Source organism: Xiphophorus couchianus, chromosome 11 (genome assembly GCF_001444195.1).
Source record: "Xiphophorus couchianus chromosome 11, X_couchianus-1.0, whole genome shotgun sequence".
NCBI lineage: Eukaryota > Metazoa > Chordata > Actinopteri > Cyprinodontiformes > Poeciliidae > Xiphophorus > Xiphophorus couchianus.
In genome coordinates, this window is record NC_040238.1 from 31,495,849 (window position 1) to 32,049,411 (window position 553,563).

At 40.0% G+C, this 553,563-nt stretch overlaps 14 protein-coding genes and 14 long non-coding RNA genes across 53 annotated transcripts; 15 read left to right on the top strand and 13 right to left on the bottom strand.

Annotated features, from left to right (window-relative positions):
- Window positions 1–3,583: 3,583 nt before the first annotated feature.
- psmg1 (proteasome (prosome, macropain) assembly chaperone 1) lies at window positions 3,584–29,441 on the bottom strand. The gene is made up of 7 exons (XM_028032084.1): window positions 29,222–29,441; window positions 26,071–26,174; window positions 23,919–24,064; window positions 23,056–23,118; window positions 22,215–22,413; window positions 6,306–6,436; window positions 3,584–3,740 (listed from the first exon to the last, which is right to left on the bottom strand). Exons 1-7 carry the CDS (start codon window positions 29,338–29,340, stop codon window positions 3,663–3,665), a joined length of 840 nt encoding a protein of 279 aa, XP_027887885.1. The 5' UTR covers window positions 29,341–29,441; the 3' UTR covers window positions 3,584–3,662.
- On the top strand, window positions 3,747–18,913 carry LOC114153499 (uncharacterized). Its single transcript, XR_003597336.1, has 3 exons — window positions 3,747–5,612; window positions 15,636–15,637; window positions 18,900–18,913. It is a non-coding gene; the product is annotated as an uncharacterized LOC114153499 (long non-coding RNA).
- A 26,895-nt stretch (window positions 29,442–56,336) lies between the features above and the next one.
- Window positions 56,337–57,364, bottom strand: LOC114152586 (uncharacterized). Its single transcript, XR_003597158.1, has 2 exons — window positions 57,199–57,364; window positions 56,337–56,540 (listed from the first exon to the last, which is right to left on the bottom strand). It is a non-coding gene; the product is annotated as an uncharacterized LOC114152586 (long non-coding RNA).
- Window positions 57,365–57,505: 141 nt separating this feature from the next.
- LOC114152587 (uncharacterized) lies at window positions 57,506–58,869 on the bottom strand. Of its 2 annotated transcripts, XR_003597160.1 has the most exons (4): window positions 58,620–58,869; window positions 57,789–57,858; window positions 57,625–57,674; window positions 57,506–57,540 (listed from the first exon to the last, which is right to left on the bottom strand). It is a non-coding gene; the product is annotated as an uncharacterized LOC114152587 (long non-coding RNA). The 2 variants fall into 2 exon arrangements; XR_003597159.1 differs by having other exon boundaries at window positions 57,506–57,674.
- Window positions 58,870–82,763: 23,894 nt separating this feature from the next.
- Window positions 82,764–84,242, top strand: LOC114152517 (uncharacterized protein C11orf87 homolog). Its single transcript, XM_028030426.1, has 2 exons — window positions 82,764–83,202; window positions 83,548–84,242. The coding sequence occupies exon 2, from the start codon at window positions 83,659–83,661 to the stop codon at window positions 84,061–84,063; it is 405 nt and encodes a 134-aa protein (XP_027886227.1). The 5' UTR covers window positions 82,764–83,202; window positions 83,548–83,658; the 3' UTR covers window positions 84,064–84,242.
- A 15,519-nt stretch (window positions 84,243–99,761) lies between these two features.
- Window positions 99,762–100,738, top strand: LOC114152729 (uncharacterized). The gene is made up of 2 exons (XR_003597216.1): window positions 99,762–100,142; window positions 100,413–100,738. It is a non-coding gene; the product is annotated as an uncharacterized LOC114152729 (long non-coding RNA).
- A 4,087-nt stretch (window positions 100,739–104,825) lies between these two features.
- mybbp1a (MYB binding protein (P160) 1a) lies at window positions 104,826–179,017 on the bottom strand. Of its 2 annotated transcripts, XM_028032481.1 has the most exons (27): window positions 178,776–178,952; window positions 176,639–176,734; window positions 176,371–176,454; window positions 176,208–176,282; window positions 175,628–175,735; window positions 175,361–175,551; window positions 173,479–173,646; window positions 173,147–173,264; window positions 159,962–160,245; window positions 159,773–159,883; window positions 146,670–146,798; window positions 140,032–140,229; window positions 139,835–139,943; window positions 139,241–139,334; window positions 138,997–139,154; window positions 137,640–137,759; window positions 137,428–137,559; window positions 137,169–137,342; window positions 127,574–127,731; window positions 126,134–126,268; window positions 125,871–125,967; window positions 111,260–111,391; window positions 111,116–111,184; window positions 110,817–110,930; window positions 108,628–108,729; window positions 108,414–108,538; window positions 104,826–105,389 (listed from the first exon to the last, which is right to left on the bottom strand). In XM_028032481.1, exons 1-27 carry the CDS (start codon window positions 178,950–178,952, stop codon window positions 105,053–105,055), a joined length of 3,795 nt encoding a protein of 1,264 aa, XP_027888282.1. In that variant the 3' UTR covers window positions 104,826–105,052. The 2 variants fall into 2 exon arrangements, with proteins under 2 accessions (XP_027888282.1, XP_027888283.1); XM_028032482.1 differs by lacking the exons at window positions 104,826–105,389; window positions 108,414–108,538 and having other exon boundaries at window positions 108,677–108,729; window positions 111,116–111,183; window positions 111,258–111,391; window positions 178,776–179,017.
- A 3,724-nt stretch (window positions 179,018–182,741) lies between these two features.
- On the bottom strand, window positions 182,742–187,252 carry tbl2 (transducin beta like 2). The gene is made up of 7 exons (XM_028032504.1): window positions 187,037–187,252; window positions 186,365–186,486; window positions 185,835–186,019; window positions 184,838–184,989; window positions 184,613–184,739; window positions 184,338–184,490; window positions 182,742–183,396 (listed from the first exon to the last, which is right to left on the bottom strand). The coding sequence occupies exons 1-7, from the start codon at window positions 187,161–187,163 to the stop codon at window positions 182,937–182,939; spliced, it is 1,326 nt and encodes a 441-aa protein (XP_027888305.1). The 5' UTR covers window positions 187,164–187,252; the 3' UTR covers window positions 182,742–182,936.
- Window positions 187,253–192,138: 4,886 nt separating this feature from the next.
- Window positions 192,139–207,895, bottom strand: pom121 (POM121 transmembrane nucleoporin). The gene is made up of 13 exons (XM_028032521.1): window positions 207,288–207,895; window positions 205,868–206,074; window positions 205,616–205,765; window positions 203,108–203,188; window positions 201,952–202,123; window positions 200,476–200,564; window positions 200,316–200,395; window positions 198,840–198,958; window positions 197,800–197,899; window positions 197,475–197,720; window positions 194,740–196,188; window positions 193,894–193,992; window positions 192,139–193,488 (listed from the first exon to the last, which is right to left on the bottom strand). Exons 1-13 carry the CDS (start codon window positions 207,863–207,865, stop codon window positions 193,388–193,390), a joined length of 3,471 nt encoding a protein of 1,156 aa, XP_027888322.1. The 5' UTR covers window positions 207,866–207,895; the 3' UTR covers window positions 192,139–193,387.
- Window positions 207,896–210,087: 2,192 nt separating this feature from the next.
- On the bottom strand, window positions 210,088–218,787 carry zw10 (zw10 kinetochore protein). Its single transcript, XM_028032500.1, has 16 exons — window positions 218,588–218,787; window positions 217,892–218,026; window positions 217,713–217,814; window positions 217,561–217,638; window positions 216,639–216,798; window positions 216,324–216,476; window positions 215,628–215,825; window positions 215,400–215,536; window positions 215,140–215,322; window positions 214,011–214,234; window positions 213,853–213,924; window positions 213,602–213,771; window positions 212,605–212,735; window positions 212,170–212,301; window positions 211,247–211,449; window positions 210,088–210,432 (listed from the first exon to the last, which is right to left on the bottom strand). The coding sequence occupies exons 1-16, from the start codon at window positions 218,690–218,692 to the stop codon at window positions 210,312–210,314; spliced, it is 2,304 nt and encodes a 767-aa protein (XP_027888301.1). The 5' UTR covers window positions 218,693–218,787; the 3' UTR covers window positions 210,088–210,311.
- Window positions 218,788–220,372: 1,585 nt separating this feature from the next.
- On the top strand, window positions 220,373–234,351 carry mks1 (MKS transition zone complex subunit 1). Of its 2 annotated transcripts, XM_028032501.1 has the most exons (18): window positions 220,373–220,677; window positions 220,762–220,883; window positions 221,004–221,056; window positions 221,702–221,869; window positions 222,043–222,137; window positions 222,259–222,387; window positions 222,547–222,651; window positions 223,141–223,249; window positions 223,334–223,390; window positions 223,548–223,590; window positions 223,670–223,732; window positions 224,452–224,522; window positions 224,600–224,669; window positions 225,479–225,586; window positions 225,946–226,079; window positions 226,699–226,781; window positions 233,244–233,341; window positions 234,168–234,351. In XM_028032501.1, exons 1-18 carry the CDS (start codon window positions 220,601–220,603, stop codon window positions 234,269–234,271), a joined length of 1,689 nt encoding a protein of 562 aa, XP_027888302.1. In that variant the 5' UTR covers window positions 220,373–220,600; the 3' UTR covers window positions 234,272–234,351. The 2 variants fall into 2 exon arrangements, with proteins under 2 accessions (XP_027888302.1, XP_027888303.1); XM_028032502.1 differs by lacking the exons at window positions 220,373–220,677; window positions 220,762–220,883; window positions 221,004–221,056 and having other exon boundaries at window positions 221,729–221,869; window positions 222,259–222,331.
- Window positions 227,077–227,679, bottom strand: LOC114153770 (uncharacterized). Its single transcript, XR_003597407.1, has 2 exons — window positions 227,220–227,679; window positions 227,077–227,147 (listed from the first exon to the last, which is right to left on the bottom strand). It is a non-coding gene; the product is annotated as an uncharacterized LOC114153770 (long non-coding RNA).
- Window positions 234,352–235,558: 1,207 nt separating the features above from the next.
- LOC114153742 (AP-2 complex subunit beta) lies at window positions 235,559–267,635 on the top strand. Of its 3 annotated transcripts, XM_028032489.1 has the most exons (22): window positions 235,559–235,704; window positions 238,047–238,101; window positions 238,262–238,367; window positions 239,094–239,229; window positions 239,821–240,066; window positions 240,195–240,385; window positions 241,836–242,057; window positions 243,406–243,526; window positions 243,856–243,951; window positions 245,232–245,347; window positions 245,426–245,591; window positions 245,809–245,907; window positions 246,800–247,059; window positions 248,299–248,491; window positions 249,880–249,921; window positions 250,548–250,700; window positions 252,142–252,287; window positions 252,398–252,527; window positions 253,809–253,893; window positions 254,253–254,339; window positions 265,604–265,758; window positions 266,265–267,635. In XM_028032489.1, the coding sequence occupies exons 2-22, from the start codon at window positions 238,065–238,067 to the stop codon at window positions 266,337–266,339; spliced, it is 2,862 nt and encodes a 953-aa protein (XP_027888290.1). In that variant the 5' UTR covers window positions 235,559–235,704; window positions 238,047–238,064; the 3' UTR covers window positions 266,340–267,635. The 3 variants fall into 3 exon arrangements, with proteins under 3 accessions (XP_027888290.1, XP_027888292.1, XP_027888293.1); XM_028032491.1 differs by lacking the exon at window positions 249,880–249,921; XM_028032492.1 differs by lacking the exon at window positions 235,559–235,704 and having other exon boundaries at window positions 238,048–238,100; window positions 238,260–238,367.
- LOC114153767 (uncharacterized) lies at window positions 247,882–258,397 on the bottom strand. The gene is made up of 4 exons (XR_003597404.1): window positions 258,292–258,397; window positions 257,160–257,162; window positions 251,962–251,966; window positions 247,882–247,892 (listed from the first exon to the last, which is right to left on the bottom strand). It is a non-coding gene; the product is annotated as an uncharacterized LOC114153767 (long non-coding RNA).
- LOC114153763 (uncharacterized) lies at window positions 256,418–260,513 on the top strand. Its single transcript, XR_003597401.1, has 2 exons — window positions 256,418–256,958; window positions 258,239–260,513. It is a non-coding gene; the product is annotated as an uncharacterized LOC114153763 (long non-coding RNA).
- Window positions 267,636–277,917: 10,282 nt separating the features above from the next.
- ins (preproinsulin) lies at window positions 277,918–279,404 on the top strand. Of its 2 annotated transcripts, XM_028032520.1 has the most exons (3): window positions 277,918–278,062; window positions 278,147–278,342; window positions 279,057–279,404. In XM_028032520.1, the coding sequence occupies exons 2-3, from the start codon at window positions 278,159–278,161 to the stop codon at window positions 279,224–279,226; spliced, it is 354 nt and encodes a 117-aa protein (XP_027888321.1). In that variant the 5' UTR covers window positions 277,918–278,062; window positions 278,147–278,158; the 3' UTR covers window positions 279,227–279,404. The 2 variants fall into 2 exon arrangements, with proteins under 2 accessions (XP_027888321.1, XP_027888320.1); XM_028032519.1 differs by lacking the exon at window positions 277,918–278,062 and having other exon boundaries at window positions 278,069–278,342.
- Window positions 279,405–284,516: 5,112 nt separating this feature from the next.
- Window positions 284,517–333,793, top strand: tiprl (TIP41, TOR signaling pathway regulator-like (S. cerevisiae)). 9 transcript variants are annotated; one of them, XR_003597393.1, is made up of 11 exons: window positions 284,517–284,609; window positions 288,829–288,934; window positions 292,993–293,172; window positions 295,073–295,172; window positions 295,320–295,451; window positions 313,767–313,862; window positions 315,158–315,220; window positions 324,214–324,306; window positions 325,371–325,485; window positions 329,262–329,336; window positions 332,498–333,793. XR_003597393.1 is itself a non-coding variant. In XM_028032509.1 (11 exons), the coding sequence occupies exons 2-11, from the start codon at window positions 288,831–288,833 to the stop codon at window positions 332,507–332,509; spliced, it is 1,032 nt and encodes a 343-aa protein (XP_027888310.1). In that variant the 5' UTR covers window positions 284,517–284,609; window positions 288,829–288,830; the 3' UTR covers window positions 332,510–333,793. The 9 variants fall into 9 exon arrangements, 8 of the variants coding, with proteins under 8 accessions (XP_027888310.1, XP_027888311.1, XP_027888315.1 ...); XM_028032509.1 differs by having other exon boundaries at window positions 325,309–325,485; XM_028032510.1 differs by lacking the exon at window positions 329,262–329,336 and having other exon boundaries at window positions 325,309–325,485.
- On the top strand, window positions 290,797–291,656 carry LOC114153765 (uncharacterized). Its single transcript, XR_003597403.1, has 2 exons — window positions 290,797–291,498; window positions 291,568–291,656. It is a non-coding gene; the product is annotated as an uncharacterized LOC114153765 (long non-coding RNA).
- Window positions 307,870–313,760, bottom strand: LOC114153764 (uncharacterized). Its single transcript, XR_003597402.1, has 2 exons — window positions 312,161–313,760; window positions 307,870–309,465 (listed from the first exon to the last, which is right to left on the bottom strand). It is a non-coding gene; the product is annotated as an uncharacterized LOC114153764 (long non-coding RNA).
- A 3,677-nt stretch (window positions 333,794–337,470) lies between the features above and the next one.
- LOC114153761 (uncharacterized) lies at window positions 337,471–340,430 on the top strand. 2 transcript variants are annotated; one of them, XR_003597398.1, is made up of 4 exons: window positions 337,471–337,851; window positions 338,478–338,583; window positions 339,469–339,527; window positions 339,936–340,430. It is a non-coding gene; the product is annotated as an uncharacterized LOC114153761 (long non-coding RNA). The 2 variants fall into 2 exon arrangements; XR_003597397.1 differs by lacking the exon at window positions 337,471–337,851 and having other exon boundaries at window positions 337,972–338,583.
- A 4,626-nt stretch (window positions 340,431–345,056) lies between these two features.
- Window positions 345,057–412,312, top strand: amot (angiomotin). Of its 6 annotated transcripts, none has more exons than XM_028032483.1 (13): window positions 345,180–345,563; window positions 348,195–348,255; window positions 358,208–359,225; window positions 362,155–362,722; window positions 373,117–373,261; window positions 375,547–375,639; window positions 376,041–376,186; window positions 385,816–385,965; window positions 386,492–386,688; window positions 405,320–405,448; window positions 406,415–406,653; window positions 407,721–407,975; window positions 408,479–412,312. In XM_028032483.1, the coding sequence occupies exons 1-13, from the start codon at window positions 345,483–345,485 to the stop codon at window positions 408,610–408,612; spliced, it is 3,216 nt and encodes a 1,071-aa protein (XP_027888284.1). In that variant the 5' UTR covers window positions 345,180–345,482; the 3' UTR covers window positions 408,613–412,312. The 6 variants fall into 6 exon arrangements, with proteins under 6 accessions (XP_027888288.1, XP_027888284.1, XP_027888286.1 ...); XM_028032488.1 differs by lacking the exon at window positions 345,180–345,563 and adding an exon at window positions 345,988–346,054; XM_028032484.1 differs by lacking the exon at window positions 345,180–345,563 and adding an exon at window positions 347,021–347,162.
- A 2,046-nt stretch (window positions 412,313–414,358) lies between these two features.
- On the bottom strand, window positions 414,359–422,895 carry zpld1a (zona pellucida-like domain containing 1a). Of its 2 annotated transcripts, XM_028032506.1 has the most exons (11): window positions 421,494–422,895; window positions 420,984–421,097; window positions 420,470–420,690; window positions 420,032–420,213; window positions 419,509–419,581; window positions 419,119–419,216; window positions 418,153–418,233; window positions 417,878–418,049; window positions 416,123–416,225; window positions 415,470–415,499; window positions 414,359–414,854 (listed from the first exon to the last, which is right to left on the bottom strand). In XM_028032506.1, exons 2-11 carry the CDS (start codon window positions 421,087–421,089, stop codon window positions 414,682–414,684), a joined length of 1,239 nt encoding a protein of 412 aa, XP_027888307.1. In that variant the 5' UTR covers window positions 421,090–421,097; window positions 421,494–422,895; the 3' UTR covers window positions 414,359–414,681. The 2 variants fall into 2 exon arrangements, with proteins under 2 accessions (XP_027888307.1, XP_027888306.1); XM_028032505.1 differs by having other exon boundaries at window positions 420,984–422,895.
- A 93-nt stretch (window positions 422,896–422,988) lies between these two features.
- Window positions 422,989–423,807, bottom strand: LOC114153769 (uncharacterized). Its single transcript, XR_003597406.1, has 2 exons — window positions 423,589–423,807; window positions 422,989–423,042 (listed from the first exon to the last, which is right to left on the bottom strand). It is a non-coding gene; the product is annotated as an uncharacterized LOC114153769 (long non-coding RNA).
- Window positions 423,808–453,076: 29,269 nt separating this feature from the next.
- On the top strand, window positions 453,077–454,760 carry LOC114153762 (uncharacterized). 2 transcript variants are annotated; one of them, XR_003597400.1, is made up of 4 exons: window positions 453,077–453,646; window positions 454,408–454,477; window positions 454,592–454,641; window positions 454,726–454,760. It is a non-coding gene; the product is annotated as an uncharacterized LOC114153762 (long non-coding RNA). The 2 variants fall into 2 exon arrangements; XR_003597399.1 differs by having other exon boundaries at window positions 454,592–454,760.
- A 141-nt stretch (window positions 454,761–454,901) lies between these two features.
- On the top strand, window positions 454,902–455,898 carry LOC114153758 (uncharacterized). The gene is made up of 2 exons (XR_003597394.1): window positions 454,902–455,067; window positions 455,695–455,898. It is a non-coding gene; the product is annotated as an uncharacterized LOC114153758 (long non-coding RNA).
- Window positions 455,899–468,635: 12,737 nt separating this feature from the next.
- Window positions 468,636–494,750, top strand: dlg2 (discs, large homolog 2 (Drosophila)). The gene is made up of 12 exons (XM_028032503.1): window positions 468,636–468,919; window positions 470,302–470,404; window positions 471,155–471,269; window positions 478,878–479,054; window positions 480,344–480,419; window positions 484,559–484,604; window positions 486,015–486,065; window positions 487,387–487,488; window positions 490,348–490,520; window positions 490,726–490,835; window positions 492,674–492,765; window positions 494,506–494,750. Exons 1-12 carry the CDS (start codon window positions 468,707–468,709, stop codon window positions 494,613–494,615), a joined length of 1,368 nt encoding a protein of 455 aa, XP_027888304.1. The 5' UTR covers window positions 468,636–468,706; the 3' UTR covers window positions 494,616–494,750.
- A 4,750-nt stretch (window positions 494,751–499,500) lies between these two features.
- Window positions 499,501–541,376, top strand: bbx (BBX high mobility group box domain containing). 4 transcript variants are annotated; one of them, XM_028032496.1, is made up of 15 exons: window positions 499,501–499,606; window positions 503,418–503,493; window positions 506,821–506,989; window positions 507,109–507,363; window positions 521,151–521,352; window positions 521,426–521,493; window positions 521,667–521,741; window positions 524,318–524,398; window positions 528,085–528,150; window positions 529,203–530,037; window positions 531,284–531,416; window positions 531,998–532,149; window positions 534,895–535,080; window positions 535,511–535,703; window positions 535,808–541,376. In XM_028032496.1, the coding sequence occupies exons 2-15, from the start codon at window positions 503,432–503,434 to the stop codon at window positions 535,884–535,886; spliced, it is 2,556 nt and encodes an 851-aa protein (XP_027888297.1). In that variant the 5' UTR covers window positions 499,501–499,606; window positions 503,418–503,431; the 3' UTR covers window positions 535,887–541,376. The 4 variants fall into 4 exon arrangements, with proteins under 4 accessions (XP_027888297.1, XP_027888296.1, XP_027888299.1 ...); XM_028032495.1 differs by lacking the exon at window positions 499,501–499,606 and adding an exon at window positions 502,013–502,145; XM_028032497.1 differs by lacking the exon at window positions 499,501–499,606 and adding an exon at window positions 502,939–502,961.
- LOC114153768 (uncharacterized) lies at window positions 518,043–521,081 on the bottom strand. Its single transcript, XR_003597405.1, has 2 exons — window positions 518,766–521,081; window positions 518,043–518,075 (listed from the first exon to the last, which is right to left on the bottom strand). It is a non-coding gene; the product is annotated as an uncharacterized LOC114153768 (long non-coding RNA).
- Window positions 541,377–553,563: the final 12,187 nt, after the last annotated feature.

The window sequence follows — 553,563 nt, forward strand, 5'->3', positions numbered from 1 at the left end:
CTAAATTCAAAGGCATAAGAACTTCTGCTCTTGACACCACTTTGTTAAAAATATAAATTCTGTTGCGACACCTCCAGGCGCTGCAACCATCTTCTGATGTCTATTTATTTCTCATTTTGTACTATTTATTTCTTTATCTTTGTATATTATGTATATACACATAACCTGCATCTTAACTCGAGCCGAGCAAATCTCAATCTGTAATCTGTTGATGACAATGACAATAAATCTTATCTTTTTATTTCTAATCTATATTTGTAGTTAAACAATGTTATGTTTACTATTAATTTTATGTTAATTTTTAGCTTTTAATCTGACATGAATTAATAAATTTTACAGTTGTTATTCTTCACCATCTCAAAAAGAAGTCAAAGTAAAGATAACAGAGAAGATCATACCATAAGAGATTTTCTATTAAATACAAAAATCAAACTCGTCCAGCAGGTGGCGCTACACATTAAGCAAACTGGGTTTTTCTTCACATCCCATTTGAGGAAAAAAAAATCCAATATCCTAACCTCATTTTGTAAGGAAGAAGAAACATTAAAAGTAAACGTGGGAATTTTTGCAAAGGTACTCACACAATTTTGTTTTAATTAAATGAAACCATTAAAAAACAAACAGCACAAACTGAACCCAACATCTATGGAACTCTGAAGTCCATTTTGAAGAAGTTTGTGAAAGACTCAGGGAAAGACTGGGATCAGTGGTTACCGTTTCTGCTTTTTGCTTATAGAGAGGTACCTCAAGCATCTACTGGGTTTTCTCCTTTTCAATTCTTGTATGGTCATACTGTCAGAGGTCCACTAGATGTCCTCAAAGAGGCTTGGGAGGGGTCCACACCTGGAAAACAGTGTACATCACTCTCATACGTGTTGAAAATGAGGGACAGGCTTGAACAACTTCAGGAACTGGCTAATAGTCATCTAGTAGAAGCTCAGCAGCGCCAAAAGCTCAACTATGATAAAACGGCTCATAGAAGGATCTTTAAGGAAGGACAAAAAGTGTCGCTTCTTTTGCCAACTACTGAAAGCAGCCTCTTAGCCAAGTGGCAGGGGCCTTTTATCATAAATAGAAAAGTAGGTCCCGTTACTTATGAGCTCAACATGCCAGATCGCCGCAAAAAACAGCATGTTTTTCATGTTAACATGCTGAAAGAGTGGATTGACCGGTCAGTTCCGTCAATGCAGTTGTGGGTTCGTGCTGTAATCGACGAAGAAGAGCTTCAAGAGCAATTCCTTCCATCTAACTTTGGGAAACAGCTTTTGCCAGATGTAAGCCATCTATCTCCACAGCGGCAAGAGGAAATGCTGGCTATGTTGCCAAGGGAGCTTTTCAGCACAAAACCAGACTACACCCATCTCATTAAGTATGACATACATCTTCGCAGTCCCCACCAACCACCTATGAACTCTGGATTCAACCTCCAGAGTTCCAGCAAAGCTCATGCCTGCACTGAAACAGGAGCTGGAAGAAATGCTGGCTATCGGGATTATAGAGCCTTCCAGAGGTGAATGGTGCAGTCCTGTGGTCCTTGTTCCCAAGAAAAATGACTCAAGACAGAGATTTTGTGTTGACTTCTCAAAACTTAATGCTGTCTCTGTTTTTGATGCTTATCCAATGCCAAGAGTGGATGAACTTATTGAGCGTTTGGGGAATGCTAAGTACCTTACAACACTTGACCTCTGTAAAGGTTATTGGCAAGTTCCATTAACTAAGTCCTCAAGGGATTTAACTACTTTCAGGGTTCCTAGTGGACTTCATCATTTCAGAACTATGCCTTTTGAACTTCATGGAGCTCCTGCTACATTCCAGAGGATGATGGACTTGGTTTTAAAAGGAGCTGATGGCTATGCAGCAGCGTACATTGATGACATTGTGGTGTTCAGTGAGACATGGAAAGACCACATGAAGCATCTGACAGATGTCCTACAAAGAATCAAAATGGCTGGATTAGTCATCAACCCTGGAAAGTGTCACATTGCAAAGACTGAGGTTGAATACTTGGGTTACGTCATCGGGGGTGGGGTTATCCGCCCTCAGGTGAGTAAGGTTGATAACCTTGGTGGTTGTCCTCCTCCTACAACTAAGAAAAAGTTAAGATCTTTTCTAGGTTTAGCTGGCTGGTACCGTCGGTTCATCCCCAACTTCTCCACCAGATCAGCCATTCTTAGTGACTTAACATGTAAATCTTGCCCCAACAAGATTAATTGGACTCCAGAGTGTGAGGCTGCATTTGCAGATCTGAAAAAATGTTTGTGTAATGAACCTGTGTTACAGTGTCCAGACTTTTCACGACCATTTACTGTGCAAACTGATGCTTCAGGAGTGGGGCTAGGAGCTGTGTTGCTGCAAGGTGATGGAGGCGACCAAAGACCAGTGCAGTATATAAGTCAAAAGCTCTTCCCCAGAGAAATGAGGTACTCAACAATAGAGAAAGAAGCTTTGGCAATAAAATGGGCTCTTGACACTTTAAAGTATTATCTGCTGGGTGGTGAATTTGTGCTTGAGACAGACCACTGAGCTTTACAGTGGATGAACAGAATGAGAGAGACCAATGCAAGAATCACCAGATGGTACTTATCGTTGCAACCTTACCGTTTCAAGATTCAGTATAAAGCTGGAAGGAAGAATGTTGTAGCGGATTTCCTTTCCCGTTCCTATGAAGACTGAGTGACTTAAAGGGGGCGGGAGGAATGTGACAAAGTGGTTCAGTTTGTGTTCACCACTTGTCCCTTATTCTTATTTCTGATGCATTTACTATTGGTTGAACTTGTTTATTTTGTTTCAGAGTATATTCATGGTATTTGTGTTTTTCCTTACCATTGTTTGTCCCTTGTAGATCTGCAGCAGGGCAGGAGTATGGGAGGGGCCGGCCCAGTATTTGCTGCTTAAATGGCTAGATCAGGGGCCTCAAACTCCAGTCCTCGAGGGCCGCAGACCTACAGTTTTTAGATGTGCCACAAGTACAAAACACTGGAATGAAATGGCTTAATTACCTCCTCCTTGTGTAGATCAGTTCTTCGAGCCTTGCTAATGACCTAATTATTCTATTCAGGTGTGGTGCAGCAGAGGCAGATCTAAAAGTTGCAGGACTGCGGCCCTTGAGGACTGGAGTTTGAGACCCCTGGTAGATGATGTCACGGATTGTCTTGCTGGGTTCTACCAATTAGAGGGTTTTCTTTGAATACTGATCTGTTTGTTTTTCTTTAAAGTAACTTTTTGAGTTATCTTACAGAGTTTATTTTGCAGACTATTTCATTATGTAGATGAGTTTGTAAATTAGATTAATAATTGTATTTTTGTTTCTGTTTAGACTTTGTTTTTTTTTGTTGTTTTTTACCTGTTTAATTGTGGCTTGGTCCACTCATGTGCAGATATGTTGCCAATTGGCTATAAAAAGAGTGTTTTGTGGAAGCTCAGAGGGAAAAGGTGGTTGTCATAGTGTGAAGAAGCAAATAAAAATTAATCAGAAGACTCTGGAAACTAGTGGCTGGTGCTGTTTGTTTTTGTTCACCTTGTGGCTCCTTGACCACACTATTTTACAGGGTGAATAAATCAATAAAATACAAAAATAGAATAATTCTGTTGAAGGAATAACTTTATTTTAAAAGACAGTATTTCATTACATTTCATTAAACTTAATCCCATAGTTCCTTGTATCAAATATAAAGGTTACTCTGAATTTCAGAGCTTCTGACAAACTTGCAGAGGACATCTGTGCTTTGGGATGAGTACACCTGAGGAGAGAATTTCAGAAAATATTTTAAAAAAATTAAATTTTTTCAAGAATTTCTTCATCCCGGTAAAATGTCTCATTCAGACTACAATCTCCTTTCAACAAACCACTTGAACCAGGATAAAATAAATTCCTCTTGTAATAAGATTTCCCTGAGAATGCCAACTAAATTCTTGGAAATTTAGTAGTATATTCAAATTTAGAGTCTATTAATTTCTCCTGTTCAAATATTTTCAGATAATTTATATATGTCTTACAAGACAAGTACAAAAAATACCTTCAAGGGTTTTATCATCTTGATGTTGAGCAAATCATTAAATAAGTCCATGCTGTCTTCAAAAGATTTTTGACTATTTCATGACTTTTTTGGGCATTTGGACCAACTAAGTCAGCTCGAAGTCTAAATCTATTACACTCTGACTTTTAAAATGTGGTCTGGATTACTCTACATTAAATACAGACTGCAACCTGTCAGGTCTTTATTTTATTTGAGATGATGCCCCAATAGTTGGAAGGTTAACAAAGCTTAAAAACCACAGACGATCATCGATATTTCCTAACTTTGACTCATCATTTTGCTGAGTGAACATATATGTCAACTTTCGACATGAAGAGTGACATAATTTCTGCTAATTAATTACTTTAAAAAATATTTTGTGAAGAATATCAATTTCAATGAAAAATGTTAAAAAACAAAACTGGCAGAATTATCAGAAATTTTTTTTATTTTACTATTTTTGCCACTATTTGTTCCACAAGAAGATGAATAAATATCAGTAAATTTGAAGATATATTTGAATACAGTTACTGTAGGAATGTTTTACAAGAGCAGTATTTGTTTGTGGTGCCATACAGTTACCTACATAAGATGTAATAAATAATTTATCATCAGTTTTATTATCACAATAGCACCAGAAAATATTACGATACAATTCTAAGTCCAAGTCGCCCAGCTCTATTGGGAAACATAAAAAATAAAAACTACAAACATGTCAAAAATTAGCCTGTTATGTCGTTAGTACTGTTGCCTAAAAGACTGCTTTTTAAAATACAGTTAGATTTATTTTGCAGCACAGTGGTGCAATTGTTAGTACTGTTGCATGCTGTTAGTCAAATTTAATGCTTTGACTTTGCTTTCCCCTTTGAGGGAATTGTAAAACACAATTTCTCATTAAAAAAAAAAAGCTGAAAGGATTTCAACTTGGAAAGTGGAGACTCTGCAACTGGTAAGAAAAAGAAAGGGAAATGCTTTTGGCATGAGTTGCTCCTGTAATTATAAAACCTAATCCGATCAGCTGTCAGAAGTTTGCAGCTACAGCCTCAGCTGGAGTGCAGCCAGATCGCTGTTATGCTGGACATGAGGATACATCCACTTTCACTGACCTTTATGGGCTCTTTGCACCTCAGCTTCCGCGTTCGGGGAAAAGCGGCTCGATCATTTCCAATCTATTGAAAATGGCACTTTACACCGGGTATTTGCAGGGCTTGTCCAAGGTAACAATTAATGACATACATCGATCCGAAGCCCCAATAAGTAAGCTGAAGAAAGGTTTTAAGATGTACGCCTCGTTATACGTTCGCAGATACAAAGGTGAGTTTTACTTTCTTTAAACTTTGTGGCTAACATTAGCTTTAGCTTATGCTAGTTGGCAATATTCTTGGACATTTTTCTTGTAAAAATTTAGGCATCTAAGCATTTTTCATCCATTCTAACGGACGATGTTTTTACCTTATTTTCAAGTATATTACGTGCGTTTATTGTTGTTAGTGTCAGAGACCAAGTAATGGGGGATTTTACGGTTCAGGCTTTTTGCCTGAAGCATGAGGAAGCACAACAACCCCGTAGCTTAACAGTAGGGCAGCTCTGGTGTCAGTAGGGGCATTCCTACAGTCAAAGGGGCACCTGACTAGACTAGACAGACTAGTCTGTCTAGTTCAGTCTGTCTAGACTGACTGTCTAGTTCACGTGACTAGACAGTCAATCTAGTTCAGCTGACTGTTCAGGTTGAAAGTTGTTGCTTTTAGAAAAAGATGGCCGTGTTCCTTAAGGTCTCCGTGTTATTTCGCTTTATTAGTTTTGCATGTTTCTTGTGAAGCAGGACAGTATTTACAGCGGTGTGTACAGGTGGATCAGTTGCTCGGCTGTCTGGCTCTGGTCTGCTCTCTCGTTCCCATACACTCGCTCTTTCAGGCTGAATACAGAAGTGATTCCATGGAAATAACACAGGAGGCTCTTTTACCTTCTTCTTTAGACTGAAGAAGTTGATCCGGAGTGAAGTGAAGGCTGTAAACTTTGCTGTGCTTTAACTGGTAGCGACGAATATTTACAAGCCACAGTCTACTTAATTCAGGACTGCTTGGAAATCCATGGAAACTTAAAAGCCCATTATATTAGGAAGACAACAAAGTGCATAGTATTGATTTATTTGCGTCTGAAATAAGACTTTGTCTTTTCTAGGTGTCATGGTAACTCAAATCAGAAAAAAGAGAGCCGCATTTGCGCATGCAGTTATGACGTCAGCGCGGCAGGTGCAAAGAGCCCATTATAAACAGAACAGTGGCTCACCTGTATGGACCTGCCAAGCTTGGTTAGCACTGGCTTGTACTTGTCCATGGTGATGGAGTCAGGACCGGTGACATCACTGTAACACTGGTAGACAGCAGCAGCGATGCTGTGGACCTGGCAGTGGTTCAGGACTGATGAAACACCACAGAAAATAACAAAACAGGGTTAACTGATGGATAAAAGATGAAACTGATGAAGAAGAAAACCATCAGCGATGAAGACGTGGTTCCTTATGCCAATGAAAGATCTTTTTGTTAGGATTAAATATGTTTAGGTGTACTGGCGACATAATGCCCACATCAGGATGCAGGACTGTGCGTCCTCAGTAAGTGGAGAGAAGCCTAATGGCACCACATTTCATCCACCTGGCAGAATCATTTGTCCAAAGTGACTTTTTTCCCTCCACATACACACACCAAGAGCTGTGTGGAGCTTACTGACTTGCTCAAGGATGCCTCAGCAGGCAGGAATGAGAATCAGACCTGTTAAAAGTGTGAAAGTGCAGTCGAAACTGAAGTATTCCAGGTGTTGTGGAATCAGAAACACTTGACATATTGTATTCAGAGACTTTATACTGGTCCAACACAACAAACCACATTAGACTCATATTTACTCATATCTAGGGGTGAAACAATTAATCGGATTCATTGTAATAAATTGATTAAATAATCATCAACTAATTTAGTAATCAATTAATTGTTAATCGGAATATACACTCACAAAAGGCAATTTCACGAAGCAACACAGAGCAGTAATTAAGTGAAAAACTGAACAAAAATATAAACATTTTATTGCACTCTAGGCAAAAATGTTTTTTGCCTTGTTTGCCTATTTTCCTTCATGTGGATTCACCCCCATATTTCTGAATCTTTTCTTCCTTTACCATTACACAACATCCCCTACCACTATGTAAGCTTTAGTATCTCAGCCCCTAAAATATCTATACATAAATAATGACTACGAGTGGAGGCACATTTTCTGACTGTGCTATACATGTGGGCATTAATCAATAGTAGTTATTCCATCCAACTGGCCAAATGGATTATCCATATGCAGAGTGTGCATTCCTGAAAAATATAAAATCCTACAGAGCATCAGAGTTATATGAAATTTATCTTCGCATTTAATTTAGCCATTATTGGCTTTACAGCAATTAAACCCTTCTTAAAAGAATTACTTTTAAGAAGTAACCCTCGCAAATTACTGACCAGGATTTGGAAGTTTTCACTGGTATTTTGAGAATTTATATTTGGTGATGAGTTCTAATTCTTTGAGGTTGGAAGGCCTCCCTGTCATCACACTAATCTAGTGTGATGGCACTAGATTAGTGGCTTCTTTCCGCACATTCTCAGTTTCAATCAATCCAAACTGTTATTAAAATTTACAAAAAATATTTAATTTTGAAACCAAATGATCCAGGTTGGTAGTGTAACTATTTCTTCTAGCAGAAGCTGCACAGGGAAAATTTTTTGTGGTCGTTAGATATATTAAATATGGACAAACCTAATTCTTTCTCGATCTAAGAAAAATTTATTAGATTAATTACAATAAACAATAATAGTTGGAATTTAGAGCACCACATCATCAATGGCAAAGTTCCTGCGAGTCTTGTTCCATTTCCGTCGCTCTTGCAACGTAGGGAGATATTCTTTCACCCACCGTTTCCAGAACAGGTCCACAATGTATTGGGCTTGCCTCCAACGTCTCCGCGTGTACAGGTCCTCCTTTTTGAACAAACCTGGTGGCAGCACAGGCTTACCTTTTAACTGGAGCAAATGATTTGGAGTAAGAGCCTCTAAATCATTGGGATCTTCAAAAGAAGGTGTAATCGGGCGATCATTTAATATAGCCTCCACTTCACATAAAACTGTGTGCAAGCCTTCATCATCTAGTACTTGCTGGTTTGTGATGGAGCACAGTATTTTCTTTATTTCCTGCACCAGGCGCTCCCATACACCACCATGATGGGCTCCGTAAGGAGGGTTAAAAGTCCACTTTATGCCATCTTGTGCTAAGCATTTTGGGATTTTACTTTGCTTTAGCTCTAACATGGCTTGCTTCAACTCACGATTTGAGCTGACAAAGTTGGTTCCGTTGTCCGACCGGATTTCCTTGACTTGTCCTCTGCGGCAGATTAATCTCCTGATGGCGTTTATACAGGAATCTGTATCAAGAGAATGTGCCACCTCAAGGTGAACTGCACGACAGGTTAGGCATGTGAAGAGAACTCCATAGCTTTTTACAATAGTTCTCCCTCTCTTCACTTCTATTGGTCCAAAGTAATCAGTACCAACATAAGTAAATGGTGGAAGATCAGTTGAGATTCTGTCAATAGGAAGATTTGACATTTTTTGCTCACCTGGCTTTTGTCGTTGCCTTTGACACACCATAGTCTCTGATGATCTTTCTGGCTGCTGAATTAGCACGAGGGATCCAGTACTGTCGTCGAAGGGTAGAAAGCATGTGATTTCTTCCTCTGTGTCCAACCTTTTCATGGATATGTTGAAGAATGAGCTTTGAAACATGGCTTCCTTTAGGCAATATTGCAGGATGTTTTGTTTCTTCAGGTAAGGCTGCTTTGCTCAGTCTGCCTCCCACTCTCAACACACCATCACTAACAACAGGATCAAGCTTGTACAGATGACTTGACTTCTTCACTGCACCAGAGCTCAGAGCAGCCATTTCATTGCCATAATGTTTTCTCTGCACAACTCTCACTATGGCTTCCTCTGCCTTGGACAGATCATCAGTAGTGAGCTGAACATCTGTTTTATTGTCCTGTTTATCACACATTTGATTTCCACAGTGTGCAGTTAGCAACTTCTTTGTTTGTAGCATTTCTTGTAGTTTCAGGAGCCATGCTACACATCTTTTTAGCTTTGTCCAGCTGGAAAAGTACATTAGCAGCTTGGTGGTGGGACACACTTCTTCCAGCACAGCTGCACATGTCAGAACTTGATCTTTAACCTCTGGATCAGCTTCCAAATGGACAGGTAATTCTTTAATCACTGCTGGCCATTGGATCTCAGGTTTTGTGAGGAATTCTGGCCCACTGATCCAGGTGGAAGACTTTAAAAAAGAGCCAACCTTCATGCCTCGAGAGGCTGCATCAGCTGGATTCAACTTTGAGCTGATGTATCTCCACTGAGTAACCTTTGTAAGATCACGAATGATGGAAACTCTATTAGCTACATATGTTTTGAACCGTGTCGTTGTGTTTGCAATGTACTGCAGGACGGTTGTGCTGTCAGACCAAAAGACTGATTCACTCAGATTGAGTCCAAGTTGAACTAACAGCATTTTGTCCAGACTGTCAAGAGAAGTGGAGTTTTGATGACTACACTGAGCCCTCTGTGACAACTGAGGATGAAGAATCTGCATCTTCACATCCCAGACGAACCTCTTCTCTTTCTAGGGGATGAGGACGGCGAACTGCAGGAGGGTGATGGACTCCCAGCATGTGAAAGGTCTGACCTCGTGGAGGGGGTGTCAAGAAAATCCGAGCTCATCCCACTTCCCCATGCTGGAGATTTTAGTTTAACAATAATAATAAATAAAGTTATCTTTAAAATGAATCACTCAAGTGACATCAAGGCCCAACAGTAGACTTAAGTGTCAATAAAATAAATCTGGTTGTGTGTGTTGTTTTTGTCTCATGCAAACTTTGCTTTAATCCTACTTTTTTCTATCTAATCATAAGAAATCATAGTCAGTCAGAGAGAGTCATTAAACAGGAAAAGCAGGTTTCCTGGAAAAAGAGGAAGTTTCCAGCCTGCAGATTTATAAAAATAGCTGAGACTATTCCTTATTTTAAAGCATGAAAGTTTAAAGAATGAAATCTAAACATTTTGAGTAATTTGATAAGATTCAAAGTAAAATACTTATATTAATATTGGTTTACTTGTAATAATACTTACACTTATATTTGTGGGAACACTTACAAGAAAAACAAGCAACTGTAACTTTAGTATTAAATAATTAGAATCATGTATTATTCTTGGTTTCTTTTCAGAAAAACATCTGTAATAACTCACATTAAGATTATAATAAGTATAATTAATAAGTTATAGTTATAAAATTATAAATGAATGATAAATCAGAGAAGCTAAAGAAAATAAATGTGATAAATGTGATTTTGACATTGAACTTGAAATGGTGTAAAAGGTGTAACTGCAATTAAACATCACTGATATGTTGGAGGTAGATGGTAGGTGAAAGGTGAGAGGATAAGGGAAAAAGGGGAACTAACAGGAGAGCAGAGATGATCAGCGCCTTATTTGGAAACAGATTGAACAACGTAAACGTTTCAGAGAAAAGGTTGTGCAGGCAAGGGACATAGGAGGTTGAGCAACCCTGAGACATTAGCTCAGACATCAGGAAATGTCTGTAAGACAGTGATGGATATGAGATCATCGGTCTAAGCAGACAGCCAATGAAACAAGCCCAGCAACAGTGCTGGCCGGTGCAGGCGCACCAGGGGGGTGGATAAACCCTATAAAAGGTGGGTGCAAAAGAGGAACCTTTTGTTGGATCCTCCCGGCAGCTTCGAGCCAAGATCGAGATGGACAAAGAACTCTGCAGCTGAAGAAGAGCCGGGGCCACAGAGCCGAAGACTGTCCTGCGCATGGAGACCAAACCGTTAGCCCCACAACCTGTGGCTTCGAATCGCACTTCTCTCATCGGCTGGGTTCAGACCACAAAGATGAAGACAAAGACAAAGGCAAAGACAAAGAAGAAGAACTGGTGCCTTTTTTCCTGCCAGCACCAAGTCCTGTGTGGCCTCACCATCCATGCGGAGAAGAAGCTCATCAGACCTACAGAGATCCCTGCCTTCGCCGATCAACATCTTCCTCCTGCTGCAACACCTTCTTCATCATCAGGCCAGGTCTGGGGTTCGAAACGTCAAACTCTGTCCGTCTCTCTCAAAGGTTCCCTTTTTTAGTTCTCAGTGTCAGCAGTAGGGAAAGATAGATTAGATGATTGATTTTACTTATTTGATTATTTCTGCTACTGAATTAAGCTGTACTGACCCTTGCAAAAATGCCTTACTAATAAAATATTTAGCATAAAGAAAATCTAAAAGATGTTGTGGACATTCAGTTAATGAGTCACCTTAAAGTTCTTTAATGGTTGTAAAATAGCTGTGATGTTTGATTCTGGAGAGGAAAAAGTGGAAAATGTTTTTAGGTTGCTGGTAGCCCAAATGTAAAACATCATCCTTGGGACTCGCCCGAGTCACAAAAACCTACCTGGTTCAATAACAAATGCAAGTTGTAAAATAGAGAAGGAGCGACCGTTAACAGGTGTGTTCTGTGAAACTAGTTGGCTGTAGGCAGCTCAGTCTGGCTAATTCACAGGGGGAAGAAGGGTGGGACACCTGGATGTTGGCCGTCAGAAACCAGGCGAATCGTTTCTCGAAACCAGCTTAAACAGAGTTTACTTCAGTTCTGGACAGGGTAAATCCCAGCAGATTTAGGAAACTCAATTAACCCGTTAGAAGGAGAGCTGGTAGCACATCTCCCCTCTCAGAAGAGAAAGTACGAGAGTGAGAGAGTAGAGACAGAAAGGAGGGGGGGGGGGGGGGTGTTGCGCAACAACAAGTCATTCATTTATAATTTTATAACTATAACTTATTAATTACTCTTATTATAATCTTAATGTGAGTTATTACAGATGTTTTTCTGAAAAGAAACCAAGAATAATACATGATTCTAATTATTTAATACTAAAGTTACAGTTACTTGTTTTTCTTGTAAGTGTTCCCACAAATATAAGTGTAAGTATTATTACAAGTAAACCAATATTAATATAAGTATTTTACTTTGAATCTTATCAAATTACTCAAAATGTTTAGATTTCATTCTTTAAACTTTCATGCTTTAAAATAAGGAATAGTCTCAGCTATTTTTATAAATCTGCAGGCTGGAAACTTCCTCTTTTTCCAGGAAACCTGCTTTTCCTGTTTAATGACTCTCTCTGACTGACTATGATTTCTTATGATTAGATAGAAAAAAGTAGGATTAAAGCAAAGTTTGCATGAGACAAAAACAACACACACAATCAGATTTATTTTATTGACACTTAAGTCTACTGTTGGGCCTTGATGTCACTTGAGTGATTCATTTTAAAGATAACTTTATTTATTATTACTGTTAAACTAAAATCTCCAGCATGGGGAAGTGGGATGAGCTCGGATTTTCTTGACAAGACATACAGCTAAAACTGCAGCAGCAAGTTCAAGTCGTGGTATAGTGATTTGTTTTAATGGTACTACCCTTGCTTTACCAATAACAAAGGAAACGCACACTTCCTGTTTGCTATTAGTTAGCCTAAGATAAGATACAGCACCAAACCCAGTTTCACTGGCATCACAAACGTGATGCAGTTGTGCATTTCTTATTTCCCCAAATCTTTTGGGTGTGATGCATCTTCTGACACTAAAGTTGTCAAGAAGAACTAAATCTTTGATCCATTTTTTCCAAACTTGTGCCATTTCTGGTGGAATTGTCTCATCCCAGCCAAACTTCAGTTTACATAAATGTTGAAGAATCTGTTTAGCAGGGAGAATAACTGGAGCTAAGAAAAGCAAAGGGTCATAAATAGAGCTGACAATGGACAAGATACCACGTCTTGTTAGTGGTTTGTGCTTGTTTACAATGCTAAAGGTGAAAACATCCTGGTCAACATCCCATTGTACCCCCAGGGCTCTTTCAGTGGGAAGCTGGTCCCGGCTAAGATCTAGCATCCTTACACCTGTTGCTCTGTTTTCCTCAGGGATCTGCGAGAGGACAGAGCGCTCACTACACACCCATTTATTGAGCCTAAATCCCCCCTTGGCATACACCTCAGTGAGCTGTTGATAAAGAGAAATGGCCTGCTCAACTGTCTGTACAGACCTGAGACAGTCATCTACATAGAAGCTGTGTCTGATTGTATTAATAACCTCTTCTGGGTACTGATAGGTTTATTTTGTCATAACCTGCAAAGAATCAGCCAGAGACAGAGATTAGGTTTCTTTTAATTTCTTGGGTACAGATGTTGGTTGTCATCAGCAGTCTTTAAAAGTGCATATGTGGCACAACTAGGGGAAGAGACTGCACCAAAAATATGGACCAACATTCTATGTTCAACAAGTTCTTTTGTGATGTCACCGTGGGGCCACCAGAGAAAACGTAAGTAATTTACATGTTCCTGAGCAACTTTGACTTGGTGGAACATCCCTTTAATGTCCGTCATAAGGGCTATTGGACCTTGCCGAAAACGAATGAGCACACCTAATAAGGTGCTAGTCAAATCTGGTCCCTGTAACAGCTCTTTGTTCAGTGATGTTCCAGCAAACATTGCAGCACAATCATAAACAACCCGCAGTGTTTTCTTACGGGGGTGGTAGACCCCATGGTGAGGTACATACCACACCTTTCCTTCCTCATGTTCCATTTGATCTTGTGGTACGATTTCTGAATGCCCTTCCACACTAACATTATGCATAAATTCTTTGTACTCTTCAAAGAATAACTTATCCTTCTGAAATCGTTTTAACAGACTTTGCGCCCTCTGCTGGGCCACTTGTTTGTTGTTGGGCATTTTTACTTCAGGATTACGAAAGGGTAACTTCGGGTGATAATGACCATCTTTAAGTACCGCTGACTCTGACATGATGTCCATGAACTGTTTGTCTTCTACAGACATTTCAGTTCGCTCATTGCACTTGTGCTCTATAAATTCCTGATTATACTGACTGACCAGCATTTCTTCCAAACTGCTTATTGAGATACGGTTTACCTGAATAGAACTAGCAACATGTCCATTTCCTTCACTACCCTGATTGAGTGGACCATTAACAACCCAACCAAGGCGTGTTAGCACAGCATAAGGCCCACTACCTTCACTGTTAACTACTTTCCAAGGTTCCAATGCTTTGGGAGAATTTACACCAATGAGCAGCCCAATGCCAGCATCTATTGGTGTCAACTCAACTTTCAGATAAGACCATTTTCTTAAGTCTTCTTCTTTAGGGATGTTTTCTTTAGTGACAGGAATGGACTGTTGAGTATAAACATCAGGCAACTTCAAGTACTCATTTTCTTTTAAAGCAGCTACTTCCAAACCAGATAATCTATAGCTACTTGCAGGTTTTTCCTGACCCATGGTTTTTAGCATGATTTCCACTTTCTTTCCAGGTGCATTTAACTGCATCATCAAAGCCTCTGTACAAAATGTTGCAGAGCTGCCTGGATCTAGAAAGGCATAAGTCTCCACAATCTTTGTCCCCTTTTCCAACTTTACTTTTACTGGGACGACTGACAGAACACACTCATTAGACCCGGCCCCAGTGTAGCTACCAACATTCAAAGATACAAGAGCATTTGAGATTGGTGACTCTTTACCCTCAGCCTTAAATGCTTGGTACTGCTGCTCTGTTGGTTTAATATGCAGAACAGTAGGGTGACTTTTATTACAGGTGAGGCATGTTAGACGTTGTGGACAGTTCTTACTCATATGTCCATTCTGTAAGCAACCAAAGCATAAACCTTTACTTTTAAGGAATGTCACCTTTTCTTTGTTGGCTTTCTGCTTAAATGAGTCGCATTTTTCCATGCAATGATTTCCATCACAAAATAAGCATCGAGCTTGAACCAGCTTTGTAACCTCATGGTTAAACTGGACCTGTTAGCCACTGGTCTGTTTAGAAACCACAGCAACAGAAGTGGCAAAACTGCTGCTTTTAGTTTTAAAAGGAACCTTTGATGGTTTTAAAGCCATCTTTTCTTTTGCAGTTTGACCTTCTCCATAAACAGGATCTAATGCAGCTTTTGTTTGTTTTTCCAGAAGATCAAGAAGATCTTTAAACCTTGCTCTACGATCATACTTTTCTGCTATGTCAACCACAATTAGTCGCCATGTATCACGAAGTCTAAAAGGCAACTTTGAAACAAGAATTCTCATATTGGTTGAGTTTTCAAGCTCTTCAATAAACCCAGCTTCATCCATTGTGTTGAAACAACTTCTTAAAAAGAATGTATAAGCTCTTAAAGCTGCAGCATCATCAGACTTTAAGACTGACCAATTCAGAGCTTTGTCTATAAATGCAGATGTTATTTTTGCTCTGTTACCAAAGTTCCACTCAAGCTGTCTTTTTGCTTCCGGATAAGCAGTTTGTGGACTCATGTGCATACAACTTCTCACTAAAGCTCTAGGCTGACCTGTGGTAAACTGCTCTAAGTAATAAAGCTTGTCCTGCATGTTATCCGTCTTAGTTTCTATTCCTTGCTCAAATGCCTTAAAAAAGGACCTAAAATGCAAAGGATCTCCACTAAAAACAGATGGCAGGAGTGACAGTCTTTGTTGTTTTACAAGCATCTCAGTGATTTCATTCTGCTTCATCATAATCTCTGTTAATGCACTACTATGAACATCAACCTGAGAAGATATTTGTCTTGGGCTTTCCCCTTCTGGTTTCACTTTTAATGTTTCATTAATAGGTGTATCTTGGGGCATTGGCAAAGGTACAAGAGTAGACAATCGTTTCTGTGTTCTTGGAGCCTTTTGAGCTGTAGCAGCGGGTATAAACTCAGTAGATATCGCAGAAACTGATGTATCCTGATTTATGACACCAGAGCTGGAAACATGACTTTTCTGATCTTGCGTAGAGTTGTAGATTTTCATCTTTGCATCCGCCTTCACCAGCTTGGTTCTCAAAACCAATGCTTCTTTTCTTGTTTTTAACTGAAGTTCTTCCAGCTCAAGCGCATGTTTTTCTTGCAGCGCATCCACCTCCGCTTTCAGAGCGGCTCTTTCCACCTCGGCTTCCATCAGCGCCATTGAAACCGCACGGGAACTTTTACTCTGCGAACTAGAAGCTTTACTCACTATACTGGGCGCTGTGCTGACTGGTTTAGCTGCGGACCCAGATAACCTTTCAGAGTCTTTGCCGATCGTTTGTTGCGCAGTCTGTGAGACGCTGTCATCCGGCTCAACGTTACGGTCATGAGATGCCGCTTTTGATTCAACGTTCAATGCTGAACATACTTCGCTCTTCTGTGCATCTCGATCGCCATCCATCCAATTTTCGATGTCATCCAAGAACTCTTTAAAACTGATCAGCTTTGGTTCGTACCAATCGCCGTGATCAGTTTCTTTTTCTTCATCACTAAGCAGTCTTTGAACTGAAGATTGCAAGTCCATAAACTCTGCTAAATAATTATTAAAAGTTTTCATATGCTCCTCAAGGGAGGATTTTGATTCTCCAGCATCAATTAAAGCATGAATGTCATTTCTTTTTCTTGTCAGCACGCTGAGTTTGGCTCTGCACCTTTTAATTAAATTAAAGAGTTCTTTTTCTTTTTGAAATCCTTCATCTTGTTCATCCATTTTCAACACAAATTTTGTTTCTCCAAATCCAAAAGAAAATTGTCCAAAACAAACTTTTCACTTTGCAGTTCAGGCTCTGCTTTTTCCAACAAAGCACCGCATTTACTCACGAACTTTGCGTCTTCTCCAAGTCCATTACGTGAAGTTTCAGTCCTCCAAGTTCGATCATCCAAACGTTCCAAGCCAGTCCAAGAAAAATAAAAATATAATGATTTTTTGACTTGAATGTCGCAGCCTTCGGTTCCAAAAAAAGCAAAAAAAAACTCCAATAAAGGCTGTGGGTGGTAACGGGTGGTTTGGGATTTGTACGCACTTTTACTGATTCATTTATTGTTAAAGTTGAAATAAAAGGTCTTGTAACTTAGTTGAAATAAAAAATACTCTCGATTTAATGTTCAAGTGTTCAAATGTTCAAGTGGTCAAAAAAATCATTCTCCAAAAGCCTCCCGTCCACACCAGACATTCACCAAACAATCCACCAAACAATCCACCCCGCACCCCGCACCCGGTGTGTTCTTAATCGCTCAAATTGGTGGGCGGGTCTAACAATTAACAATGTAATCTAAATAATTCCAAATATAAAAATGAATTACAAATTTTGAATCTAAATTAACTTAAATATATTTCCACTACACAAAGAACAAAACAAAATTGGTAGAAATTATAAACTACAAAACTTTTACATAAATGGCCACGACAGAAAGGTTTAAATCTATTTTGGCAATAGCATAATACCACAATGAAAAATGTAAAAAAAAAAAAAAAAAAATTTAATTTTTATTAATTTGAGAAATTGAGGTAATTGTTTATATTCAATCAAAATTCCTATAAAACAAATTTAATGCAAGTATTTTTTAAGTTATACTTTACTTTTTTTTAAGTTGATCAGACTGCCAAAGAATACTTTGTTACCTTTGACTTTCAGCTTCTTTGGGGCATAAATATCACCAGATATGCAAGTTCATTCTTCTTAACCACTCTACAAAATGGGAAAGACAAGAGAACATACCTTTCAAAGTAAACTAGATCTTGTACTGATCTTCAAAAGAAAAGAAACAGTAACAAGATATTAACTACTTATCTAAGCTTGACCATATTTACAGTCAGCAGTAAAGAAATGTTAAAAACCTCTGGAACTGTGTTCACTGCAGTTAATACTCATGGAGTCAATAAGTCCCCATCGGCTACAGAAAAAGTGTGTGCCAACTCTGTTGCTAGGTGGAGAAATATGATAAAACAATGTTTTCAATAATGTGAATCAGTTTGTGATCAGAATAACAAATAATACAAACTTTCTGCTAAGCTTTTGTTGCATTCATTTTTATTTTTTTGCAAAAAAAAAAAAAAAGATTGATTTTTCTTTCTAGGAAATCACTTACATCAAGTATGGCCCAGAATATTAAAGAATATAAAAAAACAGCATTTTTCTCTCCACATAAATCCTAAAAGGAATCAGGGCATCATGCACACAAAGCAAGACTTAGTGAAGAGGGCAGAGGGTGACTGAGGCCAAGAGGCTCTCATATCCTAATGTAATGGTTACAGTGGATGTAAGACACATAACCATTTAGATTTCTCAGAAAATCTAGAGAAAAACAACAGATTTACTATCAAATTAAAACTGAGAATTAACTGAATAGATGGACCCAGAGAATGCTAATCCCTGCTTGATGCACAGACAACGTTAAGCAACTCGATTAATGACAAAGACATACTTGTTTTCCATCTCTCCATGTAAGAACTGAATAAGAAACAGCCAGAATAAAGAAACAGAGGAGGAAATACCTGCAGAGATCATAGAGTGAGATCCACTGTGAGCCAATCAATATGATGGAAAGCAATTTAAATACTTATTCTGCCATTTCACTAACAAGTATGTTTTAACTGCAAATATAGATTAAGACGTTAAAATAATGAGCCTACAGTTCTAAGTATTAACTACACTAATTGGACACTGAATGTTGAAACTGTCTCATACACACATTTATTGATAACGGTGATCAATTATGAAATTAATTACTAGGGGTTATAATTACTCATAAAACAAAGCCCTGCATGAGGTTTACTTTGGAATCATTTTAAAGGTTGTTATAATCAGGCATATTATAATCAGCCCATGGGCTGCCAATTTATCGTGGTGGTGGGGTTTGAGTGTCCCAGTGATCCTAGGAGCTATGCTGTTAGGAGCTTCATGCCCTTGATAGGGTCACCAAGGGCAGACAGGTTCTAGTTGAGGAACAGACAAAGTACAGCCCAAAGACTATCTATGATGAATACAACCATTGGAAACGGTGTTTCCACGCCCAGATACGGATCACTGGGGCCCCACTCTGGAGCCAGGCCTGGAGGTAAGGCATGTTGGCCAGTGCCTGGTGGCCGGGCTTCAACCCATGGAGCCCGGCTGGGCACAGCCCAAAGATGAGACATAGGTTCCCCTTCCCATGGGCTCACCAACTACGGGAGGGGCAGAAGGGGTCGGGTGCAGTGTGGGATATATGGTAGCTGAGGGCAGGAACCTTGGCGATCTGATCCTTGGCTACAGAAGCTGGCTCTTAGGACGTAGAATGTTACCTCTCGTGAGAGGTTTATGGCTAAAAATAGTCAGTCTCGCCTCAATGCATAGCTCGGGTTCTGGAACCAGTCGCCACGAAAGCGGTTGGATACTCCTCTACTCTGAAGTTGCCCCTGGTGAGAGGTGCCGGGCAGGAGTGGGCATACTTGTTGCCCCCATCTTGGTGCCTGTACATTGGGATTCACCCCGATGAACAAGAGGGTTGCCTCCTTTCGCTTACGAGTGAAGGCACAGGTTCTGACTGTTTGTGCTTACGCACCAAACAACAGTTCAGACTACCCACCCTTTTTGGAGTTCCCCTCGCTATTGTACAAGGAAGTCTTACTCCCTTGTTCTAGTGTTCTAGTGGACCATGTTCCGTGACTTCAATGCTCATGTGGACAATGACAGTGAGACCTGGAGGGGTGTGGTTGGGAGAAATGGACTCCTTTATCTGAACCCGAGTGGTGTTCTGTTGTTGGACTTGTGTGCTCGTCCAACATGGTGTTCGTCCATAACAAACACCATAAGGCATAAGGTGTCCATATGTTTCTTTTTTAATTCTTTTAATTTTTTAATCTGTTTGTCAGAAGGCTTGTATGTGCCCCTTAATAATACTTAGCAAAATTAATGAGTCTGGCTGCCCTCGGTCTAATAATGACTGAGGATTCTGATTTCCTCTGCCTCCATGTTATTCCGACACCGGGTCCATGGTGAGGAGGAGGAGGGGATCTATGCCCTCTAACTATCAAATTATGGGCAAGAAGTTTTTTTCAACATACACTTGTTTGCGAATAAAAACGTAGGTCTGATTTTGAAGTTAGAAAAACTGTTTCTATTTATTTTTTGTAATTATTTTTCGGAAAAACCCTCCTCACTCCTAAACACAGAAATGGTTCAGCTGCAGAGAAAACGTCTGACTTTAAACTTTATTAGGGTTCCCCAAGGCCAGACTAGATGCCCGGTCCACTACAGGCAGCCTGAGTCGGTCCCTGATGGTCAGAACCAAATATCCTGATATAAAGAAACGGTACAGCAACTGTCACCTCAACGCACCACAAAGCCCTAGTACCGCCTGCTCACTGTTCGCTCTCTGCTTCACCTTAACGTTACTACCAATCGGGTTAAAGCCGCTGCTGACCGGATCTGGGCTGGAGGTGAGCAGATGTGAATAGACGTTACCTCAGAACCTCAACTGTTAAAGGAAGATTTGGTCCATAGCATTTGGAGTTCACAAAATATCACATAAATATCTGTGAAAATATTGTACCAATAATTTGGACCGCAGCATAAAGCCAAACATGCCACAGTTAAATAGATCAAAATGTCCCAAAAGCATCGGCAGACTGGCATATTGGTTACCAGGGGATTCCAGGTAGATTCCAGCAAGCTCGCTCTTCATGCAGGGCCGGCCCAAGGAAAAATGGGGCCTTAAACAGAATCATGATTTAGCCTTCCCAAGCCTCTCCTACTTCAGCATCACTAACAGTGTTTAAATATAGATTTAGTGAAGTCTGTGACAGAAATCCCAGTTTAATTGGCCAAGTTTAAAATCAATCACTGATTATTGGTTATTATTTGCTCTGATGTATTTGTGAACAAACCCAGCTCAAAAACAAAGATTACACCATATTGTAGCCATGGTAACGTAACAATCAAACTATAAGGATGATTCTTTGCACGTTTACAAAGTAAACTTCCAAATTAAATCCTAAATGTACTATTTTTTCCCCCTGCTGAATACATTAAATAAAATTTAATAACATTGTCATTCTCAATAGATGACTGCTACAGTTTTAGATCAATGAAAGGTGATACAATTCAACCATTTCTAGGGGCCCCTGAATGTCTGAAGGGCCCTACCAGCAGCTACTGAGTTTTCTGTGCCTTGACATTTGTCTTACAATTCTAGATCTCAGAAGAGCTAACATCAAAAATTACGTAGAGTTCACCCCTCCGTGCTTTTTTGATCTTTAAAGCAGTCTGCAGCCAAATTGCTATGGACGTTAAACCGAAGTAGTAGAGCTTATTTAGTAAAATAACAGCAAATTTGCTTATTTCATAACTTCATAACCAGCTACCTGCTCTCCTATGTTCTGTTTAACAACAACAGTCTCAGATCAACTCAGTCATCTAGAACTGTCAGTAGAAACAGCAACATTATACTTATCAGGGAAACAGACTATATTTGCTTTGCATTGTCCCCACATGATGACAATAAAATAATCCGATTAAATATTATATTCTTGATTAATATGGGTTGTTGCTACGTTGTCAAGATCTTGTTCAATGTGTCCCTTTTTAACGTTGAGCCCTTGAACCTCCAAAGGTTCAAGGGCCTGGTTCTCGCGTAGATTTAAGCCCTCCCATTCAAGAGTTGAATTGCTCATGAAAGACACATCAATACTCTGAGCAGGATTGACTTGGCTTCCTCCAATCATATAAGTAATCCTGGCATTGTTTTCTTTCCAGTGTTTTTTTCGAGTGACCCGGTTTTTAGCACAATCCTTTGGTAAGCTAACTGTATGCGTTGCACTTTGAGCTCACATCATGACAAATAAACGGTTGTTCACATGCAATACCTGGAGGACCACTAGGGGGCGTCTAAGGACCACCAGTGGTCTGGGGACCACAGTTTGAGAAAGACTGCTACAGACTTAACCTAACCTGTTCAAAGAAGCATAATAGGTCACCTCTAAAGAACAGAAGCACACATTTTTACACATCATTTATCACTGCAAACCTGACACCAAAATGTCTCTTTAAAAGCCCAAAACAACAATGAACCTGGGATAAAGTGAATTCAGGTTAAGTGAGCACCACTTTATGTGCAGAATAAAAGCTATGACTGAGATGGATTGCTCTGCTAAATATGCCCAGCAGTATGACAGGCTTGTTGTGCTGCTCCTGTTCGAGCCTTGTGCAGATTTTCTGTGGGACAAAGCAATGAGTCTGACTCATTTGGATAAGAAAAACTCCAAACATACCTGCAGCTGGCAGTCCTGTAATGATGTTGGGCTGCTCCAGTGACTGGCAGACAGGCTGATCGCTGAATGCACTAGAGCAAAGCGACCGCAGGAAGGGGGCAGAGCTGCTGCACAGGTAGTCTGCTGTCTTGTAATCAGCCACAGAGCTGTCAGACAGCACAGTCACAGTGAGACCTCTGGTCTGCAGATAGCCGAACACCTGGGAGAGACAAAGACAAAGCTCCTGATTTTGCAGTAATTTATCTAATATGTGCAAAGAAATAAAAACAGAGGCATGTTTTTTTTTAATGTAAGTTTCTAACCATACACCAGCATCTGGCAGCTAAAGCTGACATTTCTGAGACCAGCCAATGTTTTTCCAATTTGCAACTGTCAGGTTTTGAAAACACAGCACCCATTATAGCCCCATCTTCCTCCGATCTGCTGACAGGAGTGAAATCTGTCATGATTCTCTGCTGCTGCAGCTGCAGGAAGACAGGCTGTGTTTCTGCTTCTAAAACAGCTTACCAATAACCATCCGCTGGGAATCACCGAGTGGATCTCTGCTCTATAGTTTGGTTTAAAAAAAACACATAATAGACCTATAAATCTGACCATCTTTGAATGTCATGAGACTTTTTATCAAAAGGATAAAATGTCTCTGAATCTCAGATTTTCACTTTCAAGCTCCATAATTCTTCCTTAATGACACACTCTAAGGAAAGTGATTCTATTTAAGTCATCATGTTGCCATGTGATTATGGCTTTCTGAAGGAGAGCAAGTAAAACCGTTCCTTTTCATGGGTTACCAGAGGAGAATGTCACAGTCTTGTCAGGGTGATTAAGCTGCAGAAAATTTTACCTTTTCTGTCCACTGGAATAGCTGGTCCTCTGCCATTTGGCATGTTACATGGCATATCAAAGCCTAAATAAGACACAAAAGCATTTTGTTCATCACTTTCCAATCACACAGAGAGAAGACAAAACAAGGTAAGATGCTATAATTTGGAAGGAGTTATAACAAGGTGGCAGAAACAGGTGGGAGAAAATGACTGCTTTCATAGAGAAAATTGTCTGAAGAACTACATTATCCTGCTGCTAGAGGTTTAAAGGTTGCTTGATTTCAATGAGTCAGATAATCTAAAGGGAAACTGAACTAATTAAATATGTCTAAAGATACTCTTCCTTTCCTGCCAACAGAAGCAGCAGTACAGGTGTGACAAATCTCTGACAGTGATTTCACGTTCTGTCCATCAGTGTCTTTATCTTGGTTAAATTACAGGTTAGTAAATATGGAAGGACAGAATGTAAACACACACACTTCTAGATTTGACTCACTGCTTCCTTCCAACTGTTATTTTATGATAGTTAATGGAACAGACTCTGGATCAACAAATGGAGAGCACCACCGCTTGTGAAAATGATTCTTTCATAATAACGAATGGATGGATAGATTTAAAAATGGATGGATGGACAGATGGATTGAAAGAGCATGGATGGTCACACAGACAAATGTGCTTTTCCAAATCTTTCAATTCCAAATGAGAGATTATTAGAGCAGAAATCTTGAAAGTGTTGAACTTATTGTGAGCTTTAAATAGAAACATTGAAATATGTCATAATGCGTACATAAAGGAGCAGCTTGTCATGGTGATGATGTGTTTCCAGGGGTGTTAATCAACAGCAGATATTCTGGGGGGCTGTTTTTCTCGCTGTGTCACTTACTGCTGGCTCGTCCTTGTGTCTGTAGAAAACACATGCCGACCCTTCGCCACTCGGCCCAGTTCCAGACCGGCTCATCTCGTTCCACGCCACTGCACGCCCGACCACATCCCAGTTTGCAGAGGCAAGAATGTATGCTGACAGGAAGCCTGTAAAGACACATCATCTCAGTATTCAACAACAACTCGCATCAGAGTGCTTCCCAGGCTTGCTTTCAGTCACGTATTCTTAGGCCTGTCACGATAGCCAATTTTGCTGAACGATTAATTGTCTCAAAAATTATCGCGATAAACGATAATATTTTTTGAAGACCTTTTTACACTGAAAATGACGTAATAATGCATGCGATTTCTTGCCAAAGATAGATACACTTTATTTTCAAAAGAACACTAAACACTGGAAATGATAAACAAAATAAACAAAACAACCAAAAACAAAAATAAAATGGATTCTCAGTCTCCATTAACAATAAATGTACTTGGAAAAAAAACTAAACAACATAAAGCCAAAGTGGAAATAAATACAGCATTCAACCAAAAGATTATGAAGTCTGTATATTATGTTGCCCTTCACTAATACTTAGATTTAAATAGAGAAGATGGGCACATCAACTACGTGATGCAATAGTTCACACTGCACGATCTTCTGCTCCTATTTTTCCCCTTACGACAATCTTAAAACGTTGGTCTTTCTAAGATTGTGTGGTGTGTTGCGGTAGATCATCGTTGCCGCTCCGATCTAAATCAGAGGTTTTCCCCTTCTGGGAGCTTAATGCAGCCTGTTGAATGTGACAGGCAGCACGGATTCTCCTCGTGCTTTCTGAGGGGAAATTACGGAGGGGAATCCCAAACACCTGACACAGCGCAACCCGAAGTCCAGGGACATTGGAGATGATATGTGGAAACAACATTAATGTTTATTCAACATGCAAAGTATATAGAAATGACAAGAGGAGGAGTTGGAGCAAAATTGCTACCGCAGTTGATAAACCCCGTAACTTTTCAGCTGTTCTTCGTTAACATGACGTAAATAGGTTATAATGATTTTCATTCAGTCAGGACTTTACTGACACTAGCCACATGCATTGCAGGTAGATTGTAGTAAAGCATTGATTAATGTCTGGTTTTAAAATGAGTTAACTTTACTTGTAGCCATTATTTTGTGCCCATTGTTGGACACCACAAGGCAGGATCGAACCCGATCGAACCGATATACCTAGGATTTCTGTCGACTAATGTGTGGTCTGTCAGGTTTTGAAAATGGGCCGACAATCGGCCGACAGATCATGTCATGTGCGCTGGGCATTACAGTAAGGAAATGAGGAAGGGAGGGTCAGTGGAGAGCACCGGAGTTGAGCCTTTTTTTATTCAGTGCCATTAACAAAAAGAGAAAAAAGCTGGAAGAGACGATAATGCCGATAGTTTTAATTTATCGTACGATTAATTGATTTATCGTTTATCGCGACAGGCCTACGTATTCTGCTTTCGACACTTTATTTTTGGTCATTTTTAACCTTTTTTTTAAAGAGTTTATTATAGGCTCTGTACAAAGTCAATGCTACTCTACTGAATCATAAAATGTTAAAGTATGCAATGTAAGAAGTATTTCATTAGGTGGATGAAAATAATCAGACGCAGTTATAACTTGTATAGCTTTCTTCAGAAACATGTAGACAAGTTTTGTTTTTATACAAGTTTCCCTAGATCTCTGATGTGTGTACTAAGCGACAGTATAATATCTAGAGTGATTTCCTATTTAGAAAATATTTTATTTTATTCAATATTACAAAAGTTTTTGACATTTTAGCTTTTCCATCATCAATATGAACCTTCCAATGCAATTTGTAGTTGAAAATCACATCACCCCCAAAATCTGATTTCAAACACTTGTTCTATTCAACATCGCTTATCATAAGTTTGACATCATTTTTTATTTTCTTATTACTAAATATTACAAATTTTGTTTTGCCATTATTTAGTGATAATTTATCACTAAATTTATTTTGATCAGCAACAGACTCCATTACACACAGACAATAAGATTGAGGTTCTTAGCTGAAACTAATCATTTACATTTCCAAACACATTTATTGTTATTGTCTGTGCAGTTTGATGGACATGTCTCGGGTACTTTTCGACAGCTGGATCTCACTTACTGGCAGCATTGTGTCCTACAGCCAGGATGAAGCTGGAACACTGCACCTTGTTCCCGGCTCTCAACAACTCTGAGATTTCAGGATTCCAATGGAGATGAACAGTTCTGAGAAGAAAGACCTCAGATTTATTGCTTACGGGTCAAACATAATGCTAAAACAGCAAGAAAAAGCAAGCAGAACATAACTACATTACAAAGTAAGCGTCATTGTTTAAGAGCTGAAAATGTAATGCCCCATTTTCTGCCTCTGACTAGTCTGTTATTGTTTTGCACAACGCGGCGCTGTTGAATTAATTTGAATTATTCAAAGTGCTTCAGCTCAGCCCCCTCACACAACAGGAAAATGATGGAAAACACAATAGAAACATGTCACTCACTAAAGACACTCCAGCAGTAAAATGGCCCCTTAAATAGCACTGAACAAATACAGTAATACAGGGACTTTTGTGGCAGCCATTTTCATTATCTTTGTTTTTATGACTGACAATTACTGCTGACATCCTGACATCATCTATGACTTTTAATGTGTTTTTGCAGGATACAGTCCTAACAATAATATACATTACGACTACAATTGATGATTTTTTGTAAAATAATTGATGAATCTATAGACTATTGACAACTTATCGGACAAAGAATTTGGCACATTCTACAGATTTTTCATTTTACTAAGCCTTTTTTATAAAAAAATTGAAAAACATTGAAAGATATGCAAATAAATAATTACATTCCTTTTTTAAATAAGAAAAACATTTTGTTGCCAAAATGCAGTAACTAAGCAGAAAAAGGTCATTGCTAATGAAACTGGTTGTTCATGGAATGCTATTTCCAGAGATATTAAAGGAAAGTTAAGTGGAAGGAAAAAACACTGTGGTACAAACAAATGCAAAACACCCACAAAAGTTGTTTCATCAGGTTTGTCTGCTTCCTGATCATCTATTTCTGCCAACATGTGTAACAGACCCAATGCACACACTGTATAATTAATATTCTTAAATTAACTAGTAACAATACCAACATTTTTGTAGTATTCTGCAAAACTGAAAAAGATAAAACACACCTCCCTTGAAAAGAACTTTAACAAGAAGAGACAGAGCAAACTCTTATTCAGTAGGAACACCTTTATGGCCCCTGAGACTGTGAACCTACTAATAAAATAAACACATCTTCCCTTTTCAAGAATGAAAAAGTATAATTCAACTGAATTTAATTTCATTTATTAACAATTCAGATGTTAAGAATCTCCATAATTTTGAAGGTAAGTTAAGAGCAACAAGCGGTATTGTCAGAATTGTTATTCTTCCAATTTCCTCTGCTGTTTGCTATATGAGGGGATTAATAAATATCAATAAATTATATAACTAATTACAATTACTGTGTGCAGTCGAGTGATTAAAAACGTTTTTTATCTAGCTGGTGTCCTGAAGAAGTGTGCAGTATTTGTGATTATAGGGCTATGATTCTGGTGACATGCAGTCTCAGATACCTAATAAAAATTGAAAGCTTTAACCTGAAAGTGTGGAACAAAGTTGAAGTTGGTTTCTGACTGTACCTTCCAATTTGGGAAATGGCTAAAGGGCGATTCCACAAAATTTTTCACTACCTTCAGTATCTTTAAAATGCTCTAGGTAAAAAAAAAACTACAACACTTAGAGTCTTCAAACCTAGACTAGATTATTCTGCTCTAATAATGCAATATTTAAAAAAGTTTGTGATTTGTGAAACCTTTATCTATTTTGTGAAACTTCAATATAAAGTAATTCCAGCCAGTTTTTGCATTTGGACCACATGAGAATTGAGATCCAGCTGTCAAAAAGCACCCGAGACATGTCCTTCTCTAAAATTTCCATTATTTTGTTATTATATCCAGTTTTAACTTTTTGTTTTCTCCCATAAATACTGAAGGTAGTGAAAAATTAGCTGAAATTAGCCTTTATTGGAGTTTCAAAATCAAATAAAGGTTTCACAGATCACACACTAGGTTTTACATATTCTGCTAGTAGAGCAGAATAATCTAGCCCAGGTTTGAAGAGTCTAATTGTTGTAGTTTTTTAACCAGAGCTGCCAAAGGCCTTTATAGAAGTTCCACAAATCATATAAAAGTTTCACAAATCACAAACCTGGTTTTATATACTCTGCTACTAGTTGAGAATAATCCACACCAGGTTTTAAAAGTCTATGAGTTGTAGTTTTAGTATTGGAGCAATTCTATTGTGGTCCAGATGCAACAAAAAGGGACTGAAATCACCCTTTATTTAAGTTTTACAAATCATATAAAAGTTTCACAAATCACAAACTTGGTTTTAAATATTCTGCTACTAGTTGACAATAATCTAGTTCAGGTTTGCAGACTCTACTTTTATCTATTTTAACTATAATAGATCAAAGACGCTTAAGGTAGTGAAAAAATTGGTGGAATGTCTTTTAGCCATTTCCGGAAGCTGCAATCAGAAACCAACTTCAGCTTTGTGTGTGGAGGGGGTCTACAGGAAGCAAATCTCTGGAGTTATTTCCACTAACGTGTAAAAAAGACTGGCAGCTAGGTTTGTTAATTTTTTCTCAGCTAGAAAACTCAATTTTGTTGATATAATCTGTATAATAAGCTAAAAATAGGTTGATTTTTACCTCTAATGAAATCCCATTTTCTCCAGAACAAATATTAGAGGCCTAAATAAATTAAGAAAAAACTTTTTAAAAAATTAAATAAAATACAAAACATATGGCTGGATAGAAAAGACAATTTTTGTAAGTTTGTTTAATGTTATCTACCTTCTAAAACCGGAGTACCCGGAGACCACCCACGGGATTCGGACCTAAGACATTCTTGGTGCAAGGCAACAGTGCTAAAAACTGTAAACCATGTCTAATAAAAGTATTATTATGGATTGATAAAGTATATGGCTTCAGCGATGAGGGGGCGGTAAAGTGAACACCTACTGGAATCTAATGTGTCATGTTAGCTGAAAGATGCTCACCAAGTCACCTACGGCTAAAGTGTCAATATGAAAGGTGCACATGGAGTCCAAGTATATTTTTATCTTTAACTATGATCCATCATTTTTTTGTGTACTAAACTAAACTTGATGCCCCAATGTTTTCTGTTGTTTCAATATTTTCTGCCTTTCTCGTGCTACACTGTTAGACATTTTCACCTCTTCTCCTCCAATTCTCTGCGAATTTGTTCGTCTTCTTCGTTTTCTTCAAGCTCCTCGTCGTCCTCCTCCACCGCCCGAGAATACACCGACAAAACCTCTCCGAAAAACGTGGCCATAATCCAAATGTTTCAGTCAGTGCAAAGCGAAAGTTTAGCTAGGACATAAAGAATCGCAAACTTCCTCCGGAAGAAGCCAGGCTCCTTCAAAATAAAAGCCTCGGCTCAACTCATCACTACTACAAAACAAAAGTTCTTTCTTATGTGCTTAAAGTTGATAGCATGAACTCAAATTAAGGGGAAAAAAGTAAGATTTGACTAAGATTAGCTCATTGTTTTGATGCACTGAAAATGTGTGGAAAAGAACTGATCAAAAATAAACTTAATTTGAAATAGCATGACGCTATAATTTAAATGGGAACCAGGATTGTGCATGTTATTAACTTAAAGGACTTAAAACCCGATATCTCAGGACAATTATTCCCCCATAAGTACACGAAAGCTTGTGAAAATGTGCGACCCCTAAATCAGACTCATTATGACAAAGTTTGTCATAACTTAAATTTCTTTCAGATGTTGTCATTACACAGGAAAAATTCCAGAGTAAAATTTATTCAATTTGAAAAACGTTTTTCCTCTAAAAAAGACAACATTTGGTCCTGGTAAAATTTACTCTCATGGAAGAGTTGAAATTACAAATTAAAATCAACTCCATTTAGTGCAAAAATTTTAATCAATGCCAAGAGAATTTACTCCAAGTTTTTTAAAAGAAAAAATACTCTACCGTATTTTAACTGCAAGTGGAATATAATTTACTCTAAAGGGAATTGCATTCTATTCTAAGTAGAGATAAATTTTAGTCTAACTAAAGAGGAATTTTACACAAAATAGAATAACATTTTATTCCATATATGTGCTCTTAATAGTATAAAATTGTACTCCTAATTTAATTTAATTCCATATTGTGCAGTTAAACATTTAATTGAATTCTAAAATGCTACCAAATTTAACTTTATTTCACTCACTAAACAATTGTTTTACAGCTATAATACACAGCTGAGTTTGTAAGAGTAAAATGCATAGACCAGAAATCAGTATTTGAACAGCCATTTTTATTGTTCACAAGAAACAGTATGGGACAATATAAACATTTGCATCTTCATGACTGTATGACACCTGTAAATCAAAAGCTCTGTAACAGTAAAGCTCTTCTACATAAATAACATGAGGTCCATCTCTTGTACACAAAACTTGTAAAGCACTGAAATGCTCATTTAGACACTGTTTGCAGAGCAAATGTAACAAACTGTAACCTGTCATCTTTCACAACAACATTGTAGATCTTATGGAAAACTGGCATTTCACAAAAAACTTATTTACAAAACTAAATCTGCATGATTTAACATTTAATACCTTGGTGTTGATTGGTAACTGAAGAGTCTCTGCTATCTCACAGCCCCAGTCCAGTGCATTTAAAGGCACCATTTTACCTGGTCCAATGGTCAGTCTCTTGGGGTCAAATGCAATGTTCCCTCTAATTTGTCATGTGTCTGGGCATACACACAAGCTCCCGAGTACACTGAGGACCACTGTGAGCAACATCAGGTGTGCGCACTACGGCCACCTATTACACCTGTTTAAATCTGGGATCATAGAAAGTTACATGGTTTATTAAAAGAATCAGATTACAGTAGCAACTTCCATTAGTTTGCTTTTAATATAAGTGATTTGCCCCACTTAAAATGAAAAAAAAATATTGCTGTTCAAGAAATGCATAGTATGTTCTATATAAGAGTACTGCTTTGGCCATGGTGAGAAATGAGACAATTTCACCTTTCAGACATAACTTTTTGTTCACATTAAAACATTCACATTCTCCACAATGAAATGTGTGCTCTAGCTTGTGATAGTGTATAAATTCTTGTAACTCTTTGTCTGTAAAATATTTAATTACGCAGTGATAAAACAGGCCTGGAAACAGAAGATTTGCTATGAAGGGCAGACTGTATATTTCAACCAGGACTACACAACGGAGGTCCAAAAAAAAGAAAACAGGTGAGGGATGTCATCAAACAATTGAAGGAGAGGAATGTGAAGGCGCAGTCCCCCTATCGGCCCAACTGAAATTGTTTCTGGACACGGGAACAAAGATATTCAGCACAGTGGAGGAAGCGGCGCCTATATGCTGAAGGAGATGGGCATCAAGGTGAAGGAGGACAGACTAGAGAGAATTCACCACGTGATGGCGCAGACGGCAAAGAGGAACAGACACGGGGGCAAACAGAGACAGTCCGAAATCACAGAGGCGGATCTGAGGGCACTCCTGGAGTGATGACGTCATCTGCAGGGGCATCGTGACGACGGTTAACATACGTATGTACAGTAGGTATACATGCATGTCTCTATAGAGCTTAATTGTCACGATATGCAAAGAAAAGAAGGGAATAGTCGTTCTATTAAAAGAGAGAAGAAAAAAAACGTTAGTTGTAAAATAACTTACAAGAAAATTGTGTTCATTAGAGAGCAGTAGCTAGGAGTTTTGAGTCTTTAGGGCTTTAGACAACTACTAGGAGGTTGTCAAAGCACACAGTGCTTGTTCATCGGAGAGAAGGCCACAGCTCTCCGATGCTGAGACTCTTGGAAGACTTTTGTTCACGTTTCAATCATTGTTTGGGGGTTCCTGTCCCAATAAATGTGTTTATATTTAGTTTTTGTTTATTCTTTATAGTTAAGGTTATGTTATGTGTAGCATACTTTTCTTTTCAAAGAGGTGTCAGGTACAGCGCAGCTCCAGAAATGGTAATAATATGAGTGAACTAAATATAATATCCTACAATGTTCATGGTTTGAACCACCCTATTAAACTAAAGAAGATTTTGACAAAACAAAAAAATTTACGATGCTCAATAGCTTTATTACAGGAGACACACCTAACAGAGAATGAACACAATAAGCTGAAAAGGGAGTGGATAAGTCAGGCATTTTATGCCTCATTTGGAAAAAGGAGAGGGGTAGCAATTCTAATCAAGAAAGGGATATTGGGGGCGTGCTGTGGTGGCGCAGGGGGTTAGCACGCCTTAGTCCTCGACGCGGACGTCGCGGGTTCGACTCCCGGTCCCGACGACCCTTACCGCATGTCTTCCTCTCTCTTTTCACCCTTCTTCCTGTCTGCCTACTGTACAAAAAATACAGGCCACTAGCGCCGCAAAAGCTCTTCGGAGAAAAAAATGGGAAAAAAAGAAAGGGATATTGATTGTAGGACATAATGATTGTAGGACGAATAGGAGATATGACAATCTCAGTAATAAATGTATATTTCCCAAACGAGGAAAAAGTCACTTTCCTGAACCAAATAGTCAAAATAATAACCAATGATGCAAAAGGAATGATACTGATGGGGGGAGACCTTAATACGGTTAAGAATAATATCCTAGATAGATATCCTTCTGAGTGACTATGGACCACTGACGACAAAATCTAGAATGCTAAATAATATTACTAAAGAGCTTGGTCTTATTGATGCTTGGAGAAATATCCACCCCAAGAAAAGAGACTACACATTTTACTCAAATCCACACAAAAGCTACTCTTGAATAGATTACCTATTCATATCTCAGCAACATATACATAAAGTAGTAAAATGTAATATAGAAAACATAACTATAAGTGACTATGCACCTAATGTATTAACTTTAAAGGAACCCTGTTTCAGATACTGGAGAATGAATGTCTCAATCATTTCTAATGAAAATACAGTCAAAGAAATCAAGGAGTCCCTTAAGGAATACTTTGAAATAAATGATAATGGGGAAGTTTCACCAACAATATTATGGGAAGGAGGAAAAGCAGTGATAAGAGGGAAAATAATAGAAATATCATCCACAATGAAAAAGCCAGAATGAAAGAACAAAGGGAGTTGGAAAATAAGATCAAAGAATTGGAAAGGGAACACAAACTTGGGAATAGAAAAATAATGGGTGAGCTTAAAAGGCAAAAGATAAATTAGAGATACTAACTGTCAAAGCAGAAGGTTCTCTCCGCTTTACAAATCAAAGATATTATGAAATGGGCAATAGGGTGAGTCGCCTTTTGGCATTTCAACTTAGGAAAGCCCAAATAAATAGACATGTCCCCAAAATAAAACACCCCTCAACTATGCAGACTAAAACACAACACAAAGAAATAGCTGAAGCATCCGCAGAATACTATAAAAAACTATATGATAATACGGACAAAAACACTCAAGAAGATGTAACATCCTCTTTTTTCAAAAAGATTAATCTCCCAACTTTGTCAGAAGAAGAGTCGCTGGAAATGACCCGATCTATAACTTCATAGGAAATTATGAATGTTATTAAAAACCTCAAAAACAACAAATCCCAGGGGACAGATGGACTGCCAGGGGAATTCTACAAAACATTTAGGGAAGAACTACCGCCAGTATTATGCAAGGTATTCAACTATGCACTAGTAGAGGGGGACCCCCCTAAATCATGGTCTGAAGCCATTATATCGGTAATCTATAAAGAAGGTAAAGACCCAACTATGTGTGAAGGCTATAGACCTGTGAGCTTATTATGCAACTATTTAAAAATACTAACAAGTATAATGGCAAAAAGAATGCAAAAATATATAGCTAAATTGATTAAACCAGACCAAACGGGATTTATTCCGGGGAGGCAGGGAACAAACAATATCAGAAGAATATTAAATGTAATGTCATATACAAAATTTAAATCATAATCCTCCCTTTTAATTAGTTTAGATGCCCAAAAGGCTTTTGACAGGGTAAAATGGAGTTTTCTATACCAGACATTATTGAGATTTGGATTTTCACAGCAATTTGTTGAATGGGTGAAAGTAATCTATAAAAATCCAAAATCCCAAATTCAAATCAATGGGTACTGTTCAGAATTTTTTTTATCTCAAGAGAGGAGTTAGACAGGGGGACTGTCTAAGCCAGGGGTGTCCAAACTTTTTGCAAAGAGGGCCAGATTTGATAAAGTGAAGATGCCCGGGGGCCAATAGTTTGTTCGGACATTTTTTAACTACAAAAGTTTCATGCAAATACACACCGTTATAAAACAATTTTTATTGTCACAATTATCTTTATTTTTCAAATGACAAAATAACCAAATATAAGCCACTCAGGCAGATGAGAACAACTCTAAAAACCCAAATTCTGCCTTTCATTCATATCTGGAGAGTCAGATAACATTGAACAAACTGTATGAAATACCTTAAATTTACATGAGTTTAAAAATATCTTTGCCTCAAGAACATTTTAAACAGGAGTTATAAGTAATGCAAAGTTGTCTATTATTATTAAATCTTAAAACAAGTGAATTTTGCTCTTGTCATTTACAATATCTTTCAGAAAGTATAGTTTGTCACATCTACAGGTTCATAACATCAACAGTAATAACCAAATCTTACTCAAGAGTTTAATAAAATTAAGTGCCATAAATGTTCGATTCGCTCTTCACTGCTGATAGTGACAGACGTTACCGTTCAAAATACTCAGTTTCATGTCCTCAACTCTCAGTGCCACACTGTTACTGCCAGGCAAACATTCGCAAATTCTTGCTTCTTCTCAGGGCAAAATGTTCTCCACCATTTTCATAACACAGTCTTTGATAAATGTATCTTCAGTAAAAGGTTTGCCATGTTTAGCTATTAACATTAACTTCGTAGCTTGCTTTGGTGGTATTTTCTTTTGACTCACAGGCCCGCGTGAAGAATCGCTGTTGTGATGCCAGTGCAGCTTGGAGCTGCTTTAGTTTTTCAGCACGGTCACTTCCTGTTAGCTTGTTGTATGTGTTAGCATGTTTACTCTGGTAGTGTCTCTTTACGTTGAAATCCTTAAACAAGGCAACCGTCTCATTACAAATTAGACAAGCACAATTGCCTTGATTTTCAGTGAAGAAGTATTATAATTCCCATCTCTCTTGAAAGCGGCGGCCCTCACTGTAAACTTGTCTTCTTTGCAGTGGCCATGGCAGAAATGAGTGGAGAGCGGTTCGCTGCACAGAGGCAGAGACTGATAGTATTAAAGTGGTGCTGCCACCATTTGGTGAAAGGAGGAATTACAGTTTCAAGTTTTATGATTAATTTATTCTGTTTGACAGTGCAGGCGGGCCATAAATAATACATTATAAGACCGAAGCTGCGGGCCGTATGAAATCTGACCGCGGGCCGTGATTGGCCCTCGGGCCGGACTTTGGACATGCCTGGTCTAAGCCCTCCACTATTCCCGGTTAATATTGAACCGATGGCAGAAGCAATAAGACAGAATAAACAAATCCAGGGAATAAGAGACGAGGGAGGGGTGGAATATAAAATATCACTGTTTGCCGACGATCTATTAGTACTCCTAACAGAACCACTCCGGTCAGTACCAGCTCTACTAGAAAGCCTTAAAGAATATGGGAATATCTCTGGGTATATGAGTAACGAAAGTAAATTAGTAGCAATGATGGTATCAGGGGAATGCCCAACACAGCTAAAAGATAAAGTAAAGTTCAAATGGACCGATAAAGGATTTAGATACTTGGGTATAATTATCACACCTCGAACTTCACAATTATTCAAAGCAAATTATGAGAAACTGAAGAAGGAAATTATAAAAGACCTAGAAAGATGGGAGATCCTACCACTGACCCTCGGGGGGAGGGTAGAAACAGTCAGAATAAATGTATTCATTCATACTTCAGATACTTGCAACTTAGACATTATCTCCAGAATCATAGTGAATGGCAAAAAATCTCAACAGATATGACCAAGAGTGAAGAAATGTTATTATCAATAGCAAAAGGTGAATCAACAAAAGGCCTGATCTCAAAACTATACAAAAGCCCGCAATATGAATCCAGTGTTAATAATAAGGAAATTAAGGAGAAGTGGGAACTGGAGGCTAATATAATAACAACAAATGAAGAGTGGGAAGAAACATTTAGATCTGGACACAAATTAACTAACAGCCCGACATGGAGGAAATTTGACTGGAAGGTTAAGATGCGTTACTTTAACACCCCGGTTATCACATCTAATTATGGTAAAACATCTAGGCTTTGTTGGAGAAATTGTGGAAAGGTTGGGGGATTTTACCCATATATTTTAGGACTGTCCGAAGGTGCTCGAGTTTTGGAAGGAGGTGCAAACGGATATAAAAAATATTTTAGGTATCTATTTGGAATTGGATGCATCTGTTTATATTTTAGGAATAATTACCTCGGACATGATTGACAAAAACAATAAATACTTGATTAGAGTTTTGCTTATGATTGCGAAGAAATGTATAACATATGCTTGGTTGAGGCCACGGCCTCCCAGTATTACAGAGTGGAGAGATAGAATTAGAAAAGTCTACACTATGGAAAAAAACAACCTCAAAACTACAACTCAAGATGGAGACCTTTGAAACAAAATGGAGACGTATAACTAATTTCGTATTGTAACCTTGACACCTCTATTTGTTTGTTTGTGTACCGTTCAAATGTATTTTGTATTATTATCTTTGTGTACTTTTATTGCTTTAGTTTGTGTTATCATTATGTCTACTGTTGTCCCTATCACTGTAATTATTGTAATGTATATATCCATGGATGTTGATGACTATAAGTGTCTCTTAACAGGTCTGATGTCTATCAGAAGGAAATGTATCTCGGTTGGACTGTTTCCTCCATCAACATTCCCTGGCAGAGCTGGAATTGTACGACCAGTTTGCTTGGTATGGGTTAAATGTCTGGAATAATCTGCGTAAATAAGATGTAAATTGTGAGTTGTGACAGGGGTGGACATGTGTATGTGTTGATATAAAACAGTTTTTGAAAATAAAAAGTTCAAAAATATGTATATACAGTCATGGCCAAAAGTATTGAGAATGACACAAATATTATATTTTCACATTATCTGCTGCCCTCTGGTTTTTATGTGTGTATGTCAGATGTTGTCATCACATACAGAAATACAATTGCAATCATATTGTGAGTAACAAAAGCTTTTAATGACAGTTAGAATGAGTTAATGCAGCAAGTCAATATTTGCAGTGTTGACCCCTCTTCTTCAGGACCTCTGCAATTCTCCCTGGCCTGCTCTCAATCAATTTCTGGACCAAATCCTGGCTGATAGCAGTCCATTCTTGCACAATCAATGCTTGCATTTTGTCAGAATTCCTAGGTTTGTCCACCCGTCTCTTGATGATTGACCACAAGTTTTCAATGGGATTAAGATCAGGGGAGTTTCCAGGCCATGGACCCAAAATCTCTATGTTTTGTTCCCTGAGCCAGTTAGATATCACCTTTGCTTTATGGCAAGGTGCTCCATCATGCTGGAAAAGGCATTGTTCATCACCAAACTGCTCTTGGACGGTTGGGAGAAGTTGCTCTCGGAGGACATTCTGGTACCATTCTTTATTCATGGCTGTGTTTTTAGGTAAGACTGTGAGAGAGCCGACTCCCTTGGCTGAGAAGCAACCCCACACATGAATGGTTTCAGGATGCTTTACAGTTGGCATGAGACAAGACTGGTGGTAGCGCTCACCTTGTCTTCTCCGAACAAGCTGTTTTCCAGATGTCCCAAACAATCGGAAAGGGGATTCATCAGAGAAAATGACTTTACCCCAGTCCTCAGCAGTCCACTCCCTGTACCTTTTGCAGAATATCAGTCTGTCCCTGATGTTTTTCCTGGAGAGAAGTGGCTTCTTTGCTGCCCTCCTTGAGACCAGGCCTTGCTCCAAGAGTCTCCGCCTCACAGTGCGTGCAGATGCACTCACACCTGCCTGCTGCCATTCCTGAGCAAGCTCTGCGCTGCTGGTAGCCCGATCCCGCAGCTGAAACACTTTTAAGAGACGGTCCTGGCGCTTGCTGGTCTTTCTTGGGCACCCTGGAGCCTTTTTGGCAACAATGGAACCACTCTCCTTGAAGTTCTTAATGATGCGATAGATTGTTGACTGAGGTGCAATCTTTCTAGCTGTGATTTTCTTTCCTGTTAGGCCATTTTTGTGCAGTGCAATGATGACTGCACGTGTTTCTTTCGAGGTAACCATGGCTCACAGAAGAGAAACAATGATGCCAAGCACCAGCCTCTTTTTAAAGTGTCCAGTGGTGTCATTCTTACTTAATCATGACAGATTGATCTCCAGCCCTGTCCTCATCACCACCCACACCTGTGTTAATGGAGCAATCACTGAAACAATGTTAGCTGGTCCTTTTAAGGCAGGGCTGCAATGAAGTTGAAATGTGTTTTGGGGGATAAAGTTCATTTTCTAGGCAAAAATTGACTTTGCAATTAATTGCTGTTACGCTGATCACTCTTTATAACATTCTGGAGTATATGCAAATTGCCATTATAAAAACTGAAGCAGTAGACTTTGTAAATATTAACATTTGAATCATTCTCAAAACATTTAGCCATGACTGTATATATATACAGTATATATGGTATATATACACATACACTGCCTGGTCAAAAAAAAAGAGGAGTTACTCATTGCATCAGCTGGGGTTAAATAACTTGTTGCCAGCTGAAAGATAATCGCCTATGCAGTACTTATCCAATAGGAGGCTTGTACCTATTTGCTTAGTTAAATCCAGGTGGTGACTTTTTTTTTGGCCAGGCAGTGTATATATATATATATATATATATATATATATATATATAAAGGGAAGAATAGAGAATTTTGATCAACATAAATGTTCCCTTTACTGTAACCTTACCTTGACAAACTTCACAAGATGTTCACTGGCTTGTCTGGCTGAGAGTTTTCCTGGTCTCTTGCGCCCATGAGGTGACAGTGGTAGGAGGTGCACTAGGATCAAAACGGACAACATGTCACTGTCCCATCCTAGAAGAAAAAGTAAAATAAACATAAGCTACCAAAACTTCTTATTTGCAACTGTGTTAATACTTCCAGAGTAAGCTTATCAAACACTGACGGCAGGAGGAGGTGCACTTATATTGAACCAATTTATATAAAATTCTATTACATTAAACACTTCAATCAGTGTTTTGCACCAAACAGTTTTTATTATTAACAAGTTTTTATTATTAAAAACACAACAAAGTAATGATGGTAAAGGACCGCACTGGGTTAACTCAGGGAATCTCATCTGTCCGTTTATCATTCAACTCCAAACCTCTTCTTTGTTCTGTCACAATTATCTATTCCATTTTGATGATCATGCTCCAAGCTTTGCAAGGACTGATGTTGGATCAGAAAAGGTCTTAATTATATTATAGATGAGAAATAATACTCAGAGACGAGTTCTTTAACTGCAGGCCACGGCGGGTGGAGATTTATTACACTGTTCCACAGATCAATTTACAGTACAAAGTCAATTCTCAAAATTCTCCCCAAAATCTCATTGTATTCTTAGAGTCAGTCTGTTTTATAGAATCTCATTTTCATTGGTGTAAGTTGATAAGTTTCGACCAATAGCATTACTGCACGTGTTTGACGCGTGTCCTTACGTAAGAATTCTATCAGTTTTCAAATGAGTGTGTATTGGAGTTTCTTTGGGAATGTTAGACCTATTGACCTCCAACATCTGCTCCATTTCAAAGGTGCAAAACAAGCTAATTATTATTCTTATCTATCCAAACAGTTTATTTCTCAGACATTCTTTCCGTCTCACTTCTGCTTCGCACACACAAGGAACGCGAGAGCCAGGTCAAATCGACCTTCTTTGGCACCAGATTTCCTTAGCAAAAACAACCTTATAAGGAATATTTTCGCTCTTACACTGACCGCCCCGCTCACCGCTTCCTCATACACACAAAGCCAGTATCCTTCCCATTCATACCTGGTGACGTCACTCCCTCGTCGACACACCTAAGTGTCAAAGCCGCTGCTCCTGTCATATCAGTAATTACTTATTTCATTCATATGGCTCTTACAGAGCCTCAGTGAAAACTTGTTTATTATTATTAACTGTTTGGTGCAAAACATTGATTGAAAATCGATTTAGTTTTTACTGCATGTTTATGTCTGTTAAGGCTAAGATGGAACTGCACTGAAAGCAGCTCTTTAAACCATTCAGACTAGAACACAACAGAGACACAATCAAAACTGTCAGATGACTTATTATCCGCGATAATAACTCAGAAATAGTCCAAATTATAATGCATTTTTATTTCTTTCCTACTTACGGAAGGATTCTGTTTATATCGTAGGTTTGTGGTGCCTTTCTATCCTAAAGAAAGACATAAAACTTCAGATATTTCACAAAAAGATTCTAACATTCATGGAAAAACCTCACATAACCTTATATTAAAGCAGAAAGTACGGCGCCCACCGTAAGAAAGGCTTGCAGTATTCAATTATGCTGCATAACTGACCAGTACAGTATTGCGAGGGAACGCAAAAGTTTTGCGAGGTAATGCAAAAGAAAAAAAACGTATAGTTGTACGTTGCATGCTTTCTTTCTTAGTATTTTAATCCATACTAAATATGTTGAGCAAAAAAAGAAGAAAATGAACAGACTTTGCTCTGAAGATGCAATTGCCAAGGTGAAGCCACACCTCTCTGAACTGGTCTCCCAAAGACAACAGCAGAAGTCACACTGATTTGCAGGTATGTCATTTGTGCAATACTTTATTCTGGCCCCAAAAAAGTATTTTGTGGATTCAAAACGACAAAAAACTAATTAAATTTAAAATAAAAAAAATTAAGTTATTAAAAAAATTGTAATTCTTTGAAAAAATCCAAATTTATTTTTAATTAGTAAAATAGTAAAAAAATATTTGGAGGCTGAAATTCTTTTATGGGGCCGAAATATTTTTTGGGGGCCAGAATGAAGTCATACTGTAACTTGCTGTGAGTTCATGGTTTTGTTCTTTGAGCAAGGTGACGTTCATGCACGGCTCATTTTGTGCACCAGCAAAAAAACATATACCTATGTCTTGAATTTGGAAAGAAAAAATTATTTTATTTATCACTAAAGAAGGGTTCGATGAATGCGTATATGAAACTGATGGGTTCGGTACCTCAAAAAAGGATAAGAACCACTGATTTAAATGCTATTAATAGCACACGTGGCATCACCTCCATCAATTTACACTGACTTACTTCAGTCAGTAGGATAAACATAGCTAATGTCAATGTCAAATTTATTTATATAGCACTTTAAAAACAGGCATAAAACTGCACCAAAGTGCTGTACAAGAATGACAATAACACAAATTAATAAAACAGAGTATTAGAACACTAGTTCAATTAGATGCCAAGGGATAAAAATGAGTTTTAAGAAGCGATTTAAAATGATTCAGGCTATGGGCAGATCTAATAAATGTTAGTTGTTGATTTATGCTTTATAAAACTGCTATAACTTAACCACTATTGCAACAATGTGCACCAAGTGTGCACATTGTTAAGTATTGCACACTTAACCATGTGCCATAGTGCTAAGGTTATAGCAGTTTTATAAAGCATAATTCAACTAGCTGCTGTCTAAAGGATTAAAGTTTTTATTTTGTAGAGTATGTGTTTGTCTTATTTTGAAAGTCCAGTGTGGTTGTCAGTTTAGGGGGATCAACAAGTCTCATGAGAGATCATCTACAATCTGAAATTTGAATGGTGTTTCTATTTCCAATGGCAACTGATTAGACTGGATTTTATTTAGTGGTACCAGGGTAAAGGTGGCTGACTGATTGTGAATGAATTTCACGTTACAAACTGTTTTAAGTGAAAAACTGAAAACTATGAATCAGTAGCTGTGTTTCCATTATAAATGTGCACAAAACAAAATTGTGTTTTTAGTTGTCAATGTTCAACTAAAAACAATTTTGCAATTGTGACATTTCCATAAAAAAAAAACGAAATAATAAATCACTAAAAAAAACACTTTTTATTGTCTGCTTCATCTATGTGTTTAGAGCCAGTGGCAACATCCCATTGTTGATCATGTGACTTGTGTGATACAAAAAGTTTTGCAAAATAGACCAACTTAGATACTGCCAAACCAACCAGCTCATCCTAGCAGCAAAATAATTTAGTGAAAAAAGAGGTTTTTTTTTAGAAACTGGCATGCTTCCATAAAGCACATTTATTTTTGAAATGTTACATTGCACAGTGTCAAGAAAATCTGAGCTCATCCCACTTCCCCATGCTGGAGATTTTAGTTTAACAGTAATAATAAATAAAGTTATCTTTAAAATGAATCACTCAAGTGACATCAAGGCCCAGCAGTAGACTTAAGTGTCAATAAAGTTAGTTTAACAGTAATAATAAATAAAGTTATCTTTAAAATGAATCACTCAAGTGACATCAAGGCCCAACAGTAGACTTAAGTGTCAATAAAATAAATCTGGTTGTGTGTGCTGTTTTTGTCTCATGCAAACTTTGCTTTAATTCAACTTTTTTCTATCTAATCATAAGAAATCATAGTCAGTCAGAGAGAGTCATTAAACAGGAAAAGCAGGTTTCCTGGAAAAAGAGGAAGTTTCCAGCCTGCAGATTTATAAAAATAGCTGAGACTATTCCTTAGTTTAAAGGTAAAGTTTTAAAGAATGAAATCTAAACATTATTAGTAATTGGATAAGATTCAAAGTAAAATACTTATATTAATATTGGTTTACTTGTAATGATATTTACACTTATATTTGTGGGAACACTTACAAGAAAAACAAGTAACTGTAACTTTAGTAGTAAATAATTAGAATCATGTATTATTCTTGGTTTCTTTTCAGAAAAACATCTGTAATAACTCACATTAAGATTATAATAAGAGTAACTAATAAGTTATGGTTATAAAATCATAAATGAATGATAGATCAGAGAAGCTGAAGAAAATAAATGTGATATAAGTTATGGTTATAAAATTATAAATGAATGCTAAATCAGAGAAGCTGAAGAAAATAAATGTGATATAAGTTATGGTTATAAAATTATAAATGAATGCTAAATCAGAGAAGCTAAAGAAAATAAATGTGATATAAATGTGATTTTGACATTAAACTTGAAATGGTGTAAAAAGGTGTAACTGCAATTAAACATCACTGATATGTTGGAGGTAGAGAGTAGGTGAAAGGTTGTGCAGGCAAGGGACATAGGAGGTTGAGCAACCCTGAGACATTGGCACAGACATCATGACATGATGTCTCTTAAGACAGTGACGGATATGAGATCATCTGTCTAAGCAGACAACCAATGAAAACGCACCAAAAGGGTGGATAAACCCTATAAAAGGTGGGTGCAAAAGAGGAACCTTTTGTTGGATCCTCCGGGCAGCTTCGAGCCAAGAGATGGACAAAGAACTCTGCAGCTGAAGAAGAGCCGGGGCCACAGAGACGAAGACTGTCCTGCTCATGGAGACCAACCCGTCAGCCCTGCAACCTGTGGCTTCGAATCGCACTTCTCTCATCGGCTGGGTTCTGACCCCAAAGACAAAGATGAAGACAAAGACAAAGGCAAAGACAAAGAAGAAGAACTGGTGCCTTTTTTCCTGCCAGCACCAAGTCCTGTGTGACCTCAGCATCCATGCGGAGAGGAGGCTCATCAGACCTGCGGAGATCCTGGCCTTCATCGATCAACTTCCTCCTCCTGCTGCAACACCTTCTTCATCATCAAGCCAGGTCTGGGGTTCGAAACGCCAAACTCCGTCCGTCTCTCTCAAAGGTTCCCTTTTTTAGTTCTCAGTATCAGCAGTAGGGAAAGATAGACTAGATGATTGATTTTACTTATTTGATTATTTCTGCTACTGAATTAAGCTGTACTGACCCTTGCAAAAATGCCTTACTAATAAAATATTTAGCATAAAGAAAATCTAAAAGATGTTGTGGACATTCAGTTAATGAGTCACCTTAAAGTTCTTTGATGGTTGTAAAATAGCTGTGATGTTTGATTCTGGAGAGGAAAAAGTGGAAAATGTTTTTAGGTTGCTGGTAGCCCATATTTAAAACATCATCCTTGGGACTCGCCCGAGTTACTAAAACCTACCTGGTTCAATAACAAATGCAAGTTGTAAAATAGAGAACGAGCGACCGTTAACAGGTGTGCTCTGTGAAACTAGTTGGCTGTAGGCAGCTCAGTCTGGCTAATTCACAGGGGGAAGAAGGGTGGGACACCTGGATGTAGGCCATCAGATAACCAGGCGAATCGTTTCTCGAAACCAGCTTAAACAGAGTTTACTTCAGTTCTGGACAGGGTAAATCCCAGCAGATTTAGGAAACTCAATTAACCCGTTAGAAGGAGAGCTGGTAGCACATCTCCCCTCTCAGAAGAGGAAGTACGAGAGTGAGAGAGTAGAGACAGAAAGGAGGGGGGGGGTGTTGCGCAACAACAACAGATACTGTATATGGTCAATGGAGGCATAGCTATAGTATTACTTAACATCCACCATATTATTGGTCTGTCACATCTCAATGAAACATTGAAACAAATTTCAATGAAGCAAATCTCAATGAAACAGAAGTTTTGTGGTTGCATAGGGTTAAAAATGCTGTAGCAAAGCACTGTTGCTTAATGTTTCAGTGCAGCTCCACCACTCCTGATGATCACTGAAACAATCCACTAGAAATATGCCTGAGCTGTTTGTTTAAGCTCACTGAATGATTCAACGCTGTAGCTCTTACATATGTGTCATTAATCAAATCACACTGACCTGAACATAACGAGCAGCTGAAGCAAACTGTCCGATGTGCTATTTTTAGCCCCTTATTTTACCAATCAATGTTAACCTGACAGGCAACATGACTGTGTCTGGTTCTGTGGTGATGTATATTTAACATCAGAAGGAAGAAAAAGAGAAACGCAAAAGGGTGCTGGCAGATCATCTTCAGCACGGCTGGCTGGAAACATCAGCCAAGTCATGCTGTGGTAAATTGGCCTGGAGTTGAGTGCAGAAAATCCATCTCTTCTATTGTGTTGTCTAATTCATTTTCCTGTAAGCTGTTCCCTGGGAGATGAGGAGGAAAAAACAGAAATGTGATGATATCAGCACACTCATGAAAATTCTTCATTGTCACCGTAAAATTTCCAACCTTGGTAATATGAATTGCGCTGAGAACAGGGCAAAGCTTGGAGAAGGGTAAGTTAGGCCTATTACCGGACTTGTGCAATAATGCATCAACAGAAGGTTTTCCTGTCACAAAATGGAGCAACATGCTAGCGGAAATCTTGGAGTTGCTATTAATATAATTGATGGTTGGAGAGAGGACGAAAGGGATGTTTTGCAACTTTACAGACACAGATGCCTTAAGGGCTCAAGGCAATAAGGGAGGAATGTCACTTCTTTAATGGCCATTAAAACAGGGAATTGGGGACAATCTGCCAGAGGACAAAAACAGGCCCGTTTGTCCTCATCTTGTACCAGCAGTAACCAGGGCTAAGAAAACTGATAGTCCCTCGTTCCTATTTCCATCACGATCCATGGTTGAGAATGAGACGGACCCAGACACAAGGAGAGGAAGCAGACAGGTTATAAAATTCAAAATGTTCCTCCACTTGAGGAGTGGCTTGTCGTCATCTGGAATGATGCTCCATCATCATTACAGATGATGGAGCAGAACTGGTCAAAAAACAACAAAAAGGTCTGGTATTAAAAAAGGCAAACGGTGAGTTTATATTTAGCATTTATTTATTGTGATTTTATGTGGTTAATCTAAAAAAAGTTATATATAACTGTGTGGAAGAAAGAAAATTAAGTGTTTTTTGAAGGATATTATTCAGCAGTGGTGGACAACATTAACTAACCCTAAACCACTAAACACAAAGATTAGTTCCTGTAACTCTAAAGTAATACCAAAACATTAGCAGAGGATGATGCTAATGCACTAGCAGTTTGTTTCAAACAATATCTGCCCTTGAAAGATTTCAAACTTTGCTCACTAATTTAATTTTAACATAATAATTGACAAGGTCTATAACGCTATAACGATACTGTATTTATGTTTATGTCGTGTTCTCTACTATCCATATTTTATTTTATGCCTGTATATTTCTTGTTTGAAATTACAGAACATGTCTGATGACATGTGATAAAAAAAAAAAAAAAATTAAATCCTGGGGACTACTTATTTACCACGTGGTATGGGCCATGATACTACTTAAAAATAAAGAGAAACAAATTTCTTCCAAAAAATCTTAGAAATTTTGTAGAAAAAAAAACAGAAAATTTTTGTGTTTCAGTTTTAAAATTTAGACTTTTCAAACTCTGAAATTTCCTTGTTTTTTCTATAAATTTTTTTTGGCTGAAATTTAATTTATCTTTTTTTTTTTTAGAATGACTACTACGCCATTAAACTATAATGCCTTTAGATATTGTATTTATGTTTATTTCTGGTAATATCTTACCTGAAGAATTCTTAACAGTTGATTACCAAAACCTCAACACATATGTTGAATTTTATTCAACTGAAAGTTAATAAAAAGTAAGTACCAAAGTAAATTAGTGCTTTACTGTCATAAAGTGCTATATAGGATAGGACGCGGTCATTCCCAGGGTTAAATGCAGAAGTGAGTTTAATGATGATCTCAAGTCAACAAAAACCAGAAAGCCCAGGTGAGTGGTGAGGAGTCATGAGAAACAGAGACTCAGGTACTGGGACAAAGATAGGAAAGACAATGACACACGACCACGATCCGGTGGGAAACAAGAGACATGGGTGGGGTTAAATACACAAGGGATAAATCAGGGAAACAAGAGACAGCATTTAGAATTTATCTGGAAAATTAATGTAGGGGAAACTAAGTGTGCTAAATGTTTTCAAAGATAGAAAAAAGTTTGTGCCACTAATTAGCCAAAGTTGCCTATCACTGGAATTCTGATACATTTACATAAAATCCTGTGTCAAGAAAACTGGTATGAGGTTTGAGATCTATCCAGGTACACACAGAAAAAGGTGCATGAAGGCCTGAAGGAAATAAAGCAATCTTGTGTTTTGATTTATAATGATTGAGTGTTTTGATAATGATTAAGTTGAACATGGATGAATACAATAGGTAAAATGACTGTATGTAAGTAATCACTGAATGATTCTGAAGTGTACGAATCATGATCTGTAATAACATGACAACAATGAAATGATTAAGGTTTGATGATTTATAATAAGTGAAAGAGGTGATTAATGCTTATGATTAATGCTTAATGGAAATCAGCACATAGTTTTTAATATTTGACTGTGTTTGAAAGTTAATCAGAGAAAAGCACATAGTTTTTAATGTTAAAAGGAAAAGGGGAAAAAGGAGAAGGGGAACTTGTGAGTTCCTGCTGTCGCAAGCAGTTCTGAACAGATGGCCAGACGCACAGGATGGGTGGGGCGGTATGGTTGGCTAAGAACAACACGCTGAGGAAAGGACGGTACTTTCCATCCCAGCCAGCAGACAGGAGGGGCCGAAACCACGTAAACTAACACTCCCCATACACATACATGGCAGAGAACTGTATATAAGCAGACAGAAAAGGAGAAGTTCTTGTTCTTTGTCTGCGGCACCGAAGTAGAGCTAACACGAAGAAGCAGATCGAGGAAACAACAGCAGACCACACCCTGGAGCCACGGGGAAAGCTGAAGCTTCGTGCCACCAAAGGGAGACAAGTTCCAATCGTGCAACCCGGGTTCCTGATTCGATCGTCGGTCTGACCTCAACCCAAACATTGCAACAGACTTGGAGAAAGGACAAAGGTCCCGGAGGGATAAAAGAGTTGGGTTTTCAAAAGCAATTGAACCCTCTCTACTTTGCTTCCATTCTAAAGAGGATTTTTTTCACACAAAGGATAAAGACTCAGACCAAGGTTTTCGGACGTTCCTGTTGCTAAAGATCCACCACAAACTGGGTATGAGTTGAACTCGCTTCCTAAAAAGCTATCTCAGAATCTGCGACATAGGTTAGGGAAAGAGACAGGAGGGTATGATTGTACATGTTGATCTTATTACACTGCTCTTGACTTATATACAATTGATTATTGATTTGTATGTCACATATCGGGCTGCACAGTGGCGCAGTTGGTAGCACTGTTGCCTTGCAGCAAGAAGGTCCTGGGTTCGATTCCCGGCCGGGGTCTTTCTGCATGGAGTTTGCATGTTCTCCCTGTGCATGCGTGGGTTCTCTCCGGGTACTCCGGCTTCCTCCCACAGTCCAAAAACATGACTGTTAGGTTAATTGGTCTATCTAAATTCTCCCTAGGTGTGTGTGTGTGTGTGTGTGTGTGAATGGTTGTTTGTCCTGTATGTCTTTGTGTTGCCCTGCGACAGACTGGCGACCTGTCCAGGGCGTACCCCGCCTCCCGCCTGGAACGTAGCTGGAGATGGGCACCAGCAACCCTCCCGACCCCATTAGGGACAAGGGTGAACAGACAATGGATGGATGGATGGATGTCACATATCCCTGCTTAAGCTTGCTTAATAAATTCTTACTCTAAAATTCTAATGAGGTTGGTGGACATTGGAATTAATTGAGTCATTTAATCATTTTCCAGTTCTTTTAATAAAGGTAAAACTAAGGTACATGGTTCTAGTGAAAAGGAGGCTTCATAATTTCCTTTGGCGAGAGTAAAATAATGACCCAGGGACTTACATCCAAGTCACTAAATTTAATCTAGCCGGTTCCAAGAGCAAGTTATATTTTAGAAAGCGAGCTACCGTTAACAGGAGTGGTTATTGGAATTACGCAGCTGTGAGGGCTACTCAGCTGACTATTTCTTAACTGAAAAGGGTCGTAACTTCTGGATTGGAGGTAGTTAGAGCTAGACGAATCGCTTTCGACACCAGTTTAAATAGATTATCTCTTATAGATCTCTTTTAGGGTAATACCCAGGTCTTAGAGATTTTCCGGACCTGTTAGACAGAGAACTGGTCAGTAGTCAGCCCCGGAGGGTTGTGATGAAGTGGGCGGGGCTAGCTATTGCAGGATAACGGACACCTGGGAAATTGTTTCTAGAAGTCATCTAATCAGAAAATTGACTGCACCTCAGTGTAATTTAGATTTAGTATAAATCCAGATGTTTTGTCAAGGCCCCAGAGGGTTTGTAGAGAATATTGGTGAACAAACATCATCATAAAGATCAAGAAACATGACGTTACAAACTTTTAACAAGATATTTTGAAAAAAATCTCATGTTTCTCAAATCAGTCAGTCACCTTCCCGTAGTCAAAAACCAATCGGCTTCAGTGCCTCAGCACTGGATTATTCAATTCTCAACTTCACTTTCACACCAGTTTATACAATCTGTTGTACGATTTTGGAATTTGTTACTGAAATTCTTTCCCACCAGAACTCTCCTGTTACAATACAACGTATTATCATCTTTCTTTCACTTCATAGTAAATCACTAAGTTTTGTTGGTCTACCTCATAAAATCCTAAGGAAATGCATTGAAAGCTGTGTTTGTATCAAGCCAAAGTCTGAAAAATTTCCATTGGCATGCATGCAAAGAGTGACAGTTGGAAAAAACTGCTATGTGTCTTGGATTTTGTGTTTAGGTTCTGTTAAGGAAGAGATCATTTAATATTAACTTTGGACAAAACGTTTGGCTCTCTCTTCCTTAGATCTCCCGGGTCCTTAGCGGGGGCGTGCTGCTAAAGTGAAACAACAATGCGCGTGTTGACGTCACAGAATCACAGAGTTTAATTCCATACAAAGCAACGCATGAATCAATCAACAAAGCTGCAGAGGAACAGAGATATGCACTTTTACCTTATAGACACAAAGACAGACAAGACAACGACAGACAAAAAATAAAACAAAGACGAACAAAAAGGCAAAGACGCGTCTTTGGAGAGAGCCGATGGAAAAAGCAAAAATGTTGGCCACTCTCTGAATTTTTTGTGCTGACACGAAATCTTATAGTAAGGGGTGTTTTTTCTATTTAATATATGCACTCAAGGTTCCTCTTGTTGACCAACTGGAAACTCCCTTAAGCAGTCAGAGAAACTTGGAACTCCCCCTAATTTACAGCAAAGATCAAAGGGCCATCTGGTCTCTGGCAAAACAAAAAAAACAAACCGCTGCGCCCTGAACCCCCGTGGCTCCCCGGTCATTCTGGGTACAGAACGACCTGAGATAAAATCTCACAGATACCTGTGAAATCTAAAGTCTCTCTCTCCCAAACTCAATTTATTGCCCTGCAGGAAAATGCTAATTTTATGGCCTCCTGTGCTGTGGGTGCTTGCCCATCTGGCTTAATTTTGAATGCTCAACACAACCCTGTTCAAACTAAGAGTGTTGACTATACCTTTTACACATGTCGTAAGATTAACTGTATTAAGCACTGAAAATAATCATTTTTCCTTAACAGTTCTTACTTTCTTTTTTTTCCATATTCTGTTACTTCTGATATAGAGTTCTTGGTTCTGTTCCTTGGAAATCTGTGCTCCCCACACAATCTAATACTGTTGGTCCAGTTTGTGTTCAGAGCAGCTCAGGGGTCTCATGTATAAAACGTGTGGACGCAAAAAAACGTGAGGCGCCATATTTTACACATAAGTCAGCATGAATAAAAATGAACATTGGGTGAAAGTCAATGTAAATATACGTAGACTTTTTATCTGCCTTGAAAATGTGCAGCAGCCATGCAATGTTTTTGTGGACAATATCAAACTACAAAAATGCCAAAACTCATCTAAATACACTCAAATCTGACTCCATCCAGTGTTATTTAGACCAAGAAGCATCAAGCCTAATGTTTTTTATGATTTTAATCTTTTATTGTTTAAACATAAACAATCAAACTGGACTGCATTTATCCTCAGACAATAACACACACAAAATAAATAAAATAAGATTTGAAAAACCTCACTCGAATGTAAATAGTAAATTTTCTCAGTTTGTCACATATAGATCTAACGCATCAGCCGAAGTACATGAAATGCATTTTATCTCTGGGGTAATTTCATTCTCACTGAAAAAGAGGGGTTGGATCAGTAGATTAACTCCAAACCGGTGAGGTTTGATTATGTCTAAGGTGATCAAGGTGTGCATACAATCACACATATAAGTAGCTGCACAAAGGTGAGAGTGTTGGTTGATAAAGAGTTAACCAAAAGCATAGAGGCAGAGGCAGCAACTTAATTTGATGATTTAATGAAGGGTGATGAAATCAAACCTACAAAAATCATTGGTAGAAGGATAATTATGATGGCAGAAAATACAAAGACCAAAAAAAATAAAAATAAATCAAGGAAAGAAATCCAACAAGGAGTAAACACAATGCACCTTCATGGACAGAAAGCATCTCAATTCTGCAAATGTGCAACTTATGATTCCTCTATTTAGAATAAACTTCCATATTCCCCACAAACTGCTAAAGGACTCTCTGACACGCTATCTTTCTTTAAATCCCAGCTGATTTAAACAAGCATTTCCACTTGTATTTCTTCATTTTATTTTATTTTTTCTATCTGGCATTAATTCTTTAAAACTTATTTTTAATTTTAGTGAGGTGACCTTATGTGCCTTGAAAACATATTTTAAATAAAATATATAATAATTATTGTTATAAATACTTACACTTATACAGTATAAGCAAGGACCGTTGCCATGGTTATTGCTTCACGTGGTGGCAGTCTTTCAGGTATTTATACTAACTTACATGTGTATTTATGGGTGGTGACAGGGCAGACCAGCAGCTGTGCTCTATTTCCCGCAAATTGGGATGTATAAAGGACATGTGCGCAGGTATTTGCGTACACACGGCTTTATACATCTTTATACATCATCTATATAATGTTTTGCGGGTTGCGCTTTTCTAAATTTATCCCTACGTCAATTTCTAGTGTGAAAGCTACACATTTTTTATACACAGTAAAAACTGCTGGGTTAAAAATAACCCAATACGTAACCCAGCGCTGGGTCATATATGGACCGACCCAACGCTGGGTTGTTTTAACTCAACTGGGTTGGGTTGAGGGTTTGACCCAGCACATTGGGTCATAGCTGCAACCTAAAGCTTGGGTTAAATTGACCACTGCCCAAAGTTAAAATGACTCAATATTGGGTTGAAATTTATTACCCATTAAAAGGGTCATTTTACCACCATATTTTTATTTCTAATTTTTTTTCCTTTTCTACTTTAAAATTCACTATAAAAATTTAACTAAAAACATTCAGATTAGCTCAAAAGAACTTTTATTTGCAAATGTTATACATTCCAACATACATGAAATTTTTAATACAGACATGTAAAAGTTACATATAAACAATTGATTAAATCTGCACCCTTTTTTAACTTTATTGGTGTACACAACGAAATATTTTCATCAAAAGAGTTTGAAGGAAATGTAAAAAAAATAGTAACATAGTAACAAAGAAGGTTTTTCAATCAGAACATTTAAAACTTATTTAAGGGTTATTGAAGAATTGCATTTATTCTTCCATGGCCTCCAACTGTGCCCTCATTAATTTTATCGGGGGTGACTCGTTTCCTGGGATTTCATATATCACAGTTTGGAGAAAATCCCAAATCTGGATACACGACTTCGGATAACTCACATCAAAAACGAAGAATGATTTGAAACAGCCGTCAACGGCCCCCAAAAGAGATGGATATTCCAAAGCAGTTCCATTTATGACGACAATTGGGAACAACAATACCTGTCCCCAAGCATGAGAACACGTGGATGCTCTGTTGCTGTACTTCCAAGATATTCCACCATATTTGTCCCAATCTGGTGTGTGGAAAAAGCAGAAAGGAAGCCATTAGTCATTTAAAGGTAAGGAGGAACATTCCCCACTAATAATTTTTGACTAATTCTTATATGATTTTTGTTTGATACATTATCAAAAGACCCTTGCATTTGAAGTTTACATATACTATATAAAAAGACATATTTTTGGTCAACGCTGTCTCGTGTTATATGACATTAAAATTCTTATTTCCCGTCAATTAGGACTTGATAAATTCCAGATTAATGACAGGGAGAACAGTGAGGGAAAAAAAGCATATTTGTTTTAAACTTCTGGTTTCAACTACATTTAAACAGCAAAGAACTCATTCTGACATGAAGATAGACTTACTGGCTGGACATCAATGAAGGCTTGCTGGACTTCAAGGTTGCTGGGTCTGACCACCTTTCGCCCAACTCTGTAGGGAACAGCAGGGAGGAGTTTTGGCAGCAGCTGCAGTGCCACGTCACCTTGTTTGTCTGTCAAAGAAAAACTCAGATTAAAATGCTACACAATCAAAAAAGAGCCACAGGAGAAAAAAATTAGTTCAGAAAATGTTCCTTTTGAGCTTCAATACCTTGTGGAAGCAACTCAATCTCAGGCAGAAGACCGCTCTCCTCCTTCTTCCCCATGCGAATGACCTTTGATGAGAACAAGGTGTTCCAGTTCTCTGTCAGTTTTCCACAAGACTGTGGATATAAAATGGCAAAGTCCTGCAAAATCTAACAATCAGAAAAGACAAAAATAGATAATGTTACCATGTTTTATTTGAATTGAGAAATCCAGTGTTGTCTGATCAGGTCACAGTCCAGTTGAAAATGGAGGTTTGTGAAGAGGGCAATGGATTTTTATATGAACTGTATTTGACCCAACCAATTGGGTAAAGTGTTGAGTCAACTGAACCTGAAACCTAACAGAATCAGTTAAGTGGAGTTCATTAAAACAAAAAAAAAGTCAACCCAACTGCTGGGTCACTACTTTTGAACCAATATTGGGTCAAAGTAACCCAACATATGACCCAGCATCTCTTACCCAGAAGTTGGGTTATGAAAATAACCCAGCATTTTTTACTGTGTACAAGAGGCCTCAGGAGCCTCATGTATAAAAGAGGTTTTCACATCATTTTGTTTTTATTTTCTTTATTTTGTGTGTGTGTTATGTTATTGTCTGAGGATAAATGCAGTTCAGTTTCATCGTTTACGTTTAAACAATAAAAATAGTAAAATCTTCAAAAAAAAATCATCGGGTTTGACGCTTCTTGGTCTAAAAAACACTGAATGTAGTTAGATCTCAGTGTTTTTAGGCGAGTCTTGGCTCTTTGTAGTTTGTTATTATCCACAGAAAAAGTCACATTTTCACGGCAGGTCAAGAGTTTGCGTACATTTATCTAAACGTTCACGTCACACTCTTGTTTTATTCATGTCGACCTTTGCGTAAAATATGGTGTCACACATTTTTTGTGAGTACGCATGCTTTATACATGATGCCCCTGGTCATTCTTTATTGTGCAGTAACCTTAGTTCTTCTAATAAAAGTTCTTTAGGTTGTTGTTTTCTGCTTCTGAGTCCTTCATCTGATTGTTAGCAGAGATGTTTGTCAAAATGTAAATGTTGAATTATTTCATTGCATCTGCCAGTGAGTGTCAAAAGAGGAAGAACAAGTTTCAGGATTTTCTAGAAAAGGGGTTCTTTTTCTTTATGCCACACAAAGACATGGCAGGGAAAACCAGGCTATGTGACTATAAATCTTTACAAAATACCATAATTTCTCGTCATAATCAATCATGGAACTGCTATAAATATTGTATTGAAAAGCTGTTGGACAGAAGTAAATAATGGGGAAAGAATCTGTAATGGTGTATCAATGATCGTGAAATGTAGAAATTAATATATGCATGCTATAAATAATGTTTAAACGGTAAAGCTGAACAAGTTTCTTGATCTACTGCCAATATTGATATTGCAATGATAATGTTATACCTGAACTTAAAAAGTTTGTTCACGTGACTAAATCTTGGCTAAGAGAAAAATCAAAGATGTGGTTTAACATTCAGAGTTAGTATTATATTTACAATTTTTAGTATGTTACCTGAATGTGTGAGGAGGGGGAGGTACTGAGGATGTGCAAGGTTATTTATGAATTTGTAGGCACGAATCAATATATATTTCTACTTTATTTTGATTTATAATTTGCATGTACATTAAAGCATAAATGTCCAACCAGAGCACGGAGTTGCAAATTAGCTATTTGTACAACACATCAATTACAGACTTGTTGTATTCTATGTTTGTGCACATTGTCCCAGTCAAACAAATTTGCAAAATCTACCTAAAAAAATGCAATTTAATGTAGTGTGCCTCTACTTTTTAATTATTCTTGATACTTTGTATTTGCATGTTTTTTATTTGCATAAAATTTCAAGACTTCTTTTGTTTGATTATTCAAATTAGCCCTCTGGGGGTCTCCCTGCACTCTGTTCCCTTTTAAATATTTTGCTTTGATAGATAAAATAAAATAAATACATCATGTAAGGGTTTTTTTTGTGTGTTTAAAAGTACTTTATGAAACCAAACGTGTTGAAAGGGCTGAGATGAAAGACATCTGCAAAGAAGTAACTGATCAAGGTCTCAAAGGAGCAATACAGAAATATTATATCATTCTAAAACCTGAAATTATGATTTCTAGGTGTCAGTTGGAGTTCGGGGCAGTTAGGAAGAGAGAGGTGTTTTAACATGTTCTTAGGTACAGTCTATTCTAAGGGGGAAGGAATCAGTGACTGCTTTATACCTTCACCTCCATAAGACTCATATCCAAATAATACACATTTTTAACTTTGTAAACTGTATCAAAAATATGCTATAAAATGCATGGGAAATTAATTTTGTAAGTTCTACTGCAGCCTCTTATGAAAATTTTACTTTCAGCAACAACTCATGGAGACAAATCAGCAGCTTTTACCTGAATTGTAATGATCATAAAATTATAAATTACCTTTCTTGGCTTGAGCATCCTTTCATTTGAGAAACATAAAAATATATTCACTCACTGTAAGAAAAAAAAAAATGCTTTGAATATTCGTGTATCCCCCCAGGGAGGCAGATAATTAGTGCAGTTAGATGTTTTTTTTTTGTTGTTTTTTTTTTTACAAAGTGGCTTTTTAATTCTGTCATGGAGAATGTCACCCATCAACCAAAGGAATAATGATTCCCACTACACTGTTAGACCTTTTATTGTAATTTTACAGTAACTTACTGGCAACACTGTTGCCAGCAAGTTACTGTAATTACCATTCTACAGTACCTTTACTGTTATGATATTTCACAGTTAATTTTTACTGTGAGTGTGCTTTACAGTTATAACTGCTTTACTGTAATTGTATTTTATAGGAAAGCTGGTCTACTGTAAACTTGTTTCACAACATAATGTCAGAGTTTTACTGTAAATTAAAGTTTACATTTTTTTAAGATAAGAATATTTTACCATAAACCGAAAAATTTCATAAAAGAAATTTTAGTCCAAGTACTGTGAATAACAGGTATTTATTTTCAGCAGATTTGTAGAAATAAAATCCATTTACATATTCGCAATGTCATAAAGAACAATGTCACAATACAATATAATGTGCTATAAAACAACAAAACCATAGAACACATTTCCTACATCAGAAGAACTTTTATTCCATTCGTCAAACAAAATCAGTGGGATCCATCTTGTGGAAGCTGAACTGTAAAGAATAAGACAGACAATGTGGGAGATCATGAGAGGGTCAGGAAGTTATCAACATTTTCAAATCGACAGGAAGGTTGACAAATTAAGCTGAAGTGACAATGTTCAAATGCATAAAATCTTTGTCATAAAGCAGCATTAAGTTGATAATTTGTTTAAAAAAAAATCAATTGGACTGAAGTGATAATAGAAGCTGCATAAAGAATGAGCAGGACTGGCTTCACTTCAGGTTTTTGGATTGTTTATGGCAAAAGCAGTCAGTCAGTCTTCAGTAATTCAAAAGATTGCGTACTATAAATGTCCCCAAGGGGACGATGAAGTACAACAATCTTTTTAGTCATTTTGTTGGTGCTGACGGATTACTGCAAAGGTGTGCCTAATAAACTGAAAACTGCATAGTATAAAAATACGCCACACTTAAACGACTACACACTTATACATTTCTGTGATTTATTAAGAGATGCAGCGACATCCACTTTTTACCACGGACACAGAAAAGATGCAGGCTACTCTAAAGGGCTATTGTGTAGGAATCACATGCCATTTATAAATAATCATTAAAATCATATTAAAAAGGCTAAAGTAAAGTCAGAGCATGCAAGATAGGAGGAAAAGACAACAAAATAATAAACATTTACATTTGGTAAAATACTTACCTAGTTGGAAGTCCTCCATTCAAATTCAGCAAGTCGTTGGAAGAAGGTGGTGATCTGGGAGTTGACACTGACTACTTTCCTCTTGACTAGACTTCCCGTCTTGCGGCTTGTACCGACTTTGGCTGTGCATTTGGTACCAACATCTGGATTGATCCTCACAAAGAATCTTTTAACAGAAATAAAATATATTAATTGTAATTTTTAATGAAAACGTACAATACAGCAATCAGCTATGGTTCTTCACCATAAGTCAAACTGTCATTAAATTTAATTCATAAATGGCTTGGTGTAGAGTACTTGCCGTTGTATCATCTCCAGCGTGGTGGATGCTGACTCCTGATACTCCAGATTGAAGTCATAATATGACCCAAAAACGACAGCAAGGACGCTGGCAAAGTCATGTAGTTGCTCTGGCTCGAAAAATACCTTCTCCTCCATACTGACCATCCACCGGGTTGCAGACATCAAGCTATTTCCTAAAATAGACAAACCCTTGTCAGGCTAACGCTAGTGAGTAAAAGGACAGACTACCATAACAATTACATACATTGCTACAAAAAAATTATAGTGATAGAAAATATTCCTCTTACCAAGTATGATTACCCTTGGTGTAGTGGGTAAGATCATTTCCATTTCAACAGACATCTTGGTGGAAGATACCTTTAAAACATAAAAGGAAAACTCTCTTAAATATGAATTACTGGTAATAATTTATATTTAAAGGGCCAGTTCACCCAGATTACAACAGGTTTTTGAGAACCTCATCCCGGAGACTAGACTAGACTTTACCCCTACATCCTGCTACCACTCTGAAACAGCGGATGTGAATGACAGTTTGTGGGGCTAAATGCATTTTTTAAAGCATTACATTCCACAAGTACAGTTCCACAAGTGTTCAGTCTGACTTCTGCAATGGCGGTGACTCCTGTGCATGTGGGACCTGAATGCAGAAAATGTTCTGAAGGAAGCAGGACATTGCTCTATTCCACATGCAAACCGATAATTAGCTGTGTGTTGATGTTTCTTCACATGACTACAAAATTCTGTAAATTCTGAAGTACAAATGCTGCAGAATTTACACCTGTACAAAGTTGCACCTGTTAGTACTGACTTAACTTTAAATTTGCAGGAGCATGGTTTAAACATGTGAACAGTCCTTATATGTAACCAGGGTTGGAAATTAACGTTTTTTGTCCACCTGCCACTGTGGCTGAACAAACTCAAAAAATAACAGAAACCACTTTAATGTTTTTCACCTTGTCCTCATTTACAGACTCTTATACACTATGTTGGAGATGTAATGGTACTTTTGCAGGCTAACCAGCTGTAGCAAGCTCAAAGTTATAGATTAGGTTAGCTGCTCCTCTACCTTTCCAGACTATTTTGTGGCTTCAAATATGTTTGAAGAGCTGTCTTTTTACCTGTTGTCTTGTCTTTGAAGAGATGAAGCTATGTTAGCAGTCAGCAGGACAGAACTGCACAGCCACTTGGAGAGAAAAAGCTTGGGAGTTAAAAAAAATCATCTGAAGAAAAGAAAAAAAAAAGAACAATGTTAGAAATTCATCCTTGCTGACCTACTTAGCTAATCTGCACTTTTAACGTTTGCAAGATCATGGTTTAAACAAATGAACAGTCATTAGATGTAAAAAAAAAAAAAAAAAAAAGGTGGTGGGGGGATCAATTATCACTTAAGGTTATATTGTTCGACAAAGGATGTAACACCAATGCTAACAGACACTCAGCACTGAGCTCATCTCAACCCAAAGCCGCCCGAGGAAGATTAAGCGGCAAAAGTCAAGCTAAAACCTTCAACGGTAAAATTAGCACCTTAGCTAATGTTAATTCCGAACCAGCTCAAAAAATAACACCATCATATTTTCCTTTCTTTCACCTCATTTACAGACACGTAACTTATAACGTTGCAATATGCCAGTTATATAAAACACCAGAGTTAGTAAAGGTAACTTTATTTTACCAGGCTAATATTAAAAAAAGAGGATCATTTAATGCTAGCTTTGGATAAAACGTTTGGCTTTCTCCTCTTTTAATCTCCCGAGTCCTCGGCGAGTGACGTTCTCTGTGGGCGACGGGCAGCGACGGCGTGCTGCTAAAACGAAACAACAAAGCGTGTTGACGTCACAGATCACAGAGTTTAATCTCATACAAAGCAATGAACAACAAAGCTGCAGAGGAAAGAGATATGCATTTTCTCATCAAAATAAAATAAAATAAAAACACACAAGGGGAAGACAGACAAACATAAAACACAGACAAAAAAGGCAAAAATAGCGGCCGCTCTCTCTCTCTCTCTCTGGGCTGACCTGGAATTTTTATACTGAGTAGGTGTTTCTTGAATTTAATATATTCAATTAAGGCGTTCCGCTCTTTAACCAATTAGAAACTCCCGTAGGGACTAAGGGAAACTTGAGAAGTCTCCTAATTTACAGCGAAGTTTCAAAGGCGTCTGGTTTCTGTCAAGAGACAAGGGCGGACCAGTTAATCTTGGAGGATACCAGGTACGAATGTCCCCGGCGCCGAGAGTCTTAAGATAAGATTTCGCAGACACCCTCGGAATCTGACGTCTCTTCCATTATTTCTCCTAACGTTCTCGAAGGGACTTGCATCTGGTAATTTTTCAAGAAATGTTATCTTTGCAAACCCCAGTTTTTGCTTTTGCACAGTCAGACCCCCAAAAGATTGAGTTCTGCCAAAATAATACATAAAATCCACAGGACAAAATAAAGTATAATTCCTGAGCCATTTTCTAATAGTAAAGAAAACATTTTCATTCAAACAATTTCCATTTGCTTCTAATATCGTCACAGATAATACAGTTTTTCAAATACATTCATCCTATAGTAGTTTTAAAATGAGATAATACAATCTTCAGTAAAAACATGGTATTAATACTTAGAAATTAAATGTTAAGGGGTTTCAATCTTCTATTTTGCATTAGTTTCACACCATCGCAGATGCTGGCCTCCAGCAGGTCTCCCCCCAACTGCCTGCAGGAATGCGAATTTATGGCTCTGTGTTCTAGCCGGGCCTCAAAAGGCCCCATTTAGTGATCTGCATTCTAACCCCTGTCTGTCCGGCTCAAAACAAGAGTATCAAACCTACCCTTTTTACACATGCGTAAGATTAACGGTATTAAGTCTAAAATTAATCATTTTTCTTAACACTAACCAGCACAAACGAGCTCATGCTGTAATGCTAAGTTATAGCATGATGCTATAAGTTACGTTAACTCCATCTAAAATGTACATTTCCAGACTAGGTTTTGGCTTCAAACAGTTTTCTAAGAAGTGTTTTTTTTACCTGTCTTGAAGAGCTGAAGCAGTGTGAGCCCACAGCACGGAGACAGAGCTGCACTTGGAGGGAAAAAGCTGGTTGGAAGGAAGCCACGCTTGATGACGTAGCTAGATAAACTGCATTAATGTTAGCTAGGATGTGAAACAAACAAAAGTACATGCTCTCTTTCTGCCTTAAAAATATGTTAACCACTAAAGGAGTAAAAATACAGAAACAGGGAACCACGATGAAGCAGCTATGATGACCGTTGGAAATCAACTATAATTCTTACTGTATATTATAAGTACAGTACCACTACTGTAATGTGTAAACAGTAAATTACTGCAAATTCAAAACATACAGTAAGTTACTGTAATACTATGTACTATACCCATAATGCAATGCAAATTACAGTAACTACTTGTAAAGATGTCTTATGGTAGTTTTACTGGGCACAAAAAAGTGTAAAACAACTGAAAATACCCCTTATATTCTAGTTTCTTCAAAGTAGCAACCTTTTGCTGTGATTACTGCTTTGCACACACTCTGCATTTTCTCGATGAGCTTCAAGAGGTAGTCACCTGAAATGGTTTTCACTTCATAGGTCAACCTGCCCTGTCAGGTTAATAAGTGGGATTTCTTGCCTTATAAATAGTCATGAAAATAAAGAAAACCCATTGAATTAGAAAGGTGTGTCTAAACTTTTGGTCTGTACTGTATATGCAGTTATGTAGAATCCAGCTCATGATAACATAATCTAAACAATATAATTAAAATTCAATACTATATAATGCAATACAGTCAAGTCCAATTGATGATTCAGTACTAGCTGGTTTAATGTTATCTGTTTAAGGAAGAGCAGCCATAGCATCATCTCTGACTTTGCGGTAATTTTCAGAGTAGGATGGCAACAGCGACTCAATACAAATACACCTATCTTGATACTGTTGAAAACCACCACATCATAGCGCAACAACTTTTTATCAAAAAACATGAGTTTTTTCAAAATCTATTCATTTCTGAAATTTTATGTTGCACAATTTTATGGTTAATGGAAATGCAGCTACTGACACGACATGGTGACAGTTTTAATAAATATGGAAAACATATCTTTGTAAAGGTAGCTTTAAAGGAGAAATTGAAACAGTGTTACATTAAGACTGAGTGGGACTTAGCTGAAATGCATATTACTGGTTCTGAATCTGGAATGCTTTACACATAAAATACGCTTGTGTGTAACAATAAGTGAAAATCATGAGTGGAACAAGATTGCCAGGAAAAAAATTGAAAATGTAATGATAAAGAACACTGGTGTAGAGTGAATAGTGCAACCTCCCACGTCCACTAACAAAATTGGGACCTATTTAATTGAAAACCTGCACTCCCTGACTTAGCCTCCAGAGAATCTAAACAACCTATTGTCAAAAAGCTGCTACAAGACCTCTGATTCTTATATTTTTCACAAGGGACTTTGAGACTTTTCCACGCATTCATGCCCACGCAGAAAAAAAAGCTCAAACACCCCTTCCATCAGACCGCCTCGCTTGTAGGAGTAAGTTAAATTGTTCTCAGCTATCTGTGGATTGTAGGAGAAAATGCCTGGAGAAATCCCACACAGACACACAGAGAACATGAGATCCCACAAAAATAGGATCAGTTGCTTAGGAACCGAATTGTTCATCGGCTGTGGGTGTGATCACGTCGGAGCAAGGTGTGAGCTTTTATTCACATAAAGACATGTAATGCTCGTGGCACCTGGGGGTGGGTGGGAAAGGTGAAGCAGCCACCAGATGAGGGGGAATAAAGGGATTTTATTAAGAAAATAAACATTACATTGAATAAAGCTTAGTAACTGGAAACTGAACCTTTAATCTAATGTTGTCATCCTGAAAAATAGTTTAATTGAACTTGATTGAGGCTATAACCCCTTATAGTCCATACATACATAGTCTTGTACATCTGTAAATAAATATTTATATCTTGTAGAGCACTTCTGGATAGATGCAAACTACATCTCGTTGCTTGTACTTGTGACAGTGCAATGACAATAAAGTTGAATTCTATTCTATTCTATTGTTGTGTTATGTAACAAACAGTTGCGCTTACAGTTACTGGCAGTCATAACAGGCGGGGATGTGTTGTTTAAAACGGGGAACTAGAACTGCAGATGAATTCATGCATTAATGTGGTGACTGAGTGAACTGTTAGATGATATAATGGGCTCCTGCAGCATAGACACTAAAAGGAACGTCCATTTAATTGAATGATTATGGAGAAAAGCGGACAGAATTTGGGTGAACCTTTTCATCACCTTCTGTTTTATTATTCTATCACTTTCAACACCAAAGTGAGCAACATTTTCCCACAGCAGCTGAACTCAGAACATAACAAATAAATAAATCAAATTTAACAACAGCTGCTGTCACAAACACATTTCACCCTAGACACATCGATATTCTCAGTACTTTTCTGAGTGTTTCTGAGACAGTTGAAAGCAGAAGTTTATATACACCAAACAAAAAGACACATAGGCTACATCTTTTTTTTCCCTCACTATCTCAAATCAGACCTAACTTCCCTTGTTCCAGGTCAGGTAGAATCACCAAAATGATTTCCATTTGCTGAACGCCACAATAACGAGAGAAAGAATATGTCATATTTATTTATTATCTTTAAAATTAGACATGTGGGCTAGAAGTTCTTCTGGATATTCTGCTCGAGTGCAGAATCTACGATTTCATCAATTACAAGAAGAACCTCAGAGTGGCTGTTAAAATTGAAACCAGTTTTAAAAACAATTGGTCTTAATCAACTTGAACCATGTATTTTGGTGTCTAGAAAATGAGCAGTTTCTAAAACTTCTTGAGTGTCAAGCCACATTGTGCTGCTACCTATCAACCCCAGCCAAGCCAAGACTGTCACCTAGCAACCCAAGTGGAGCTCCACTATGTTTGGTCAGCTGGCTTTACCACTGTTTGCATTGTATAATAGGTGCTGGAAAAGACAAGTGTTTAAACTTAGGGGTAGAACTGGCCCCAGGCATAAGCAAACTAAGCAGTTGCTTAGGCACTCAGGGCCATTAGGGGGCCCCCCTCAGTGGAGCTCTTTTTTGCTTTTTGTTTTTTTTGTAATGATTTCTATGTCATTATATAGCAAGACACAGAGAAATCCCAATGGATTCCCTGGTATGATGCTAACTAGCTTGTCATTGAATACAACGTTGCTCACCTTTTTTACTTGGACAGAGGATAAAGATTATGGTGGCATGGGGGGTTAGAGCTGCTGCTGACTGACTCACCTGTTAAGTGTGGTAAAAGGTACAGGGACAAGTTAAATATATGAATATCTTGGTATTTCTTTTCCTTAATTCATTAAATGTTAGTGAAATTGAGGCAAACCGTAGTCTGTAGCTAAGCTAACTATGCTGAATGGTTGATAATGTCATAGAATCTACCCATCTCTCTTGGAGAAAAACTGTTACAAATTCACACTTGTCTTTTTCTCTCTCTTATTTCTCTATTTTAGGGCTGAAATGATTCTTCGAATGATTCGAGTACATCAATTATTAAAATTCCTCGAGGAAAATTTACCTGCCTTGAAGCTTTGTTAATTTATGTTTTATTATTTAGGGCACCGTGTTCCGGCTGGAACATTACTTGCGTTACGCGTAGCTCTGACTTCCGCCTCTGAGTTGTTGACAAAAACTAAGTGTTAGCGGCATAATGTCCAATTTTCAAGTTCGGCCCGTGAGGATTTTATTGATTAATGATAATGTCCAGGTTTTCATCATTTTTGGGGGACCAATAAGCATCCTTAAAATGACTGGCGCAATGCCTGAAATACGGCAGCCTTCCTCCTCTGGGAGCTGCTGGTTGAAAGCGAATGGCGGGAAGAGCTGCAGGAGTATTTATACAGGTGAGCAGATAGACTGAAGAAGGCGGGCAGCTGAGTAGTTAATGCTTACAGTGTTAGTGTAGCTTTACGGACGAATCGCACAATAAATTTCATATCATCCCGGTCTGAACAAACGTTTGGCAGAAATCATCGTGGCGGTAAATGGCTCGTAGATGAGTTTCTGAGTGTAAAGACCGTACTGCTCCCCCCGTTCTTACTTTTGTCCCCTGGTCTATTTATACCGAAGTTTGGCTGTCCCCTGGTCTATTTCCTGCCCTCCACCCCCGTCTTACATTCGTTCATTCGCCTGCGCCCTACCAGCCCGAGGCCCCCCTCCAGGCAACATTTCCTGTATTCTCAAACCCAAAGCTTGACAGGTATGGGGCAAGGTGAGAGTTAATTTATTAAACTCAATGAAGATGAATACATAAACTAAAAGCTGGAGTATAGACATTTTTTATAAGCATATTTGTGAGCTTACCTCTTTATTATTAAATTGAATATAATTTCAGATCTTTATATAACTTTTCTTCTGGTTAACTTAGAAAGTTAACCAGAAACACTAGACCCCCACCAATTTGCATACAGGCAGAACAGGAGCACAGAGGATGCAGTCTCTATAGCGCTGCACTCTGTCCTTTCTCACCTGGACAGTAAGAACACTTACGCCAGACTGCTGTTCTTAGATTTTAGTTCAGCATTCAACACTGTCATCCCATCACAATTCATTACCAAACTCACAGACCTCGGCATCAGTCCACTCATGTGTAACTGGTTGCTCGACTTCCTGACCAGTTGACCTCAACATGTCCGGCTGGACAACCACTTCTCATCCACCATCATCATAAACACCGGAGTGCCACAAGGCTCTGTGATGAGTCCCTTCCTCTACTCCCTCTTCACCTATGACTGCAGACCTGTCCATGGCTCTAATGCCATCATCAAGTTCGCAGACGACACCACAGTGATCGGCCTCATCAGAGATAATGACGAGGCCGCTTACAGGGAGGAGGTAGACTGTCTGGCTGAGTGGTGCGACAAAAACAACCTGCAGCTGAACACCGAGAAGACCAAGGAGCTTATCGTGGACTTCAGGAGGAACGCTGACCCACATCCACCCATCCACATTAAGGGGACAGTGGTGGAGCGTGTGGACACCTTTAAGTTCCTGGGAGTCCACATCTCCAAGGACCTGACTTGGTTGACCAGCTGCTCCAAACTCATTAAGAAGGCGCATCAGCGCCTCTTCTTCATGAGGACCCTGAGGAAGAACCACCTGTCCTCAGAGATCCTCACGAACTTCTACCGCTGCACCATCGAGAGCATCCTCACCAACTGTATTACAGCTTGGTACGGGAACTGCTCTGTCTCCGACCGGCAGGCGCTGCAGAGGGTGGTGAAAACTGCCCAGTATATCGCCGAGGCACCGCTCCCTGCCATCAAGGACATCTACAGGAAGCGGTGTTTGAAAAGGGCCGGGAAAATCACAAAGGACTCCACTCACCCAGCACACACACTCTTTTCCCTCCTGCCCTCTGGGGCAGAAGGGAAGCCTACGGACCAGATCCACCAGGCACCGGAAGAGCTTCTTTCCCACGCTTTTGAATGCCTCCTGACATAAAACATAAACTATAAGGACTGGACTCCCCTATCCTCAACACATGGACTATCCTCACACACACATCACGGACTGTTTTCTTCACACACACATACAACCTGTAAATTTTATCTGCCATTATTTATCTATAATCCATTCCCTAACATTCTTGTATATTCTGTATAATCTGTGCATATAGCTCCCATATTTATATTTATACACAATATCTATATCTCTTGCTATAACCTCTTATAGTCCATACATACATAGTCTTGTACATCTGTAAATAAATATTTATATCTCGTAGACTACATCTGGTTGCTTATACTTGTGACAGTGCAATGACAATAAAGTTGAATTCTATTCTATTCTAAAGTGAGCTATTATTGTTACAGGTTAGTTTTCTAAATTACAAAAAAGTAACTGTTGGGGATGCTCAAATATGAAAAATTGGACTGATATTGATATCTGATAGTAACACTGGTATTATGCCAAATTTATCCCTTTTTTTATCCGATTACTCGATTAATCGTAAGAATAATACATAATAATATCATTATTATTAATAATAGACTTTATTACTAAAATATTCATTTACAACAGCCCTACTCTATTTGAAAACCTGACTTTATTATTTTTCTAGGCAGCATATAACCGCCACATTCGTTCTTGTCTTGTACTGACTGCTGCTGAACACCGTCGTGCTAAGCAGGAACAAACCATTTCATGCAGATCCAGGGGGTATTCAGTGAAAATATGAATGTGTACCTTTTGGTCTGGGAGTGGTAACATTTAATTTTTACTGCTAAAAACAATTTTAAAAAACACAATAACAGTAATTGACAGAGCCCCATTTTTTTTATATTTCTAAAAAAATATATATATATATGAAAATATTTTTGTGGGGGTTGGGGGGACCCGTCAGTCAGGGGTCCTTGGAATTGTCCCAACTTTTCCCCATTATACAGCGCCCCTGCATGTATCAGCCAATCACAGATCCCCAAAATTAAGGAAATCTGCGCTGATAAATGTAAATAAATGTATCCTATACTGTTTACATATTGTTTACATATAGGATATAATGTAAACAATGAAATTCGTGAATAGCAGAGGACAGGTCAGGTGTTCGAATAATCTCATTGTCTGACTGCTGATTGCAGAAGTCCACATTGTTAGCAGGAATAAAGAGCCCCAAAGCCAAATTTCACTGGTTCCCCATGGAGACTTACAGGAACAAGTTGAGATTTAATTTCAGCTGTGTTTTTACTTCCTTTCTACCCATTTTTGTTAAAAAAGCATTGTGTGTGTTGAATTTTAAAGCAATGATTCTCAGGCTACGTTTTAGCTTCTTGTGAGCAGTTACTTGCATTTCATTGGCAATATTTTTTTATTTTATTTTTCAACAAAGTTTTACAGCAGGAGAAGAATCATAAAAATTCTCCCTACAACACAAAGCTGTGCTGCAGTGATAACGCTAGCTCAAACAAAAATAAAGGGCCTGGTAGAGAGTTGATTTCAGCTATTATACAGTAGTTTTATTTCAGTCAATTTTTATAACAAATAAGATCATAAAATCTTTCATGACATTTGAGGCAATGTCTCATATGATTTGTTAAACTGCTTCTTTTTTAATTTCCTGTAGCTTGCTTAAACAACACCAGTTTAAGCTTGAGCATAAACAGATACAATAAGCCAGGTTTTTGTTTCCAATCCCAGTAATTTAATTGATCTAACTTTCTATAAATGCTTCAGCCACAACATTTTTGTTTTTTTATGTTATGAATTAAATTGCAACATCCTTCCAGGGACTCAGGGAGGGGGGCTTTTTTTTCTTTTAAGCAGTTAAGCTGGAGAGTAGAGCATTTCTTACGCATCAAAGGATCATTTAAATTATTAGAATAGCACAATGAACGTTTACTTTTTGCTGCACAATGGCTGCCTTAACCCATTGCCACATGCTACTGTCTGGTTCCCTTCGGACCAAGAAGGTTTTAGTATACTCTTTACATCATCTGTCATTTACCTGGTAGATAGACTAGGTAAAAAAGTAAATAGAAAATGCTTCCAAAGTCACAAAAACTAAAAAGAAAAAACCTCAGAAAGCTTTTAGAACTTTGATCAAGATCACTTTAAATGACCGAAGGACAACTGGAAAAACAGAATGAGTTTTGTGCTCTCCGCTCCAGGGTTTGTATTTTCACTTTTGCAAGCTGTCAGAGATTTCATGTCAATAGCTTCCTAATCTTTTGATCCTTGTGAAGCAGTGCATGAGTAGAGCTTTTTCTCTGTTTTTTATTTTTTGAGTTAACCTTGACAAGACTGTGGAACTTGTATCACATTTTCTGGCCTATCCCATGCCAAGAAAGTAAGCCATGCAGAGTAGTGGTCTTATTGGTTTAACAAATTCTGTGTTGAAAATTTTCATGTTTGTTACTCATCACTCTTGACATCACTCACTCATCCCGTAATGTTCATTTCTCTCTGTTAAAACCATGACAAAACGGAACATAACTGATCGTCATCTACAAGGCTAGCAGCAAGTCATTCTGAAAAATTCAAAAGTGTAAATCCTCATATTCAAAATGTATACAATTTGTCAAACACCAACATTCAGTGACGGCATCATCATTAAGAAAGAAGTTAAAAGAAAATCAGTTGATGAGAAGCATTTCCTCTTCCCAACATACGACTTGATTCATTTTTCCCGAAGCAGTTTCTGCTGTGCAAAGAAGGAAAGTTGTTTTGTGTCTTGTTTGTGAGTGTGTATATGTGTGCATGCATGATTGCACGCATGGTAAACTAGCTTTTGTGCAATTCATTACAAATTCTGCTGACAAGAGACTTGCAGGGAAAGTAGTTGTGTGCGCGTGGAGGGAATATCAAAAAGACCTTCTTTGCTCAGAGATGGCCTGCAGCTTTAAAGATATTGCCTCATTCATGCAAGTTCGTGAAATAGAACACAAACAAATAAACACTGGCTGGACAGCAGTGTGTCCATTGATATCAGATTAGTATTCAGAGCCAAAAACCCTTCTCATTATTGCTGGCAGCCCTGATTACAAAGAGCTGCAGAGGAAAGGGGAATAATATGGTTTAGTAATAGGCAAGCAAATGAGGTACAGTGTGTCTTTAAGAAAATAGGGTAAAAAAATAGTACATTTAGACAGCTGTAGGATACTTAAAAATTAAAAATGCTTTTACTACACATGCACAGAGTACATAAATACTGTAGGCTGCACTTGTCAGGGCATAGTGAGGGAAGTGGGTAAGGAAGGAGGGAGGGAGAAAAGGAAGGTAGGGATGGATGGATGGATATCCTTTTCTTTGGCCATTTTCTCTGTATATTCTTTGTTTTTGGTTGGTTATGTCTCATTGTCTGTTTTTTTTCTGTTCTGTACCTGTAATTTAGCTTCTCTTGGATTTCTGCCTTGCAGCACCTTTTAGCCAGGTTTTTGTTTCCTGGCTTAGTTAGTTAATTAAGCTCACTTTTTGCTCGTTTATTGGGTTGCCTGTGGGTTTTATATCTAGTTTCTCTCCTCTTTTATGTTAGGTACCATTTACTAATGTCCGTTCTTTCTCTTGCTGTTTTAAGATGCCTTAAATATCATATTTAAAACCAATCAATCAGATGATCTCTACATATTAGCAGAGCTGTGGTTAGGAACATGTTGATGTACTCCATCTCTCCGTGATATCTCAGCTCTGGTCGTCCCTGCAGAAGATAGTAGGGGAGCTGAGAAGGTGGCTGGAGAGCCACCTTCTCTTTCCAGAATGTCTTTAAAATGGCAGAACTATATATTTTCCAGCCAGAGTGGCATTTTACAGCACATTCAAGTAACTATGTTACTTTTGGTATAAAAATGCTGTATTATCAAACTTAGCTTAAAAGAAATTTGTCGTTGCAATTTGATGGCCTGAAATTGGCCTCTGTCTCTTTAAGAAGCTCTTACTCTTTCTGACACTTGGTCTTGTACACATGAAAGGATCAAAGCAGCACTCCAGGTATGTTTTTGATGAGGGAATAACATTATAACAATATAAAGCTCAAAAAAGTTGAATTTATATAATAATCCCCCCTTAAGGAGTGATGGTGGCGACTGTGTAGGAGTTTGCCCCACAATTGGCGGGTTGCTGATTTGATCCCCACCCCACCCTCCTCTGTAGTTGTGTCCTTGGGCAAGACACTTCACTTGCCTTGCCTGCTGGTGGGGATCCGGAGGGCTTGGTGGTGCTGGTGCAGCCTCGCTTCTGTCAGGCTGCCCCAGGGCAGCTGTGGCAACCATCAGTGTGTGAGTGAAAGGGTGAATGAGTGTAGTGTGAAGCGCTTTGGGGTCCTCTGATAAGGCGCGGTACAAGCACAAAGTCATTTAGCATTTAAGAGCTGTTGCACAGGAAGTTTCATGTTGGATAAGTTTGTAGCAGGATCAAAATTATTAAAAGGAGGATAATTTAATGTTAACTTTGGACAAAACGTTTGGCTCTTTCCTCCTTAATCTCCCGGATCCTCAGCAGGCGGCGGCGTGCTGCTAAAGTGAAACAACAACAAAGCGCGTTGACGTCACAGATCACAGAGTTTAATTCCATACAAAGCAACGCATGAATCAATCAACAAAGCTGCAGAGGAACAGAGATATACATCGTTTACCTTATACAAACAAAGACAGACAAGGGAAAGACAGACAAACACAAAACAAAGACAAACAAAAAAGCAAAGACGCGTCTTTGGAGAGAGCCGATGTAAAAAAGGCAAAATGTTGGCCGCTCTCTGTATTTTTTCTCCTGACACGTAATCTTATAGTAAGGAGGTGTTTTTCTATTTAATTTATGCACTCAAGGCGTTCCTCTTGTTGACCAACTGGAAACTCCCTTAAGCAGTCAGAGAGACTTGGAACTCCCCCTAATCTACGGCAAAGATCAAAGGGCCATCTAGTCTCTGGCAAAACAACAGAGCGGATCGCTGGCCCTGACCCCCGTGGCTCCCACGGTCATTCTGAGTACAGAACAATCCTGAGATAAGATTTCACAGATACCTGTGAAATCTAAAGTCTCTCTGCCCTGCCGGGAATGCTAATTTTATGGCCTCCTGTGCTGTGGGTGCTTGCCCATCTGGCTTAATTTTGAATGCTCAACACAACCCTGTTCAAACTAAGAGTGTTGACTATACCTTTTACACATGTCGTAAGATTAACTGTATTAAGCACTAAAAATAAAAATTTTTCCTTAACAAAATGCAGACAGGATTTTGGAATTGTCATGAAATATGCAATTTAATGATTCAACGGAAAAACGTACAGAGTGTAAACTTCAATCAAACTGAAAACCTTTGAGATTGAAGTAATGCAACAGAAGGAGCCAGTAGAGAACAATAGCTGGGTTTCCAAAATAAATTTGGTTAATGAAACAAACCAATTCCAAAAGATTCACTTTATACAATAAAATGCTTTTATGCTAGAATAAAGTGTTTTTTCGGCAGTATCAGTATTAGTGCATTTTACAAAGCTGCAATGGAAAAACTTTTTCTGCATAACACAAGTCATGTGATCATCAACCAGATATTTCTCCTGTCGCAAAACACAAAGAAGATGCCATCATCAGGCGGCTGATGGCATGGCATCTTTTTTAATGACATCGTATGAACAAACTTATTACCATGAGATATTTTTCTTTTCCTTTCTTTTCTCAGAAGAGTTTTTGAGGCGCTAGTGGCTCATATTTTTTTGCGACAGTAGGCAGACAGGAAAGAGGGCGAGGGGGGGCATGTGGCAAAGGTCGCCGGGACCGGGAGTCGAACCCACAATGTCTGCGTCGAGGACTAAGGCCTCCAAACGTGGGGCATGCTAACCCCCTGCGCCCCCATTACTGTGAGATTTTAATCACGTTTTATATTTATAATGGAAACCCTGCAATTGCAAAATTGTTGTTTTTTTTGTTGTTGCTGTTGTTTTTTTTTACATAGTGGAATATCAACAAAGTTTTGCATACATTTGAAATAGAAATACAACTATTGTGCCTGGAAAAGTTAAAGGAGGGAGTGGAAATGACAAAGGAACCAAATGAGCTAATTACAGGTGACTCCATGAAGCTGGGAAAGGATGATAAAATGATTCACATCTGGGAATATAAGCTCAATAGCAGGCTCAAGGTGAGGTGATAAAAAGCAAAGAGTATGAAAAAAGGGGAAAGCGATCTAAATCTAAAAGAAACAATAAACAAGAAGAAACACTTATCTAAAGAAAAAAATCAAAAGCACAAACAATGAGAATACATAAGGGCTATAAAAAATGGAAAAATATATGGAAATAAGCAAAAAATGATCAGAACAAAAACACAAATGTACACACTATTATATTACAGATTGAAGATAGAATCTTGTTTTATCCTATTTGTATACAAATGAGAAAATAAACTGTGTTTAATCAATTTATTTTGCCTTATTTTGTCCTTATTACGGTTACTTTTTGCTATTTATCATGTAGTATCATTTCAGGAAACAGAAGAACAAATTAAAACAGATTATAAAAGATGACTCACGGTGGTAAACTGTTAAATATGACTAGAGTGGGAGAAATTTCCTTAAGAAGACCAGAGGAGGTAAAAAAAAACAACAAAAAAACAAAAACAGGGTTTTTATGAGTGTTAATAAGATTTTCTCTTATCTTTGTGTGGAAATTTCTTCATAAGCTTTATATTTGTTTATATAGGGATTTTTACTGTCATAGCAAAAGAAAAACTCAAAACAGTAAAATCACATTTGTTCACACTGCATTAAGGCAAGTAGACCTTGTGTTAACAGGTTGCTAGTTGTTATCATCTTGTTATATGTTTTAAATACGTGTTTCTTCCAATTCTACAAATATTAAAATGTAGTTCCATTTGAAATGATTGTTTGCAATATAAAAAGGTTAGTTTTTCTTGACAAAATCCAAATGAAAAAACAAGATAAAGTGTTCTGTGACCGCTAAACTGCTCAGGAGACTATTAAAATAATTTTTTTAATTTCTACTTTTTAAATATCCTTTAGGAGCTGGCAAGGAATGCTAAATGCTACTGCTAGCAAGTACATAAATGGGAAAACAAAAACTAATGAGGATACTGTGTACTTTCTTGCTATTGTTTGGATACTGACCGAACATCCAAGAGAACAATATTTGGGGTTTTAGTCACACAAACGTTTCTTGTACTGTCCTGGACTCATAGTTTGAGATTAACAACACCAAGACCATCTGCTCATCTTTTTTTTTTTTTTTTGGCACCAACCCTACAGTTAAGGTCTTGTTGCTGTTCAGCTCAGTGCTGTTGTGTGACAGATTGCAACCTTCTTGTTGTAGCTCACAGTCTCGTCAGCCTTTTTTCCAGCCTTAGCAGGCAGCAAGCAACCACGGTTAAACCGGTGATGTTCGGTGATGGGCCAACAGAACTGGAATCTGCAGAGGTGTTAAATTGAGCAGGGCTTTAAATGTGTCTCTCCAGCTCACTTTTTATTTGTCACACAGTCACTTCTTTGTGTGCAACACTATGGAAGCCCTCAAGGAGAGAATATGAAAACATGTAAACCTTTATCTCTTTAGGATTCATCACACGAGGACTTTAAAAATGTACAAAAGACACTGAAGTCTTCAACAGAGATTCAAGCAGCAGCAGGAAGACTCAGTTCTAAGCATTTTCACCACCTCCAGGTAAGTAGCTAATAGTACTTCACTTAGGACAACTTATTTTCTTAACTCCTCCTGCAGGATTCTTTTATTAGTTTGGGTAATTTTGGGAGCTGCGTGGACCTGCATTAATCTTAGAATAGGTGCCACAATCAGTCTCCATTTAGGAGTCTTCAAACATATGCCACACTTTAAGCTGTGTATGAATATTTGCATAAATCTTTCAGGAGGCACTCATCTACAGCGAGTTCATCATCCAGGGACCCTTACTCCCTCCACAACCATTCATTTTTCATGGAGTCCCACTGGTGATGGAGCATGTCCACAAGTAGGGCCAAGAAATTACTGAGAGACTCTCAGGCACTATATGGTCCAAATACTAAGAAGCACAGAGACCTTAATCTAATTCCAAGTTCTTCTTTGATTTTATGTATTATTGCTAGCCGCCTCCCAAAAATACTGACCTTTTTTACAGAGAGCAAGTTGCTGAAATTGCTTACTTCCGAATAAATAAACTAACAACCTGAAAATTGCCAATAGAACAAAAAGAGTACAAAATCTGAAACTAATTCAGTTTATTACTGCAGGTTTGATTTGAACTCCACTTATTTTCTGCATTGCTTCATGGGAGTATCCATTAGCAACATATTCAAAATTCAAACATGCATAACCACTTCTAACATTATGAATTATACACAAATATTAAAACCTTGGTGTGAGACTTTAAATGACCTAACAACATGATTTCAATGACGTTCTTTAAATCCTCAGTAGATCAAGGTATGGCCTCATTGCTGAAATGTCTCCTTGCTGTGCTCTCCTTTTCTCATGTCTATATTTGGACTACATTTAGAGCAGATTGCCTTCAGCAATCTTCCAGTCAAGGATGAGACCCGTTTGTCTTTAGCAGGGGGCTTTTGTGGACTAGTTTTTGGCAAAAAAAAAATAAAAAAAGAAGAAGAGGAACCTAAATCTAACATAAGAAATCTTCAGGTATGAAAAAGGGCTGAGTAAGGATTTTTGTACCTTTTTTAGAGTCAGACATTCCCATTTCTCAAGTTTTTTACTCAAGTTTATTATTATTATTACATTAATTTTAAGTCTGGTATTTGACAATTTTTGAAAGCATTCAATGGCTTTTCAGAGTATGTATGTCCCTGTTAAATTGCCAGGTTTTTGTGATGTAGAAAATTACACTTTTACAGTCAGACTCAGTAACATTTATATATTATTATGAATATGCGTTCTGGTTATGCTAATTTCTTTAGGAAATATAATTACATGCCTTTAATGAAGGTCACATCTCTACTAAAATGTGCTTATTTGTCTGATGTAATACTCTAACCTCAAATGTGTTTTTATTAGCAGTAAGTAGAAAATCATCATAATTAACTGGAACAAAGGCTTGAAAAACTGTTTGTGTGTAACTAATCTACGTGATTAAACCGAGTTGCTGAAGTAAGTGAAATTGTCAATCATACTCTAATTTGACTGTGCATATACGTTGTCCAATTCAATTGACAAACAAAATCTGCAAAAGGAGAGAATGCAAGAAAAATGAAACAGAAAAATGTTATGAAATGCGGTGTAGAGGTGGTGAGGAAGACACTGTAGACCCAGGATGCGATAAGTAAATGATTTTAACGATGAATGTCCAGAATAACACAGTCCAACATGATCCAAACAACGGGCAGCACAGTCGAGCGGAAGCCAGGGCTCGACGCCGGTAGCAACCGTTAACACAAAGGATGAAACAACGGACTGGGCACACAGATGACAGAGACTAGACGCCAAATGAGACGAGGACTCGACAAAGAACAGACACACAGGTGACACTAAATACACAGGAGGTAATCAGGGAACGAGAAACACCTGGGAACTAATCAAAGGGAGACAGGACAACACGGAGACACAGATACACAGGAAACTCAAAATAAACACACAGAAAAACACAGATCCTGACAAAAAAAAACCTTCTGAAAGTGTGCAAACATGGAAGGAACAGGTATTGAAAATTGAAAATTACATTCAGAATGGCAACAATGAAGATGAATTTCAATTAAAGGTTTCAGTTTATGGAACAATCAATGAGCTAAAACAATCTAAAATCTCCTGCATTTAAAATAATTTTTAAAATCATTGTGATGAAGCATTGAATAAGCTCATGTTTTTTTCTGTGTATTTCAAATATATCTTGAGTTGAAAAAAGCTAATTTTCTGTGAATATGGGACATATACTGTATAAGTTTATACTTCTTTCTTTCATTTATGATTTCCTTTAGATGTTACATAAACCATTCATATTTATTATGAAGTGAATGAAATAAACTAAGAAAAAAAAGAAATATAACAACTTGTTGAAGCATCTTTTATTATAATTGTAACGTTCAGTCTTCTTTTCTTGACTTGACACATTTCCATTACAAATGTGTGTAAAATTGTCTTTTTTCCACATTAGCGTAATATTGACAATTTGGCAATTACGGTGTTTCCATTGTGAAACACGATTAAAATTATACATGAATAAGTTTAAGTGTTAAGTTATTAAAAACATCATTCTCCTACCACTTCCTGTTTTCTTCTTCGTGATTTGAGCCAGTTGCAAAATCCGATTGTTGATCATGTGACTCATGTGATGCAATAAAAGTTTCAATTTCAAAAAATGTCAAAAAAATAAGTATTTTTTTGAAATTGGTGTGTTTCTATTAAGCAAATTTATTTTTAAAATGTCAAATTGCACAAAATATAGTCAATTGAAACACTACTATCTATCTACTCCTCTTTGCAAAGGTTCTCCAAATCTATCACATTATGAGGAGAAGTGTAATCTACAGCCCTTCTTGGATCACCTCCAAGAGTTGATGTAAAAGTCAGTGCTTCCCTAAAATTTGGTATTTCCATAGGGGTGTGAACAATTTAATATATACTCTAAATAATTTCAGCTGGGTTTTGAGGGCATTTGTTACCAATAGCCTATCACAAATCCATGAAGAATCCATGAATCCATAAAAAACCTAAAGATACCACAGTGTGCTAGACAAAATTGTGTTTTAGCACCAAGAATATTTCCAAAGCACCATTAGCTGAAAACTTGACATATAGAGGATGATAAACTGAAGGATGATGCATCTCTCAGGTTGTGTTGGGTCTTTGACATGTTTATGTGGTACAGCTCATCTGTAGATAGTTTTAGGTCTGGCATGGTTTCTTTTGTAGTGTCACTGTGAGGTGCAAAGACTAGACAAAAGAAAAATAGCAAAACATAACAGAAGACATTTTTAAAAAAATACTTTTGCTCAAGACCACTGTGCGGATTACAAGAAAGTCTGGTTGCCACACAAGCATGTGCGCTGTTGCGTACCATTCCAAATCACCTCTCATCTTGATTTTTGCTTCCTTTGTCCATATTATCTTTTTAAAAACTGACAATAATTTATCTGATATCCAGAACTTGATATTAAATTTTCATCACAGTCACAGTTCAATTAATTAAAATTTTTATCAAATCAAGCAGAACTTGAAGAAGTAGTCACCTGCCAGAAAGATTAATTTATTATGGAAATAACACATCGGCAATCCTTTAGCAATCGAGAAAATCCAGGGGTGTGAAATTCTTTCTTTGAGCCATATCAAGATTATAAATGTTATCAAATACTGAAATGTACTGATAAAACCTATTAATAACCTGTTAAAATATTAATGAATAGCCATCTCTGAATTCGATAAGTACTTCTTGAAATTAAATATTGAACATTTTTTCACAATGATCAGTCCCTCCAAGATTTCGCGATTGTTTTTGTAATTATTTTTGCAATACAAATCACATATTCTGTGGTTCTAATTTAGAAATAAATTCTAATTTGCTATGTATTGCACATTTTTTTTCCCAGGTGCCTCTTGAAAATGAGATCTAGATCTCAACGGGGTTTACCTGGTTAAATAAAGGAAATATATATATATATATATATATATATATATATATATATAAATATATGCAAGGAATTTTGTGATATTTGCGAATGTATTACAGTAAATGTGACCTTTTGTTACTCTCATGTGGATCAGACTTGACATCAAGTAAGGCAGCAGGCAGTAGAAGTAAGAAATACGTCCACCTACAGGTAGGAGTTAGCATAACTTATACCCAATGTTTTTGGACATTTTTGCAGAAAATTTGCAATAAACTCACTATTAAAATTATTAAATTATAAAGTTGCTTTAAATGTCCATTAAAAGTGCCAACTATGCAGGATTTTGTACATAATGACAATTTAATACAAAGTTGGCATTTTTAATGGACTTTCAAGGCAACTTTTAGAGCAACTTTGCATTAAAAGTGTCATTATTTATCGAATGACACTTCATGACAACAGTCAGACATTCATAAAGACTCCTTCATGTTGATGACAGGTGTTAGGTCATTTTTATGACGGTGTCATGTCAGTTTTATGCACACCCCATAAAATAAAGAGTTACCAAATCCTTGAATCCTTGAAAAACCAGTCTTTACACTGTGATTGGCTACTTTTGTCTGATTTACTGCAGGCATATTTTATCCATCAGAAATAAAGTAGTAGTCCCTGAGCATTGATTGCCAGGGTCTTGAATGATAGTTCTGAATAGCCAGTGAATTTTAAATAGATCTTTCAGCTGTAGGGATAAGGTATTTACATTATACACTGATGTTTACCCACCACACAAGTATTCATAATGTCTCTCTAGAAGAATTACTTTATTCATCCCAGCAGGGAAATTATTTCGCAGTTACAGCAAGAATTTTTTTATACACAGATTAACACACACACGACAGGAGATGCGTCTGCAGGCAGCCAGCGCCATTTTTTGGAGGAGGACATGCGGCAAAGGTCGTCGGGACCGGGAGTCGAACCCACGACGTCCGCGGGTCTAAGGCCTCCAAATGTGGGGCGTGCTAACCCCCATTTATAGCGATTTAGATCATTTAGATCATTTTGTCTGCTGATACTCCCAAACCCTCCCAAAATACTTGTTTTGTTCCCCATCTCGGCACCTGTACGTTGGGTTTTACCCGGTGAACAAGAGGGTAGCCTCCCTCCGCCAACAGGTAGGGGGATGGTCCTGAGAGTGCCCCTCCAGGGGACTCCCTTGTTCTGCTGGGGGACTTCAATGCTCACGTGGGCAATGACAGTGAGACCTGGAGGGGCGTGGTTGGGAGGAACGGCCCCCCCGATCTGAACTCGAGTGGTATTCTGTTGTTGAACTTCTGTGCTTGTCACGGATTGTCCATAACGAACACCATGTCCAAGCATAAGGGTGTCCACACGTGCACTTAGGGTTAGGGTTAGGGTTAGATCAGGATGTGATCTGCGGCCCAGGACACCCTAGGCCGCAGTTCGACGATCGACTTTGTCATTGTTTCATTAGATCTGCGGCCACATGTCTTCGACACTCTGGTGAAGAGAGGTGCGGAGCTGTCCACTGACCACTACCTGGTGGTGAGTTGGCTACAGTGGTGGGGGAGGATGCCGGTCAGACCTGGCAGGGCCAAACGTGTTGTGAGGGTCTGCTGGGAATGTCTGGCAGAATCCCCTGTGAGACAAAGCTTTAACTCCCATCTCCGGCATAAATTTGAACACGTTCCGGGGGAGGTGGGAGACATGGAGTCTGAGTGGACCATGTTCCGTGCCTCCATTGTTGAGGCGGCTCATCTGAGCTGTGGCTGCAAGGTTGTCGGTGCCTGTCGTGGCGGCAACCCTCGAAGCCATTGGTGGACACCTTCGGAGAGGGATGCTGTCAGGCTGAAGAAGGAGTCCTATCAGGCCTTTTTGGCCTGTGGGACTCCGGAAGCAGCTGATGGTTACCGGCGGGCAAAGCGGCATGTGGCTCGGCTGGTTGCTGAGGCAAAAACTTGGGCATGGGAGGAGTTTGGAGAGGCCATGGAGAAAGTCTTCTGTACGGCTTCGAGGCGATTCTGGTCCACCATCCGGCGTCTCAGGAGGGGGAAGCAGTACGGCACCAACACTGTTTACAGTGGGGATGGTATGTGCTGACCTCGACTCGGGATGTTGTGGGCCGGTGGGCAGAATACTTCAAAGACCTCCTCAATCCCACCAACATGCCTTCCATTGAGGAAGCTGAGTCTGGGGACTCTGGGTTGGGCTCTCCAATCTCTGGGGACGAGGTCGCCGAGGTAGTTAAAAAGCTCCTCAGTGGCAGGGCCCCGGGGGTGGATGAGATCCGCCCAGAGTTCCTTAAGGCTCTGAATGTTGTAGGGTTGTGTTGGCTGACGCGGCTCTACAATATAGCATGGACATTAGGGGCAGTTCCCATGGATTAGCAGACTGGGGTGGTGGTCCCCCTGTTAAAAAAGGGGACCGGAGGGTGTGCTCCAATTATAGGGGGGTCACACTCTTAAGCCTCCCTGGCAAGGTCTAGTCAGTGGTCCTGGAGAGGAGGGTCCATTGGATAGTCGAACCTCATATTCAGGAAGAGCAGTGTGGTTTTTGTCCTGGTCATGGAACACTGGACCAGCTCTACACCCTCAGCAGGGTCCTGGAGGGGGCATGGGAGTTCGCCCAACCGGTCTACATGTGTTTTATGGACTTGGAGAAGGCGTTCGACCGTGTCCCTCAGGGAGCCCTGTGGGGGGTCCTCTGGGAGTATGGGGTACCGGGTCCTTTGATACGGGCTGTCAGGTCCCTGTATGACTGGTGTCGGAGTCTGGCCCACATTGCCGGCAGTAAGTGGGGCTCGTTTCCGGTGAGAGTTGGACTCCGCCAGGGCTTCCCTTTGTCACTGATTCTGTTCATTACTTTTATGGACAGAATTTCTAGGCGCAGCCAAAGTGTTGAGGGGATCCGTTTTGGTGGCCTTAGGATCTCATCTCTGCTTTTTGCAGATGATGTGGTCCTGTTGGCTCCATCAGGACGTGATCTGCAGCTCTCGCTGGAGCGGTTCGCAGCCGAGTGTGAAACGGCCGGGATGAGAATCAGTGCCTCCAAATCCGAGGCCATGGTCTTGAGCTGGAAAAGGGTAGAGTGCCTTCTCCGGGTCAGGGGGGATATCCTGCCCCAAGTGGAGGAGTTCAAGTATCTCGGGAGCTTGTTCACAAATGGGGGAAGAAGGGAGTGGGGAAGGGAGATTGACAGGCGGATTGGCGCAGCATCTGCCGTCAAGCGGGCACTGTACCGGTCTGTTGTAGTGAAGAGAGAGCTGAGTCAAAAAGCGAAGCTCTCGATTTACCGGTCGATCTACGTTCCCACCCTCATCTATGGTCATGAGCTTTGGGTCATGACCGAAAGAACGAGATCGCGGATACAAGCAGCCGAAATGGGTTTTCTCCGTAGGGTGCCTGGGCTCTCCCTTAGAGATAGGGTGAGAAGCTCAGTCATCTGGGAGGGACTCAGAGTAGAGCCGCTGCTCCTTCACATCGAGAGGAGCCAGTTGAGGTGGCCCGGGCATCTGGTCAGGATGCCTCCTGGACGCCTCCCTTGTGAGGTGTCCGGGCCACATCCCACCAGGAGGAGGCCCTGGGGAAGACCCAGGACACGCTGGAGAGACTATGTTTCTCGGCTGGCCTGGGAACGCCTCGGGATTCCCCCGGAAGAGCTGGAAGAAGTGGCCGGGGAGAGGGAAGTCTGGGCCTCCCTTCTGAAGCTGCTACCCCCGCGACCCGATCCCGGATAAGCGGAAGAAGATGGATGGATTGATGGATGGATGGATGGAACGTGTCAAACTCAAGATCCAGGAGCCAAATACAGCCCACTGTAGCTTTTTATGTGGCCCATAAATAGAATCTTCAAGATAACAGTTGTGTGCTGAAATATTATTTTATCAATAAAATTAATGAAGTTTTTATGTGTATACTGCCAAATTATATCTGTCTCTCAAGTTTGAGATTCTGCAATCACCAAAATCCATGTAAAGTCAACAGATTTCTGCAATAAATTCAGTTATGCATAAGTTCAAAAGAAGTGCAAATTTTCAACATAAGTTGTCAAAACATTGTGTTAATGCACTAACTCCCACTACAGGTGGCCGTATTTTTAAATTTTACATTGCTTCCTCAGTCTTATTGGATATCACACTATAGTCTGTGATTGATATGAAATAAGGATGTAATAATAGATTATTTTTCACTTCCAATACCAATACAGATATCTTAGGTTTAGTATCGGCCAATACCAATCCAAGACAGACAAACAGTGCTGAATTGACTTAAAATGTTTCTTTTTCTAATCACAGACATAACTCTGCACCAGTACACTATAATAATAATTTTTTGAGCTTTATGTCATGCTATAGTGTTATTCCCTCATAAACAAACCCGGAGTGTTGCTTTAATTCTTTTACGCATATTTTAGAAATCCTTTAATTTCCATGGCAACCAACCAGGTGCAAAACGCCTGGGTGGACCAAGCTGCCCTGTGAGGCGCAACTCTTCATCAAAGCAGTCCTCCTCTGCAGCTCCTCCACTCAGCTCCTTCAGACTAGCCAGAAGAAATTAGCAAGCATTTTGTGGAACTGCCCATTTGCTGAACTCATTATATAGGCTACTTCTCAGTGCAATACTGGTAAAAAAAAAAAAAAAAAAAAAAAACATTATATAAGGGTTAATAGAGAAGCAATGTTGTGACATCTTCATAAAAACATAGCATCAGAAACAGCAGGAGTTCTTAAAGAGACAAAGGACCAATTTCAAGACACTTAATTTACAAAGTCAAATTTATTTTAAGTCATATTTGAAATATAGAATTTTATAACAACTGACAATAACTTTGTTGTTTGATTGTGCTATGAAATGGCACTATGTGTGGAAAATACATAATAACAGTTTGTTAATGTATTTTCTCAATACATTCTGTGGTACAAACGGTCATTTGAGAACATTCATGATCTTGATATGGCCCAAAATTAAAGTTTGACATCCTGGAATAAATCATTAAAAAGCTAAAGTTAAAACATTCAGATCAATTACTGTACTTAATTTCACTCAAAATTAGACTCAAATCTGTAGATTTGCTGGCCACACCCTCATATGGGTTTGTCATCTAAAACCAAATGAATAAATACTTTTATGGTCCTTTTTGGGTATGATTTATTAATATGCAAAGTGTTGAGCAGAGGAGGAATCGGTGTTTTACCTCTTCTGGGCCGGGGGGTGGGGGAGGAGGAGAAGAATCCACCCATCCCTGCCAGCTGACTGGTAGACTGTCCGGGAGCTTTAATGCAGCTGCAGCTCTTCATTCAGATGCTGAGAGGAGCAGTGGATCGCCAACGGAGGAGGGGACTTTTTGTCTTGCAAGGGGGGGTGGGGGAAAACAAGAGACAGCCCATTTTTAATCTCATTTCGCTCCCTTCCATACTCACTTTGATGCATACTGAGGGATTTTCCAGCTGCCTGTAATCGTTTATGTGGGGAAGCGCTGCCCTGGATGCAGACAGAGGATTGCGGCAATCCAAGGCACCCTGAATGATCGGATCTTAGCAGCACCAGCAGCATCTCATTGTATGAAATGCGTCACCACGATCCGGTTTACACATTTCAGCCCTGCACTCACAGACTGTTTTATGTGATTACTGCTTTGCCAGGTAAGAATTCCGCCTTTTATTGGATTTCTTTTATATTTAGCGTCTAGATATAATTATTTCAGACGTTATTCTCTGCATAAAGCAGTTTCTCGTCCTAATACGCTGCAGGAATTAATAATCTTACAGGCCTATTATTACAGTAGATGAGCTACTGTCCCGACTTTTCAATGTGGGCATTTAATTCAGCGCCTGTTTTTTTCTTAAGAGAGCCAGTAGCGCGCACAGTAATTGCTCAAACAGATCTAATTATTGTACCCAGAAGCAGGTCAAATTTGGATTTGGTGGCAAGTTTTTTCTTCCGGTTCTGGCTCAGCGGGTCACATATATGTCTTCTTATCGGTGCAGGTAACCACATGTGCGGGCCGGTGTCACCGCGCTGAGCCCAGAGAGCACGAAGGATATCAGGGGTCAGTGAGACAAGAGTGCTCGGCAGCGGGGGAAAACCAGGCGGACCGGATGACGTCCAGAACCGCCGAGGCCTCTGGGGTGCCGGCGCCTCCGCAGCGCTGCCTCGGCGGTCTCCAGACCAACAATGGCACCTGCGCGGAGCAGCTCAGCGTCAGCCTCTTCCCGCCGCTTTCTTCCACTCTCGCGCTCCTCGTGCTGGTGGCTGTTCTCTTGGGGATCATCCTCGTTTCCCTGGCAACGTTCCTCTTCCACAAGAGGAAGCTCCGGAACAGGAAGATCCAGCGCGCGCAGGAGGAATACGAGCGCGACAGTCGTAGCCCCGTGCGCGCAGGCCCCGGCGCTGGGGAGCCAGCAAGGCCGTGCGTCATCGTGCGACCGGTGAGGCGTGATGAGAAGCCCTCGAGCCGGAGCGTGGACAGCGAGGACAAACAGACAGTTCCACTTGACTGTTAACTCCGAGAAACTTCAGGGAATGAGACTGTGGAATAAACCGGAAAAGCAATAAGGCACAAAGAAATCCCACTTCTCCCCACATCGCTGCCGCTTGTAGACGACTTAGATACATTAGGGCTAGAAAGCAGAATACCGAGCAGACTAATAGACCTAGATATAACTCCAAACTTTCATCATTTCAACATTTCATTAGTAAAGAGCCAAGCTACATCAACATTAGAAAAGCAAATGAGAGTTTGGGTAAGCATGGAGGCTCACCCCGAAAAAATTTTATTGGGGTGGCACAGATGAGGAATATATATATATATATATATATATATATATATATATATATATATATATATATATATATATATATATATATATATATGTATAGGGGCTGGTACTGGAACAAATAATTAGATTAATCATTAGTTTAGCTAAACTAATTTAGTAATGATTAATTGTTAACTGGAGTGCAGACTAAATACATAAAATCTGCTGAAAAAACGTTATATTCAGAGCAGTTTTTAAGCCAAAGCATTTAAGATGAAATACGCCTCAAATGGAATAGCTTTAGCTTCACCTGGTTCAAATTCACTAAAGGAATGTTGTGTTATTGCGTTATAGGCAATATTTTTAGTTTTCCCTATTTAAAAAGGAATTAAACTATATGTTTATTTTCATTTCAAAGTATTTCTAATATTGTACAAAACAGGTTTAAATGGTCAAATGAAAACTATACAATGTGCAATTTTTTTCATCCGATTAACTTCAATAACTGATCAATAAAATAATTATTCGCTTCAGCCATAATTTTATATTTTATAATTTTATATATAAATTTATAAATGTATATACAAATATATATAAATATAAATTTATATACAAATATTGTATATATATATATATATATATATATATATATATATATATATATATATATATATATATACAATATTTGTATTAATTTATTAGGTTTAACACTGATGTCTTCAGTGACTGTATGCCTTTGTATAAATTGAACATGATTCTCTTGGGGGGCCAGTTGAGTAGTTAGCATGTTTCAACGAGGGGGCCATTGACCCTCTCCCCCCCCCGCCCCTTTTTTTTTTGGAGGTGCCACTGTCTCCAATTAAGGATTCCTTTGGGAAAAAGGATAAATCAATGGATAATGTGCCGAAGTGTGGAAAGAAGACTGAGAAGGAAAATGATGCAGTAGATTGACTTCTTCAACTAAGTCGGACTGTTTTAATGAATTTGATCGAGGTGGGCATTGGACATACAGAGGTTAGCATTCGATATGTTTTGCATAGCGCTATGAGATTGCTTTGGCTGTAAACTGGTATTCTATTAATATGTCGAAAGTGTTTCAGCTAAGACATGAGACCAGTTCATACTGATTCATGAGAAAAATAAGTGAGATGAGAAGTTGTCATTACGAGACATGACCAGAGGTGGGTAGCCAAAAATTGTACTCAAGTAAGAGTAAAACTACTTTAACATATTTTTACTTAGGTAAAAGCAAAACATAATTGTCCAAGAAATTACTCAAGTGAAAGTAAAAGAAGATTTGGTAGAAAGGCTACTCAAGTACTGAGTAACTAATCAAAACATTATGTGTTTGATATTTAAAATTTACATCAGATGAACCAAAATATGGAGTTATGTGGAAAGTTTGGTATTTTAACTAACAAAAACTACAGGTGTGCATTTGTGTCTGGTGAATTGTTAGTTAAAACAAGCTTCATACTGTAAAGTTACTCACATTTGGTAGAGTATCTGGAAATTTTACATACGTAAGTGTAGCAACACTTCATAATAAAATTACTCAAATAAAAGTAAAAAGTACAGTATAGTAAATATACTCCTAAAAGTGTTTTGTTCCCAAAAACTACTCAAGTAAAAACTGAGTAAATTTAATTAGTTACTACCCAACTCTGGATGTGATGCAGAAAAGTGGGATGAGCGGGAGAAATAAGTGTTCATATTTAGATAGGAGGAGGATTACTGTGATGAAAACAGTTACAATGAGCCATGTGATAGACAATAAGTGTATGAGACAAATGAGGGATAAGATAAGGTCAATAATGAAGCATGATGAGAATTGGTAGGTTGTAGAGCAGTTATAACAATACAGGAAGCAGAAAAAATGAGTTGGGTATGAATAATACATAAGCAGGGCATATTGAGTCACGAGGAGGGTGAGTGGGATGAAAGGGAGTCATAATGAGGCACAAGGAGGATGAGTGGGATAGTTATGACATAGATGAGAAAGTCGAAAACATAAGAACAGATAGAAAAGAGCCTGACAAATGACAACAGGTCTTAACAAGGAATAAGATAAGTTACAAATGAGGTCATAATGTGGACCAAAAAAATGAGAATGAGAAAAGGGAGGATGGATAGGAAGATAATTAAAAGGATGAGAGGGGTGAGAAGGACGAAAGGGATGGTTTGAATAATAGACAAGAACTGTAGGTGTTATGAAAAAGAGGAGTAAGAGGAATGAGTAGGTTGAGAAGGACAAGTAGAACAAAAAGGTATAAAGAGGGATAGGGAGGAAACAGTAAAATGGGGCTAAACGTGGTAGAAAAGTGAAGCACTGAGGATAAAAATGAAAAGTGAGATGAGAATAAAGAAGATTAGTGGAATGAGAAGGATATGTGGGAGAAAATTGAGTTGTAACAAGTGATTAGGAGGACAAGTGGAATGAAAATAAGGTGGAATATGTTATTCTACTTTGAAAAAATTATAAAGGCTGAGGAAGACGAGTGGAATGAGAAGAGTGAGTGGATTTGTTAGCATGAGGAAAACTGTGGTGAAAAGACCAGCCATTTTAAAAGAAGGCTTGCCACGAAATCAAATGTGTTGCAGATGTGTGGTCCTACTCCTGAATATAAATTAATACTTCATCTAGGAAGCTGACAAGTCCTTTTAAAACTGTAAGTATTTGCCTGCATATTTAATTTAGCCCTGCCTCATTTAAACATCAAAGATTGTTCAAACTTTAAATCCTCACTGGGATTTGACACATGGATGTGTTAAATTATTAAGACATGTTGGAACAACTCAGACCTTGGTAGCTCGCTGATCTTCCTTGGCATGCCCTCTGACACACTACCAGTATGTAGTTAGACTATAATGGATGTTGTGGTGCTGTTAGGCAGTGCAAAGCTGCATATATGCTATAGAAATGGCTTATTTGTTTATGTAGTATTTTTTCCTTCAATTAAGTGACTTAGCAAATTTACAAGTACTGTCCTCCAATGTCTTTTAGACATTTGTGGGTAGCTTTAGATAGCTTAACAGAATGCAAGACCTTTTGCTGTAGTAATTCACACAAACCCTTTTTTCCCTTAAAGTGTCAAATAGGCTAGTACGTTATAGCGCTTATAGAGTATTAAGATTTTTGAGTATTTCTAATGTATTCTCTGACATGTATTATACTGAGAAATCTTCCAGCAGAGGTGTTTGGTTGAAGCCAGTCTTTTTTGATCCTTCATATTGTATCATTGTGAGCCTGATAAAAATACTGTGTCATTTATTATATAAATTCATTGTAAATTGTATGCCACTATGCGAGCTGAAATGTTTTGCAGTAACATCTTTCTGGAGTTCATATAATCTGCCTTATCTGAGAAAACTCTGTAATAATAAAACTTTATAAATAAATGTGTAATACTTTCACCCCTTTGTTTCAGTGTTCTGGCTACAGCAAAGGTACATCTGCTACCACCTTTTGATGTAAAAAGAAAATATAAAAAACAGACTAGCTCTAATGTAAATCTACATTTGATAAGCTGCAAACTCGCTACTATAGCAGATAGCCTGACTAAACAGCTAAGACAAGTTTTTTACACTCCTGGTTTTACTCTATGAAGAGCAGGCCAACAAAAAGCCGTGGTATCTTGCACAATGAAATCTTTCCATCTACTACTATTAGTTATTGCAGGTGATTATACAATATTTGGATGAATATTGTATTTTAGATTCATTTTTGGAGATTCTCAAGATAGTCAGATTCTTAGAATTTTACACTAGATCATTAATGTCAGACAGATTTTTATTTCAGGTCACATCAATATTATGAATGTCCTCAAGAGCTGGTTGTGGCACAAACTAAAACTTCCCATTAACTAAACTGTTAAAATAGTAATAAATAGTTGCCTTTGAACTATCATTAACAGCTTATTTAAGTTACTCTAAAAGTTAGATGAAGCTGAACATTTTTTCACATTAGTGTAATTTGGCATTAAAGAGAAAAAATGGCTTTGCCTTGATTGATAAAATAATATTGAAACACACTGTTAGTTTGAAGATTCTGTTTATGTCAGGGCCACATAAAGAGTTACGGCGGGCCGGATGACTGAAGTTAGATGACAATGAATAACAATAGAGTGCATATATTTCTTATATTTTGAAATTAGAAGACTTAAAAAGTGTGAAAAATGACTACAAATATATGTCTTTACATTTGTTTTTAGACATTGAGTATATTCTCAAACAAGAAGAGCCTTTTGAGTAACATTTAGCAAGGACAAAAATATACTTCCAAATTTGGATGATGATTTTTGCATCAGTAATGGCACCATCTATTTACTGTAGCAGTAAATAGGGTTAGGGTTAACCTACATAATCCCCCCTCCACAAAACTTTACACTTGGCACAATGCAGTCAGACAAGTACCGTTCTCCTGGCAACCATCCCAGACTCGTCCATCAGATTCGTCACACCACAGAACGCGCCTCCACTGCTCTAGAGTCCAGTGGCGGCATGCTTCACACCACTGCATCCAATGCTTTGCATTACACTTGGTGATGTATGGCTTGGATTCAGCTGCTCAACCATGGAAACCCATTCCATGAAGCTCTCTGTGCACTGTTCTTGAGCTAATCTGAAGACCACATGAAGCTTGAAGGTCTGTAGTGATTGACTCTGCAGAAAGTTGGCAACCTCTTTGCACTATGCGGCCCTTCTGCTGACCCCGCTGTGTCAGATTATGTGGCCTACCACTTTCTAGCTGAGTTGATGACATTCCCAAACACTTCCATTTTCTTATAATACAGTTGACAGTTGACTGTGTTTAACAGCGAGGAAATTTTACGACTGCCTTTGTTGCACAAGTCAGATCCTATCACAGTTCCACGCTGGAATTTATTGAGCTCCTGAGAGCGACCCATTCTTTCACAAATGTTTGTAAAAACAGTCTGCATGTCTAAGTGCATAATTGTATACACCTGCGGCCATGGTTGTGACTGGATTCTGATAACTTGGATGGGTGAGCAAATACTTTTGGCAATGTAATGAATGCCATTGAGGCACATGCGGTGTCACATGGCATGTTTGCAAATGAGTCTGACTAGATCTTAATTACATTAACAAACTCTCCTGGTGCATAATATTGATCTCCTCAATGATACTTGCACTGCGATTCATGTGCAAGGGTCATTGAAGAATGTAAACTATATGCACTAAAAGCTATGTTTACTGAATAGAGAATCAATGCTAACTGCATAAACGAGCAAAGTCACCTGAGCAGACTTCATCAATTCTTCCATGTGCTTTATTGGTACAAAGGTTGAACATCCCCTTCCTAAACTCAACGTCTCTCTGTAATGAAGCCACATCATGTCTTGTGGGAGGGTCAAAGGAAGTGAGTCTACATCTGTCTTTATAGTTGGCCAAGATCCAGGACATCGTGTTCCTAATTGTCCCCAACAAAAAAAGGACATGAGAATATGAAGCAAACTTTGGCAAGACACCAGCGAGCCCTGGAAGATGTTCTGAAAGCCTGCTCTTATCTCATTGGCATGAGTGCAACAAAATGAAACTGTTTTTCTCCCCCTTCAGGGAGACTGGAAGGAGCTCAGTGAAAGATGACAAATGCATTTATACTTAAGCATATGCTTTCTTCTGAGCAATTTACACATTAAAGTTGTTGTTCCAACAAAGAAAATTCTGATTAACACAAACAGACATTAGCATTGTTAAATGTCTGTAGCACAGTATGTGATGTAGGGCTGAAACAATTAATCGGATTAATTGTGACAAATCAATTATTAAACAAATCATCAACGGGCGTGCCGCGGTGGTGTATGGGATAGCGTGACCCATATTTGTAGGCCTTGAGTCGACGCGGACATCGGGGGTTAGACTCCCAGACCCGGCAATCTTTGCTGCATGTCTCCCCCACCCCCTACTGTAATATAAACAGACACTAGAGCCCACAAAAAGACCCCCTTTAGGAGTAAATAAATAAATAAATAAATAACTTTACGGGGAAAAAAATCATCAACTGAGTGATTGATATAGTAGTTGATTAATTGTTAACTGGTGCATAAAAACTCAAAAAAGGCAACATGCTTACAAAACTGTACATACATTTTGCATTTAATATAAAATTTTTGTAAATATACTGCTCAAAAAAATAAAGGGAACACTTTAAGTGTTAAACACCTGTTTACGTGTTCCCTTTATTTTTTTGAGCAGTGTATATTCTAAGCAGAATTTCTCATCCCTATTTACACCATTATCTAATTCAAATTCTGCAACAAAGCAGAAATCTATTAGATATCTTCTTCTATCCAATTATTAATCAGTTATTTCAAAAATCTATACCATAATAACCTTACAATATATTGATGTTAAGTCAAGCAGAATGAGCTAGAAGTATTTTTGGCTGCAGATTAATCCTTTACTACAAATGGATAAATCTGCTTTAGTTTACGCTTTAGTAAACAAACGTTTACTAAAAGGAATGCTATTTCTGCCTTTTTAGGCAATAACATGTTAATTCTCTTACTTAAAAATGGAATTATTTATTTGCACCTTTTGATGCCTTTCTAATATTGTATAGATAAAAAAGCCTTAAGTGGTGAAACAAAAAATCTCCAGAATGATAACAGTTTAATCGTTAGTAATCAATTACTAAAATAATTGTTCATAATTCCCCCTCCCCAATGTAATTATATATATATATATACATATATATATATATATATATATATATATATATATATAGTGCAGACCAAAAGTTTGGACACACCTTTCTAATTCAATGGGTTTTCTTTATTTTCATGACTATTTATAAGGCAAGAAATCCCACTTATTAACCTGACAGGGCAGGTTGACCTATGAAGTGAAAACCATTTCAGGTGACTACCTCTTGAAGCTCATCGAGAAAATGCAGAGTGTGTGCAAAGCAGTAATCACAACAAAAGGTTGCTACTTTGAAGAAACTAGAATATAAGGGGTATTTTCAGTTGTTTTACACTTTTTTGTTTAGTGCATATTTCCACATGTGTTATTCATAGTTTTGATGCCTTCAGTGTGAATCTACAATGTCAATAGTCATGAAAATAAAGGAAACTCATTGAATTAAAAGGTGTGTCCAAACTTAAACACTTTTGCCTTAAACAGATGAAGCTTGGTGTAATTCATTTGGGTGAGCCACCTTCTCTTGCCAACCAATATATGAGACATTAAAATCTGTCTGCTTCTTAGTGGGAAGATTGGATTTGAGTGGGAATAAAGGGAATTTATCGACGACTGTATGGACAGTAGCAGTTACAGGTGGCTAAAAAGTAAGAGGCTAATAGCTTAGGCTGGTGGTGAGTAGCCACGAAAGTGGCCAGAGGTTGCAGTTTGTCACAGACAACAGAAAGTCAGTGCTCAGGGATAAGGTAGAGGAATGCTAGAATATTAGTACAGCCAAATGATGGGGAACATAGATAAGAAGGTGAACCATTATGCAATCATACTATGTATTCATGTGGTAACCTCCGGAATGTAATGTCACAAATAAGTAGCGCTGTCCCAATTTGGGGAAATTTTTCTGCTATAATTTGAGAGCACACATTTTCAGTTTGAAAGCAGGACTACATGTCTTTCTTCTCAAAACTTGTAATGTTTGTACTGAAAATGTATGCTCTCTTTCAAATATTCACTGTGCTCTCTCAAACCTTTCTACTTGCTTGAGTTCAAAACTTGCCTCTGCGCAGTTCAAATCTCCACTTGCAAACCTTTCTGCTTGGGAATTCTTTCCTGCTTGGTCTTGAAACAAAAAAGTACCATCGCCTGGCAACCGCCTCAGCAAATAGAATTAAAGTGTTGCATTGGGTGCGTTTGTTTCCTTCTGGTGGGTGTACTCACCAGAAGGAAACAACTTAGAGATAAGGATTTTGCCTATGCAGTTTGGAATCAATAGCTTCACATTGACTTACATGACAGACAGCAAGTCTGTGTTCTCATTCTTCACTAAATATCCGCACTACTCATCAATCGCTAACAGTAGGGCTGTTGTAAACAATTATTTTAGTAATCAAGTATTCTATCATTAACTGATGAATAATTGAGTATCCATCCATCCATCCATTTTCTGTTCACCCTTGTCCCTAATGGGGTCGGGAGGGTTGCTGGTGCCCATCTCCAGCTACGTTCCGGGCGAGAGGCGGGGTACACCCTGGACAGGTCGCCAGTCTGACGCAGGGCAACACAGAGACATACAGGACAAACAACCATGCACACACACACTCACACCTAGGGAGAATTTAGAGAAACCAATTGACCTGACAGTCATGTTCTTGGACAGTGGGAGGAAGCCGGAGTACCCGGAGAGAACCCACGCATGCACAGGGAGAACATGCAAACTCCATGCAGAAAGACCCCGGCCGGGAATCGAACCCAGGACCTTCTTGCTGCAAGGCAACAGTGCTACCAACTGCGCCACTGTGCAGCCCCGAATAATTGAGTAATTAAATAAAAAATGTATAAATAAAATACTGTTAAATTACACTATACCAGCAGTATTACTATTGGATATCAACATTGGCTCAAATTTTTATATTTATGCATCGCCACAATTACTTTTCTGTAGCTTAGAAAATTAACCTGTAACAATAGCTCGCTTTTTAAGTTAACCTGGAATTTTTTATTTTATTTTATTTTATTTTTTTACAAAAATCTGATATTATATTCAATTTGTGGTCATGACCTGCCAGTGACCTAGCACCCTTTGCAGGTTGTGTCAAAGGGCGCCACGACCTGGCAGTGATCTGCCACAACCTGGCACAGGCTGCAGGTTGTGGCAGTCGCGACCTGCCACAGCTTAATAACAGCATCTGCTAGCTTCTCTAATATATACCGCAGCTTCTTTGTCAGATTGAATATGAATTATTTTATTTAGAAAAAAAACAAACAAACAAATAATCGATGGATCTGGCACAGCCTGCTACGGAGCCCCCTAGGGGACATGGGGAAAACTTTTCTTTTGCGTTTCCTGGCAAAAGTATTACATTTCCTCTTACGTTTTGCGTTCCCTCGCAATAAGCAAATACACCCTGGTCTATTTTGGATACAGTCAATTTAAAATGTCTAATATATACACATTTAAAGAGCCTCAGTGAAAACGTGTTGTTAGAAAAATTATCTAAGTTAATTTACTTGTGAGTTTATTTGAAAGGTTATGTTTTCATATTATTATTCTGTTTGATGTTACTTGATTCCTTTTCTTCTGTGAAACACTATTAACCATTTTTAGGATGTTTGCCTGGAGGCTAGAGACGTTTGCACATTCCTGTGGTATCAGCTTCATGTGAAACTGATTAGTTGCGGTCAGCCTTATGCCCTTGTAAGGGCATGCCCACAGAAGGTTCCAGAACACCCTGTAGCAAAGGTCATTGGTCAAATTCTTTGTATGACTATGTGAAAAAGCCCAACCTCCTTCCTTGTATTTTCTAATAAAGCCAAATGCAGAGAAAGATCTGGCAGAGTTGATCCCAGACAGTGTTTGACAGCGGTATTCCGTGTCTCGGGTCCACTCTCCCCTTCTGCAGAAAAGTAAATTGTGTCTCTGGTTGATTCTTTGCAGGTTAGGAATTAAAATAAACCTATCACGTGTTCTTAAGGTGAAAAAAACGGACTGAAAATCGATTTATTCACTACGGAAGTGTATATCATGGAGGAGAAAAATTAGAGCGCTGTCACGTTATAAAGTGATTGTTATATTGTACAAATATGATAATGTATTGTATAAATATAATGTCCATATTGTACGAACTGTTAAGAATTCTGTGTTTTCCTCTATGTCTTTTATCTGCTTACAAGCACACGCTGCAGCTTACATAACCATGTTTATGTGTGACTGTCGTCAGTCATACATAAACAGACTGAAACTGATTAGACTACTGTTTAGGGAGGGTACAGATTGCAGAAAAGAATAAAAGCTGAACTCGCGCTACAATGTTTGCCTCACTTGGTTGCATCCATAAGGTGAGCTAAGTGTGGCCCAGCGCTGGACGGTGAATGTAACTCTGTATCTGTTCCATTTGTATGACATGTATGGCTTGTAACATTTAATCATTTTCTGCATTAAAAGCCTGTTTTATACTTAACCAAATCTTATTATTCCTCAAGGTAATAGTAAACTGAGGGGTTCTGGTCGGGTCCCAAAAATTGGTAAACAGACGTGCGTGTGCACAGAGACGTAATAGTATGAGCATTCTGAGCATCCTAAACAGAATTTGTCTGCACAGAAGGAAACGACAGTTCGATCCTCTAGCTGTGGCGACGTTCCTAACTGAACGTCTGGAACGAAGCTGAAGTTGGCTTCCGATTCGGGAAATGGCTAAAGGTGATTATTACAAAATGAAAGCGTTTTCAATCATAACAAGGTGCATTTGCATCTGAGCAAAGGCTCAGATGCCTTTGTTTAACATTTTCTGTTCAACTCAGAGTGTGCATACTATTATTAATTTCAATCACAATGCGAGGCAGCATCAGTATCTCTCCATATTTTAGACCAAGCAGCATGAAGGAAAACTTGACCAACTCCTATTAGCCACTGTGCTAGCCCTCCTTATGCCTGAAGGAAAAGCATACTACCGCCACCTCCTGGACATGACATTATCACGTTTATACAAGATATTGTATTGTATTATTCTATTACGTTCGTACAATATGAATATTACGTTTATACAATAAATAATCATGGTTATACAATATAACTATCCCGTTATAACGTGATAGCACTCAAATGTTTTCCCTCCGTGATAGCAATACACTTCTGTAGTGAATAAATCGATTTTCAGGTTTTAAACACGTTTTCACTGAGGATCTTTAAATATAGTATTGGAAATTTTAAACTGACATTTGTGACTGTGCAATAGACCAGGACGTATTTGCGTCCTGGTCTATTACACAGTCCAGCGTTAAGTTTTGCGTTCCCTCGCAAAATTTAAGTTTTGCGAGGGAACGCAAAACTTATTAAGAGGAAATGTAATATGTTTGCGAGGAAACGCAAAAGAAAAAGTTTCCCCAGGGGGCTCAGTAGAACGTATCTTAAAAACATCGTTGTGGATGGGGATGCCGTGGAGAGGAATGGTTTCTGGTAGAGATCAGTGTTACAATGACTCTGAATAAGCTGTTGCTATATGACAGCTTCATGGTTGTCATGACATAGTAGCAGTTCAATTTCCAGGCATCAGAGATATTTCACAGTAATGTGTCTTGGATGACGCCATTAGTTGTTGGCAGACATTGCTAATTCACCTCATTTGCTTTTGCCGTTCCTCTCTAAATCTGTTTGGCTGTATGGTTAGAAATCCGGGCAGATAAATGGGGGATACGATCCTCACCCATTAAAAACATAAATAGGTCCATAAAACAATTTAATTAAAATATGAGAAAATAAAAATATATATATAATTGATGGAAGCAATGGTGTGAAATTACTCCTCTCTCTCTCTACTATTTGGTCATGTTCTGCATCCATGAAGCCTCCTTTTCAACTCCTATGTAATTTGGGGTCATAGTTCAGGCATCCTTTAAGATTTTGAGATGATAATCAGCTCATTCCAGTTGTAAAAACAATACTTTGTTGCCACGGTTACAGCTTATAAGAATTGCCAGAAAGTAAAAAATAGGAGCAAAGCAGAAGGAGTCAAAAAAAAGCTATTCCAACATGATGTAAGCATAAAAATGAAAGCTTTCGGAAAGAAATGACACAGCAGAAGATTTTCTAAAGATATTCAGTATTCCTAGAAACGAGATGCAATCTGTAAAAGGTGAGGTGTGACAATCATTGCTGTAATTAGCTCATTCATTTGGACTTCCTTCAAGCCGTGGTGGAGCTGCTTGCTCCCTCAAGGCCTGATAAATAAATCACTGAGAGCGCTAATTAATAGGACTCCATCTTGAAGGAGTCATTAAACTAACATTCTGTGTGCAACCTGCCAATGTATCTGCTGAGGAGCGGCAGACTCCAAAGGGGACACTTTAATAAGAGAAGCACAGATATAGAAGAAAAAGAAAATTAAAAAAAATGTCTCTGCAATAATAAATACTTCACAGTCGGCTGCGTCATGGATTGGAAAAATTCACAGTCTGTGCTTTACGGCATGAATCCATGAAGATGAAAACATTTTTCAAGGTGAGGGGATGAATCAGACCAGTGTTTAGTTGCGTCTTTCTCATACTGATGAGGCGCTGCCCCCTCCACTCCCTTCGTCCCACTTGGAGTTTGCAAGTCGCTGCGATTTTTCGGCTGAGCTGCATTAGCAGATTGGTTTGGTGCTCCGTATCTCTGCTCACAGCAATGAATAGTGTCAGTTCACTGTCAGGAGGAGAGCACAGCACTGCTCTCATTCTCACCCCTGCTGTCAGGGTTTGAGGAGAACAATTTGTCACCAGGAGACCCACTTTATATGCTTCATTACTGTGGCTTCAAGCTGGGACTTCAAGGGTACAGTACCAAAAAAACAAATAAATAAAAAAACCTCAGCTGCAAGCAAAAGAAGGGGTAGCTTGAGCAAAAGAGGGTGTTCAAAATACCTGTTACACAAATTTGTTCTGGTTTTGCTTTTCTGTCACCCTCAGTTGTTTCAAGTCGTCAAATTAATGTTAATATTAGACAAAGATAACCTGGCAAGGAGCATTAAAATGACCACTTAACTACGTTATCCAAATCAACCTGGCATCCAAGTGGAAAATGTCTTAAAGGGTGTCTGCGCATCCTTAGATAAATTCTTAAATGCATATATCTATTATAAAGACCTAGAAATATCTAAAATAAATTTTAAAAAGATTTGTTTTTTTATCAGATTTTGTTTCTGTTGTTCGCATTTGCCTAATAACTGAGTCTACTATTCAGTTGTGGGGGAATTTCAATGTATGACATGTTTAAAATCACTGAAACTTCACTTAATTTTTGTCTGGATTTTGATTTTAGTTTTAGTCCCTGTATGACCAGTGTCGGAGTCTGGTCCGTATTGCCGGCAGTAAGTCGGGCTCGTTTCCGGTGAGAGTTGGACTCCGCCAGGGCTTCCCTTTGTCACCGATTCTGTTCATCACTTTCATGGACAGAATTTCTAGGCGCAGCCAAGGTGTTGAGGGGAGCCGATTTGGTGGCCTTAGGATCTCATCTCTGCTTTTTGCAGACGATGTGGTCCTTTTGGCTTCATCAGGTCGTGATCTGCAGCTCTCGCTGGAGCTGTTCGCAGCCGAGTGTGAAGCGGCCGGGATGAGAATCAGTGCCTCCAAATCCGAGGCCATGGTCTTGAGCCGGAAAAGGGTAGAGTGCCTTCTCCAGGTTGGGGGATGTCCTGCCCCAAGTGGAGGAGTTCAAGTATCTCGGTATCTTGTTCACGAATGAGGGAAGAAGGGAGCGGGAGATCGACAGGCGGATTGGCGCAGCGTCTACCGTCAAGCGGGCGCTGTACCGGTCCGTCGTGGTGAAGAGAGAGCTGAGCCAAAAAGCGAAGCTCTCGATTTACCGGTCGATCTACGTTCCCACCCTCATCTATGGTCATGAGCTTTGGGTCATGACCATAGATGTTACATCAACAAGTGCACAGAGGACGTCAGCATCACTAAGAACATTATCACCCGGGCCAACCAAAAACCCTGGATGACTAAGGAGGTACGGGAAATGCTAAAAGCACGGAACTCAGCCTTCAAGTCTGGCGACAAGGAGGCATTGAGGCAGCGAGAGCCAACTTGAACCGTGCTATCAGGTTAGCAAAGCGAACCCACAGTCAGAAAATGCAGGAGTTCTTCCACAACACCAGCAACACCAGGAATATGTGGCAAGGCATAAAGGCGATCACAGATTACAATCCATCCTCCTCCCCAGTGGGTGAAATTGATGCTGACTTTCTAAATGGACTCAATAACTTCTTTGGGAGGTTCGAGGCACTGAACAGTACTCCGTCAAAGAAAACTGTTCCCCACCAGGAAGAGGAGGCACTCTGCCTGGACACAGCCGATGTTTGAAGACTCTGAAAAGAGTCAACCCACGGAAGGCCCCAGGCCCCGACAACATACCTGGGCGGGTGTTCAGGGAATGAGCAGGTCACCTGGCTGGTGTCCTAACAGACATTTTTAACACCTCACTGGACCAAGCCACAGTGCCAGCCTGTCTCAAAACTGCCTCCATCATTCCGGTGCCGAAGAAACCTCAAGTCACCTCTTTCAACGATTACCGGCCTGTGGCACTGACTCCCATCATGATGAAGTGCTTTAAAAGGCTGGTAAAAGAACACATCGTCTCCAGACTCCCCTCCACGTTCGACCCGTTCCAGTTTGCCTACCGCCGAAACCGCTCCACTGAGGACGCCATCTCCTCCGCCCTACACCTGAGCCTGGCTCACCTGGAGGAGAAGAACACTCATGTGCGGATGTTGTTCCTGGACTTCAGCTCAGCGTTCAACACAATCATCCCACAGCATCTGGCAGGAAAACTGGGACACCTGGGCTTCAGCACCCCCCTGCGCAACTGGCTGCTAGACTTCCTCACCAACAGACCTCAGTCAGTCCGGATCGGACAACACACCTCCGATGTCATCACCCTCAGCACAGGCTCCCCTCAGGGCTGCGTCCTGAGCCCTCTGCTGTTCACTCTGATGACACACAACTGCGTCCCCCGGTTCGCCACCAACCACATCGTGACGTTCGCGGACGACACAACGGTGGTGGGCCTCATCAGAGACGACAACGACCTGGACTACAGAGAGGAGGTGGAGCAGCTGGTGGACTGGTGCAGAGACAACAGCCTGATCCTGAACGTTGACAAGACGAAGGAGATGATCGTCGACTTCAGGAAGAACCGGCCCAGCCACGCTCCACTGGTCAGCAGCACCAAATTCCTGGGGGTGCACATCACAAACGACCTCACCTGGACTGGGAACACCACGTCTCTGGTCAAGAGGGCACAGAAACGCTTGTACTTCCTGCGGAGGATGAGAAGAGCACACCTGCCCCCGCCCGTCCACAAGACGTTCTACAGAAGCACCATAGAGAGCATTCTGACCAGCTGCCTCTCTGTGTGGTGTGGAGGCTGCAGCGCCTCCGACTGGAAGAACGTGAGGAGAGTGGTGCGGACAGCAGAGAGGATCATCGGGGCCTCCCTTCCCTCCATTCAGGACATTTCATCCCAGCGCTGCGTGTCCCGAGGCCGAAACATCATCAGTGACCCCTCACACCCCCACCATGGACTGTTCTCCCTGCTGCCCTCTGGAAAGAGGTTCCGCAGCATCCGGTGCAGGTCCACCAGGTTCTGAAACAGCTTTTTCCCACTTGCCATCAGACTGCTGAACTCTTAACTGGACTGCACTCAAAATCTGGTCTCCACGTCATACCTTGCACATGTACAGAGCTAAGTAACTTCCATTTTACTGTCAGTCCTGCACTTTATATTTTATATTCATGTAGCAGCATAAATGGTACGCTGCCACTTTAAGACCAATTTCGGCTGCTGCATATAAGCAGGTCTCTACCTGCCACAAGACTACTTGCGTCATGACGTCAACTCATTCTGCTTAGTTTGTTTGCTGAGCTGTGCTGGGTAAGCGTGGCTGTTTCTTTGTTTGTCAGCTTTTATCATAGCAATTAATGCAAGCTGGTCTGATCTGTTTAGCCTCCCTTGCTGCGCCTCCAACTCCTGGACCAATTTGTTCGGTTGTTTGCTGCCGGGAAGGTAAGCGCTAGCATGGCTAGGTAACATCCATCTCATGTAAACGAAGCCTTTATGTAGTATTCTGTTACAGCTGCGCTCCATAGGCGAACTTGTGGATCTGTTTATCTGGCCGTGTGGTAATTTACAGGTAAGCAGCTACCATAAATTATAGTTTTTATCAGCAGTGTATTAATAATCTACTCTATTTTTTAGCCTCCTGCTGAGTCCCTGACTATTAAATTTGGATGTACACTCGCTGCTGTTTTGCCTACGATGAAATATTTTAAAAGATTTGTATGAACTTTCCCCCGCTGCCGGGAGCGTTGATGGCACTACGAACGGGATAAAAAAAGCTATATTGTAGTGCTATTGTATCACTGTTTTACTCGTATTGTTTCATTTTTTTGTCTTTTTTTAGGGACTGAGGCTTCTGTGGTGGTGATCCCAGGTGGCGGTGTCTTGTCTTGTGTGTTTTGTTGGAACACCCCTTTTTGTGTGTGTGTGTGTGTGTTTGCCGTGTCTTTCTAGTGTCCAGGGTGATCCCTTTTCTTCACTGGATGTTGCCCCTTTCCTCACTACTCCCCCCCCCACTGGATGTGTTGCAAGCTATCAGTTTCCTTTGAAATTTAAACATTTTATAATCAACTTTATTAAAAAGGCATTCACTGTTTTAACTATTCAATTTCAGGTTATTGTTAATTTAAACAACCTATTAAAGTTTAATAAATTTTTTGTAGAACTGTCTGAATCTTGTCTCATTCCCAGTAGAACGTACCTGTGTCCTTATTATTATTATTCTATTTTCCTGGAGTTATTCCAGGTGGTGTTGTCGGTTTCCCTTATCTTAAACTTTAACATCTTACATTTGGGTTTCCTAATAAGGAAAATCCACCCCAGGTTGCCACATTCATATTTATTTTCATATTTTATACTGTATTTTATTCTGGAGTAACCTAACAACATTGGAACCTCAAAACACTGTCCTGAGCCGTATGCAACGAAATTTCGTTCTGTATACACCCTGTGCATGCAAAATGATAATAAAGTCAGTCTAAGTCTGACCGAAAGAACGAGATCGCGGATACAAGCGGCCGAAATGGGTTTTCTCCGCAGGGTGTCTGGGCTCTCCCTTAGAGATAGGGTGAGAAGCTCAGTCATCCGGGAGGGACTCAGAATAGAGCCGCTGCTCCTTCACATCGAGAGGAGCCAGTTGAGGTGGCTCGGGCATCTGGTCAGGATGCCTCCTGGACGCCTCCCTGGTGAGGTGTTCCGGGCACCTCCCACCAGGAGGAGGCCCTGGGGAAGACCCAGGACATGCTGGAGGGACTATGTTTCTCAGCTGGCCTGGGAACGCCTCGGGATTCCCCTGGAAGAGCTGGAAGAAGTGGCCGGGGAGAGGGAAGTCTGGGCCTCCCTTTTGAAGCTGCTACCCCCGCGACCCGACCCCGGATAAGTGGAAGAAGATGGATGGATGGATGGCTCTTCAGTCAGAGGCTTCTTCACATGTGTTGCAAGGCTGAAAGCTATCGGAAATCCATCTTTCATCAACTTGGATGATGAGCTATGACACATTTAATTTACCTTTGGGATAAATTAAGTTTTGTGTTAATGGAATTGGAATTTAACTGAACGTAGAGTTTGAGATTGAGTTCTGGGGTTTCTGCAGTTTTTGTAAACATTACACATAAAGACTTTGTGTTGAATTTGCAGAGACATTCACTCAAAAGGAAAGGGTTAAGTAGTGCCTCAAGATTGAGAAAAAATGAATACAGATCAAAATACCAGAGCAAAAAGGGTAAAATCAAGGAAACTGGCAGATAATTGTGAATTTTTGCCACTCTTTTAAATCCAAGTGGACATGTTCTTGATTAAAATATGGATTTAACTCTGCTGCTGTCTCCAACGTTGTGCGGGGTAAATTTGCAGTCCATTGTCTCTTTTAGCTTCCTTACAAATCTATGATGTGAACTGATTTATTATTTTCCACCCTGCAGTGGTCTTTGTGCATATCCTAGTCAGGGAGAGCTTAAGTTACAGCAGTGCAACTGGAAACAAACAACCAGCACAATACACGCTAGCTGACATTGTTAGCCTCCTCCTTGGGCCCTGCAGTGCAGAGAGGAGCTTTAAGATGAGATTACTGATGGATGAGGCGACTGCCCGCTAACACTCCTGCAATTTATGGCTGAGCGACTTCATGTCCTGTATAGTAATCCATTTGGGTAGACACTGCATCATTTTCTTGACAGCAGAATTAGGGTTCTGTGTGATTGCTAACCTTTGTTTATTGCACAAAGGCTTTGCAATATCCAATCCAGCACAAAGGCCAGGGATATTTTTCTTGCCTAGAGTGTTATGTAAAGGAGTTACAGTTGTTTCAGTCTAAGCATGCAGAGCAGAATGGTGACTCACTAAGGTATTCAATTTCAACCCAAAACACTGAACTTGCTGCATAATCCTCTTACAAAATACATACTTTAATGAAAAATAAGAAGTCTATTATTCATGGAAACACAAAAATTCACTCTGAAGGTTGATGGGTGTTTTCGAACTTGTTTTGTTTTTTTCTTGGGATTTATGTACCCCTTTATCAAATTTAATTATAATTTTATTTTATAATAAAGAAAAAAGCAGTCTCACTGGGATCTATAATGAATTATTCTATCAATTTATTAAACAGAAAATTATCAAAAAGTTTATTTCAGTAACAGCATTCAAAAAATGAAATTTAAATAGTTTCATTACACACACAGTGATCTGTTTCAAATGTTTAATTTTGATGATAATGGTTTTACCACTAATGAAAGACATAGAATTCTGTTTCTCAGGAAATTTAACCAATAAAAAACATTGTTAATAAAGAAATATTATGACCCACACAATCATGGGGTGAACTGCTAACTTGACAGTCATACGAGACGGTCCTTTTTGTGCAGGCTGCCAATGACATGAAAGAAAGTAATGTTAAGGGAGAGTTGAGTGGAAGGAAAAAGTGTCATAGGAAAAGGTGCAAAAGCAACAGAGCTTTAAGACAAAAACAAAAGTCACTCAAGAGTTGTATATTCACTCAGGTTTTAATTGTCTCCTAGACTGCACAGAGGGGGAAATAAGTATTTGATACAGTGATTATTCAAGTTTCTCACAAAGACCATAGAGGGTTGTAATTTCATTTTCATTATAGGTACATCTCAATTGTGAGAAAAGAAAAATTATTTTAATTACTGATAGAGGCCAGACATTAATTCTTGACTGGTGTGAATTTTCTGTAAGACTTTCTCTCTCCATTCTTTGTAGGAAGGAAAACTTGAAAAATCCCATTTTCCCACTGATATCAGATGTACAGCTGGATCCATCAGTAGGAGGTCTGAACCCTCTATATTGTGTTTCTGTGTTCAAAGCTTTGCAAGATCTGAATATGCCATATATGAGTGAATTTCACTTTAAATAGTTTTCAGTTAAAATTGTAGCAGTGCACTGTAATTAAAGGAGAACCTTACCAGCTGCTTTTAATGACTCATTATGTTATGCTCTTTTCTATTTAGCACTTCTTCTGCTTCTGACTTTTGAGTCCTTCACTGACTTTTGAGTCAGTGAAGGAGGAGAAAAAAGCTTGCTGCTAAAGAGGATCAATCATGAGATTCATTAATGAGGCTCCGGGCACATTAGCATTCATGTGCTAATGTGCTACTTACAATTGGTCAAATGTCCAATAAAACCTCTGAAGGAGATAAACACGATTGTATCCCGATGCTTTCTACCTTAGAGCCATACAAGTGAGAATGGATGCATGTGACTGCCAGATGTGGACCAGGCTGGATCTTTAGAAAGGTGTTTTTCGTTTAGCTTTTTTTCCTCATTAAATCTGCAGTAGGAAACTTTTGCAAAAATATGTTTTTACCTTATTTGTGAAAACTGTCACCATTTCACGACATTATGGTATGAGACAATCTATGAAAAATATCAAACTCCTCCACCTCTTTTCTTCCCTTAAAAAATGCATCGCTCTCAGTTAAAAACAACCAATCAGAGCCAGAAGATGTGTAAATCAATGCTGCTCAATGTGCTAGTGACAGGGAAACAATGTACCGTTCCAGGAAAACCATTTATCCGCCGTCATCAGTGACTTTGCTAACTAGTTTTAGCATTTGTGGCAGGCTATGTTGTGGTAAATCAGCTGTTGCAGAGAGCAAGTGGGAGCACAAGAGTGATTGACAGCACTAAGACCCTCCTCCTTGCTTTGACTGGTTGTTTCTGAGTTTTGTATTTCTGCAGTTAAAACTGGAAGCGCTAGAAGGCAGAAGAGCTAAATTTTTTACACAGATTATCTATCTTACTGTCTACATAATCAAGGGACTCCAGATGAGAATTAGCTTGTACTATAATCTGGTACACAGCGCCTACATTGTCCCGTTTTAAATGAAGTTTATTATTCACTTTTGAGTCAGTGAAGGAGAAAAAAGCTTGCTGCTAAAGAGGATCAATCATGAGATTAACAAATATGTAACATGTTTTGTGTAAAAGTTACATGCTGCAGTTTTACTCAAATTCAAAAATACCTTATCGATTCCAAAGATAAAAAGAGCAAAGTATGAAAAGTATTGGCAAAAATCAGTCCAACATCCAAAACAAGAAAGAATAATTGTCCAAAATAAAGTAATATTTCCCTCAGAAAGACAGAAACGAAAGCTTGAAAAAAGAAAAAATTCTAACTGAAAATACAGAGCTACTCCATCGGGCTGCCACACTGAGCAGCGCAAATCCAGAATTGAGAATTTAATTTAATGCGGAATAGAATATCACGCTGAAGCTGAAATTATGAGAAACTGGTGGATTTAAAGGCAAAGAAGTATATTTTTATTGTTTCAGAGGGTTTTTTTTTAAATCAACAGCAGTCACATGTTAGAAAAAATTATCTTTCACTACACTTCCTACAAATCTCCACTTTTTATTTTGTATATATTGGAGTAAACATACAGTTAAACCTGATGTGGTAGCAATAAAGAAACGAAAAGCTTTTATTTAAAATGTTATTTCCTGTTTCAATTTAAATAGTCCACATTATATTTGCTCTCCTCCCTTCTTCTGCTTGGGTTTCTTCTTTTTGCCAGCTTTCCTGTCAGGTTGCGTTTTGCTCTTCTTGGCCGGGTTGGTCTGTGAAGCAGCAGAACTATCGGCTGATCGTTTCTGTTTAGTCTTCTTGTCTTGTTTCTCTTTGGCCATTCCTTTCTGCTCCCCTGGCTTGGTGGCCGGGGCCGACTTCTCCCCTGCTGGCTCCAAAACAGGCTTGTTGCGCTTTTTACGTTTTTTTGTTTCTGGCAGGAAACCTTTCATCTTCTTGGGAGCGGCCGCCTGCTCGCTGTCCTTGTTGGGCTTTGTCTTGTCAACTTTGGGCTTCCTAGAAGCAAAATATATAAGTTATAACCAAATGAAATGATCAATTTTATAAGCTACACCAGACTGTAAATTAGGGCTGGAACAATTAATTGTGATTAATCAATTATTAAAATAATTGTTATCTAATTTAGTAATTGATACATTGTTAAATGAAATATAAAGACTGAAAAAAGGCCACCTCTCCTTAGGCTGCCACCTTATCGTGGTGGAGGGGTTTGAGTGCCCCAATGACCCCTGGTAGGGTCACGCAAGGCAGACAAGTCCTAGGTGAGGGACCAGACAAAGCGCCAGAAGACCCTTATGATGGACAAGAACTTTGGACTTCGTGTTCCCTCGCCCAGAAGTGGGTCACCAGGGCCCCACTACTCTGGAGCCAGGCCTGGAGGAGGAGCAGGATGGCGAGCGTCTGATGGCCGGGGTTTTACCCATGGAGTTCGGCCGGGCTCAGCCCGAAGAGGAGACATTAGTTCCCCCTCCCATGGGCCCACCACCTATGAGAGGGGCCAAAGGGGTCGGGTGTAATGTGAGATGGGTGGCGGCTGAGGGAGTGGGCCCTGGTGGTCCGATCCTCGGTTGCAGAAGCTGGCTCTTGGGACATGTAATGTCACCTCTCTGGTGGGGAAGGAGCCAGAGCTAGTGTTTGAGGTTGAGAGGTTCTGGCTAGAAATAGTCTGTCTCACCTCCATGCATGGCTCTGGTTCTGGAACCAGTCTTCTTGAGAGGGGCTAGACATACTTCCACTCTGGAGATGCCCACGGTGAGAGGCGTTGGGCAGGAGTGGGCATACTTGTTGCTCCCCATCTCGGCGCCTCTCCGTTGGGGTTTACCCCAGTGAACGAGAGGGTAGCCTCCCTCCGCCAACGGGTGGGGGGACGGGTCCTGACTGTTGTTTGTGCTTACGGGCCGAACGATAGTTCAGATTACCCACCCTTCCTGGAGTCCTTAGAGGGGGTACTGGAGAGTGCCCCTCCTGGGGACTCCCTTGTTCTGCTCGGGGACTTCAATGCTCACGTCGGCAATGACAGTGAGACCTGGAGGGGCGTGGTTGGGAGGAACGGCCCCCCCGATCTGAACTCGAGCAATGTTCTGTTGTTGGACTTCTGTGCTCGTCATGGATTGTCCGTAACGAACACCATGTTCAAGCATAAGGGTGTCCATATGTGCACTTGGCACCAGGACACCCTAGACCGCAGTTCGATGATCGACTTTGTCATCGTTTCATCGGATCTGCGGCCGTATGTCTAGGACACTCGGGTGAAGAAAGGTGCGGAGCTGTCCACTGACCACTACCTGGTGGTGAGTTGGCTCCGGTGGTGGGGGAGGAAGCTGATCAGGCCTGGCAGGCCCAAACATGTTATGAGGGTCTGCTGGGAACGTCTGGCGAAATCCCCTGTGAGACGGAGCTTTAACTCCCATCTCCGGCAGAAATTTTAACACGTTCCGGGGGAGGTGGAGGACACTGAGTCTGAGTGGACCATGTTCCGTGCCTCCATTGTCGAGGCGGCTTATCGGAGCTGTGACCGCAAGGTTGCCGGTGCCTGTCGTGGCGGCAACCCTCGAACCCGTTGGTGGACACCTTCGGTGAGGGATGCTGTCAGGCTGAATTAGGAGTCCTATCAGGCCTTTTTGGCCTGTGGGACTCCGGAAGCAGCTGATGGGTACCGGCGGGCGAAGTGGCATGCGGCTCAGGTGGTCGCTGAGGCAAAAACTCGGGTGTGGAAGGAGTTTGGAGAGGCCATGGAGAAAGACTTCTGTACGGCTTCGAAGCGATTCTGGTCCACCATCCGGCGTCTCAGAAGGGGGAAGCAGTGCAGCATCAACACTGTTTAAAGTGGGGATGGTGTGCTGCTGACCTTGACTCGGGATGTTGTGGGTCGGTGGGCAGAATACTTCAAAGACCTCCTCAATCCCACCAACATGCCTTCCATTGAGGAAGCTGAGTCTGGGGACTCTGGGTTGGGCTCTCTAATCTCTGGGGACGAGGTCGCCGAGGTGGTTAAAAAGCTCCTCGGTGGCAAGGCCCCGGGGGTGGATGAGATCCACCCAGAGTTCCTTAAGGCTCTGGATGTTGTAGGGTTGTGTTGGCTGACGCGACTCTGCAATATCGCATGGACATCGGGGGCAGTTCCCCTGGATTGGCAGACTGGGGTGGTGGCCCCCCTGTTCAAAAAGGTGGACCGGAAGATGTGCTCCAATTATAGAGGGTTCAGGGTGTTCCAGAGGTGTTCCAGGCACGTCCCACCGGGAGGAGGCCCCGGGGAAGACCCAGGACATGCTGGAGGGGCTATGTTTCTCGACTGGCCTGGGAGCGCCTTGGGATTCCCCCGGAGGAGCTGGAGGAAGTGGCTGGGGAGAGGGAAGTCTATGCTTCCCTTCTTAACCTACTACCCCTGCGTCCCGACCCCGGATAAAGCGGAAGAAAATGGATGGATGGATGGAATAAAAGCCAATTGCTGAGGGAACAACACACTTGAAGCAGAAGGTAAGCCAAAACTGTACATAAATATAAACATATTTTGCATTTTTATATATATATATACAGTATATATATACTATATATACAGTATATACTGTATATATATATATATATATATATATATATATATATATATATATATATATATATATATATATATAAAACCTTTATAACGGCAAATATGTTCAACCCAAAACTCCTCAAGTGACATAATTGTAGCTTCATTTGTTTCAAATCTTGCAAAAATATTTATAAAGCACCCTTTACTATCCAATTGTTAATTGGTTAATTGAAACGAATTGAAGTTTATGCAATAAAATATTTATTTTCTTATTTAAAAATTGTTATTTGCGTAGTTTAATGCATTTCTAATATTGTATCAATATTTTATTTAAGGGATTATGTAAAAAATCTGCAGAATGTGCCAATCCTTTATCCAATTAATCATCTGATTAATTAATACAATAATCAATTACTAAAATAATTGTTAGTTGCAGCCTGACTATTAATACAAAAAATTGTGTTTATAAAAACATCTCTATGATTTACATCACTCCAAAGTGTTTCATCACGGCCCAGTAGGTGTCCTCCAGTTTTCCCGTCTTCTTGAACGAGACACTGCTGGTCAGGGACTGCAGGACCTTCTTTAGCTGCTCCAGGTCCACAAACAATTTCTGCACAAACAGAAAACTTAAAAACTGCATTGTGTTGATTTTTTTTTCTTTTGAGTCCAGATTTATTTGATCACCATGAGCCCACCCACCTGCTGGTGAATGTGTTTGACCACAAACTGACAGAGCTCCAGGGTTTTGACCAGCTTCTCTTTGGCCGCCTTGCTCTCAGCTTGGCCAACCTGAGCCAGACTCTGTAGGCAGAACACAACAGAGACGTTATATTTCAATTCATGTTGGTCCTGCTAATTATGACCAACATAATTAGCAGAACCTACATTTCAAAGTTTGTCTTAAAATGTTCAAGACAAACCATTAAAGGGAACCTTTCAAGCAAAATTCACAATTTCTAGTTTTTATACTTCTGTTTGGGTCTGTCTGCAAAACAGGTCATTTCTAAAACCTCCCGATTGTTAAGTCACAATCAATGGGCACTGTGGCGTTACCTGGTCCCATTACCTAGCAACCCAAGCAGAGCTGCGCTGTACAATGGTTGCTGGAAGAGAGAAGTATTTTGCCTTTTCCAGCAATTCTAAAAAAAACACTTAAAAAAACATTTAAAGTACATTTACAAGGAAAAGACCAGACAAGGAGTAAATCTTATTGTATTTTAGCAAATATTCTATTTCCCAAATAAGTTTTTTTGTTGTTGTTGGTAAATGTAAATACTTATTTTTTCTTTAAGAGACCTAAATGATGGTCTCACAGCTCTCATGTGTCTTTAAGAGACCTTGCATTTGTGTTAATATTTCATTGGAAGCATTTGATACCCCATATATTATAGATAGACATTTTAACTTAATTTGAACTCTTTGCATTTCAGATATGTCTCCATGTATTTGCCCTTTTTAAGTTTTCAACAAAAACTTTAAAAGTTCATTATAATCCTAATGATTATGATTAATTAATGATTATTAATCATAATCATTATAATTCTGATTAAAAATCCTAATCATAAATATCAAATATCAAAATAAGCTGTTTAAAACAAGCGTATCTTTGCACCTTTTAATCAAAAACAGCAACTTAAAAACATTATCTGAAACTACAAGAAATGTTTTTTTATCTTACTTTCAAAATAAATATGCAGGAAACTCTCAGAAATCAAGGACAGAGAAGACAGTTAAGGAGGACAGGACTGTTCTGTTCTTGCGTTTATTTCAGGAGCAAAGGCACCAGAGGAGGAGCTGTTCTGGGACGATTTACAGGAGCATGTAATTACGCAAGTCTTCACCCTCTGCTCTCTGGAGGACGCAAGGAGGACAGCGAGAGGAGCAGCGCCTCCAATTATCATTTATCACTGCACCATGCAATCTCATAAAGGTTCCAGATTAATGTAATTAGAACGCAAACAGGCTTGAAGCTTGCATTTGAATGAATATTTCTGCTCAAAGTGGAACCGTGGTGTGCAGCGGCTGCCTTGTGTGCATGAAAAAGACTTTCAATCAGTTCCACAAGCAGAGAGGGACAGAATTTAAACAGGAGGAGGCAGACCTGGCTGCTGATTGGAGTTATTGAGCAGGAAGTGAAGAAAAAGTCTGATTAGTAAATGTAAAATAATCTAAATACCGTTCCAACAAACTGCTAGTTAAGGTTTAACTCATGCTTTGCTAATGGTTAGGTAACTAAGGGTCAATTTGTTTGTCTAGAAAGTCTGGTTTGTTTTGGGAAGAGTGAATGCACAATTAAGCCTTTCGCAATAAGCAAAATATCAATCAATTGCACGGTAAATTAAAACAAGCTCTATAATTTCCATTTGCATGATTATTTGTTTTTAACGAGTTTTTCTTTCTTTCTACCAAAGGCTGGAGTATTCAGCACTACTTGAAAATGTTCTCAAACAATATTATTGTTTATTGCAACAACTCTTGGGACAATTTATTGTCCAGCAAACTTTGTTATGTTGACTGATCTGAAAAAACAAAGAAAAAAACAACAAAAAATACCCACTCTGGTCTGTCTAAAAACGCAGGTCTCAGTTCAGTTGGAGTGAACTCTGATATGGTTCGAATGCGTATGTGAATGCCAAGTGGACTGCAAACTGCTCCAGAAGCAGCAAGCGGACTATAGCACAGGGCATTCTGGGTAAAGTCAACCAAAACAAAGAAGCGAGGTAGAATAGCAGAAAATCTAACAATTTAAGTCCCCAATCAAACCGAGTTAGGGGTGAAAACACCCTAAGTTACCAAACAGGTTGCATCCTCCAAGCCTAGAGAAGTGGGATTTAGACTGGACCTTCACTGATGGATTTCATCGATTTGATGGAGATGTGTTTCCTTACCAAAACCAGCTGCGCTGAGACCTTCTCACAGAGCTGCGTCCACTCATAGCTGCTCAGAAGCTGCTGGATGTCTTTGCTCTGCATCGCCCGCAGGACCAACACACACGCTTGACACTACATATGAAATGAGATCCATGAAAGCAAGAGTTATGTTCCTTGTAATCAAATTAGTTCAATTAATTCACTCTTATTTGATTTTTGCCAGTTTGAATACAAATAAGAATTTGTTCATGTTAAATGTTAAATTATCAGTGTTTGGTTTTATTTATACCTTATTTTGTGTTTGGGAAGGATTTTACCTGCTGATGTTCCCGGACTCCTGATGTGATGTGCTGCACAGCCGTATCCAGGAGGTTCACACAAAAAACCTGGACCAACCATCACAAAGTGTCATGTATGCTCTGAACGAGACACTATGAGTAAAGATGTGCACCTGGACTCACAGGGAATCTGGTGAACAGGTCGGTGAACATCTGAGAAGTCAGAGGGCTCTTCCTTCGGTTCATGAAGGAGATCAGAGCCTCTCTGAAGAGGCTCGACACCCGATCCACATCCACGTTCCCCATAAACTTTGGCTGTGGTTAAACACGACATGAGACAGGCGTGAGGTTCAGACTTTCTGTCTGAGAAGTTGGCAAAAAGAGAAAGCTTTAAATTCAGACAAGTCAAGCTAGACTCCCATTTAGCTGCTTCTGAGTCCTGAAATCCTTCCTGCTGGCTCACTTCCCACTCATGACAGGATAAAATGACAGCCAGGGGGAAAAAGCCCATCAAATGTGCCGCTCTGCTGTACACTAACCATCTCGTTCCTGTCAGAGCTGCTCTCACTGAAACTTCTTCACTTTCTCTTCAGTTTTTACCTGTAAATGAGTTTTTTTTTAATGTACCAAGAGATTCACTGCAGATTTCCTGATTCTATATATGAGCAGCTGGTGAATGTCAACATACTTGAATTAGGGTTGAAACTATTAATCAGATTAATCGATTATTGAAATAATAACCTTTTTATTACTGCGGACCGGTCAAGACTTGGCAATTTTTGCTGCAGCTGGGAGGGAGGGGGCTGGGGGATGTCAGATAATACTTCTGCATGTTGATGTTCCCGCTAAAGCCTTTTCTCCCCCCCCCCGATTTTTCCTTTACGACAATCTTACAACGTCCTACAGTGTGTGGTGTGTTACGTGGTGGTGTCAACATTGTCTTGGCCCGATTATCGCAGCCTATGGGGTTTTCCCTGACAGGGAGCGAGAACGCAGCCTGTTGAATGTGACAGGTAGCCAATCAGAAAGCACGATGATGTAAGAACGGAGGGAATCCCAAACAGTTGACACCTCCGATGTCCATGTGGAAATGATTATTATACGTAAAGATCATTTTTATATATGTTTATTATATGTGGTTATGTTTATTCAGTTAAAAATGTTAACTACGAAAAAACATAACTCACCTCCAAATCACAGTGCAGCAAATGGAGCGGCTGCTCCTGCCGTCTTTTATCAAACGCCTTTTCTTTTTGTTTCATCTTTTATTGCTTAAAATGAGTCCACAAACTATCACTGCTGCTTCTACATCGTCATGGCAATGTTATGACCTTTTTTAGGTCATAACATGGCCAAAACATTTCAAATTAAATTGTTTTTTATTTGTCCTTGTTTGATTATTTTAAATTCATTTATGGTATGTTGGGGGTTTTACTGGATTTTCTTCTGGAATCGGGATGTTGGTGAGTGGAATCGGTTTGTGTGGTGTGTTGCTCCTGCCGTGTGGCTGGACACACGAACCGACCGAACCTGTTGGACTTTTATCGGCTCGTGTCTGTGTGGTCACAAAATCGTCCAACAATCCTTAAATCGTGCCGTGTGAACCAGACCTAAAACTCACAAGCTCTACTCCGCTCATCTCATCTGGACCACTGCCCTAACGCTCTCTGACTCTGGTTGCTATGGTAACGTTTACATATCCCTTCAAAATAAAATACAGATGCGCCACAGAAAAGAACATTTTACTTTCGTGAAAATTTTAACTCACGATAACGACTAATGGAGCCCTGAGCTTGTTTCTCTGCAACCAGACGGTCCATCTGGGAGTGATGAGAGACAATGACACCCGAAGTGTTGCTTATGCACAGGGTGCTTGGTCTCTATGTGGCGAAGCAGTTTGAAGGCTTCATTCAATCATTAGCGAGCCGGTCACCATATCATGCAGAGCGGGCTTGGAATGTGGGAATAAACTACTGGCATAAACCCATTCTCCTGCCTCTTATCTGGGCCTTTTCCCCTCGCAAAGAAACTTTCCAAAGACATCTGATATGTTTCTTACTCATTTTGCTGCTTGTGGGCTCAATGTTGGTGCGCAAGACGTAACCGAGAGAATCTGGTTAAAGAATTTTCAAAAGTAAAGAATCCTCCAGACTCAAATAATACATAAAACGGAAATAATTAATTATTTCTTGCCCAATTGGTCCACGGACCCTTCTGTAGGTGACCTATATGGTAGGACCATAGACTTTGATGCATCTGTCCTAGGTTCTATTCCCAGTCCTGGTCCTTTTACTGCGCTCAGTCTAGCTACTGATGAATAAAGATGACTAGTGCCTAAAAACCAGCCCTCCCAAAAAACCTTTGTTTCATAAAAACATTTGTTGTCTAGTGAAATTTGTCCTACAGGACAAATTAAACGGACTGAACTTATACAGTGCTTTACACTAGAGTCACATCCACCCACCAATACACAGATCAGTAGGCAATTTGGGGATAAGTCCCCAGTGGCTCATCAACATGTGGCTGGAATTGAACCCACAACCTTCCGATCACTAGACAACTACTCTACTCATAGAGCCACAGTTGCCTCACAGTTGCCTCAAAACATTTCAAATTAAATTGTTTTTTATTTGTCTATCAACTATGAAAATTATGGCTTGATGGTTGTTACCCTCACAATAAATTGTTGCTACAATTTATCTGTATTCACCTTAGTGTGATTAATCTAGATGCTGTTTCATTTTAGAAAATAGAACAAAAATAATAATATTCCACTTAAAAAAACTTTAAATAATTCAGCAATTAAGACAAATCAATGCTTGATGGTGAAAATGTAAAATAAAATGTATATATTATATAACAGAGTTTTCTTTTAACACTTAAGAACGTTTGTTTTATTGTTGTGGAGAAATACCTTAAAACCTGGGGAAGTTAAAGCTGTTATGTCTTTTTAATAATAAACTAATTAATTGAAAACACTGGAGATATTTTTTCTTTTAAAGCTAAAAATGTCAGGATCCCTTTTCATGAGATTCTTTTCAATTAATTTCAGACACTTTTGAAGGCATCTGACAGCAGCTTCATCCTTCAGCTGTAAAGTCACTGTGAAAATGTGTGAGAGAGGCAGCAACTATTTCTATTGTAAACTATGCAGTTTATATTGGGCTGAGGACAATACTTAGCAAACATTATCTTATGTACAGCATTCTCCACAATGTTTGCATTCTTTCCCAATTAAAATGTGTGAAATCTTCAAAAGTAAATATATTTTTGTTACATTTGCATAATTAGAATAAAAATATTTAGAATTATATTATTTAGAAACAGTACATATATTCAAAGATAGGAAAAGAAATCCCATGTAAAAAAATAAACTGTTGCTAAACAATCACTGGCAGAACATTTATCAGCAATTGTGAGTGATTGATCAGTCATACCAAAGGATACATCTGGGCTAACAATACTACAAACAACACCTGAAAACCGCACGCAACATCAATACAGTATTTTCATCTAGTTTCTAGTGCAAATATGTTAGGACACTAAAAATAAGACAAATCCAACTTACAAATAACTTTTTAGCAAGATATAAGAGATCGGTAAAAAAAAAAAAAAAAAGCTTATTAGTGAAATAATAAGGTGGTTCTCAACCTTTTTTGGGCCACTGTTCCCCTATCCGTTACCCAGGTCTGTTACAGCCCCATCAAAGAAGATGTAGGCTACCTCCACTGAATGTTATTTTATTATTATTGTCATTATTGTTGCTGTTATGATGTTTATGAATGTTTCTGTATTTATTATAAAAAATAATTACAGAAAAACACATAACTAAATTGCTAGTTTCCTAGAGAACAAAAACCCCCCAGTGTGAAATGAATTATTTTTACAGGCGTCTAAGAAAATTGCAATGGAGATTCTGCAGCCATAACAGCAGCTAATCAGAACGGCTAAAAAAAAAAAGAAGAAAAAAAGATATCAAACTTTTTCAGCTTTTTTTCTTTTTCTGAGCCATTTCGTGATACATTAGTTGCTAAATCTTGCACAAAATTGCCAGATAAAAGATGTACAACTGCACCAGTTTAAACTGAACATTAAATAATGGCAACTGCAACTGTATCAATCATAACTCTACTTGTCTTCAGTGTTTCTGTCAGTCTCTTGTGGTGCAGTCGGAGCTGAACTTTTCACTGTTTCAGCGCCGGATTCTCCATTTTCATGCCCCGTTTTACATTTACTTCATTGCTCCATTCTATGGATGCCAGACTGACATAAAACCTGCTACAGCAGCAGAAAAAGTCCTGGTATACTGCTAAGTAAAATTTAAAAGCAATGGTACGACCATTGCATACTGGACCATTTAAAGCACAAGTGTTAGCTCTGCAAAATGAACACACTCTACTAGGCCTGTCGCGATAAACGATAAATCAATTAATCGTACGATAAATTAAAACTATCAACCTCATTTCAATTATCGGCATTATCGTCTCTTCCGCCTTTTTCTCTTTCTGTTGATGACACTGAATTAAAAAAGGCTCAACTCCGGTGCTCTCCACTGACCCCCCCTTCCTCATTTCCTTAGTGTAAAGCCCAGCGCAGACGACACGATCTTAGAGCTGTCGGCCGATTGTCGGCCCATTTTCAAAACCTGACAGACCACACATTAGCCGACAGAAATCCTAGGTATAACAGTTCGATCGGGTTCGGTCCTGCCGTGTGGTGTCCAACAATGGGCACAAAATAATGACTACAAGTTCAGTGAACTAATTTTAAAACCAGACATCAATCAATGCTTTACTACAATCTACCTGCAATGCATGTGGCTAGTGTCAGCGTAAAGTCCTGACTGAATGAAAATCATTATAACCTATTTAGGGGAGAGCGGGGTATTGTGAGACATTGGGTAATGTGAGACACCCCTTATATCTAGGCAATGGAACAAAATTATGGTCATGTGACCATTATATTTACAAGCCCTCCCATTCCCCCCTTGCCAGGAAGGTGAAGTTGGTGCTGTTGCTGTGGTAAGTATGTTTTTTTCATAAAAATGTGTTTTTTGCACGTGAAAGTAAATTTTCTAGCTATAAACGTAATTAACTATTGTGTCAAAGCAAATTAATTCAGGTAGAAAAATTTATATCATGCATGTTGATGAACTTCCAACATATACTGTACAACCATGTGATTGATGCTAGTTCAAGATTAGCCTGACTTGCTAGAGATGTTGTTTTTTATAAAATGGTGGCTGTGGGGTTAAATGAGACAAATGCCGTGGGGTAATGTGATACACTGTCTTACGTTACCCCATCATCAAGTACAATTTAAGTTTAGTCTTAAACATATTTAGTGTAATATTACATTACATCTGTTTAATTTTTATGTCATAACCATTGTAGAAAAGCCATCATGCCAAGAAAGTACACCAGGAAAACAACCTGGGGACAAACACCCCTCGCAGAATTGGAGAATGCCGCTGCTGAGGTCAGGCAAGGAAAGAAGTCTTTAAGAAAAGCTGGAAGGGACAGAAATATTGACAAGACAACCCTACAAAGATTCATAAAGAAAAAAGAGAAAGGGCAAGTAAAATCAGTAGCCTGGAGTGCAGTAGCTGAGGCAAAGAGAATATTCACAGATGAGATGGAGGAGGAGCTTGCTAAACACTTGAAACAACTAGCAGACCAGTTCCACGGCCTTCCTCCAGTTAAGTGCTGTGAACTGGCATTTGAATACGCAAAGAGAAACAATATCCCTGTTCCAGCCAATTGGACAGAGAAACAATGTGCAGGTATGCTAGGGTGTGCAAGTGATCACAAGCTAAATAATAATGCTAAATAATAATCTTATAATAATAAATTATCTACTCTCTAGGAATAGAGTGGTTTCGGAGGTTTCTTGCATGTTGCCATCTGTCTGTCCAAACTCCAAAGGCAACATCCCTGGGAAGGGCTACAGCCTTCAATAAAACTACAGTAGGGGAGTTCTTCGACAATCTGGCTGTAGTGATGGACAGGTGACACTTATTTAGTTGCAAATGTTTTAAGTTAGCTTTACCCGTAAGATTTGTTTTGAATTCTGATAAGGTTTTTTTTTTTTTTTGCCTCTCCTCTTTCACAGGCACACATTCCCTCCACACATGATTTACAATGTAGATGAAACCGGCGTCTTTACAGTTCAAAAGCCACGACAGGTAAGCAACACATGATACACAAGAGAGCACCATACTGATATTGAGTGGATTGTGATAATAACCAGTGAACCTGTGAGCTGGAAAAATGAATGGAATGAAATTAAATACAATGTACTTTTAGACCAATAGTAACCTACTGATTATACATTTGTCCCTGATTTTAGACTTTCTATCTTGATTCAGGTTGTGACAGAAAGGAAAAAAGCAAGTTGGTTCTATCACATCATCTGAGAGGGGAGAACTAGTGACTGTGGTGTGTGCAGTGAATGCTGCTGGGAATGCCATACCTCCTATGTTTGTCTTCCCCAGAGTTAGGTTTAAGGATGACTTCCTGATAGGAGCACCTCCAGGAGCCAAAGGTGCCTCCACCAGAACAGGATGGATGAATGAAGACAAGTTCCGATTATGGGTCCATGTTCTGAGACCCAGACTGTGCATTAGCTGGTTCTGCTTGTACTTTGCTCTTGACACCCAGATACTAGCTAAAGGTCCTGTGTTATGATTCTCACACTGTGAATGTTAATTAAAACATTTTGAAGTATATTATGTTGTATTTGATTTACATTTTAATACTTTGGGTTACTTTCAAGTGCTAACTATAATTAACCAATCTCCATAACACTGATCCTAGTCTGACATTTTTTTGTTTTTGAAGGTTAGGTTGTCAGTCAGGATTCAAATTGTTACAACATGTGTTATGGTAGTATTAAAGTGGAAAACGTAAGTGTATCAGCTTACCCCCAAATGGTTCAATTTACCCCATTGATTTTTCTGGTCTGTCTCACTTTACCCCTGATCTGGGGTAAAGTGAGACACAGGACCACTTTTTTTAAAACAATCATATTTTCATTGTCCTTTGTCTTGACGATATTCTGATAACTTCCATAGCTAGGAAACATCCCAAATTAATAGGAAATGTTTACATTTTACTGATACATCATTTTACCTTGCCTATAGGGAAACAAATGTAAAAAATGGCTCACAATACCCCGCTCTCCCCTACGTCACGTTAACGAAGAACAGCTGAAAATTTACCGGGTTTATCAACTGCGGTAGCAATTTCGCTCCAACTCCTCCTCTTGTCATTTCTATATTCTTTGCACGAAATGTTGAATAAACATTAATGTTGTTTCCACATATCATCTCCAATGTCAGCTGGAATTCGGGTTGAACAGTGTCAGCTGTGTGGGATTCCCCTCTGTAATTTCCCTTCAGAAAGCTGGAGGAGAATCCAGGCTTTCTGATTGGCTACCTGTCACATTCAACAGGCTGCGTTAAGCTCCCAGTCGGGGAAAACCCTGATTTAGATCGGAGCAGCAACAACGATCTACCGTAACACACCACACACTACAGAATGAGCGCTTACGAAATCGTAAGCAACAATCTTAGAACGCCTAACACTCTAAGATTGTCATAAGGGGAAAATCGGGGCAAAAAATCATGTAGTGTGAACTATTGCATCACGTAGTCGATGTGCCCATCTTCTCTATTTAAATCTAATTATTACTGAAGAGCAACATAATATACAGACTTCATAATCTGCACTCTTTTGTTTGAAAGCAGTATTTATTTCCACTTTGACTTTATGTTGTTAAGGTTTTATTCAAGTACATTTTTTGTTAATGGAGACTGAGAATCCATTTTATTTTTGTTTTTGGTTGTTTTGTTTATTTTGTTTATCAGCTCCAGTGTTAAATATTCTTTTGAAAATAAAGTGTATCTATCTTTGGCAGGAAATCGCATGCATTATTATGTCATTTCCATTAAATCAGTGTAAAAAGGTCTTCAGACAGTATTATCGTTTATCGCAATAATTCTTGAGACAATTAATCGCTCAGCAAAATTTGCTATCGTGACAGGCCTACTCTCTACCGTAGTGTTACTGATGGAAGGATTTTGGACATTAATACATTTTTCAAAATAAGTTGCTGCTATAATATGACCACACTGACAAAGTATAAAATCTACATACAATAAACCATAAAATTTTGGAAAAACTTTATTCTGACAAGAGACAAGAGAATCACAGCAAGGTGGCAGGAGCACAGAGCTGTGGAGAAGCTAACAGAAACACTGAAGAGAAGAGTGGTCATCAATGGAGGCCCGGCCTCATAGTCACCTGATTCCACCCTGGAGTGGATGCAATTTTTTTATCTTTACCTCAACGTGGCCAACTTTCTATTATTCCTATCTTGATTTGAGGGGGCTCCCAGATTTCCCCTATCTGTGCCCTCTGCACCCCACCCTTTTTCAGCCGTTATAACTATTTAATCCATTAATATGTCATAACGTGTTTTTCTGAGCATTTTATACATGTCACTGTTTACATCCTTATTGTTTATTCTATATGAATAAACATAATTATTTTTATTTTAAAGGTTACCGTATTTTCCGCACTATAAGGCGCACCTAAAAATCTTCAATTTTCTCAAAAGCCGAGGGTGCGCCTTATAATCCGGTGCGCCTTATATATGGACCAATGTTGAGCCACAACAGGTCTCGCAACTACGGTAAGCAGTCGCCGACTTCATTTTCCCCCGTAGGAGAAAAAGCGCGCGGTGCATGCTGGGTTTTGTGTAAAGACCCCAAAATGGCTCCTATTAAGAGGCACGCTTACAACACAGAGTTTAAGCTCAAGGCAATCAGTCACGCAGTAGAACACGGGAATACAGCAGCAGTGTCAGAATTTAACATGAACGAATCAATGGTGTGGAAGTGGATATATATTGTGATTGCACTAACGTTTGATTTACCGTAACATTATCAGACTGTTTTTTATGTGTTTATTGAATCGAGGAAAAGTTCCCATCCACTATATGTTATACCTTGCTGATGTTAAAAGATAAACTGTGTCACGAAAATACCACGTCACTGACTTTACCTCGGGGAAAATAATAAAACAGTTGTTTATTCATTTTGGGAATGAATGGAGTTTTCAGAACGCTGGTTTGTAATCTATTAACTAGAAAATTTCGGAAGAAATTTAGCTGGGGCCTGCCAAGGCGCGCCCGTCGGTTTGGGCCCGGCGTCGTCACGCTACAAATTGGCATCGACGCTAAAGAACGCCGCAACGTAATCAGTGGCACGCGGAGAACCGCAAGAACGTTAAGTGAGGCGGACGTGCACCATTCAGTATGATTGAAAATGTTGTCAAGGCTTTTATTTTGGAAGTTTTGTTAAACTTCATTTCAAAGGGCCAAACTAATCCCATGCGTAATAGTGCTTGGGTTAAAATAGTTATATAATGCTGAAAACACAAGTAGCTGATGTAAAAATATTCAAGGCTTTTATTTTGAAATGTTAAGCTTCATTTCAAAGGGCCAAACTAATCCCATGTGTAATAGTCATTGGGTTAAATCAGTTATATAATGCTGAAAACGCAAGTAGTTGATGTAAAAATATTCAAGGCTTTTATTTTGGAATTTTTGTTAAACTTAATTTCAAAGGGCTAACCTAATCCCATGAATAACAGTCATTGGATAAAATCAGTTATATAATGCTCACAACACAAGTAGTTGATGTAAAAATATTCAAGGCTTTTATTTTGAAATGTTAAGCTTCATTTCAAAGGGCCAAACTAATCCCATGTGTAATAGTCATTGGGTTAAATCAGTTATATAATGCTGAAAACGCAAGTAGTTGATGTAAAAATATTCAAGGCTTTTATTTTGGAATTTTTGTTAAACTTAATTTCAAAGGGCTAACCTAATCCCATGAATAACAGTCATTGGATAAAATCAGTTATATAATGCTCACAACACAAGTAGTTGATGTAAAAATATTCAAGGCTTTTAATTTGAAATGTTTGTTAAACTTCATTTCAAAGGGCCAAACTAATCCCCTGCGTAATAGTCATTGGGTTAAAACAGTTATATAATGCTGAAAACGCAAGTAGTTGATGTAAAAATATTCAAGGCTTTAATTTTGGAATTTTTGTTAAACTTCATTTCAAAGGGCCAACCTAATCCCATGAATAACAGTCGTTGGGTTAAATCAGTTATATAATGCTCAACGGAGCAATTATCTGATTTAAAAATATAAATCAGTTATATACAGCCCATAGCAGCAATTAGTTCTAAAGGCCAGTTCAGTCCTGATCTGTTTCAACTGAGGATAGATAGAACTACAGCGATGCGTATTTGTAGTCCTAATCAGCAGCCAATAGGCTCTTGAGTTCCGTTGCTATGGTAAATAATGGTCTCAGCAGGGTGTGAGCTCTGAGCTCTGAGCTCTCAAACACACAATTGTGTGTTTGAGCAAACACGTTTTACTGAAAAACAGCATTGGAAACAAATCCTTCCTGTTCGGGAACCGTAATACATATTCGAAAAGCGTTTGGAGCGTATGAGAGGCCTATGTGTCTTCTGCGATAGTCCCGAGATTCATATCTGTACCTCACTCAGAGCATTTACAGCGATGAGAGAAAGAAATGTTGTGCCCAGATCTGAACCGAGATCGGCTCTCACTCTAATTTGAGGAAAAATGAGAAACTTTGGGTCGCTTAGAGGCAAATTGTGGACAAACCGTAACTGGTATCGACGAGCCGTCTTCACTTTCGAAGAGATCACAGACATATCTACAAAATGAAATTTGAATGGCATTTCTAGGTGAATTTGTGACGACACAGCAAATCCTCAAAAATAGGGTATTTCTAGGATTTTTCCCATTGACTTATAATGGGTTTTTTTTCGTAGTTTTTTGCGAATTATGTTGCCACGTTAAGCCCAAATCCCACCAAAAGTAATAGCAACAATGGCGTGAATTTTCTGCACGTTTTGATACCTCATTTGTAGGTGTGCACCCAGCGGTATGAGCCGCATTAACGGTTACGGAAGAAAAATAAAGAATACTAGAAAATTTCGGAAGAAATTTAGCCGGGGCCTGCCAAGGCGCGCCCCTCGGTTTGTGCGCCCGTCGGTTTGGGCCAGGCGTTGTCACGCTACAAATTGGCATCGATGCTAAAGAACGCCGCAACGTAATCAATGGCATGCGGAGAATCACAAGAACCTTAAGAAAGGTGGACGTGCACCATTCAGTATGATTTAAAATTTTGTCAAGGCATTTATTTTGGAAGTTTTGTTAAACTTCATTTCAAAGGGCCAAACTAATCCCATGTGTAACAGTCATTGGATGAAAAAGTCAAATAAAGCCAAAAAGAGCAATTACATGATGTAAAAATATTCAAGGCTTTTATTTTGAAATGTTAAGCTTCATTTCAAAGGGCCAAACTAATCCCATGTTTAATAGTCATTGGGTTAAATCAGTTATACAATGCTGAAAACGCAAGTAGTTGATGTAAAAATATTAAAGGCTTTTAATTTGAAATGTTTGTTAAACTTCATTTCAAAGGGCCAAACTAATCCCCTGCGTAATAGTCATTGGGTTAAAATAGTTATATAATGCGCAACACACAAGTAGTTGATGTAAAAATATTCAAGGCTTTTATTTTGAAATGTTAAGCTTCATTTCAAAGGGCCAAACTAATCCCCTGCGTAATAGTCATTGGGTTAAAATAGTTATATAATGCGCAAAACACAAGTAGTTGATGTAAAAATATTCAAGGCTTTTATTTTGAAATGTTAAGCTTCATTTCAAAGGGCCAAACTAATCCCATGAATAACAGTCATTGGGTTAAAATAGTTATATAATGCTCAAAACACAAGTAGTTGATGTAAAAATATTCAAGGCTTTTAATTTGAAATTTTTGTTAAACTTCATTTCAAAGGGCCAAACTAATCCCCTGCGTAATAGTCATTGGGTTAAAATAGTTCTATAATGCGCAACACACAAGTAGTTGATGTAAAAATATTCAAGGCTTTTATTTTGAAATGTTAAGCTTCATTTCAAAGGGCCAAACTAATCCCATGTGTAATAGTCATTGGGTTAAATCAGTTATATAATGCTGAAAACGCAAGTAGTTGATGTAAAAATATTCAAGGCTTTTATTTTGGAATTTTTGTTAAACTTAATTTCAAAGGGCTAACCTAATCCCATGAATAACAGTCATTGGATAAAATCAGTTATATAATGCTCACAACACAAGTAGTTGATGTAAAAATATTCAAGGCTTTTATTTTGAAATGTTAAACTTAATTTCAAAGGGCTAACCTAATCCCATGAATAACAGTCATTGGATAAAATCAGTTATATAATGCTCACAACACAAGTAGTTGATGTAAAAATATTCAAGGCTTTTAATTTGAAATGTTTGTTAAACTTCATTTCAAAGGGCCAAACTAATCCCCTGCGTAATAGTCATTGGGTTAAAATAGTTATATAATGCGCAAAACACAAGTAGTTGATGTAAAAATATTCAAGACTTCATCCATCCATCCATCCATTTTCTGTTCTTCCTTTGTCCCTAATGGGGTCGGGAGGGTTGCTGGTGCCCATCTCCAGCTACGTTGCAGGCGAGAGGCGGGGTACACCCTGGACAGGTCGCCAGTCTGTCGCAGGGCAACACAAAGACATACAGGACAAACAACCATTCACACATACACTCACCCCTAGGGAGAATTTAGAGAGACCAATTAACCTAACAGTCATGTTTTTGGACTGTGGGAGGAAGCCGGAGTACCCGGAGAGAACCCACGCATGCACAGGGAGAACATGCAAACTCCATGCAGAAAGACCCCGGCCGGGAATCGAACCCAGGACCTTCTTGCTGCAAGGCAACAGTGCTACCAACTGCGCCACTGTGCAGCCCTATTCAAGACTTTTATTTTGAAATTATTATTATGCTTCATTTTAAAGTTCCAAACTAATCCCATGTGTAACAGTTACTGAGTTAAATCAGTTCTATACAGCCCATAGCAGCAATTAGTTCTAAAGGCCAGTTCAGTCCTGATCTGTTTCAACTGAGGATAGATAGAACTACAGCGATGCGTATTTGTAGTCCTAACCACCAGCCAATAGCCTCTTGAGTTCCGTTGCTATGGTAAATAATGGTCTCAGCAGGGTGTGAGCTCTGAGCTCTGAGCTCTCAAACACACAATTGTGTGTTTGAGCAAACATGTTTTACTGAAAAACAGCATTGGAAACAAATCCTTCCTGTTCGGGAACCGTAATACATATTCGAAAAGCGTTTGGAGCGTATGAGAGGCCTATGTGTCTTCTGCGATAGTCCCGAGATTCATATCTGTACCTCACTCAGAGCATTACCAGCGATGAGAGAAAGAAATGTTGTGCCCAGATCTGAACCGAGGTCGGCTCTCACTCTAATTTGAGGAAAAATGAGAAACTTTGGGTCGCTTAGAGGCAAATTGTGGACAAACCGTAACTGGTATCGACGAGCCGTCTTCACTTTCGAAGAGATCACAGACGTGTCTACAAAATGAAATTTGAATGGCATTTCTAGGTGAATTTGTGACGACACAGCAAATCCTCAAAAATAGGGTATTTCTAGGATTTTTCCCATTGACTTATAATGGGTTTTTTTTCATAGTTTTTTGCGAATTATGTCGCCACGTTAAGCCCAAATCCCACCAAAAGTAATAGCTCCAATGGCGTGAATTTTCTGCACGTTTTGATACCTCATTTGTAGGTGTGCACCCAGCGGTATGAGCCGCATTAACGGTTACGGAAGAAAAATAAAGAATTATAATAAAGAGACACTTTGTTGGGTGTAGAGTAATAGGTTCCTGCCATTGCATGGCAGGCCCCAATTAAAGAGACACTTTCTTGGGAGAATAGCAATAGGTTCCTGCCATTGCTTTGCATGGCAGGCCCCAATAAAGTTTGACTGACTTACCTGACTATTTTGTTGACATTCCCTTTAGCGCAGCTCCATCTAATGGCTGCATGACGTAACCCCAGCCTCTACTGTAGCGTCTATTCTATGCGCCTTATAATGAAAAAAGTTTTAAAATAGGCCATTCATTGAAGGTGCGCCTTATAGTGCGGAAAATACGGTACATAAATGTTTGTTTATGTATTTATATTAGAGTAAAAGCTCGTTTACTCTGCCCCCCCCAAAGTAAGCCAAATTCCTCTGGAGCCGGGGCTGCACCGATGCTGTACATTAAAACATGCTTGCAGCCAAGTATGCTTTAATGTTACATATCACAGTTGTTCGCATGTAGCTCAAACTCTAAACTGGTATTGTTGTGCATTTAAGGTGTAAAGTTTACCTTCAAGTAAACATCTCCCTTTTGTAGATATTTCTGCCTGTTGTCCTCTGAACACTCCTGTTGAGAAATGTTGTGCTAGTGGAACAAGACTTTTGAACTTAAAATGTAGGAAATGTCTTGTTCTACTCCCAGATTATTTCACTTGTAATCAGTACTTTTTTATCATTAAGGAATTATTGACTTAAAACAAAACTAACTTACTTGTTACTTGATCTTACTAGTTTTGTTTCATTTTGAGTGTAATAAGATAATTGCACTAGAAATTAGACAAAGATACTGGGTAAGACTTTGTGTTTTTGCAGTGTGGAAAGTGTCAGCTGCTAACACCTGCTGCCAAGTAAACCATCTGAATGTTGGGTGAAGCACCATGTGTTTCCTGTTTTCTCCTGTACCAATAATCTAAACATAGCAGCCTCCTGCAGTGAGAAGGTCATGACAAGTGAAATCCAACCGTGAACTGGATCAAAGTGTGCAAACATACATCATTTACTGATGCTGTTGCTCCGTCAGCTGTAGTCTCCTCTTTGGTCTCAGTGGGTGGAGCGCCACGCAGCACCTTCACCACATAAAGAGACGCACTGAAGGGAAACATAACATAAGCAATGAATTCACACAAACAGGTAAAAAAAAATCTGCTTTCCTTTGCGAGCTCTGCTCTTCCTTGAGGGGGCCAATAGAGGAGCGTTCACAAACACGGAGGGAGGCATGTGAGAAAGTTCAGCATCATTTTCTTTAGCCTCTTACCTGAAGTAGTAGAGACACAGAGATGAGTCTGACAGCTTCTGGGCTTTGCTCATCAGTTTGTAAAGCAGGTCATGGAGCTCCCCCTGCCTGTCACCGGCAGTCCTGCAGTAAACTTTGGACCTGCACAAATGGTTCCTGGAGAAAAGAAGGAAAAAGTTCAAATTAGGTTTAAGAATATTAAATTATAATGCTGCAAAGGTTTCGAACAAAAGCTTAGGGAAGCAACACCAGAACAGGGATTAGAATAAACTTAGAATCCAGAAAAACGACCTTAGCAACTACTTGTTTGACTTTTATTCCTCCAACCCAAAAAAGGAATTAGACCAGAGAATACTGACTTATAATTATCTACCAACATTATTAGACTTCTTTTAGACTCCTGTTTTTCCAACCCAGAAATGGAATTAGACCAGAGGATACTTAGCAACCCTGAACAGGAACACCTAGTTTACATACTTTAGATCAACATTATATTATTATACTTCTTTTGCTCTTTCCTTTGGTTTGTTATTTTGTTTGTATTTCCTTTTAATTCCTGTAAAGAATTTTGTATTGCCTTGTTGTTGAAAATGTGCTATATAAATACAATTACCTTTACCAGCAATTATAATTATACCTGATGAGAGAAAATGTATTTTCTCTTTTAAAAGTTCTCTTTAAACTTTCATTGTTACTTATGGGGCAGCAAATAATGATTATTTTAGTAATCGATTAATATGTCAATTATTCTGATGAAAAAGGTAGCCACATCCATCCATCCATTACCATACACACTCAGCGTTTCCCCAAGAAAACTTGGTAGTATTTAAACCGACACCCAGAGATGTCTGGAGCATTAGATCTTAGGAAAGGTTATTATAATTAAGCAAAACTAGCAAAACAACAGAAATTGAAATTGAGAAAACATTTTTAACTGAAATAAATAAAAATGGTAATAAATGGGAAAAAACTATAATTAAATTGAAGTATATCATCCGTTTATAAACTAAAACATATTGAAATTATAGATATTATCCTTCATTTGGTGTTTATTTATTAGTCTTTTGAAAAGATATGAAATTGATTTGCTCCTCCACTCAAGCAGTTTCCATCGCGTGTCAAGCGCAAAAGTTGGAGAAAAAACTTTTTTTCCCCAACTTCAGTTGATTGTTTAACAATAATTGAATACATTTTTTGAAAATCATATTTTCTGTTGAGTATTAATTACCCAATCGATGTAATTAATACTCAAATTATTCAAAGGGTCAATATTTTGACATTATGAATTCTGCATTTAACCAAAATATGATAAAAGTACACAAACTAAACTAAAACTAAACAATATTTAACTAAAAAAAACTAGCTAAGACTAACAACAAGTCAGAATGGAATCAAAGTAACTATAATGAAAAACCCAAAACTATTATAATCCTGATCAGAGCCTGATGGGACAGTTTCTACCTGAAGATATCTGCTGCTCTGCGGAGGAAGTCCTGCTCCTGCTGCTCGCTCCCAGAACTCATTCCTCTGTCAATGATGTTTAGCAGCGGCTCCACTAAACCCAGAATGAGAGGACTGCCGGCCTGCCGGGCCACAAACACCTCAACCAGGTCCAACACCTGAAATGGACATGTTATCAGGTGATGAGACGTTTTCCCTACTAACTGGTGACCTACTTCAGGCATCTGAAGCAACCAATGAGATTAGTGTTGGGTAATAAATCAATGTTATTGATTAATCAATTTTTAGTCTTTGAAGATTTCATTTTTGGAAAATCTGAACTTTGTTTCATCAGTGCACTTCTTGGATTTTCATAAGTGTGATGCCAGATCGCCCAGAGCTGCCATTTAGTTTGACAAGCATCTTTTACAGCTTCTATTTATTTGTACGTTGAATTCAGGTGAACTCTACAACAAAATGTCTGGCTAAGATTGTTCTTTTCTTTCGTTTTTTATCATTTAACTTTTTATTAGTATTTTTCACTTTTGTTAACATACACAATGTACATGAACACTTCACATTCAACATAATATAAAACTTTAGCTTGGGAGCTATTCCTCTATTTGACCTTTGTCCCGTCTAGTTTGTCTAGTTCTTTATTTTTGTCGCTGTCTTTGGTCTTGAATGATGTCCATTTCATCCACTTCTCTTCCACTTGTGTTTGTTGAAGTCTCAAACGATGTGTCAGTTTTTCCATAATTTAGATTTCTTCTATTATTCCAGTCCATTGTTCTTGACAAGGAGGGTCTGCCTTTCCCCATTTCCTCGTAATAGCTTTCTTGCTAGCTATTAACAATATCTTAATCAGATACCTGTCTTTTACCCTTACTTTGATATTGTTAAAATTGCAAAGATACAGTACCACACTATTCATAGGAATATCATATCCCAGAATCTTTTTCAGTTTCATGTACATTTTTCCAAAATTGAACAATTTTAGGACCGTTCCAGAATATGTGAGAATGAGCTGTGTTCATTGATCCACAATTCCGCCAATACCCCATGTTTGTGTCCTTATATCTATTCTTGACTTTAGGTGTGATGAAAAATCGTATTAGATTTTTCCATGTGAATTCCCTCCATATCCATGAATTGGTGGATGTCTGATGTGTTTTCCACATATCCAACCAATCTTCATCTGAAATTGTCATGTTAAGCTCTGATTCCCACTTTTCTTTTATGTACTTAGTTGAATGTTTATTCATCATCAGTTTTTGATATAGAGTAGAGACTATTTTAATTTTTGTTCCACTGAATTAATTTATCACAATTTTAATCACCCCATTCACTTCCACAGAGGGATCCCATCTAATTTCTCTCAATTGCAGGTACCTGTGAAATTCATGTTTATCTAAATTATACTTCTCCTTCGTTTTCTGAAAACTTTCCAGCTCCCCATCTTTCTGAAGGGTAAACCATCCTGTGACCCCTTTGCTTAATCATTGTTTGAACCCTTTATCATACATTACTGGTTTGAAATCGCTATCATATGATACCCACCTGAGCATTTTCATTTCTTTCTTTATCATGTGTTTTTTTAATGTTTTGAACCACAATTCCAGTGTAAACACTGTAATTGGATCCATGTATTTCTTGATCTTCTCATATCTACAGTATCTTCATCCCCAATAACACTTTGCATTTAGCTATGTAGTCTGGTGTGCACCAGCATATGACATGTCTGAGCTGAGCTGCACAGTAGTACTCCCTTAATTTTGGGAGACCCATAACCCCCTTGTCTTCGGTAGCTGAAGAGTTTCATATTTAACTCTAGGTTTTCTGCCACCCCAAATGAATCTTGATATTACTGTATCTTGTCCCAGATCGCAAATTGTGTTTGAAGAACCTCTATTGGTAATGGCTGGAACAAATATACAGTCATGGCCAAATGTTTTGAGAATGATTCAAATGTTAATATTTACAAAGTCTAGTGCTTCAGTTTTTATAACGGCAATTTGCATATACTCCAGAATGTTATAAAGAGTGATCAGCGTAACAGCAATTAATTGCAAAGTCAATATTTGTCTAGAAAATCAACTTTATCCCCCAAAACACATTTCAACTTCATTGCAGCCCTGCCTTAAAAGGACCAGCTAACATTGCTTCAGTGATTGCTCCATTAACACAGGTGTGGGTGGTGATGAGGACAGGGCTGGAGATCAATCTGTCATGATTAAGTAAGAATGACACCACTGGACACTTTAAAAAGAGGCTGGTGCTTGGCATCATTGTTTCTCTTCTGTGAGCCATGGTTACCTCGAAAGAAACACGTGCAGTCATCATTGCACTGCACAAAAATGGCCTAACAGGAAAGAAAATCGCAGCTAGAAAGATTGCACCTCAGTCAACAATCTATCGCATCATTAAGAACTTCAAGGAGAGTGGTTCCATTGTTGCCAAAAAGGCTCCAGGGCGCCCAAGAAAGACCAGCAAGCGCCAGGACCGTCTCTTAAAAGTGTTTCAGCTGCGGGATCGGGCTACCAGCAGTGCAGAGCTTGCTCAGGAATGGCAGCAGGCAGGTGTGAGTGCATCTGCACGCACTGTGAGGCGGAGACTCTTGGAGCAAGGCCTGGTCTCAAGGAGGGCAGCAAAGAAGCCACTTCTCTCCAGGAAAAACATCAGGGACAGACTGATATTCTGCAAAAGGTACAGGGAGTGGACTGCTGAGGACTGGGGTAAAGTCATTTTCTCTGATGAATCCCCTTTCCGATTGTTTGGGACATCTGGAAAACAGCTTGTTCGGAGAAGACGAGGTGAGCGCTACCACCAGTCTTGTCTCATGCCAACTGTAAAGCATCCTGAAACCATTCATGTGTGGGGTTGCTTCTCAGCCAAGGGAGTCGGCTCTCTCACAGTCTTACCTAAAAACACAGCCATGAATAAAGAATGGTACCAGAATGTCCTCCGAGAGCAACTTCTCCCAACCGTCCAAGAGCAGTTTGGTGATGAACAATGCCTTTTCCAGCATGATGGAGCACCTTGCCATAAAGCAAAGGTGATATCTAACTGGCTCAGGGAACAAAACATAGACATTTTGGGTCCATGGCCTAGAAACTCCCCTGATCTTAATCCCATTGAAAACTTGTGGTCAATCATCAAGAGACGGGTGGACAAACCTAGGAATTCTGACAAAATGCAAGCATTGATTGTGCAAGAATGGACTGCTATCAGTCAGGATTTGGTCCAGAAATTGATTGAGAGCATGCCAGGGAGAATTGCAGAGGTCCTGAAGAAGAGGGGTCAACACTGCAAATATTGACTTGCTGCATTAACTCATTCTAACTGTCATTAAAAGCTTTTGTTACTCATAATATGATTGCAATTGTATTTCTGTATGTGATGACAACATCTGACATACACACATAAAAACCAGAGGGCAGCAGATCATGTGAAAATATAATATTTGTGTCATTCTCAATACTTTTGGCCATGACTGTAGAAGTTTTGCTTGCACATTCATTTTAATAGTTTCAATTCTTGAGTTCAGATCCAAGGGCAGAGTAGTACATCTATCTATATCTTTTTGTATCTCTTGGCTTATTTTATTGTAATTTGCTTTATACAGTGTAGATAACCCTTTGGTAATGTTAACCCCTAGGTATTTAATTTCCTTCATATTCCATTTGATGGGAAATGATTCCTGAATGTCTTTCGATGGAATGTAATTGAGTGTTAGAATTTGTGTTTTGGTTACACTGATTTTATATCCTGAAAGACAACCATACTTTCCAAAGAGATTCATCAGCGCTGGTAGCAATTCATTTGGCTGTTCAAGGAAAGTTATTACATCGTCTGCAAAAAGCCATATTTTGTGTTCCTCTCCATTTACTATAACTCCCTTAATTTTATCGTCTTGTCGTACTGCCTGCGCCAGAGGCTCTATAAAGAGGGCGAACAGTGCAGTGCAGGTGACAGACAACACCCCTGTCTGGCTGATCTTTGTATTTTGAATTTGTCAGTCAGGCTTCCGTTTATTTTAATTCTCGCTGTGAGGTGATGATATAATGTCTTTATACACTGTATTGATTTGTTACTGAATCCAAATCGTTCCAATGTTTTATATAGAAATTCCCAGTTTACTAAATCAAATGCTTTTTCTGCGTCAACACTTACTAGTATGGTACTTTGTTTCTTCAGCTGTGCTTGATCTACTATATGTAGAACTCTTCTAATATTATCATGTGTTTGACGTCCTCATAAATCCTGTTTGATCTTCCTCTATCAATTCTGTTACAAAGGTATTTAATCTATTAGAAATAATGGTTGTGTACGTATATCTTATAATCTACGTTTAACAATAAAATTGGTCTATAATTGCCACAGTGTTCCTGATCTTTTCCTTGTTTTGGGATGACTGAGATGATACTGTAGCTTCACTCCATGATGGAGGTATTTTATTGTTATTGAGTGTCCAATTGAAAGAAGCTGTAAGTACTGGCGTCAACTCTTCTCTAAACATCTTGTACCACTCTGCCGGGTATCCATCACTGCCTGGAGATTTATTATTTTTTAAAGTATTTTTTGCCTGTTTCACTTCCTCTGTTGTGATTGCTGCTGTCAGTGTCTCATTTTGTAGTTTGCCAATTGTTGGTAAATCTTATGCATTTAAAAAGGTTCTCATTTCAGGTTGTGTATACAGTTTCTCAAAATATTCTAGAAAAATGCCCTCTATTTCCTCTGCATTATCTGTTAGTTCACCTGTGTGGGGGTTTCTAATTTTATATATTGCATTAAGTATTTGTTGTTTGCGTATATGTTTCGCTAACAGCTTAGTTGCCCTTGAACCTGCTTCGTAGTAATTCTGCTTCCTTTTTTCAATCTCTCCTAGTAATATGTCATTTATTTTGGTTTTAACTGCCTTGGTTTCTTGGTAAACCTTTGAGTCTTTTGTTTTCTGATATTCCTGCTCTAATTCCCTAAGTCTCTCCGTATTTGCCCTGCATGTCTGCAGTTTAATTCTTTTATCATGCGCAGTTTCAGCTATTAACTTTCTCCTGATGACTGCCTTCATGGCATCCCATAATATTGTTGGGTCTACAGTTCCGTTATTATTTTCTTCAATATATTGTTTTATTTCTGTTTTTATTTTTTCTCTCCGTTGTTCACTATTCAATATTCCCACATTCAGTCTCCATATCGTATTTCTTTTCCTGTTACTTAGACATATCTTTAAATAAATTGGATTATGGTCAGAAACATCTGCCGCCCCTATCCTGCATTCCTTCACTCTGTGTTTGTCATCAACCTTGGTTAAAAAATAATCTATTCTTGAATGTACTCTGTGAGCAGCAGAGTAATGCGTAAAATCTTTTCCTAATGGATGTAGGCTTCTCCATACATCTGTCATTCCCATCTCTTCTAATGAGACATTTATAAATTTTGCTAAATGCATTTTAGTTTTGTTGTGACTAGAATGCCTTCTGTTTCTATCGCTATTAAATCAAATAGGTTTTTGAAAACGTTTTTGTTACTCTCCGGGGTGCGTATATATTTACCAAGGTTATTAATTCATTTTCGAGTCTTCCTTTTAATATTACGGTATGTATCTTCCTTCTTTATCTTTTAATTCCTTTTTGTAATCAAATTGTATTGTATTCGAAATTAATATTCCAACACCTCTTCTACACCCGTCTTTATATGAACTGTGGTATAAATTCCTGTAGCCATACTTTTTAAATTTTTCATGCTCTGTTTTGGATAAATGAGTCTCTTGTAAGAATATAATTTGTGCCTTTTCCTTTTTCAGTTTTGTCATCACCCTTTCTTTTTTACTCAATGCATTCAAACCATTCACATTCAGCGACGTTATCTTGATATCAGTCATAACTATGATTTACTATTCCCTTTAATATGCTCCCAAACAACTCAAAACAGAACCAACATGAACTTTTGCTGACTAAACATAAACCAAAAATCCGACGGACTTTCAAACATGGGGTATCCTTCTTCCCCGAGTCCCAGTTGGTGGGTGGAGAAGAGATCCTCACCTCTACTGAGGGCCCCTCCCTAGATCTAGTACTACTCCCATCCTGTGGGGTACCACTCCATCTAGACATGTCCAACTTAAATATCTTACCCTCTCCCAGTTGGTTTTAATTTTATCCTCTTTTCTTGTAGAGTCAACTACTTCTGAAAGGAAAACATTCTAAGATTTCCACTGGAAGCTTTGTAGTTTTTCTCTCACTCTGTGTACCGCGTCTCGTTCCCATTCTTTCTCCTTCACTCGCTGTCATCCCGCGGCTCCTCACTGTATCTCCTCCGCTGCCGCGGCGTCTCCTTCTGGCTCAGCAACTGTGTAGCCCCTTTCCTTCATGTCCTGCGCTGCTGTCCTGGCGCTGTTGTATGTCTTCGTTCCGTTCTCCCAATGAATCTGAATTTTAGCGAGTGGTGTCTGGAAACGTATTCGTTTCTCCTTCAATATTTTTTTAATGCCCGCATATGCCTTTCTTTTCTGGACAACCTTGGTTGGATAGTCGTGGTCAAAGTAGATTTGTTTACTCGTTACCTGGATCTTTTTCTGCCGGGCTTTCTTCAAGATTGTTTCTTTGGTCTCAAATTGTAGAAAGTTAACCACGACTGACCTCGGTGCTGCATTTGGGTTTGGTTTTTGGTGAGGGCTCGATGGGCTCGTTGAACCTGGAGATCGATCCCCTCCAGGAGTTTGAGTTTCAAAAGTTGTTCCAGAAATGGAGCTGTGGATCACCCTTCTACGTCTTCTGGTAAGCCAAAGATTCTGATATTGTTTCTCCTTGATCTCCCTTCCAGATCGGTTAGTTTTTCCTGCTTTCGCTGTGCTTGTTCCACCATCTTCGTTAGCACCTCGTTAGCATCCATCTTCCATTCCTCCACCTCCACTATGGGTGTCTGTGCCTCGCTAATGTTCACTTGCTGTGCCTGTAGTTCCCGGTCATTCTCAGACAGCCTACGGTCTATTTCTTGTCGAAGATTCATTATTTCTTCCTTCATTTCTTTCTTCAGCTCGTCCAGCTCCCGACCAGCTCCCGGCACAGCTCTTGTTTAAGGGCTTTAATATCACCTCTAATAGCTGCGAGCCCATTTTGCAGCGTCTCCATGCTATCGTGTTCTTCCATTTCCTCTGCTGGGGCTTTTTCGTGCTCGCTAGCTTCGTGTTCGGAGATTTCTTCCGTTACAGGCAGCTCTTCGGTTCTGTCTTGCTTTTTATAATTTTTCCAGCTTCTTCTCTTGCTTTTCCCACTCATACTTTAGATTTATCTATCGAATTCCAATTTTGTTGTGGGCATTTTTACCCGACTCTGGAGAGCTAGCTGACTATGCTCCTATTCCCTCCGCCATCTTGTCCCCCTCCCCTCTTTTCTTTCTTTTTTTAAGCAAAGGTAAAGTCATAATATTACAAAACAATATGGTGGAAAATATTAAGAATACTATGGTTATGAGTAAATCAATACATAACAATTTTAAGATTACTATGGTTATTGACTGAATCAATGCCTAACAGTGTCATGATTCTTGTGTAATGAACGTACTCATGAGAGTCTTCTGAAGCCATTTCTCTGAACTCTGCATTACAATAAAGTTATTCAATTGTTTCTTGTTTGCACCCTCAAGATGTCCTTGAATGTTTAATTTCCCTTATGAAAGAACATGTGCATTCTTTCTGTTTTGTAATTAAGTAGATAGTCAAACTATATCGGGGTGTCAAACTCCAGTCCTCAAGGGCCGATGAGCCTCTGCTGCACCACACCTGAATAAAATAATTAGGTCATTAGCAAAACTCTGGAGAACTGATCTACACAAGCCATTTCATTCCAGTGTTTTGTAGCTGTGGCATATCTAAAAACTGCAGGACAGAGGACTGGAGTTTGACACCTGTGAACTATGTGAATAAAATGAAACTGTAAGAGCCATATGAATGAAATTAGTAATTATTGATATGACAGGAGCACGAGGCTTTGACACTTGGGTGGTGGGTGCGTCAATGTGGGCGCGCCTGCTGAGGAGTGAAAAGAAGGTTACCATGAACGAGACATTCCAGCGTTGATTGTCCAGAGGAACTGCAAACCTATAGTCTTATCTTATGAAATATGCTTTTGAAGATTGTATGAATGAGTTGTATTCATGTGAGTGTGCAGCTGTTTCTGCTTCCCCTTCTTTCAGGGCTGCACACTGAATGTAACTAGGGAGTTCCCAATTCTAATAAAAGCAGGGTAAGACTCAGTTGAAGCTTCAGAGCATAGGCCGAAATCTGTAACTGGGTTTCAGCTGTGTTCTCCTTGCAGGTAAAAAACTAAGTTCTGATTCTTGTCTCTTCTTTGTGTCTGTGTTTAGGTAATTTAAACCCAACAGTGTGACTGTCACCAAGTATGAATGGGAAGGTTTACTGGCTTTGTGTGTATGAGGAAGGGGGTGCACGGAGTCATCATAATTTCTGTTGATAGTGTTGTGGTGCCGTTGATTGTTGGAACTGGTGGATTGTTGGAACTGGTGCATTGTTTGTCCTGGTCAGTCTGTGTTTCAGTCCTTGCAAAGTTTGTAGTATTTTAGATGACAATCTAAAATGGAATAAACCAATAATTGACGGAACAAAGAAGTGACCTGGAGTTGATTGAAACGCATCGAACAGATGAGAGTCCCTGAGTTAACCCAGTGGGGCCCTCTACCACCACTAGTTTACGGCACATTTAGAAACCTTTTCTATAAAACTGTGTGCTGTGTTCTGCTTTAAGCTCTTTTTCTCCTGTGTTCAGTGAGCAGAGTCTTCAAACGCATAAAGCCTTCAAATAAATACCGATAAATATATATTCTTACTTTGGTTCTTGAAAGAGTTTTTTCTCATTCTTTGCTAAATATAATTGCTAAATATAATTGACAGTTATAATTGATAACTGGTAGTCTTAAGATTACCAGAATAAAGTCGTAATATTATGAATAAGCCTGTCTCAAAGAAAAAAGTTAATTTTGGACGATAAATTGTCACAGAAGTTATTGTGATAAACAATAATATTATTGCTTTGAGACAATTTTCTAGTAATATAATGGTAATGGTAAAATAATGCAAGAACACTATACATTATTGATCTTTGGTTCCCAAAGATCAATAAAATTAACATTTAGCACTGGACCTGGAAGACATTTTAAATTCGATGTCTCTAAACAAAATTGTCCTTCAAAAAAGGGGCTATTTGAGACCAATGCACCAGACTGAAGAGTTTTGTCATCCAGTTTTTGGTAGAAAGAGAGATAAGAAAGAAAAACAATAAACAAATAACAAAACATTAATTATCCAAGCTTTTTTCCTCATTAAAACAATTCTTTTCTTGTAATTTTAAGACTTTATTCTGGTAAAATTTATTTTTAATTCTGCTAATATAATGATTAATTTCTCGTAGTTCATACAATTCATATTGAGATGATTGAAATAAAAAACATTTTTGACATTTTTTTTTGTCATTTGCATTTTTGTCTTTTAGAAAATAAAGCAACAAAAGAAAACTTATTAAAATCAAATGTGGTATAAAAGAGATTGGAGATTTTATTTTTAAGCCATCTTGGCCAGCTCTAGCTGAGGGTAAGTTACCTTAATCTTAAATTCCCGGACCAGACCCCTCTCTTTCTGCAGCTTCATCTTCTCATTTTTCTTTGCCTGAATCTTCTTCTTTTGTTCTGAGAACAGCGCCGACAGGCTCTTATCGAGCTGCATCATAGCTTCATCATCCAGATCTTCATCGCTGCTGGCGTCCTCCTCTGTGGCCTAAATAAGCAGCATTTTATTACAAAGATAAGCTGAAGAGGTTTAGACTTAGAACCAGACAGGAAGTGCTGACTGGATGACTCACCAGAGCGTTCTGCTGCTGGAGGACCTTCATCAACTCATGGCAAAAGTTTTGGTCCACTTCTCCCTCCTCCCTCTCTTTTTCCTCCTCCTCACCCTCACTCTCCTCATCAGAGCCATCCTCTGACTCATCATCCTAGCCATAAAATATTTTTGTTAAATCAGCCTCTACATCTGTAAACTGTGTGAAACTACAGAAGAGGGAAAGTCTGTAACCTCCATGTCTTCATCTTGTTCCTCGTCATCATCATCCTTCAGTTTCTTTTGTGTTTTGTTTCTGTCGTCAGTGACGACTACAGCGCTGTCTTCCTCATCTTCCTTCTCTGGGTCCAAGACCTTTCAGAAAAACACAGCAACACTTCCTAAAAATATGCACACAAGCAGTAAATCTGTTTTTTGTATCAGACTAAAATTTTTACCTTTTTCTCCAATTTTCTAGGGCTGCAACTAAAAACGGTCTTAGTTATTGATTCATTTATTGATTATTCTGATGACTAATTAGCAAATGCTCCATATCTTCATTTAAGGTGTTTTTATATAACATTAGAAATACATTAAAAGATGCAAACAAACAAATAAATCAATTTATATTTTAAATATAAAATAAAACATTTCATTGTCTACGATGCAACAATATAGCATCCTTTTGTGAATTTGAACCACTTAAAGCTAAAGCTATGCCACTTCAGGTGTTTGGTTATGAAATATATGCGGACAAAAGTGTTTTTCCCCAACTTAAATGCAACACGTATTTTAGATAAAAACAAATTGAATGTTTTTGTCTTAAAAACATGCAATTTTAAGACAAAAACATGTCTTAAACATGCTCGGAATATTTTTGTTTTCAGCAAATGCCCTTTTTTGAGTCTGCATATTTCAGTTAGCAATTAATTAATTACTAAATTAATTGACGATTGATGATTTATCAAAATTAATTGTCTTGACCTTAGTTTATTCTAATAATTCAGTTATGGCAAAATATTGGCATGCAGTGTCCGGTATCGGATGCAAAATGTAATTTATTAAGTTTTGTTTTGAAATATAAACACTACAAGCTCCTTAAGTTCCACCTTAATAACTCTCATTCAGTCTCATGGTGGAGTAGCGTCAACTTATTAAAAAATTACTGATGTGGTAGTACACATTTACAGACAAAAGAAGGTGCTTTTGTTAATTCAGTCAGCATTTATTTCAGCCAACAAAATAAAGTCGAAATGTATTAAATTTTTAAAATCCAGCATATTATAAAAAATGTAACCCATTGTGTTATGGAAAGATGGTGGATACAAGAGCCAACTGGCCTCTTAATTAATCGTTAGTCGATCGATAAAAATCAATTTTAGATTAACTCAATTCATAACTTGCACTCCCATTTTCAATGAAAGTTTCTCAATAAATTCCCACACCGCCCATCAAAGATGTCACAGAAGTAACATTTAAAATCAAGATGTTTCAGCCAAGAAGGACAGAAACAAATATAAGCAATTATAGGGAAATTAGTCAAATAAAATAATTAACAGGTTACTTCCTGAAAATGTACAGGTTTAAAATCCAGTTTCTACCGATTACTCACATCTACGATGGCAGTGAGTGCTGCTGCAGTTACGTGGGGGCAGATGGAGCTGAAGACCGCCCTGCAGACCTGCCTGATGTGTCTGCTCTGCTGGGACAGCAGGGACAGCAGGATGTCGACCATCACCTCCACCCACTCTGGCTCCTCTTCGTCCATAGCTGCAACACGTTCATGTTACAGGTGGAGTTAATTATTATTCTGAAGGTCGGTGCTGGTTATTTAAATCGGAGTTACTCAGCCTCACCTTGTTGTTTCTTCTTCTTGTTGGTTTTCTTCTCCTGGGCTTTATCAATGCAGCTCTGCAGGTCCTTCATAATGTCCAGCACCTCATCTGGAGCCTTAAGGACAGAGAAATTCAAGTTAAACATCTGGACTCTAAGAGCTACAGAAATCCTCTCCTGCAGCAGAGTTTCCAAAAGTGCTCAAAACTTTGTCGATATTCCATATTCGTCAAAAAATAAACAAACAATTTATGTATTTTTTTCCATTGACGAAGAAATGCAATTAAAATCTTGTGAATACGTTTTTTAAAAAAAACATGCTGCGCCATAATCCTCCTACTACTTCCTGTTATCTTCTTCCTCTTTTCCACCAGTAGTAACATCCGGGTGTTGATAATGTGACTACTGATACAAAAAAATTGTTTCCATGCAGTTTTGCGCAATACACAAATTTTTATACAGCCGAAAAACCACGTCACCCTAGCAAAAAGCGTTTTATCGAATGTCATGAGTTTTTTAAAACTTTGTATGTTTCCATTAAGCAGATTTTTTTTTCCTAACTACAATTATAGGTTCAATGGAAGCACAGTTATTAATCCTCAAAAAGCTGTTTTGACCTTGAAGAGGAGCATGCCGATCAGCAGGAAGAGCTGCTGGAACGCAGCGCTCTCTGTCGTCAGGCCTTTCTTTGCTTTTCTTTTCAAATTCGCCACTGACTGCAGCATGCTGACAAACAAACAAACAAAAAAAACATTTTCTTTAAACTGTAAGTGATCAGGCATGTAAAATAAGACATAATCCTTCTCTGTCCTACCCGTCCCAGGCCTGTTTTTGCTCAGCGCTGAACGGCTGGACGCTTTGGACGTGTTTGGGATGGCTGAGCAGCAGCTGAGTATACTGGACCAGGTGGTAGATCCACATGGTGCCATCTGCCGTTACACCAACAGATCGCTTCTGATTGACAGCTGTGCTGTCGTCGATGAGTGGCATGTGGTGCAAGGACATGAGAAGCCTGGATGGAAGATAGAAAAATGTATGTATACCTTCCTTTGGACAAAAAAAGAAACTCACTCAGCCATCTTGTTTAACAAACCTTGCTTAAAATGGGCAACAAAATTAGTGGGGCTGAAACAATCACATTAATTGTGATCAATCAATTACTGAAATAACAGTCAGCTAATTTAGCAATCAAGTAATGATTATCTGGCGCATACATATTCAAAAAGAGGCAATTTGCTGAGAGAACGACACACTCAAGAGCAGTAATTAAGCAAAAACTGTACAAAAAATATTAACATTTTGTATTTAAGAGAAAAAAACCCTTTGTGGCAGTTTTATCTTCACATGGTTCAAATTCTGTAAAACAAAATCCCATCAAGCACCTTCTTATATCTAATTATTAATCAATTAATGTAAAAAATAATCAATAGTTCAGCCCTACACTGTACTGATGTTAAGTCAAGCAGAAAGGGCTGAGCTTTTCACACTATGATTTTAAAAGCATTTTTAGCTGCAGATGAATCCATTGCTCCAAATGATCAAGTGTTCATTAAAGAAATGCTGTGTTACTGCACTGTAGGTAATACAATTATCATTTCATATTTGAAATATTAATTGAATTTAGTTTAATTTATTTGCATCTTTTAATATATATTAGAGGATTCTTGTTTCCTGTTTTAGTAGAAGAAGTTTTACAGGAACATTAATTTGTTTTGCTAAAGTCAGCAAAAAAATGTGTTGCCATTCCTGCCAAGTGCCAATACAACAGCTGTAGACAGATGCAACTTATTCAGTTAAATTACACTATGTGGCTAAAACTAAAATTACATATTTCATGTGTTTTCGCAGTAAGTGAATAATCTGCACAAACGTTTATTCTGATAATTAATCATTTATTCAGGTAAAAAAAAAAAAAATGACGCGTTCTGCAGATTTTTCCTTTAAAAAAATAAAATGCAGGGCTGATCAGTTGAATATTTTTTTTGATTGACTAACTAAAAATGGGAAAGCAAAAGGTGTTCAATAGGACTTTTCTTTTTTTTTGTTGTACCAGTTGTATGGGGGAATTTCTCTGCCATAAATCGAGAGCACACATTTTCAGTCTAAAAGCAGGATTTCATGTCTTTTGTTCTCAAAACTTGTAACGCATGTACTCAAATATTTCTCCTCGCGCTCTTGCAGAGCTCTCTGCTCGTTTAGTTAACATTTTCTGCTTGCTTCTGGAACAAAAATGCACCGTTGACTGGCAACCTCTCAGCCAATAGAATGAAAGTGTTTTACAGGTGTACCTGTGTGGCTACTATCCATTGCAGCAACCTGCACCACCAACTGGATGTAAGCAGAAACAACAACTTTCTGCTCCATGTTACACTAACATCCACTAGCAGTGTGCTACTGATCACTAGCAGCCTTCTGACATGACCTTACCAGAGGGGCCGCTTTTCAATGGCTGATGCCCATTCTACGTGGTCACATGCGTGGCCGTCTCACAAACACACGCTTCTCGTTAGCCAAGTACAGCATAATGACAGAACTGATACAACTTCTACACCTTGAAGCCTGTCTGCTACACAGTCTTACGTTAGCTAAACAGATCAATATGCAATGTGTACTGTATCTGGCATACACTAAAGATTTTATTTAGCAGAAAAGGCTTTGGACTAAACTGTTACTCGTGTTAGCCACTCTAGCACCAAATACAGCTAGTCAATCAACCATGGCTGTGTTCAGGGAAGCACTGATTAATAATCAAGAAATAAATATCAAGCCTGGAAACTTGATATCGTCACGGACTGAATGTTATGTTTTTAACGTAATCTTTGCTCGTCTTGCGGGGCGCAGGCAGTTGCCACGGTAACAGGTATGCTTAAACTACAAAGAGAGTACTGAGCTGCTACTTCAATCTGGTGCCCAGTTTTACGAACATGGAGATAAGGCTGGTAAACTCCTGGCTCACCAAATTCGACGAGTGTCAGCCTCTCGCCACATCTCTCAGATCCAAACTACCCAAGGCATCACAACTGACCCAATGGAAATTAATTTGGCCTTCAAGGATTTCTATAGGTCATTATACTCCTCAGAATGTACTCCTTCTGTAACCGACTTTGATAACTTTTTTAACAATTTGGAAGTTCCCACCATTAATCAGGGTGTAGCCGACGATCTTGAGAGACCTATTGTAATCTCCGAACTCACTGAGGCAGTTAAGGCCCTGCAGGGGGGTAAATGTCCAGGCCCTGATGGGTACCCTTGTGAGTTTTATAGAATATTTTGGGACAAGCTTTCTCCACTACTTTTAGAGGTATACAACGAATCTTTAACCTCTGGATGTCTACCACAGACCCTTAATCAGGCAGTTATTACTCTACTGGCTAAAAAAGGCAAAGACCCTCAACTCTGCTCTTCCTATCGCCCGATAAGTTTACTTAATGTTGACTTTAAATTGCTAGCAAAAACAATAGCTCTAAGACTAGAAACAGTGCTTCCCACTGTGGTTGGGATAGATCAGACCGGATTTGTACAAAATAGGAACTCCTTTTCCAACATAAGACAACTCTTTAATGTAATTTACAGCCCACCCTCTGTCAGTACTCAAGAAGTTGTGATATCTTTAGATGCTGAAAAGGCCTTTGACAGAGTGGAGTGGACATATTTATTCTACTCGATTAAGAAATTTGGCTTTGGGGAAAATTTTCTGTCGTGGATTAAGTTACTTTACTCTGACCCATATGCATCGATTAGGACAAATAATACTCAATCTGACTATTTTCGCCTCAGTCGCTCTACTCGCCAAGGCTGCCCACTGAGTCCCTTATTATTTGCTTTGGCAATTGAACCCCTCGCAATTGCGCTTAGATGTAATACAAGTATTATAGGTATTAAGAGGAATGGTACGGAAACAAAGGTCTCTTTATATGCTGATGATCTTCTTTTGTACATTTCTAATTTGAATATTTCTATTCCTGCTGTACTTGCCACACTTGATAAATTTGGGCAGCTGTCAGGCTATAAATTAAACCTCAGCAAAAGTGAATTACTCCCAGCTAATGCCTTAGCCAAGAGTTACCCACTGCACACATTACCATTTAAGGTCATAGACCAGAGCTTTACCTATTTAGGAATCCAGGTTACATCTAAATACGAGGATCTTTTTAAAGCTAACTTTTCTCCTTTATTAGTGCATGTTAAGGAGGACTTTGATCGTTGGTCGATGCTTGGCCTCTCGTTGGTTGCTCGGGTTAATTCAATCAAAATGAACATCCTTCCACGTTTTTCCTACCTATTTCAGTGCATTCCTATCTTTCTCTCACGGTCCTTTTTTAGCAAACTCGATAGTATAATTACCAAATTTCTCTGGAATGGGAAGGCCCCTCGTATACGCACTCAATTCTTACAAAGACCTAAAAGGCTTGGGGGGATGGCCTTGCCAAATTTTAGATATTATTATTGGGCTTCAAATATTAGACTTTTTAGATATTGGCTCCAGTCAGATAGCCCTTCTTCTCCAGCTTGGCTTGTTATGGAGGCCAACTCTGTAAAACCTGTGTCCTTGGCAGCCTTACTACATTCACCATTACAGTCCTCAACTAAACCTTATACTTCTAATAAACTAGTTGATGCATCCTTGAGGCTGTGGATGCAATTCAGACGGCATTTTGGCTTGCAATCTCTTTATGTCTATTCCCCTATAGCTTCAAATCATACCTTTCAGCCGTCTCTCACAGATGGTATCTTCCTGTCGTGGCGGAGAACAGGAATTTCAACTTTTCATGATATGTATATTGATAATACTTTTGCCTCATTCCAACAAATCTCTGAAAAGTTTGGTATCCCGCGCCATCATTTTTTTAGATACTTGCAAGTGCGCAGCTTTGTCCGCTCTACTTATTCAGATTTTCCCAACCTTCCCAAAGATTCACCTTTAGAAATTTTTCTAAAACCTACTGTCAAATTGAAAGGAGCCATATCTTTTATTTACAATCAAATCACGCTTCTACGCCCACAAACCCTGAATTCCTATAGATCACTTTGGGAGGAAGACCTTGGACAGACCATTTCAGAGGATCTTTGGACACTAATCCTGTCATTGGTGCATAAGTCCTCTATTTGTGCCAGACATAATTTAATTCAATGCAAACTTGTGTATCGCACTTATTATACTAAAGCACGTCTGGCCAAGTTTTACACCAACGTTTCTCCTGCCTGCGATAGATGCCAACATTCTCCAGCCAATTTGATCCATACTATCTGGCTTTGCCCTCAGCTTTCTAACTATTGGTCCAAAGTTTTTGCTATTCTGTCAGATATTTTTGACAAGAAATTGGAGCTTGACCCCTTGACTGCTTTGTTTGGAGTTGAACCTCCACAGTCCACCCTGTCCTCCTTTCAGAAATCCTCCTTGGCTTTCTTGACTTTTTTGGCACGGAGAGTGATTATAATAAAATGGAAGTCGCCTCAACCTCCATGATATACCCACTGGCTTAGAGATACACTGTATTTCATTAAACTTGAGAAAATCCGTTTTACTTTAAGAGGCTCTTCTACGAGATTTTTGGGTTTGTGGAGCCCCTTATTAAGAACCCTTAGAAAGATTAATTTCCCTAATATTCCCGACTGATAAGGTAGTACCTACTTTATGTAGCTGATGTTTATTATTCGTATCAATATTTCTCTTTCTTTCATCTTCTTCCTTGAGTTAAGTTTGGTTGATACATTAACAGAAGTATCCCCTGGCACCTGATTTTTTATTTTTTTTTATTTTATTTATTTATTTATTTTTTTTCTCTCGTTTTTCGAGTGTGTGTTTGTATGGGTTGAGGGAAAGAAATTTACATATATTTAGTACTGTGGTCCTTTTTTATTTTGTTTATCTTATGATATATCTGTTTCTGTCCGCTAACGCAATATGCTTACTTTGACTTGATCCATTTTATGTATTTTGTGTAGGTGTATATATGTGAGTATAATTGGGCTTGTTCTAGCACAATTATGTTTGTATTTAAAGGTACACTGTAACTATATAACCATTGCATTGCCTTTACACTGTACCTCATGTTAAAGCATAAATAAATTTTGGGGAAAAAAAAAACTACAAAGAGAGAGAGAGAGAGTAAAAAGGTAGGAGTGGTTTTGAGTTGATCACCTGTTCGGGTTATTTTACCTTTGTTTCCCTTTGCTGTGGCTCATTACAGCCGCTATAGTTTCTAAACGTTGGACTAATTTCCTAGTTTGTTTGTGAGTATACATCATTCACAACAAACATCAAATAGAACAAATATATTTCATAAAATTTTAACAAACAAATGGCTTCTACCGCAGTAATTATGTGAAATTAAGTTAATTATATCTCAACTTCAGAAGATTTGCCTTTACCTTTACAAAGCTCTTTGGTTCCTCCTGTCAGTCTGTAGCTTCTCATATTGAGGTCATCAAACCAAATTTCAGATCTACCATAACTGACTGACACCTGCTGGCCTCAGGTTTGCAACCAGCTTGTGACTGAGAAACCAGTAACCTTCTCCCAGATGATGACATAAACTTGTTAGTTCCTCTGTCCATTGTAGTAGCTGATATATTGTGAAAATCTGGTAGAAATGATGCAATAATCGGGCGTGCGTGGTGGCGTAGAGGTTAGCGCGACCCATATTTGGAGGCCTTGAGTCCTCGACGCAGCCGGCGACTCCCGGACCCGACGACATTTGCCGCATGTCTTCTCCCCTCTCCTTCCCCGTTTCCTGTCAGCCTACTATCATAAAAGGGACACTAGAGCCCACAAAAGACCCCCTGGAGGGATTTAAAAAAAAAAAAAGAAAAGAAATGATGCACTAATCGAGTCATGTTTACATAGAAACAACGAGCTTGGAGGCTTTGTTTGTGAGACTTGCGGTCACATGGGTCGGTTATGGGTAGAGCTTGGTAAGGTCCATTAAGCAGGAGTTTGTTCACCCAACCAACTCCCTACATGGTGGGTGGTGGAGGTTGCAGGCTGAAAATGTGTGCTCTCAATTTATAGCAGAAAAAAACAACGGTGAAGCAAAAACTATGCCACTTAAGTTCTGGGTAGGACATATTTACAGACAAAGGTTTTTTTTTTTTTTATCTTAAATGTAAAATTTAAATTTTTTTATACAGTTTTGGCATAAATACTTCTCTGAGTGTCATTCTTTCTGGAAATTGACTTTTCTGAGTCTGTACATTCTAGTAGCCAATAATCGAATACTAAATTAGTTGAGAACCTTTTCAGTAATCCAAATAATTACAATTAATCTTTTCAGCCCTAATTGTTGCTTTCCTTGTATTGGTGCAGGTTAACATAAATGGAACATAAATGAATGTTTTTCTTGAACTCAAAATCTCTCTCCGAGGTTATTCCAAGATAAACTTTTCCTTCTTTTTGGTTTCAAAAAAACAAAACTACTGCAATAAATAAATGTTGGAATAAAACTGTCTAACCCAAAGAATGAATTAACAAGGGCTCCTCTGGTTTCGTCATCCAGTGGGATGGAAAGATTTTCGCTCGTCTCTGCAATATCCGAGGTAGTAGCCTTCTTGGCGCTGAAGAAAGCATGGAAAAAGACAAACCTGGAAAAAAAGACAAAACAAACTCAGTGACTTCTCTTCAGCTTTACAGAGGACTTGAATGTTGCTGGCTAGGAGCTACATTTTGATGCTCAATTCGGATATTTTGCTGAAATCAGATCTGGTTTTGCATGGTCATTCATACTAGTAATTAAACTTGACCTCAATGAGACTGTTGTGTGAACAGTGTACGCATGCGCAGAAGAAGAACATTCACGTTGCACAGCAGTGCATCGTTTACAGAAGTAATAATGTGTAGATTAAGTTCTTCAGCAATGGGAGCCGACAGTATTGTCACAAGATCATAACAAGATGAAGGAAGCTAATAAAACAAAGGCAATAACAACGGCCTTTTGTTTAGGATTGACTCCAATGGTAAAATTAGCCCGTGGTAATGGCAAACTATTTCTCTGTTGTTCCAAAACAATGTTAACACTTATTTGGCTTTAATACATTGGACTGATGATTCTAACTTGGTTTAATGATCATTTGAGATGATCTCTCCCAAAAAGAGTCCAGGGCAACACCATTGTGGTAACGATAAAAATTATGATGAAAAACTATTTATGTTTATTTATGCCCACTACTAATTATGACATGTCTCAAATCAATGGCATAAAAGTTGGATAAAAATGACATGACTGTTCAGAGTGCAAGTGCTTTGAAAACAATCGTTATGTGTCCGAATTAGTTCCACATATAGAAGTGGCACAGATCTGATTTTTTGGGCGGAGGGGAGAAAAGACTGGAATTTGGCGGTTCAGACCATGCATATATAAAACTGTTGAGGATAAAATTATCGTGGAGGATGAATTTTTACACTTTCTTTCTATCAAACTCAAGACTCTTTGCCAGGATGAGATTGTTTTGTTGGCCGTCAACACTTTTGACTCAGACTGGATAGAAACATCAAAGAAGACGCTGTATGAGCTCTGCACTTCTTCTCAGCATAACATCTCGTATAAAGGAGCACAATAGGATATCAACAATGTGAAGGCCTGCCTCAAAGTGCTAAATGAATACCGGGACAAAATTCCTAGACTTGTGTCCCATTACTTGGATGAGTTGCCTCCTGTGACTTTTACCAACATGGTTGTCTGCGGCTTGCTACGCAAAACAGCTCCACGTTGCAGTATCTGCCAGGAAGCAAACACTTCAAGCTCAGGCTGAAGTAAGTCAAGGTCTTCACGATGTTATGGCAGACCTGCGAAGCCGGGTGTCTGCTCTAGAACAATGCACCGATCAAGGATGCAAAAGCCGATCTGTACCGGTGAAGGAGAAGGGTGCGGCGGACATGGATTTGAACATTGACCTGGATATGGAACACCATCTTCAAGGTCTGGAGGGGGATTCTCTCTCAACTGTAAAGGGAGATACTCCAGCGGTGTGTACCGGAGAAACTACGCCATCTCCGGGATCTCCTAAGTGGAGCCAGGTCGTGAAACAGCACCACCGACAGCCCAAAGGTCCCACGGTTGTGAAGACGACAACTCACTCCGGCCCTTCACTGGGACACAGGAAAGCTGGCCAAACTATTGTTGGTACAGGAGCCACAAGGAACATCAAAATGGTGAAAACAAAACTGCTGAGTGTTTTTGCCTCTAAATTCTCACCTGACTTGGAAGCGGAAACACTATGTGTTTATCTTAAAACCAAACTTGGGCATAATGTAACATGCCAGAGAATCAGTTCTGTTAATACCAGGTACGCCTCATTCAAGGTTTCTGCCGAATGTAGTGAGGTGGCTGTCATGTACAACCCAGAGCTCTGGCCTGAGGGAACCATTGTGAGAAGGTTTTATGAGCCACGCGAAACTATCATCGGCGTAAATGCTACCCTTTCTTCCATAGACATAGGCGCGCCTATTGCTGGCGTGAGCACAAAGTCATAAATATTATGGACATTAAAGTCATCTCTTACAACTGTCATGGCCTGCACTTAGGGCAGAGAGCAGATGATAAAGCTCACCGTTTGGTTGTCGACCAGTTGTTGCATCTTGTGCTTGCAAGAAACATTTTTAGCCAAACAGGATTTAAAAGGACTAACTATCAATGACAGTTTCCTGGGTGCTGGAGAATCTACTACTGATCTCAGTTTGGGAATTAAGAGAGGAAGGATACCAGGAGGGGTGGCTATATTATGGAAAAAAAGCCTGGACTCAGTGATAAATGTCATGAGATTAGGTGTGGATTGGTGTATTGCAGTACATGTGAAACAGAATGACAAAGAATTTATTATTTTAAATGTCTATGCTCCATATGAATGTCATCATAATGAAGAAGAATACCTTAGTAAACTTGCTTATATTAGCTCTTTTATGCAAAATGAGAAGCCAAAAAGTATTTATGTTATGGGTGACATGAATGCAGACATCTCAGATAAAAACTCGCTGTTTGCTAAACATCTGATTAAATTTTTTTTTTTTTACCCCTCCAGGGGGTCTTTTGTGGGCTCTAGTGTCCCTTTTACGAAAGTAGGCTGACAGGAATGGGGAAGGAGAGGAGGGAAGACATGCAGCAAATGTCGTCGCGTCCGGGAGTCGAACCCGCGCCGGCCGCGTCGAGGACTCAAGGCCTCCAAATATGGGTCGCGCTAACACCTACGCCATCACGTTACGCCCACATCTGATAAATTTTTGTATAGATTTTAATTTAATATTGTCAAGTAAAGAACTTTTGCCAGCTGCAAGTTACACTTATATAAGTGAAGCCTGGCATACTACATCTTGGTTGGACCATTGTATCAACAGCAGATGCTCATGCTGCTTTGATATATACACTGCTCAAAAAAATAAAGGGAACACTCAAATAACATCCTAGATCTGAATGAAAGAAAAATTCTCATTGAATACTTTGTTCTGTACAAAGTTGAATGTGCTGACAACAAAATCACACAAAAATCATCAATGGAAATCAAATTTATTAACCAATGGAGGCCTGGATTTGGAGCCACACACAAAATTAAAGTGAAATAACACTACATGCTGATCCAACTTTAATGTAATGTCCTTAAAACAAGTCAAAATGAGGCTCAGTATTGTGTGTGGCCTCCACGTGCCTGTATCACCTCCCTACAACGCCTGGGCATGCTCCTGATGAGGTGGCGAATGGTCTCCTGAGGGATCTCCTCCCAGACCTGGACTAAAGCATCCGCCAACTCCTGGACAGTCTGTGGTGTGACGTTGGTGGATGGAGCGAGACATGATGTCCCAGATGTGCTCAATCAGATTCAGGTCTGGGGAACGGGCTGGCCAGTCCATAGCTTCAATGCCTTCATCTTGCAGGAACTGCTGACACACTCCAGCCACATGAGGTCTAGCATTGTCCTGCATTAGGAGGAACCCAGGGCCAACCGCACCAGCATATGGTCTCACAATGGGTCTGAGGATCTCATCTAGGTACCTAATGGCAGTCAGGCTACCTCTGGTGAGCACATGGAGGGCTGTGCGGCCCTCCAAAGAAATGCCACCCCACACCATTACTGACCCACTGCCAAACCGGTCATGCTGAAGGATGTTGCAGGCAGCAGACCGCTCTCCACGGCGTCTCCAGACTCTGTCACATGTGCTCAGTGTGAACCTGCTTTCATCTGTGAAGAGCACAAGGCGCCAGTGGTAAATTTGCCAATCCTGGTGTTCTCTGGCAAATGCCAAGCGTCCTGCACGGTGTAGGGCTGTGAGCACAAACCCCATCTGTGGACGTCGGGCCCTCATACCATCCTCATGGAGTCGGTTTCTAACCATTTGTGCAGACACATGCACATTTGTAGCCTGCTGGAGGTCATTTTGCAGGGCTCTGGCAGTGCTCCTCCTTTTCCTTCTTGCACAAAGGCGGAGGTAGCGGTCCTGCTGCTGGGTTGTTGCCCTCCTACGGCCTCCTCCACGTCTCCTCGTGTACTGGCCTGTCTCCTGGTAGCGCCTCCAGCCTCTGGACACTACGCTGACAGACACAGCAAACCTTCTTGCCACAGCTCGCATTGATGTGCCATCCTGGATGAGCTGCACTACCTGAGCCACTTGTGTGGGTTGTGGAGTCCATCTCATGCTACCACGAGTGTGAAAGCACCACCAACATTCAAAACTGACCAAAACATCAGCCAGACAGCATAGGTACTGAGAAGTGGTCTGTGGTCCCAACTGCAGAACCACTCCTTTATTGAGTGTGTCTTGCTAATTGCCAATAATTTCCACCTGTTGTCTATTCCATTTGCACAACAGCAGGTGAAATTGATTGTCAATCAGTGTTGTTTCCTAAGTGGACAGTTTGATTTCACAGAAGTTTGATTTACTTGGAGTTATATTGTGTTGTTTAAGTGTTCCCTTTATTTTTTTGAGCAGTGTATTAATATCTTATACAATGTGTCCACTGTTGATCACATCCCCTTCGAGGTATCAATTAGATTTGATCATGTACCTGCAACTGTAAATAAGAACAGTATTCAAAATCAGACACATATAGACTGGTCTTCTTTATCTACTGAACAAGTAGCCCGTTACTATGCCCAAACTGATCAATTGTTATCTACCATTAATTTATCAAGAGAGGCAGTTACTTGCACAGACTGCAACTGCTCTAATATTCCACCTATGTCAGTTAGTTGGATTCCAGTTATATTGGTTCTATAACCAATATAACTGGATTATATTGAAGCGCTACTGGGAGCTAGCTTCCCAGTAGCACTTCAATTAAAAGTATTGTAAAGGTTAAAAATAGACCAGGCTGGAACACATATGTGTCTAAATTCCACAGTGAAGCCCGCGAAGCTACTACTTCTTGGGCTCTAGCAGGTAAACCTAGGTAGGGCCCTATATTTGAATATAAAAAGTTGTCTAATGCAAAATACAAATATGAACTATGCTTCATTAGACAGAATGAGCAAACCATGAGGGCTGATTCCTTGGCAAAAAAAGCTTATCAGTAAGGATACAAAAACCTTTTGGAAAGAGATTAAAACTATCAATAATAGTAAATCCTCCCTCCCTTGCACTGTGGATGGTGTTTCTGGGGTGAATATGATTGTAGATTTTTGACAACACCACTACAGCAAGTTATTTACCTGTGTACTGAGTGAACCCTTTCAGGTTGACAAGGTTAGTACTGTAGAAACTATCAAAACACACGAGGTCTATCAAGCAATTAAAGAATTGTCTGTACATAAATCTATAGGAATGGATCTTATTTCAGCTGAATATTTCAAATTTGCCAGTTCAGGGGTAGTCCCTCTTCTTGCCTTGTGTTTCACTGGTTTTATTATGCATGGTTTTATTCCTGAAACCTTGATGAATGTTCTTCTACTTCCTGTGATTAAAAACAAAGCTGGTAATACATGTTTGTTCTGTCCCAACAGTGTCTGGAGCCTCTTTCCATGCCATTTCTTGTGGTTGCTTTAAATTTTATTGCATTACTATTTTCCTATGGTGTTCATGAAGGTCAGTAAACTATGTCTCCAAAATTTATATCAATGTGGGGCGTCTATGCCTACTCCATGCCCACTAGGAGCAGTGGTTAGTTTGCTATAGGTAGTTCTGCTTTTTCTTATTCCGAGGTTGTTAGTTACTGGAAAATTGGATCTCTGAGAATGTTAATTTTGAAGAGCTTGCTGCCACATTGTTGTTTTTTGTTTGGGAGCTGTTTATGTTTGGGGAGGGGGGGGGGGAGGTATGGGAGAGGCTAAGGTCACAGCCAGGGGTCTCGCAGGGTACTGTAACTTATCTTCACCTCTTTTGTTTCAGTCTCTGCCTGCCATACTGCTATCACACATCAAAGTAGGGTAACACGCAAACTGAAATCATACGAGTAAATTTTTTAAGTTGGAATGTCAAAGGTTTAAACCACCCAGTGAAGAGAAAGACGTTTTTTTCCCATATTAAACGATTTAATACGGATGTGGCGTTTCTGCAGGAGACTCACATCAGGAGCTCGGACGGGGGTCGTCTCCTGGCATGCTGGAGGGGACAATGTTTTCACTCCCATTTTCAAGTTAAGGCACGAGGGGTCTCTATACTGATCTGCCAGAACACTCCGTTTGAGGCCGATAATGTGGTGGCTGATAAACATGGCAGATTTATTATAGTAAGTGGGAAACTGCAAGGCACAACATAGTTGTTTTAAACAACTATTTTCTTTCCTACCTGACATTAATAAAATATTCACTGGTCCTAGGGGGTGATTTCAACTGTTGGCTGGACCCAGCTTTGGACTGCTCATCCCTTAAAAGTAATGTCATAAGCAAGTCTGCATCTGTCATCCAAACCTTTCTATCCGAGTACGGGCTGTGTGATGTGTGGCGTACTTTAAATCCTGACAAGAGAGAGTACTCGTACGTACGTCTCACATGTACACAAAACCTATTCAAGAATCGATTATTTTATTACAGATGCTAAATGGCTGCAGCAGATATGTTCCTGTGACTATCAAAGCATAGTTATTTCAGACCATGCCCCACTCACTTTGTCCCTGTCCCTTCCTCACCTCCCCCTAAGAACTGGACCATGGCGTTTCAATTCAACCCCGCTGTCGGATGAAAACTTTAAGTTTATTCAAGATGAGATACATGTCTTTTTTGCTACTAACTCTTCCCAAGAGACCTCCAGCCTTGTGGTATGGGATGCTTTTAAGGCCTACATTAGAGGCCGGATTATTGCCTATTCAGGCAAAATTAAAAAACAGGCCACCTATGAACAGAACAACCTAATTCAACAAATCAAAGAGGTTGATGTAAAATATGCTCTGAATCAGTGTCCTGAACAGTTCAAAAGGCGTGTTGAACTTAAAACAAGGCTTGATCTATTGACAACACACTCATCTGAACGCCTGCTTTTACACAACAAATCCAAATTGTATGTGCATGGCGACAAACCCGATAAACTATTAGCAACCATGCTCAAGGGCCGTCGGGCAAGACATTCTAGAATTCGAAAACAAGATGGCAGTATAGTCACAGATCACGGTCAAATTAATGATGCATTCAGGGACTTTTATGAGGAGCTCTACAGCTCACAATCACAGAGCAATTCTAACATGACTGATGATTTCCTAGCTAAACTTCACATCCCTGTAATTTCACCAGAACTTAAGAACAAGTTAGATGAACCCATCTCCCAGTCAGAAGTCTCCCTAGCAATAGCCTCAATGCAATCTGGCAAATGCCCAGGACCGGATGGTCTTCCCTCGGAATTTTTCAAACAATTCTCAGACTTACTCTCTGTGCAGCTCAGCTCCACCCTTACTGATTGTTTTAAACAAGGATCCCTTCCTCAATCATTTTACCAAGCTTGTATCACACTTAATTCAAAAAAGGGCAGTGGAATGCACCTCATACAGACCTATCTCCCTTCTAAATACAGATGTCAAAATCTTAGCCAAAATTCTTGCCCGTAGACTTGAAACAGTTTTACCATCGGTTATTTCAAAAGACCAAACAGGCTTCATTAAAGGTCGGCACTCATATTTTAATGTTAGAAGACTGCTTAATATCGTTTATTCTAGTGCCCCAGATTCGGCTGAGTGTGTTGTCTCTTTGGACGCTGAAAAAGCCTTTGACAGGGTTGAATTTGATTATCTTTTTGCAGTCCTGAATAGATTTGGCTTTTGAGGAAACTTCATTTAATGGATTAAACTATTATACCAGCAACCGTCTGCTACGGTTCGTACCAATTTTCAGACCACAAAAACCATTTAAATTACAAAGAGGCACCCGTCAGGGCTGTCCTCTTAGCCCCCTGCTTTTTAATCTGGCCATAGAGCCCCTCGCCATTGCACTTAAAACCAGTAAAGAGATATCCAGCATTTGGAGGAATGATATGGAACATAAAGTGTCCATATGTCATATGTAAAAGGTCATCTTTATGCAGATGACCTTTTACTTTATATTTCCAAACCATCAACCTCATTGCCTTTTGCTCTCGATATATTTAGCCAATTTGGTCAGATTTCTGGGTATAAGCTGAACCTCACCAAAAGTGAGTTTTTCCCCTTAGGTAATAAAGTTAATATGTCAGATTTAGCTAATCTGCTGTTCAGAATTGAAAGACAAAAAATCACATACCTTGGTATCACAGTGACAAAAAAACATAAAAACCTGTTCAAAGAGAATTTGATTCAACTGTTGAACCAAGTGAAGGGATCCCTCACAGAGTGGACGCCCTTTTCCATGTCCCTTGTGGGACGTATCAACTCAATTAAAATGAATATACTACCCAAATTTCTATATCTCTTTCAGGCATTACCTATTTTTATTCCTAATACTTTTTTTAATGAGCTAGACTTGACTCTTTCATCTTTCATTTGGCAGGGTAAACGCCCAAGGCTTAATAAATTACAACTTCAAAAACCTAAACAGCAGCGGGGGGGGTTGCCTCCCCCAATTTCCGGTTTTATTATTGGGCCGCCAATCGTAGATGCTTAGTGTTTTGGTATTTTTACTATAACCTGGGTGGCTGTCCTGACTGGGTGGCTATGGAACTACGAAGTGGTAACAATCTATCCATCCCGGCCGTGCTCTGTTCCCCACTATCACTCTTTTCATCTAACCCTATTTTAAACCGTGTAGTGAAACACTCGCTGAAAATATGGGGCCAGTTTAGGAAATACTTTAAACTTCACAATTTTTCCCTCTTAAGTGCACTTAACCATTTTTTAAACCATCTGTTCAGAATGGAGTGTTCCTAGAGTGGCATCGGAGGGGGCTTACTTATTTTAGGGACCTTTTCATAGAGAAGAATTTGGCATCCTTTGAGGAACTTAGCCATAAATATGGTTTACCTAAATTCCATTTTTTTAGATATTTGCAAACCAGAAACTTTATTCAGTCTCACTTATCAGGCTCAGTTTCCCCGACAGAGCATACACTGTTGGAAACCGTCCTATTATTGAACCTGACTCGTAAAGGGCTGGTTTTGTGGCTTTATAATAAAATGTTGAATATGAAAGAGACCTCCTCACCTGAACTTAAAACTTCATGGGAAGAAGACTTGAATATGACTATACTGGATGAGACATGGGACTCTATACTAAAACTGGTGAATACAACATCTCTGTGTGCGCGCCATTGTCTCACTCAGTTCAAAATACGTAGTACATAGAGCCCATCTCTCCAAAAGCAAACTATCTCGTTTCTATCCAGAAGTCACCCCATACTGTGACAAATGCAAAACTGCCATAGCCACACTGGTCCATATGTACTGGTCCTGCCCCGCTCTTGGTCAGTTCTGGACAAATGTTTTCCATACAATGTCCGGGTTGGCCGGAGTGGTGGTAACATCTGGTCCTCTCTTGGCTCTCTTTGGTTTCAGTGGTGAGGGGCTGCCTTTACCAGCCTCTAAACGATAGGCACTGGCATTTTGCTCACTGTTAGCAAGGCGAACCGTTCTGACCAGATGGAAGGGTGTTGCTCCTCCAACTCACAAGCAGTGGCTCTGTGACAAAATGTTGTGTTTGAAACTGGAAAGAATTAGATGCTCTCTTTAACACTCAACTGGTAAATTTGAAAAAACATGGGGGCCCTTTCTTGACTCATTCAAAACATACAATAATTCTCCAGATTAATTAAGTTAACTAATTTTATTAAAATGTGTTCCATTTCTGTCAAGGATAGGAATGCAGTGCGTGGACCTACCGGGCAGTGACCTGGGTGGGCTAAATGGGATTGCTTTGTAGGCATTAATTTTTTTGTGTGTATTATTTTATTTCTGCGTTGGATTAACACTTTTTTGCATTCACAAACTGTATGTATAAAAGGAAAAAACTCAATAAAAGGACAGTGATTAAAAAAAACAAAGCTGGTAAAATTGGCAGCTCTGATAACTATAGACCTATAGCCCTAGCTAGTACAGTCATGGCCAAAAGTATTGAGAATGACACAAATATTATATTTTCACATGATCTGCTGCCCTCTGGTTTTTATGTGTGTATGTCAGATGTTGTCATCACATACAGAAATACAATTGCAATCATATTATGAGTAACAAAAGCTTTTAATGACAGTTAGAATGAGTTAATGCAGCAAGTCAGTATTTGCAGTGTTGACCCCTCTTCTTCAGGACCTCTGCAATTCTCCCTGGCATGCTCTCAATCAATTTCTGGACCAAATCCTGACTGATAGCAGTCCATTCTTGCACAATCAATGCTTACATTTTGTCAGAATTCCTAGGTTTGTCCACCCGTCTCTTGATGATTGACCACAAGTTTTCAATGGGATTAAGATCAGGGGAGTTTCTAGGCCATGGACCCAAAATCTCTATGTTTTGTTCCCTGAGCCAGTTAGATATCACCTTTGCTTTATGGCAAGGTGCTCCATCATGCTGGAAAAGGCATTGTTCATCACCAAACTGCTCTTGGACGGTTGGGAGAAGTTGCTCTCGGAGGACATTCTGGTACCATTCTTTATTCATGGCTGTGTTTTTAGGTAAGACTGTGAGAGAGCCGACTCCCTTGGCTGAGAAGCAACCCCACACATGAATGGTTTCAGGGTGCTTTACAGTTGGCATGAGACAAGACTGGTGGTAGCGCTCACCTTGTCTTCTCCGAACAAGCTGTTTTCCAGATGTCCCAAACAATCGGAAAGGGGATTCATCAGAGAAAATGACTTTACCCCAGTCCTCAGCAGTCCACTCCCTGTACCTTTTGCAGAATATCAGTCTGTCCCTGATGTTTTTCCTGGAGAGAAGTGGCTTCTTTGCTGCCCTCCTTGAGACCAGGCCTTGCTCCAAGAGTCTCCGCCTCACAGTGCGTGCAGATGCACTCACACCTGCCTGCTGCCATTCCTGAGCAAGCTCTGCACTGCTGGTAGCCCGATCCCGCAGCTGAAACACTTTTAAGAGACGGTCCTGGCGCTTGCTGGTCTTTCTTGGGCGCCCTGGAGCCTTTTTGGCAACAATGGAACCACTCTCCTTGAAGTTCTTAATGATGCGATAGATTGTTGACTGAGGTGCAATCTTTCTAGCTGCGATTTTCTTTCCTGTTAGGCCATTTTTGTGCAGTGCAATGATGACTGCACGTGTTTCTTTCGAGGTAACCATGGCTCACAGAAGAGAAACAATGATGCCAAGCACCAGCCTCTTTTTAAAGTGTCCAGTGGTGTCATTCTTACTTAATCATGACAGATTGATCTCCAGCCCTGTCCTCATCACCACCCACACCTGTGTTAATGGAGCAATCACTGAAACAATGTTAGCTGGTCCTTTTAAGGCAGGGCTGCAATGAAGTTGAAATGTGTTTTGGGGGATAAAGTTCATTTTCTAGGCAAATATTGACTTTGCAATTAATTGCTGTTACGCTGATCGCTCTTTATAACATTCTGGAGTATATGCAAATTGCTGTTATAAAAACTGAAGCAGTAGACTTTGTAAATATTAACATTTGAATCATTCTCAAAACATTTGGCCATGACTGTACACTGTCTAAAGCAGGGGTCTCAAACTCCAGTCCTCGAGGGCCGCAGTCCTGCAACTTTTAGATGTGCCTCTGCGGCACCACACCTGAATAGAATAATTAGGTCATTAGTAAGGCTGGGAGAACTGATCTACACAAGCAGGAGGTAATTAAGCCATTTCATTCCAGCGTTTTGTACCTGTGGCACATCTAAAAACTGCAGGTCTCAAACTCCAGTCTGCCCTCGAGGACTGGAGTTTGAGACCCCTGGTCTAAAGTTTTTGAACTAATTCTTTTGCCAAAATTTGCAAAGATAGTTATGTCTACAGACAATCAATTTGGGTTCAAGTCCAAACATGGCACTGATAGGTGTATATATGGCCTAAAAGAATTATTGAATAATTATAACAGCAAAAATTCTACGTTTTTTCTGTGCTTTTTAGATGCCACTAAGGCTTTTGATCGTGTAAATCATAGAAAACTATTTTTAAAATTGTGCCAAGCTGGTGTGCCCAAATATATAGCAAGAGGTCTGTCCTATTTTTATGCTAATCAAACTATGCAGGTGAAATAGGACAACTGTGTGTCTTCATCCTTTCGTGTCGGCAATGGAGTCAGACAAGGAAGCATTTTATCTCCTATTTTGTTTAATTTTTATATGAATGACCTCTCTAAGCAGCTAAACCTGTGTAGAACTGGCTGCATGGTTGGTGATACTATTATTAATCATTTAATGTATGCTGATGACATAGTGGTTTTTAGTCCAAGTTCAGCTGGTCTTCAGGAGCTGCTTAATGTCTGTTCAGCATATGGTGAATTACTTGATGTAAAATTCAATCCATCAAAAAGTATCATCTTGATTTGTCGCACTAAAGAGGACAAAAATAGAGTATTTCTAAATTTCAAACTGTCGGGGATTTTATTGAATGTCTCAAATGAAGTAAAATATCTTGGCCATGTGTTGACAGACCATCTGTCTGATAATGAGGACATTTACCGTCAGGTTTGAATGTTATACAGTCAGGCAAATATGCTTGTCCGTACGTTTGGATTCTGTTCTGATGAAGTGAAACTGAACTTGTTTAGGTCATATTGTACATCACTGTATACTGCACATTTGTGGTGAAATTTTAAAAAAAGCCACTCTTCAAAGATTGAAGGTGGCTTATAATGATGCATTAACACTTTTGTTAAATAAACCCAGATGGACCAGTGCCAGTGAACTGTTTGTATCTGCTCGCGTCAGAACTTTGATGGCTGTTTTAAGAAAGCTTATGTATAAATTTATTTGTCGTTTAAACGAGTCTAATACTAGAATTATCCTACTGTTGACTAATGTTAAATATAGTGCAGTAAAATACTCATCTACTCTGGAGACATTGGTATGATTGCCTTCTGAATGGTTAGGAGTCGGGGGGGTTATTGTACTTTTATTCTTTAATCATCTTTGTTTTCTTTTTTATGTAATTTGAACTCTGAGTCTGTAATAAAATCTATCTAGACTGAAGTCAAAAAGTCAGATATACTATAGGTTGCATATGGGCAAAATAAATGGATGTGGATGGCATTTCTTTGCTGTGTGCATGCAGCTTAAAACGCTGGTCTCACCTGGCCACATCCATGATAAGATCCTCATGCTTCTTCACTTGATGGTTGTCGATGATCGAGGCGAGGCGAGCGATAATCCACTTCCTCAGGCGGAATATCGAGCTCTCTTTCCTAAACAAGAGAACATCAGAGTAATTACAAGAAGAGAGAGATATTATCTAACATATTTACATTTGAATAAAGGCTCACTGCTCTTTGCTCTTGTCTTTCTGCTTGCGGGTGCTGAAGTCCAGCAGACGGTCTGGCTGAGGCTGCAGGAACGTCCCTTTGAGCCAGTCCACGTAGCTCCGCAGAGCCGCCGGCTCCAGGTGCTGCACCACCCGCCACACTGTCGGCACCACGGGGTAACCGTTGTTGGTCAGTGAGGAGAAGCTCACCATGACCGCCAGCTGTTTGTCAGAGTCCCGACAGCCCTGCAGAAAGTCTGACACGTATGTGTCCATTTCTGGGGCCAGTTTAAAGCGGTCCGGTTTCTGGGGAGAAAAATCAGGGATTCTGATCATCCAGCTGGTTTTGACTACATCCAGGAGGGGATTAAATTTTTTTAAAAAGTATCACCAATCTTTTTTCGCCAATCACCAATAATCAGCCATTATTATTGAAAAACTAATAATGTAAACTTTTTAGGCGATATTCTAATGCTTTTTTTAAGCAGTAAAATTTGTTGATCATAATTTTGTGGAGCACTTAAGATTTTACTGTGTTGAACCTTTTTGAGTTTCTCTCAAAATGTTTGGTTTTGTAGTCTTTGGATGTGTAACAATTCAAATGATGTACATGTAGTTTTAAATAAAAACAAAATAGCAACAATTCTAACCTTTTTCTAGCTATCGCTTACATACATGCTCCTTTTCTCTGCTAAACTCTCAATTCACCATTTATGTCTTTGTTTTTCCATCCTTGTATCCAGACTTCCCTGCTGCCACCCCCTGAAAAGTTTCCTTTAGTGCATTTATGACTGCTGTAGAACAGCCAGACTCAAAAACAATTGAGTCTGTTTTTGACTCAACTGTCAAAAGCAGTTGAGTCAAAAACTGTTGCCCATCAGATTGTTCAACAATCCCATCACTAAGGCTGTCTGAAAATGCTAAATTTTGTTTATTTAGCAACATACAGTATTATTTTTTGAGAGGTTTTTTTCTGCGTGCTCTGGTGGCCAAGAAATGACATTTCATTACCAATTTCATTGCTGTGTCTTTGGGCAACAACAATAAAAGAAGTCTAAGCCTAACTCTAAGTCTAAAGAAAATTTACGGAGTCCTCTAGGACAGTGGTCCCCAACCACCGGGCCGCAGACCGGTACCGGTCCATGGACCAATTGGTACCGGGCCGCGCAAGAAATAATGAACTGCTTCCGGATCTTTTATTTTGAAAATCCTAAACCGGATTTTACCGGTTACGTCTTGCAAGTCAAAATTGAGCCAACTTGCAGCAGAATGAGCAACAAAACAACATCGGAGTACAGTGAACCCTCGCTATTTCGCGGTTCACCTTTCACGGTCTCGCTGCTTCACGGATTTGCGTCGTGCATTGTGTTCTGCATTCTGATTGGCTAAACAGTCTCTCCGCTTCTTGTCTACCTGTGTGTCAACAATGTTGCGTTTTAAGATGTACACGTACGTAAAACACCTTGCCAGATTTAACATAATCGATGGTGGCATGTCGGTTTATAAGAACCTTTTTGCTCAGAAAAAAAAGAGCAACAACAGCTACCGATAACTATGTTCTTCTCTCGAAAAACACACCTGCACCGCGGGCTTTAGAAGAAAAAAAAAAACGCTACAGAGCGGAGTCAGGATGCAGCGGCTCAGTCAGAAGAGCAGTGAAATGCCTGGCCAAAAAAAAAGTCGCCACCAAAAAATCGTCACACTTTCTAATATTTTGTTGGACCGCCTTTAGCTTTGATTACAGCCCGCATTCGCTGTGGCATTGTTTCAATAAGCTTCTGCAGTGTCACAAGATTTATTTCCATCCAGTGTTGCATTAATCTTTCACCAAGATCTTGTATTGATGATGGGAGAGTCTGACCACTGCGCAAAGCCTTCTCCAGCACATCCCAAAGATTCTCAATGGGGTTAAGGTCTGGACTCTGTGGTGGCCAATCCATGTGTGAAAAAGATGTCTCATGCTCCCTGAACCACTCTTTCACAATGTGAGCCCGATGAATCCTGGCATTGTCATCTTGGAATATGCCCGTTCCATTTGGGAAGACAAAATCCATTGATGGAATAACCTGGTCATTCAGTATATTCAGGTAGTCAGCTGACCTCATTCTTTGGGCAGACAATGTTGCTGAACCTAGACCTGACCAACTGCAGCAACCCCAGATCATAGCACTGCCCCCACAGGCTTGTACAGTATCTACTAGGCATGATGGGTGCATCACTTCACCTGCCTCTCTTCTTACCCTGATGCGCCCATCACTCTGGAACAGGGTAAATCTGGACTCATCAGACCACATGACCCTCTTCCATTCCTCCAGAGTCCAATCTTTATGCTCCCTAGCAAACTGAAGCCTTTTTTTCTGGTTAGCCTTACTGATTAGAGGTTTTCTTACGGCTACACAGCTGTTCAATCCCAACCCCTTGAGTTCCCTTCGCATTGTGTGTGTGGAAATGCTTTTGCGTTCACAATTAAACATACTCCTGAGTTCTGCTGTTGTTTTTCTTCGATTTGATTTGACCAAATGTTTAAGTAATCGCCGATCACGATCATTCAGGATTTCTTTCCGACCACATTTCTTCCTGGAAGACGATGGTTCCCCACCATCCTTCCAGTTTTTAATGATGCGTTGGATAGTTCTTAACCCAATTCTAGTAGTTTCTGCAATCTCCTTAGATGTTTTCTCTGCTTGATGCATGCCAATGATTTGACCCTTCTTAAACAGACTTTTCCACGACCACAGGATGTGTAGGCCTGTCACGATAGCAAATTTTGCTGAGCGATTAATTGTCTCAAAAATAATTACGATAAACGATAATATTGTTTGAAGACCTTTGTACACTTAACGCTGGAATTGATAAACAAAATAAACAAAACAACCAAAAACAAAAATAAAATGGATTCTCGGTCTCCATTAATAAAAAATGTACTTGAATAAAACCTAAACAACATAAAGCCAAAGTGGAAATAAATACTGCTTTCAACCAAAAGAGTGCAGATTATGAAGTCTGTATATTATGTTGCCCTTCAGTAATAATTAGATTTAAATAGAGAAGATGGGCACATCGACTACGTGATGCAATAGTTCACACTACACAATTTTTTGCCCCGATTTTCCCCTTACGACAATCTTAGAGTGTTAGGCGTTCTAAGATTGTTGCTTACGATTTCGTAAGCGCTCATCCTGTAGTGTGTGGTGTGTTACGGTAGATGTTGTGGCCACTCCGATCTAAATCGGGTTTTCCGACTGGGAGCTTAATGCAGCCTGTTGAATGTGACAGGTAGCCAATCAGAAAGCGCAGATTCTCCTCCAGCTTTCTGAGGGGAAATTACAGAGGGGAATCCCACACAGCTGACACTGTTCAACCCGAATTCCAGCTGACATTGGAGATGATATGTGGAAACAACATTAATGTTTATTCAACATTTCGTGCAAAGAATATAGAAATGACAAGGAGAGGAGTTGGAGCGAAATTACTACCGCAGTTGATAAACCCGGTAACTTTTCAGTTGTTCTTCGTTAAGGTGACGTAAATAGGTTATAATGATTTTCATTCAGTCAGGACTTTACGCTGACACTAGCCACATGCATTGCAGGTAGATTGTAGTAAAGCATTGATTGATGTCTGGTTTTAAAATTAGTTCACTGAACTTGTAGTCATTATTTTGTGCCCATTGTTGGACACCACACGGCAGGACCGAACCCGATCGAACCGTTATACCTAGGATTTCTGTCGGCTAAGATCGTGTCGTCTGCGCTGGGCTTTACACTAAGGAAATGAGGAAGGGAGGGTCAGTGGAGAGCACCGGAGTTGAGCCTTTTTTAATTCAGTGTCATCAACAGAAAGAGGAAAAGGCCGGAAGAGACGATAAAGCCGATAATTAAAATGAGGTTGATAGTTTTAATTTATCGTACGATTAATTGATTTATCGTTTATCGCGACAGGCCTAAGGATGTGTCTTTTGCCATGGTTGTTTAAGAAATGAGGAGTTACTCATTGCATCAGCTGGGGTTAAATAACTTGTTGCCAGCTGAAAAATAATCGCCTATGCAGTACTTATCCAATAGGAGGGTTGTACCTATTTGCTTAGTTAAATCTAGGTGGCGACATTTTTTTTGGCCAGGCAGTGTACACGTGAGTCACTATTTGTCCTACTGTACTTTGTTTTGTTTTTTTTTCATAATCATTGTTTATTTTCTCCCATTCTAATCCAATAACTCAGGTCTCGGTGGGGCGGCGCTGATCTCCGCAATTCGGGCACGGGAATCCGCCTTCAGTTCATATTAAAATTATTATTTTACAGTACAGTAGTTATTTGTAAAAAAAAAAAATGTTTATACAGTACTTTTTATTTGTTAAACAAATGCTTGGGCCTGTAAAAAGGTTTTGTTCTTTGGTTTCAATGTATTGTGGAATATTTCATTGTATAATAATTGTAAAAAAAAAAATAAATAAAGGTTACTACTTCGAGAATTTCGCCTATCACGGGTTCTTTTTGGAACGTAAGCCCGCGAAAAACGAGGGTTCACTGCACACCCCCCCCCGGTCCGCAGCAAAATTGCAAAGGGCTGACCAGTCCGCGCGACCAAAAAGGTTGGGGATCGCTGCTCTAGGGGACATGGGGAATTTTTTTCTTTTGCGTTCCCTTGCAAAAGGTTTTGCTTTCTCCCGCAATATTGTACTGATCAGTTCATGCGGCATAATTGAATACTGTAAGCCTTTCTTATAGTGGCCGCCATATTTTCTGCTTTAATACAAGGTTATGTAAGGTTTTTCCATGAATGTTGATATCTCGTTGTGTATATCTCTTTCTTTAGTATAGAAATGCACCACAGACCTATAATATAAACAGAAACTTTCCGTAAGTAGGAAAGAAATAAAAATACATCCAAACTATCTTGACTATTTGCAGGGTAATGAGACAGTTTTGTATCTCTACTGTGCTGGTAGTCTGAATGGTAAAGGGCCATTTTCATGTGCAGTTCCATCTCAACCTTACACAAACAGACATAAACATGCAGTGAATACATTGAGTCTCAATCAGTTTTTTTGCTGCAAAGAGTTAATAAAAATAAACACGTTTTTACAGAGGCTTTGTTAGAGCCATTTGAATGAAATAAGTAATTATTAATATGACAGGAGCACACGGCTTTGACACTGGGGTGGTGGGTGCGTCAATAGAATAGAATAGAATTCAACTTTATTGTCATTGCACTGTCACAAGTACAAGCAACGAGATGTAGTTTGCATCTATCCAGAAGTGCTCTACGAGATATAAATATTTATTTACGGATGTACAAGACTATGTATGTATGGACTATAAGAGGTTATAGCAAAGAGATATAGATATTGTGTATAAATATAAATATGGGAGCTATATGCACAGATTATACAGAATATACAGAATATACAAGAATGTTAGGGAATGGATTATATATGTATATAATATGATACAAGATAAATAATGGCAGATCAAATTTACAGGTTGTATGTGTGTGTGTGAAGAAAACAGTCCGTGATGTGTGTGTGTGAGGATAGTCCATGTGTTATTGTTGTATGAGAGGATAGGGGAGTCCAGTCCTTATAGTTTATGTTTTATGTCAGGAGGCGTTCAAAAGCGTGAAGCTGTTCCGGTGCCTGGTGGTTCTGGTCCGTAGGCTTCTGTAGCGCCTCCCAGAGGGCAGGAGGGAAAAGAGTGTGTGTGCTGGGTGAGTGGAGTCCGTTGTGAATTTCCTGGCCCTTTTCAAACACCGCTTCCTGTAGATGTCCTTGATGGCAGGGAGCGGTGCCCCGGCGATATACTGGGCAGTTTTCACCACCCTCTGCAGCGCCTGCCGGTCGGAGACAGAGCAGTTCCCGTACCAAGCTGTAATACAGTTGGTGAGGATGCTCTCGATGGTGCAGCGGTAGAAGTTCGTGAGGATCTCTGAGGACAGGTGGTTCTTCCTCAGGGTCCTCATGAAGAAGAGGCGCTGATGCGCCTTCTTAATGAGTTTGGAGCAGTTGGTCGTCCAAGTCAGGTCCTTGGAGATGTGGACTCCCAGGAACTTAAAGGTGTCCACACGCTCCACCACTGTCCCCTTAATGTGGATGGGTGGATGTGGGTCAGCGTTCCTCCTGAAGTCCACGATAAGCTCCTTGGTCTTCTCGGTGTTCAGCTGCAGGTTGTTTTTGTCGCACCACTCAGCCAGACGGTCTACCTCCTCCCTGTAAGCGGCCTCGTCATTATCTCTGATGAGGCCGATCACTGTGGTGTCGTCTGCGAAGTTGATGATGGCGTTAGAGCCATGGACAGGTCTGCAGTCATAGGTGAAGAAGGAGTAGAGGAAGGGACTCATCACACAGCCTTGTGGCACTCCGGTGTTTATGATGGTGGTGGATGAGAAGTGGTTGTCCAGCCGGACATGTTGAGGTCGACTGGTCAGGAAGTCGAGCAACCAGTTACACATGAGTGAACTGATGCCGAGGTCTGTGATTTTGGTAATGAGTTGTGATGGGATGACAGTGTTGAATGCTGAACTAAAATCTAAGAACAGCAGTCTGGCGTAAGTGTTCTTACTGTCCAGGTGAGAAAGGACAGAGTGCAGCGCTTATAGAGACTGCATCCTCTGTGCTCCTGTTCTGCCTGTATGCAAATTGGTGGGGGTCTAGTGTGGGGGGGAGACAGGATCTGAGGTGTGCTAGGACCAGCCGCTCCAAGCACTTGGTAATGATGGAGGTAAGGGCTACCGGGCGGTAGTCATTGAGTCTGGTTGGGTTGGGATTCTTGGGGATTGGGACGATGGAGGTAGACTTGAAGCAGGTCGGTACCACACCGTGGGCCAGGGATAGGTTGAAGATGTCCGTCAGCACTCCTGCTAGCTCCCCAGAGCACGTTCTGAGGACACGTCCAGGTATGCCATCAGGACCCGCAGCCTTGTGGGATTTAATCCTGCTCAGAGCCGCTCCTACGTCAGTGGGGAGGAAAGTCAGTGGCTGTTGGCCTGGGGTGGTAGCTGCTTTGGTTGCAGTTGTGGCATTCCCTCTCTCAAAACGAGCATAGAAGTTGTTAAGTTCGTTGAGGAAGGAGACATCAGTAGAAGCGGGGGTGGTATTGGGGGCGTGACTGTCACCAAATATGAATGGGAAGGTTACTGGCGTGCTGGCTTTGTGTGTTTGAGGATGCGGCACTTGTGCATTGTTTGTCCTGGTCAGTCTGTGTCACAGTCCTTGTAAAGTTTGATTCATGATAAACAAAATGAAATAAATCGATAATTGTGACAGAACAAAGAAGTGACCCGGAAATGATTGACACACGCGTCGGACAGATGAGATTCCCGGAGTTAACCCTCTGTCACCATTTCCTGCACATTTAGGCTCTTTAAACATGCATATATTTGAAATATTAAACTGACATTCATGGCTATATACAAAATAGACTAGCAAATATTGTAGTAAGCATATAGCAAGGTACCGCAAAAGAAAGAAATTTGTAAAAATTCACTCTTGAGATGCTCCATAAAAATTCACTCTTGAGATGTTTTTGATGCAAATAGTTTTGTATGTTAGCATCTAAGAGCTTCTGCAATTGTATGCATCGGCCAGGATTTATGGTATTCAGATTATTGGCTTTTTTCATAAACATTTAGGTAACAACAGCATACCAGCTAACTTCAGCATAGCGGGTAATGTCACCTATTTAAAGCTAAAATGCTAATTGTAACATGTTATGGTCTACTGCAAGATAATATGCCAATGGACATATGGGCCGCCCACAACCGACCCACATGACTGCAGGTCTCACAAACAAAGCCTCACGACGCGCTGTTTCTATGTAAACATGACTCGATTAGTGCATCATTTCTACAGGATTTTTCACAATATGTCATCTTTTTCAGATGAGATCAAGGTATTTGAGCCACGCAATGCCTCCAACATTGTGCACGTCACAATCGATGAGGAAAACGGCAGATCCACACACCCTCTACATCAGGGGAGCCCAAACTTTTTGAGACCAAGATCTACTTTTTCTCTCACCAGCCGGCTGAGATCTACCTCATGACACGAAGACATAAAAATTGTAAATTAAACCCTATTGACTTATTTTATATGTGAATATACATCAGTTTTATCAGAAATATTAAAGTGATAGAAAACCTAACGCAGTTTCTTCCTCAGTGAGACTCTGTCACTGGGAGGAGGTTACTGGTTTCTTAGTCACAAGCTGGTTGCAAACCTGAGGCCAGCAGGTGTCAGTCAGTTATGGTAGATCTGAAATTTGGTTTGATGACCTCAATATGAGAAGCTACAGACTAATAGGAGGAACCAAAGAGCTTTGTAAAGGTAAAGGCAAATCTTCTGAAGTTGGGATATAATTAATTTAATTTCACATAATTACCACGGTAGAAGCCATTTGTTTGTTAAAATTTTATGAAATATATTTGTTCTATTTGATGTTTGTTGTGAATGATGTATACTTACAAACAAACGAGGAAATTAGTCCAACGTTTAGAAACTACAGCGGCTGTAATGAGCCACAGCAAAGGGAAACAAAGGTAAAATAACCCGAACAGGTGATCAACTCAAAACCACTCCTACCTTTTTACTCTCTCTCTCTCTTTGTAGTTTAAGCACATCTGTTACCGTGGCAACCGCTTGCGCCCCACAAGACGAGCAAAGATTACGTTAAAAACATAACATTCAATCCGTTACGATATCAAGTTTCCAGGCTTGATATTTATTTCTTGATTATTAATCAGTGCTTCCCTGAACACAGCCATGGTTGATTGACTAGCTGTACTTGGTGCTAGAGTGGCTAACACGAGTAACAGTTTAGTCCAAAGCCTTTTCTGCTAAAATAAAATCTTTAGTGTATGTCAGATACAGTACACATTGCATATTGATCTGTTTAGCTAACGTAAGACTGTGTAGCAGACAGGCTTCAAGGTGTAGAAGTTGTATCAGTTCTGCCATTACGCTGTACTTAGCTAATGGGAAGCTAAGTGTGTTTGTGAGACGGCCGCGCACGTGACCACGTAGAATGGGTATCAGCCAATGAAAAGTGGCCCCTCTGGTAACGTCCATTGGCTAAGATACTATTGCTAGTATCTTAGCCAATCACAGCATATTAGCACATTTGAATGTAGTACGTTCTTTTAGTACCATGCCAAAATAGGATGCTTGCTTGTGCGAGCTGAAATTATTATGAAACAAATTGTTAGCAAGCACTTTTAGAATATTTTTTACTACTACTTGGTTTCATTTGTCAGTTCTTGGACAGAAAAGAGCAGAGAAAGAATAGGAGGGCATGCAGTAACTCAAGAATCAACATCCTCAAGACAGTGCACTCGCTGTAATAACTGAGCTTCACTGAATGTCATCATGGTAGCATTTGTATCTTATCATGACTTCAACTCAGATTAGATTTTTACCAAGTTATGTTCTTTAACTAGTCTTAGTCTGAAATACCACCATAAACAAATCAGCTTCAGTTTAGCTATTGACCGAATTAGTTTACAGTATCCACATTTGCAAGATGGTGCATATCTTGTACAAGCCTGTTGTGGAGAGTATAATCTCTTCTACCATCATTTGTTGGGGTAGCAGTATTCCATCCCTGGTCCTCGTGGGTGGGTTATTTGCCATATCAAAATTGGTTTATTTTGCAAAACTGCAATGTAAATACATGATTTGCATCACACAAGACACATAATCAACAACTGGATGTTGCCTATGATGCACAACGACCAAGAAGACGACAGGAAGTAGTAGGAGGATCATTCTGCTGCATGTTTTTTAAAGACATTGTGTGAACAAACTTATTTACATGTGATTTAAATGTGTTTCTTATTTAATGGAAACACCACAATTGTGAAATTGTGTTTTTTCAACATTGGAGGAATATGGACAAAGTACTGTGCACATTTGTAATGGAAAGGCAGCAAGTGTATTCAGTCAGAGGCTTCATCAGAACAGCTGCAATACAGACTGCTAAAGGAAATTCTGTAGCAATCTGTAGCCGTCTGTAGTAATTCTTATAGCTGACAGTATCTACAACAACTATGAACAACCTGGAATAATATGAGTTATAAAAACATTGAGTGGCGGCCAAGGGAGGGGACCCTGGCGGTCCGATCCTCGGTTGCAGAAACTGGCTCTTGGGACGTGGAATGTCACCTCTCTGGTGGGGAAGGAGCCGGAGCTAGTGCGTGAGGTCGAGAGGTTCCGGCTAGAAATAGTCGGTCTCACCTCGACGCATGGCTCTGGTTCTGGAACCAGTCTCCTTGAGAGGGGCTGGACATATTTCCACTCTGGAGTTGCCCAGGGAGAGAGACGTCGGGCAGGAGTGGGCATACTTGTTGCTCCCCATCTCGGCGCCTGTACGTTGGGGTTCACCCCGGTGAACGAGAGGGTAGCATCCCTCCGCCTACGGGTGGGGGGACGGGTTCTGACTGTCGTTTGTGCTTACGGGCCGAACGACAGTTCAGATTACCCACCCTTTTTGGAGTCCTTAGAGGGGGTACTGGAGAGTGCTCCTCCTGGGGACTCCCTTGTTCTGCTGGGGGACTTCAACGCTCACGTGGGCAACGACAGTGAGACCCGGAGGGGCGTGGTTGGGAGGAACGGCCCGCCCGACCTGAACTCGAGCGGTGTTCTGTTGCTGGACTTCTGTGCTCGCCATGGATTGTCCATAACGAACACCATGTTCAAGCATAAGGGTGTCCATATGTGCACTTGGCACCAGGACACCCTAGGCCGCAGTTCGATGATCGACTTTGTCATCGTTTCATCGGATCTGCGGCCGTATGTCTTGGACACTCGGGTGAAGAGAGGTGCGGAGCTGTCCACTGACCACTACCTGGTGGTGAGTTGGCTCCGGTGGTGGGGGCGAAAGACGGTCAGACCTGGCAGGCCCAAACGTGTTGTGAGGGTCTGCTGGGAACGTCTGGCGGAATCCCCTGTGAGACGGAGCTTTAACTCCCATCTCCGGCAAAACTTCGAACACGTCCCGGGGGAGGTGGGGGACATGGAGTCTGAGTGGACCGTGTTCCGTGCCTCCATTGTCGAGGCGGCCAATCGGAGCTGTGGCCGCAAGGTTGTCGGTGCCTGTCGCGGCGGCAACCCTCGAACCCGTTGGTGGACACCTTCGGTGAGGGATGCCGTCAGGCTGAAGAAGGAGTCCTATCGGGCCTTTTTGGCCTGTGGGACTCCGGAAGCAGCTGATGGGTACCGGCGGGCGAAGCGGCATGCGGCTCGGGCGGTTGCTGAGGCAAAAACTCGGGCGTGGGAGGAGTTTGGAGAGGCCATGGAGAAAGACTTCCGCACGGCTTCGAGGCGATTCTGGTCCGCCATCCGGCGTCTCAGGGGGGGGAAGCGGTGCAGCACAAACACTGTTTATAGTGGGGATGGTGTGCTGCTGACCTCTACTCGGGACGTTGTGGGTCGGTGGGCAGAGTACTTCGAAGACCTCCTCAATCCCACCAACATGCCTTCCACTGAGGAAGCGGAGCCTGGGGACTCTGGGTTGGGCTCTCCAATCTCTGGGGGCGAGGTTGCCGAGGTGGTTAAAAAGCTCCTCGGTGGCAAGGCCCCGGGGGTGGATGAGATCCGCCCGGAGTTCCTTAAGGCTCTGGATGTTGTAGGGTTGTGTTGGTTGACGCGACTCTGCAATATCGCATGGACATCGGGGGCAGTTCCCCTGGATTGGCAGACTGGGGTGGTGGTCCCCCTGTTCAAAAAGGGGGACCGGAGGGTGTGCTCCAATTATAGAGGGGTCACACTCTTAAGCCTCCCTGGCAAGGTCTATTCAGGGGTCCTGGAGAGGAGGGTCCGTCGGATAGTCGAACCTCGGATTCAGGAAGAGCAGTGTGGTTTTCGTCCTGGTCGTGGAACACTGGACCAGCTCTACACCCTCGGCAGGGTCCTGGAGGGTGCATGGGAGTTCGCCCAACCAGTCTACATGTGTTTTGTGGACTTGGAGAAGGCGTTCGACCGTGTCCCTCGGGGAGCCCTGTGGGGGGTTCTCCGAGAGTATGGGGTACCGGGCCCTTTGATACGGGCTGTCAGGTCCCTGTATGACCGGTGTCAGAGTCTGGTCCGCATTGCCGGCAGTAAGTCGGGCTCGTTTCCGGTGGGAGTTGGACTCCGCCAGGGCTGCCCTTTGTCACCGATTCTGTTCATCACTTTTATGGACAGAATTTCTAGGCGCAGCCAAGGTGTTGAGGGGATCCGATTTGGTGGCCTTAGGATCTCATCTCTGCTTTTCGCAGACGATGTGGTCCTTTTGGCTTCATCGGATCGTGATCTGCAGCTCTCGCTGGAGCGGTTCGCAGCCGAGTGTGAAGCGGCCGGGATGGGGATCAGTGCCTCCAAATCCGAGGCCATGGTCTTGAGCCGGAAAAGGGTAGAGTGCCTTCTCCGGGTCAGGGGGGGTGTCCTGCCCCAAGTGGAGGAGTTTAAGTATCTCGGGATCTTGTTCACGAATGGGGGAAGAAGGGAGCGGGAGATCGACAGGCGGATTGGCGCAGCGTCTGCTGTCAAGCGGGCGCTGTACCGGTCCGTCGTGGTGAAGAGAGAGCTGAGCCAAAAAACGAAGCTCTCGATTTACCGGTCGATCTACGTTCCCACCCTCATCTATGGTCATGAGCTTTGGGTCATGACCGAAAGAACGAGATCGCGGATACAAGCGGCCGAAATGGGTTTTCTCCGTAGGGTGGCTGGGCTCTCACTTAGAGATAGGGTAAGAAGCTCAGTCATCCGGGAGGGACTCAGAGTAGAGCCGCTGCTCCTTCACATTGAGAGGAGCCAGTTGAGGTGGCTTGGGCATCTGGTCAGGATGCCTCCTGGACGCCTCCCTGGTGAGGTGTTCCGGGCACGTCCCACCGGGAGGAGGCCCCGGGGAAGACCCAGGACACGCTGGAGAGACTATGTCTCTCGGCTGGCCTGGGAACGCCTCGGGATTCCCCCGGAAGAGCTGGAAGAAGTGGCCGGGGAGAGGGAAGTCTGGGCCTCCCTTCTGAAGCTGCTACCCCCGCGACCCGACCTCGGATAAGCGGAGGAAGATGGATGGATGGATGGATAAAAACATTGAATTTTCCGTTCAGATTAATACAAGTATTTTTGAATTTGAAACAGAAGGTTCAAGTCTTCTTCACCATATTATGTTAGAATATGTTATTAACTTACATTTTTCTTTATAAATACTTGAAGGAAATTTGAAACTGAGACTGACCTGAGCTGAAACTACGTGTTCGCCGTAGTGCATCATCACTTCTCCAGATAAAACCTCCTTTAGTTGGGATAAGGACAGCAGAGGGAGGGCACTGCCCAGCAGACGGTAGCTCAAGTAACTACACAACAGGAAAATATATCATTAGACTGAAAATGACTAGAAGAAAAAGAGGAAAGGTGATGTCTACAGAGTTGAAAACAAAAAGACTAAAAAGTTAAATGTTAAATATAGCTGGTTAGTAGGAGTAAATTCCTCTTTTCATCAAACTGCCTCATTTCAAAGCAAACCATCCCAAAAAGTGACGGTTTAGCAGCTGCCAGTTATGGACTCACTGTGTCGGTCCGGACGGCTCCTTAAACATCCCCTCAGTGATGGCTTTGTCCCAGAACAGCTGGAAACTGTCTTCCTTCAGGGAGAGCTTCAGCAAGTCCAGGGCCACAGACGGAAGGACACGTTTCTTCTTCACTGAGCGGGCCGCCATCTTCAACACCTCCACTAGCCTGCCAGATGGAAGATACAGATGAGTAAACGAACTGATTTAAATTAGAACTAATTTTACTTAAGTAGAGTCGTTGCAGATGGAAAAAAAAAGAAGAAATTTTGAGATTAATCGCAGAAATTTTTAAGAAAAAAACTTGGAGCTGAGATGTGAAGGGGGGTTGGTTTGTTCTCTAGCTGCATTTTGAATTTTAAACTTTTTCATCCATCCATCCATTTTCTGTACACCTTTGTCCCTAGTGGGGTTGTCCCTAGATGGGTGCTGGTGTCTATCTCCAGCTAACGTTCCGGGCGAGAGGCGGGGTCACACTGGACAGGTCGCCAGTCTGTCACAGGGCAACACAGAGACAGACAGGACACACAACCATGCACACACACTCACACCTAGGGAGAATTTAGAGAGACAGTCATGTTTGTGGACTGTGGGAGGAAGCTGGAGTGCCTGGAGAGAACCCACGCATGCACAGGGAGAACATGCAAACTCCAGAGCCGGGAATCGAACCCAGGACCTTCTTGCTGCAAGGCAACAGTGCTACCAACTGCGCCACTTTAACCTTTTTAATTTTGTTGAAAAACAACAAAAAAGGGCTGAAACTGGTGCACTGAATATTTTTCTGATGCACCATTTTGTCAGTATTATATTGTTAAGAGCATCAGAAGGTGTATATGTACACAATAAGAATTATATTTTTAATTTGTTTGACTGGCTCTAACAAAACTATTTGAAATAAAAAAGAAAAATGCATTGAAATTTCTGAGGTTCTCAGGTTCCTTGATGGAGGCAGTTTTGCAATGGAAAAAAAATTGAAGGAATTACAAGACTATCTCCATTTATACGTTAAATTTTCTTTACTGATCTCAAAACAAAGTGCAACAAAAGAAAATACTGTTTGTTGATGCATTTATAAACAAAAACAAAATATGTTTCCTTTTAGTTTTGACATTTTTCAGGATTTAACAACTGATTACCGATCAGAGCAAATCAGGGGAAATTTGGCTGATTGCTTTGGTCCATCCCTTATGTTGTTTTGGATTGAGATGGCAACCTTTGACCATAAGCTATTGTATCTATAAATTTTTTTTTTTTAAAGTCTTGAATTAGGGCTGGACGGTATGGCTGAAAAGCATATCACAATTTAAGGGTTCCATATCAGTCGATATAGATTATTAATGATTAATTATTTTGTTTTAAATATCTGAAATACTGACAACTGGTAAAGTAAACTTTCCCGTTTTATCCTCAAGCTATTGTACTATTTTTTTTCTTTCACGCTACATTATTGCTGTTTACTTTTAAAGAGTTATGAGGCACAGCGGTAAAACCCTAATCTGCAGCTGTGCCAATTACTCAACAAGTTGTTGCTAGGTAATCAAAGAGTGAATCAGTTGCTAAGTAACTAAAGCGTGACTGAGTGAATTAGTTGATACCACCAATCTTGCTTAGCTCGCCATGAGAGGTTGAGCAGCTAAAGCCTTTCCTCAGAATACATCCCCCAGAATGCTGTGCGGTGCTGGATCAGCGTTCAGTGAAATCTTTTAATACTCCATCAGACACATTATCTATTGATACTGATCACGTGTCTATTGCAATAGGCAATGTCATTGATTTATTGCCCACCCCTGTATTCTAGATTATTTATCTTTTAAATTCAAAATAAAATGCAGCGGTGCAGATTAAGTAATGGCTATGCTGTGAGTTGTGGAACATGTTCTCACTTTTGGATGTTGTCTGCGTTGATGATGGTGGAAGAATCCAGCAGCTTCTTTAGCTTCTTGGGTTTCAGGGCCTGCGGGAAGTGTTGCAGCGCCACCAGCAGCAGCTGCATCTGCTCCGGGGTCCTGAAGGCCGACGCCAGGTCGGCCTCCAGAGAGCTCAGCAGAACCTCCTCAAACACCTCTTCCGGTATCTGTGGGCCCAGAAAACAGCGGCTTAAAGAAGGAGAACAGGTCATAGTGGTGGGACGGTGAAGCTGTTACCGTTACCTCAGTGAGGATGTCGGTCATGGTTTTGCTGGGCAAGTCCTTCAGGTGCTGCTTGTGCTGGATCAAACACTGAAGGAGCTGCACACATCCCAGCACCACCTGGGGTTCCTGCAGAGTAAAGTAAACAAGTTCAAAAGCCTTTGGATATAAGGGCTAAATCAGTGTTTTACAAAGTCAGGGCCTCAAGAGGGCGCCTCCGAGTTGGAGGGAAGAAAAGAATGTTATCCAACAAATGTTTTAATTAGTTGCCCTGCGACAGACTGGCGACCTGTCCAGGCGTACCCCGCCTCCCGCCTGGAACGTAGCTGGAGATGGGCACCAGCAACCCTCCCGACCCCATTAGGGACAAGGGTGAACAGACAATGGATGGATGGATGGATGGATGTTTTAATTAGGATGGAATAGTAAGGCCACACTAAAAAAAAAATTCTATGAGAATAAAGTATTTATCACTTTATTCTCGTATTGTCACAACTTTATTCTTGTATTATTTTGACTTTATTCTAGTAATATTACGACTTTATTCTTGTGTTAATTTGACTTTATTTGCTTTCATGGACAAACTAAGAAGCAGACTTACTTTGACGAGGCGTCCCGACTGATGGAGGGCAAGGACGCCAAACAGATTCCCAAACATGGCATTTCTGGCAAGTTTCTAGAGAGCAAAAACAAGGTTCAGCTGTTTAAACATCCTTTAAATGAATGTTTCTGTGCTAAATGAAGTCCAAAAGATCAAAATGTACCCTTTTCACAGCCTGTAAGTTGTGTTTTTCTTTGATCCTGTCAAGTATGCTCTGCAGGGAAATGTCTTCAAAGGCACTCAACACCTAAGGGAGAAGAAAACTCATAGGTTTGACTCTTTACTTTCTCCTAATCTCTGAGAATTAAATGGATTTTCTTAGTTTTGTCTCTAAATGTGATCAGTTTTTAGCAGCTTTATAGTTGGAAAATTAACAGAATTGTATCAATTTCCTTTTTGTACCACAGGACTCAGGCCGGCGGTCCACTCACCTGTCCCAGAGCCAGGCTGAACCCGGGTCGGGCCGTCTCCCGGGTGTGGGCAAGGCCATCCACCAGCCTTTTAAATGTGTATTCCAACTCATCAGCCTGCAGCACAAACAGCAGCCAGGATATCTTAATTTACTTCTGACTTCACAATTACTCTTTGAACAATTTTAACTTTCTTCATATTTAGATTTAAATCTCTGTTATATGAGATTTTGTCCAAAACAAACAAACAAATAAATTTTATTAACTGAATTTTCATAATGCCTGTATTTTTTGGGTCGTGTACATTTATCGTATTGTTTATCATTTAGTGTGACAAATTTCTTGATGATCGCGATAATTTTCATTCGTTGTTGTCACAGTAAATTCCATGTGTTGTGAAAAACCCCCACAACTGTCCATATTGACAGGATTGTAAGTTTCAATATTTTCTGTTTGTTCAATAGTCAATATTTTTTTGTTTTTTGTTTATTCAATGTTCAATATTTTCTGCACTGTTTGTAAGCCTGTTGCAATAATCAATCGATTAATCACATGATAAGTTCAAAGAGCTTAATAATTTTCATTTAGATAAATATTTTTTTAAATAATTTTATTTATGGTTTAAATTTATTCTTAAATAAATTTATTCCTAAATAAATGTATTCCTAAATAAATTTAAACCATACATTTATAAATAAATGTATTTATGACTTCACTAGGTAGGTTGTAATTTCTTTGTTTTAACGTTTTTGGTGGTTGTGTTTTATTTTGTATATTAAGAATGTCTTCCATTCCTATTGTGGAGTGTTCTGTACAAAATTAAAGTTTTCTAGTCTTTGAGAGGGCAAATTTATATTTTTATGCTATTATTGTAACACTACGATGTGTGTCAATTCGGTGTTACCATAGAATTAAGAGGTGGTGGGTGGAGAAAGAGCAGAACACTGAGAGGGAATAGCGTAGCTGTCCAGACTTTTACTCAACCTTCATTTTAACAGAACAGAACCTGTCTCTGGCACACCTAAAAAAACAACAACGAAGAAAGAAACAAACATCCCCTCTTAAAGGCACAGCACAATTCCTTAGCTATGGATCAACTGTAGTAAATAACTAATCTTGTATGTAACTACATTAATTCAAAAGGAAAAATAAATCATCTTACATTATCATTATATTAATTGAAAATCGTATTAAAAGCAAAAATGTTATTGTTTACCAAAAATTATTTCTGAGACAATTCATCATCCAGCAAAATTTGTTATCATGACAGGCCTAAATGAAAGAATCAATAATTATCAATAAATTTGAAAACATGACTAATGCAATTACAATTTGCAGGTTAGTGATATAAAACTCACTTCTTTATAGGATTGAGTGGCATCTAAAAGCAGCATATTACAAATGGAAATGTTTTTCAAGAGCATTATTTGTGTTAGCAGGGGTAGCCCTGCTACAGTTGCTGTTGCACAGTTGCAGCCTTATAACTACCTAAAAAAAGAAGTAATAAATAGTTCTTATCGCCACTTTTATCAATAGTACGACAAAATATCGTGATAAAACTTTAAATCCATATCGTCCACCCTTATGTAAAACTTCGGCCCATCCTCTAGTCCTCTGCAGGCTCTCACAGTTTCATTCACTCTAAACAGCGTCCCTGTTTAAAAAGCTAAACAGGGACGCTGTTTAGTTTCCCCGTTTAGCTAAACAGGGAAGCTTTCTTTCAAAATGCAGATGGAGGTTTTAGAATGGGATACAGTTTACTTATTAAATTAAATCATACACATGTAAAAAAAAAAAATACAATCCCCACTTTTCAGTTACTTGTAAATGAAAAATTGTCTTCTCCTTTTGGACTTTTCTCTGTATCTAGTTTTATTATTTTGCCGTGCTTTAATTTATTTGCGTTCTCTTGGATAATAAGGATTTATGTATTGTTGTTTATATATTTTGTATCAGGAATTCAAATTTTACTCGATTAGAAACATCTTATTTAAATTATCCTCTTATTTTCCTTCGTGTTAACATTTAATGACATCACTACTGTATTTATAGTGATGTTTAATGTTTATCCGGCGGGTTTTCAGACTGAATAGTTTCATAATTTCAACAGCGACGAAGTTTGAAAACTGTCCTAGAGGACATGCTGGGTGTCTCTCACCTTGTTTTCTGTTTTCAGGTAATGGATCAAGTTCTCCACCGCCTTCAGTCGGACCTCCTGGTCCGGGTTAGCCAGGTCCCAGAAGAAGTCGAGGAAGACCCGGTTCTGTTGTAGAATCCCAGCCGGCCGGAGCGGCTCCGCTGAACTCACCGAAACCTCCATCATTTCCACAGACATCAGCTCACATCCAGCATGGGCTGCTAGTCATGCTGCTCAACAACGTGCAGCAAGAACATAAACCACATCCGGGTCGAATCTTCTTCTTCTTCTTCTTTTTGTTTTATGGCGGTTGGCAAACAACTTATAGGTGCATTACCGCCACCTTCCAGACTGGAGTATGAACCAGATGTAAAACCACTATAATCTTCCCATAATGCCTGTCCTCCTAAGAAAACTAAAAATACAGCTGAATACCACATCCTCAGATGATCTTCGCAACAAACTTCTAATATCTAATTTATTTTTGTTTCTATTTATCTCTCTGATTAACACCTCTCTTTTCTGATTATATTTATTACATACTAGAAAAATATGCTGTATTGTTTCTGTCTCTCCACAATATCTACACATACTGTACCTGTACTATGTTTGTTAATCATTTTTAGAGTACTATTTAACCCCGTTTAGTTAAATAGTAACTAAACGGGGTTTAGTTACCCCGTTTAGGGGGTTAGGACCAGGGTCCGAAGTGGCAAAATTTCTCCATAGACTTTGACACAGCCGTGTTCTGCCACTAACCCTAGGGTTAGGGTTAGGGGTAGGGTTAGTTAGTTAGTTAGTTAGTTAGTTAGTTAGTTAGTTAGTTAGTTAGTTAGTTAGTTAGTTAGTTAGTTAGTTAGTTAGCAGTTTCTCCTGAGCTCCAGTGGCATCTCACCCATTTCAACTTGTAAAGCTGATACTGAGGTTGTTTTCATTGCTCCGCAACAAATTCTTAATGCCTGATATTGTATTCTATCTATTTCTTTCAGTAAACTATTAGAAGCTGAATTATATACAATACATCCATAATCAAATACTGATCTAATTAGTCCGATGTATATTATTTTTAAAGCTTTCCTACCAGCTCCCCAATCTTTACCTCTTAAACATCTCATTATATTTAGTTTTTTTTTTTACTTTTCTCAATTATTTTTTAAATATGTATTTTCCATGTAAGTTTTTTATCAAACCAAATTCCTAAATATTTGATCTCATCTATCCTTTCTATAACATTCTCATATAATTTAAGATTTGCATTAATATTTATTTTCCTATTAGTAAATGTAACAACCTTAGATTTAGATACTGAGATTCTAAATCCCCATTCTAAAGCCCAATCTTCAACAGCGTTGAACAGCCAAATTTCCCCTATTGCCTTTTGTATTTTCTTATTTACAAATTTTACGTTTTTCCCCCTTTTCCAAATAAAACCATCATCTGCAAATAATGTCACTCCAAAATATTTGTCTACTTTACTAAAAATATCATTATAATAAATAGCGTAGGACTTATTATACTTCCTTGAGGAGTACCGCTTTCGATTCAATGTTTTGAACTTACTTCTCCACCTATTTTTACTTTTATACTCCTTCCGGTTAAAATTTTTTAATCCACCTATATATTTTACCCCTTATACCCATTAGATTTATTTTAATCAATAAACCTTCTTTCCATAACATATCATATGCTTTTTCTATATCCAAGAAAACTGCTATTAAGATACCTTTATTCACCTGTGCCCTCCTAATTTCATGTTCCAAGTATAACATAGGATCTATTGTACTTCTCCCTCTTCTAAACCCAAATTGATATGATTTAATCTTCTCCTTAGACTCCAGAAAATATATTAACCTATTATTCACAATTTTTTCCATTATTTTACCAATACAAGACGTTAATGCTATTGGTCTATAACTCTCAGCTAAATATGAATCTTTACCCGATTTACAAATAGGAATAATGATAGCTTCTTTCCATTTATCCGGTAAAATTCCTTCCTCCCATATCTTATTATACATTTCTAATAATACCTTCTTACTCATTTTACTGAGATTATTTAACATAATATAATTGACTTGATCATCCCCAGGAGTTTTAATAGATTTACTAGAATTTTTTAATGCTCTATTTAATTCTGTTACAGAGAACTTTATATTTATAATATTCTCATCATCTTCATCATTATATAGCAGTTCATTGTGATTTTTTAAATGTCATTTCCCATCTAAGATTCTCCATACTATGTATTTTAGTAAATACTCTTGCTAATAATTCTGCTTTATTTTTATTATCTATTATAATGTTGCCATTATCTTTTATTACTGGGAAAAAATACTCTTTTGATTTACCTGACATTTTCTTAATTGTATTCCAAACCCTGTCTAATGCAGTATTTTCTCCAATAATCCCTTTTAGCATTTCTTAATCTTCCTGACTTCTGCTTGTCTTCTCTTATAAATTATTAGATTTTGGAAGCAAATAACTTTTTTAAGGGTTTTAAAAGCCTTATTCCTTAGTTTAATTGCTACTGAACACTCTGGAATCCACCAAGGAACTATCTTCTTCTTTTTAACACCTTTACTTCCAGGAATAACAGTTTTTGCTGCATTAGCAATACTTTTACTAATTTCTAAATTTAAGTCATTTATTGATTTATTTATATCTATATTTACCATATTAACTTCACTTATTATTTTATATTTTTCCCAATTTGTATCCCCAAACCTCCATTTCCCCATGACTTTCTATTTGTTCTTCTTCTATATCTATTTCTACATTAATGAAAATTGGATAATGATCACTTCCTATTGTATTATTTTTATATACTCTCCAGCTGCAGCTATCCGCCAAAGAGAAATCATTTTTTTGCAAATACTCTGGGTGTTCATCACTTTGTTTTTCTGTTCTTCATCTTTCACTGTAATCAACAGATTCCCATCTCTAAGGATCTTAGCAAATGACAGCTCTCCAAACGTCTTTTTTAACTCTCTCGACAGAGCTAACGGACTGAGTTGAATACCTTCATCCTCCTTTCTAAACTTTATGATTAGTTTAGATTCCTCCCTAACTATCCTCTTACAAACTACGTTACTTTCATCCGAACTATTTCCTTCAAGACTCCGTTTACTAATTTGTGTCTCTGACAAGTTATCTTCTTTTCATTCTCTTCCCGATCTTCTACTACCTGCACTGGAGTCCAGTCACCTAAATCCATCTCATCATCTCCATCATCCTCAACCTGAGACGCCATAGCAGTCCAGTCACAAACCAGTTTTATACCAACCGCCCAAGATCAGCAATTTGTGTGTCGATTCTGCTCTGTCAACTTCAGATTCCGCTCCAATCTCCGTCCACTTCCACTTCCCGTGGGGTGTGCATCATATACACGCCATCATATGTAGCTTGTGCAGCGCACAGGTGGGGTAAGACGTAATCTTTGTACATCGGCATATTAGGGCCACTGCAGATAGAAAACAAAGGAATAGTAAATTTCTGCCAACAAAACTCATACATTTTGAATTTAAGTTGTCTAGAAAAAACAAGGAAATTTCAGAATTTTTTTATTATTAATCTCAGAAATTTTCAGTAAAAAACCTAAGACATTTCTGAGTTTGAATAGCTTAAAATACTCAACTAACCCCCGCGACCCGACCCCGGATAAGCGGAAGAAAATGCATGGATGGATGGAAAATGCTCAACCTTGAACCTGGAATTTCCATGTTTTATCTAGAAGATTTTTGAGGCTTTTGTTGGAAATGTACTTTCTATACAATGGCCCTAATACGCCATTGTAAATCATTGTATTTATTTATGCAGTTCTAGTGCATAAATATCATAAATCACTTATGATTTAAGCATAAATAAATCATAAGTAATGTATTTATGCATAAATAGATGCATATGATTTATGCATAAATCGTCATGACTGAACTGTAGGAATCCAAGGAGCGTGTTGGTGAAAAAAAATAAATCCAAATTTTCCAAAAATTAAATCTTCACAAATTTTATTAATCGATGCCATTTTTGTCATTATTTTAATGCTCACCAAGAAATTAACACAGTACTATGTTTGAACACATTGCCTTTAATCCTTCCATAAAAACATAATGTTATTAAAACCGCATGCAGATTTGAATATTTTCGTGACAGAAAAAGAACTTATGTGGCTCTTTGTGCATTGTTTCACTCGTCAGGAGCAGCTAACGCAGCGTCCAGAGCGCTCTGAGCCTCTCTGATCTGCTGATGGAGTCTCTGCTTCATGGCCTCATTCTGAGCCTTCTTCAGCATGTCATGCATGTCCCTGATGGCCGCCCGGTAACCCGGCGCATTGTGAAACACGCGGATGGCCTTGTCTCCACTACATGCCAGGAAGCGGCTGTTGATATCAAATCTGAGGTCGGTGATCCCCTGGCTGTGGACGGCGCGCAGTTCCTCTTCCAGCTTCCCGGTGTTTGCGTCGAACATTGCCACGTTGCAGCCATCGCTGATGGCGACCACCCGGCCATCCGGAGACAAGGCCACCCTGCTGCCATCTGAGGAGGAGCAGGACACTGTCCTGAGGAGGTACGGGTCTTGCTGCTTCTTGTACTCCACATCTGTGTTCCACAGCTTCCACGTTCCGTCTTTAGACACAGTCACCATTCTGATCAGAAAAAGAAAAACAAAGTTGGTTGCTAAACCTTTTAGACACCTTTTCTTATTTATGCTGAACAGGTTAGGATAAGTTTATGGGGTATAAAAAAAACGTGTTCATTACATTTCTTTTTTTCACAAAATATCTTTTAGATAAGAATTAGGTTTGTTCAATTCTGCCCATTTTGAGCTCCTTTGAAATTAGCTGCTTTACAGCCTCTTGTCACCAAGTTCAAATAAGCTGCTAGTGGTCACTCTCCTCAACTCAATGTTTACATTCACACGTGAAAATGGCTGCAAACAGATGCGCATTTACAATGCATCTTTGAAAAGCAGAAGTGGAGCCTCCTGCACAACCAACATGAATGCAGCAAATGGTTTCCTGATGGTAAGTCAACATCAAAACACTTGTCTTTTCCAGAAGCCATTGTACAACGCATTGAGTGACAAAACCAGATGACCAAAATTGTTGGAGTTCAGTTTGGGTTGCTAGATGAGGAGCAGAGCCGGCTAATTTGTGAAGTCACATTCTGAAGGTTTTTGAAATGGCTCACTTTCCAGACATCAAAAACATTATTGCCAAAACTAGTTGGGTGTTTGTTAAGCGCTTGAGCTGTTTTTAGAAGCAGTTGAGACCTAAATAGAAGTACAAAAACATGTGAATTTTGCATAATGCATTCCCTTTGAGGGATTTCTGAAACATGCATGGAAGAATTAAAGCAACGCTCTAGGTATGTTTTTAATGAGGGGTGAACTTTATAACATATTATGTTAGCGCCTCCCATGATTGCAGCCTCAATCATAACACTTCCCCCTTAAAGTAACTTACTATCAATATATTGATACAGAAAGAAAAATTATGATTAAAAAAAAGAAAATGTGTTTTTTATAAATGCTGCATTATTTATCTTATCCAACAGTCCAAACATCCGAATTACAAACACTTATTACCTGTGAGAGTCATTGGAAAAATCAAATGCATGAACTCCTGCAGAGTGGCCCTTCAAGTCGAATGCTCTGGCTACCTCTCTGAACTCTCCTCCTTTTCCAAAGCAAACTTCCCAAACTTTCACGTCTGGAGTGAAGCCGCAGGATGCTATAAACCTGAAGACGAGGGCAGGGAGAAGATGGAATCACCAAGTTTTGGTTCTCCATAGTGAGCACCAGAATTCTAACCAAGTGCTGCAGTAAATGCTTCAAGTCTTTGTTGTTGTGTTGAGCCTGACCTGCCACAGGGGGAGACCGCTGCATAAGAATTGGTCATCTGATTGGTGTTGATGGAGGCCAGGAGCTCTCCCTTCAGGTCCCAGATCAGGATGGTGGTGTCTGTTGAGGAGCTCATGATGAATTTACCTGCAGAGAAGAAACAATTAGGAGCTTCATATTTGTGGAAAAGTCTCCATATTCAGTTCTCTCCATCACAAAATAGTACAATGTGATGTGTTCCTTACCTGTCTCTGCAATTCCGATGTTAACTATCGGGGCCTTGTGTTTCTGGGGGAAATCCTCTGAGGCGGCCTTGAAGCTGAAGGTTCCGTCATCCTTCTTGATCATCTTGAAGATACGAATAGCATCTCCATTGGCGAGCCAAGTGATGAAAGCCCTGCAGGATAAAATGGGGTGTCAGTGAAGAATTCAAACATGTTTGAATGATGATAGAAAAAAAAAGGAGTAAATTTTTGGCAAAAAACATAGAAATCTTTAGATTAATTTCAGAAATTTTCTAGCAAAAACAAGGAAATTTCTAAGCTACAAGAGTTCAAAGCTTTTATTTTTTTTAAGGATTTGGTAGCTCTAGTGGCCTTTATTTGAGAGTGGTTAGACAGGAAAATGGGTAATGAGAGAGGGGGAAGACATGTAGCAAAGGTCATTAGGTCAGGACTCAGCTATGTACAGAGACTAAGGCCACTGTACATGGGTTGTGCTTTACCCCTGTGCCACCGCAGCACCTCAAAAGTCAAAAATCTGCTAGAAAAAAACGGAGACATTTTCATATTAATCTCAGAAAGGTTTTAAGAAAATGCTCTCACAGTCCTCTGGTTGTGAGAGCATTTCTATTTGGTTTTTTTGTTTTGTTTTTACTTTTTTGGTTGTTTTTTTATTTTGGATATTTAAAATATCTTCCGGTTCCAGCATGAAGTGTTCTTTACAAAATTAAAGTTTATTGCTCTTTGAGAGGAACTTACATTATTATGCAATGATCAATGTATTACTTGGAAATAGTCTAAAAAAAAACCCAAAACAATATTATTATTTATCACTGTAATTACTGGGACAATTTATCATCCAGTAAATTGTGTTATCATAACAGGCAAATGCCGTACTATGTTTAAAAACAGACTTTACAGCTCTAGGTAAAAGTGAGCTGTCATTTTCAGTGTGTTTTTCCACAAGTTGTTCCAGTATTTAAAGGTTAGAGGCAGGAATGTCCTGGAAAAAGAAGCAGACCTGGAGTCTGGGCTGAAGCGAACCAGCGTGGCATGATCCAGCTCCACGTTAGCTCTCAGACACTTGTGTTCCCGCTCGAGGAAGTCCTTGGTGCTCCAGATCCGGATGGCGCGGTCATCGGCACAGGACGCCAGGTATTTCCCATTGCTGCTGAAATCCAGGCTTGTCACATTCCCGCTATGGCCCTGGGGAGCACAAGACACAAAAATTAAATGCATGCATAGTATGTTACATTTAGGGCTGAAATAATTAATCTGATTAGTTGGGTATGGAGATTTGCACGGTTGACATTCAGATCCTCCGGTTGTGAGAGCAGAGGATGGGCCCGCTCTCATGCCGCCCCCCACAAGATAGCGCCCGCTGGTGAAGTCATTAACTTATCGGATGGAATTTGGAGTGCAAATTACACAATTTTGCATAAATGGCTTAAGTGAAAACTACCAATGTAACCTTCTTTTTGTTTAGGTCTACAAAAAATAACAATAAAGAACACCTGTGGTTAGTGTTTGAGGTTTATCCGGATGGTTTACCTTCAGTGAAGCTGCCAGCAGAGGATGGCTGAAGTTGTGCTGTGCTGGTTTGTCTTTGCGGCTCCTCTGCTTGTCTTGCTTCTGCTTCTTAGAGGTTGGGCCCTTCGCAGCACTGGCTTCAGCTAGAGCACAAGTTGTGCAACGAGACATTTTTAATGGCTGCTATGACTAATTTATTTCAGTTTATGAATAATTTGTTTGTGAATTTGTTGTTCTAAACTCAGATTTCCAAACAAATCACTGCAAATTACTTAGTCAGTCAAATCACAACGAATTACGTTGGAGTTTATCATATTTAAACAAGAGTTTTATTGCACATTCTTTCCTATTACAAAACACAGGTTTTGAACGAACGTTTGAATGAACGTTCACTACCAGTTATTCTGAACTTTTTCATGAATGAAAAAAGAGCTGTCACGCAACAGAAAGCTGTGATCTCATTGGTCCGTTAATAAAACATTTCACTATTGGCTAGAAGCAGGTGACAGAAAGTTAGTTTATTTCTTTTTGATACATTTATAAGAATTATTGATTGGTATTTAGTACAGAATCCTAAAGTTTTACATAGTGAACGAATATAAGAATGAATGGGTGCTCATTCAGCGGACTCATACAGAGCTTTCAGTCAGTCAGCACTGTCGATTCTGGCTACATGAGCTCCGCGGTTCTCACCTGAACTCTCCGCAGCCTGCTCGGTTTCCTCCTTCATCTCTTCTTTTCTTCTTCCCACCGCTAAAGCGACCAGAATAACTAAAGCACCTAATAATAAAGTCAGGGCAACTAATGCTGCTACCTCCATATTGAAATATTCCTGCCACGTAATTTTTTTTACAACGCTAACAGTTAGCCCATCATAATAGGACAAGACGCATGCGCTACAGTGTGAGTGTTACATTCAAGGGTTAGGGTCAACTCGTAAACACAAGTACTACAATGAGAAAATGTTTTATTTTTATCACATCAGCTTCGAATGATTTCAGATACTGACGCTGCAATGAAGAATATTTTAAACTTTTTTCTTTTTGCTGTGTTTCCATGTTAATTAAATAGATTAGGAAAACTCTTAGCAAATGGCATTCTAAATAAGGAATAACTTTTAAAATATATTTTAATAACATTCAGTCATAATATACAGAAATTCTGCGCAATAGTTCCAATTTGACTCACTCGACGTAATTTCTTGTTGCAGATTTTGACTTGCATGTCTAAAATGGCCATTTCTGATCTTTCGTAAATGCATCATAAACACCCATGGCAATCTACAGTGCCACCTAAAGGACAGGAATGTAACTGTAAAAACAGTTTTTCCACTAGCAGTGCGATATTGACACAATTTCTGCTAAAATAAGCTAAAAACCAGTAAGTAAAATTACATATTCCTAAGAAAAAGTTTTTCTATTCATTGGATGGTTTAACACTGAAACATATTAATCAACTGTTATAGCTACAGTGTTATATTTACAAACTTCTGTTTTCCACACAATTTCAACATACTAATTTAATGAACAGGAAAAAACATTGACAGAAATGTAAGTACTTATCGCTGATATTTGCTCTTTCTAAACCATGTTTTAGAAACACATTTCTAAAACATATTTCAAAACTGTTTTGGTTCACATTTTAATAGAAAATGTCACTGAACCTATAATAACTCCATCCACCCATTCATCCACCCATCCATCTTCTTCCGCTTATCCAGGGTCGGGTCGCGGGGGTAGCAGCTTCAGAAGGGAGGCTGTGATGGACCGAGTTAAAAACAGGAGGAGTCACAGGACATATTAGAAAAATAGGGTTTTTTATTTTAACCCAAAGATTATAAATCACAAAAGATAGACTGAGCTCATAAAAGAGGTCAAAGAAACAAAACTGAATTCAGGCAGAAATGTAAACAAACTGACTGCACAAACAAACATAACTAACCTAACAAAGAAATGACACACAGGGGTTTATATAATGGCTGATCAGACCAATTAAGACACAATAGGGGTAACTAAACAGAATACAATTACACATAACACAAAACAAATAACAGTACAGCTAAGTGTGGCTAAACTAAAGACCTAAATATGAAAATAAAAAATAGTAAACTTTAAATACTAATTTAATTAAATACAAAACTTATCTAAACAAAGAAACTACAAATTCCCCCTGCCAGCAGGAACTAGTAGTGGAGTCCAATCAGCATTTAAGCCTGCTGAGCCCTGGCCCCCATCCTTCGTTTGACAATTCCAAAGCAGGTAAGTACCGGCGGGAAAACAAACAGAATTAATCTTAAGCAAACAAAATTAACTTTAAGTTGATATAAATACATATGCTAACTAAATGTGCGCACTAACAAATATAACAAATGTATCCAAATCGACTAATAAATGTTTATTGAAACTAAAGTGTTGTTGTGTTTGTATGAAAAAATAAACTGTGCATAAAAAAAGAGTTACCGACATCAGAGTGTGGCCATGGATTTGGCCATCACAGAGGCCCAGACTTCCCTCTCCCCTGCCGCTTCTTCCAGCTCTTCCAGGGGAATCCCGAGGTGTTCCCAGGCCAGCCGAGAGACATAGTCCCTCCAGCATGTCCTGGGTCTTCCCCAGGGCCTCCTCCTGGTGGGACGTGCCCGGAACACCTCACCAGGGAGGCGTCCAGGAGGCATCCTGACCAGATGCCCGAGCCACCTCAACTGGCTCCTCTCGATGTGAAGGAGCAGTGGCTCTACTCTGAGTCCCTCCCGGATGACTGAGCTTCTCACCCTATCTCTAAGGGAGAGCCCAGACACCCTACGGAAAAAGCCCATTTCGGCTGCTTCTATCCGCGATCTCGTTCTTTCGGTCATGACCCAAAGCTTATGACCATAGATGAGGCTGGGAACGTAGATCGACCAGTAAATCAAGAGCTTCGCTTTTTGGCTCAGCTCTCTCTTCACCACGACAGACCGGTACAGCGCCCACTTGACGGCAGACGCTGCGCCAATCCGCCTGTCGATCTCCCGCTCCCTTCTTCCCCCATTCGTGAACAAGATCCCGAGATACTTGAACTCCTCCACTTGGGGCAGGACACCCCCCCCCCGACCCGGAGAAGGCACTCTACCCTTTTCCAGCTCAAGACCATGGCCTCGGATTTGGAGGCATTGATTCTCATCCCGGCCGCTTCACACTCGGCTGCAAACCGCTCCAGCGAGAGCTGCAGATCACGACCTGATGAAGCCAAAAGGACCACATCGTCCGCAAAAAGCAGAGATGAGATCCTAAGGCCACCAAAACGGATCCCCTCAACACCTTGGCTGCACCTAGAAATTCTGTCCATAAAAGTAATGAACAGAATCGGTGACAAAGGGCAGCCCTAGCGGAGTCCAACGCTCACCGGAAACGACCCCGACTTACTGCCGGCAATGCAGACCAGACTATGACACCGGTCATACAGGGACTGACAGCCTATATCAAAGGGCCCAGTACCCCATACTCCCAGAGGACCCCCCACAGGGCTCCCTGAGGGACACGGTCAAATGCCTTCTTCAAGTCCACAAAACACATGTAGACCGGTTGGGCGAACTCCCATGCCCCCTCCAGGACCCTGCTGAGGGTGTAGAGCTGGTCCAGTGTTCCACGACCAGGACGAAAACCACACTGCTCTTCCTGAATCCAATGTTCGACTATCCGACGGACCCTCCTCTCCAGGACCCCTGAATAGACCTTGCCAGGGAGGATTAAGAGTGTGACCCCTCTATAATTGGAGCACATCCTCCGGTCCCCTTTTTTGAACAGGGGGACCACCACCCCAGTCTGCCAATCCAGGGGAACTGCCCCCGATGTCCATGCTATATTGCAGAGTCGCGTCAGCCAACACAACCCTACAACATCCAGAGCCTTAAGGAACTCTGGGTGGATCTCATCCACCCCCGGGGCCCTGCCACTGAGGAGCTTTTTAACCACCTCGGCGACCTCGTCCCCAGAGATTGGAGAGCCCAACCCAGAGTCCCCAGACTCAGCTTCCTCAATGGAAGGCATGTTGGTGGGATGGAGGAAGTCTTTGAAGTATTCTGCCCACCGACCCACAACATCCCGAGTCAAGGTCAGCAGCACACCATCCCCACTATAAACAGTGTTGGTGCTGTACTGCTCCCCCCCGAGACGCTGGATGGTGGACCAAAATCGCCTCGGAGCCATACGGAAGTCTTTCTCTTTCTCCATGGCCTCTCCAAACTCCTCCCACGCCCGAGCTTTTGCCTCAGCAACCACCCGAGCCGCATGCCGCTTCGTCCGCCGGTACCCATCAGCTGCTTCCGGGATCCCACAGGCCAAAAAGGCCTGATAGGACTCCTTCTTCAGCCTGACGGCATCCCTCACCGAAGGTGTCCACCAATGGGTTCAAGGGTTGTCGCCGCGACAGGCACCGACAACCTTGAGGCCACAGCTCCGATCGGCTGCCTCGATAATGGAGGCACAGAACATGGTCCACTCAGACTCCATGTCCCCCATCTCCCCCGGGACGTGTTCGAAGTTTTGCCGGCTCCTTCCCCACCAGAGGTGACATTCCACGTCCCAAGAGCCAGCTTCTGCAACTGAGGATCGGACCGCCAGGGTCCTTTCCCACGTCCGCCACCCATTACACAATGCACCCGACCCCTTTGGCCCCTCTCATGGGTGGTGGGCCCATGGGAGAGGGGGCCCCATGTTTCCTCTTCGGGCTAAGCCTGGCCAGGCTCCATGGGAAAAAGCCCGGCCACCAGACGCTCGCCGTCGTGCACCCCCCTCCAGGCCTGGCTCTAGAGTGGGGCCCAGGTGACCCGCGTCCGGGCGGTGACTCTACAAGGGGCATGAAGCCCCAGACAGCATAGCTCCTAGGATCATTGGGGCACTCAAACCCCTCCACCACGATAAGGTGGCAGCCCAAGGAGAGGCCCTATAATTATATTTTTTAAAAACCTGTTGAATTAAAGATTAATTGTGTAATAAAAAAACTATACTAGAAATAAGGCCACCTTCTTATTTTTTCAACCTTGAATGGTGTGGCATAGAAAATTCAAAAGTTAGCAAGGAGGAAGGTATGGCTGGAATTACAAATACTGCTTTAAAGAGACTATTTTTGTCTTGCAGGAGGCTCTGTTTAGGTTAACAGGATAATGCCAAAAAATAAGAATTAAAAAGCTATAAGTTGAACTGAACTATCACAAATTTAAGATTTTTTGGGAATGGTGTACACATACATTTATTTCTTGCTTTAGTTCAGTTTAGGCATTCTGATTTTTGTGCAATATTTATTGAGACAATGCAAGAAATATTTCTATAACAAACTGTTGCTAGGCCTGAATAGTCATAAAATTAGCTATTTTTTGGGAACTAATACAGCTAAATAATTTGCCAAGATGTTTTTTTCTAAGAAAACACCCGCACCAATTCTGGAGCACACTTAAATCAAGACGGTTAACTTGTTTCAAAACAAGAAATTTCCTAGAAATTCTGAGGTAGGAAAAGATTCATTTAGGAACACTGCAGTCAACTTGTGTAAAAGTCTTAATACTAGGTCTGCGAAATCATTCTCAAGATTTCTTGGATCACTCTTTGGAACATAGAACATCTTGGTTGTCATTTTATACTTTTTATGCTAGATAATAGCTAAAAAGTAGATTTTTACCACTGAATACCAGGCTTAATTATTTACACACCCCAGCATTGTTTTATACACATTTAAATAATAAAAACAAAAACTGCAAGAAAAAATTACTTAAAGGTTATTTTACCCACCTAATCTCAGAAAAAAAGCACTCAAAGTTTTATGTGTACAATTTTGAACATTCACATCTCAAACTGTGATTTTATTCATTCAGGAAAAAACCTCATCAAATACTAACTCAGTTGCTGTTCAGGTGTCACGAGAGAGCAATCATTACGAAGCAACAAACCATTTTGATGAAGCAACCGACATTAAAATAATGACAAAAATTCCAGAAACCATGTCGCAAAACATTAAAAACAAAACTCCTTGTATCCAAGAGTCCAGATTCTGCCCGTGTTTGAAAATACGTGGTTTTAGGTTAATATTGTGTAAACCACTGTAACAATGACATTTCTGAAATTAGGGTAATGTGGTGTGCAGATATTTCAAACCATTTGCACAGTAGCTAAAATTAAAATCCAATCTACGGATAAACAAAATATTTCAGTGCCTGTGGTTAAAAAGAGGTAGTCTGGCACAAACACACACTCACACGTACAAACACACATATCTCAGCGTTTAAAGGTGAACTGGAGATCATATATTCTTTTCACAGACATGAAGTTGAGCAGTTGGCTTTGGTTTGTCTGCACAGGTCAGAAGTAGTCATCCCAATCACAAACTGACCTGCTACTTTCATCAGTGTTGGCAAATGCTTCATATAAACAAAACAAAGATAAGGATTTAAGGAAAAAAGGCCATCCATGGGAGGACTCTGGGAATGCTTGCAATATTGATATGCATGAGCATCTGCAAAAAATTACATTGAGACATAAACCGAGTTGCCCTTTAAGTGCAGAAACATCATTCATCCATTTACAAGGTCAGAGAGCCAATTAAAAAAATAATTTAAATGCAATTACATGTTCACTCTTGCACCTCATCTGAAGCAGCTGAGCACTTCTCCTGTTTAGACTCATTGTACTGAAACATTCAGTAACATACAAACCAGAGATTGAGTAAAAAAATAAACGTCTCAGCTTTCTCCTCCGGACAAAATCGGCAGGAGCGTCCATGTACTGAAAGAGGACGAGAAACTTTGGATGTACTTTTTTGTTCAGAATCCAACAACTCGACTGTCTGTTCTTTCTTCAAGTATAGCACGTTGTTGTGCTATACCATCCTGCTGTTACATTCACTAACTCCTCTGCTAACTCAGTGCTCCGGGCCAGCACACGCTGCTGTTGGACTGGAAGGAAACAAGGGAGAGGAGGGCGGCAGCCTGATTGGAGGATGTTGGAGCTAAAGCCATGGAGGTGTATTAGTCAGGCTTGCCATGGTCCTCTAGAAATGGTGTCGGACACGTTCAACGGGTTACTTCTTCCTGTTATGCAGCCTTCGTGCCTGCAACCTCTGACGTGCACCGGACGGCTTCGATCCGGCTCCAATAGAGAAGGTGGGGGTTGCAGGAGACCCTGTGAAGTACAGAAAAAAAAAAAACTTATTTACATTCGGTTTAGACTTCTAGCAAAGTTTTGGCTTTTCAAACTCAGAAACTTCCACGATTTTTTCTCAAACAAATTTCAGAGATTAATCTTAAAATGTCACAGTTTTTTTTTTTTTTAACAAATGGAGGTAAGAAATGTCCTTTTCCTTAAAAGGAAATATAATTTTTTCATGAGACGTAGAGAAATTCCAGTATCAAGTGGGAGAGAATAAGACTTTCTGCAGAACACCCGAAGGTTAAAAGGATGTGATTTGTACAAATGTACCTCAATAAAACATAGACAAGAATTGGAATTAACAAAAATTAGAAGCAGCACGTTCAGGCTTTCAACAATAGGAGACCAGTCTGGCAATGGCTTATCACTATAACCTACCGAAAGGACCAGCATTAAAGCCTTGGACTGGAGTTGATGGACTTCCAAAGGGAATCGGACCTGGAGTGGCACCCTGGCCAAATGACAGGGTTGATGTCCCTGAAGAGAGAACCGCATAAAACATTATGATTTAAATGAAAGATTTACAGATATTCTGAAAATCAAGTTATCTTCAGAGCCCATTTATCTACTAACATATCTTTCACTAATTTGAAAACTTAAGCAACTGAAGTCGGTTTTTCTCACCATGTGACTCGCAAGCTTTTAAACACAGATTACGAAATTTCAATGCCTATAGGACGTATTACACGTAATTCAACAGGTTTTGTCACTTCTCTTACCACAAATTATTGCTAATGAAACACCCAGATTCCTTTCCTGTTTTTTGCAAAGTTTTCCTCTCCATCTTTTCTTTTTTTTATCAGTTATGAGGCACCGCGACGGAATCTTAAACTACTGCTGTGAAAGTTACTCAACAGTTTGTTGCTAGGTAACCAAAGAGCAAGTGAAACAGTTGATGCCATCAACTTGAGGTTGAGCAGCTAAAGCCTTTAATCTGCCTACATATCCCAGAATGCTGTGTTGTTCTACTCTGGATCAGAGCCGAGTGTTCAGATGCATCATCTATTGATATTGATCACATGTCAATCACAATACATTTTGTTACTGATTAACAATACAATTATTGTAACTTTTAAAAATCTCTTCCATCATCCTGCTATGAGGCTACAGATGAAAGTTAGCCTCTTTGGCATATTTATATGATGTGTCCATGTTGATTAATATGCATTGCCCTCTTATAAATAAATAAAATAAAAAAAAATCTAATTTCAATAAAAACCTCACCAAAAGCTGGCTTGTCTGCAGCAGCACCTGCTCCAAAGTTGAAGCTTCCCATCTGCGGTGCTGTATTACTGGAAACTGGCGTTCCGAACTGGGGGCACGACATACTGGCTCCGAAGTTGAATCCACCAGTCGCAGGCTGAGCTGATCCAGAGGCTGCTGGCTGGGTGGCGCCGCTACTGCTTCCAAATGGGAACGTAGAGGTGGAGGAGCTCTGAGTCTGCGTTGATCCGCCGAAGCTTGGTGTGACTGAAGGGGCTGCATTGGCGCCAAATGCAAAACCAGTGGAGCCGGTGCCAAACACTGGTTTAGCTGGAGTCCCAAAGGTGGGAGCTGATGTAGCAGCGGTGGGAGCGGGCGCTGCGAATGTGAATGGAGCAGTGCCAGCAGTTGTGGATGATGCGGCACCACTCCCAAAGGTGAAGGGCTTCGGGGGAGCTGACGAAGAGCTGAAGGCCGGTTGGGCTGCTGGTCCTTCAAATGCTGGCTTTCCAAAAGTGAATGTGGGCTGTGTGGGCTGGGTAGTGGCGGTACCAGCAGTAGTGGCCACAGTTGCAGTGGGAGCAGCGGTGGAAACCGTGTTGGCCAGACCAAATCCCCCAAACGAAGCAGTAGTGGTGCTCTGGCTGGATGAGGGCTGACCGAAGGAAAACACTTTGGGAGCTTGGGGATCCGGCTGCGTGGCTCCAAAGCTGAAGTTGTTTGTTTTGGAGATCGCAGGAGCAGATGCAGCAGTTGTTGCTGCAGCAGTGGTGGCTGCAGCTCCAAACTGGAACATGCTCCCTGTGCTCAGAGGCTGCCCTGAAGCAGAGCTGCAGCTGCTGGTTGTGGGCGGTGCGGACCAGTTCCCAAAGAGGGATTTAACCCCCGGCAGGGTTGCAGGCTGAGTCGTCGTAGTGATGCCAGCTGAAGCGTTGTTAAAGCCAGAGAACGAACTGGAACTGCTGGTTGTCACGCCAAACACGGATATTGTAGTGGCAGAGAGGGTGGAGGCTGTGGAGGTGGCAGAGATGGAGGGGGGCTGCGGAAAGATGGGCTTGAAGTTCTGGGGCTGGGGTTTGGTTTCTGACGAGGCTGCAGATGAGGAAGTGGTTGTGGCGGCTGCGAAGATAGGCTTGAACACGGCGGTCAGGAGAGGATTGGTGGTGTTGATGGGCTGAGAGCTGCTGGTTGGAGCTAGAGGTGGAGCAGCAGTGGTGGAGACTGAAGGAACAGAGGAGCTGCTGATCAGAGCAGGTAGTCCAAACAGGGTCGGTCCGGTTATAGGTGCAACAGGAATGCTGGTGGTTGCCTTGGAAACCTGAGCCAGCACCTGGGTGAAGGCAGAGGGTTGGCCCACAGTAGCAGCAGAGGAGGGAGACTGGGACTGAGAGGCAGGTGGGGCGGTAGGGATTGGGGTGGAGGTCTTCAGGGTAAAGGTGGTGGCAGGTGGAGCTGTGGCTGATGCAGACAATAGAGACACGGAAGAGAACAGCAGGTTCAAAAATGCATTAAATTACAGCGGAAGCGATTGTGATTAATTGATTATTGAAATATTTGTCAATTAATTTAGTAATAAGTTAACAATTTAATAATTGTTAACTGGCAAACAGAGCCGAAATTATACAAAAAATAATAAAAATATTTCTTTAAAATGCTACTTTTTGCCTGTAAAAATATGTTCTATTCAGAACAACTCAAGTGGGAGTTTTAACTTCAACTGGTTCAAATTCTGTAACAAAAATATATATATATATTTTTTAAGCACCTTTGCTGCTTCAAGAGCAGAAGAGTCAAGCATCACATGCTGATGTTAGAAGAAATGTTTAGCTTTGCTACAAAATACACTCATACACTCAAGGTGTTTTTACACTGGCAAGTCACACACTAACCGGTTAATATGTGGTTCGGTTCTACCATAAGTAGAGAGGACATAAACGCAGCAACTGCGGTCTACTCTCTGCTGATGTTTACAGTGACACTCAGTAACGGAGAACCTTGAGGTTCTGGTTCTAACCAGTAGTCACACATAAATTTTATTATTATTAAATTTTAATCCAAATAAAAAAAAATAAAATTCACATCACAAGTTTTGATGATGGAGCTGCAAAACCGCAGCTCCATTAGAAAGTTGACCACAGCTGCACCGTTTCTCTCTTCTTATTATTGTCCGTATTTCAGAGACAAGCTGGTAGCAGCACTGCTAATTCAGTCATTCTGCTGCAAAAGTTACCACATGTGTTCCTGGCGTTGCTCCATAATCTCATAATAAACTCCTCCGTACTAAACAGCTCTCTGAAAGCAGACAGCACAACCGCAGTCCACAGGTAAACTCTAAATGTTGTTTGCAGTTTTCAGGGACATAAATCACGAGCCAATCAATGAATGTGGACAGCTGTCAATGAAATCTTTTCTGTGCCGTACCCTGCTGTGTGCTGCTAGGATTACCCCTGAAGTAGGACTGAGCCACGCCAGATTTGCTAATGGAAAACGAATCTGCCCGAGGCGGACTGAGAAGAGTCTAGTGGAAAGGCGCCTTAAAGGAAAGCTTTTATTGCATGTTAGGCAATGAAATATTTTATTTAAAAAATAATTTAATTATTTGTTTATTTGCATATTTTTATGTATTTTTAATATTGTATAAGAAGGCTACAGTGGTTAAATGAAAAATGTGCTGAATGTGCAAATAATTTTATCTGATTAATTGAGTAATTGTCAGAATAATCAATAGATGAATGGATTAGTAACATAATTGTTACCTGTGGTGGTGTTGGCAGCAGACGTGGAGCTGGTGGGGACACTGATCTTCACTTTGAGGGCCTCCAGAAGAGTGCTGGGGCCTGCAGCACTGCTGCTGCCAATAGGAATCGGGTCCAGGTTAATGACTGGAACGACAGAGGTGGATGTGGGCAGAGGAGCTGCCAGGAGGTTGCTCATGGCCATGGGTGCAGCAGGTTGAGTTGAAGTGGAGGCTTCTGGAGGCATGGACTTCTCTGGTTCTGAGGCTAAAAGTCAACATTTAACAATAAGATGAAAGAGAAAAGAGATAAAAATTCCCCAACAAATTCCTTTAGAGTTGCTCACCAGGAGTCTCCAGGACTTTCTGGATCTTACTGATGGCTGCCTTTTTCTCTTCGTCCAGATCTCTTGCTGTGATGGTGTAGCCCAGCTCAGGGGGTGGAGGCTGAAACCAAACGGGCATTTAGACTGAAATCTATGTTCCCAAAAATTAGAACCAAAAGGTCCAGACACGCCATAAAACTCACAGAAAACTGCGCACAAGTCTGGGGTCATTAAAATGTTTTTATTTTTTTCAGAATTTGCTAAATAGCTTTTCAGAGTTTTTGAAGGTTTACTAACCCTTTCCTTTTACTAACTTTTATTCAGTCCATCGCCTACAGAGATGCCGAGAGTTTTAGGCTCTTTTCCCGTTTTTTAAATTTTTTTTATAGAACTGCATTTAATTTCTGCAACAAAAATCAACATCCTATATAACTGTAGCAATCAATTTTTTTGAAAACATTTTCTGTTTTTCTTTATATCAAAATCTAAAAATAGGAATGAAAAAGTACTACAGATTTTCTGCAGTAGAAATTTAATTAATCAAAAATTATAAAATGTATTTTTTCAAAATGTCACGTAATATTTGTGGCTCATCTCTGCACAGTAAATTTGTTATACATAAACTAAGTAGCATTTTCTATTCACACAATCAAATGTCAGGATTTACAGCATCAACAAGTCACCAGTTATGTGATGGTGTGAAATGCTGTTGAGTTGGATGTGAAGTTATGATTTGGGGCTCAGGGTTCCAACACTTTTCTGAACTCATATTTCATTAGTTTTTCCTTTTCAGGCCACTCAAACAAAATAGACAAATAATTATTATTTATGATAGTAATTATTTGTACTAAACATATTTCTTCAGGGATCAGACTTTTAATTTGGTCAAAACAACATAAGAGATAAATTCAACTTTTAGAAAGAGAAAAAAAATATATCATATTTGCCTTTTTAATAGTTTCGACTCAGAAAAAACTTTAAAGCAATCCCATCTTTTTCCAGACTGTAGGAATCTCTGATGCATCTTTTAGGGTAAAGTATTTACATTATGAACTCCTTACCAGAGATATTTGATCATCCCGATTGCTGGACACCAGCTGGATCTTTCTTTTTCTTTTTCCGCCACTTCCAGTTGAGTCTCTTGTTGTGACAGGAACTTTGGGGACTGGACTTTGTTTTGCTACAAGATCATCAAAGCTGGATAATTAAAACAAAGTTCCTACACTTTTCTCATAGTAAAACTCAAGCACTTTTCAAGATAAAATTTCAAACTTTTCCATCACCACATTTTGGAGTTAAAAGCATTACAAAATAACTAAAGAAGCAAGTTTCAATTCACTATTATATAAAAACATGTACTGCATATAACATCTTGTAATAGCATTGAACGAACGTAAGATGGGGGTGAAGGGCAGGAAATAGAACAGGGGACAGCCCAACTTAGGTCCAGGGCGAAAGACGACCGGTATACCAGGGGACAAAAGTAAGAACGGGGGGGAGCAATACGGGATATTTACGGCACCTTCGTTCACCACACTCAGAAACTCATCTACCAGCCATATACCGCCACAATGACTTTCGCCAAACGTTTGTTCAGACCGGGATGATATGAAATTTATTGTACGGTTCGTCCGTAAAGCTACACTAACACTGTAAGGATTAAATACTCAGCCGCCTGCCGTGTTCAGTCTATCTGCTCCTATATAAATACTCCTGCAGCTCTTCCCGCCATTTGCTTTCAACCATCGGAGGAGGAAGGCTGCCGTACTTCAGGCATTGCGCCAGTCATTTTAAGGATACTTATTGGTCCCCCAAAAATGATGAAAACCTGGACATTATCATTAATCAATAAAATCCCCGAACTTGAAAACTTGGACATTATGCCGCTAACACTTAGCCTTCGTCAACAGCTCAGAGGCGGAAGTCAGAGCTACGCGTAACGCAAGTAATGTTCTGGCAGGAACACGGTGCACTAAATAATAAAACATAAATTAACAAAGCTTCAAGGCAGGTAAAATTTCCTTGAAGAATTTTAATAATCGAGGTACTCGAATCATTCGAGGAATCGTTTCAGCCCTAATCTAGTGAAATATAAAACTAAACCATAAAATATGCGTTGAAATGTCTCTCACACATACCCGATGCACCTGACTGGTAAGAGAACACAGAACCAATTCTTGCAATTTAAATGACTTTGTTTAACTTATAAATTAGTGTGACTTAACTCCAGGAAGTGAGGAAAAATAGTTATTTGTATCTTTTATATAGGTGTATAAAAATATCAGAATAGAGCTGGAAGGAAGGAAGTCACGACCCGACTCCAGATGTGTGTGTGAGAGAGAGAGAGAGAGAGATACAGGAAAGAATGAAGGAAAGGAGGGAGGGAGGGAAGGAGGCAGGAAGGAAGGAAGGAAAGAAAGAAGGAAGGAAAGAAGGAAGGGAGGGAGGGAAAGAAGGAAGAAAGGATTTGCCATTTCAATTTTAAAATTTTAAAAGTTCTTGAGAATAAAGGAAGACTGAAGGTAGATCAGACTTACAAGTATCGGGTGTTTTCTCTGACATTGTGTGATCTGACCTCACAGAAGATGCTGAGCTGGGAGACTGGATGTCTTCCTCTCTGTTTATGAAACAACATGTTTAAGACTCAACATTTAGATATCAGCGTGAATGACTGTTGGCAACCAGAGAGCAACAGACCTGGTTCTTTTAAAGGCTCCTTCTGGAGTCTGAGAGCGAGATGATTCGAGGCTGGACAGAGGAGAGCTGGGAGCTGACGGCTTCTTCCACTGCAGAGGAGAACGGGGATGTGAAAACTGAAGAATGCTTTAATGTCAGGGTTTCCTCTACATGGAATGGATCATGGTGCACCGTCACAGCAAAATAAAAGGCACCACACCTTCAGAATTAAGTTTTGTTTTTAAATATATGTTATTTTTAAAGCATGTGAGATGTATACAAATATAGCATATGCTGCACACTTGTACTAACCACAATCAAAGTTTGAAATGAATTTAAATATTATGAAACATTAAAATTTTGTTTATTTTGAAAACCCAAAACAGAGCAGGCTCCTGCCTGTCTGGCTGTGAAGCTGGCTACTGTGCACTGTTCTTCTCTTAGGAGTGCAGAAAAACTACAGACAGTCTGAAGTAGAAGGAGAGAAAAGGTGAAAGAAATGTACCTGAATGTATTTTTAGTTCAAGCCTGTGAAAACAACCCCAATGCGAATGTATGATGCATTTGAACAACAGTAAAGTTGTTAATTAATATAGTTTAGGGATGCTCTGATGAGATTTTTTTGCATGCATTAGCTGTTAATTTTCACTTTAGCAGTATACTACTACGTGATCTGGAAAAATGGAACCATGAAAAAAATTAAAAATCACCCAATTTAGACAAAAAACGTGCAAAAAACATGCAGGCACAATGCAGCAACTAGTGAGTCAAAAAGACAACTGTAAAACCTGCCATCATTAATACAATATTTAACAGTAAGGCTTTCAACACCCTAAATTATACATAAAGTCAAATAAATCTGACAACACTGCCTATATCAAATCATGTCAAGTAAAAAAAAACAACAAAACATTCATTCCAAGTCAAATGCAGGTTGCATTAAAATAAACAATCCTAAGTTACTAAATCAAAACTGCCTGACAGTATGGCTAGTTCTGGTTGGTTGTTTCTGACCGGGCGGGTAATTCTGCAGAACACTGGGAGGAGGCAGAGGAGATCGATTTTTTTCACAGATTATCTCTCATGTCAGGACAGTGAAACTAGGCCTGTCACCACAACAAAATTTGCTTGCTGATTAATTGTCCCAGAAATTATTGTAATAAACAATAATATTGTCATTTTGAGACCATTGTTAACTAATTGCATAAAAATTGCATAACAATGCAAGTACACCTACTTAGAGTACATTAAAATATTTTCAGAAGAAGGGATCCAAGGAAGATGCTGAGATAACATTAAATGGAGATGCTCAATGTTTGCCATAGAAATGACAGTGATCTGTACCAGGACATGTGTAATATTTAAATATTTCTAACTTTCCTTGTGTCATATTAGTTATTGAAACAAATCTACACTCACCCAAGAAAGCCCAACCCCACGGTTTAAAAACAATTGTAGAGAAAACCCTGTGTCTCTACTATGATGACAGTGCTGTACCTGGCTGAGGCCAATTGAGGAGCTGTAGGAGCTTTGGATGGCGTTTCTCCTGGTGCCAGGGGTTCCTCTGGCAGCATGAGCCCCAATACCAGAGCTGATGGAGGAGGTGCGGGACCTCTTCATGGTGGTCTCGTCTATCGCCAAGGTCATGCCTCTTTTTAGGCTTCCTGGTCTGGGAGAAGAAGAAGAAGAAGAAAAAACAATGACACAAACACTTAGTCTCACATTAACAGGGGTTTCTGAAAAAACATGGAACCTGCAAAAACCAGAGTGAGGAAAGAAGATGGATGAGAAACGCTCAGATAAATGGATTGCTGAGTGATAAACAGATGGATGGATGGATGGAGTGGTAGGTGAGACTTTTATACAATAGAATAAATAACGGTATTTTCCAAACTATGTTTCCTTTTTCCATATTTATCAAAATCCAGAAAACATTTAAAGATGACCTCAAAAACTTCCTTGAAAGGGCAAGGATAGGTCTGTGGACAAGGCAAAACATGTTCATTGCATTTTTTACACAAAATCATTCTTAGATAATGAGATTTTAGTCTGCTCAGTTCTGCCCATTTTGAACAGAAATGGGCAGAACTTTCAGAATGAGCTGTTCTAAAGCCTCTTGTCACTTTAAATCCAAATAAGCTGCTGCTGGCAACACCGTCCAACTCAACTTTTTCGTTTACACTTGCACTTGAAAAGGCTGGAAATATGCAATTATACAATCCTACATCTTTGAAAAGCAGAAGTGGAGTCTCTTGCACAACCAACAAGAATGCAGCAAGAGATTTCTGAATGACAACCAAAAGTAAAACACTTGTGCGTTCTAGCAGTCATTGTACAGCACACATAGCAGCAAAACCAGCTAACCAAAAGTTCTGGAGTTTCACTTGGGTTACTAAGTGATGGGCTGAGCTAGGCTGGGGTTACTAGGCAATGACTCAGTGTGACTCAACAATTGGGAGAATTTTGAAGTTGCTTGTTTTCTAGACACCAAAAAACATCAACTTATTGCCAAAAGATGTCTGGGTTTTTTAAGTGCTTGGACTGTTTTTAAAAGCAGTTGAAACTCAAATGGAAGTACAAAAACGGTCCCCTTTGAATCAAATTCCAGACTACGCAGAGTCTGTCTGACTTTGGAGACTCTTGACTGACTCACTTTGGGACCAGCTGGGATGGCGTTCCGTTGGGCAGCAGAGGCTCAAAAGCAGAGTGAGAACTTCCATCGCTGTCATTACGCCTGAGGAGAGGAATCAGAACTGATTAGTGAAAATGTAGGGTGTATGGATGTGTAATGATCTTAGCCACTTGCTCTGTATTACTGCCAGTCGATTACGTCATCAACAAGAATAACCGCGATTAGCTAGTAGACTACAGATCTCTATCATAGGTCAAATTTCTATTGTTTCTACTGTACACCGTTTATAACGTGCATTCCTAATAGAGTGGAGTTTTAATTAATAATCAATTAATAAGAGTTCAGCAATGTAATGCAACTCTATACATGATTAAAGTGAAAAAGTTTTGTTTGCTAAAAATCTAAAAAGGTTTTCTTTTCTCTGATAATTAATTGTCCATAAGTAGATTCCAGGTCATACTGTGCGTATAAAAAGTATTCAATTCCTTAGTGCTTTGACCAATCATGATCATTATAATTAGGCTTTTTTGCCCCCCAAAAAAAGATTAAATAAACCTTTTAATATCAGAGAAAATTAATGACAAAATGGCAATTAAATAGAACTATGCAACATGAGTGCATAAATATTGTAGGGCTGATCTGGTGAATACCTTTTTGATGACCCAATTAATAATTGGATAGCAAAAGGTGCCTTATATGTGATTTTCTTTAAGAATTCGAACCAGGTGAAGAATTATTTCATCTTAAATTCAAAAGTCAAAACAGTTTTGACTCAATTACTGCTCAGAAAATGCCATGTTTCAGAGTCTGTATACTCTGTATATATAGTTAGGCCTGTCGCGATAAACGATAAATCAATTAATTGTACGATAAATTAAAACTATCGACGTCATTTCAATTATCGGCATTATCGTCTCTTCCGGCCTTTTTCTCTTTCAGTTGATGACACTGAATTAAAAAAGGCTCAACTCCGGTGCTCTCCACTGACCCTCCCTTCCTCATTTCCTTAGTGTAAAGCCCAGCGCAGACGACACGATCTTAGAGCTGTCGGCCGATTGTCGGCCCATTTTTAAAACCTGACAGACCACACATTAGCCGACAGAAATCCTAGGTATAACGGTTCGATCGGTTCGGTCCTGCCGTGTGGTGTCCAACAATGGGCACAAAATAATGGCTACAAGTCCAGTGAACTAATTTTAAAACCAGGCATTAATCAATGCTTTACTACAGTCTACCTGCAATGCATGTGGCTAGTGTCAGTCCTGACTGAATGAAAATCATTATAACCTATTTATGTCACGTTAACGAAGAACAGCTGAAAAGTTACTGGGTTTATCAACTGCGGTGGCAATTTCGCTCCAACTCCTCCTCTTGTCATTTCTATATTCTTTGTATGTTGAATAAACATTAATGTTGTTTCCACATATCATCTCCAATGTCCGCTGGAATTCGGATTGCTGTGTCAGCTGTTTAGGATTCCCTGACGTCATTTCCCCTCAGAAAACACGGAGTGCTTTCTGATTGTGCTTTCTGATTGGCTACCTGTCACATTCAACAGGTGTAGTTAAAGCTCCCAGTCGGGGAAAAACCCTGATTTAGATCAGAGTGGCAACGATGATCTACCGTAACACACCACACAATCTTAGAAAGACCAACGTTTTAAGATTGTTGCAAGGGGAAATATAGGAGCAAAAAATCATGTAGTGTGAACTATTGCATCACGTAGTTGATGTGCCCATCTTCTCTATTTAAATCTAATTATTACTGAAGGGCAACATAAAATACAGACTTCATAATCTGCACTCTTTTGGTTGAATGCAGTATTTATTTCTACTTTGGCTTTTTGTTGTTTAGTTTTTATCAAGTACATTTTTTTGTTAATGGAGACTGAGAATCCATTTTGTTTTTGGTTGTTTTGTTTATTTTGTTTATCAGCTCCAGTGTTAAATATTCTTTTGAAAATAAAGTGCATCTATCTTTGGCAGGAAATCACATGCATTATTACGTCATTTCCATTAAATCAGTGTAAAAAGGTCTTCAAACAGTATTATCGTTTATCACAATAATTTTTTGAGACAATTAATCGCTCAGCAAAATTTGCTATCGTGACAGGCCTATATATAGTTAATTATTCAATTACTAAATTAGTTGATGATTACTTCAATAATCAACTCATCATTTTAGCTGAGTCTTCACATAGAGTGGAATGGAGACCTATCCACACAGACCTGAAGAGAGTGAATATTTATGCAATAATTTAATTCATGTTATATATTTTTATTTAATTGTCATTATTTTATGCAACTTGGTTTTCACCTTGTAATTTTTCTACAAAAAATTTGATTTTGTTGGTCATAATTACATAATTATTGTAAAATATACAATAGAATGAATATTTTTACAGATTTGATTGCTCCTACAACAAAACTACATTCCTCATATTTTAGAAATAAGAATGAAATACTTTCTAAATCTAAAGGTCTTTCAAGAAAAATTGATGTTATGTTAACTTAATCCAGTCATATTTACCTTCTTTTGCTCCTCTGCTCTGTTGTGAAGCTTCTATCCTCGTCCTCCACTTCCCTCTTGCGGCTCTCCTTCAACACCCTCAGGACACTCTCTCTGGAGCAGGGGTCAGCAGGGGCCCTGGTGAGCCCAGCACAGCTTTGATGGTTCACACTAGAATCCAGACCAGACATGCAACTAAACTTCAGGAGACTTGTTTTGAGTTTTCAGTTCAATAACCATTAAGATTAAGGCAGTTATGAAACAATATGAGACCTGGGGTTCCTGTGGTCAGGTCTTGCGATCTTCACGGTGACGGGGCTGAGGGCAGACGGGGAATTACGAGGACTGAGGATGTTCTTCTTTCTGAAGCCATCCCACTTGACGGGAGGCAGAACTCCCACTGAGGACACACCGAGCTGCTGCAGGGGGTAGTGACGCTGAGGGGTGATGGTGAACCTCCCCGGGGCACCCAGCGTCTCACTGCAAGGAACATAGTGAGGTAAATGTCACTTCCATCAAGTAGAAATGTACAGCAAAAGTTTAGTATAGCAACAGTTTCTCTTTGATAACAAGTGTGACCAGAATGATGACAAGAAAAATATCATCTAAAGAAGCCTGTCAGCTGTTCATTCAGGTTGCCATAGAAAACACAATTATATGAATAAATGAGATAATTTACAACAGTACAGTAAATAATTTCTTTATGTCATGTCATTTTATTTTTGCTCTCATAAGTTGGAGAAGGCTGCTACTCACTTTAACTTTATCTCGTAGAAAATATAAAAATGTCTTGTCATGCAAAAAATTTACATCAAAGACAAACCTAATGAGCTATGATGTCTTGTAAAGGATATGAAGATAAAAACGACACAAAATCTCTGATTGGTTCATCTCAAATAATATATTCTATATAGACTACCTATGTCAAACTATTTACTATCAAATTGCTGGAATAACCTGGTCATTCAGTATCTTAAGCTGACTTCATAACGCTGCTGAACGTTATGACCAACTGCAGCAACCTCCGATCATAGAGATGTCTCTACAGGCATCACTTCATCAGATCACGACCTTCTTAAATCACTCCAGATAAGGATTCACAACCTTTTTGCAACTCAGAACTACTTCACGAGTACTGAGTAATATAAAGGGCTAACAGTTTGATATACATAGTTTACTTTTAATTATACCACTTAATTATTGATTTATCCATTTTTGGAACAGCTTGGGAGCAACATTTGAAGAAATGAGAGGCAGCTTGTGACTAACTTCTTAACAAAAACAAAAAAGGAGGGTTTGGAAGTTCAAAAAAAAATTTCTTAGAAAAATAGTTTGTCTTCTCGTTTCTGCTTTTGACTTTTACTATGCAACTCATTAGAATGGTAAAAGGCTTATATCCATCGAGTTTGAGTAGTTTCATGAGAAAGTAAATTAAAAAGTTGTATTTTTGCCTAACCCTAGTTAGCAACAAAGGTTCGCAATTTGATTAATATTTCAAAAAGGTTTTTACTGCCACGTTTTAAAAGCGTTTTTGTTACGTTTCTGCACATGCGAGCCTTATCTGTGTGCTATAATCCAATATAAGTGAAAGTGAGCAAATTTAAACCCGCCAATAAACTTTCATCTCGAGGATGAATGGGTTAGAAATTCTAAAGGAGGAGGTAGACACGTCTTTATATTCTTGTTTAATTACCCAGTGAATGAAAGTCTTCTGTTCGGGGTATAGACAGCATGGTTGGGTCTGGCCAGCCTTTCCCGCAGCTGCTCTCGGGGGTTTCTCCCGACTCTTGGCCTCCCAGAGTCGGCGGTTGGACTTTCGGGTTTCCCGATATAACTCCCCATGAGAAAATCCCGGGGGCTGAAAAGAAATGAGTCGCTTGACAAGGCTTCTCTTCGATAAATCCCGGTTTCACTAGGTCTTTGTCTGAAGTGTCCCTCTGTTTCTCTGTGCTCAGCTTTGTAGCTGCTGATGCTCCTTTTCGGTTTTCCCCGCGCAGCCAGCGACACGCCGGTCGTCTCCAAGCCCGGCAACCAGCCCCGGAACACGGCTGGGATGTGTAGCCCACCCCGAGGATTCGGGCCTAACCTGGCGGGTAGATGTTCTCCACTGCGATAGTAAAAGGCAAAACAGCAGACTGATAGAATTAAAGTTCCGTAAATAATGATAGGTATATAATAAAATACTAGCAAAACTAAGCATAAAACAGAGAAAAGCGCTAAATGTTTCTCTCTAGGTGACATGGCGGTAGCGCGCCGCCCGACGACTCTCATATCTCTTCATGCTGCTTTGGGAAGTTTCGGTGCGCCAGCGCCCTCTACCGAGCAAAGCCAGGAATCACAGTCATGAATGAAAGCACTTTAAACCTTTTGAAGAATGTCTTTTTTACAACTGTTAAATAGTTTAATCCACATATATATATATATATATATATATATATATATATATATATATATATATATATAAACTTGTTTAATTCTGTGATCTATTTTAATATTAGTTAAGTGAGGGTCAAAGTCTGTTTATGCCCAAATACTTCAATTTTAATTTTATGAACCCACAGGCCCCATCTCCAAAATTTTGCTGTGACTGTGTGCATTTGTAAAATGTAATCTGCATTCATGTTACTTTTGGAGTAATGCTGTCGTCCTCTGAGTGGCCTTGCAACTCAAAATGATGTAACATTTGCTTCACTGTGGATGACGATATCATCTTCAGTCAGCATAAACCAACAAAACATGTTCAACTCTGGGACTCAGAACCCATCTTCTTCCTAGAAAGTTATATGGACATTAACATACTTGCATATAATTCTGTGAATCAATGAACATGCCTATGAAAGTGTACCTTAGGGTTGAAGCAGATCTGTGTAAGTCCTTAATTGTCATTCTGATGTCACATCTAGGCCTGTCACGATAGCAAATTTTGCTGAGCGATTAATTGTCTCAAGAATTATTGCGATAAACGATAATACTGTCTGAAGACCTTTTTACACTGATTTAATGGAAATGACATAATAATGCATGCGATTTCCTGCCAAAGATAGATACACTTTATTTTCAAAAGAATATTTAACACTGGAGCTGATAAACAAAATAAACAAAACAACCAAAAACAAAAATAAAATGGATTCTCAGTCTCCATTAACAAAAAATGTACTTGAATAAAACCTTAAAAACATAAAGCCAAAGTGGAAATAAATACTGCTTTCAAACAAAAGAGTGCAGATTATGAAGTCTGTATATTATGTTGCCCTTCAGTAATAATTAGATTTAAATAGAGAAGATGGGCACATCGACTACGTGATGCAATAGTTCACACTACATGATTTTTTGTCCCGATTTTCCCCTTATGACAATCTTAGAGTGTTAGGCGTTCTAAGATTGTTGCTTACGATTTCGTAAGCGCTCATCCTGTAGTGTGTGGTGTGTTACGGTAGATCGTCGTTGCTGCTCCGATCTAAATCAGGGTTTTCCCCGACTGGGATCTTAACGCAGCCTGTTGAATGTGACAGGTAGCCAATCAGAAAGCTCAGATTCTCCTCCCTGCTTTCTGAAGGGAAATTACAGAGGGGAATCCTAAACAGCTGACACTGTTCAACCCGAATTCCAGCTGACATTGGAGATGATATGTGGAAACAACATTAATGTTTATTCAACATTTCGTGCAAAGAATATAGAAATGACAAGAGGAGGAGTTGGAGCTAAATTACTACCGCAGTTGATAAACCCGGTAACTTTTCAGTTGTTCTTCGTTAAGGTGACGTAAATAGGTTATAATGATTTTCATTCAGTCAGGACTTTACGCTGACACTAGCCACATGCATTGCAGGTAGATTGTAGTAAAGCATTGATTGATGTCTGGTTTTAAAATTAGTTCACTGAACTTGTAGTCATTATTTTGTGGCCATTGTTGGACACCACACGGCAGGACCGAACCCAATCGAACCGTTATACCTAGGATTTCTGTCGGCTAATGTGTGGTCTGTCAGGTTTTGAAAATGGGCCGACAATCGGCCGACAGCTCTAAGATCGTGTCGTCTGCGCTGGGCTTTACACTAAGGAAATGAGGAAGGGAGGGTCAGTGGAGAGCACCGGAGTTGAGCCTTTTTTAATTCAGTGTCATCAACAGATACAGAAAAAGGCCGGAAGAGACGATAAAGCCGATAATTAAAATGAGGTTGATAGTTTTAATTTATCGTACGATTAATTGATTTATCTTTTATCGCGACAGGCCTAGTCACATCAGAAAGTAGTGCTGCCTTACAATGGAAAATATGAAATAGATTTAGGCAATAGATGCATGATAAAATAATCAATCCCAGCATTCCTTTCCAACACCAACTCATGAGTTTCAAGCATTCGATTACACCCAAATACAGTATGTTGTCTGACCACATTATTAAGAAAAGTAGGCAGAACAAAACATTTTCTTTCAAGGTCCAAAACTAGGTTGTTTCTCATTCTCATTTATGAGGAAAACAGAGAGTACAAGGTCAAGTTGAAAAGAAGTACAGTATTTGGGTTTATTTAAATACATTACAGAAGAATTCAGTTTCATGTCATTTGCAAGAAATTGACCACTTCATGGATGATCTGTTAATCTTTCATGTAGGTGAAGGTTTTACATGAAACAATGAGTAAACATAAGGTCAGATTTACCACTCAGCAAAAAGGTCCAAAACAGTCTGCTTGGTGCTTTTGTTGTTTTTCCATTAGTCTATTTGATCTTGGCTAAAGCAACAGCTCTCCTCTCAGTGTTCTGAAAGAGAGCTCGGACCAGACTCTTCACCTCCGAACTGGAGAACTCTACAGCCAGTGGACCCTTTCCATCAGTCCATCTGAGGAGAAGAATCCCAGAAAGAAGAGTCAAAATTGGAGGGGAAAAAAGGGTTTTTGTGAGTTTACTTTCCATAAGAAACACCACTGGAAAGATTGTAATGATAAACAATAAACCAATTAATCACATGATAAATTAAAATTAGCTTGAGTATTTACTTTTAGACAACAATCATTAGAAAGATGCTCGTCTTCAATATCGTTAAAAAGCCGCCATTTTGAAGAATGCTCCAAACATTTGACTCTCAGTAGGAAGCAGATAGTTTGCACTACTTGTCACTTTTGCCTGTTTCCCATGTCTAAGGGGAAATTTTTAAAACTAATTTTGGTTACAGAGATTTCATAATCCATTTTAATTATTGGGGTGTTTTGTTTATTTTGAATATTTAAAATGTTTTCCAGTTCCTGAGTTAGATGGTCTTTAAAATTAAGGTTTTTGATCTCCAACAGAATGCATTATTATTATGCCTTCATTATTGTAATAGTTAAAAATGATCTCAAATGACAATATCATTTGTCAAAATAATTTCACGGATAATTTATTGTCCAGTTACAGTATATTTGTTATTGTGACAGGCCAAAACATTGGGTCAATTAATTTAATTTTTATACAATTTATACAGCCTTATAATTACTTTAATCCCAACTAAGTAGAAAAAAAGTGTTTTAATGTTTGAACTCACTTAATATTAAATAAATTCTTTAAATATTTTAACATTGTCCTTATCAATACCTATTTAAAAAAAAGATCAAAGCCTCAGCTTGTGCTTTCAGAATGAATTCTCTTTGTACTGTCACGACTTTAGCGGTTCTAACCTGTCAACGATCTCTTGCAGGTTGGCTCGTAGCACAATGACGAGCTCCTTGAAAGCGCTCCACTTCTTCACGTAGAGTGGCACCTCCTCCTGATACTTCTTATTTTTGTTCTCCTCAACCAGGGGAATGAAAACCAGCGGGCCTTCCTCAATTATGGTCTGGCATAGGGTATGGAGGTGCTCTCCATCCTCAGAGGAAATGTCCTGCACATAAAACCAATTAGTTCTATATGCTAGATGACAGATAGTTGAAAGGATGAATGCAACGTTTAGACATCTGGATAGAACATTAAGGCTGGAGAAAATGTCCTTTCCCTTACTTATCTAGACCTGGAAATCAAATTCCAATCGTTTTCCTCATTGTATTGGAATATTAAATGTACTCAATATGTGGGTAAGTTTGTCATAAAGTGTCTTAAGATCTTATGAAAGCATGTATTTTTGAGTTTTTCTTTTATACATTTAATAAAAGAAATAGACTTGGGTGTCAATTTTCTAAATGAGGTTACACTAAAAATGTAATAAAAACATATTACAATGAAGACTTGAGCAGAAGGCCATTACAATACAGAAAACACAGTAAACTTTTACTTAAAGGTTTTTTCTTTTTCTTGTTTTAAAGTAAATTCCATAGCAAAATGTAATAAACTAAGTACAATCATAGGAAGAAAATTGTGAGCATTTTTCTAAGCTACTTATTTAACTCCATATATTTTATATAGTTTATGAAAAGGAATCTTGCCTTCTTAAAATTCAACAAATCCTTTTGGTCTGAAGCTGACTAATCTTAGCAATATTTGGTTCACCGTAAATTAAGAACAACATACAGTAATTTAAATTAACTTTTAACCCACCTTTAGTACATCACATGTCAACAACACATAAATGTAAACAGCATAAAAAACACACACAAAAAAAGCAAACCTCAAGCATCATGATTTTAGTAATAATTTCTGTGATGGCCGTGTTGAGCAGGTTGCCCATGGCTTTACAATAGATGCTGACAGGAAGCACGTCCTGCCACACAGTTCCCAGCTGCTTCAGCTGATGAATCACCTGCACATACACAAATACATCAGCAATTAGTGAGAAACCGTGTATGAATGAAAAAACATTACATAATAAAATAGCATTTTTTTTCCACGTATCAGGAGTACATTTATTGTGTACAAGAGCTTGAAGTTTATTCATAAAATATAAATATATAAAACTGTTCCTGTACAACATAGACGGACACCGACAGTAAGCCAAGACAATGCCTTATTTACATCATCACATCCCCACATAAACCTGCTGCAAAATGAAACAATAAAATCTCACTAGACACGCTAAACTGTTACAGGTCTCTCTCTCTCTCACCTGTCTTACTGCTTTGCTAGCTGCAGTGTAGTTGTCCTCATCGTCCAGGTTGCAGAAGTTGTGGGCCGTGGACAGTCTCTCGAGGAGTTCAGCTCTCTGGACGTTCAGCTGGGCCAAAAAGCACTGAGCACCTAACAAACAGAGGACAGTCTGAAGCTTGTGCAGATCTAAATGTGTGTGGTTCCACAAATATACAAATAAACTTTCAGGACGTTTTTAATGGCAAGATTTTTTACGTGTTTTCTAGAAAGTTAGAAAACCGAAGCCCTGTTCTTGACAAGCTGGCAAAATGTTTAGATATCTCTGCATTAAACACCAACTCATTATAAAGACTTTTTAAGACCATTATGAATTAAATGTAAGACTATGGATGCTCCGAACAGGAATTTTGTTGCCGATTCCGATACCGATCATCCATGAGGCTGATCTCTGCCGATCACCGATCATTGGTGATCGCCTGGAATGGCTGTTAATTTTTCGCTTTAGGTATAAATGATACTATATTATCTGGCAAAATGGAAAAATTATCTGGCAATAAATTCACCTAATTTAGACATAATAGACATATTTTAATACATATCTAAAATCTTTTTCTTTAATTTACATGCTGCAGCTTTAAGCAGACGTTCGGTGTGAGAGTTCAATGTCTGGTGGAGAAGGAGGGAAAGGACATTTTCTCCAGTCTTAATATTCTATCCAGATGTCTAAAAGTTGTATTCTCCATCTGTGAAATATTACTACCAGTAGCGCATAGTGGCGGTCCAAGAGCGAGAGCAGAACCAGCGTCTTACACCGCTAGCTCAAAGACTTGAATTGTTTTACAGGTTATTTGTTTAGCTTTCTGATCATCATGCTCTATTAGGACCATCATGCTCTTCCGGGTGAGCATGATGTGCACCGCTTTGCCTCCTTTTTCATGGAAATCGGCCAAATATGATCTGTGGCCGATCAATCGGCACACCTCTAATGTCTATATTTTTCTTAACTGCTGGCTCACCCAGTTTTCTGAACCCAGGCACCATGTCAACAAAAGTCGCAACGCCCTCGCTGAGGGGCTGTGGCAGGTGGGCTCGAAAATGGTGCCCCAGTGTGAGCAGGTGGTGTGCCAAGTACATGCAGTTGTTGTGCTGGACAGCAGCAAGGTGGGGAAACTTGAGTAGGTTCTCCCTAAAAAAAGTAAAATTACAAACATTCATCTCTCCAGAGACAGTACTTGGTTTATGCGACCTGGGACGGAAGCATTCTTACTTGTGGTACGTCGGCACAACATCATAGAAAAGCTGGAAAATGTTTCTCACTGTGAAGAAGAGCTGCAAGGCACTGAAAAACAGAGAGACATATTAGCTGGGTTTTTCTCCCAAGAGGAGGCCGGCTGCATTTAAACAGTAAAAGTCTCTGAAACTTACCACTGAGTGGAGCTTCCTACAGCTTCACACAGCGTGTTGACAGCCAGCTCCATCAGCTGTTGCACAGACTCACTGATGCGACAGACTGGCAGGCGCAGACTGCAGGCAGACAACTGCTTGGAGTTCTCCATCGACACCTCTTCCTTCACCACCTCCTGCTTCACTTTCACCTCTGAACCGGGAGGAGGGAGTTTGGGCAGCCGCAGTTTCGACTCAGGGCTGATCTAATGGAGGAGAAAAGAATCGAAGCTACTGAGAGAAACAGACTACAGGAACTTGACAGCGGGGAAACAATGTGAGGATGCTGCTGAAAGATTCCTACATATTTTTAATCAAGATTCAATTCTAGTCCAGGCGGAACTGTGCCACATTGCTTGATTCACTTTTAATGCTTTCGTAACATTTTTTTCCCTCTTCCGTCTTGTTGTTATTGTCTTTTTCATCATCTGTACTTGTAAACTTAATCATTAAAAATAAGTATGAGAATTAGGACTGCAACGAATGATTATTTTAGGAGTTGATTATTCTGATGATTAATCAAATAAAATAATTGGCAGATTTTACAAATTTTCCATAAAACCTCAAACATTTTTATTCAATATTAGGACTATATTAAAATATGCAAATAAACAATTCAATTTCATTTGAGCTAAGAAAACAAACTTTCTTTTGCCTAATATGCAATACAACATTCCTTTAGTGATTTTAAACCAGATCAAGCTAAAACTGCCACTTGAGGAGTTTTGTGTAAAACATATTTACATATAACGGTGTTTTATCTTAAATTCTAAATGTATATATTTCTTTGTACAGTTTAGGTTTAATTGCTGCTCTGAATGCACTGTTTTTTTTTCAGCATATTGCTTCTTTTTGAATCTGTTTAGTCCAGTTAGTAAACAATTAATTGATTGTTAAATTAGTTTAAAATCTGATAAAGTGCATTTTTCCCATAATTAAGAGTTGATTATTTACTCTTACTCATTAAGAATTGCTTTCCACAATCAAGGAATAAGAGTTGATTATAATTAACTCTTATAATTGAGTCCTTAGCATCTACAGCACTATATTCATACATTATAAACCTCCGTTTCCTGTGCAGACCTGACCTTGACTGTTGATGGAAACGTACTTTAACCGTGTTGTGCATCTTGGAGGTCATGAACTTGCGCGCCGCTACGATGACGTCCCTGCACTTCTTGCTGGCAAAGTGGCAGTTGACATCTCTGGCGTATTTGAACAGATCTGTGGAATTGAGCTGCAGATATTCCATATTCTTCAGAGTCTCCTCGAATGCTTCCGTCTCTTTAATCACCTTGGACACAGAAAATGTGATTCAGTCAAACGTATGATTCAATAAAGAGGCAGAGTTGAAGTTTTTTGGGTACATACAATGTTGTATCTTTCAAGCTCGCTGCTGTTGGTGGGTATAGAGTACACAAGACAGTCATGGATGATGCACTTTGATGTTTCCTCCCAAACCAACTCTCCAAGGATAGCAGAGAGCTTTTTATCTCCAATGGAAACATCTTTATGGAAAAAAAACAAAACAGCAATTTGATTTTAACCTAAGACTATGTCAAGATAAAAAATATAATATAATTATATGCCTTTTTCTACCCAGCAGGTGCATGTGTAGGGTCTTTAACAAGAGCAGTAGTTTCTTGTAGACTTGAGAAGGAGTGGATCGCTCCTTGTTCTCCTCCTCTAAACACTCCAGGCCCAAAATGGTTCCCTCACCATGTTGCTCGGATACAATAAGCTCAAGGGATGCATACATAACCAGCGGCTTCAGCATGTTCTTCAACAGAACCTGACCTGAAAAGAAAAAAGCTTGAATGTGCAGCCCAAAAACAAAATAAAAAGATTTCATCAGCATAGCTTCTAGTCAAAGTTCCAAACTTGAACATTTGCAGCTGTCGAGCAACTACTTTATTGAAAAATAACTAAAGTCAAAACAGACAAGTAGAAAGAAGGATGGACAGATGGAAGAATAAAAGGATGTATGGAGAAAATACGACCGAAAAAGGCAAACAGATAGAGGTACATGTTTGGACAAGTTGCGTCCTATTTTGTTGTCCATTCCCACTCTTGGCTGGTGGTCAAGAGCTGAAGAAAACAATTTCAAACTCCACAAGTGGCTCCCGGGACACACTTTGGACATAGCTGGTTTAAACATATATGTCTAGACAGGAGGATCAGGGAATACATGCATTCCCTGTATTGAGTTGCATTTTTACATTCTATTTCCTTTTTCCAAGCTTATGCAAACCTGTGCAAATATACAGAAAACTCTAAAATGTTGCTTGTTCTTACTGAAGAGTTTGATCTTGTTCTGAAGGTCTCCCTGGATCGCTAGAGCTTGCAGGACAGAGCACAGCAGAGGGGTTGGCTTCTGCTCAAGATCTTTACTATAGGCTTCACTCAGCACCAGCTCTACCTTATGGAAGGTCTTCGGACCTGCAGATTCTAAAGAAAAACTTTCAACCATCACTACTATAGCTACACAGATAGTCAAAGAGGTATATTCGAAACTGCACACAACAGTTTGGGTAAATATTGGAAATATTTAAACAGAGAGAATTTCTTAGCTCTTCTCCACTAGACCGCCTCCAACTAAAAATGTCTCACCCTTTGTGGACGGTACTCTCCAGATGATGAGGCGCTTCCACTCGTCTCCCAGGTGGTAAATTAAATTCTCCCTCTGCACCGTCAGCTCAGAGCTCAGGGAACTAAGCAGAGGAACCTGGGATGTTTTCCAATCCTTCAGTGAATCCACGTTTTTCCACGCCTGTACAGGAAGATAATCCATATACATGAATGTTTTATTTAGTTAAAAAAAAATGTATGATCGGCAGCTGTAATTTCAATATTCACATGGATACTCAACCAGGTTTTTCCCTTTTGTAAATTCATTTTAATTAATAATGTTAGTTGTAATAGTTAGTTGAAAGCTGAAGTACCTCTGACTTTGATTTTTTTTCAATAAATGAAGCAATGAGATATTAATTTAAATATTATCAAAACCTTAACGATTTAACATAATTAGTGATTAAGCTTTTAACGTTAGGCATTTATTGCCTGAAAAGTTCACACATAAAGAGAAATACGGCTTCATAAAGTCTGTGCACAACACAGAACAGAAAAACCCAGCAAACACTGTGTGACTTTAATCAACTTGCACTTAGCTGTCAGATTATCAACTAGGAATTCAAAAACCAAAGTAATGGTGTGGCAAGCAGAAATAAGGGATGTCCTTTCAAAGTAATTTAATAATAAAAAGAGCTGAATGTGAAAACTTTGGAATTTGTATTTTGTAGAAGATGGGAGAGTCTGGAACAGCTTAAATTTCTTTTTTCTTTAGAAAAATGTAAAAAAGAAAGAAAAAAAAATCAAGAAATTTAGCTAATAATTCAGCTAATTTTATAAAATATTTTGAAGCTGAATTAGAGAATATTTTATTTTTCATAATCCTGCAAAACAAATCATGCCTACAGGTTGAGCAATTGCATCACCATCTAAGAATTTAATCTATAAGGAAAGCAGATCTTACTTTTTCCAGATGGGTGGCAGCATCGACATACTTTTTCTCCTGTAGTGTTTTGTTGAAGTCTTCCATCGCACTGTGAAACTGAATCACAAAAAAATAATAGTAGTAAAATGAACTGCAACATCCAGCAGAAAAGCTCAACGAATACCATGTACCTCTTTTAAATGTTCAAGCATTTTTATGATCATAGTGTTCTTCTCCAGCTGCTGCTTCAGCTTAATGTATTCATTCACTGCCACATGGATGTTCTGCTGCACCTAAATCCACACAAGAAAAAGCTTAATAGTCACAATGCTGCAAGTAGAGTGTCACTTGGACTAAATTTTATCTATACCTCAAATTCAATGCAGGTTTTAAGAGTTTCCATTTCTTTAGAGACCATATCAACCTGCTGCATCAGGTCCTCTGATGCTTGAAGGTTTGGGAGAAATTCACTGTACTTTTTGTTTATCATGTCGCACACTTCCTCCTGCATTAGAAGACAGAGAAATTTGATGAAGAGGACTTTAGTGAATCAGCAGTCATATAACAGAAATACAAAGTTGAATGTAGCCTCCATCCATGTTGGTGAATGTTGTCATTCACTCTACAAATTTGGTCTTTCAGGAAGAAAGACATACGAAACTACGGTAGTTTATATGATCAGAGCATCTGTAAAACCTCCATTGTCTCTTCAGCAAATACTTGCATTAAATTTTCAGAAATGGATTTGTTTAAATGTAAAAATATAGTAAAACTAATGAAATAGTGAGAAGTGCAACATTTTTGCAGCAAGGCTGAAAAACCTGCATTCAAGGACACCCAAACAGACAATTAACAAAATGTTTTATACCTTTTATAACATCATGGCAGTCCTATAGATGTACTGAATTCTGTTAAATAACTCTATGACTACTTTCTGAGAGATTAATGTTACTTTAAATCTCTCAACGGAGCTCAGCTAACAGCTAGGTGTTCACATCTAATCAAAGTTCAAACTTTATTTCACACTAATGTTAGCAGCGGCTAAAGCTAGTCAGAAAAAAACTACCTTGGTATCTTCCACCTTCCGGGACATCCTGCTTATTTTGCTGGCTAGGTCCTCTTTCTCCAGCTTCCCGGAGCTGGCGAGCACCTCGGTAACAAACGAAGCCATACTGCAGACTAATGTTATAATGTTTGAACAACACGACGACACATCCGCAGTAACAGTCCACCCGCGCTAAGTACAACCCGCCTCCGCTACTTCTTCTGTGGTGGAGGTTGGGGGTGAACTACTGCCCCCTACTGGACAAAGTATGCTGATATGCTCATCATTGGCATAAATGTCACTAAAGTTGGGCTTTTTGTAATGCCTTTGAACTGTTTTTTGTCAAAGATTAAATGATTACACAACCAACTACAAATATATTTTAAAAGAAGAGTTGGGTGCGTAAATATACATTTTTTGCAAATCCTAATTCATGGGGGGGCAAATTATATAAGTTCATATAGGCGCACCAACATTTTTATAGCCACGAACAAGCTTCAGGCAAAATTCTGCTTAAAATATAGTTTGGCTCTTTCTTTTTATCAGAAATTGCAGAGCTAAATTGTCGTGGTTGATTTTATGACACAGACATGGCAAGGTAGTTCATACATTTTAATGAGTTTGATGCTGAAGCCTTTTCAGAAGTCTAATTTCAGTCTGCTTCCAAAACCAAGTCTGAACTTCAAGGTCCATAGCTACAAGTGGCTCTTTACCTTACTTGTTTAGGGAATTAAGGGAAATATTGTCCTGTTTTGTTGTTGTTGTTGGTATTTGTTTTATTTATATATTATTTTGTGCCCTCACCATAAAAGACTGGTCCCATCATAATATTGTTCTAGAAAATCCAGCATTGTTATTTTGATTTTGTTGGAACAACCATTTTCAAGTTTCAACTTGGTAGTTGTTGATTTGAGGATTAGATGTAAAAGATTTGAAAGTATGGTTCTTGTTCTATTCAGTTTTTCCACTGCAGCAGTACCACTGGCAGTGACACTCCTGCCACCATCATGCTTGGCAGTCACTAAAGTGGTCAGTGTTCTTTATAATATTGTTCTTGGTCTGGGCATATGTAGAATTTACTGCAGCTATGGGGCTTCAATGGGATGGGGCTTCAATATATCCACTCAGGGAGAACTCACATTTCACAAGCATCTTATTTAATTCAGTTTGAAGCTTGTCCTGATATGATATTTTTGCTTAATTGTATTTTTAATTGTGCAGTATATCATTGTGAATAAATGTTTTGTTCAAAATCTTCTGTGTTTACATCTTTTTTTCATACTCTTGGAAATAGTGTATAAATAAAGTTTGATTTCCTTAACCATTTCCTTTGCCTGCATTTGTATTCTTACCATGAAAACCAAATATAACATGCTCATACCTCAGGGAACATTTAGCATCAATATAATAATTTGAACAAATATAACAAATTTCCTATTATTATTATTATTATTATTATTATTAGAGTTTGCATGTTCTCCCTGTGCATGTGTGGGTTCTCTCCAGGTTCTCCGGCTTCCTTCCACAGTCCAAAAACATGACTGTCAGGTTAATTGGGCTTTCTAAATTCTCCCTAGGTGTGAGTATCTGTGTGCATGGTTGTTTGTCCTGTCTGTCTCTGTGACTGGCGACCTGTCCAGGGTGTACCCCGCCTCTGGTCCGGAATGTTAGCTGGAGATAGGCACCAGCACCTCCCGACCCCACTAAGGATTATTTTTTATTGGCGTTTCTTAGATTTTTATCCAGATCAGTAGATGGCAGTAATGATCAATGGAGATCTCAAGCAAACCTTCATACTTTAAACGAAGAAAGAAACATCACCCAAAATCTCTATGGAAACGACAACCGTTAGTTGACGGTGATCTGTGCCGAACATTCTGAATCTTCTTCCTTTAGCTGCTGTGCTGATTAACTACCTCATCGAGTATTTAGTTTATAGACCTTCCACCTATAAAGTGTGTCTGGTTAGCAAATGTTAAGTTGATGCGGATTGACAGGCTAATGTAGAACACTGGTGGCTGTAATTGTTTGATAATGGCAGAGAGCTGGAACACACACACCGGAGATGCTGTTTATCGCTCCCGGGATGCCATCAAAAACTTAAAAATAAAGTAAGTAGCTTCTTGAATAAAGTTGTTAAATGTGACTGATAAAGGTCGGTTTCCATGGTATTCACATTTCTGTTCGCACGCCAGAGTCCGTATACAGAGGGTGACCTCCACAGCGGTCCTCTCACAGCACCTCCAGCACCAGGTTTTGTCCCAGAAATGCAGGAAGGATATTGAGCTGAAGACTCTCACCTCACAGGGCCAGACAGGTACTGTAACTACTTTACGGAACGGACAAATAGTGATGGGTCAAGAGCATATCAGAGGATGTTTAGTCACTGTAATGAGAGTGGATCTCGTTCATTTGGCATCTCGTATTTTGTTGACAGGCGACAATGAAGAGGAGGTAGTGGTTGGCTGGCAGGAGAAACTCTTCAGCCAGGTAGAAGTTTTAGTGGTTTAGTGTGTTTGTCCCTGAAAACCAACAACTGGTCTTAGCAAAACACCTGATTATATGCCCTTTTTGGTATTTGGACAAATATTCTACATGTTTTACACATTACAAATTATGTTGTAAAGAGTTGCTAAAATTCAAAAATGTACAATTTAATCAAAGTAATTTTATAATTTAACCCATGTTCCATCATTTGTGCTTCATCAACTTCAGTGCTACTTCAATGATTTTCCTTAAGTTCCAATCTGTTCTTTTTTAAATTTTAATTCTGTATTTGGTTTATACAAAACATGTCCTCTGTTTTGGTGTCCAAACTAACACTGTCTGGACCACTGGGCAGGATGACAGTTGTTTTAAATGTCCTTCATTTGTGAGTATCTATTGAGACATCTTTAAACCTCCTTAAAGTCTTCAGCTGTGGTTATTCCTCGTCACTTTTATTGCATTTTACAAAATATTTTATGGTCATTGACTTGAGTTTCTTAATTATTTACAGTACTCAGTATTGCTGACATGTATCTTAAATATCACAGTCTCTAAACATGTCATAAAAACCCACATGGTATCATAGGGTCTCCTATTTTTTGCCACATGACCTTACCTCCTACCTCATGTTTCTGTCTGTGGTTCCAGTATGAAGTGGAACTGTTCCAGAACGATGCAGCCTGTCAGACTCCGCTGGACCGCCAGTATCACTCAGAAATCAGGGCTCTCAACAAGGCCAAGGGGAGACGCAATCAGAGAATTTTCACATACACTGATCACGATCGATACACCAACTGTTTCCCACTCCACCAACTGGTGATTTTTTTTTTTTTTTTAAATCTTTTTATTATTATTGTTATTGAATAAAATACTCTTCCAGAAGTTGGATCGAATTAGTTTTAACTGTTTGCTATACTCTGCATCTCTGCATAGTTGATATTTTTGATTGATAGCTTTGATCTTGTCTTTGATTTCCGTCTTGAAAACAGCACAATGACTTGGTCTCCACGACCAAATCAAGTCCCACCTTTCTGGCTGAGAGGATGGCCAGTGTCAGACACAGACGGCAAGAGAGGTGCACCATGTAGGTGAAAATCCAGCGCAGGCAAACATAAAATGATTAAACAAAATAATGCTCAAATTTTTGCCTGAAAAAAATGGATGTGAAAAGTCCAATGTTGCAAAAATATCTATTGTTTTTATAGGGATAGTAGCATCACTAAGTCAAGAATCATCAACTGGGATCCCACAGATGAGTTTGTCAAGAGCAGTCATGTGGTAAATAACGCCATGCAGACCATGTACATCATGGGTGACTTGGGCCCACCTGGAAAGTAAGACTATGAGATATGTTCATCATATATGAAAACTGATATGTTTCAAGTTCAAGCATATCAAGTGGTGATGATTTTACCATCATCACTTTTCACCAATCAACTTACTGAGTGCCTATTGTGAATATTATTTCATATTCTTTGCACCCGCTGTCTCAGGTTGGGCCAGAAAGAGAATGAGTGTTTGCTGGCAACCATAAAAACCGATGGTAGTGGAACTATCATTGTAAAACCCAACTTCAACAAAGGCAGAGAGCCCTACAGGCAAGTTTACAACACATCATAGCAAAAGGAAAGACAAGGAGGATCCTCCTAATCTTTTCTACATATTGTCAAAAACTCCAGTGTGTTTTGCTGGGATTTTCTGTGATGTACCCACACAAAGTAACTCAGAATTGTGAAGGGGAAGGAAAATGAAGAATAGTTTTCTAAAAATGTTACAAATCATAATTGAAAAATTGTGACATTCACTCATATCCACCCTTTTTACTGTGGTACCCTTTCATTAGATCCATTGCAACCACTTACCTTCAGTAGTCAACTAATTTTTATTTGACTACTGAAACAAGTTGACTACTTGTATCAAAGTCCCACATGACTTTGATACAAGTCATGTGGGAGACCTGGGAAATATGTGGAAGAAGGTTCATGAATATTTTCGCAAAGCAAAGCCAATAAAAATTCCGAGAGTTTCATTGAAGAAACAATGTTAAGGAAATCAGCTAAAAGTCAGAGTGATGCTCTGTTTTGCAGGATTGTAACAGATGGGGAGAAGAGAGAAGTATGGCGCTTAACTTTGGAGAACGCATCCAGAGTGATGAAACCAGAGGAGCGAGAGAGAGAGCAAATCATGTACAAAGATGTATGAGATTATTTGTGTTCACTTGCTGCATTATTGGAGTCAAAGAACCAATATATTAATACATTCTCTTTTGTTTGCTTGCAGTTGTATAGCAGACACAAGGAGTACCTCAACAGCCTTGTAGGACAGGACTTTGAAATGGTAAAAGACATATTAACAGAAGAAACACTTGTGTTGTTGATTGAACAGTTCAGGCCATACGGTCCAAACCTTAAAAATATTTTGTAATATTTGAAGGTATTGATTCAAAATTAGTGTAATACAGTAGATTAAATATTGTCTGCGCTTTGTCCTGCAGCCTCCTGTAGGTATCCTACGTTACCTGCTGCACGGAGAGATAGGTAAGGAAAGGTGTTTGGATCTTATTATGGAGATTCACATTTATACTTTGAAACTCCCATGTATCTTTCTTCTTTCCAGTGTCGGCTAACGACTTTGAATATGATAACTTGTACATCAACTTCTTCATGGAATTGCCAAATAGTGAGTCACATATAGTATGTATTTTTGGTTTTGATTGTGTTGAGGTTTAATTTTATCAAGTTACTTTTAGAGCAGCATATTACTGCAAAGATCATTCAAGTCTGGATAAAAGCATAAAAATTTCTGTGCTCACCCCTCAGGTTGTGTGTTTTCTAATATTTCCCTTTAGCCACTTAAATTTCAGGATGAAGGTCAATTTTCAAGATGGTTGAGGTTTACGAGTCTTTTAAACCAATTATTGCCAGAAAACGTTACCCATTTTCATGACTTGAATTAACTTTATGTCACATCAGATGTTTTTGGTGAAGTCATCCTATTCATACAACTTTAAATGTAGCAAAATCAGAAACTGAGGACTTTGCTGTTTGCGAATCTCACACCAGTAGTCATCAACTGGAAGAAGATGAAGATGTGTGACACAGACTGAGAGGCAGTTGTCTTAATGGTTAGCATTAGCTTTCACTAATTGTTTTGTTTGTTTAGTGGTTTAGTGGTTAGCTTCTGCTAATTTTTTATGTGCAAAAATACAATTTTCTTAATGATCATGACAACCATCTTTAAACTTTCAGTGGCTATGTGTTTTTTTGTTTGTTTTTTTCTTTCAAAAAAGCAGAGTCCTAGGAACATCTGTGCCCAGTTCGGTTTTTGTATTCACATGTGAAAGATTTTGCTTAAATATTGAATTATCTGCTGCATTATTTACTTGATATGTGTTTAAGATTGGTCCAGCTTACCGTTCCAGTCGATGTCAGGGGTTACTCAGACCTGCAGGACCAAATCATTGGGGAAGGTGTGTACTTTATTTATTAACTTTAGAGAATCACTGAAGAAATGTATTAAAACCTGTCATTTGAAATCTGTCAACAGGAAAACATAGCGTTCTTCAGCTACCCTTTCAGCTTTGAGGCTTTTCATATGCGTGAAAAAGAGAACGAAGGTCAGCAGCCCTTTGATTTTATTTCTTGCATAAACAACACAAAAATGTGGTTTAAAGCATGAAGGAGTATTGCCCCATGTACACTGACATAAATATTTTGTTAAATACATTTCTGGTCTTTTTGCATCTCACCTTCACATGCAAATAAAGTTGTTGGTTTTTTAAATGATGTTGAAAAACTTCCTTTGTAGTGAATGTAGATTGGATATCTGGATATTATTGATATGCTTGATCTACATTTATTTGCTAGAAAATATAAAACATAGCAAAGCAGTTTTGTATGTTCCATTACAAATCTGTCTCACTTTATCATGACTGCTTACACCAAATTTCAGATGTAAGGTGAAGAAAATAATGTGAGCAAACAAGAGAAAAATGTATAGTTTCACAGAAAATGTGAATTACAGTTATTTTTAGCCGTGCTCAGGATCTTGTTCTTTAGACTTTGATGCAGTTAATTACAAGGTTATTCCCAACCCTGCTTCAATAAGAATGGAGTCATACGCATTCTTTATATGGTGATTAATATGGTAAAAAATATCCAGAGTCGTATAAAAAGTTCTACAAAGGTTCAAAATTTCACTACATCTTTCTATAAAACAACGACTGAATAACTTGAAATAGAATAGAATATTTCAAGTTGGTCAGTCTTGAAATATTCAAGAATAGTATGGAATAGAATAATCCTTTATTTGTCCCTCATTTAGAAAATTCAGTTTATTAACAGCAAATATACCAGCTGAATTCAAAGCATACAGAAACACCTAACAATTGTTAATATTAAAAATAAGACTTCTTTTTAATTTCAGAATTAATACCCCAGTGGCCAGTGCTTTACTTCAAAGTCCTGTCCCTTGACTTCTGGCAGCGTTACCGAACTGAAGGTTACGGATATCTACTGTTTCCCGACATGCCTGGTATGAATCCTCCACTAATAGGTGGGGCTGAGGTTATGAAGCTACAAAACATATAACTTTTCCTATTTTTGAGATCAGTCTTTTATTCTGATTTGTGAAACTTTTCTCTCTCTCTCTCCTTTTTTTTATTTTTATTTTTTTACATTTACTAACAACTTGTGAAAGTCTTTGCTTATATTTTACCAGAACTTAATGTTAATTATTCATTTTTGGCTTGATGGTGCAACATTACAAAACCTACATATGATAAATTAATGTGGTAACTAAAGGTCAGAACATAAATGAACTACTGCAAAATATGATTTAGATGTGAAATGTTTTGTTCTAATAGTCTGCAATATCTGTTGCATCTGTGCAAGGTAAACACACAGTGACATGTCACACATGGAGACCTGTTCAGACGGGGACAGTTTCTGCTTTGAGGCGCTTCTTTATCGGAGGTTCTGCAGAACTTGAAGACAACAGCTACGTCAGAGTACCAGGGACGTTTAAGGTAGACTTGTAACTGATAAACTGCACATAGAGTCCAGTCCATCATGAGATATCTTCCATTTATTTATTGTTCATTTATTTTAGTAACTGAAGCCACTAAGTGAAACATTATATAGATTAACTGCATAAAGACTGTTATTTTCAAGCTTTTATTTCAGTTGATCATAATTTTCCACTTTCAAATGAAAACACAACATTTAAAATTAAAATACTACAGACAAATGAAAAACTTTTTTTAATACAGAAATGTGGGCTTAGTTAAACATGTGTTTAACACCTGCTAAAGGTCTGTTAGTTTTAAAATGTACTTTTAATCTGACAAACAAACCTGTTTGTCGGACACATATCCTGTACTATATATAGCACATATAAAATAGGATAAGCATTACATATCCTATTTTATGGAAAATGACTACATATTACATCGAAGTGGATCTACAGGCTTTCCTAAACATACCCTTTGGCATCTAATTTTAATAAAAACTGTTGTGGGGATTACATTTATTGTTTGTCTCTAACTTAAAAGTATCTGTTTCAAAAAGACAAATGCAGACATTTGCAAGAGTAATGAAAGATTTAAAGCCCTCAATGTTTAATGTTATGTTTGTGTTTGGCTTCAGGGAGAGAGGCTGAGTCGCTTTGGCTTTTGCACTGAAACCACAGGAAGTGTTACCTTTAGGCTGTACTGCATGCAACAAGCCAGGTAAACTCCTTCCACACATCCAGCTAACTAAAAAGAACAATGAATCAATTGATGAATACATTTTATATTAAAAATTCTGTTATTTCAGTCAAACGGGCCTACATAGAGTGTTTGTTGCTACTAGTTGAATGTTACTCTCATCTGACTGAGCCACATGGCTCCAGCTCTGTTCCCATTAGCATTCAGCAAACTCCATTCATTCACAGTAAAGATAGTAGGAGAGATGGTGTCTAGTGGTTGTCTATAAGGACACTCGGTGGGGACCCGGAAATTCAACCACACACAGGAGTTTGGAAAGGAAAAAACAAGTTTAATTTAATTTTCAGATTATGGTTGCTGCTCAGGATGTGGTCATCAAACACAGCACTGAGAAAAGAGGGGAGAAGGCTGATGATGCACTGATGGAGGGGTAACTTAAAAATGTTCAGCTTAACTGACCTGTAGTGCAGTGGACAGGTGGAGCAGAGGAACCAGGTAGAACAGGCTGCTGTGGAATCAATGAAACTCTCCACAAGGATATCCAAGAGGCAACACCCAGGGACTAAGACAGTAATCAGGCTGAGGTCATACACGGGAGGACAGAGAGAGCAAACTTAGCTTGAGGGGCAGGCAATACTCCGTGGTCGTGAGGCAAAGCTTGGGTCAGGGTCCAGAAATCCAGAACAGTTGGGATCCGTGAAGGACTTGGCAGGGGGGGGTCAATCCATGGACAGAAAAGGGTCGAAGAAACACTGAAGGCTTGGAAGGAAACGCTGGACCTCTACTGGCTCGTGGCTGTCGATAATCTGGCAAGGAGGCAGAGGCTGAGAGGTGTTTAAGTAGGGCGGGGACCAGGTGGAACGGGTAAGCAATTAGGCGTGGCAGGCGAGCTGAATGAGTGTTTAAGCACAGCATGGACAGGACATGCCCTCCTCCATGGGCTGCCACCTTATCATGGTGGAGGGGTTTGAGTGCCCCAATGATCCTAGGAGCTATGCTGTCTGGGGCTTCATGCCCCTGGTAGGGTCACCCAAGGCAGACAGGTCCTAGGTGAGGGACCAGACAAAGTGCAGCCCGAAGACCCCAATGATGAAGGAAAACCTTGGACTTGGTGTTCCCTCGCCCGGACGCGGGTCACCGGGGCCCCACTCTGGAGCCAGGCCTGGAGGGGGGGCACGATGGCGAGCGTCTGGTGGCTGGGCTTTTACCCATGGAGCCCGGCCGGGCTCAGCCCGAAGAGGAAACATGGGCCCCCCCTCCCATGGGCCCACCACCCGTGGGAGGGGCCAAAGGGGTCGGGTGCACTGTGTGATGGGTGGCGGCCAAGGGAGGGGACCCTGGCGGTCCGATCCTCGGTTGCAGAAACTGGCTCTTGGGACGTGGAATGTCACCTCTCTGGTGGGGAAGGAGCCGGAGCTAGTGCGTGAGGTCGAGAGGTTCCGGCTAGAAATAGTCGGTCTCACCTCGACGCATGGCTCTGGTTCTGGAACCAGTCTCCTTGAGAGGGGCTGGACATACTTCCACTCTGGAGTTGCCCAGGGAGAGAGACGTCGGGCAGGAGTGGGCATACTTGTTGCTCCCCATCTCGGCGCCTGTACGTTGGGGTTTACCCCGGTGAACGAGAGGGTAGCATCCCTCCGCCTACGGGTGGGGGGACGGGTTCTGACTGTCGTTTGTGCTTACGGGCCGAACGACAGTTCAGATTACCCACCCTTTTTGGAGTCCTTAGAGGGGGTACTGGAGAGTGCTCCCCCTGGGGACTCCCTTGTTCTGCTGGGGGACTTCAACGCTCACGTGGGCAACGACAGTGAGACCTGGAGGGGCGTGGTTGGGAGGAACGGCCCACCCGACCTGAACTCGAGCGGTGTTCTGTTGCTGGACTTCTGTGCTCGCCATGGATTGTCCATAACGAACACCATGTTCAAGCATAAGGGTGTCCATATGTGCACTTGGCACCAGGACACCCTAGGCCGCAGTTCGATGATCGACTTTGTCATCGTTTCATCGGATCTGCGGCCGTATGTCTTGGACACTCAGGTGAAGAGAGGTGCGGAGCTGTCCACTGACCACTACCTGGTGGTGAGTTGGCTCCGGTGGTGGGGGCGAAAGCCGGTCAGACCTGGCAGGCCCAAACGTGTTGTGAGGGTCTGCTGGGAACGTCTGGCGGAATCCCCTGTGAGACGGAGCTTTAACTCCCATCTCCGGCAAAACTTCGAACACGTCCCGGGGGAGGTGGGGGACATGGAGTCTGAGTGGACCGTGTTCCGTGCCTCCATTGTCGAGGCGGCCGATCGGAGCTGTGGCCGCAAGGTTGTTGGTGCCTGTCGCGGCGGCAACCCTCGAACTCGTTGGTGGACACCTTCGGTGAGGGATGCCGTCAGGCTGAAGAAGGAGTCCTATCGAGCCTTTTTGGCCTGTGGGACTCCGGAAGCAGCTGATGGGTACCGGCGGGCGAAGCGGCATGCGGCTCGGGCGGTTGCTGAGGCAAAAACTCGGGTGTGGGAGGAGTTTGGAGAGGCCATGGAGAAAGACTTCCGCACGGCTCGGAGGCGATTCTGGTCCACCATCCGGCGTCTCAGGGGGGGGAAGCGGTGCAGCACCAACACTGTTTATAGTGGGGATGGTGTGCTGCTGACCTCTACTCGGGACGTTGTGGGCCGGTGGGCAGAGTACTTCGAAGACCTCCTCAATCCCACCAACATGCCTTCCACTGAGGAAGCGGAGCCTGGGGACTCTGGGTTGGGCTCTCCAATCTCTGGGGGCGAGGTCGCCGAGGTGGTTAAAAAGCTCCTTGGTGGCAAGGCCCCGGGGGTGGATGAGATCCGCCCGGAGTTCCTTAAGGCTCTGGATGTTGTAGGGTTGTGTTGGTTGACGCGACTCTGCAATATCGCATGGACATCGGGGGCAGTTCCCCTGGATTGGCAGACTGGGGTGGTGGTCCCCCTGTTCAAAAAGGGGGACCGGAGGGTGTGCTCCAATTATAGAGGGGTCACACTCTTAAGCCTCCCTGGCAAGGTCTATTCAGGGGTCCTGGAGAGGAGGGTCCGTCGGATAGTCGAACCTCGGATTCAGGAAGAGCAGTGTGGTTTTCGTCCTGGTCGTGGAACACTGGACCAGCTCTACACCCTCAGCAGGGTCCTGGAGGGTGCATGGGAGTTCGCCCAACCAGTCTACATGTGTTTTGTGGACTTGGAGAAGGCGTTCGACCGTGTCCCTCGGGGAGCCCTGTGGGGGGTTCTCCGGGAGTATGGGGTACCGGGCCCTTTGATACGGGCTGTCAGGTCCCTGTATGACCGGTGTCAGAGTCTGGTCCGCATTGCCGGCAGTAAGTCGGGCTCGTTTCCGGTGAGAGTTGGACTCCGCCAGGGCTGCCCTTTGTCACCGATTCTGTTCATCACTTTCATGGACAGAATTTCTAGGCGCAGCCAAGGTGTTGAGGGGATCCGATTTGGTGGCCTTAGGATCTCATCTCTGCTTTTCGCAGACGATGTGGTCCTTTTGGCTTCATCAGATCGTGATCTGCAGCTCTCGCTGGATCGGTTCGCAGCCGAGTGTGAAGCGGCCGGGATGGGGATCAGTGCCTCCAAATCCGAGGCCATGGTCTTGAGCCGGAAAAGGGTAGAGTGCCTTCTCCGGGTCATGGGGGGTGTCCTGCCCCAAGTGGAGGAGTTTAAGTATCTCGGGATCTTGTTCACGAATGGGGGAAGAAGGGAGCGGGAGATCGACAGGCGGATTGGCGCAGCGTCTGCTGTCAAGCGGGCGCTGTACCGGTCCGTCGTGGTGAAGAGAGAGCTGAGCCAAAAAGCGAAGCTCTCGATTTACCGGTCGATCTACGTTCCCACCCTCATCTATGGTCATGAGCTTTGGGTCATGACCGAAAGAACGAGATCGCGGATACAAGCGGCCGAAATGGGTTTTCTCCGTAGGGTGGCTGGGCTCTCCCTTAGAGATAGAGTGAGAAGCTCAGTCATCCGGGAGGGACTCAGAGTAGAGCCGCTGCTCCTTCACATCGAGAGGAGCCAGTTGAGGTGGCTTGGGCATCTGGTCAGGATGCCTTCTGGACGCCTCCCTGGTGAGGTGTTCCGGGCACGTCCCACCGGGAGGAGGCCCCGGGGAAGACCCAGGACACGCTGGAGGGACTATGTCTCTCGGCTGGCCTGGGAACGCCTCGGGATTCCCCCGGAGGAGCTGGAAGAAGTGGCTGGGGAGAGGGAAGTCTGGGCCTCCCTTCTGAAGCTGCTACCCCCGCGACCCGACCTCGGATAAGCGGAAGAAGATGGATGGATGGATGGATGGACAGGACAGAACATGAATTGTGACAGTACCCCCTCCTCAAGGTCCGGCTCCAGAAGGACCACATGGCTGGTCAGGATTGGACCGATGAAACTCCCTGATCAGGGATTTGTCCAAAACATGTTGGACCGGCACCCAGGAGCGCTCCTCTGGCCCGTATCCCTCCCAGTCCACCAGGTAATGCATGGACCGACCCCAACGTCTGGACCGAAGGAGACGACGCACAGCGTAAGCGGGGCCTCCATCGATGATCCGGGCGGGAGGAGGGAATCTGGAGGAGGGTACCAACCGTGAAGTGAAAACAGGTTTGACACGTGACACATGAAAGGTGAGACAAACCCTGAGAGTCCTGGGAAGGCGAAGCCGAACAGCCACAGGGTTGACCACTTTGAAAATTGGGAAGAGTCCTATGAAACAAGGAGCTAGCTTGCGGTTTTCAATCCACAAAGGGAGGTCTTTGGTGGATAGCCAGACCTTTTGTTCTTTGAGGTAGGTGGGTGCTGGGAGTCTGCGACGATTGGCAAATCTGGAACATAAAGCAGAGGTCTTCAGAAGGGCCCTGCGGGCCTGACTCCATACCTGCTGGCACTTTAAGGCAGAGGCATGCGCAGAAGGAACTGTAATGGGCCTTTCTTGAAGGGACAACACAGGAGGCTGGTAACCGTAGACTGTATAAAAGGGAGACAGGCCTGTAGAATTAGAAGGGAGAGAGTTGAGTGCATACTCCACCCACGGTAGGTTTTGTGACCAAGAAGAGGGATCATGTTCACTGAGCATACGAAGCTTGGTCTCCACTTCTTGGTTGATCCTCTCCGTTTGTCCGTCAGTTTGAGGGTGGAACCCTGATGAGAGACTCACCGAGATACCCAGGAGACCACAGAATTCCTTCCAGAATCTAGAGACAAACTGGGGTCCCCTGTCAGAAACAATGTCAGTAGGCAGACCATGTAGGCGGAACACCTCCCGGGCCAGAATCCCTCCCAGCTCCTTGGATGAAGGCAGTTTGCGAAGTGGTATCAGGTGGGACATCTTAGAGAATCGATCTACGACTGTGAGAAGGACAGAATGGTTATTGGAAGAGGGCAAACCAGTCACAAAATCCATGGATATGTGGGACCATGGGCGGTGTGGAACAGGGAGGGGTCGTAGAAGTCTAGAGGGTGGCCTACGGGATGGTTTAGCCTGACAGCAAACTCTGCAAGCCTTGATGAACTCAGTAACATCTCGTAGCATGGTTCCCCACCAGAAACAACTTCTGATCACTAACAGGGTCTTAGTGACTCCTGCATGACAGAAAAGTCTAGACTCATGGCAAAATGACAGTACCTCAGGAATTAGGTGCTCAGGGACAGTCGCTCTTTAGGACAGTACTCAGGGACGGGGCTTTGTTGATGGGCTTCTCTTATCGTCTGCTCCAGCTCTAGCTTGGAAACTGCTAGCCGCACAGATGTGGGGAGCACATAATCCTCCTGCTTAGCCCCATGCCCCTCCTTCATAGTCTCATGAAGCCTGGAGAGTGCATCTGGCTTAGCGCTCTTACTCCCAGGTCTGTAAGACAGTGAAAAATTAAAACGACAGAAGAACAAGGCCCACCTGGCTTGCCTGGGGTTGAGTCTCCTTGCTGTAGTGATGTTACGTGATGTGCCGAGGCTTTGAGGCGTGTGTCGAGTAATGGAGGGGGCGTTTCCGTAAAGCGCGTATCGAGGCTTGCTTCGTTTAGGGGAGGAGCCGAAAACGATGACGTTTCCATGTTACCATGCTGCTCTGTTTGCATTGCAAGATAAACTTTGGTCTACTTGAGAAACTTTTTAAAAAACAGATTACTTAAGTTAACATTTGTTTACTTAACTCCATGCTCTACCAGCTCAATCATGCAAGACAGCAAACATAATCATCAATCTATAACTAAAGAAATTACTCACATAATTAGATTTGTGACAAAATAAACAGCTGACTGAAATACTAGAAAAATATTTGCCACATAGTATAGAAGATTCAGAAGCATGCAGATGAAAAAAGGTCTTACCATTATTATTATTATTATTATTATTATTATTTATAAATGGTTAAAGTCTAAATAAAATGACAAAATGTCAGATTTAACTCCTATATGCAATACACACTTTAATCTTACCAAAGAATAATTGAATGTCTGGTTCAATGTATATATATTTGGTTTGTTGGTTTCAGGGCCTTTGCTGATGCTGCCCTTCTGAAGAAGAGAAGACAGAAAGTGGTCGACCACCTTGGAGGTTTTAGCCAGCAGGGAATGGTCTGCAGCATTCTGGGTAAAAACTGCTGACATTGAATTTCAGTTTTGATTTTAGGGAATATGTGGTTGGGTTGCTGAAATTGCTCTTTCCATGTATGAATTTTTCTAAGTCAGTATAAAGACAGCAGAGATGACACCAATTATTCAGAGATGATTTTTATGTGATATTTAATTTTAATCAAACTGAAAAATTTACGGGCAACTGTGGCTCTGTGGGTAGAGTAGTTGTCTTGAGATCTGACGGTTGTAGGTTTGATTCCAGCTTCCTCTTGCTACATGTCCATGCGACCCTGTGCAAGACACTTAATCTCAAACTACCTACTGATCTGTATATCGTATAAATGTGTGTGCATGGTGAATGGGTGAATGTGACTCGAGTCTAGTGTAAAGCACTTTGAGTGGTCAAAATGATTGGAAAAGCGCTATATAAGTTTAGTCCATTTAAGAATTTAGCTTTTCTGTCTCCTCTCCTCTTTGTGGGGTCTGTGAGACCAGTTGAGGTGTTTCTGTCATTTGGAGGCTTCAAGCACAAAAAATGAACATCTGTTAGCTCTATGACATTTTGTGGCACTAGAAGTTATGGGCAATGTAGTTCATCATATTTTCTATGTATTAAAATCTGATTTGAAGACTTAAATTTAACAGCATCATTGGTTTATTTTATTTTATTTTTTCAAATAATCTAAGAAAAAATGTATCTTAGAAACAGGACATGCTTACATCAATATGTCCTTCCAGTTGAAAATTTTATGGTTTAAAAATCTGTTTGAAGTCTCCTTTCCATATCATTGCTCAAAATAAAATAATTATGATTTTTCTTGCACCTGTTTGTTTCCTTTTAGAGGCCTACCAGAGGGCTCATAAAAGGCTGCAAGAGGCCAGAGAAAGTCTTCCAAGAGATGTTCTTAACTCTGCTGCCCAACTCCAGCTGGAGTCCTCTGCATAGGAGTCAAAATGAAGCTGAAAGCAGAGCCAGCATATCATCTGTGCATACAGAAACACAAATGTGTTCTGAGTAATAGCTTGGTAAACAAAGGAATGCTAAGTTGCTTATATTCTTTTGTTTCCCTTTGGCATTATATTATTTCATAGTTATTGTTAGTCTTTGGTTAAAAAAGGACTGACTTTCAAAGACAACATTTTTTTTTCTAATACTTTTGTCATTAATTTTTCATTCAATTTGTAACATTATGGATCTAGTGACATAAACGTACAAACACAAAAATTTGCTTATCTGTGTGTAATTTTTTCCTTTGTGAATATAGCCACTTTCAATCTGTTGTCACATAAAATCTATTTATGTGACAATACAGTAAGTTTTACAGGAAAGCTACTGAGGGTGAACATCACATTGCCAATATTAACTGTTGATCTAAGCTCAAAGACTTCAACTTTGAGCTGAGTAGTGTTTAGCATTGTTTGAAGGTCACATAAGAGAACCTGTCCTTCCTACAATAGTAGTCTGGGAGATAGTTATAGGTTTGGAATTACCCAGACCTGAATCTGATTGATAATCTGTGAGAATTACCTTGCAATCTGGTAGATTTGAAACGTTTTTGTGAAAAATACTCAGACTTCTACCCCCAAAGACTGAATGCTGTAATAAAAGTAACTAAGGGTTCTTCAGTAAAGTATTAATTTAAAGACTTGCAGACTTATATAACCACAGTATTGTTTCCCAAACAAATAGATATACGTTTTTTCTTTTCACTTGAGTTGCACAAGATAGTTTGGGGCATTTTTTGTCTTTCTTTTTCTTTTTTCACATCCAAGTGTGCACTGTGTAGGCCTATTATGATTAAAGGTCATTATTTTTTAAAAACTGAAACATTAAGAAACGCGACTTGAACCTGTTAAATATGCGTAACTTTGCATTCCAATGAAAACGGGTTCTTAAAGTGTTGCGTTCAAAACCGTGGGACATTAGTTCTGACAGCAAAAATATGCTTAATTAATGTGAAAAAGATAAGAATTCCTGTGTACCTCTGAGCCCAGACTAGGGATGTTGTTGTTAAAAATAAACAAGCAAAAAGATTTTGGAAACAAACATCTTTGAGTTGTTTAAAATGTTAAAAACATTTAGTGAAACTTTCGCTAACTGTTAAATCTACTAATTTGTAGAATCAAATATTGCTCATTTAAAATAAGGCATTTGTATACAATCTTGCTGTCATAAACAAGCGCTACAAACGTTTTTCTGTATGCTTAAAACAGAACAAAAATCTGAATTCCGAGGCTTTTCCGTCAGTTACAAAGGGAAGTTATCCGATTTCTCTCGACTGTGAAAGCACCATTCTCCATCTTCCTCTGAAAAAGGGAAGGGACCAACCTGCGTCCTGCTGCACCCCATTGAAAATTGTCTGTTACTTATTCTAGAAGGTAAGTAAATTATCTCTTTGCTAAATATTATTATGACACCATTTCATTTTTGTGACTTTTGTGTCAGTCAGTGTGTTGATCTGTATATTGTCTTTGGTGCATTAGCGTATGTCCTGTCAGCAGGAGCAGTGATGATGGAAACTGGGCCGCTGCTCTCTTTCCTCCCGTTTTGCGTCAATTTTAACACAATCTTTAACTGAAGCCTCTTCGCATTGCTCGGTTAAAAGTTATTAAATCGAGAAATTAGTCTGACGTAAAGCTTTTGGTCACTAGTTTTGAAAATAATTGGAGATGGCGGTGCTCTTAGCTTGTAGCTAAGAAACAACGCTGAAGTTCACATACGATTTGGAGCTTTCTATTTGACTTAAAGGCTAATTCATTCTTTTTGTTAGGAACTTAGGCTACATTTGATCAGATCAAAATGCAATGATCAAAACTGGCTCGAAATATTTACTATATTTCAAAATGCAGTGATCAAAACTGGCTTGAAATATTTACTATATTTCAAGATAACTTAATCAGAGGAGGTGGAAAGGCTATATTTGGGAAAAGACAAAAGAAACACTTTTCTGGCAATTAGCTCACCTCAGACGGAGTCCTGATTATAAATCACAATATTGTGAATCCGTACAGATTCCTCCAAAGCACACTTTTATAAGCAGTGAAGAACAATGTAGTCTGGGTATGACCTGGCAATGTATTTCAGATTGCTCACAAGAGCTGATTGTTTTAAAAACAGCGAAATAGCCCTTTACCTGATGTGTTTAATCAGACACTAACTTCAGCGCCGCAGCTAGTCAATGTTAGCAAGGTGGGAGGGTAGAGGTTGGAATAAGTTGTTGCGAACTGGAAATTTCGTGAAGGTTAAATAATGTCACAACCTGAAACCCTTTTAACCATCAAACACAATAATTCGGGGCTACAGAAATTATGTAGGGATAAAATAATGGCGTGGACGGATGAGGGAAATAGCCGTTTAATAAAGACACAGGTGTGAGGTGTAACGTTATCAACGTTTCGCTCCCCTACCCACCTTCCCCCCCACTGACATGTCTGTGACGCAGTACCAATAAAGTGCAATAACGTGAGAAAGTAATCCACATTATTTAGCAAGGAGAGCGATCTGAGTGGCAATGTTGGTGTTTACCAAAATTATTTATATTTTTGTCTGCCGCAGTCTAAGCATATTGTTTCGCTTTGAATCCGTTGAATCGTTTTTTCATTTTGCATATTGGAAGTACATCTACAGTTAAAACCAGTAGTTTATATACACCGAATAAAGAGACACGCGCACATTTTTTTTCTTGGTCTGAAGTTAAATCAGACCAAGCTTCTCTTGTTTTAGTTAGAATTAGCAAAATTATTTCTACTTGCTAAATTCCACAAAATTGAGAAAATAACATGTTATTTATTTAGTAACGCATTCTACATACGTTTTCCTTCTACTACTCTCCATAATTTGTTACACTTGGGAAACACCACTCTAAAAATAGTTTATTTAGCTGTGACATTTTGTGGCTTAACCTGCCTGTGTAGATTGTCAGAAGGTTTTCTATTAAACGGTTTAAAATTAGTCCCATGTAGTATTTTAACTTCCAGAGAAACTGAATTCTGGGTTTTGTTAAGTCAAAATTAACATATTCCCTTCTGTTAACAGAAATAAATGTTTAAATAATGCATTTATAAAATATTGGCGAAGTTATTTTTTTTCAATGTACAGAGAGCTAAAACAAACAGGACATAATGTGCCAATTAAAATGAATTTAAAATGTTATTTTCTTTTTCAATTGTTTTTCATTTCTGGATATTACATTAAAAATTACTGGGCATAAAATGTCGTGGAATGAAGCTGAACAGTTAAACAACTCTGATTTATGATATAAAATGTTTTTGCCATTCCAAGCTGATGTATTGAAAATAAGCTATGGTTTAAAAATAGTTTTCAAGAGGACCAATTTTCAAGACCATGAAAATTTGGGCCAATATCTAATATTATGATATTAGTACTGCCATTATGGGTGATATTTATGTATTTTATATGCATTTCCCTGACACCCCATACTGTTGCGCTGCATCACTATCACAGTCACATGACCAGACAGAAACCACATGACCAACCATCGTCCCTCACCCCTCTGAAACACTAAAGATGGATTTAAATATCAGTTATTAATATTGGTGAAGTTTTTTTTGTCAAAGCTATATCAATATAGCTTATAAAAATAAGTGACATCAGCCGATACTGATGTTAATAACAATATATTGTGCGCTGCATCCCAAGTTTTTAGTTAAATATTAACTAACTATAACGATTTCTTATCTTTGCTTTGGGTTCCTGGCAGACCACAAACACCACCATCATGACAGACTCCAAATATTTCACTACCAATAAAAAAGGTGAGTATAAAAATTTTTATCAAGACAGTTTTTTTCTTTAAAGAAGGGATCTGTTTTTTTTTCTATGAAAACCTTTTTTTCCTTTAGACTTAAAGATAAAGAACACTTTAAAAATAAAAAAAAGTAATTGTCTTTCATGTCTATGTGTTTCATCTTTCAGGGGAGATCTTTGAGCTGAAGGCAGAGTTAAACAATGAGAAGAAAGAGAAGAGAAAAGAGGCAGTAAAGAAGGTCATCGCTGCCATGACTGTTGGCAAAGATGTCAGGTACACCAACAGACTGGACTTTGCATGTTATTTGGGCAGTTTCCATTCATCCATTTTCTGTACACCCTTGTCCCTAGTGGGGTCAGGAGGGGTCACCACCATCGCAGGGCAACGCAGGGACAGAGAGGACAAAGAACCGTGCACAAACTCACATCTAGGGAGAATTTAGAGAAACCAATTAACCTGACAGTCATGTTTTTTTTAACTGTGGGAGGAAGACAGAGTACCTGGAGAGAACCCACGCATGCACAGGGAGAACATGCAAACTCCATGCAGAAAGACCCCAGGTTGGGAATCAAACCCAGGACCTTCTTGCTGCAAGGCAACAGCTCTACCAACTGTGCAATTTATCCTTGCTAAAAAAAAAAAAATGTAATCTCCAAAGGATGATGCTGCCACCACCACTATGTTTTACTGTGGGTATATTGTGTTCATAATGATGTGAAGAATTTATTTTTTCACCACAGTTTAAATATAAGCCAAGAAGTGCTTTTTCAGCAATATGCCAGATTTTATAACCACCCATCACATAAATATATTTCAATAAGGTTTAGTCATCACAGTTTTTAAGGTTAAGCTTGGGAGAAAAACTGGTGACATTTTTCTCCAAGGTATTTTCAAGATATCTCAGCTCTTTTGATCCCATTTGTTTGACTTTAAATAAAACATGCAAGAAACAATATTGAGCCATCAATGTTATCTAACCCCAGTTGTATTTGTTCTCAGTTCTTTGTTCCCAGATGTGGTGAACTGCATGCAGACTGACAACCTAGAGCTGAAGAAGTTGGTCTACCTCTACCTGATGAACTATGCCAAAAGCCAACCTGACATGGCCATCATGGCTGTGAACAGCTTTGTTAAGGTAAGACTTTTACTTTAGATTAAAATTAGAAAAGATTAAAAAAATGTAAATTTAGCTTGCACAAGAGAGAGTACATGTCACTATGCTATCGTTCTGGACAGCTACATTTGTGTCGGGTCCTTCTGGATACAAACTTAACACACTTTAACCCAACAGTAGCTGTGTTTCCATTGACTATATAATTGCCCAAATTGAAATGACAAAAACACATTTGCTTAACGGAAACAGGAATAAAAGAAAAAAAAAAAACTCAAATTTTTTGATAATAAATTTTTGCATTAGGAGTAGGTGCTTTTTTGGCTGTATCAAAATGACTATTTCACAAAAATGCATTGGAAATTAGACACTCTTCCACACAAGTCATTTGATCAATAACTGGATGCTAATAGTGGTAGGAGGATGTTAGCATGGAATGTTTAAGTGTTTATTAATTTTTTATTGCATGAACAAACTTATTCATGTGTAATTTTAATTACTTTTCTTACTTAATGGAAACGCCACAATTGAGAATTTTTAATTTTTTTTTACATTAGCAAAATATCAACAGTTTTGTGCGCATGTGGTGTGAGCAAATGATGTTTCTCTTTACAGGACTGTGAGGACCCCAACCCTCTGATCCGGGCTCTGGCTGTTCGCACCATGGGCTGTATACGGGTGGACAAGATCACAGAGTACTTGTGTGAGCCACTAAGGAAGTGTCTGAAGGATGAGGACCCATATGTGAGGAAGACGGCAGCTGTTTGTGTGGCAAAGCTCCATGACATCAATGCCCAGATGGTGGAAGATCAGGGTTTCCTGGACTCTCTGAGGGATCTCATCGCTGACTCAAACCCCATGGTTGGCCTTCTTTTATTTTATTTTATTGATATACTTAGGGCTACATTTGTTTGTGCCCAATCAAATAAAGTTGTTTAAATTTCATTCATGAAACGCTGTGTTTTACAAGCTTGACCGTCATCCCACAGGTTGTTGCCAACGCAGTTGCTGCTTTGTCTGAGATCAGCGAGTCTCACCCCAACAGCAATTTGCTGGACCTGAATCCCCAGAACATCAACAAGCTACTGACGGCCCTCAACGAATGCACAGAGTGGGGACAGATTTTCATCCTAGACTGCCTGTCCAACTACAACCCCAAGGATGACCGAGAGGCTCAGAGGTAGAGATCCTGGAATCCTTAAAAGGGACCTATTGTCCAAAATTTATATTTTGCTCATTTCTGTACTTCTCTTTGGGTTTCTGCTGCTTCTGAAAATAGCATAAACGCTTAAAAAACCACTGTCATTTTTTTTGGCAATAAGTTGATGTAAGCTCCTTTTGGACTGCACAGCCTGACCCAGGCCTGCCTGGTTCCAAACCGGGCTGAGCGTTTTTGCATTAGCACTTCCAGCCCAGTCCCACCCAGCTCCCTGGAACCCCTAGAGCTGCAGTTCCAACCGGGCCGGCCAGACGGGGCTCGTTTGGAGTTAGCTGTTGATTACTGCGTTGGCAGGACAGAGACAAGTTTTCTTCCAGATCTCTGAGTCAGAGTAGCTTTTTTTTTTTTTAAAGATTTTCGCAATGTGTCATTTTAACATGCAGGGTCTCGTCATCATCTATTTTTGTAAGTTTTTAAATGATAATAATAACATATTCAATTGCGTTTTTCTTTCAGTTACTATGATATTCAAGAAGTTGAATTTAGGATCCACATCATGTCATCAGATAAAGCAGATAAATATATGTAACTTTTTCCCACAGTTGGGGAGAGAAAAAAAAGTACACTGACATTGGTCCCACTAACAGCATATAAATAATAAAATTAAATGATCCAGTTTAATTATGAGCTGTTCATCTGCAGTAACCTGAACGTATATAATCTTATAACTTCCTGGTCTGTTTTGGTTATACATAGTCAAATATCTCAGGGTTTTGAAGTTGATCTGGAGGATGGATCTGCACTCTGTGCTACACTGGGATTACAAGCGCACTTCAGCTAAACATTTTAATGGTAAATGTAAATAAAATTTTTCCAAATGTTGCGTTCAGAAGTTGGCAAGGCTCTGAACAAGGTAATTTTTGCATCTTGTGTCGCCCCAGCGGGAAAAATTCTGCAAGCCCTACAGTGCAAAAAGGGCTCGAGCAACCCAAGCGGAGCTGGTTTTATGGCTGTATGTGCTGTAAAATGGCAGCTGGAAAACACAGGAGTTTTGTTGTTGACTTATCATCCAGAGAACACTTTATGCATTCTTGTAGGTTGTGGAGGAGGCTCCATTTCTGCTTTTCAAAGATGTGTGGTTGTATGATTGCACATCTGTTTGGGTAGGCGTGGCCAGCAGCAGCTTATTTGGATTTAAAGTGACAAGAGGCCCCAAAACAGCTCATTTTGAAAGGAGCTCAAAATAGGGAGAACTGACCAACTGAAATCTGATTATCTGAGAATGATTTTGTGCAAAACAATGTAATGAACATGTGTTTTACAGCCCATAGACATATCCTAACCAGTTCAAGCAAGCATAATAGGCCCCCTTTAACTTAATCCGTGTTTAATAAAGATTGTTTTTGAGCCAAACTATGTCTCGTTCCTCTCTGAACTCATGCTGAGATTCTTCCCCTGTTGTGTCTCAAAGCATCTGTGAGCGTGTCACTCCTCGGCTGTCTCACGCCAACTCAGCAGTGGTCCTGTCTGCCGTCAAGGTCCTGATGAAGTTCTTGGAGCTCCTGCCAAAGGACTCGGACTACTACAACACATTACTGAAAAAACTGTCTCCCCCACTCGTTACTCTGCTGTCTGGCGAGCCAGAGGTCCAGTATGTGGCTCTGAGGAACATCAACCTGATTGTTCAGAAGAGGTATGAGATCGACATAGCTGTTTGAGCTTGATACATTTTAGGGTGGAAAGCATTAATCTGATTTATCGCAATAAATTAATTATTGAAATCATAGTTGACTAATTTAGTTGACGTATATGGCATATATGAAAAATATGTATATTTTGCACTTAAGTTAAAAAAAAAAAGAAGAAAGAAAACAAAGAAAACTTTTCTGTAAATGTGTTCTACCCAGAGGTTCTCAGGTGGCAGTTTTAGCTTCACCTGGTTCAAATTCTTTTAACCAGGCACATTTTGCTATCCAGTTATTAATCAGTTTATTCAAGAATAATCAAGAAATTCACTCTACATTGTATTGATGTTAAGTTAAGCAGAACGGACTGAGCTTTTCACGCGTTATTGTTAATATTTTTAGCTGCAGATGCAATGTATAAAAAGGCTTATATGGTTAAATGAAAAATCTGCAGAATGTGCCCATATTTTTACCCCAATAATTTATGACTAAGATAATCTCTAGTTGCATTCCTACTGCAACTAGCAGTAGAGACTTTTGAGATTAAGTCTCTCAACATGAGCACAGATTTCCCACACACCTTTGTGTAAGGCACTTTTCCACTACACCACCTCTAACCGGTACTGTTCTGGTCCACCTCAGCAAAGATTGATTTTCCTTTAGAAATCTGGCACAGCTCTTCCTAGTTCTTCTCAGATTTTGGTACCCACTTCAGGGGTAGTACCAGCAGCAGGGTACAGCACTGCATTCATTGATTGGTTTGTGATTTACATCACTGAAAAGTGCAAACAACATAATTGTGAGCGTAATTATGAGTGCACATGCATAAACTCTCTGACGGAGCTGCTGTTTTGCGCAGACAGTGTGAAACACTGGAACTACGTAATATTAGCTTGTGATGTGAATTTTATTTTTCCTTTGGATTAAAAAAAGTAAAGTGGCTACTAGTTTACATCTTACCTTCAGCACAGCGCCAGAAGGTAATTATATTTATATGTATAATGAGGAACAGAGCGTCTGATGGAAAAGCTCACTGCTGGGGTAGAACAGAGCTGCACATTAACTGTTTAGTGCCCAACTTGACAGTAGAAAAGTGCCTATATTGAATTTAAGTGTTAGAGTTAGGATTTGTACAAGGGAAAAAAATTATCAAAAGTTGATCAAAAGTATTTTTTTTAAAGGCATTTTTCTTCTTCCATCGTTTAAGTTCTAAGTTGTTTTATGTTCTGTCATAAATTTGTAGCTTCTGTTTTCATAATGAACTTTTGTTTTTATGTTTTAAAATAAACAAGAAAACTTCCAACAGCGCCTAATGTGTGTGTGGGCGTGTGTGTGTTTGTGTTTTTTTTCTTGCAGGCCTGAGATCCTAAAGCAGGAGATTAAAGTGTTCTTTGTCAAGTATAACGACCCGATTTATGTGAAGCTGGAGAAACTGGACATCATGATCCGCTTGGCCTCTCAGGCCAACATAGCCCAGGTAGATTCCATAAAGAAAACACATTATTGTTATTTAAAGGCAGGCTCTATTTTCAAAATAAAAAAAATAAACGTTTATGAAAAGCAGTTGGACATTACTGACCTTTAATATTGTCCAACAAAAAATTTCACTGACTTGCTTCTCCTCTAACTTTGCAAATATATACTGCCATTTTCCAAAAGAAAAATCTTGAAAATACAATCCATTTTTTTCAGTGCTTAGGCAGATGTGATATTTTGATTAGTTTAATGTTTCAATGAAAATATTTTTTTCTTGTATTCCTTTTGCTCTATGTATAAGGTAGGAGTGATATTTTTGGACTCTTACAGGTTTTGGCTGAATTGAAGGAATATGCCACAGAGGTAGATGTTGACTTTGTGCGTAAGGCAGTACGAGCCATCGGACGCTGTGCCATCAAAGTGGAGGTGAGAAGTGACTGCTGTCACCTGATCTATTTTTTTTTCCTGAGAAGCCACCAGAATGAAATAATTACTAGCTTAACAGGTACTTACTTAGTCTGTTAAAACCTTAGAAATCCAATCTTCTTCTAGTCAGTGAATGCTGACGCACCAACAGGTCTTGGTGACAGTGACTTTTTTATGTTGGGATTATTAGTGAGGGCTATAAGGCTGACATTTTATAGACAATTTTTAAAAACACAAGGAGACACACAAAAAGGTGGAAAAGTATTTTCTATGGCGGTATGCCAGCTGTCCAAGACACTACTGAGAGCTAGACGCCAACAGATAATTCCAAGGCTGCAGCAAAGTTGCTTTGTTTTGTCTCTCTATGCTGTGTCTGTTATGGAGCTTGCTTTATTTAGCAGCTTTTTGGAAATGCACACAAACATCAAGTTAAAGGACATTTTTCATTCTACAGCGAATACACACAGAGACCTATGTTAATTATTCTAACCCCTTTAATCACTAACATTGGAGGCTAAAATTGGCTTTAGTGGCAACACCATGATGATTTTGTATTAGGACTGGGCGATATGACTTAATGATAGAAATTCAGATCAGTTGGTGTAGTTCTGTCTTTGAAATAGACCCAGTTGTTTGCACCATCATTTCAACATTACTGACAATAATCTGATGCTGATGTGTTAAAAGATTAAATATAATCTCTGAAACGTATACCAAAGTTTGCACAACAGTCGTCATTTAAACCTTTTGTTTTTTGTGTTGGCGTTCTCAGAAACTTCCGACTTCATTTTGGCAATAATACGATTTCATTCTGTTAATATTGTGACTTTACTCTCATAATTAAAAAAAATTTGCCTGGTCTTATTCTGTAGAGTTCACCTGAATTCAACGTCCAAATAAATAGAAGCTGTAAAACATGCTTGTCTAACAAGATGGCGGCTTTGGGCACACTGACCAGTCCACTCCTATGGGAACCCAAGGAAATTTGTAAAAGACAAATCCAAATATTCCTGAAATTAAATCTTAAAATATCAAACAATTTATTAATGGAGAAAATTTATTTATTGCCCAGCATTATCTTGTCTTTGTTTTTAAAATAACAATCAAACACAAACGAGGTGAACAGATAATAAATACTCCAGTAAGATTTTTTTAGTAGATGTATTTGTCTGGCCATGGCTACAAGCTCTGAAGTGGACTCACTGAAAGGATCTACTGTATTGTTGTATGTTAGTATGATTCTTTTGCATTGAGGATGTGTGTGTCTTTTGTTTCTGTAGCAATCGGCCGAGCGCTGTGTCAGCACTCTGCTGGACCTGATCCAGACAAAGGTCAACTATGTGGTTCAGGAGGCTATTGTGGTCATCAGGGACATTTTCCGCAAGTACCCTAACAAGTATGTGAGAACATCCTGGCTTACATCACCTGTCCAGTTATCTTTATGTCTAACCACTGAGATGTTGATGTTCTTTAGATATGAGAGCATCATCGCCACGCTGTGCGAGAACCTGGACTCCCTGGATGAACCTGATGCTCGAGGTGCCATGATCTGGATCGTTGGAGAGTACGCCGAGAGGATTGACAACGCTGACGAATTGCTCGAGAGCTTCCTCGAGGGTTTCCACGACGAGAGCACTCAGGTGAGTTGATTAAAAAGAAGGGATGTACAAGTTCTTGTGAACTTCGCTTTCATCTCCTTGAATGGGCCAAAAACTAACTCGGATAGTTGTAGTGAAAGCTAACACGTTTACTAGCCCTTTCAAAAGAAATCAGTGCATCTCGCTGTTTACATTCTGCATAATTCCCCTGCTATCCATTACATCTATATACAGTTTTTTTCTTTGTTTTGCTTTGCAGGTACAACTCACTCTTTTGACAGCCATTGTGAAGCTATTCCTGAAGAAACCATCAGAAACTCAGGAGCTGGTGCAGCAGGTCCTCAGTCTGGCCACTCAGGTTAGTGTAGTTTCTGTTACAAAGTCAGTTCTACAGAAATTAAATGGATTACTCACTTCATAAAAAATTATTTTGGTAATTCTAACTGACCTAAAACAAGAGAAATTTGTTCTTCTTTAACTACAGACAGCGAGAATAAAAGATGTGCTTGTCTTTTTGCTTGGTGTATGTAAACGTCTGGTTTCAACTGTATGTGTGATTTAAACTTTAGCAGATGTTTTTCAAAACTGCATATTTAGATTTGTGACTATGAAGTAGTTTTGTGTACACAAAACAGTTACTTTAAAAAATGTCTTGTTTTTGTTATTTCCAATATGAATTGGAACAGGGAGTAAATATTTTTCCCCTATTTGTGTTTGAGTTTTATCTTTTATTCTATGAACCACTTATGAACAACAGACTTTCACACCTGCTTCACAGAATATATTTTCTACTGAGTTAAGACTTCTCTGTTATGGTGGAAAATCATTATCACAATTTTGTCACTTCAAAAAATAAAAGTAAACACATATTAAACCTTTGTGAATGTGTTCTTAGTGAACTCAGAAGTGATGCTCAGAAATTTCCCCTGTCTGGTTTCTCCAGTCTCCAGTCTGAACAGGTCAGGTCACATCAGACAGACCAGAATCTGCAATGACCAGTGCTGTCTGTGAAACTGTTTCTTTATTGTAAAAGTCTTTGGAAAGTTGAGAATGTTTTTCCAACATCACAGATTACTAGGTTAAATCCACACGTTAACAAAATTCATAACATTAGATGATTTTAACATTTGCATGCTGTGGAAATATAAAGTGTGGCATTAATTTTTTTTCATATGAAAAATGCTAATCTTATCACCTGCACAGTCTTCTTACATTGAGATTTATTTCAGTTTTTTTCTTTCCCCCACCAGGACTCTGACAACCCAGACCTCCGTGACAGGGGCTATATTTACTGGCGCCTGCTGTCGACTGACCCTGTGACGGCCAAAGAGGTGGTGCTGTCAGAAAAACCCTTGATCTCCGAGGAGACTGACTTGATTGAGCCCACGCTGCTGGACGAGCTGATCTGCCACATTGGCTCCCTGGCCTCAGTCTATCACAAGCCGCCCAGCGCCTTTGTGGAAGGAAGTCATGGAATCCACCGGAAGCACCTTCCTGTCCAGCACAGCAGGTCCAACACAGAAAAACCTGAATAATTTATAAAGATCTCAGTGTTGCTTTATTGGTTCTCATGTTGTACAGGATGTCCGAGCATACCTCAAAAGTCTTACATTTATTTTCTAATACGAAGGCATTAAAATGTCTTAAATGTATTACAGAAAATGTAAGTTGGCCTTAAATACAGTAATCGCTGGTCTTAAATTTTGTTGTGGCAGAACTATTTAATCTTATATATTCTATGCAGGTTTTATGAGACTTTTTAATCAGACCAAAGCTGTAGTTGTGCACAGACATCTTCACTCACTGCGTTCTTTGATTCAGTTCGGTTAAGATTACTGCTAACAAGCTGCTAATACTTTCTTGCTATCTAGTTTGCTTGCTAACTAGCTGGCAAGCTAACAAACAAGTCATTAGCGCCTAACATATGGCTCATTACTAGTAGGCATATGGCTCTCTACTTAGCTAGGTAACTAGAAAGCCATTTTCATGATGTGAGGAGCACACAGTTGTTGCCAAGAGCCACAAAAATAACCCAGAATGTTAGAAGAATTATTATCAAGGTTCATTTACTTATGAGTTTATTTTAACAGTTATGTTTTCATATTATTATTCTGTTTTATGTTTACTTTATTAATCTTTTGTAGTACATTATTAACTTTGTTTAGGATGTTTGCCTGGAAGCTAAAAACGTTAAAACATTCATGCGGTATCTGTTTCCTGTGAAACTGATTGGTTGTGGTCAGCCTCATGCCCTTGTAAGGGCATGTCCACAGAAGGTTCCAGAACACCCTATAGTAAAGATCGTTGGTCAATTTTCTGTGTGACTGTGTGAAGAAGCCCAACCTCCTTTTTATATACATAATAAAGAGGAATGCAGAGAAAGATCTGGTAGAGTTGGTCACAGACAGTGTTTGACAGCGGCTATCGGCGTCTGTTTTCAGCTCTCCTATTCTGCAGAAAAGTAATTTATGTCTCTGGTTGATTCTTTGCAGGTTAGGACCTAAAATAAACCTATCACAGAAAGGTCACAGTTTTGGTCCCCTGAATTTTTTTATACATCTGTTGTGATGTGTGAACATTTTATTCTTGATGGGTTTAAAAAGGTCTTAAGTCTTAAATTTTAGTTGGTAAAGCCTGCATAAACCCTGTTGTATATATTCAGCCTCGAGTCAGAGACTTCACTGATATTTTGAATGAAAGAAGTTGAAATGTACTATCTCTAACCACTTCTCCACTTCCTCCTGTACAGTATTGATACAGGCGAGAGCCCCGTGAGCGGTGGTCCAGCTGCTGCCATGGACCAGCCACATGTGATTCCCAGCCAGGGTGACCTTCTGGGTGACCTGCTAAACCTTGACCTGGGCCCTCCTGTCAATGTTCCCCAAGTCTCCTCCATGCAGATGGGTGCAGTGGACCTTCTGGGTGGAGGCCTGGACAGCTTGGTGAGCTCAGTCACACAAATAAGTTACTTTTCCACCACCTGATGGGTGCAACGTACCACTTAGATTTTACTGTTGTACATAAACACTGACTTTTTTGCTGTTAACACCTTTATGAAGTTTATTTGTTCATGATGGGGTCCAGTTGTAAAACTGGATGGATTTCAGTAAATTACAATTTCACTGAAAAGTTTAAGTAATGTAATACAGAAAGTGTAAGGTATTATGGATTAATTGCACACAGATTAATGTTTCAAGGGTTTATTAATGTTAATATTCCTACAGTTAATGAAAACACCAGTTCTGTTTCACTGAAAAATTTCAAACCATTACTTTAGACCAATAAAGATAATTTATTTTTAATATAAAATGTTATGGCCATGTAAAAGTATCATCTACAACCATGCTTTTACAACTGTCTACAACATCCACAACAAGGTTAAACCACAAAAATCTTATTGCTAAAGGAAAATGGCTGTTCAAAGTTATTGATCCAGACATATTAACCACTTGTAGAAAGCAGCTGGACTACATGTCCAAGATGGCCTACGGATCATATTGGAAGGGCTTTGCCCTCGTCTTGTGGTTGTAATTATACCTAATTATGTCTAAATTATCACAATTGCATAGTAAGTAATTAAATTCATAGTGCTTTGTATTTAGTTCAACAATATGCTAAATTGTTATTGACACCAAATCAAATAACCACTTTTGTTTTTATAATTCTAAATAAATGAATGTAGTAGGCAGTTAATGGGGAATTGAGTGAAAGGGGGGAAAAATGCATTACATTTTTTTTTCTAATTGTATGTTAAATTTTTTTCTTCCACACAACTTTTCAACAGCCTGCTTAGATAAAACTCTCTGAAAATCCATCTTATTTAGCAATGAGCCCTTTGTTTAAGTAAAGGGCCGTTGTTGATGATGATGCTGCACATAAATGTTCTGGAGTCAAATTTTTTTTTTCATTAATTTGATGTACCTAAATGTTCTGAGAAGGTATATTTGCTGTTTTTGTTAGCTGTAAGTCCTAATCATCAGAAATTTAAATATTACTCTGCTCGTAATAAATCTTTTAGTTTTACTTTTTGAATTTTATAGAATATATTTTTTTGAAATACAAGAGTGACATTGGCTCATAATTTGATGCTATGTTAATCTCAATTTTACATTTAACATCTCAGAATGTCTAGAAGTCTTAGTAGTTTTGCAGATTTATTATTGAGGTAATATTTTCCCAGACAGTGAGGGGCTGCTCTTGATGGCTTGCGGTTGCTAAGAAGGTCTCCGTTTCTGTCTTTGTTTGTGTGTGTGTGTGTGTGTGTGTGTGTTCGGTCTTTCTGTGATGTTTGGATGCTGTCCTTGGGGGCGTCTCCTCTTCTCTCACATAGCTTGGGGGAGACCTGGGCGGAGGTGTTGGGGGAAGTCCAGCAGTAAGTCAAGCCCTTCTATTTGGCCGTCTTGCTGCATGCTGCATGCATCTTGAACTAAACTCTCACTGCACTCTTTATGCTTTCATTGTGTTAGAATCTTTTATTGCTTCACGCCTGCGTGCACTGCTTGAAAATGTCTTGTTTTGAATCATTTTGGCCTATTTTAAAACAAAATTTATGACTTTTATTTCAGTCTTATGATCCCAGTGAGTTTGTATTTTATACTGTTGAATATATTGTTTACTAGCATTAGATCAGTTTATGAAAACTCTTCATTAATGTTAAATTGAGTTGGGTTGTATACTTTGTGTTATTAAATGATTTGAAGTAAATGTTTTATGATTTATGGGCTAAAATACTCAGATGCACATAAAAGGTGTTTCTCAGAATTAATTTAGGTCTGCTTTTATTTTTGCTTTGGCTGAGTGTTCAAATATTATTTCCATATAATCATGCTTTCTTTTGCCAGTGACCTAACATCTAATATTCTTTGTGTGATTTCTTTATGTTTTCTTCTTGGGCTTTTGGCATATTTTTGGTGAAGCTGCATAGGAAGCTTACTGAGATGGTTTTAACTAGAACAGTGTATTTTCAGTTTTTGTGCTATTGTCTCGGTACTCCTTTAGGTGGGACAAAACTTCATTCCGTCATCCGTCCCCAGCACTTTTGCTCCGTCACCAACTCCTGCTCCTCCAGCAGTCAGCAGTGGCCTCAATGACCTGTTTGAGCTTTCCACAGGCATGGCCATCACCACCGGAGGCTTCATAGCCCCAAAAGCAGTGAGTACACACAACTTTACCACACATGCAATGATAAAAGGAAAGAAAGAGTGTAGTGTCAAATTAAACCGAGTTTATTGATGCTAAAAGGATTTGAAAAATTTTTTCTAGCTAGATTTATTTTGTTAAAGTTATATTACATGGTTGGTTTAATTTGTTTAGACATCAGTGAATGTTTTGGATTGAGTTTGGTTTTGTACTTAAAGTTGTGATATGTAAATTTAGTAAAAATATGTTTTTTTACATATTTTTTAAAACTGTCACTGTTTGGACAGTACAACATGAGATGCATAATATGAAACAAATCAAGCTCCTCTGCCTCATCCCTACTGCCACTTGCAGAAAAACACCACTCAGTCAGAAACAACCAATCAGAGTCAGGAGAAGAGTCTAAGCACTGTCATCATGATCGCATATGTGTTGTGCAATGTCTTTATGGCAGAGAAACAACTTATCATAACAGGAAAACTGTTTATCCGCTGTCACCAGTTACTGAAAGAGCAGTTGCACAGAAAAGAGCAAGGCGGAGGGTGTGAGCAACACTTGCCAGAGGGTGATTGACACTTTTGGGCTGGACAATATGGTTGAAAAACGTATCATGATATAAGCATTTCATATGAATCGATATTGATAATTATTGAGTAGTTTTTTGTTTTGAATATCTGAAATACTGCCAAACTGGTGGCATGACCTTTCCTGTTTTATCCACAGTTCCGACCCCAAGCGTAGTTTATTTCTAAGCAGTTATGAGGAAACCTTAACCTACTGCTGCTCAAGTTACTCAACATTTGTTGCTAGGTAACCAAATAGTGAGTGAGTGAGTGAGTTAGTTGATGTCACCAACCTGGCTTAGTCGGTTGTGAGAGTTTCAGCAGCTTAAGTCTTTCCTCTGCCTACATCCTCCACAATGCTTTGCAGTTCTGGATCAGGGTTCTGTGAATATTCTATTTATTGAATATTCTATCAGACATATTATCTATTGATATTGATCATGTGCGTAGCTTGATATATCTATTTTTGATTTATTGCCAAGCCCTAACCCACTTTCATTTTTACTGATTTGATATTAATCATGCTTGAATGCTGCTGGATTTTTTTAGGAGTAAGTCATGGAGTCTTCCAAATCTAGTATAAAGGTTAATAAAATGCTTAAAATATATAGCTCTAAAATTATTTTTTTTTTCTGGAGTAAAAACTGTAGAAACATCTGACTTTTTGAGTCTGTCTCTTCAGCGAAGGATAAACGTAAGACACAAAGTACAACAGCTCAGTTGGTAGGGAGGGTGCACCGTGTGCTAAGGCTATATTCCTCTATACAGTCTTTTTTCTGCATATCTTCCCCTTCTCTCTTCTCTCTCCACCCTCTTTCTTGTCAAATTGTCATTCAATAAATGTCACTAGAGCCAAAAAAGTCTTTAAACCAAAAGCTGCTTTTTATCAGGTGTGGCTTCCTGCAGTAAAAGCTAAGGGACTAGAGATCTCTGGAACATTCTCCCGCCGCCAGGGCCACATGTACATGGACATGTCGTTCACCAACAAGGCACTGCAACACATGAACGACTTTGCCGTCCAGTTCAACAAAAACAGGTTTGTGAACTGGAGGAGAGGAATTATTTTTTTCAGGCACTAATTCACAAATGTTTGTGGAAAAGTAGCAGCCGAATAGCACCAGGTTTAGATTTCTGTTTTTGTTGCAGTTTTGGTGTGATCCCCACCAGTCCTCTGCCCATTCACACTCCACTGATGCCCAATCAGAGTATCGAGGTCTCCCTGCCTGTTAACACCATTGGGCCTGTTATGAAGATGGATCCGCTCAATAATCTGCAGGTACAGGAGCATTTCCTCACAAAATGCTGGTTGATCACTATCAAGTGACTTTTGGTTGGTCATCATTTAGATCAGGGATGTCAAACTCATTTTCATTTTGGACCATATAAGGATAGTGAATGTTCACATTGGCTGGTTATGCCAAAATGCATTGATAGAACCCACTATCAAACTGCTGAAATATTAATAACTATTTGATTATTACTTCTTAGAAATAAATATTAATCATTTCTAGGGCTTTCGTGATAAACGGTAAATCAATTAATCGTACTATAAATTAAAACTATCGACGTCATTTCAATTATCGGCATTATCGTCTCTTCCGGCCTTTTTCTCTTTCTGTTGATGACACTGAATTAAAAAAGGCTCAACTCCGGTGCTCTCCACTGACCCTCCCTTCCTCATTTCCTTAGTGTAAAGCCCAGCGCAGACGACACGATCTTAGAGCTGTCAGCCGATTGTCGGCCCATTTTCAAATTATTATTATTTTTTTTTTCGCTCCCCTTTTTTTTCCCTTATCAAAATAACAGATTTTGTTGTGCTAACTTAGAAATATTTGAAGACAATTTTGCAAAATTCAAGTTTATGTATGATATTAATTGTGACTCTTTTCTTCTTTGTTTTTCTTTCTTGCCATGTCTATTACAAACTGTAACTTGACAACAAGTGAGGCTAAGGCAGCAGTGTTGTAAAAGTAAGAAATACTTACAGTACTTTTAAGTAAGTATTTCTTAAAAGTAATACTGCTTTACCGCCACCTGCTTTACTAAAGCAGTGGTGTTAAAGCAGTGGTTTACTGCTTTACCACCTGCTGGTGGAAGTTGGCAGTCACGTAAACCTAATGTTTTTGACAATTTTTGGGGCTAATTTGCAATAAACTTATGTGCATTAGCATGAAAATATGCGGGGTTTGTTGATTTATGCATAAATTTCCACGGTCACAGAATCGTGACAAACTGGAGGGACTTAATGATGTTAATATGACATCTACAGTCTAGACAATAATATAAAAAGCTATGGCGGGCTGGATTTTGACCTTGAGTTTCACAGGTGATTTAGATTGTGAAATAGTAGCTTTTGAATCTAAGGATCACTTTATTAGGTAAGAATTATTTGTTTAGTAAGCTGAACTTCACTCATATAGTGATGTGCTGGACAGAAAATGAAAAACTTTTTATTTTTGATTTTATGTATGAAGATGCATGTTTATTACACATTTGTGCTCTGTAGTCTCCAAAATTATTGTCTAATGCTCTTTCTCCTCTGTTTATGTGTGCACAGGTGGCTGTAAAGAACAACATTGATGTGTTCTACTTCAGCGTCCTCATCCCTCTGAATATATTCTTTGTTGAAGATGGAAAAATGGGTATGATTTTATCCAATTTGCTGATGCTGTGCAATAGACGGCAATGCATCTTTAATCGTACTTGTTGAAAATACTAAATTAACAAAGAAGTAAAAATATATACATGTTCTATAAAGTGTGGACTGAAATCATCTCTGAGATCCAGAAAGTGAAGCAGAGTATAATCAAATTTTATCATTTCAAGAGATGCCTAAAGATGACCAAAAATTTCAATCTTATATAATTTAAAAGTTATAATTAACTCTTATGTGTGTGCCTTGCCTAAAATGATAAGAAAACCTACATCTTCCTTACAAATATTGGATCACCTTGTAAAGTAATCAAGATCTATATTGATGACTGTGTCTTATTGTTTTCAGAGCGACAGGTGTTTCTGGCCACCTGGAAGGACATTCCCAATGAGAATGAACTCCAGTACCAGATCAAAGATTGTCACCTTAATGCTGGTAGGCACCGCCATTCATGTTTTATTTGCATTTTAGTTCTTTGCACACTTTGAGTTTTATAGTAAATACTGGAGGCCCTTTACCAAAGATACACTGAACAGCTGATTTCAATCACTAGTTCTTGCTAGTTCAGCTTATGCCGACTTGATGTTTCAGGGTTTTGAGCAAAATTAGCTTAAGATGTCTATCATCGGGGCGTGCTGTGGTGGCGCAGGGGGTTAGCACGCCCCACGTTTGGAGGCCTTAGTCCTCGACGCAGACGTCGCGGGTTCGACTCCCGGTCCCGACGACCTTTGCCGCATGTCTTCCCCCATCTCCTCACCCTCCTTCCTGTCTGCCTACTGTCAAAAAAATACGAGCCACTAGCGCCGCAAAAACTCTTCGGAGAAAAAAAAAAAGGAAAAAAAAAAAAAGATGTCTGTCATCTTAAGTTACATTTCCATTTACCTTAAAAGTTTGCAAATTGGAATTGCGCAAATTTGCTTAATGAAAACATACCGATTTTGAAAAAACACGTTTCTTGGTGAAAAGTTTTTTCTCTTTTTTCTAAGGTGGTTTTACAGCTCTTTTAAAAGTACTGTATTTGAAACTAGTGCAATGGAAACGGTTCTTTCGCATCACCCAAGTCATGTAATCAACAACCAGATATTACTACTGAAGGAAAAGATGAAGAAGACGATGTTAAGTATACGGAGGTGATGGCGCAGTATATTTTTTGATGACATCGTGTGAACAGACTTATTGATGTGTGATTTTAATTGTTTCTTATTTGAAGGAAACACCACAATTGTAAAATTGTGTTTTTTCTACATTAGTGGAATAAGTTTTGCGCACATATAGAATGGAAACACAGCTGTATATTGGTCATTAGCATGGTTAGAATTAATATCAGCAAACTTGAGTCTCTGCATTTTCTCAAGAACAGTGAAGTCCGTCGAGGTTCAGGTTTTTTTTTATTTTTTTTTTTTTATTACAGCCAAAACATACATAAACATCTCACTATGGATACATATTGATCAATACACTCAGTACATTTACACAAAAATAGAAGTTCCAAAATTACAATCCAGCAGTTCCAGTCTTTTTTTTTTTTTTTTTTTCAACAGAAAAGAAAATTAAATTTAAACCCCCCCCCCTTCCCATCTCAGCTCAACGTCAACCTGATGGAAAATAAAATAAAAAATATACTCATCAGATATGACTACCCATACTTATAACCAACACAAAATTCAGCAGCAGGCACCTTCAATTGGGCAAAACTTCCAAGTTTGAAAAATAGGAAAGAAAGCATTGCCATTTTTGGTAAAACTTCTGTGTAGACCCTCGAAGGGTGTGTTTGATTTTCTCAAACTTCAAAAAGAACATCATATCTTTAACCCAGAGGGATATTGAGGGACATTTATCAGACTTCCAGTGTAACAGTAAAGTACGTCTAGCCAATAAAGATGTGAAAGCAACAATCTCCATTTGAGCAGAACTTAGCACTAAGGTAGGGTTGAGGATACCAAATATGGCAACAAATGGACAAGGTTGCAAATTTACTTTCAGAACAGAAAACATAATTGTGAAGTAATTAGACCAAAAATTATATAATTTGGGACAAAGAAAGAACATGTGACCAAGATTGCATGGAGAGCCTTTGCATTTATCACATATATCCACAACATCCGGGTAAATCTGAGAAAGCCTAGATTTAGAGAAATGAATCCTATGCACAACTTTAAATTGAATCAAACTAAGACGAGCACAAGATGAGGAAGATCGTATTCTGTCAATGGCGTCATCCCAAATATCTTGGGTCAGCTGGATTCCCAACTCTTTATCCCATGCATTTCTGATTTTGACATTAGAATCAACCCTTAGATTTAAAATAAAACGATAAATCTTTGAAATCATACCTTTCTGAAGTGGATTATATGCAATAATCTGTTCCCAGGGCTGTTCAGGGGGTATAGAAGGAAAATTTGGGAAACATTTAGAGGCAAAATTCCGAATTTGTAAATAACGAAATAAATGCCAACCAGGTAAATTGTATCTGGAAGATAAATTTGTAAAGCTATCAAATACTCCTGATGTATATACAGTGCTGCTTGAAAGTTTGTGAACTAGTTGTGTAGTTTAGATTTTTCTTATTTTTAACCATGATTTTCTTATTTTCTCATTACCAGTTTTTGTATATGAAATGTCAGGTTTATGTTCATCGATTCCATTTGCTTGTTTTGAGGGAAATGTATGAATTGCAAGCAGACTAAATGAAACATGGAATCAGAGCATCTGCAAAAGTAAATGGACCACAGCTGCACTGGTAAAGACAATCCGGTAAAAGACTCAGGTGAAACACATGTGAGTGCTCAAGCAATCAACTAAGCAGACCAATCAAATGAGACATCCTTGGGAAAAGTTTTGAGGTGCACTGGTTAAATGGGAGAGGAAACCAACCAAACCACTGTTGTGTCAAGGCATAAAGACCAGATCAACAATGCCGAGAGGAAAGGTGACATCTGAGGACATCAGAAAGAAGGTGGTAACAGGCCATCAGTCTGGGGAAAGCTATAAGACCATCTCCAAAAGATTCCAGCTTCATCCATCCACTGTGAGACAAATCATTTACAAGTGGAGGTAGGCCTGTCGCGATAAACGATAAATCGATTAATCGTACGATAAATTAAAACTATTGACGTCATTTCAATTATCGGCTTTATCGTCTCTTCCGGCCTTTTTCTCTTTCTGTTGATGACACCGAATGAAAAAAGGCTCAACTCCGGTGCTCTCCACTGACCCTCCCTTCCTCATTTCCTTAGTGTAAAGCCCAGCGCACACAACCTTAGAGCTGTCAGCCGATTGTCGGCCCATTTTCAAAACCTGACAGACCACACATTACCCGACAGAAATTCTAGGTATAACGGTTCGATCGGGTTCGGTCTTGCGGTGTGGTGTCCAACAATGGCCACAAAATAATGGCTACAAGTCCAGTGAACTAATTTTAAAACCAGACATCAATCAATGCTTTACTACAATCTACCTGCAATGCATGTAACTAGTGTCAGCGTAAAGTCCTGACTGAATGAAAATCATTATAACCTATTTACGTCACCTTAACGAAGAACAACTGAAAAGTTACCGGGTTTATCAACTGTGGTAGTAATTTCGCTCCAACTCCTCCTCTTGTCATTTCTATATTCTTTGCATGTTGAATAAACATTAAAGTTGTTTCCACGTCGGCTGGACTTCGGGTTGCTCCGTGTCAGCTGTTTGGGATTCCCCGACGTAATTTCCCCTCAGAAAACACTGAGGAGAATCCTCGCTTTCTGATTGGCTGCCTGTCACATTCAACAGGCTGTGTTCTCGCTCCCAGTGGGGAAAACCCCTGATTTAGATCGGAGCGGCAACGACGATCTACCGTAACACACCACACACAATCTTAGAAAGACCAACGTTCTAAGATTGTTGTAAGGGGAAAAATAGGAGCAAAAAATCATGTAGTGTGAACTATTGCATCACGTAGTCGATGTGCCCATCTTCTCTATTTAAATCTAATTATTACTGAAGGGCAAAATAATATACAGACTTCATAATCTGCACTCTTTAGGTTGAATGCAGTATTTATTTACACTTTGGCTTTATGTTGTTTAGTTTTTATCAAGTACATTTTTTGTTAATGGAGACTGAGAATCCATTTTATTTTTGTTTTTGGTTGTTTTGTTTATCAGCTCCAGTGTTAAATATTCTTTTGAAAATAAAGTGCATCTATCTTTGGCAGGAAATCACATGCATTATTACGTCATTTCCATTAAATCGGTGTAAAAAGATCTTCAGACAATATTATCGTTTATCGCAATAATTTTTTGAGACAATTAATCGCTCAGCAAAATTTGCTCTCGTGACAGGCCTAAGTGGAGGGCACTAGGCATCACCGCAACTCTGCCCAGAAGTGGACGGCCGCAAAACTCACACAAAGAAGAACCAGAAAAATAATAATGCAGGTAAAGGCCAACCCACGCATCACCTCCAGAGAGTTGCAGACCTCTCTGTCAGCATCTGGGATAAATGTACATGCGTCTACAATCAGGCGAAATATCAATAGACATAGCATTCATGGGAGAGTTGCTAGAAGGAAGCCTCTGCTTTCAAAAAAGAACAAAGCCGCCCATTTAAACTTTGCCAGAGAGCACTTGGACAAACCAGAGGCTTTCTGGAAGTCCATTCTCTGGACGGATGAGTGCAAAATTGAATTATTTGGCCATAATCACAGGCGCCATGTTTGGAGAAAAGTAAACACTGCATTTAAAGAAAAGAACGTCCTCCCAACAGTGAAGCATGGTGGTGGATATGTGAAAGTCTGGGCCTGCTTTTCTGCCTCTGGACCTGGACGTCTCCATATAATCCAGGGAACCATCAATTCCCAGGATTATCAACAAATTCTTGACCAGAATCTCCTGCCAACAGTCAAGGAGTTGATGCTGGGACGGAAATGGATTATGCAACAAGACAACGACCCAAAGCATTCCAGCAAAAGTACCAAAGATTGGCTTAAGAGAAAGGAGATTCACACTCTGGATTGGCCCAGTCAAAGTCCGGATCGCAATCCCATAGAAATGCTGTGCCAAGATCTGAAACGAGCAGTACATGCCAGATGTCCCTCCAACCTCACTCAACTGCCAGAGTTCTGCAAGGAGGAGTGGACAAAAATCCCATAAAGCAGATGTGAGACACTTGTTTGTGGTTACAGAAGATGTTTAGTTGAAGTAATGGCTGCAAAAGGAGGTGCTACAAGGTACTAACTGAAAGAGTTCACATACTTTTGCACTTGGCAGATTTTCATTTTTTTGACAGATAAAATACTTTTGTTGAATAAATAATGAAAACATGTATCCTTTTTTCTTTGTTTCCCTTATTTGGAAGGTTTGCTTTACAATTTGAGATTTGGATGTTCATTTCACATGATTATTATAATTCTTCTTTAGAAAATAATGACCATGTTCAGGTGGTTCACAAACTTTCAAGCAGCACTGTAGGTCTCTTATTTGTTTTAAACCCCTATCATACCAAACTGAAAATGATGGGTCAGAAAGAGATGGAGGAAACAAATGGTTGTTAGTCAAGGGGCATAAAGATGAGGCACCAACAAACTTAAAACGCTTTCTAAATTGAAACCAGATTTTCAGTGTATTAAGAACAACTTGATTATTAGTGAATAAAGAGGGTTTTATAGGTAATGAAGAAAAAATTAGACCAGACAATGAAGACCCAGCACCCGAAGATAGTTCCAATTTGCACCAAGGAGAACTGGACGATTTTAACCAATAACTAATTTTTTGTATGTGCGCAGACCAATAATATGATTGAAAATCAGGCAATGAAAGTCCACCACTGAGTTTACATTTTTGCAATAATGTTTTACGAACTTGAGGAGGTTTCCTATTCCAAATAAACCCACCAATCAACCTATCCAAAGAATCAAAAAAGACTTTTGGCATAAAAAGAGGAATAGACTGAAATAGAAAAAGAAATGTAGGTAAGACATTCATCTTGACAACATTAATCCTTCCCAAAAGGGAGAGAGGAAGATTACGCCAACTCTGGAAATCAGACGCAGTCTTTGTAATAAGAGGCGAAAAGTTAGCAGAAGCAAGGCCAGATGAAGAACGTGTCACATTTATACCAAGATATTTAAATCCTGAGATTGAGTTTGAATGGAAAGTCAGAGTGTTGAATATCACAGGCAGTAGTGTTTATGGGAAAGCATTCACTCTTTTCACAATTCAATTTGTAGCCTGAAAAGGAGCTGAAATTATTTAAGATATGCAAGACAGTGGGGACAGAGGTAGCGGGATTAGATCCATAAAGCAACAGATCATCTGCATATAAGGACAATTTATATTCTGTCCCATTCCGAAAAATCCCTCTAAATGAGGGGGAAGCGTGCAATGCGATAGACAAAGGCTAAATTGCAATAATAAAGAGCAAAGGCGACAACGGACAGCCTTGACGTGTACCACGCCCAAGAGAGAAATAATCTGAGTATATATCATTAGTATGGACACTGGCTTTGGGAGATGCATAAAGGAGACGAATCCAAGAAACAAATGTATCACCGAATCCGAACTTCTTCAAAACCACAAACAAGTATTCCCATTCCACCCTGTCAAATGCTTTTTCAGCGTCCAGGGAAATGACCATTTCGGGCATATCAGAAGAATGCTTTGAATAGATGACATTAAAAAGGGTGCACACATTAAAAAATAATTGACGCCCCTTGACAAAGCCATTTTGCTCTTCAGATATAACCAAAGGGAGGGCCTTCTCCAAACGAGAAGCAACCAACTTGGCTAGCATCTTTACATCTGCATTTAACAAGGACAATGGTCTGTAAGAACCACATAAAGTTGGGTCCTTGTCCTTTTTGTGAAGTAAAACTATAGTAGCCTGTGTTAATGTTGGAGGTAAAGTCTTGCGTTCTAAAGATTCGTTAAACATAGCCAATAATAGTGGTGCCAATTTTTCTATGAACTTTTTATAAAATTCGATGGGAAACCCATCAAGGCCAGGGGCTTTGTTTGACTACAGCGCTTTTATTTATTTATTTTTAATAATTATATTTATTGGTTTTCAATGTTTTGACAAATAAACAAATACAATACAAGAACAAGAGAACAGTCCAGCTCTTATAGTTACATACCTGTGTATATACATAGGCATACACATACACACCAAAGAGAAAAGAAGGAAGGGAAAAAAGAAAAAGGAAAAAAAAAAAAACAATCAAAGACAAATGGTCTACACCAGAACATTTCAGGTCTTTACAATTCGGTCCTCCTCAAATTACAAATCCTCTCCAGAGAAGCACAGAAGTTTCAAATCCTACATAAGAAATTAAAGGCTCCCAAACTTTATGAAAGTTATCTTCTTTATCGTGCAGTTTGCTCGTTAAATAGTCCAGAGATATATAGTCCAGTACTATATTTAGCCATTGTGATTTACTTGGAGCTTTGTCAGAAATCCAATTCAGTACCACACATTTTCTTGCACAAAAAGTAAGCATTCTGTAGAGTTGACGCTGACATTTACCAGTAATGCTGGCGTCAGTTAAACCAAGTAGTAAATACAATGGATTGAATTGTGTGCAAACAGAGAAAATCTTATCTAATTCACATTTTATTATATACCAAAAATGTTGAATTTCCCTGCAGGACCAGTAACAATGTGTAAGACTACCAATATTTGCTCTACATTTTAGACATAGTGGCGAGAAGCTTGCATTGAACTTACTTCGCTGAGAAGGAGAAATGTGCTCACGGTGTAAGATTTTCAATTGCATGGCCTTAACCCGATTGCAAATACTTAAAGACTTTGCATTCTTCCAAGCCTCGTCCCACCCCTCCTGATTTATTGCCCACTGCAATTCCCTACGGTGCTTTTATTGAATTTATTACTTCCACAAGGCTGAGTGAAGAATCCATGCTCCTGGCAGTATCCATATCAATAGCAGGAATGGAAAGACTTTGGAAAAAATTATTCCATTTTATTATTATCTGTGGGAAATTCTGATGAATATAAAGAAGCGTAAAATGATTTAAAAGTATCATTAATTTCGGTGGGGTCGGTTGTAATTACCTGTCGAGTATTTTGAAAACTAGGTATTATACGAGAGTTGACCTGACGCCGTAACTGATGTGCCAATAAACGGCCAGCTTTGTCGCCGTATTCATAATATGAACCTTTACTGTGTAAAAGTAAGCGTTCAGCTTCTTTGGTAGAAATTAAATCAATCTCTGATTGAACACCCATACGCTCTTTAAATAATTCTGGTGAGGGACTTATGGCATATCTTTGATCAAGTTTAGCAACGGCTATTGCCAATTCAGTAAGCCTCAAGTTATGTCTTTTATTAGACAGAGATGTGTAGTAAATTATTTGTCCTCTAAGATAGGACTTAAGTGTTTCCCATAACAGTGAATGAGAAGTGGAATCATTCTTATTAAACACCAGAAACTCATCAATTGCATTAGAAATAAAGTCACAAAATTCTTCATCTGCCAGTAAAAGAGAATTAAACCGCCATAGCGGTCGACTACGTTTATAAGAAGTCAACTGAATATCTAATAATAAAGGAGCATGGTCTGATATCATTATACTCAAATAATCAGAGGAAACTACACATGAATTGAGAGCTTGGTCAATAAAAAAGTAATCAATTCTGGAATAAGAGTGGTGCACCTTGGAAAAGAGAGAAAATTTTTTACTGGTTGGGTTTCGGGATCTCCACGGGTCAATAAGACCACTCTGCCTCATGAAATCAGAGAATGCTTGAGCCATTAAAGATTTAGTTAATTTTCGGGGATTAGATCGGTTTAGCTCTGGATCAATGACACAATTTAAGTCACCCCCTAAAATTAGCAAATGAGAATCCAAAAACGGGAGGCTACTCAATAATCTATTTGCAAACTCAGCATCATCAATGTTTGGAGCATATATGTTCACCAGAAGAACCTTTTTCTGCATCAATACTCCAGCAACTATCACATATCTGCCATATTTATCAGCTATAACATCAGTGGGCGAGAATTGTACTGTTTTACTAATCAAAATGGCTACTCCTCTTGATTTGGAATTAAAATCTGAATGAAAAACTTGATTCATCCAAGAGCAACGTAACCTGTTGTGATCCTTAATGCAAAAATGAGTCTCTTGTAAAAACACTACAGAAGGTTTTAACTGCTTGAGGTGGGAAAAAACTTTTGATCTTTTAACAGGGTGACCCATGCCCTTGATATTCCAGCTAATGAAACGAAGAGATGTGCCTGGTCCTGCCATACCGGGGTCTACAGTGGTATTAACCATTTAAGAAAATAAAAATAAAAACAACCATAAAGAGCTGAGATGGTCCTCCCCACAACCCATACCCAAAAATAAACCCATAACAAAGCAACACCCAAAGTCTCCATAAAAACAGAACAATGGAGACAGCAGTGTTATACACGGCAGTAGTTCACAATAAAATGTGAACTCGGAGATGAAGCAGAGCGAACAAATACAGAAGTGTGTTTAACAAGAACTGCCAGAGGTTAGCCAGGGGACCTCTGGCTAACCTCCACCAACCTCCAAATTAGAATACTAGTATGTGCATTATTATGCTACTTTAAGATTATTTCTATTATCTTGCAACAAGATTGAGAACCTTAAAATCCCTATATAATGGAGAAAAATACTACATAACAATAAACATCAGTGTAGATGCTCACAAGCGTTATTAATTTCTAAACTGAACGGGATGTAACCATATCTTTAATATCCAAGTGATGTAAATAAGCCTCAATTCTGACTAAAAGTTAAGAACTATATATTCACCCTAACAGTCTATGACCAGGGCTCATTAAGAGCAAATAGGAATCACTCAGAAATCAAAGTTTGAACGTATTGCTTTGCGTCCTCGGATGCAGTAAACTCCTTTACTACTCCACTGTAAGTAATGCGCAGCTGCGCTGGGTAGAAAAGTCCGTACCTGATCCCTTCCATGCCACGAAGTAGCCGCTTTACCTCATTGCAGGCTGCTGCAGCCCGGGCAACCTTAGCAGTGTGATCCGGAAAAATCGATATAGTTCCAGCTCCGACTTTAATCCGCTGGCGCTCCCTCGCACGACGTAAAATATCCAGACAATCACTGTAGTAATGAAGCCTGCACATAATTATTCGAGGTCGTTCGCCTGGTTTGGGTTTGGGTTGGAGAGAGCGATCAGACCGGTCCACCAGCGGTTCCTTTTCCAGCCCGAGCACTTCCTTCAGTAGCGCAGCCACGGCGGTAGGTGAGCAGGAGTCAGCGCCCTCCTCCACGCCGATGATCCTGATATTGTTGCGGCTTGATCTTGACTCCAAGTTCTCACACTTGTCTTCCAACATGGTGACCTTAGCCGTAAGCTGCTCTAGAGTAGTTTTCATACCGGTAATGTCATCAGTGCAACCCGTGAGCGCCTCCTCCACGTCCCCCACCGTGGCCGTTAGCTTAACCAGCTTAGCATCAGTAGCAGCATAGTCACTTGCTAGATGCGTCTTCACGGCTTGTACCTCAGCTTTAATGGATGACAACGCATCTCCAAGTACCTCTTGAAGTTCCTTCTTAATAATGCCGGCGATGTCTTCTTTCAAAGAGAACAGTAGTTCGAGCTTTAGGGTATCGGCGTCTGGGTTCATCTGAGTCGGAGCGGTTACAAAACATGGCTCTAGCGGCAAAGAAGCCGAGGCCTGTGAGCATGACTTTAGCTGCGTCTGAATAGTACGAGATTTTCCCTTTCCTGACATTGCTACGTGGTGCAAAAGTATATATACAGGACAACAGAGCAATAAAGTAGATAACAAAGACTTAGTTTACGATGAAAAGCACAGCTGAATAATAATTTTAAACGAAATTGGCAGGAGCTACCACCACCCACGTTCTACTCCATTGACCGCTCAACAGCGACCCGAGGTTCAGGTTTTAGATGTTTCTCTGTTTCTATGGCTCAGTTCACTAGAATCAAAAAAATGGTTCATCAGCAGGCCTCTGCAGAACTGGAAGATGTTTTCAGTCAGTTATGCTGGCGCAGGTAGACAGATGTGATGCGTTTAGAGATTAGAAAAAGATTGGGTTTTTAATCTAGTCGCTGGTCAGCGCTGATCAACCTAAAAATCTACTGAGTGTAATCAATAACTTATTTCTCTGTGAATCTCTAAGACTTACATTAACAACAGATTTAAAGTTTGAATTCTTCTGCGGTTTTACTGATCCTGAATTTTGAAGATATTCTGCTCAGTTACTGTTCTTAATTCTTCATTTGTCATATAATGTCATTTTTAGGTCCTGTCTCGTGTTAAGTCCAAAATCTTACTTTCTGATTTTTTTTTTGTTTTTTTTGTCTGTCACCCACATGCTCACCTTTGGATACTTTCTTTTTATCTAAACTGTTCAACTTCTTTGTTTTTGTTTTATGTAGAAGGGCTGTTAATTGTGCTGTTTCCCTCACAGCCATAAAAAAAATCCATGGTGGCTTGCAATATGAGATAGATTTAGAGCCTTGCAATCTGAAGGTTGCTAATAGATATTCAATAAAATCCTCTTAGAGCTAGTTGACCCTGTAGCAGTAGATGAATTTTGACAAAATGTTGGTTTACTTAGTTGTTTTAGCCTCTTGTTTTTGTGTATCTGTTTATTTCCTTAGTTTATTATTACATCAAGCTTCATAAGTTAAGGTGTTTCATAATATGGACTGATTTTGATTCTGGTCTTTCAGACACAGTGTCTGGCAAACTACAGAATAACAACGTCTACACAATTGCCAAAAGAAACGTGGAAGGCCAGGACATGCTGTACCAGTCACTCAAGTTGACCAATGGCATTTGGATCCTGGCTGAGCTCCGCATTCAACCAGGGAACCCCAATTATACGGTACAGAATATATGTACATGTCGTACAGAGATTTATTTTTAGGAATTAATCAGTTTTACATTTGTATTCCCTGCAAAGTAATTTCTGTTAATTTTTTATTAGCGATGCTGCATATAAACCAACCTTGAAGGTTTAACCTGAAAGAAGCAGCAAAGCACTCATATGTCTGAGAATTCTGTGTTCTTTTTGTAAAAAGTAGTAGATTCCTACCATAAATGTACTTATATGCGTTTCTAGAAAAGGGTTGTAAGTATTCGCCTATTTTAGACATCTGCAGGTGGCGGAGCACAAACACCGGGGGTCCACTGTATTTGTTTCTTTTCAAGTTTTACTACTATTTATTCTACAAATAGTTTTCTCTCTTCTGTAGTTCTGACACCTTTCTTTCTGTTTTACAAATGAACTAAGCTATACATACAGAATTTCCCCCCTAAAAATAGGTGTTAAAACCTTCAAATATGAGAGGAAATTATATTGTTACTTTTTTCTTTTTTTTTTCTCCCCAGCTCTCTCTGAAGTGTCGGGCCCCTGAAGTCTCTCAGTACATCTACCAGATGTATGACTCCATCCTGAAAAACTGAGCTCATGGCTACTCTCCTCCTTCCTGAAAAGTGGCTGTTTATTTTCTGTGCTTGTAACCAACTGCCAGAACAAGATAATTTAAAAAGTAAATGAGAAATAATAATCTGAAATGTTAAGTGCATTTTCACTTTGAAAAGTTATTTTCAATCAGTTGAAATTATTGTGGTTGACATATTTGCATCTTCTGTTGTTTTGGCAGTCTGGAATCGATGCTTATATCTCTGAGTACACTCTCTGTTTATGCTTGTGTCCTAGTAAAAATGCTGACCATTCCATCCTTAACTCAGTGTTCATGTTGTGATTGATAGTGAAACTGTCCTGAGAAAGCTTCAGTGATGCCATTTTTTTGTTTCCTCTGCTTTAGATCTTCCTTTTTTTTGGATCTGCCTGTAGAATACTGTAGTTGCTTAATTGCTTGCCATTATTTTTTGTGAAGCATCACAAGAATCACAGTACACACACAAAGCACATATTAAATAGGTTCACAAAAAAAGTGTCAAGAATTTAGAGGCAAACAGTAATGTTTTTTATAATAAAACATAAATTGTTGCAAAATGACAAATGTTAGAGAAAATGAAGAATTTAGTTGAGTAACATCTTGACCTCTAATAAGTCAGATTTATTGACTACAATTGGGTGTTTGTTGCTTGTTCTCTACTGCCATGTGTTTGATCTAAATAGTGATTCATTAAAAGTTACTTTTTATGCATATGATGTTTTGCCTCATATTGAACTTTTGTCCAGCAGCCTGTTGATAATTTCAGCATTTAGTTCATGCCTGATAAACATCTTTAATCTAAAAGACAAAAAGCACCTTCTTAATTTGACCATTAAAATAATCACATTAGCTGTTTTTCCCATACATTTTTATTATAAATATTGTTGAAATGCCTTTTTTTCCTCCAAACATCTGTGCATGGCTTTGACATACATTTATTTCTAGTTCATCAAGTATCTACCTCCATGTTTTCTTTTCTTTGTTTTTGTAATGTGCATTATTTATCCTTTTTCTCTTTCGAATACTGTTCTTGTTGTATTCATGCCAGTTTAAGGTTGTAGCGAGCCAGCCAAAATCCAGCTCATAGGACCAAGTGTTCACTGAACTGAAATGCCAGGTTTATGTTTAATAATGTCTTGTCCTCATGAACTGACTAATGTCGGCATTGTGTGGTTCTTGCACCCTCAGGCACAGAGCTGTAGTGTGGTACAATAGTTTAGTGTATGTTGTGTAGCGAATACAAAGCTTTTATCACACTGAAATTTAAATAAAGAATTCCCTCTATTCCACAAATACAGATGAATTTTGCTGTTTTATTCATTGTATGTGCTTTTTGTCTTTACACATTGAAATATATGAGACAGCATGAGCCCTGGGCAATTTTACATAAAATATTTTTGAAAATCAAGAAACTAAAAATGAATTGTGATAACTTTAACACTGTATCGCATGGATCCGTTGTGGCAGTGTTTCAAAGCCCAGTTAGCTTTGGTGGAGTAGGCAGTTCATCAGTCTCATAATCTGAAGTTTGTAAGTTCAACCCTCACACAGGGCATGTTTTGGATTTCCTCTCCAGAGTTCACAAGCTGCTCAAGCCTTTGCCAAGTGTTTAGTAATGGAAAATTTTATAATGTGCTCCTCACCCCTCTTCTGATTTAGGTATTTCTACATAGTCTTATGAAATTGGTCAAGCTGCTCTCACATAGACTTCTACGGTGTCATACAACAGCAGGGGAGAGCTCCTTGATCCTGGAGAATATCTGTTACTTCCCCAACGTAGATCTTATCTGCCCTCTTTAGCATGACAGAACAACCTCCTTTCCTTAACAATAGACAAATGGCAAGATCATCTCTGTTGGGCTCCACAGAATTCCTGGTACATCACAATCAGGGATTCACACCTCTAGTCCAATCAAGTCTCTCTTCTCTGACCAGAACCTATAAAAGGAAGCCAGATCCACTGTTAGTCAGAGCAGACTTGACAGACTCCTTTGACTCTATTTCTGTTCTCACCTTGCAAGGTTTTAATAAATGTCTTATTTCTTCTCATCCAAACTCTTGTTAAAGTCATTTCTTCCATGAAGAAATGACTTTAACCATGTCACCATGTTGGAACCATGTCAGTCGTGGTTCCAACATGACAGACATAGACAGCAGGGCCGGCCCAAGGCAAAGCAAACTAAGCAGCCTCTTAGGTCACCAGGGCCACTAAGGGGCCCCCTCAGAGGAGCTGATTTATTTATTTTTTAGTAATAATTTCTATGTCATTATAATATCAATACACACAATTTCAATATGAAGTATTTTTACAATAATATATATTTGATAATGTATGTATAAATCATTATTTTATGGATAAAAAGAAAAAAATAAATTGCTCCTGGGGCCCTCTGGTGGCCGCAGTAGATACCACACTCTTCGCCGGTGTCATGAGCTGCTGTGTAATGTGCAATGTGCATACAACCGTCCAAAGCTCTGGTCAGAAGTTAAGTAAGCAAAACAATGTCTCTAAAAGAACTTATCCTTCGGGGAGGGAGAAAAGATAAAGGTTTGTTTTAATGTGTCTTGGTAATGTAACGTACAAGATTTGTTAAGCTGCTAATAGAAAATCTCCTTGGTAGCGACCTGGAACGGTCCAGTTCAACAACCAAACATTTATGCTAGGGTCTTTGTGTTTGTGTAAAACTGAGTTTTAACTTTAAATGAGTTGATTCTCCTGCTTGGCTCTGTATATTTCTGAGGTGTTTTTGGCTTCAAAACGCCGTGTTTGATAACTTTGACAACAATAATTAAAGCTTCTCAATGTTTGACATTGTTTAGCAAAATGTTTTTACGTCAGGCTACTTAGCTGCTACATCGATGAGCTGCTCTATGCTGTAGTTGGGGACATGTTTGCTGTTGAGCATATTCATTTTGTGGCTAAAACAAACATTATTTTTACATCAACTTCTAAGTTATGTGAAACTTCTGTAAAAATCATTTGAAAGCTCAGAATCAGTCCAGTACCAATCCACATTCTCAGGGGAGAAAGACTCACCTGTTATAAATTCTATTTTTAGATATTGGAGTAATGCTTAAGAGGAATGTATTGCTGTGCAAACCCCCCCCCCCCCCCCAGGTCTCTCACTCTCTACTTCCTCTTCTGAGAGGGGAGATGTTCTACCAGCTATCAGTCTAACTGGTGAAATGAGTTTCCTAAATCTGCTGGGATTTACCCTGTCTAGAACTTAAGTAAACTCTGTTTAAACTGGTGTCGAGAAAGACTCGCCTGGTTTCTGACGGCCTACATTCAGATGCTCCAACCTTCTTCCCCCTGTGAATTAGCCAGACTTAGCAGCCTGCAGCCAACTAGTTTCACAGAGCTCACCTGTTAACGGTCGCTCTTTCTCTTTATTACAACTTGCATTTGTTATTGAACCAGGTTGGTTTTAGTGACTCGGGCGAGTCCCAAGGATGTTGTTTTACATATAGTTTTGGGCTAATAGCAAACTATAAAACATTTTCCAGCTTTTCCTCTCCAGAATCAAACATCACAGCTATTTTACAACCATCAAAGAACTTTGAGGTGACTCATTAATTAATCTCAGGGATCTCTGTTGGTCTGATGAGCTTTCGTTTCTGCATGGATGGTGAGGTCACAAAGGACTTGGGTGCTGGCAGGAAGAGTACTGACTTAGAGCGGCAGGTCTTGGGTCTTAGGGTGACTTCCTCATGTGTGTAGCGGTCCTCAGCTTCTTGCCTTGCGCCTCTGAAGCTCCCTTCATCTTGTCTCACAATCTTTCTGGTCCGTTGAGATGTAGACGAGCTGAAGGAAGGCACCAGTTCTTCTTTGCCTTTGTTCTTTGTCTGCCTTTGTCTTGGCCTTGAGCTTGGTCTTTGGGGTCTGAACCCAGCCGATGAGAGAAGTGCGATTTGAAGCCACATGTTGCGGGGCTGACGGGTTGATCCCCATGCGCCGGACAGTCTTTGGCTCTTTGGCCCCGGCTCTTCTTCAGCTGCAGAGTTCTTTGTCCATCTCGATCTTGGCTCAAAGCTGCCTGGAGGATCCAACCAAAGATTCCTCTTTTGCACTCATCTTTTATAGGGTTTATCCACCCTTCTGGTGTGTTTACATTGGCTAGCACTGTTTCTGTGCTTGTTTCATTGGCTGACTGCTTGGACAGATGATCTCATATCCATCGTTGTCTTATAGACATTATACTGATGCCTGTTCTAATGACCCAGGGTTGCTCAATGGTCCTCATAGTCCATTGCCTGCACAACCTTTTCTTTGAAAAGTTTAAGTTGTTCAACAATCTGTTTCCAAATAAGGCATTGATCATCTCTGCTCTTCTGTTAGTTCCCACTTTTCCCCTAACCTTTCACCTACCATCTACCTCCAACACAACATCAGTGATTTTTAATTGCAGTTACATGTTTTACACCATTTCAAGTTCAATGTCAAAATCACATTTAGAAGTTCTTTAGCTTCTCTGATTTAGCATTCATTTATATATATATATATATATTTTTTACCCCTCCAGGGGTCTTTTGTGGGCTCTAGTGTCCCTTATATGATAGTAGGCTGACAGGAAACGGGGAAGGAGAGGGGCAAATGCGGCAAATGTCGTCAGGTCCGGGAGTCGAACCCGCGACGCGGCCGTCGCGGACTCAAGGCCTCCAAATACGGGTCGCGCTAACAACTACGCCACCACGGCACACCCATTCATTTATAATTTTATAACCATAACATATAAGTTAGTCTTATTATAATCTTAATGTGAGTTATTACAGATGTTTTCTGAAAAGAAACCAAGAATAATCCATGATTCTAATTATTTGATACCAACGTTACTTGTTTTTTTTGTATTTCCACAAGTGTAAGTGTAAGTATTATCATAAGTAAACCAATAATAATATAAGTATTTTACTTTGAATCTTATCCAATTACTCAAAATGTTTAGATTTAATTCTTTAAAACTGCTTTGAAATAAGGAATAGTCTCAGCTATTTTTATAAATCTGCAGGCTGGAAACTTACTTCTCTTTTTTTTCCTTGAAACCTGCTCTTCCTGTTTCATGACTCTCTCTGTCTGATTATGATTTCTTATGATTAGATAGAAAAAAGACGTAGAATTATAGCAAAGTTTTCAGGAGACAAAAACAACACACAACCAGATTTATTTTATTGAAGTTTAAGTCTACTGTTGGGCCTAGATGTCACTTGTGTGATTAATTTTAAAGGTAACTTTACTTATTATTACTGTTAAACTAAAATCTCCAGCATGGGGAAGTGGGATGAGCTCGGGTTTTCTTGACACCCCCTCTTCGAGGTCAGACCTTTCACATGCTGGGAGTCCATTGCCCTCCTGCAGGTCTATGTCCTTATCCCCTAGAAAGAGAAGAGGTTCGTCTGGGATGTGAAGATGCAGATTCTTCATCCTCAGTTGTCACAGAGGGCTCAGTATAGTCATCAAAACTCCACTTGTCTTGACAGTATTTAATGAAAGAATGTCATGAATATGTGTGTATGTATTCCATCTTAAGTAGAGCTGCACCGATTGCAGTTTTCTGGCCGATCCCTGGTTACCGATCTCTAAAAAGCTTGACCTGCCGATTTTGATTTTGGCTGATATGAATATTTTTTGTCTGAAATGTTGCTAAATATAGCAAGAATGTCACAGTGAGGTGAATATTGTTAACTGTAAACGTGCAGACCTGACCTGGTGGGTTGGTCTGTCAGTCAAACCTCTCACTGTAGAGCACCAGAGGACAGAGACTGATTTTTAAACCTTGGCTAATGAAGATAAGATTAGGGAATAAGATGGGCTTCACATGGAAGTATCGGCCAATCACGATTCCATCGCTGTGTTCAGGGAAGCGCTGATTAATAATCAAGAAATAAATATCAAGCCTGGAAACTTGATATCGTCACGGACTGAATGTTATGTTTTTAACATAATCTTTGCTTGTCTTGCGGGGTGCAGGCGGTTGCCACGGTAACAGGTGTGCTTAAACTACAAAGAGAGAGAGAGTAAAAAGGTAGGAGTGGTTTTGAGTTGATCACCTGTTCGGGTTATTTTACCTTTGTTTCCCTTTGCTGTGGCTCATTACAGCCGCTGTAGTTTCTAAACGTTGGACTAATTTCCTCGTTTGTTTGTGAGTATACATCATTCACAACAAACATCAAATAGAACAAATATATTTCATAAAATTTTAACAAACAAATGGCTTCTACCGCAGTAATTATGTGAAATCAAATTAATTATATCCCAGCTTCAGAAGATTTGCCTTTACCTTTACAAAGCTCTTTGGTTCCTCCTGTCAGTCTGTAGCTTCTCATATGGGCTCTTTGCACCTCAGCTTCCGCGTTCAGGGAAAAGCGGCTCAATTGTTTCCGATCTATTGAAAAAGGCTCTTTACACTGGGTGTTTGCAGGGCTTGTCCAAGGTAACAATTAATGATGTACATCGATCCAAAGCTCCAACAAGTAAGCTGGAGAAAGGTTTTAATGTACGCCTCATTATACATTCATAGATACAAAGGTGAGTTTTAATTTCTTTAAACTTTGTGGCTAACATTAGCTTTAGCTTATGCTAGTAGGCAATATTCTCAGACATTTGTCTTGTAAAAATGTGCTATTTAAGTATTTAAACATTTTTCATCCACTCTAACGGACAATGTTTTACCTTGTTTTCAAGTATATTACGTGCGTTTATTGTCGTTAGTGTCAGAGACCAAGTAACGGGGATTTTACAGGCTTTTTGCTTCTGAAGCCTGAGGAACAACAAGCCCATAGCTTAACAGTAGAGCAGCTCTGGTGTCAGAGTTCTAGTTCAGCTGACGGTTCAGGTTCAGTTGTTGCTTTTAGAAAAATATGGCCGTGTTCCTTAATGTCTCTGTGTTATTTCGCTTTATTACTTTTGCATGCTTCTTGTGAAGCAGGACAGTGTTTACAGCAGGAAAATCAGTTGCTCGGCTGTCTGGCTCTGGCCTGTTCTCTCGTTCCCATAAACTCTCTTTCAGGCTGAATACAGAAGTGATTCCATGGAAATAACACAGGAGGCTCCTTTACCAACTTCTTTAGGCTGAAGAAGTTGATCCGGAGTGAAGTGAAGGCTGTAAACTTTGCTGTGCGGCGTTAGCTTTAACTGGTAGCAACGAATATTTACAAGCCACCGTCTTCTTAATTCAGGACCGCTTGGAAATCCATGAAAACTTAAAAGCCCATTATATTAGGAAGACAACAAAGTGCATAATATTGTTTTATTTGCGTGTGAAATACGACTTTGTCTTTTCTAGCTGTCACGGTAACTCAAAGCGGAAAAAAGAGAGCCGCATTTGCACATGCGGTTGTGACGTCAGCGCAGCAGGTGCAAAGAGCCCATTGAGGTCATCAAACCAAATTTCAGATCTACCATAACTGACTGACACCTGCTGGCCTCAGGTTTGCAACCAGCTTGTGACTGAGAAACCAGTAACCTTCTCCCAGATGATGACATAAACTTGTTAGTTCCTCTGTCCATTGTAGTAGCTGATATGTTGTGAAAATCCAGTAGAAATGATGCACTAATTGAGCCATGTTTACATAGAAACAACGCGCCCGAGACTTTGTTTGTGAGACTTGCGGTGACATGGGTCGGTTGTGGGCGGAGCTTGGTAAGGTCCATGACTCTCTCACGTGACCTCACCACTCTATTCGTTGCTATTCAGAGGTGCTATATGCTCCAAACCATAGAGATACTGCTGGTCAGTATACATCATTGATGAGGAAGGGTGTGTGACTTGGCTGATTTTTCATGAAATCAACAACAATTTCTTTTGTTTGGTAACATTCAGGATTAGATGGTTTGTATCACACCAGTCCACCAGATGTTTCAACTCCTCTCTGTAGGCCAGATGAAACCCACCACTGTCGTATTATCTGCATACTTTAAGACATGGTTCATACTGAACTTAGCATGGCAGTAAAGGGTCATCAGGTTGAAGAGCAGTGGGCTCAGTACACAGCCCTGGGGGGAGCCAGTGCAGAGGGAGATGACCCTTGAAGTATTTTTCCCATCTTTCACAAGCTGTGGTCTGTCTGCGAGGAAATCCAGCAGCCAGTTGCAAGGGGGGAGTTGAGCCTAAGGTTAGCTGGTTGGCTCACCAGGTGCTGGGAGATGATTTTGTTGAATGCTGACACACGGGGGGTCAGACCTTCAGTTCTTGAAACTCCCCACAAAATAATCCCTCATAAAAATTAACCTGCTGGACAGCAAACAAGGTAAAAAGCTGGCTGTGTCTGATGGAACCTGTTTCTTACAGCCATATTAAACACAGTGACAGATTAGTGGATAAGACCAAGTTAGCATGTTGCTTACTTATGTCAATGCTAAATTATTCTTCCATCAAGCACAACCAGTTTATAGTTAACATTATAAGTTAACTTTTTAAACAAATGACTTGATTTAATTTTTTCTTAATTAAAAAACAAACTGGAAATCTGAGGTGTTTAGTTTGAGTCAACAAAAGATTTTCTTTAACATTTTTAAGTAAACATGTCTTTTTATATTTCAATCTTATAAACTTAAGCATGGTGATTTTTTTGAGTAGAGTTGATAAATCACAGCTCTAAAGTGTGAAAATCTGGTAAGATTTCTTTTAATTGATTGACAATTCTAATATATTAGGGCTGTCAATCTATTATATATATATACTGTATGTGTGTGCATGCATTACAAAGTACATGAAACACATCTCTACAAAAGTATTCCAAGTTCTATCTTCTAAGACCTCCATTAACATTTTCCAGCCCATTGAGTTTCCATTGAAAGTAACAAACATCCTCTCACAAAAGCTCCGTCAGCACCTCAGTGACATCCATTAGGTAGTGTGTGTGTGTTTTTTGTACAAGCACATAAGATCTTTTTCTAGTGTAATCACATACCTTCTGAAAACTATAGGCTTTATAGGAATCATTATTATACCAAATTGCCCTTATGTGGTTTAATAGTTTGAGCTATGGTATAAATTAAGTTTGTCTTAAGGTTAAAGCTACTAGCATACTTGTAGTTCTCAATGTTCAGACAAGTGTTGGGCTTTGGCACAAGTAGGGAGACTGACATGAAAACCTATTCAAAATCCTAAATAAAGTCCTAGAATTTGTGTGTCCTACAGGAGAAAACTACAAAAAATATTTTTGTGAATAATTTTTTAAGCTTAGTTTTGTCACGATGTGGTGTGGCGGTGGACCCAAACGCAGCAGGCAGTAGACGTAGAAATAAATGAATGTTTTAATGAAGAAAATTAACCAACAGAAAATCCAAAAACAAAACAAACTGGAAACACAAGGGAACAACAATCAGGTTGATGAGATGGACTGGCGAGCTGTGACTGGGTTAGAAGAGCTTAAATACTGGGAGGTAGTAAATGGAACAAAGGCCTAGCTAGATGAGAAGAGTGATTGCAGTAGTTGGCACAGGAGCTGGCCAAAGGGATGAAACTGGGAACTAAAAATACTACTTACTAAGAGTAAGGAAAACCTGATGAACTAGGAGAGAAAGATATGAGAGAACCTAAATTAAAATAAGGCTGATCTAACAACAATAAGAACTAAGGAACATAGAGCTAGAGAAACTAGGAGATCTAAACAAAGAAATTACCTTAAGGACTGAAAATAAGGAAAGCAATAAGAATTCTTATTTCACTAAATACCTCAAATAATATCAAAAGGACCATGAAGGGATAAACTAAAGTGAACTAAAACATGAAGCTAAATAAAATGAGAAGCAAAACTAACCCAAAAACCCAAAGTCCTGACAAGTTTACCACTAAGCTAAATTTAGTTAACCACTTTAAATACAAATAAGAAAACTCTAGCACACAGACATTTTACTCTCTGCTTGTTAAATATTTTTTTTCTGCTCCTTACCTGTTTATATATTAAATGGTTGAATGAATTTCAGTTTGTTTTATACATGGAAAAAAATACTTTTGTTTTCCTGCTTTATACTTCTTACTTTATCTGTGCTCCATTCATTTAAACCAGGGGTGCCCAAAGTCGGTCCTCGAGGGCCGGCATCCTGCACGTTTTAGTTTTCTCCCTGGTAGTACCAAGAACCTTTTCAGCATGTCAGTGTTCTTAGGCCTTCTAATGAGCCATCATTTGATTCAGGGAGAGAACTAAAACATGCAGGAAAACTGGAGGACCGACTTTGGGCACACATGATTTAAACAATCGCAAATAAATGATCCATTTTGTATAGAATTGCCTGCCTTTCTGTTGCAAAGGAACACTAGATTCACTCTGAGCAACGTTATTCCAGCTCTTTAGAGGGCCAGCAGTATGCAAAATCTTTTTTTTTAGATTTGCATTATGTGTATAATGTTATTCCCTCATCAAAAATATACCTGGAGAGTTGCCTTGATTCTTTATCTGTTTGAGAAATCTTTTAAGCTCTATGGAAGCTATTCAGCTGTGCAAAATGCCTGGGTGGCTGCAGTTTCTATGCTTCTGAGCTTCAGCCTCACAGAGCACCCTTCTCTCACTCAGTTCCTTCAAACTAGTCAGCAAAATTTAGCAAACATTTGGTGGAACTGCGCATCTTCTGAGCTCATTATACGAGCTGCTATTCAGTGAAACTCTGGTGAAAACGTTAAAGTGTTAATAGAGGAGCAATGTGATATCCTGAATTTGAGAAAGAACAGGAGTTTTTAAAGAGATAGAGATCCCATTTCAAGGCATTAAATTATGAAGTAAAATTTCTTTTAAGTCATATTTGATATCTGCAGCACTTTTCTAATAACTGAAGGTAACACAGTTACTTGATTGTACTATAAAGTGGCACTAGGTACCTGGAAAATACATAATATTGTCCTTTTAATAAATCTTTGAAATAAAAATATGTTGTAGAAGGCAAAAATCCTATTTCACTGGTCCCTGGTGTAGACTAATCTTTCACTAATTTAGTGTAATTAAATCATAATTGGGTTTTTCCAATTAAAAATGTAGCGAGGACATGAAGAAAGCATTATTGGTGTTCCTTATAATCTGAAGGTAAGGTGAAAAGATTCTTAATAAAACTACTAAATAAACAATTTTTGAAGCAACAAATCCCAATCATTGCCACCTTTAAGTCCTAATTGTATTTATATCTTGTTTACTATTTCAGGCCAGAAAGAAAAACAACAAAAACACTTATCAGATAAAAACTGATTAGAAATCCAAACTCGGAAGGGATTGGATTCAACTTCTTTAACTTCAGCAGATGGAGCAGAAGGTTATTAGCAGATCAATATTTGTCAGTATGAGGTGATTGGATTATTTTGGCTCATTAGCTCTTGTTTGCTTTAGTAAGTGCTGGAACCACTCAATCAGAAATACAAAGTGGTACTGAGCATATGCTGACCAGCAGCTTAGTTCACAGACGTCACACCATCATTATAGTTTCTAAGTCTTTTTGGACTCAGTCAGACTTACATTTATTTACCTTTAAAATATGTATTTGCTTACATAAAACAAGTGACATGAAGAGCATTTTCTGTTTGTTTTTATCTTGAACTTATGCCTTGAATTGCTTCATCAGATGCATGTTTCCATAGTAAAACTAAAGAACTGAGAAAGTGGGGTTGGGCTTGTGTTTGAAGAAGTGTTGGGTTATAAAAGGAGGCGACTCCTTTCATTCTGCCTCACACTAACCTGCTCTCAGCTGCCTTTGCTCTTAGTCTTCATCAGAGCTTCACCTCCTCCTTAGACTCACGACAAGTGAGTGATTCTTCTCCACCTCTCCTGATGACCCCCTCTTTGTTTTGCTGCTCTTGTCTAAAGAATCTGTCTGTGTGTCTTCAGTTCTCCTCCGGCATGGCAGCATTGTGGCTTCAGTCCTTCTCTCTGCTGGTCTTACTGGTTGTATCGTGGCCCGGCTCCCAGGGCGTTGCACCGCCGCAGCATCTATGCGGTTCTCACCTGGTTGACGCTCTCTACCTGGTCTGTGGGGACAGAGGCTTCTTCTACAGCCCCAAGAGGGATGTGGACCATCTCCTGGGTGAGACATCAAAATTTTACCACTTTTATTTGTTGGAGAAAAAAAAAAGTAACCCCCCCCCCCAGCTTTTTAAGTAAAGAAACAAAATAGTAACTCTAAATGCTCTAAGCAGGACTTTTGTGTTGGAAATCACATTTTTAAACAGTTATTTGGCTCTTTTATGTGCAGTGTATTTTTTAATCCCTTTATTATTTTTGTGAATATGTTATATCTGTTTATAAACATGTTTTGTTCCAAGCAAGCTTTTCAAGGGGTTTCTTCCTTGTTGCCATGCATATATTATGTAATTATTCTGGTCGTCTGTGACTCTTTCTCAGATGACCATTATTTTAGTCACCTGCCTAAAATAATGACCTAATTCATTTTTTTGCCAAAATCACTTTTGGCGAAAAACGACAATGGCAAATAACATAGAAAAGTGACAATATCCTTATCTGTGCTCTTATTTGTGGTCCTCTGAACCCTTTTTTCAAGGCTTCAAATTGTGAATCCATTGTGTCCCACTCAGGTTAGGATGTTCAGTTCTGTTTCCTTCTTGTGTTGGATTTTAAAATATATGTTATTTTCTTTATATATTGTTATTACTAATGTGATAGGTGACTGTTACCTCTTGTTTAATACCAGTCAACAACATGCATCAGTACTCCCCCCCCCGTGTTTCTAGTCAATGATTTTCTATTTGAACCCTTTCTTCTCTTTGTTTTTCTCCTCCAGAGTTCCTCCCTTCAAAGACAGGCACAGGGTCGACTCATGGCGGTGAGAACGAGGTGGCTGAGTTGGCCTTCAAGGACCAGATGGAGATGATGGTTAAGAGGTCAGGCATCGTCGAGCAGTGCTGCCACAGGCCCTGCAGTATCTTTGACCTGCAGAACTACTGCAACTAATCGGCGTGCAGACAGTCCATGTGGAGCCAGTGACTGAGCGCAGTTTGATTTGTTGGTTAATTTAGAGTGAACCTTATCTTAGTAGCGTGAATCTCTTCCAGAGAACCGTCTGCAGTCAATGACCTGCTGAGAGATGGATTATTTTTGCAAGAAAATAAAGTTTTATGATTTGAGACAACATCAGGGTACGTGTGTTTTCTTATATGGACTTTTATACTTAAAAAGAAATTTGTAAAATGTGTCCTTCGTCAAATATTATTTCGGGTAATATTTATTAGCATCCCTGGTAAGAAATATGGAAAAAAATACTTCTTTTTTTTCTCCAAATCATTATTTACAAACTCCCACCTTCAATTTGAGTAAATCTAAATAATGCTTGCTTTTTTTTTTTTTTTACTTTATATGAAATCTTGCTTTGTCGTTAATGTGTGCATTCCCCGTATGCCAACAGGACAGCACTTGGATTTCATTTATAACATACAATGTTGGACTTTATGACTCTTATCCATTCCTCTTTGCCAAATTTCTGTACAGTACATCATCCTAGATTGTTTTTAATGCTTTATTCTGCAATTGGCTGCCCAATACCCAAACAGTCACATATGTTCCCGCAACAATTCTTATGTTGTAAAAACCGAATTCAAAGATGAGCAATTCTCAATTTCTGACAGAGCTTGCAGTTTATGACACTATTCACTCTAAAAAGGTCTTGGTTTATAGACGAGAATAAAGCCCACAGCATCATAGATCCTCGACCAAACATAACCTTAGGCATAAAGGCTATTTCCAAACATCTATTTTTTTTCTTACACCAAATTCACCTAAAGTTTTGAAAAGCTCAATCTTGGTCTCAACTGACGAAAGGAAATGACTCTGTGTAAGGGTCTAGTGGAAATTAAACTTATTTAAGTTTTTATAATGTTGAGACAGAAAATACATTTTTCCAATAGAATAGAATATTTTATTAATCCCCAACGGGAAATAGCTCATTTGTTATTTGTTGACAAGCTACTCCATGCAGATATAACCATAAATATATTTATATAAATATTATATATACTCTCATAATACACAAGATTATTACACAAGAAATCGTGTGTTTCATGAGAGTTCAATGTGAGAGACCAAAAAGCTTTATTTCAGCGAAAGAAGTGAAAAACGGACAATCTGTGAATTCTCAGAACTACATTCAATTTTCAGCCTTATTAGCTTTGGAACAGCATAGAAATGCTGAGATGCAGTAGTTCTGGTTGTTTGAAGCTGGAACCAAGTCTAAATTTTGAGTTTCATGAGTTTTGAATGTAAAAGACCAATAAAGCGTTTTCTCGGCGAGAGAAGTGAAAAAGTGACAATATGTAAATGCTGAGATGCAGTAGTTCTGGTTGTTTGAAACTGGAACCAAGTCTAAATGTTGTGTTTCATGAGTACTGAGTACTGACCAAAGACCTCAATGATGAGTAAAAACATTGGACTTTGTGTTCCCTCGCCCAGACGCGGGTCAACGGGGCCCCACTCTGGAGCCAGGCCTGGAGGGGGCCACGACAGCGAGCGTCTGGTGGCCGGGCTTTTTCCCATGGAGCCCGGCTGGGCTTAGCCCGAAGAGGAAACATGGGTCCACCCTCCCATGGGCCCACCACCTGTGAGAGGTGCCAAAAGGGTCGGGTGCATTGTGAGATGGGTGGCGGTCGAGGGAGGGGACCCTGGCGGTCCAATCCTCAGTTGCAGAAGCTGGCTCTTGGGACATGTAATGTCACCTCTCTGGTGGGGAAGGAGCCAGAGCTAGTGTGTGAGGTTGAGAGGTTCCGGCTAGAAATAGTCGGTCTCACCTTGACACATGGCTCTGTTTCTGGAACCAGTCTCCTTGAGAGGGGCTGGATGTACTTCCACTCTGGAGTTGCCCAAGGTGAAAGGTGTCGGGCAGGAGTGGGCATACTTGTTGCTCCCCATCTCGGCGCCTGTACATTGGGGTTTACCCCAATGAAAGAGAGGGTAGCCTCCCTCCGCCTATGGGTGGGGGGACGTGTCCTGACTGTCGTTTGTGCTTACAGGCCAAACGACAGTTCAGATTACCCACCCTTCTTGGAGTCCCTAGAGGGGGTACCGGAGAGTGACCTTCCAGGGGACTCCTGTGTTCTCCTGGGGGACTTCAACGCTCACGTGGGCAATGACAGTGAGACCTTGAGGGGCGTAGTTGGGAGGAATGCCCCCCCCCGATCTGAACTCAAGTGGTATTCTGTTGTTGGACTTCTGTGCTCATCACGGATTGTCCGTAACGAACACCATGTTCAAGCATAAGGGTGTCCACATGTGCACTTGGCACCAGGACACCCTAGGCCGCAGTTCGATGATCGACTTTGTCATCGTTTCATCGGATCTGTGGCCGTATGTCTTGGACACTCGGGTGAAGAGAGGTGCGGAGCTGTCCACTGACCACTACCTGGTGGGGAGTTGGCTCTGGTGGTGGGGGAGGAAGCTGGTCAGACCTGGCAGGCCCAAATGTGTTGTGAGGGTCTGCTGGGAATGTCTGGCGGAATCCCCTGTGAGACGGAGCTTTAACTCCCATCTCTGGCAGAAATTTGAACACGTTTCGGGGGAAGTGGGGGATATTGAGTCTGTTTGGACCATGTTCCATGCCTCCATTGTTGAGGCTGCTCATCTGAGCTGTGGCCTCAAGGTTGTCGGTGCCTGTCGTGGCGGCAACCCTCGAACCCGTTGGTGGACACCTTCGGTGAGGGATGCTGTCAGGCTGAATTAGGAGTCCTATCAGGCCTTTTTGGCCTGTGGGACTCCGAAAGCAGCTGATGGGTACCGGCGGGCGAAGCGGCATGCGGCTCAGGTGGTCGCTGAGGCAAAAACTCGGGTGTGGAAGGAGTTTGGAGAGGCCATGGAGAAAGACTTCTGTACGGCTTCGAAGCAATTCTGGTCCACCATCCGGCGTCTCAGGAGGGGAAAGCAGTGCAGCACCAACACTGTTTATAGTGGGGATGGTGTGCTGCTGACCTTGACTCAGGATGTTGTGGGTCGGTGGGCAGAATACTTCAAAGACCTCCTCAATCCCACCAACATGCCTTCCATTGAGGAAGCTGAGTCTGGGGACTCTGGGTTGGGCTCTCCAATCTCTGGGGACGAGGTCGCTGAGGTGGTTAAAAAGCTCCTCGGTGGCAGGGCCCCGGGGGTGGATGAGATCCGCCCGGAGTTCCTTAAAGCTCTGGATGTTGTAGGGTTGTGTTGGCTGACGCAGCTCTGCAATATCGCATGGACATCGGGGGCAGTTCCCATGGATTGGTAGACTGGGGTGGTGGTTCCCCTGTTCAAAAAGGGGGACCGGAGGGTATGCTCCAATTATAGGGGGGTCACACTCTTAAGCCTCCCTGGCAAGGTTTATTCAGGGGTCCTGGAGAGGAGGGTCCGTCGGATAGTCGAACATCAGATTCAGGAAGAGCAGTGTGGTTTTCGTCCTGGTCATGGAACACTGGACCAGCTCTACACCCTCAGCAGGGTCCTGGAGGGGGCATGGGAGTTCGCCCAACTGGTTTACATGTGTTTTGTGGACTTGGAGAAAGCATTCAACCTGTCCCTCAGGGAGCCCTGTGGGGAGTCCTCCGGGAGTATGGGGTATCAGGCCCCTTGATACGGGCTGTCAGGTCCCTGTATGACCAGTGTCGGAGTCTGGTCCGCATTGCCGGCAGTAAGTGGGGCTCGTTTCCGGTGAGAGTTGGACTCCGCCAGGGCTTCCCTTTGTCACCGATTCTGTTCATTATTTTTATGGACAGAATTTCTTGGGTCAGCCAAGGTGTTGAGGGGATCTGTTTTGGTGACCTTAGGATCTCATCTCTGCTTTTTGCGGATGATGTGGTCCTGTTGGCTTCATCAGGTCGTGATCTGCAGCTCTCGCTGGAGCTGTTCGCAGCCGAGTGTGAAGCAGCCGGAATGAGAATCAGTGCCTCCAAATCCGAGGCCATAGTCTTGAGCTGGAAAAGGATAGAGTGCCTTCTCCGGGTCGGGGGTGGGGGGCGCTCCTGCCCCAAGTGGAGGAGTTCCAGTATCTCGGGATCTTGTTCACGAATGAGGGAAGAAGGGAGCGGGAGATCGACAGGCGGATTGGCTCAGCGTCTGCCGTCAAGTGGGCGCTGTACCGGTCCGTCGTGGTGAAGAGAGAGCTGAGCCAAAAAGCGAGGCTCTTGATTTACCGGTTGATCTACGTTCCCACCCTCATCTATGGTCATGAGCTTTGGGTCATGACCGAAAGAATGAGATCGCGGATACACGCGGCCGAAATGGGTTTTCTCCGTAGGGTGTCTGGGCTCTCCCTTAGTGATAGGGTGAGAAGCTCAGTCATCCGGGAAGGAGTCAGAGTAGAGCCGCTGCTCCTTCACATCGAGAGGAGCCAGTTGAGGTGGCCCGGGCATCTGGTCAGGATACCTCCTGGACGCCTCCCTGGTGAGGTGTTCCAGGCACGTCCCACCAGGAGGAGGCCTCGGGGAAGACCCAGGACACGCTGGAGAGACTATGTTTCTCGGCTGGCTTGGGAACCCCTTGGGATTCCCCTGGAAGAGCTGGAAGAAGTGGCTGGGGAGAGGGAAGTCTGGGCCTCCCTTCTGAAGCTGCTACCCCCGCATCCCGACCCCGGATAAGCGGAAGAAGATGGATGGATGGATGGATGGATGGATGGATGTGAATTTTCAGCACACAATTCAATTTTCAGCCTTATTAGGTTTGAAACAGCATAGAAATGCTAAGAAGCAGTAGTTTTTTTTTAATAGGAAAACATGAAACTGAGACTTGTAATTTTTATAATCACAGGGAAACACTGGAACATGTCTCACTAGAATGTGATAAATATTCAGAAGAACGTTAGCATTTAAAGTCAATACTAAACACAAGGGAAAGGATTTTCTATAATATTTTAGGATATGAATCTAAATCTGTTAGACATCACTTAATCAGACTTTTAAAAAAAATTATAGGTTATTTAATTATATTTAAAAGTATATATGTATGTGTGTGTATGTGTGTATGCATGTACATACATCTGCATATATGTGTTTATGTGTGTGTGTGTGTGTGTGTGTGTAGCGGTGTGAGAGAGAAAAAGAGAGAGTGTGTGAATTTGCACACTCATACACACAATTGTGGTGCGTATTATTTGATTTTTTATTCTTTTATGTTTTATTTCTTTCTTTCATGGAGGTGCGTAATATTAAATTCCATGTGAGTATCGTTGATGATCACACTCCAGTCCGGTAGGTGGCGGTGAATGCACCTTAAGTTGGTTGCTATCTACCAATAAAACACAAAAGAAGAAGAAGAAGGGTCGGGGAAAAGAAGAAGAAGAAAGGGAAAAGATAAAGATCCAAATCTCTCCTCTTAATAAGGACGTTAGGTAACCTTTAACTATATTCTTGCCCGCTTTAGGTGTATCTCTTTTTACTTTCGGTATTTCTTTGATTACAGTAAGTGATGCTTACTGAAGCGCTTGAAAATATTGTGGCTTTTGATTGTTAAACCAAAACTGTTTCCCGTTTTTGTAATGGGTTGCCAGAACCCACTTCACCATCATGTACTATTTACTTGCGAGCTTCACCACAATAAGTTTTAAGGTAGTACAATGTGGTGCGAAGAAACTATAGAAATGGCATTCTGGAACGATGACAGCTCCGCGTCACGACGCGGTAGTATTGTATAACTAGAACGAGCTGTTCAGTGCGATTTTTTATCTTTTATTTTTTATTTCTGAGTAATTTTATAAATGCAGTGTACGAAACAGGGGGCGCCGAGATTAATGGAATGCATTGGGCATATATTTACACTATTGCCAAAAGTATTTGCTCACCCATCCAAATGATCGGAATCAGATACTTCAATCACTTCCGTGGTCACAGGTGTATAAAATGAATCACCCAGGCATGCAGATTGTTTTCACAAACATTTGTGGAAGATGGGTTGCTCTCAGGACCTCAGTGGATTCCAGCGTGGAACTGTGCAACTAATCCAGTCATGAAATGTCCTCGCTCCTAAATATTCCAGTCAGCTGTAATGTAAGAAAATGGAAGTGTTTGGGAATGACAAGAACTCAGCCACAAAGTGGAAGGCCACGTAAACTGATGGAGCGGGGTCAGCGGATACTGAAACGCATAGTGCAAAGAGGTTGCCAACTTTCTGCAGAGTCAATCACTACAGACCTCCAAGCTTCATGTGGCCTTAAGATTAGCTCAAGAACAGTGCACAGTGAGCTTCATGGAATGGGTTCCCCATGCAGCTGCATCTAAGCCAGGGGTGTTGAACTCAATTTCATTTTGGGTCAAATCAAGATAAGGAATGATCTTAGAGGGACGGTTGTGCCAGAATCTATTGCTAAAACTCATTAACCAACTGTTAAAATGTAAATAAATTCTTAAAATGAAATAATATTGAACATCTTTTCAGTCCCTCCATGATTTTGTGGCTGTTTAGGGCATTTGTTTTTGCAATAACAATCAATTTAGAAATATTTGAACTTACTTATAATGGAAAAATGCAACTTTTTATTACTTGTTATGAATTTTAACTTGACATCATGTGAGGATGAGTCAGCTGCTTTGTAGAAGTAAGAAATGCATCCACCTGTAAGTGGGAATAAAAATACGTGGATCCAATAGTTTTCATCATTTTGCCCAAAATCTGCAATAAACTTACAATTATGCATTAGCACAGGGATTTGTTGATTTTTATGTAAATTTCCACAATAATTCACAAGAAAGTGGAGGAACTGATTGATGTAATTTGGCAGTAAACTAAAAAACTGCTTTGATTTGATTGATGAAATAATATTTAAGCACACTGTCATCTTTTTTGACGGTTCTATTTATGTGTTCCTTTAGAGGCCAGAGGGCAACATAAAAAGCTTTGGAGGGCCATATTTGGTCCCCCGGCCTTGAGTTTGACACGTGATACATCAACAAGTGTAATGCAAAGCAGTGGTGCAAAGCATGCTGCCAATGGAGTCTAGAGTAGTGGATCTTAGCCAAAAAGTGGTTATTGTAAATAGGAATTTACAATAACTTAGTTGGCAAGTTTTAGGGGAGGTTTTTCTATGTTACTGCTTGACATAAGTAAAAATGAAAGTACACCAAATTTAGATAAAATATAATTAGGATTAAAATTCCACAATAAAACATTCTTTATCCAATTGATATTAAAGTAAAACTAACCCCCAAATCAAATGGTTTTGCTGACAAACTGTCTAAATAGGTTATTTAGGGGTCTCTATGTTTCTGTGCAAATTTTGTTCTTCACAGCACTACACTTGGCTGTGCCTCTTGGCTTGGTCCACTCTGCTGAAATTTTTAAAAATTTGCCAGGGGTGGGGTTTTGCTTTCAGAGGGGGTTAGTTACACTTTAAATGTGTAATTTAGGGATGAGAAGTCTAAAAGAATTAGGCCACCTGAGTCTATTGAGTTTACAAGCACAGAATTATTGATGCAATTTGTGTTATTCAGGCACATAACTTTATAGAAGATATTTTATCAATAAATTTGAAGGTAGAGGCATTGAAATTTAATGCAAATTCAGCATAAGTTTACCTGCATATACCTTCTGCTTTGGACAATAGTTTAAGTTCTCCTGTTTCTTTCACCAATAATGAGGTCAAAGTTGAGCATTTTTCATTGTTAGTATACAGCACAAAAGTGGAACTTTTGTTTTAACAACACTATTATAAAGATGAGTTTCTCTACAAGTTAAAATGGGAAGCAGTTCACATTTGTTTAAATTAAGTTTGAGGCTTGAAGTATCAGAGAAATTTTGGATGAGCTTAATGACTGGGTGTTTGATCAGGGTCTCTGAAAAGCTGTAGTATTGTACTGTAGTAACTGTATTAGTTACTTGAGTTATCCATATTTGTCTATAAGCAAAATTCTGAGATGCCACAGACATTGTTTTAAAGAGTAATAGTTGCAAAAAATTGAGCTGTGATTAATGATAAATATGGGGAAACAGAGCAACACTTTCATTCTCCTCCAGATAATGAAATTCTAGGACAGGTGCCATTCTTAAGTTTATTTGAGCAGTTATCTTGTGAAACGTTTGAGTAGATTTTATAAAATATTGACTGAAACCAAATTCTTCTAAGGCCTGATAGATGAAATCATGCTCTAAGGAGTCAAATGTATTATAAAAATTTAAAATTAAAATAAAGCAGGTTTTTTCTCAGTGTATTATAAGCTTGGCAGGGCACCAGGCTTTATCTGCCCTGCCCAAGTTTTTATTTTAAGTAGCTTTTTTACTCTTTAGTTGCAGTTATGTTTTTTTTCCACTGTTGGAAAAGTTACTTATTGACTTTTTGGGGGCGACTGTTTAGGAGTGACTGTGGCTCTGTGGGTAGAGTAATTGTGTTGTGATAATCGGAAGGTTATAGGTCCGATTCCACCTTCCTCCTACGACATGTTGATGAACCCCTGAATAAGACACTTAACCTAAAATTGCCTACCAGTGTATACATGTGAGTGTGACTCTAGTGTAAAGCGCTTTGAGTGGTCAAAATGATTGGAAAAGTGCTGTATAAGTTTAGTTCATTTGCCATGTTGAATATAACGTCAACATAAAGAAAATAAAATGCAACCGAATGTGTCATTATTATCATTTACAAACTTATGGGTATAAGAATAGATTACGACGGAAATTTTTTGATCCTGTGTGTTGCTTTCTTGATGACAGACATTGAGAAATAGACACGATGAAGATGACAGAGAAAGTCTAAGTAAACAAATTTATCTCTAATTGTTGATGAATAATTTGACGATACCTACTTTCGGGATAAGAGCACTTAATGGCTTGTATTAGAGTAGTTCTCCACGCTCAATACTTTCTGAAAGAATATTAACATTAAAGGGACTAGACCTTTTACAAATCTCTTATAAAGCTCACTTGACACCCCATCACTACCGAGCGATATATTTTTAAGACTTGAAATATCTATTTTAAAAACTAAAATGTTTGTCTAAAATACATTAGTATTTAGAAATGTACTTTTTTTTCCAATAAAACACATATTAAACTAATTTGTAAAGTACTTGAAGTGACTAAATGTAGTGTTTACTGCAACATTCTGACCTCCAGAAAGCCCATCAGGCTCAGCAGATTGAAACCAACATCAGAACAATAAAACGTGAGTTTGAACTAGTTCTATCAATCAATAAAAAATTTTTTATCAGATTAATCACAGTCTGGCATTAGTGATTAATCATTTAATAACAATTAATCACTAACATTGTAAGTTTGAAATATAAATATGCACGCAGTTGTGCAAGCCCCTCTTGCCGCACTCCAACCAATTAAAATGCAAGCAGTTATCTGATTATTTTTTTTGTAGCAGAAAGCAGGTAGTCTGCCAGTACTCACCCTTAAGGAAACTTACTCCTCTACACATTCATGCAAGTAGTGGCAAACATTTTTAGGAGACAACTGACAGATAAAACAGATAAAACCCTTCCTGATGCTGTCCTGGGCAAATGCATAAGCAAAAGAAATATTCTTTTGTGGATTGCTCACCAAAACAGTTTTGTTTTCTGCCACTAAAACATTTTTAAATCACCTAATTGTCTTGTTGTTGGTATCCCTTTTAGCAATGATGTTGCATGGCTTCAAGAGCAGTAAACAGGATTTCACTTTTGGATCATGGAAGGTGACAGCGGCAAAAAACCACATCATGAAATCTAAAGACATTGAACGGTATGTGTCTCTCAAAATTTAATGGAATTTTTTCACACTTGATAAAATGGGTCACTGTGATAACCTAGGTCACTCTTTTTTTGCTTTTCCTTTGAAGATGGCACCACATACCCTAGTAAAATAAATATTTAATATATCAACATTTTTCTCAATTTGAATACATCTAATAGGGCTATTGACAGAAGATTTATTCCAGATGTTGGCAACACCCCTAGTCACCTACACACAAAAAAATCTAATCATAATAATCAAATCAAACCTGTCAACAAATTTAGTTATGGATAAAAAACTGAGATGATATAGTTATGAAACACACTTCCAGAAATTTATTATTTACTTTGTGAAAATTTCCTTTTTGATACTGAGAACTTGAAGATGTCTCCTATATAAATTGTCTCTCACTCCCTCTCTTCCTTCCTATCTATCTACCCACTTACCTACATGTTGCTGGCCACATCAACAGGTGTGATTGTGATGCAACTTAGGTGATTAACTGTGCCATTGTTGCAGTTTTGCTTTCTTTCTTTAAAACTATTTAACATTTTATGTAGCTGTGTGGATAGTGTCTGTGTTATGCCAGTCATTTAACTATTGTTCATCAGTCTAATGGCTGAAGGAAATAAACTGATCAGGTAGGAGACTACTACAGGCAAGTAGTCTCCTGCCTGTCTCCAGTAGGAGACTACGTTCACTCAGGACTAATGAATGTGCTAAGGACAAATTAAGTCAACAGAGGGGCCAGCCTACCAAATTCAGAGGTGAACAAGCAGGTGCCACAATATCTCATGAGACCAATGGTGGGGAGGGCCATTTGACCACTGATACACTGTGGGAAACCATGTTTTGCCAGGAGTGGGTAATTTAAGCACAGTGCTGACATGGTTTGGAAGGTTTCCTCTTTCTTGTTTCTAATGGAAGCCCAAAATGCTGCCAAAAATTATTAAAAGTAGCTGGGGTATAACAACTACGTCAGGCTTCATGACTGCTAGTGACTGGTGCTCGTGAGATAGCTCAACTAGAAACATAATATTTTAATCTTGTGAGATCTTTCTTACATAACCTAGTTTTGTCGGTTATTCTTTTTGTGTTGAATGCCTTTTTTTTCTTGTACCATTACACTTAATTTCACATATCTTAACTTATGGAGTAACATTTTTTATTTTTGCTGTACGTATGGATTACTCGTCTTACTACATCACATCTGATGTGAATTTCATGTCAATAGGATACTAGAATTATATTTATTGAGAAAGACATTGGTGTTTTCTTTACTAATATTACTTGCTTTTACTGATTTGATAAGAAGCTATGACGATATGAGTGTTAGTTTATCACATTAGCTAACAAGAACTAATAATCACAACTGCTTTAGAATTTTGACCATTGTCCTCTTTTATACGTTTGTTTGGAAAACTGAATGCATGCATTTGACCTGCTGACTTGCTGTAATCCTACATGGACACCAGCATCTATGTTTTCACCATTTCCTACGTATTCTACCAGTTTAAGATCAAAGAAGGTTGTAGCTTCTATGGACCTTACCAAGCTCCGCTCACAACCGACCCACGAGACCGCAAGTCTTACAAACAAAGCCTCGCAGAGCGTTTTTTCTATGTAAACATGACTCGATTAGTGCATCATTTCTACCGGATTTTCACAACATATCAGCTACTACAATGGACAGAGGAACTAACAAGTTCATGTCATCATCTGGGAGAAGGTTACTGGTTTCTCAGTCACAAGCTGGTTGCAAACCTGAGGCCAGCAGGTGTCAGTCAGTTATGGTAGATCTGAAATTTGGTTTGATGACCTCAATATGAGAAGCTACAGACTGACAGGAGGAACCAAAGAGCTTTGTAAAGGTAAAGGCAAATCTTCTGAAGTTGGGATATAATTAATTTAATTTCACATAATTACTGCGGTAGAAGCCATTTGTTTGTTAAAATTTTATGAAATATATTTGTTCTATTTGATGTTTGTTGTGAATGATGTATACTCACAAACAAACGAGGAAATTAGTCCAACGTGTTAGGATCTGGGGAAGGCTGATTGGGGGGTCTCTAGTTTCTCCACCAGGGGGCATCCTGGGACCTTCTGGAGGGCGTGAACCTGGAGCTGCACACCTGCTGCCACTTACCATTGTTTGGAGGGGTTTATCAGGACGGAGCCGCCGACACTCCAGTGCCAGAGTGTTAGCCTGTGATGGTAATATCATTGTAGCTCACCTCCAACCGCCTGTTCTCCGAGTAACCTCCTTTTGTGCTGCCTTTCCTAGGTTGTCGTTCCGTGAAGCCCTGAGTTTCTTCAAACTTCTACGAACCTGGTCAGATTACCTAAGATCCTCGAGACCCCGCGGAGTCTACCCGTTGGTGGCCACGTCCCTGAGACCAGCCCTCAGTTCCGTCGGCGGCAGATCCCTGGTCAAGCGGATCCTTTCTGGCACCTGTCTGAGATCTCCCTCCACTCACCTGTCCGCCCTCTAGAGAAACTCACGCCCTCGTTCCAGCCTGCAGCTCCGGATCCTAGCGGTTCACCTCTCCGTGCTCAGATGGGCTCACCGGCAAGTAGGTCTCTGGCTGGACTGCAATTCCCACGATCTCTGAACCCCTCTTACCTGTCTTATCTCCACCCAGAGATCCAGAACCACGCAGACGAGCACCAGTTCCGGACCACCTTGTACATACCTGTTAGCACTGTATTTAATAAATCACCATAACCTTTACCCGTCTCCAGAGTGTGTTCTGCGCATGTGGGTTCGACAAATTAATCTCAGCATGACAGAATGTTTAGAAACTACAGCGGCTGTAATGAGCCACAGCAAAGAGAAACAAAGGTAAAATAACCCGAGCAGGTGATCAACTCAAAACCACTCCTACCTTTTTACTCTCTCTCTTTGTAGTTTAAGCACACCTGTTACCTTTGTAACCGCCTGCGCCCCGCAAGACGAGCAAAGATTGTGTTAAAAACATAACATTCAATCCGTTACGATATCAAGTTTCCAGGCTTGATATTTATTTCTTGATTATTAATCAGTGCTTCCCTGAACACAGCCATGGTTGATTGACTAGCTGTATTTGGTGCTAGAGTGGCTAACACGAGTAACAGTTTAGTCCAAAGCCTGCCATTATGCTGTACTTGGCTAACGAGAAGCGTGTGTTTGTGAGACGGCCGCGCACGTGACCATGTAGAATGGGCATCAGCCAATGAAAAGCGGCCCGTGTGGTAAGGTTCATGGACCTTACCAGAGAGGCCGCGTGGTTTGAGTGGTATGAGTGGTTTTGAGTCGATCACCTGTTCGGGTTATTTTACCTTTGTTTCCCTTTGCTGTGGCTCATTACAGCCGCTGTAGTTTCTAAACGTTGGACTAATTACCTCATTTGTTTGTGAGTATACATCATTCACAACAAACATCAAATAGAACAAATATATTTCATAAAATTTTAACAAACAAATGGCTTCTACCGCAGTAATTATGTGAAATTAAATTAATTATATCCCAACTTCAGAAGATTTGCCTTTACCTTTACAAAGCTCTTTGGTTCCTCCTGTCAGTCTGTAGCTTCTCATATTGAGGTCATCAAACCAAATTTCAGATCTACCATAACTGACTGACACCTGCTGGCCTCAGGTTTGCAACCAGCTTGTGACTCAGAAACCAGTAACCTTCTCCCAGATGATGACATGAACTTGTTAGTTCCTCTGTCCATTGTAGTAGCTGATATGTTGTGAAAATCCGGTAGAAGTGATGCACTAATCGAGTCATGTTTACATAGAAACAACGTTCTGCGAGGTTTTGTTTGTGAGACTTGCGGTCTCGTGGGTCGGTTGTGGGCGGAGCTTGGTAAGGTCCATTGTGTAACATCTTCCAAATAAAAGTGCTGTACAAGACAGATCCTAGATAATTAACATAACCATTTATACACAAAAGACACACTCATTCCCTTATTTTCTAATGAATATTTATTTCCTTCACCTGCTTATTGCTGTGTGCCCATGAAAAGCTACATCAAAATTTATTAGGAACGAGAAATGTTACTTTTTATTCTTTGCCTGGCCAGATTAGCAGATGAACTGAACATGCCTTCACTCCCAGAGATGTTGTATGGGGATAATGTTCTGCGGATCCAACACACAGACCACTACGGCATTGAATTTAATGCTATTGATGCTCTCAAGAAAGTCAACAATATGGAAGACACTGTGAAGGTAGCCTGTGCTCAAGAATGGCAGGAGAGCAGGTAAGGCACACAAGCAAAAAATGCCAACATACACTGAACATAATCATGTCATTGATTTATGGTAAAAGCAACATCTTATACGGCATAACCAGCTTCTTAAGTACCAAGTGAAATACTCCCTTCTAAAATCTTATTTTATGGTGTTTCGGGATCAACAAACTAATCTGACCTACCTTTTAACTTTTTTGGCTAGCATTCAAACTTTTTTATTGTACCAGGAAACGTGTTTTTACTATGCACATGAGAATAAAACCTTTAACTTAAACTTGAATTAATAACAAAGCCCTGCTAAGTCCAACGCTAAAGCTGTGTTAGGGTTAACACTGTAGCAACCTTAAGCTCAATCTATGTGAGCTACAATCATACATTCATTGGTTAATTTTATAAAATATTTACTTAGTTTTACATTAGCTAACAAGAGCCAATAAACACAACTGCTTTAGAATTTTGACTATATCCTCTTTTATACGTTTATTTGGAAAGCAAACAAATGTCACTACATAAGTTAAATTATGGGAAGTGGGTCATACAATTTTCATAGAATTTTTGTTTAGTTTTACATTTGTCCATTTCAAGTTAGTTCACTGACCATTGTGGACTTTTTGGGTTGCTATTGGTATCACTACAGTGGCTGAGAATTGCACAGCAAACGGTGAAACGCACAACAAATAGCTGGAAACGCACAGCAAATGACAAAATGAGCTGCAAATGCATATAAAAAAAAACAAAAATGCAATATTTTGCAGCATCTTCAACCAACTGACAAATACAAACAAAAAAGTGCTCCAACCTCAAACAAATATCTGCAACCACATGAAAAAACAAGTAAAGGGGGGGGGGGGAGTGTTGCAAATAGTAAAAACAACAGCACACATGCTCCACAAGATGGAAGTGCTCCAGGCCACTAAGGGGAGTTAAACAAAAAACAAATCACACCAAACCAGACCTTCATTAAAAGCACACTGGTTTTTTCATTTATTAAACAAAAACCCAAAATACAATTTCCAATTTTGTGCACAAAACTAAAATGGAAAGAAACGGATAACAAGCACTCTATTTTCATTTGGTTTGATTTTTTTGATACAAGTGGCCTGACCCGGAAGTTCTCACACTGTGTAGAGACCCGTTTGTGTACACTTGTCCAAAATGCCGCACTACTAATTTGATCATGATACCTTCACACTGAAAGCCCTATACTTTGACTTTGTTTTGTATACAAAAGTTTCTGATTGTAACTTCCAATTCGGTGTAGGGCTAGTCCACCCAATTTTTCACATTCTTGAGTGTCTGCTCTATCTCAACAATTACAATTGGACATGTTCTAACTGTGGCTTAAATATTCTGGCAGTCATTCACCCATCCATCCATCCATTTTCTGTTCACCCTTTGTCCCTAATGGGGTCAGGAGGGTTGCTGGTGCCTATCTACGTTTCGGGCGAGAGGCGGGGTACACCCTGGACAGGTCACCAGTCTGTCGCAGGCAGTCATTCAAACACTGTGTTTTTTTATTATTATTTTGTACTGTCGGTTTTTCTGTAATATGATTAGCGTTAGCCTACCGGTTATAATCCATTCTGTCATGTATAAGCATGCAGAAAACTATTTAACCATGTTTTTACTATTTGCAGCATTTACCCCCTGCTGCTTGTTATTCATGTGGTAGCAGCATTTTGTTTGTGATTGCAACGTTTTTTGTGATTGCAGCATTTTATTTGTGATTGCAGCATTTTGTTTGTGTTTGCAGCATTTTGTGTTAGCATTTGTTTTTGTGTGTTTTGGTATTTACGTCATACACCACTTCGCAGCTTGTTTCACCATTTGTTGCGTGTTTGCATCTGCTGGCCACCATATATCATAGATAAACATCGTATGTAACCTTCTCAACATGATGTCATTTCAGAGCTGAGTCTGAACATGCCCAAGAAGTACTGAGGCCTTTCGACTGGACGTTCACCACAGATTACAGAGGAACGCTTCTAGGAGAAGAACTCCAGATAAAGGCTGGTTTCATTTGGTTCTTTCTTTCTTTCATCTTTTCTCTCTCATTGACCTTATCTTTTTGTACAGGTAAGGTTTCTCTGTAGATTTTTCTTTAGTACAGAGTATGTGTAACTTATTTTGTGTAAATTCTCTCTGGCTTTATAAAGGTGACTAATACAGAGGAACGCATTGACATAGAGAAGCTGAAAGCTCGAGAGCACATCATGTTCTTTGAAGAGGTTTTGCTGTTTGAAGATGAGCTTCATGACCATGGTGTCTCAATGATTAGTGTCAAAATTGTAAGTGTGTCTCTTATTATTAACTATTAAGTTATACATTTTTATACTGGAATTATACAATTTTAAATCAGGAATCATAATGATAAGCTATAACTGACTAGGTTCACAAACCCTGAAATCTGTTCATATGGTTTGAATTATTTTGCTCTTTGAACTCTTTGACTCTAAATATACTTCAATATACCTCAAAGAAGTAGATATCAATGTCTTTTCTATATTTGTGGGGAGTATTGTACTGGTAACCATGGGTTTGATTTGGGAGACATAGAACATAGGGTGGACACGGAGATTTGGACGACGCCAGAGACAGCACTGTGGGGCTGATGATTGACTTGATGACATACGGATGAATAAAGCATGGAGCAAGCTTCTTCGAGATGGATCTTAATGAAATATCTCTGGAAGAGAACCATACTTTCTGTCCTGGTGCATATTTGGGTGCTGGTATGAGTCTGCAATTGGTGAAGCGATGGTTCCGGATTGCAGTGCGCTGACGGGCTGAAAGGGTGTTGGACCAGACGGGTCTATAATGTCAAATATGGTGGCTGACTGAGGTAACGGAAATGTCCTTCTCGTCTTCAAGGAAGAGGGGAGGCAGGCAACCTCAGGAGATCTCAAAAGGGGAGTGGCCTGTGGCTGTGGAGATGTGAGAATTGTGAGCATATTCTATTCAGGGAAGAAATTTACTCTAGTCTGAGGGATAGGATTATGAAAGACAGTGGAGGGTAGATTCGAACTCCTGGTTCATACTTTCTGTCTGACCATTGGACTGGGGGTGATAACCAGATAAGAGAGACCTTAGCAGTTAGGGCAAGACAAAATTGTTTCCATACTTGGGAGATGAATTGTGGTCTGACAGGATTTCCACGGGGATGCTGTGCAGCCGGAAAACATGTTTGCAGAGGAGCTGAGCGCTTTGGGAAGCTCAAGGGAGTTTCCTGAGGGAGAAGAGGTGACATGCCTTTGAGAAACAGTCGATTATGGTTAGAATTGTGGTCATATTTCTAGCTCCCAGATGGTCGAGTTACCCCCTGACAAATAACTTATAAAACATCGTTTTTAGTATTTATATGTCATGTCGGGGAGTAATAAAAGGAAGACGAGAGGAATTCAGCAAGAAAACACAAAAGAAACTGTTGTTTTATCGAAGGAGATCTCTGAAGATAGCAAGCTAGCAGCGGACAAAGCTATGGAAGCTAACATTCTTACAGAGCTGAAAGAAGTCCAGACGAACCTTAAAAAGCAAATCACTGACCAGTCAGGACTTATAAAAAAGGAAATGTCTGAGTTTAGAAAAGAGACTGGGAAGCGGCTTGACGACATTGTTGCAGACCTGAAAGATGTAATGAACAGAGTTGAGGAGGCTGAGCAGCAAATAACCGAGGTAGAGGAATTCAACATGGACGTCAAAGACATGCTGAGCCACACATTGCAGCTACAAGAAGACCTACAAACACGTCTAACAGACCTGGAAGCCCGTTCACGCAGGAATAATATTTGTATTCATGGGGTCACAGAGGGAGAAGAAGGCGACAACTTGCAAAAATTTATAGAGAATTTTATTAAAACTGAACTCTCCGTCATGGACATCACGCTGGGCATACAGCGCTGCCACCGGTCACTCGGGCCCAAACTGCCGTCCGGCTCCAACCCCAGATTCATCGTGATACATTTTCTGGAGTATACCACGAAGGAACTAGTTCTTCGTTCTACATGGGGTAAGAAAGTGATACAGCTGAAAGGAAAGCGCATGTTCTTCGATCAAGATTTCCCCAGTGATAACCTCGCTAAACGTAAACATACAATCCCATCAGGAAGCTTTTAAAAGAGAAGGGACTTCGCTTCCAGACCATGTACCCATCCAGACTTCGTGTGTTTTACCAGAACGGCCACAGGGTTTACAACAGTGCACAGGACGCGTCTGACGACATGAGGAAGCGGAACATGTTTGAAGCGGCGGACAAACCAACGGAGGACACACAGATTTAAAAGTTCTTTGGCGCTCGGGCCCCGGCTGTGGACATCGAGCTGTGTATTGCGGTAGGCTCGGATGAGCATTCCTGATGTAGATTAGGAATGTCATCCCCCCAGGGCCCGACACTGGTGGTGGAGGTCAGTGGATGATGAGTGCCTGGAGAGTCAGGAGAACCGAGGTGGAGAAGGGGTGGAGGAGGGTTGAGCGCAGCTGGAAAGCGGAAGACGCCGTGGATGGAGGTCCTTATCAGCTGGGTCTCGGTCGGTGATTAGGCGAGGCGTGGCTTGGTCCAGCGTTGATAGGTCGGCGGCGATATGCGGGACGCGCCGATTGGATGATGCGGGTGTGGCTAAAGAGTCTTCCAGTTTGAATTTGCGCCTAGGCTTCATTTCAATCTGGAGAGACTCAGACTGAGAAAAACAGCGATTAAGAGGTTTATTGACGCACACAGATTTAAAAGTTCTTTGGCGCTCGGGCCCTGGCTGTGGACATCGAGCTGTGTATTGCGGTAGGCTCGGATGAGCATTCCCGATGTAGATTAGGAATGTCATCCCCCAAAAAGAAGGCTGAGGCCGGGGCCGAGGCCGGGGAATTAGAATCGGGAACGGTTAGAAATGAGGAGGAGTGACGCTAGCTCAGGGCTTACAGGCTGAATTAATAAGATTATAGTGGGTGATGTTACTATAAGGGGGTATATTATGAAGCTGATGATTGAAGTCAGCTAGGGCTGCCGCTAGGCGTGTATTAGCGAGATGCTGGTAGGTGGAGGACGCTGAGATGTTGCCGGGCTTGAAATGACGGGATGTTGGTAGATGGAGGTCAACGGGGGATGCGGCATAACATGAGTGGTAGGGTGCTGGTTGATGAAGGCCAGCTGGGGAGCGGTGTAGCGTTAGACCGCAGGGCGCTGGTGGATGAAGGCCAGCGGGAAACGGTGCAATGCAAATGGCAGGGAGCTGGTAGATGAAGGCCAGCTGGGGCACCGCTCACGTGAAATGACTGTATACTGGTAGATGAAGGCCAGCTGGGGACGCCGCTGTGCATGCTAGGCTGGATGCTGGTTGATGAAGGCCAGCTGGGGATGCTGCTATGCATACAATAGCTGAAAGCTGGAAGATGAGGCCAGCCAGGGAGCCGCTATGCATGAATAATGGGGTGCAGGTAGATGGAGGCTAGCCGGGGATGCCACTATGCATGTAGAGCCGGATGCAGGTGGAAGGGGAACAGGCTGGGACGCCACTATACGTGAAATGGCAGGTGCTGGTGGATTGAGCGCGCTGGGGTGATAAGGAGAAGCTATGGATAAGATTGCTGATAGGAATATGATCCCCCAAAAGTGAGGGCTGGGGCCGGGAGCTGAAGCTGGGAATCAGGGACTTGGAGAGGTAGAGAAGACGGGAGAAGATATACTGGCTGGGGCTTTACGGAGTCTGGCGTTACTGTGATAGGGAAGGATGACGTGAGCTGGTAAATGGGGCCGTCGGGGGTGCCGCTAAGCATTGGATAAAGGGATGCTGGAAGGTAAGACCAGCTGGGGCGTTAATATGGGATAGCGTTGGCGAGAGGAGGGGCTGGTTGCGCGTAGCTGGGATAGAGGGAGAATAACGGTAATGATAATAATAATAATAGTAATAATTTTTTTTTTTAATGATAATAAGAGTGAGAATAATAGAAGTAGAAAGGGACTAGACAAGAGTTAGAAGGAAACTGCCTGCCGAGGAGATGAAGTACTAGATGTAAGAGTAAACTCACGGGTGACGGGTAAGGATGCAGGCGGGAGATGAGATTATACTGGAATGAAACCTGAAATGAGGATGTGAGGACAGAAAGGGGGACAGTAGCTTAATATTAACTTAAAAAGGACATACGCTAGCATGGGGTAGACCAACCACCACCAGTCAATTGCGCAGTGCTTACCTAGGCACTGAGAGAGCGTTGGGCTGCAAGAACGGATGAGAGGTCCGGGCGTATGTAAGAGGAAAATACTGAAGATGACCATTGACCAAGCAGCTGGAGGGATGTAGAGGGGATGCCCTGGACTGCTGCGGATGTGGCGGCACCTATACTGAAGGAGTGACCTGAGAAGTGGCTGGGAGGGAGGTTGCATGTGGCTAGGAGTTGTCTCAGGTGTTTAAGGAACCATGTAGTGGTCATGGGAGAGCCTTCGGGGGTTAGGAACAGGGACTCGGATGGGAAACTGATCTTACGTCTTAGGAGGGCGAAGTGGAACATGGCTAGGAAGGGACAGAAAGGGCCGTTGTTACGTGCCACGACGATAGAACAGGCACCTTTGGATTTAGAATGCTTTAATGATAGGCTGAAAAAGTCTGGATGAAACTTGAGGTCTGAAACTGCTAGGTCTCTAGAAGGGACGAACAGGTTGCTAGAGGTGGTGAATTCCCCCAGACGAAGGAGTCCATAAAAAGCTAGGAGGAAAGAGCTTGAAAGGAGGGACTTGAGATAAGGAGAATATGGGCTTAGGCTGAGGGTGGTGAGTAGGTTTTTGAGAATAGGGAGAGTGATTAGTTTTCGGTCGTCGGGAGGAGTGGGGTGCTGCTTAGCGATGCCTTTCATTAGGAGCTTGACTGCATGGTTAGAAAAGAGACTAGGGGAGGAGGGCTGGTGCAGCTGGGTGAAAAAGTTAATTCCGGCTAGGAGGCTGCGGAGATAAGAGATCTTAAAGTGATGATAGATGAAGCTATAGGTAATAAAGGACATGACGGTGTCAACGAGGGCGGGAAAGAGAGGGATCTGGTGGGACTGGCAGAATTTGGAGAACTTACGCCAGGCGAAAGAGTAAGATTTGAACGTGGAAGGGGCTAAGCCATTTTTCATAAAGAATTTAGATGATTTGAGCAGGGATTGGAGAGGAGTAAGGGTTAGTTCAGGGCGAGATCCTCGAAGGAAGGTACTGGAGTCGAGAGAAGGTTGGCCGAAGGGCAGAGGCGTCGAAAAGTCTGAAATTGAAAGCGAGAAAGAACGTCGGCGATTATGTTTGCATGACCTGGGACATGGCGCGCGGAGAGGAGAGGATAAAATTATTGATCACGGATTGCCACGTGATACGTCGTAGAAAGGGCATAATGGTTTTGGAGGAAGAACGACCTTTATTGATAGCTTCCACTACTGCGGCATTATCGCAGAAAGCTACGATGTGCTTACGTTCCCATAGACTCCCCCAGAGACGGCAAGCTACTGTGATGGGAATAATTTCATAAAAAGCTGAAGACTCTGTTTGAGAGATCAGAAAGGACCATTTCTTGGCGAACCATCTGCCCTGGAAAAAAACCCCGTAACCGGCAGATGGGGCGGCATCCGTGTAAAACTGGATAGAATCGGCGGAGAGAGTGACGTCATCATAGAAAAAAGAGATGCCGTCCCAGCAGTTAACCAGTTTAGACCAGAAAGAGAGATCGGAGTGACAGCTGTCGTCTAGAGAGACCTGATCGAGTAGAGAAGGGACCGAGTTAGCTAGGTCGAGCAGCCTAGAGATAAAGGAGCGTCCTTGTGGGACAATACGCATGGCAAAGTTGAGGTGCCCGAGCAGGGATAACAGCTGACGTTTAGACAGAGCGGGGGATGAGAGGTGGGCTTGGGAGATCTCGCAGATGCGGGATAATTTATCGGGTGGCAACGAAGCCACCATGTTCTCGGAATCCAGAGTGATGCTGAGAAATTCTAGCTTTGTAGACGGGCCGGTAGTTTTTTCGTGAGAGAGGGGGACGCCGACGCGGTTAAAGAGATCTTTCAGTTTGTGAAGCGAGAGAGGAGGTTGGGAGGGCTGATCGATGAGGAGGAAATCGTCGAGGAGATGGAGCACGAAAGGGAGCCTGGTGACGTTAAGGAGGATCCAGCAGAGGGCTTCCGATAACATGTTAAAGAGACAGGGACTGCTTCTGCATCCGAAAGTCAAGGGCACGAAGAAATAAAATTTAGCGTCCCATTTAGCGCCTTGCAGGTGCCATTGGGAAGGATGCAAGGGCATGATTTTGAAAGCATCAGTGATGTTGGCTTTGGCTAACCAGGCGCCCTGCCCTGCAGATTTAATGAGGGAAGTGGCGTGGTCGACCATGGCGTAAAAAAGGGAAAAGGGTAGCTTCGGAATGAGGCTATTAATACTAGAGTTTGGACCGGAGTGGGGCGCGGAAAGATCTAAGATGAGGCGTTTCTTTCCTGAATATTTCCGGGTTGTGACGCCGAGAGGATTGACGCGATAGAAGGGGAAGGGGGAGGGGGGGAAGCGAAGGGGCCGATCACGTAGCCTTTATTCACTTCTTTCAGTAACAATTGAGAAACGGTGGCCGGTTCGTTAAGCGCTGACTGGAGGTTAGGAATGACAAGCGAAGAGGTGGGGAGGTGAGGGGTGCCTATTAGGAAGCCCTGGGAGAGACCGGTAATGAGAAAATTAACAAATGGGCGATCTGGGTGACTCTGTAACAAAATGGCTAATTGGGAGGTAAGGAGTGGAGAGGAAGCGGGAAACTAATTCCTGGAACCTCGACGGCTTCAGGGATACGGGCAGCGGGGACAAACTGATTTTGGATGGGCATCTCTGCAGAGACTACAGAGGTGGAGAAAAGCGCAGTTGGGAAATGTGCAGATGCTTTCATTCATTGAAGTTATTGCAGATAGGTACGTTATTGAATACCTGCACCTTCCTTCCGTGGCGGTCGAGGGGGCCGAGATTCATGAGGCGCTGTGGAGGAGCGGCGGTGGGATCAGATTTGAAAGGGAGAGAGGGGCAAAAGGCGCTTTGATGGCCAGAAGCGCTGCACTGTTGACAAGCAGCTGCTTGTGTGAGCATGACTAGGATTTCCATGTCCAGGGTGGCCCGGTTGAGACACTGACCAGAACGTGCAAGGACTGCGGCGGCTTTGCTAGAGAAAGCTTTGTGGTACTGGTAGAACAGAGAGCGACCGTATTGCAAGTGGAGGTCGGCGATAAGGGCTAGGTAGGTGTCTAAGTTGACTCGGCGTTCTGGGTATATAGAGCATAATACGTCTCTAAAAATACTGAATGCGGCTAGAAATTGACCAATAGACAGGTCCTTCGAGAGGCGGGGGTCTGATGTTTTAAGGATAGCTGTAAAATGTTCCGTAGAGGCGACGCTGTGGTCGACTTCAGGGGAGGGTAAGAGGATGGAAGCCAAATTAACGTACTGCCCTTGAAGTATCTTTGTGCGGAGTCTGGGAGAGATGTTTGAGTATAGGGGAGTGTAAGCTGAGCCTGGTAGTGGGGGAAGGAAAACTGGTAAGCTGACGAATGCAGAAAATGGGATGAGGGGAAGAGAAATCAAAAGAGAAGAAAAAAAATAGATAGACTTACCTAGAGGAAGCATTGGGCGGGCGTTGGCGAGGGTGAACGTCGTAGGAGGTGGTTGAAAGGCGGGTTGAGAGGTGGAGGGTACGGAAGTGAGAGGAACTATGGACGTATTGGCGGTGCTGGAAACTTTGTGGTGCAGGAGAGCGGAGAGGGAAGATATGGAGCGCTGGAGAGAGTCCATGGAGGAGACGAAGGTGGATGAGAAGAGGTGCAACTGGCTGAAATGGGGGGGGGGCGGAGAGTGGTGACCTGAGGAAGGACCGGGAGCTTCTGAGATTGGATTCAAGGCGTGAGCGGTGGGATTTGGAGCAGGTTGGGAGGAAGGGCCGAGTGAGCATGAAGACGACTGAGAAAAAGAAGGGCGTTCTTTGCGTCGTTTGGCGGGGGGAGCAGAGGATTTGCAGGATCTCTTCCCCCTGACCGGAGGCGGCAGGGGGGGGGGATGGTTGGAGAAGAGATGGAGAAGAGTCACCGGGAGGCAGAAGTGCCGCGAGCGAGGCGACTTGGGGAGATCGAATGCCGGAGGTGAGGGCGATGCCTTTAGATCTGAGGATGGAAATGGGGGGACAAGGGATCCGAGCGCGAGGCCAGGCGAGCGCTGCGGCGAGCGGGTGAGGAGGTGGGGGGACCGAGATCCCCGAGAGAAGCAACCGGAGAACCCGATGGAATATCTGACTCGAAGTCGGACATGGAGGAAACGCTAGCTTGAGCGTGGCTGGAAAGCGGAAGACGCCGTGGATGGAGGTCCTTATCAGCTGGGTCTTGGTCGGTGATTAGGTGAGGCGTGGCTTGGTCTGGCGTTGATAGGTCGGTGGCGATATGCGGGATGCGCTGATTGGATGATGCGGGTGTGGCTAAAGAGTCTTCGAGTTTGAATTTGCGCCTAGGCTTCATTTCATACTGAAACACATATATGACTTCGAGTAATGTAAAATCAATGTCACAACAACAATGTTCAACAAGGTAAAACTCTACGCCAACTAATCCTTAAAAGGGAAAAATAACATAATGCTAGATCAAAGGAAATGTAAAATCAAAACATAAAATGCATTTGCAGAAAATGTAGAAAGGACAAGCACTTGTCTTTGTGAAACATAGACATTTCTATAATGAGCAAAACAGGATAGGAAAACTAAGCTAGGATACTAGCTTGAAAATACAAATGATCATCACTATTTAAAGACTACAAAAAACGTTCTACATATTAACCTCCCATGCAGCCATTTAACATCTCTCAGTTCACGTAGAGGAAACCTTTCCACCTCATCAGAGGGAAATAAAACCCACCACCTGAGTGATACAAACAAACAACAAAAAAATAGCCAACACAAATGTCTGTAATTGGAACAAGATGAAGACGTCATGATGAAATACTTTTCGTCGCGTCACTCAGGAACTCTTTTAATATTTATTTTAAATCTTCACACCCCACTTCGACCACTCATCATTGGACCAGCAATAGTTTGTCGGTTGGGGAGTTTTTTTTTTTTTTTCTTTTTACCCCTCCAGGGGGTTTTTTGTGGGCTCTAGTGTCCCTTAAATGACAGTAGGCTGACAGGAAACGGGGAAGGAGAGGGGGGAAGACATGCGGCAAATATCGTCGGGTCCGGGAGTCGAACCCGCGACGGCCGCGTCGAGGACTCAAGGCCTCCAAATATGGGTCACGCTATCCCCTACGCCACCACGGCACGCCCGGTTGGGGAGCCTTTTGACGTACAAAAGCAACCAATGTTCGTTGTTATGATCCCTCTCTGCCGTATTCCTTCGTTGTGTCCTTTCCTCTTTGGGTGTCAGAGGTTACTAGCACTTAACACCAATTGTAATGAAGGTTTTTTCAGTGATCCAGGAAATTAAACGTGGCTGTCTGCGGTGTCAGAGGTTATTAGCACTTAACACCAGCAGCAGTTAAGTAATTTGTCCTCATTCAGAAAGTTGCGCGTCGTCCTCCTCGGTCTGTCGTTCCGACGACTGGTGGACTACTGTCTCCCCGTCAGGATGAGTGTTCTCCTGAGGCTCCAGCACCCGTTTACAGTGGCTGGCATGAATCCACGTCGCCCGCTCTGCAACCTTAACAGCTGTAAGCGTGACGAGCAACACTTGAAAGGGTCCCCTCCAGCGTTTGGAGTTCCAACGCGTCCTCCGTAAGTCTTTCACCACAACCCAATCACATGGCGTGATGGCATGGAGTGGTGTCTCGGCAGGACGCGGCAATGCGTCTTTCACCGTCTGAAAAACTTGAGAAAGCACATTCGACAGGTTTTGACAGTAAGACAACATTGCATCATCACAGATAGAAGTGGAAGGAAGGACCTTTCTCTGAGGCCCTAAACCCAATTAGGAGGCCGGCCAAACAGGATCTCAAATGGACTGAGGTTAATCCTGGCTCTCCTCCGCATCCTCATGTAAGTCAAAACGATCGGTAGGGCCTTAACTCAAGACAGACCTGTTTCTTCACAGCATTTAGCTAGTTTGGTCTTCAAAACGCCGTTAACGCGTTCAACAGCGCCAGAACTTCGCGGGTGATATGCACAGAGAGTTTTCAAAGTCGTACCTAAAAACTTTCCCACTTCAGTTAATGCTGCATTAACAAAGTGTGTGCCATTATCACTGCTAATTCTGGCAGGAATACCCCAACGTGGGATCATTTCAGTCAGCAAAGCCTTAGATACTGTGTGACTGTCTGCATGCTTCGATGGGAAAGCTTCCACCCATTTGCTAAACATGTCAACAATAACAAGCAAAGATTTTTTGCCCTCAGCAGGGGATAGTTCAATGAAGTCCATCATCAAATAGTCAAAAGGTCTGTCAGGCGGAGGTTGTGCAACCTGAGATGTGCTCGCACCTCTCTCTGTATTGTGTGTTGCACAAATCATGCATGCGTGACAGTGTCTTTGTGCAAAAGAACTGAATCCCTTTGTAAACCAGTGTGCTGTAAGTGCAGCAATCATTCCAGACTTCGAAACATGGTCAAAACCATGAGTTAGTTTTGCGAAGTGTGGAAAAAAATGTTTTGGAAGGCATGGTTTGCCATTCGGACCCATCCATATTCCATTTTCATAAACAGCCCCTGAGGATTTCCAAACACGCCTCTCTTTTCCTGAAGCAAAAGACTGTAGTGCTTCAATATCAGAGCCCTCTCTGATATTGAAGCACTCTCTTTTCCTGAAGCAAAAGACTGTCGTGCTTCAATATCAGAGCCCTCTCTGATATTGAAGGGGCTCTAGTGTCCCTTAAATGACAGTAGACTGACAGGAAACGGGGAAGGAGAGGGGGGAAGACATGCGGCAAATATCGTCGGGTCCGGGAGTCGAACCCGCGACGGCCGCGTCGAGGACTCAAGGCCTCCAAATATGGGTCACGCTATCCCCTACGCCACCACGGCACGCCCGGTTGGGGAGCCTTTTGACGTACAAAAGCAACCAATGTTCGTTGTTATGATCCCTCTCTGCCGGGGGAGAAGGTGAAGAAGTGTGGAAGGAGGGGCAGCTTATCATTGAAGGCCACTGTGCAGCCTGTTTTGCTGCCATATCAGCTCTTGCGTTGCCACGGGCAATGGTATCATCAGAGTTTGTGTGTGCCTGTCACTTAGTCACAGAGATGGCAGTAGGTAACATGATAGCATCTAACAAATCTGCAACTTGAGAAAAGTTCAGAATAGGTTTACCATCTGCTTTAAGGAATTTCCTGTTTCCAAATTACTCCAAAACTATGCACAATTTTAAATGCATAGTTTGAATCAGTAAATATTGAGGCAGACTTACCAGCTGCCAGTTTACATGCCTCTGTTAGTGCCTCAAGCTCAGCAGTCTGAGCAGAAAAGTGTTTTGGTAAGGAGCCAGAAACTAGCGTTTCATGCAAAGAGCAAACAGCAAAGCCAACACAGTTAGTACCAGTAATAGGATCACGTGATGCAGAGCCATCAACAAACAGCACTAAGTCAGGGTTAGTTAGAGGTGTGTCACATAAATCAGGTCTGGGTGTGCAAACTTGTTCCAAGACTGCCTCACAATGATGAGGTTCACCATCATCAGGAGTCGGCAAAAGAGTTGCTGGATTAAGAACGGTGCAACGTTTCACAGTGACATTCGGCATATCCAGAAGAACAGTTGTATACCTTAGCAGAGAGATGAGAAGTTTTCTGCTCCAAAAGTATGATAGAAACAGAGTGTGGAACCAGTAAGGTGAGGTTGGTATGACCCACAATGTCACATGATGCAAGAACAGCTTTTTCTGCAGCAGCTACTGCACGTAAACAACCAATTAGCCCTTCAGCAACAGGATCTAGCTTAGCTGAAAAATATGCAACAGGTCTCAATTTTCCTCCGTGTGATTGCAGCAGGACGGATGTCATGCAGCCTTTTTTTTCATCCACTGTTTGAACAAACGGTTTGTTGAGATCAGGAATGCCAAGTGTAGGAGCAGTCTGTAGTGCCAGCTTTAGCTGAGTAAAAGCAGGTTCAGCCTCTGGAGTCCATTGGACAGTGTCTGAAGCCTGGAGACCACTACTGAGAGCTCTCAAGGGACTCTCCAGAATTGAGTAATTCAGAATGAAGTTTCTGCAGTAAGATGTAATACCCAGAAAAGACAGAAGCTGTTTCTTTGTGACAGGCCTGGGTATGTTTTGAACATCAGAAACACGATTAGGTGAAAGGGAACGACCCATTTTTGAAACAACATGACCTAAAAAGGTCACTTCTTCTTTGACAAACTGAAGTTTAGAAAGACTGGCTTTGTGACCCCCAGCATGAAGATGCTTTAGCAAGGCAACTGTGGCCTTTTCACATTGCTCTTTAGTTGGACTGCATAACAGAAGATCATCAACATACTGAATAAGAGCAGAACAGGTGGATGGGCTTTACCACACCTAGAGGACTTTTACAGAGGAGCGCAGATGAGAGTGTTAGTTGGTTGGTGTGACCCAACATGTGACACTAAATGGAAAGAGATGGACCTTTCTTATAGAGATATACCTCTACAATCCTGGCTTGGAGATCATTGTCTTATTAAAAAACATATAGATTCTGACCTAATACCCTTATGGATAAAAGTACCATTGGACATATGGCATAAAATATTAAAGCAAGTACAAAGTGAAAGAAGTGCTCGAATTCTAAGATGGCCTGCTTATGATAGAGATTTTCTCCCTGCAAGAATGGATAAGAGATTTACACAGTGGCCACAAAAAGGTATAACAAGTTACTGGAAGATTACAAAGAATAGTGAATTAAAAAGTTTTAAACAACTTCAAGATAACTATAACATGGAAAAATGTGACTTTTTTTTTAGACACCTCCAGCTAAGACACTACTACAATAAAAGTATAAAATTTTTGGAGGAGGACGAGACAGGTATACTTAAAATCCTATTAGATTCGAGCAACAGAAGACCTCTCAAAAAAACAATATCCAAACCATACTCCTGTTACTCCTGTTACGGAGAGAAAATGTAATACAACATATATTAAGGTTAAATGGGAAAAAGAGGCCACAATAACAATAACTGACCATGTTTGGTTAAATATATGCAATTCTGTGATTCACACGTCAAGTTCTGGCCTGTGGAAGGAATTTTCCTGGAAATGTATGGTGCGTTTTTTTGTTACACCTAACATTAAAAGTAAATATTGTAACGATACTGAAAAGGCAAAATGTTGGAGGAATTGTGGAAATGTGTCTGCAGGACATTTTTATGTCTTCTGGGGATGTATTAAGATTGCATCCTATTGGTCAGAAGTGATAAAAGAAATCAATACTAAAATGGACTTAAATTTACGCTGTGATTTTACTGTGGTTTTCCTGGGTAATTTACCCCAGGAACTGAAGAAGTCTGATAGATATCTCCTACTAATATTATTAGCAGGTACAAAGAAGGCTATAACTCGCAGGTGGCTTGATGTGGAATCACCGTCATGTTTGGACTGGAAGGACATAATTGAGGAAATCCACGTAATGGAGAGACTGACTTTTTCATTAAGACTTGCCACTTAGAAATACAATAAATACTGGAAGAAATGGATCACTCATCATAGCTTGACACCAACCTTATAATTAATGTAATTACCTATTTTCATATTTTTTTTATTTTTGTTGATTATTACTCAACTTCTTCTGTCACATGAGGTGCTCTGTAATTTTTATTAGAGGGGGGTCTAACTGTTCAATGTATGTATGTGTATCTATAAAACTGCTAAAATAACAAAAATAAAGTTAAAAAAAAAAAGAATTGTGGTCATACCTTGGGATGTGGGGAGTCCGGTAATAAAATCTATGGCGATGTGGAACCAAGGATGCTGGGGTGGAGCGGATCTGCAGGTGGTTGAAGAGAAGGTTTATTACGAGCACAGACTTGAGAGGCAAAGACAAACTCCTTAATGTCTTTATGTAAGGACAGTCACCAGAAGCGACAAGAGATAAGTGGAATGGTTCTGCTAATACCTGGGTGGGCAGAAAACTTTGTGGAATTTAACCAGTGAATAAGACGAGAACGGGCGGAAGTGGGAACATAAGTCCTATTGGAAGGACTGTTACCTGGGTCAGGTTCATTCTGTAAGGCTTGATTTACAATGTCCTTTATCTCCCATGTGACCGTACCAACTATACAGCTGGGGGGTTAAATGAAAGCCAGGGTCTCTTCAGCACAGTCAAGAGGGTTTGGTGTTCTTAGAACCTAGTCTATATGAAATGGAAATTAAACTTAGAGAAAAACATGATCTGCTTCCTTGGTCCAAGTGAAAGTGATCTTGGTAGAGGTTAGTGCAGTTAACGGTGTGGAGGTTTGGCTGTAATTTCTGATAAAGCGTTTATAAAAATTGGAGAATCCTAGAAATCTTTGCAATTGTTTACGTGACTTTGGAACTGGTCACTCCATGACCGCCTTTATCCTTCCTGGATCCAGTCGAACCTGCCCGCTCTCAAGAATGTAGCCAAGAAAGGAGAGGAGAAGGAGATTGTTTTATGAAATGTGCATTTCTCGGCCTTAACAAAGAGACGGTTCTCTAAAAGGCTTTGGAGAATGAGACGGATGTGTCTGCGGTGGTTCTCAATGTTCTGGGAGTAAATCAGGATGTCATCCAAATAGACGAAAACAAAAATGTTAAAAAATCACTGAGGACATCACTGATGAGGACCTGGAAGACTGAAGTAGAATTAGAGAGATTAAATGGCATAACAAGATACTCGAAATGTCCAATAGGCATTTTGAAAGCCATTTTCCATTCATCTTCTTTGCAGATGCAGATGAGATGGTAAGCATTGAGGAGATTTAGCTTAGAAAAGATTGTGGCTTCTTGTACGGGTTCAAAAGCAGATGAAATAAGTGGAAGTGGATATTTGTTTTTTTACAGAAATGTGGTTTAATCCCCTGTAGTCGATGAGAGGTCAGAGGGAGCCATCCTTCTTATCCACAAAGAAAAACCCTACCCCTTGTGGTGACGACAAGTGTCTTTTGATACCTGCTGCTAGGGATTCACTGATGTACTTCTCCATGGCTTGACACTCCAGTTTGGAAATGTTGTAGAGACAGCTGGTTGGCAAAGGGGCTCCGGGTGGAAGCCCCTTTGCCAACCATCGCAACCTCATCACCCCTAGTATCGTATGGACGATTACATGGTGGGGATAGTGCTTTGTGTTTACTGAATACCTGCTGGACGTCGTGATATTCCTCAGGGATTAGAGTTTAGATCGATGAACTCAGAATCTTCTGCAGCTGCAGGACAAGGAGTCAGAGCAACACCAGACTGTAGACAGGAAGACAGACAATTAGTGAACCAAGACGCTAAACAATTATTGGACCAGTTGATGTGTGGATTATGGTGTTGAAGGGTGTCTAAAACCTAATGCAACAGTGGACTGGAATGTAGAAAAAACAGAAATAGTCTCCTGGTGATTACCTGACACAGTAAGTTGGAGTGGCTTGGGTTCATGAGTTATCTTAGGCAGAGCTTCACCATTTAAAGCGGACACATTGAAAGGGGAAGTCTGGCTGTTTCAATCTTGCTCAATAAATGATTTATCAATAAGATTTTGTTTGCAGCCTGAGTCAATAAGTACTGAGAGAGGAACAGAATAATTATTGAAATGTAGAATGGCTGGAAGCAAAACACGGGATGAGGCTGTGATACTCCTTTAGTCCGTCAGTCAGAAAAACTAACGGAAAACTGTTAACGCGAACAGGACAGGATGCGATGTAATGACCAGACTTGCAGATGTGCTTCCTGAACAGGTACTGAAGTGGTTTTAACCATGACCCTGTCATTTCTCTGACCTCTTCTCTCTCTGAAACTGTTATCTAGGCAAGTAGCAAGTGTTATCAACTCATTTAAAGTGTTAGGCTCGTCAAAAGGAGCCAATTTGTCTTTAATAGACTCATTCAGTGCATGAAGAAAATGCACTTTTAAGCGTGCTATTGTTCCAGTCCGACGCTGGATGGATATCAAACGTTTAGTCAGAATAGGTTAAACAAAAGGGGAGGTGGTGTTGCACTCTCTGTTAGGTCTGGATTGAGATGTACGGGTATTGCTAAAATGAGATTTTCAGTTGATAATTTGATGTAATGTTTATCTGTTAAACTTGAGGACATACGTTAGTTAGTTGTGTTTATCGAACTCCTGGCTCATCCATAGATGAGTTTAGTAGGAAAATATTAGAGACCTATGAAAGGCACAATGAAAAGTTTACTTTTATTTGTGGAGAAATGAAAGTAGAATTATTAAACTATAATTGGCAAAATGTTCATATTGATGTTAATGAGTTATATAATATGTTTATGGAAATATTTGTAAGAATTTATAATCATTATTGTCCCCATAAATAATATAAACCAACATCAAAAAATAGATTGACTCCCTGAATGACAAAGAGTTTGGAGAAGGCATGTAAAAAGAAAAACAAGTTGTATACCGATTAGATTTCATTAGGTGCCCAACTCAGGAAAAAAAAAGAAAAATACAAAATATATAAAAATAAGTTAGCATCAGTGCTGAGAAAGCAAAAACAGAATTATTATGATACACTACTGCAAAAATACAGCAATGATATTAAGGGTACTTGGAATATAATTAATAGTATTAAAAATAATAAAGATAGAGATTTCCCAATATGTATTAACTATAACAACACCACAGTGGAAAAAAAGAGGATATTGTTGAAGTCTTTAATAAGTATTTTGTTAATATTGGTCCTAATTTAGTAAACAAATTGCCAAAGGTTAGAGATGGAAAACACAATTATATATTGAATAATATTAATACAATGTTCCTGGAAATAGTGAGTGAAAGTGAGGCAATAGATGTAGTTAAAAAATTAAAAAATAAGAAATCCAAAGATTGTAATGATATTGATATAGCTATCATGAAAGAGATCATTTATAGTATTATTAAACATCTCACCTGTATTTGTAACAGATCATTCTTAACTGGAACTTTTCCTGACAAAATGAAGATAGCAAAGGTTTTTCCAGTCCATAAAAGTAGTGACAAGCAAATATGAACAAATTACAGTCCGATATCATTGCTACCGTTATTTTCAAAAATTTTGGAAAAAATATTCATAAAACGGCTGGACTCCTTTCTTAACAAAAATAATATACTGAACGAGCACCAGTACGGTTTCAGAAATAACTGCTCCACAACTTTAGCTGTGATGGAATTTGTGGAAAATGTTGCTGCAGCAATTGACCAGAAGCTTAATACAGTATTGATCTATGCAAAGCATTTGATACATTTGACCTGGTACGAACTGTATGGCCTACAGGGGGTTACATATCAGTGGTTAAAGAGTTACTTGAGTAATAGATTGCAATATGCACAAATTAATAACACAAGGTCACAAATTGAAATTGTAAAATGTGGTCTTCCTCAAGGCTCAGTTCTAGGACCTAAATTATTTATACTTTATTTAAATTATATTTTTGCAGTATCCAGTATTTTGAAGTTTATAATGTTTGCTGATGATACAAATTTCTTTTTCTCTGGAAAAAAATATGGATGAAATAATAAAAAGTAGAAGAAGAGCTAGCTGAGTTGAAAACATAGTTTGATTAGAGTAAGTTATCAAGAAAAAACTAATGATCATCTCACAACTCATGGCATTTTCTGGTAATCAGATCTATAATAATGTAAAGTTATGCATAAATGGAGTTGAAATTGATTACTAGGGGGAACCGTATCTGATGGGCAAACGCAGATTGACGTAACACCTGTAATAAAAGAGATTTTAGAATTGTCATGGGGAAATGATTGGGGCGCACTGAAGTAAAAGACCCTTGTGACCGCCACTTTCCCCAGAGAATTTATTTGTATTCGGAGCTCTGAATTCATGGGTAGAACTTATCTTTTGAGCTACTCTAACCCAATCAATGAAGCCATCTACCAGGTCATTTTACATCGCTCTATGATTCCTTCTGCTGATTTAAGTTTCCAGTAGAACTTACCAAAAGGTTCTAAAAACTGGCTAAATTATCTTGGTGTCACTGTTCTTCATTTGCCAGCAAACTGGCTTGTCCTGAATTTGACAAAGAAAGATTAGCGAGACCAGACCCAGCAATGCAGGCCATTAGCCTGGCGTTCATTTCACCTCAGTTATGCCGTAGACAGATTGCATCAATGCCATGCCATAGAAGAAGGCCCTATAAAGGATTTAGTAGGCAGAAATAAACATGCTTACCAGAACCCTGACATTTTTGTTGAAAATATTCTGTTTTTACTTTACGTAAAAGTCTACTTGTGGTTTGAGGTTTTGTTTTTTATAAGCCATAACCAACAAATTTACAAGAGATGCTTAAAATATTTCACTGTACACACACTCAGTGACAAAAATACATAGAACCTTTTCATAATAATCAAATTTCTTGAAATGTAAAATAATATACAAAATGTAGAAAAAAGTTAAGGGGCTTGATGTATTGTAGTTCTGATAGAAAGCTAAAATTTTACAGTAGGTTTCAAATGCATATTGCTTCAGTTGGACATTTACTGAAGTTTAATAAATGTGCAACATCCTCCCTTTTTTTTCAATTCACAGAGAGTGATGCCATCCAGTTTCTTCTTATTGCAGCGTTTCTTCCTGCGTGTGGACGGAGTCTTGATTAGAATAAATGATACTCGTGTTTATTATGAGGTAAGTTGATGTACCAACCCAAATAAAGTGCTTACTGACAGAATGTAATATCGTGTAGTGCTTATTATGTCCTGATATGTTTATGTTCCTTAGCTATTTTCAGGTATCAGCCTTATTAATGACGCACTCTCAATAAGATCATTTTGTGTTCCTGGTTAGAATGGTCAGAAGAAAATGTGACTGACCGTAGCATAAACAAGCCTCCTCAGAGGTGTTTTGAGTTATTTACAGATTCTGAAAGTGTTAATTCAGAGTTTTTTAATTATGTCGAACTGGAAATTCGACCAAATTACCAATATTGAATAAACAGGTTCGAATCCTGTATGGGTTCCGTCAATTTTGCATTGGCACTTTGAGCCTGGGTCCCTCCCATTCCCTGGGATCCCGAGAACTGTGATTCCATTTGGGCTGGTCAGACGAGGCTGCTTTGAAGTCAGGCGTTTATTGGTTAATTTTCTGCAGAGGCGGGTACAGAGATGAGTCATCTGCCAGATTGCTTAGTTTGAGGTTGCGTTAGACTGTCCGACATGTTGACAGTCTAAACAATATGAACTGTTTTTTTTTTCACAATGCCTGGAATATGTTACTGTAGGTCAACATGCTAGTGCTAGGCTAGATGCTAACAATAGTATTTCAGCTAGCTTTACCTTTTTAGCTCATTTTACCTCATAAACTGCAGTGCCCTTACAGTTTAGCTAGTAAGCACTGTTCTGCACTAATTTCTAATACTCTTTGGGTGGGATTCTTGCGTTGATTGAATGTTTTAACTCCTCTTCAGCAGTTTTATCTTTATGCAAATGACAATTTGCATGATTTTGCTTTATTCTGCTGCTTTTGCCTACTTCCTGCATATCTGCAACACTTCTGAAGTTGACTAAATGCTTCTGCAATTTTCACCAAAATCGTTCAGCTTTCAGCATTCACACTGCATTTTCACAGAAAATGCAAATAGTTCTAGTTATTATTTTTATTTCTAGGACTATTTCCATCTAAAACATGTCTTTGAAGAAACTTGTATATCTTGAGTTGCAACATTTCATTCTTCTTCTGAATTGATTATATTTTGTCTGTATCTGTATTTTTTAATTGAATTCTCCCTATACCCTGGAGGCCCACTGTAACTCATTGTAGGATATTGCATTAGAACCAACTGTGGAATAGCAAGGGAATCACCTTAATGCAACCCATAAACAGTAATTGGAATTTTGTCATATTTGCAGTAAAGTCAATATACTGAATGTACATGTATATTGGAAATATTAAGTGAAAATAAATTTTTACTGTTTAAATTTCAGGATGGAAAAGATTACATGCTGCGAGAGTTCAGTACCAGAGAAAATACAATAACAGAACTTAAGGTGGGTACTTCCATCATATTGTGATATGTATATATAGGAAAGAACTGTGACAATAGAGCATGAGCAGACCCTTACAAACTGTTATATGCCAAACAGCAGGGGTGCCCAACCTTTTTTGATCCAAGACCTACTTTTGAAGTTCACATCACAAACATACAAATATATTTATGCAAACACATGCACAACAAACAAACCCAGCTATGAGATTTTAAAAAATGGAAACACTTTACTTAAGCTATTTTAAAATAAATGTATATGTCAGTGGGATTTCTCACACTGGGAAAAAGAAGCCAGGTTCTCACAGGCTGGGAAGTATGAAGTATTTGCAAGGTGTATAGGCAGCTCACAAGGTCAAAGGTCATATCATTCAATGTGTATCTGTACTTGTACTTGATGATTTTCATGTGAGAAAAAGTAGACTCACTTAATCCAAAAAGACCTGTCAAGTTCAAGGCGTGTCTCCTGACTTTGGGAGGCTTTACCTGTGATAGTAGGCTTCAGAACTTCCATACCGGGTGCTGCTCGTGATTGTATTTCTGTCCAGGTGAAAAGTGAGACTGACTTTAACACAGTGTCATCCATATCAGTATGTGCTCTAAAAGGAAAATATAGTTGAAACCAGAAGCTTACATACACTACATAAAAAGACACATATGCATTCTTCTACACAGTCTGATGTTAAATCAAAATAAACTTTTCCTGTCTAAAGTCACTGAAGATGACAAGTTTTTTCTATTTGCTGGATGTCAGAATAATGTTCTGCTTGCATGTGAGGGAAGTTCCTAAGGTCTCTGCGTAGCACCCATGTTGAAAGTAGTTTCAATCTGCTTTTAGCATGTTAACTGGGCTGACCATGTGTGTTCCAAAATGACTGCACTCTTTTAATAGCAGCCACAAGCTCACTTATTTTCTGAAAATCAATGATAAATGCATCTTTTGCAACTTTGTCTGCCTTTGAAAGGCTTTTTATGCTTGGCAAAAATGTGACCGATCTGATAATTATGCTCTTGCACTTGCTTTTGGGTCTACTCCACAGCTAGCTGCTTTTTTTTTAAGCTCCATTACTGTCTAGGCTCGTAGAGCTATTAGCGTGAAAATCTGCTAATAGTGGATTGTCTTAAAATGCCTCTCCACATTACCCTTTTTATACTTGAGTGTGAAGAAACCAATCAGTATTTATTCACTAACATGAAATGGGCAAGACTAATAATAGATGCAAATCTCTGAAACTTGCCCAATAAAAATTAGACATTGCTTTTGGGTTGTGGTTCAACTGAATCATTAAAGAAAACATAGTAATGACACAAACCTAGACAAAAATGATGGTACCTGTAACCTAATATTGCAACCTTTTGAGGCAATCACTACAATCAAATGATTTCTGTAAATGTCGATAGGACTTCTGTCCACAGGTATTTTGACCTACTTTTTGTCTCAGATTTTAAGGGTACTTTCTCCAGTTGGCATGTTTCAGCTAGAAGGTCAGTTCAGAATTGTCCACTTTTGCTTTTAGTCATTTTTGTGTGTTTTGAGCTGAATAGGTGTTCTAGATTGTGTTTTGGGTCATTATTCTATTGGAAGACACATGACTTGTAACTGAGACCAAGCTTTCTGACACATTTTTTCTTCATAATGCTTTGATATTCTGAGATTTCATTGTACCCTACACAAATTCCCTGTTTTACAAGCAGCAAAGCAGCCCCAGAACACAACTGATCCTCCCCCATGTTTCACAGTAGGGACACGTTTTTTTTTAGTTTCCTTAATTTTTGTGTCTATAGACATAGAACTGATGTGCCTTACCGAAAAGCTCCAGTTTCACACTAAAATTGTGGTTTCCATTTTCGTCTCATCTGTCCAAATGACAATCTTCCAGAAGCTCTGTGGCTTATATGCATTGTGTCTTATTTTTTTGTGCTTTGCTTTCCTTCTTGGTCATCTCCCACAAAATCCACTTTGGCTCAAACAATGATGGATGGTGCAATCTGACACTGATATACATTGACCTTGGAATTGCCCATTCAATTCTGTGGAAGTTGCTTTAAGCTCTTTGGTTACCATTTATATTGTCCTTCTCTTCAATTTGTCATCAGTTTTCCTCTTTAGCCACAGCCAGGGAAGTTGGCTACAGTCCTGTGGTCCTTAAACTTCTGAATAATATGTACAGCTGTAGTCACATTATATATTATTTGGAGTGATGTTATCTTTACCTTTAACATGCTTGTCTATAATTTTCTTTCTAATCTTCTGGGACAACTCTCTCTTTTGCTACCTTTGGTCTATTTTCAGTGTGGTACAAACAATGTAGCCAAACAGTACCATCTACTTGTCACTCTTTTATTACACAAATTGACTACAAGCTTGAAGACACCTGTAATGCTACTAAGAGGACACATCTCAGTTTAACATGTCTCTAAGGTCAAATTATTTTCAATCTTTTCTAGAGGTACCACAATTTTTCTCCAGGCAAAAGTCTACTAAAATGCAGCATGAATGTTCTGACTGCAGACACTTTGAAAACTATCAGATACATATCTGATTTAGTAACACATGGAAGTAGAACAAATCTGATTTTGTAGGAGTGAAAAGATCTGAATTAGTCTCTTCAGGCTGCCTTGAAATGAAAATGCAGATATGAAAAATCTATGAAAAGATATGGCTCACATAAGAGAAAAAATTTGGTTTGAGTCGTATTTGCCTCTTGTGTGATCGTAGTCCACAAGAGCTACCTTAAGAGTTACAGGACAATAGTTTTCAAGGATTGGACTTGGGCACCCCTGTCTTTGAGAGTTCTGCTGGTGTACTGATTTTCCTCGCTTTATGTCAAACTGGTCAGAGGGCTGCCTTCTTGTTTGAACTGTAGAGCCATTTTGCTAGGGCGAAATTAAAATTGCAGAGGTGCCTGGGCACCTCCCCAAACTACCAGGAGATTGGAAATGTTATCCACTATATCTGATTTACACCACAAAACTGTAAAATTACATTTCTCAGTTTATGTAAATATATGCTGTTTCACCTAATCTTCTTATTCATAATTCATAATTAAATCTGACCAGTTATATAACTAGATTATATAACTGGAAGGAACACATTCTGTCCATTTAATTTAAAAGAAAAGGGGTGACACTTAACAAGCAGACTTGTTCAAAGTTATCAAGATTATTTACATCTGATTAATTTCTTGATAGTGAAATTCTTGTATAGAATTATGTCATTTTTCCTCATTCTTTTTAAGTGAATCATAACTTTTTAATGACATTTTAAGAGTTTGTATTGTATTGTGCATTTACTTGATATTTTTCTATTGAACAGAATATTCCTGCAGCATTCTACACAGATCCCAATGAGATAGCTCAGCATCTAACCCTGAGAGTAACAAAGTGTGAGAAACTGGAACTTCCTGTGATGCATCGTGAACCTTCTGTCAGTGAAGCTATTTAGTAACTGTTACACTGTGACAGCTACACTAATTTGTTCTGGTTATGTCAAATCTATACTGAGCAATATAAAAACTTTTGATCATCAATCCAAATATTTGTACAGCAACAGATTAGACTGTTTTGAGAAACGTAACTGCAGAATTACTTTAAAATGACAAAATATCCCTTGTCTTGTTTCAAATTAAATGTGCATTTAAATCTGTTAAATTCAATATAAATGAACACTGTAAATTGTGGAGTCAGAATCTATTTGTGAAACTATTGTTTGTTGTGTATTGTATAGAAGCTCATTTCTGCCAATCTGGTGGTCAAAAATAACTTTTATCCCCTAATTCTGACATGGTCATATTAAAGTTACTATCTCGTTATTATGGCTTAGCTTTCACATAACACTGTGCATGTGCATCATCATGAGTCTTTTCCAGCCTTATTTCTAACTAATGTCTGGAGGCTTAATTTGACATTATGGGATTCTTTGAAAACTTGCAAGATTTCAACATTTGTAAAACCACTCAGTGTTACTCAGTTGTATTAGCAAGACCCATTTCTGTCTTCCAAGCCGAACTTGTCTCACCCGTCTCCTCAGTATGCCAGTGGCCCATTATGAGTTAGCTAAGTCATAATTAATAGATAATATCTCATAGTGAAATGCCACATCATAATTATTAGACAGTATCTCATTAGGATAACTAAGTCATAATAATAAGAAACTACATCATAATTATGAAATAAAACTTTTTTTCCCCATCAAAGTGACAGAAAAGTGCTTCTACAGTATTGAGGTGATACAAATAAATAGTTTTAGTGCATGTGTGTTTGTTTGGTGTGTGCTGAAATCTTGATTTCTGTTATGAAGCCTAAGTGTGGAAGCCCAAATCACTATAAGTTTATTCAGCACAAAGAAACTGAAAAGGTCAGCTCTCTGTCTGATATGGAAAGATACTCTAACCTGGAGGCAGAACTTGTCCTTCAGATTATTTGGATGCAGCTGCTTGAGTTCACAGCAAGCAGAAGGGGCAAAGAGGCAGTTGCCTAGCACTGGTCGAGGTTGTACAAGTGGGCGAGTCTTGGACCGAGGAGCTTCCCACAACAAGTGTATCAGGAGATGGAGGGAAATATTACAAGAAGAGGTACGAACAAAGTCCACATATGACTGCAACAGAGTGGAGCTCCTTCCTGGATAGAAACTCTATTTTTGGTTATATTAAAATTTTCTATGTAATCTCCCATTTTAACCATGCGTATCTGCTCATACAAAAAGTTAGAACACAGATGGAAAAAGGAGCTTTTCAAGATTGTGGTTGCTGGAATAGAAATTCAGATCTTTGGAGTTGTAGCTGTAACTGCTTTTTCTTTGTAATCACTTTTTTTCTTTTTAAACTCAAACTTGCATTTGGGAGTGTTGTTTTATTAAGTGTCCTTCAACTTACAGTGCCTTGCAAAAGTACTCATACCCATTGAGAGTTTCCATATTTTTATCACATTACAACCATAAACAAGCATATTTAATTTGAATTTTGTATGAAAAACAAAATGTTTGTTTTTCAATTGTGAAGTACAAAGAGAACGTCTCGTGAACCACACTCCATACCATTAGGCGGCGGTAATGCTTTCTTAACGCTTTTCCCCAACAACCAATAAAAAAAATACGAAGAACAACAGAAGCAGCAGCAGCAACAACATGGAGCAGACGGTTGACAAGCTAGAGAGTATGGTACTGTGTAAAATAGTGTCATTCTTTTCTTTAGTCTTTTCTGAGTTTCCACTTTCTTTGGGGGTTTCAACAAGCATTTCTTTCTCATTTAGATAAACTATTATTTAAAAACCCGACCTTATGGGGCGGAAGTTGCAGAACGCGGGAAATCTTTGAAAATGTGAACTTTTTGATCTATATCGTTTTGGATTTGATGATGCATAAACCCACCAAACGGGATGATAACTCAGGTAAATGATTATGATGGTATGGACTTTGACGACAGGACTCTGGTAGGCAGAGGTAAGGCGAAAGCTTTAAAAGACGACAGAGAGCATGGTTTTAAAAGCAGTAAGAGAAGCCTTAGTTCAGATGATGAAAACAGAAGAAAAGTGATAAAGATGAGATTTAAGGTGATTTAAGGTCATACTTAAATTCAGGAAAGAAGATGAGAACATGAATCAAAGCCTTATAACGGTGTGCAGAGAACTAAAAAAAGAAACTAGGTGGAGAGAAATTTGCGATAGGATTTGATCAAATATAACAAAACAAAAACAAATAGAGCTAAGTAAATTGTTTTCGCCAAGATTTTTCCTTTCACTAACAACCTTTTTGAAAATCTCAAAGTATCTCGTGGTATTATCTCTGCTATTCTGCTTGAGAAAGATCTGGAAAATCTTAGAAATTCATGGTCCTGATATACGGAGTTTGAAACGGTTGCTAAAACAGTAGCAGAGGAAGGATGGAGAGTCTCGGTACTTTTGACGTTTGTTCTGATAAAATGAAAATTATATCAGGACATATAAAATTTTATATGGGGAAAAAGCTGAAAGGAAAAGAAGAAGCACTTTCGAAGTGAAGGGGGCGCTATTTCCTATATTATCCGCGGTCTCCCGTTTTTATTTTCTTTTGAAATACAGTATGTGATATATCTTAAATTTAAGGAAAGAGTTTCACTCTCAACATATATTCAAACTTGTTTCTTTTATTTACTTCAGCGCAGTTCACAGTTTTTAACAAATTCTGTAGCTTTCTGTGTACTTCTAAATCTGCTCCTTAGATGTATCTTTTCGGGTCTACTACTGCCTGTAGTGGGGATGGTAACACAACTAACATACTACATCACTAAATGAGAACAGCACAACGTCTTTATTATTTACTATTGATTCTGGCGTTACTGGCACTGTAAAACATAAATTCTCTAATAAGACACCATACCAGCTAATTAAATGACTTAAACGAGACCTTTAAATATTAATAATAATAATAATAATAATAATAACATATAATTGATATATCTCCATCAATTATAGAAGGAATAAAATAAATAAGGAGACATGAATAGCAACATAATGAACTATAATAAAAACCATTTACAAGGTATGCATAAGAAACTTAATAGAGCAAAAATCAATAATAATAATAATCAATAATTAGGTTCACAGAAGAATAACAAACCTGGTTGTTATAACCAGGGATGTTATCTGATACAAGTAAAAATTCACATTTTTGCCTTTACGCTGCCATATATATTATTCTGAGAGATTTTTGTTGTTGATAGAGTTATACAAAGGGAAAAATTAGATGATACACAATTTAATTTACGATGGTGGATATTTTCCTTTGACTCTAGAGTGATCAAATAAAACACATTCATAGAATCACAATATCAACAATTTGTGCATTGCTTAAAACACTTAGCACGCTATAGGTAAAAAGTAGCATTTAGTTTGTTTAATAATGATTATTGCACTGTCAATAAATGACTTTAAGCGATTTTCTTAGTTGCCAGAGGAACACAGTAATGCCTTCATGAGCTCAGAGGGTCTAACTGATGAAAAAAGAGGATGTATGCTAATATCTAAAATATTCCTCGCCATCTTCCATGTTCTTTCAGCAAACAGTTGAGACAGAGTTGTTTTGGGTTTCACTGCTATTTTCCTGCTATTTTAGTTGCCATTGAAAGTATTCTTAAAAGTTTGTCTGTCATTCTGCAGCTCATGTGACCAAACCTGCCGAGAAGATGAAAAGTTAAAACACTCAACATTGTCTTGTACACCAGTGGTTCTCAAACTTTTTTCAGTGATGTACCCCCTTAAAAATATATTTTTAGTCAAGTACCCCCTGACACGGGCAAAACATTTTTGGAATTAAAAAGAGGTACAGTGCTGTAAAATCAGTCTGATTTATTAAAGCCAAACAACTTATATCAGTGAACCTGACAAATACATCCATATTGCAAACATTGCATGGTTAAACAAAAAAGAAAAGCAGAAGACGGTGACCACCAGGAAGGCATAAAACCAGTCAAACCGTTTTATTTTAAAGGATTTTGAAACTAAATACTGAATATAAAATTCAGTGCATGAACACACATTTATATTTTATCGAACTTTTTACAAAATAATTTTTCCCAAGACTTATTATGAGGAGCCTACTGATTTTTTAAAGATATTTTGAAAAGCTTCACGTACCCCCTGCAGTACCTCCACGTACCCCCAGGGGTACGCGTACCCCCATTTGAGAACCACTGTTGTACACAACCTCTAGTTGGGTAACCCCAAGATCACTAGGTCTTCTTAAAATATAGTCTCTCTGAAAACATTTCTTAAAAACATAGCCAGTGTTTTCAGCAAAGTTGAGCTGACTGTCTTATGTCCTATGTCCCACAAATATCCTGTTGATATGAAACTCATGCAATTCTCGGCAGGCATGCGTTTCTCGGCATAACACCGGTTAGCCAGTGCGTTATGGACTGGGGGTTCAGCCCATGGAGGAGCTTTCACGCTCGCCTCGTGACTAGCGCAGCACGCTGGTTTATTTTTATTTTAGTTTATTTTTACGGCAACACAGTGCATATCAAATGCTTTGTCTATTTAAAGTCAGGTAGAGTGGCTGCACGGCCTCGTGGAGAACAGAACAACTCGTCCCATGAAGCTCGATTCTCTGTGGCACCTATTAAAAACTCAATAGACATGAAATCAAAGAGCTACTAAAGACACATAAATTAAATCTCCCATTTGTCCCTCTACAATTCAGCAGCAGAGATACGCTGTGAGTGGATCTAGCTCATCATGCAGGGCCGGTCCAAGGTTCAATGAGGCTAGAATCTGAATTAGGGGCGCCTCTTGCTCCAAACATCAGCACCACTAACAGCATTTCACCAGGGACTCAGTGAAATCTGGTAGAGGGGGGCTAGTTTAATTGACCGAGCAGTCAATTATAATTGTAATTTGCTAAGATGCATTAATGAACAGCTAAAACTCAAAGATTAAACTGAGAGGATCAAATTGTTGCTATGGTAACAAAACAATCTAACTATGAAGATTGTACTTTGAACTTTTACAAAACTTATAAAACTTGCCAGCTCCTTAAAATCTTAAATTTAAATGTTAAACAATTTATAATATTTTAATTTATCTGTGCTGAAACCATTGAGTCAGATTTAACTGCATTAATAATCTCTTAACTCATTTATGCCTTGGGTCGGTTCTAAATGTGATCTGCATTACATCATATTTTTAGATAATTTAATTATTGAATAACTGAATTTGGATTTAACAGAAGTGCAAATAATTTATATTTATTTTAATTGTATTTGTGGGTATTAGTATTGTCGGCATTGTCTTCCAGTAACATAATTAACCAGTAATATTTTACATTTTCTGTCAACTTAACATCTTATTTAACATCTGCCCCGACCACCTGGCTCATCAAGTTTTCTTGAGGAAACCCTGAAAGGTACATGCTTGGATAATAAATTGGTCATTGTCAAGAAGACTCCACAGCTCCACTTGGGTGCCTTTTATGCCATTTATCTTTCGAGAGAAAACCATTTTTTTGTATTCATGTCATTTCAGTTCTTGAAGTCAGAGGCAGACCTGGAGTACATTGAAAGGCGGCTGAAGCTGGATTTCATCAACGGTGCTTCAGAGAGTGGAAGCTTTGCTAAGGTGATAACTCACAGAATCTTTCTCCCAGTATCTCTGTTGTTTATAAGACAATATATATGTGCTTTAAGCTGGTTCTAAATGCATTTTCCTCAATTATTGTCAGATTTGTTAGAAATCAGGAACATGGTTGACAGTATTAATTGAGGTTTTTGAACATCCTTTGTAATGTACACAAAACTGCAAATTGTATGACAATTGGAAGCAGGTAATTTAAAGGTTCAGCTGATCATATTTTCCCTCCTATTCAAAAATTACATGAGGCCACTGGCACTACCCTCTGTTTGGTTTATAACTTAGGCCAATGCCCCATAGCAATTACAATTTGTTACAGCTGTAGTGTATAACTTTTATAAAAAATTTTTTTTTACATATTTATTGTAATAGTCTCTATGTTGTGACATTATGGTAAGAGGCAGATAATCTGTGAAAAAATTAAGCTCCTCTGCCTTCTCCCAGTGCTACCTTGAAACAAGCTATCAGAGCCAGGATCTTAGCACTATCAATCACAATCTTGTGTGGCGCTGCTCATCCTTTTTCCCATCTACTCTCTGTTACATTAGCGCTAGAATAGCTTCTTGTGAATTCTCAGGCTATGCTTACCTGATACAGCTGATCAGATGAGCTAGGCTATGAGCTAGCATAGCCTGAGCATTCCACCAATGACACCATTGGTCACCAATGACCGCAGGTAAACGGTTTTCCTGTAACGGTAAGTTGTTTCTCTACTATTACCACAGTGAGTACATGAGTTTGGCTGACATCGCTAAGATCTTCCTTCTGGCTGTGATTGGTTGATTTTGGTCGAGAGTGGTGCAATTCTTCAGGCGACAATGGTAACTCAGGGAGGAGGTGGAGGAGATAAATCTATTCACAGATGATCTGTTTCATAACAATCTGAATGATGGAAAGCAGTGAGTGCTTTCAAATAGTCACTCACTGCAATATAGTAGGGTGGAGATTAACACTTTAAAATTAAAGTTGGGCTAATGATTTTCTGTGCAGGAAAATGTGACTGGGATCCTGGAAAATTTGAAGTCTATCAAGGCCAAACACTCTCTTCTCAGGTGTCAGGTCAGCCAGATCACAGATGCTCAGAAAGGGTCCATGGAGTTAATCAGAAACAGACTCGGCACGGCCATGGAACTGATCAAACATTGCCAGCAAACTTCTCATTTGGAGGTAACAACACTAGCATAATACCCATTATTCAAACATCATTGTATGTCATGCCTCCCATGAGATCCATTGTGTATTCAAACTAAAGGTAAAGGTAATTTTATTTATATAGCACATTTTCAGCAACAAGGCAATACAAAGTGCTTTACAGGAATTAAAAGTAAATACAAATAAAATAACAAACCAAAGGAAAGAGTAAAAGAAGAAAAAGCTAATAATGTTGATCCAAAGTAAATTAACTAGATTCTCCTATTCAGGGTTGCTAGATAAGTATAAGTAAGTATCCTCTGGTCTAATTCCTTTTCTGGGTTTGGAGAATAGGAGTCTAAAAAGTAGTTCTGGATTCCAAGTTCTAATCCCTGTTCTGGGTTGCTAAATAAGTGTAAGTAAGTAAGTATCCTCTGGACTTTGTAAGTGTGCTCTAAATTTGTAAAAGCAATGAGTACTCCACAATTTCTAAGTAATAATAAAAACTAAATGTTCCTGTTCTGGAAGATTTTTTTCTGGATTCTAAGTTCGTTCTAATTAATTTTCTGGGTTGCAATAATAGGAGTCTCTCTGCATCTAAATAGTGAGTACAGCTAAAGAGTGACTAATAAACTAGAGTCTCTGGATTCCAAGTTTGTTCTAATTCCTTTTCTGGGTTAAAAATGAGAACTCTGCAGTTTCTAATAAAATAAAATAAAAAAAGAGGAAAGGACACATTAGGGCACATGGCAACATTCAAACAAAACAAAGACATGATTGAAGGTGGTGACATCACAGGGCCATGAAACCACATTGCTCAGCCTTCCAGCAGAAGTCCGATAAGGTGTTGTTATCAAGGCATGTCCTTGGGAGCGCTCAGCTGCACAGTTGCATGAATAACAGGCGGGGCTGAGGTGGGAAGGAGCGTTTTGTTTAGATATCTTCAAGAAGATTGGAAATATGCAGCCCTTCCAAGGCAACACGGGAAAAGCCAATTCAAATAGAGAATGTCTTAGGTCTGGTAGATTATAAATTTCAATCTTCCCTAAAGTCTCTCTGGTACATCTCAGTTCCCAATTATCCAAATTAGTTTGGCCGTTCCACTGAGCTGAAACTAGCAACTTCTCCCAGATCGATTCGATTCTGTTGGTGAGTTTTGGAGCTGGGCTGCGAGTCTCGGCAAGACTCCGCTCCAACTTGCGTCTCTGTTCACACCAACCCTCTGAGTGTTCACTAGTTCAGCCAAGTCCATCACAAATTTCTCGATAAGCTAGGTATCCCCAAGCTCCAAACAGCAAAAATCCTGTTTGATGAATAAATCCATGGTGTATCCTGCCGAGTGTGTCCCCGTAGGACAAGAGGGCTCTCCTGTGCCCAGTCTTCTCGTTGAGAAAATTTGATCAATTGCATTGAGAGACCGGTTGACAAGATCCATAATTTGTAGATTTGGAGGATGTGCAAAGAAAGGCTCCAAGAATAGAGAAAAACACAGCACAAAAACAGAGCAAGCAGGGGAGGCATGGACAGGAAGGGAGCAGAGGAAAAAGGTGTCTGCTTTCACCAAGAGCAAGAGAGGAAAAACTATCAGAAAACCAATTTGTCTTAGTATGTCCATAACAGCAATTTTCAAAGTGGAGGCGACAGCCCCCTCAGGGCCACCAATGGGACTCAGAAAGTGGAGGGCAGATGAGGAGAAAAAATATGCAAAAAGCAAAAAATAATAAATCTAATAGATTTTTAATCATAAAAACAAACAATTTTTTTAAAAACATTATTAAAAAATATAGGTTAAAAAAATTTATTGAAATGTTACTTGCCATGCTCATCTCTCTGTGCTGCTCAACCTGGTGTAGTGAACGCAAAATGTAAAAGGTTCTAACAAGAAAAAGACAAAAGAAGCCTTCCAACAACACTTCTGTGGAGAAAACCCAAAAAACTGACGCCCAACTAAAATCAGACAGTATAACGCAACATTTACGCAAAAAATAAAATGTAATCAATGAATAGTGAATAAAAGTGGGGGAAAAAAGACATTCTGAAAGTCAATGTTTCTTTACAGATTTTGAAGCATTGTTTATGGATTTGCAAAGCGAGTACCTGGCCTGAAGCTAATATTGTTTGGGCTGGTCATGACATCGGAATTTTGGAAACTACTGGTCTAAAGACTGTAAATTGATAGTAAGCCGTGCCAGATTTCATTGGCAGTTTCTTCTCGGTTAATTTTTAATAACCTCATAATAAAGTTAGATTTTTTTTTTAACCCCTCCAGGGGGTCTTTTTGTGGGCTCTAGTGTCCCTTTTACGAAAGTAGGCTGACAGAAATGGGGAAGGAGAGGAGGGAAGACATGCGGCAAATGTCGCCGGGCCCGGGAGTCGAACACGCGACGGCCGCGTCGAGGACTCAAGGCCTCCAAATATGGGTCGCGCTAACTGCTACGCCATCACGGCACGCTCTAATAAAGTATTTTTGAACAAATATGACTGAGCATGGGATTTCCCTGGAAGATAACAAATGTGCTTTCAACAATATTACCATATGACAAATTCTGCTTCTTAGGATAACTAGCATGTAAATTAAATTTGAGCAATGAACTGTTTATACATAGTGATGCCTGGCTATTAAGTTGATTTAGTCTTTCAATGTATGCTGTTATAGAGTTAAGGCAATATCTATGACAACTTTTAAAGGAGGAAAACTTGTCACTCCAAAACTTACAACTGAAGAATTCAACAGAATCATTCTTTTCTAAAATCATTAACAAGAACATTAATAATGTTTATGCCTTGTTTGCCACTGCTCAGAAATGAACAAACCTTCATATGTCTATGGCATCTGAATTCTACTCTAGCAGGACCTGCAATGAATTTGGTAACTTAGAATTTGCTAACTACCATTCTGAGCAAATTTTTAAAATCAGAGGGTTACTCTGATTTTTAGAATTTTCTTCTGTACATCAAAACCAAGACCAGCACCGATGTTGTACCCAATCAAGGAAATCTGTAGAAAATGACACACTTGACCAAATTCTTTCCGGCCAACAGCCATTACCATCTTCAATAAGTCTTTGAGGAATCTGAATTAATGAGCTACAATGATATTTAGGTTTTAATTATAACCTTTATCAAAAGGAAAGTTTTAAGCCTGGTCTTAAAAGATTACCAGGCGTTTGCCTCACTGACTAAAATTGGGTGCTGGTTCCACAGGAGAGGAGCCTGATGGCTCAAGGATCTGTCTCCCATTATACTTTTAGAAAATCTGGGAACCACAAGTAAACCTCTGTCTGAGAGTGAGATGTTCTATTAGGAACTATCAAGGAAGGATTTTACATGAAAATCCAGAAAATTATTGACAATCTGGAGCATCAATGAGACTGTCATAGAAAAACAGTGTCTTCAGTCAGAAGTTTCTTCAATTTTGCTTTTATGCAGACTGCTACAGGAGATCCTTCCTGCCCACAGCCATCAGATTGTACAAAAACTCTAAAGAACCGTGTATAATGATTCACAACATTTAATTCCGCCTTTTGATAAATAACATATTTTAAAATATGAATTGAATTTGAACTGAGAATGTTCAATCTTGCGTGTTGTGAAATGAAAAGCAGCATTTGTGAGTCTTTTATAATAAAAAACAGTAAATGTTTGTGAAACAGTAACTTTTATAGAACCAAAATGATAGATTTTACCTTTAGCAGGATGTGAACTGCAAACATTCATGCACTATTAAAATAAATAAATGAACAAAATAACAATCAAAAGTATTCTGTGTATTTATTACTCATAACATTTGGTTGTATTATTCTATTCCTCAGGTTGAGTCACTGGCAGAGTCAGAGCAGGGGTCAGCCATGTTCCTGGATTCAACCATTAGTTCAATCACAGCTGAAGTAAGATTTCTAACAAAAGCTTGACACAAGATTCTGGTTGATTTTGGAGCATAATGTGAAGTTAAGCAACCATTTATTATGCAAATAATGCAGCTTGTTACCTCAGAAATCCCCCAGGATAATTGGTTAGTGTAAAAATTGTTAGATTTAGCATGTCTGATTTAAAAAAAAAAAAAAACTCAGACATGGTAAATAACTGGACTGATATCAGAGTTGCAGGCAAGTATTCCAGTACTTCAGAGTTCTTGAATCAACTAGTTAACATTGCTGAATCTGTAAGCAAGCAAACCATCTCCATTCCATCCATTCCCAGCAGATGTCACTGATTTATTAATACACACAGGGTGAACTTCATCCACTTCATCCATTAGAGCGTGAACATGATATGATTTTAAGTGGTCAACATTAATTGCTTGCAGTTTCTTCCGCTGTTATGGACTAGCAATAAGATAATTTTGTCCCAACAGCTGTTTCACAACTGCATATGGCCGAGAGACTTTTGCTTGACAGGTGCTTCATCTTTTCTTGGGCAGATGATAATTTCCCTTTAGCCATAAGTGTAGTGGTAGAATCTCTGCCTAAACCCATTAACATAATGCAAAACATTTTGTGGTGGTTCAGATGCAAATCCAAGTCACGCAATTTCAAAGGGACAACAGCCTGATTAACTGGCTCCCCAATAATACTGTCACCACATGATACCCACTTTCTTAACAATACCTTGTTTTCAGCATGGTTCTGTATCTCATCATCAGATAAAGCAGACTGAAACAAGTCCTGCAATGATCTTTGCTCCTGCAGCAGATCAGACCTTGAAATAGACACACAGGCATCAGACAAGCAAAAAGAGGACATCTGTGTCTCTTTTTCCAAGTCTTCTTTAAGATTTGTAGCACTGGGTATATTCATTGACTGTGTCACAGCACATGCTTGGAAAAACTTAAAGGTGTGATTTTTCATTTTTGTCTGGGCCACTGCTGATCAAAGGTTCTGAAACAACAACTGGACCCTCTGGTTGATCAGGCGAGAATTTTCTTCCAGCTATCTTGTTTTCCAAAAATCACTGTGACACCATCTACAAGAAGAACAGGTTGAACACCCATCTTTACTTCTCCCTCAAACAACTCGTCAAACTTATGCACTGTAATACAAAACACAGATATACCAATACCCAACACAGGTAGATGATCCAGTGTCGGAATCATCTGAAAAGGGTAAAACTGATGCCAGGATGAATGAATCATATGCACCTGGATCTCTCAAGGTTGTAACTGGCACATCAACGTCACTCCCTACTAAAGACACTTGTCCTACCATAAGAAATGGCTTGAACTCAAATCAAGTTCTTCTTCTAATGGCACCTAAGTGATTTTGTCTGGAACATTTAAAAGAAATGATGCAGCAAGTGCCGCTGGTTTAAATTGAGATACATTTTTGTTTCTTGATTTCAGCAGTCTTTCTTCCAATGACCTTTTCTGACAATAATTACACATTTTGTCCTGTTACTGCAGTCTGAAAAACACCTCCAGAATGCGTTCAACACTAATTTGAAGCACTCATCCAATCGGCATCTTTATCGCTCATTCTCTAGTGTTGTCTTGGGGATGATGTTGTATTCATGTCCCCAAGACAACATCATCAGCCAACACTGCAGCTTCTGATGCAGTCTTTACCTTTTGTTCATTAATATACACTGCAATATGTTCATTAACAAAATTCTTAAATTGTTCTTGAACCATTAAATTACAGAGGTCATCAAGTGTTTTGATCTGAGCAGAAGTGCACCACCAATTATAATTAATCTCCCAAATTTCTTGGAAACTCCACATAAGTTTTGCCACCTATTTTTCAGTTTCTTGACTTCTGTCTATGCACCTCAGGGTCCAATTCATATGCCTTAAGTATTGCAGCTTTAACCTTGGAATGATCCTCACCATCACTTAAACAATGTATAAATGAAGCTTCTTGAGCACGAAGCTTCTTGGCTCTACAACTCTCTTAAACAAAGTGAAAAAAGTTTCAACATCCTTTTCACTAAACTTAGACACCAAGAGCAAATCACTCAAAATATCAGAAGATTTACATTTAGAGTCCACAATACAAAATTAAATATAGGTCTGTTATTAAATTATCTTGATGGAGAGAAGGTTTCTTAAGTAAATTTCTTAACTACAGCTATCTTAAAAAGCCTGCAGTAGATGTCCGTTTCTTAGGATAGATTAATTAAACTAAAATAGGCGCCATAATCAAAGGAAGATACAGATGCACACAAACCAGTTCCCTGACATACCAGGTTGTTTCTGATATGAGACATTCTGATATGGTTTCAAATGTGTACAATAAGACTGCAAAGTAAAGCTCTGCAGCACACAGGGCACTGTTACTCAACAGATGTTTGAGCAATATATAGACAATAACTGGTTTATTGAGCTGTGCCCACCAACTCCTATGTGAAAACAGCCCCAGTGAGGGTAGAGTCTACTTCAAACTGCATGATTCTGTCAAGAGGAATTGCCTTGTTGTAGTTAGTGAATTAGAGCCAAATAATAGGCTTAATAATTGTTAATTCATCATTCAAACTTCTAAAAGGATGATTTATTTTTTCACATGGGCCAGGTAGAATTGGGTAGCTTTCTTCTCTTAGATGAAGTCAGTTGAAAACTGGATTTGTATTTAGTCATGTTATTTTTTTAATCTTAAAATGTGTTTGTTGATCTGAAACATTTAAGTGTAGGATGAAAAGTCAAAAACAAAAGAAATATGTAGGGGGACTGTAGGATACTGTATGCAAAAGATGTACGCTGCTAAGCTTCATGTTGTTTTGTATGTTTCTTCCATGTTTTGTAAATTTGTAGATGTATAGTTTAATTTCTAATTATAAAAGAATAAAGAACAAATGTAGTTCTTTTCATGTGATTTTAAATCTGTACAGTTTACCCTCAGTAGACCTAAGTTTTTTTCCCTGGCCCTAGTGGCCTTTATTTGATTGATAGTGGTCAGACAGGAAAGTGGGTTGTGAGATAGGAGGAAAACATGTAGCAAAGGTCAACGGTTTGGAACTCAGTCCTCACCAGCACCATTGCTGCCCACACATTTTAATCATCTAAATAATTATAAATATCCTGATTTGCCTCACCCACTTTCCTGTTTTTTGTTTCCAGCTTAAGAGTTAGTCACGCGGAATCCAGTTAAACAAGAATCTACATCGCCAAGTGAAACGGAAGCCACGGAAAGTGAAAAGAGTCAGCTGGAGTGAATCGGAGAGCAGTAACCTCCACATGAACTATTAATTATATTGGTTTATGATTAATATGCATATTAAAAGTTTAATTAAAGTAGTTGTTTTATTGTCATTGATGGCAGTATTCTAACCAAAGCCTCTTTCCTCTCATGCTTAGTGTTTAAAAGGATCCACGACTAGTTGAACATGTTGGCCTAAATGGCCAACTCTTCTGTTTAGTCCTCCTCCTCCTCATCACCTCTTCTGATTTCAACGTTCCAATCGATTTCAATTCTCTCTGGTTCAAATTGAAAAAGCTTAATGTTTTGGCTGGAGGAGCCAGGCAGTTGGACCATTACAAATCATTTACCCAGAATGCATTGCAGCGTGAACAACATGGCGACATTCCTGTGAAAATATTTTATTAAAATTTATAAAAACAAAATAACCTACAGTATTATTACTGTATTGTTTCTACATCTAAGATAAATATTATCGGCCCAAGCCTCCATGGGGCCCTAAGCGAAATGTGGTTTTGGGGCCCTCTAGTTCTGCTAACAATGTGGACTGGCTGCAATCATTAGGTCCGATCATTAGGTCATTCACACACCTGCTATAATCTTATTGCATCTCTGGCAGTGCTGTTTACATTATATACATGTATAATAGGATACATTTATTGGCCAACTGATTTATCGACCAGCGGATTTCTGGTCACCAATTTCCTTAATTTTGGAGGATCGTGATTGGCCGATATTTCCATGTGAAGCCCATCTTATCCCCTAATCTTATCTTCATTAGCAAAGGTTTAAAAATCAGTCTCTGTCCTCTGGTGCTCTACAGTGAGAGGTTTGACTGACAGACCAACCCACCAGGTCAGGTCTGCACGTTTACAGTTAACAATATTCACCTCACTGTTGCCAACTCAATGACTTTCTTGCTATATTTAGTGACATTTCAAACAAAAAAAAAAAACACCCTTGTCCCTTAGAGCAGTGGTCCCCAGAGAGCTAAACATGAGCTGCAGGTTGCCCTTCTGTGCATAACCTCCCATAACCTAAATGTAGTGGCGATTGTTTGTCAAACCAAACATCCAATAAAAGTTCCATCAGCCACTATATGGCACAGGGGTCAAGATTCTTTACGCAGGCAAAAGAAGTTTAATGTCCAAACTTGTTGATTATCTTGGTTGCTTTTTTTTTCCTTTTCAGCAATAAATTACAACGTTCAAACTTTCCTTTGTTCTCCTGTCTACTTCTGTCGCTCTGTTGCTCTGGTAAAAACCATAGGCCCCAAACCCAAATGCCTGCTGGTCCTTTACCAGGCCCCTACACTTATAGAAAGTGGATTGATCCACCTTACTTCCTGTCTTAGAAAGCAAATAAATAAGAACAAATAATAAAACAAAAGATAAATAGAATCGACAATTATTAACCTGCAAATAAACTCTGCAAATAATACAAAAACTAGAAATTTAAGAATAAACTAACAAAATTCAAATGGATAAAGAAATAAAGAATAAATAGGGCTGCACAGTGGCGCAGTTGGTAGCACTGTTGCCTTGCAGCAAGAAGGTCCTGGGTTCGATTCCCGGCCGGGGTCTTTCTGCATGGAGTTTGCATGTTCTCCCTGTGCATGCGTGGGTTCTCTCCGGGTACTCCGGCTTCCTCCCACAGTCCAAAAACATGACTGTTAGGTTAATTGGTCTATCTAAATTCTCCCTAGGTGTGTGTTTGTGTGTGAATGGTTGTTTGTCCTGTATGTCTTTGTGTTGCCCTGCGACAGACTGGCGACCTGTCCAGGGTGTACCCCGCCTCCCGCCCGGAACGTAGCTGGAGATAGGCACCGGCAACCCTCCCGACCCCATTAGGGACAAGGGTGCACAGAAAATGGATGGATGGATGGAATAAAGAATAAATAGCTCCAACACTAAGTACCCGGAACTTCTACCTTGTTTGGTGAATACATTCTCAGACCTCTTCAGCCACTGGTACACCTTTTGAAGATGCCTTCAGCTATTTGCCTGCTCCTTTTCCATCTCAGGAAACTTGATGTGGCCATACCCTCTGTCCAATCCCATCTTCCCTAGGTGAGTCTGGCATCAAACCAGAGCAGTTCTCCTTCGAACAAAGGAATGGAATTGGGAATTGGCTAATCATCACAGATCCTGTGCCCCATATCGTCCCGGACACAGTGTTTAGCTATATACTCCTAACCCTAAACCAGGGGTGTCAAAATCTAACACACCAGAATTAAATGGCTGATTTACCTCCTCAGGATGTAGACAGTTTCTCCAGAATCCTGCTAATGACCTAATTATTTGATTCAGCAGAGGCACATCTGCTGAATCAAAAATACAGGACATTGTCCCTCAAGGCCTGGGGTTTGACACCTGTCAACACACCACACATGTTGCCCCTCACTTTATTGGTCCTTCTGTCATTGCATCCATTATCAGCCCTGCCTGTGTCTGTCTCAAGTTACTCTCGTGATAAAACCTGTTCACTCCAGTGTAGCTCTCGCCTGTCTCAGACTCCTTGGTTTGGCTCCTCGGCATCCAGTTAAGTTTTTCTCACCTCTTCAAGCCCCCGTGTTGGCATTTAAACATAAGGTTACACTCATCCCCTGAAAATACTAACCAGAGCCCTAATAAACCTAGTTTTGATTTTCTGCCTCAGAGTTTTGGTTTGCAGCATTTGAGTCTGGTTTAAGCAAATGACCGGGTGGAAATTGGCACTCGCCACTGGCCAAATGCAGGTAGATGTATGAAGTGGTGTGTGAATTTGAGCAACACATCAGCCATTGTGGTGGGTTAGCAATTTAAAAAGAAAAAAAACAAACTGTTCAATTTGTACTCTTGTCCAGGGGAGGACTATCCATCTGGCATGTAGACATATATGGAATGAGGCCAGGGCCGCTTTAATAAATTGATACTGTTTTGCTACCTCATCTACAGTGAGGCTCCGGTTAAAGAGGTCACTCGGAAGAAGAGCTCTCAAGGCTCACACTGTTTCATCAGAATTACAGGGCAAATTGTATGGTATCTGCAATAGCAGCAACAACATAATGTGAACAAACATATAATGGCTACGTCATAGATGTGACATTTAGCTCACTAAATTAGCTTATCAATAACAGTGACAAATTACACTGCGAAGTTACAGGAAAGAAACAGTCATAAAAAGAACAATCACATAACTACACCATATTAAACAACACAAAAGTCACATTTTCAATCTTGCATACAAAGTCCCTTGCTTGCAGAGCTGCAATAAAGAAATGAGGCTCCTCATAAGGATAGCACACGTTAAGGACCCCAATGTACAATTAGCTGTCCAACTGTTGGCTAACAAAATATTGTCAGTCCAACCATGCCCACTAGTGGGGATTCAAAACAGATTTCCATGTCAACAGAAACATACAAAGACGAGATTTTATTTAGTTTTTTTTTTTTGATCATGTAGAAATAACTATTTAAACAGGTGTTATGCCGAGAAATGCATGCCTGCCGAGAATTGCATGCCCTGTCGCGGGAGCGCGCATCGCTCTAAACTCTCGCATATTGATGAGAAAACGGACTGAAATATGACCGAAGAGGACATTTTTGAAGATATTCGTAACATTATCACGTTTCTTAACCATGTAAGCCATAAAACGGTGGGTTTTATTTCGCAGATTATTTGAAATAAATACGGTTTTTATAGCTTTATTGAAACATCTGAGTTGAACGTTTTTCAGTCAGCGTCTGATGAAAATGGTCTCCGCAGATGGTTTGAAATTCCCCGATTTTTCTTTTAACACAATGGCTTAAAGCATTACAAAACAGAAGCCCGTTGTGTAGAATATTTTATATCACCCTTTACTGTCTAGTCTATTAATGTAGGGGGGATGATTTTAATTTCTGAGCCTGCCAATATTTGTATCCCCTGTCTATTGTCCTGTTGATATGAAACTTACAGAAGTAGCTCAGAGAACAAGTGTCATTACGTAGAAAAGGTAAAATCCCTCTTAACTCTTTATTTCTCCATTTTAGCAGGGGATGCATTTTTTGGCAAAGCCTATTATTAGCCTGCTGATATCTGCATGCCCTCTCTATTTTCCTCAAATATCATCCTATTGATATAAATCTCATCCCAGCAATTCATAGAACAAGTGTGATTATGTAGAAAAAGTTATTCCACTCTTAATTCTTTATTTCTCCATTTTAGCAGGGGATACATTTTTGGCTAAGCCTATTATTAGCCTGCCGATATCTGCATGCCCTCTCTATTTTTCCCAAATATTATCCTATTGATATAAAACTAATATCAGTAGTTAAGGGAACAAATGTGATTATGTAGAAAAAGTTATTCCTCTCATAACTCTTTATTTCTCCATTTTAGCAGGGGATGCATTTTTTGGCAATATGGATTTTGTTCCTGGCGATATCTGCATGCCCTCTCTATTTTCCTCAAATATTATCCTATTGATATGAAACTTATACCAGCAATTCATAGAACATGTGTGATTATGTAGAAAAAGTTATTCCACTCTTAACTCTTTATTTCTCCATTTTAGCAGGGGATGCATTTTACGGCAAAGCCTGTCATTAGCCTGCCAAAATATGCATGCCCCCTCTATTTTCCTCAAATATTATCCTATTGATATAAAACTAATATCAGTAGTTAAGGGAACAAATGTGATCATGTAGAAAAAGTTATTCCACTCATAACTCTTTATTTCTCCATTTTAGCAGGGGATGCATTTTATGGCAATATGGATTTTGTTCCTGCCGATATCTGCATGCCCTCTCTATTTTCCTCAAATATTATCCTATTGATATAAAACTCATCCCAGCAGTTAAGGGAACAAATGTGATTATGTAGAAAATGTTATTTCTTTATTATCGCTATTGCAAGGATACTGAAGGAAATAAATCTGACGATGCATCTTTGCTAAATGTAAAGCATGCACAAACAATTTTTATTTTGGTTTAACATAAAAATTAAATCACTTTTTTAGTAATTTCAACAAAAGAATATTCATAACAATAGGTTTCCTTAACTCACTTGGAGAGTCCCAAAAAGATGTGAAGAGGTGCTTGGAAGCAACAAGGTGAGAAAAACAAGAACAATTATTGTTTATTATAATAAAAAATGTCATAATTGGATTTCTAGAATGTTAATTTAACATTTTATCCTCTCAACAAGGACATTTATGAGAAGCAAAGGGATGAAAGTCTCAAGGTGGAAATGTGAAACTGTCACCCATGCCATCCAGCAAGATGTGGTTTCATGTGGTGTGTTTGTGCTTAAAGTAAGTGCTGTTTAAATATATATATATATATATATATATATATATATATATATATATATATATATACATATATATATATATATATACTTGACTGATTACTTATATTTCTTATGTAATGTAGAACATTGTCTGCTTACAAATCAATTTATATAACCTTTATGTGTACTGTTCTGTCTCTTTCCACATACATGTATATCTATCTATGTCTGAAGATAGATAGAATTATATATCAATATATTGGTATACATGCTAGTTTATGTTTTTGATGTTGTGAAAAAAAGATTAATATGAAAGTGGTGGTCTAATAATCACATTGCCATTAATCTAATGCTATTTTGTAGGAGTAGAACTTTTAAGATGATGAACAGCTTTGGCTTAACAACTTAAACTGTGCATTTCTACCTGAAATATAATGTAGTTTATGAATTCTATTGCTTTATTACATGGTTGATTTATTTTAATGACAATGGAAAGAGTCTGAAATAAGTATAGCAAAAATGTCTAATTATTCATAAATGTCATGACCTCTATATGACAATCTAATACTTTGACAAATATTTTGTATTTGTAATGAGTCCGCTGTTAATCTTCTTTCTTTTTTCAAAAAAATATATTTGCCTTTACAGTTTGCAGAGTGCATACTGGAAAACAAGGACCTGAACTTTCCATCAACAGCAGAAGCTGTTAATACCATGCGACTCAACATTTCTTCCACACTTCTCTCAGAATCAGGTATCTTTTGACATATTTTTTATTCAGTTCCTATGTGGGTGGGATACTATGTTGTGTGTAAAATCATGCACGCACAAAATAAATTGTGTTAGGTCAGCTATTTTATCTAATTAGAAATATTAAAATATTGAACTTTGCAGATGTTTGAAGTACAATCATGTCAGTGTTTATGTCAAATTCAATTAGTGAAGAACATTTCAATACACCTGGCCTTGATCTCTAATAAATAAATTACACATAACACAGCCCAATAACTGTTGAGGCAAAAAACATAATCAACAAACTTAAAATTGTTCTAGGATACAATTACACTTTTCTTGAGTAGCTTTAATGTAACTTAATAAGCAAAAAGGATTTGCAGTTTGTGAAAGTACTAAACTGGAATGAGATGTATTATGTGAACCATTATATGCATTACTGTGTTTTCATAAAATTAACATTTACAAAATGACAAATTTCACAAGATGTACATACATGTATATGTAGATATATTAAAATTTTCTGAATGCCATTTTTATACGTTCAGTGGCTCAAGTTGGAGAAAATTATAAAAAAGTAAACACTAAATGATACTTTCTTTTACCATAAATCCCAGAAATACATTAAATACATGTGTGTTTCAATTCATGAATAGACAGACACCATGTGAGCCTGCCTAATATGCCAATATGATGTGCAGTTTCTATTACTTGTATTTGTTTATGAGACCAGACATTATCAAAAAAGGGATGATTAGACGACTGAGATCTACACAGAGGATTATTGTAGTTCCACTTTCAAAAGAACACTAACAAATGGAATTATTTAAAAGAAAAAAACGCAAAAAAATTACCATTAAGTTTATTTTATAACATTGATTTAAAGATGCGGTTTGTTTTTCTGTAGACTCAGTGGAGAATCTCTGCAGACACTGTGGCAGTGAGGACACAGAAGATCATATGTGGGTAAGACAACAATGTAATGCAGTGAAAAATAAATTCAAGCAAACCGTATACCATCCTTAAAATAGTTGCAAAGTATTTAGATATACAAAAATAAATCATAATAAAATAAATAAACACCCAAGGCAGGTAAGTGGGAAGTTGTTTAAGTTTTTTTTTTTTAAGTACAGTTGTAAAACATTAAACACAGATGCTTATGGTCCTAGAATTTTTTTACCTCCATACATGTCAGGAACATGCTGTCATCTCCTCAAATAAAGGGCTACCAATCATATATTGATGATTAAGAAGAAGCTTTATGTTGACAAAACCCAATATTACCTTCAGTAAACATGGAACTAAAAAAAAACATTCTTTATGTTGAATATTCTTTATGTTGTTATTTGACTATTTTGCTATTTTTATTTACAGATCGCATGTGACAGATGCAACTGGTGGTACCACCAAGGCTGCGTTAAGGTCCCACAAACCGACACAGGCTACTGCTGTGCAATGTGCTTATAGATTTTATGTTTGTACCAATCTAATTCTTTAATGACTGCAGTTTAGTGGATTTTCAGTTTAAACATGTGACATAATTTTCGTTGACTTAATTGGTTTTCCAAAATTTTTTGTTATGAATATTCTTTTGTTGAAATTAATGAAAAAAAGTGATTAACCTAACCCTAACTCCTAACCCTAACTATAGAGGTGCAGTCGTATGTGTACAGACAATAGAGCAGGGGGCTCAGCACACAGCCCTGTGGAGAGCCAGTACTAAGGCTGAGGGCAGTGGATGTATGTTTTCCCACCCTAACTCTCTGCTGTCGATTGGTCAGTAAGCTCAAAATCCACATGCAGGTGGAGTGAGGGAGGCCCAGGTCCCCCAATTTGTCCACCAGTCTGTGAGGGAGGATGGTATTAAAAGCAGAGCTGTAGTCTACAAAGAGCATCCGCACATAGCTCCCCTGCTGCTCCAGATGTGACAGAGCAGCATGGAGGGCCGTGATCACAGCGTCCTCTGTGGATCTGTGGATCTGTTGGCTCTGTAGGCGAACTGGTGGTGGTCAAAGCCAGGAGGGAGAAGTGCTGTGATGTGACCCCGGACCAGTTTTTCAAAACACTTCGTCACCACAGGGGTTAGTGTCACTGGCCGGTAGTCGTTGAGGCAAGAGATGTGAGGTTTCTTGGGTATGGGGACTATGGTGGAAGATTTCAGGCAGGATGGGACTGTAGACAGGGCTAGGGACTGGTTGAAGATCCTGGTGAAGACTCCAGCCAGCTGATCGGCGCAGTCTTTCAGGACACGTCCAGGGACGCCATCAGGTCCAGCAGCCTTCCTTGGGTTGACAGCCCGCAGTGTGCGCCTTACCTCGTGCTCCTCTACAACGAGGGGTGTGGTGTTGTGGGTTGCTTGGTGTAGTGTGGCTGCCTCTGTTGGCTTCACCTCAAAGCGGGCAAAGAAGAGGTTCAGCTCCTCTGCCAGTGTGGCGTCGCCTTCCGCAGCTGCGAGGTTGGTCCTGTAGTTGGTGAGATGCTGGATTCCCTGCCACACCTGCCTGCTGTTGTTGCTGTCAAGGTAGCCCTCTATCCTCCTCCTGTAGTCAGACTTAGCCATTCTGATGCCGCTCTTCAAGTTAGCTCGGGCTGTACTGTAGACGGTCCTGTCCCCAGACCTGAAGGCGGTATTCCTGGTCTTTAGCAGTCGCTGGACCTCCTGAGTCATCCGGGGCTTCTGGTTTGGGAAGACCCGGATGTGTTTATCCACAGCTACAGGGTCAATACAGTTCTTGATATAGCACAGTACACTGTCCGTAAAAACCTCCAGGTCCTGATGTTCAAAAACATCCCAGTTTGTCCTGTCGAAACAGTCCTGCAGCTGCTGTGTCGCATCCTGGGGCCAGGATTTGATGGTTTTGGTGATGGTTGGAGCAGTTTTCCTGAGGGGGGCATAAGCAGGAATTAAATGCAGGGACAGGTGATCGGACTGACCCAGGTGAGGAAGTGGTCTAGCCCTGTAGCCTAGCTTGATGTTGGAGTAGACTTTGTCCAGAGTGTTAGCCTCTCTTGTAGCACACTTTACATGCTGGTGGAATTTGGGGAGCGCTGTCTTCAAGTCTGCATGGTTGAAGTCCCCCGCTATGATGTGCACAGCATCTGGATAGATGCTCTGCAGATGGCTAATGCTGCCATGCAAAAGTCCAATAGCTGTTTTAGCATTAGCATCCGGTGGTATGTAAACAGCGGTTACCATGACTACCGTGAACTCTCTGGGGAGGTATATTGGTCTACATCTAACAGTCACATACTCCAGGTCTGGGGAGCAATGGCGGATGACAGTCGCTGTGTTAGTACACCAGGTGTTGTTCATGTACACACAGAGCCTCCTCCTCTGCTCTTACCGGAGTCCTTCGTTCTGTCGTGGCGCTGTACTGTGTAGCCTGCTAGCTCGATGGCAGAGTCCGCTACGTCTGGATGCAGCCAGGTCTCCGTGATCAGAAGAATACAGCTGTCCTTCACTGCGCTGTGAGATGCAGCCTGTAGTCTCAGTTCAACCTGACAGTCATATTTTTGGACTGTGGGAGGAAGCCGGAGAACCCGGAGAGAACCCATGCATGCACAGGGAGAACATGCAAACTCCATGCAGAAAGACCCCGGGCCGGGAATCGAACCCAGGACCTTCTTGCTGCAAGGCAACAGCTTGAGGGAGAACTCTATAAGCCAAAATGATCAATGTGTTGATAATTTTTTTTATTATTTTGATGTGTTAACCCAAAATAAAAGGCATGTTCTAATCCTAATTTAATTTAAAAAGCCTTTCTCTTAAGTTATGGAATACAATTTAAATATATGTTTTTTCCTAAATCAATATGTTTATAGTTTCTATTATTCTGTTCTCCATTTGGAGTTCATATACATGTAGACAGCACTTAAATGTATCATCAGCCTTTCATACAGGCATCTTATGCAATATAACATGTCTCTGACCATGTTTTGATAACATAAGACTTTAAGCTTTTCTTTGTTTGGGTGTAAAAATGTTAATTCACCAAAATGAGCTGAACTGTGAATTTATTGAAATTGTTATGAGAAAAATAAGTTATTAAATGAAATGTGTTCTAAAAACTGTCGTGTTCTGTGTTTTCTGTGTGTTAATTTCGAGTTTTCGGTGTCTCTGTGTCTCCATGTTGTCCTGGTCTCCCCTTGATTAGTTCCCAGGTGTTTCTTGTTCCCTGATTACCCCCAGTGTATTTAGTGTCACCTGTGTGTCTGTTCTTTGTCGGGTCCTCGTCAAATGTGCGTGCTGCCTGTTGCTGGACTGTGTTTCTTTTTGATTAAAATCATCATTCTCCTTACCTGGGTCTGCTGCGTCTGCCTCACCACCCCTCACCGCACCGATTCATGACAGAAGGACCCGACCAAACGGATCGGTGAGGCTGCTTAAAATGGATCCAGCTGAATTAAGAATGTTCCCTCCAAAGAGGCAGAGCGGACCAAGGCGGAGATCCGGCAGGGAGGAGAGGGCACTGGCTGAAGCTCTCGCCGACCTGCAGCGGGAGCTTTTCCGGGGAACAAGACTGGTGTTAGCACCCCCCGGATTCAGGCCCCGTCGATACCGTCCGGGAAGTCAGCGACCTGAGCCGCCAGAGGGCCCGGCCCCTGGTCGTTGTATGGGAAAACCACCTCCGCTGCCTACCCGGAGACAGCGACCTGAGCTGCCGGTGGACCCGGCCCCTGGTCACCTCACAGAGCCACCGCCGCCGGTTCCAAGGGTGCGCTCCGGGATTCCTCCGCCGCCGGTCCCAAGGGTTCGCTCTGGCATTCCTCCGCTGCCGGCTCCGAGGCGCCTCTCCGGACGTCCTCCGCTGACGGCTCCGAGGGCCCGCTCCGGACCACCTCCGTTAGTGGATTCTCGGCCCCACCTGAGACCCCGACTCTCTGCGTTCCTCCCGAGACCCCGACTCTCTGCGTTCCTCCCGAGACCCCGACTCCCAGCGTTCCTGCTGAGACCCCGACTCTCTGCGCTCCTCGCCGCCTCTGGGCGGCCCCCAGGACTCGTCGTCGCCTCCTCTGGGCGGCCCTGGAGTCCCTTCGTCGCCACCTCCAGCGCCGCGGACGACCGCTGGACCACCTCCGTGGTTCCCACCTCCAGCGCCGCGGACGACCGCCAGACCATCTTGGTGGTTCCCGCCTCCTTTGCCTCCGCCCACCCTGTGGGTAGTTTTTTGTTTGGTTTTGGACTCTTGGCCCTTCCTGTGCCTCTGCCCTCTCCATGGGGTAGTTTTTTGTTGTTTCTAGACTCTGGCCCCCAGTCCAGCGCCCCTCCGCCCACCCTTGTTGTGTGTTTTGTTTTGGGCGTCTGGTAGCCGCCCTTGAGGGGGGGGTACTGTCGTGTTCTGTGTTTTCTGTGTGTTAATTTCGAGTTTTTGGTGTCTGTGTCTCCGTGTTGTCCTGTCTCCCCTTGATTAGTTCCCAGGTGTTTCTTATTCCCTGATTACCCCCAGTGTATTTAGTGTCACCTGTGTGTCTGTTCTTTGTCGGGTCCTCGTCGCTTGTCGTCTAATGTGCGTGCTGCCTGTTGCTGGACTGTGTTTCTTTTTTATTAAAATCATCATTCTTCTTCCCTGGGTCTGCTGCGTCTGCCTCACCACCCCTCACTGCACCGATTCATGACAAAAACACTGCAACATATAATGGGAACTATTCCATTTTCAGTAAGATGTATGCTTTAATTTATTAATATTGAATGTGAGCAGTATAGTTCTCAAGCAATATATTTTGCAGGATGTAGGTTATTGTAATACCTTCATTTTCATACTCTCCCCGCATGCATGAAGCTGTGACAGAACTGGAGAGTTCCTGTGATTCACCTACTGCTGAAATCATATAGGTGTACAAAGGATTTTTAGCTGATGTCCTTCTTTCCAGCTTTTAGAGTGGTAAGATTACTGAGTTATTTTACTCTATCGTTTTCACAAAGGATTTTCATTATTGTCAGTCTGGAAATGTAAAGCATCAAATCTTGATTAGAAAATTAAACAAATTTGTAGAGTACTTGCATTAAAAAAAGGAATAAAAACACGAAACGTTTTCCTGTAATAATTATGAGTCAGAAATATGTAGCTACTGAGTGTACACACACAGTAAAGACACTGTCTTGCCCAGTTTACCTAATTTCAAAATGAAAATGAAAATGTTACATCTCATATTGAATAAAACTGTTTGCATTGAGAACGTTTTATTTGGTCACACAAATGGGAATGTGATATATTTCATGCACATCATGTCTCAGCTGTAACCAGCTGAACTAAATTGATTATTAGAGGTTATCAGGAACCCAATATCAGCAACCACATTTTACTTAACATGTGCACACAGCGACTCTCGTCTGTCCGACGGCATTTGAAAGCAGCAACAGATCGTTTTACAAAGGGTCTTTGTCATTTTTTCCTTTCTTCAATTTTAGTTCCTTCTTTCTGTTGTAAGTTCAGAGCTATGCAATGTAATGAGCAGATGGACTCTATAGACTATTATGTTAATAGAAAAACGAAACAGCTTCCGAAGGATGCCAGAGTGTGACAAATATTTAATAACCGTTTGTTCTTGAAAACTATGATTTCATTCAACATTCAAGTTCTACTTTTCTATTGGTGAAGTGTGTAATGTGATCGTTTGGAATATCATGTGTGTCCTAAAGGAAGTAAGTTGATTTGAACATAAAACGCATGGGAAACTGGAAGATGAGATGAGGGATTTCCGAGCACAAATAAAGAGAGATTAAAAAAATATTTTAAAGACGTAGGAGGTCTTTGAGGAGGGGGGAGGCTGGAAATTTCTCCTGTTGTGCAGGACAGACTGGGACGGCTTCCTGCCGCCTATTGCTCCACTTTTTTTCTACAACTTTACAAGTACAGTTTTCAGCGAGGACGAACTATTTAGTCACGAAGCAGTGACTCTGTAAACTGGGACACAGGATTAATGCTGAGTCGAGGGGAAGAACTAGAAAAAAGATGTTCGTGTAGCTTCAAGGAAAGAAGACGGAAGCAGCTTTACAAAAAGGTAAATTCAAACTGTCCACAGACCTAGTGCACTGCTTAAATAACGTGCTGCTTTCGTTGGTATGCCAACGCTTTCCTGAAAGCTTTAGGCTACTTACTTTTTAGGCATCAAAGCAAACAGACAAGCAAACGAACATTAAAAAGAACCAGATGAAAACTTCCAGTTCCAGTCTAAAAACATGGTTGACTTCTCGCGAGTCATTTACTCTTCTACCCCCCTCCACCGCTACCACACACACACACACACACACACACACACCCACACACGCACAGACGAAGCTGCTGCGATTGAACTGATTTATGTTTTGTCTAAAACTTTTAAGCCCGGAAAAGCTGAAGTGTTGATTCACTATTTTCTAAAAAGCCAAACTAAGCACCCCGTCCCCGCCCCGCCCCGCCCCATTTCCTTAGGCTCTAAGGTTTCTTGGAGGAAACTGCTTGTTTCTTGGTCTGAGCTCCACGCGGCTCCACTGTGCGTCCTTTGGTAGCCTTGTAAGTACATAGGAGGTGAAAGTTGTACCAATGCTTTTTTTTAAAGTCAGATTACAATCTTTTGCTTGTTCTTTAAGTAGATACCTAACCAAAGTTTAAGCAAAGAATATATTTGTTTCATTATAAAGGCAAACGTAGTTGAGAACTAATCTAACCTTCAATATCTCAATTCACTGAAACATTTAAAATTAGGCCTAAATGTATCAATATGACAATATTTTTTATACAGTTAGCAGATTTGTGGTGTGCTCCATTTTCCCTTGTATTTGTTCAGCTTATCATTCTCTTCAACTTGGTTTGAAAGAGAGAACTGTCACACCCAATTTCTCTATTATTCACCTGCAAATCAGAGAACCTGCGGAATTAGAAGTTGTTTATGCAGCAATCAGGCTTACTACAATTAGAATAATAGGTTGATAACAAATTTCCTCCCAGCATTCTTTTCATTCAAAAGTCATTACTAAATGTGTCTGTTACAAGGTTTGTGACAGATTTATTAAAATACAGTGAAAGTCAGTAGTAAATAGTTCTTTAAGGTATCACGTTTTTGTTTGATCTGCAGGTGTCCTGGATTTTGAGCTCTGGTTGATGAAGAGATTTTTTTCAGTGTTTAACATAATCTTTTCCAAAATGCAAATTGCTTATCTTTATGTGTATATATGGGCTGTTGACTGTCTTATTAAGTCTCTTGTGTGTTGGCAGACGGTTTTCACCCAAAGTTTTTCATAGAGTGGGAAGATTTTTTTTTTTTGTAAATCAACTCAGCAAAATACTTTGTGTTAAACTATAATGTCTCATTATTATATGCCAAGAAAAAGCTATTTAGCAAGTCCTCATGTAGTAAATTTCAAGCCATGAAAGAGCACTTTCATTGCTGCCAGAGTTTGATACAGAAGTATAGAGGTGTAGTCACAACTGAACAGTTGACAGACTCACCTGTCTACCACCCTGCCCCACCTGTTTTTGTGTGGGAATACTGTGTGAGCAGCACATGGAACAACAATTGCTTCACTTGAGCTCAAAGCAGATAGTTCCCTGATTTTGGAGAGACCAAGTGAAATTTAGTGGATTCTTTCCTTTACGCAGACCACTACTTCAACTGGCAAAGGTAGGATATTTTTATGTTTGATGAGTTTTACAGGAAATTAACAGAGATAAATAGGCTCTTAAAAAGATCTAGCAGCAGGCCCGCGTATATGTCTGTGTGTAAGATGGATGTATTTGGCTTCGTAGCCTATTGAGGCCTTTGTGGCATAAATACTTAACCTTCAGAAGACTGATAGGGGACAAGGGAACCAAAGGCTGGTGCTAATTTGGTAGTTTACGTTTTTAGATTTAAGGTTATGATGTGAATTAAGTTTAGTATTAGGCATAAATTGAGCTACTAAAATAAATGTGAAGTTTGAACTACAGTTCAGTACTTTAATGTACTTTGAAATACAAACATGTTTGTATACTGTGTGTCTGTGTTTTCTTGCTGGTGGTGATCAGAGGGCCCAGTGGCGCTGATTGTCTGGCAGCCTTGCTTTTGTCAGTGTGCCTTAGAGCAGCTGTGACTACAATGTAGCCTAACACCAGCAGGGTACCTGTATGTGTGCTTAAAAGAGTGAGCGACTGATAGTCATGTAAAGAACTTTGAAGTCTGCTGGACTAGATAAAGTGCTATATTTTATGGGCCATTTTGTTTATATTGCCTGCTTGTTACCATTTCTGGTATATAATACCTTTTGAAGTCTTACATGTTTATATGGAGCCTAGTCGTAACATTGTGGCTCCCCATTTTTAGAAATAGTGGCTAGGGTTACAGGAATGGTTTGAGATAAGCTAAGGGTGGCATTAGAAATATACTGGTGACAAATTTAATCTAACTGCTTAGGTTTCATCACAAATGGACTAACTAAATAAATAAATCAAAGTCCATACAAAGTCCTAGTGTGGTTACAAATACAAACTTGTGTTTTTATTATATATACATAAAAATCAGTGCAGTTTGATTTCCCTCACCCTCATTATATCAGCAAATGTCTGAAAGCTGAACGTTATGAAAAAATGACTTGGTTACCGGACACTCTTCTTAAAGAAAATGATTGAAAATCCTTTTAAAACAGGCATTTTTCCTTTTTGTCTCATTTACCTACAGATGTTTCGGAAAAAAGCATCTTCATCCTTGAGAGTGACAAGGATAACGGGAAGCTCAACATGTAATAATCTTTTTCTCTTTGTAACATGGGTGTAAAGTGTTAGACATTCAGCTTTGTCAGTAGAAGCCATTATTATTATTATTATTATTATTATTATTATTATTATTATTATTGTCAATTCTTCCATTTCTCATTAACTGGATTCAAAACTCTGGTTGTTTTACCCAATATTTTTCTGACCACTGAAAATATTGTGAAAGTTAAAATACATCTGGGTTGGTTTCTTCGACATTGTTGGATGTTAAATTAAAAATGCATGCTTCTGTCTTAAGGTGGATATTTCTAATTTTTTTAATCAGCTTTGGAAATGTTCAAATGGTGTATTTTGCAAGTGTGAGCTGTTTGCTTTTTCATATTCTGAAAAGCCTTTGTCACTTTATCTTTTTTAAGAACATTTTTGGTACTAGTGCCCTTTATTTGACAGTAATTTGACAGGAAGTTAGCAGAATGATAGGAAGAGGAAAGACATGCGGCAAAAGAGCTGAGGATAAGAGTCAAACAAGCATACAGTGGGGAGAACAAGTATTTGATACACTGTTGATTTTTCAGGTTTCCCCACTTGCAAAGCATGTAGAAGACTGTAATTTTTATCAGAGGTACTCTTCAACTGTGAGTGATGGAATCTAAAACAAAAATCCAGAAAAATACAATGTATGATTTTTAAATAATTAATTTCCATTTCATTGTGTGAAATAAGTATTTGATACACCGGAAAAACGAAACTTAATATTTGGTACAGAAACCTTTGTTTGCAATTACAGAGATTAGACGTTTCCTGTAGTTCTTAACCAGGTTTGCACACACTGCAGCAGGGATTTTGGCCCACTCCTCCATACAGATCTCCTCCAGAGCCTTCAGGTTTCGGGGCTGTCGCTGGGCCACACGGACTTTAAGCTCCCTCCAAAGATTTTCTATTGGATTCAGGTCTGGAGACTGGCTAGGCCACTCCAGGACCTTAAGATGTTTCCTACGGAGCCACTCTTTAGTTGCCCTGGCTGTGTGTTTTGGGTCGTTATCATGCTGGAAGACCCAGCCACGACCCATCTTCAGTGCTCGTACTGAGGGAAGGAGGTTGTTGGCCAAAATCCCACGATACATGGCCCCATCCATCCTTCCCACAATATGGTGCAGTCGTCCTGTCCCCTTTGCAGAAAAGCATCCCCAAAGAATGATGTTTCCACCGCCATGCTTCACGGTTGGGATGGTGTTCTTGGGGTTGTACTCATCATTCTTCTTCCTCCAAACATGACGAGTGGAGTTTAAACCAGAAAGTTCTATTTTTGTCTCATCAGACCACATGACCTTCTCCCATTCCTCCTCTGGATCATTCAGATGGTCATTTGCAAACATCAGATGGGCTTTGACATGCGTTGGCTTGAGGAAGGGCACCTTGCATGCACTGCAAGATTTTATTCCTTGACGGCGTAGAGTGTTACTGATTGTTTTCTTTGAGACTGTGGTCCCAGCTCTATTCAGGTCATTGACCAGGTCCTGCCGTGTAGTTCTGGGCTCATTCCTCACCTTCCTCAAGATCAATGATGCTCCACGAGGTGAGATCTTGCATGGCGCCCCAGACCGAGGGAGATTTTCCGTTATTTTGTATTTCTTCCATTTTCTAATAATTGCACCAACTGTTGTTGCCTTCTCACCAAGCTGCTTGCCTATTGTCCTGTAGCCCATCCCAGCCTTGTGCAGGTCTACAATTTTATCCCTGATGTCCTTACACAGCTCTCTGGTCTTGGGCATTGTGGAGATGCTGGAGTCTGATTGATTGAGTGTGTGGACAGGTGTCTTTTATACAGGTAACGAGTTCAAACAGGTGCAATTAATACAGGTAATGAGTGGAGGACAGGAGGGCTTCTTAAAGAAGAACTAACATGTCTGTGAGAGCCAACATTCTTACTGGTTGATAGATGATCAAATACTTATTTCACACAATAAAATGGAAATTAATTATTTAAAAATCATACATTGTATTTTTCTGGATTTTTGTTTTAGATTCCATCACTCACAGTTGAAGAGTACCTCTGATAAAAATTACAGTCTTCTACATGCTTTGCAAGTGGGAAAACCTGAAAAATCAACAGTGTATCAAATACTTGTTCTCCCCACTGTAGCTGCGTTGAGGTCATCTGCTCTAACCACTGTGCCATGTGACACCCCAAAATCATCCTTACTTTAGACAGATCCAAAATACTTTTACCGCTAGTTCACACATAAACTTGATAAAAGCCCTACCACTGTCCCATTCAAAAATGTTGGAAGAATTCAGGTTCAGATAAAAAGGAGGACGTTAGGCATAACATAACAGAATGCTGCATAACTTCACGAGTTTAATTTAAAGCTAATCCAGAATTACAGATTAGACTTTCCAGGCATTGGTTCTGTACTACAATATTATTATTGTTGTTATTTTACCATTTAAATTCCACAGCGGTCAATTTAAGCTACTGTAATCAAATTGATGGAGTATGGTCTGAGAATATGAGAATAAAGACTATACATTAACAATGCTACTTAACCTTATTCTGATCAAGTTTTTGTTGTTGGCAAGGTGGGAGGGTATGTGAACAAAAATATGTATGTTTTCTTGTAATTTTAGCCATTTTGGGTGGCTAATAATTGTTTTTTTATAGGTACATAATGAAAGTATTGCTTGCTCTTGTTAAAAAATAAGTGTCAGGAAGCGGTGTGGTGAAGGGTGGTGAGGCAGATGCAGCGGACCCAGGTATGATGAATATGAAGATTTAATGAGAAAACTTAATCCAAACAACGAGCAGCAGGCACATGGAAACACTGACGACACAGAAGCTAACATTGACGACAACAAGGCTAGACATTGACGAGGACCCGACGACGAACAAGGAACACAGGTGGAGTTAAATACACGGGAGGGTAATCACAGAGACGAGACACACCTGGGAACAATCAAGGGGAGGACAGGACAACGAAGAGACTTAACGACACAGAAAACTCTAAATAAACAAGGAAAAACACAGATCATGACAGTACCCCCCCCTCAAGGGCGGCTACCAGACGCCCAAGAAAAAAAAAACAACCAAAAAACCCAGCAAGGGTGGGCGGAGGGGTGCCGGACGGCGGGCCAGAGTCCAAACCAACAAAAAAAAAAAAAAAAAAAAACAACCCACCATCGTGGGCGGAAAAACAAGAAGGGCCAAGAGTCCAAAAACAACAAAAAACTACCCACAGGGTGGGCGGAGGCAAAGGAGGCGGGAACCACGGAGGTGGTCCGGCGGTCGTCCGCGGCGGCGGGAACCACGGAGGTGGTCTGGCGGCCGTCCGCAGCGCTGGAGGCGGGAACCACGGAGGCGGTCCGGCGGCCGTCCGCAGCGCTGGAGGCGGGAACCACGGAGGCGGTCCGGCGGCCGTCCGCAGCGCTGGAGGCGGGAACCACGGAGGCGGTCCGGCGGCCGTCCGCGGCGCTGGAGGCGGGAACCACAGAGGCGGTCCGGCGGCCGTCCGCGGCGCTGGAGGCGGGAACCACAGAGGCGGTCCGGCGGTCGTCCGTGGCAGCGGGAACTACGGAGGCGGTCCGGCGGTCGTCCGCGGCGCTGGAGGCGGGAACCACGGAGGCGGTCCGGCGGCCGTCCGCGGCGCTGGAGGCGGGAACCACGGAGGCGGTCCGGCGGCCGTCCGCGGCGCTGGAGGCGGGAACCACGGAGGTGGTCCGGCGGTCGTCCGCGGCGCTGGAGGCGGGAACCACGGAGGCGGTCCGGCGGCCGTCCGCGGCGCTGGAGGCGGGAACCACGGAGGCGGTCCGGCGGCCGTCCGCGGCGCTGGAGGCGGAAACCACGGAGGCGGTCCGGCGGCCGTCCGCGGCGCTGAAGGCGGGAACCACAGAGGCGGGACCCCAGGAGGCGGTCCAGCGGCTGTCCGCGGCCCGGGAGGTGGCGATGATGAGCCCCCCGAGGCAGGGTCTCTGGTGGAGCACAGGGGGTCTCGGTGGGAACGCCGGGGGTCTGAGTCGGAACACTGGGAGTCTTGTGAGGAACGCAGGGGGTCTTGGTCCTCGGGGTCTCGGGAGTCAAGGTCTCGGGGGTCAGGGTCTCGGAGGGAACGCAGAGGGTCAGGGTCTCGGAGGGAACGCAGAGGGTCAGGGTCTCTGGAGGAACACAGGAGGTCAGGGTCTCGGGTGGAACGCTGGAGGTCAGGGTCTCGGGTGGAACGCTGGAGGTCAGGGTCTCGGGTGGAACGCTGGAGGTCAGGGTCTCGGGTGGAACGCTGGGAGTCTGAGTCGGAACGCAGGGAGTCTCGGTAGGAACGCTGGGAGTCTCGGTCGGAACGCTGGGAGTCTCGGTCGGAACGCTGGGAGTCTCGGTCGGAACGCAGGGGGTCTCGGGTGGAACGCAGGGGGTCTCGGGTGGAACGCAGGGGGTCTCGGGTGGAACGCAGGGGGTCTCGGGTGGAACGCAGGGGGTCTGGGTCTCGGGTGCGCCGGCAGGAACGCCGGCTGATTCGGCCTCGGGTGCGCCGGCAGGAGCGCCGGCTGATTCGGCCTCGGGTGCGCCGGCTGGTGCGCCGGCTGATTCGGCCTCGGGTGCGCCGGCTGGTGCGCCGGCTGATTCGGCCTCGGGTGCGCCGGCTGGTGCGCCGGCTGATTCGGCCTCGGGTGCGCCGGCTGGTGCGCCGGCTGATTCGGCCTCGGGTGCGCCGGCTGGTGCGCCGGCTGATTCGGCCTCGGGTGCGCCGGCTGGTGCGCCGGCTGATTCGGCCTCGGGTGCGCCGGCTGGTGCGCCGGCTGATTCGGCCTCGGGTGCGCCGGCTGGTGCGCCGGCTGATTCGGCCTCGGGTGCGCCGGCTGGAACGGCCTCCGGTGCGCCGGCTGGTGCGCCGGCTGGAACGGCCTCCGGTGCGCCGGTCCTGCCTGGAACGGCCTCCGGTGCGCCGGCAGGAACGCCGGCTGGAACGGCCTCCGGTGCGCCGGCAGGAACGCCGGCTGGAACGGCCTCCGGTGCGCCGGCAGGAACGCCGGCTGGAACGGCCTCCGGTGCGCCGGCAGGAACGCCGGCTGGAACGCCGGCTGACTTGGCCGGGGGTGCGCCGACCGGAACGCCGGCTGATTCGGCCTGGAGTGCGCCGGCTGAAACGGCCTCGGGGGCGCCGGCTGGAACGCTGGCTGGAGTTGCTGGTCCCGGAACTGGAGCGGGATCTGGGCTGGCGGAGAAACTGTGCGGCTTGGGAGGCAGAGGTTCGCCAGCCATGACGGCTAGGGCCGCCTTACGCTCCCACTCTGCCTCCCTCTGCAACTCCACCAACCCCGGGTGCGGAAAACGAGGAACCCAGTAGTCCAGCAACAGTCCCAAGCGGATGGCGAAACCGAGGCGTCGGCCGGCAGCGTACGGCTTGGCCATAGCCTCCTCATACTCGCTGATCGTTTCCGTCAGCTCCTTTAACTCCACTGGGTCCATGATGAAAAGTAAAAATAGCGTGCCTCACCGTTCGGTCTGGTCGGGTCCTACTGTCAGGAAGCGGTGTGGTGAAGGGTGGTGAGGCAGATGCAGCGGACCCAGGTATGATGAATATGAAGATTTAATGAGAAAACTTAATCCAAACAACGAGCAGCAGGCACATGGAAACACTGACGACACAGAAGCTAACATTGACGACAACAAGGCTAGACATTGACGAGGACCCGACGACGAACAAGGAACACAGGTGGAGTTAAATACACGGGAGGGTAATCACAGAGACGAGACACACCTGGGAACAATCAAGGGGAGGACAGGACAACGAAGAGACTTAACGACACAGAAAACTCTAAATAAACAAGGAAAAACACAGATCATGACAATAAGACCATGATTTTTTAAAAAATATTGTGACTAATACAATCACATGTGCTATTCTAACACTTTTGGATACGCAGGTTTTTCATTTCAATTTCAACAACAAAAACTGGAGACATTTTTTTTTAACATTTTATGTGAAAAGTCATAAGCACAATTGCTGGTATGGAATAAATTTAAGCCGCCCTCTCATCTAAATTTTTTAAAGTAAAGAAATGCATAATAAGAACATTTACCTCAGCTTTATGAAGAGGATTTACTTAGTTTAAACCTCAGACCAGTGCATATGGGTAGGTATAAAGCTATTAACAAAATAATTAAGCTAAGGCATTAAACAATTAAGCTCTGCAACATGACGGTGAATCCACCACAAACTGGATGAAAATTGTGAAGTTTAAAAATTCTGGGCAGTGAAAGTTCATATTATCATCCTTTTGAGGCAGAGTTTAGTGACTTGAAATGTAATCTTTTATAACTTCCAATGATACAAAAATTAAACATAAGTATTTCTTATTAAAGAATAGGGTTACATAATTTCTTTTAAGACTATTTTGTGCAATTTAATTGACAAAAAAATACTCCTGACACTGAGAAACACTATGTTTATTTTTGTATTTACACTAATTTATTTTATGCAGATCTTCCACTTTACTGTATTCAAACTGGAAAAATCTAAGTTGCTTTTAGGTTCCTAAAATATGTAATCTAATGTAGAAGCAGTTTTTCAAAATGAATCCACTCTCCTACTTTGGAGTTAAACTGCATGTGAATGCAATTATTCTACAGAACACTAAGAAATTCTAGAAACTTCAATGCATATGTGAAAAGAGTTGGACTAGGTTGCACATACTTTTTTTTCTTTACTACCAAGACATTAAATTGTTCCTTTGTTTTTTACAAAGCTGTTATAAAGAAGGAACTAGATGAGATTATGTGATTAATTAAAAGCTTTCTGCTTCTGTTAATTGACAACCAAAAACAACTTCCTTTTCAGAGACATCTTCAAGTTCTCCAATCTACTGTGCTCTGGCCAGGTAGTTACAATACCTTTAATTGCAAGGTATTATCGCTTGGGTCAACTAGTCTCCCTCAAGTTTACATTTTTCTATCAGAAAACTGCCTCAGCTACTGCTTTTTAATTAAAATTATTTGAACTGATGTTTGTGGTGGTAAAATACTAATTTGTGGGTGCAGGGTTCTATAAAACCAATGGCACCTTACTTTGTCTACCTATTTTTTTGTTCTGCTGTGCCATCAAATCAGCAAGTCTTGGGGATCTGATTGAGGTCAAGGGTGAAACATATAGTCCCCTTGTTTCTCTGTCCACTTTCTTTTTTCTTCACTTGATTTTTTTTTGTTTTCTTCAAAATCAGGTTAAATAGGTCTTTCATGTTGATAAATTGGAATATTTTTAAAAGTTGGGTTATTCCAGTAAATATGTTCACATGACATGAATTTACTACGGAGAATAATATATTACAAAAACCTTTTCTGTAATAAAGGATTTTTACTTGTAGATCTAATGATGTGATAAAGAAATTAAAGTTTCTTTACAACACAAGTAAGTTTCTAGCTTACTTGTGTTGTTTTTTCCTCTTCTTCCTGAAGATACAAAGATTATCTGAGAGGTTTAGTTAAGGCCAGTTTGCTGGTTAATTCCATTTGAAGCAGATATAGGTACTTTAAAAAATGTGGACAGGTGCCAACTGCAGCTGGAAAATAAAATCAGGATTTCCATAAAGATGTGAAGTGCATTCCAATTTTCTAAAAGATGGCTGCACTGACTAAGGAATTGAGTACAAAGTTGAACCAACAGCAGCAGATAACATCACTTTCCAAATCATCACTGACTGTGGAAGCATCACTCTAGAACTCAAACAATGTGGATTCTGTCTCTCTACACTCTTCCTCCAGGCTCCTGAGCCAAGATTTCCAATGAAGTACAAATTTGACCTTGACCTAAAAAGAGGAGTTTGAATCACTGAAGAACAATCCAGTTCTTTTTTTCATGGAAAACACTTTTGATGTGGTTCATGAATAGGTTAAACGAAAGGAATGTGGTAGTTGAAGTCCATATTTTGGATATGTTTGTGTGTTGAGGTCTTTGAAACACTTAGTCCAGCTGAAGCCTATGTTTATTGAGTTTCTACCAATTTTTGAAGAGGCTATGGTTTACAATTCTCTTAAAGGTGCAGTAGCTTTTATAAAACATGTTTGTTTGTTTTTTGTTAAAACTATCTCCATGTCCAGAGAGCATGTTATGAGACAGATAATCTGTGAAAAGATCAATCTTCTGCGCTACTATTACTGTCTGAAGAAAAGCACCGCTCTCAACTAAAAACAACCAATCAGAGCCAGGAGGAAGGTCTTTGCGCTGCCACTCAACGTCAGATACTCACTGCTAAATGTGCTAATGGCGAAGGAACGACTTACCGTTACAGGAAAACTTTACCTGCCGTCATCAGAGACCATACTAACTGGCCTACCATTCACTACATAAGGAAAAGGTTTAGCAGTAGTAAAGAGTAACATTGACAGTTTCAACAAATATGTTAAAAAAATATTTTTATAAAGGTTACATACTGCAGCTTTAAGGCTGCAGTTAACTGTTTTGCTATCCACACTTTTTCCTTGCCCTTCATCCTGACTCTGGACATGTAGCTTCTTAACCAACGACCAACCTGCTATTTCAGTACAGGGTATGGAGTTCTGCCATATGTGATTTACAACAGCATAGTAAACACAGCAATCATGGCAAAGCAGAACAACTATTTTGAGTTCACAAGTTTGGAGACAGAGGAAATGATAATTGACAAAAAAAAGAATGGAAGGCCAGGAACTGAGCAGGGAGAGTTAATAATTCAGTATGTACTTCCTTGTTGCTTCAAACAATTGCTCCTCAAAATCTCCTCTCTTTGCAGGTTGCTCTGGGCCCTTTGGTTACCATTTATATTTTCCTTCTCTTCAATTTGCCATCAATTTTCCTCCTAGAGCTGTAGCCTGCATGATTGGCTACAGTTCTGTGGACCTTAAATTTCTGAACAATGTATCAGAGGAGCATCAAGATGCTGGAATATATATTATTTGGATAAATATAGTCTTCACTTTTAACATGTTTACCTATCATTTTTTTTTCTGATATCTTGGGGCAACTCTACAACTCTCCTTCATTTCTTGTGGCCTGTGTTCAGTGTACTTAGTACACGTCATGTAACCAAAAAGCACTTTGACAATTAGTCACTCCTTAGGCAGACTGAGTTTGGAGACACTTGCATTGTTATTTAGTGGACACACCTTTGTTTAGCATATTCATATGGTCAAATTATTAATTATTACATTTTCAAGAGATATCTATGTCCTGACCTATGTCACAAGATGACAAGTGTCTTCTCCGCCCCTAGGAGAAAAAAAAAAACTAGATTATTGCTGAGTGTTCCAAAGTCCTTTTCTCAGATGCATTTATTTATTTCATTTGTTTTATTTATTAATTTATTTACTTCATTTACAGTTTAAAACCATTGCTTATATCAAATGTAAGCAAAGGTTTTCAATAAAAAGAGTAGTTGGAAGAAAAAAGTCTTGAAAGTTTTTTGCATTGCATTTTGAAGTCAGTGTTTCAGAGTTTGGAGGAGGAGTGGAGAGGAACATGCTGTTAATGTCCAGTATAAAGTTTCACTGTCAGTGATGATTCGGGGAGCCTTGTGATATCCTGGTGTTGGTCCACTGTCCATTCTAAAGTCCATAGTCAACGCAGCCATCTAACAGGATGTTTTAAGAGACTTCATTCTGCTGACAAGCTTTATGAAGATGGTGATTTCATTTTCTAGCAGAACTTGGTACCTACTCACACAGTCAAAGGTATGAAGAGCTGGTTCAATGACCAGGTTAAGCAAGACAAAAATCATATCTCAAATGTTCAATTGAATTTTTTGTGATGTAAATGTATCCCTCTGTTTTCTGTAGGTGTTTTAATTTTTTAAAATGAATTTACTGATATTTTATTGAGTAAATTACACTTTTGATAGTTTTCAAATTTTAAAAGTACCAGTATTTTTCAATAGTTTTTGTGATAGCCCCTCACGTCTCTTCTCCAGTTACCTTTCTTTTACACATTTTTCCCTCTTTACTTTTCTCTTGGAATACAGACAGGGGGCGTAGTTTGTCCTTCCATGAAGTTCGTTGCCAGCGTGAGATGGAGATGAGGGCCGGAACCGAAGAGCCATCAAATAGCAGTGTATCAGGTGGTGGCAGTACAGTCCTGCAGCGGCTCCTTCAGGAGCAGATGAATCGAAACTATGTGCTGCAACAACAGCAACAGTCTGGAGGAGGGGGGGTTGGAGTAGCAACAGGAGGTGGAGGTGGCTATTCAGTACATGGACAGGTAAGCCCCTCTGATGATCATTCTGTAAGCGCTCACATTGCAAGGCAAGAGCCCCAGGGACAGGAGCTTCAGACGGACAGTGGCCTGGAGAAGGTTGGTGTCATCAGAGTTGGTGGGCATGGTGGGGGCAGTGGAGGTGGGGGATGTGTGGGCTCTTGTGGAGAAGCATCCAGTGTCGGGGGCAGTGGAGTTGGTGGCATCACCCAAGGACAGTGCCCTAACCTAGAAGATCTCCCTACATACGAGGAAGCCAAAGTACAGTCACAGTACTTCCGCGGCCATGGTTCTCCTCCTCAGGCTCAGCAGCAGCAGAACAGCCAGGCCCAGCAGCCTTCACTGCCTGCCTCGTTAGGTGCTGCTTTCTACGTTACTGGCCTTACCAGTACCAAAGTTCGCACTGAGGGTCGCCCAACACTACAGCGTGTCAGTGGTACCGGGAAGGTGCACCAAGATGATGGACTAAAAGATCTAAAGCAAGGACACGTCAGGTCTCTCAGTGAACGACTTATGCAACTTTCTTTAGCCACCAGTGGTGTGAAAGCCCATGCTCCTGTAAGCAGCACCCCTCTTTCCCCACAACTACCCCCATCATGCCAGCCTGGAGACTACTACAAGCCACAGCATCGAGGCCCACCACCAGACTATCCTTTTAAAGGAATATGTTCTCCTGGCAGTCATCCGGAATCTGGAGGCCACTTTTATCAGGAGCCAAGAGTAAGGGATCACTCCAGGGAGGTTCCAACTGTTCGATATCAGCCCCCTCCTGAATATGGCTCTTTCAGGTAATGAACAGTGAACACACACACATATACATGGCACACAAAAGATGCCTTTCCGCTGAAGAAATCAGAGCCATATCAGTCAAAAAACCCACTAAAACCTAGAAAACAATCCTGGTAGGGAGGTAGGACATTTTGAGTGAGCACTGAAAAAAAAGAGGAGCTTTATAGTGAAAGCGTACAAAGCATTTTTCACTAGTTGAAAATCCTCAACATTTTGTTGCAGTCATTTCCCAGTTTACAGTGTGTATAGCATATTTTTACATTGACAAAATCTGTCAACTCTGCTGAAAATATTGAATTACAGAAAACTCAAGCTTCACAGAGAGTAATGCTCTGATCAGTTAAAACTTGTTTTTGTATTTATAGAGGTTAAAATTATCACAATTCTCAGGACTTTTCAGGACCATTTACTGATTTTAAGTTTACAGTCTCATTCATACAACAACTGCCACTGTGCGCATACTCCCAGTTAACAAATTATTGCTTTACAGTTGACAATAAAGAATAAAATGTGGTTCCAGTGAAAGCCATAGCTTGATTCCAATAGGATTTAATCTGAGATAAGTCAGTTAAACATGGTTTCTCAATAGTGTCTCAGAAATGACAAGGACAGATCCTGTTGGGCTGGTTTCGCAGTAGTCATTGCCATCTAGCTTGAAGCAGAGTCTAACAGTAATAATTCCAAACTATTTTATTCATCTGGCAGGACAAGTAGAGACATGAAATGAAAGGCAGGTAGGGTTGCAATGCAAAGTCCCTTGATGCCATGTTTTTTTAATATAAATTTTTGTTGATTTTTTTTGGAGTCTAGGTATTTGACAAATTAATTATTTGCCAAGTAACAAATGTTATTAATGATCCAAAATTATGCTAATGAATGCAGATGTAGATGAGCTATTGTTTATTTATATTGTTGTCAGGTCAACCTCCTGGTGTGATTGAGGAGAAAAAACAGCTGAGTTGTTGTAAGTCTGATTGTGTGAATTGAAGGAGTGAAACAGTATTTCTACCACAAAATAATATTTATATTTGGAATTCGAATGAAGTAAACCCAGAGAATATTTTTATTGTTTCTATAAGTAAAGTTACACCCTTTTTGATACCAGAAACCTCCCTGTGAGTGAATTTTATTTTTAGTGTGTCAATAACCTGCTTCTCCGAAACTGCTCTGACGTTCCTTCTTTTTAGGTAATTATGATGCAAGAGTAGCCATGGCAGATGGAGTATATCATGCTTTATATATAAACTAAAACATTTTTCTCGTATCGCTATTTGCGAACAGTGTTATGAAATGCCTTCCCTTTAGAGATTTATTCTGCTTTGCTATTTTGTACACAAATCGTACAGAGGATCTGGACCCTGGGATAAAGAGAAATGATTGCTCGCTGGAGACATGGACTCTATTGAAGTTCTAAATGCTACTCAATCTCTAACCTTTACTCGTGATGTATGTAATGCGTCAGTTTGACGATATGAAGCTCACCGGAAATGATCTGTTCTGTAAACAATAATCCTCCGCCCACTGTGAAGAAAAATGCCAAACTGAACAAGGCGACTGTTAATGCCAGAAGTGTGGACATCGCAAACCAAACAGCTTCGTTCACTTCTTCTGTTGCCATTGCTAAAACCATAGGCAGACTACAATTCTAAAACAGTGCAGAAAATCAACGGCATCTTTCACAACTTCTCCTTTTGTTCAATACTGATTGACCTGGTTGAAATTCTGCCTGAGAAATTCACTTCAATGGGAGAAAGCCCAGACAGAGCACTGAAGGGAATTTGGAATCGAACAGAATTGTGTGGGAAGGCAATAGACAGCATAGATAAGGCCACCAAGACACCTTGAATTCGCTGTAGTTGTCATGCCTCATTAATATGTTTAATATTTGCATCTAATGCAAAAAGCGTCTCCATAACAAATACAGTATATACTCATGTGCTACATACCGTAAGTTCTCTGCTCTCTGAAATCATGTAGCACACACTATGCAATGCTATCCCCATTTTTTTTCCTTTTTCTTTTTTTACTGTTTCCTTCCTGTGTAGACTGTTTTCTGCTTGCATAGAACAAATCCTGCAGCCCTGCATTCTGCAAATGTGTTTTTTCGCACCTGCAGAGAACTTCAAACCTCCTCAAATGTTATACTCAAGAGACCTGGTTTCAAGAGACTGTAAGTGTAAGAGACTGCTATCTCTGGTGATGTTTAAATGAGCAGCAAAAATGTTACTGTTTCACTGACAACAAGCTCCTTGTAAGCGAGCCCTTAATTAGTTCACTTTTTAAGGTTACGATATGTAACTTTTATTTTAAAAAATGTTTTTTTTTATATATGAAATAAAACATTTTTATTTCATATAAAAATGAAATACCATCATATGGTATGTCTCATACCATATTCTACAATATGGTATGTCTCATACCATATTGTGTCATATGGTATGAGACAGATAATCTGTGAAAAAATCAAGCTCCTCTACCTCCTCCTTGAGCTACTATTGCAAACTACAGCAATGCAGGAAGAAGATCTCCAATCAAGCATCATCAATCAACCTCCTGTATGCGCTGCTCAATGTACTAATAGCAGAGAAACCATTTACCGTTACAGGAAAACTTTTTATCTTTCCGTTGTTGGTGGCCAGGCTAAGTAGTCTGAGCATTCACAACAGGCTCTACTGCCAAGAAGAAGCTGTAGCATAGCAGGGAGTAAGGGGAAGTGTGTTAGCAGGCTATACACGAGAGTGATTGTTAGTGCAAGCACCCTCCTAGCTCTGACTGGTTGTTTCTGACCTTAAAGTTAACTTTTTTTGTCATGACTGTGTATTTGTAAACTTGAAATGGTCATTTTTGACCACATACAAATATTTTTTTGTATTCTGTGCAAAACTGAAGGCAGGCAGCATTATGACCTCACAACTGATCTCTCCTCAGAACCACTAAGGACGTCTCAGTTCACTACCAGAGGCCCCTCAACCAGCACAGTCCCAGCTCCTCTGTGACCTCTGTTGGATCTTTGTCTCGTGCACAATCCTCTACTCTGAGCAGCATGCTCTCTGCCGCCTCTCACTCCTCTCATCCATCAATTCCTCACCAGCCACCTCCAAGCCAAGGAGAGCCATACCCAATTATGGGACCCCGTGTTCCACATGGTCCAGGCTCCCATCAAGTGGCAGAGCCTTTCCCCCCAGGACCTGTTCATCACACAACGCAGAGGGGCCATGCTTTTCTTTCTGATTCTTATGGCTCCACTCCAAGGTTGCATCATCATCAGCAACACAATCAATGTCAACAACAGCAGCAACTCCAGGGTCCTTCCCATCCCCAGCTGTCTATGCAGGCAGGACATGTTCCCCAGCAGCAGTCCTTCATACAGCTACAGGGAGAACCTTTTGCAATGATGGCCCGTGCCCAGCAGATGGTGGATGTGATGACTGAGGAGAACAGAATTCTAAGACAGGAGATGGAGGCTTGTCGTGAGAAGGTCACCAGGTTACACAAGGTAAGATTTTCATCAGAAGGTCTAACACATCTGATTTTAGTCATTGGTTTTTACTCCGTCTGCTGCTCTGTGTTTTTGATTTTTTTGTAGGATATCACTACCAGGCAAGAGTTTAGAGATGATTTATAAATGCCATTTTAAATAATGTTCTTTTCACCTCTAAACTATATTTATCAACAGTCCTACAGACACATTGCTTTCAGAAGAACCTATAAGCAACAGTATGTGGTATCAAAGTAAACTGCAGTATTTCTGAACTTATCTGCAGGCACTTTCAATTGAAAGAGGTGTAATGTAGCTCCCTCTGTTGCACTGACCAACATATAGTAATAGTATGAAAGTACAAAAAGATTGGTATGTTATTCTAGTGCTAACCCAGATTTTTAGTAATGCTTAATGTCTTGAAGTTTTTATTTGAAAAAAAAAAAAAAACAGGTGAAAGTAAAACCCTGAGCTTAAAACATGCATTCAAAACATTTGAACTGATTTATTGATCTAAACTCAACCCCAGACAAAGCGATAATAGAATAGAATAGAAGTACTTTATTCATCCCAGCAGGGAAATTACTTCGCAGTTACAGCATAGAAACAAGACACAATAACAACTACCACTGAGTAGTAGTTGTAGATAAAATAAAAAATAAAAATAAAATATAAAATAAAATTTAAGAAACAACTTAAGAACTGTCCTTGCAAAGATTAAAAAAAATGCAGATAGGTATATGTAAATATACTGTATGTACAGCAAGTGTGCCACAGTGCAGTTGTGCAAAATTGGACTGATTTGTGCAGAACAATGATTTAGCTTTTATTGTACAGTGAGATGGTATGTGGCAGGAAGGATTTCCTGTATCTGTCCCTACGACAGCAGAGCTGGAGCAGCCTATGTGAGAAGGTGCTCCGCTGTCTGTCCACTATGTGGTGGAGAGGCTGCTGTTTATTGTCCATAATAGACAGAACCTTCTTCAATGTCCTCCTCTCCACCACAGTTTCCAGGGACTCCAGCCTTAGTCCCAGTACAGAGCCAGCTTTCCTGATGATTTTGTCCAGTCTATTAGAGTCGCTGGCTCTGATGCTGCTTCCCCAACACACAGCAGCAAAGAAGATGGCACCGGCAACAACACTGTGATAGAAGGTCTCCAACATCTTGCTGCACACATTGAAGGATCTCAGCTTCCTTAAAAAATAGAGTCTGCTCATCCCCTTCTTGCACACAGCGTCAGTGTTAGATGCCCAGTCCAGTCTGTTGCTGATTACAACTCCCAGGTATTTGTAATCCTCCACCTCCTCCACCACTTCCCCTTTGATCTTTAGTGGCCGTGAAGGTGTCTTCTTCCTTCTGAAGTCAATCACCATCTCTCTGGTCTTACTAATGTTGAGCCTCAGGTGATTCTGCTCAGACCACTCCACAAAGCCGTCCACCAGTGTCCTGTACTCCCCTCTCCTCCATCCCCTATACACCCGACAACCGCTGAGTCATCAGAAAACGTCTGTAGGTGACATGACTCAGAGTTGTACTGGAAATCAGTGGTGTACAAGGTGAAGAGAAAGGGAGAAAGCACAGTTCCCTGTGGAGCTCCTACATCACTGACCACCACATCAGACAGGACACTGCCCAGACGGACAAACTGTGGCCTGCCTGTCAAGTAGTCAGTCACCCAGGAGATCACTGAGTCGTTGACACCCATCCTCCGCAGCTTCTCACCCAGCAGCAGAGGCTGGATGGTGTTGAAGGCACTAGAGAAATCAAAGAATGTGATTCTCACAGTGTTTCCTCCACCATCCAGGTGCGAAAGTGCTCGTTGCAGCAGGAAGATGATGGCATCGTCAACTGCTAAGTGGGGCTGGTAGGCAAATTGCAGGGAGTCTAGAAACGTCCTCACCTGAGGCCTGAGCTGGGCCAGGACCAGTCCCTCCATGACCTTCATCACATGAGATGTGAGAGCGACTGGTCTGTAGTCCTCTGGGTCGGATGGCCTTGGCTTCTTGAGAACAGGAACCACATGTGATGTCTTCCACCGCAGCGGGACTCTCTCCAGCCTCAAGCTCAAGTTGTACATGTGTGCCAGTACGGTGCAGAGCTGGCCAGAGCAGGTCTTCAGGATCCGTGGTGTAATGCCATCAGGTCCTGCAGCCTTCCCCTGGTGTAATCGCTCCAACTGTCTCTTAACCTGGCCTGTAGTCACCGTTAGCTGGGGGTAGGTGTTGTTGTCTGCAGTGGAGATGGGGGAGGAGAGGGTGATGGGGGGCTGAAGGAGAGGGGTGGTGTGCAGGAGAATGCCGGTAGGTGGTTTGAACAACTTGGGGCAGTGTGGATGTGTGGGGGGATGGTGGTGGTAGGGGAGTAGCAGGAGGTGAGCTAAACCTGTTGAAAAACTGGTTGAACTGGTTTTCTCTATCCAGGCTCCCAGATGTCTGTATGTCCTTCCCCTTCATTCCAGCGATGTTCTTCATTCCTTTCCACACATCTTTCACGCTGTTCTGCTCGAGTTTGGACTCAAACTTCCTCCTGTAGTTGTCCTTGCATGTCCTCAGTGTCTCTCTCAGTTCATGCTGGACTCTCCTCTGCTCCTCCTTATCTCCAGACCTGAAAGCCATCTTCTTTTTGTTTAAAAGTGCCTTCAGGTCGCTGGTAATCCAGGCTTTGTTGTTGGAGAAGCAGCGCACGGTCCGGGCTGGCATGACAGTCTCCTCACAGAATCTGATGTAGTCCGTGATGCAGTCAGACATGTTGTCGATGTCCTCCCCATGAGGCCCACAGAGCACATCCCAGTCTGTCGACTCAAAGCAGTCCTGCAGTGCCTCCTGTGTCCACCTCCTCACCGTCCTGATGCGCACAGGCTGCCTACTCACTAAAGGAACATACTTGGGAGTCATCCTTACCAAGTTGTGGTCCGACCTGCCAAGGGGGGGCAGGGCTGTGGCGCTGTATGCATCTTTGGCATTAGCATACAGGAGATCCAGCATTTTGTTTTCCCTGGTGGGACAGTCAACATACTGCTGGAAGTTGTGTAGAGTTTTGTCCAATGAGGCATGGTTAAAGTCACCTGTGATGACCATAAAGGCGTCCGGGTGTTGAGTCTGGAGTTTGGCTGCGGTAGAGCTGATGACGTCACAGGCCACCGCTGCATCAGCTGATGGGGGAATGTAAACAGCGATCAAAATGGCGGACGTAAACTCCCTCGGTAAATAATACGGCCGCATTCCCACAGCCAGAAGTTCAATGTCCGGGTTACAAATCTGTTCCTTCACGTTAACATGACCGGGATTACACCACCTCTCACTCACATAAAGTGCAATCCCGCCGCCCTTCTTCTTCCGACTCTTGGAAAAGTCCCTGTCCCCCGCACCAAGGAAAATCCAGGGACCTCCACGCTGTAGTCCAGAATAAGCGAGTGCAGCCAGGTTTCCGTGAAGCAGAAGATACTGCACTCCCTGTACTCCTTCTGGGTCCTCACCAGCGCCGTGAGTTCGTCCGCCTTATTCCCCAAAGACCTCACGTTCCCCACAATAATCGCCGGTACCGCTGGCCTGCGCCATCTCCTCTCCTCCGTTTAACTCCAGACCTGCAGCCCCGGTGTCTCCTCCGTAACTCCTCTGGGACCACAGGCCTGTCTCCGGGCAGCAGCAGAGGCTTACACAGCGCAATCAGCTGTTCACGTGCGTAAACAATGCCGCTACTCTGTTCGGCGAGGTTCTCCGTAACAAAGAGTATAAAAAGTAGCAGAAGAACGCGGAGAACATCGACAGAACCACATCCAGCCATTGTGGAAAGCTTAACTGATGATCTATGGGTTCTTTAAGCAAGGGTCCTTAATCGGTTACAGCAAATATACACAGATTAACACACACAACGGGAGCTGCGTCTGCAAGCAGCCAGCTGTGCCAGCGCCAAAATAAGGCACAAAAATACACATAAATGCAACATTACACAGATCGGTCAGTAACTAATGTCTGGTGAGGTGCACACTGACCTGATAAAGGCTAGAATGGTGGATTAGAACCCCACATCTTTGTAAAGTATCTATCTATACGTACAGTGTCTTGTGAAAGTTTTTAGCCCCCTTGAACTCTTCAACCCTTTGCCGCTTTTCAGGCTTCAAACATAAAGATGTAAAATTTTTATTATTTTGTGAAGAATCAACAAGTATTACACAATTGTGAGGTGGAAGGAAATTTATTGGATATTTTAAACTTTAACAAATAAAAAACTGCAAAGTGGGGTGTACAATATTATTCGGCCCCCTCGCGTTAATATGTTGTAGATTACAACATATTAAGCAAGTTGCTTGGGGTCTGTCTCTATCAGTTTTGCACATTGAGAGACTGAAATTCTTGCCCATTCTTCCTTTCAAACCAGTTGGAGCTCAGTGAGGTTGGATGGAGAACGCTTGTGAACAGCAGCTTTCAGCTTTTTCCACAAATTCTCGATTGGATTCAGGTCTGGACTTTGACTTGGCCATTCTAACACCTGGATATGTTTATTTGTTAACCATTCCATTGTAGATTTTGCTTTATGTTTGGGATCCTTGTCTTGTTGGAAGATAAATCTTCCTCCCAGTCTCAGGTCTTTTGCAGACTCCAACAGATTTTCTTCCAGAATGGTTCTGTATTCGGCTCCATTGATCTTCCCATCAATTTTAACCATCTTCCCTGTCCCTGCTGAAGAAAAGCAGGCCCAAACCATGATGCTGCCACCACCATGTATGACAGTGGGGATGGTGTGTTCAGGGTGATAGCTGTGTTGCTTTTACGCCAAACGTATCGTTTTGCATGGTTGCCAAAAAGTTGGATTTTGGTTTCATCTGACCAGAGCAACTTCTTCCATGTTTGGTGTGTCTCCACCTTTAAGGTTGTTTAAAGTTTGTGGCAACGTTTTTATGGATGTCTTTGAGAAATGGCTTTCTTCTTCCCACTCTTCCATAAAGGTCAGATTCGTGCAGTGTACCACTGATTGTTGTCCTATGGACAGACTCTCCCACCTCAGCTGTAGATCTCTGCAGTTCATCCAGAGTGATACTGGGCCTCTTGGCTGCATCTCTGATCTTTCTTCTCCTTGTTCCAGATGAAGGTTTAGAGGGACAGTCAGGTCTTGGTGGATTTGGTCCGATACTCCTTTCATTTCAATATGATCGCTTGCTCAGTGCTCCTTGAGATGTTTAAAGCTTGGAAAACCTTTTTGTATCCAAATCCAGCTTTAAACTTCTCCACAACAGCATCTCGGACCTGCCTGGTGTTCCTTGGTCTTCATGATGCTCTCTGCACTTTAAACACAACCTGAGACTTTTTCTGACAGTTATACAGTATATATATCAGTGACGTGCGGTGAGGTTCATAGCTGGTGAGGCACTGACTTAATCAAAATCAGATTTACAAATATAGCCCCCTGCATGTTTTTGTTCACATATGGAAATTTCAGCAAAAACACTATTCCTTTACATATCATCCATAACCGCGCTGCCGCGGTAGAATAATTCCGTTAACTCAGTGAAACTTGGAAATGTAGGTATTGTTAATTTAGTGCTATGCTCCACAGCAAAGTGAAAGACCGAAATACAACTCAAAACTACTTCTTTCTCACTTTGTATCTGCCAAGCTACACGCATACTCGTTGCCATGCTTTATGTTTCAGGATTCAACACCAAAAAACACTTAAATATTTCCAACAAGGAACAATACATTTAGTCTGTTGAAGTAGTATGGTTTAGGTTTAATATTTATTTTGCGATTATTAATAAGTGATTGCTGTGGTAGATTATTTAAAAAAAATTTTTTTTTTCATAATTGTCATGTCATAATTTATTTATTTTTTTTTCAAGATGGCGCCGGCACAGCTGGCTGCTTGCAGACGCAGCTCCCGTCGTGTTTGTTAATCTGTGTATATTTGCTGTAACCGATTAAGGATCCGTGCTTAAAGAACCCATGGATCGTCGGTTGGGCTGTCCGCGGTGGCTGGATGTGGTTCTGTTGCTGTTCTCCGCGCTCTTCTGCTGCTTTTTCTGCTCTTTGTTGCGGAGAACCTCGCCGAACGGAGTGGCGGCATTGTTTGCTCGCGTGAACGGCTGATTGCGCTGTGTGGGCCTCTGCTGCTGCGCTGCAGGCCTGTGGTCCCAGAGGGGTTGCAGAGGGGGCGATGGGGCTGCAGGTCTGGAGTTAAACGGAGGGAGAAGAGGAGACGGCACAAACCAGCGGTACCCAGAAGGAGTACATGGAGTGCAGTATCTTCTGCTTCACGGAAACCTGGCTGCACTCGCTTATTCCGGACTGCAGCGTGGAGGTCCCTGGATTTCCTTTCCAAGAGTTGGAAGAAGAAGGGCGGCGGGATTGCACTTTATATGAGTGAGGTGGTGTAATCCCAGTCATGTTAACGTGAAGGAACAGATTTGTAGCCCGGACATTGAACTTCTGGCTGTGGGAATGCGGCCGTATTATTTGCAGAGGCAGTTAACGTCCGCCATTTTGATCGCTGTTTACATTCCCCCATCAGCTGATGCAGCGGTGGCCTGTGATGTCATCAGCTCTGCCGCAGCCAAACTCCAGACTCAACACCCGGACGTTGTTATTGTGTCTTGTCTCTATGCTGTAACTGCGAAGTAATTTCCCTGCTGGAATGAATAAAGTACTTCTATTCTATTCTATTATAACTACTGCTGCTATTAGCTAATCTAACACAGCAGTTTGCGGGTTATGTTTCTTTTCTGCATTCTTTACACATACAAACTGTAGCTCACAAAATGAACATTTTATTAATAAGCTAAACAAAAAATGTTATTGCCGTCTTACCTTGTCTTATAAATGTTCATCCAAAGCCAAGTCTGTCCTCGACACAAGTTGAGAATAGATAGCAGGGAAAGCACTAATGGCTGTTTCTAGCAGGACAAGAAAAGCCTGTCTTTTCTTGTATACCACTCCGTTTGAGAACAGCGATACCCTTCTTTCTCGAAGCAAACCTTTCAGCTCCAGTGTTGGTCATCCTTTAGTATTATTTCCTGCTTTGATTGAAAATCCACTTTAGAAAAATGTGATGTGATGGGTGGCGGCCAAGGGAGGGGACCCTGGCGGTCCGATCCTCGGTTGCAGAAACTGGCTCTTGGGACGTGGAATGTCACCTCTCTGGTGGGGAAGGAGCCGGAGCTAGTGCGTGAGGTCGAGAGGTTCCGGCTAGAAATAGTCGGTCTCACCTCGGCGCATGGCTCTGGTTCTGGAACCAGTCTCCTTGAGAGGGGCTGCACATACTTCCACTCTGGAGTTGCCCAGGGAGAGAGACGTCGGGCAGGAGTGGGCATACTTGTTGCTCCCCATCTCGGCGCCTGTACGTTGGGGTTTACCCCGGTGAACGAGAGGGTAGCATCCCTCCGCCTACGGGTGGGGGGACGGGTTCTGACTGTCGTTTGTGCTTACGGGCCGAACGACAGTTCAGATTACCCACCCTTTTTGGAGTCCTTAGAGGGGGTACTGGAGAGTGCTCCTCCTGGGGACTCCCTTGTTCTGCTGGGGGACTTCAACGCCCACGTGGGCAACAACAGTGAGACCTGGAGGGGCGTGGTTGGGAGGAACGGCCCGCCCGACCTGAACTCGAGCGGTGTTCTGTTGCTGGACTTCTGTGCTCGCCATGGATTGTCCATAACGAACACCATGTTCAAGCATAAGGGTGTCCATATGTGCACTTGGCACCAGGACACCCTAGGCCGCAGTTCGATGATCGACTTTGTCATCGTTTCATCGGATCTGCGGCCGTATGTCTTGGACACTCGGGTGAAGAGAGGTGCGGAGCTGTCCACTGACCACTACCTGGTGGTGAGTTGGCTCCGGTGGTGGGGGCGAAAGCCGGTCAGACCTGGCAGGCCCAAACGTGTTGTGAGGGTCTGCTGGGAACGTCTGGCGGAATCCCCTGTGAGACGGAGCTTTAACTCCCATCTCCGGCAAAACTTCGAACACGTCCCGGGGGAGGTGGGGAACATGGAGTCTGAGTGGACCGTGTTCCGTGCCTCCATTGTCGAGGCGGCCGATCGGAGCTGTGGCCGCAAGGTTGTCGGTGCCTGTCGCGGCGGCAACCCTTGAACCCGTTGGTGGACACCTTCGGTGAGGGATGCCGTCAGGCTGAATTAGGAGTCCTATCGGGCCTTTTTGGCCTGTGGGACTCCGGAAGCAGCTGATGGGTACCGGCGGGCGAGGCAGCATGCGGCTCGGGCGGTTGCTGAGGCAAAAATTTGGGCGTGGGAGGAGTTTGGAGAGGTCATGGAGAAAGACTTCCGCACGGCTTCAAGGCGATTCTGGTCCACCATCCGGCGTCTCAGGGGGGGAAGCGGTGCAGCACCAATACTGTTTATAGTGGGGATGGTGTGCTGCTGACCTCTACTCGGGACGTTGTGGGCCGGTGGGCAGAGTACTTCGAAGACCTCCTCAATCCCACCAACATGCCTTCCACTGAGGAAGCGGAGCCTGGGGACTCTGGGTTGGGCTCTCCAATCTCTGGGGGCGAGGTCGCCGAGGTGGTTAAAAAGCTCCTCGGTGGCAAGGCCCCGGGGGTGGATGAGATCCGCCCGGAGTTCCTTAAGGCTCTGGATGTTGTAGGGTTGTGTTGGTTGACGCGACTCTGCAATATCGCATGGACATCAGGGGCAGTTCCCCTGGATTGGCAGACTGGGGTGGTGGTCCCCCTGTTCAAAAAGGGGGACCGGAGGGTGTGCTCCAATTATAGAGGGGTCACACTCTTAAGCCTCCCTGGCAAGCTCTATTCAGGGGTCCTGGAGAGGAGGGTCTGTCGGATAGTCGAACCTCGGATTCAGGAAGAGCAGTGTGGTTTCCGTCCTGGTCGTGGAACACTGGACCAGCTCTACACCCTCAGCAGGGTCCTGGAGGGTGCATGGGAGTTCGCCCAACCGGTCTACATGTGTTTTGTGGACTTGGAGAAGGCGTTCGACCGTGTCCCTCAGGGAGCCCTGGGGGGGGTTCTCCGGGAGTATGGGGTACCGGGCCCTTTGATACGGGCTGTCAGGTCCCTGTATGACCGGTGTCAGAGTCTGCTCCGCATTGCCGGCAGTAAGTCGGGCTCGTTTTCGGTGAGAGTTGGACTCCGCCAGGGCTGCCCTTTGTCACCGATTCTGTTCATCACTTTCATGGACAGAATTTCTAGGCGCAGCCAAGGTGTTGAGGGGATCCGATTTGGTGGCCTTGGGATCTCATCTCTGCTTTTCGCAGACAATGTGGTCCTTTTGGCTTCATCAGATCGTGATCTGCAGCTCTCGCTGGAGCGGTTCGCAGCCGAGTGTGAAGCGGCCGGGATGGGGATCAGTGCCTCCAAATCCGAGGCCATGGTCTTGAGCCAGAAAAGGGTAGAGTGCCTTCTCCGGGTCAGGGGGGGTGTCCTGCCCCAAGTGGAGGAGTTTAAGTATCTCGGGATCTTGTTCACGAATGGGGGAAGAAGGGAGCGGGAGATCGACAGGCGGATTGGCGCAGCATCTGCTGTCAAGCGGGCGCTGTACCGGTCCGTCGTGGTGAAGAGAGAGCTGAGCCAAAAAGCGAAGCTCTCGATTTACCGGTCGATCTACGTTCCCACCCTCATCTATGGTCATGAGCTTTGGGTCATGACCGAAAGAACGAGATCGCGGATACAAGCGGCCGAAATGGGTTTTCTCCGTAGGGTGGCTGGGCTCTCCCTTAGAGATAGGGTGAGAAGCTCAGTCATCCGGGAGGGACTCAGAGTAGAGCCGCTGCTCCTTCACATCGAGAGAAGCCAGTTGAGGTGGCTTGGGCATCTGGTCAGGATGCCTCCTGGACGCCTCCCTGGTGAGGTGTTCAGGGCACGTCCCACCGGGAGGAGGCCCCGTGGAAGACCCAGGACACGCTGGAGAGACTATGTCTCTCGGCTGGCCTGGGAACGCCTCGGGATTCCCCCGGAAGAGCTGGAAGAAGTGGCCGGGGAGAGGGAAGTCTGGGCCTCCCTTCTGAAGCTGCTACCCCCGCGACCCGACCTCGGATAAGCGGAAGAAGATGGATGGATGGATGGATGGAAAAATGTTTAAGTGTAGAAATGTAGTCATTGGAGTTTCTCCAATGTGGTGAAGACAAGCTATGTACATCCCTTCTCCAACACACTTGAATTAAATGAAGCGCTCCTTACCAGAGCTTAATGACTGCTGGTGAGTGTATGTTGGCGCATAGATCTAAAAGTTGCAGGATAGTGGCTCTTGAGGACTGGACCTGGACACCTCTAGTGCAACCTATCTTTTATCAGTACATCATACTATTGAGTTGCATAAGAAGCTCAAAGGTGGTAAGGGCACTATGTTAAAAAATAACTTGTGTCTGGCCATGAATAGCTCTAATAATTGATACTAAGTGGGTATACATCAATGAATCAGTCACTGAATGTATGCTTTGTTTTTGGGTAGTTGGAAACAGAGATACAGCTAGTGTCAGAGGCCTATGAAAACCTTGCCAAGTCTTCCTCTAAGAGAGAAGCGTTGGAGAAAACTATGAGGAGCAAGTTGGAGCTACAGGTGCGCCGACTCCATGACTTCAACAGAGACCTGCGAGGTGAGAGCTGAGAAAAGGATTAATTATTTACTATGTTGTAAAAATGCTTTTGAAAGCTAGACAGTAGTTCATTGTGAATTTTAAATGATAATATCATAATTCAGTCAAAAATAACGTAGATCTAATTATCAGACAATATTAAGCATAAACAGGTAAATATCCACATAAAGAACATTTATTGAACAAAACATGGAGCTTATTGTTCATTTGTTAGCTTTGGAATTTCTTGAGTTAACTGAAGTTTTCTAATAATCCATTATTCCCCCCCACTCCATCATCCTTTTTTTCACTCATCATCCATGAGCTCTAAAGTCTGGGTGGCTGCTTTTAACATGAGTAACTCATTTTGCAACACCACAAAATAACTTGATAAATAACTAGGAAATAGTCTAACATTTCCTAGAAGTTACTCAGCCATTGTCTACAGAATACCCACTGGCCACTTAGTGAGGTTCACGTTGGTGGTACCTAGTTAGACCCACTTCTTTTTCTTTATAACTGCCTTAATTCTTCATGACATAGTTTAAACAAAGTATTGGAAATATTTCTGAGGTTTTGGTCCATAATGACCTTACATCATTGTTAATGATGTAAGGTCATTATGTCAGGTGCACATCCATAATTCAAATGTCTTGTTACATCACTTCCCAAAAGTGCTGTGTTGGATTGAGACCTGATAATTGTGGAGGACATTGGAGTACAGGTATCTTGCTGTCATTCCCTGGTAAAGCAGGTAGACTCTATTTAATCATTACTCACCAGATACTATGAGTTCCAAATTGTATCAAGCAAATATCTCTCACACCATTAAACCACGAACAACTTAAACAGTTGTTGCAAGGTAGCATCAATCCATGCTTCCATATTTTCTACACCAAATTTTGACCCTAGCATTTAAATGTTTCAGCTGAAATTTAGATTTGTCAGAGAGGGTAACGGTTTTCTGTATTTTTGTTATTCAGCTTTGAGGAACTGAATTGGGTGTTCTGCATAGTTACAAGCCCACTGTATATTTTCGGTTCTTTGAATATTTCATTGTAAACCTGAGAAATGGTTGTGTATAAAATTTCTAAAAGATCACAAGTTTCTGAAATAACTGGTTGTGAGTTACAGTATGTCTGTGTACATGCTGCTAATGGTGGAGAAATAACTTACTCTTCCAGGAAAATCATTCATATGCCATCATCGCTGGCGATGCCTGAGCATTCCTGGCAGACTCTGTTATCAGAAAAAACTTGTAGTGTAACAGAGAGCAAGAATGAGAATAAGCACAACAGAAAACAAAAATGATTGACAGCTCTAAGAACCTCCTCCTGGCTCTGATTGGTTGTTTCTAGTTAGCACTGGGAGAAAGCAGAGGAGCTAGATTTTTTCATAGATTATCTGAGTCATACCATACTGTCACAACAGTGACAGTTTCAACACCTATGTGAAAAAATATTTTTTGTAAAAGTTACATATTGCAGCCTTAAGGTTAAAAAAAGAGTGATGAGTAAGTGATTTACTTCAACATTTTCATGTTGAAGTAAATCTTAAATAGTTTTCTTTTGCAATTTAGGGTTGCATTTCCTCTTCGGCTCCCATCCGGGAACCTTTACCACAGTTGGATGAACTTTATACATTTTAAAAATATTGAAAATTATTGTCTCAGGAACATGAAGCAACTTTGAGATGAACTTGTTTCCTTTACTTTTAACATGGATATCTATCATTATGTTTCTGAACTCCTCAATCAGCTCTTGCATTTGCTTTCTCTGCCCCGTATTGGTGCGGTAACCCAATTTGTTTACCTTAGATGGTCTGAATAAAAACCTTGAATGCTCCTGTCATAATATGATTTTATATTTAGCTTAAAGCGTAGCTATAATGCAAGTGTTAGTCGTCTCTTTATGGGTACCAAGAAATTTAATTATATTATTTTAACATATCAATAAAATAATTTTTTAAAAAGTTTTTTTTATAACTTTATTTTCTGTGTCTCATTCCAAAGGCATGTGGGTATACATTTAAAATAACAAATACATATATTTAAGAAATAAAGCATTGTTGTAATTTGCTGTAAGGGTAATCTAGGCGTCTTCAGACTGAAATGTAACCACAGTTTTTATCTCTCATAAAGGTTAACAAAAAATTATCTTATCCAAGCCATTGGATGACTTTTTCCACTTTTTAGTAAGACTTGTGACAACTTAGCAAAGTGTTAAACATGACAGATTTTTAAATGATTATTAAATGATTATTTATTTATGGATGTCATGATGCGTTTGTCTCGTGTTATTTTAAAGAGCGCATGGAGACTGCTAATAAACAGCTCGCCTCTAAAGAGTGTGATAGCTCTGAAGACAATCGGAAAACCATCTCCCAGCTGGTTGCTCAGAGTGAGTAACAGACACACGTGACTGCAATCCAATTGTGCATTAGCTTAGAACATTTTTTAAACAATTCTGAAATTAGATTTTGTGTATTAAAATTTGAAAGCCATACCATGATTGCTCCAACTTGTAAGTAAATGCATTTTTGATTTTAGAAGTGCTTTCCAGTATTCCTTTTACTAGAGAAAGTTCTTTAGGGGTGTTGTAGCTGAATCAGCTTTCATTGATCATTAGATTTGTTGGAACTAAATTAAGCTGACTATAGGCAAGGGCCATGAAGCCAATGAATCAGCAGAAAATCTGTTTTTAGGCAGGATTCAGTCTACATGCTTCAAAATACACAAAATGAAGGGGTGCTTTATACATACAATGACTATAAATGTTTTTATTTTCTATTATTCATTAAGAAAAAGAAATTCTGCGGGAGAAGGAAAAGCTGGAGATGGAGCTGAATGCACTGCGCTCAACTGCAGATGACCAAAGGAGACACATTGAGATCAGAGACCAAGCACTGAACAATGCCCAGGCAAAAGTGGTTAAACTGGAGGAGGAGGTGAGAAAAATATAGATTAACTTTGTGTCCTGATATATTACTAAATTCTCTCAACAGATAAAGAAGAGGAGACATTCTGTTAATTGGACCAGATAACTGCAAATGTAGATCTTTGGGATTTACTTCACCCGCATTTGCTATACACTCGCATTTGCTATAGAGCAAATGCGAGTGTTCTATTACAATGTCAAACTAGAACTGCAAGCAGTTATAATGGGTTCTTCATCCAACCCATCAGGTCCTCCCCATGCACTGCCCCACCCACTTAGACATCATTTGACATGCGTTTTAATATGTGTTCCATACCCAGAATCGAACCTGCAGCTTCAGAGTCCATCACATTACTCAGCGAGCTATTTCACTGTGCTTACTCATGTTGGCTGAGAAAACAAATTCAAAATGCATTTATTGATCCCGCAATGAAATGAAGTGAAATACACAGCTCAACCCAGAATCAAACCTGCAGCCCTTTGATTCAGAGTCCATTGCATTACTCACTGAGCTATATTGTTTAATGCACTCATGTGCATAGTAAAACAGAAAGAGGAGATTCGCTGGCATTTGATTAGGCATTGAAGGCACAGGACTGCATTATTTTAAGATAAATTATACAAAAATCTTAATTGTGAATGTGTCCTGGTCAGTCCCAATAAAGTATACCTGGATTAAGCCATTAAAAGTTGACAGGAGTAAAATGCACAAATGAAGCACCCTGACTTTGATGTTGACTGGCTATACTGTTGTTGGCCCAGATAAGGTGGGTTTGGCACCATCATGTGGCCAATTAGGATGATTACACAATGTGGTCAGATCACACTCCTTTATACTTCCCCTGCTTATAACTGCTTTTCACATATAGAAATATTGAAAATGTCCCTAAAATGTTCCAGTTTGAGCTAAAATCTTAAAATTACACCAAATAATGAAGCTTGCTTCTCCTTTATAATATATTTTTATGCTGTTTTGTTGAAGTATGAATAGAAAAAATGTTGTTGTTTAATGTTGTTTTTTCATTTGGAAAAAACGATATTAAACATTACGAGCACTTAGTGCACAGGTGTCAAATTCAAGGCCCGGGGGCCAAACGGCCCACCGTTTCTTTTTATGTGGCCCTCTAGACTCCATATTACATCTATAAATCCTTCCAGTTTCTCACAAATCTGCAAAATTCACACAAAATTAACAAAACTCCACATTTTTTTCTGATTTTACTGCAAATGTTCTCAAAATTGGTCAAACACATCTAGTTTAAGTGACAGTTTAAGTGAGATCAAGTTAAGCTTGAGAGCAAGCCTAACTTGATCTCACTCGATCAGTTACAGTCGGCCTGTAACTGATAAGGCGTCGGCGAGTAATAAAACGTCACATTTAACTTTATATATTAGCGCAAATATCGTACAAATTCCTCACAAACATTTATAAATTTAAGAACATTCTGATTTTTGATATGCCCCAATATGAAAATGAGTTTGACACCGCTGACTTGGTGTGAAAGTTTGATTCGCTGTTATTCAAACAAAGAAGCTCAGATTCTTACTAGACTTTGAAGAATGACTGAGGCTGATGTGTTCCAGTTTGTGAGCAGTTTAGTTAGGATTGAGGAAGATACAGATTTTTGTGTTGAAGTCAACCGTTAGAAAAAACAGAGTGAAGCATATGAAGATAGATCTATACATAGAGTGGATGAAATGTTCAGAACAATTCAGAGAAAGCATCCTGAAAATTTGAGCTCATTTGGATGAATGTGTGATTTGTTTTAGATCTTTTTAAAATTTTGGAGGTCAGATGTAGTACTTTTCACGTTCTTGTTAATAATCCCCCCATACTTCAACCAACCATGACCATATTCAAAATACAAGTTAGGCCAGGGGCGTGGACGTATGTGCAAAGTTTTGCGAAAATCCGATCAGCGGTTTTTGCGTATCAAATTTTTTGTACTTGGTTGTACAAAGGAAATTGTGAAATGTTTTACGGTTCCAAAATTATGGGCAATTAAAATTTGCAGCTACGTATGTAGTGATGTTTAATTAGCTGTTATATGTCGTAATCAGTGATTGCATAGTTACTTTGAAAAAGTAACTTTAATCAGATTACTGATTACTAAGTTACATTAAAAGTAACTTTTTTAGTTACTTTCAGCAACTTCTGACAACAACGGTGCGCCACCTGTGAAAATTGCATTAAGCTTTGCCAATACTTAACTGCAAGTTATTTTATACTGGTAATGTTTCTCCATTCATAAGGTTTACCTGAAGGGGAGATTGTTTAATGGTTACAACAGTACAAAGAAAACTTTAGTAATTTTTGCATGTTTGGTCTGGAAAACTCTAAACAGGATTTTAGAGTTCCCGCTCTCCCTGCCCCAGCGTCCAGGTTCTGTGTTACGGCCCTACGTTTGTTGTCAGAGCGCAGCACACAGCACTCCTCCTGCGGCTCCACAACTCAGATGGCCTTCTGCACAGATTTGTGAAACTTATCTAAATATCAATAGCATTTAGTTGTGAAACTTTATGGACACGTTCATTCGTGGCTGTTTTCACGTTTATTGTGTTCATATTAGTCTTGATGTTTGCAGTTTTCTGGTGTTGCAACACGAAGCTCGACATCAGTCACAGCAAATATATTAACTTGACATTAACAAAGACACAGCGAGACAGATCATCCAGGAAATGATGAACAGGGAGAGTCTGACTAAAACTAACTGGTGGTCAGACAAATTCTGGGGCTTATTATGTGTTTTTGCTTATATATCAAATAAGCAACTTCATTTTCAAAAACGAGCCAAAAATATGCAACCCGTGACTCATTAACTTTGGAAGTGACTTTAGAAAAAACAAGCCCAAAGCTGCTTATAATAATCAAACTTGGCCACAGAAATTCAAAATAGTTCTTGTTTTTCAGCAACAAAATGTGCATCTCCTTCAATTGTATATGTTTCTGTCGCTGCTGACACTGTTGCATACAAACGGCGATCACTCCCCCAGACACGTAGAGGAAATAAAATTTAAATACAAAAGAAAATAGTAATGCACATTGATTTGGATAAGTAACTTTAATCAATGCGTTGGATTTCTTGTCACTGAAAAACGTGGTCCGAAGTCAGTAACGTGTTACTGACATCACTGGTTGAAATTGGGCAAAAAATAAAAAAATTGCCAGAATGACTTTTAAAAAAAATCTTCTTTAGCTTATATTGGACCAAGTTTTATTGGGCTCAGAGTTGATCTTAGGGGGCGAGATTGGTTTTCGCTAATGCAATGTTCGTGGCTCTCTGGTGAGAAATAATCCAGACTAAAAACTTTCGCACAGTGACTCATCTGTTGGAGAATCTTTCTACGAGACTATGCCCATATCAATTTTGTTCATGGGACATGCCATTTTTGAGTTATAAGCATAAATATTGCGCCACCAACAGGTGCACATGCCTGAGTATGTGTAAATGAGTGTAGCGGTGTGAGTGTTGAAGCCAGATGCAAATAAAAGTTGTAAATAAGTTCCGGGGGGTGGGGGGGAGGTAGGCGGCAGTATCAGTTTCAGCGAAGAATAACATATTATAAGAATGGAAAAACGGAGTAAAAACAATAGGGTCCTCTGCTCTGCTGGGAGCAAGCGAACGGTCATGCCTTGCATTGGCTGTCTGCTCGCTTCCGCAGGCTCAGAACCCTAATAAATAAGGGAAAAGGCAACAGCCCCTGCCTTATGCTTTAAAGTAGTTGGAAATAATCTGAAACAAAGCCATTTGTTCTGACTTCATCCACAGATCTTGAACTTTGATCCATCTACAAATATTTGACCCAAATCCAAATTGTTTTAATGCTGTAAACAGGTAAATCAACTCTATTCTGTTGAATGTAGGGATGCTCTGATCAGGTTTTTTGCTGCCGATTCCGGTACCGATCACCGATCACTGCCGATTGCCTGGAATGGCTGTTAATTTTTTACTTTAGGTATAAATGATGCTATGTTATCTGGCAAAATGGAAAAATTATCTGCCAATAAATTCACCTAATTTAGACATAATTACAGAGCCCTCTTGGGGACATGGAGAAAATATTTTCTTTTGCGTTACCTCGCAAAACATTTGTGTTTCTCATGATTTGGAGCTTAAGAGATGGTGAGGCAGACGCAGTGGACCCTGGTAATGGTGAATATGTTGATTTAATGATAAATGTGTACAGAAATCCAGGCAGCACAGGTGAATTAGGAGACAAGGAACTCAACAGTGGTAGCACTGGTATAGAACTAGGCAACAAGAACAAAGACATGACACAGTATTGACAAGGATTCGACAAGGAACAAAAGACACAGATGGATTTAAATACACAGATGGTAATCAGGGAACACAAGACACAGTTGGAAGCAATCAAGGTGTAAACGGGATAACATAGAGACTCAACTGAATACAAAGCCTAAATAAAGCCACAGAAAACCCAAATCCTCACAGTACCCCCCTCTCAAGGCGGCTCCAAGAGGGTTAGGGTTAGGTCCAGAAAAAAAAGTCCAAAACAAAAACAACCCAACCAGGGTGGGCGGAGGGGCGCTGGACGGAGGGCCAGAGTCTAAACCAAAAATACCATGAAAGAAACAAAACAAACTGGGTCCCAAAACAACAAAACACGGTCAGGGCAGGGCCTACCGTGAACTGCCCAGTGGATGATATAGGAGGCAGACCCATGCTGGCCGGTCCAGAGGCCAGGAATGGCGCAGGAGGTGGACCGATGGTGGCGAGTCTCGAGGCAGGGAACGGCTCAGGAAGTGGACCCATGGTGGCGAGTCCGGAGGCCAGGAATGGCACAGGAGCCGGACCTGTTGTGGCACAGGAGGCGGACTCCTGGAGTCTGCCTCCAGGCCTCCAGGTCAGGAGTTTCGCTCCAGGTCTTCCTGGAGTGCCGACAGACTGCACAGGTTTGTGCTCAGGCAGCTCAGGAAGGCTAGGCTCAGGCAGCTCAGGGTCTTGGAGGGCACTGAGAGACTCGCTGGAGGGCTCGCTGGGAGCACATTGAGACTCCCTGGGAAGCACTGGGAGGAGACGAAGAGTCACTTGGAGGAGAAGAGGAGTCACCGGGAGGGGCGGAGAACCCACTTACTGGGGCGGAAGGTGCAGCTGGTCTTTGTGACGGAGGGGAGTCTGGAGCTGTGGAGGAGGATGGAGATCAGAAGATGGGAGTATCCGGCATTGGCGGAGGTGGTTCGCCGATAATAAGAGCAAAAGCTGTGTTGTTGCGCAACACCCCCCCCCCTCCTTTCTGTCTCTACTCTCTCACTCTCGTACTTCCTCTTCTGAGAGGGGAGATGTGCTACCAGCTCTCCGTCTAACGGGTCCGTTGAGTTTCCTAAATCTGCTGGGATTTACCCTGTCCAGAACTGAAGTAAACTCTGTTTAAGCTGGTTTCGAGAAACGATTCGCCTGGTTATCTGACGGCCTACATCCAGGTGTCCCACCCTTCTTCCCCCTGTGAATTAGCCAGACTGAGCAGCCTACAGCCAACTAGTTTCACAGAGCACACCTGTTAACGGTCGCTCGTTCTCTATTTTACAACTTGCATTTGTTATTGAACCAGGTAGGTTTTAGTAACTCGGGCGAGTCCCAAGGATGATGTTTTAAATATGGGCTACCAGCAACCTAAAAACATTTTCCACCTCTTCCTCTCCAGAATCAAACATCATAGCTATTTTACAACCATCAAAGAACTTTAAGGTGACTCATTAACTGAATGTCCACAACATCTTTAGATTTTCTTTATGCTAAATATTTTATTAGTAAGGCATTTTTGCAAGGGTCAGTACAGCTTAATTCAGTAGCAGAAATAATCAAATAAGTAAAATCAGTCATCTAGTCTATCTTTCCCTACTGCTGATACTGAGAACTAAAAAAGGGAACCTTTGAGAGAGACGGACGGAGCCTGGCGCCTCGAACCCCAGACCTGGCACGACGACGAAGAAGGTGCTGCAGCAGGAGGAAGACGCCGATCGATGAAGGCCAGGATCTCCGCAGGTCTGATGAGCCTCCTCTCCGCATGGATGCTGAGGTCACACAGGACTTGGTGCTGGCAGGAAAAAAGGCACCAGTTCTTCTTCTTTGTCTTTGCCTTTGTCTTCATCTTTGTCTTTGGGGTCTGAACCCAGCCGATGAGAGAAGTGCGATTCGAAGCCACAGATTGTGGGCCAGACGGGTTGGTCCCCATGCATGCACAGGACAGTCTCCGGCTCTGTGGCCCCGGCTCTTCTTCAGCTGCAGAGTTCTTTGTCCATCTCGATCTTGGCTCGAAGCTGCCCGGAGGATCCAACAAAAGGTTCCTCTTTTGCACCCACCTTATATAGGGTTTATCCACTGCTTAGACAGATGATCTCATATCCGTCACTGTCTTAAGAGACATCATGTCATGATGTCTGTGCCAATGTCTCAGGGTTGCTCAACCTCCTATGTCCCTTGCCTGCACAACCTTTCACCTACTCTCTACCTCCAACATATCAGTGATGTTTAATTGCAGTTACACCTTTTTACACCATTTCAAGTTCAATGTCAAAATCACATTTATATCACATTTATTTTCTTTAGCTTCTCTGATTTAGCATTCATTTATAATTTTATAACCATAACTTATTAATTATTCTTATTATAATCTTAATGTGAGTTATTTCAGATGTTTTCTGAAAAGAAACCAAGAATAATCCATGATTCTAATTATTTTATACCAAAGTTACAGTTACTTGTTTTTCTTGTAAGTGTTCTCACAAATATAAGTGTAAGTATTATTACAAGTAAACCAATATTAATATAAGTATTTTACTTTGAATCTTATCAAATTACTAATAATGTTTAGATTTCATTCTTTAAAACTTTCATGCTTTAAACTAAGGAATAGTCTCAGCTATTTTTATAAATCTGCAGGCTGGAAACTTACTTCCTCTTTTTCCAGGAAACCTGCTTTTCCTGTTTAATGACTCTCTCTGACTGACTATGATTTCTTATGATTAGATAGAAAAAAGTTGAATTAAAGCAAAGTTTGCATGAGACAAAAACAACACACACAACCAGATTTATTTTATTGACACTTAAGTCTACTGTTGGGCCTTGATGTCACTTGAGTGATTCATTTTAAAGATAACTTTATTTATTATTACTGTTAAACTAACTTTATTGACACTTAAGTCTACTGTTGGGCCCTGATGTCACTTGAGTGATTCATTTTAAAGATAACTTTATTTATTATTACTGTTAAACTAAAATCTCCAGCATGGGGAAGTGGGATGAGCTCGGATTTTCTTGACAGCTGCTTGGCAGTGCCACTCCGCCTCCTCCAAGTATGGTCCATTAATGGTCCATCCATCCGATGGATGGACCATTAAGTCCATCCATGGGAAACGAGGTAACCAGTCCCGCAGGGTGATGACACATCTGGTGGCTACCTCTAAGCGTCTCTGGGCAGAGCAGGGATAAGCCACCATATCAGTAAAGTCTCTTACAATCCATTGAAGAGGTTTAAGTTTCTCTGGGTTCATTATATGATGTTTCCTTCTTTCTTCTTTTCTTTTACTTCTTGTAGCTAACCTCACCATTTCTTTTGGTCTGGTCTTCTTATGGGCTGCTGTACTTTCTGCTTTAATACAAGGTTATGTAAGGTTTTTCCATGAATGTTAATATCTCGTGAAAAATCTGATGTATATCTCTTTCTTAAATATAGAAATGCACCACAAACACACGATATAAACAGAAACTTTCCGTAAGTAGGAAAGAAATAAAAATACATCCAAACTATCTTCACTATTTGCGGGGTAATGAGACAGTTTTGTATCTCTACTGTGCTGGTAGTCTGAATGGTAAAGGGCCATTTTCATGTGCAGTTCCATCTCAACCTTACACAAACGGACATAAACATGCAGCGAATACATTGAGTTTCAATCAGTTTTTTTGCTGCAAAGACTTAATAATAAACACGTTTTTACAGAGGCTTTGTTAGAGCCATTTGAATGAAATAAGTAATTATTAATATGACAGGAGCACACGGCTTTGACACTGGGGTGGTGGGTGCGTCAATGTGGGCGTGACTGTCACCAAATATGAATGGGAAGGTTACTGGCGTGCTGGCTTTGTGTGTTTGAGGACGCGGCACTTGTGCATTGTTTGTCCTGGTCAGTCTGTGTCACAGTCCTTGTAAAGCTTGATTCATGATAATCAAAATGGAATAAATCGATAATTGTGACAGAACAAAGAAGTGACCCGGAAATGATTGACACACGCGTCGGACAGATGAGATTCCCGGAGTTAACCCAGTGCGGCCCTCTGTCACCATTTCCTGCACATTTAGGCTCTTTAAACATGCATGTATTTGAAATATTAAATTGACATTCATGACTATATACAAAATAGACCATCAAATATTGAACGCAAAACTTATTGAGAGGGAACACAAAAGTATTGCGAGGTAACGCAAAAGAAAAAAAATTCCCCGTGTCCCCTGGAGGATTCCGTACATAATTTTACATACTTTAATACATATAAATCTTTTGTTTGTTTGTTTGATTTACATGCTGCAGCTTTAAGCAGACGTTCGGTGTGAGAGTTCAGTCTGGTGGAGGTTGAGCGGCTCTACATCTGTAAAATATTACTACCAGTAGCTCGTAGCGGCGGTCCAAGAGCGAGAGCAGAACCAGCGTCTTACACCGCTAGCTCGTTGACTTAAATTATTTTTCGAGTTATTTGTTTAGCTTTCTGACCGTCATGCTCTTCCAGGTGAGTTTTGGTAGTTGTGTGCTGCTTTACCTGCTATCTGGCTGCTCCGGATGTCCTTTTTTCCTGCATTGAGCCTCGATGTAGCCAAATCCCGTCAAGTGTTTGTTTTTTAAATGCCACATTAGATTCGTTGTGTTGATGCATTTTGACGTGCTTCACTAATGTAATTGTCAACACGCAAATTCACTCTCAGAGCGTTATAGTTACGACAGGATTTATTGTGACTGGCCTATGAATGAACAGGGTCCTTAATCTGTTTTAAGTGGGACTGAGTTTATAGTTTGCATGAGCGTTTTTGACAGCTTTTCATTTACCAAGGATTCATTGTAAACTGACTTCAGTATAGATACGAGTTTTGAAGAAAATCTCCTGAAAAACTCTATGGGTAGTTTGATAAACTTTATAGCTCGCTATCAAGTGGTTGGAATACTGAAACATATGACAGGCTTCAGACTTCTCTTCTCAAAAGATTTTGAAAGCCAAGTAGCATTCTCCTTCCACTTCAGACCACAACCTGGGGTCCAAACATAAAAAAAACATAAAAAATACAATGAGAGTTTGTTGAGAAAAAGTTGAATAGACATACATACTTTACAATGCTTTTGAAATGCACCTTCATACATTTACACACAGTTATGATACTGAATATCTATGACGTTCAATCCTTCATTAAGTTAATTTCTACACCATCAAATTTTCTTTTTGACACCTCTAACATAGATAAGAACATCTGGAGAAAGTCATATTTTTTAATAAGTTGTATTACTTTGTCTCATACTCTGCTGAAGAGGATGGTTGATTATAAAGCCTTTTATTTTACTGTGGCAGAGAACAAAACACTAAAAGCGTCATTGACAGTAACTTAAAAGGAATATGTATCTATATGTATCTGCAGCTTAAAAAAAAACAAGTTTATGTGGAGAAAGTGGAAAGGATGCAACAGGCTCTGGCCCAGCTCCAGGCAGCATGTGAAAAGAGAGAACAACTAGAACACCGTCTTCGTACAAGACTGGAAAGAGAGCTGGAGTCTTTACGTCTGCAGCAGGTAACCATTTCACAATTCTGTATTGCTAAAATATCTCCACAGTTCTGTATCAACCTTGTGATATTTCACTGTTAGTTTCTAGCTAAAATTAACTATTGATTTATATGCTAAATTCAGAGCAGTTTTTTCTTTAAACCTAAATGCTCTCTCATATGCACAGGTGGAAGGGAAGGCAATGTAGCTCTCACTCTGATTACAAAACATGAAACCAGTAAGCCACCACAGTGATAACAATAATGTAATTTAGTTTGCTGCATACTGTTCTTTGAGCTATGCTTTTAAGTTGATAATGATTGCAAAGATGAAGCTGTCTTTGGATCTACTGCTGTCCAAAATACTGCTGTTCAGATTTTAACTAACAAAACCAAAACATTGATAACAATGATGGAGTATAGAGCTATTAAAAGGAATACTACCTCAGACTATCGGAGATGAATGTGTAAACTTTTAGAAAATGTTTTTCTTGTGTCTTCTGCATGTTTTGTTTTTTTCCCATCAATCTTCATGTGTTAATCATGCCATTCAGCGTCAAGGAACCTCACAGAGCAGTGGCTTGGTGACATCAGAGTACAATGCCACAGCCCTAATGGAGCACCTAAGAGAGAAGGAGGAACGCATTCTGGCTCTGGAGGCTGACATGACTAAATGGGAGCAAAAGTATTTAGAGGAAAGTGTAATGAGGCAGTTTGCCCTGGATGCTGCCGCGTCTGTTGCTATGCAGAGGTGAGATTTCTGCAGTTGAAGACAACATCAGGTTTCAGGTTTAAATTTTGTCTTGTGTATGAAAATCTGTTTTTCTTGTCTGTCTTGTTTTACAACATTATGACAACTGGTCATAATGCTTAGTTTTCACCATAAGTTGGAAACCAAGTACAGGCTGACTCTTTTCAAAGCTCGTGAAAAAACTATGTAGACAGTTCAAATTCAGATTTCCCCTCAATCTGACGGTCAGAATACTGAGTTTAAGTAACTGACAATTACAGTCATGATGAAATGACAACTTCCTCCCTGGACTTCTGTGGACATTGACAAAAGGTGAATAGAGAGCAAAAAAACTAGTAGCCTTTCTGTCAATCGGCTGAAGTTAAGCCAGCATCATTAGGCAGTTTTCCATTAGACCATCTCTAACCTGTTTGATCCCAGTCCACCCCAGCCAGAATAATTTTCCATTAGTAGATCTGACCCGGCTCTGGCTGGCTGTTTTCTGATTCTCGTACCTAGTTCAGGGGTAGTACTAGCCGCACCGAGCCAGGGATGGCACCGAAGCAATTTGATTGACAGCTGGCACCATTCCCTGACTGGCTCGTGATTACCTCACAGCAAACTCCAGAACAATACTATAGTTTAGCTGTGGAGAACGGACATGCCATCTGCTCTCAGAGAGCTGCTCAAGGAGCATATAATGAGTTTAATCAGGAGCATCGCCAGAAACACATGCTTTAAGTTTTGCAGGACTGTAAGCAGCTGCACTGTAATAAATCTCTGTAAAATCTACAGCATGAAAATACAGTAAGGTGGCTGGGTTTTGAAAATACAGCTCTTTATTGTGATCTGAAATGCGTATGGAAAGTATATGGGACTTGATTGGACTGCTGGATCACGTGCGGAAATTTACAGCTGTACTGTAAATTTTTAATGAACAGTTGCATTGTGGGATATTTACCAGCTGGAGGCGAACGTTCACAGGCTAGACGGCGTGGCCAACAATGACTTTCACCGGGTAAGTACTTTTAAATAAAAACATTATTTTGCAGTTTTGTGTTTGTTTGTGTAAGAAAATATATTTTATGTGGTTATATTGAGCTACTCTTGCTTGTTTGCTAAAGTTAATTTTGGTTATTTCTCAGCTAGCATTATGTGCAACACAAGTGATTTTTAGTTCAGTTCACCTAGAACAGTGTTTCTCACCCTTTTTTGGGCCAGTGCCCCGCTATCAAAGAATTTGTAGGCTACTTTTCACCGAATATTATTTTATTATTAATATTACTATCACTATTGTTGATGTTTTGATTTTTATGGTTGTTTCTGGAGGTATCGTCCAAAATAATTTCCCAGATGGTCAGAGTGGAAAAAAATATTCTTATGTGCAATTTTATGATGTTAGTTGTTAAATATTGCACAATATGACCAGATAAAAGATGCACAACAATACAAGTTTGAACTTTGAAGTGTTTGCAAAAAGACAGTGCTCTGCAACATTAAAACATGGGTAGAACTGCACTTATGTCAATCATAACTCTTCTTCTCTTGAGTGTTTCTGTCAGTTTCTGGTGGTGCAGCTCTGTGCTGCCTTCAGGAGAATGGGACATCAGAGTATCATCCATAAAATTTCACCCACATGGCATTTACTGTGTAAACCAGAGCTTTCGGTGGAAAAGTAAAAGTTCCAGAACCTTTTATTGGCATATAAATATGGGCCTGAAACATGGATTATATCTTTATACTGACCTGTCTATAGATTTATAGATTAATAGTTTTACTGGACAGAAATTACATTTCCTAATGAGTCAAATTGAAAGTGTCATGGAGTCATGAACAGCCTCGTGATATTAACACTGTCATGAAAAATAATATTGAAGAAATAAATATATAAAATAAAATCTAATTAAAAACATAAATAAGCGATAAGCTCCTTATTACTGTTATGGTCTGTAAAATATATTTCTTCTTGGATGTGGTCTCAACAAACCCATGGCACTTCAGTAATGTTATTTGACGTTTATGTGGAAACAGTGTCTGTTTATTCTTGCCATATAGTCCTCTGTGTTAATTATTGCTCGAAAGGTCTTGCCATACCAGTTTATTCCCTGTATTTAATTTAGTTTCTTAGTTTATTCTTGCATTTAGTTCTTCATTCCTTATTATTTAGTTTTCTTTGATTAGTATTATCCTCTCTTGGTTTATTGTTATGTCTTCTTTAGTTTTTTTAGTGTTGCTAGTTTTATTTGATCGTTTTTATTGACGCTCTCCACCAGTAATCTAAGCTCATCACGTCAATCACCTGCTCTGCCGCTTAATCATCATGTGTTTCACCTGATTTGACACTCATAGATTTTTCACTGTTCACCGCCGGATTCTCTGATCATAATTCACATTTAGTTTGTTGCTCCGTTCTAAGTCACGGTTCTCCTGTTTCAGGGTTTTGCGCAATGTGCGCATCGTTATTTTTTCTTTTCTTCTTCTTCTTTTTTTACCCCCTGCGGTGCGGAGCGGTCGGTAAATGCGTATCGATGGAGAACAGCAGACTGTTTTAGCTCAGGTATTCTGATGATTAAAATTCAAAGGTGCTGTGATACTACAGTCTCATACCGGATCATTTTCAGCACCGATGTTAACTATATGAAATGAACGGTCTCTGTGGTATCACCCATGGATGGATTTCTTTATTTAATTTAGTTCATTTTTCAGAGGGACACACATTGAGGGTAACGTGATTTTAGTCATCACATGTTTATAAGAGTGATATTCTGTTGTCCTTCCATGGAAGCGGGCAGCATCCAGATGGACAATAAAAAACTTTTTAATATAAGTTGCTGCTTTGTCATGATCACAGTACTGTCAAAACATATGTACAAAAATCCTCAATAAAACATAAAATAATTGAAAATCAGACACCAGACAAGTGAATAGCAGCACCGCCATTAGCCGGCCGGGGTAACACTGAGCTGGTGCGGTGAAGCTACCAGTAGCAGGAGCGCGGAGCTGCGCCAAGAAGCTACAAACACTGAAGAGAAGAAGAGCTACTATTGACACAGTTGCAGCCAACTGATTTTTTAAATTTTCTCTCGCACATAGGACTGTCGATGTTAACGTGTTGGCGCACGCGATTAACCTGAACATTTTAATGCGTTAATATTACATAACGCAGATCAATTGAACCTTCTATTTTGACATCAGAGCCTCTCTCCCGCGGAGGGTTATCTAGTTCATAGCAACACGTTACACACGGGGAGCTACGAACAGCGAAATACTTTTTCCGCGACTGCAGACAGACAGCAACAAGAGTTGAACAGTTTCAACAGTTTCTTGTGTTGGATCTTTAACCAACTATGTGCACATCTAGTTTACTAGCATGCAATTTCACGTGCACGAATTACACCGGTCTTCATCGGCTGGATGAGGACAATATAGTGCCGCTTCATCACAGGAAATGAAAATAGAGAAACATTTCTAAACCAACGTTTAAAGCAAACTGACTTTCTATAAACTTTCCTGATGTAAAAACCTAGAAAACTAAGAGTCTTTAGACATGGTTGGTTTGAGACAAAACATTTTTTGAGAATGTTTATGTTTGATATGGACTTCATGGTATCATAAAAGAGTGGGGCATCCAAGAACTAGAAATTAAAATAGATCTAATAAAATAGATCTTATCTATCAGTTGGCTCCTGAACAAGTTTGGTACCGCTTGTATCCATGTATAGTGGAATAAATTTCTCTAAGTTTCTATTGAGTATGGGAGACTACAAATGTACAAATGCAAGATAATTGCTTGGATTTGAAATTGTTGGCGTGCAGCAAGAGGGGTTTGCACAGTTGCGTGCATATTTACATTTCAAGCCTACAAAGTTAGGCATAGTGATTAATTGTGATTAATCAGCCAGTGCCAGATTCTGCTATGGGCGACTGCCCAGTGAGGCATCTTGTGGGGGTGACAAGACCGACCTCTCACCCCTCTCACCGTCCCAGATACTCCAATTGCCTGTGTCTCACTGTAACTTCCATCCTTCTGTCCATAGACTAATGGATGGAAGAGATAGTGAGATATTTCCATCTACAACTTTATGTCTACAAATAGAGGCACAGAAGTTACAGAAGGTGTCTCTGTCTGCAAACATAGTATATGGATAGAGACAGATGAATGTATCTGTCTATGGAAATGTCTCTGTGTACCTGAGTATTAAGTTAAAATTATAACTAGTATCAATGAAAATTGTTATTTTTCAGAAAACAGTATGAAGGGCACAAGTCCAGCAGCGGCTTTTGCCACCTAGAGTGTTTTTTCATAGATGAGAACTATTTCAACAATGCCTTTACAAAACATATTTGGTAGTTCACAGGCATCTAATCTAAAAATGTAATATGTACTTAAAAAAAACAAAAGCGTAATTTTAAACAGTCTCCTATCCGTTTTTAGGCAATTCATAAGCCTCAACCCAGAAAGTGGAACAAAAGCTGCAAACGGAAAAGTAACATCAAAACCAACAGGACGACTTATGCTCAACACTAGGACAACAGTGAACCTGTGTGTCTCCATTCTCCTCCTTCATGAACCAGTGGAACGTTTAAAATGGTAAAATTACACATTTACACACAATCAGTTCTCTTACTCCATCTTACTCCCTGTCTCTTTTTCTCTGCCTTTCTCTCTGTATCTGTCCTGTTCATTTCTAATAGACAGACAGGAGGACAGCTACAGTGAAGGAAGGTCAGAGAGTGTCTGTCCACTAAACCTTTCCTTTTCATCCTGTCTGTCTTTAACCGACATAAATGTAGTTTAATGTGCTGTTATCTCATGTATTAAACATGTTTTTCTTTCTTTATCTTTTTAGCAACCCTTTGATGATTTCTGGAGAAGTTCAGGACTGAGACCAACTCAGAACTCATCCATGTTGGTTTTGTTTGGCTGTTCACTAAGTCTTAAACTTGCCCAAATGTTTAAGATGTACTGTTGGGGTTCCAATGAAGTTTTGAAAAATATGTAACTTCAAAATTTGACATTGCTGAATCCCTTCCTTATGGAGCCCACTAGGGGACATGAGGAAATTTTTTTCTTTTGCGTTCCCTCGCAAAACCTTTTGCGTTCCCTCGCAAAACCTTTTGCGTTCCCTCGCAATACTGTATTGATCAGTTATGCAGCATAATTGAATACTGCAAGCCTTTCTTACGGTGGGCGCCGTACTTTCTGCTTTAATACAAGGTTATGTGAGGTTTTTCCATGAATGTTAATATCTCGTTGTGAAATATCTGAAGTTGTATATGTTCGTAGTCTGAATGGTTTACAGGGCTGCTTTCAATTCCATCTTAGCCTTAACAGACATAAACATGCAGTAAAAAATATCAATTTTCAGTCAGTTTTTTGCACCAAACAGTTAATAATAATAAACAAGTTTTCACTGAGGTTCTGTAAGAGCCATATGAATGAAGTAAGTAATTATTGATATGACAGGAGAACGCGACTTTGACACTTGGGTGGTGGGCGTGGCTGTCATCAAGTATGAATGATACACGGACAGATGAGATTCCCCGAGTTAACCCAGTGCGGCCCTCTACCACCATTAGTTTGTCGTGTTTTAATAATAAAACGTGTTTATTATTATTAAGTCTTTGGTGCAAAAAAGCCTGATTGAAAATCGATTTATTCACTGCATGTTTATGTCTGTTAAGGTTGGCCAGAAAAACTCTGGCGCCGGCAGCTGAAGGAGGAACAGCTTGTCCTGCCCTCTCCTGTCTTTACTGATAACTTTGCCTGAGCTATTTTTAAAGTGACAGTTTTTATAGTTATATTCACATTTTCAACATCATAACTGGATTACTACAAACCTAAGGACAGGGGGATTTTCTTACTTTTATTTTTACCTTACTTTTCTTCATCTCCAAGTTGTACCAGGACAAAATGCATCCAGCCAACCCCAAGGACATTAGCAGTATTATACGACTTCAGTCTATAGAAATGAAGATCAAACAGCTGGAGGTGAACTTTGAAATCAACACTACCTGTGGAAATGAGACAACTCTTCCTCAAATCAACGGAGAGGTTGTACGCCTCGCATCAAGGAGCTCACCCTCAGGGTGCCAAGCCGAAGCAAAAGTCTCACACCGCAGATCCAATGAGGCGACTGACAGGGAGAACCCCTCACCTGGATAAATCAGCGTGGCCGGCTCTGAGCCGAAACCCACCTTCAACCTCAACACCTGCTCCACCAAAGAAAATCAAACAAGCAGCTGCAACCAAAACGGTTCCACCGACCCCGCTCCCAAGGACAGAGCGACCAGCCCGGGCCTCAAAACATTCTGACTTTGTGGGAATCCCACTGAAAAACAGATTTTCTGTACTCCAGCCTGAGCCTCTGAGTGAAACCTCACTTTCAAACATCAACAATGAGGCAAGACCAACACATCCACCCGCCAAAGCTCCAAAGGACAAAGCGGCTACCAGGAAAACGAAAGGTATGCCAAGAGTGCTTATTGTTGGAGATGAGGCAGTAAATGGAATCAGTCACGTTTGCAATCCCAAGAAAACAAGAGTGATTTCTTTTCCTGGTGACACTGTATCTGATTTAACTCATAAAGTTCTTTCGCTAACTGCTGATCAGCCAGATATTGAGTCCTTAGTTGTGCATGTTGGAGCCAACGATATGGCAAAGCAGAAATCTGAGATTCTGAAAAAGGACTTTAATATTCTACTGAACACTATGGGAAAGTTAAAAATGAAGTTATTTCTCAGTGGTCCAATTCCATCACCTCAATGGGGAGACGAAAAACATTCCAGGTTGGACATGATAAACAAATGGCTGATTAAAAGCTGCTCTGCCAGCTCAGTGACCTTCATCGATAACCTCTGGATCTATTGGCAGAGCTTTCACCTTTTTGGAAGAAGCGGACGCAATCTTAATAAACATGGGATAAAGCTGCTCTCTGCAAATCTTTTTCATTTTATCAACAAGGACAGCAACGTGATCATCGCTTCAGAAGAACAGGCTCAAGGATTTCTGACTAGGAAGAGACCGCCGGCTTATCAGGAACAAAAACAAGCTGATACGACATCGACTGAAGACGGAGCGACTGGTTCCCTTCCTCCTTCTCCCTTCCCTTTCTGCTCACCCACTCATTCACAGGATTCACAAGATACACATGAAGAAATGTCTTCTGGACCGGAGTTTCTTAAATTTACAGATGGAATGAATCAACAGGTTGTACTTGGGACGTCTCTCCTTAGCGCTCACATAGCAGACCTCACTTCATTTAAGCCACCTGACTCTAACTTCCCAGAGGATCCATCACTCTGCGTTTCTGAGGTCTGAGGCCGGGGTCCAGACTTTATCTTTACACCCTTCTTGCTCCAGAATGTGTCTGGCCCCTCGGCACTGCAGAACAGGACATTACTTGTCCGGATCACTACAAGAAAATTTACAAGAAACAGAAACACAAAATACAGCTGTTTTAATTCAAACATCAGACTGATCCCTTGCCTAAAGGAACCCCAGACTGAAGAACTCTTGGCCTCCAAGTCACTAAAACTAGCTCTTTTAAATACAAGATCTCTCTGTGCTAAAGCTCTATTAATTAATGATTTCATCACTGAGCATAATATCGATGTTATGTTTCTGACAGAAACATGGTTGAATGATAATAATGAATCGATCATACTAATTGAATCTGCGCCTCCTAACTACAATTTCTTCAGTGAGAATAGAAAACATAAAAAAGGAGGAGGCGTGGCTTCAATATTTAAGAATACCATAAATTGTAGTAAAATCTCTTTGGGTCTCTTCACCTCTTTTGAGTATCTTGGAATTGAGGCCACAAACGAAATTTGACTGTAACTCTGTACAAAGCTCCAACTTTTGTGGAAAATTTCTTTACTGACTTGAATGAGCTTCTATCTCTTATATGTATTGATTATGATTGTTTAATAATTGTCGGTGATTTCAACATTCATGTTGACAACCCCCAAGACAGAGGGGCAAAAAAGCTCGCTAATATTTTAGAGACTTTTGGTCTAACACAACATGTCAAACAAGCAACACACACTCAAGGACACACACTGGACCTGGTTATCAGTAAGGGTGTGAATATTTCCACTGTCTCTGTAACTGATGTCGACCTGTCGCATCACTTCCTGTTATCTTTGAAAGTTCTTTATCTTTTAACCCACTTATACAAACAGCAACCATCACAAAACGTTCTCTCACTGAAAACACAGCAGAAACTTTTAATCAAATCTACTCTTCTTCCTCACCCTTAAGCTGTAATGATGTAGATAAGTTGGTAAATGATTTTCAGTCTAAAGTCTCAGATATTATTGATTCCGTTGCCCCAATTAAAATGAAGGTTGTGTCTGGTAAAAAGAAATCTCCATGGAGAAATGCACAAACAGTTACAGTAGATCTGCAAGACAACTCTGCCATAGGGCAGAACAAAAATGGCGTAAAACTCAACTCCACGTTCATTGTGACATCTATAAAGAAAGACTACGTAACTATCATTTAACACTAAAACATGTAAGAGAGGCTTTCTTTGCAGATGTCATAAACAAAAACATTAATAATGCTCGAGTTTTATTTACAACAGTTGACAGAATCACAAACCCTCCTGTGACGTTACCGCCTGAATTCCAATGTATTGCTGCTTACAACCAGTTTTCTAGGTTCTTTTCAGAGAAAATTCAAAAAATCAGAGCATTAATCTGCACATCCACTATAAAGTCAGTACCAATGCTGAGCTCAAACAAAACAAATACAGGAAAAATTACCCAATTTCAACTACTTAATTATAAAACCCTACAGGAAATTATAAGTCAATAAGCTCCAGTTGTCTGGATGTTTTACCCTCACATTTCTTTAAGAACATCCTGCCTGTTATTGTTACTGATCTGATCCAAATAGTAACTCATCGCTGTCATCAGGCGTTTTCCCCCAGGCTTTGAAAACAGCAGTAATCAAACCACTGATAAAAAAGAACAATCTGGACAAATCACTAATGCAGAATTACAGGCTGATCTCCAACCTCCCATTCATCAGCAAAGTTATTGAAAAAGCTGTGTGTAAACAATTAAATAGTTTCTTAACGATAACCAACCTCTTTGACTCCTTCCAGTCTGGTTTTTGTGCTCACCACAGCACAGAGACCGCCCTCGTAAAAGTGTTCAGTGATATCCATATAAATACAGACTGTGGGAGAACCACAGTGCTGGTTCTGTTGGACCTCAGTGCAGCTTTTGACACTGTTGACCATGACATATTACTGAATCGACTGGAGAGTTGGGTCAGACTCTCCGGTCCAGTGCTTAACTGGTTTGAATCCTACATAAAGAACAGGGATTTCTTTGTTTCAATTGAAAACTTTTCATCAAAGAGGTCAAAGGTCACATGTGGGGTACCCCAAGGTTCAATCCTAGGACCCCTTTTATTCAATATTTATATGCTCCCACTAGCTCAGGTTATAACAGGAAATAATATTAGCTACCATAACTATGCAGATGACACACAGCTCTACATTACGATGTCACCAGGTGACTCAGAGCCCATCCAATCACTGAACAGATGCTTAGAACAGATAAATGTGTGGATGTGCCAAAACTTTCTCCAGTTTTGTTTCTGTTCAGCTGGAGTTATTATTTTTGGACCTAAAGAGGAACAATCTAGAGTCAATGCACATCTTCAGTTATGATGATGGACTCTGACCTGAACCTCCAGAGCCACATAAAGACAGTCACAAAGCTGGCCTTCTATCACCTGAAGAACATTTCTAGGATTAAAGGACTAATGTCTCAGCAAAATCTAGAGAAACTCATCCATGCGTTTATCTTCAGTCGCATTGATTATTGCAACAGCGTCTTCACAGGTCTGTCCAACAAATCAATCAAACAGCTGCAGCTGATCCAGAATGCTGCTGCTGGCGTTCTCACTAAAACCAGGAAGATAGAGCACATAACACCAGTTTTAAAGTTCCTACACTGGCTCCCTGTAGCTCAAAGAGTAGACTTTAAAATACTGTTGTTATAGTTTACAAATCACTGAACGGCTTAGCACCACAATACATTAAAGATCTGCTGTTGTTGTATCAACCTTCCAGACCTCTCAGGTCTTCCGGTTCTGGTCTGCTCTGCATCCCCAGAACCAGAACCAAACGAGGAGAAGCAGCTTTCAGCATCTATGCACCACAAATTTGGAACAAACTTCCAGAAAACTGTAAAACAGCTGAAACACTGACTTCTTTTAAATCCCAACTAAAAACCCACCTGTTTAGAATTGTATTTGAAATGTGATCAATTACAAATTTATTGATGGAACTTGACTTAATGATTGATTCTATCTTGCATTGTGTTTCTGTGTTTGTAATGATGTAAAGCACTTTGAAATGCCTTGCTGCTGAAATGTGCTATACAAATAAAATTTGATTGATTGATTGATTGAACTGAACATAAAAACAGCCCTTTAAAACATTCAGACTACGAACACAACAGAGACACAATTAAAACTGTCAGATGATTTATTACCCGCAATAATAACTCAGAAATAGTCCAAATAGTTTGGATGTATTTTTATTTCTTTCATACTTACGGAAAGTTTCTGTTTATATCTAAGGTTTGTGGTGCATTTTTATACTAAAGAAAGATATAAAAATTCAGATATGTCACAACAAGATATTAACATTTATGGAAAAACCTCACATAACCTTATATTAAAGCAGAAAATACGGCGGCCACCGTAAAAAAGGCTTGCAGTATTCAATTATGCCTCATAACTCATCAGTACAGTATTGCGAGGGAATGCAAAAGTTTTGAGAGAGAACGCAAAAGAAAGTTTTTTTTCCCCCATGTCCTCTAGAGGGCTCCATACTTCCTTCCTTCAAAGGAAGAAAACGACATTTAGAATTTTGACTGGAAATTTTACATGAAAAGCTGGTAAAACATTGTTTTTATGACTTTGAAATGCAGTTTGCTTGGAAACTTTGACATTTGGGCACTTTTGTTTTAGTAAAGATTATTTAGTTCATTTTAGTGAATACTCTAGACTTGGCCTACACCAACATCAAAGAAGCATTCAGAGCAGCCCCCCGCCCCCACCTTGGCTCTTCAGACCACCTATCTGCCATGCTAATTCCTGAATACAAGCCCCTGCTGATCAGAACAAAACCTACAGTGAAGCAGGTGAGAGTGTGGACTGAGGGGGCCATGGAGGCACTTCAGGACTGTTTTGAGTGCTCTGACTGGGAGATGTTCAAGGCAGCAGCCACTTACAACGACCAGATCAACATCGATGAGTACGCCATGACTGTGTCAGCCTACATCAACAAGTGCACAGAGGACGTCAGCATCACTAAGAACCGGGCCAACCAAAAACCCTGGATGACTAAGGAGGTACGGGAAATGCTAAAAGCACGGAACTCAGCCTTCAAGTCTGGCGACAAGGAGGCACTGAGGACAGCGAGAGCCAACTTGAATCGTGCTATCAGGTTAGCAAAGCAAACCCACAGTCAGAAAATATAGGAGTTCTTCCACGACACCAGCAACACCAGGAGTATGTGGCAAGGCATAAAGGTGATCACAGATTACAATCCATCCTCCCCCCCAGTGGGTGAAATTGATGCTGACTTTCTAAATGGACTCAATAACTTCTTTGGGAGATTCGAGGCACTGAACAGTACTCCGGCAAAGAAAACTGTTCCCCACCAGGAAGAGGAGGCACTCTGCCTGGACACAGCCGATGTGTTGAAGACTCTGAAAAGAGTCAACCCACGGAAGGCCCCAGGCCCCGACAACATACCTGGGCAGGTGTTCAGGGATGCGCAGGTCAGCTGGCTGGTGTCCTAACAGACATTTTTAACACCTCACTGGACCAAGCCACAGTGCCAGCCTGTCTCAAAACTGCCTCCATCATTCCGGTGCTGAAGAAACCTCAAGTCACCTCTTTCAACGATTACCGGCCTGTGGCACTGACTCCCATCATGATGAAGTGCTTTAAAAGGCTGGTAAAAGAACACATCGTCTCCAGACTCCCCTCCACGTTCGACCCGTTCCAGTTTGCCTATCGCCGAAACCGCTCCACTGAGGACGCCATCTCCTCCGCCCTACACCTGAGCCTGGCTCACCTGGAGGAGAAGAACACTCATGTGCGGATGTTGTTCCTGGACTTCAGCTCAGCGTTCAACACAATCATCCCACAGCATCTGGCAGGAAAACTGGGACACCTGGGCGTCAGCACCCCCTGCACAACTGGCTGCTAGACTTCCTCACCGACAGACCTCAGTCAGTCCGGATCGGACAACACACCTCCGACGTCATCACCCTCAGCACAGGCTCCCCTCAGGGCTGCGTCCTGAGCCCTCTGCTGTTCACTCTGATGACACACAACTGCGCCCCCAGGTTCGCCACCAATCACATCGTGAAGTTCGCGGACGACACAACGGTGGTGGGCCTCATCAGAGACGACAACGACCTGGACTACAGAGAGGAGGTGGAGCAGCTGGTGGACTGGTGCAGAGACAACAGCCTGATCCTGAACGTTGACAAGACGAAGGAGATGATCGTCGACTTCAGGAAGAACCGGCCCAGCCACGCTCCACTGCTCATCAACAGCTCGGCTGTGGAGGTGGTCAGCAGCACCAAATTCCTGGGGGTGCACATCACAAACGACCTCACCTGGACTGGGAAAACCACGTCTCTGGTCAAGAGGGCACAGAAACGTTTGTATTTCCTGCGGAGGATGAGAAGAGCACACCTGCCCCCGCCCATCCTCAAGACGTTCTACAGAAGCACCATAGAGAGCATTCTGACCAGCTGCCTTTCTGTGTGGTGTGGAGGCTGCAGCGCCTCCGACTGGAAGAACGTGAGGAGAGTGGTGCGGACAGCAGAGAGGATCATCGGGGCCTCCCTTCCCTCCATTCAGGACATTTCATCCCAGCGCTGCGTGTCCCGAGGCCGAAACATCATCAGTGACCCCTCACACCCCCACCATGGACTGTTCTCCCTGCTGCCCTCTGGAAAGAGGTTCCGCAGCATCCGGTGCAGGTCCACCAGGTTCTGAAACAGCTTTTTCCCACTTGCCATCAGACTGCTGAACTCTTAACTGGACTGCACTCAAAATCTGGTCTCCACTTCATACCTTGCACATGTACAGAGCTAAATAACTTTTATTTTACTGTCAGTCCTGCACTTTATATTTTATATTCATATTTATATTCATATTTTATACTGTATTTTATTTTATTCTGGACTAACCTCACAACATTGGAACCTCAAAACATTGTCCTGAACCGTATGCAACGAAATTTCGTTCTGTATTCACCCTGTGCATGCAAAATGACAATAAAGTCAGTCTAAGTCTAAGTCTAAGTCATATTCAATGTAATATTACCATGAGGGTAAATGTATGTTGTTAGATCAGATTATTTTTCACTTTGGTTGCAATACTTTGATTTCTATGTAACAAGCAAATATTGCTGTTGCAAAATAGTATATTTTGTTTTGCTTCAGTTTATCAGATTTAAATTGACAATAAAATAAAGCGATTTTAAAATATACATGTATATATTTTTTTAATTAGAAAAATAAAACATTTTTTGAAAGTTTGGTAAATTAAGTTGCTAGTTCACATTTAAACTTTTAAAAGCTAGCAAAGTATGCAGTTTCATGAACTACTGTAAAATGAAAATGTTTTGTAATTCTACTACAGGACTACTGTAATTTTATTATGATAAAAATCTGATGAAATCACAGTAACCATGTTATATAATTACTGTGCTATTTAAAGAAAATACAGTTAAACAAATCAAATTACAGTATTTTCTGTAAAGAAAATACAGTTAAACAAATCATCCATCCATCCATTTTCTGTTCACCCTTGTCCCTAATGGGGTCGGGAGGGTTGCTGGTGCCCAACTCCAGCTACGTTCCGGGCGAGAGGCGGGGTACACCCTGGACAGGTCGCCAGTCTGTCGCAGGGATAAACAAATCAAATTACAGTATTTTCTGTAAAGAAAATACAGTTAAACAAATCAAATTACAGTTTTACTGTAATAAAAATTACAGTAAAACTGCAATAAAATTACAGTAAAATTGTAATAACATTACAGTAAAACTAATAAAATTACAGTAAACTTGCAATAAAATCACAGTAAAACCATAATAGAATTACAGTAAGACTACTGTAAAAAAAATTACAGTAAGGTTACTGTAAAGTTACTGTAGTTTCTCTACTATAAAATTTACAGCAACTTACTGGCAACCCTGCTGCCAGTAAGTTGCTGTAAATTCTACAGTGACTTCCCCCTTCTTTTCAAAATTGGTTGTACATGTAAGATATTTATGTATGTATTTATATATAAATATATATATATACTGTATATGTAATAGTAGAACATAAAGTGGTTGCCGCATTTTATTTTTGAAGGACTTTTTGTTTATTTTTTAAACAAAAAGTCCCTCTGTAGTAAAGCAGAGAGAAATGGTGCAGCTGCACTAGTTTTCTGTCGGACCAACAGTTTTGCGCAGACAGTGTGAAACTCTCACGTTCTGCCCACAATAGTAAGGAACAGACCGTATAATGAATAAGCTCTTTACCATGGGCAGAACCGAACCACACATTAACTGGTTAATGCATGACTAGCTAAGCGCCCATTAATACCCATGGTAAAATTTTGATTGAAAAGAATTTTTTTTCCAACAAAGAACTTTGTGATAGAAAATAAGTGTTATACGTCAACAAAGAAAGCAATATAAAATAAAAATCTGGTTTGTTTTCTGTATAGAATTTTAGAATAGAATAGAATTCAACTTTATTGTCATTGCACTGTCACAAGTACAAGCAACCAGATGTAGTTGGCATCTATCCAGAAGTGCTCTACGAGATATAAATATTTATTTACAGATGTACAAGACTATGTATGTATGGACTATAAGAGGTTATAGCAAGAGATATAGATATTGTGTATAAATATAAATAAGGGAGCTATATGCACAGATTATACAGAATATACAAGAATGTTAGGGAATGGATTATAGATAAATAATGGCAGATCAAATTTACAGGTTGTATGTGTGTGTGAAGAAAACAGTCCGTGATGTGTGTGTGTGTGAAGATAGTCCATGTGTTATTGTTGTATGAGAGGATAGGGGAGTACAGTCCTTATAGTTTATGTTTTATGTCAGGAGGCATTCAAAAGCGTGACAGCTGTGGGAAAGAAGCTGTTCCGGTGCCTGGTGGTTCTGGTCCGTAGGCTTCTGTAACGCCTCCCAGAGGGCAGGAGGGAAAAGAGTGTGTGTGCTGGGTGAGTGGAGTCCTTTGTGATTTTCCCGGCCCTTTTCAAACACCGCTTCCTGTAGATGTCCTTGATGGCAGGGAGCGGTGCCTCGGCGATATACTGGGCAGTTTTCACCACCCTCTGCAGCGCCTGCCGGTCGGAGACAGAGCAGTTCCCGTACCAAGCTGTAATACAGTTGGTGAGGATGCTCTCGATGGTGCAGCGGTAGAAGTTCGTGAGGATCTCTGAGGACAGGTGGTTCTTCCTCAGGGTCCTCATGAAGAAGAGGCACTGATGCGCCTTCTTAATGAGTTTGGAGCAGCTGGTCGTCCAAGTCAGCTCCTCGGAGATGTGGACTCCCAGGAACTTAAAGGTGTCCACACGCTCCACCACTGTCCCCTTAATGTGGATGGGTGGATGTGGGTCAGCGTTCCTCCTGAAGTCCACGATAAGCTCCTTGGTCTTCTCGGTGTTCAGCTGCAGGTTGTTTTTGTCGCACCACTCAGCCAGACGGTCTACCTCCTCCCTGTAAGCGGCCTCGTCATTATCTCTGATGAGGCCGATCACTGTGGTGTCGTCTGCGAAGTTGATGATGGCGTTAGAGCCATGGACAGGTCTGCAGTCGTAGGTGAAGAGGGAGTAGAGGAAGGGACTCATCACACAGCCTTGTGGCACTCCAGTGTTTATGATGATGGTGGATGAGAAGTGGTTGTCCAGCCGGACATGTTGAGGTCGACTGGTCAGGAAGTCGAGCAACCAGTTACACATGAGTGAACTGATGCCGAGGTCTGTGATTTTGGTAATGAGTTGTGATGGGATGACAGTGTTGAATGCTGAACTAAAATCTAAGAACAGCAGTCTGGCGTAAGTGTTCTTACTGTCCAGGTGAGAAAGGACAGAGTGTAGCGCTATAGAGACTGCATCCTCTGTGCTCCTGTTCTGCCTGTATGCAAATTGGTGGGGGTCTAGTGTGGGGGGGAGACAGGATCTGAGGTGTGCTAGGACCAGCCGCTCCAAGCACTTGGTAATGATGGAGGTTAGGGCTACCGGGCGGTAGTCATTGAGTCTGGTTGGGTTGGGATTATTGGGGATTGGGACGATGGAGGTAGACTTGAAGCAGGTCAGTACCACAGCGCGGGCCAGGGACAGTTTGAAGATTTCTGTCAGCACTCCTGCTAGCTCCCCAGAGCACGTTCTGAGGACACGTCCAATTATGCCATCAGGACCCGCAGCCTTGTGGGACTTAATCCTGCTCAGAGCTGCTCCTACATCAGTGGGGAGGAAAGTCAGTGGCTGTTGGCCTGGGGTGGTAGCTGCTTTGGTTGCAGTTGTGGTATTCCCTCTCTCAAAACGAGCATAGAAGTTGTTAAGTTCATTGAGGAAGGAGACATCAGTAGAAGCGGGGGTGGTATTGGGGTTCTTGTACAGTACTCTGTGAGAATCTGAAGGCCTTGCCACATACATCGGGGGTTGGCGTTAGAAAAATGATCCTCCACCTTCCTTTTGTACGTAGTAATATTTGGCCTTCTTGATTCCCCTCTTCAGCTCAGCCCTGGCTGCACTGTAAGTCTGTGCATCCCCTGACCTGAAGGCAATGTTGCGGGCCTTCAGCAGGAGACGAACGTCTCGGTTCATCCAGGGTTTCTGGTTGGGGTACATGGTAATGCGTTTGTAGGTGGTGACATGTTCTATGGTGGTGGAAATATGATTCAGTACAGATGAGATGTACTGATCCAAGTCTGTATGGTGGAAAATAGTCCAATCTGTATTCCTGAACCGGTCCTGGAGCACAGCGTCTGAGCCCTCTGGCCACACCTTTAATGTCCTCACGGTAGGTTTCACACGTTGGATGAGTGGTAAGTACCGAGGTGTGAGGAACAGGGAGAGATGGTCTGATTGTCCGATGTTGGGGAGGGGTGTCACATTGTAGGCTCCAGCCAGATTGGAGTGGACATGGTCCAGGGTCTTGTCTCCTCTGGTGTGGCAGGAGACATGTTGGTGGAATCTGGGAAGAACTGTCTTCAAGTTGGAGTGATTGAAATCACCTGCAACAATAAATGCAGCCTCGGGGTATTTGGTTTGGGGTTTGCTAATAGCCGCATAGAGTTCTTTCATGGCTAGCTTGGCATTAGCATCCGGGGGGGGCTGTACACGGCAGTGAGGATGATCGAGGTGAATTCCCTTGGGAGGTAATAAGGTCTGCATTTGACCATTAAAAACTCCACATTCTGTGAGAAGTGACTCTTGGTATAATTTATTCTTTTAAAAATACCCTTAACAGTTCTTATTTATATTTGAAATCAAAATAATATACAAATTTAGTAAGACTTTCTCAATAATGAATCAAAAATGTGTTGTGGGTTTTCTCAACAATTTTCTCATACACTTATAAATTTAAAATTTTGATTTTCTTCCTTAAGGAACAATGTTAACTAGGAAGGTCCCAATAGTATTGTGATTTCTGGAAACAAATATTCTTACATATTCACTTACAATATTTGGAATTGTTTTTTATTTTATTTTGAAATGTTAATTTTATCTCTTATATGTTCCCAAAAAGCCATTCATTACTGCTGACTTGGGCTAGTGTTGCTAGCAGTAATTCGCTTACATTTTTCAATAAAAAACAATAATTTGCCAATGCTTAGGAAAGTAAGCAGCATACTTTACAATAGCTGAAATTATACACTTTTTTATTTACAAGATAACAAATGTTGAGCTGTGTACCACCAAATAGGAACATCAATCATATGAATGGCTGAAAGGCTGAATGGAAATTGTTGTGTAGGAATTCGGCAGAATCTAATAGTATAAAATGTAAGCAATTTGTCTGTCTCCTCAAAATGTCTGTTTGAGATTTACCCACCTGACGTTGTTCTCTCTGATATGCAGACTTCTGAAACCAGCACTAGATTTTTCACCAGCTTTATGTCCAGACTTTGTTTTTTATGGACACGTTCATAGAACAAGTATTTGAACATTGAATCTATGGTGTTTCATTGTGCATTAGTTTGCAAATGAAAGGAAGCTTCTCACTTACTGTATTATTGTTGTGTACATCTGTAAGTAAGAAATACAATAAACAAACTAATTAAACCAAATGATCAATCTAGTTCAGTCTACATCAGACGTCTTCAACTCCAGTTCTCAGAGACCAGTGCACTGCAACCTTTAGATGTGTTTCTGCTTCAGCACACCCGAGTCAAAAAATTACGCCACCACCAGGACTCTTGTTAACTTGACTACATACTGAAAGGTAATTCAGCCATTTGATTCAAATGTGTTAAAAAAGCTGCAGCACAATGTCGCTTGAGAACTTGAGATAAAGACCTCTGGTCAAGATCATCATCTTCTGCTCGTTTTTGAAAATTTGTCTCTTGTGCTGTAGGGATACGTCTGCAGCAGGGATAAACCATTCTCCGAGCAACAGCTATGATACTTCTGTTGAAGCTCGAATTCAGAAGGAAGAAGAAGAGATCCTAATGGCCAATCGTCGCTGTCTCGATATGGAGAGCAGGTTGGGTAACAAATATACTGCACATGTAAATTCATTCTGGTCTTTAAAATATGCATAAAATAGAAGATAACTGGACTTCTCTTGTTTTTTGAAGAAATTTCATGCAGTTCATTCTGTACTGAACATGGTTGAGAGTAACAAGCTTACATCTTCGAGTCAGAACAATTTCAACTATAGGGCCATTGAAGTCACATACATGTGAGTCATTGGCCCATCAAATATTGAGCTGCATTATAAAATTAAAAGCAAATTATTTAAAATAGAAAACAAAAAGGACAGCTTTGATATTATGTGGTGATCAATTCAGTTTATTTGTATATTGCCAATTCACAACAAATGTTGTCTCAAGGCACTTTCCAAAAAAAGTAATTTTAATTCAACCATACATACACACATCCCAATTCGTTCTAGTTATCAAATAGTACATTGAGCTCAGATAATTATTCATAATATTTTAAAAGGTTTCTCTTTAAGGAAACCTAGCAGATCATTGATTTGCAGCATTCACTCTGTGTAAAGCAATGCACAGAGCTAATATGCTATTCTTTAGCATATTAGAATAGCATAGCTAATATGCTATTCTTTAGCATATTAGCTCTGTGCATTGCTTTACACAGAACCTGAGCTGAGCTAATTTCTCCCCCTAAAATTTGACAGCTGAACTGATGGGGTATGAAGCCAGATTAGCTGGCCTGCATTGGGTTTTGCATACACCCTAAGTCAGAGTAGTCAGAAGGACAAGATTTGCTCATGGAATACCATTTCTGGAAAGGAATCTGATGAAGCCTTATAAACAACCCAGATAAGGCACACTGTGAAATGGCAATTCTCCTGATTTTGAACAGTCATATTGATAGTGTGGTAGAGTTCTCATTTTTTATTTATTTATTTTTGCCACTCTGACACTTTTTGCTGTATAGTCTCTGCATCCTGATCTAACTCAAAGTTAATTCCTCATTAATGCAGGATAAAGAATCTTCATGCCCAGATCATTGAGAAAGATGCCATGATAAAGGTTCTTCATCAGCGCTCTAAGAAGGAACCCATGAAGTCTGATGCACCGTCTGCCATGCGTCCTTCTAAATCCTTGATGTCCATCTCCAACACTGGTCCAAGTGGTTCAGGACTGCTTTCGCACAGCCTTGGGCTTAGCAGCTCACCAATCACTGAGGAGCGCAAGGATGCCAGCTGGAAGGGAAGCCTCGGTATAAACATATTGTTATTTTTCTTCTAATTTACTAGAAGAAACTTGAGTGAAACTTGAGCTCTAAACTTGAGCTCTAAATTGGAAATGAAATTCTTAACTGTTATAGCCTCATCCATTTACAAAGCACTGAGAATAAAAAGAATATAACAAGTTATTAAATTAGATTATTTAGGAGAACCTAAAATACATTTATCATTTCTGTCTCAATACTACAAATAAATTGCAAACCACTACATCACAGTAGTCATAAATACTCTAAAAAGGCATTCATATTATACAGTCAGCAGTTATGACTTAACATTTTAGGAAGGAACATCTCTGTTGTTTTAAGTGTATTTGCATACTCCACAAGAACATAAATATGTTGTTTTTCTCAAGACCACAAAGACCAATTGTTTTTCTGGAGTAGAAACTTCATAGTTGTCTTGGGAAGTCCCCATCGGTCTCTGATAGTGCAAAGATTGATTGGGAAATGTGCCTGAAACAATTTCAGAGGTTATTATATTTCTTCCACAGGTTAATATTATAATGTATTCATATATAATAGTTTTTTAAATTCTCTTTCTCGTTAGAAACTAAGGTGGCTCCATCTGTGAGCCATTAGCTCAGCTTAATGATAAAACAAAAGAGAGAGAGAGATACTTTCTGTTAGCAAGTTCGATGAGCAATATGCAAAACTTCACATGTCATCCTGTGTCAAGATGGATGGATGGATGGATGGATGAATGAATGAATGAATGAATCCTGGACAGTTAAGTAACTGTTGCTCCGAGTGTACTCACCAAAAGGAAACTCCCAAACTAGGGCTGCAAGAACAGAATGTCATTTTATTGTTGAAATGTTTAAAAAGATGATTCCAATGTATTTCCTTTATGTTTCCACTCTAAAGTTGTAGACAGTCTGATTAATAACAAAATGTTTCTATGAGGAGTCATTTATTTCCTAAAGCAGACTATGGTTCATTAGGTAAGTTGGACTAAAACAAATCAGAGGTAGAGGAGGGTGGGACTAAAATCAGTTGTTAATTCTACAAGAAGTTTTTCAGTTTTTTTTATGGTTGTGTAGGAGTCCTGCTGGGTCCAGAGTGTCGCACAGAGTCTCTGCGGACAGAATCCATCTCGTCATCCCCTTCCCCGGTACTTTCTACCACCCCGATGACTACAGGTCACTCAAAGACGGGCAGCCGGGACAGCTGCACACAGACTGACAAGGGTCAAAGCCAAGAAGCCAGCAAGCCCAGCCCTTCAGTCCTCCAGAGTATGACCCTGCCTGCCCGCCTATCAAGCCCCAGCCCAGTCTACATCCCAGATCGCTTAGCAGGTCAGCTCACATGCTAGCTTGTAGGATTATAAAATCATCAGCTCTTTCAAATTAATTTTACAATTTTTTGTAGAACTGTTTCAAACAGAGTTCTTCTCAATGAACTCATTACATAAATAAGTTTAGTTATTTAGTTTATTGTAGAATTTTGAATGGTTACTTACTGATCTTGTTCTATTCATAATGTTCAGTCAATATTTTGACATATCTTGTTGAAAGATTAGGTAATGTCAGCTTAGGTTGCTCACAAGAAAAGCAACAATTTTTATTAGGACTGTATGTCTATGTTTTTCTGTGCACAAAGATATTATTACTTGTGTGCAATATTTAAAACTGTATGAGAGGAGCAAGTAAAGAACTGAGGCAAAATAGATGAACAATAAAAGTTGTGCATCAAACCAAAGAAAGATAAGGGTTAACTTCACTGAACAGATTTTCATTGTTCATCTTAAAACCTTTGTCTGACCTTTACTGTGTTCTTGTTTTTTGTCATCTTTGTGTAGAAGTTCCAGTGTTTCACAGCAGCACCTTTGAACGGAGGTTCCTTGTGCAGCCCCATTCACAGCAACAAGCTCTCTCTTCAGCTCCAGCAGTCCAACAAGAGGTAGACACAGACATCGTTGAGATCCTCATATAAAACCATAACTTCAAGAAAAGAAAAGTATATGTGTAAGTGATTGAATGGCAGCTTCATCACAAGAACTCTCTTAATCATCCTGCACAGTCAGAGCTACATCTTTGTCCTGAGACATTTTGATTTATCTTTTCATCCTGTATCCTTTCATTCTATAAGCTTAGCCTGACTGAAGAAAGAACAAGATTACAAGGGGTACAACTCTGCATCAGAAATGGGCCTGAAGCAATTTCAGAGGTTATTATATTTTTTCCACTGGTTTTTGTTGTAATGTATTCTTGAAAGTAGTAGGGAATTAAATATACATTTTGTCTTAAAAAATGTACATAGTTAGACAATCCTGAGCAGCAAAGTCCCCTCCAAATTCATTCGTTTCATTTGGGATTTCTGTATCGAAGTTAAAGTGTTCTATTTGTTAAACACTTTTGTGTTTAATAAGTAGTTGTTGTGTTTAATTATTAGTATAGTGACTGTATTACTAACTGTAGTACCAAATGTTTTTGGCACATCTAACACACTTTGTAAAGTTTTCCAACAAACACCACTGGTTTTTGTTCAGCTTTCTGAAAAGATTTAAGATAGCCATGAAAGAGCATAGCTTTTTCAAGGTAAAGTAACCATTTCAAATATTAAGAGATTTATTCAGACTAATCGCATTGGACCAATTGTATATAGTGTTGTTTGCATTATTTATTGCTCAGATGACCACATCTGCTTTGTGCTTTAGTTTAAGGCATTTGGCCTTGCGTTTGTGTGTGTGTGTGTTTTTATGTGTATCTTAGACATTAGATATCAGGACTGATATCAACTAGTGTTTAACAAACCCTTCACATACAGAGGTTTACTTTGTGTCTGTTGTTTCTAACTTAAAACCACAAATTTAAAAAGTTACAAACATGACAAATCGTAAATGACTTAGAAGTTCAGCCTTTTAACTTTCTCTAAATATTAGTATTTGTATCTAGATTACATTAAATCAGCCTAACATTTTACAGATACAGACAGACAGACAGACAGACAGTATTTATTTTGTTGTATTAATTAAAAAAGAGAAGTTAATCAAAGAATTTAAGCTTATAGAATGCATAAGCTGGGAAATATAATTACATTTAAGGCTTAATTTTATTATTACATGAAATACCCTGACTAAGATAAAGAGCTCTTTATCTTTGACAAGATAAAGAGCTTCTGTAAACTCCATTCATTAAGACCCCAGGTTGGGACTCAAACCCAGGACCTTCTAGTTGCAAGCCAACAGTGCTACCAACCACACCACTGAGTTCAGCTATATTTATATAGCACAAATTCACAATAAATGTCATCTCAAAGGCACTTTACAAAATCTCTTTTCAATTTAATCACAAATACATTCGAACTGATTCTAGTTATTAAACAGTACAGTATGCTCAAATAGTTATTCACTAAAGTTTAAAAAGTTTCTATCTAATAAAACCCTGCAGATTGCATCGAGTCATTGACTTGCAGTATTAACTCTTCCTAGACCAGCATGTAGCAACAATCGCATGTACTGTGTTGATGATTTTACAACAATCCCTCGTACTGAGCATGAATGTAGCAACAGTGGAGTGGAAGAACTGCCCTTTGACAAGAAGAAACCTCCAGCAGAACTTGGCTTAGTCCAAATGACCCTGTGCCACGACCCACTGGGGGTTTGAGAAGACACAGCAGAGACACAAAAAAGAAACAAATGAGCTAATGTAGGATTGTTTTTAATTTTCATTAAAGTAACACGTTAATAGCAGGAGAGGGAGTTGATGGAAGCATTATCTCAGCTAATTCCCTCCTCCAGGAAGGTATCACAGCTGTTGCGCCTTTGGCTACAAAAACTGCCATCAGGCGATTCCAGTAACTGGTAATAAATCTTTAAATCTCTGAAGAAGAACTTTGGCCAACCCTTACTTCTTTCTATAAAGGTTTTAATTTAGTCACGTTGTAAAATTTAGAGCAAAATTAGCCTCCTTAAAGTAATTCCAGACCACCTCAGTTGATTTCACTTCATACATACACTTCATTTTAATAACTTGATTACTTGAGTTTAAGTTCACAAACTCATGGACATTCCTCTAAAGGATTCCTGGTAAAGAGTAGTATTTATTGGTTCATAAAATATGGTGAGTCAGGTAAAACAGCAAAGCAGCCCCAGACCATCACATCACCTTGTTTCAATGGAGGGATGTTGCTTTTTTTAATGCTTTGTCAGTTCTGATGTAACTAGAAATGCAGCTATGTCATTCTTTGTAATGTTTCCTGGTTGTTCCATATTCTCTGAATTAGTCATTAATAGCTCCAGCTGAGGTTTACTGGAGTCTCAAAGCCTTAGAAAAGCATTTGTAAGATTTTCCAAACTGCTATATACTAATGACTGTTTGCTATCTTTCTGGGCAAGTTAGAAAATAATATGTTGTTCTTTGAGATCCACCTGCTGCTTGTTGCCAGAAATGTTTTATTTAGCTGATTTTCTAATTCTACAGGTCTGACAAGAGTCAGGCCTTGATGTGTAATGTGGCAAAACACGTTACTATTTCAGAGTATTATTTTGATTTGAAAAGCTTTTTTGCTTGATAAATAAGCACAACTTGAATACATGTTCCTTCAGTCACTCAGTTGTAGCCTGATGTTAAAATGTTTTGCTCAAAAACATTCATTTCAATATTACCTTTACTTAACTCTTGTCATATGATCACTCTTTCATAAAGCCAGGTCTGGGTGCTGCATGACAGAGAGCTCTTATAAACAAATTATATTCTCAGCACACTACTTGTATTCATTGTAAATGTTTTCTGATTTGTGTATTTTGAGTCTTTGGGGGTGAAAATTATGTTCTTTCACATTAACTTGTATTAAATGTATTGTTTCAAAGGAGGTTAGAAAGTTACGGAAGAGGCACGGACTGAAAATACTTTTCCATAATACAAGATAAAAATAATTTAGGAAATAATAATTTATTTGGAACTGTTAGATTAGAAAAAAATTAATTTCTTTGTACTATTCATAGTGGATAGTTTAGGTTTTGTTATGGATGTTTGGCTTTGTGTTAAAATTTACATCACAAAAGTACTTTAAAATTTGCAATCAGTCATTCCTCTGTTGGCTACAAATCCAACACAGCAGCACTAAGACAACTACACTGCTACAACTTAGTGAAGATGCCACATACTAGGTCACATGTAACCAGCACATATTAGGCTAAACAATAATGTCACAAAGTGTAGTTTTCAAAAAGAAAAAACATCACATCTGGGCACAATTGTGTCAAATTCTTACAAATATCACATTTGGAATCAGTTCTTTCGGTTTTTATCAGTTTAACATAATGAAGTGGGAGCACAAATAGTTCAGTACAGCTAAATGCATTATCATCTGTTTTGTAGAAGAAGTTCCAGTGAACTGGAAGTTGATAGTTGAAATCCACTTTGACCCTTTGAAAATAGAGATGATTATCTTTCCCTATCACTATGAAAAGGTATTTGAATGTACTTTCTTCTGCAAAGGTTAGTAACAAGAGGTAAGTCAGTGTTACAACAACACTTACCTGTCATTGTTGAAGTGGAATGGACATTTTGTATGTTTTTTAACCAAACCTGGGTATATTTTTAAATACGTTATGCATATGTTGTATTCTGTTTTGTACTTTATATTCCATGTCAATTGCCCTAAATAAACAGCACTTTTCTTGATTTGAGCAGTGTTTATAAGTGGTTTGTCAAGTTGAAAAAATAATAATCCCCACTCCCACACACACACATCGTTCTGTTTGAGAACAATTTTAAAGATTTAAATAAGTTTAAATTCACTTCTGCAATATGTGGCCAATGATACAAGTTTTCTGTTAACTGCTTCAGACTCAAAAATGTATCAAACACAAATTTCACTATACAATGTTATAACTTCATTTATGCTCTTATGAGGGTCACAGTGGACAGGTTGGAAATATCTAAAAAAAAAAAGTGTTTCAGGAGACTGAGTTCTGTGATTTGTTTCTTGTCTCTCCGGTCTGTAATTCATTTAAAGTTTTTTTCTTAAGATGCGACTGCTCCTCTAAAACTACACCCCAGACTATTAAAGAAAACTGAATTTAATAGACCAGCTTTCATTTTCATCAGGTCACAGGAAATTTCTCATCAGCAATTATATGTCAGAAATCATTAGTAATTATTTTAAAAGGTACATTTGGTACATTAGTAATGCTTTCCATTCATTGTTTAGGCATTCTTGGAGTCACAAAAAAATCATGCTGGACACCAGGTGTGGTCAGTTTATATGTTGAACTGACCACATGTTGATCAGGTCATGATGACATGAATTGATCAACATGTCTTCTTCTGCATACTTCTTCAAAGTCATCCGTGAAGAAGTATGCAATCTATTGACTCCTTTCATTATTTCTATGCGAGAAATATCTCAATGCGTTATATGAATATAAGTTCTCTAAGAACTTGTAGTTAATCCAAAACGGAACACTAAGGAGGTTTTGATATTTTATTTAACTTTTTAAGATTCTGTATTTAATGACTTGGCTATGCTAAGCTGGAGTTATAGAACTTATTGTGTGTGTGGATCTGGTGTAATTAGATAAAACAACATTTCATTTCTGACTGCAAATTTGTTAACTTTTTAGCTTTGTATTGGTGGAATTCCGTCCATCCATCCATCCATCCATCCATCCATTCATCCATTCATCCATTCATCCATCCATCCATCCATCCGTCCATCATACACACTTATCCCCAGTGGGGTTGCGAGGGGTGCTGGTGCCTATCTCCAACCACCTTGGTGGTCTTCCAGACTTCTAAAGCAAACAGATCGAACTGCATCTCCCAGCATTCATAGCATTGGACCCCTCTTTTGTTGACATCATTGAGTTGATAAAGAAATATGGCGTCACAAATTTTACATTTTTCTGCTGGGGACACAGAAACAAAAACTGCAAAGTAAAAAGAATAAAAGATGACTTGTTAAATCTTTGCCTTCTGTTTGATTCTGTTTTTCAGAATTGAATCTTTTGTTGATCCAATTCAGTTATTTTTCTGATTTGAAATATAACACTCAGCAAGTTTCAGTTAGTCAGTGCAACATATGCAACATGCACAATAATGGACAGTTTATACCTTGCCAGCATGAGCAGTCAATATTTTATAAACAATTTTGAGATCAACATGCACAATTAATTGGGTACTTTTACACTTAAAAATAAAAGTAGATTGGCTTATGGCTTCCACAAGGCTTAAACATGTTAAGGGAATGTAAACAGATTTGGAAAGAAATTGAGGAAAAATTAGTTTTCAAAAGATTACTCACATAAAATGTATTTTATCTCATCCTATCCACACCTTATCGTTTTGCTACATACATTTAAAATGGAACCATCATCTTTTTTTATTATTTATATTTTTGGCCATTATTTTATTTTTAAAGTTAGGTTTAGTTAGGTTTTACACTTGCAGACCAACACCATATAAAATTGAATCTGAATTCAATTTTCTCTTTTGGATTGACATAGCCTATACAGTCTATTTTTTATGTTGTACATTTGCCATTATTTTTCACATGTCTGCGAATTGTCAAGAAAACTGGTATGGGGTTTGAGATCTATCCAGGTACACGCAGAAAAATGTGCATGAAGGCCTGAAAGAAATAAAGCAATCTTGTGTTTTGATTTATAATGATTAAGTTGGACATGTATGAGTACAATTGGTAAAATGTGTATGTGTATAAGTAATCACTACAGGCTTTCATTTTCCAGTCACTTTGCTGCTGGTACACCTGAATTTCCCCACTGAGAAACAATTATTATATATGCACATAGGAGCTTGATGTTTGATAGAATATACAGTCATCCAGTGTACGAAATGATCTGCAAATCTGAGGTGGCATATTATGATATATACAAAGTTATACAGTATATCTAAATTAATGCTCGTTTTCAGGCATAACAGTTTTCTAAATTAACATCTGTATTCTTGTAAACAACTACATGAAAACGTATCTTGTCTCTTGTGTCCACTTGCTGAGTGTTGGTTTATTTGCCAACACTCAGCTGAGTTCCAGAGTTCAATTGAAGGCCGTGTTTCGGACACCAGACACAGTAGTGACAGGAGAACTCCTGCCTTTTGGGAGTAGGGAGAAGAGGAAGAAGCAAATGCTTATAACACTCAGAATGATCACTCCTGAGATGAGTATGCTGGTCACTGTGTTGATGTGAAACTCTGGAGCATTCAGAAGAGCTGCAGCAGTGGAAAGAAACAAAGAAGTTGTTAACCCTTTTCATATTTCATGCACACATTCTGTACTTGCTCTTGCTAAAACAGCAGCATAGAGATTTTCTTTTATAATGCATGTGTAAAACAGCAGTAGATGATACACAAGCCATTCCCTACCCTTTTAAAACCAGTAGACAAGGGAGTCATCATCATAGTATTTTCAACTGTTGATGGCTTCCATTTTAATTCTGCTATAAAACAACCAAATAGGCCACTGGCAAGATTTTTATTTGATTTTTGAAAAAGTATAATTAGATTTCTGGAAATCAGTTCAAGACCCCATTATGAATTGAAATGACTCTACAGTAGGGTCAAAAGAAAAATTTTCAAAATTAGAATCTGCTTTCAAATGAGACGTGTATGTAAATGAAATTGCATACATACATACATACATACATACATACATACATACATACATACGTTATATCTTATTGTCTGCTTTGTTTCATACTGTACATCATTCTTGTAAATATTGAGTTGATTTTATTCTCTAAATGTGTCAGAAAATTGTGTCTTCAAGTTAAAACCTATTAAACAGTTTATTTAAGTCAAAGCAATAACACAAATTGGAGTGCTTACCCAGGTGAGAATTATTACTTGGTGTTTGATCTGCGAATAAAAAAAAAGGTAATTACATTCAAGCAGTGAAGCTAAATTAACAACTCAAAACAACATTATTAGACATGTTATATATGTTTAATTGAAAACATAAACTGTCTCAGTAGTTATAATCATTGCATGAGCTCTTTGCCTCAACTGAAAAATGCTGCTTTAACATGCTTATTAACAGATTCATCCATAAAACCTAGCCAGTCCAAATCAATGAGATTTCGTAATACTTTTTAGTGAAGTGGCAGCCACTTCAAACTTGCAGACTCTATTCCATAACCATGAAATTGTATTTATGTATTTTGCTTTAAATATGGTACCCCAAGATTTTCAGATGTCACCTTTTGACCACCCTTTCTAAACTTTCTGGGAGTTCCACTGGCACAAATGAGCAATGCTGTAAGAGAGGCCCAAGGCAAAAGGAAAACTACCCTCATTAGATTATCTGGAACAGACACATTTTCATTGAACTTTATTCCAGTTAGTTGAAACCACATTAAAGAAGTGCACTGTTTAGAACAAGCCTTTGTGTTTTCATTTGAGAGCTGCTTCTTTGCAAAGAAGAGCAGGTTAATTGCTGTACACAGGTGGGAAAATGATTGAGGATGAAGAGTAGTCTGTACCACTTCGAGTGATGATGGGCCCCGCAGTCAGAACAGCATTTCCTGGTGACTTGCTTGATTGTTTCCCCTCTGAAATAGCTCTCTTTTTCTTGCTGCCACAGATCTATGACACAAAAAATTCACTCACTGTGGTCATTAAGACAAACTTGGTATGATAAATGTTTTTACATTCATTTATTTAATTTCCCTTTGCGATCATTAAAGTATTTTTGAATTCAAATTTAATATGATTCAGCGACCATGGTTTGATGTTGAGAAAATATGTTCTCTTTGTACATCAAAGGCAACCACTGTTTTTTTTAATGTGTTTTGTGCTTGGTCCCATCAGGAACTTCAAACAGATGGATGCTTGGAAGCTGAAACCGCAACCTTCCCCCTCAGTTCTAGGGGTGTACCGATTTATCGGCCACCCGATTTATCGGTACTGATTTTCTTAATTTTGGAAGGTCGGTGATCAGCCAATTTTTACATGTGAAGCCGATCTTATCCACCGATGTTATCAACCTCAGCAAAGGTCTAAAAATCAACCACTGTGCTTTTCTTTTCTCCCGTGAGAGAAGTTTTACTGACAAACCAGCCGACCAGGTCATGTCTGCACATTTACAGTTAAAACTAGTCACCCCATTGTTGCCAACTCAGCAATTTTCTTTATATATTGAGCAACATTTCAGACAAAAAAACTGGTATCGGCCAAAACCGGAATCGGTATGTTAGGCTTTTTAAAAGATCATTAATCGGCGACAGGCCAGAAAACTGCAATCGGTGCACCCCTACTCAATTCTCTTTGTAGTTGTAATGTTAGGATGAACATAATATTCATCAATTGGCAGAATTTTGTGATTTAAAAAAAAAAGTATATTTAAAGGTAGTGAAATTAAACGTTTTTCCTACATCAGAAAATAGAAAATGTAAAATAATTTGTTGGCTTTATAGCCAGGAATCTCACTTGCATCATAACGTAAACATAGGGCTTCCCATGATGTGTATTCATGAAATTTAAAGTTCACAGTAAGTTCTGTGTATTTCAGACTGAGTATTGGTCCTTTTGGTAACACTTTTTTTTGTGAATACGACTGTCATGACAATGTCATAAACATGACATAACAGCTGTCATGAACATGAATAAGTCTTCATGAATATTTATGACTGTTGTCATAAAGTGTCATTTGGTAAATCATGACACTTTTAATACAAAGTTGACATTATTCAAAATGTCTTTGTCATGACAACTTGACATTAACCAAGAAATCATGATCTGACATAAATTTGCTATAAAAATATTACTGATTAAACTTTTGCTTTAATAACATCAAGCTACATAACATCAAAATTACAAGAAATAGAGGCTTGAAACACTTGTAATGAATCCATAAATATCCATAAATATGCTAATAATTTTGCTTTGGCTCAGTTTTACACGAGACCAATCAAATAGAAAGTACTGTTGAACCCTGCCACTGTTTGTATCCTGTGGAACTGCTTCATTCAACCTCATGTAAACTTAAATCCAGTCCTTCAACATTCTCTTAATGAGTCCTTTTGAGTAAAAGCTGTTTAGGCTAATGAATATGTAACACATCCCAACAGTGGACACTGAGGACCAGGGTTGGAGACTAAGGCTATACATCAGATGAATGTGTTGGATGCTGAGAAGGTTCCCACTCATATCTTTTTCCTTTTAAAAAATCTGTAATTACACTTTGTTTAAACACTCTTCCAATGTGTTTGTGCATATGTGCTTTTTGTTTGTCTCACTGGCATGAGCATAGGACAGTCATCTGCTCGACATAGCTTGGTAACACAGTGCAGAAACACAGTGGACATCTTCTGATTCTTGTGCTTGACAAAACGGAATACTTCAAAGGCAAAGCGACCCATTTGGCTTTTCCCATTCTCAAGGACAGTGGTCTGTGGGTCCTTATCACAGCTGGCTCAGGAAACAAAACATTATAAAAGATAATTATAAAAGAGGACAAGTTAAACTTATCAACTGAACTGTATAAAAAAATTGTTTTAATACTTTGAGTTACCTAAAGAAAAGGTCATAGCGAAGCTCATCATTCGGGTTCCCAGAGGGTGTAGTGTAACAGTAGTCCATTAGAACGTTCCATCTGTTTAATAGTAAAATATTATTTATTTAACTGAGAAAATTTATGCTTGTGTTAGTGAAGGATGGAAAGGAGTACTAATGAATTATTATTGATCATAAAACATAGCGATGTCACAATTTTTCAAATCATATTTGATTTTTGTTTAAATGTATGTCTTTAATACATTTAAGAAGCTGAGATTTTATTTCTGTCATTTATTTTCATCCAACTACGAGTCCTCCTTGGAGTTTTATTTATTTATTTTTTGATTACGTAATGGGAGGAAATACACTGAATTTTCTCATCTGTTGGTAACAGAGAAAATAAGTCACTGTTTGCTGGAACAATGCTGTCTGTCAAATATACCTGTACCATAAGTCGAGCTGATCACTTGCAAACAGTCAACAAGTAGTCATGTCTAGACATTCATTTGCAAATATACTGTATTATTGTGAATGCAGACAAAACTTTTTCAAAATGTATCCAAATTACAAACTAGTTGTTTCGAAATACGGCTTACATACCATGGAAACAAGCGGCTTTACTGTATATATTATTCACTATTTTTCCAGGAGTTGATAAGTGGCCTCTCTGTCAGAAAAAAGGGCTATTTCCTTTGCCCTTGATCCACATTGGTTTACATTCAGAGGAAACAAGTTAATAGAGAATGCCATACACCCTAAAAATGTCTTTAATTTACAGTAAAATACCTACACCTGTGGTTGCCAGAGTTTTTCCACATAGGTCCTGCATCTGAGGTGATGGTGTGACAATAAAATCTCATCTCTAAAATATTGTAATAAAATTTATAACATATAAATGAGACTGACTGTGCAAAAAAATCCATTAACACAAGTGGGAAATTAAAAACTAAGTTGTTTTCATGTCAGCTTGACATGTGAGTACCTCCTGTCCAGGTTAGTGGCTTTGACAGCTGCAAACACCCGTGTCTTCAGGGTCAGTCCTGCTACAGGAATGGTCAGCTGCTGAATGTATGATGAGTCCTATAAAGTAAGAACAATCACATTCAGATCTTCTTCCTGTCATTTGTTTTGTTCAAACACACCTAACAAAAAAGTCACCTCTATCACCTATACTTAATTGTTCAGTTTAATCTGAGAGTTGAGTTTTTGGGCAACAAGAATCAAAAATAAAATCAAGGGTAACAAACCATGCATAGATGCAGAAAAAGTTATAGGAAACCCGTGTCTTTTCATGCATCAATGTGAACTCTCACAAAAAGTATGTGACACAAGAAAAAAGTTGACTATATTGTGAAAAACTATTTGAACTTACATTGTAAAGCAGCAGATTCAGCGTGCTGATGAATGTACCATTGCTTTCTTTCACTGAGATTGTAGCTGATGACCTTTAGTGAAAGAAAACAAAATACTTCATCATAAAACTAGAATCATCTATAGTGATGCAAACATCATAGTTTTTCCATCTAATTGAGTTTTAGATAACTACCTTTGACATAATTTACACACGTATGGACTCAACATTGTTTAATGGCAGGTTTCTGGCAAGTTTAGATTTAAAGTACAGTAATTCAATTATTTAATTTCTTAAAATTGCAAATAGTATTAACGTTTTGATGTAGTTATTTTGATGCACCTCTAATTGTATTCCAATACATAGAGTCCAGTACAGTCTTAAGTACATTACGTTAAAAGTAAGTTGACTTCACCAATTTAATAAAAACTGATTTGAAATGTCAGATTGAATATAACATTTAATATTCTTAGAACTTCCAGTCTTCTTCTAGGAGCTCTAGAAGAAGACTAAGACAACGTGAATAACAGATCATGAGACTTACGAGGCCAGCTGTGTGTTGTTGACCAGGTACTCCAGAGGATAACTGCAACTGTATTTGTAGAGTAAACCTGGGAGATAGCTGATGATAGTAGGTGGATCTGGGGTATCAATATAACCTGATATGTTTCCAATTTGCACCAGAGAGAGATTTCCATAGGCATTGGGTCCCTGAGCTGTGGACACCTGTGTTGAGGGAAACATCATCAGGAAAAGCACATTTTTACAAAATAAATCTGTGAGCTTAACAATAATGCAGTTTCACAAAAATGCAAATTAGTTTTAATTAAATTGATAATAGAAATGTTTTCCCTTTACGTGAAGGGGTGTGTAAATGTAATCAACTCTATTCTTGGGTTTTATTTTGTTTTCAGCCCTGGTTGCTTACATTCTAAATAACCTTATGTTCAAAATATAGAATGTTAAACTGTGTTCTACTTACCACCAGGGCATTTCCACATGACTCCAATGTTGCCAAGCTAATACTAAAGATCACAACAGTAGGAAATGTGTTGTTATTAATAAATCCTCGACAATGTGCATCTCCATGACGACCATTTAGAGCCAAATCTGAATCAGTGTAGCCAGAGAAAAGTACTGGACAAAAGTTGACCTTAAGAGTGATAGTTTGAACCCCACAGTACACACTGATATCCCGCTCAGCTGAAAGACACACATACACACAAACACATTTTGAAAGACATCAAAAATACCTAGCATTTTGTTTTGCACATTAAGTTTTTGCATTTATCAAACCCACATCCAGCTTCTTCACTGCACTATTCACATTAGATTGTGAAATATAAAAAGAAATGTATTGTTTCCCACATTCTCAAACATGTAACATAAAATAATTTCTTAAAAAATATACAATGATACAGCGATTTCCTTTAAGTAATTTGGTAATTTCTATAAAAGAAAATATGAACGTCTCTCATTTCTTGCCAGTTTCTCACCAGGGAAGCGACTATGGAAGTTGGAATCACAGTTGTATCCATTGAACTGAGCTCCCACTGAAAAGATCTGGCAAAAAATAAAAAAGATCCAAAATATATGTTCCATTTCAGTACCTGTAACACAATAAAAATCAAAGGTAAGCACAGGCATCTTTTCCTGTTAGCTCAGTCTAGCAGAGCAGGAAACAAAGAGTGCAATCAATGGGAGATTTTCATGTTAGTCAGAGTGGTAAATTACACAAATAAACCTTAACTTTCCCAAGGAGCTCAGGTCAAAGCAGTTAAATGTCTCTCCTCCAACACTAACTTAGTCTTCACTTTTTATAAATAGCTATGGTAATTTCAAAAATTACTTAGGTACACAGCTTTCCTTGGAAAATGTCACTGCACCATAAAATCTCCAAATATCATTGCTGTTCACAAATAAGATAGATGTTAGTAAAGTCATGATAGATGCTACTCTATAGCTAATCGTTCCTCGCTGACTGTGGCGACAGTCAAAATACTTACTGTGGTTCCTGGAAGCCAGCAAGTCAGTCCTTCTCCATAAGCCTGGAACAGACGAGGGAATGGTTTGCACAGCATCCCTACCTGGCAACTAGAAACAGAACCCTGCACCACAGGTGAAGAACAAACCCTACACATAAGGGCCTCATTATTTGAAGATGTCAACAAAAAACGGCTGTCCACATGGAACATGGGAAAATCCATCAAATATGAATGCGTTATACAAATCCTTTCACATCCTCAGAAATATGAGCAGGTTTTGAAGTTTCCCACTCATATCCTTTTGGCCCAATCTGACTCACAAATGTTTAGTCGCTGCAAGAGGTCTGGTGGCAGAGGTAGTTGTGTTCGGGTGCGGGGGAAAGAGGGGGCTAATTACCTTCTCATCACTCCAGTGGTCTTGGTCTGACGATTGAAAAGTTTCTTTCTGCTGGGACCAGTTGTGGAATGCAAAGCCAAGCACACAGACTCTGCAAGCAACTTGTCAAGCTTTGTGTGTGGTGGCTTTCAGTCAGCACAGCAGCAGGCAAACTGCTTGGTGAGGCTGTTAACTGTTGCAGAATTGCAGAACACAACCCCTAGACTTTGATTCCAACTCCTCGAATTCCCTTCACATAACAAGGGCTATTTAAAAGAGTTTCAGGGGATTAGCAGGTCTGTACTATCCCATCTTCCATATGGAAACCAGATCTGATGTGGCAGAAAGAGGACACACAGGGTTCCAGTGAACATGGAACATGAGATGTTCCATGTTCAGATATTGGCATAGACCCCTCATTTAAGTCTAAATGTAAAATACCATGTGTTCTCTTTGATTTTTTTCAAATTATATTTCTAAATTCTCTTTATAAAATTTGCTTAATCTTAACATTTTTCTGTATTCTGTTATGAGAAAAAAAACATTTACTGAAGCTGCCCTTACGTTTAAGAAGATGAAAAGTATATCGCTTAATCGTTAATATCTAACTTGTGTTTCAAGTGGTGTCAAACATTTTCAAAGCTTGTATTAAAAACGGCTTAAAGGGCCAATATTAGGTAAAATTGACTTTTTTGATACCTGGAGTGTTGCTTTGATTATTTTATGCTTTTTAGAGAAATCCTGAAATCTCCCATGGTAGTCATTCGGGGGGCCTAAGTTCTTGCTCTCACTGAGCGCCACCTTTTCCACACAGCTCCTCCTTGGCGCTGCAATGTTTAAGCTTCCACGTTACAGAACACCCTTCCTCTACATTTTCCCCACTCATCTCCTCCAGACTACTGCCAGAAGCAACTAGCAAACACCTGGTAGAACTGCGCATCTGCAAAGCTCATTATTATTTCTCAGTTCAATGCGCTGAAAAATACTCCAACTTTGTTGTGATGACATGCTGAAGGAGGAGTGACAGAAAGAACTGCAGCTTTTTAAAGAGACTGTTAATTAGGTTAGGTTCTTAGGTTATTTGCAGCAAACAGGATGGTGTATCGGTCAGGATACAGGAAGGAGGACATGAGATCAGACTTGACTTAGATGCGAACTGGTTTATTCGTAGTGATGCTCAGTGTTGCCAGCAGTCTGTAATAACAAATAAATTGCCATTAGGCTAATGTATTACAGGAATAGAGGTTCCACTAATACAAACTCAAACAAAATATCTAATAAGAAATAAACTCAACCATCCACATTTGCATGTAAATCCAAAACATACACAAATAACTCAATTCACGTAAAGGTTACATCATTAGGCGCAACTTCGGTGAAAAAAGACACGAGCACAGACAGCCCTTTGGCTCGATTTAACATAAGAGGCACTTTGGCGCCATCATGTGGCCAGATAAAATCCCTACACAACGGCGGCAACTGGCAGCGCATGCCTTTAATTACTATATCTGCCGCAATAACTCAATTGAAAGCAATAACAGTTGCTGGCCGAAATGCAATTACAAATAATAAGATTTAAGGTAAACCTATGAATGCTGAGCAGGCTCAACTGAGTTCCCAGCGCTCAGAACGCCCCACAACATCGCATACCTGTTCTCCCGTAGTTTAAACATATATATTTAAACATATAACAAACTGAATCTAGCGTAAACAAACAGCACGCTAAATGCGGTTATTTACTTTCCGTCATCAACTTAACACTCGGAGCATCACTTCTCAACACTACAACATGAATGCGGTCTCACATGCTGAGAACGCAGCAAACTGACCCGGAAGTATATTAAATTGCTCCCATGAGCAGAGCACAGCACTAAACTCCGACTTACGTCACTTCCTAGGATACTCTCTAAACCAACATTACAAAATAAAATACAGAAATGTCAGCGCCTTTTATACAGAGACAGAGGGCCAATTTCAAGATTGCAAAGAATTTATTGCAATATATTTAACAAAGTTCGGAGGAGACAATTTTCCTTATGGATTTTTAGTATTTGAGGTACCGAAATTATTCGAGGAATTGTTTCAGCCCTATTTTCTGGATAAAGAATCATGTACAGTGAGGCCTTAAAAATAGACTGGTAAAAACCAGCCGATTGTCCTACTTTATTTTCTCTGAACAGAAGATCTGGACTTTCGGCTATTGAGAACTGATTGCTTCTTGTAGGCGTGGATTGTGTTGAAAAGTTTTACATTTTACATAATCACTAATGTTTGCAGCTATGTTGCTGCCAGCTTGAAGCTGCCTGTGTTGTAAACAACCGTCTTCCGCTGCAAAGAGACGAGAGCCGAGCTGACCGAGATGACTGTCAATATTTGGATGCATGGCCAACACGAACTGAACAGCTTTGTTTGCTTTCCACGCTGCCATTGCTAACACTATAGGCAGTCTACAATTCTAAAGCAGAGCATAAAATCGACTTCACCATTTACGACTTTTTCTTCTGTTCGCTGATTGGCCCTTTGTTTGGATTCATAGTGGGAATCCAAGGAAAGGAGAGAAACCCCGGACTCTGCTGTAAGCGATAATATTTTTGAGCAAAATTTCAAAGGAAGGCAATGATCTTTTTTTGTTTGTTAATGTAGTCTATAGACATAAATTCAAGCTGGGAGACTCTCTTCAGCCTACCGGAAGCATTAATTACCACGCCTCCGCCTCAGCCAACCAGCACCAGACTGTCGCTCCGCTCCAGCCAATCACCACGCAAGAGCTCCTTCAAAAGGCCAAACAACCACAGATCCACCTGCTTCAGCGGTAATGCTGCTAAAAGTTTGTTGCCAACCGCCAATAAATCCAAGAAGAAGAAGAAGATCCACCTGCTTCAGCCGCGCTTCGAGTTTACGTGTGTGCTTTTCCTACCTCTCCGACATTCAGTCAGCTAGTTCCAGCTGCCTCCCCTCCGTCAGCGATCCCGGTCCTTCCGTCCCTAATCCGCACCCTCCGATCGTCCTTCCCCTCTTTCAAGGCCCAAATCCAGGGATGTCCCTCGCCTGCCGGCTGCGCTCCTGTTGACTTCCATCTCTTCCTCACCGATCTAACCACCCCATCACGCCTTTCTTCGGCCTCCATCGGCGGCGGCAAAGCTGGAAATCTTCCGTCCTTCCCTCATTCATGTCGCAGGCGTTCTCTGCCATCCGCCTGGTTGCCCGCTCCTGCTCACCATCGTTTGGCAGCTGCCCCCTGCAGCCAAGCACGGGTCGTCTCCACGATCCGCCGGCTCCACCGATGCACATCAGCTCTTCCTGCTCTTGCCTCATCCTGAACTCGATCCGTTGCTGGATCGTCTCTCCCAGTTCATCTCCGGGAGAATGCCGCCATCAGACCGCTTCGCTCACTTCCGTGTATCTCGGCTCGCAGGCGGCTCTTCAGCCTCATCAACCGGCAACCTGACTGCGCCCATCGGGGGTCGTAAGACGTACCCGCTCCTGACTCATTCATCTTCGATTCGCATGATGTCACGGTCAGCGCACCAGTACCTTTAACTCATGTCTATCTCGCCTCCCGTTGCCGGTCAGTCTCGCCATCTTCAGGGTCAAGTTTAACTCATATTGTGCGGTTCACAGAGCCGGGTTTTAAGCTGATCTAAGTCTCACCTGCTCCGCCTTTCTAATGGCGGACGCTCTTTGTCAGCTTCATTTTGGTATTCCCCCACCCAGGCCACCGTAGCCCTCTCTTCCCTCCATCGCTTTGGATCGCTCCAAATTCTGTCAGGAATCCCAATTTGCCTCTTAGCTCATTCCGCCCTCGTGCCCACTTGTCTCTTAATCGCGGCACCATTTTTCTTTAAGTGTTACCAGTAGAGGGGATTCTTTTTAAAGTTATACATAAAATGCAACTGAACACAAACAAAGTTGTATGCAATCTTTTATGAACAATTTCCTCTTTTCTACAGAAAAAAAATCATTCAATGGATCAGCCGTCCTTGTCCAGTTTCACATTCCTTTTAACACAGTCAGAGGAGGCATGCCTTGCCCACTCAACAACCTGCCATCTGCAATAGGTCAAGCAGCCCAACCACACAAATAGACGGCAGAGCGTCCAGAGCACTGCAGCTCCAAAATGGTGCAGTCAATCAGGTGCCTGAAAGAGAAAAACCCCTTAACTGTGGATCCAGCAGGTAGATCCTAGTACCCAGGAGCCGAGACGTAGCCTTCCCAGGGACGGTGCGGATCAGCAGGTGAGAACCAGGTGGAAGCCGCACGCCGCAACAACCTTCAGCCACAGCCGGTAACATCAGCAGAGCAACAGTGCCGGAGAAACGCAGGTACAGCATACAAAACCAACCGTAATCCCAGCCACTGAATGTAAGATGGTTTGACAATCTCAGATGAGCAAATCAGGAACACAAGCCACTCAGGCAGCTGACATACAGCGGGAAAAACAGACATACATGCATTTTAGCAGCGGCCCGCCCATCAATCCGCTGTGCGCTTCTGGCCGCTGTGCGGCCTTCTGGCCAGAAGGTGCGGCGCTTCTGGCCGCACCTCCCAAAGTGGGGAGGTGGCCGCACCTCCCCACTTTGCGCACCACCTGGTGCGCAAAGTGGGGAGGACAGTACCCAGCCCACCACAGTTGGCTCAATGTTGCACCTTTCTCAGAACATCATCTGATCAGTTCTGATCATCATCAGAAGCCGCTCGCTGGCTCTCTCTAATTCCACAGCCTCATTGCAGCCAGCCGATCGTCCCTCTTCCGCATATTTTCCAGTCTCCCGTGTCAACCTCCGCCATCTGACAGTCAGCTCTTACCTGCACAGCGATCCGAACTCAACTCTTAACATCTTTTCAGGTCATTCATAGTTCGCAATGCTGCTCGCCCTGACAACTTCCTTTCCTCGTATTAAGGAGGCATATATGCAGTGAGTACGCAGACGTGCGCCTTAAGGAGGTCCACGTCATCTACACAAGCCGTCAGTTCGGCACACGCGACAAGATAAAACCAGCCAACTCTTTTTCTGATAAATGAATGGTTCCTCATGATTGTCGTGGTTTCTATGTGTAATTACTGCTGGAGCTAGTTGCAGCCAACTACAAAGCACACTGGTATAAAACTGTTCCTGTTCCCTGATCAACCGCTTACTGCCAAGTCGGACCGTCGCTGGCAATAAGGCTTACGAAGATCTAACTTCTCCATCACGTGGCTGATTACCTAAAAGTGTTCTCGGTAATCCCTTTCTGTCAGTTGCAACCATCCGTTTGTGCCGGTCATTTGGCATCCCAACAAAACACCAGCCCCTGACGTCGACTCACGGTCTCACCGTGCGCCAGTTTTCCACTTTGGCAAGAATCCTGACTTATCCTACCCCTCTTTCTGCGTTTTCCGAATAATCATTTTTGGGGGGTTTGCAGGACAGATGAAGGTCCCTATTATCTAGGTGCTCGGCATTCCATGAAATCACGCTCGTCTCTGTTCAGCTCGGAAACTTGACAGGGTCCTAACTTCACTATTTGTTCAATCATCTCCACCTTCAGCTCCCTGGCACTTCAATGGCAACATTCTCTATCCCCTATTAGTTTAAGAACTATGGACTTCTTTGGGGAATCAATACTTAGCTTAGGACTTTACTTTTGCCTTTCTTTAGGTTCCGTACTTTCTTCCAAAGCTCTATGAACTGCCTTGTTGCCAGAAATGTGCTATATAAATAAAAATGTCCTTTCCTTGATGAACAATGGGTAAAAACAGCATTTAAGTCAATCACCTAATGTAGCTTATCTCACCATACCATTCTAGTAAATTAGTTTCAGAATACTCAGAGACATTGCAGGTCCTGCACCTATAACACTCTCAAGCCAGGCTCTTAAGTCAGCGAGCTTGGCTCTCAATGCCTATGTTCCTCTCTCCTGAAGTCTCCACAGCTCTGCCTGGTCCTGAAATTTCTTAGAAATCCAAGATTTATGTGCATTCCCTTTGGCCATTTCCAGGCCCCATATGTAGATCACGGGCAACCTGGACTGCCCCTCTAGGTTCAGTCATAACTCCCTCTCATCAAACCAGCCACTGGTCGTCAGCAGCATTATCCTCTGGTATTCTCTTTCTCAGACCCGACGGCCCCATTCTCATCGCTCTCAGGTGATGGGTAAGTATCTATAATAACTGACTGGTGGTGGAGTGTTTCAGCAATTCTAACTCCTTTCTGTCTAAATGGACAGCTGCGCCGGCCCCATTGGCTGGCCGGCCATCAGCCTCGCAGGTCCCATCAGCCTGCAGGCACTTGTCCAACAGCCGTGCCTAACAAGGCTCGATGAGCCTGCAGGCCCCGGCCAACGCAGTTGTGCCTAACGAGGCCCCATCAGACTGCAGGCCCTAGTCAGGCCTCGGCCCCGCACCCTCTTTTAGCTCACGGCAATTCTCAGCACGCATGTCTTCTGCCAGTGTCCGAGCACCAAAGAACTTCGGGTCAATAAAACTTTCTAACTGCTTCTTTTCTCTGAGTGAGTCTCTGCAGATTGAAATGTAGTCTATAGATGTAAATTCAAGCTGGGAGACTCTCTTCAGCCTACCGGCAGCATCAATTACCACGCCTCTGCCTCAGCCAACCAGCACCAGACTGTCTCTCCGCTCCAAGCCAATCACCACGCAAGAGCTCCTTCAAAAGGCCAAACAACCACAGATCCACCTGCTTCAGCCGCGCTTCGACCCACCTCCTCCCCGTCTCCACCCTCCTCCTTCCAGGTATCTTCCAGGCTCCTTCTTCTCCAGGCTCCACTCCACCACCAGTGTCTGGGCCCGGCTTCGCCCCGAGCCGATCATCCAAGCTCATGGCGATTCTTAGCACGCGCGTCTTCTGCTGGTGTCCGAGTGCCAAAGAACTTCGGGTCAATATAACTTTCTAACTGCTGCTTTTCTCTGTGTGAGTCTCTCCAGATTGAAATTACATCACCATGCCAATTCAAAACTATTAACACAAGTAATAGCACACATCATGTTTCTGAGGGTCAGGTTTTGAAACATGTATACCTGTTGTTGGAGTGCAAGCTATAGTTCTATATTATATTACAGTTGATGGAAAAAGTTTACAGAGGTGGAGAATAATAAGTGGTTCTTTTATTGCTAAAGTTGGTTGTTGGCAGGCTGTGTATATTGCACAACTAATATCAGTGGAAGTAATTATTATATTTAAAAACTTACACAAAACCTTATTCAAAAATGATGGCTGAAAGACAATCAGGTTATATTGGGAGTCTGTAATGAGTGACAACATGAGTGAATTCAGTTTTGATAGACTTCGATCTAGTTCTTGTTATGATTAAACACCAATGACTCCAGGGAATGAGGATATGTGTAGCAAAGATAAAAGTGAAATTCTGCACCATTGTGCAAAGAAAGAATGTGGCTGCAGTCCTTCCAGTCATTCTGAGATTGTTCATGCAGCTCCTCCCACCTACAGCTGCCAAGTATAGTTCACTTTTCACATACTAAGGATTCTGAGGAAGGTAAGTTCTTTGTTTTCTCATATTAAATTTGTATGGTGAAATTCGTTGTGGTTTTATAATGTCCCTTTTAATTTTTTAGAACAGAAAGTTTAAGAAATGTTCATTTGCAAAAGAAGCAATAGTTGAACTTTTTTAGACATTCAGATATGAAAAAAGTACTAGTTGTTCCACTCCATCACTATCAAAAGAAAACTATGCAACATCGCACATTACAAATCTGATATTTCAAAAGCATTGTTCTAATTAAACCTATAATAACTTGGGCTGTATGAAAGTAATAATTTGTTTAGAAGGTGCATCTCTTGTTAATAGTTAGTAGTTATTAAAGCTGTCAGATGTGGTGGTGTTTTATTCCGAACAGCTAATTGTTAATTTTGCTGTTATTCACCACTTGCTTGTTGTACAAACAAGTATTGATGCTAAAATCCACAAGAATAATTTAAGTTATAGAGCACAAAGTTCTCTAACAAAGACCAAAGAAATGCTGGTGATTAACTGGGATTAACCGTAGCTGAGGTTGCATTCGGAAAGGTTACAAAATAGTACTTCTATACATTTAAATTGTTTTTGATTACTTATCTTTAAAGTCTGGGCAACTTACAAAACAGTAGCTACACTAATAATGGAGAGTGGTATCTCCAATGTGGCTTTTCCAATGTGCTGTTAGAGTAATGAACAAACCTAATTTCTTTAGAGCTGAAGATGAATATTCTGATCTCTCCGGGACGTCTTACAATTAAAACAAGGAAAGGACTACTATTTTTAAAACTGACTGCCATTTTTCCCAACCAGGCTTTCACACTTTAGGAACTGGATGTGCCACATTCCTTTTTTTTTTTTTACAAAGTATTGTTGTGCTTCTGTTTTTTAATATGCTATGCAGGGTTGTTTACAACTTGCCTCACACCACTGCACATGTAAGCTTAAATATGATGCTTGCTCTGCAAGACCATAGCAGCACTGCAGCTAAATAGCACTAGTTCCACCTTTTGAAAAAGTACTTTTACCCATTTTTAAAATAAGGGTAATTTGTAGAACTTATAAATGTTTACTTACTTACAATACAAACAGAGATGCATCCCTTGGTGCATCACATCTGAACAGTGTGTGTACAACACTTACTATAAATAAGGAAGCAAATGTGTAATCATTCTTGATGAGTGTGTTACTGTGGATGTTTTTAAAGAAAATTTTGGCAAAGAAATTATTTAATTTTTAATGTTGCTGTGCAACATTAACAGAGCAAGAGTCAGCTGGTACTGACAAAAAATATTTCAAAAAAGTACCAGTGAAGTTGCTTTACTTTGGAAGTCAGAACTTGGACATTAGAATGATGTAACTGATCCTAGCTGCTCAGCTGGGTCTCTGGTTCCTGAGCTACCAGTGACTGTTCCCAGCTGGCTGTTCCCAGCTGGCTGTGCCGAGCTGACTGTTCACAGCTGGCTGTTCCCAGCTGGCTGTGCCGAGCTGGCTGTTCCCAGCTGGCTGTGCCGAGCTGACTGTGCCGAGCTGGCTGTGCCGAGCTGGCTGTGCCGAGCTGGCTGTTCCCAGCTGGCTGTGCCGAGCTGACTGTGCCGAGCTGACTGTTCCCAGCTGGCTGTTCCCAGCTGGCTGTGCCGAGCTGACTGTGCCGAGCTGGCTGTGCCGAGCTGGCTGTGCCGAGCTGGCTGTTCCCAGCTGGCTGTGCCGAGCTGACTGTGCCGAGCTGACTGTGCCGAGCTGACTGTTCACAGCTGGCTGTTCCCAGCTGGCTGTGCCGAGCTGGCTGTTCCCAGCTGGCTGTGCCGAGCTGGCTGTTCCGAGCTGGCTGTTCCCAGCTGGCTGTGCCGAGCTGACTGTGCCGAGCTGGCTGTGCCGAGCTGGCTGTGCCGAGCTGACTGTGCCGAGCTGGCTGTGCCGAGCTGGCTGTGCCGAGCTGGCTGTTCCCAGCTGGCTGTGCCGAGCTGACTGTGCCGAGCTGACTGTTCCCAGCTGGCTGTTCCCAGCTGGCTGTGCCGAGCTGACTGTGCCGAGCTGGCTGTGCCGAGCTGGCTGTGCCGAGCTGGCTGTTCCCAGCTGGCTGTGCCGAGCTGACTGTGCCGAGCTGACTGTGCCGAGCTGACTGTTCACAGCTGGCTGTTCCCAGCTGGCTGTGCCGAGCTGGCTGTTCCCAGCTGGCTGTGCCGAGCTGGCTGTTCCGAGCTGGCTGTTCCCAGCTGGCTGTGCCGAGCTGACTGTGCCGAGCTGGCTGTGCCGAGCTGGCTGTGCCGAGCTGGCTGTGCCGAGCTGGCTGTTCCCAGCTGGCTGTGCCGAGCTGGCTGTGCCGACCTGACTGTGCCGAGCTGACTGTGCCGAGCTGACTGTGCCGAGCTGACTGTGCCGAGCTGACTGTGCCGAGCTGGCTGTGCCGAGCTGGCTGTGCCGAGCTGACTGTGCCGAGCTGGCTGTTCCGAGCTGGCTGTTCCCAGCTGGCTGTGCCGAGCTGACTGTGCCGAGCTGGCTGTGCCGAGCTGACTGTGCCGAGCTGGCTGTGCCGAGCTGGCTGTTCCCAGCTGGCTGTGCCGAGCTGACTGTGCCGAGCTGGCTGTTCCCAGCTGGCTGTGCCGAGCTGACTGTGCCGAGCTGGCTGTGCCGAGCTGGCTGTGCCGAGCTGGCTGTTCCCAGCTGGCTGTGCCGAGCTGACTGTGTCGAGTTGGCTGTGTCGAGCTGACTGTGCCGAGCTGACTGTGTCGAGTTGGCTGTGCCGAGCTGGCTGTGCCGAGGTGGCTGTGCCGAGCTGGCTGTGCCGAGCTGGCTGTTCCCAGCTGGCTGTGCCGAGCTGACTGTGTCGAGTTGGCTGTTCCCAGCTGGCTGTGCCGAGCTGACTGTGTCGAGTTGGCTGTGCCGAGCTGACTGTGCCGAGCTGGCTGTGCCGAGCTGACTGTGCCGAGCTGACTGTGGCTCTCTACAAGAGTTGTTAAAATAATTGATACTTTGCTTTAGTCAAAGCTAAGAAAAGGTTAAAAAAGGAAGTCTTGGGTTTGAATTTCAGCCCAGAATCTTTGTGCATCGAGTATCTAACTTCCCTTCACAGTCCAGAAACATGATTATTACATTCAATATTAATATTCAATATTATTATAACCCAAGGTTCTTCAAAGAATTGTTGTAGATGGCCTGATACGATTGGCTTATGTTTCAATGTCATAACATGATTTATGTGGAAGGTCCAACCACCTGAGTCAAACTGAAGTGGATAACTTCACGCAGGACGGTGCATTAAGTGACAGCAGAGACCATGATCGACTTGGGTTTTCTGACAGAGGAGGAGCAGAAGACCATTATGTCTGTGCTGAAAAGAGATGCCGAGCTGAAAAAGACTGAGGAGACACGGGTCCAGTGAGTATCTAAATCTGATTATTTAATTCAGTTCATCAACATACCTGAAATACAACAGACAAAAGTTCCTGTTCAATATGTGTGTAGCCCAGTTTGAACTGTGCTATATATTACAAACTGAAGCATTAAACTAGCTCATGGTAATATCATTTAAATTTTAAAAAACAATGTGTAATTGAAAAAATTAGAATAAATATGCAAGATAAATATAATAAATCTGTTCTTTAAAGAGAGAAAAACTTTTTTGTCACTTCAACTTCCCTCTAATTTATACTGCATCCAGATTTGCTCTGCAGTAAATACACACTCATTTTAATCAATGAGAGCATTTACACTTCCACAGAGACATCCGCCAAAATTAGAACTGATTCTATCTTTGCTCGACACTGAAACAAGTTTCAAAGATCATACCGCTCCAACAGGAAACTGTACAAGCACAGCATCCATATTTTCAAAATAATTCACTAACACAGATTATATTTGCTCAAAACACTGGCTATATTAATGCAAATATGGGTGTACTTATACATATATGCTGTGAAACTGCATGAAACTATTCGATTCTATAGTATAGTTTCTCAAGGCTCTGTCCAATGTATTATATTCCAACCCAATGTCTTGGTTAATTCTCATGTCAACCTCATCACTATTATAGTATTTGTAAATAATATCACTTGTAGCATCTGAACATGTGATGTATCAGAGGCCAATTGTAACTTTAAGCATGATCATCTTGCAAGCTGCTCTGTAAAATCTAGCAGAAGATTCCTGATGGAAGACACTTCCAAGTATTTGCATCAGAGATGGAAAAACATTTCATGCACTAAGTGGTTCAAAATAGGACCATACAGTTACTTCCAGCTTTTTCAACCCGAGAAGCAAAAAGCCTCATGTAACTGCAGGTCAATTGTCAATGATGACCTCCCTAGCACTTTCAAGCTGGTTAGTTGATTCAATTCCTTTTCAGATTCTTCTATTACATACAAAGTCAATCCACTTGTTTTCCTAACCAGTGTCCTATAATTCATCCACTGACTATGGCTACATTCATAAGTTATTTTCCTAAAATTATTCACAATTTTAAATTTTATTTATTTATAGCTTGGTGTGCATTTATTTTACTATTATTCTATCCTTTATGGTGATAGCAATAGTGTAGACAGATAAATAACAGAGTTACACTAAGAAATATTTCAGGCCTTTATCAACATAGCATGCTCCCCAGAATGTGAAGTCAAAATGACATGTTTCAGTTTTCTGTGATATCCAATTTTGTTTTAAGTATAAAACAAAGTTGTGCTGTAAACCTTGTAAAAGCGCACAGAGGAAATATCTCCTTCAGGATCCACTCAACCCCTCTTAGGACTGTAGGAGGGTTAATATGTCAATGTCAGTTGTATTTATAAAGCACTTTAAAAACAGATATTAGCTGCACCCAAGGGCTGTACAGTATTCATAAAACTCATAAGAATAAAACACAAATTGAAACAGACAGGTCAAGTAAATTACAATGTCATGCCTTATGGAAAAGCTAAAGAATAAAAATGAGTTTTAAAGAGTGATTTAAAGTGTTCCAGACTGTGGGCAGATCTAATGTTAAAAGGCAAGTTGTTCCACAGATTAAGAGCAGTGACAGTGAATGCCCGGTCTCCTCTGCTTTTCAGTCTGGTTCTAGGAATATCCATCCATCCATCCATCCATCCATCCATCCATCCATCCATCTTCTTCCGCTTATCCGAGGTCGGGTCGCGGGGGTAGCAGCTTCAGAAGGGAGGCCCAGACTTCCCTCTCCCCAGCCACTTCTTCTAGCTCCTCCGGGGGAATCCCGAGGCGTTCCCAGGCCAGCCGAGAGACATAGTCCCTCCAGCGTGTCCTGGGTCTTCCACGGGGCCTCCTCCCGGTGGGACGTGCCCTGAACACCTCACCAGGGAGGCGTCCAGGAGGCATCCTGACCAGATGCCCAAGCCACCTCAACTGGCTTCTCTCGATGTGAAGGAGCAGCGGCTCTACTCTGAGTCCCTCCCGGATGACTGAGCTTCTCACCCTATCTCTAAGGGAGAGCCCAGCCACCCTACGGAGAAAACCCATTTCGGCCGCTTGTATCCGCGATCTCGTTCTTTCGGTCATGACCCAAAGCTCATGACCATAGATGAGGGTGGGAACGTAGATCGACCGGTAAATCGAGAGCTTCGCTTTTTGGCTCAGCTCTCTCTTCACCACGACGGACCGGTACAGCGCCCGCTTGACAGCAGACACTGCGCCAATCCGCCTGTCGATCTCCCGCTCCCTTCTTCCCCCATTCGTGAACAAGATCCCGAGATACTTAAACTCCTCCACTTGGGGCAGGACACCCCCCCTGACCCGGAGAAGGCACTCTACCCTTTTCCGGCTCAAGACCATGGCCTCGGATTTGGAGGCACTGATCCCCATCCCGGACGCTTCACACTCGGCTGCGAACCGATCCAGCGAGAGCTGCAGATCACGATCTGATGAAGCCAAAAGGACCACATCGTCTGCGAAAAGCAGAGATGAGATCCCAAGGCCACCAAATCGGATCCCCTCAACACCTTGGCTGCGCCTAGAAATTCTGTCCATGAAAGTGATGAACAGAATCGGTGACAAAGGGCAGCCCTGGCGGAGTCCAACTCTCACCGGAAACGAGCCCGACTTACTGCCGGCAATGCGGACCAGACTCTGACACCGGTCATACAGGGACCTGACAGCCCGTATCAAACGGCCCGGTACCCCATACTCCCGGAGAACCCCCCACAGGGCTCCCCGAGGGACACGGTCGAACGCCTTCTCCAAGTCCACAAAACACATGTAGACTGGTTGGGCGAACTCCCATGCACCCTCCAGGACCCTGCCGAGGGTGTAAAGCTGGTCCAGTGTTCCACGACCAGGACGAAAACCACACTGCTCTTCCTGGATCCGAGGTTCGACTATCCGACGGACCCTCCTCTCCAGGACCCCTGAATAGACCTTGCCAGGGAGGCTTAAGAGTGTGACCCCTCTATAATTGGAGCACACCCTCCGGTCCCCCTTTTTGAACAGGGGGACCACCACCCCAGTCTGCCAATCCAGGGGAACTGCCCCCGATGTCCATGCGATATTGCAGAGTCGCGTCAACCAACACAACCCTACAACATCCAGAGCCTTAAGGAACTCCGGGCGGATCTCATCCACCCCCGGGGCCTTGCCACCGAGGAGCTTTTTAACCACCTCGGCGACCTCGCCCCCAGAGATTGGAGAGCCCAACCCAGAGTCCCCAGGCTCCGCTTCCTCAGTGGAAGGCATGTTGGTGGGATTGAGGAGGTCTTCGAAGTACTCTGCCCACCGGCCCACAACGTCCCGAGTAGAGGTCAGCAGCACACCATCCCCACTATAAACAGTGTTGGTGCTGCACCGCTTCCCCCCCCGAGACGCCGGATGGTGGACCAGAATCGCCTCGAAGCCGTGCGGAAGTCTTTCTCCATGGCCTCTCCAAACTCCTCCCACGCCCGAGTTTTTGCCTCAGCAACCGCCCGAGCCGCATGCCGCTTCGCCCACCGGTACCCATCAGCTGCTTCCGGAGTCCCACAGGCCAAAAAGGCCCGATAGGACTCCTTCTTCAGCCTGACGGCATCCCTCACCGAAGGTGTCCACCAACGGGTTCGAGGGTTGCCGCCGCGACAGGCACCGACAACCTTGCGGCCACAGCTCCGACCGGCCGCCTCGACAATGGAGGCACGGAACACGGTCCACTCAGACTCCATGTCCCCCACCTCCCCCGGGACGTGTTCGAAGCTTTGCCGGAGATGGGAGTTAAAGCTCCGTCTCACAGGGGATTCCGCCAGACGTTCCCAGCAGACCCTCACAACACGTTTGGGCCTGCCAGGTCTGACCGGCTTTCGCCCCCACCACCGGAGCCAACTCACCACCAGGTAGTGGTCAGTGGACAGCTCCGCACCTCTCTTCACCCGAGTGTCCAAGACATACGGCCGCAGATCCGATGAAACGATGACAAAGTCGATCATCGAACTGCGGCCTAGGGTGTCCTGGTGCCAAGTGCACATATGGACACCCTTATGCTTGAACATGGTGTTCGTTATGGACAATCCATGGCGAGCACAGAAGTCCAGCAACAGAACACCGCTCGAGTTCAGGTCGGGTGGGCCGTTCCTCCCAACCACGCCTCTCCAGGTCTCACTGTCGTTGCCCACGTGAGCGTTGAAGTCCCCCAGCAGAACAAGGGAGTCCCCAGGAGGAGCACTCTCCAGTACCCCCTCTAAGGACTCCAAAAAGGGTGGGTAATCTGAACTGTCGTTCGGCCCGTAAGCACAAACGACAGTCAGAACCCGTCCCCCCACCCGTAGGCGGAGGGATGCTACCCTCTCGTTCACCGGGGTAAACCCCAACGTACAGGCGCCGAGATGGGGAGCAACAAGTATGCCCACTCCTGCCCGACGTCTCTCTCCCTGGGCAACTCCAGAGTGGAAGTATGTCCAGCCCCTCTCAAGGAGACTGGTTCCAAAACCAGAGCCATGCGTCGAGGTGAGACCGACTATTTCTAGCCGGAACCTCTCGACCTCACGCACTAGCTCCGGCTCCTTCCCCACCAGAGAGGTGACATTCCACGTCCCAAGAGCCAGTTTCTGCAACCGAGGATCGGACCGCCAGGGTCCCCTCCCTTGGCCGCCACCCATCACACAGTGCACCCGACCCCTGTGGCCTCTCCCACGGGTGGTGGGCCCATGGGAGGGGGGTCCATGTTTCCTCTTCGGGCTGAGCCCGGCCGGGCTCCATGGGTAAAAGCCCGGCCACCAGACGCTCGCCATCGTGCCCCCCCTCCAGGCCTGGCTCCAGAGTGGGGCCCCGGTGACCCGCGTCCGGGCGAGGGAACACCAAGTCCAATGTTTTTACTCATCATTGGGGTCTTCGGGCTGCACTTTGTCTGGTCCCTCACCTAGGACCTGTCTGCCTTGGGTGACCCTACCAGGGGCATGAAGCCCCAGACAGCATAGCTCCTAGGATCATTGGGGCACTCAAACCCCTCCACCACGATAAGGTGGCAGCCCATGGAGGAGCCTGAAAGGGATAGGGAGTGATATTGGAGGGAGTATGTGAGTCTTCTGAAGCAAAGAGAATACTTTGCTTCAGAGTCTTCTGAATTGTCTGTATACAAGGGGTTTATACACAGTCAGGAGATATACCAGATTCTGAGCTGAGGCCCCCCAGAGGAGGTCTCCTTGGTGTCGATATATAATAAGTCCAGCATTTTATTGTCTGGTGTGGCAGGTCAAATACTGAGTGAATGTGGGAAGAATGGAGAACTGGAAGACAGGCAGAGGAAGGGCCTGTCTTCCTCAGAGGAAGGGCCAGGAAATGCTGTGTTTAGAGTCTTCTGGTGACGGTTTGAATGACATCACAAGCTGTACCATTAGAGAGGCGAGGAAATGCAAATTTTATCACTAGCATTTGTGTAAACACTCGGTATACAGCATGACTTGATGCTGCAGAGTTTTCTTTGGTAGTTAAGTTCCTAGAGTTGCCCCATGTATCATTCACAAGCACAGCCTGGCTTACCCATCTCCTTTGTTCTAAGCCAGGCATGTCCAAAGTCCGGCCCGAGGGCCAATCACGGCCCGCGGTCAGATTTCATACGGCCCGCAGCTTCGGTCTTATAATGTATTATTTATGGCCCGCCTGCACTGTCAAACAGAATAAATAAATCATAAAACTTGAAACTGTAATTCCTCCTTTCACCAAATGGTGGCAGCACCACTTTAATACTATCAGTCTCTGCCTCCGTGCGAACCGCTCTCCGCTCATTTCTGCCATGGCCACTGCAAAGAAAACAAGTTGACAGTGAGGGCCGCCGCTTTCAAGAGAGATGGGAATTATAATACTTCTTCACTGAAAATCAAGGCAATTGTGCTTGTCTAATTTGTAATGAGACGGTTGCCTTGTTTAAGGATTTCAACGTAAAGAGACACTACCAGACTAAACATGCTAACACATACAACAAGCTAACAGGAAGTGACCGTGCTGAAAAAGTGAAGCAGCTCCAAGCTGCACTGGCATCACAACAGCGATTCTTCACGCGGGCCTGTGAGTCAAAAGAAAATACCACCAAAGCAGCTACGAAGTTAATGTTAATAGCTAAACATGGCAAACCTTTTACTGAAGATACATTTATCAAAGACTGTGTTATGAAAATGGTGGAGAACATTTTGCCCTGAGAAGAAGCAAGAATTTGCGAATGTTTGCCTGGCAGTAACAGTGTGGCACTGAGAGTTGAGGACATGAAACTGAGTATTTTGAACGGTAACGTCTGTCACTATCAGCAGTGAAGAGCGAATCGAACATTTATGGCACTTAATTTTATTAAACTCTTGAGTAAGATTTGGTTATTACTGTTGATGTTATGAACCTGTAGATGTGACACAAACTATACTTTCTGAAAGATATTGTAAATGACAAGAGCAAAATTCACTTGTTTTAAGATTTAATAATAATAGACAACTTTGCATTACTTATAACTCCTGTTTAAAATGTTCTTGAGGCAAAGATATTTTTAAACTCATGTAAATTTAAGGTATTTCATACAGTTTGTTCAATGTTATCTGACTCTCCAGATATGAATGAAAGGCAGAATTTGGGTTTTTAGAGTTGTTCTCATCTGCCTGAGTGGCTTATATTTGGTTATTTTGTCATTTGAAAAATAAAGATAATTGTGACAATGAAAATTGTTTTATAACGGTGTGTATTTGCATGAAACTTTTGTAGTTAAAAAATGTCCGAACAAACTATTGGCCCCCGGGCATCTTGACTTTATCAAATCTGGCCCTCTTTGCAAAAAGTTTGGACACCCCTGTTCTAAGCCATGGTCACTCACATGGTCATAAAAAAAGACAAAAAAAAAAAAAGCCTGTCCATAAAAAGTCAGCCCTATTGTAAGTCCAAACAGAGTGGAAAATGGAAAGCAGGTGTCTAAAAATATTTTTTAAAGACAGAAGGCTCGTCACTGAGCACAAACTAAGCAGGTTACCAGCTCAAATGGCGATATTATGAGAGAAAGTAAAGTGTCTCATCTCATCTAATCACTTTTGTTTTTGTCTGTTCAGGAAAGAGTTATGGAATGGAAGTTGCTTGGATGGATTCAACAACAACTGAAGCAAATTTATGGCGCAGTATGCTACAGTCAAATGGACAATGGGTGGAAGATATTTTGCCTCTGAGAATGTTGGTGATGGCAAGAGCATGTCGGCCTGAGACAATATAATGTGGGGGAGCAGTAGCATAACACAATTATGTATAAATTATGTGTATATATGTTACCTTAGCTTCAGAAATGTGGAATAGATGCCAAATGATATGTAACTGGTGAATGATAGTTCATAAGATAAAAGCGTCCAAAAAACACACAACAAAATTATGACCATTATGATACAAACAGGATTTGAATATACTGATTAAATGTGCCATTTTTACTTTCTCTGTAATGCAATTAAATTATTTCTTATCTTTTCATTCAAAACTTGATGCACTCCAGTGACACAGACTTCTTAATAAATTCATGATTATAATTTTCAGTCATTGTTTACATTCTGATTTACCATCTCTGGCAGAATTATGATGCATCAATGATTTAAAACCAAATAAAATGTGACACGACTGTTCAAACAGCAAATGCTTTGAAAACAACTGGATGTTTAAGTGGCACAGATTTGATTTGTGTTTTTGGGTTAAAAGATCGTAATTGGGCTGTGTAGGAAAAATTTAGTAACAATGTTTAAATAAATTTGAATGTACACTTTATGATGTTTTTATTAAAGGTTTGCACTCAGTTGCAGCTCAACAGGACATATGCTCTTCTGACCCTCCTCAAATAAGTGAAGAACATGGTGTTCAGCAGTTAGAAATGTGAGACATGGCTAAGCTTAGTTTGTAGAAGTTCAGTTACTAGTATCTGTTTAGCCATCAGCAGAGAGACTTTTTGGATAATCGCCTAGAGTTGAGCTGTGAATGTGTATGAAACCCTGCTCGACTGAAACTTACAGATCAGTAACATATAGATTTTTGACTGACACTTGAGCCAGGGGGTGTGACTAAGTAATGTGTGATGTATCCTATGTAGATGAGGGGACGTTCAGCCCAAGTCAGAACTCATCCAATTCTCACTGAGATGTGAGCTTTGTATGTTTTCTCCATTTGCAAATGTTAATTAAAGCTGTGTTTTTTCTCTCTTAAAGCTGAAGTTTGGTCTCGAATTTTGTGCAACTTAACAGGGCCATTCAGAAAAGAGCAGGATATAGGTCATATGTGGGGGGGGGGAAGCGGATTTGGGTAGCATTTCTCTATGATATCATTTTTTTTAAAGGTTTTATTGATTCTAGTGATCTTTATTTGAGAGTGGTCAGACAGGAAAGTGGGTAATGAGAGAGGGAAGACATGTGGCATAGGTCATCAGGCTGGGACTCAAGCCTGTGATGGCCACGTCAGGGACTAAGGCCTACATGCTTTACCCCCGCGCCACCGCAGTACACCCCTACTCTCTTTACTATCTTAAAACAGTAAACTGTTGCCCATAAAGTTTGAATACAACATTGTCTGCCACTATTCATAAAATGATGTTGACAGTTTCTAGCGTTAAGTGTATATTAAGTGTATATCTTCCGACTGGAAGAACATGAGGAGAGTGGTGCGGACAGCAGAGAGGATCATCAGGGCCCCCCTTCCCTCCATTCAGGACATTTCATCCCAGCGCTGTGTGTCCCGAGGCTGAAACATCGTCAGTGACCCCTCACACCCCCACCATGCTGCCCTCTGGAAAGAGGTTCCGCAGCATCCGGTGCAGGTCCACCAGGTTCCAAAACAGCTTTTTCCCACTTGCTATCAGACTGCTGAACTCTTAACTGGACTGCACTCAAAATCTGGTCTCCACTTCATACCTTGCACATGTACAGAGCTAAATAACTTCTATTTTACTGTCATTCCTGCACTTTATATTCTATATTTATATTTATATTCATATTTTATACTGTATTTTATTTTATTCTGGAGTAACCTCACAACATTGGAACCTCAAAACACTGTCCTGAGCCGTATGCAATGAAATTTCGTTCTGTACACACCCTGTGCATGCAAAATGACAATAAAGTCAGTCTAAGTCTAAGTCTAAGTCATATTTTCTCAGCTTGCTGATTAGTCTTTTAAAAGTCTATCAGAGTAAAAACCAAACCATGATTAATAGAGGATTATAAAAATGATTTCAGTTTATAGGCAAAACTGTTTTATTGAGTAGCAAAATGTACGTGTCCCGTCACATTAGCTGATTACGCAGTAGTACTCTGCTTTGTGATGCAACTTAACTCTCTAAGCAGCAGTTATTTTAAGAATATTTTAACTCTGTAATCTGACCAACAATGAGGTCAGATTAGGAGATTATAAAGTGCACAGAAATAATAGGCAAGCCAAAATACTATTAACTAGTGCTCATGTACAGTAATATTTTGCAGTGTTGACTTGAGCAGTTGAAGCTTTCTTGCTTTAACATATGTTAGCAAATATAAATATGTAGTCTCTTTCTTGTAATAATAGCAGTAAAGTCATTTTCTGCTTCACATTGGCTCACACTGCTTGTGTTTATTCTTATCAATAACTGATTCAATTTTGGCTGTTTTGTTTCTCTACTTTTGTTCTCTATTTTGTAATTGTATGTGTGTCTTAAAGTCTGAATTGAATAGCATACACTTTATTTAATACAAATTGTAAACAACAGCTTTAGAATATTTTTGGAGATATGTTATATCCACCATTAAAGACTTAAGTAAAGATACACTTGTGATTATGTAGGGGATGTGAGGCCCCTTTATAGAAAAAAAATAAATAATCTTCTAGCTAAAAGGAACAAGTGAAGTTTTTTTTTTTTTTTTTCTTTTTTAGAACAGTCAGTCTTTTCTCTCGTTGGTTTTGCTACCATACAGGACAAAGTTTGTCTCACACAGTCTCTTTATATGAGCAGAAGCTGTGGCATTGGACATTACAGCATTATTCCCTCTAATGCTTTAAGTTGATACTTAGCTGCATCACCTGAAAAGATTAGCCTTGTTACTCAGGCAAGGAATTCTGAGCTAGTAAACGTATCCAGTACAAACTGCTGCTGAGTTTCAGCATACAGGTGTCTGTTTATCCACAAATGAAGGCAGTTATCAAGGTTAAAATCTACAACTCGCACCAGGATTGCTCCAGCAAACAGGTATCGGAGACATTTTTATTTAGAGGAAATTTATGTTAAAACTGTCCAGTCTGTCAAGCAGAAAACTTTTGAAGGGCTGGGAGGCTAGGAATTGAAAATGGTTGTATCTTTTAAGCAAACCTATCCTCATAATATTGAGAATGTCTTTGAAAGTTCAAATGTGTCTAATCTGTGATCTTTAACTTCAGCTTTGTGATATTTTGGGTATGTTAGGAGTCTGTGACAATGACTTCACTGTCTCAGTCAGATGCATTCTGACAGTTTTCAGAGAACTACAATATAGTCAGCATTTATATAAGTCATTGATTTAATTTAATGATTTAATAATTCATACTGTTGTTGTTTGAGTTACCTAAAACAATGAAATGATGCCAGCATCTTTTTACTTGGAAAATTTTAATTACAATATTAGGCCATCTAAATCTCACTGCTAGATGCTTTTTTTGTGTTGTGCTTTCAGTATGAGTGAAGTTTGGCCATGGAAAATTATACTTGCTTCTGGATATTATTAATAAAACTAGTAATTTATATATATATATATATATATATATATATAAAAAATACTAAGTTGGGACACTGTTCTCAAAGAGAAAAACAAATATCTAAAGAGTTACGCCTCAGTTATCATACGTGCCTGATTAGGCCTTGATTTTAAAATAATAGATGAAGGCACACGTCCAGCACTGTTGTTATCTGAACAGCAAGATGTTGTGTATGGAATAGACAACTTCTCTCAAATATACAAGAGTTTAACAAAATGAAGTTCACCATTAAAAACTTTTATTCAACCAACTCACTAAGGATGGATAAAATGATGAAACTAAAACTACCAGAAATAAAAACAGAAACGTGTTTTTTGCATCTGTTCTGTGCACCTTAGCTTGAAGTAGTGAACACACCGTACATTATTGAAAAGATCCTTTATGGGTCGACATCCCCATGACACATTATAAAACACTTAAATCAATCATTCTAAACTCTTATTACTGCTGTCGTGGAAAAAATACTATTTCCAAGCACTGTTCAGGTAAAATCACTCAATCAGGTTTATTCATATATTGTGCACAATGCAGAAAGCTTGTAGGACAATCAGTAATGAAGCAGGTCTGGATGAAAAGCTCTGTCAGGCAGAGACAACACATGAGTTTTATACCAAGGATAAAGAAGTAACAACAAGGGAGAGACAGTCTGGTTCTGATTCAGCTGTAGAAAACAACTTCCAACCTTCTACATGTAACCCAAATAGTTATTTTGGTGAGAGTTCACAATCATTCATATAACATGACTAGCAGATGTGACCTTAATATAATTTTTCCATCACACTGCCCAGGTACCACACTTTCTGTGAACAGAGTTACAGTGGACAGACAAGATGAGTTTAGGGAAAGCGGCCTATGGCCAATGTCAGAAGTCATTAGCTGCTGATTGCCTAGCAGCTTACAGTGTTATTCCAGGGCACTAAGAAATGGTAAACAGGCTCACAGCAGACTGAAATGAACAAATGTTGCGTCTTTAGCTACAAATAGTCTATAGTGCTTGATTGGGGACTTGTTTCCTTTTAGAGGCCAGTGGTGAAAACACCCAGGGTGCTTTCTTAACTGCCTGCAGGACAGAATGGTATTTTATTTGGTTCAAGTAGAATGTTGTTTTGCTTCAGTTTATCAGATTTAAATTGACAATAAAATAAAGCAATTTTAAAATATACATGTATATATTTTTTTAATTAGAAAAATAAAACATTTTTTGAGAGTTTGGTAAATTAAGTTGCAAGTTCACATTTAAACTTTTAAAAGTATGCAGTTTCATGAACTACTGTAAAATGACAACTTTTTGTAATTCTACTACAGGACTACTGTAATTTTATTATGATAAAAATGTGATGAAATCACAGTAACCATGTTATATAATTACTGTGCTATTTCAAAGAAAATACAGTTAAACTAATCAAATTACAGTAAGATAGTAATAGAAATTACAGTAAAACTGCAATAAAATCACAATAAAACGGTAATAGGATTACAGTAAGGCTACTGTAAAGTTACTGTATTTTTTTTACCTTGAAAATTACAGTGTCTGGCTGGCAACTTTGCTGCCAGTATGTTACTGTAAATTCTACAGTGACTTCGTTTACAGTGTATTTGAGCCAAAGAGCTACTTCTGTTAGCCTGTGTCTAGAACCACCAGGTCTGAGGCTTTTTGTTAGCATGTTTTCTATCATTCTAATAGCTTGATGGGAAGCCTGATCCAAACTGGCCACCCACATTAATAAAGTGGTGAAATAATGTTGACCACAAAACACTGTATTTATAAAAGATATCATCAAACTACCAAACAAACTAACATCAAACACTTATATAGAGTTAACCCCTCTGAGCTTTTTTGATCTATAAATCAGTCTGCAGCCAAGTTTCTGTAGAGGTTAAATAGATATTATTAGGGCTTAATTAGTAAAATGGCAGCAGATTTGCTTATTTCATAACTTCATAACCAGAGACCTTCTCTCCTCTGGTCTGTTTAACAGCTACAGTCTCAGATCAGCTCAGCCATCCAGGACTGTCAGCAGCAGAAACAGAAACTTTATACCTGTTGGGGAAAATATAGATTACATTTGCTTTGCATTGTCCCCACATAATGGCTATGATATAGTAGGATCCAGTTAAATTCTTTATTAATATGGATTGTTGCTATGTTCTTGTACAGTGTTTTAAGATCTTGTTCAATGTGCCCTTTTTTACCCAAAGGTCTCTGCACGGCGCTGACTGGGATATCATGGCAAAGAAAACTCAATAGCTTCTGGTAGGGGCCTCCAGACATTCAGGGGCCCCTAGAAATGGCTTAATTGTAACACAGATCATAGATCTAAACCTTTAGCATTCATTTATAGAGAATGACAATGTTATTAAATTTTATTTAATGCATTTAGCTGAGAATTTTTTAAAAAAAAATAGGGGCTGCACAGTGGTGCAGTTGGTAGCACTATTGCCTTGCAGCAAGAAGCTCCTGGGTTCGATTCCCGGCCTGGGGTCTTTCTGCACGGAGTTTGCATGTTCTCCCTGTCCTCTCCCTGTTTGGACTGTGGGCTTCCTCCCACAGTCCAAAAACATGACTGTCATGTTAATAGGTCTCTCTAAATTCTCCCTAGGTGTCCTGGCCTCGCTAAGCACTGTGACTTTTAGCAGTAACTCAGCTATACAGGTAGCTAAACACTTTCCCATCCGTCCACCAAGAAGCACTCCATTTGGTTCTTTAGCAGGGTTTAATGAGAATCGTGTAAAACTGTAACACACAAAGGTACAGAAAATGAATGCCAGCTCATTCTTCAGAAAAGGCTAAATGCAGCACAACGCGGACTTTACCGCCATAAACTTTGCAGACCTTGGACAGCGGAGCGAGGTACATGTTTAGAACTGCATTAGTTTGTGAAGTTAGCGTTACTATGTAATGTATTCATGTTCTGTGAATACATTAAGCACTTAATGTATTCACAGAACATGTAATGTTAGGCACTTAAGCAAATGTATTTTCTTTTCTTTTAGTTTTCACGGTGTATTTGGAGTACGGTGTATTCAGTGCTATTCAACAAACTTGGTTTCGAAAGAAGTAAATACAATCTACTGCACCCATCAAAGCTCTCTGTGTTTTCTTGGGTCTGAGGGACTGCTACAGTAGTATTCATGCCAGCAAGGCACCTACACCTGAGCTGACCCACCGCCCTGGACCACCCCTGCGTTCAGCCACCAACCTGAAATGACAAACCGAGAACAGGAGTGTGGAAAGACCCCAAAGCTCTCTCCGTCCACTTAAACGTGATGTTGATGTGTGTTATAGTTAATTGAACATTGTCAAGAAAACTGGTATGGGGTTTGAGATCTATCCAGGTACACGCAGAAAAAGGTGCATGAAGGCCTGAAAGAAATAAAGCAATCTTGTGTTTTGATTTATAATGTTGAACATGTATGAATACAATAGGTAAAATGACTGTGTGTAAGTAATCACTGAATGATTCTGAAGTGTACGAATCATGATCTGTAATGACATAACAACAATGAAATGATTAAGGTTTGAGGATTTATAATAAGTGAAAGAGGTGATTAATGCTTATGATTAATGCTTAATGGAAATCAGCACATAGTTTTTAATATTTGACTGTGTTTAATAGTTAATCAGAGAAAAGGGTGAGTAAAAAGAGAAGGGGAACTTGTGAGTTCCTGCTGTCGCAAGCAGTTCTGAACAGATGGCCAGACGCACAGGATGGGTGGAGCGGTATGGTTGGCTAAGATCAACACGCTGAGGAAAGGACGGGACTTTCCATCCCAGCCAGCAGACAGGAGGAGCCGACGGGGGTTTCCGTGAAATCAGCAGATGTTCAGGAAACCACGTAAACTAACACTCCCCATACACATACATGGCAGAGAACTGTATAAAAGCAGACGGAAAAGGAGAAGTTCTTGTTCTTTGTCTGCGGCACCGAAGTAGAGCTAACACGAAGAAGCAGATCGAGGAAACAACAGCAGACCACACCCTGGAGCCACGGGAAAAGCTGAAGCTTCGTGCCGCCAAAGGGAGACAAGTTCCAATCGTCCAACCCGGATTCCTGATTCGATCGTCGGTCTTGCCTCAACCCAAACATTGCAACAGACTTGGAGAAAAGACAAAGGTTCCGGAGGGATAAGGAGTTGGGTTTTCAAAACAATTGAACCCTCTCTACTTTGCTTCTATTCTAAAGAGGATTTTCCACACAAAGGACAAAGATTCAGACCAAGGTTTTCGGACGTTCCTGTTGCTAAAGATCCACCACCAACTGGGTATGAGTTGAACTTGCTTCCTAAAAAGCTATCTCAGAATCTGCAACATAGGTTAGGGAAAAGAGACAGTAGGGTATGATTATACATGTTGATTTTATTACACTGCTCTTGAATTATATACAATTGATTATTGATTTGTATGTCACATATCCCTGCTTAAGCTTGCTTAATAAATTCATACTCTAAAATTCTAATGAGGTTGGTGGACATTGGAATTAATTGAGTCATTTACTCATTTTTCAGTTCTTTTAATAAAGGTAAAACTAATGTACATGGTTCTAGTAAAGAGGAGGCTTCATAATTTCCTTTGGTGAGAGTAAAATAATGACCCAGGGACTTACATCCAAGTCACTAAATTTAATCTAGCCGGTTCCAAGAGCAAGTTATATTTTAGAAAGCGAGCTACCGTTAACAGGAGTGGTTATTGGAATTATGCAGCTGTGAGGGCTACTCAGCTGATTGTTCCTTAACTGAAAAGGGTCGTAGCTTCTGGATTGAAGGTAGTTAGAGCTAGACGAATCGCTTTCGACACCAGTTTGAATAGATTATCTCTTATAGATCTCGTTTAGGGTAATACCCAGGTCTTAGAGATTTTCCGGACCTGTTAGACAGAGAACTGGTCAGTAGTCAGCCCCGGAGGGTTGTGATGAAGTGGGCGGGGCTAGCTATTGCAGGAAAACGGACAACATCCAACTTTATTTGGTAAAAGCCTTGATTTAAATCCAACACAGAGAAATACTTGGTCAGGCATTTGAGCCACCACTTCCTGAGAAGCAGATAATGTTCTCTTCTTATCACTGTGTTATGGAGCCTTGGCGAAAATTCAAGCTGAGAGACTCGACCCAGCTTCTCCTCATCATCTAATCACCACGCCCGGCCGCAGCCAACCCGGACCGGAGCTCCACGCCACTCCAGCCAATCTTCGTCCAAGGACGTCTTTAAAAGTTCAAGCTACCCTGGGGTCTTCCTGCTCGTCAGCCGTGCTTTGACCCACCTCCTCCCCATCTCCACCTTCATCATGATGAACGTCCTCCAGGATCCCTCCCTGCTCTCCCATCTCCCATCTCCAGGCTCCGCTCCACCACCAGTTTTGGTCCCAGGGGGGAAGACTATCCCAAACTCGCCAAGCAGACCTCCTGCTCACGGCGATCCTCGGCTCACGGTCTTCTTCCGGGTCCGAGAGCCAAAGAACTTGTAACACTAAATCTTTTTAACTGCTACTTTCTTCTCTGTGTGAGTCTCTCCAGATTGAAATGACTTTGGGATCCATAGAAATCCCTATCTTGCTTGGAGTAACGACCTTCACTATGTTATTCACTCACTGAGTAGGCTCTTACTGCTTAGTAATAATGATCTGTTGAAGTTACTGAATGACTCTGTCCCTGAGAGCAACCAGGATCCTTCTTGACATATGAATCACAGGCTCCACATCTGGGTCCAGCTGTATGATATGTTCACTTGGAAAGCATTCAAGACCTGTAAATAGGCATGGCCTCAGATCTCTCCATATGCTACAGCCGTTTCACTATTTTTATTTTGTCCATAGTTCTCTTCACTGGCATTCTTTATTATTTCAAAGCCAGTCTTGTGTTCTATTCCCTTGTACTGGCAAGTGAGTGATTTTTGTTTTTGCCCCCTGGCTCCGCCTTGTGGCCTGAATAACCCACTAGCTTGGATATCAAATCAAATCAAATCAAATTTTATTTGTATAGCACATTTCAGCAGCAAGGCATTTCAAAGTGCTTTACATCATTACAAACACAGAAACACAATGCAAGATAGAATCAACAATCAAAACACAGCATTATAAATTTGTAATTGATTACATTTCAAATACAATTCTAAACAGGTGGGTTTTTAGTTGGGATTTAAAAGAAGTCAGTGTTTCAGCTGTTTTACAGTTTTCTGGAAGTTTGTTCCAAATTTGTGGTGCATAGATGCTGAAAGCTGCTTCTCCTCGTTTGGTTCTGGTTCTGGGGATGCAGAGCAGACCAGAACCAGAAGACCTGAGAGGTCTGGAAGGTTGATACAACAACAGCAGATCTTTAATGTATTGTGGTGCTAAGCCGTTCAGTGATTTGTAAACTATAACAACAGTATTTTAAAGTCTACTCTTTGAGCTACAGGGAGCCAGTGTAGGAACTTTAAAACTGGTGTTATGTGCTCTATCTTCCTGGTTTTAGTGAGAACGCCAGCAGCAGCATTCTGGATCAGCTGCAGCTGTTTGATTGATTTGTTGGACAGACCTGTGAAGACGCTGTTGCAATAATCAATACGACTGAAGATAAACGCATGGATGAGTTTCTCTAGATTTTGCTGAGACATTAGTCCTTTAATCCTAGAAATGTTCTTCAGGTGATAGAAGGCCGACTTTGTGACTGTCTTTATGTGGCTCTGGAGGTTCAGGTCAGAGTCCATTACTACTCCCAGGTTTCGGGCCTGATTGCTGGTTTTCAGTTGTAATAACTGAAGCTGTGCATTGACTCTAGATTGTTCCTCTTTAGGTCCAAAAATAATAACTCCAGCTGAACAGAAACAAAACTGGAGAAAGTTTTGGCACATCCACACATTTATCTGTTCTAAGCATCTGTTCAGTGATTGGATGGGCTCTGAGTCACCTGGTGACATCGTAATGTAGAGCTGTGTGTCATCTGCATAGTTATGGTAGCTAATATTATTTCCTGTTATAACCTGAGCTAGTGGGAGCATATAAATATTGAATAAAAGGGGTCCTAGGATTGAACCTTGGGGTACCCCACATGTGACCTTTGACCTCTTTGATGAAAAGTTTTCAATTGAAACAAAGAAATCCCTGTTCATTATGTAGGATTCAAACCAGTTAAGCACTGGACCGGAGAGTCTGACCCAACTCTCCAGTCGATTCAGTAATATGTCATGGTCAACAGTGTCAAAATCTGCACTGAGGTCCAACAGAACCAGCACTGTGGTTCTCCCACAGTCCGTATTTATATGGATATCACTGAACACTTTTACGAGGGCGGTCTCTGTGCTGTGGTGAGCACAAAAACCAGACTGGAAGGAGTCAAAGAGGTTGGTTATCGTTAAGAAACTATTTAATTGTTTACACACAGCTTTTTCAATAACTTTGCTGATGAATGGGAGGTTGGAGATCAGCCTGTAATTCTGCATTATTGATTTGTCCAGATTGTTCTTTTTTATCAGTGGTTTGATTACTGCTGTTTTCAAAGCCTGGGGGAAAACGCCTGATGACAGCGATGAGTTACTATTTGGATCAGATCAGTAACAATAACAGGCAGGATGTTCTTAAAGAAATGTGAGGGTAAAACATCCAGACAGCAGGAACTGGAGCTTATTGACTTATAATTTCCTGTAGGGTTTTATAATTAAGTAGTTGAAATTGGGTAATTTTTCCTGTATTTGTTTTGTTTGAGCTCAGCATTGGTACTGACTTTATAGTGGATGTGCAGATTAATGCTCTGATTTTTTGAATTTTCTCTGAAAAGAACCTAGAAAACTGGTTGTAAGCAGCAATACATTGGAATTCAGGCGGTAACGTCACAGGAGGGTTTGTGATTCTGTCAACTGTTGTAAATAAAACTCGAGCATTATTAATGTTTTTGTTTATGACATCTGCAAAGAAAGCCTCTCTTACATGTTTTAGTGTTAAATGATAGTTACGTAGTCTTTCTTTATAGATGTTACAATGAACGTGGAGTTGAGTTTTACGCCATTTTTGTTCTGCCCTACAGCAGAGTTGTCTTGCAGATCTACTGTAACTGTTTGCGCATTTCTCCATGGAGATTTCTTTTTACCAGACACAACCTTCATTTTAATTGGGGCAACGGAATCAATAATATCTGAGACTTTAGACTGAAAATCATTTACCAACTTATCTACATCATTACAGCTTAAGGGTGAGGAAGAAGAGTAGATTTGATTAAAAGTTTCTGCTGTGTTTTCAGTGAGAGAACGTTTTGTGATGGTTGCTGTTTGTCCAAGTGGGTTAATAGATAAAGAACTTTCAAAGATAACAGGAAGTGATCCGACAGGTCGACATCAGTTACAGAGACAGTGGAAATATTCACACCCTTACTGATAACCAGGTCCAGTGTGTGTCCTTGAGTGTGTGTTGCTTGTTTGACATGTTGTGTTAGACCAAAAGTCTCTAAAATATTAGCGAGCTTTTTTTGATAGTGAGGCTTTATGTTTTTTGTCAACTTTCAGGGTCTGCAATGACTGAGATAACATTACAGTCCGTTCCTGTTTCTATTCAAAACTGAACTTTTTATTTATTAGTTCTTCAGTCCATCTCTCAATACTCTGTGCTTCCTTTCCTGGTAGTTCCAGGAAACATGTAATCACTTTCTATACTTTGTTGAGTCACATGCATCATTTGTGTTTTCTTTTGGCACCTTGTCCTGCACATTTTTGCAAAATTAATTGTTCTTTTGACACTTCTTACATGATTGACCATAGGCAGGGTGTTTCTCAGCTTTCATCAGTGCAAGACCAGCTTCTCTGAGTAAACTGGCACTTATTTGATCATTATGTCTTTCACAGATGTCTACCACATCGAGTGATATACTTCAAGTCAATCACAATTCTTTGTCCTGCTTGATGATGATTCCACTCTGAGACTTTCCTTTCAATAAAGATATACTGTGGGCAGGCCTTACATCAGGTGAGACATTGACACTCTGATAGCAGCCACCATATTTATTGCCTTGGCAACAGTGGACCAACTCTTTCCTAGATATTGTTATGATGTAGAGATCAGCAGCCAGGATACATGCACTGTTAGCCTTTGCTGTATTTTTTACAGTTAAATACCACAAAATGCCCAGTAAAACTACCATAAGACATCTTTACAAGTAGTTACTGTAATTTGCATTGCATTATGGGTATAGTACATAGTATTACAGTAACTTACTGTATGTTTTGAATTTGCAGTAATTTACTGTTTACACATTACAGTAGTGGTACTGTACTTACAGTAAGAATTATAGTTGATTTCCAACGGTCATCATAGCTGCTTCATCGTGGTTCCCTGTTTCTGTATTTTTACTCCTTTAGTGGTTAACATATTTTTAAGGCAGAAAGAGAGCATGTACTTTTGTTTGTTTCACATCCTAGCTAACATTAATGCAGTTTATCTAGCTACGTCATCAAGCGTGGCTTCCTTCCAACCAGCTTTTTCCCTCCAAGTGCAGCTCTGTCTCCGTGCTGTGGGCTCACACTGCTTCAGCTCTTCAAGACAGGTAAAAAAAACACTTCTTAGAAAACTGTTTGAAGCCAAAACCTAGTCTGGAAATGTACATTTTAGATGGAGTTGACGTAACTTTTAGCAGCTGGTTTGTGCTGGTTAGCCTGGTAAAATAAAGTTACCTTTACTAACTCTGGTGTTTTATATAACTGGCATATTGCAACGTTATAAGTTACGTGTCTGTAAATGAGGTGAAAGAAAGGAAAATATGATGGTGTTATTTTTTGAGCTGGTTCGGAATTAACATTAGCTAAGGTGCTAATTTTACCGTTGAAGGTTTTAGCTTGACTTTTGCCGCTTAATCTTCCTCGGGCGGCTTTGGGTTGAGATGAGCTCAGTGCTGAGTGTCTGTTAGCATTGGTGTTACATCCTTTGTCGAACAATATAACCTTAAGTGATAATTGATCCCCCCACCACCTTTTTTTTTTTTTTTTTTTACATCTAATGACTGTTCATTTGTTTAAACCATGATCTTGCAAACGTTAAAAGTGCAGATTAGCTAAGTAGGTCAGCAAGGATGAATTTCTAACATTGTTCTTTTTTTTTTCTTTTCTTCAGATGATTTTTTTTAACTCCCAAGCTTTTTCTCTCCAAGTGGCTGTGCAGTTCTGTCCTGCTGACTGCTAACATAGCTTCATCTCTTCAAAGACAAGACAACAGGTAAAAAGACAGCTCTTCAAACATATTTGAAGCCACAAAATAGTCTGGAAAGGTAGAGGAGCAGCTAACCTAATCTATAACTTTGAGCTTGCTACAGCTGGTTAGCCTGCAAAAGTACCATTACATCTCCAACATAGTGTATAAGAGTCTGTAAATGAGGACAAGGTGAAAAACATTAAAGTGGTTTCTGTTATTTTTTGAGTTTGTTCAGCCACAGTGGCAGGTGGACAAAAAACGTTAATTTCCAACCCTGGTTACATATAAGGACTGTTCACATGTTTAAACCATGCTCCTGCAAATTTAAAGTTAAGTCAGTACTAACAGGTGCAACTTTGTACAGGTGTAAATTCTGCAGCATTTGTACTTCAGAATTTACAGAATTTTGTAGTCATGTGAAGAAACATCAACACACAGCTAATTATCGGTTTGCATGTGGAATAGAGCAATGTCCTGCTTCCTTCAGAACATTTTCTGCATTCAGGTCCCACATGCACAGGAGTCACCGCCATTGCAGAAGTCAGACTGAACACTTGTGGAACTGTACTTGTGGAATGTAATGCTTTAAAAAATGCATTTAGCCCCACAAACTGTCATTCACATCCGCTGTTTCAGAGTGGTAGCAGGATGTAGGGGTAAAGTCTAGTCTAGTCTCCGGGATGAGGTTCTCAAAAACCTGTTGTAATCTGGGTGAACTGGCCCTTTAAATATAAATTATTACCAGTAATTCATATTTAAGAGAGTTTTCCTTTTATGTTTTAAAGGTATCTTCCACCAAGATGTCTGTTGAAATGGAAATGACCTTACCCACTACACCAAGGGTAATCATACTTGGTAAGAGGAATATTTTCTATCACTATAATTTTTTTGTAGCAATGTATGTAATTGTTATGGTAGTCTGTCCTTTTACTCACTAGCGTTAGCCTGACAAGGGTTTGTCTATTTTAGGAAATAGCTTGATGTCTGCAACCCGGTGGATGGTCAGTATGGAGGAGAAGGTATTTTTCGAGCCAGAGCAACTACATGACTTTGCCAGCGTCCTTGCTGTCGTTTTTGGGTCATATTATGACTTCAATCTGGAGTATCAGGAGTCAGCATCCACCACGCTGGAGATGATACAACGGCAAGTACTCTACACCAAGCCATTTATGAATTAAATTTAATGACAGTTTGACTTATGGTGAAGAACCATAGCTGATTGCTGTATTGTACGTTTTCATTAAAAATTACAATTAATATATTTTATTTCTGTTAAAAGATTCTTTGTGAGGATCAATCCAGATGTTGGTACCAAATGCACAGCCAAAGTCGGTACAAGCCGCAAGACGGGAAGTCTAGTCAAGAGGAAAGTAGTCTGTGTCAACTCCCAGATCACCACCTTCTTCCAACGACTTGCTGAATTTGAATGGAGGACTTCCAACTAGGTAAGTATTTTACCAAATGTAAATGTTTATTATTTTGTTGTCTTTTCCTCCTATCTTGCATGCTCTGACTTTACTTTAGCCTTTTTAATATGATTTTAATGATTATTTATAAATGGCATGTGATTCCTACACAATAGCCCTTTAGAGTAGCCTGCATCTTTTCTGTGTCCGTGGTAAAAAGTGGATGTCGCTGCATCTCTTAATAAATCACAGAAATGTATAAGTGTGTAGTCGTTTAAGTGTGGTGTATGTTTATACTATGCAGTTTTCAGTTTATTAGGCACACCTTTGCAGTAATCCGTCAGCACCAACAAAATGACTAAAAAGATTGTTGTACTTCATCGTCCCCTTGGGGACATTTATAGTACGCAATCTTTTGAATTACTGAAGACTGACTGACTGCTTTTGCCATAAACAATCCAAAAACCTGAAGTGAAGCCAGTCCTGCTCATTCTTTATGCAGCTTCTATTATCACTTCAGTCCAATTGATTTTTTTTTAAACAAATTATCAACTTAATGCTGCTTTATGACAAAGTTAATTTGTCAACCTTCCTGTCGATTTGAAAATGTTGATAACTTCCTGACCCTCTCATGATCTCCCACATTGTCTGTCTTATTCTTTACAGTTCAGCTTCCACAAGATGGATCCCACTGATTTTGTTTGACGAATGGAATAAAAGTTCTTCTGATGTAGGAAATGTGTTCTATGGTTTTGTTGTTTTATAGCACATTATATTGTATTGTGACATTGTTCTTTATGACATTGCGAATATGTAAATGGATTTTATTTCTACAAATCTGCTGAAAATAAATACCTGTTATTCACAGTACTTGGACTAAAATTTCTTTTATGAAATTTTTCGGTTTATGGTAAAATATTCTTATATTAAAAAAATGTCAACTTTAATTTACAGTAAAACTCTGACATTATGTTGTGAAACAAGTTTACAGTAGACCAGCTTTCCTATAAAATACAATTACAGTAAAGCAGTTATAACTGTAAAGCACACTCACAGTAAAAATTAACTGTGAAATATCATAACAGTAAAGGTACTGTAGAATGGTAATTACAGTAACTTGCTGGCAGCAGTGTTGCCAGTAAGTTACTGTAAAATTACAATAAAAGGTCTAACAGTGTAGTTCTTTAGATTGTAAAACAATGTTATGACCTTAAAGGGCCATTCATCCTTAAAAGCCTCCCGCATAGCAAATTAAAACAATTCTGCAAAGACTGGGCCAAAATCTCACTACAAGGATGTAGAAGTTTCATTGCCATGTATTGTGATAGTATTTTTTGCCCAGAAAGGTGACATACAGTACAGACCAAAAGTTTGGACACACCATTTAATTCAATGAGTTTCCTTTATTTTCATGACTATTGACATTGTAGATTCACACTGAAGGCATCAAAACTATGAATAAAACATGTGGAAATATGTACTAAACAAAAAAGTGTAAAACAACTCAAAATACCCCTTATATTCTAGTTTCTTCAAAGTAGCAACCTTTTGCTGTGATTATTGCTTTGCACACACTCTGCATTTTCTTGACGAGCTTCAAGAGGTAGTCACCTGAAATGGTTTTCACTTCATAGGTCAACCTGCCCTGTCAGACTTAGACTTAGACTTAGACTTGTACTTTATTGATCCTTTGGGAAGACTCCCTCAGGAAATTGAAGTTGCCAGCAGCTCCCAGGCAAAAAACAAAGATAACACACAGTAAGTAAAAGTGCAAAAGAATACAAAATACAAATTAAATACTAAGGTACACACCAAATGTGAGTAACCAAAACCTTAAATTATGCAAGAAAAACCTTAAATTATGCAAGAAACAAGGAATAAGAATATAGAATATAAGTAAATATAAATACAACACAAAAAAATAATAAGAATTTGGCGGATAGATTGACCAGTATGTATTGCACTATGTGGTTTGACCTGATAAGTATGGAGAAAAATACAAGGGGTCACTACTCCTTCCACCCTCTGTCCTGTGTCACCTACCCCCCTCACCCCCCAATGAGGAATTGTTCAGTCTGAAGGCATGGGGGACAAAAGAGTTCAGGTTAATAAGTGGGATTTCTTGCCTTATACATAGTCATTTTGTTAAGGACAAGTTTGATTTCATAGACTTTTCCCCTTGACAAATGAATTCGTTCAGGTTATCTTTCTGTGATAATTTAGTTTTTGGTCAGAAACATTTATTTGTGACTAAAATAAATGCAAGAATTCTGTAAGTGGGCAAAGACTTTCACTGTAAATAGATACAGGAAGGCAGCAATACATTTAAAATGTAGCTGACTGATTAGCTTAGATAATAAGAAAGTTCCCTGTTGAGAATTTAACAGTTTTTCATTTCCAGTAAGGACTTCTGAGTACGATAATATTGATTAAGTGTATATGCGATTGGCTGAATCTAACAAGCACAAACATGCACACAGGACTCGGCTTCAGTATTACAGGTGGAGATGGAAACCAACACATCCCTGGTGATAAAAGCACATATCTCACCAAAGTATTTGATGGAAGAGCAGTGCAAAAACATTCTCGTTTACAAGTTGGAGACAGATTGATTATGGTGAGAAATATTCATTATCGATGTTGTGACAATGTTTTGATAATGTACTGTGACATAAGAGATACTTAAACTCCTCGATTTACCGGTCGATCTACGTTCCCACCCTCATCTATGGTCATGAGCTTTGGGTCATGACCGAAAGAACGAGATCGCGGATACAAGCGGCCGAAATGGGTTTTCTCCGTAGGGTGGCTGGGCTCTCCCTTAGAGATAGGGTGAGAAGCTCAGTCATCCGGGAGGGACTCAGAGTAGAGCCGCTGCTCCTTCACATCGAGAGGAGCCAGTTGAGGTGGCTTGGGCATCTGGTCAGGATGCCTCCTGGACTCCTCCCTGGTGAGGTGTTCCAGGCACGTCCCACCGGGAGGAGGCCCCGGGGAAGACCCAGGACACGCTGGAGAGACTATGTCTCTCGGCTGGCCTGGGAACGCCTCGGGATTCCCCCGGAAGAGCTGGAAGAAGTGGCCGGGGAGAGGGAAGTCTGGGCCTCCCTTCTGAAGCTGCTACCCCCGCGATCCGACCTCGGATAAGCGGAGGAAGATGGATGGATGGATGGACTGTGACATAAGTTCTAAATAGTCTTAAAAGTATTGTGGGCCTTTTATTCAGCCCTTTTGTATAATTATTCTGTAAAAGCACCTTTCCCTGCATTTATATCTTCAAATCTTTTGACTTGTCCAGCCTTGCACTTCCAAAAACTAGTATTTTTGTCCATTTAAAGACAAGTACTGTGATTTAAACAATTTCATTGGAGCTATGTCTATACTTTAGGGTTATTGTTCTGCTGGAGGTTAACTATTTTGTAGCTTCCAAAAGGGGGACATTATGCAAAAGTGACTTTTGAGCTATATTCCATAATGTAATGACATTACCTGATCAAACTCATACATGGAGTCTTACATTGATGTATTTTTAAGCAATCTTTGAATCTCCTGTGGCAGCCAATCAGGGCTTTGTTTATTCCATCTGCTTATCTCTCTGCTTCTCAGCTACCTTTATCTACAAAACATGACCTCTCTCCCACTGTTATCTAGCATGAAAATCCTTTTTTTTTTTTTACCAATATATTTTTTATTGAGATTTTTCACTTTGGAAATACAAGCATGTAATTATCTGAACAGGTTCTCTTTGTAGTTATTACATGACGGTAATTATTTTTACTCAACTCAGAGAAATAAAAATCAAAGAAATAAAGGGAAAACAAAAAAGGGGGAAGAAAAAAAAGAAAGAAAAAAGAAGGAAAAACAACAAAGAAAAAGAAAAAAATCACACAGCTTCTCAAAAACGGGGGTATTCAAGCAATGAAAATCCATTTTACAGATTAACCTTATACACTGCCATAAGTATTTGATAATTTTATTGTACTTTTATCCCAATTTCTGCTTTTGTTGTGTGCTAGTTTATATCCTTACAGCAAACCGTTAAAAAGTGTTTTAATAAGAATATTTTTTAAATAAATTGCAGCTCCACGGAGAGCACTCCTCTCCCACACAGCTACACCAAACTAGTGGCAGCAGGAATTAGCAACTAGTGATAATTCTACGATAACTCTCTTTTTCTGTGTAGTTGGAGACAACAACGATCTGCAGCTTGGTGCTCATGCCCCCCCACAAGATACTGCCCTGGGTGTTTTTGATATGCCCATGATGCCCATATCAGAAACTGGCACTGATGGCAATCCTCTCAATAATTCTTAACTTGCTATCAGGGGGGCAGGTAGAAGAATGAGGTGCAGAGGGAGAGTTGTGGGTTTATACCTGACGTGACGAAGTTGTACCAGACAACCAATAGGAAAATTGAACTGAATAAGATCCGTTTGACTGAAGAGACCAGTAGTGAGACTAGCCCAACTTAAAAATATTGCAAAAACAAAGTCAAAATTTGCACCGAGACCTAAATATAGAACCCTAAATAACCTATTTAGATAGTTTATCAGCAAAAAAAAAGTTGATTTAAGGTTGAGATTTAAATTTACATACTTTGAGTTGAATAATTCAAATTTAAAGGTAGTTAGGATTTAGTAGGATTTAATATCTCTGTCACACAGAGTTGAAGCCAAAATAGAAGCTTGACATGTTATTATTCCATGTGAAGCAATTAAATGTTCAATTTAAAAAAAGGAATTTAGTGGACGGTGAACTTAAATGTTGTTTTCCTGTATTTTGTATTACTTATCAAATACGTTTAAGCAGTTTCTGCAGAATTTTACAATTTCTTTTGTCCAATTACTCAATTAACTGGCATAATAAAAAATAGAAGATTACTAAAATAATCATTACTGCAGTCCTGTCTCGCATAGCTTGACTTCCCATGTCTTACAATCACTTTTTTGTCACTTTTCCATAAATGCCTGACCTGTTTAGATCACTTGTAGTTTCCGTGTCGACACGTTGTCCCAACTGAGCTATGGAACATATAAAACAAGGACCACAGTAAAACATCAGATGGCTGGCTTTTCTGTCATTGTTAAAACGACAATGACAGCCACAAGAATTGTAGTCAGACAGACTACAATTCTAAAGCAGTTCAGAAAATCAGTGTCATCTTTCACAACTACTCCTTCTGTTCCCTGATTGGCCCAGTTGAAATTCTACCAGAGGAAACAAAGTATTATTCTTGACCAGTCCACCAGAACTATCAGTCAGTTTGATAATATGGTGTTGTACATAGATTAGCAATTTGTTCACACTCCATGCCACAAAAGGAGCAACAAAAGATGCTCCTTTTGTTTTACAAAATGAATCTATTTTTGTTGATTGTTTCAAGTTTATTTTTTTAAAAGTGACAATAGATATTAACATCTTGTTGTTGCACAACACCCCCCCTTCTTTCTCTACTCTCTACTTCCTCTTCTGGGAGGGGAGATGTGCTACCAGCTCTCCATTTAACTGGTGAAATGAGTTTCCTAAATCTGCTGGGATTTACCCTGTCCAGAACTGAAGTAAACTCTGTTTACTCTGGTTTCGAGAAGTGATTCGCCTGGTTTCTAATGACCTACATCCAGGTGTCCCACCTTTCTTCCCCCTGTGAATTAGCCAGACTTAACAGCCTGCAGCCAACTAGTTTCACAGAGCTCACCTGTTAACGGTCGCTCTTTCTCTTTATTACAACTTGCATTTGTTATTGAACCAGGTAGGTTTTAGTGACTCGGGCGAGTCCCAAGGATGATGTTTTACATTTGGGCTACCAGCAACCTAAAAACATTTTCCACTTTTTTCTCTCCAGAATCAAACATCACAGCTATTTTACAACCATCAAAGAACTTTAAGGTGACTCATTAACTGAATGTCCACAACATCTTTTAGATTTTCTTTATGCTAAATATTTTATTAGTAAGGCAGTTTTGCAAGGGTCAGTACAGCTTAATTCAGTAGCAGAAATAATCAAATAAGTAAAATCAATCATCTAGTCTATCTTTCCCTACTGCTGACACTGAGAACTAAAAAAGGGAACCTTTGAGAGAGACGGACGGAGTTTGGCGTTTTGAACCCCAGAACTGGCCTGATGATGAAGAAGGTGCTGCAGCAGGAGGAGGAAGTTGATCGGCAGAGGCAGGGATCTCTGTAGGTCTGATGAGCTTCTTCTCCGCATGGATGGTGAGGTCACACAGGACTTGGTGCTGGCAGGAAAAAAGGCACCAGTTCTTCTTCTTTGTCTTTGCCTTTGTCTTTGTCTTCATCTTTGTCTTTGGGGTCTGAACCGAGCTGATGAGAGAAGTGCGATTTGAAGTCCCATGTGACCGGTTGGTCTCCATGCGCAGGACAGTCTTCGGCTCTGTGGCCCCAGCTCTTCTTCAGCTGCAGAGTTCTTTGTCCATCTCGATCTTGGCTCGAAGCTGCCTGGAGGATCCAACCAGAGATTCCTCTTTTGCACCCACCTTTTATAGGGTTTATCCACATTTTGGTGCGTTTGCATTGGCTAGCACTGATGCTGTGCCTGTTTCATTGGCTGGCTGCTTGGACAGATGATCTCATACCCATCACTGTCTTAAGAGACATTATGTCCTGATGTCTGTGCTAATGTCTCAGGGTTGCTCAACCTCCTATATCCATTGCCTGCACGACCTTTTCTCTGAAACGTTTACGTTGTTCAACAATCTGTTTCTAAATAAGGCGTTGATCATCTCTGCTCTCCTGTTAGTTCCCCTTTTTCCCTTAACCTTTCACCTTTCACCTACCATCTACCATCTACCTCCAACATATCCGTGATGTTTAATTGCAGTTACACCTTTTACACCATTTCAAGTTCAATGTCAAAATCACATTTATAACTTCTTTAGCTTCTCTGATTTAGCATTCATTTATAATTTTATAACCATAACTTATTAATTACTCTTATAATCTTAATGTGAGTTATTACAGATGTTTTCTGAAAAGAAACCAACAATAATCCATGATTCTAATTATTTGATACCAAAGTTACAGTTACTTGTTTTTCTTGTGTTCCCACAAATGTAAGTGTAAGTATTATTACAAGTAAACCAATATTAATATAAGTATTTTACTTTGAATCTTATCAAATTACTCAAAATGTTTAGATTTCATTCTTTAAAACTGCTTTGAAATAAGGAATAGTCTCAGCTATTTTTATAAATCTGCAGGCTGGAAACTTCCTCTTTTTCCAGGAAACCTGCTTTTCCTGTTTCATGACTCTCTCTGTCTGATTATGATTTCTTATGATTAGATAGAAAAAAGACATAGAATTAAAGCAAAGTTTGCAGGAGACAAAAACAACACACAACCAGATTTATTTTATTGAAGTTTAAGTCTACTGTTGGGCCTAGATGTCACTTGTGTGATTAATTTTAAAGGTAACTTTACTTATTATTACTGTTAAACTAAAATCTCCAGCATGGGGAAGTGGGATGAGCTCGGATTTTCTTGACACCCCCTCTTCAAGGTCAGACCTTTCACATGCTGGGAGTCCATTGGCCTCCTGCAGGTCTATGTCCTTATCCCCTGGAAAGAGAAGAGGTTCGTCTGGGATGTGAAGATGCAGATTCTTCATCCTCAGTTGTCACAGAGGGTTCAGTATAGTCATCAAAACTCCACTTCCCTTGACAATCTACATCCAAATGCATAAGATTATATCTAAGTGTATACTTTCCATCTTCAGTCCCTTTGGCAGGTTGATGTATATTATGTTTAATACATGCGCAAAAAACTCTATAAAGAGAAAATGTGATAAACAATTGTTTGCAATATTTTAGTCTACTACTGCTAAATAATTGTGAGTTTAAGTTGAATAATGGCACTACCAATATAGGTGTATACAATTAGGCTATGCTAAGCTAAACAGGCTTAGCAAACAGAGCCTGTGCCTTAAGGCACTGTAATAACAAATCTTCTGCATAATTTCTCCATATAAATAAAAGGTTTTGGCCCACTGTTCATTGAAATCTAAGATGGTAGTGCATTTAGATGAAATTCCAATTTTAGTGTGCCACCCTTCTACAGTTTGTACCTCATCATAGCATTGAATTTCTGCAAATAAATTGCTATGTGTATCTGCACAGGTGAATGACAGCAGTCTGAAGAAAGTATCACATGAAGAGGCTGTAGCCATTTTGAAGAATACATCGGATATAGTCCACTTGAAGCTGGGAAAGCCCACAGGGTCTGCCTGTGAAATGCGTATGAGATTCCTGATATTTCAAATTGTGAGTGATTGCATCTTCATTTTAAACTGATCACATAAGACATGCATAAATCATATATGTCGGTAAAGAAACTGGTGGTTGGTCCCACTGGTGGTGGGATATTGCTTTTATTTGTTTCATCTTCAATATTCCTTTGACTACGTGATTGTTTTCTGCTGTTGAAATTGGCTGTTAAAATTGATTTTTGTTTGTGAAATAACAATATTGATTATGTGTTATTCATTTTGTTTTTGTTGCATGAATAATTTCAGCATTCCGGTTATGCTAATTTGTCCCACTCACACAACTTCTGCCAGAACATTTTGTGGAACATGCAGCACCTTTTCAAGCATTAGATCACAGTGTTTTTCTATAACAAGATGTTATGTTGGATTTATTAGAGTCCTGCTGCTTAAAATTGGCATTGTTAAAACAGCCATATGTGCACCAGTATTTGATATTGTAAGCCAGTATTTTACTTTTTTTTCTTAAAGAGCTGTGGCTGACTCTCTTAGCTAGAGGTCAAAGTATTAATGGTGCACTGTAAGATTTGTAAAAAGGCAATGCCTTATTTACTTAAAGCTGCCTATTTATATACATACCAAAAAAATTAGAATATCATGAAAAAGTTGTTTAATTCCCATAATTCCATTCAAAAAGTTAAACTTTTAAACTCAGAGGTTATAGATTCAGGGCCCACAGTTTAAACGATTTCAAGTATTTGTTTGTTTATTGTTACATAATTGTGTCATGAGGTGTGGTGAGGGTTGGTGAGGCAGACGCTGTAGACCCAGGTAAGATGAAAATGATGTTTTTAATGATGGGAAAACACAGTCTAGGAATGGGCCGCACGGCCGAGCTGAAGCCAGGGCTCGACGCCGGTAGCAATCGCTAACAAAACTGAAACACGGAAGACAGAGCGCACATTCGACGAGGACCCGACAGAGACGCAGACACACAGGTGGCATTAAATACATGGGAGGGTAATCACAGAAACGAGACACACCTGGGAACAATCAAGGGGAGGACAGGACAACGAAGAGACTCAAGGACACAGAAAACAATAAATAAACATAGAAAAACACAAATCCTGACAAATTGGACTTCCAGCTTATAAAACCCACAAAAACAGGAATTCAAAAAATTAGAATTCTCTGAAGAAGTCAGACCAAATTTTACAGGGTATGAATGTTGTAAATTGAGTGTGATACACTAATCATCTGCTAAACTTAAAGCACCACCAAGTGTCATTAAATTGTTTCTGTTATGTCAATTGTCTCAGTTCGGTCCAATATGGGGAAGTCGGTAGTCCTATAACAAAGCCCAGAAGACTCTCATTGATGTGTAAGGAGGCTGGCTGTTCACAGAGTGCTGTGTCCAAACATATCAATGGAAAGTCTAGTGGAAGGGCAAATGTGGCAGGAGAAGATGCACCAGCCAAAGAGATGACAGTGGACTCCAATGGATTATCAAACCGAGAAAGATTCAAGAATTTGGCAGAAATCCAGAAAAAGTGGAATGAGGTTGGAGTCACAGCATCAAAAACCACCACAATCAGACGCATCCAGAAGATGTGCTACAACTTTTGGGTTCCTTGGATCAAGCCATTCTGAACCTGAGCCAGTATGGGAAGCGGCTCAACTGGGCCAAGGAGAAAAAATGTTGGATCACTGGCCAGTGATTCAAGGTCCTCTTTTCAAAGTAAAGTGTGCCTTTCATTTGGTAATGAAGATCTAAGGGTTTAGGGGAAGACAGGTGAGGAACTGAACCCAAAGTGCTTGAGGTCCAGTGTGAAATATTTACAGTCAGTCATGATTTGGGGCACATTGTGTTGGTAAATTCTGATTTCTTAAATCCAAGGTCACTGCTACAGTCCAACAGAATGTTTTAAAGGACTTCATGATTCCTTCTGCTGAGAATCTGTATGGAGATGCAGATTTCATCTTCCAATAGTACCTGGCCCCTGCACATACTGCCAGAAGCAACAAATCCTGGTTTGATGCACATGCTATCGCAGTGCTTGACTGGCCAGCCAACTTGCTGGACCTAAACCCCATTGAGAACCTATGGTGAATTCTCAAGAGGAAAATGAGGGGCACCAGGTCCAACAACAAGTTGGCAGGAAGGAAATCTAGGCTTCCATAACTCTCAATGCCTCAGGCTGTTTGCCTCAAACAGGCACATCACATCGAGGCAGTCATTAAAACAAAGGAATTCCCAACCAAGTATTGCTATTATTTTAATGTAATATTTAAATTTTAATGTTTTTATTTTTTTATGCAAAAACTGAACAGTTGTTTAGGTTGATTTCTTCAGAATATTAACATTTTTTGAATTCCTATTTTTGTGGAGCTGGAAGCCCAAATTATGTAACAAGAAACAAACAAATACTTGAAATAATTTAAACTGTGGGCCCTAAATCTATAACCTATGAAAGTTTAACTTTTTGAATGGAATTATGGGGATTAAACAACTTTTTCATTATATTCTAATATTTTAGGAAGGGTTTATGTAAAAACACAATACAATACAGACATGTAGTACTGTGATAGATGTGCTCTGTTTATAAACATCATGTACATTTTCCTCTCTTACTCTATTTGTGCAGCACTTTTTCTCATGTATAATCACACTTTGTCAATGATCAACTACGGCGCTGTGGAGTACAAGTCTGGATGATCTTCCATCTATCCTGAGAATTATTCTTCTATCTCTACACATGAAATAGTCAAAGACCATTTAAAAAGGTGTTTTTTAAAATTATTCTTAGGGGAGTGACCTCTCTAACTGCCATACTACTAGAACTCCAAAACAGAGGCTTTGTTCATGTTGATCAGTGGCATTAAAAATGCCACTGATCTTTTCTTTCAAAGAAAATTCAGTAGAATTTTCAGTGGGTGGCAATCACAATGTTCTTGGTGTGCATCAATACATAACGACTCTACATTTTTCTGGTAGAAAAATATGTATCCTGTTTATTCAGCTGAATATTTTTCATGGACAGAGTTCCCCTCTTTGCCTGTGACTACCTTCTGATGGTGATCACAGACAACTTCAATTTGCTTGAAGTCTTGTTGTTTTTCCAACCTCTAGATTTTATATATGAAGCCACACAAGCTTCATTGGGCAGGTGTCAACTAAAGTGTGCTGTAGCAGAAGACAATGTATTGGTCAGTGATATAAAAAGCAGACAGCAAATCACGTTTCACTTGAGTAGCTCAAGAACCAGCTTGGAGAGTTTCCTCTTTTGTTTGGAAAAGGCTGTCTGCACATCCCAGTGACACTGGATATTCGACCATCATCTTGTCAAAAGTATTCTGAAGATGATCTGTGTATTTCAGGATGTCTTTCTGGCCTTGTCAAATATGCAATTTCAATCAAAATCATTGATTAAATAAATCAACAAGAATTGGGTGAAATCTAGTGGCTCGTGAAAATAAGCAGTCTGGCTTATAGTTAGAAAATAACTATCCATCCATCCATCCATTTTCTGTGCACCCTTGTCCCTAATGGGGTCGGGAGGGTTGCTGGTGCCTATCTCCAGCTACGTTCCAGGCGGGAGGCGGGGTACACCCTGGACAGGTCGCCAGTCTGTCGCAGGGCAACACAAAGACATACAGGACAAACAACCATTCACACACACCTAGGGAGAATTTAGATAGACCAATTAACCTAACAGTCATGTTTTTGGACTGTGGGAGGAAGCCGGAGTACCCGGAGAGAACCCACGCATGCACAGGGAGAACATGCAAACTCCATGCAGAAAGACCCCGGCCGGGAATCGAACCCAGGACCTTCTTGCTGCAAGGCAACAGTGTTACCAACTGCGCCACTGTGCAGCCCTTAGAAAATAACTACACTGAACAAAAATATAAATGATCCATGTCAAAGTTAAGAATTTTATGAACATTTGGGTTACGCAATATATAGAAAAACTGAAAATATATTTTCAGTAATTGCTGATCTATCGGCATTGATAACATTGTAGCTGATTGACAGTCCTTTGAACATGATCGGGGTCAGGTTGAGGAATTTGATTCTGACCAAGTTGGCTTCTCATAGGTGGTTACAGACAGTCTGAGCTGTGATGCGTCTGCTGTGCAGACCAATAGTCTCATCAGTTGTGTGTCGTTGGTCTTAGTCGCAGATGGGCGAACCGGATGTGGCCATCTTGTGATGAAATGGTCACACGTAGCTCACAAGGATAAAGTCGATTTGCAGTAGTGCCAGTCTGTTGAAAACAAACTCTTAAACAGCCTATGGTCTGATAATGGACATTACTGCACTGATACTGCTCTGGTGGACATCCTTGGATCCAACATGCTAATGGCACGCTCCCGCATAACTTGTGACATCTGAGGCATTATGACTTGTGACAAAATTTGACATTTTGGGGTGGCCTTTTATTGCCCCCAGTCCAAGGATTGCCCAGCTGTTGCTCATTTTGTCTGATCACCTTCCTGGACATGCCCCACCCATGCACTGAGTAATGCTCACTGACAGCAAGTTGGATTAAAAATTATACACAAACCAAGAGAAATATTACAATAAAATGTCAGCAAATGCTCATTTACAGTTAACTCCACCTGGCAACAATATTTGACATGGGACATTTTTGTTCAGTACATATAAGCCATAGTTATTTTTGGAAGCTGCATACTTGTAGCAGCTTCCAAAATTAACCAGTCCTACATAATGTTTTTGAGCAGCTTCATATGTTGTGTTTGAATGGGTGGTGTAGTCAGCAGTCAGGATGTTTTGTGAATTGGTCCCTGCCTTGAATGCTGTTTCAAGACAGGGTCTGAGGTTGTGGTTGTATCTAAAGGAGAGTTCAACAGAATGCTACTGATAAGTTTACTAGTTTAACATGGGTTAAACTAAGAGAATTGCAACATCCATCAGATTTACAGAAAAGGAAATTAATTATGCTGTCATCTTACTTTTTATGGAGTCTGTGTAGGTCGTCCAATGGGTTGCAAATTTGGGTCCCTTTACAATGAAAGGAAAAAAAAACCTTCCATTGTTCTTGTCTACTTCACAGTTCCTAGACATCAGAATTTAAGGTCTTTCTTGAGCCACAGTGGCATGTGGCTGCATAAGACTACTTCAAGGCTGAGATACCTTGCACAGAGTGCTACAGGTCCTCCTAAAAATTATGTGGCTTCCATTAACAAGATACAAAGTTTATGTGACTTCTGCAATTTTAGCAGCAGATGGCAGGCTCTGACAAGTAATTGTTAGATGAAAGAGAGAGAGCAAGAGAGAGAGAGTGAGAAAAAAAGAGAAAGCCTTCAGAATTTGGGACAAATGGACCTAAATAGAGCACCATCCCCATTTGGAGCTGTAATAGTCTTGAAGTTTGTCTGCCTGAGAAGAGCTTCAGTATATTGTCCTTTGGATCCAGCCTTCCACTATCACAGTTGACAATGCTGAAACCCACAGACTCACTGGAGCTCATATATTACCTAAACTGTTTATACAGGGAACCCAGGACAGTTGTACTCCACAAGGGATCCACCGGCCTTGGCTTCAACATAGTCGGGGGAGAAGATGGTGAAGGCATCTTTGTCTCCTTCATCTTATTAGGCGGACCAGCAGACCTTAGTGGAGAGTTGAGGCGGGGTGATGAAATCCTATCTGTGAGTACTGAAAATACACTGCGCCTAGTTGTCAAAGAGGAACAGTAACATCTGTTTTAGACTTTAGGTCATGTTTTGCTTTTATCTATTCACTGTGTTTGCTCAGTATGAAGTGATTTTTACAACTTTAAACAGAGCTAACAGACATAAAAATGTGCTCTTCTGTTGCTTGCTAAATGCTATGTAAAAATCTTTAAAGAATAGCTATTATGTTGTTTTCAAGTACATTTACTCTAACCCAAAACTCTATTGTTTGAACAAAACAGTTTTAACCCAATACAATTTAGGTTAAAACTGTATTGTAGATCCCTTTCAGACAAGCCAATGAATTAACAAATCAATCTTTTTAATTCTTGCTGCACTATAATACTTTGTAATATTATCAAAGGAGCTCAATTTGTTCCATTAGAACATTTTCAGTTATTAATCACAATTTTCAATGAGAAATGCTCTATATAACTTAGCTATGATAGAATTGACACAACCCTTCGAAGTCTATAATTCAGATATTTATTCTTGCTGTAATAACATTATTAATTATTATTATTATTTTTATTATTATTATTATTATTATTACATCGTCAACTCTTTTGGTTAAGGTTTTTTCTTAACAAGTTTACTTGCTGGTTTTTTTTCTCTTTTTTTTTGCCTGCCAGTACATCTTGGCTAAAACACATCCACATCAAGAGTTGTAGCAAACATCTGGAATAATTGTAGACATTTGACAGACTTTTGCTTTTAAATAGAATACTGATTCATATTTAATGAAAAGCTTTCTAAACCATTCAGTCATTGTTTAGATGTATTTTTAACTGAAATATATAAATATAAAAATATAAGTAGATTAGTGGACAGAAGACGCAAAATCCAATCAAACAAAACTGCCATTTTGATGTTCTTTATAATAACTTTGCAAATTCCTAGGTCAGTGTGACACTGCATGCGATTAAATTTTTCTCCAATTACCATCAAAAGATGGTAATTGGAAGATGAAATTAGACAATGTTCTTGCAATGACCTGATTTTCTGATCTAACAATAACTTTTCTCACTTGACCTCACCTACATGTCTTTGCACACTATTTTCATACTTTTAAACAATGTTGTCTTTTTTGATGCTACCGTTTTAAACTGATCATGACCATGAATTTCTGTTTATATAAACATCAGTCGAATGTATTAGAAAAATAGAAATATATTTTATCACATTTTCATTTAATATTCTTAAATAAAATTATTCTCATAATATGCTCACTTCTTTCACTCACCATTCTATCCCCCACACTGAAGCTGAAATGCATTTTATGGCTGTGTATGCTATATAAAGTGTATTTATAAATATGTTTTGGTAACATCTTCTGAATTGATGCTTTATTAAAACAGGTTAATGGCATTGACCTTCGTGGAGCCACACATGAACAGGCAGCAGCTGCACTGAAGGGAGCCGGGCAGGTGGTCACCATTGTTGCTCAGTTCAAACCAGAAGGTTCGTCAGGAAAATTTAATTACTCTGGATATCCATAAAGCTATGGAATAAATGCCAAAAAAACAGCAATGGGTGCAGCGGTGCGACACAGCTCATGTATGCAGGCCTTAGTCCTAGATGTGGCCGTCATGGGCTCAAACTCCAGCAAAGATGACCTTTGCTGCATGTCTTCCTCCTCTTTCATAACCCACTTTCCTATCGAACAACTGTTAAATAAAGGCCACTAGAGCAAACAGCATTTTCTTTTTAAAAACTGGCAGCATTTATGCCATGTTTGTTTTTTATGAAGGACTCACTAGTGGTTAAAGAAAAGTGACTAATAGACTTAGTGCTTATGTGGTAATGTGCTTCATTGTTGTAGCACATTCAAACTTAAGGATGACTCTCCAAGATGCCAGCAGGTTAAATGCACGCTAAATCTGAGCTGATGCACAGCATACTTTTACTATGCATGTCCATTACTCATACTGTACATTTTTACTTTTTTCTCTTCTGGCTTGATCTATGTTTGATAAATAAACACATTTTACATTTGAGAATTAGAATAATTTTACAATCATAACACCAGATTTAAGTTAACTCTAGAATTCTGCTTCCGAGCATCATGACTAAACGTCTCCCAGACCAGGACTGAAAAACAATTTAATGCAGACCCAATATAATTACAGTGAAAAATTTAGCAAAGTATGCCACAAATTAAAAACATTTTTCATGTTCTTCTGTTTCATGTCTGAAAATGTTGCCTTGCAGAATATGGACATTTTGAAGCCAAAATCAATGACCTTCGAGAACACATGATGAACCACAGTTTGTGCACTGAGTCGGGGTATCTGCAAACCAATCAGAAGAAATCACTCTATGTCAGGTTAGTACCATTTCGTATAACCCTAAGAAACAGTCTTTTAAACAAATTCAGGGTGACCTTGCAGCAGAAAATGTTGGGGACTCAAATTCAAGTATGTGTTTTCGCTGAGTACCATGTGTCATGATTTGAATGTGATTGTGGTGAAGATGGACGTGGTTTGACAAAGGTTATGCTGAAAATGATGATTTTAATGAAGAATACAGAAATCCAGGCAGCACAGGTGAGCAGTGAGACAAGGAAACTGAGATCCTGGTAATTACTCAACAAATGACATTAGAAAAGGATCCAACAGGGAGGAGGGGACACAAAGTGGGGGGCAATCAAGGGGAAGACACAATACAGGAACTAATTAACAGAAAATGGCAGTGACGAAAGGAGGCGGACCCATCTTGGCGGGTCCTGAGGGCAGTTGGGAGGCCACGCGGACCCACAAAAAGGCTGCAGAGAGCGGCCGGGAGCCACGAGAAAGACCAGAAGGACTGACAGACTGCACCGGTAAGTTTGCTGCTGGTTTGGGCTTGGGCAGGCTAGCTGGTAGCTCGGGCTTGCTGAGCTCAACTGTGGGCTGAGCACTGGGAAGCCCGGGTTGAGTAATTGGCCCACTTACTGGGCGCTTACTGGGGCTGGAGGTGAGGCTGGTCCTTGAGATAGAGGGGTGACTGAAGTTGTGGAGAACGAGCAGAAGATTGGGGTATCCTTGTGTGGTTGCTCTTCTATTAAATCAGATAAGTCCATGGTTTTAATGAAGAATACAGAAATCCAGGCAGCACAGAGGAGCGATGAGACGAGGAAACGAAGACTCTAGACCAGGGTAGCCCAAACGTTTTGAGACCAAGATCTACTTTTTCTCTCACCAGCCGGCTGAGATCTACCTCATGACACGAAGACATAAAATTTGTAAATTGACAATTTTGTAAATTGACTCTATTGACTTATTTTATATGCAAATATACATCAGTTAAAGCAGAAATATTAAAGTGATAGAAAACCTAACGCAGTTTCTTCCTCAGTGAGACTCTGTCACTGGGAGGAGGTTACTGGTTTCTTAGTCACAAGCTGGTTGCAAACCTGAGGCCAGCAGGTGTCAGTCAGTCATGGTAGATCTGAAATTTGGTTTGATGACCTCAAATGAGAAGCTACAGACTGACAGGAGGAACCAAAGAGCTTTGTAAAGGTAAAGGCAAATCTTCTGAAGTTGGGATATAATTAATTTAATTTCACATAATTACTGCGGTAGAAGCCATTTGTGTGTTAAAATTTTATGAAATATATTTGTCCTATTTAATGTTTGTTGTGTTGCGGTTTCTTGTTCAGTATTCATATTCGCAATGAAACACACTTCTTTTTGTTAGATAGCTCGCTTTATTGCTAACGTTCAGGTTATCAACTTCTTCACTTCCATCATTATTATTGGTAATTTTGTTTTAATTTTAAATATTTTTGTAATTTTTGGGATATAGCTGGGATATAATTAATTTAATTTAATTTCACATAATTATCGCGGTAGAAGCCATTTGTTTGTTAAAATTTTATGAAATATATTTGTTCTATTTGATGTTTGTTGTGAATGACGTAAACTCACAAACTAACGAGGTAATTAGTCCAACGTTTAGAAACTACAGCGGCTGTAATGAGCCACAGCAAAGGGAAACAAAGGTAAAATAACCCGAACAGGTGATCAACTCAAAACCACTCCTACCTTTTTACTCTCTCTCTCTTTGTAGTTTAAGCACACCTGTTACCGTGGCAACCGCCTGCACCCCGCAAGACGAGCAAAGATTAAGTTAAAAACATAACATTCAGTCCGTGACGATATCAAGTTTCCAGGCTTGATATTTATTTCTCGATTATTAATCAGCGCTTCCCTGAACACAGCCATGGTTGATTAGCTAATTTAAATTCCTGCTCTGCTAGTCAGTCGGTCTTTGAGTCGCCTTTTTGTTTTTGTTAATGAAACTGAAAGGCACTCAATTGCGCAACACCTTGTTGAAATAATAATTACTGAGAATACAAATTTTAACACATTTTATTGATTAAAAAAAATCGTATTCTTTAATGAAGCAAAACCATTTAGGATCTTAGTTAATATTTTGATAAGCCTGTCAGAAGAGGAAGTTCTGCTCTCAGCGTCCTGGCGGCGTTCAGTTTGTCACTTACTGCTGAGATCGACTCAATACCTTCCCGCGATCGACCAGACGTATTGAGCACCCTGCTCTAGACAAATGACAACAATAACAAGATGTTAGACAAGGATCCAACAGGGAACAGGGGACACAGGTGAGGTTAAATACACAGGGAACGTAATCAGGGGAAACAAGGGACAGCTGGGGGCAATCAAGGGGTCACAAACTAATTAATACAGAGAAAACCAAATCCTGACACTATGGTTAATCCCAATGTCTAAAACATGCCTGTTAGGTTAACTGACTACTTTAAATAGGTTCTTTCCTGTCTCTGTGTTGCACTGTGATGGACATACAACCTGCCTTTAATGTACCATGCCTCAACAGATAAATAGAGAAAATGTTTTGATGGAAGATGGGACTGAATCCAGACAGCATTGAAAAACATTACTGGGTTTGAGTCTTGCCATAGATTTAAATGTTATGGAAAATAAAAGAATTAGTGATAAACTAACAGTGTATACAGGTGAATTAATAGCAATTTTAATAGCCTTAGAATGGATAGAGGGAATAGGAAAAGGAAAGTTTGTAATTTGTTCAGATTCTAGTAGTGCATTAATTAGTATAGAAGGAATGAAATCGGAAGTTAGACAAGATATTATAGAGGATATACTTCAGGTAATTTTCAGGATTAAGAAGGATCTCAGATTAAATTAATTTGGATTCCTGCTCATATTGGTATTGTAGGAAATGAATTGGCAGATAATTTTGCTAAGAGAGCTTCTAATAAAGAAATTGTTGAATTAAATATTAAAATGAGTAGAAATGAGATAAAGAGTGTTGTAAAGGAGTATATGAAGGAAAAATGGCAAGAACAGTGGGATAGAGGAGAAAAAGGGAGATTTTATTATAAAATTCAAAAAAGAGTTGGGGGGTATAGAAAAGGTAATAGGAAAAGAAGGGAAGAAGATATTATTTCTAGAATCAGATTTGGGCACACAAGGTTAATTAGTACTCTTAAGTTAATTAATAAACACAGTACAGGTTGTTGTGAATATTGTGGAGAGATGGAAACAATACAGCATGTATTTTTAGAATGCAATAAGTATGTAAGGGAGAGAGAGATGTTGGTTAATGAGATGAATAATTGTAAATTAGATTTAGAAGAAATATTTCAGAAATCGTCAGGAGATATAATATTTGAGAGTATTTTTAGATTTCTAAGAAGGACGGGTATTATGGGGAGGGAATAAGCATGTGATCCATACTCCAACCTGGAAGGTGGCGGTAATGCACCTGTAAGTTGTTTGCCAACCGCCATAAAACAAGAAGAAGAAGAAGAAGAAGAAGTCTTTGTAGTATCAGGCTATCGGTGGATAGGAACCTTTGTGCTGTATTGTGTTCGGTGGCGGGGGAAGAATAAAGCAGTACCTGCTAAGATGGAGATGTCTCACGCGTGCTTCTGTGAAGCCTCAAGATCTTATTAAACACGCATATCGGAGAACAGAACATGGTGTCAGAAGTATAGACTACTACGCGAAGAGAGAACAAGTGAGAACTGACGGCTCGAATAAAATAAGAACGACAACGTCATGAACCAGTTTCAAGTCACCCCGCCAGAAAAGTTCACGTTCAGAGCTGAAGACTGGACGAAATGGATAAAGCGTTTCGAGAGGTTTCGTATCGCGTCTGGTTTGGAGACACAAGCGGACGAAAACCAAGTAAATACGCTGATATACACCATGGGGGACGAGGCGGAAGATATACTGGTTTCCCTGCATCTAACTCCGCAAGAAGCGAGTGAGTACGAGACTGTTAAGGGACGGCTGGATGCTCACTTCGTAGCCCGCCGGAATATTATATTTGAGCGGGCGAAATTCAATCAGCGCCAACAGGAGACGGGTGAGTCCATTGACGGCTTTCACACCGCGTTACACTGTTTGGCTGAATACTGTGGATACGGGACTTTGCATGATGAGATGGTGCGGGACAGATTCGTCGTGGGTCTGAGAGATAAAAGACTATCAGAACAGCTACAAATGGACGCTGAACTGACGCTAGAGAAGGCGCTAAACAGAGCCCGTCAGAGCGAGCTAGTAAAAAAGCAACAGGAAATGCTTCATGCTAACTTCAAGTCAGACATTGCTGGCGCGCAGTTGGACCGCGTTCACGCGAGTGGGAGCGCGCGCTCCGGGCAACCGAAGGCGCCACACAAATATGCCGTCACAAAAGCTACACAAGATAAAAAGGCACAGTGCAGAAGATGCGGGGACACGAAAGGACACAGTATGCGGCAATGCCCTGCTAGAGAAGCAGCCTGCAATTATTGTGGGAAAAAGGGACATTTTGCTAGGGTCTGCAGAAATAAAAAAATATGTCAAGTGAATGCTGGGTTTGCAACAGAAAGCACACATACAGACAATGATGTTGCTTTTCTGGGATCGCTTTCTACAGACGTTAAAGACAATCCATGGATGACTGACATACTGGTGGACAAGCATAAGACTGTATTTAAAATAGACACGGGAGCTGATGTCACTGCTGTCCCAGAAACACTGTATTCGCAGTGCCAATTTGGCAAATTAGATAAACCAAAGAAACTCCTGCAGGGACCAGGAGGCACCGGATTAAAAGTGAAAGGCATGTTTACAGCAACACTCAGCAACAACGGTGTTAGTACTGCGGAGGACATCTATGTTGTGAAGGATTTATGCACATCATTGCTGAGTGGGCGTGCCGCAATGGCATTAAAATTGGTTGCCAGGGTAAACCAAATAGGTTTGGACTCGATTGATGCTGTGAAACAGGAGTTTCCTAAACTTTTCACAGGACTAGGACTGATGGAGGGCGAGTATAACATTGTTCTGTCACCAGATGCGCAGCCTTTCTCCCTCTCAACGCCGAGGCGGATATCCCTTCCCCTACTGCCTAAGGTTAAAGAGGAGCTCAACTTGTATGTTGACTCAGTCGTTGCATGTTTACCTGCCACGGAACCACGACTGAGGGAAATCCAAAGACATCAGGACAGCGACAGCATACTCAAACGACTGAAAAGATTTTGTGTGGAAGGATGGCCAGATAAATTCTCTATTGAGAAAGGTTTCCAGCCTTATTTGCCATTTTCGGGGGAACTCACTGTTCAAAATGGCCTGCTTCTTTATGGTAGCAGAATAGTGATTCCAGCTTCTCTCAGAAAGGACATTCTGTCAAAGCTACATGAGGGTCACTTGGGGATAACTAAATGTAGAGAAAGGGCCAAACATTCAGTGTGGTGGCCAGGTCTCAGCAGCGAGCTGATTAAGCTGTTGGAGACCTGTGACACGTGTTGTAGGGAGAGAACTAAACACAAAGAGCCACTACTGCCCACTGAATTCCCACAAAGACCATGGGTCATGGTGGGAGCTGATCTTTTCCAGTTAAAGGACAAACAATATTTGATGATTGTGGATTATTTCTCCAGATTTTTTGAAGTTGCAAAGCTTACTACCACAACATCTGAGGGAGTTATCGAACACTGTAAGTCCATCTTTGCACGCCATGGCATACCAGAGCGTCTCCGTTCTGATAATGGGCCACAGTTTGCTTCGGACTCCTTCAGAAGATTTGCACAGGAATGGGGTTTCAGTCATGAAACATCCAGCCCAAATTTTCCTCAGAGCAACGGGGAGGCTGAGAGAGCAGTCAGAACTACCAAGAATCTCCTTAAAAAGGCGGGGGATCCGTATCTTGCTCTTATGGCCTACCGTTCCGCTCCATTAGCAAATGGATTCAGTCCAACTGAGCTTCTCATGGGAAGGAGGATAAGGACAACTGTTCCTGTTACTCAGTCTCAGCTAACGCCAAAGATTATTGATATGGAAAAGCTGAGGACTGCAGAAACCGATTATAGACAAAAACAAAGACAAAACTACAACCGGAGGCACCGGGCCCGCAACATGTCACTCCTACATCCAGGTGAGAAGGTGTGGGTGACAGATCTGAAGACCAGAGGAACAGTAGTGTCTGGAGCAGGGTCACCTCGATCCTACATCATCGAGACACCCAGAGGCATGCTGAGAAGGAATAGCTACCACCTTTCACACACTCCTGGAGCAACTGAAACATCTGTTGTTCCACCTGAAACTTCTGCTGTTCCACACGAGACATTACCTGAAGGAAATCTTCACAATTCTCCACACATACCTGTTCCAGATGAAGACCAGCAGGAGGTTAGCCATCAGACTCCACCACCTGAGAGTCGGGTTTCACTGAGAAGTAGGAGACCTCCAGCCTATCTGGATGATTATATTTGTTCATAGGAACTGAGTGAGTTTCCTGCATGGGGCAGAATAATCCCCACACTCAGATAGAGGATTTGGGTAGTCCACCCCTTCCTCTTAGTAGCTAAAGTTAAATGTTATAGAGAATACTTTAATGTTCTGAGATTTATATATGTCTTAGTTCTAATGCTGAACTGTGACTGGAAAGAGATTTAAGTTTGTGCACCTTTAGTGTAAAACAGATAAATAAACAGTAATAAGTTAAAGTTCTAGCACATTCTACTGTGGGAAAAGTACTAGTAAGATACTGAGTTAATCTTGGGTATTCCACAGGGTGCATCTTTCTGGGGTGTGATTTAAGTTTACAGTTCTACATGTTCGTATATAAACATAACATATCCCATTCAGAAAGGGGGATGTAGTATCAGGCTATCGGTGGATAGGAACCTTTGTGCTGTATTGTGTTCGGTGGCGGGGGAAGAATAAAGCAGTACCTGCTAAGATGGAGATGTCTCACGCGTGCTTCTGTGAAGCCTCAAGATCTTATTAAACACGCATATCGGAGAACAGAACAGTCTTGGCATAGGTTCTTTCTGCATTGAGTTTGCACTTTTTTCCATACAGGCTTGCATGGGTTCTTTTTGGGTACTTCTCACTAAATTGCATATGTAGGAATGTGTGTGCATGGTTGTTGTTTATTTCATGTATCTTTGTGTTGTCCGACAATGGTAAGGTAAGGTAATTTTATTTATATAACACATTTTCAGTAACAAGGCAGTTCAAAGTGCCTGGCAACCATTCCCCAGCTCTTACCCAATGACTGAAGGAGGTGAGCACCAGCCCCTTCCAGCCCTGTAAGGATAAGCATGGATAGGTTGGTAGATGCAGAGCTGGACAAATTGATGGAAGATAAATTCAGAACACTGATAAACTTATAAAGACTGTTATTTCAGGGACCAATTGCTGCATTCAGGTTACTAACAAAAGCACTCTTATCTCTTTACAAATGTGTAATGTTTGTCATTTGTGTACCGATGTATGCATTGATATTTTTAAAGTAGGTTTGAAATAATGTACATATCACAGAATATTGATATGAGATTGCAACTCTTTCTTTCATCTGAGAAAGCATCTCATGTCTCAAATGTAAGCTTAAAAGCATAAATTGTATAATTGAATAATTATATCCTAAACCTAATAATGTCTGGTTGTCTTCCTATGTGCAGGGCACTATTTGACTATGAGAAGTCAAAGGACAGTGGACTACCAAGCCAGGGGCTGAGTTTCAAGTATGGTGATATCCTTCATGTTACCAATGCATCAGATGATGAGTGGTGGCAAGCCTGCCGTGTCACCAGCCATGGAGACAGCAAGGAGATAGGAGTCATTCCCAGCAAGAAAAGGTAATACCTGCATACAGTTCTGCTTAAGGCCGAGGAAGCTAACACTGACACTTTTCATTTATTTTTCAGAGTTACAGTTGAAACCATATGTTGTAGCTACTCTTGCATAATAATAAGGTCCAAAAATGCCAGAGTAGTTTTTCAGGAGGAGGTTTTCGACTCACTCAAAATAAAAAGCATCCACAGAGAGTTTTCTGGTTTCAAAGAGTATTTTCTTTACTTACAAAAATAACAGAAATATTCTCCGAGTTGACGTCATACAGAAATTTAAATATAAACGTTAAATATAAAATGCCAAAACTGTTTCACTCCTCACTCCTTCACCAAACAATCAGCTCAATCACAGCAGCTGCTTCTGCTTGTTAATCACAGCAGGAGGCTGACTGACAAGAAGGAGGGTCTTAGCATAATGAATAAATAAATAATAGATCTACCATTCGCATAATCTTGGATCTGTAACATTAATAATTTAGCAAAAAATTAATTAATCTAATTCTTAATAGGCTCCAACACCATAGGTTTATATTTGAATTAAACACACTGACATCTTTTTTCTCACTGTTTTCAGTCTGCAATGTTGGCTAATAAGAAAATATTATATACACCTGAGTCAATATGGTTTTCATCAATAAGAACACCAAATTTAACATCTTGGATAGTCATATCCATTAAATGGATCCATGAAAGTTCAACAAAAGGACTATATTGGTATGTTCACAAATCAAATAGTAATTTCACAAATCTTAAATTAGGTTTAAACACTCTGTTTTTAGAGTATAATAATCTAGTCCATGTTTGAAGAGTATGAGCGTTGAAACTTTTAAACTACAACTATTAAAGACTCTCAAGATACTGACAAATTAGGTAAAATCACTTTTTAGCTATCTGTCAAATATTGCAGACATTAACAAAATTTCCATTCAAGAAGAAAGTGCAATTAGCAGGTGACAAGACTAGGCATTTTAGTCGCCAGACTATCCAAGACTAGAGCCAGCACATCCAATGCTATCGCTAGCTTTTCCAGGCTAATGGCCAGCAGAAGAAAAAGAAAATCTTGGGTGTCTATTTGGAGAGTCACCAGCCTCTCCAAGTTAATGCAAGTGAATAGCCTCCTTCTCATTTGTTATTTTGGCTGCTCAGTTATCAGAGCCAACCTATGATTAATTATATCAGTAGCTGGTTTCAGAATGCAATTATCCTCCTGTGTAAAGCCACCACTGAGAGGCATGCATTAATAACTTGACTTAAATTATTTTACTTTGGTAAATTACTTACTTGGTTGTTTGCAGAGTGGAACGGAAGGAGCGGGCACGTCTAAAAACTGTGAAATTTAATGCCAGTGCAGGACTGTGTGATTCAAAAGTGGTAAGTTTTTTTATTAAGATCTTATTCTTTTCCATATAAATCACAGCCTTCATTGAAATTCAAAGTTGTCTTTTTGGCAGAACTCATCTTTAAGTTTTTTACATGGCTTTTATGAATTACTCTTGGTCATTTATTGTTTAGTTTTCATAACAATGTGATGATGGCTTTACCTTTGGGAGAGAGGCACAACTCTTACGTTCAAGTTAGTATTTTTATGCAGTTTCATCACAGTAACTTTCTACCTGGTTATAAAATAATACAGATTAACATGGTAAATGTGTTAACATGTAGTATAAACCACTTTTGTGACAAACTCACAAAAGTGGTGAGTTTCATTTGTGAAACTCACCACTTTCTCACACTCTCAATAGGACTGAGATGTGTCTCTCTATGCAATCAGAATACCATTTCAAGTTCCAACCTAAAGAAAATCATGATCCTTCATATATTTTATGTGCACTACTTCCCCATTGCTACAGCTTGATGCAATATTTTGGGTTTTATCATATCTCACTTGTTTTTTTTTCCATAACATGTAATTATTCAAGTTGTTCAGAATTTATGGAATAATACAAATGCCACAAAATTTACATTTGTGAAGGAATTAATTTATTTAACAAATATGAAGTATAACATACAGTATAAAAATAAATATTCTTAAACAGAATGTGAAAATAGTTGTATGTAGATGCATTAATTTTAGTATTTTTTCATGTTGAATTTAGTGATTTCTCTGTATTTGTAGCATTTACTGTGTTGTTTTGTATTTGTTTTACAATTGAAACTTACCAGTTGTTTTTCTAGTAGTTCAATCACATCATATTATCACACTAAAGTGTCATCCATTTCAATGTGATAAATAAAATCTGCATTTTGTGGTAATTCCTATTTCATATGATAAAACAATTATACTAATGAACCATCTGATAAGTTGAAAAATAAATACCAATAAGCCAACACACAAAAGCCCCACAGAATGCACACAACCAAACAGCTGAACAACACCCACTAAAAGAGCTTTTAGTTCAAATCAAACTTTATGATAATCAGTCAGTTATTAAGGTATTATAGATTCAAGGTCGACACTAAATATCAATTTAACAGAAACCACATGAAAACATTCTGATTTCCCTCAAGACAGTGTAGAGAGCTGAACAAAAGGTAGGATGGTGGCTAAATAAACTCACTTTTTGATGACACATGAAACTGATGATTAGAAATTAAGCAACAAATCTTTTGTTTTTATATCATGAAAAATATAATTTTTTCCCTGTATTGTTGACATCTCAATGAGTCAATTCATCCAGTAGTCTTAACATCTGTTTCCTCAGGCACACTATTCCTTCTATTTTTAAAATTTATGGCCTTAAGCGAGGGTTTATGGTACTGATATTTCCTTTCTGTCTTTATTTATTCCTGTTGGTAACTTTGAAATTAAAATCAGTTAGTACTTCTTTACTACCAGCTTCAAACATGTGTATCTGAAACTGCGAAATGACTATCACTAAGTTAACTAAAATGTCCCAAAACAAATGGTTCCTGATGAGTTGGTTAGATTTAGACATGAATCTGCAGCTCTACCATTCAGTGGTGTAGAAATATCTGAATGGCTTATGAATCTCCTAGGTAACATTTTAGTAATAGATGTGTTTATAATATGTTTACAAATTCTATTGTGTAGGTTCAGTTTGTTCACTTTCACATTTACTAACTTGCAGACAGTAAATGTATGCAGACTTGAGTTTTTCTTCTAAATTGCAAACCAGGGCAAAGGGAGCTCTTCTCCTAAAATAGCTCTGCAGAGGAAATTGTGTCTCCCTGTACTGACACACTTTACACAGTTTTAAGAAGACCTTTCTTTCTTACAATGATGTATTTATAATTAACTGGCATACAGACATATGCCCTATCACTCAGCATAGTTTTAGTCGGATATACTTTTTTTTGGTCAACTGTGGTGTGTGTATGTGTGGAGGATGTTCAGTCACTTTCTTTTGCATGCTAAGGATGCACTGTTGTAGGGCTGTAATGTTTCCTCAAGTGATTGGAGTACCTCGGTTATTAAAATTTCTCGAGGAAAATTTATCTGCAGAGAGAGAGAGAGAGAAAAAATATATTCTTTTACAACAACCCTAAGGCAGGTATTGCTTCAAAGTTGCATCATACCATCCTTTAAGCTTACTAACCAGTTACAAAAAAATAATTACCAAAGTATTTGCTTATCATCTAAACAAACACATGGCTCACTTGATCCATTGTGATCAAACTGGCCTCATACCAGTTTGAACAGCATCTTGTTTTCAAACAGACTCTGACTCCTAAACATTATGTGCCTGACCAACCTTCCTGGCTCTGCAGTTATCTCATTAGATGCTCACCAGTTATTCAACCAACTTGAGTGGGAGTATTGATTCATATTTCTCAAAAACCTCAATATTCCCTCATGACATTTGTTCGTCATGACCAATTTTGTTCTCTACCAGAACATCCTGGCGGACATTGTCCAACCATCATTATAGGGCCTTAAGCCCAGTCACTTTGGTTATGCAGTAGGGCAATGATCCAAAGCACAGTTGCAAAGTGACATTTGAATAACTCAAATATATATCAAAACAAAGTTTTGGAGTGGCCTAGCCAAAGTCTGGAATTGAACCCAATTCAAATACTTTAAACCTTAAGAATGGCATATGATATTAAACATGCTGTTCATTCCTCCAAGGCAAATGAAGAGTTCTGCAAAAGAGAGTGGGCCAAAGTTAAAAACTTGTTTCCAGATATTGCAAACTCTGGATGTAAGTTGTTACTGCTAAGGGATCTTATTTCCAGAAGACCATGTCAGTTTGAATAGCTGTTTTCAATTAATGAATGAAATCATTATTTGAAAATTGATCTCTGTAATTTACTCAGCTTAACTTTTTTCAACATTGAAATTAGTATCATGATCCAATACATGTAAGTACTGCAAAAAGGCAAAAACTGAAAACATCTGTAAAGAGGCAAGTATTTCACTTTACATTACATTTTCACTGCTTATTAATTGCTGTCATAGTGTATTATTGTTGTAATTGTCTAATAATTACCAACACTCTCCCCTTTATGTTTGCTACAGAAAATTAGTTTAAGATTCATATAAATTATTACCACTGCCCTGATGAATACCAGTACTGTTTGTTGTTACTGCAATAAACAATAATCAAATAAAAAAAGTTACATTAAAATTCCTTGGGCTTAATGTGACGCAGTGGTTAGAGTGTACAGTGATCTGTATACAGAGGCTACAGACTTTGGTGCAGCTATCCCAAGTTAGACTGCCATACTCGATTCTTTTGCTGCAGGTCTTTTCCCCATTCTCTCTCATCAGATTACTATCAAATGAAGTACACCAGTGGCATAAAAAAAATCTTTAAAAATATAGGTAGAAATTAAAATTCTGTCTTTGCTCAACTTGATTTGGTTGACGTTAAAGTTAGGTATCCATGAACCATGTGAATACAATTCACATTTTTTGTAGGTACTCGTCTTAAGAGTGTAGTTTCAGCTTCACTTTGTTGGTTTTAAATTGTTTTCTTGATGTCCCACTTCTTACAAACATCTGCTTTGTCCGCATGAAACTGACAGTTATGCATGCATGCCACATATTTTTTCTCCTTTCAGTCATTCACTGACAAGCAAAAAAAAAAAAATCAGCTTTACACGAAAGCCCCCATTCTGCAAGAACAAAGTTGCTGAACAGGATGGCAGTGATTCACAGCGTAAGTAATCTCAGACACACAAGCACCTCAGCACAAGTTCAGTGGAAGTAATATGGAGGACCATATTACAGTGACAAAGTTTCTTTAACTTTGTTTTTATTTTTGTTAGTCTGTTTTCCATGACTCCTTCATGAGGCTCATCAGTCAACAGGAATAAGATTACCATAACACTTTATGTTATTTTGACATATGACCCACTTTTCCACTCAGTCATTGTAAGACTGTTAATTTGTTTTTGTATTTGTTTTTGTTAGTTTTGGTTGCTCCTGCTGGCTAGATATTTCCGTAAAGCTAAACTTGTGGGTGTACTACCTCCAACCTTTTGAATGTGCAGCTGTTCACTTTCCTTTTTATCTTCTGCAACGGATCTCTTTGGATGATCGATAGGACATCGTGGGAATAGGTGATGATGGGTATGGGACAAGAACATTCAGTAAGTTGGTTTAGAGAGGATTTCTCACCTCTATTCAGCACGGCCACTTCAAAGTTACTCACTGTACATCAGGGGTGCCCAAAGTCGGTCCTGGAGGGCTGGCATTCTGCATGTTTTAGTTTTCTCCCTGGTGGTAGTAACAACCTCCTCAGCAAGTCAATGTTCTCCTTAGGCCTTCTAACGAGTCATCATTTGATCCAGGTGTGTTAAACCAGGGTTAAAACTTGCAGGATGCCTGCCCTCCAGGACCGACTTTGGGCACCACTGCTGTACATAAACATTTTTGTCTCAGCATGTCTCTCCTTTCTGCATTCCTGCATGCTGTAGCAGTTCATTTTTTACTGTTTTCTTATGTTGGACTGTCTGGACTGGAGTGTGTGAGACCTTGTTCTGTTCTGTTTTCTTTTTACCATAATTTTTGGTCCGAACTTTGTTAATTGGTCTATTAAGTAGCATTTCTAAAAGGTTAAAAGAGATGAAGGATATTATGTTCCATAGAAAACACTGCCAAGCTGGCAGAATTTCTTTTTTCTTCAGTAATTCATGAAAATAATGTAATCGCATAAAATTACATGAATTGTTTTTAAGAAGTAGCATCCACCTTCTGCCGCTTAACCGGAGTCTGTTCACCAGAAAGGTGTCCAGGAGGCATCCTGACCAGATGCCCGAGCCACCTCGACTGGCTAAGAAGTAACATAAGATGTTTTATTCAGTTTAATCAAAGGACCAGGGGTCTTTAAATCCAGGCCTAGAGGGCCGTTGTCCCCAAATGTTTTGATGTGTCGCGGGTTCAATACACCTGAATAAAATGGGTGAATTACTTCCTCATTATGCAGCCTGTCTTTGTGTACGAATGTATATATAAGATCCTAAATAAGATGATGTTGGAGCATAAAAATATTGCCTGTGTATTTTTATTTTTTTTTAATTTGTGTATGTTTCCTTGGCACAGAGCCCCCTAGAAACTTTTTTGCAGACCTGTGAAAACACTGTTGTACTAATCAATGCAACGAACAATAAATGCATGGACGAGTTTATCTAGAAACTCATCACTCTTCATTTGACAGAAGGCTGACTTTGTAATTCTCTTTACTTTGAAACTTAAGGTTCAGGTCTGAGTCCATCAAAACACCCAGAAACTATGTCTTGTTTTTAGGGTATCGGTTTAAATCAGATACCCTAAAGTTTGTAAAGTTTTTCACCTGGTTTGAATTTCTGATTGTATTTAAGTTTATGAAATATTTTAAAGCCTCAATGTGGATTTTTAACCTCTTTAAAACTTGCCTAACAATCAGGAGCAAATATTTCAGCTTAAATCTGTTTTTTCAAATGACATGACTCTTACTTCATTCTTGAAAATTTTTCAGTTGTGGGAAAAAGTTCTAATATTTTTCTCTTTTATCTCACCAGGAAGTCAAGATGATGCAAGACTCTCCTATGAATACGTGCTACGCCAAGAAGGTAAGTGGATTGTCTGAAAAAGGATAAAATAACAAATACTCAGTAGGAAATTCCCCTAACAGAATCTTAATGTTGTTTTAATGTTGATTTATGGTCATTATTATTATTATTATCATTAATTATGTAACAGACCTAAAGCAAGAGAAGTTTGGTTTGACTTTACCTCAGACAGTGAGGAAAAACAGGTGCATGTGTCTTTTTATTCGATTTCTGTAGACTTCTTGTTTGAGTTATACATAAAAGAAGATCAGCCTATCCTAGCATGGTGGAGGTCAGAGGTATGAAGCAGATTGAATTTGTAATAATCTCCTCAATTAGGCTCTCCAAAGACCACTCATTTACTGGCTGATGTTACAGAGGAGTCTGAATCCTGTGTGAGAAGCCTTACAAGTCATGCCAAATGTATATAACTATTAAATAATCTCCCCATTCACTTGGGGTGAAAACAACTTCACTGTTGTTTTCACTTTGTGTCTGGTATAAAGCACATTTTATCTTGTATTTTACTTCAAGTTATTTATGTAGAAATTGCTTTAAATGTTCATTAAATACACTTACATCAGGGTTGAGCTGGCAAATGGAAAAAGACTTCTGTTGTGCTCCCTTTATTTTGTGTGTTAGTTCCTTAAATAGTACAGCCACCACAAGCATCCGGTAAAGAATGAGGAGAGTTTTCCGGTCTTGGTTTTTTAATCGAGCTGAGAGTGGTCTACAAAAAACACAAAAAATAACAAAATGAAAGCCATTATTTCTGCTCGCTACAAACGGTTATTTCTAATTTGTCCACCAGATGGCAGCAAAAGACCACAAACAAACCACAAAGCACAACATCCCAATCTTAATTCTTTGCATTGCAATACATATATTAAACTGCACAGGTATACAAATGCTGCTCGAATACTGATAAGACTTACTGTCATTCATTTACACGCTCTCAGTCTCTTGTACAACAGCTCTGAACGATGTGAGTGGAGTGACATGGGAACTCCAACTTCTTCCACTTTCTACTTGTCTAACACTGAACATGTGCTCTCATTAGCAGCTTGAGACTACTCAGAACCAATCACAGTAAACATTACTCGGAACCAATCACAGCAAACATTACTCAGACAGCTTCCTGAGCTCTTACAGTGCTATACACACAGTTATATTAATTAGTCCATTTTCAACAACTTCTTTTTGCCTAAGTCAAGGTTGGCAATTTTTCTGATGACCATTACAATTATAACAACATTGAAAAATAAACAAATAAAATGGCAAATGTGCTGAGATTTTAAGAAAGGTTAATGAAGGTGCCAAAATTCTGTGTATTCCTGTTCAGTTGATTATGCTAGACCTGTCATCATTCTTGGACCCATGAAGGACAAAATCAATGAAGATCTGATTGGCGAGTTTCCGGACAAGTTTGGTTCTTGTGTCCCACGTAAGTTCCCACCACATAAATGCATTTTCTGCATATCAGTGAACACACAGACAATAACTGGGCATTAGGCAATTGGGGTTTTCCATTATGTAGTTACCATTTGTCTTAAGTTGATTCTAGCCTGAGAGGCTTTTGGGTCAATGGATGGCAATAGTCATGCAGTACAGTTTTGCACATTTTGCACATTTGTGTTGCACATTTGACCCCAAATTCCTCAGTGAAGACATTGGTATCATTAGCTGGTTTTTAATCTGAAAGAGGCAATTCTTCTCAGGCTTTATGGCAACCACAACTATTTTGGAGATGAACTATATTGGATTTCAAGTCCAATGAATTATGGGTTAGTTTCAAATAGGAATCACATAGTTATGCTGTTTTTATTTTTTGTTTTGTTTTCTGAATTAAAACATAGATTGCAGTAAGTATCCTTGCAGTTATGATATGCTAGTAATGTATTCTCTTCCTTATACCACAATGTAAAAAGTCTCAACCTAAGAGCAGTGAGATATCTTGGTTATACACTGCTCAAAAAAATAAAGGGAACGCTTAAACAACACAATATAACTCCAAGTAAATCAAACTTCTGTGAAATCAAACTGTCCACTTAGGAAGCAACACTGATTGACAATCAATTTCACCTGCTGTTGTGCAAATGGAATAGACAACAGGTGGAAATTATTGGCAATTAGCAAGACACACTCAATAAAGCAGTGGTTCTGCAGTTGGGACCACAGACCACTTCTCAGTACCTATGCTGTCTGGCTGATGTTTTGGTCAGTTTTGAATGTTGGTGGTGCTTTCACACTCGTGGTAGCATGAGACGGACTCCACAACCCACACAAGTGGCTCAGGTAGTGCAGCTCATCCAGGATGGCACATCAATGCGAGCTGTGGCAAGAAGGTTTGCTGTGTCTGTCAGCGTAGTGTCCAGAGGCTGGAGGCGCTACCAGGAGACAGGCCAGTACACCAGGAGACGTGGAGGAGGCCGTAGGAGGGCAACAACCCAGCAGCAGGACCGCTACCTCCGCCTTTGTGCAAGAAGGAACAGGAGGAGCACTGCCAGAGCCCTGCAAAATGACCTCCAGCAGGCTACAAATGTGCATGTGTCTGCACAAATGGTTAGAAGCCGACTCCATGAGGTTGGTATGAGGGCCCGATGTCCACAGATGGGGGTTGTGCTCACAGCCCTACACCGTGCAGGACGCTTGGCATTTGCCAGAGAAGACCAGGATTGGCAAATTCGCCACTGGCGCCTTGTGCTCTTCACAGATGAAAGCAGGTTCACACTGAGCACATGTGACAGACGTGACAGAGTCTGGAGACGCCGTGGAGAGCGGTCTGCTGCCTGCAACATCCTTCAGCATGACCGGTTTGGCAGTGGGTCAGTAATGGTGTGGGGTGGCATTTCTTTGGAGGGCCGCACAGCCCTCCATGTGCTCACCAGAGGTAGCCTGACTGCCATTAGGTACCTAGATGAGATCCTCAGACCCATTGTGAGACCATATGCTGGTGCGGTTGGCCCTGGGTTCCTCCTAATGCAGGACAATGCTAGACCTCATGTGGCTGGAGTGTGTCAGCAGTTCCTGCAAGATGAAGGCATTGAAGCTATGGACTGGCCAGCCCGTTCCCCAGACCTGAATCCGATTGAGCACATCTGGGACATCATGTCTCGCTCCATCCACCAACGTCACGTTGCACCACAGACTGTCCAGGAGTTGGCGGATGCTTTAGTCCAGGTCTGGGAGGAGATCCCTCAGGAGACCATTCGCCACCTCATCAGGAGCATGCCCAGGCGTTGTAGGGAGGTCATACAGGCACGTGGAGGCCACACACAATACTGAGCCTCATTTTGACTTGTTTTAAGGACATTACATTAAAGTTGGATCAGCATGTAGTGTTATTTCACTTTAATTTTGTGTGTGGCTCCAAATCCAGGCCTCCATTGGTTAATAAATTTGATTTCCATTGATGATTTTTGTGTGATTTTTGTTGTCAGCACATTCAACTTTGTACAGAACAAAGTATTCAATGAGAATATTTCTTTCATTCAGATCTAGGATGTGTTATTTGAGTGTTCCCTTTATTTTTTTTTGAGCAGTGTATATATATATACATAGAGTAGGTTGGAGAATACAGTATGTGGAGTAAATTTATGTAATGATTGTGATTTCAAAAAATATCCCCTTACAAATATAAAGAACATACAAATGGTTATGAACTCATGGAATAATTTGCTTTTTTGCTTCTAAAAATCCAGTTTAAGTACACATTTTTATATGTACTCATTCAAATAAATAAAATCAAGAAAATAAAAAAAAAACCATTACCAAGTAATTTGATTCACCTCAGATACCCACCAGAGATTGTCTTAATAAAAGAGAAAAAGCTATTTATAAAAATCTTTCACAATTTTTTTTATTTTGAGAAAACATCACAAGAATTTATATGTGATTGGATTTTCTGAACGAGGATCTTCAGAGTCTCTGTTTTCTTTGTGTCGCATTATACATCTGCTGAACCTTTAGTGCCATGCGTTTCCTGCGTCACCATGCTAATTCTAATCCTGTATCTTTGATTCATTTTACAATTAGTTACCATTACCAGTTTATCAACAGTCAAATCAGTTTGGTGGTTTTGGAGAGAATATAACTTGTCAGCCTCTCAGTAGCTGTTGCTCTGTCTCTTTTACAGTGTCTTGCAGCTTTGCTTTTTTCTCCAACTGCTTGGCATTTCAAATTGGAATCACATAGTTATGCTTTTTTATTTTTTGTTTTGTTTTCTGAATTAAAACTTAGATTGCAGTAAGTATCCTTGCCACTATGATATGCTAGTAATGTATTCTCTTCCTTATACCACAAGACACCACAAGGCCAAAACGGAGCTATGAGGTTGATGGGCAAGACTATCTCTTTGTGATGTCCAGAGAGCAGATGGAGAAAGACATCCAAGAACACAAGTTCATAGAAGCTGGACAATACAATGACAATCTTTATGGGACCAGTGTCCAGTCTGTAAAACATGTAGCTGAGAGGGTAATATTATTTCATTCAACTTCATGTTGGCTGTACCACACAGAAGCATAAATGTTCATATAAAAAAAGAAGTTGTAATGTTATTGTTCCAGCTGATCTGTTTTCTTCTCTTATGCAACAAACCAGGGAAAAACATAATAGATAACTCTTATTTTTTTTATAAGAATTTTATTAGAATATTTTCTAAATCACTATGTCTTTTTAGGGCAAACACTGTATTCTGGATGCCTCTGGAAATGCCATTAAACGACTTCAAGTAGCACAGTTGCATCCAATAGCCATCTTGATAAAACCTAAGTCTGCTGATTCATTAATGTGAGTATTTCTATGGTCTTCAGTAACATATCAGTTTTACATATTAATTTTTAACCAAAGCTATTAAGATTGTGAATTGCTTCCAACCACAGCAACAACAGAGATGACTCTGAGCATCCCAAGAAATGAAGACAGTTTTCTGTTTTTTTCTTCCTGTTTAAAACATCCTCCTTTAATTATAGTCCTGCTCTGTGTCAATAAATCGTCTGTCTGTCTGTCATCTAGATATGTAAAGTCCTAATGTTCTGCTTTAAAGTATGGAGCTCTGAATTAAACCAGGGAGCTAATGGGTTAGAGATTAAATTGGTGATGATCCATGGGCTAGGATCTGGGACTATTCTGGTTGGGTGATGGACCGTTTTGTTCTAGTCATGTTAGCTCCGCAGTGGCTAAGGGGCATCAGCATTGTTCTTTAACAGTGCAGAGCTGGTTTTCCAATTCCAACACCCTCACCTCAAACACTACAAAAGTGCTACATTTATTATATGTACCATTATCAACATATGAGGCAGAAAAGTTACTAAACATGACACAGAGAACAAAAAAGAGGAGGAGATTCAGACAGACTGGAAACAGCAGGAGAAGTCATAGTAGCGTTGCTGCTAAGATAACACCAAGCTATCTAAGCAAGCACCCTTACCATGCCAAATAAAAAAAGAAATTTTGTCAAACATAAAGAGTTCCCAAATAGTAAAGTTCAATGCACATCATATGTGTTTTACTGTGCATATGTGTTAGTATAACTCACTAAGGTTTCAGGACAGAGAAATTAGATCAAATCAAGAGTCTCAAACAACAGATAACAGAAAGTGGCAAGTTTTATCTTTCAGAGAAAAAACAGTGTGAGGATTTGGATTTTCTCTATTAGTTCCTATGTTGTCGGGTCTTCCCCCTAATTGCCCCCAGTTGTCCCTTGTTTCCCCTGATTACCTTCCCGTGTATTTAAACCTGTGTCTCTTGCTCTATGTCAGATCCTTGTCATATGTCTGTCCTCGTTGTCTAGTTCTATTCCAGTTGTTACCAGTGTTTAAATTCTTGGCCTTATTGCTCACCTGTGCTGCCTGGGCTTTTTGTACCCTTTTGAGATCACTATTAAAACCATCATTTTTTACTACAACCTCATCCTCAGCAACCCAAATCTTGACATACAGACCACTACAGAAAATGCTTCCTGCCTTCAGCATTAGCAACAACTCGTTAAAGAAGCTTGAATAATGAGTTACAGCAAATTGAATTTCCCTGGGGATGAATAAAGATGTTGTTTTTTTATTTTATTTTCCATCCATCCATCCATCCATTTTCTGTTCACCCTTGTCCCTAATGGGGTCGGGAGGGTTGCCGGTGCCTATCTCCAGCTACGTTCCGGGCGGGAGGCGGGGTTCACCCTGGACAGGTTGCCAGTCTGTCGCAGGGCAACACAAAGACATACAGGACAAACAACCATTCACACACACACTCACACCTAGGGAGAATTTAGAGAGACCAATTAACCTAACAGTCATGTTTTTGGACTGTGGGAGGAAGCCGGAGTACCCGGAGAGAACCCACGCATGCACAGGGAGAACATGCAAACTCCATGCAGAAAGACCCCGGGCCGGGAATCGAACCCAGGACCTTCTTGCTGCAAGGCAACAGTGCTACCAACTGCGCCACTGAGCAGCCCTATTTTATTTTAATTCTTGAATTCATGTTGACCTTGTGATGGCCGATGTGATGAGAGTAGCATGCCTCATGCTCTATTACAGATGTACTAGCCATCTTTAATGTCTCCTGAGCAGCATGTCTGTTTTGGAAATGAATGAAAAAAACATTTAAATGTTATCCTATGTCATATCCAGGGACATGAATAAGAAATTGACTGAGGAACAAGCGAAGAAGATATTTGAAAAGGCTGTGAAGCTGGAGAGGGAGTTTGGCGAATTCTTTACAGGTAAGGTTTTACTATCAATACAAATACAACGTCACAACCAGGCCTATTTCTTAAACATTACAGAAACAAATAGTAGCCAACTTTAAACTTACAGTAAAAACTTGTTTAAATCAATTTCAAACTTTCAGACCTGTAGAAAGAAAAGAAGAAAACAGAGGATGGTGTTCTCTGAACCTCATCTAAACTTTGTGTGTGCAGTATAGACATGAAGATTAAACTAATTTCTATTCTCAATATTTTATTCAGTTAGCAGAGGGCAGACATCAGGTTTCCACCTTCTGTCACCTAAAATAATATTATTTTAGATTTTAAATTTGTTTTGATCTATTTAATGTCTCCTATAATTCAGCATCTTAATTTTTCAGTAAACAATTAATGACTTGTTTTATTTAGGTGATGTCAACACTTTCGCTACCAAGATAGCATAGCAAGGGCTCTGCACCTGACAGGGTATTGCTAAACACCTTAGCAATAAAAAATCTTACTGATTTTTCCAAATTACTAATAGAAATCATTCAAATTGGCTGTGATATTATATAAAATAGGACTAATAAAAGGCTAAAGACTGACCTGCTGCAATGACTACATCCAGTTTTCATGAAAAGAAAAGGTAGTCAAACTATACTACCAGGCTGCTTTGTCTGTTTTTGTATTTCCTGATCAAACAGCCACCTCTCAAAGAACACCAGGGCCCCATTTCAGAAAGCGGGATGAATGAAAATCCTGAGTAAGTTCTGGGATAACTATGTGCTTATCCTGGGTTTTCAGTTTCAGAAACCTGTATTGCAGTTATTTTCAGTCAACTTGTCACTGTAGTTTATCATAACCAACCCTGCTCAGTAGAAGGATTGTTTGAACAAATCCTGAGTTTGTCCTACTTATGCTGTCATTAAAATGTAGAATTCAAATGTGCACTTTCAGGCTTCTTTTTTTTCTCCCTTTGTCATGGTGAATTACCTTATCTGCCTTCCATTGATGAGGGCTTCTTCTTCTACTTGCACTCTTCACTCAACTTGAAACAAAACTTAGCTGCCAAGTTTATCTCCTGTTCTTAAAATGAAAATCTAGAGCTTCACAGAACAGGGTAAGTTTATTCAGAGTAACTTCCTTCTACTCAGTTTGTTAACCCTGCTTTCTGAAATGCAGCTTCTTTAGAAACTAACTTGCTGCATGTAATACACAACAGTATTTATAAATTAGGTTATTAAAACATGAATGAAAACTGAAGAAAAATATGTTTTCTGCAGTTAAACTGTCTTGCTTCACTGATATCCTCTATGGAAATTTAAAAAGGAAGAACTACTTTACTACAAAAATTCTGATATGACTGTCTGCCTGAGAAATATTGTATAAAACAGCTTCAAAAACATTTAAGTTTTGTGTGAAGTGCTGAAGAAACATGAAATCCAAAAGTTGTACATGTGTGAATGGGCTACTCAACTACTTGGCACCTGCCAACCACTAATAAGCAACACAATCACAGGTAGATGAATACTAGTTTTGCCGCTGTGTTTATATTTGCTTAATACTCTTTAAAAACATCCATCACTGATTTTCACAATGACTCTCACCTAGCTCTTGTGTGTTGCACCTTTTTCTCACAGTATATATGAAAAAGATGAAGTCATGCATACTGATATGACAAAATTAAGATTTTAATACTTCTCAAGAGAAAGCAAAGATGTAACCATCTGTATCAGTTACCTTTCACAGTAATTTCTTGTTTATGTTTGTTTTCAGCTCTGGTTCAAGGAGACACCTTAGATGATATTTATCACAAGTCTAAACAAGTCATTGATGAACATTCAGGACCCTACGTCTGGATTCCATCAAATGAAAAATTAAAATGACTCATGACCTTGGAAGGCTGCTGGGAACAAGATGCAAGCAGTCATTTCTAATCCTCTAAAACTGTCAGTTTTACTGTTACTCTTATTTTATTACATTTTTTCCCTCCATGACTTTTTTTGTTAATGTCACTTAAAATAATGTTGATTTTCTTGTTTGTATATTTTTTTTATTTTTGTACATATAGAATAGAATATTCTAATATATATTCTAAAAATTACATTTTTTTTCAACATACATTTGTTTGTGAATAAAAACTTAGGTCTGATTATGCTATGGCTGCGCACAGAGGTGCATCGGCTTCTCGAGCTCCCCAGATTAAGTTATATTTTAACATCAGTGAGGCTGCTTTGGGCAAGAGTTCAGTGACAACTTCACGGCTGAAGTACAGCTCGGCCGAACTGATGGCAATTGGATACAGTTCGGGTGTTTATATCACCGAGGCTAAAATCTGCACTTTGGAGACAGCAGCTCCTCAGAACAACAGACTGGCGCAGCAGGGTGCAAGGAGCAACAGTCAAAAGGAAACGTTGTGCCAGAAAACAGAAGAGGGGGAATCAGGCGGGCATGTTGGCCCAGCTGAAGGCTAGGAAGCAGGGCCGACCAAAGGAATAGCAAACTAAGCAGCCGCTTAGGGACCCAGGGCCATATATATATATACACTGCCTGGCCAAAAAAAAAGTCACCACCAAAAAATGGTCACACTCTCTAATATTTTATTGGACCACCTTTAGCTTTGATTACAGCCCGCATTCGCTGTGGCATTGTTTCAATAAGCTTCTGCAGTGTCACAAGATTTATTTCCATCCAGTGTTGCATTAATCTTTCACCAAGATCTTGTATTGATGATGGGAGAGTCTGACCACTGCGCAAAGCCTTCTCCAGCACATCCCAAAGATTCTCAATGGGGTTAAGGTCTGGACTCTGTGGTGGCCAATCCATGTGTGAAAAAGATGTCTCATGCTCCCTGAACCACTCTTTCACAATGTGAGCCCGATGAATCCTGGCATTGTCGTCTTGGAATATGCCCGTTTCATTTGGGAAGACAAAATCCATTGATGGAATAACCTGGTCATTCAGTATATTCAGGTAGTCAGCTGACCTCATTCTTTGGGCACACAATGTTGCTGAACCTAGACCTGACCAACTGCAGCAACCCCAGATCATAGCACTGCCCCCACAGGCTTGTACAGTATCTACTAGGCATGATGGGTGCATCACTTCACCTGCCTCTCTTCTTACCCTGATGCGCCCATCACTCTGGAACAGGGTAAATCTGGACTCATCAGACCACATGACCCTCTTCCATTCCTCCAGAGTCCAATCTTTATGCTCCCTAGCAAACTGAAGCCTTTTTTTCTGGTTAGCCTTACTGATTAGAGGTTTTCTTACGGCTACACAGCTGTTCAATCCCAACCCCTTGAGTTCCCTTCGCATTGTGCGTGTCACTGAAGTAGCTCTTCTGTTCAGCAACAGCTTCATGCATGGAGTGGCATTGTCCACCAGTAATGTTATTTTAGCTAGAGTCCAACTGTCGCCACCACCTGCACTGGGTTGAGAAAGCATCCTAGCACAGAACTGGTTTTCCTGATTAGCTTGACTAATGGTATCGTCTCAGCTGTAGATAAGCTGCTGCTCCAACAGAGACCACACCATCGAAGATGACTGATGCTATTACAGAGTCAAAGAAGGTTATCAGGCGCACGCTGCCTCGGCCTCCTCAGGAGATGGAGTCTGCTCTGCCCAGTCCTGTAAGGAGCATCAGTATTGTGAGCCAAGTCCAGTGTATTGCTCAAGTGAACAGGTACAGGTACTTATTACAGTCTATAGTCTCAATGTCCACTCCCTGGATGTTCACTGGTATCTGTCTGTGTCACCCACTCCTTGTTTTTCCCTGCATTGATCAGGAGGAGGTTCCCTTGACACAAGTCTACAAAGCCTCTAGTCCAAGCTTTTAATGATTTTAACAATATCTTTCAAGTCTGACATGTACTTTAAAGCACAATAAATTAAAATTAATTGTTTATGAGCACCAGCAATTAGACTGACCACAGCAAGAACAGAGAAAACTGTTCTTGCTGAACATCTGAATCAATAATAGTTGATTCAGCTGTCATTTAGTTTTAACTACAATTTATCCATCCATCTTCTTCCGCTTATTCGGGGTCGGTTCGAATGGAGGTCGGGGGGTAACAGCCTAAGAAGGCAGGCCCAGACTGCCCTCTCCCCAGCCATTTGAGGCAGCTCTTTCAGGGGAATCCCAAAGCATTCCCAGGCCAGCCAAGAAACATAGTCCTTCCAGCGTGTTCTGGGTCTCCCCCGGGGTCTCTTCCCGGTGGGAAGTGTGCAGAACACCTCAGCAGAGAGTCGTCCAGTAGGCATCCTAGCCAGATGCCCAAGCCACCTCAACTAGCTCCTCTCGACATTAAGTAGCAGTGGCTCTACACTGAGTTCCTTCCGGATGACCGAGCTTCTCACCCTATCTCTAGGGGACAGCCCAGACAGCCTGCGGAGTTTTTGAGAAAACTGACATTTAGCATGCTTTAAGGACTATTTTAAGTAAGTAATTGAAAACAGAGGATAAAAAAGCTCAGGTAAATGGGGCAAGCTCAAGTTGCATAATTATACGTTGTTAGCGTATAACTTTATAAAACACTGTTTGTGCCATGGGCTAGCAGCATGTTTATATCCAAACAGTTTGAAGGATTAAATCCTGCAAAAACAAAAAACCTGCTGTGAAATAGACACTCAAACAATATTCAAATTGTTTATCCTAAGCTAACTTATGTCTGCCCAGAAACAACCTCTTTCTTTTGTCTGTCTTATGAAGACTTCCATTGAGCAAGAGGAATTGTGACTGGGACAAAGAAAGGAAGCCAGAAGATGGGAAAAAAGCATTTGTTTCTTTCAGCTCTGGGCTGGAAAAGCATGAGCCTACAGTGACAGTGGCAGCAGAGTCGGCGGGGAAAGCCAGGAATTTTGCATGACACGTGAGGTTTTATTTTGCCTGGCAGAGTGGATACTCTTTATTATGATGATCATTTAAATGCATACTGTATCAATAAGAGGATTTGTTTTATGTTTTTCCAATTGAGGACTTTGTTTATTACAGTCCCTCTGGCAAGCTGTTTCCTGAGATATGTGGGAAAGAAAACATAGCAAATTGCTGTACTGTATGACCTTTGATGTATATTGCTGTCAATGCTGTTTAATGTTGTTCTTTTTTTGAAATACAAGTACGTAGATTCAAACTGCAACTTGTGTTGGGGTTTTTGTAAATTCAAGTGGCATCTAATGTTTTTTAAAGTGAATTTGGGGATTATTGATTGCCAGTAGTATTAGTTTTATTTATTTATTTTTACCCTTTCACGGGGTCTTTTGTGGGTTCTAGTGTTCCTTATATGAAAGCAGGCTCACTGGAAAGGGGGAAGACATGCGGCAAATGTCGCCGGCTGCGTCGAGAACTCAAGGCCTCCAAATGTGGGTCGCGCTATCCCCTACGCCACCACGGCACGCCCAGTAGTATTATTTTTAAAGTTTATATTGGCTCTAGTGGCCTTTATTTGTTAGTGAATTGACAGGAAAATGGGTAATGAGAGAACGGAGAAAACATGTGGCAAGGGTCACCAGGTTAGGAAGCAAACCTGCAACAGCCGCGTTGAGGACTAAGGCCTCCATATGCGGGTTGCGCTTAACCTCTGTGCCAACACAGCACAGCCTACCAGTAATATTTTAAATTTCATATTTCTGTGTTGATCTATATATAACACTTCTGTGTTAAATGAACACATTCATAGTGTTAACCTTTGACACTACACACTAGTGTTAGGTAAGTCAACACTGATGTGTGTTAAATTTCAACTACTGAGAGTTCAACTCTATTCTCTATTCTCTATTCAACTCTATCACAAATAACACTTTCAAAAGTGTTATTTTAACACGATTAAGAGTGGAGCAATATGTAAACTTTCAAAGTGTTAATTCAACTCCCTAAGAGTTGAATTAAATTTCCAAATTTGCTGTATACAGCTTACTATTCATGAAGAGGAGGTAACTGATGAGGTTCCATTTTCAGGTATATATTCATAGCTTCTATGTTCACTGAAAAAATAGTACTGATTGATACATGATTTGAATGATTCATTTGAAACACCTTGAGAACTTCCCAACAACTGTAATAATCTAGTACTAAATATTTAGCATGCCTAACATCTCTATAAGCAGCAATCTAGGTGTCAGTGTGACATGACTGTCACCTTGTTGTAAAAATATTTCATTGTAAAATCTTTTAAATTGTAAAATTATAAAAGCTGTAAAAAAAATTCATCGCATTTCTTTTGCATTGTTTGTTTATTGTTCAAACAATTTGAATATTAGCTGCAAATAAAGAGAAAGTGTTTTACATCAATTTAGAAAACGGTTATTTTTATCAATGTGATTTGTGTGTGAACGGTGCAAACATGCTGAAAGCAGTTGTTAAATTGGTCTGGTGAAGACCAGATTTCACTCAATGTGGAATCTCTACGAAAACTCACTACTGTCGTGAATCTCTTAATGGATAAAAGAATCCAGGACGAGAATAAAATCCTAGATTTGATGGAACAGACCTCTGAGGACTCCAGCAAACCTCAAATAGTTCAGTGACAGTATCAGCAGTGTCTGTGAAACACATGCACAATTAAAGTTGCACAGTAAAGATAAAAGGAGTATTGCTGATGAAATGATCAGTACTGTTGACAGACGATGTTTTTCATTAGAAACTACCTTTGCTGGGCCTGAACCAAGACTGCTGAACAAAAATGCAATTATGGCAATTTAACGAAGCTTTCCATTGGCTCAGTCAACCTGTCTATCAACACGAGTGTCCAATCACATGCAACGTTGCATGGTTGGGTTGGGTTTTCTTACTGTGTACAGTAAAACTGTTGATGATAATTTTCTAATCTTTAGAGCTTTGTTGGAACTTCTGGCCTTATCGAGTGAATTGTGACAGGTAAGTACTGTTGCACAAATGGTTCAAACGTGCCTCTCACTGCAACACTCTACTATCTCTGTGGCTGCAAGCGTTAAACAGCCAGGAAGCTTGGAGTAAGTAATCAGTCAGATAGGAACTGCAACCATTCGTTCCGAGGTTTTTCAGAGGGTACCTTTGGCGTTTCGGTAACGATTGTCAGTGTTAGAAGGCTAAGATCTAAAGTTAAGTCAGGGATGTGGTTGGAGGCCAGTCCAGTTTGGTTAGGAGCACTTTCAGCCGGGGGAGGGGAGAGCTCACTTCAACATTTTCTCCTTGCTTGTGGAAAACCGAAAGTAACTTTAGCTGCACGATGTGACTGAACAAGTGCATTTCTAGACAGAATCCACTTCAGACGATGCTATTCTGTGTGCTGTAACTCGTTAAATGTGTCATCTTAGCGGATAACAGCGTTCATCTCTGAAAAGCTGCGTTTCCGTGCTCCCTGTACAAGCAACACACAGCAGTGAGGGTCACATCCGGTTTACATGTTTCAATAAAGGTCTTAGATTTTAAATAAGCATTCCATATAGTACTGTCAGAAAACCAACTTCCATGTTGTATTTTCATAGAAATATTATTTATTTGTTTTTAATTTTTAAGAATAGTAATACTTTATTTATATGCACTTAAGAAAAAAAACGTTACTAAATACTTCTCATTAAAAAATACATTAAAACAATTTCATAAATGACAAAACGTATACCGAATCAATTAAAATACATAACATTGTAAGACAAAATGAAATACAAATATATTAAAAAGTCATATTTTAAAAGCCCTATTATACAAGTAAGTTTTAACTTTTAATTTAAAGAAGATAATGAAGAGGCCTGTCTAATATTTTGAGGAAGAGCATTTCACAAACTAGGATGTGGTTGTCCCTGAAAGCCATTCCTCTTTCTGTCACCAGTCAAGCTCTGGGAGTAGAAAGTAGTAGGATAAAAGATCCTTATGATCCTACGCCATCATAACTGTCTGCGCCATTAGATAGATATGATGGTGCAAGACCACACAGGGATTTAAGAACAATAGTATTTTGAAGTCAATTTCAAAAACCAATATAGAATTAAACAGCTACTCTGAAATTAGGTGGAGTAGTAGATACAATTGCATACACCAATGCAGAATTTTGTCATCTCTCACAACAAGTAGGTTTGAGTGTAGCTGAACAAAAAGTAAGGTGGGCTATACAGTTTTGGTTTAAACTCCTGTATCAAGAAGAACTAGTCTGAAAACGTGGGGAAAAAGATGATGTATTATTTGAGAGTAATGTCAAGTCAAGTGTGTGAGACTCTGCCATCCAGTCCAACTACTCCTCAGAACAATATTATGAATAAAAGGTAGGCTCTACGCATCCCTGAGAAACCTTTTTCAAAACTTTGGGTACAGTTTGGTAATGATCTAAGGATTTTCCACTACTATGGATCTCTGTGTTACAAGAAAAAGTACTTCAAAGATTATTACTTTTTAACCTGAGGACCTTAACGTCACTGAGACTTTGTGGCCAGTTCTCAGAAATCAGGTGGATAAACAAAAGCAAATGAAACTGTTGTCAACTCCATAATCTGAGTAGACAAGAATGGGTCTATTTGCATCTATTGCAAATGTGTTCTTATAAAGTGTTTGCATGTATTGTAATTACATTTCTTTTTATCTGTGTTGAATTAATAATGCAGTAATTAGCTTTTTTCTAGCTTCTGAAATGTTAATTAGCTTGAAAACTAATGGGGGCTTATTGTTAAAAGAAAGTTTTTGTTTCACATGTCATCACAAGCAGTAAGGATTGCCACAAAGTCAATGACTTGATGCAATCAACAGTTTACTGTCACCTAATGCATGCTGAGGTAGATAGATGACCATACTTGATGCAATCACTTGATCTTCTCTTGACAGAAAAAAGTTTTACAGATAATAAACTGAACTTGACAACATTGTGTTAGAATTAGGATAAAATAATTGTAACTGACTGGAATCTGTATGTGTGACTGGATTGACTTCATTCACTATATTTCTGAAAATAAAGTGGATTTTTTTTATGTTGTACTATGTGATGGTGTTCATTGTGAATCTGCTCCATATTTGAATAAATTGAAATGAATTTAATTCAAAATGAAGATGCTAAAATAATACAGGTTAGATATTGTCAGCTTAAAGTCATTTTTTAAAGAGTCTATTTAGAACTTCAAAGGCCATTCTCCTTTTCAAGAGAATGTCCGTGTATTTAACCATGTTCCAGAGCTATACGAAGTTTTAAACATTTTGAAATCGCTTTTTTGGCCACATTTTGTTCATGTTTTGATGTTTCAGTTTGGTGGAAATAGGAAATGTTGGAGATAGCCCTTTTATTTTGATATACATCTCTTTAGCTTCCTGCTTTGTTGTGACTGGATTTGTTAAGCTTAACGGAACTACTCTCAGTACAGCAAGTGCTGAAGTGTTGTCATGTGTTAATAAGTTAAAAATGTGAACAGGACCGATGATGAGAAGCTCCGGCTGGTTCCTAACAGCAGTACTTCAGGTATGGCCATGAGTTCCTCACAGGGAACTTGTTCTGTCAGCGGACTCTGAAAACCCAGTCCGCCTCTCAGCTTTGTGAGAAATTGTTACTATCGCTGCTTTGGACATGATGTCCGCCTGCTGGGTTATCCTTGTTATTATGCTGTCTCTTCCATAGACATCCTGCTGGAAGGCAGCGTTAGGTCGAGCATTTTTGTGTTACTGTTGCAGCGTAGCTACAATGTGTGTCTAGCCTTAGATAAGCCGTGATAAAATGCCAAAAGCAACTAAGGTGCTAGGACTCTCCTCCCTCCCCCTTCCTCCCCTTCCTATCCGCATCACAGCCTCAGCCCAGCCGCATTCAAAAGAACAGTTGCTAAAACCCTGTCAAGGCTTTTCATAGCAGTTTAATCACTGATTCCGTTCTTGTTTTTAACCAATGGGGTTACTGGACTTTAGGAAGCGCTGCACTCTAAAACATGACATGTCCACTTAGCGGGAGGCAGAGCTAGCAGGCTAACTAGCTACTTTATGCCCTGTAACACAGCTGCTGCCCAGCTAAACATTGCTCACAAATGTATGAGGTTGGTAAGGAAAAGCTTGATTTAATCCGGCTTTTCTGGATGTTTTTACACTGTGGCAGGGAATACGGGTGACATTATCATCGGGGAGTTTGACAGGAGTATAAACCTTTTCTTCTGTAGTTGGCGGAGGGCGGGGTGGGGGGTTCTCCTCCAACCAACAGCAAGATGGACTCTGATTCTGCTCGTCTGTCTCGTCATAGATCGACATTTTGCACGGAGATTAAAACAATCTGTGTTTAGAGGCAGGAATACAGGTTGTACGCCATTGGATCTTCTTACGACTGTAATCTCTCATAAGATACGCCGTTGCTGCGCGTGAGACACAGCAGGACAGGACTTTTAGAGTAAAAATAGTTCAGTCCGACCGTCATCAGTCGGACCTGACGAACAAGTAAAGCTAAAGGTTCCTGCAGCTGCGCCACCTCGATTTGGACCCGTTTGGTTTGCGTTGCTTTAAACGCATTCGGTGGTCACGGGGATTTGGCCTTCATGTTTTCCTTTGGCCACATGAGTGGTTCAGCTGTACAGATGATCCACCCAAAATGTCTCATCCTACTTCAGGGCTGCTACGGATTTTCGATGCATTCCAATAATGTCTCAGTGAAGTAACTTTGAACTCGTCTTTCCTTCAAGAAAGCTGTCGCTATGCAGAGCGACTGTAGAGATGACGGTGTAATGCATGACTGAGATCGCTGTCTTGTATTTTATAGGTCATCATCTTTGTATGACGGGCTGTGCCAGCTTTGTCCTCATCATTCATTCAGCATTTCCATCATTTTTTCTTCAGTAAGTATTCCTGTTTTCACTCTGCATCCATAAGATAGTTTTTAATCATTCATTGATGGAGTTTGAATTTCATTTGTGCCATGCTGTCCAGAATGCAGTCAAACACAGTGAGAAATACAAACATTTTACTTCATGTTGCTTATTATTAATATTATTCTTTTTTTTTACTTGTATGTTGTTTGCCAGACTGCAAGAGGGAGCAGTTGTTATCAATTCTATGTGGAGTTCTCATGTTCTCCCAGAGGGCATGCATGAGTTTCTCTAGGAACTCTGGCTTTCTCTTACTGTTCAAAACGTAAAGTTCTTAAGTATCCTCTCAACTAGAGTTCTTTCAAATGGAGTGGGAACAGAGAACAACGCCATGTACAGTTGAAACCAGGCATGTAAATACACCAAATAAAAAGACAAATTTTTTCTCACTGTCTGAACTTTCCCTGTTTTATCTTAGAATAACCAAAATTATTACCAATATAATTTGGACGTTTACATACATTTGCTCAGTGTCAGGGATAATTGTCTTTTAAACTGGATGAATTGGGTCAAATCTTTTGGGTTTTCCTTCCACAAAGCTTCTCAGTTTACTGGAGTTCTGGTCAATTCCTCCTGACAGAACTGTCATAACTCAGTCAGGGTTGTAGGCCGCTTAACTTACACCCACCTTTTCATATTTACTTGCAACTTCTCCATGGTTTTGTGGTGGCCATCCCAAAACACTTTGTTGTCCACTTTGTTGATTAATGCCTGGCTTTAAAATTAGTTAACTGAACTTGTAGCCATTATTGTGTGCCCATTGTTGGAGGCCACGATCGAACCGTTATACCTAGGGTTTGTGTCGGCTAATGTGTGATCTCTCAGGTTTTGAAAATGGGCCGTCAATCAGCCGACAACTCTAAGATCTTATAGTCTGCGCTGGCCATTATACTAAGGAATTGGGAAGGGAGGGTCAGTGGAGAGCACCGGAGTTGAGCCTTTTTTCATTCAGTGTCATCAACTGAAAGAGAAAAAGGCCGGAAGAGACGATAAAGCCGATAATTAAAATGAGGTTGATAGTTTTAATTTATCGTACGATTAATTAATTCATTGTTTATTGCGACAGGCCTAAGTACCAGTTCCTCCTATAAGAAAACAACCCCACAACATGATGCTGCCACCCCCATACTTAACATATACGATGGTACAAGGATCCCCCATTATTCCTCTAACTGTAACAGCTCCACTTTAGTTGGAAATAGGAAAAGTCTCCAAAAATGTCCTTGTGTGGATCTGCAAACTGCAATTTATATTTTATAGATCTTTCAAAGTAAAGATTTCTTCCTTGCTGAGTGGCTTTTCAATCCATGTCGGTAAAGAACAGTTTGACTGTGGTTAGTAACTCTGTCTTAACAGCTTCAGACAGCATCTCCACTAGGTTTTTGGCCTTTGTTCTGGTGTTAATTTGCATATTTTGGACCAAAAGACATTCATCTCTGGAATACAGAACCCATCTCCTTCCTGAGCAATATCAGTCCAATTGATCCTACATATAAAACAGGGCATCAAGATTTCTTTATTATTCAAATGAATTTAAATGGTTTTCTGTCGAAGGAAACCCAGCAGATTGCATAGAGTATTTGACTGGCAGCATTCACTCCTCCTGGACGAGTACATAGCGACAGCTATAAATCACCTGCATTGTGTGTTTTGTTCTATTTTTTTTATCACATTTACAGAACAGCAACACATAGTCACACCATTGGCTGTATTCATTGTAGTTTGTCATGTAAATATTTAAAGTGAGTCAAGCAGAATACAATGCTTAATTATTTAATGAGCAATGAATGTATATGGAAAGCAGTCGGATGGGAAAATTCAGAACAAATCCAAACTTTTTCATACCACTTAAAGTTTGATTAACACTGGGAGTACCAGGGTTTCGACCTCTCCCCTGAAGTTCCGAAAGAGGGTCAAAAGACCTGAGTCCAAACTGACGATTCTGATGGCTCAAATTAGCATCCCTTTTTCAATTGTAAACGTGGCCATTGACCGTCAGGCCAGAAAGGAGGAGTGGAAAATCATGCAAAACTGGTTATAGCTAAAATAACCAAATATAGCTAAAATCTTTCAGGTCAGTCTCTGGGCTCCAAAGGTAGAAATGTTAACATAGGACCCTTCTCTGGTACTCACTTTTCTTCTCATACTCAGGGTGTCATCAAAGGCTCCTAGTGACTCACATGCAACTCTAATAATTCACATTCTATGTCAATTATATAAAAAGTTGCTATTCCTCTACTATGTTTCATAATGCCAACTGTTCAGTTTCAGATTTGCAATGTACTTTTTAATGATTAGGCATTTTCAGGAAAAAAGATCCAAAATGTACAAAACAATCATAATTTCATTGATCTCATGTTTATATGTAGACATGATTTTTATATAAAAAGTCTAATTATTGGGTATTTTGATTTCTCTTGCTTAGATTTTGATATCTTCAAAATAAGACATTTTTGCCTTTAACAACAGCATAATATACACAGTACTCAAACTCATTTATAGTTGTAACTTCTGAAACTAAGCGCTTCTTTTCAATTCAGCAATTGTCTGGTCACTTAAGTGTAAAGGTAAACTCTGGAAATCATACATATCAATGACAGTAAGGTCTGATCATACGCCCAAATGCATTCAGCCCAAAATTTAGAGAACTCAGGTTTTCTAGAAAAATGGTGTGAACATAAACTTACAGTTGCATCCTAATTTTTGACCAGTAGTATATAATCACTGACCATTTGTGAATGACTGTTTGAAAAATAGCTCATTGTATTTTGCTTTTCATACTTAAGCCCATGTTCAAAGATCCAAAATAACCTGCTGATGAACCTGTTTGTAGATTCTCCATTTCAGAACAACATTTCTCATTTGTCAGTGATTAGAATCAAAAGGTTACGAAGAATTTCTGTTGTTATATTTGGGTAAAAAGTTGACCACCTATCCAACTTTCTCTTTTTTTCTCTATCAATATGCTTAGTGAAGAAGGTTGAGGCATGTTGTAACAGCTGGACAGTTGGGACTAAAAATACTATTTTTAGTGAAGTTGGAGGCTGTAGCTACAGCTAAAATTGTAGCTACAGCTAAAATAAGAGTCGTTGTATTTTAGATGCCCAAGTTTTTTGCGACCTGCTTGAAAATCTTTAATGGTCCCACTGTGTTATGCACGGTACTCTTCCAGTAATTTATATAGCAGTTGCTACTTCAGCTTCAGTGTTGCATGTTATTAAAAGTTGATGGGATTTTTTCTACTTATAGTATGTACAGACAGTGTTTCTGATGTTAATTGTTTTGCTTTTTCTTTAGGTGCAGTAGTACCATGAAGAGTGGAGGAAGAGGTAAGGCACAGCCTGTTGAGGGGGTCACTGGCAAAAGACCTAAACGTAAATGCCTGCAGTGGCACCCTCTTCTTTCCAAGAAGGCTTCAGAGTTCTCTGAGGAAGAGGAAGAAGAAGATGAGGAGGAGCTGGGGAAGGTTAGTAGCTTCAGTGGTGCAGGGTTTTTTTTTTCTCCAGCCTGACCCTAAATAATTATATGTACATTCACCACCAGAAGCGGACTCTACATTGCAATTTATGAATTTATTCTTAATAGGCAGGGCTGTGCAGTGAAGATCAGGACTCCCAAGTGCATAATGTAAGCACAACAGAGGAAGCTGAAGAAGACTCTAATGAACACCGGGCACGTCGGCCTATGAATGCTTTCCTCCTCTTTTGCAAGCGGCACCGTTCTCTGGTGCGACAGGAACATCCTCGTCTTGACAACCGTGGGGCCACAAAAATATTGGCTGACTGGTGGGCTGTGCTGGAGCCCAAGGAGAAGCAAAAATACACTGATATGGCCAAGGAGGTAATGCATCCTTACATTACGTTACTATACTGGTGTAGTAAAGTTACATTAAGCTCTGCTTTACATGCATACAATTTAACCTGAGTCATTTTTGAGACCAATAATAATAATAATAATAATAAAAAAGACTCAGTAGCCCCTCGCTACTGAGCCACTTTCTCTCAAGCTCATAAAGTCAGTAGAGATTATGGATGACAGCGCTCACAGAAGCTTTCTTCATTACAGAGACAAATTGAGGCTCTTTTTAACCTTGGTGAACCTCACAGGTAGACAAACTAGTGGCAGGCAAAACATGGAAGTTATGAGCATATTCTGTCCAGCGTAAACGTTTACTCCTTGTTGTAAATCTTTTGGAATCTGTTACACACAACGATGCAGCCTCCAACTTCAGGTTGAATCGTTCAGTCTGTCAATCACTGTACGGAAACCCAAATTCTGTATGTTTTTTTCACTCTAGATTTGAATATAAATCTCTCCAGATTTCTCAGGTACAATCTTCTGGTATGTGCCATAGTGTCTATTGACATGTGGATGAGAAGGCTGGTATTTTCAGCAGTTGAGGTTTTTCTACAGGAATAAGATTATATGATTTGTAGAAATCATATGGTTGATGGTTGGGACCACAGTTTTACCTCTGGAAGGTTTTAGGCTTGTGATAAAGTCGGAAGCGATATTGAACAAAGGAGGAGGTGATGGTTGAATAAAACTTAAGGAAGGTTCTGGTGCAGATGCACCTGAAATCAGGATGTCGTTGTGAGAGTGCCACCAAAAGCAGCAGCATAAGAGTACAGTAGTTCAGCTTCTTCAAGAATGACAGAAGGACCTTGAGGTGTAAACCTAAATAATGATTAGAATAAGCAGGTGAAGGTACATACATGTGATTAGGAGACCCTTTTCCAGGATCACGTTTAGTCGTCAAAGATCGATGGATTAGTTGTAGATCCACCTAAGATTATTGCTTCATTGGTGCTCCTTATTTGAAATCTCTTAAAGTCTGACCCTTGTGCTTGGTTTTGTGGGAAACCACAGATAACTTGACCCAATGTGCAACTTGTCCATATTTTTTTTTACCTATATTCTTTGCCTAAAGTTGCAGACAGTAATGTTTATTAATATATGTATGTACAGTACAGACCAAAAGTTTAGACACACCTTTCTAATTCAATGGGTTTTCTTTATTTTCATGACTATTTATAAGGCAAGAAATCCCACTTATTAACCTGACAGGGCAGGTTGACCTATGAAGTGAAAACCATTTCAGGTGACTACCTCTTGAAGCTCATCGAGAAAATGCAGAGTGTGTCAAAGCAGTAATCACAGCAAAAGGTTGCTACTTTGAAGAAACTAGAATATAAGGGGTATTTTCAGTTGTTTTACACTTTTTTGTTTAGTGCATATTTCCACATGTGTTATTCATAGTTTTGATGCCTTCAGTGTGAATCTACAATGTCAATAGTCATGAAAATAAAGGAAACTCATTGAATTAAATGGTGTGTCCAAACTTTTGGTCTGTACTGTATGTAGGGGTGCGTGTGTGTGGGCGTGTTGTGTGGGGGTAGGTGTGTGGGGGTGGGTCTGGATGTACTGTACAGTCATGGCCAAAAGTATTGAGAATGACACAAATATTATATTTTCACATGATCTGCTGCCCTCTGGTTTTTATGTGTGTATGTCAGATGTTGTCATCACATACAGAAATACAATTGCAATCATATTGTGAGTAACAAAAGCTTTTAATGACAGTTAGAATGAGTTAATGCAGCAAGTCAATATTTGCAGTGTTGACCCCTCTTCTTCAGGACCTCTGCAATTCTCCCTGGCCTGCTCTCAATCAATTTCTGGACCAAATCCTGACTGATAGCAGTCCATTCTTGCACAATCAATGCTTGCATTTTGTCAGAATTCCTAGGTTTGTCCACCCGTCTCTTGATGATTGACCACAAGTTTTCAATGGGATTAAGATCAGGGGAGTTTCCAGGCCATGGACCCAAAATGTCTATGTTTTGTTCCCTGAGCCAGTTAGATATCACCTTTGCTTTATGGCAAGGTGCTCCATCATGCTGGAAAAGGCATTGTTCATCACCAAACTGCTCTTGGACGGTTGGGAGAAGTTGCTCTCGGAGGACATTCTGGTACCATTCTTTATTCATGGCTGTGTTTTTAGGTAAGACTGTGAGAGAGCCGACTCCCTTGGCTGAGAAGCAACCCCACACATGAATGGTTTCAGGATGCTTTACAGTTGGCATGAGACAAGACTGGTGGTAGCGCTCACCTCGTCTTCTCCGAACAAGCTGTTTTCCAGATGTCCCAAACAATCGGAAAGGGGATTCATCAGAGAAAATGACTTTACCCCAGTCCTCAGCAGTCCACTCCCTGTACCTTTTGCAGAATATCAGTCTGTCCCTGATGTTTTTCCTGGAGAGAAGTGGCTTCTTTGCTGCCCTCCTTGAGACCAGGCCTTGCTCCAAGAGTCTCCGCCTCACAGTGCGTGCAGATGCACTCACACCTGCCTGCTGCCATTCCTGAGCAAGCTCTGCACTGCTGGTAGCCCGATCCCGCAGCTGAAACACTTTTAAGAGACGGTCCTGGCGCTTGCTGGTCTTTCTTGGGCACCCTGGAGCCTTTTTGGCAACAATGGAACCACTCTCCTTGAAGTTCTTAACACCTGTGTTAATGGAGCAATCACTGAAACAATGTTAGCTGGTCCTTTTAAGGCAGGGCTGCAATGAAGTTGAAATGTGTTTTGGGGGAGAAAGTTCGTTTTCTAGGCAAATATTGACTTTGCAATTAATTGCTGTTACGCTGATCGCTCTTTATAACATTCTGGAGTATATGCAAATTGCTGTTATAAAAACTGAAGCAGTAGACTTTGTAAATATTAACATTTGGCCATGACTGTCTGTATGACTGTCTGTATGTATGTATGACTGTCTGTCTGTCTGTCTGTATGTATGTATGTATGTATGTATGTATGTTTTTACTTACAGTATTTGTTGACACTGTGACTATGTCAAGACAGTATGACATGAGGCAGGTTATCTGTGAAAAAATTGAGCTCTTCTGCCTGCTCTCAGTGCTATCTAGAAACAACCAATCAGAGCCAGGAGGAGGGTCTTCGTGATATCAATCACAATCTTGTGTGACATTGCTTAACCCTTTCCCTCAGCCCCTCTCACCCCCCTGCTCTATGCTACACTGCAGCTAGCATAACCTGTTATGATTGCTCAGGCTACTTAGCATGAGTACTGATGATTACAGATAAACTTTTTTCTGTAACGGTAAGTTGTTCGTCCACCATTAGGACATTTAGCAAGGAGAACATGAGTTTGATTGACAGTGCTAAGACCCTCCTAATGGCTCTGTTTGGTTGGTTTTGGTGGGAATGGTGTATTTCATCAGACAGCAACAGCAGCACATGGGGGAGGTCTAGGAAATCTGTCTTTTCACAGATTATCTGTCACATAGCATAGCTGTCATAACATGTAGATAGTTTTTACAAACATATATCTTTAATAAATGTTACATACTACACTCTTTTTTTTTTTAAACATTTATTTATTGATTTTAACAGGAGAACAAGAAACATGCATATGTTCACTTACAAAAACCTAAAGTGTAGAAGAACAGGGAACATACATATATTCACTTACAAATACTTAGAATGTAGACCTAGACCAGACGAAAACCCAAAGGGCATATACACAGGGTAGACAAAAAAAAAAAAAAGAGAGGGGTTGAGGGGGTTGCAGGAGACCCTCAATTGACCAACCGACATAAACATCAATTTGACTCACCATATGGCCTTATAGACATCCCTCTTTCCATCCATCAAGTTGGATATCATTTTGGCACAGCCAGGTGTAAAAGACAGACCAGACCACCCAAAATTTATCAAGCTTATTCTTAGTAAAGTAACTGATTTTCTCAAGTGCAAAGTAGAACGTCATTTGTGTGGTCCATTGTGAAATTCCACATAATGTCCTTTTCTTCCATGAGGATGCAATGCAACGTTTAGCTTCCAAAAAGGAGACATCAAGTAAGGATCTCAAGTTGTTTGGGATAACAAAATCTTCAGGATAAATATTCAAGATGCACATTTTAGGATCCAAAGGAACCTTTTTACCAATCATCTGACCTATCACAATCAATACATCTTTCCAAAACGCTAACACTCGGGGACACGCCCACATGCAATGAAATAAAGAACCTTTTTGGGAAGTACATTTAATGCAAGTGTCAGGAATATTAGGGTTAAAATTATGCAATTTAGCTGGAGTGATGCATTGCCTAGTCAGCCATTTGTATTGTAATAATTTGGAATTTGTGTTAGCAGATTGTGTATGAATCGAAGTGCAAGCTACTGACCATTCCTCACTCGACAAGTTCTCTCCCAAGTCTGCTTCCCATGCTTTTAAGATGTTAGTCGAAGATTCTTTACATTTGTCAACCAACAAGGAATAAAGAAGAGACACCTGTCCTCCGTCATATAGGTAACTTACAATAATGTCTTCTAATGAAGACAAAGAGGGCAGATCAAGATTATTATGTTGCTTGGATAAAATGAAATTCCGAACTTGAAGATATTTATAGAAATGTTTAGTAGGAATGTCATGTTTGTTTTTAAGTTCTTCAAATGACATAAATACTCTCCCTATAAAAAGATCAGATACCTTAGCTAACCCCTTAGCAGACCAGAGTTTAAAACCTGGGTCTGCTCTACCTGGACCAAAGTCCCTGTTTCCAAACATGGGTGAGAACTGGGATAGCTGTTGCTTTTCTCCCAAATAATCAAGTACTTTTTGCCAGACAAGCATTGTATTTTTCAGAAAAGGGTTTTTTGTTTGTTTAATAAGTTTTTTCCTGTCTGATGAGTACAAGTATAAGTTTATAGGAATAGAGATATGCTGGGACTCCATTGTAACCCACGCTGGGGGCTCTCTGGAAATAAAGTAAAACATAGCTGCCCTGATCTGGGCTGCCCAGAAATACCATAATAAATTTGGCAATTGTAAACCACCCCTGTCATAAGGTAGATATAAAAGGGACAGTCTCACTCTAGGACGCTTACCGTTCCAGATGAAGTTTGAAAAAGTTTTATTTATCTCCTTAAAGAAGGAGAGGGGAGGGGAAAGTGGAACTGATTGGAAAACGTATAGAAATTTTGGCAATATTGTCATTTTTATGATATTGACGCGGCCTATTAAGGAAATGGCTAGTCTGGACCATCTTTCTATTAATTGCATAACTGATTCTGTAAGGGGGTTATAATTAGTTGGAATGATATTATGTATTGTAGGGGTAACTTTAACACCTAAATAGGTAAATCCTTGTTTAGACGCTACATATGGAGTTGAAATTGGAGGATTGAGACGTTCGTTTTCTGATAGGTACAGTATTTCAGATTTAGCCTCATTTACCTTATATCCTGAAAAAACTCCAAAAGACTGAATTAAATCAGTTATTGCAGGCACAGTGTTACCCAGCTTGGAACAAAACAGGATTATGTCGTCTGCATACAAGGCTATACGGTGTTCTAAGCTCCCTAATCTTATACCGGTTATATTACCGTGTTTGCGAATTGCCATAGCTAATGGTTCGATGGCCAATGTGAACAACAGAGGAGAAAGGGGGCAGCCCTGCCTTGTTCCACGTTTCAATTTAAAGGGAGATGAAGTTAGACCATTGGTTAAAATTTCAGCTTGTGGGTTAGAGTAAATTAGCTTTACCCAGCTAAGAAATTTTCCTCCTATGCCAAAGCGTTCCATAACAGCAAACATATATTGCCATTCTATCCTGTCAAAGGCCTTCTCTGCATCCAGCGACAGGATAGCATTGTCTGGAACTCCAGATTTTTCAAAAATTACATTAAACACCCTTCTGATCTTGTGAAAACCCTGTCTTCCTTGTACAAAACCATTTTGATCAGGGTGAATCAACCTGGGTAAGAGTAGCTCCAACTTCCTAGCTAACACTTTACACAAAATTTTAACATCATTATTACTAAGAGAAATTGGCCTATATGAGCTACATTGAGTTGCAGGTTTACCTGGCTTCAGGAGTAGGGAGATGATTGCTGTATTAAGTAAGGGAGGGAGAGATCCTTTACTAAAGGATTCCAGATACATGTCAAGCATAGGAGGTATCAGTTTGGATTGAAAATTTTTTATATATTTCAATTGGAATTCCATCAGGCCCTGGGCTTTTACCACCTTTCAAACCGGATATAGCCTCAGATAATAATTGTGCATTGAGCTCAAAATCAAGTGAGTTTAAGGATTCACTATCTAGGGGAGTAAATTCTAATGAATCCAAGAAAACAGTTTGTGCCTGGGGAGCAAGGTCTCAGTAATCTGAGCTATACAAATTGTAGTAAAATTTTGAAAACGTGCTGTTTATTTCTTTTAGGTCAGATGTAAACACTCCTTCAGCTGTTTGAATTGAGTTTATTGCTTTATCTGTTTGTTCCTGTTTGATACGCCAAGCCAACAACTTACTAGCCTTCTCACCTTGTTCAAAATATGATTGTTTCAGTCTCATTAAACTTTTAATTGCTTTATTTGTAGATGGCATGTTGTATTTAGCTCTTAACCTAAGAAGTTCTGTGTTTAGTTGGGTTGAAGAATTATGAAATAGTTGTGTTTCTGTGCTTTTAATAGATTTATCTAGTTGTTCCAATTCTTGTTTGTTAGTTTTATGCTTGAAGCTGGTAAAACTGATCATTTGGCCTCTTAAAAATGCCTTAAAGGCCTCCCATCTCACCGTAGCCGAGGTTTGGTGAGTGTTCAATTCAAAATACATATCTATTTTTGTTCCAATAAATTGTATGAAATCTGGGTCCTTAAGCCAAATTGATTGTAGATGCCACTTAGATGAAAAGGAAAGATTTGGAACCCTAAGGCAGAATGACACCGGAGCGTGATCAGATATTACTATAGGGTCATACCAACTATTAGTAATGTGTGGAACTAGATCAGCTGAGACTAAATAGTAATCAATTCTTAAAAATGTTTAGCAAGTACTAGAAGAGCATGAGAAAGACTGATTAGGATGCATATTTCTCCATATGTCAACCAAGTTGAGTTCTTTCATGAAGTTAAGTAGTTCTTTCCTTGTTTGAGCATGAGAAACGTCTTTGCCTGTTGATCTATCTAACGTTGGAATGAGCGTACAGTTAAAATCACCTCCTATGATGTACCCTCCAGGAAGCGACGCTACAGACAGAAACAGGTGTCTAAAAAAGCAGGGTTATCATTGTTTGCCCCGTAAATATTGACCAAATTTAGTTTCACAGACAGAATCACACATTGTACAATTAGATATCTGCCATATTGATCCTCAGTTACATTGATGAGCTGGAATGGCACCGAGCTGTGGATTAGTGTGATTACGCCCCTCGAGTGTGAGCTAAAGGAAGTAGAAAAAACCCAACCATGCCATCTTCCCCTCACTCTACTAACATCATCAGGGGTCAAATGAGTCTCCTGGAGGAAAACTATCTTAGCCTTTAATTGTTGAATCCTTTTCATCACCTGTCTCAGTTTGACAAGTTTATTCAGACCTCTTACATTCCAAGAGGTGAATTGAAGGTCAGAGGCCATCAGAAAAAAGGAAAAATTATTTCAGCCATGGCATGTGTATTAAAGAGTGAGCTGCAGAGGGAAAACATGACAGATAAAGACAAGAAAATACAAACACAACAAACAACAATTAGACAATAGGGTGTAAATCCCCAAACGAAGTACACCCACCCAACCCACTGAGAACACTTCCCAAGGAGCCATCCAGGCTCGGCCATGAAGCCCTGCTGGTCCACCCCAGCACTCATGACGAAGAGGAACAGCATATAGAGAAACCCCATCAAACCGCAGCCCCCAGAAAATCAGTAATGAACTTAACAACCAATAAACTAGAATGAAAATAAACACACATTTGCATGTCTTAACCTTAGTTACCCTAACCATATTGTAAATTGACCATGTGTATTAAACACAAAATAGAGCTGCGTTAATAACCATTATAAACCATCAAGTCAAAGAATTGAAAAGATATGAATATAGAAGTGCACTTACAATGTGACCATATTTGCATACATAGTGAGATATGATTAGACCACGTCATATAATTGTTCACCTTTCTTGGACCTCTACCTGGTTCGTAACCAGGTTACGCTCCCGCTGGAGCTGCAGGACAAAGGACTCCGCTTCTGCTGCCTTGTCAAAAGCGTGACGTTTCTTCTTGTAGGTCACCAAAAGTGTGGCCGGGTGAACAACACCGTAGCGCAGCTCCGGTAACTCCAGAGAAATAGAAGACAGATCCTTTTTCACTTGGTCAAATATCTTGCGCTTTTTCAGAAGTTCAGCAGAAACGTCCGGGAAGAACATGACTCTGTTATTCTTCAAACGTATTTCTCCCCTCGTCCTGGCAGCCTTCATGATCCGGACTTTGTCCGCGTAGTTCAGCAGCTTCATGACCACCGCTCTGGACCGTGTCCCCGCAGCGTCAACCCGCCCGACTCTGTGTGCTCTCTCTATGATCAGCGGGATCGGGAACGTTTCTGCACCAAGCACCTCAGGCAGCCATTTCTCCAAAAATGCACACATGTCAGAACCTTCAGTCTCCTCAGGGAGACCGATAAGACGGAGGTTGGAACGGCGACTACGATTTTCCAGGTCGTCTATCTTTAGTTGCAGAGCTTCAATGGTAGTTTTCGTAGCAGTGTTATCGGCTTGCAGGGAAGCAATAGAATCCTCGCTAGCGCTGATTCTGTCCTCCGCTTGTGTAACACGCGCGGCAACAATTCTTATATCCGATTGCACCCCCTGGATAGCAGTTAGCAGGCTATCAAATCTCTTCACAAAGTCATCTTTCATCGAGTTAATAGCCGCCACGAGGTCACTAGAGCTACCTGCTTCCATGGCCGCCAGACCATCACCATCTGTGACTGTGGATTCGTTGTTGACGGGAGGCATATCCGAAGAGCCACTGCCAACTGGGGGAGAAGCTGCCCCGTCGCTGAAGGCCATGCTAACGCTAGCTAGCTTGCTACTCCTAGACTGTTGCGCTGGGCTCAGCATAGACGTTATTAAAGCCTTTTTGGAGGTTGGTTTTGAGTTCTTTGGTGCCATTTGGTCAGCGATAACTAGTACAGTTAACTAAAGAAACGAAAAGCAAGATAATACAGGTTGTTAATTTAGTTTTTTAGAAGGAAATTGGAGAGGGCTCCACCGCACGTCCGTTCAGCACCACGACATGACCGGAAGTCACATACTACACTCTTAATGTTGGCTGGTAAGGCAAAAATGGCTCATCAATGCCTCTTTTCAACCGGCTCGGCTCGGCTCTACTTCAGAGTGAACGCATTTCCACAGGCCCGGCTCGATCTACAGCAGGTTGATGCCTCCTGGCGGTGGGGTGTATAGCCCCCCTCTCCAGGCACCATGTGCTGTGCTTCATTACTATGGGACCGAACGCGAGTTGTTGTTTTTCTGAGACAAAAGAAGAAGAGAAAACTGAGCTATTTTTTTACAGCCTGATTGTGATTTTTCTGAGATTTCAAGAAAATGCTCAGTGGGAGGAATACTTCGATTGTGGTGAGGATAGCTGATCTACTCCTTTTCAGCAGGAGGAAAACAGGTGGCTCAGACAATGCAAGGTAAGCTAACAATGATTTTTGTATTCCAACTATAAAACTTGTAATACAGTGCCTAATATATCTTAATAGTGTCAGAATTGCATGTTGGTGCCACACATTCATAATATATTCCAATGTGTTTTTAGATGTTGGTAAACTGATCATCAGTGTGGTTCTTCCTGCAGCCTCTGAGTTGTAGGATGTCGCATCAGTGTCCGTCTTCCTGACTGCCTGCTGGTGTTTACCTTCAGGATGTCCAGAGACCTTCACCTTTCTGGAGCAGGAATCAGATGAGCTCAATGTGCTGATGAAACGATGAAACATTTCTAATTTAAAAAGAAATGTGGCTGATGTTCTTACAGAGTCACAACAACAACAATCTGTTGTTTTTAACTTCTCAATACATTTAATTATGATTCATCTAAAAACAAATAAAGCTGTATTCCTTCTAATCTGACTGGTTCTAGTTTTATTCAAACCTTCCATGTTTTCACATTTTGGTCACTAAGAATTGATCGGGGGCTTGAAAGTTTAAACTCAATCTTCACTAATCAAGGTTACAGGTTTTGGACACATTTTCTCACTTTCTTATATTGAAGATTTTCCAAGAAGACAGCTAAACAGTGAGTGGATAGAATGATGTTGTACAAAGTAGAAATTAACAAACATGACTTGTATTTGGGGTCTTGTTAATAGCAACCCTGATAATAATGTATGTTCACTTTTGGTTGCCTTCTTGGTAATCTACAATGTTAAATGTCAATGAAATACATATATAATGTTATTTTCACTCTGTCTAAAGCTCCTCACATTTTTGGGAAGATTGTATTAGGACCTTGATGCCATTCAAACTGCTGTTTGTACAATAATGTGTGGAGTGAGTATAAAAAAAGAGACTTTGTTCAATGAGAGCTCAACAGCTTTTACTTTTCTTCTTTTGTTTTGTCTTGTCTTTTGTCTCCAACATGGAGCTCTGCCATCTCAGTGCTGGTAGCTGCTTCCTCCTATAGGACATTCAGTCGTTGTTCTGACAGTTCATGTCAGCACCATCATGTCAGCCATGTTCCTCCTCTTCTATTCCCTGGGAAAAGTAATCAGATGTTATAGCTTATAGCATATAAATGTAGACAAATAACAGAGTTATTAATGTGGAAGTTACATAGAAATGATTTAAAACAGACATGTTACCTTGTAAAATATTTTGTACCATTCCTACACTCTTATAAATAACTGGAAAGTCATCTAAATTTAAGACAAAACATAATTACTTGTAAGTTTTAGACCTATGCAGACATACAGCCATGGATAAAGTGCCACTCTAGTTTTCTTCAGGTTTATTGTTAATTTTTATGTCCTGTAAAATAAATAGTTTGTAATCGTTCAGTTAGAGAACTGATATGTAGCCATTTTAGAATAATACAATATCATATATATATATATATATATATATATATCATAATATGTTTTATTATCTCTTAACGGGGGAAACTCCGGTGCAACAGCAAAATGACAAACAGTCGTAGCATTTAGATTCACACAAACATAAAACATAAAAAACAAATGAAGGGCAACATGCTGTACAGTATTGACAGTTATAAACAGCTCACTCCAATCCCAAGGAATGCGCAACTGAGTATCTTCAGAAAATGCGTATGTTGTGTTTGAGCAATATAAATACAGCAGACTTTGTGTTTCAAATGTTTTCCATGACTGTATGTAGGCAACATAAAATATAGTAAAAACCAGACAAATTTATCTACAAACTGCTCACCTGGCGGGAGAGCAGCAGCAGGGTTCTGCATGAGTCGGTGTTCACCGTGGGGCTGCATCAGGCTCCAAAGCGGCTAACCGAGGCTTTTCATTCTCTCCGCTACATTGATAAAAACGACTCGTTCCTCACTTTTCCATTAAGCTACCACTGAATATTGAAGTCTGATGCAAAGAAAAGTCGGCATCTCATTGTTCCACTGCTTGCTTGTAGCTTCCATCACTTCCGTGTTGCAGGGAGTTTGAAATTTTGCGGCCATTTGTGTTTCTTCTCTGCTACGTCTGACCACACCCACGGCCAATCAGTGAACAGGAGCGAAGCTTGCATCACTCACGAGCTCCGAAGCAGGGACCTAAAAAGCAAGGCCAGCCTCGAACAAAGGCCGGTGGAAACACTCGCAAAGCGAGCTGAGTAAAGTCGAGCCGGGACCATTAGAGCCAGACTGGAAAAGGGGCACACATATCTTGAGTATCGCTGTGAGCATCAGTACCTTCACCATTATAACTGACATGAGGGTTTGTTGGGAGGTTCGCTCTATTGCTGGGTTTCAGATGACGTAGCACTGACATCACCCAATACAGATGGAGGGCAGGAAGTAAATGCACCCCATTTATTTCTGTTGATCCAACATCAAAATCCTTAAACCGTTCTAATAGAGAGAAAGATGAACGTTATTTTTGTGTTTTGAGTTTGAGTGATCTTTCTGTGATGATTTTGACACTCAGAAAAAAATGTGATTTTCTGAGTAGCATTGAAATAGCTAGTTGTGTCATAGTTGTAGGTCAGGCCACTTGTCTAAAACCCTCCTGAAGACTTTTAATAGTAAAGGGACTAATTTAGGTTCACATGGCTCACAAAACTCAGTGGGAAACCCATCTGGGCTAACTTTAACAGATTAAAAATTGTTGATGGCCTAATTTAATTCTGATAGAGTAGTATTGTTTTTCAATTTATATTTATCTGTGTCATCTAGAATGTGCATAACTAAATTACTGAAAATTGCTTCCACTAGGGCTGAATCACAAGCTTCAGAAGCACACAGATTTTCATAAGACTTCTTAAACCTAGCATTAATATCATAAGTATTACTTATTTCAGATAATTCACTCAGTTCAATAAAAATATCTATTTGTGTATTAATGAACTCAGTAAACCACTATGAAAAGGTGGAAGACATATTTCCTGGGAAGCTGAAGTCCAGAATTATCGGAGAAGGATCCAGATTACTATGCTGTGATAGTTTACTTGGGTAACCATAGGCAACATTTTTTGGTGAATTAAAAAGTAGTCTGTTCTTGAACATATTGGGTGTACTGAGGAGAAAAATGAAAATAGGTTGGATGACAGATATGTAAATATTAAGGGATCCGTTATTCCATATGTCCTAAACGTATTGATTCACTGAACTCAAATTCAGTTCTACAGTCGGGATTAAACTGTGTGACTCTGTGATCTGGTAAAACGGAGAAACGATTGCTAAGGAAATCCATATTATCCCAGTTAGGACGATAAACAGTGAATTGACTGTCCTATTAAATTGTTCACCTTGTGAGTGCAAACTGAGTGAAAATATTGCATGCTCTGAGGATTCTAGACGCATTCATCAAATTGGTTTAGGGTTAGTGTTAGGGTTAGGGTTAGGTAGGTAAAAAGTGTGACTTTTAAACTTATAATGATGAGACAATATTTTGTTGGGTTTCTCTGGATGACTTAGTCCCCAGACATTCCAGTCCATCAAAGTGATGTTGGTCAGTTCTCTATTTACTGAAGACATAATAAGAACTTAACAAAGAGGACATTGAAGAAAACATGACACAATGGAAAAAAGGGCATAAATAACAAGTAAAGTGAACATAAAAGATTATTACAACGAAACAAAGCTGGTTTCAAAAAGAGACCACTATATATTCAGTTCTCCAAATCCCTCTTCTCCCTATCCAAATTGTTTTAATGCTTACCATATTGCTTCACACAAAAAACAGTATGATTATGAAAAGACCTAGCCCTGAAATGTCACAATGTCTAGGGCAATGTCACAACACATATACAAAATATATTATGAGACTCTAAGGTTTGATCCTCGTTTCTTGAACGTTTTGACCGTTCACAAATACCCCCAATGCATAACTCCTCAGTGCAGAAGAACAAAAAAGAAAAAGGGTGTGAACAGTAATGGTAATGGACATACTCATCAACTCTTTTAGACCCACAGAAGGTAGTGGATAAATATGCAGTGTAAAAAGAACTATTTGTGTTTTTTCTACTTTTCACCAAATACAAATCAGAAAAATGAAAACAAGTGTTTTCATTTTGATTGATTGAAACATGGCTACAGTAATACAGATTTTGTTTTCAACAAGATCACTTCTTTTTATTTTGTTCTTCTAGTATAAAGATGCCTTTATGAAGGCAAACCCAGGCTATAAGTGGTGTCCCACTACAAGCAAGCCACTCAAGAGCTCTTCCTATCAGCATGTCAGCTGTCCTCGCAAAAAGGTGTGGTCCTTCTCCTGCAACTCATCCAAGGACTCTACTGCCAAAAATGTGCCCAAAAGCGACAGTTTGCACCAGTTGAACTTTGCCATGGCAGGTGGGTTTAATAGCATAGTAGTAAGATGATGAAGAATTAAATTACTTTTCTAACTTGTGCCATTCATTTTAAGACCCCACAAAGATGGGAGGCCTGAGCATGCTGCTGTTAGCTGGTGAACACGCCCTCACAAACAGGGAGGTAGGGTTCTCTCAAACATCTTTTGAGGCAAAAACTGTCACTGGAGTTGTCTATAAACTGAGTTTTTGAGGTTCTTCATTTACAAATATGCTTTCGATTTTAGATTGTGTTTCTAAAAGTTTGACGGTTCTTTTCTATTATCTGCCTAACCCTAGAAATTTTTTATTTTCTAGATCTCTCCCAGCACTAAATCTACATTACCTGACATAGCCATTAAAGGAAGCTCCTTTTCAGAGGAAACTAAAGAGGTTTGTTTTTTATTCTAAGTCCCATAATTCCATCTGCTCCTTTCTGCAATAGAAATGGCAATTGTTACATTATTCAGAATTACGTAATAAATAGAAAACAATATCTATAATTCTGAAAATGATAGTTTGGTAGTAAATTGTCTGGTGGAATGGTAACTTTCAAAACTGAATGGGCTTTAACTAGTGTGAAAAAGAATGACATTTATTTCTTAATGCATGATTGTGTCGTTTAGTTCAAAGTTTTTTAAATTCAAAGTCTATTTATACAGTATAGCATATTAACAACAATCTCAGCTGCTTCATAAGAGTTATAGAGTTGTAGATAGAAAAGGGTATACATTTCAACTTCTATGTACTATAAATCTGGAACAAACTGGGCACACACATTATTCACCCAGACAGAAACCTATACACATATTTTGTTTTCAAATTCCACTGAAGTTTATTTCACACTCCAGGTTGAAACAAAACACACTACAAACCATCTTTACAGTGAAACACTTTTGTGTAACAGTTTTTTTTTTTTCATTCATCCATTCTGCTTCCTGCGCCCCCCCTACAATGGAACGGCGCCCCACACTTTCTGAACCACTGCTTTAAATCAAGGCTAAACCCCCACCTGTTTAGAGTTGCTTTTGAACCATAATAAATAGAACATTGACCAACACATCTGATATCTGTGTATTGATCATTTTGATGATGGTACTCATCAAAATGTAATGTTTGTTACTGGTTTCTCAAATTGGTGACAATGGTATTTTTATGACTTTTTAGGTTTGTGTTTTTATGATGTAAATATGATGAATATTAATTAATCCGAAAAGAAATTAAATTCAATTGAATATGTCATTATTATTATTTAAAATTTGATGGATAAAAATAGATTGACCAGTATTGATGCTGTTAGTCAAAATGACGGACATTGAGAAAATCTAACTAAAACTTTGACTGAGAGATCTGAAAGATAACTCATCTCTTCACCCGCCCCCGCAGCCCATGAACCAATCAACAGCTTTCTTTAAACCAGGCCTTTCCAGCCGACCCGAATGGAAACAAAGCTGTCGGGGTTCCAGAAAAGACCCTTTTCCAGTAGCACGCCTCTAAGGTCTCTGTGGCCTCGGTCAGATTCGTTTTCCATGAGCAAATCCGGCGTGGCTCGGGCAGGTCTTGTGCGAAATTCTGTTCCCCTGTGAAAATCTGTTCGGTAGCGCGCACTGCAGCCAGGAGAGGCTCCCCCCTCATAACTTTGTCATATAAGAAACCAATGTTACCATATTTACAAGATTTATTGTTCATGAAGAGAGGAATAAGCACAGGTAAAGACTTGCTGGTAAATTAATTTGTTCCCATGTTATGGAGGGGAAACAGATTATTTCAGGCAGCTGAAATATTTGGTTCCCCCCTCATAACTTTGGCAAATAGAGAGCAAATCTTTTCAAAATCTCAATGGTTGTTTTGTGTGATAGTATGATGGAGCCACCCAAAATTAACAACTAGAAATTTCTTTTATCCAGTAATCTGTCATATTTTACATTACAAGGGGATTTTAGAGAAAGCCTACACGTATTTTTTAAGGAAGTCTTAATTTTTTGTGCCCTGCTTACAGCCAGCTTCCATCCTATTATATCAGCAATGAAAAACTATAAATACAAACTATGTGTGTCTGACTTATTTGTCAGGCTTAAGTGACAAGTTGGAAAAAGACAGATTCTCTTCGCCATTAAAAACAACACAAAACAGTGTAAGAAGACCTCCACACAAGACCTCATTTATTTATTTATTTTACAGTTTTGTTAGCTGCCGATTACACTAAAAGTTACAACCTTGACATGATTTATATGAGTTATTTTACCGAGAAATTGATCAGAAGAGTCAGGAAAATGGCCAGATCCGCCTCTCTGGCTGCAGTGCGCGCTCCCGACACGGGAACAGAATTTCACAGGGGAACAGAATTTTGCACAAGACCTCAACTACATTATATTAACTTGTGATGTGAATTTTATTTTAATTTGGTTTTAAAAATAAGAATGATAAAATTTATGCATGGCTATTAATTTACATCTTTTGACTGTATTGCCTAAATCCAATTATATTTACATGCATAGCGAAATAATCATATGATGTGGGCCTTCATCATTATGTTTGGATCAGCAATGAATTGCTATAAGACAAAATTAAATATCTGGGCTTATTCTAGTCCATCAAACATCAGCAGAGTTGAACACAGAAGATGCACGCTCACATCTCCCCATAATAAAGAGGAACAGACCATAAAATGGAAAAGCTCACTACCAAACTGGTTAGTGTGCAAATTGCCTGTGGAAAAGCGAATATAGTATTTGCAGTGCTAAAAGGCCTTTAAAATAATTCATTAAATAAGATAGATTGTTGCTCACACTAATAACTGTAAATATTGTTTTTTTATCTGAAATTTTAACAATGTGATTAGCGTTTCCTTAACTTACCAGAATTGCTTTAAATGGTAATTGAACAAACCTAGTTAACAAGATATTATCTTTTTAGAACTTATAACTTACCATAAAGCTAACCAATTTTTGTTCATATACCTTCTGTAGATGTTGTCTCAGACAATTCCCAACAGAGTGCCTGATATTATTGACAGCAGGATGAAGACAGGGCTTTCCCTGGTGGAAGAGGTAGGAATACATTACGTACAGTCTATCAGTATTGTTATATCCATCCATCCATCCATCTGTACACCCTTGTCCCTATTGGGGTCAGGAGGTGTGCTGGTGCCCATTTCCAGCGAACGTTTCAGGTGAGAGGCAGGTATTGTTATAACTAATGATTGAGTTTTTAGAGTCATATTTTTGATGGAAATACTTTGTCGCCACCTTGTGGCTGAAATAGTAATACTCATAAGACAAAAAAACTGTTTTTAGACTGTCATTTTAAATGATTTAAGGAAAGCACATACAGCAAACTGATGTTTGTTGGCGGAGTAAATGCTTCCCTAAGCTAGGTTTGTGAACAATCCTAAATGCACTTATAGCATAAGTATTCTGTAGCTTTAATTTAAAATTTAGAACAAAATGTCAGTTCTGCACAATGTTTTTTTGTCTTTTCTGATATTTCGGAATCAGGAGACATGATCAGGAGGCCTCAAACATTTTACTTAATAAAATACAGGTTGAATAAAGAAAAGGAAAAAAAAGTTTATTTACAAAGCAACTGATGCAGAAGTGTTTATCATTTAAGTTCATGGCTCTGATGGAAACATCCACATTGTTACACATCCCTGTAATTGTAAACAGGAATTTCCCATGTTGTAAAAATTGGATATGGGAATCCAATTAAGTAATGTGCTATACCTGCAATTCCACAGTGAATCTCAGACCCCATGATTTCAGGTCTTTAAAGGACTCCAAACTGGGCAAATATCTGTCTGTTAAGATCATGAGAAATTGTAGCATGACCTATATTGGTGTGTAGAATATTTCATCATTGACCTTGCTAGGGGACACTCCCGCTCACACACAGACAAACTTAAACTAAACAATAAGTTTGTGATAGTTTTTTAAGCTTCAGAACATTCACCATGACATTTCCACATGAATTCAGACTTATTTTGGAGCCACTTTGCTCATCAATATACCAGATTGCTTTTATTGTTTACCCCTCCACAGACATAGTTGTATAACTTGTTTCCCCTTCTATTTCTGATTTCATCTTCAAATTTGCATTCTACAAATCAGCGAGAACATATTTTTTTGTAACTTCCTTGAATTCAAAAGTTTACATACATTTGGTCAGTATCCAAGTCACCCAAGTCATACGTTTTAAAATTTATGACTAGTGTTAAGCTTTTTGGGCTTCCTTCCACAAACGTTTGATAGGTTAACTGAAACATTTGAGTTAATTGGACTTACATTTGAGGATGTATTTTAAGGCTACACCTGGAACATACTTTTTTCGTGTTTGACATGGTGGGAAAGTCAATAGAAATCAGCCAAGACACCAGGAATTCAGAGAATCATCTGTTAAAACAATTTTATGCAACTGTAGACATGATGTCCAACCATCGTAATGCTCAGGAAGGGGACAGGTTCTGTGTCTCAAATATTCACATTTTGGTCCAAAATGTGCAGACTGACCCCAGGACAAAAGCCTTGTGGAGATGCTCTCTGAAGCTAGTAAGTCAGAGCCATCATACATGGGCGAACATGGACTGTAAAGTCAACCAGCAAGGAAGAAACTTCGCATCAAAAGAAACATAAAAAGCTAGATCACTGTTTGCAGATACACAGAGGGACAAAGATCTTAATTTCTGGAGATATGTCCTGTGATCTGATGAAACAAAATGGGAACTGTTTTGCCTTACTGATCATTGTTACATTTTGAGGGAGAACGGGGAATCTTGTACCATCCTAACTGTGAAGTATGGGGTGGCAGCATCATGTTGTGGTGTTATTTAGCTTCATAATATAGGTAGCATCATGAGGAAGGAACATTATTTAAAACATTATGAAGCAACAGGTTAAGACAAAAACCAGCAAAAAAACCCTTCAGCTCAAATTGGTATTCCAAATGGACAAAGACCCTAAGCTTACAGCCAAAGTGATTACAAAGTGGCCTAAGGACAGTGTTTTGGTGTGGCCTTCACAAAGTCCTGATCCTGTTCCTATGGAGAAGTTCTGGAAAGATTTCTCCCACAACTTCCACCTCACAAACTCAGTCGGGTTTGTGAGGCAGCTTACAAACCCGACTGAGTTACACCAGTTCTGTCAGGAGAAATGGACCAGAACTCCAGCAAACTATTGTGAGAAGTAGGGATGCGCCGATCAGGTTTTTTTGCTGCTGATTCCGATACTGATCATCCATGAGGCCGACCTCTGCCGATCACTGATCACTTCTGATCACCTGGAATGGCTGGTAATTTTTCGCATTAGGTATAAATTATACTATATTGTCTGGCAAATTGGCAAAATTATCTGGCAATAAATTCACCTAATTTAGACATAATAGACATATTTTAATACATATCTAAAATCTTTTTTTTTTTTAAGTTACAGCTTTAAGCAGACGTTCGGTGTTAACGTCTAAATTGGTGGAGGTTGAGCGGCTCTACATCTGTAAAATATTACTACCAGTAGCTCGTAGCGGCGGTCCAAGAGCAAGAGCACAACCAGCGTCTTACACCGCTAGCTCGAACACAAATTATTTTTCAGGTTATTTGTTTAGCTTTCTGACCGTCATGCTCTTCCAGGTGAGTTTTGGTAGTTGTGTGCTGCTTTACCTGCTATCTGGCTGCTCCGGATGTCCTTTTTTCCTGCATTGAGCCTCGATGTAGCCAAACCCCGTCAAGTTTTTTAAATGCCATATTAAATTTATTGTGTTGATGCATTTTGATGTGCTTCACCCCTGAGGTAATTTTCCGCCGCAATATGCAAACATCCCCATTCACTCTCAGAGTGTTAAAGTTCCACAAGACAGGATTTGTTGCCGTGCGCTTGCGCAATGTGAAGAAAAGAGGAGATTAAAAGCACATGCAAGCTGCGAGGTGAGATAAATGTGATCAGTTTTGATGATTGGCAGCAAGAGACAGTGATCGGTGATCACTGATCATACACTTTTTCACGGAAATTCGGCCGATCGAGCGGCACACCTCTAGTGAGAAGTTTGTGGAAGGAAACCCAAAAGAAGTTATCCCTGATACTATTGACCAAATGTATATAAACTACTGAATTTGAGGAAAGTTGCAAAAATATTCTAAAAATGTTCTACCCATGTTTTCTGGCATTTAGTAAAAATAAATAATTTTGGTAATTCTAACTAAGCTAAAACAGGTAAAGTTTGGTCTGATGCTAATTAGTGAACTGATAGAAACTATGGACAGTGAGAAGACCATTGTTTGTGTCTTTCTACTCAGTGTACACCTTTTACACTGTCAAATTATGGATTTGACAGAATTACATATGTGGCTACAATCTAATAGCTTGCCCCCATCAGAGTGTGAATGTGTGTGAATGACTGAATGTAGTGTGAAGCGCTGTGAGGTTTTTCTGGACTTGATAAAACACTATAAAAATCCAGGCCATTTACTATTTTACTGAAAGCTTCAGATTAAATATGTGCACTTTTAAAAAGTGACTAGTAATATTGAAATATAAATTATTTCAGTTATGTTTTTCATCTTTTAAGCATGTTTTAATTGACAGCTTAAACAGTTTGGTTTCATCAAGAGCCAGCTAATTTCATTGCTTAACATAGTAAAAGCTGAAGTCTAGATGTATGTTATTCAGTCTGTTAGAATCAAACAGAATTATTATATAATACCAGGAAGTAACACGATGGAGAACTGATTATGTCATTGTGTGTTCAGTCTTCCTTGTCAGGCACCCTTGAAGGAAAACCATACAGACAGTCAGCTCTCTTCCAGCTTGCAGAGGTAAGTGAATCGTCTTTAAAAGATGCATGTTAAATTATTAATGTCATAAAGACAATGACGTAACCATGTCTCAGGATCTAAAATTTGAATACTTGAATACAGGTGTAGGAAGGTCAAAATATTGTTGACAACAGAGCTTCATTAATCCATGTTTTTGCAGGTAATAGCATACATTAGATTTGATCGACCAAATTTCCATATCGATGTCAATCTTTTAGGACCTTTTAGGACGAATATTTAAACTTAGACTTTGACAAATTTCCAAAATAGCCCATCTGATGAATAGTGATATGTGTATCTAGAACTTACTATTTTTGTTCCTTGTCAGTTAATGTATTTAAAGGACACTTCAAGAACACCTTTTTTACACCAAACTGTTTGGACTGCAGTAATTGTTGGCTAATATATTTTAAGAGTTCTGAAGTTGAATTTTTTATTCGGATTTGATATTTATCCAGTAGGATCGAGTCTCGCAGGAGCAAAAGCCCACCACTCTTTGATGCCACCCTTTGGTGTTCCTCGCTCACATTTTTACTTGCGTTTGCGACTCTGCTTTGTTGAACATACAGTGATAATGGGCTGGACACACAGGAGCCAACATTGCTATCTCTGAGATCTGTGCTTACTAATATATGGTGTCTCATATTTAACAAAACAACATACAGTATATTATTAATACTATTATTTAGCTACACAGTAAAAAGAAAATGTTGACAAACTATACAACAGTTTTATATGTACATTTCTACAATTAGTTAAAAACTGCAGTGACTTGTACCAAAATTTCTAAGTTGATCAAACTAGACTTTGAATAATTAACAGTTTTTTTCCCCATTAATCTTTGCATTTTTGGTGTGCAAAAGGCAATGCCTGAAATATTTGTAAGAAGTCCTAAATATTTGGCCTTGGTATTCGTCTTGGAATGACTGGTCTTCACTCCATTCCTGCTGTTTTATGTCTTGAATAGAATCATGATTATATAGGATATGTGGAGGATATTTTCGAAAATACAGATTCACATAATGTAATCGTTTTATTTTGGGTTTTTTTAGATGTGTTTAGCATCAGAAGCAGGAAAAATAGACTCAATAGTGTCTCAGCCCGATGACAACTGCTCCACAGCAACACTCAAGCAAATATCCATGAAGCCAGGAGTTAAGGAGGAGAGAGACAACTCTGACTGCTGTAGTCCTTCTCATAGATCGCCCTCCCCTCCATCTCCTTCCTCTGGAACATCCACCCCCACTGCTCAGCATACAAGCCAAAGTGGATGTGTCAAAAAGAAGAACAAGAAATATGAGGAGGTGAAGTCTAATGACATCCCATGTTCAGAAAAGAGAGTGGGCACAAATTGTCAGCACTTGGAATCAAATGTGGACAGCACCATTGAGGCAGTGGCCAGAGGAGCTTGGATTGACAAAGAGGATAAATCCAAGAAGAAGACCCCTCCCAGTTTTATCAGTAGAAGCTCCGGTCTGCCACAAAAGAAAACTAAGACCAAAGTTAAGACACTGGTTAAAGCAAAAGAAGAGGAGTTGGAAGACAGCAGCAAGCTGCAGGGATCCTCTGATGGGGAGAGAAAGAAAGTAGTGCCTGGCATTGAGGCCAAGATTGAAACAGAAAGTGTAAATAGTGAAAGCACAGGCCTTCAAGGCTGCATGCCAGTGTCTCCCCAGCTCCACTGCGGCCAATCGCCGGTGAAGCCCAAAGAAGAGGACAAGGAGAAGCACAAGGAGAAAGAACAGCAGAAGGCTAGTGACACAACCTGTGAGCTGAACACACACAACCATGGCTCCAGAAAATCCGAGCGAAGCTGTAAGGGTGCCTTGTACAAAACTCTTGTGTCTGAGGGAATGCTAACTTCACTGAGAGCCAATATAGACAGAGGTATTTAATTTGAATTCTCAACCAAATAGATTAACCCATTTAATCCCAATTTTTTCCTGCAAAATAAGTGCATGGATTTCAATCCTTGGACCTCCCTAACATGATATTTATGAATTATTACATTTTATGTTGGTTATGTTAGTGAAAATGTAGGTTTTATACTTGGCAACAATTGTTGCCGGTGAGAAACTGCATAGTCTGCATTACACAAATCTGGCCTATTTACACATAAAAGAAATAAGAAAAATCATGACATGCATAACTTATTATAACAAAAAATGGTTACAAGAGTGTTCAGAAATAATTTAGATACATAAAGATTCAATATTACATCCTGCAGATGTCATTGTTTCAATGTGCCGAGTGGCCTGTAATCTCATTTGGTCATTTCATCAAAGAGGCAAAATCAGGTAAAAATGTTAGTATGAACAAATCTGCATCTGGGAGGAAATTCTTCCTGTTCTACCAGACCAAGAACTACACCTTGACCTTGTCCTAAACTAGATTCAGGTGTGGCATCATCTTGTTGTGGTCATTCAGTGCATAGACCACACTTTGTGGAAAGGATCGCGTTTTGGGGGGTGAAATAGGAGAAGGGTTCAATTGTGGGAATGACAGTGATGTAGAAGACATCATTTTGAGGTTCCTTTAGGCCTAGAAGATCTAAAATATCTGATGGTTTTAAGCTGTATGGGAACAGCAGGGCATATAGAATAAACAGGCAAACCACTGACACATAGCATACTGCTGTCTATGCATTATGCTAGCGGCAACAATTGTTGCCATGCTTACATTCACTCTTCTTATGATGAAAAGATGAATGAAGGGATGCAATTTTCTTTATTTATCAGTAGAAGACACTTGAAAGAACATATGTTCAAAATATTTTATTTATATTTGTTTATTAAAGTATTTTACTAACTTCCTCTTGTACAGGTTTGTGACAGACTTTTACCTCCAGCGTTACAGGCAGGAAGTAAAGAGGTCTGGTCATGTGACCTTTCACACTAGATACATGAAATTGATATTGCTTAGAGTATACACATTATTATTTTATTTTAAAACTTCAATTAGCTGCCAAAAGTCAAAACTATTATTTGAGAGCTCCCACAAGTTAGAAAAAATGTCTGGCAACAATTGTTGCCGGTGGGATTAAATGGGTTAAACATTCCACTCCTGTCTTGTGAAAATATGTAGTTAAGGAATGCTGATAAACGTAACTAATATGGCTGACTCATTTCTGCAGGTAAAAGAGGTGGCTTACGCGCTTTTGATCATGAGTCTAACTGGAGTCAGGACAGCTGGACAGTTTCACACTTGGGACCAAGTAATACCAAGAAGCTAAAAAAGTCCAAGTCCAAAGAAGAGTCTTCACAGAGGTTCGTCATATCCCATCACAAATACATTTAAGTCATGTAAAATCTGTGGAAAGAGCTAAATATTAGGGTGGTGGCAAGTAGGGCTTTCAGTCTTAAGGATTTAGGGTTCATCACCAATGAGAACTTGTAAGAATATCAGTGGAAAAACGTGACATATCTCCTGTGTTATGCAATAAAAAAAGATATTTTCCAAATTTAGTTTCCCTTTACATTACATCCTTTTAAAATATAATGAAATGAGATGCTGGGGTCCTTCCCTATCAGAATCGAGCTTCTTGATTGAAATAATTTCATTTCTTTGTAAGCCATTTAACCTCCAAAATGGGTACCAAAGGGGTGATGGAGTGGCGCAGGGGTTCAGCACAACCCACATATATAGAGGCCTTAGTACTCAAAGTAGCCATCGCAGGTCCCAGCCTGGTGACCTTTGCTGCATGTCTTTTTCCTTCTCTCGTTATCCTGTTTCCTTTTAATTCACTATCAAATAAAGGCCACTAGAACCTTTAAAACCTTACAAAAATAGGTGCCAAATCATTTTTGCCTGCACCGTTTGTGATCTAACTTTGGTCTTGATTTTTCAGCCTGGGAAAACTAGAAGAAGAGTTTGAAAAGAAGTTCAACAGCCTGCCACAGTACAGTCCAATCACCTTCGATAAGAAGGGGACAGCTGTTGCCAAGAAAAAGAAAACTGACTGCTCCTCTAGCGTAGATGAATCCTCCAAATCTCCAAAAGGTCAGAATGCTGTTTATACCAAAGGTCACTCCACTGAACAAAGCAATGCCAGGATTTCCTCCAGTGTATTATATGTCTGGCCACCTGCCTCCTACCAGGCTACGTGTTGCTTATTTTTGTTTTTTATTAAAAAAATATTTTTATTTATTTATTTATTTTATTTTTTTACCTTAAGCCGACTTCACACGTTCTTGCTGTGCTGAGTATTTCACTGGCAGAGCAGAGTTGTTCCTGTAAGATGGGTTTCTACTTTATGCATTGAACATGGTATGAAGCCAAGAGAGCGAACCAATCACACTGCTGGCTCCTCTGCGCTTTGGCCGCCTAGCGCGCTGTTGTGGCTGGATCTCTAAAGTTTACCTCAATGCGGATCACATGCTCCTTCTTTCACTTAAACTGGACACAGACTCACCTGTGTGGACATTTATATCAACCCCCTGTAAGCACTCATGTTTCTTTGGAGAACTCTACATCTAGACATGAGTCAAGTTTAAAAGTCACCACATTTGCTCAGCTTGTGCAGCTCAATGTGAACACAAATATACAGTAGGTGCGCGCTAAGCGTGCAGTGAGAATGGTATATCTGTGTGAGCAAAGAATTATGTGTTGCATGTGCGTTTACATCTTAACATACTGCCCAGCTCTGTGTCTGCGCTGGTAAAGTTTATGTATGTGTTCCTTGGTTAGATGCGCCTTAGTGGACAAGTGGTACAGGCAGAGTGGCTGTGTGCACAGAGATCAAGAAAACTCGTCCCATAAGCCTGGGGCAACCAAAACAGTCTCTGTGGGGCTTATTAAAAACTCAATTGAAGATCTACTAAGGCCACATAAATTAAGTCTCCCTGTTTGTCCCTCTGTTTCCAGCAAAGAGAAGCACAAGTGCAGCAAATTTAGCTCATCATGCAGGGCCGGTCCAAGGTTGTATGTGGCCTTGAGCAGAATTTGATTTAGGGGCCTGTCTTGCTGCTAAGAACATCAGTATCACTAACAACATTTCTCATAGAATTAGAGAAACCTGGGACAGGGGACCTAGTTTAATTGGCTAACCTTAAGTGATAATTGTAGTTTACTGTGATTTGTGAACAAACAGAACTCAAAGATTCACCTCATAGCTTCAGATTGTAGCTATGGTAACAAAGCAATCTAACTATGATGATTGTTCTTTGCACTTTTACAAAGTAAACTTTCCGGGTCCATAAAGTCTTAAATTTAAATTTGAATTCTGTTATTTTATCTATGCTGGAATTAGGAGTTTCACTAGTTGACTAGTCGATTCTTTACTTTGCAATGACTTTTTACGATGCCAGTCAACTAGTCCCAATCATGTGACAAAACAGATTTTTCCTGATTGTTTCTTGTTCTTTTAATTCTGCATAATAGACTTGGTAAAAGTGTTTTTTTTATTAATATTTGCCGTAAATATAGCTGATAAAGCCTCCAAGTTGATGTGAAGCATTTTGCGCTTATGTCACTATGACGTCATCGCAACCAGACGACTTCGACTCGACTTCTATCATGTTGTAGTTGACCTTAAAAAATATGAAGTTGTTCAACCCCTATGCTGGAACCATTAAATCAAATTTAACAGCACTGACATTTTCAATAGACAAATGGTAGATTTCTATATCTGTGGTCTATATTAAAATGTTAGCATTTATGGGGTCCTTTAAGGCCAGGGGGCCTGAAAAGGCTGCTGACTTAATTTGGATTTAACAGAAGTGCAAATAATTGATATTTATTTTAATTGTATTTTATATATATATATATATGTATATATATATATATATATATATATATATATATATATGTATTTGTTGTTTTTAAGACTATAGTTGTGGATTTAAGTATTGTCAGCAATGTCTTTCAGTAACATAATTACCGAGTAATATTTGAACATTTCCTGTCAACTGGACATTTTTAACACAAAAATACAGTGGGCCGCTGGTGGGCCGCTGGTGGCGCCGCTGGTGGGCCGCTGGTGGCACCGCTGGTGGGCCGCTGGTGGCGCCGCTGGTGGGCCGCTGGTGGCGCCGCTGGTGGGCCGCTGGTGGCGCCGCTGGTGGGCCGCTGGTGGCGCCGCTGGTGGCGCCGCTGGTGGGCCGTTGGTGGCGCCGCTGGTGGCGCCGCTGGTGGCGCCGCTGGTGGGCCGCTGGTGGGTTGCTGGTGGCGCCGCTGGTGGGCCGTTGGTGGCGCCGCTGGTGGCGCCGCTGGTGGGCCGCTGGTGGCGCCGCTGGTGGCTGCTTCTGCGCCACTAGACCACTGGGCCTAGCAAGTTTTCTGGGTGAAATCCTGAATACAGAGTTCATTTACATGCAGCTCCAGTCAAATTAACTTCCAATCCAATTAAAACTTTGTCCACTCAGTCATGTCATGCTTTGTTTCCACCTAAGCCTAACGCTTCATGAACCTCAACAGCTGCTGTGACCGATTTTGCTAGCATGCTGACTTTTTCTTTAGAGATAATGGAATATATTTTTTCATCCTGAAAAAAACTGTAGTTCAACATCCTCTTTTATTTTACATGAAGTTAATACAGTTTTTTACTTAGGTTTTGTTTTGTTAGCTCAGTTTTGAAATGTTGTGACTAATGTGGCTGTCTGTTGTGCAGGGCTTGTTTGTCCTTTTTTCTGTGCTTTTGTGGGAGTGTTATGTAAAACCTTTATCTGCTGTACCTTTCCTGTCACAAACTGTGAAAGGTCTAAGTTATGTTGGTCTGATTGATGTTTGTTTTGTGCATTGTTGCAGTGGAACAGAGTAACTGCTGGCAGTTGGATTCAGTTTCAAAAGCTCAGCCCTCTGCTTCCATGTTCCTTGACATCCATGGTGCCTCCAGCATGGAGATGCTGGTTGGCAGCCAGAAGAGGAAGGCTAGGAAGTCCAGGATTACACACTTGGTGCGCACGGCTGATGGCAGTGTTTCTGCAGCTGAAGGTGAGTTCTCAGGTGCTCCATTTATCAATCGTTGTGCTTATGGTCTGGGATTTTAACTTTTAACTTGACCAGCGAGAGGAAAGAAAATGGACTTGTGTTGTTGGACTGAGGATTTTCTAGTCATTTAAATAATAATAAAAAAATGTCAGTGTTGCACACTTAATGATTAATCAGTGTGATTTTTGCAAGTTCTTTTATTTGATGAACACTGTTAACAGAGAAGAGCGACAGTGAGCGCCTCCACTGACCAGTCGTTACTGTACTAAATTGCCGTTGGCTCGCTGAGTCAGGAGTGCTCACCATGCTCTATGTGCCAACTGGTGGCGAACTGCTGTAACTGCAGTTTAATCATGAAATAAGTGAAATGTGTGTTTTGCTAATTTTTAGATATGTTCATATGATTTTTATTTATTTATTTATTTAATTACAGAAAACAAAGCTGGGGATCTAAACCAGGAACAGGATAAGAAGCCATTAAACCAACAGAATTTATGCAATGAAAAAAGGTGCTACAGCAGTCCTACAGCAGAGGAGACTGGGCGGAACACCTTACCACCAGAGTTACCTGCTTTCTTCAGTTTGGCAGCCCTTGCTGAGGTAGCAGCCATGGAAAATGTTCACAGGTAAGAGCTTGGGCTTTCCTCATATATTGTTCAGTAGATGGATAACAGCATGAGGTGTCTTGGTGGGCTTGTAATGCTTGTCCTGTCTCATGTCCATATTTCAGAGGCCAGAGAAACTTAGCTCAAAGCCAGAAGAAAGAACTTGTACAAACTCCGGTTCTCATATCCTGCGCTGATCAGTGAAGTGATGCTGCTGCTTCTGGAAGAAGATGACATGAACAGTAGTAGTGAAGCTTTGCTTTCCTGAGAGGTTGTTTGTTTGGAAGGCTTGGACAAACTCCAGACTTCGATTTTGCTTGAATCTAATATATGGGGAAAGAAACCCTCTCCTCTTCTCCCGCCTGCCCCTTCTCTGTTGGTGTCTCAGTGTTTCATCCTGAGCCTCTGTTGGGCTTCAGGGAGAATGCTTTTCTCAAAGGATGGCTTTGTGTATTCAATGGATGATGTACTTGACACTCAGTGAATTCCCTACAGTAAGTGGTGGTCAGTACAGTCTAGTTGTTGAGAAACAAGTAGAGTAGGTAAGGTGGACTTTCAGGTAGACTGTTTTCTCAAACTCACTAGCTGCTTTGAGAAAAATGGTCATGAGAACATTGGAGCTGTTGGTCTGTTGCCGAGCAGCAGGCCAACAGCTCCTGTGTTATGCAAACTAAAATCATCCCTTTGTCAACAGTTTTTGGATATAAAGGGGGCCATTTATATACTTCCATCACAGTTCCACATACATCACAACTTGAAGAGAGATGGGCTCTTAGCTTTTGGAAGGAGCTTTGTGAATTGCTTCTTGGTTTTCAGTATCTCTGCTGCAGTGGTCAGAAGATCCTCAGCTTGGGCAGAAAGAAGGATTTGAGGATTTGCTTCATCTGTCAGGAATCACAGTGATCCTCCAATTATTGCAAGCTGTCGCTGCTGTGTACCGCAGTGTGACACGGATCACTCCCGACAGCCACATGCACAAAAGATCTATCTACACTGATGTGTTCCATATGTATGGAAATAAAAACATCAACAATGGCACATTTTGTGGCTGCAGTCACTATGTACTGTTTAGCACCGCCACTGAAAAGAAACACCTACTATATTTACACCTGATTAGTCTGTGCAAAAAAAAAACAAGCTTTCCTCAGTGCATGGCTTCCTTTTTAAAGGTGGTTCCTATAGATTTGTTGTATACTGTTATAAGGAAGCCATTTTGGAGGTTAAGTGTGACTGAAAAGACCTAATTTTTTTAATGGGACTGTGAAAGTGCTTTTGACTTGCAGTCATGTTTGTTGTTTTTTACTTGATGAATAGTTCCCACACCTCTCTGAACACATTTGTATGTGGAAAAGCTTATTTGCCTCCAGCTTCATCCCAAAAGAACTTTTAACCAGGGTAAATGATCATGACAGACTTCCTTTAAAGCTGTGGTATGTTAATCTTTTAAAAAATAGTTTTTTTTACATATTTCTTAAAACTGTCATTATGTTGTGACAGTACGGTATGAGACAAATAATCTGTGAAAAAATTTAGTTCCTCTGCCTTCTCCCAGTGCAAACTACAGAAATACACAGCTCAGTCAAAAACAACCAATTACAGGCAGGAGGAGGGTCTTAGCGCTGTCAAACACTCTAGTGTATGCACTGCGCTCACCCCCTGTCCCCTTGCTCTCTGCTATGCTACAGCTTGTCCTTATCAGACCACCTATGATGGCAGATGGAACAGTTAGGTTAGTTGTTTCTTTGCCATTAGCACCATGAGCACGAGGTTGATATGACTGATAACATATTGATATATATAATATATACTGATGTCGCTAAGACCTTCCTCCTGGCTCTGTTTGGTTGTTTCTGGTTGGCAGCGCTGCATTTCTTCAGACAGCAACAGTAGCTCAGGGAGGATCGATCTTTTCACTGGCTCATAGTTTACTGTCAGGACATACTGACAGTTTTAGCAAAGATTTAAAAAACTGTTTTTTATATAAAAACACAGCTCAGTTTTAACAACTACTTGCTCAGTTTATTTTGGTGGTATACTAATTTAGTGTCCTAGTATGTATTATCAATGAGCATTTTATATTTATGAGAAGATGTTTTAGTGTAAGCAAAGTTTGTGTCAACTAATGTTGGACTGAATGTTAAGAGAAATGCATTCCCCTACATCTGAACTAGAGTTCATAATATCAGAGGACTTTGCTATTGCTTATCTTTCTGTTCAGTGTCCCTGGAAGTCAGGTGTCTGTTTTTAAAGCCGGCTTCTCAGAACTAAAATCTAGCCTTAACCCTCCCACCTGCACACTGTTTGCCACCACAAAGTCCTGAAGCAGATTTGTCATCTCAGTTTTAACATATTTAAACACTGGAATGCAGTTTTCTCACTACTTGAGAAAAAGATTTTAATTTCTTGTCTGCATAATTTCCACAGAGTATTCACTGCTTGTGTATTCAGTTTCAAACTGCACTAATTTGAAATCAAAATGATGAAATTTAAATTCCACATGGAAGAGTAAAGCAATGCCCCCACTAGCCACAGGGTTCTTCTACCACCGTTGTGTCTTTGACGTTCTGAATCAAGTTAGCTGTAGTTTCCACATGAAAAAAAGAGCAGCCTGCACTATGAAGCAAGTTTTAGTGACCTTTTGAGGCATCTTCAGGTTCAAATCATGATTTTGTCTTCTTACCTGTGTCATCTGTATGCTTGAAATCTTCCCTACTCCCAAGCAGCAGAATTCCACCAATTAGTGCACATAACAGGGAAAATGAATGAAATAGACAGTAGTATACAACAGAAAGAGAAACAATTTTAAGTTAGCTCTTTTCTATTAATAGTATATTCAGGGCCTAAATCAGGGGTCTGCAACATATTGCTCCTGAGCTGCATTTGGCACTTTGGACATTCCAAAATGGCTTCATAACTTTGGTTAAAGTTATATATAGATTTTGCAGTTGAAGGTTATGTTAACTGGTCTCTCCAAATTGCTCTTATTGTGGGTGTGGATGATTGTTTATCCTATGTGCCCTGTCCAGGGCGCACGCCCCCGTCGTGCCCAGTAACTATATTTCCATTACAAATGTGCACAAATCTTTGTCTATATTCTGCTAACATAAAAAAACAACACAATTTTGCAATTGCGGTGTTTCCATTAAATAAGAAATTAAATTAAAATCTTATGTGAATAAGCTTTTAATAACTTCCAATAAGTTATTAAAAGTTACGGTAGCAAAGGATGTAAACAATTAAATGAAATATAATCATAATTTAACCACAGCCGCAGCTAATGACTGCTGCAGACCACCAGCTCTCTCCCTGCAGTACAAGTGAATGGAGATGATGGATTGTTTCTTTTATGCTAAATTGCTTTTCAGCTTTATTTCATTTTGTTTTATGTTATTATTTTATCATGTCAGTCCAACTCTGCTTGTTTTAGATGTACAGCAAGTACTGAGGTGATCAAGTCAGTCTATACCAGTAAACATCGTCCTTACTGTTTGGGTTAGTTTTACCCAATCTACTGAAGAAACCTGCTTCATAGTGTAGGCTTGTTTTGAAGTGTCAGATCCAGGTTTGTTTAGTCTGATTTGTTTCATAATACAATAAAGCTAGCTAGGGCTAGTGGAGGCAAGGCATGTAGCTGATTCCTGTTTTTGTTGCTCAGAGTATATATATGCATATATATATTTTTGTATATATAAACAGTGCTCAATAAGAGTCATTTCATTCCGAAGTCCCTGTTTTTATTTCAGCAATGCAGGTGGTCTTCCCAGATTTGCTGGAATCTTCACAAACTCATTGATACAAACAGAAAAAAACCTGTGTTCAGTTTTTACCATGACCAACAGCCACACCTCCTTCCCCTGGAGCTCTTTGTCCCTCTGTGTGTAGACCAATACTTCCATGACCACATTCTAGATACAATTCTACTGCAATTTAGATAGATTACGTTGTTTTTTCTATTTTATTTAATATTGTTCCTTTTTTATATAAAAAATTGAGGCTTTTCATTGTTCACAACTGTGTGAACAATGGATGTGCTTGTACTTATCTGGTGGATAATACAGTGCATAAACAATACGCTAGTCCTGTTAGCCCTGCAGCTGGTGTATGTCCTAATAACGCTTTTTGCTATGGAATGTCACACAAAATGGGTTTTAGAAACCCATTTTGATTTCTTAAATCACAATGTTCAGATCTGATAATAATGTTTGTTCATGTCTTTGTTAGTCTGCAAATAATGCTGAACTGCAACCAACCTGGAATTGCTCATTTGGGTTTAAAATACAACAGAGTAGCACAATAGACTACAGAGAACCAAACTACAGTCTGTCATAATCTTAATAAGAATCAGTATATGGAAATGTATACTTTCAGGTGTAAGAAAGTTCCATCATTGAAACAGAATTGAAAAACATGTGAGCTTTTGTTTTGTTGGAAATAAGGAGTCCCCTGCGCCTGTGTGTCCACATCAACCCTCAACACCCTACCTTCTTAAAGGAATATACCTCCTTACAGCAAGTGAGTTTATTGACATTTGCCAAAGAAAATGAATGGTATGGTTCGAAGGGAAATTCTGTTGGAGGAAATATAAATCATGCTAGCATAACTGTTGCACTGGATTTTTTAGGTGTTTGAATCTTCAGGTAACATTATCAGTACAATTCATTGTGATTATCTAATGAAATTATGTTTGTTTTTGAATTCAGAGTTTGACTCAACCTCAACACAAGGAATATAAAGTATTTGCACCTTATGACCCAAACCAAAATTATCATGGTCGTTAAACAAAAATAAAAAAAATATTTCATCCACTCAATATAGTTTGGGAATTGCTCCATCCAGTAAAAACTGCACATCTACAGATTAGCCCTTCATCCTCTTGACTTTTCTATTTAAAAATGCTTCTTTAAGGTTCAAAATTCTTATATTAGTTACAAAGATTAACTATAATGCCCTTTTGTGCTAGTACTGTCTTCTTGAATGTAATCATTTTCTACCTATATTTTTCTAATTCAGCCTTGATTGTACCGTAGGTATGCTATGACGGTATACTGTTGCTTCTGTGCATATTTTGTTCTAACAATTAATGTAAGGACAGCTGCTGCACTGTTAATTCAGTGGAAGTGCGATGAGTATGCCCAAATGACTTCTTGGAGCATGTGAGCATCCATGAAACTGACAACTATTGACTGTTGCATTGAGTTTTGGGGTAATCTTTCTCTGGTTTGGTTCGAAAGTGGGGACAATCCTGCAAGCAGAATATTTGTGTGTGAGTTTTAGCTTATTTATAGCTCTTCAAAGTTTAGTCAAATTTCAAACAGAAAAAAGCATTATATATATTTGCTTATACATAATCATGTATGAGATCATTTGTCCTTAACTAGAATGTAGATTACGCCTTCCTTATTTTTAACCTAAGTTTGCAATGATGGTTTTCAATGCCTACCTAACTGATAAGTTGTAGATCAATTGACATTATTAACCATGTGCTTGCCATACATTATGTAAACAATGTTCTTCATGATGTGCTATTTTGATTGTTAAAGCCCAATTTGTTTAGTGCTGCCTTGCCTTACTGTATTCCCATTGTATTGTGGGATCCCCCTTCTCCTTATCAAACCCACATTGCTGTCAGAACACTGTTTGATGACACAACTATTCCTTGTACAACACCTATTAAAATAACTTCTGTTAAACCTGTCTGTGTGTGTGAGAGTGACATTTTATGTCAGTTTTATTTGATTTTGTTTTGGTAACTCCTGGTTAAGGCTGAAGTATGTAACTTACAGAAAAATGGTATTTTACAGATTTCTTAAAACTATCACTATGTCATAACAGTATGATACTGATAATCTGAAAATTCCCAGATTTTTCAGATTATCAGAAACAGCAGATAACCTGCTGTTATCGACAGAGTTATGGAGCTCCATCAGAGGGTCAATTTCCCTTGTGTATACTCTAACACATAAACCAGGTGTGTATGTGTAACATACATACCAAGTATGTCACACATACAGTAAAGCTCTAGACTAAAAAGTCTAGAGCTCTAGTGAATGTGTGTCTAAGAAGTCTAGAGCTCAGAAAATTAGGGACAAGTTTAAAGGCTCAGGCAGAGACAGTTTGGCGCCCTGGCCGAACCGCCTTTCCGGCACCGCCATACACCCTCCCCCTCCACAAAGTTGTTGATGCGGGTGGGAGGTCTGGGGGGTTGTGGGCAATTGGGATGAGGATGGTTTGCATTAAGCACTCAATGGTGCTTAATGCAAGATCCTCTGGTTGTAAGAACAGAGGCGCGGGGAGTATTTGAGGATCGGGGACCATGGGGGAGGGGTAGGGGTGCGCTTATGCCGCCCTCCACAAGATGCTGTCCTGGGCAGTTGCTCATGTCACGTATATCAGAAACCGCCACTGGCCATCAAATAGGTTATTTGTCTAAGTCAAATAACCTAGTTTAACAATCCCTCAGATGTACTGCATTCCAGAGAGATGATTCTACTTTTAAACCCTGGTTTCAAAGGGTGACAGGGATGGAGGGAACTCATCAGGGCCAGGTAGACTTCCTGGAAAAATCAGTTTACGAAATTAAAGGAGGTATCTTGTATCAGAAGAAAGGAAAGTATGAAGCTTCAGGCACAAAGTTATGGAGTTGGACAATTCAATTACCTGGGTCGGTCATAGGATTTTTCACAAGACACTCAGTAGAATCAGCAGCTATTTTGTTTGGCCTTCCTGTGAGAAGTTGACTTGAGGTAAATGATTCAGTAAATGGCAACTACAACTGCTGCCAATCACTGAAGCACCTTTTGAAAGGCACCTTTTGTGGGCTCATTAGAAAGGAAATCTACAGGTCATCGTTGGTAATATTCAGATATTACTAATATCTGAGGCCTTTGCACTCAGATCTATTGCTATCTGACATGTTGCTAACTCATACCTGTCAAGTCTCCCATTTTGGCCGGGAAACTACCGTATTTTACCTCTCTGTCTCGGCGTGCTTCCATATTAGCATTTTCCCCTAAATGTCCCGTATTAGAATAATTACGTTGCGACCCTGCCTCCTGCAGCTTTTCTCTAGAGTAGGAATTCCTAAAGAAAGTCTTACAGATTGTGTACATGTTGCTATAGGAATTAAGGGACTTTTCACCCCCAAATAGATGGGCTTGTAGAATAATATAACCACTCTCAAAAATATGCTGCACAAGTTTTGTTTCTGACACAAGTTGCCTGTTTGCTTGTCAGGAGGTTCCACAGGTTTCTCACACTTCAAACTATCTATGGCCACCAAGTGAGACACCCACTAGATCTGCGGTAGGACTGCAGATAAGACCCAAAGTCAGAGGATAAAAACATTGAAGCATTTTTTGCAATGTCAGAGCGAGATTTCCTGCAATCTCCCTCTCTAAGAGAGAGTGATAGCAGGAAATGCCATTATTTGCACAAGAAAACTGTAGGAATCATTCCTCTATTTTCAGTTAAATCTTAGAATTTAGATTATTTAGTTTCTTTTTATTTTTTGTTTATTTTCTAGTTGATTTATAATTAGATTTTTTGTTTAATTTGTTATTTAAAATGCGTTCTTTGGCTAGTAATTCACTTAATTAATTAATTTCAATTTGGGACGTGGGTGTTTCACAGTATAAATACATCATTTTAAGTAGCTCATTAAGCAAGTGGTGGTCAGATGTTTTTTTTTACCAGTCAGCCAGTTTGTCATCAGTCATCAGCTGTCAGTCTGTCAGTCAATCAGAGCAGGAGAAGTAGCAGAGTCCTGTAACCTGTTTTGTCTGAACAGTGGAATAAAACAAAGATAAAACATTTTGACCCTTTTCGATCTTTTGAACTGCGTAAGCCAGAATCCCTGGTGCATCAGGTGACTATTTGAGTTGAATTCACCTGTAAGTCTTAAGTTTTTTGATTTTTGAATTTGAGTTTTGGACAAATAGTCATTTCAACAACATAAAAAGACCTGATATGATCAGAAGGCCAGAGACAAAAGGTTCTGTTACTGCTTCCCACCAGTGGTAACAAGCTGCTGATGTAATACTTAAGATGTATTTACAGTTAATAGAACAGACAATAAGACCAGTGCTAGGTTCGGCTACGGGAGTAGAGAAATGTATAGGTGTATTAATGACCACAGACTAGAAAATAAGTTTAAACTGCCGGCTTATTATTGGTTGAAAAAGAAAGGAAACAACAATATTACAAACAGTTGACATACATTTAAAACAAAATTCATTCAAAAATAGTTTCCCTGTTTCTTAAAGAATATTTGATTTAATCCCTGTTTGAAATTAAACCTAATGTTAGGTATTATAGGATACTATTTATTTAAACCTAGGTTATTTAATTTCCAGTTAAAACTGCTAATGTACTTTGATTTACAGTTTTTTTTTATCTTTTAAGTCTATTTGACTTACTTAGTATTTTTTCAAGAGGCTAAGTTTTTTAATTCCCTGTTTTAATCATTTATTGTTTCTATTTTAAACCCAACAGAAATGTTTACATTTCATCCTACATTGTAACAATGAATATTGAATGTGGTTTGAAGAAAAAACAATAAAATACAACAGAAAACAATCCAGCAAAAGGCCGAATAACTTGTGCTTCAAATCAATGTCTTTTCTCTCTGATGATCCTGAAGTGTTAATCCTGTTTCTCTGACTCCACTCTTCAGCTGCAAACATGGGCAGGTCATACCAGTTTGGATGATACACAATGTCCAGCAGAGGGCGTAGCTCCTGCTAGACAGCGGTTAAAGGCGCCTTGGGTTACGCCTCGCCATCTTGTTTCTCACTCAGAGAATCCAAGTCAGCAATTGACTCGGAATTTCCCGGTTCAATTTTCCAGCAGAACCTTAAAGGCCTGGTTTAGTAACCAACAAAGCATAAAAGTTTGCTTAGCTTTGTTCTGTACTGAATCAAGTCCATACACTGGCGAGGGGGGCATGCTTCATCCCACACCAGTTCATCCATTACATCCAGTTTTTTAACATAGAACAACATAAATGTGCTACTTTAGCTTTCAGTTTCAATGAAGTAAAATTATATCACAAATAACATTCCACACAGGAAATAAATACACCTTTTAACTCACTAAGTCCAGTTATTTAACATATAACACAGTGTCCCGAGGTGTAATATGAAAAACAACTCCGAAAATGAAAAAAAAACAACAACAAAAAACTTTTGGACCGCAGGTAGACTTTTGATTCTCCGTTTCTCATATTTTTCCTCTTTTTCAAAGTACAACTCTGTGAGCTTCTTCGTTTTTTCTGCTTCTTCTGCTTCTAGCGACAAAGAACGTAGCAACCCGGTTGGCTAGAGCTAGTCACATGGTCTACACACAATGTGACCCTTCAGAATAAGAGAGTTTACTCATACAACCATCCTAACTGCTGACAAAATAAAACTGTTTTATACTTTTTAAACAAACAAACAAAAAACAAATTACATGTCATAACATGAAATACAGCATTCTTATTTCAATGAATTTTTTGTTTGTATTTTTAGCTAGTTTAAGTCTATTTATTTATTGACTATTTATCCATATTATAGCTATTTTTATGAAAAGGCTTATATTTAGTGAGGGCTATGTTAACCAGGGTTACACCAACAAAATGCTACCATCTGAGATCAACAAACAAAAAGAGCCAAGAAGCATCAGACATTTCATGTCTACTTGTTGAAAGTTTCACAATCAATGGGAGCTTGTGCATCAGGAGTTGTGTGTGTGTGTGTGTGTGTGTGTGTGTGTGTGTTTGTGTGTGTGCAGTGAATGATGACTGCAGGTGACTAAAAAAAACTATTCCCATCTAGCATTTAATTATAAAAATATCGTAAAACATAAAACAGTAAAAACAGTTAATTGTATAAAATATACAACTGCAGCATTCACACTGGAGAAAAAACCCGTTGAGCATGTAGTTCATTAAATGAAGGTTGGTCTGACCTTGTATTGTGTTTCTATGGAACTTTTCCAGAGAATCAGGACATTAGATGCAAATGCAAGAGCAAACAAAATTGTTTCTAAAGGGACGTTTTTTTATACTAACTATTAAAAATATTTATAAGATATTTGTTAGGAAAGAGTGTTAATATATTTGATTTGTAATACAAGTTCAATGTAAAGACTTTCGGAATACGCTTAAAATAACATCAAAATGATTTACTGTAGCATAAAATAAGCAAAATAAAAATCGAATATATTTAAGTACTTAGATGTAAACGTATATAAAGTTTTTCCAGTTTAGTAAAAGAACTTTAAACACACTTTACATTGAATTTCAATTCTATTTAAATTCAACTAAGAACGAAGTAAATTGCTTCAAAATAGCACTCTTAAAATGTATTCTATTTTTTAAAATCTATTTAGATTTTAGAACACATAAGTATTTTTCACAAGTACCAAATCCACTGAATAAAAGACACAAAACACAACTGAGAATAATAAATGTATTATTTTCTGTTGTAATGGAACGATCATGTAATATTTATGTTCAACTTTTTACTAGATAAAACATGAATTCGTTCTTCCACCAATCGATTGGATCTGATCTTTCTGCGCTGCAACCGCAGGGGAAGCAAATTCTTTCTTTCTTTCTTTCTTTCGCATTGCATGCTGGGGGTTGGTGGAGGAGCGTGTGGTGAGTGGACTGAGAGATTGAGAATTTTCTAACTTTGTTTTCCCTATCTTTATTGGGGTTTTTTGGATATTGTTCTTTAAATATTGTGGTTGTGGAGTTAGATTACGTGTTTTTTGGTTACATTTCTGTGTGTTATACCGGCATTTTGGCCTTTTGGCGCAAAATGCCGGAAATGGACTTGACCAAACTTACATGATTTGAAGATCATACCCAATAGTCTTACTATGACGGTGGAGGAATGTAGTTTGACGGTGGGAGAAGTTGTAGGTTGTAGCAGCATTAAATCTGCTGCTCAGATGAACAGCGCTATGGTAATTTTTGTTGACAGCGTGGAGAAGGCAAACAAAGTGATTGAAAAAGGCATTGTTGTGAACGATGTGTTTTTGTCCGTTTCCCCATTGAGTACCCCAGCTAAAAAAGTCACGATTGCGTACATACCGCCGTTTATCAGTGATGAATTGTTGGTGAGAGAGCTGTCACGACATGGGAAAATTGTTTCCGCGATTAGGAAAATGCCGTCGGGTTGTAAATCACCGCAGTTGAAGCACGTTGTTTCACACAGAAGACAGGTCCTCATGATCCTGAATAAAAAGAATGAAGAACTTAACTTAGTTCTTAATGTGCGAGTGGACGAGTTTGATTATGCCATTTATGAAAACTCGGGCACATTGGTGTGTTTTGGTTGCGGGGAAGTTGGTCACTTGGTTCGGGTGTGTCCTGGAAAAAATCTCCCTCCTGATAATTCAGTGCAAACTCAAAATAAAGAAAGTGAAAAATTGACAGATCAAGCTGAAGTTTCAGACTCAAGGAGTGTAGTGACAGTAGAAACGGAAGGGCAAACGCCTGAAAAAAACAATCACAGGGAAAGAGAAGTACAAGAGATGTGTGCGTTAGAGGACGGAGAACAAATCCTGAAAAGTCAAACGGTGGACGATTCACAGGAAAGGCAGGAAGGTAACAGTGAGGAGGGACAGAGTCCGAGTTTCCTAAAGTCTCTTCAGGGGGAAACAGATCCTGAGGAAATGGAAGATGAGGGCTGCAGTCAGACACCAGAGGAAGATGGCTTGGAATTTTCTCAAAAAAGGAAATTGTCTGAAAGTATTATTGGTTCTCAAACGGAAAATGATGACAGAGATACGGAATTAGAATGTTCTGGAAAAGTTCTAGAGTCAGAAAGTAATTTAGATGAAGAAGAGGAAGGTGAAGATGAAGGTTGGACTGAAGATAGTTTGGCCTCATCTTGCAAATCCATTGTTCAAAGTCAACAAAGGAAAGGTTATGGTGTGATAAATATAAAACATTTTTTAAAAGTTACTAAGAATATGAAAAATGTAAAAGTAGAGGATTTTTTTCCTGACAAGAAACTTTTTTTCATGCATGTGAGATCTCAGTTGAACAATAAAAGAAAAGGGGGAAACAATGATAAAGAAGTTTACCGGTTAAAAAAAATTAATCGGAAAACTTAAGCAAGAATTCAACAACAACGATGAGTTTGACGTTTAAATGTCTGTTTTTTCTTTTAGTGTTTTTTCTCCCATCTCTGATAATGAGCCACTTCAGAGTTTCTACTTTAAATCTGAATGGAGCCAGAGATGCGAAGAAGAGAATCAGTGTGTTTGAATTGATGAATTTAAAACATATAAATGTGTTAATGGTACAGGAAACACACAGTGATTGTGTAAATGAAATAGGTTGGAGGAGGGAATGGGGAGGAGAAATTATTTTGAGTCATTTAAACCAGGCCAGTGGGGGAGATGCAATTCTGTTTTCGAAAGATTTTCTACCTACCATCTTATCAGTGTGAAGAAGTAATCAAGGGTAGATTAATGGTGGTGAAAGCAAAATATGAGCGTTTTAATATTGTGTTTGTAAATATTTATGCTCCCAATACAAGAGTAGGGAGGATTTGTTTGTTACATGAACTTAAAGATGTTTTGTGTAAGTGTGACACGGATGATTTTCTTTTTTTGGGTGGAGATTTTAACTGTACAGAAAATGATCAATTGGATAGGAATCATTTTGAACCTCATCCAGCTTTGACAACGTTCTTAGAACATTTGATTGATTTATTTTCATTGGTTGATATTTGGAGAGAAATGCACACTCATAAAATACAATATACATGGGCTTGAAACACAGACCATTCTTTTTCTGCAGCTAGGTTGGATAGAATATATAGTTTTAGACATAATTTTGGAATTTTTCAAGACTGTAGTATCCATCCTGTAAGTTTTTCAGATCATGCTTTGGTTTCTTGTAGTGCGTTTATTGCCAATATCAGACATAAATCTGCTTATTGGCATTTTAACACTGCTTTATTATTGGATACCAATTTTAAGGAAACGTTTATTTCATTCTGGAGGATGCACAAAACTAGAAAAGAGGATTTTGCATCTTTAGGGCAGTGGTGGGATCGGGGGAAAATTGAAATTAAAGAACTTTGTCAACAGTACACTGTCAATGTTTCATCTAGTTTAACAAAATCTATTAGAGATCTGGAGATTGAAATAGTGGAGTTACAGGTTTCTGCACAATCCACAGGAGATCGAGGTCTTTTTGAGAACCTCAAGTCGAAAAAAGCTGCTTTAGCTGATTTGCTGGGCTCAAGAACACAGGGAGCGCTGGTTCGATGCAGATTTCAGAAAGTTGCTTTAATGGACGCGCCGATAAAGTTTTTCTTCTCTTTGGAAAAGAAACAAGGATAGAGCAAGTTTATGCATGGTTTGAAATCAAATGCAGATGTTCTTTTGACTGCAGACAGTGACATTAGGCGGAGAGCAGCGGATTTCTATGCAGATCTATACAGCGAGGATGAAGACAGTTTCAACGACTTCTGCAGTGATCTTCCAAGAGTTTATGTTGATTTTGCCAAGGAGTTGGGAGAGCCCATAACTTTGGAGGAGATTCATGCTGCTCTGCAAATTATGGAAGGTGGGAAAGCACCTGGCATCGATGGACTTCCCAGTGAATTTTACAGAGCGTTCTGCTGAACTCTGGATTGACCTCTTGGAGGTTTTTGAGAAGAGTTTTGTTGAAGGATTTCTACCTCAGAGCTGCAGGAGAGCAGTTCTCACATTGCTACCAAAGAAAGGTGATCTCCTGGAGATTAAGAACTGGCGACCTGTTTCTCTGTTGTGTACAGACTATAAACTGTTGTCAAAGGTGCTGGCAAACAGACTGAAAAAGGTGATGGAGCAGGTTGTTCATCAAACGCAAACTTACTGTGTCCCTGGCAGATCGATGTTTGATAATATTTCCCTTATTATAGATATTTTGGACGTCTCCAGATCATTGGGATGCAACGCTGGTTTAGTTTCTTTATACCAGGAAAAGGCTTTTGACAGAGTCGAGCACCAGTACCTGTGGAGGGTGTTGGAAAGGTTTGGTCTCGACTCTAGTTTTATTGCCAAGATTATGGTTCTATATGAGAACATTGAGAGTGTACTGAAAATTAATGGCTGTTTATGTAAACCTTTTAAAGTCACAAGAGGTGTTCGACAAGGTTGTTCTTTGTCTGCAATGTTATATGCTCTGTCTATTGAACCACTGTTAAAGAAAATCAGGTCAAATATTGAGGGACTGGTTTTTCCAAGTTGTAATGTGTCTTTTACTTTATCAGCGTATGCTGATGATGTCATTATTATTGTTAAAAATCAAGAAGAAGTGAATAATTTAGGTAGAATTGTTGAGTTATTTTGTAAATTGTCAGCTGCTCGTGTCAACTGGGCTAAAAGTGAAGCTCTGGCTATAGGAAGCCGGTTTAGTGGGCTTCCTCAACTTCCAGGAGGTTTAAAATGGAAAAGAGGGGGTTTGAAATATTTTGGTGTATATTTGGGAGATGAGGACACAGAAAAAAAGAACTGGGAGGGAGTGATGGAGAAAGTGGAGGGAAGGTTAGCGAAATGGAGATGGTTGCTACCGCAGATGTCTTATAGAGGGAGAGTGCTCATTATAAATAATTTAATTGCTTCTTTATTGTGGCACAAGTTAGCATGTTTGGTGCCACCTGTTGGATTACTAAATAGAATTCAATTTTGTATGATTAAGTTTTTTTGGGATGACAAACATTGGGTCTCCCAGGCTGTGCTTTTCTTACCTAAAGAGGAGGGTGGACAAGGATTGGTCCATCTAGAGAGCAGACCTGCTGTGTTTAGGTTACAGTTTATTCAGAAATATCTCATGGGGAGGGAGGAGGATATTTTGTGGAAGCCAATAACAAGTATTATTTTGAAAAGAGTAGGAGGTCTTGGTTTAGATGTTTCTTTGTTTTTGTTAAATTGTAAAATGTTATTGTTGTATGAAATGCCAATGTTTTATAAAAGTTTGTTTAGAACATGGACAATTTTTGAGTGGAAAAGACTGGAACCAACTGTATCTTTGTTTTGGCTTCTAGAGGAACCTTTAATATTTGAAGCACGTTTGGCGTTAGAAGATAGAGTCGGATGGTCAAGAAGACTGCTGCAGGAAAAAGTTATAAAATTAAGACACATTGTGGAGACGGCTGGACCAGGACTTCAAAACACAGAGGCGACAGCTTCTTTGCTTGGATTGAAATCGATTTGAGTCATGAGGGCTATTTTAGATCTCTGGCTTGGAAAATTGACTTTGGATGAAAAGCAGATGCTGGTGGACTTTTTTAATGGAGAAGAACTCTCTGATTCTACAGATCCGTTTCCAGAAATGGGACTGAACATTGATTTCTCAGAATTGACGGGCCATCTCTTGATCGCTCAAAAAGATTTTATTTTTTGTATGTTGATTGGAAAATGTTTGTATAAACTGGTTGTTCAAGGATTGAATAAGAAACAATTAAGTGGAAAAACTGATACTGTTTGGAGAGACAGGTTTAAAGTCGGGGATAATCAGAAACCAATATGGAGAGTTTTTTATAAGCCCCCTTTGAGTAAGAGGGTAAGCGACCTTCAGTGGAGGATTTTGCACGGTGCTATAAGTGTTAACAGTTTTATAGTTAAATTTAGAAAAGATTTAAATGAACTATGTCCTTTTTGTGAAGAAGTAGAAACTATTTTTCACATGTTTCTTGAGTGTAAAAGACTTTCACCATTGTTTTTCTTGTTAGAAGATGTTTTTAAAAAATGTGGTGTCTTATTGGTCTGAAGTAGCGTTTATATTCAGTGCAGGTTATACAAAAAAGGAATCTAGTAAGTGGAATTTGTTAAATTTTCTTATTGGACAGGCGCAATTTCCATTTATATTAGTAGAAGAAATAAACTAAATAGTGTTTTGGGGGAAAATGTCGACAGGATGTTTATTCTGATGGTAAAACATAGAGTAAAAGCAGAATTTATGTTCTTTTCATTGATGTACAACTTAATGGAATTTTTCTCTTTGTGGTGTTTTAATAATGTGGTTGATAGAAAGCTAGTTTTCAATTCAATGTTTGCATGAAAGAATGAACTAAATGCTGTCAAAATGTATTTTTATTGAAAAATAAATGTGGTGTTAAAAATAAAAATAAAAAAATCTATCTTTCTTTCTTTCTTTCTTTCTTTCTTTCTTTGACGTGCAGGAACAGTCACGTTTCAGGTCACTTGTCTCAAAACAAAACAAACAACAGAAACAAAATAAAATAAAATCTAAAATTCGTTGCCCGTTTTTTTCGTTTCGTTTGGATTTATAAAGTCGGATTTGGTTCGTTAGCCGATTTTTCATTTTGACTCATTAAATGAAAATAGCAACAAAAAAGAAAAAAACTAATGTAGCGAGTTTTTCCATGTTTCCTTTCAAACGAAATGGCCTGAATGTACACGGACCACCGTTTCCCCTCCGCTCCGGACCCTGCTTCTGCCAATAAAGCTTCAGAGAAACGGAAAGACTCCGTGTCTCCGTGTCCCCGTGTCTCCGTGTCCCCGTGTCTCCGTGTCTCCGTGTCCCCGTGTCTCCGTGTCTCCGTGTCCCCGTGTCTCCGTGTCCCCGTGTCCCCGTCTCCCCGTGTCTCCGTGTCCCCGTGTCCCCGTCTCCCCGTGTCCCCGTGTCTCCGTGTCCCCGTGTCTCCGTGTCCCCGTGTCCCCGTCTCCCCGTGTCTCCGTGTCCCCGTGTCTCCGTGTCCCCGTGTCCCCGTGTCTCCGTGTCCCCGTGTCCCCGTGTCTCCGTGTCCCCGTGTCTCCGTGTCTCCGCTCCAGCAGCAGCTCTGGTCAGGCTGGTCAGCCGCTCTGCCTGCTTGTTATCCTGATCTCCGCTCAAGCAGCGCGGACAGCCAGATCAGAAGAATTTACAGAGGAAAACAAAACGAAAAAACTCTTATTAATAATAATAATAATAATAATAATAATAATGCAAGGTACAGAATCAAATCAAAATATTTTCAATGTCACAACATTTCTATTGGATTTAGTATCTGTGGTTTGAAATCAGTAGTCTGGGTCAGTGAGGGACGTGTAACTCATCTTTGACATCATAAACAAATAATGCTTATGGCCATCTTAAAAGTAAATACATAAACCAATATTACTATGAACTTTAATAGAAGCAACGTTTAAGCTTAGTCTTTAAAGCAAATTGTTGAGAACAACCAATGGAACAATCCAAATCCTTAATACATGATTAGAATCTGTTCATGTAAGAAGACTTTTAAATTCCAGAAGTTAATAAATCTGGTGAAAAACATCACAATTCCTCAGAGAACTCAGATTATGACCAAAACAAGTCTTTCTTGTAAATGAGATCTTGAATCTCAATGAAACAACATGAAGGTTAAATAAAAACAAATGAAATAACTCCGATGATAACAGAGAATTGAATGGCCCAGCAGAGAAAACATCACAACATCTTGGATCATTTTGGTAATACGCCACTGAAGAAAAGAAGCTGTTCTAGAAATCTGATTCAGGTTCCCCTCCTGGACTTGAAAACTCCACAATCAGATTTCAGATGTGTCCAACTTTTAGATCCAAGTTAGCTAGAATTCTTACCAAGAGAAGTTCATATTTCAAATCTGATAATCATATAAAGATGACCTTTTCAGGTCATTTGCAGCATGTGGTGACAGAAGGATGCTGCAGCAGAAACAGCAGCGCCTGCTGTCTAGCAGAAACATCTGGCTCTGTTCAGTGAGGTGACATGGAGGCTTGGTGGGGTTAGATGGTGACTGGGTTTGCCTTACAGACTGGTTGAGTCATTAAGTTGATTTGGACGCTTGGCTCAGTTCTCCAGACTGAGGTGGAGTCATGGCTCAGTTCAGGTGCTGTTGGTATTTATAATCTCAACTACCAAGTTGAGATT

Excerpts from the sequence above, each read along its gene's own strand:
- psmg1 (XM_028032084.1), bottom strand. The coding sequence starts at position 29,340 with ATGGCCACGTTTTTCGGAGAGGTTTTGTCGGTGTATTCTCGGGCGGTG. Across the intron at positions 22,414-23,055 it reads TATTCCAGTGGACAGAAAAG|GTGTTCGGCTATCTGCAGAC; the intron begins GTAAAATTTTCT and ends TGTCTCTCCCAG. Across the intron at positions 6,437-22,214 it reads TACAGGACTGCCAGCTGCAG|TCCTGAACCACTGCCAGGTC; the intron begins GTATGTTTGGAG and ends GTGTTTCATCAG.
- zpld1a (XM_028032505.1), bottom strand. The coding sequence starts at position 421,134 with ATGCCTGTGCTTACCTTTGATTTTTATTGTGTTACAGGTACTGAAATG. Across the intron at positions 418,050-418,152 it reads CGCTATGACCTTTTCTTTAG|CTGTGATAAGGACCCACAGA; the intron begins GTAACTCAAAGT and ends TTCCTGAGCCAG. Across the intron at positions 416,226-417,877 it reads ACTGTCCTATGCTCATGCCA|ATCTGTGGCAGCAAGAAAAA; the intron begins GTGAGACAAACA and ends TTTGTGTCATAG.
- LOC114153742 (XM_028032489.1), top strand. The coding sequence starts at position 238,065 with ATGACAGACTCCAAATATTTCACTACCAATAAAAAAG. Across the intron at positions 240,386-241,835 it reads GATGACCGAGAGGCTCAGAG|CATCTGTGAGCGTGTCACTC; the intron begins GTAGAGATCCTG and ends TGTGTCTCAAAG. Across the intron at positions 245,908-246,799 it reads TCCTCAGTCTGGCCACTCAG|GACTCTGACAACCCAGACCT; the intron begins GTTAGTGTAGTT and ends TTCCCCCACCAG.
- amot (XM_028032483.1), top strand. The coding sequence starts at position 345,483 with ATGCTGAGTCGAGGGGAAGAACTAGAAAAAAGATGTTCGTGTAGCTTC. Across the intron at positions 386,689-405,319 it reads GCGTCTGTTGCTATGCAGAG|GGATACGTCTGCAGCAGGGA; the intron begins GTGAGATTTCTG and ends CTTGTGCTGTAG. Across the intron at positions 405,449-406,414 it reads TGTCTCGATATGGAGAGCAG|GATAAAGAATCTTCATGCCC; the intron begins GTTGGGTAACAA and ends TCATTAATGCAG.
- ins (XM_028032519.1), top strand. The coding sequence starts at position 278,090 with ATGACCCCCTCTTTGTTTTGCTGCTCTTGTCTAAAGAATCTGTCTGTG. Across the intron at positions 278,343-279,056 it reads GGATGTGGACCATCTCCTGG|AGTTCCTCCCTTCAAAGACA; the intron begins GTGAGACATCAA and ends TTTCTCCTCCAG.
- tbl2 (XM_028032504.1), bottom strand. The coding sequence starts at position 187,163 with ATGGAGGTAGCAGCATTAGTTGCCCTGACTTTATTATTAGGTGCTTTA. Across the intron at positions 184,740-184,837 it reads CATCGGAATTGCAGAGACAG|GTAAATTCATCATGAGCTCC; the intron begins GTAAGGAACACA and ends TCTTCTCTGCAG. Across the intron at positions 184,491-184,612 it reads GCGGTCTCCCCCTGTGGCAG|GTTTATAGCATCCTGCGGCT; the intron begins GTCAGGCTCAAC and ends CCTCGTCTTCAG.
- zw10 (XM_028032500.1), bottom strand. The coding sequence starts at position 218,692 with ATGGCTTCGTTTGTTACCGAGGTGCTCGCCAGCTCCGGGAAGCTGGAG. Across the intron at positions 215,537-215,627 it reads CCTACACATGCACCTGCTGG|ATGTTTCCATTGGAGATAAA; the intron begins GTAGAAAAAGGC and ends TTTTCCATAAAG. Across the intron at positions 214,235-215,139 it reads AGATGCACAACACGGTTAAA|ATCAGCCCTGAGTCGAAACT; the intron begins GTACGTTTCCAT and ends CTCCTCCATTAG.
- mks1 (XM_028032501.1), top strand. The coding sequence starts at position 220,601 with ATGGCAGAGAGCTGGAACACACACACCGGAGATGCTGTTTATCGCTCC. Across the intron at positions 223,250-223,333 it reads AGCAAATCATGTACAAAGAT|TTGTATAGCAGACACAAGGA; the intron begins GTATGAGATTAT and ends GTTTGCTTGCAG. Across the intron at positions 226,080-226,698 it reads GAGTACCAGGGACGTTTAAG|GGAGAGAGGCTGAGTCGCTT; the intron begins GTAGACTTGTAA and ends GTTTGGCTTCAG.
- bbx (XM_028032496.1), top strand. The coding sequence starts at position 503,432 with ATGACGGGCTGTGCCAGCTTTGTCCTCATCATTCATTCAGCATTTCCA. Across the intron at positions 503,494-506,820 it reads TTTCCATCATTTTTTCTTCA|GTGCAGTAGTACCATGAAGA; the intron begins GTAAGTATTCCT and ends CTTTTTCTTTAG. Across the intron at positions 535,704-535,807 it reads GCCATGGAAAATGTTCACAG|AGGCCAGAGAAACTTAGCTC; the intron begins GTAAGAGCTTGG and ends TCCATATTTCAG.
- tiprl (XM_028032509.1), top strand. The coding sequence starts at position 288,831 with ATGATGTTGCATGGCTTCAAGAGCAGTAAACAGGATTTCACTTTTGGA. Across the intron at positions 295,173-295,319 it reads GAGAAGAACTCCAGATAAAG|GTGACTAATACAGAGGAACG; the intron begins GCTGGTTTCATT and ends GGCTTTATAAAG. Across the intron at positions 325,486-329,261 it reads AGCAAACTTCTCATTTGGAG|GTTGAGTCACTGGCAGAGTC; the intron begins GTAACAACACTA and ends TCTATTCCTCAG.
- dlg2 (XM_028032503.1), top strand. The coding sequence starts at position 468,707 with ATGCTGAAACCCACAGACTCACTGGAGCTCATATATTACCTAAACTGT. Across the intron at positions 490,836-492,673 it reads AAGTCTGCTGATTCATTAAT|GGACATGAATAAGAAATTGA; the intron begins GTGAGTATTTCT and ends TGTCATATCCAG. Across the intron at positions 492,766-494,505 it reads GTTTGGCGAATTCTTTACAG|CTCTGGTTCAAGGAGACACC; the intron begins GTAAGGTTTTAC and ends GTTTGTTTTCAG.
- mybbp1a (XM_028032481.1), bottom strand. The coding sequence starts at position 178,952 with ATGTCTGTGGAAATGATGGAGGTTTCGGTGAGTTCAGCGGAGCCGCTC. Across the intron at positions 140,230-146,669 it reads CTTGTTAATTCATTCTTTGG|GCTTCTCATGTCCTTGCACC; the intron begins GTTAGACAGTTT and ends TCTTCCATCCAG. Across the intron at positions 137,760-138,996 it reads CACTCACTGCCATCGTAGAT|GTCTTGGACCCAGAGAAGGA; the intron begins GTGAGTAATCGG and ends TTTTTCTGAAAG.
- pom121 (XM_028032521.1), bottom strand. The coding sequence starts at position 207,865 with ATGAGAGTCGTCGGGCGGCGCGCTACCGCCATGTCACCTAGAGAGAAA. Across the intron at positions 197,721-197,799 it reads GAAAGTCCTGGAGACTCCTG|CCTCAGAACCAGAGAAGTCC; the intron begins GTGAGCAACTCT and ends GTTGACTTTTAG. Across the intron at positions 196,189-197,474 it reads TGCTGCCAACACCACCACAG|TGTCTGCATCAGCCACAGCT; the intron begins GTAACAATTATG and ends CCGTGTCTCTAT.
- LOC114152517 (XM_028030426.1), top strand. The coding sequence starts at position 83,659 with ATGACGTCCAGAACCGCCGAGGCCTCTGGGGTGCCGGCGCCTCCGCAG.